Source organism: Odocoileus virginianus, chromosome 7 (assembly GCF_023699985.2).
Source record: "Odocoileus virginianus isolate 20LAN1187 ecotype Illinois chromosome 7, Ovbor_1.2, whole genome shotgun sequence".
Classification (NCBI taxonomy): Eukaryota; Metazoa; Chordata; class Mammalia; order Artiodactyla; family Cervidae; genus Odocoileus; species Odocoileus virginianus.
Window position 1 is genome coordinate 46,229,109 of NC_069680.1, and position 515,233 is coordinate 46,744,341.

A 515,233-nucleotide genomic window follows, 5' to 3' on the forward strand; every position below is an offset into this window, starting at 1 on the left:
AGTCCATGGGGTCGCAGAGTCAGACACAACTGAGTGACTGAACTGAACTCAATAATTCTTATCAGGGTGTGGTAATATCTTGCTGTGGTTTTGATTTGCATTTCTTTAACAGAAATTTAGAAATTCTGTATTTTTTAAAAATGACAACTAAGATTTCTTTGCAATATCACTTACATTCACTATATTGGAAAAATTTATCAGACAATGAATGTGAAAGTCGCTCAGTTGGGTCCAACTCTTTGTGACCCCATGGACTCTACAGTCCATGGAATTCTCCAGGCCAGAATACTGGAATGGGTAGCCTTTCCCTTCTCCAGGGGATCTTCCCAACCCAGGGATCAAACCCAGGTCTCTCACATTGCAGGCAGATTCTTTACCAGCTGAGCCACAAGGGAAGCCCAAGAATACTTAAGTGGGTAGTCTATCCCCTCTCCAGCGGAATTGAACCAAGGTCTCCTGCATTGCAGGCAGATTCTTTACCAACTGAGCTATCGGGGAAGCCCAGTCCTACAATACCAAGGGTTAATGAGGACAGAGATTTTAAAAACTCCTACACTCTCCTAGCAGCCATGTACATTATAAACAATCTCTTTGGAAAACAATTTAGCTTTATTTTGTAAAGTGAACATTTGCTGCCTACGATTAAGTGACTGCTTTCCTGGGCAGTCCATTCCTACTCCTGCAGTGTTTTTCAAAGCTTTTGTCACCACTCACTTGTGTGTTCTGTGATCAGTTAACTGGGAGTCATAACTAGCATTTTTGTAAACACTGAAGAGGTAAATATCATTTCATTATTTTGTGAAACTTTTGTTTCATATATGTGAGCGTGTTTACTGGTTGAATACAGCAATCGCCTTTCTTATGCTATGAATAGTGGTCAAAAAGTTCAAACACTTCTCATTTTAAATACTTGCACATATGCACCAGGAGAATGTATACAAATGTTTGTAGCAGTACTTTTCACAACAAAACTTGAAAACAAATCAAATGACCAGTAGTCTTGTAATTCTGTGGTATATTCAAAAGACAACTTTATAAAACAATAATGATGCATGAGACTTACAAGCATCACAAATGAAAAAAGACCTCAAAGACTGATACTTTTAGAAAGCTCAAGAACAAGTAAAGGTGAACAATATGCTGCTGAGGAATACACACATGGTAAGGGATTAATAACTACAAATTAATAATTAGAGAATAAGAAAATTAGGGAATACACTTGGCAAGTAGATGAAACATGGAAGAAAAATGATAGATTCAATACCACTGGTGGTGTACCAGTTCTTTAAGTGGATTCACAAATACTTACTATTATGCAACATAATTTAAATCTGTACTTGTCATGTGCACATATAATTATGTAATTTATACATTTATAAAATGCCCCCATCCATGTAAATCCTCTACCTTTTAGCACAATAGTGAGTTGATGTTCCCAAACAAACAAACACTGAATTTGCAACAACAACCAAAAAAAAAAAAACAGCTTAAGAAGTTAAGACAACAGGGCACGGGCGGGGAGATGCTTGTCTGCATGCCAAGGGTCACATGTACCGGTTTAGGTAACATTTGTTGTTCAGTTGCTAAGCTCTGTCCAAATCTTTGCAACCCCACGACTGCAGCATGACAGGCTCCTCTGTCCTCCACTATTTCCTGGAGTTTGCTCAAACTCATGTCCATTGAGTTGGTGATGCTATCTAACCATCACATCTTCTGCCGCCACCTTATCCTTTTGTTTCAATTTTTCCCAACGTCAGGGTCTTTTCCACATGTATGTGACCATAGTTTTAAAGTTTCTTAAGACCAGGGCATAGGGTAGGGAATGATCATGAACAGCTGTATCACTACCTTAGGCGTGAGAAGAAAAGAAATCGCAATTCATTAAACTGTCAGTGATGTGTATACCCAGTATATCCCCACTTCAGCCACGTCAGCATAATATACACTCATGATGGGTCCTTTAGTCCTAAACTATTAACTATGGAAAGAGGAATTCATCTAAGCCATACCTCTCAATCATTAATTTAAAATTGGAACAAATTTTCAATGGTTTCCTAATTTTCTTTACATTATCCTGGGGCAGCTCATCCAAACTTCCCATCAAGCAACTCATTCATTTCTGATCAGTGGCTCACAAAAACCAAAACAGCAGTTGCGGGGAAGGGAAGAGACAGTGCCAGGGAGAAACCCCCCGGAGAAAGGGGTTGTGGAAGCTGAAAATATGGAAAATGTGTACAGTAAGAAGTCCAAAATAACATCCAAAACTGGGGGGAAACTTTCAAAGGTTCCTTTGTGTGCAATAAAGAAATTCAGATTAAGAAATCCATTTTTTTATAAAGACAATAAGCAAAAAATACAACTTCAGCAAAACCCACCACAAAGATGGCGGTGGGACGAAGCCCCTACTCCACCCGCGGCCAGAGGCTCTCGTCTCACATTTCCCACAAACCCCTCCGCGCGGCCCGCTGGCCGAAACCTGTCCGACCTGCCTTCTGCCACCGCGCACGCGCGGCGCGACGTCACGTGCGCTCCCAGGGCTCAGCGGAGCTGGCAGGAGGGGCCTTGCCAGCTTCCGCCGCCGCGTCGCTTCTGAGCTCGAACGGCGGGTTCTCGGTGCCTCCGCCGCGGCGGGGCAGCCGGAGGTCGCGAGGCCGATCGAGGGACGCGAAGTGGCGCGGCCATGGGACTGCGCCGAGCCCGGTGACAGCAGGGAGCCGAGCGGCCCGGGCCCTGAGCGCGTCTCCTCCGGGGGGCCTCGCCCTCCTGCTCGCGGGGCCGGGGCTCCTGCTGCCGTTGCTGGCGCTGCTGCTGGCGGCGGCGGCGGCCAGAATAATGTCAGGCCGCCGCTGCGCCGGCGGGGGCGCGGCCTGCGCGGGCGCGGCGGCCGAGGCCGTGGAGCCGGCAGCTCGCGAGCTGTTCGAGGCTTGCCGCAACGGGGACGTGGAGCGAGTTAAGAGGCTGGTGACGCCCGAGAAGGTGAACAGCCGCGACACGGCGGGCAGGAAGTCCACTCCGCTCCACTTCGCCGCAGGTAAGCGAGGCCAGCGCCGCCTTCCCTCGCCCCAGACCCCACCTGCGTACCCGGGTTTGCAGGCCCCAAACCAGACACAGTGCTCCTCTCCCCCCGCCCTCCCCGGCCTTTCTCCCTGGGATTCCGGTCCCGGTTCTCTTGATGTTGTCGAATGGGAGGTGAGGAGACCCCTAGGGTTTAGGGGGTGAATGTGCCACAGTCACTGGAAGAAGTTGTTGTGGGGGTTTTTTTGCTTTGTTTTGTTTCGACAATACCTGTACCCACTTCCGGTCTTACTACCCTAAAAGGCCTCGACAGGCTAGAAAGAGTAGGGGACGAAGTGGACCTTGTGATTTTTAAAGGCCAGTTATCTCCCAAACCTATCTTTCTTGCACTTTCCACTATAACTCTTAAAAATCCTTTGTGTTACGTTCTTAAGCCTTTCGTAATATGCAGGGATGTAGTTTAGGAGGATCAGCTTAATGATCCATTGACACATTAGCGTTAATGGGTTTACGTGGGTAGCAGTCATTGGGAAGTTTCTGGAGACTGGAACTGGAAATAATCAAGTTTGGGAGAGCTGAGGTCTGACTTAGGCTGGGTGCGGGATGCGTGCGAGTAGTCTCTGCCAGACATAAGTTGGGGTGGAGAGTAGTATAATGCCAGCAGAGATGGTGCGGGGACTCTAGCTTGGGTCTAGATTTTAAATTGGAAGTAACCTCGCGTCATCCTGAGATTTAGATCGTTTGAATTACACACATACACACTTATAATACATATTTTTTTATATGTTTACTAGGTTCATCTTATGACATGTGTATATTAAATTTAGGAATATAAAAACTAGAGACGGGACACAGCTTATTTCTATGAAGCATTTATACTTTTCTCTTGGAAGAAGGATTGTGATTATGTCTGTCCTCAAGTGAGCCATGTGTGACTCGGAATTGGGAATAGATTCTCCTATTTTCAATAATGCTGGTTTTTCATGTCGTGTATTACATGATTTTTTTTGGAAAAGCAGAAGTGTATTTTTTAAAGCACTCTGGAATGATGAGCCAAGAAATATAAGAAAGATTTCCTTGTTCACAAGCATTGCTTTTACACTTTCAGTGGGAAATGTGTTTGTCTTAACCTGTACCTGATTTAGAATGTAAATACTACTGGGAAGTATGCTTTCTCCATCAATTACAAATTTGTTGGGTTCCCATTGAGGAGCTTTTTAAGGGAGAAGGTTTTGAGGACCATTGGTGGGAGAACTAGAAACAGCCTGTGGGCAGTGGAACGGGAAGAGAAGAATACTAAAGTCTAATCTTACGTTTAGCTAGTTTTGCCTAAAATTTCGATGATCACCGCTGTCTCTAACTTGAATTGTCCTGCTTGTCCATGTAGTCAACATTTAAGCAACTGATTTGGGAAACTGTCATAACCAACTGATACATAATCCAAAGGGTAGTGTTACTCAGATTCTGTTTGCTTGATCTGTGGGATAAAAATAACCAAAGAAGATCTTAGTTGCTACCTTTCAAGAATTTGTTGCATTAATGAGTTCATATCTGAAAATAGTAATATTTAGAGACTTAAGGTTATGGATTAGCTTCCTATTGACCTTGTTCCTCTCAACCATCCCACCCTGAGCTCTATCCCAACACCAAAGCACTTTTTACCAAACTGAAGTGGAAAACTTTGCGGTTTGTTCAAACTGAAATGGAAAATTTATTTTAGGGACCAGTTACCCCTCACAATTTACCCAAATTATCAGGTACAGGTTATAAGATTAAGAATTTGAAAGTATGAAAGAAAGTAATAAAAATTACTAATTGTCTATATTAAACCAGAGTTTTAAAGCTCTGCATTTAAACCCAGGTGTATAAGAAACTTTAATTAACTGTAAATTTGATCTGAATTATTACTTAAGATTAATGAGAGAAAACCTTCTTGCTCAAATTTTTAAATAAATGCATCCAGCTGCATTTTTTCTTTTTTTTTTTTTTTTTTTGCATTTTTTCTTAATATGTGGAGAATATATTTTATAAATTCTTTGTAGGTAGTGAGTTATTAGTTATGTTAATATGCACGTAAGCATGTCATTGGAAGTTCAGTATAGGTGGGATTATGTAACTGCCTGACCAAACAGTGTCCTGTGTTTGTACATTGTAGGGTAAGCTGTAGGAGAACATTTTTTTTTAAGCCAGTTAAAACTTGGACATTTTATGGAAGGTGGGTAGGTATGATTTTGTCTTTTTGTTTCAATTCCAAGGAATAGGAATGAGAGATCGGTGCAAAGGAAAATGAATCATGATAGAACAGTTTAGAGAATTTGGTCTGTCTTTTCATCTAAAATATTTAGTTCAGTTAAACAATAGTTGCTAGCCCTAAAGGAGTTAAGTTCTTGTGTCAAATGGAAAAAATAATCAGATGAACAGTAACTTTTCTATTTTCAGACTAGATTTCATTTCTTAAATAAGTATGCCTCAAGAAGTCACTGCTTGTCAGAAATTTCCTCTTCAATCCCCCTGCCACCAGTCCCTTACCTATCCCCTCCCCCCAACACACACACAGAGGGTGTGAATGAGTTTTTTGTGACACATTACAAAACTTGCAGAGGCAAGTTGGTGATAGGAAAGCTGCAGCTCTAATTTTGCTAAAAGCAATAACATCTGAAATTCTTGACAGTATAATCCCCTAGAAAACAAGCAGGTTTCAGTAAAGGAGATTGCTTCTCTGAACTTGGTTCTGAAAAAATGAAGAGGGCCAGAATCTTTGGTAGAAGGTCATCTTACTGTCCATCATAGCCAAAGAAAGAAATACACAGCATTCTCAAGAATCTTAGAACAGGAGAATAGAATTCTCTGACTTGAGAATCTTAAATATTCTTTAAGATATGCAGAGAACTGTTCACTGGAAAAAAAAAATTAAAATAACATTCAGTTCAAGGAATTCAGGTATAGAGATGGTGGAAAGAGATGATATATATGTATGTATATACTTGTAGTTGGAGAAGACAAGTTGAAAAAGAACTTGCATTGTTAAAGTTCTAATTAAACAAAGTAACATTTGTACTTAGTATGTTATTTTTCTGTATTTATAGTATGCTACTCAGCCATGTACTTTGGGCTAATCAGACCTCAGTTGCTACATTCATTTATGTATAAATTGTGTATATGATTTGCATATAAGAAAGCTTCCCACTCCCCCACACCAGGTGTGAACTAGAGCACCTGGAATTTCTTATACAAACAACTGATAGGAAACCTACTTATTCTAGAGGGAAAAGAAGGCTAAGGCTAAACAGTGTTGCTATCCACATATGTCAGAGAAGTCAAGTAGACAAAGTGAGAGGCTATGACTTGTGTGGCCTTTGCAGTCAAAGCTAGGGGCTAGTAGGTGAAAGGTTACAAGGAGTCAGACTGCCTTTAACAATACTTAACTGTGGGGTTGGCTGGGAGTCTCTGAACAGTGGTTAAATTGGCACCTTTGAGAGATATGGAAAGGATTTCTGTATAGGAAAGGCAATTGGACTGGTAGGTCAGAATCTGACTTGTATAAGAAAGTGAAATGATTCCTCCAATTGAAGATGTTAATAACTCAGCTGCCAAGGGGCTTCCCTGGAGATAATAAAGAATCCACCTGCAATGCGGGAGACCCGGGTTTGATCCCTGGGTCGGGAAGATCCCCTGGAGAAGGAAATGGCAACCCACTCCAGTATCCTTGCCTGGCAAATTCCGTGGACAGAGGAGTCTGGCAGGCTACAGTCCATGGGGTTGTACAGAGTCAGACACAGTGAGCAACTGACACTTTTACTTTCAGCCGCCAAGATGGAATAGCTCTTGTGATCACCACTGATACCCTTTCCCAAAGTGGTGGTATTGAAGCCCTCCATTAATGTTTCAAAAGCACTTCCTTCTTTTGGCTGTAAGCCAACATCATAATTACGGGAGATCCACAAAAAGTACCCCCATTTCTTACCTAGGGCTAGAATTATAGACTGTTTTCAGGATTGTTTTTTGCTGTGGGGGATAATTAAATCCTGTATCAGTAGAAAACCCCTGTATCAAAGACCAGTCTATTTAAGACTTCGGATTTTTTTTTATTACCAGATCTCTTATTGTAGTATGTTATCAAGACTTGAGTTACATCTTTTTCCTCAGCTGTTGGTGGATTTAGAGATAGGCAGGAGAGCTCAGTAGCAGCCAGTTTGGAGTACTTGTTTCAATATTTCTGCATTCAGATAGTCAGACTTTCATCACCCTAGAGGCCATGGCATCCTTTCCAAAGTTTCTCCTACTCTGACCAGACTATTTGTCCTAAGTTGAACTAGACAAAGCCTTCTCCTGTGTATTCCTCATTCTCAACAAATACATGCAGGAGGTACTTCTTTCTGGATCTTAGTAAACTACAGTTATTAGGTGGGTACAAAAGTGATTGTGGTTTTGGGCCATGAAATTGAAATCATCATAACTAGGCTCAAACACATGTCTATTAATAAAAATACGAACCATTACAATCAACACATTTTTGCCAGTGAGGAATAAGTTTATTCCTGTATTGTAAAAATCCATACTTAGGGTTTTGATGAGCTTTTGGAAAGCATTTTCTGCCTCCTACTGATTGTGGAAGTGTTTTCCCTACAAAAAGTTGTCGAGATGCTTGAAGAAGTGGTAATCAGTTGGCGAGAGATCGGGTGAATATGGCGGATGAGGCAAAACTTTGTAGCCCAATTCATTCACCTTTTGAAGCGTTGGTTGTGTGAGGTACAGTCGGGCGTTGTCATGGAAAAGAATTGTACCCTTTCTATTGACGATGCCAGCTGCAGGCATTGCTGTTTTTGGTGCTTCTCATTGATTTGATGAGCATACTTTTCAGATGTAATGGTTTCAGAAAGCTGTAGTGGATTCGATGAGCAACAGATCATGAAACAGTGATCATGACTTTTTTGGGGGGTGCAAGTTTGGCTTTGAGAAGTGCTTTGGAGCAGCTTCTCAGTCCAATCACTGAGGTGGTCATCTCCGGTTTTTATGTAAAATCCACTTTTTCAGTCTGATTGAGAAATGGTTCTTTGTTTTTTGGTAGAGTATGAGAAGAAAACTCCTCAAAATGATGAGGTGTTTTTTTGTTTTTTTTTTTTTTTTTTTTTGCAGTCAGCTTATGAGGCACCCACTTTTTTTTTCATCTTTCCGATTTTCTTCAAATACCAAACAACCATAGAATGATTGATGTTGAGTTGTTTGGCAATTTTTTGTGTAGTTGTAAAAGGATCAGCTTCGATAATTGCTCTTACTTGGTCTTTGTCAACTTCCGATGGCCGGCCACTACACTCATCTTCAAGGCTCTCATGTCCTTAGCAAAACTTCTTGAACCACCACTGCACTGTAGTTCTTGGGCCAAATGCATTGTTGATGTTTTGAGTTGTCACTGCTGCTTTATGGCCCAGACCCATGTTGAACTCGAATAAAAAAATTACTCAGATTAGCTTTTTATTTAACAGCATTTCTATAGTCTAAAGTAAATATAAAATAACCAGCAAGTAGTAAGTCATTAGCAAAAAAACATAAAACAAGAACTGTGCATTAAAATGATGTATAACATAACCATATTTATTTAAAAATGTATTCCACTATCAAATGGCAAAGTTCAACAATGTAAAACTGCAATTACTTTTGAACCAATCTAATAACAGTAAGTGAGAAGTATAAAATGTTTTCTTCTGATAAAGCTCTGTGTGATGCCTTGGGTTGGCAACATATAACTGTCACTGCATATTGGACCAGCTTCATCATCAGTGGCTCATTCTATCTTCAGGCTATAAAAAGGGAGAGATGGGGGCTCTCAGTGAAACTTCCTGAGAGTCTAAGTTGGTTTCTCTGTAGTAACTTCCAGTGCCTCACAGCTTTTTGGAAGCCATTCAGATGAAAGCATGTTTCCAGTATAGCAGGAAAATATGATACTGTTAACAGTAGTCATGGTTGGCAAGACAGTTCCTGGGACTGTGGAAACTGATGGCATCTGGATGGTAATGAAACAAAAGGGAAATTGCATAGACTACTTTCTTAGTTGTCACAAATCATTAACTTCATATTTTCTGTGGAGGTTGTTTGCTTACTGTTTCAGCAGAGTATCATCTATACACTAAATAAATGTTTATCAAGTTCTCCTATATATCCAGTACTGGCCTTGTCCAGTGAACAGAAGTGAGCAGGACATCTTGCCGGCCATTTTATTGATCAGCAAATTTAGTTTCCAAGTAAGCCTGTTTTGTTTCTCTGTCAGGGCTCTATAGTGGATTCAAACTCAATGTATGATTTCATCAGGATGTTCATGTTTGAAGATGAGTGCTATTTTTTTACATAATTGTAAAATAAAATCACAGTGTATCCTGAGCAGCCGTGACCACTGACTGTAGGCTTCTGATTCCTTCATATAGAGATCCTTAGGATATGGAGCTGGGCATTGACTCTAAGGATATGCCTATTCATGTTTTACCTGGCCAGTGAGAGCGTGATCAGAACATACCTTGCAAAACTGTTTTTTCTTCAAAAAAATGAGTACTTAACAGAAATGCTTTGAATTATTCTTGAGACTGTAAGAATGGGGATTTTATCAGGGATTGGCTCTTAGAGTTTGGGAAGCCACTTAAATCTAAAGGTTTCACCAGACTTCCAAAAGTAGATTTTAAAATTTGAAATAGCTCCCTACTGACCCCTTCTAAATAATTCCTTTCATGTCAAGAAGTAACTCAAACACTCTAAATCTCAGACTCTTATCTACTCTCAGAATAGCAGCATGACCTCTATGCACATATTATAGTCCTTACACTGTGACTTGGAAAACATGCTGATCTCTCTGTCAGTCTCCAGATGGGTTTCAGACCTCCTAATGGCTAAGAAATCATATTGATACAGTTGTTGAGGTGAAAGTCCTCATCCTTGTCTTGGACTGTTGCTAATTATGTAGATAAAATCACCTTAACCATTTCTCCCCATATCTCCTCCCTAGCTAAAACTTCAATTTCAGTATTTAGTCAAACACATCAGTGTTGATTCTCTCTTGTTATCTCTGATTTGAAGCAACCATCTTCTTTTTTCAGTGGTATTTTAACAAAAGGCTACTCTTGACCTTTCTTCAGCTTGTTCACTAATCCTTTATAATAGATATCTTCCTGACACTATCTCATAAAACAACTAGATGTTCTACTATAGCTATTTCTATGCCCACCTCACACCCCTTTTTTGGGAAGTTACTCTGTGAGTCACCAGTTTGACTACTTCAGACAATATTACCACTGAAGAAATAGTGATCCTTCTCAAGGTCCTTGAGTACATCAGTAACTTTCCAAAGAGATAACTTTACTAACTTTTCTTTATTCTGGTTCTTTTTCTCTTACTCTCCAACTGAAGTCTTTAATAAAAGTTTTTCTTCCAGGTGCATGTTAAGTGGCTGAAATGGCAGAACCACTGATTGGGGCAGCTGGGAGTGGCGCACGTGGGAGGACAGGGTGATCACAGTGCCCAGGCTGTGATAAGGAATGTTCGGGTCAGAGTGTCGTGGCAGCAGATTTGACCTTTCTTCTTTGAAATTTTCCCTGTTGGCTTTTGCAGTGCTATTCTTTCTAAGTTTTACTTCTCAGTCTCCTTTTCTCGTACCACAATGTATTTTTTCAGTAAATAAACAGATTTTTTTGTTGCTGTGCGCCAGGCAGTGTGCAGGACACTGGGGAAGTAGGGATGAATTAAGATAGATGTTGACCCTCCTTTTATGGCCCTCAGGAGATTAGTACTGAACAGTAATTACAAGTTTTAATAAGTACCAGAGGATACTGCTGTGAATAGCAAAGCCAAAAACCCTTGTATTTTTTCTGGAGCTTGAGTTCTAATGGAGGAGAGGGGGAAACCAACTGAATTGATTGTATGACTGTGCAGAATGAACTGCTTTAGATAGAATGATGAGGGATGGCCTCTTTAAGGTGGAGACATTAGACAGGGAATAGAAATGCAAAGAACAAGGGAGGAGGAGGCCGGGCAGACGGGCAGACGGGCAGACAGGCAGCGTACACTAAAGGAAGGTTGGCACACTCGATGAATGAAAGAAATCGTAGTTCAGAAAGGGGAAAGTGGTTTGAAATGAAGTTAGAGAAGTAGGTAATGGCCAGTTCAGGCAGCAGGCCTTGTAGGCCATGGTAGCATGATTAAATTTTATTCTAAGAGTGTCAGTGGGAAGCCAATGAATTACTTTAAATGAGGGTATGATACGAGGATTGTTTTTGAAAGATCGCTGGGGACAGTGGAAATGTGAGGCCCTATTAAGGAGACTTTTGCAGTGGTTCAGGCTGGAGACAGTGGGGGGGTGGGGGGGTTGGGCAGTGTCAGTGGAATGAAGAGAAGTTAGAGAACGTGTTGAGTTTGAGATGCCTTCGAAATACCCAGGTGGAGATATGTCTAGTAAACAGTCTGGAATTCAGGTGAAAAATCTAGACCGGAGATTTCAATTTGCGGGTTGTGTATCTAGGCGGTATTTAAAGCCATAGGAGAAGATGAGGGGGAAAGAGGGAAGAGAACTGAGTCTTGAGGAATCCCGGCATTTAGAAATCAGATGGAATAAGCAAGAAGCCCCTTAGGAGGTAGGACACGTCCGAAACTTGAGTATCTCATCTTCTGCCACAGAGCTCTTTAGTCTGTGACCTTCCTGCCTCAGTCGATGCTAACCCCACTCCTCCATTCCTTAGTCCAAAAACCGTGGAGTCAGCCGTGGCTCCTCCCTTGTCCCCACCTCCTCTTAACCTCCTCACCCTCTCACGCTTACCCTCACCCCACATCCAGTCTGAGAGCAAACTGGTGGCTCTACCTTCAGAGTACCCGGAATCTGCCACTTAATATTCTGACAGGTGCCACCACATTATGGTCCGAACTACCATGATCTCTCATTGGTTTCTAACCTCAACCCCTTTAAATCTTGTCTCAACCCAACAGCCAGAGGGTACTTTTCATATACGTCATATCGTGTAATTTACCAACTTAGAATCCTACGGTGACACTTCCTTTTTCCTCACAGTAAGAAAGCCACAATTCTTATAGTGACCCTCAAGCCTCCGTAACTGGTCCTCGTTACCTCTAACCTCACCTCCTGTTCTGCTACCCCTTGCTCCTTCAGCTCCAGTTATCCTAGCCTTCTAACTGTTGGTCAGTAGGGCTGGTTCTCTCTCCTTCAAGTCTTGGGTCAACAGAAACTATAAAACTCCTAGAGGAGAACATAGGCAAAACACTCTCCGACATAAATCACAGCAGGATCCTCTATGACCCACATCCCAGAATTTTAGAAACAAAAGCAAAAATAAACAAATGGGACCTAATGAAACTTAAAAGCTTTTGCACAACAAAGGAAACTATAAGCAAGGTGAAAAGACAGCCCTCAGATTGGGAGAAAATAACAGCAAATGAAGCAACAAAGGATTAATCTCAAAAATATACAAGCAACTCCTGCAGCTCAATTCCAGAAAAATAAATGACCCAATCAAAAAATGGGCCAAAGAACTAAACAGACATTTCTCCAAGGAAGACATACGGATGGCAAAAAAACACATGAAAAGATGCTCAACATCACTCATTATCAGAGAAATGCAAATCAAAACCACAATGAGGTACCATTACACGCCAGTCAGAATGGCTGCTATCCAAAAGTCTACAAGCAATAAATGCTGGAGAGGATGTGGAGAAAAGGGAACCCTCTTACACTGTTAGTGGGAATGCAAATTAGTACAGCCACTATGGAAAACAGTGTGGAGATTCCTTAAAAAGCTGGAAATAGATCTGCCATATGACCCAGCAATACCACTTCTAGGCATACACACTGAGGAAACCAGATCTGAAAGAGACACGTGCACCCCAATGTTCATCGCAGCACTGTTTATAATAGCCAGAACATGGAAGCAACCTAGATGCCCATCAGCAGATGAATGGATGAGGAAGCTGTGGTACATATACACCATGGAATATTACTCAGCCATTAAAAAGAATTCATTTGAATCAGTTCTAATGAGATGGATGAAACTGGAGCCCATTATACAAAGCAAAGCCAGAAAGATAAAGACCATTACAGTATACTAACACATATATATGGAATTTAGAAAGATGGTAACGATAACCCTATATGCAAAAAAAGAAAAAGAGACTCAGATGTATAGAACAGACTTGTGGACTCTGTGGGAGAAGGCGAGGGTGGGATGCTTCAAGAGAACAGCATCGAAACATATATATCTAGGGTGAAACAGAACACCAGCCCAGGTTGGATGCACGAGACAAGTGCTCAGGCCTGGTGCACTGGGAAGACCCAGAGGGATGGGGTGGAGAGGGAGGTGGGAGGGGAGATCGGGATGGGGAATACATGTAAATCCATGGCTAATTCATTTCAATGTATGACAAAAACCACTGCAATGTTGTAAAGTAATTAGCCTCCAGCTAATAAAAATAAATGGGGAAAAAAAAAAAGTCTTGGGTCAAATGTCACCATCTCAGCAAGGCCTGTGGGGACCTCACTGTTGTACTTTATGACCCCCTCCATATACACACTTGGATCACCTTTTCTTTTTTTTTGCTGGATCTTTGTTGTTGCTCGGGCCTTTCTCTAGTTGTGATACTCAGGCTTTTTTTTTTTCCCCAGGCTTCTTGTTGCAGTGACTATTTGCAGAGCACGGGCTCTAGGGCCCTTGAGCTTCAGTAGCTGCAGCTTTTGCGCTCTAGAGCACAGGCTCAGTAGTTGTGCCACATGGGCTTAGTTGCCCCACAGCGTGTGGGACCTTCTGGATCAGGATTGAACTTGTGTCTTCTGCATTGGCAGTCTGATTTTTTACCACTGAGCCACGAGGGAATCCCTGATCACTTCTTATTCTCCTCTTTTTCTAATTACCTTCTAACATACTTTGTGCATTTGTTGTTCATCTCCTCCACCTCCATGGAAGTTCCTCAAAGGCAGATATTTGGTCTGTTTTGTACACTAGTAAGTCAGAGGCACCCCAAAAAGTGTCATCACCTCGTTGATTCCCTGATCATTCGGTTTCTTTGTTTGTTTGAGTCTTTATTGAATTCGTCCCAATATTATTTTTGTTTTTCATTTTGTTTAGTTTGGCGTCAAGGCTTGTGGGATCTTAGCTCCCCAACCAGGGATCAAACTTGCACCCCCTGCATTGGAAAGCGAAGTCTTAACCACTGGACTACCAGGGAAATCCCTCCCTGATCATTTGTTAAATGAACCGATGAGGCAAGAAAAACCAGAACGGTGTGATGTCATGGAAACTCGGAGATATTTTTCACAACAGAGGGATTAGTCAATTGTTGAGTCAGTTGCCGAATGTTGCTGAGAGATCTAGTCAAATGAGAACAGACGCGTGTCCTTTGGGTTTGGCGACATGGGGTTTGTAGGTGGCCTCGATGAAAGCAGTCATAAAGAAGAAGCCAGACTGGATTTGGAAGAGGAGTAAATGAGAGATAGAGAATTGGGGACAGTCCGTAGGGTTTCCCTGGTGGTTCAGACAGTAAAGCATCAGCCTACAATGTCAGAGACCCGGGTTCAGTCCTTGAGTTGGGAAGATCCCCTGGAGAAGGAAATGGCAACCCACTCCAGTATTCTTGCCTGGAAAATCCCATGGATGAAGGAGCCTGGTAGACTGCAGTCCATGGTGTCCCAAAGAGTTGGATACAACTGAATGACTTCACTTTCACTTTCACTTTCCTGGAGGTTTGAATATGCAGGGCAGCAGAGAAATGGACATGTGAATTCAAGGAGAATATTTTTAATAAAATGAAACATAGAACATGTTTACATACTGTTGGGAATGATCTGGTGGAGAGGGAGAGGTTGATGTGGATAGGAATACCTTGAGAAGGTGAGAAAGTGTAAGATGAGAAGGCATAGATCTTTGATATGAAACATACTTCTTTCAACAGAACAGAAAACTAGTGCTCTCTAGTCAGTTTCATTTTCTTGCATGGTTTCAAACACCATCTTTACGGTCAGGACTTCAAAATGTCAGTTGTTAGTTCATACTAATTTCCTAGTTAGAAATACACAGAACCTTCTACTTATTGGACATTTGTTCCTCAAATAGATGTCCAAAAGCATTTAAGCATTTCCAAAAACAATCTTATCTTAGGAAACATCCTGTTTTCCTTTATATTTTGGATATCCGATTGTCATCTTCTTTCCCAAAATTAAAGAAGTTGCCAGATACTGTCAGTTTTCTCTTTAGTTATTCCTGGCAACATTGTATGTAGTAGGAAAAGATTAGAAACAACCCAACTATTCATGAGAAAGGAACTAGTTAAATTTTGATTGTCATTGTTTAGTTACCGAGTCAATACTTCGCAACGCCAGGCCTCCCTGTTCCTCAGCATCTCCTGAAGTTTGCCCAAGCTCATGGACATTGCATCGGTGATGCCATCCAGCCAGCCATCTCATCCTCTGGATGCCCTCTTCTCATTCTGCCCTCAATCTTTCCCAGCATCAGGGACTTTTCCAATGAGTCAGCTGTTCCCATCAGATGACCAAAATACTGGAGTTTCAGCTTCAACATCAGTCCTTCCAACGAGTATTCAGGGTTGATTTCCCCTAAGATTGGTTTTATCTCCTTGCTGTCCAAGGGACTCTGAGGAGTCTTCTTCAGCACCACGGTTGGAAGGCATCAATTCTTTGGCACTCTGCCTTCTTTACTGTTCAAGTCTCATAACCATATGTGACCTCTGGGAAGACCATAGCCTTGACTGTTCGGACCTTTGTTGGCAGAGTAATGTCTCTGCTTTTCTACACACTGTCTAGGTTTGTCATAGCTTTCCTGCCAAGAAGCAAACGTCTTCTGATTTCATGGCTGCAGTCACCATCCACAGTGATTTTAGAGCTCAGGAAAAGGAAATCTGTCACTGCTTCTACCTTTTCCCCCCTCTATTTGCCATGAAGTAATGGGAACAGATGCCATGATCTTTGTTTTTTTAATATTTAGTTTTAAGCCGACTCTTTCACTCTCCTCCTTCTCCCTCATCAAGAGGCTCCTTAGTTCCTCTTTGCTTTCTGCCATTAGAGTGCTATCATCCACATATCTGAGGTTGTTGATGTTTCTCCTGCTTATCTTGATTCCAGCTTGTAACACATCCAGCCTGGCGTTTCCCATGATGTGTTCAGCATATTGATTAAACAGAGCATATCGATTAAACAGAGTGATGGGATGGGGAGGGAGGTGGGGGGGGCGGTTCAGGATGGGGAATGCATGTAAATCCATGGCTGACTCATGTCAATATATGGCAAAAACCACTACAATATTGTAAAGTAGTTAGCCTCCAACTAATAAAAATAAATGAAAATAAATAAAATGTAAAAAACAAAACAAAACAGAGTGACAGCAGACGGCTCTGTCATACTCCTTTTTCGATCTTGAACCAGTTGGTTGTTCCATAGAGGGTTCTAACTGTTGCTTCTTGACTCACATACAGGTTTCTCACGAGACAGGTGAGATGGTCTGGTATTCCCATCTCTTTAAGAGCTTTCCACAGTTTATTACAATCCACGCAGTCAAAGGCTTTGGCGTAGTCGATGAAATAGAGGTAGATGGTGCTCGCTTCGGCAGCACATGTACTAAAATTGGAACGATACAGAGAAGATTAGCATGGCCCCTGCGCAAGGATGACACGCAAATTCGTGAAGTGTTCCATATTTTTAATGTATGACAAAAACCACTGCAATGTTGTAAAGTAATTAGCCTCCAACTAATAAAAATAAATGGAAAAAATTAAAAAAATAAAATGCTAGAAAGTGAAAAAAAAAAAAAGAAATAGAGGTAGATGTTTTTCTGGAAATTCCCTAGCTTTCTCTGTGATCCAGTGAATGTTGGCAATTTGATCTCTGGTTCCTCTTCCTTTTGTAAACCCAGTGTGGACATCTGGAAGCTCTTCATTTGCATAATGCTGCAGCCTAGCATGCAAGAGTTTAAGCATGACCTTGCTAACATGGGAGGTGAGTGCAATTGTCTGACAGTGAGCGCATTCTTTGATACTACCCTTCTTGGGGAATTAGGATAAGGATTGACCTTTTCCAGTCCTGTGGCCACTGCTGGGTCTTCCAGCAATGGAGGCGATGAATAGATTCAAGGGATTAGAACTTGTAAGTAGTGTGCCTGAAGAACTATATGGATGGAGATCCGTAATGCTGTGGAGAAGGCAGCAAACAAAACCATCCCAAAGAAAGAGATAAGCAGAAAGGCCAAGTGGCTATCTGAGGAGGCCTTCAGATAGCTAAAGAAAGAAGAAAAGAGGAAAAAAACAAGGGAGAAAGGGAAAGGTATATCCAACTCAACGCAGATTTCCAGAGAACAGCGTGGACGGACAAGAAGGCCTTCTTCAATGAACAGTGTATAAAACTAAAAGAAAACAACAGAAGAAGAAAGACTAGAGATCTGTTCAGGAAAATGGGAGATATCAAGGGAACATTTTGCCCAAAGATGGGCAAAATAAAGGATAGAAACGGTAGAGACCTACTAGATGCCGAAGAGATCAAGAAGAGATGGAAAGAATACACAGAAGAACTGCACAAAAAAGATCTAAATGGCCCAGATTACTGCGATGGTGTGGTCAGCCACCCGGAGCAAGACATTCTGGACAGTGTAGTCAAGTGGGCCTTAAGAAGCACTGCTGTTAATCAAGCTCATGGATGCGACAGAATTTCAGTAGAACTCTTCAAAACCCTAAAGGATGATGCCGTCAAGGTGTTGCATTCAATATGTCAGCAGATCTGGAAGAAGATTCATGAGAAAGGAACTGGTTTTAAAATTGATTGTTTTTTTTTGTCCAGTTGCTCAGTCATGTCTGATTCCCTGCGACTCCATGGACTGCAGCATGCCAGGCTTTCCTGTCCCTCACCGTCTCCCAGGTTGCCCAAGTTCATGTCCATTACATTGGTGATGCCATCCAGCCATCTCATCCTCTGATGCCCTAAGACTAATTTAATTTTGATACTTGCAATCAATAAAATGTGTGGCTATCAGAGTTGATTTGTAGGATATTATTAGCTTTTTTAAAAGGCAGATGCAAAACGAGGTTTTAAAATATATTTATTAGTAGGCAATTTGCTTGTCCTTCAGTGACCATTCATATTTTACAGCAGTGTTTTTCATACTGTTTCTTTGAGATGCCTCTGAAGTAGAGGGATAATTTCATTTGGGTCTTTGTAAAGGAGAAGAAGGCAGATTTAGCCTGAATAGTATTTTTTTTTTTTTTCTTTTCCCCTCAGGCTATTTTATTTTATTATTTTTTTTTCCATTTATTTTTATTAGTTGGAGGCTAATTACTTTACATCATTACAGTAGTTTTTGTCACACATTGAAATGAATTAGCCATGGATTTACATGTATTCCCCATCCCGGTCCCCCCTCCCACCTCCCTCTCCACCTGATCCCTCTGGGTCTTCCTATTTTAAGTTGAATTAAGTTAATTTGCAACTCTGTGAGTGCCAGTTGTGTATCAGGCATTGGGTATTTTTGCAGCAAACAAGGCACATACTGGGATTTTATATAAGATTTCATTAGGAAGTCTTAATTCAGAAAGGCTTATACACCTCCATATTCACTGCAGCATTTTTTCTTTTTCTTCCTATTTTTTAAAATTGAAGTATAGTTAATTTATAGTGTGCTACTTTCTGGTGTACTGCACAGTGATTTGGTTTTGTGTGTGTGTATAAATTCTTTTTCATATTGTTTATCCATTATAATTTATTACAAGACATTGAATATAGTCCCTGTGCTATACAGTAGGTCCCTGATAATTATCTATTTTATAAACATTAGTTTGTATCTGCTAATCCCAAGCTCCTAATTTATTGATCCCCTCAATTCCCTTTTGGTAACCATAAGTTGTTTTCTTTGTGAGTCTGTTTCTGTTTTGTAAATAAGTTCATTTTATCATATTTTTGTTGTTGTTCAGTCGCTAAGTTGTGTCCAATTCTTTGCAACCCCAGTGAACTGCGTAGCACTCCAAACTCCTCTGTCTTCCACTATCATATCATGTTTTAGATAGAAGTGATACTTGATATTTGTCTTATCCATTCCTCTGTTGATGGGCATTTAAGTTGCTTCCATGTCTTTGCTATTGTAAATAGTACCATTGCAACATTATTTACAAAAGCTAAGACATGGGGAAAAAACCTAAGTGCCTGTCAAGGTATGAATGGATAAAGAAGTTGCAGTGTGTATACACGATGGAATATAATTAAGCTGGAAAAAACAAATGATATCTTGCCATTTGCAATAGCATGGGTGGACTTTCAGGTATTAAGCTATGTGAAGTTAAGTCCTGGGGATATAATATACAGCATGAAGACTATAGTCAGTGATACTGCGTTATATATTTGAAAGTTGCTAAGAGAGTAGATCTTAAAAGTTCTCATCACAAGAAAAAATACCTGTATGTGGTTAAGTAGATTTATTGTGTTCACTTTGCAGTATATACATGGAGAAGGAAATGGCATCCCACTCCAGTACTCTTGCCTGGAGAATTCCGTGGACAGAGGAGCCTGGTGGGCTGCTGTCCATGGGGTTGCACAGAGTCGGACACAACTGAAGCGACTTAGCATGCATGCTTGCATGCAGTATATACAAATCATATCATTATGTTACACACCTGAAACTAATATAACCTTATATGTTAATTATGTCTCATTTTTTTTTCTAGGCAAAAAAAGATTTCCTTTAAGTCTATTGCCTGAAAGCACTTTGAGAAACACTATAATCTGTAGGACAAAATCCAGATACCACCTTAGTTGTGGCTTAAAAGATTCTTCCTTTTCTGAGTTCTGCCTACGTGGGCAGCCTGTGTCCTAGCTGCTGCGAATGATTTGCTCTTTCATGCTTGTGTGCATTTTGTTTCTTCTACTTGAATCGCCATGCTCTTTCCTTGTTTAACTTCTTCCCACTCCCTCTTTTCTCCTAACCTCTCTTCTCTTCTCGCCTTTCTTCTCTCTTCTTTCTCCTAGTGATCTCTTCATTTTTAATGTAAGCCTTCAGCTCAGGTGTCATCACTGGACTCTTCTCTGGGATTGTCCTTCCTGTTCTCTGCTTTCCACTAATTAGATAGTGGATAGTCTCTTCCTTGAGCGCTAGTAATATTTTTATATATACCTTTTTTATGAGTTATAGTATATTGAAATTACTAGTTCTGATTGTTTTTTTACATCCTAAATTGTAAGCTCTTTGAGGATAGTGAGAATCAAAGATTGAGAATAGGGAGAATCAAAGATACCCATGTCTGACATAGAGCTTAGCAGTATTTAGACAAAACAAACAGTTAATCTCTTCAGTCATCTAACTCTTCCTCAGCTACAGCCAGGCCAGTCCCACATTTACCCCTTGGAAAGATTATATGTCTGCTTTCTCATTCAACTCCATTTTGGTCTTAGAAGGACTACATTCAGTCTTGGTTGTAAGAATATTCTGGTAAAATTTCAGGTGAGTGAAAAGGTCTTCTCTCTCTCCCTCCCAATACTTATATATACCTTCCCTTCTGCTTTAACATATATCTGAAGTCCTTTTCCTTTAATGATTAATTGTAAAAAGATTTTAGGTGCTATTATATGAAAATAGTAAGAGATTGAAACTCATTGGTACTAAACCTGTAAACCAATATAAATGAGTTGTTAGACTTTTTTGGGTTGGTTTGTTCCGGGGGCAGTGGCAACAGAACTGCGGGACATGGCTTATTAAAGGAGTCCTCCTGCTAGGCAGAGTTGCTTGTGTTGTGCAAGTGGCAGAGTAGGCACTCCTTCGGAGATACCTCATGTCACACTTTTGCCTAGTATCACCTCTCTCTGTCTTCAGCACAAACTTTCTGGTGCTTACTTATGGTCCCCCAATTCAGTGGAAACGTTTTATGAGATGGGATGTGGGAAAGGGAGTCTAGCAAGAGTTGGTTAGTATATACTTTGAATACTTGAAAATGTATGCATACAAAATATGCAGAACTAGTTATTTGCAGTTAGGAATGCTATTGTAGAGTGGGAAACATTTGAACTTCAGGCTTTCAATCACTCATTACATAACCTTCTTCTGAAGTTAGTAATGGTACTACCTAATGTGTCAGAGAGACCCTTTGGTTTTCTCATTAAGATTAGTGATGTATTTCATCAATGAGTTTTTGTATCTGTTAATGTTTTGCATCCAAAAACACTTTAGCATGACGTGTACTTACTGCTTCTGTCTTGATATATTTTCTTTGGAGAACTTAAATGTGGATAATTTATTTTCTTCTAGGTTTTGGTCGGAAAGATGTAGTTGAATATTTGCTTCAGAATGGCGCAAATGTCCAAGCACGTGATGATGGGGGCCTTATTCCTCTTCATAATGCATGCTCTTTTGGTCATGCTGAAGTGGTCAATCTCCTTTTGCGACATGGTGCAGACCCAAATGCTCGTGACAATTGGAATTATACTCCTCTCCATGAAGCTGCAATTAAAGGAAAGATTGATGTTTGCATCGGTAAGACTGTTTACATTCCAGAATTTTTCAGAAATAGTTTGTAACTATTCTGAATCTAAATTGAATTTATTTGTTAATGTGATCAAATTTTGCTAGACTGAATTTAAATATTTTAGAACACTTGATGATTAACCTAGTCACTGAGTATCTTTTTGAACGTGGTACTGAGCTTAAAATTTTTAGATGATAGAGTAGTACAGAATTTCTCTTGTTTGGAAGTGTGGATTCTCTGGGGACTAGTACCCACAGAGAACCGGATGAAGGCTTGGTGGAAGTGAACAGAGAGTGTTAGAGGATAATAGTGCAGTGAATGGGCTGGAGTTGAGTCATTCCTTTATGAGTCTTCCTAGGAAGTATTGGGGAGAAAGGTTGAAAAGGGAAATGTATTGACTACTTTATAAGGAGCTTTGAATTCCAGGTTAAGGAACTTTATATTATTGTGTGGATAGTGTGGAATCATGGATAACTTTCAATGGGACAATGTGATGAGAGCAGTATATTTAGAAATGGTGATTTGGTAGAGGGCTGAGTGGAATGCATGACATTAGGGAGACTAGTTAGGAAGCTGTAGAATAGCGCAAATGAAGAATGATGAAGGCATGAGCTAGGATGGCTGTAGGAGAGTAGAAATGGCAGCATAAGTAAAGAAGTATTTGTAGAAAAAATTGTCAGTCATGTAGGATACTTTGGTGAAATAGGATTTGCCTAACAGGTTAATCACTGACAGAAAGTTACATGTGAGAAGGCTGCTTATTTGAGAATAGTCATTAACCCAGTATTGACTTTTCTGAGCCTAAAGAGTCAGATTTTGGACTCTGCTACCTTACTTCTATTTCCTGATGCAAAAAAAGGGACATTTAAATCCTTGAGACAGATAGAAAGCCAGTTCTGTGCACTAGGAAAGCTCTAAGGAACCTATTTTGTTCTCTCTCCCCTCCAACCCAATCTCAAATCACTTTATACGAAAGTCATGAGCTTAGTTTGAATTAGGTAATTTATAAAGGTAAGAAAAAGATGATTTGGTAACGTCTATCCAGTTCTCCTTTTCTGTGTGTTACCTTTTTTTGTTTGTTTTTATCTTTTGTGTTATCTGACCTCTGCTCAGAATCCTTTCCTGTTATGTGAGGCCTATTAATAATTAGTTTTAATAATGTAGAGTTTTTCAGATAGTTACATATCTGCACTGTCTAGTGTGGGCTTCCCAGGTGACACTAGTGGTAAAGAACCTGCTTGCCGGTGCAGAAGACGTAAGAGATGCAGGTTTCATCACTGGGTCGGAAGGATTCCCTAGAGGAGGGCGTGGCAACCCACTCCGGTATTCCTGCCTGGAGAATCCCATGGACAGAGGAGCGTGGAGGGCTATAGTCCATGGGGTCGTGAAGAGTCAGACGTGACTGAGTGACTTAGCATGCACGTACACGTCCAGTGTGGTAGTTGAAATCTTGTAATGTGGCTAGTTCAAATTGAGAGGTACTATAAGGGGAAAATACATACCAGATTTCAAAGACTTTGTATAAATAAAAGGGATACAAAGTTATCTCAATTTTGTATGGATTGCAATATAGTGTACATATTGAAATAGCAATATTTGGGGTATATTGGCTTAAATAAGACATGTTAAAATTATCCTCTTTTTGTTTTTATTATCTGGATGCTAGAAAATTTTAAATTACATATGTGGCTCGATTTTTTTTCTGTTGGACATTACTGTTAGAGATAGGGGAGTACAGTGGAATGAACAGGAGCTGAGCTTCCCTTTCTGCCTGTCTTTCACCAGCTTATAGAGTGTGCTGGAGTATCTTTATATAATCAAATAACATTATGTACAGAGTATAGTACAACTCTTCTCTTTTTCATGTGTTTTGAGTTACAATGTGGCAAGTTTTGATTGGGGGTTCATTAACCCTGCAGAGTAGTTTTCTCTTTCCCTCCCTCCCTTCCTCTCTTCCTGCCTCTCTTTCTCCTTTTCCTCCTTCCTTCTTTCTCAAATTCCACAAATCCCTATTCTTGGGCTATTCATAGCTTTATAAATTTCATTTTTATTATTATGAGTAATCTTTCTGACTTAAGCTGTGTTCATTTGGTATGAGAAAACAGAAAACAAGCTTTCAGGTAAACTTGCCTTTTAATTCTTTATCTGTCTTTGGTCATTTGTTTAACAGAGAAGAATCTGACATTAAACTCAGCAGACAGATATTTAATGTGTCTTAATACATTAAATAATGGAATATTATATATAGTTTTATCTTTAAAATACAGCATTTATCTACTATCGGGATATATAAAGTCTTAAAATAACTTTGAGACGTCTTAGGGCTTCCCTGGTGGGAAAATTTTTGAGAAAATGATTTACTAAAATCATATTGTCAGAATTACCATTTTGAAAGATAGTGTTTCTATTTTGCAGTGCTCTTACAACATGGAGCTGAGCCAACCATTCGAAATACAGATGGAAGGACAGCGTTGGATTTAGCAGACCCGTCTGCCAAAGCGGTTCTGACTGGTAAGTCTGCAAGCTCTCTTTGGGTATTCTGGGAACAGTGTAACGCATGAGCTTCCTAGATAGACATTCAGTGTCTTGCAGTTAATGATCTCGATTAGATTTTTATTTTATTTTTTTTTTCCATTTATTTTTATTAGTTGGAGGCTAATTACTTTACATCATTGCAGTGGTTTTTTGTCATACATTGAAATGAATTAGCCATCGATTAGATTTTTAAAATAGTTCAGTTGCTATTTTCTGTATCTGAATAGTTGACATTTGATTCTTGTCTAAGAAAAATAAAGCTTCTTTTAAAAAATTAGCTTTTAAATTTTGTGATTCCTACCTTTATTGGGGCCAGAGGTGGTATATAATTGTGTGTTACTAACCATTCTCTGGTTTTTCAAACAAGATTCTGGGCTCACCAATTTCAGAACCTTGAAGAATGGCAATTATTGTATTCTACTGGGACATATTGATGTCCTGGGAACCTGTTAAGATATTTAAGACTGTCGTCCCCTGGTTTAGGTTTATTTTAGACTGTCAGGCTTTTTTGGGTAGTAATATGGGCTTCCCTGGTGGCTCAGATGGTAAAGAATCTGCCTGCAATGCCAGAGACCCAGGTTCGATTCCTGGGTGAGGAAGATCTGGAGAAGGGAATAGCAACCCACCCCAGTATTCTTGCCTGAAGAATTCCATGGACAGAGGAGCCCGATGGGCTACAGTCCATGGGGTCGCAGAGTTGGATACAACTAAAGGGACTAACACTTTCACCTTTTTTTCATCTACTTCACACATTTCTCCCCAACAGAGATTTCCTCTGAAGCAGCTGCCATATTATTTTTTGGATCCTTTTTTACTGTGTGATCACCATTAAAATTATATCTAATAGTCAAGAGCCCGAGGGGCTCTGCTGTAAGCTTCTGTGCTTGGGCTTTGTGATCTTTCTTTGGTATTACTGAGAAAATTTAGACTAGTCCCCTCAAGAAGTTCTGGAAAAGTGAGCTATTACTATAAGTGACAATTCAATGTTTATTTTTTCCTTCCCTGTTCCATGCTATTCCCTATTTGCCTTTTTTTGGGGGGAGGGCGGGGCACAAAAAAAGCCTTGCACAGCAATCAGTATACAATTCATATTGTGGACACTAGTTTGGGTTTTGTTTAAGTGAATAAATAAACACTATTATGTTAAATTATATTGATTTTAAAGTTTTTGCTTGTTTTCATTGGTAAATATAAAAGCTATAGGCATAAAGAGTTTATATTTAGTCCTGATTTTATTTATAAATTTCTGTGATACTGTTACATTTTTATATGGATTTTGTTCTGTTTTGATTTTGAATGAAGTTGTGGAGGCATTTTGTCTGTTAAACAAATAATACTGGTTTCAGGAAATTTGAGGGGTAAAAAGAAAAGGAAACTTACACCCACAGCCAATCCCCTAAGACACACTTTGCTAAAATTTTGATTTTTCCTTCTTGGCTTTGCTCTTACTGTGTATATTGTTTTCATATAGCTGTGGTCATGTTTCATTATATAACATTGAATCTTTTTTCTTCACTTTCATAGCAAAGGTATTCCATGTTCTTCATATAAATATTTTTAAACTGCAGTGTATTCTGTTGATTAACCATTTTCCATTTACTGGAATTTATTTCCAAATTTTCGTACTTTAAACTTAGGTCAATGAGTATCTTTATGCATAAAACTGATACTACTTTTGTAATTTTTTTAAAAATTTCTGTTCTTCTGATTCACAGGTGAATATAAGAAGGATGAACTCTTGGAAAGTGCCAGGTGTGTTATCAATATGTACCACAAATATTTTACCATATAATTTTAATTATTTTATTTTACAATAAGCAAACTCCAAAAGAGAATGAATTTTTAATGGTCACATACATGTCTCCAAATAGAATCTGATGAGAAAACAAATTGCTAATACTTTTTTTTGTATGCTAGGAGTGGCAATGAGGAAAAAATGATGGCTCTGCTTACACCATTAAATGTCAACTGCCATGCAAGTGATGGCAGAAAGGTACTTCCTTTTGCAACTAAGTTTTGTGTAACATGAAATTGTGTTTATCTTTTAACTTAAAACATTAAGCAATAATTTGGTTAATTCTTAATCTTAGTAAAACTTTGTTAATAAATGTTTAGTTAGCTTTCTGTTTGCAATAGTGAACTTATAAACTTGTATTTTGTGCTTTGGTATATATGTTGGATTTTGTAAAACCAAATTATTACTATCACTTAGATAGTAATAAGTTGCAAAGTAAGTTATAAAGTTTTTTCTCAATTTCTGGGTTTATATTTGGATTTTTACCTTTTTATGTATATTTTCTAGCTATTGAATTTCACTGATTTGTCTGTTTAATGTTTCAGTCAACTCCGTTGCATTTGGCAGCAGGTTACAACAGAGTAAAGATTGTACAGCTGTTGTTGCAACATGGAGCTGACGTTCATGCTAAAGATAAAGGGTAAATCAAGCATTTGAACAAAAATGAGAATTTTTAACATGTTTCTGTCCTCATGATAATCTCTGTAATAATCTTGTAAGAATTATATTTTTTACTAAACAACATAAAACATTTATTGAGCTTCTGTAATATGCAGATTGCTCTGAGAGAACAGGGAATTATAAACCATTAAGGCCACCACCCATAGGGCTTATACTGTGTTTTAGGAGGCATGAAAAGACACCTAACAATATAAGTTCTCTAGTAAGTGTGAGGTGATAAATAGAAAGGGCTAGTACTTACAGGAGATTCTAGGAGAGAATGCTCAGTGCTGGGTGCAGTGGTTGAGAAATCTTTCCGTGGGAGGTGATACTTGACCTGGACTCAGTTTAAGAAAGCAGAGAGTTTAGGAAACATCAGTCTGTGCAAGAGAATTGAAGGATCTTAAGCAAGGGGAATGATTCTTCTAAAAGAGGAGTTTTGAGAAATGCACTCTGGCAGCAGTGTGTTGAATAGATTGAAGAAGGAGACTACAGGAAAAAGAACATGAGAGTGAGCATTGTAGGGGTTCAGGCATAATGAGATCTGCAGTAGTGGTGGTGGAGGAAATGGAAATGCAAAGAAGGCAGAGATGCAGGAGGTATTACAGTGTAAGAATGTGTAAGATTTGTTGAATATCTGGTTGTGATGAGATAAAATAAATGAGACTATTACATTTCATATTCTGAAGCCCAGTGCATGAGACCCAATGGTACACATACTGAAATCCAGAAAATTTGTTTGTGGGGGAAACCATTGAGTTCACTTCTAGAAGTCTTGGTTTTATGAGATGATGATGGAAGCTCAGGTGGCGTTAGCTAGTAGATAGGGCTCAGGTAAGAAATTATATAAGCAAAGTGGTGAGGAAAGCCGTGAGACTTGACGGAGAGTTCTGATAGAATCAGAAAGACTTAACCATGAGTGGCCATCTCTTAACAAAGGACATCATGGTGATGTCTGTGATTATTAGTGAGTGATTCCCAAGGTGGAGCAACTTAAAGATACGTCAGGATTTTAAGGTTCTATTGTACCTTCCTGTTCAGAAAATTCTCCCACTATTGCCATCATGAAAGAATTGGGTTTATGTTAAGGAATATAGCAGTTTACCTTACAGAATCTTTAAAAGAAAAAGTTTCAAAGAAGACCCAGTGTTTGATCTCTGAGTTTGGAAAAGATACAGAAGTCAGTGAAAGTCTCTCAGTCATGTCCTACTCTTTGCGATCCCATGGACTATACAGTCCTTGGAATTCTGTAAGCCAGAATACTGGAGTTGGTAGCCTTTCCCTTCTCCAGGGGATCTTCCCAGCCCAGGGATCGAACCCAGGTCTTCCGCAATGCAGGCAGATTCTTTACCAGCTGAGCCACAAGGGAAGCCCAGAAGGTGACATAAGCCATTTGCTATTTAAATTTAAGTATATAAGCTAAAGCATAGGGCATCTGTAATAACGCAGGGTTTTCCCCCTTCTCATATTGTAGTGATCTGGTGCCCCTGCACAATGCCTGTTCCTACGGTCATTATGAAGTAACTGAACTTCTGGTCAAGGTTAGTTCTTGTGTACTTTTCTTATGGTGTGCATGTTTTTCTTTGTGTTTTTAGTGCTTGGTAGATAAAGAAGAAGTATTTATAATCATTATAAAATGTGGATTATTGATAGGTCATCTGAGTGCTTTGAGATTTTTAAAACACTGTATGATTTTTTTATATGAAGTAGCTTTCCTGTTTTGTGAATGTCAGACTAAGTGATTCTTTAATTTGTAGCTAAAAATGTAGTTCAAAGTTCTTGAAAATATCAAAAAGCAGTTTTTAATGAACCATATATTATTACAACCACTAGTTAGATTTGCAAGACCTGCCTAGGTGGGTTGAAACAGGCTTACTTTGTTAAGCTTCACTTCTTCCAGTATACTGGGCAAAACGATGGGCGGCTGTTGTTTAACAGACAGGTTCCTGAAACTGGCAAAAAACTTGTTTTGCTCCCTGTTGGATGAGAATAGAGGCTACATATTCTTTTTGAGAGTGGATTCAAGGATGTTACTCACACCCATTTCTTTTTGTCCCCTAATCTCTACATACGTATTTGACCACGTTCTTTAGTCTTCTCTCTGCACCCATTCTGCCTTTGAAACTTTTCCTCATTCTGTCAGCAGCTATCATGGAAAGGACCTTTGTTTCCAACACCTCTATGCTTCCACTTGGGCTTGTGCTACCACTAAATATATTTTCCCACAGAAACAACTTGATTATAATAATTAGATACTCTAAATGGTCCATGAGCCTTTATAAATGTGACCATAATATTATACATTTAATAGTAATGCTTTTGCTTATTGTAAAATTGAATCCAATTCAACAATATTTGGAATGTTATTGTGGATAAGAATGAAGCATCAGATAGATTGCAGGTCTCCCACTTTGCATGTGGATTCTTTACCAGCTGAGCCCCCAGAGAAGCCCGATGGTCTCATGGATATATACATTTGGCAAAACTCATCAAACTGTATACTTAAGAACTATGTAGTTTGCCATATATAAATCATATCTCAGAAAAGGAAAAAACAGTTCTTATTAAATCTGAAGTTTGATTTGTAACTTTTTTAACAATAAAAGCGTTAAATAGGCACTTGTGGGTAGGCTTAGCAACTAGTGACTCTTTCTGTGGGGGAGAAATGTATTCTCTTTCTGAAGGAACTGGTTTGAAGAGTTAACCTTTGGGGACATAGCCTTTTTAAGCTTGCATGATGTAAATTACACAGTACTAATATTCTAAGTTCTCTTAAAAGTTGAGCACTAAATGTATGCTTTACCCACCCCACCACCAGCATGGTGCCTGCGTAAATGCAATGGACTTGTGGCAGTTTACTCCTCTCCATGAGGCTGCTTCCAAGAACAGAGTTGAAGTGTGTTCTCTTCTCCTGAGTTATGGCGCAGATCCAACACTGCTGAATTGTCACAATAAAAGTGCTATAGACTTGGCTCCCACACCACAGTTAAAAGAAAGGTTAGCATGTAAGTATAAAATGATGAATGTTCAGCTAAACTCTTATACCAGTAACCTAAAATTTTTTATTTATTTCTTGGTTTTTTTGGGGGGGTGGATTTTAAAATCATAGGCTATTTTCCTTAGCCATGGGTATCGTTCATACTAGCATATTTAATAATTTACTCTTAAGATGCTATGAAAGGAAAATGTATTTGTATTTGCTTTTTTAAGGCAAATGCTTTTTGTGTTAGTCTTACAGATGATAGGCTTTTGGAAAGAAAGAATTTGAGTTTTGTTCCTATCTTTGATGTGACTTTCTAGTTATCTGTCATGAAGTTTTGTTGTTGTTTTTTTTTTCCTTTTTCTTTTTTTTTTTGTCATGAAGTTTTTAGGTGTTACTTGTAGGATTTCTGTCTTGTAAACATAGTCCCCAGAATGTACCATCTAGTATTCTTTGGTAGCTGGACAATTCTGTGGTTTTCTGTCTATAAATGAGGTAGAGATAGTAGTGAGAAATAGCCACCTAATTCAGGTATATATTACTATACATGAATAGGAAACTTGTGTTAAGCTGGAATTATTCTGGAATAATAAAGGATAATGGGTGGTTTCACAAGACTGATGAATAAAAGAGGAATCGAGAAAATGCCTCCTTTCTAAGTGGCTCTTAGAAATATCCAGCTTGTCTAATCCCTAGTGTGTGAGCATAGCCATCTGCTATTGTTATAATGTTAATATGGGGACAAGATCACCTTTTCATTTATTTCTTTACTGAGAAAAATTCTATACATTTGGAAAATTCTCACAACTCTGCTCTGGGAATATATTGCAATAATCCGTATACCAGACCCAAATAGGCTTTGAATTGGCCATGCTGTATTCTCATGGGAATGAATTGAGTCACAACCATGGGGCGCTGGAGTACCACTATCTCCCTTTGCAAGAGTTGTATTTGGAGACTCTTGAGCTTCAGTCTGGCTACTTTGGTAGATAATTTTGAAAATAAGTTCAAGAAACATGTATATTATCTAGGGTGAAACAGATCACCAGCTCAGGTTGGGTACATGAGACAAGTGCTCGGGCCTGGTGCACTGGGAAGACCCAGAGGGATCGGGTGGAGAGGGAGGTGGGAGGGGGGACTGGGATGGGGAATACATGTAAATCCATGGCTAATTCATTTCAATGTATGACAAAAACTACTGTAATGATGTAAAGTAATTAGCCTCCAACTAATAAAAATTAAAAAATTAAAAAAAAAAAAAAAAGAAAATAAGTTCAAGAAAATACTATGTCTCTTTTACAAGGTAAGTTCCATCCATAAATTTGATAATTCTTATGCCAATTTAAATGCTTCTTCTTCATCTAGATGAATTTAAGGGCCACTCCTTGCTTCAGGCTGCACGGGAAGCTGATGTTACACGAATCAAAAAACATCTCTCTCTGGAAATGGTGAACTTTAAGCATCCTCAAACACATGAAACAGCATTGGTAATGTTTCAGATTTAAGTCTTTAAAATGAAATAACCAAAAACATTCTAAGTTAATCATAATGCCCTGCCTCTTTTGGTGATACTGGATAACTGACATAATATCATACTTTTAATAATAGTATTGTTCTAAAAATCTGTGCTTTTTAACAATTAGTGCCTCTGGATATATAAAGAAAATAAACAATACAGAAAAACAGACAACCTCATCCCCTCAAAAGTCAATACTGTTGTTCATTTATGCATCCTTCTAGACAAAAATTTTATCATATACTGGCATATATTATATGTGACTTTTCTATTATAATCTTATATCTCATTTGCTTTTTTATTATAAAAAGCATAAGTGTTTATGATTGAAAATTTGGAACTCACTGAAAACTTAATCTTGCCATCAAGATAAAAACCACCTGGTTTTCCTTTTGTTATTGTAATTTTTTTTTTTTTTTTTTTTTTTCGAAATTAGCTCTAAGTCTGTATATGTCCCCTTTATACTTTTGAATAAAGTATCTGTGTGAGTAGAGGCAGTTTCCCTGTTGGAGGTAATGTCAGCTTTGTGGTTCTGTAACAAGAGTAGATGAGAGCTGAGCGGTATATGGAAAAGCAGTAAGAAAAAAATGGAAGTGACTGAAGATAAGTGTTAGAAGATCAGAAGGAGAATGTGGTAATCAGAGGCTACCTTAGAAGTAGAAATTTAAAAGGAGCAAAGCTTTGTGAGTCGCAGAATGTATTTTCAATGAAGGAAGGTGACAATAAGTAAATTAATATCTTTGGGGAAGATTTAATTGTAGCCTTCCTTAACTTTTATGGCTAATGTTCATCCTTATGCCATGATATAGGACATGAAGTTTATGTAGGAACCTATCTATAAAGCATTTTAGGCCTTTTTGCTACCCTACTAAAAAAATCCATGTTAAAAAAAAAAAAAACCACAGCATAGTTGCAGACTGATAAGAAATACCAGTGCAAAATTTAAATCATAACAGCATCAAGATGGTACAGGGAAGATTGGAAAAACTGACATGGGAAGTTTTCCAGTCTGAAGAATTAATTCTACATCTTGTTTCCCCTTAAGTGTTCTACTATTCCCCTTAAATATTCTACTATTCCCCTTAAGTGCTCTACTATTAAACTGATTAGCCTTAGAATACAAGAAATTAACTGTTGGTAGACATTGTATTGCAGAGGCAGTGTCTTCTGAGTTTCGAGGTCCCAGGCCCTGCCGGTAAAAGGATGAGGCAGAAGAGAAAAGGGTGCGATTTGAAATGGATAAGCTCAAGAATTCTTGAATATAAACTATTTTCCATTCTCTGTGCCATCCTGATAGATGTCCTGGGATGATTATTCAAAACATACCAAAAGAGCTGTATTCACCAATTAGAAATGATTTTATTAAGGGCAAAGGAATGAGTTTGGTGACAGCAACAGTATCAGAATGAATCTGAAGCAAAGCCATGAAGATCAGATAAGCTTTATAATTAGCAACAAGTTAAAATCAGACACATTCATGTATACTGTGTTTAGATGTATGTGCAAGTCACCTTGACAGTTACCCAGAAATTTTATTCCATGAATTCTCAGGCTTTAGTTTTAATTTAACATTCATACATTGATTAAGTCATTCACTCACTGACATTTATTGAACACCTGTTGTGTATGAGTATAATCCTGGATTTTGGGGAGATAAAGATCTGGGACATGACCATGAGAGTTTTACTGGGTTTATGATTGGTGAATCCCTACCTCCTGTCTCCCTTCCTCCTTGATGCATTGTAAACATAGATCCTGAAGCCTCCAGCTCAGACTGGATCAGTTTCTACCACCAATTTAACCAAACAGGTAATCCAAGGTCCTTATTCTGCTGGAGCAACTCATTGAGAAAGAAGGAAATACCACCTAGTTTGTCAGCTATCCCATCAGTGTTTCTACCAAGCAGAATCCAGAGCTAACAAACGCTGTGCTATTTCTTCATTAAAGAAATCCTGACCTTTGGAGTGTTTTATTAACCTTTAAAAAATAACATAAACACCATGCTCTTTGGGAACAGTTTTTGAAAGGACTATTGATCACAGTTTAAGGTTTTCATCACAGCAGTGGTAGCTTTTGCAGAGATGTAGGGCAGCTATAAAGCTTGATCAAAATATTTAATAACATATCACCTGGTAAATAGGATTTTCAGGCCCTGTCCGAATTTGGTAATCATTGCACATTCTATCCAATAGAAAGTCTTTGAAGAGCAAAGTTAAGTCAGAAGTGAAACAAAGACATGAAATAACTAACATCTTGATAATTTTTGGTTGGAAACACGAGCATTCTTAAAAATCAGTTACATAGGTGATTAATGCTGCAATTTAAATTATCTAGCATTGTGCTGCTGCATCTCCATATCCCAAAAGAAAGCAAATATGCGAACTGTTGCTAAGAAAAGGAGCCAACATCAATGAAAAGACTAAAGAGTAAGTTTGCTTTTAATAATTAAAAATTATTGACTCTTTTGTTTTCTGGAAAATACATTCATTGTCTGGCTGACCTTTTCTCTTTAAGATTCTTGACTCCTCTGCACGTGGCTTCTGAGAAAGCTCATAACGATGTTGTCGAAGTAGTGGTGAAACATGAAGCAAAGGTATACTTCATTTTCGGTAATTTTTGGTAATCCAGTGAGTTGTTTCTGATTTTATCGATGAAATGCTTGATTTCCTAAACTATTTACTCTCTGCTGAGTATTAGTTTTTCCCTCAAAATAGTTCTGCAGATACTTTTTCTGTATCTTTTTGCTAGAAAATCTGTGGATTTACTCAAAGAAACATTATTCCTGTATATCCTCCTTTCACTCTTCCTGTTAACCACACCCCACTGGTCAAGTTATTCTTCTTTTTCTAACAGTACACTCTTAAGAGTATCCCTAGCCAGACATATTTATTCTGGAATTCTCTTCTGGTGTCTTCTGTTCCTTGCTTACCATGATAACTCCTGTTATTTACCCCAGCCACAGTCTCTCTTACCCTCTGTTATTTCTGCCAGAGAACATGGAACAGAAGGAAATAAATTATTTAAATAAGTTGACTAAAAAGATAGCTCCTCACATTGTGAAGCTGCTGTTCTGTAGTTGGCACTTGTACAAAAAGCATTTTTTAAAAAATCAATCACAAAAGTCATTCCATTCCAGAGCATTCAGGAGAGAAATATTTTCTTTATAAGAGTTATACTTTTTATTAGGAGAATATTGTTTTTCTGTTTATAGAAATGGTATACTTAAGTTTAAAGTCAAGTTGATTTCACTGTGTTGGACACTGTAAGCTTAGATAATATCGTATATCAGCTATACCTCCAAAAAAAGTCAAGTAGACTTAAAGAAGATAAGCATTTTATTCATGGAATAGTTAGGTTTTCATCAAGGCTGAAAGTCATCATTTCTTACCCAGGAACTTTAAAAAAAATTTCTCAATAAACAATACACATAGCATCCCAGATTGAAAGAGATAACAGTCATTTAATTCAACAGTTTTCACAGTTTTCTTAGCCAGAGATCCTTGTCTTCTTCAAACAAAATCTTGGTAGAAATATATGGTATAGTAGAATTGAGCTGCTCTGATAAAGGGAGAAGAAAGAAATAGAGATCCCTTTACCCATTGGGGGTCCCTAAGGCTCTTCTCTAAGTGAACTTTGCAGAATGATTTTCTAAGCTGTCCTTTCTTGGGTTTCCACTCAAGGAACCACTTCAGATTCTGCAGGTATTTTTTTTATGTTGCCTCTCAGTGCCCTAATTTCTCTCTTATTTGGGGGAATTCTTGATAATGTATAATTTCAATCTTTCCTGTTGTAAAGTATTAAAAAAATAAAGTTTATTTCTGCTTGACTGCTTGGCATATCTCATTTGTCTGTCTGTTCTATAACTTTTTGTTGATTGCTTCTTTTCTTACATGTGGTGTGTTACTTGAAGACTATCTGGATGCATATTAAACTTGAGTTGTGTAACTCAATGAAACAGTCTTGGCTAGGGTGACCAACCATCCTAATCCCCAAATTGAGGGATTTCTGGGAACACAAGACTTTTAAGTGCTAAAACCAGAAATATCCCAGTCAAACTCGGACAAGTTGGTCACCCTAATATTGACACAGAATGGCACCCTAATAAAGTTTTCAAGTGGATATAGCTCACATTTCAGTGAATGTGAGTTCATGAATAAATAGATTAGTTGCTCTGAGCATTTTAAGTTGATTTTTCTGATTCTGTAAGCATGGAGACTAGCTTTTTGTAGGTTACTTTTAGAATTATTGAGAAAGTCTTACTATATAATCCTGTTCAGATGTTCTCCAGCTCCATGAATGTGAATTGGATAGTGTCTCAAAACACACTAGTGGTCACATAATTGATTACTGAGGAATTTTATTTTTCAGTTATGTTTTGAAGAATTATTTTCCAGGGTGGCAGGGGAGGGAGTTGCTGGGTTGGGAATGAGATAGAAGGGGTCTTACAGATGATTTTTTTTATTATTACTATGAAAATTTTCAAAAATACAACCAAGTTGAGAGAATTTTACAGAGTATAACTATATACTCACCATATAAATTCTACTGCTAGGTTTTTACCATATTGTTTTCTTACATATCCATCAATTTTCCCCTCTTACTGGTATCTTATATTTTTTTACACACTTCAAAGTAACTTGCAAGTTACTATATACATCTCCCTAAATTCTTTTAATAGGCATCAACTAGAGGTCAGTATTTGTTCACAGTTTTTCTTTGGATGTGGAATTTACATACAATGAAATATACAGCTCTTAAATGTACATTTACTGAATTTTGCCTAATGCAAACACCTGTGTAACCAAAACTCTTGAAGATGGAGAACATGACCACATGGCAGAGACAGTGTCCCATCCAGGGCAGTCTCCTTGCCTAGAGGCAACAACCGTTTTGATTTTTTCTACAGTAGATTAATTTGCCACTTTGGACCTTTATGTCCATGGGATTGTACAGTAGTCATTGACTCTTTTGTGTCAAACTTTTTTCCACTCAGGTTAATGTTTTGGAGATTCAGCAGTAACAATAATTCTTTTTATTGCTGAGAAGTATTCCATTGTGTGAATATACTGTAGTGCCGTTGCCTTTGTACAGATTGTATTTTAAATGATAAACAAGATAGAAGATTAAATCAATAGAAATAAGTATTTTAATGCTAATTTAGTGTCTGACTTTGTTACATTATCTTGGGGTTAGTCTCCACATTTCTGCACCTCAGTGATCTTTAAAAATACATGCATTAGACTTTCTAGGCAATGTCTATAAATGTGATGAATCTATGAGTGCTTTAATGCTAAACACAACTATTATTCAACTTCTTAAACTTTTAATCCAAAATTGGGTCTCCTGATGTCAGCCTTCATGAATTGGTGAATTTGTACTCTAAATTTGAGAGAAAATACTTTCTTTGACACTGGAAACTAGTCTTTATAAGAGAATACTTGAGCATTTTTAAGTTAATAACAAGTGTTGAACCTGAACCCATAAATTAGAGCATTTTAAATTTTGTACTGCAGGCTAATTTCCATTTTTTCTGATTGTTAAGGTTAATGCTCTGGATAATCTCGGTCAGACTTCTCTGCACAGAGCTGCGCATTGTGGTCATCTGCAAACCTGCCGCTTACTCCTGAGCTATGGGTGTGATCCTAACATTATATCCCTTCAGGGCTTTACTGCCTTACAGATGGGAAATGAAAATGTGCAGCAACTTCTTCAAGGTATTGAATACTTCGATGAAATTATTTTTCAATTAACTTTTAAATTTTTTTCGTATATCATGTAAGAGTTGGTAGTAAAAAGAAAATTTTTCAAAATTATTGGCTGTTATTTCTTCTTGATCAACTCATTGTAGTCAACGCCAACATGTTAAGTCTTTAATAAATTTTTCCCAGTAGCATTTGCTATTGATCTTTGCTGAGTAAATAGCTGGCTCTTAAGTTTTTATCTAGAAAGGTTTTAGGAGTGAGATGCAATAGTTGCTATTTCTTTTTAAAGAGAGAAAAACTGAAAACAGTAGATATCTCCTAGTAGAGCAACCAGAACTATAAATAATACTCTAGAGACCAGTCCTGCCTCTTCACTCTTTTCTAGATCCTTCATATAAGGCATATAGAATCTGTACAAGGTAACCAACTATTTGACTTATGTTTGAATACACTGATATTCATTGCATTTTAAAATCAAATCAATTTATATTCAATATCTACACATTCGGTGTAGGTTAAACATTTCAGTCTAGAAATCTGGTCCCTTCCAATTAAAAATAAATAAAAGAAATCTGGTCCCATAATTTCCAAGTGTCTTTGCCTACATCTCTGTATTTTACTAGAAATTAATAGAACGTCTTTGACACCTCAAAGCTCAAATGAGAAGAAATGTAACAGACCAAGCATTTCATACGTTTAATAGTCCCCCTTGATAATCCTTATGCCTGTGGTTTAGAAACCACATTTTGAGAAAAATCCTGCTTGAATAGATGAAGGCAGATTAATAAGATCTCCTGGGAACTTCTAAAATTCTGAACTGCAAGACTGCTCTCAAAATTGCCTTTACTTTCCCATTTACCATGCATTTGTTTCAGTGTCAGAATTGAGGGTAATAGCATTAGTTCTGTTCAGTAACCTAGTGATGGACAGTTACAGTCTTCCTGATTTTATGCTACACGCTATATACATTACCTTTCCAACGAGTTTCTAAAGTGGAGTTTCCGAGTCAAGGTTGACATAATTGTTAAATCATCTCCTAGAAAGGCTGTTATGTACCATTTTACATTCCTATTAATAGTGTATGACAGGACCTGTTTTCCTTGTCAGCCCCACATATTATAATTCTTTATAATTTCCTTGGGTGAGTGGGTGAGTGTGTGTGTGTACGTTTGTATTACGGAAATAATAGGTGCTTTTTAAAATGCAAATTATAGAAATATTGACAGTGTAACTCCTTCATTTGCCCTTTGTCCACTAATGGATGAAAGAAAAGTCCAGTATCTCATTTTAATTTGCATTACTGAGGTATATGCTGCAATATTTTTCCAGTTTTGTTCTTTGCCTGTAATTTGTTTAGTGCTATATTGTTGTCTGACAGATATTTTTCAAAATCAGTTTTGGTCTTGCCTTTGATGTACTGCTTTAGGATGATTTTCTATTTCAAGATAAATATTCACCTATTTTTTAAAAATACTTTTAAGGTTTAATTTTTCATGCATAGCATCTTTAACCAATCTGAAGTTTATTTGTTCTAAGATACAAGGTATATGTTTTCTTCCTTTCTTAGCGAGATTTAAAATGAGCTATAAAACATAGAGTTTCAGACCTGAAAATAACTTCACTTGTTTCTAATCCAACATCTTTCTTTGTGGAACTGGAACAATCTGAGGCCCAGAAAGGTCAAGTGACTTGTTCCAATTCAGATGGCTAGTCAATGGCAGAACCATGGTTAGGTGTCTAGCTGTTGCTCTCCTTATTTAATACTTTACCACCAGTCACTGACTTCATTATAATCTTTTGTTATCTATTTTATATTCCATTATATTGCTTAAATCTCATTTTATAGTTATTATTCATACCTATATACATTTTACATATGTGGTGTTTCAAAAAAGTTTATACTGCTTTTCCCGTACTACTATGGAGATTTCCTGCATAATTGCCATCAAACTGTAAAAAGAACTTTACTCTCATAAGATGCCTCCCTTAAAACTTGGTCCCATCTTCCAAATAAGAAGTTTATCACTCTTTCTTCTCTTTCTTTCTTTTTTTTTTTAGAGGGTATCCCATTAGGTAATTCAGAGGCAGACAGACAGTTGCTGGAAGCTGCAAAGGCCGGAGATGTAGAAACTGTAAAAGTAAGACTTGATCTTATGGTATTTTTAACATTGGGTTTTTGTTTTGACAGTGTTTCATGAATCCGTACTGTTAAAATGAAAAAATCTAGTTATTTATATGTGCATTGTTTTAAAAGGTAAATAATGCTAATTAGTTCTGCTCTGCAAATAAGAGTCATTGAGTAATGGAAGAAACTTTAGTATCACATGCATCTCAGTAAATACATCACAATTGTAAATTTAGATAACTACATGTTTATGGGAATGCATTTTGTTTAAAGAACCTATTCATTTGTCCCTTTAAAAGAATGAGCTATTTAAAATTATTGTCTCTTCTTGTTTACATATGATACATAAAACAGGAAGGGAAGAAAACTAAACAGTGTATCCCTCTGTCTGTATGTTTATTCTGATTTCTTTGCCTCCTCTCTACCCCTGTGAGGACCCAGTGTTTAAATATAATAATAACACAATGTCACCACTTTCCAGAGCCACTGTCTCCCAATAATCTTCAATTTATCTGGATTGAAATATTTTTTTCTTTTTCAGAAGAACCATCTTGAGCCCTTCTGTGGCCCATCTCCTATAATATTCTTCCACAGAATAACCTTTCCTCAAATTTTGCTTTTACTGTAATACATATGTATTTATGTGATATATAATCATATATAATGTCTTACTGCCTATACCAGATATTCCTGTTCTTACAGAAACTATATTAGTATATCCAGGTATATAATCCAGAAGATTGAAATTTTGAAAGAGCAAGACTGTTTTTCAAATCAACTAATATAAATTAAAATTAACTCAACATGTTTCATGATTAAATAATTTTTTAGTAAAACAATGTTAATTTCAATTTCCAAAGCTAGTAGGAGGGAAAAAGCCCTGTTGTTTTTTCCCCCCACAACAAGACTTTTTAAAAAATGCTTGGTCCTATTTGAGGGAGCATTGATAGGTAATTAGTTTTATTAAAAGCTAAATTATTGATTTGATTCATAGCAGAAGTCTCCATTTGAGGCAGTTTCAGTATATTTCCCTTTGGGGTTCTTAATCCTGAACAGACCTACCCCACAAAGTAAATTTTAGATTTCTTGAGAATGAAACTATGTGAATGATGGTCTCATCAGAACTTGAGCTCTGAGGGTATTTATTCATTGTGCTTTTAAATCAAGAGATTTCTGAAAGTTGATTTTAAAAGTCCATGTGCTCTTTTCCTCCTGCTTTATCTGTGTAGATACTACAGTCACCTACAGGTAACTTCAGATTTCATTGTTTTGAAAGAAAAATGCTATTATGCATTTTTATTATTTGACTTGTTTTGTAGTTATGTTCTCATGCCCTTAATTAGGAGGTTAATATGGTATTGAAAAAGGGATTTTGTTTCTCTTACTGACTAATGAATTACTTACAGAAAAACAAATCATTCAAGTTAAGGATAGTGAGGTGTTTGTCCTGGAGGAAATGGTAAATTGTGTTAGATGGGCAGGTGGAGTTAAAGTCAAGTAGTTGATTTTTATGTGTTGGGCGGAGGTGGTGATAAAAAATTGTAATGCTCATCCATTTACATATATTAAAGAGCATAAAGCTGTGTTCAGTATGCCTACTATTAAAAACCAGACTTTGTTTTCATAAAGATAAAAGAAGACCATAGGAAGAAACAGATGAAGTGAGGATGAGACTGGGTGCAGTAATTGTACTTAGAGAATGAAATAATGCCATTTAATTAAGGAGGACCGTCCTCTCTCCCTGTGATAGGTATTAGGCTGTCTTCCCTTACCTCTACTTTTAAAGTCACTTACTGAAAATTCATCTCCATCAACCTTTCTATTCCTTGTGTATCTGTAGACAGGCATCTTGGTGTGAATCACTGAGACACCACCCGTGCATGTTTCCCAGTGAGCACTTAATTATGTGCTTGGTTGTGTGTGTCTACTGGTGAGCTGTCAGGCTAGATACTTAGACACCTACTACTAGAAAACTGCTCTGAATGGACAGAGTTAAACTTGAGAGCTAGGGAGTTAGAGTGGCCAGTGATAACTACTGAATCTAGCAGCAACACTTTACACATGTTGAAAATACTTATTCCCTAGAGCTGACTTCAGACCCACAAAACACCCTTTCTCAGTGATAGAACACTGAATGTGTGTATCTAACAAGCTCTCATGTGGAAAGCAACTGAATAGCTTTATCAGACCTGTTATTAAACCTGTTGCGGTAAAACCACTGATCCTTGGCTCCTTTGGTTTATTAGGCTTAGCTTATCTCTGCTTTTAGGGTAGGCTAGTAAAAAAGAGAAAATATTTTTACTAATATTCTTTTTACTAAAATATTCTTTTGACTTTTTTTTAAACACCATGATTTATTATCTGTGCTGCTTTCTTTCCTCAAATATTCATACTTTTCATGCAAAATACCCTTGAGTATTTTGAGTGTTACAGCTTTTCTCAGCCAGACTTCTCATCAGAACAACAAAAACAAACAAAAAAAATGTAAAAACTTCTGAGTGACTTCTTAACTCTCCCAAGGATGGTACATAACCTATAGCAATCTATTAATTAATTCATTCCATATAATACAGTATAATTCTCTAGGTATAATTCCTTGACAGTCAGCATCAGCATCATATGGGAACTTGTTAGAAAGGCAACTTCTCAGGCCCAGTCCCAGACATCTGGAGGCTGGACCCAATGCACATGAAAATTTAAGAACCACTGTTCTAGAACAGTACTCCTCAGATTTTTAATGTGCTTACAGATCACCTAGAGATCATGTCAGAATGCAGAGTCTGATTGAGTAGGTCAGAGCGTCTGAGAATCTGAGTTTTTAACAAGTTCCCAGGTGATGCCAATGCTTCTATGATCCAGTGTATCTGTATATATATTTGCCACAAAATGGAAATTACTGTTGCTTACTGCTACTTACATTACCTTTATGTAAATAGTAGTAATGGTAATAATAAAATTTACCCACTAGCTTTAGCAAAAGAAGATGATTACAGATAAGAGGACCAGAGGGATTGCCAATAAAGGACAAGATGAAATAATAAATAGCAAAGAGTGTCTGAGAAATTTGATGAGACAAAATAAGTCAGGCATTTGAAATTTCTACTAGATGAATGAAAACAAGAAGTCAGAATATATAGCATCATGTGTATACTGTGTTGCATCCTACAGAAACTGTGTACTGTTCAGAGTGTCAACTGCAGAGACATTGAAGGGCGTCAGTCTACACCGCTCCATTTTGCAGCTGGCTATAATCGGGTGTCTGTGGTGGAATATCTGCTGCAGCACGGAGCTGATGTGCACGCTAAAGATAAAGGGCAAGTACTAGCCATTGCTGTGGCCTCTCTGTGCCTTTATCTGACCCTCTTAGGAAAATCTGAAAACATTTTTATGAGATGGTGGTTCTTTTATTTTCACAGAAGTCTGTTCTCTAACATTGGCTTAAGTATACTTCTTAATTTCAGTTAAGATTTTATGATTTTTATGAAGTAGCATTTTTATGAAGACTTAGTTGCTTAATGCCTTGTTATTTTATAATAGCCAAGGAGATTGCAACAATAGTGTGATACTGATTTTTAATGTAGTAAATATTTTAGTTTGCATTGAGGATACTTTATTTCTTCCAGTTTATATTAATTAAAGAAAAAAAATACTTCTTGGGAATCCCCTGTTGGTTCAGTGGATCTCACTGCCATGGCCCCAGGTTCAACTCAGTCCCTGGTCAGGGAACTAAAATCCCATAAACTGTGCTCTGTGGCCAAAAGAGAAAAAAATAAATAAATAAAAATATATAATTCTTAATCCTACATATTGCAAAATAGATGCTTGTTATGTTCTCTGCAATTTTAAGTATTTTTAAAATTTCAAAAAATAAAAATAAAAAAATAAAATTTCCTCTCTGCCCCTGCCAAAGTAATTCCATTTCTGCTTACAATAAATTTTGGTTCTGTAAATTAAAATCAGTAAAATTTCTTGTACAATTCAAGAAGTTTATCATCTCTGTGTAGTTATTTAAATTAAAATATATCTTTGTGTTTTGTTTTTTATTTAACTTTTCATTTCAGAGGCCTTGTACCTTTGCACAATGCGTGTTCTTACGGACATTATGAAGTTGCAGAACTTCTTGTTAAGCATGGAGCAGTAGTTAATGTAGCTGACTTATGGAAATTTACACCTTTACATGAAGCTGCAGCCAAAGGAAAATATGAAATTTGCAAACTTCTGCTTCAGGTATATTTAAGTATTTATGGACAGGGTATATAACATAGAATATGTTTATTATATTACTTGTAACTCCAAACTTTAATCTTAAAGGGATAGGAAGCAAAACTCTAATTATGTACCTAGATTTCAGAATAAATGTCATGAACACTATGGTTTATTTAGCACTAATGAAATTGATAGTATATTGGTGTCTGCACTGGTACCAGTGTAGGTATTTTACAGTAAAATAAGACTGTAGTTAAATTTATACTTTATGCGAACATTGAAATGTTTGTGAAAACTAAAAATAGCATATGTGAACGGTAATTTTTAGTGAAATACTGTTTTGTTTTGAATGTAGTTTAAAGTTTTGGTTATATTCTTGCATTAATTAAAGCTCAATAATATTTAAGTGTCTATTTTTTATTGTAATTTTTTGTGTATTAAGCATTATTAACAGTCATGTTAACCTTTAAGGTAGAGTCTCTGTATAAAATAGATTAACTATTTTCTCATCATCCAAAGGCAAACTTAAGCTAAACCTTCCCTTTCTGTTTTTCACATGCCCAGCATGGTGCAGACCCCACAAAGAAAAACAGAGATGGAAATACTCCTTTAGATCTGGTTAAAGATGGAGATACAGATATTCAAGATCTACTTAGGGGAGATGCAGCTTTATTGGATGCTGCCAAGAAGGGTTGTTTAGCCAGAGTAAAGAAGTTGTCTTCACCAGATAATGTAAATTGCCGTGATACACAAGGCCGACATTCAACACCCTTACATTTAGCAGGTAGGTGAATGAAATGTCACAGACTTAGGCTGGTACATCTAAGATTCATTTTACCTGAGTAAAATATTTCCTGTAAGTAAATTTGAAAGATTTGAATCAGGTGTCTTCTAATACCATTATACAGGGCCGTGTTCTCTACAGTATAGCAATTTACATTCAGTAAGAATAATTGAAAGAGGCTTTGCCAGTCTCCATGTGCTTTAGAACCTTTATTCCAGGTCATCATGTTGTTTGAATCATCTTTGGTGAATGTGTTTTCACTGTAGAAGCTTTGAAAATATGCCTGCTTGAGTCAGCCTTCCTGATGGGAAGTTAAAATTTTCCATTCTTCTAATGATAGTTGTTAAACGGAAGCAGAAAAAAGTCTTTAGACTTCCAAAAGTTACACATAATTCTTGTTATTTGTTGTATTAGTTTGTAAGGCCTGCCTTAACAAATTACCACAGACTAGGTGGCTTAAACAACAGAAATGTATTTTCTCAGCTTTGGAAATGTTGGCAGAATTGGGTTTTCTGAGGCCTCAGTCCTTGGCTTGCAGATGGCCACCTTCTCTCTGAGTCCTCACATGGCCTTTTCTGTGTGTATGTGCATCCCTGGTGTCTCTGTGTCCTAACTTCCTCCTCTTACAAGGACAGCAGTCATGTTGAATTAGAGCTGACCTCACGGCCTTGTTTTAACTGAATTACCTCTTAAAAGGCTTTATCTTCAAGTACAGTCACATTCTAAGGTACTAATGATTAGGGCCTCACCATAGGAAATTTGGGGGGTATAGTAGAATACCTAACATTCGTTCTGAGTTCTCACTCGTGAAGCTGGCACGGTGTATCTTTGTCTTCACTGCATGTGGTGCAGCATTGTGATTTCAGTACAACTTTCTGAGCTGCATTGAAGGTGCTGGCAGGACTTCCCTGGCAGTCTAGAGGTTAAGACTCTGCTTCCACTGCAGGGGCATGGGTTCAGTCCCAGATCAGAGAACTAAGATCCCACATGCCTCGTGGCCAAAAAATAATAATATTTTTTAAATAAAAATGCATATACCTTTTAAAAAAAGAAGAAAAAGTTGCTAGGGAGTGGGTCATTAAAATCACTGAGCTACTAGTCTTTTAGTGGAGTTGCTTCATAGGCATGTTTGACCCATACAGATTAGTATAAATATACATGGTTTAAAAAGAGAAAAAAGGAATGCAGGTGTTTCTGCCACTTTGTGTAATGTGGGAAGTTCTCTTCTGTCACTTCCTTTCAGTCTCACATTGTGAGCAACTATGTTCCTAGGGAATTTTTTGTTTATTTTTTGGCCATGCCTGGCAGTGTGGCATGCAGGATCTTAGTTTCCCAACCAGGTATCAAACCCAGGCCCCCTGCAGTGGAAGCACAGAGTCCCAACCATTTCCACCAGCTAAGTCCCATAAGAGATTTTAGTGTTTGTGGTTTATACCTTTAAATTATGACCCTGTGTGAGTTGGGAACCCACAGGTCAAGGGAAAGAATTACTCCATCTATGTGTCTTTTAGAGCATTTTGGAAGTGATAAACCACAAATGCTAACAAAGCGAGGTAAGACTTTTCTTCCTCTGGCAATCAGGAGTTAGTAGTCCATGTAAGACAAAATGTGGCCTGATCTCTGATTTGGATTGTGCCATGCATAATTACTTACATAGGCTTTGAATCTTTATGGTAGCTTATCTTGAACACTGAGTATTACTTTGTAAGTGTGTGTTATCTTTGTAAGTGGCAAATACATTGTACACACAAAACATTTCTCACGTAGTATTACGCTTTGAGACATGGAAGGACTTTTGAATTTGGTGTATTTACCTTATGGTAGTTTTGTTTTTCTTGATCTTACTTTTTTTTTTTTTTTTTTGCTTTAGATGTCTCAGCAAAAGGCTGAAAACTGCAATAAAAGTGAATGAATTATATATTTTGAACTATTGTAAAGTTTCAAGTGATAGCTGATTTTATGTTGGCAAAGTTAAATTCCAGATTTGCTTTCAAACTATGATTATGTGTCAAATACAATATATCAACACATACTTTTTTTTCTTTTTTTTTTTTTTACCAAGAACACATACTAAGATAGCTGTCGGTTCCCAAGATGACAGCTGGGGCATTATAGTACATTTATAAAATACTCAGTTTTACTACTTCATGGCTTTAGCAGCAGTAGATTCTGCTGCCAGTAGAGATGTGTACCCTTATATTCTCTCTGGCAAAAAAACATGTCTTTGTGACCTTCTGAGGAAATGGGACCCCGAGACCCACTGATGTGTTGTCTTCTGCTCTGCCAGCCACTTCTGTTCCTAACTTTGCTTTTAGGATGCCTTTTACTTGCAGCCTTGAGACCATTTACCTGAGGTCAGGAAGTTGTGTATACAATAACCATGAAGGCAGGGACTTTGTTAAGAAGGTTTTAAAAGGGACGATTTAAGTAAATCAAGCAATATAACTTTAGAATCTCAAAAAGAAATGAATTTCATCACTGAAAACGTCCAACTTGAGTCCAGTGGGCAATTTTTTTTCATAAGCTAAATCTTTAATAGATTCCATTGGAAAATTTCAGATTTCTATAAAAGCTCTTATTTTAAAAATCCTATCTTTTAGAAATATATATATATGTGTGTGTGTGTAGCTATTTTTATATTAACAAGTAAAAGTCATTTTACTTCTTTTCTAAATTAGCTGGTTATAATAATTTAGAAGTTGCAGAGTATCTCCTACAACATGGAGCTGATGTAAATGCTCAGGACAAAGGAGGACTTATTCCTTTACACAATGCAGCATCTTATGGCGTAAGTTCTTTCGTGTTAGCTTTTAAAATGTTAGAAGTTTTCTCAGTGAAAATCAGTATTACAATTCAAAGGAAACTTAGTTTGACTCTCTCATTTTACCGAGAATAAATATGAGCGCTAAAGATTAAATAACTTCCAAGTTTCAATTCTCAGTCTGTTGTAGCTTGCTGGGAGCTTGCTGTGTGACATGGGACGTTTTGTCTTTCATTGTTTCACCTTCCTTAGCACACATCTCTTCTTTTCAGTGAGATGTTAGTGATTTTGTTTATTTGTTGGTACCCAGAAAATCCACTGGGATTCATACAAATCTGTTGAGATCAGATGCATTGTTTCTGACTTATATTTAATAGCCTTGAATATTAACCATCAGTATTGACCATCTTCAGTTGATTAATTAAGGAAGGCTGCAGGTTTATAAATTGATGTTTAGCAGTTATAACACTTAAATGAGATATTGTTAAAGTTCTGTTAGTTTAGTTTCTTCCTGTGTAGTATTCTTATCTATTTTCTAGATATTTTCTCAAGTTATGTAAATGTCTACCACTGTAATTTTTAATCAATAGCCCATAAATTTTGATGGGGAAAAAGCACATTTTTTCATTTCTAGAGTATAGCTAGTGTCTTTTTAAGAACTAAAATATGATAAAGTAATAATTCAGACTGTAATAAGTTGGTTTTCTTTTTCAGCATGTAGATGTAGCAGCTTTACTAATAAAATATAATGCATGTGTCAATGCTACGGACAAATGGGCTTTCACACCTTTGCACGAGGCAGCCCAGAAGGGACGAACACAGCTTTGTGCATTACTGTTGGCCCATGGAGCTGATCCAACGCTTAAAAATCAGGAAGGACAAACACCTTTAGATTTAGTTTCAGTAAGTGATGAGATCTTTGAAAAAATCTCAGTGCTTTCCTGATGTTTTAAAAATTCCCTTGGTGTATATATATATAATGTCTTCATGGTGAATGTGGCAAAATCTGGCTTTTAGCTTGGTTTAAATTTTGGATCTCTTTGGTATTAAAATATAGTAAATAGTAGAATTATCAGTTATTGTAAGCTGAGTATTTTTAGAAATGGGAAAGAGAAGTATAAGGTATACTGCTTACATTAGTTGGGAAACAAGCAGGCAGGGTGCTTCATGAAATTTAGTTCAGCTGGTTGGATAGAATTTTCTAAGAAGCTGACAGCTCAACTGTATTTGCAGGATTATTTCTTAAGGGAAATGTCCTTCCAGTTCCAAACTAACTTAGAAGTGAACTTTTTTTCATTCAGTCCACCCATGTGTTAGTCCACTAGATGTAATTAAGTGACATTGAAACAGGATGCCCTAGCTAACATGCTTGGGCTTGAGTCAAACAGACCTGCCTTAGAATTCTAGCTCTACCACTTAACAGTTGTATGGTTTTGCAGGTTGCTTAACCTCAAAGCCTCAGTTACCTAATCTGTTAATGGAGGTAAAATGTATTTGGTTAATATGAGAATTAAATGAGAGGATGTACCTCATGCTCTCGGGTACATAAGAAGTATCCAGTAAATTGTGCTATTATTATTTTTAAGTGTTACATACCAACTATGAGTGTCATGGGAGTCCTCAGATTCAGGGAAAGAAGGTGAGGATTGAAAAGGTAGTATAAATGACAAGCCATGAAAACAAGTACTGATTTACTTCTTGCTGAATGTTAATTACTTGGTGTCTTAATTGAGCATTGTAAAAGAATAGTTGTTGTTTAATTGCTAAGTCATGTCTGACTCTTTTGGGACCGTATGGACTGTAGCCCACCAGGCTCCTCTGTCTATGGGATTTCCCAAGCAAGAATACTGGAGTGGGTTCCATTTCCTTCTCCAGGGGATATTCCCAACCCTGGGATCGAATCCACATCTCCTGCTTGCCAGGCGGATTCTTCACCACTGAGCCACCGAAAGAATAGTATTTGTTACTAATTAAATTAATATACCAGTAAATTTGGGGATTTTTTTCCGTTCTGGCATATTTGATTAAAATTATATCTTTATTCCCTACCCTTCCAAATGTTCAATTTTGAGAAACAAATATGTTGCTGAAATTTTTCCCCAAAAAATCAACCATCATTGTGTTTGCTAAAGTTCTGCATAGGTTGAATTACTTCAGAATGCCTTTAAAAGTTTTCAGATCTTACTTTTTAAAGTTTATATTTCTAAAATTAATTTCAGTACATCAGTACATCAATCATGATGTCTTAGGATTTTTTTTCTTGCTTTGCCACATCTTACACTTTTATTTTGTATGCCTCAGAGTATGTGTTCTATATTATGTTTCACAATAACAACTTAGCTGAATATCACTTATTTGCTTCACTTTTTAAAATAATCATTTTTATATAAGCAATTCTAGTGCAAATCTGCTCGGGTTTTGTCTTTTTTTTTAAATGCATTCTGTTGGGTATAGTAGAGTTTTACAACCTGCTTACTGTGGATTTCCTCTCTCTCTGACATGTACTCCAGGCAGATGATGTCAGTGCTCTCCTGACAGCAGCCATGCCCCCTTCTGCTCTGCCTTCATGTTACAAACCTCAAGTGCTCAATGGCATGAGAAGCCCAGGAGCCACTGCAGATGCTCTGTCTTCGGGTCCATCCAGCCCATCAAGCCTTTCTGCAGCCAGCAGTCTTGACAACTTATCTGGCAGTTTTTCTGAACTATCTTCAGTAGTCAGTTCAAGTGGAACAGAGGGTGCTTCCAGTTTGGAGAAAAAGGAAGGTGAGACATTCAGCCAAAATAACTGATATTGGATTGCTGAAAAGTAATTTTTAATATTATTATTGAAATTCTAATGAAAGTTTTTCCCTCCATGTTCAGACTTGATGAGGTTCTAATGCTAACCTACTCTTTAGATGTAAACATACTTTTTGAAAGCTATAGAAATGCTTTTGGTTGAGTACTATGGCTTTATTTGTCTCTTCCAGCGTATTATAATTTTGAGTTTTGGGGTTTTTTTTTTTTTTTTAAAGAAAAGGAAAGAAATTCTGTGGCAGTCCAGTGATTAGGACTTGACACTTTCATGGCCATGGGCCTTGTTTCAATCCATAATTGGGTAACTAAGATCCCGCAAGCCACATGGTGCTGCCAAAAAAGAAAAAAAAGGCACATATACCTATAGTCTTTTTACCTTAAGATAGGGAAACTTTGTTTTTGCATTCAGATATAATTGACATATAATAATATATTAGTTTAAGCTGTATGGAAACTTAAAGATACAATTTAAAATAATTCTCTTTAAAAAGAAAAGATTTCTTTGTAACATGTGAGTGCCCTTTCTTTTAATGATGAAATTTTATAGCTTTTTCGTCACTTTTTTTTTGGTGTGGCAGCACATATATGGGCTCTTAGTTTCCTGACTAGGGATCAAACCTGTGCCCCCTGCATTGGGAGTGCAGAGTCTTAACCACTGGACCCCCATGGAAGTCCTCTTTGTAATTTTGATATTAAGTTTAATATTATATTGTGATGGCTGTTATATTTTGTTTCATCTTTATATTCTTTGTAATATCACAAAACTTGGCTGTTCTGTTGATACACATTATTCTGATGTGAAATTCTGTGTTGTTTTTTTTACTTTCCAGTTCCAGGAATAGATTTTAGCATTACTCAATTTGTAAGAAATCTTGGACTTGAACACCTAATGGATATATTTGAGCGAGAACAGGTAAGTACATGAGTTGTTTCACTTGGTTTGCTGTTTTGGGGAACCTCAAGGGAAAAATAGAAACTTTTGAAATGCCCTGAACCATTCAACATATTGAAGACTGAAAAGGATGTTTTTTTTTTTTAAGGACTGGAAATCAATCCCTCTTCTAATTTGGCTTGTTTTTTTTCCATTTAGTTTGTTGCTCTTGTTGTTTACTCACTAAGTCATGTTTAGTTTCTTAGCACATAAAAATTGTTTCTTATGTGGTAACAAAATAGCTTTCTTCAATAAATCTAGCTTATGCATTTCTTAAAGGTAAGTTATCCCTGACCTCAGTTTGTTCAATTCTCTTACATCAATCATTACCAACTCTGTGCCTGTCACATTGCTAACCACTTTGGGAAACTATATAAACACACATACTATATATCTGGGCTTTTCTTGAATAGTCCTAATTTAAGTTTTCTGTCAGAGTACATTTACTGATTTTTTGAGTTCAGAAAATGTAATTATTGTAGACTTGTACCTCTAAGGATTTTAATCTAGTTACGGAGCTATAGCAAGAACATATGAAGAATTAAGTTTTTGGCATAGAAATTCAAATAAAGAGTTATTACAAGCCAGACTATTCAAAGAAAGCTTCATGAAAGGTTTGTAAATAATACAGGATTTTAAAGAATGCCTTCAGTTTCACAAGATGGGAATCATATATTCAGGGTTAAAAGGATTAGTTTGAACAATGATGCTGAAGTTATTAGTTAACATAATGCAGAATCTGTAGGAACATTACATTAAGACATTGTATAAATAGTTGGATATAAAGTGATAGTGGAGAAGATAAAATTATGTGCCTAAGTATGGTTAATTTGAAAATGTATTTTTGTTTTGCAGTTTAATTCCACTCAGGTTCAAATACTAAATGAAAATAATGATGTTTTTGGTTAGTTCTTGATTCAACTTGTTTAATTAACTGCAGCTTTTCAGTTTTAGTTTAATAGCTGATATGCTTTCATTTCTGTGTTGTGTTCAGAAGTCATTTGAAATAAATACATAAGTCTAATAACATTGTGAGAACACCAATATATGAATGTCTTCCAGACAAGTCTTCTAAACAGTTTCATTCTCTTTTGTAAGATCACGTTGGATGTATTAGTTGAGATGGGACACAAGGAGTTGAAAGAGATTGGAATCAATGCTTATGGACATAGACACAAATTAATTAAAGGAGTTGAGAGGCTTATCTCTGGACAACAAGGTATTTCATTTTAAGTCATTGCTATCATCAATTTAACAGCTTGCATAAAGGCAGCCCTCAACTTACTAAAGGATAATTTTTAAATCTCTGATAGTCCACTTGATGAGAAGAGTACTAATGAGGATTCTGGAAACCTGGGGTCAAATCTTAAATCTGCCACTGTTAGGCTTCCTGAACTGCTTACCTTTAACTCTGTGAACCTAAGTGACGTGTCTGGGCCATTCAGAAATATGGGTGTTATTTTAGCTCAGGTTTTTTCTATTATTTCCATTCACTCATTTCTGAAGTTATTGTAGCTCAAAAATTATATTGTTCTAAAAGATCTGAAACTTGGATATCTCATATGGTAATATAATAGGTAACGACTAGGTGTTCAGGCCTGCCTGTAAAATAATATTGTAAATCTCTTTTGCTGTAAATAGTTACATTTTAAACACTTACTATAAAAGTACAAGGAAACAATAATGTTGCATCTAAGGAAACATATTGAAACAAAGTTGAATAATACTTTATTCCTCTTGAATGTTGATACATAAAGAAGATGCAAATTGCATTTATTCAGCAAATGTTCACACTTTCTGTATATCAGGTCTTGGTGTAAAAGATGAGTTATTTTAGTTGTCAGAACCACATTTTAAGTTTCTTGTTCAACTGAGGGAGTGATATACCCTGAGATTAGAAGCATCCTATAATTGAAGACCTGGCTGTACAACTGGGGTTAAAGACAAACCTCCATTAGCAAAACTGAGCGAATTTTGAGGAAAGAATGTATGTTATCCAGGATAGGGTCTTATCTCTTGAGGAACAAAAAGAGAACTTTGAAAGTTCGGTGATTCAAGCTAAGGAATGCTTTAAACTGAATTTCTGGATTAGGATTGATTAACGGTAGATGCACTTTATTTCCCTGATAGGAACTAGGGCAAAGTGTTTAAAATGTGAGCTAGTCTTAGATATTCCTGGTATAGAAGACAAAATTTTATAAGATAAAGAAGAGGGCAGACTCGAGGCTTTTTGGAATGTGAGTATTCAGAGGAACTAGAACCCTCGATCTTAGACTCCGTTTCATGCCTCTGCTAGAAAACACTTGTGAATTTGGTAGGGAGGCAGTTAACACTGTTTAAAGGCTCAGGAAACAATGATAGAAACAGATACACTGCTTCCAAGTGGCAGAGGTACGTCCCTCCCTGCCGCATTTGGTCCTCTGGTCATTCTGATGACATCCAGCTGCAGTTGAGTAGGAACATTGATTCCTATGTGAAGGAGAAACACCACAACAACACAGGATGACTGTGTCTGATCTAGCACATCAGGGTCACTTTCCTACATAAAGTTACCACCTGCCTTATCTTTATTTGCAGCTAAGAGTCTGTATAATAGTGGCATTATACCCAGTTTGCAAATTAGAACCAGTGGCAAACTTCTGACTGTCTCTTACCTTGCTGACTTAACAGCCTTGACTATTATTCAGTGCGTCAAGTCAACAGATTACATGTTCTGATCTTTCAGCACTTATGAGTATCTTCTTGGGGCATTCGAAGATGCCTTAGTCCAGTGTCTGTCACAGACTTTATTCTCTTAAGTGTTTTTTCTATAAAATGTCCTCCTGTGTATACTTGTCATAGTTCCCATAGATATTATAATGCAGCCATACCTATACATCATTATTAGGGTTTCGCATGTTTGTGATAGTTCTATTATTCAGACCAGAACAGTGCTCTTAGTCTCTAGAGGGAAACTGCCACGCATTAACCCAGCAGCAGAGGACTTATATGCAGAGTACATCATGTGAAATGCCAGGCTGGATGAATTACAGACTGGAATCAAGATTGCTGGGAGAAATGTCAGCAACCTCAGATATGCAGATGATACTACTTTAATGGCAGAAAGTGAAGAACTAAAGTGCCTCTTGATGAAGGTGAAAGAAAAGAGCAAAAAAGCTGGCTTAAAACTCAGCATTCAAAAAATGAAGATCATGGCATCCAGTCCTATCACTTTGTGGCAAATACATGGGGAAAATGTGGAAACAGTGTCAGATTTCATTTTCTTGGTCTCCAAAATCACTGCAGACAGTGACTGTAGCCATGAAAGTAAAAGACACCTGCTCCTTGGAAGAATACCTATGACGAACCTAAACAGTGTATTTAAAAGCAGAGACATCACTTTGCCAACAAAGGTGCGTATAGTCAAAGCTATGGTTTTTCCAGTAGTCATATATGAATGTGAAAGTTGGACTGTGAAGAAAGCTGAGTACCAAAGAATTGATGCTTTTAAACTGGGGTGCTGGAGAAGACTCTTGAGTGTCCCTTGGACAGCACGGAGATCAAACCTGTCAATACTAATGGAAATCAACCCTGAATATCTATTGAAAGGAATGGTGCTGAAGCTGAAGCTCCAATACTTAGGCCACCTGCTGCGAAGAGCTGACTCACTAGAAAAGACCCTGATGCTGGGAAGGATTGAAGGCAAGAGGAGAAGGGGATGACATAGGATGAGATGGTTGGATGGCATCACTGACTCAGTGTTACATGAGTTTGAGCAAACTCTGGGAGAAGGAGATAGTGAAGGACAGGGAAGCCTGGCATGCTGCAGTCCATGGAGTAGCAAAGAATCGGACATGACTTAGTGACTGAGTAACAACAAAAAAGTACTTGAGTCCTACCTGAGAAAACAGTGGAGCTCTGGAGATCTTGGAGAGATTAAAGGAAGGTTGTGTTAACAGATACAACAAAGAAATTAGAAAATCCTATGTAAGATTCCATTTTAAAAGCTTTTATGAGAGTAAAAATACGAAAGTATATATGATCTTAACTGTTGATTAACTGTTGACATTCAGAAAATAGGGTAAATTCATTGCTGAAGTGAATCTATTATGAGTTAGAATAAGCATTCCATCGTTAGTAAGCTTTATGACTTCTCATTCTTGGATAATTTAAAATTACCTGCGGCCATGCTAGTTTCTTCTCGGTCTTACAAAAAATAAAGGGACCAAATGCTGAAAGGGCTGCTTAGTTAATAAAGGAAATAATTTGAAGAATAAAACATATGACACATAGGAGATAAAGAATAGAAAGATTTTCGGAACTATTCTCACAACTGTGACTTGTAAGGTCAAAAAAATAGTCATCTAAATACAGTGTAATTTTCTGGTTTGGATCCTGGAAAAGTAAAAGGACATTAGTGGGGAAAAACTGGTGAAATCCAAATAAAGTATGTAATGTACTTAATTTTGATAAGTGTGCTGTGATTGTATAAAGTGGGAACGTTAATGTCCTGACAGTGACTTTAGAGAGTGGAGTGAGGGCACAGGATCTCTCGGTGCTCTCAGCTTTCCTATAAACCTAAACTGTCCCCAAATAAGAAACTTTTAAAAACTAGTAATAAGCATCAGATAAATCGGGGGGTTGTATTGGGTTCATGTTTATTGTGGCCTGGGGGTGGGTTGGTTCTGGCAAGTTTTTTTTACCTTCAAATTTCATTTGATAGGTCTTAACCCATACTTAACTCTGAATACCTCTGGAAGTGGAACAATTCTCATTGATCTGTCTGCTGAAGATAAGGAGTTTCAGTCTGTGGAGGAAGAGGTATGTTCATACACCATATAAGTGTCGGGTCAGCAGCTGAATTCCCCGGAAGTTCCCAGATCTATTTGAACATCTATGTAGCAGGAGTTTTTAATTGCCCCTCACTCTACCACCTGAAAACTTACAAAATCAGCATTTAAAATACACTATCTCAGTAAGCCTTAATTCTAATAATTTGGTTCAGCATTGCAATTAATATACAGAATTCTGTTGGAGAAGAGGTTGCTAATATTCCCTTCCTTCATGAAAGCAATTGCAAAGCCCAGTATCTTAGATAAGACCCAGAACATGTGGATGCTACTTATCTAGGAGATGTTTTTCTAACTTTCTTTCCATAAAACTCTTATATCCACCAGTCTTAAAATAGCGCCCAGCGCTTTGAAGAACACCATAGGCTATATGTGTGAGCTGAGCACAGAGATACAAAGTTGAATGAGACTTAGTTCTAAATCTCAGGAAACTCCAACTCTCAGTGAAATATAAATTGTGCTCTATGAGAGCAAAATGAATGGGAACAAATAAATCATTGGTTTGGTTTGGTTTGGTTTTTTTAGTATGTCAGTTGGTTGGCTTTGTATGTTTAGCTCACTTATGCATTTATTTGTTTCCTTTTGTTCCAGTAGTTTGCATTATATAATTTTCACCTGTAGGTATTTTTGGATTGATTGTATCAGCTATGCACTGTCTCTGGAAAGTAGTTCCTGCAAACTTTTAGAACTCATACCTTAGACAACAAAAATATTAAAAACCTATTTTGTCTTAAGACTCATATGAGTCAAGAACCGTGTTCCCTAAACCAGAAAAGACACACAAGCTAATGCACATATTTTTAAAATGTGTTTCCATCAGATGCAAAGTACAGTCCGAGAGCACAGAGATGGAGGTCATGCAGGTGGGATCTTCAACAGATACAATATTCTCAAGGTAATAAGTTAGTGGAAATAAAGTTCACTGTGACCATAGTTTTCAGAAGCCTGAAACCATGATTAACTTCATAAGAACATTGTCTGTCCAGCCCAGTAAGTCTTTGACATGGCATCAGGGCTGTTTTGGGAAAGAATATGGCCTTAGCAGGTTACGATCCTCAAATCTCTGTACTAACCACTAGTTCAACCTCTGTTGAACATATTTAAGTTTAGAGATTATGCTTTAAATAAGCTCTAAACTTAAAGATTATTTAAGTTTAATCTTTAAACTTAAATAATTTAAGTTTAAATGGCAAGATATATCTTTAACTGTTAACATTCAGAAAATATGACCGATTCATTGCTGAATTAAGGAGTCTGTTATGGATTAGAATAAGCATTCCATTGTTAGTAAATTTTATGACTTCTCATTCTTGGATGATAAATCCTGTAGGCTTAGGATTTTAAATATGGACATTACTATTACTCTTGCTGACTTTTTCAGTAATTTTGAACTTTTTGTGGCTCAGGGAACGACTCCCATCTTTTTAAAAGTTACACCATGATTGGTTTGTTTCTAGTTTGACCTAATTGTGACTATTCCAGGTTTCTGTGAGTCCTCACACATAACACCATTTTTTGGTAATTTTAGTAGTAGTCCCTCTGTACCTTTCATCTTTCCAGAAATAGTCATTTAAAAAAAATTTGTTAAAGAGAGTGCTGACTCTTATTAATATCAGGTACTCTTCTCAGGGCCTTTTCAGCTTTGCTAATTTGCTTGGTGTTTTTAAAAGCTGTATGGCAACCAAATTGTATACTCTACTTAATATGTATAATGATTTTCTGTTAACTACGTCGATATATTCTTAATCATTATAAGATTTAGAGTTACAATGTGGTCAGTATTTCTGATACCTAAATTTTAAACTGAAAGGTGAATAGTATCAAATCTTTCAGTTGTGTTATATTACTGTCTCACAATAATATATTATTTTGAGTATACCAGTAGATCTCATATTTTAGAGTTATTCGTCAACATGGTTATGTTCTTACTATTTAGAAATAAGATGATATAAAATAAGTACACATTATTCAGGTGCAAGGGTTATTATTTCAGGAGCTGTGTTTTATTAGTTCATATCATAGTATGACCTGAGTGACATCTTGAGTTTTCTTTTCATGAACACATGTATAATAATATTTACTATAACAAATAATTATTCCTATTATAGGTAGGTTTTAGTCAAGGGCATTTAGTGTGCAACCAGTAACAAAATGTGCCAAGGTTTGTTAAGGGTGAGGGGAAGGAACAATATGGGTTTGATTTCTAGAGTTGCTGAATTTGGGAGGTACACTGTTTTCTTTCTCTAGAAAGATATTTTAGTATAATATCTAATACAAGTGTTTTCACTGATAAAACTTTGTTTTTGTTCCATTTTTTAACACATTAATGAGCTCTGTTTATGCCAATCTGTGTGCTTTGATTATGTCTTTGATGGTATTTTGAGTTAATTTGAACCTAGACTAAAACCATCAGCTCCCAGATGTGTTCTAGGACCAGCAGGGGGCTGTAGCACCCTTCCATACAGCTGAAAAGCAGCACTAGGATTGTGAGTTTTGACCTTAGAAATACTCCTAGTGAAACCAGCATACATCTTAAAACTTTTCTCCAAACAAAAGTTTCAGGAATTGGAGGGATTGGGAAGAATACAGGAAATATTAGGGGGAGTGTGTGTGTGTGTGATTGTTTGGTGTGCTATATCAAATATTTTAATTAAAAACATATAAAGATGGTACTTTGAGCCAGAAAAAGCAGTTGGGGGAAAGATAGTATTTTCTTTCTTACATTTCCATACAGAACTCAGCATGTCTGATGTGGAGATGTTTTAGTAATAATTCTAAAGTGAGACGAAGTATTTTAATCAATTAACAGTACTCTTACCTTTACATATAACCATATGTAACTTTTTCTCATCTGTAGTTTTCAATTTCTAAAATGTACCTATATTTTCATCTTTATGGTTGTGACAAATTTTTTTAGTTGACTAAAAATAATACATAATTTATATTTCAGAGAAAGTTTTGCCTCTCTTCTGATCCTATGTGGCCCATTTTTGGTTGAGATTAACAAGTAGGTAAGTAGTTACTGTGATCCAGAGATTTTATTTTGCTGGTTTCTTTTTATAGATTCAGAAAGTTTGTAACAAGAAACTATGGGAAAGGTACACTCACAGGAGAAAAGAAGTTTCTGAAGAAAACCACAACCATGCAAATGAAAGAATGCTATTTCATGGTAAGATTCCTCTCTCCCTACCTGCCATCATCCTCCTCCACATTTTTTGTCAGATTTGAAATAATAATGAATCTGTATATTTCTCATATCATTTTAAACAAAATAAACATTATTTCTGTAAATCTTTGCATTTATATTTGTGTTTTCAGTCTCTTTTGAATTTGTATGTTTTGAATGGATATAGTTTATAAATAAAATTACCATAACAGGAAAAAGTATAGAAATGATAATACTGACTATTCATATTTTCTCTCTATATGTGTGTGTGTGTCCTTTATTGAGCCCATCTTTGCATGAAATGTTCCCTTGGTATCTCTAATTTTCTTGAAGAGATATCTAGTCTTTTCCATTCTATTGTTTTCCTCCTGTTTCTTTGCACTGATCACTGAGGAAGGCTTTCTTATCTCTCCTTGCTATTCTTTGGAACTCTGCATTCAAATGGGTATATCTTTCCTTTTCTCCTTTGCTTTTCGCTTCCCTTCTTTTCACAGCTATTTGTAAGGCCTCCTCAGACAGCCGTTTTGCTTTTTTACATTTCTTTTTCTTGGGGATGGTCTTGATTCCTGTCTCCTATACAGTGGCATGAACCTCCATCCATAGTTCATCAGGCACTCCGTCTATCAGATCTAGTCCCTTAAATCTATTTTTCACTTCCACTGTATAGTCATAAGGAATTTGATTTAGGTCATACCTGAATGGTCTAGTGGTTTTCTCCACTTTCTTCAATTTCAGTCTGACTTGGGCAATAAGAAGTCATGATCTGAGCCACAGTCAGCTCCCGGTCTTGTTTTTGCTGACTGTATTTCATGCAAAGATGGGCTCAATAAAGGACAGAAATGGTAGGGACCTAACAGAAGCAGAAGATAAAGAAGAGGTGGCAAGAATACACAGAAGAACTGTACAAAAAAGATCTTCGTGACCCAGATAATCACGATGGTGTGATCACTCACCTTGAGCCAGACATCCTGGAATGTGAAGTCAAGTGGGCCTTTGGAAGCATCACTACGAACAAAGCTAGTGGAGGTGATGGAATTCCAATTGAGCTATTTCAAATCCTGAAAGATGATGCTGTGAAAGTGCTGCACTCAATATGCCAGCAAATTTGGAAAACTCAGCAGTGGCCACAGGACTGGAAGAGTCAGTTTTCATTCCAATCCCAAAGAAAGGCAATGCCAAAGAATGCTCAAACTACCACACAATTGTACTCATCTCACACACTAGTAAAGTGATTCTTAAAATTCTCCAAGCCAGGCTTCAGCAATACGTGAACTGTGAACTTCCAAATGTTCAAGCTAGTTTTAGAAAAGGCAGAAGAACCAAAGATCAAATTGCCAACATCTCCTGGATCATCGAAAAGCAAGAGAGTTCCAGAAAAACATCTATCTCTGCTTTATTGACTATGCCAAAACCTTTGACTGTGTGGATCACAGTAAACTGTGGAAAATTCTGAAAGAGATGGGAATACCAGACCACCTGACCTGCCTCTTGAGAAACCAGTATGCAGGTCAAGAAGCAACAAATAGAATTGGACATGGAACAACAGACTGGTTCCAAATAGGAAAAGGAGTACATCAGGGCTGTATATTGTCACCCTGCTTGTTTAACTTATAATGCAGAGTACATCATGAGAAACGCTGGGCTGGAGGAAGCACAAGCTGGAATCAAGATTGCCGGAAGAAATATCAATAACCTCAGATATGCAGGTGACACCACCCTTATGGCAGACAGTGAAGAACTAAAGAGCCTCTTGATGAAAGTGAAAGAGGAGAGTGAAAAAGTTTACTTAAAGCTCAACATTCAGAAAACTAAGATCATGGCATGTGGTCCCATCACTTCATGGCAAATAGTATCAGACTTTATTTTTGGGGGCTCCAAACTACTACAGATGGTGACTGCAGCCATGAAATTAAAAGACGCTTACTCCTTGGAAGGAAAGTTATGACCAACGTAGATAGCATATTAAAAAGCAGAGACACTAGTTTGCCAACAAAGGTCCGTCTGGTCAAGGCTATGGTTTTTCCAGTGGTCATGTACAGATGTGAAGGTTGGACTATGAAGAAAGCTGAGCTCTGAAGAATTGGTGCTTTTGAACTGTAGTGTTGGAGAAGACCCTTGAGAGTCCCTTGGACTGCAAGCAGATCCAACCAGTCCATCCTAAAGGAGATTAATCTGGGGTGTTCATTGGAAGGATTGATGGTGAAGCTGAAACTCCAGTACTTTGGCCACCTCATGTGAAGAGTTGACTCATTGGAAAAGACCCTGATGCTGGGAGGGATTGTGGGCAGGAGGAGAGGGGATGACAGAGGACGAGATGGCCAGATGGCATCACTGACTCGATGGGCATGAGTTTGAGTAGACTCCGGGAGTTGGTGATGGAAAGGGGGCCTGGTGTGCTGTGATTCATGGGGTCGCAAAGATTCAGACACTACTGAGCGACTGAACTGAACTGAAAGTTCTATAAAACACAGCATTTAAATTTCACAATCCCCTGGAAGAATGGCTATAGCAGACTGCATTAGTATATAATATCTAAATGGTACTTCTCATTTCAAAACCCTAAAAATTGTCATGATAATGTCTTGGCACAGAATATGATATTTATTTATGTATTGACTTAAGGGTTGTAATGTATGACTTTTTCTATTTTATAATAGAAATGGTTTTGGTTTTTCCAAGTTAATTCAAGTAAGTTATTCTATTCTTTAGTATTTCTGTAAAGCGGAGTTCAGCATATTTCCCTTGTCCCTTTATGCACAGGGACACTGATCTTGATGAATCAGTTAGCTGTGTCATATTGGCTTTTCCCAAGCCCCAGCCTCACTGCACTCCCTGACCTGGTCTCCATGCTTAGTACCTCCTGGTCTTTGCTTGAGCTCCTTCTTGGCATGCATGCAAGGAAGGAAGAGAAAGAAGTCAATATGTAGGGAATGGAGGAACACACCACATTTGCCGATGGAATCTGGTACTAGCAAGTGATAAAAGGCAGAGAAGTGAAAGGATAGGAGAGAAATATAAAGAAAAGCATGAACTTGAAAAGATCACTTTAGCCACTTTGGGTATCTAGAAAAAGTACACGGATGTGGGTGTCATTGCATGACCTAGTTGCATTCAGCCTGGCCATAGGAAGTGAATTATGAGACTCTTGATTCTGGGTTTGTATGAATTTGGGGCCGGGAATTTGATAACTCTAGCATTGATGTTTCTTTCAGGTGATCTGTACGTTTTTCCTAGTTGAATCTTACGTGTCCTTACTTTGGCATCTGAACCACCACCCTGTTAGAAACATTCATTCACATTAGCAATTCTTCTAGAATAGCTATTCTAAAGTAGTGAACCAGCTGACAGTTGTGTTTCGGTTTTACTTATGGTGGTGATGTATGTATGTTAATTCAAAATTTAACTTCTTCTGATGTCTGTTCCTCTCACTGCTTGGAGCCTTAAATAGTGGGATTTTAGTCCATCATGTATCTAAGCTGACTTGTTTTCACTCAGGGCACCATGGGAATGGGTTGGCTGTAGTGCCTTTTGATTTTTGTGGAGTCAAACAATTGAAGAAAAAAATATTTAACTTCTAAGATGCTTTAGCTTTTATTCCTTTTCTTGTGATTTAAAAATGTTACCTATTTATATGTATTTTAGGGTCTCCCTTTGTGAATGCAATTATCCATAAAGGCTTTGATGAAAGGCATGCCTACATAGGAGGCATGTTTGGAGCTGGGATCTATTTTGCTGAAAACTCTTCCAAAAGCAATCAGTATGTATATGGAATTGGAGGAGGTACTGGGTGTCCAGTACATAAAGACAGATCTTGTTACATTTGCCACAGGTAAGAGATCACTTTTCTCATTTATTTTGATAAGAATCAGATAAGAATTGGTTTCATACTGAAATTTTCAGGTAAGACATTATCTTGGACAACTCTAGGAATCCAAGTGAGGCATAGTTCAGGTTGCTTTGGCCCTCTCACTGGTTCTAATCGTAGCTGATTTTTTTTAAACGGGGCTGTAAGACCAAGCACAGTTACAAGCATTTGATCTGTTCACCTCATTCAATCATTAGAACACACAGTCCTTTCAGAATATGGAGTAGAAAATATTGCTGGACATGAAAGAGATTTTACTGTGGACTGTTTAAAAATCTAGTATTCAAATGCTATTAATAAAATGGCATTATTTGCTACACCTAATCAGTTCATGGTAATAGGTGAGAGAATCTCTCCTCCACTGTGGTATGATTTTTAATTGTCAATTTGTAATGTTACTACTCAGAAAAAAGTTACCATTAAAGCATATCAGCATGTCAGTCGTTTTAAGTACTTCTTTTTTTCCTACTTTTAGTTACCCTAGTGGAACTTAGTTATTGAAATCATCCAAATGACTTGGTCCTAGTTGATAAAATCCTTGTAGGTAAATAATCTTCACCATTTGAAAAATCAAGTAAGATTAATTATTGAGATTTATTCTGTGGTTAGAGCACTGCTTATAAAGACCTAGAACAGTAGCTATCAAACAAGTTCAGAATCACCTAGAGGGCTTACTAAAACACAAATTCCTATGCCACGCCTCCTGAATTATTGATATAGTAGGTCTGGGGCTAGGGCACTAGAACTTGCATTTCTACTGAGTTCCTAAGGAATGCCGAAGCTTCTGATCACAGATCTAGAAACCCTAGAGCAGTAGTTGTCAGCTGTGACAGCACATTGGAATTACCTGAGGGGCTTTAAAAACTACTAATGACTGTGTCCTACCCTCGAGAGATTCTCACTTGGGGGCCTGGGGTCTGGTCTGGGCATGGGATTTTTTAAAGCTTCCCAGCTGATTTTGAAGGGCTGCCAAAGTGAAGGACTGAAGTCCTGAAGGGAGACAAAGACTATCTGTTTATGTTTTGTTCTTACTGTTTTCTCCCTAAATTTAGACACCCATGTAGGTGTCTAAAGCCAGACCTCCTGGGTATGACCTCCCACCCGCTTCTATTTTAGATCATAGATTGGAATGACTAGGAGGCTTGTAATTTCTTGAGAGTCTGTAAATTGAACACTGCTATCTTTACTTGTCCTATATCATCTGGAGGCTAAATAGTTCTGATTATTAATAGTAAGCAGTGTTCTAGTATCTCTTCTCAGTTGTCTTTGAAGTACAATGCTTGTATGTCTGGAAATAAATTTATTAACTTAAGATTTCTATATGCTGAATTATCACGGAATGATTGTGACTATTATAGAAAATATATTAGAAATGCTAAGAAAATTTGCAAAGAGCCTATTTAGAATGAAAAAGACAGCCTATCTTCTTTGGAGACAGACATCAGACCACCAAATCTCTTGTTCTCCCGTAGAAAGAAAAGTAGATTAGAGAGAGCAACAGTCAAATAGTAAAAAGTTCGTTGGACCTAAGGAAGGCCAGTCATATGCCCTTGGGGAGTGAGGAATTAATACAGCCTAAACTGGTGAGCAAAGACAAATTTGAAGAAGAAACGTTTCAGCTAAACTTGAAAAATGACTATTAGCCAGTTGAAGAGTGGTAGAACATATCATTCTAGATGGTAAAAGAAACAGTGTGTCTGATGGCCTTGGGACAAGAAAGTTTGGCCTGCAGGAAGAAAAACTAATGCGTTTAGGTATAATGAACACAAAGTAAAGTTGGAGAATTTGGGATCATTATAAGAAATTTGGGTTTTCTTTTGGGTACAGTGAACAGTCTCTAAAAGGTTTTAAGCAGAAAAGTAGTGTCATCTGATTTATGGGTTTTGCTGTTTGTTTTTTCCCTAAATCACAGGTAGCTTAGATGGAAAATAATTTAGACAGGGATTAGAGTGAAAACAGAGAAAGTAGCTTAAAGGCCATTGTTATAGTCCGGGTGAAAATTTGGGCAATTTGAACTTAATAGTGACAGTAGAATTGAGAGGAGAGATACATTTTGAAAGTGGAATCAATAGGACTTAGGTGGATAAATGTTCAGCTTTGTAAGACACTTCATGGAAGTCCCTTAAAACCTCCTCCTCCTCCTCACTTGGGCAATGATTAGTGCTTTTGCTGGGATACAAGCAGGATGGCAGAGTCAGTATCACTTAAAGATTATTATAATCTAAGATAGTATTTTATAGTTACAATGAGGATTAAAGTGACAGATTCTTTCATTAGAGAGAGTAGTAGAATATATTCTTTAAAAACTCTTTCAAAGGGTAAAATGGTGAAAACAATTGTGTTTATGTATAGATGCATTCAGAAGCTTATGTAGTGGACATAAATAAAACTATCCTGTATGGCCTTGTCTCAGGGAAATCTTTTCCTTTTCATGTGTTACAGGCAGCTGCTCTTTTGCCGTGTAACCTTGGGAAAGTCTTTCCTGCAGTTCAGTGCAATGAAAATGGCGCATTCTCCTCCAGGTCATCACTCAGTCACTGGTCGACCTAGTGTAAATGGCCTAGCATTAGCTGAATATGTTATTTACAGAGGAGAACAGGTAATTCAGTTTTGTTCATTTTCAGCAATACTTTAACCTCTTACTAATCTTTTAAATTAACAAGGCAGAGTGCCTTACGAACTGGATTTCTTTTTAACTTTTATTTGTAATTATTTCACACTTAAAGTTGAAATAATAGTAAAGAGAATTCCCTTAGACCCTTTACCCAGATATTCAAAATGTTAATACTTTAGCATTCTCTCTCCTTTATCATGTTCTCCCTACTATATGTGTGTATCCTTCCCACCCCCACCACCACCACCCTCCCCCGCCCCGAGCTGCTTGGAAGTAAGGTATAAGCGTCTTCCTTTACACTTAAATACTTAAGGGTGTATTTCCTAAGTACACCTAAATTTTAAGGACATTGTCTTAAAATTGTAAAATCGGGAAAATATCATTGGTGTAGTAAATCTAACCTATAGACCTTATTCAGATTTTGCCAGCTATTCTGAATTTTTTTTAAGCTTCTGTAAAATATAATTAATTAGAATCCTATATATATTTTAATAGTTAACCTCTCTGTAGCAAAGAAATGTGTAATTCTCTCTTGCTCTTAGTGGCATAGATGCAGTCAGAAGCATCTCTAGAGCAGCGTTATGTACTGGGGATATGTATCAGGATAACCTCAGTTCCTAAAGACAAACACATGCCCAGCAGTTATCCTAGACCTGCTGATTGAGAATCGGAGGGATTGCAGTCACGTAAGGCTGTTTTGAGAAGAGGCCCTTTGATTATTCTGCTCTGCAACACTAATTTAGAGCTTCTTCCCTAAAGATAAGGAATCCTTAGAATAAGTCTCCATTCAAAAAATTTATTTACCAATTTTTGAATTAATCTTTCTCTTCCAGGCTTATCCTGAATATTTAATTACTTACCAGATTGTAAGGCCTGAAGGTATGGTTGATGGGTAAATAGTTGTTTTAGGAAACTACCACCGCCGAACCTAAAATCACCCAAGCAGCTGGTGGCCTCGTAAGTTTTACTCCTTTGCCGAGAAAAATCATCTTGTCCACAACCCTGTGGCAAAAGGTTAAAAATGTGAAAGGGTTTTAACATTCTGACTTGATAAAGCTTTAATAATGTACAGTGTTTTCTAAATATTTCCTGTTTTTCAGCACTTTAACAGATGCCATTCCAGGTTAAACTGGGTTTGTCTGTACTAAATTATAAACAGAGTTAACTTGAATCTTTTATACATTGATTCTAACAGAAACTGTAATTCCCCTCAACAGAACTCATTTTACTAATATAGTACTGTGTTCTTCAAAACACAGCATTTACACTGAATACAGTTTCATTTGTAAAACTGTAAATAAGAGCTTTTGTACTAGCCCAATATTTATTTACATTGCTTTGTAATATAAATCTACTGTTTTAGAATGGCAGCAGTTTACAAATTTTTTTCATATGTACTGCTCATCTGTACTTCATCTTGAATCATCATGATTGAGTGATCTTTGACATTTGATTCCAGAGGCTGTGTTGAATTGTTAGCAGACACTTTGTCACTTGGGAAAGATTGATCCTTCAGATTTAATTTGTTGATGGAAACATTTGTCTCTCATCGGTAATCTTTCCCATTTAAGAACTTGTTTCATAAATACTCTGGGAGTTTAATTTGTGATAACTTTGTATGTATAACACACATTCCAAAGAGCTCTGACTTTCACGGTCCTGATTATTAAAGACACTTCTTTACAAGCCTCACACTCTGGGTTTCACATTGAAAATTTTTCTCATGTTATTTTGTGAAAATTAGAGCAAGAGCTTCTGTTTTTTAGAGAACATTATAGTGTTGTTTTCATGGAATGTAAATAGGAAGTTGAATTTCAAATGGTGGGAAGGATAATCCTGAAATTTTTAGAATCTGTTCTAATTACCTTAAATTTAAAGGGAAAAAAATAGCAGATGGGAGTGGGTGGTTTTTCTCCTGTTCCTTTTCTTTGGCCTTACTATTTCATGTATAACCAGTTTATACACCATAGGTAAGCTCAACCCAAAACCGTGACACGTGGGTGTCCCCGTTCTCTCCTGGCCTGCTGAATAGGCAGGTGCCATGAGATGGGTGCTTCCGCTTCTGGGTTGCCTCATCGTGACATGTTACACCCACTTGGAAATACACTCTGCATCGCCTGGTGACCAGGCTTATTTGGCAGCTGTGGAGGGGAATACCATCCCATAAAATGCCATTCCTATTTTTTAAGGTAAAACTACTTTTCCATGAAATATGCTAAAGCATCTTGGTACAGAGACATGAATTACAGCTTGGCAATCTGTTGACTCGTTCTCTTGGAAGTCAAAGCAAGATTGTTACCCACTTAAACCTCTGTTAATGAGGCTGTTCCTATCCACTCTCTGTACCAGTTCACATTTGTTTTACATTTTATTCAGTCTCTAAGTTAACTGGGCCTTTGCAGTTACTTGTACATAAAGTGCTAGAAAATCATGTTTCTTGTCTTGAGTAAGAGTTATTCACAGTAAATGCATATCTGGAGTTGTTTCTATTGATGTAAATTGTGATCATTATTTAAGAGGTCAATTCCTGACCATAAAGTGCTTTTTATACAGCTCTCTAATAATTGCAAATATGATCCTAAAGTTGTTTCTTGGAACACAAAAGGAGTATGCCAAATTTTATATAATTTTTCAGGTTCTGGAAGCTTCCAGGTTTTATAATTAGAAGATAATGAGATGAGTTAGTGGAGTTTATATTTACATACCTTCTCTCTCATCATTTAGCTCATATTGCTCACCATATGAATGAATCTGGAATTGCTTATCATGTAAAATCATCGTGATCTATGAGTTTACGATTTTGCAGCCTGTGTTGTTTCATCTAATTCATTTCTTAATTAGTGTGTTGCTTTTCTATGAATGATTATATTGTGGTTAATATGTTAGCATGGCATATTTCAGATAGCTTTTTGTTAGGAGCTTGGGGATGTGGGGGGGGACTGGGGATTTCTTTGAAGTTTTTGCATGAAATATGTTACTTTATGATGATGGAATTGCTTTTTCTTTTGTCTTATGATTTTTTTTAAGAGATTTAACTTTTTGTGTGAGTAGTACTATTGTATCCATCTTGAGTGTCTTACTTGTACTGTATCACATTCCATACCCTCATTTAATTCTTAATAAACTGTTCACTTGTTTTTCTGGGTAGCATGGTAATTACTGGAATAGTATAAATGTATTGAATGGTCTTTGAAAAAAATGGATTAAGATTACAATAAACCACAATTGCAGGAAAATAATGTAGTTTTGATTCTAATAGTGATAGAGACTACAGTTTAAAATTTGAAATACTGAACGCTGTGACCATACCTCCTCAGATGCTTTAAGATGAAAGTAGCTGTCATATGCTTTTAGACATTTAGTCCATCCAATATAAGTTTTGGCAAACTTTCAAGCTCTTTCCTGGAAAATCTGTCTTTTGTGGGGGCGGGGGGCATGCTGTACATCTTGCAGGATTTTAATTCTCTGACCAGGGATTGATCCCAGGCCCTCGGCAGTGAGAGAGCAGAGTCCTAACCCCTGGACCACCAGGGAATACCCCCGGGAAATCTCTCTTAACTTACAAAGAGGCATAGGAATATATTTTTGTTTTCTGTGTCATATACAAAATTTATGAGTTTACAAACCTTAAAGTTAGTGGTATTTATTACTCTTAAAAGGTATAGTAAGATATATGTATTTTAGATTTCAGTATGTTAAATGTGTGTATGATCACAATAATACACAAACACAAGAGATAATAGTGATGCAAATAACTCATAAGTCATTTAGCTTTGAAATACTTTTCAGCAGGTTTATCTTACTGCTTGAGTTGGGATGATGTTAATGTGTCCGCTTGCTAGTTCCTGAGCATGTGCGATCCTTTTCTTTGCAGGTTGATGAGGAAGGAAAATTTGCAGTACATTTCCCTAAGCTTTGTGATTAGTGTTTGTGACTGGCCCCTTTCCTACTGTCCTGTCCTATCAGAGGAGTAGAGTAACAGAGGAAGCAAATGGTGGTACACATTCTCCACCAGGAGAGCTGTCAGATTTGTGTCAAGTTAGCCTTTTCACCATCTACTGAATCTGTACCCACCTCCTCCTCCTCATGCTTTACCAGCTGAGGAAGACTGTGACCTAAAATCTTAATTATAGCTTCTTAGAAGGTTCTTGCTGTCCCCATACAAGCCATCATTGTCAGAAATGTCTTCGCCACTTTTTTTACCATCCACAGTTGTTGTCATCACCATCACAAAAATCTGCACAAAGCCCTCCAGATGGTCTGACAGTACATTGTAGAGCAGTGCTGTGTGAAAGTGACCTGTAGTTGGGGCTAGCCTGCAGACTGTTTGTTTCCAGCCCATGGAGAGATGAAAACAAAAATGGAGAGGAAACTTTTATGGCAGTTTGACATTGATGCAGTGTTTTAAATTTCTTTCTCTTTTTTTCTTTAAGGCTGCACCGTGTGGCATATAATATCTTAGTTCCCTAACCAGGGAATGAACCCATGCCCCCTGCATTGGGAGCACAGAGTCTTAACCACTGGACCAGCAGGGAAGTCCCTTAAATTTCTTTTAAGATTTTGGTCTGCAACAAGTTGGAAATTAAGAGGAAAACAGAAACTCTAGTCCCTCACAGATAATTTGAAAGGTAGAAGAAAAATAATCTGTTTGGTTTACCACTTAGACCTATCACTTAGCTCATGCTGACACATAATAGTTCCTCAAGTAAGTTTTACTTGAGTGAAAAGAGTTATTAAGTGATTGGGCTCTAGAGTCGGATGAATCTGGATTTGAATTTTAGCCTGTCCCATACCAACTGTACAACCTTGAACAAATTACATAACCTTCATAAGCCTTACAGTACTTACAGATTTGTTGAGGGAACTAAATGATTTTCTGTATGTGCTAATATGTACTGTAACTGGCAAAAGCTGGTTATTGTAATTATATTATTATTTCCCTGAATTCCCAGGACCACTGATTAGGTTTTCTCACTTATCCTGGAGCTACAGAACATAGAATTTTAAAACAAGCAAAATTGATTAGCCACTGGTTCAGATGAAAACCTTTTTTTTTCATCTTTGTTCAGATGAAACCTTCAGAAGCTCAAAATGTGAGGTATATATGTCCCTCGGTGGCTGAAGATCTTAGTTTGAAAATGACTCAGAAAAGTACACAGACGGTATAGCAACCTGGGTGGGCAGAGAATACATACCCACAATCTTAACTGCATCATATTGCTACAGCACAGAAGAAAAAAGCTCCACTCAGATGATTAGAAGTCCAAAACAGTCCATTGTGAGTACAAGTCAGCAGTCAACCTTAGAGGTTTAGCACCCCCACAAACTTAATATAGGATAACTATGGAGTAAGAATATTTAAAATGATTGGCTGGGAGAGGAAAATATAAAAACCATTAGGAAAGATGACACGGAAAAAAGGCAGAGTAGATTTGAAAAACTAAGTCTTTTGGAACTAAAAAATGTGTGATTAGTGAAAGTAAGAGCTTGGTGAACAGATTAAACCACAAATTGGACATATGTGAAGAGAAAACTGGTGAACTAGAAGATAAATCAAGACGATACCCACCCCCCCCAAAGAAAGATGATACCCAGTTATGTCAGAGGAAGGGATGGGAAATAGGAAAAAGCTAAGAAGCATGGAGAACAGGATGAGAAGATCCAACATAATAGGGGAGGGAAGAGGTTTGAAGATTTTTTTTTTTTTTTCAGAATTTTTAAAAGAGATACAGATCTTCAAATTAAAAGAAATAACAAATATCTAAAGCGGTGAATAAAAGCAAGTCTGCTTCTAGACATACAGTACAATTGCAAAAGATGAGAAAAATCTGAAAGCAACTAAAAAGACATTACCTGCAACGGAATAATTGCACTGGTAGCAGGCTTTCTCGATGGCAGCAATATAGACCAGAAGGAAACAAAATAAGTTACAAGTGATGAAAAGAATGGGTGATAGCCTTGAATTGTACAGAGATAAGTTAGCATTCCAAAGAGAGGCTGAAGAACACATTTTCAGGTCTTGCTGTAAGAACTCAGGGTTGTTGTTCAGGAAAAAAGGCAGTTGAATCCAGAAAGGAAGGAATGGACTGCAAGAAGCATGGCGAACAAGGAAATTGGTAAACAGACTGAAATTACACTCGTGTAAAACGAGAAGAACTTTTATTAACTGATACGGAATAATCTTCAAGATAGAATAAATGAAAAAGCAAGAAGTTGGAAACTGTGTTTGATTTGTTACTCTCATTTGTATAAAATAGGAAAAAGTACAATATACATTACCTGCTTTATTCATAAAATGCCTGCAGGCTACACACACACTATTGGGAGGACACCTGGGTACCAGGGGACAGTTTGTTAAAAAGACTTTTTACTGTATATTCTTTTATTCCTTTTGAGTTTTCTAGCAGGACTATAATCACTTAAAGTAGAAATAGAACTGGAAAGGTGGGGGAAGAAAGGTAAAAGAACACTCCCAACAAAAATGGGGATCTTGAGTGACATGCTGTTTTCTCTCCCAAAACTTGTGAAAGAATCTAGAGTGAGTAAGAAATAATCTGTAAAGTGCTAAGAGTAGACCGGACATTCCTGAAGAGTAAATAAAACCAGGAGGACCAGACGTCAAGAACAGCATTGAGGCTATAGTCATTAAGTATAATAATGGTGCAGGGACATACTCATCTAACCAGCTGAACGGAGAGTAAATGGGATTTTTACATATACCAGAGGTAGCATTCCAGATCATGTGGGAAGAAGGAGTTGTTCAGTAAATTGTTATGAAACAACTGGTTATACATATGAGGAAAAATGTATATCTAGATGCATACACAAAATCAGTTCCAGATGGATTTTATATAGGGCTTGATACAAAAATCGAAGTATTTTAAATGTTAAGAAAATAGAGAAGACTTCCTGATTGGGGATAACAGAGAGCTTTTAACTGAGCTTCAAAGAACATTTCATCCTAAAAGATTATAAGTTTGACTATATTAAAATTAAGAACATTCTTCATCAAACGATTTCTGTAAAGAAAGTAAAGAGGCGGGTCACAAAGTGAGAGAAAATATTTGAAATACATTTAAAGGGCAAAGGATTCATATTCAGAATACATTAAACTACGAAAAAAGTGAGTTAAGAAAAAAACACAGGCATTTCTCAAAATGGGAGACCCTAGTGGCGACTGAGCAGTCCAAAAAATGCTTAGACCTATTGGTAATCGGGGAAATTCAAATTAGGTAATGTGTAACACCATTTTACACCTGCTGAAATTGACAAAAATTAAAAATTTGACAATGCAAGTATTAGAGGATGTGGATCTCTCACTGCTGTGGGTCTGAGTGTTTTGAAAAACAATTTGACATTACCAATAAAATATACTACTTCTGGGTATATAAAGAAGAAACAATAAAATAATGTTATGTAGGAATAAAATAAGACTAGCACAAATAGAATACTATCTGCCATTCCTGGGCAGAAAAGTTTAGTATTACAGTGATTTTGGTTCTCCTTAAATAAGTATATACATTTGCCATGACCTAATAACATATTGGATTTACATATACACATTACTATATATAAAATAGATAACTATTAATAATAAGAACCTACTATATAACACCGGGACCTCTATTCAGTACTCTGTAATGACCTATATGGAAATGGAATCACAAAAAGAATGGATACCAATGCCAATATTCTTGGGCCTCCTTTGTGTGACTCAGCTGATAAAGAATCCACCTGCAATGCAGGAGACCTGGGTTCGATCCCTGGGTTGGGAAGATCCCCTGGAGAAAGGGAAAGCTACCCACTCCAGTATTCTGGCCTGAAGAATTCCATGGTTTACAGTCCATGGGATTGCAAAGAGTCGGACACGACTGAGTGACTTTCACTTTCACTTCACGTATGTGTGTAACTGATTAACTGTGCTGTACCCCAGAAACTAACACATTGTAAATCAACTAGACTCCAAAATTAATTTAAAAAATAACATAACCCTTTTAAGGGAAAGAGTGGAAAACTATGTACACGGATCCTAAAGCGACTATGGGAAAGGAAATGTACAAGGATTCTTATGAAAAGTTGCTGAGAAGATTTCCGAAAGGCTGCTAGCTGTATCACTTATTAAAAATATTTTAAAACTATTATTAAAATAGGAATACTAGCACATAAACTAGTCACTGAAATGAAATACAGAATCCAGAAATGGTCTGAAATGTACAGTATATGGTAAAGGTAGGATATTGTGAAACTGGAGGTAAGATAATTGTCTTGGCAACAAGCGAGGAGCCATCTGGACAAAATAAAGTTGGACCCTTGTTTCTTACATCAAAATAAACTTCAGCTGAGTCAAGTATATAATGATAGAAAAATGAAACTACATTTTTTACATTAAATTACAAGAAGAAAAACATAGGACAGTGTTGGTATAGTAATGCCTTTCAGTTATAACAAAATGCAGAAGTTCTAGAGAGAGAGATTAAGTCCAACTTCACAAAAGTTTTGTCTGCAAACAAGATAAATGGCAAACTGTAAGAAATGTTTACAACATACAAGGAAGTTTCTTATTTACATTAAATGTTTCAAAATCAGGAATCAACAACAACCTAATAGAAAATGAGCAGTATACAGAAAATTAAAACAGCATTTCCAGAAGAGAAATGCAGCTTAACTATATACTGTGATACCAATTTTCACCTCTCCTACTAGTAAACAGGAAGGAATATTGAAAATACTTAACACTGAGGCACTGGCCAGTCTGAAAACTGCTGCTTCTGCCTGGTGTTAGTCCTTTAGTTGCTGAATTTGGGGAAGTTGTGGAGGAACTAGAGCCTGTGAGAAAAAGAGCACTCGGGATTGGGCCAACAGCTAGATACCAGTGGGTACAGAAGGATGCTGATAGCAGCTAGTAGAGTTCCACTGGTGGAGGAGAAAATGTCTCTTGCTTCATTGAGAAACATCTAGAAGGAAAACAGCAATACTTGTCCAAATTTTCAGTGGGTATACCCTTTGAGTAACAGGACCTTTGATAAGAAAATACATTACAGCATTACTGGAAAGACAAAAGTTATAAATAGCACATGTCTCCATCAGTAGGGGACTGGTTAAATTGTAGTGCATCTGTATACTAGAATGTCTGGAATCATGAAGAGAATGAGCCAGCCCTACGTGTACTGATCAAGAGAGATTATGGAGTGGAAAAAAGAAACGGTTCAGAACTATGTGGATAGTAAGTTACTGATGTAAAATATAGAGAAGAAATAGTAACACAAAAGCATATTTGTGCTGAGGAAGAGATCTGGGTGGCAGGAGATTTAGGGGTAGGATGAGAGTGAACTTTCCATCTTGTATTTTAGAATTTTGTACTTCGTGCTCTCATTTAAAAATTTTGTTTAAAGATGAGATTTGAGTTAAGTAATATCTAAGTGGTTTTTTTTTTTAAGCTGCAGAAGTCTGCAAGCATGGTGATCAAAACATAACTAGGAAATCCCCCCAAGACGTGGGAATGAACAGGGGGATTGGGATTGACACATATACACTACTATGTATAAGACAACTAATGAGAACCTGCAGTATAGCGCAGGGAACTCAGGGCTCTGTAGTGACCTAAATGGAAAGGAAAGCCAAGGAAGAGGGGCTGTGTGAATACATGTAACTGGTTCACTTTTCTGTACAGCAGAAGCTAACACAACATTGTAAAGCAACTATACTCCAGTAAAAATTAATTAAAAAAAAAAAATCCTGCAGACCTGCTCTGCCATCAGTCTTCATAGTGAAAGTCCTCCATTCTTCTAGTTGTAAGTCAAACGTCCTCTTCCCCTCACTGCCTACTTCAACTCAGTTGGCCTCCCTGCTTTTCAGCCTTGTCCGCTACCAACCTCTCCCTAACCCCACCCCAACATCTCTTAGTCTTTCTTCCAGTTCAGGCACCACAGTGATCCTGTTAAAGCATAAGTCAACTACGTCACAGAACTGTGCAGCACCTCTCCATTTCACATGGAGTAAAAAGCTGAAGTCCTTAAAATGCCCAGCCCGACCCTTCGCGACCTGCTGCTGCACCCCTGTGATGCTGGTTCCCACTCTGTTCCTGGCCACTCCAGCTTTCTTAACATGGGTGTCCCCACCCTCAGGTCCTTGGCAAAGGCTGTTCTGCAGCTCAAATGCTCTTCCCCAGCATTCTCTGTGATTCATTTCCCCTGTTTCCTGGTGGTTCAGATATCACCTTCTCAGGAAGTTTCTCCAGAACCACCTTATTTGGAATGCCACTGCATACTCCCCCTTCTCCCCCAACTCACTTCACATCCTCCTTACCCTGCTCTAGTTTTCCCCATTAAACTAAGACATTCTAGACTATGTAATTAACACTTATTCCTGGTCTCCCCACACTGAAAGGTAAACTTCACTAGGGTGGATTCCATCGATGTAACGCCAGTACCTCAAACAGTCCCTGGCACATAGATGTGCTCAATAAACACTTGTTAAGTGAGTCAGTTGGTTTATATGATCTTCACTTGTTCTTTTAAGTCTGTATTGGTGTGTGCGTTAGTTGCTCAGTCATGTCTGACTCTTTGTGACCTTATGGACTGTAGGCTGCCAGGCTCCTCTGTCCATGGGATTCTCCAGGCAAGAATACTGGAATGGGGACATCAGTGGTTAAGGTTTTGGCTTCAATGCAGCGGCTGAGGTTTTGATCCCTGATGGGGGAGCTAAGATCCCACATGCCTTGGGGCCAAAAAATGAAACATTAAAAAAAAAAAAGTTGTAACAAATTCAGCAGACTTTTTAAAAAAGAATACTAGAGTGAGTTGCATGGAGAAGGAAATGGCAACCCACTCCACTGTTCTCTCCTGGAAAATCCCAGGGACAGAGGAGCCTGGTGGGCTGCCGTCTATGGGGTTGCACAGAGTCAGACACAACTAAAGTGACTTAGCAGCAGAGTGAATTGCCATTCCCTTTTCAGGCCTACTCACCATTATATGAGGGGCTTCCCAGGTGGCGCTAGTGGTAAAGAACCCACTTGCCAATGTAGGTTCAATCCCTCAGTTTCAAGAAGATCTCCTGGAGGAGGGCATGGCAATCTACTCCAGTATTCTTGCCTGGAGAATCCCATGGACAGAAGAGCCTGGCACACTAGTCTGTAGGGCCACACAGAGTCAGGCCTGTCTGAAGTGGCTTAGCGCGCACCATTATATGAAGAAATGGCTAGTAGTGGCATTACCAGCAGCAACAATAACAAGTTATTTATCAAATCCATTACTGACAACACCAATAATCATAGTTATCATTTTTCAAATTTACCACCTGTAATACCAAAAATCACAGTTATCAACTCTATCAGTTCTATCAGTAACCACAATTACCATGTATTAAATATCTGCATCATAAACCAGATAATCCCACATAAAGGCAACTGGAGCTCCAGAGTTAAACTTGCCCAAAACCATGGCTGGTAAGTTTTTTCCGATTTCCTTTTGCCTGTTTCCTACAACCCTCCAAAGATGCTGTGTTCTTGGCAGCCAGTAAATCAGCCCAGGGGAGACAGGAGTTTCTCATCTAGATTCTGGAAATATATCACTGGTTGCCTCTACCACGTGGAGATGCAGAATGGGTAGGTCTTTGCTGGTACTTTGTAAGTTTCAGGGGGATTAACTGCTGTGTCTCTCTCCTGGAGCCAGCTCTCCTCCTCACCCTAGTTGATGTGCAGAATCTGTCAGAGGAGCTTTATGACGCTGAAGGCAGAAAACTGCACCAGCCTGCCTTCAAAGAGGCTTGGACCTAGAAGGAAGTTGAAATTTTAGCTGCCTGCCTCATTGCCTCCCCTCTTGAAACAGATACTGGAAAGGATGTTTTTTCTTAGAATTTCAAATCAGCCCAATTGTGAATTGACCAGTTGGAGGAACAGATGGATTCCGGATGAAGCTGTAATCTGGAGGTTGAAACTGACTTGTTAGCTTCTTCCCTACCTTTGTTAAGAGAAAATAGTGGGGGGCTCTTCTGAGGCAATGTTCTATCCCAGAAAGAGGAGAGTGTTTTTGTTCTAACCACTAAATAATGGGAGAATGAATCTAGACAGAGACAACCTGCCTGAAGTTTAGTAGATTTCAGTATAAAAAGGCTAGCAGATTCCCTGGTAGCGAGAAATTAGTTTGTGTTTACTGACAGGGATTAAATAAACTAATCTGACAGGAGTCTGCAAGCAGTTGTTAGGGAACAAGATAGATCCATCTGTATGCAAAGAATAGTGAGTGAATGAGGATCATGGCTCAGTGGGCAGGCGGGGGGCATAGGGGAGACCACCAGTCCAGATAATCAGAAGTGCACATTTCCCACAGTTTTGTTCCCTTGTATCAAAACGTGAGACAGCTACTTTCCAGTCCCCCACACACAGAGCTCTTTATTGGACTTTATGGAGGCAGGGTCTGGGCTGTTTTACTCCAACTGCCAACCTCAGATGGCGTTTTGCTTGATGGCATCTGGCAGCTCAGCTTTGCCCCCAAGTAGATTTATGAGCTGTGAAACAAGGTCAAATTAACACCCTAAGCATTCCTGTTAGGATTAGAAGGTCAGAGACGTGCCAGCATTTGCATACCTCCTCCCAGCCCTCCTGGGTGGGGTTCGAAGAGGGGAGTAGGAGGTGATACCCACAGCCCTCTCTCAGCTGGCAATACAAAGGGTCATCGGGAGATTCTAGATGCTACTATTTGGCATTTAATGTGTTGTAATGGCAATATCTCTCTGATCAAGAGGTTGAGCTCTTTCAGGGCTGGATACCCATCCATGACTCACTCTGGAGAGAAAGAGCCAGTATCATCTGGGGGTGGGGGTGAGGGGGATTGACTCCCCCAATCTTCCTGACCAGTACTGGGGGTGGACCTTAAAACATTTCAGTAATTTTAATTACTAATTGTTTTGCTTGTAACAGTAAAGCACATTCACTGTAGAAAACTTGGGAAAGGCTGAAAGATACAGCTAAGATACAGCTAAAAATTATTTGTCATCCTATTACTTATAAACAGCTTGCCACTAACATTTTAGTGTATTTATTTACAATCTGTTTTCTATGCATATAGACAGGTAACTTGTTGGTTTTAACAAAGCCAGATCATATTATTTAACCTGAATCTTTTAACATTATAGCCAAAGTATAACTCCTCTTGGAAAAGCTTTTTAATGACTGCATCCTGTCCCATCATATAAAGTATCTCAACTTAGGTTGCATTACCCAAAGTAGTATGTTTTACTTGAGACGACAGTGTGCACAAACAAGTGTGTGACACACCAACGAGATGCAGTATCAAGATTTTCCCCCGTGAATTCACATTACCTGATACTACAATATACTACAAGGCTATAATTAAAATACATGCTATTATTATAAGAAGAGATGGTTAAAGTTATTGAAAGAATGAAAATAGTATTTCCAATCAATAGGGAAAGAATGAATTATATAGAATTATAGAGAATGAATTATATCTTCCTAGTAGAAGAAATTAACTATTTAAGGAAAAATTAAGTTAGATATTTTACATCTAGTCTAAAATAAATCCCATTTGAATCTAAAAAATGCTTTTTAGGAATAGAACTAAAAGGTGATAAAGGTGAATATATAATCTGAAGACAAGCGTAAAAGCAAAAGTTGTAAATCAGAAGACACGTGATTGCATTTAAATTTTTAAATTTTATATGTAAAAAATAGATATAGACAAAATATAGACAAAACAGAAATATGATGGGAAAAGTTCACTAGAATTAATAAAATGAATGAAAATTAAAATAACTTTATATCAGTTTTATCTATCAAATTGTCAACTTTTGTTTTTAAGAATGATGCTCTGTGGTGGAGGAGCTAAAAATAGGTATTCTTGTGGACTGCAGATGGGAGTGTGCACTGGTACAACCTCTCTGGAGATTTATTTGTAGATCTGTGAATCATAAAACAGCATTTTCCAGCCTTTTTAGAGATTAAAATAATAAATGCCACTGATTGTGTGGTGTTACATAATAGGCTTTTTACCAAAATAACCATTAATTTTCATAGCAAACTTTGAGGTTTTGTCTATAATGATCCCAAGTGCTCAGGGCTGGTGCACTGGGAAGACCCAGAGGGATGGGATGGGGAGGGAGGTGGGAGGGGGGATCAGGATGGGGAACACATGTAAATCCATGGCTGATTCATGTCAATGTATGGCAGAAACCACTACAATATTGTAAAATAATTAGCCTCCAACTAATAAAAATAAATGAAAAATATATATATAAGTGAGGAAAGTGGGAGTTAAATATTTGTCAGCTGTATGTATTTCATTGTTCTGATGCTAGTTCCCATGTGCTATTTTTTTCTTTTTACCTGATTAGACCCCAATACAGATAATAAAAGCATTAGCCCGCATCCCCCCAAATAAAGTTTAAAGGCAAATCCTCGTTCACAGTTCTTCATTTGCCTTCTGAAGTCTTCAGAGCTGCCCACTGGAGAGAGTGTGCAAGGAGTGATGCTCTGCACTGTGAGTCCCACCGAGTACAGTCATCATCACAGCACCACATTCCCACTCAGGCCCCAGTCATAGAGACAGGAATGGGTGGTAGAAGGTTATCTGTGTAGTTGAAATTCCACAGGAGCCCTCTAAGGAATGGATGGAAGGCAAGAAATGCTACGAGAATACCCTGTGAGGTAAGAAGCTTGGAGAATACTTCTTGATTCCCCAGGACTGCCACCAAGATATTTCATCCCATCTCATGGATAAGCCTTGATCTAATGTGCATCCAGAGTTGATAGCCACAATGTTTGATCCCTTGTTCAACTGCCTTTCCAAATTGGCTACCAACTTCATATAGACAGGAACCACATCAGTGTTATTCATGACTGTTTTCCATCATCCTGCCCAATGCCATGGACATATGTTTGAAATGAGTGCAGTGATATCCCTGGGAGTTCATTGATTCAAGGCCTGAGTGGATTTTTGGGGGGATGCTGAAGGCTCTGAGACCAAGTACAGTTCAGTCGCTCAGTCATGTCTGACTCTGTGACTCCATGGACTGCAGTACACCAGGCCTCCCTGTCCATCATGGTCTCCTGGAGCTCACTCAGACTCATGTCCATCAAGTCCGTGGTGCCATCCCACCATCTCATCCTCTGTTGTCCCCTCCTGCCTTCAGTCTTACCCAGCATCAGGGTCTTTTCCAATGAGTCAGTTCTTTGCATCAGGTGGCCAAAGTGTTGGAGTTTCAGTTTTAGCATCAGTCCCTCCAATGAATATTCAGAACTGATTTCCTTTAGGATTCACTGATTCCTTTAGGATCATTTATCTTGCAGTCCAAGGGACTCTCAAGAGTCTTCTCCAACATCACAGTTAAAAAGCATCAGTTCTTCGGCATTCCGCTTTCTTTATGGTGCAACTCTCACATCCATACATGACTACAGGAAAACCATAGCTTTGACTAGACGGATAGTTTGAGCCAAGTTTGGAGGTACCTGGAGGAAGCAGGTGAAGATAGCACATGATAGGTGACCAGGGTATCTGGTATCTGGACATTTTAACAAGGATTAGGGGCAGGCTCCGGAGAAGGCAGTGGCAACCCACTCCAGTACTCTTGCCTGGAAAATCCCATGGATGGAGGAGCCTGGTAGGCTGCTGTTCATGGGGTCGCTAGGAGTTGGACATGACTGAGTGACTTCACTTTCACTTTTTACTTTCATGCACTGGAGAGGGAAATGGCAACCCACTCCAGTGTTCTTGCCTGGAGAATCCCAGGGACGGTGGAGCCTGGTGGGCTGCTGTCTATGGGGTCGCACAGAGTCAGACACGACTGAAGTGACTTAGCAGCAGCAGCAGGGGCAGGCTCAGCTAACGTTGAGTTCGAGAAGACTGATTCAGTGTGAAAGGCAATCATTTATCCCTTGAAGGTCTTGGGATGTCATCTGTATGAGGGAAGTGGGGTGTGGGGCCAGTTAAGAGTTTGCAATTGAGAAAGAAGCTGGCCAAGCCTAGGGAGCTATTGCGACACCCATGTATAGAGCTGTGCTTATGCTTTCCTATAATTCCAAGCACGAAACTGTGCTATAAATCAGAGCTCTGCTGGCTCCAGCACTTCCCTGGGGAAGGCCCAGGGAAGATTGATGAGAATTGAGTAAGGGCGGTAGGTAGGAGAAAGGGGGATAAATAGCATGGGACAGTTCCTAAGACTAGGATGCTAGAGGAAAGAGATGCTACCTTGCATTTTCTGCAAATCACTGTTTGAAAGGATGAAGGGAGGCCCAAGGGCTGGCTTCTTTAAAAGAGTTGTTTTGGCCCAGAACCAAAACCATAACGGCCATGCTGGGATAAAGGAGGGGGAAGCCAAGGAGTAATTTTTATAGGTTCATTCATTTTAAAACACGAACTGTTTAATTTGTGCTGCAAGGCTAAGGAAACACTAGACCCAAGAGCTCACAGGAACTGCGAACTAAAGTGAAACCCTCCTGGATCTTGTCTGGGTGACAAGCTACCGAAAGTGATTCTTAGCAGAATCACCGGGGCAATGTGCAGGTTAAAAATCTGGGGCAGTGCTGCCCCAGATGGTGACTTTGGAAAGATCCAAGTGAGGTCTAAAAATTCATATTTTTTATGAGGTCTGAGGGTGGTTTAAAAAGAGCTACTGATGTTGAGCCTGATACCCAATACTGTTGGTACTGAAGAAATACAGTGAGTAGAAAGAGCACTGTAAGTCAGACAGGTCCGGGAGCAGCTGTTCCCTACAGGGCACACACCCTAAGCCTTATTTTCTCACAATGTTAATTGCGGGCGGCAGGGGAGAGGGGGTGGGCGGAAGATCATGCATGCCCTGCCAACCTCACAGGGTGGCTGTGAGGCTCAGATGAGGTCATGTCAATGAAAACACTTGGCAGATTATAGACTGCATATAAACGGGAGGAGGCGTTTCCACACTGTGCTCAAGAGAAAAAAGATCTTTGGAAGAGCCTGACTGACTGATTTTCAGGGCTTAGCAACAGCTCCCAGCTACCCTTGGGAAGCCTAATGCAAAATCCACACTTGTTTTCTTCCATTCCTTCTCCTTCCCTGTCCACGGGCTTTGCCTGGAACTGGCTTCATTTCAGGTCAGCTTCCACTTTGCACGGATTTATGCTGATTGGTTGGTTTCAGAGGCTTGGACTCCTTATTGCATCATGTATGGGACAGCTAATGAAAAGAGTGCTGTCTCTCCAGACCATTCCCAACCCTGACTGAGGAGCATCTTTGTGACTTGAATCTAGGTCACAGGGATTGTTAATCCCATGGGATCACAGTTGCAACTAGTGCTTGGAGCGGGGAGGGGTGGGGGAATAGAATAAATAAATACCTTACACTTGACTTTCCTGCAGAGATGCAAAGGTTCCTAAAGGTTTATAAGATAGAGCCCTGTAAGAGTCATTCTCTGGGCCTCTCCTTGAGGATGACACGCTAGTTTCCTAGGTTTCAGAAAGCCCCCTAGAATGTCAGAGAATAGTACCCAACCCCTTGGGGGGTGGGGTGGAATTCATATTCTGTGGTCTCTGATCTACTGAAAATGACGCCTGCCTCAATCTGAATTACAAGAGGCTTTCTTCCCCCCTCCCTTTTAAAGTGCCCTGGGCTTCCCAGGCGGCTCAGTAGTAAAGAATCCATCTGCTGATGCGAGAGATCCGGGTTCGATCCCTGTGTCGGAAAGATCCCCCGGAGAAGGGAATGGCTACCCACTCCAGTATTCTTGCCTGGGAAATCCCATGGACAGAGACGCCTGGCGGGCTACAGTACAGTGGAATCAGAAAGAGTCCCACGCGACTGAGCACACGGGCACAGCATGCAGGCTTGGAACTGCCATGTATATCAGTCAGTTCACTCAGTCATGTCTTGACTGTTTTCGACCCCATGGGCTGTAGCACACCAGGCTTCCCTGTTCATCACCAACTCCCAGAGCTTACTCAAACTCATGTCCATCGAGTCAGTGATGCCATCCAACCATCTCATCCTCTATCGTCCCCTTCTCCTCCCACCTTCAGTCTTTCCCTGCATCAGGATCATTCCCAGTGTGTCATTTCTTGGCATCAGGTGGCCACAGTATTGGTGTTTCATCAGCCTTTCCAATGAATATTCAGGACTGATTTCCTTTAGAATTGACTGGTTAGATTTTCTTGCAGTCCAAGGAGTAGACCTCATGGTCAACAAAAGAGTCCAAAAGTACAGTACTTGGATGCAATCTCAAAAACAACAAAATGATCTCTGTTCATTTCCAAGTCATTTATATAACAAGAGGTAAATTCCAAGAGGCTATTTCTTGCCCAGGTAGAATAGCGTCTCAGAGAATGCTTAGCTAGGAGAGCTTGATGGGCAAATCCTGCTCCTAGAGCAGCGGGCAGAGAAAGTGGCCCCTGGGTGGAAGAGCCCTAGCTTCTGCTCCACACAGTTTACTCCACTCACTTGGAGAAGTACTCTTTCCAGTGGCCTCCTCCTCAGGTTTTTCTTGACAGTTCATGATTAATGTACCCATAACAGCAGAAGTGGTGCCTTTTTTTTTAGTAAAGAGGGGGCAGCCATTTTCAAGATAGAAACAGTAATCCTGTAACTGTTGTCTGAAGTCAGAGTGTTAGTTGCTCAGTTGTGTCTGACTCTTTTCGACCCCATGGATTGTAGGCCACCAGGCTCTTCTGTCCATGGGAATCTCCAGGCAAGAATACTGGAGTGGGTTGCCATTGCCCCCCCACCCCCCCTTGTCAGAATGTTGCATTTACCTTGTCTTTAGGGGAGGACCTACCATTGTAAGTTTCAGACCCTAAGGAGTGATAGCGGGCGTTCTTTTGGAGTGCCTGCTTTTCTCATACGTCCAGATTTTGATTGGCTTTTTCTCCAACTTCAATAACCATTTCCTGAAATGTGTACTACAGGCAGGTGGTACAGAGCAGAAGCTGGAAGCAAGAACAGTGACTAACAACTACTACATGCCTGCTGGGCAAACATTTTCCTTCAGGAAACTTCCCTCCATTTGCCTTAGCAATTCCCACAACTTTGCTATAGTTGGCGCTACCTGGGTTTTAAAATACTTGTTGAAAACACTGTTGCCAGGTTCTCACCCCTAGACATTCTGATTTAATCAGAGTGTGACCTTGGCAACAGGGATTTGTTGAAGCTCCCCAGAGGACTTTTTGTTTCCCCTGGGGGGAGGGGGTGTGGGGGCTGCTCTGGGTCTTAGTTGAGGCATGTGAGATACTTAGTTGCAACATGCAAACTCTAATTTCCTGACTAGGCATGGAACCTGGCCCCCTGCACTGGGAGCCTGAAGTCAGCCTCTGGACCACCAGGGAGGTCCCTCCCCAGGTGATGCTAATGCCCACCAAGTTAGGGAACCACAGGCCCCACTTCATTCTTCAGATCTCAGCTCAGTATTTCCTCCTCCAGGGAGCCTTCACTGGTTCCCCCTTTCTGTCACCTCCACACACCTCCATGACCCCGACCCAGTTGTATGTCCCTCCCATGGGCTCCTGCAGCACCTGGTACTTAACTCTTTCATAATTCTGGCCCCCTCACTCAGTGGTCTTTCTCAAGAATACTGGGAGATTCTGAAAGGCAAGGGTGTCCCACACACTCTTGATTCGCCGGAGCCTGGGGCATTGTCGGTTCTCTAAGTACTAGTTGAAGGAGTGAATGAATTTTCTATTTGGACATTTCCTTTTACTCATTCTGTACATGCCGGTTTACTTTCTCTAGTGATAATAAATGTCACTTTGTATTGCCCACTTAATCACACTTTCTCTAATTTTCATGGTTGTTGGATAGGTGATAAAAATGAAGCATTCACGTTATTTTATGTTTTATATATTCTATAAAATATTTTAGGAAATATAACCAGCTGAAGGTATCAAAGATACAGTTATTACAAGAAGAATGATAAATTATTAGATTTGGTGGAGCACGATATATGAACATAATATATTATTTTTATTTAGGTCGCTCGACTTAAAAACCGGTTCTGTTATTTTTTTAAAAGCTTATATTTTATGAGATGTGCTTTATAAAGTTAAGACAAGGGCAAATCGGGAAAGGTCTCTTTTGTTTGGTTCATAGGGACTTAATGAAAGGGCGCGCGCACACACACTTCTCAAATTGTACCAAGTTTTCTTTCCAAAATTCAGACAAACAGAGCTGCAAACACAGGACCCCCTGTCACATCACGGAAGGAGTTAGATTACTAGGCTGGTCGACGACGGGGGCCTTCAGAACCCCAGTCATTGTCTCCACGTCTCTAGCCCAGCATTTCTAGATTCTGCGACGACGTCCTCAGACTTCTTAATGTCCCGTTTTGTAACCCCCGTCGGGCCGCGTGAATGGTGGTGAAGATAACGTGACTCCCGAGCGCAGTGTCGGCCCCGGGAGGGGCTGGGGGCCTGGCCAGTGGGAATGTTGGATGCCAGCGGCGACATCACCCCACCGGAATCAGACCATCGCCTCCATTCAGAGGCGGAATGTGGGCGGGCATAGGATGCACGGGGCCCCTCGGCCTGCAGTTAACCCTGTGCGCGCCCGCGGTGGAGCATTCCCAGGCGCGCGGAGCATCGCCGGACACGCACAATACGTCACCCGGGGCACGGAGCATCCCTCGCTCCCAAGGACCATGCGCAGTACTTTGGTTTGCCAAATTTATTTTCCTCTAGATATACTCGTGGCTCCTTTAGTGTTGCCTTCTTTTTTTCCCCACTCTCATCATTTAATCACCATAGATATATTTCTCAGGACCACATTTTCTCACTGCAATTCAAATAATTTAGAAAACATTTTAAGATAATCATGGGGCTAGATTAGGGTTAGGGTTAGAAAAGTTGAAAATGTAATACAACAAGACAAATGAATGTTTCTCTACCCTTCATCTGCATTCACCATTTGTTAGCATTTTGCCATTAGCTTTATCATATATCTACATAGAGGTTTCTTTCTCCTGAATTACTTACAATTTCAGATCTAACATTTTGCCCTGAAATAATTCACATGCAGGAATTGGCATAAGGACGTTTTTCTTTATAACCATAATACTGTTATCACACCTAAGATACATAACTCTGCTTAAATAATGCCACTTAAAATAGAGGCCATATTTAAAATTTTTCAATTGTTCACAAAATAAATTTGTGAACTTTTAACTAAATTTTTAAAAAATCCAAAATCCAGTAAAATTTAATGTTTTACGTTTGCTTTTTCTTTTTACAGTAACTATGTTATACAATTGTGATTATTTTCAACCTCCCTGGCATATTTCTGGAGTTTAAATTTGTGCACTGTGCCCAAGAGTGTACTATGGATCTTGACCATAGTTTCATATGCTCTGCGGTAGTACCTGTTGTTTATCCATATTACACTTTATTTTTTAATCCCTTAGATCACTGAGAATGAATTACTAGTCAAGATTGTGGGAGAAAATATCCAAATGGAACTCATAGGAGGAAAAAAGGAAATAGAACATTTTCAGAGAGATCTGTTTATTTTTTTAAACCCTAAGCTGTAGGTTAAGACCATACAGAATGTGAAAAAATACATATAAATTCTTTAATGAATATTTAACTACTAAGTGGAGAAGTAATGACTAATCAAAGCAATTAAAAATTTAAAAGAATTATCCCTTTTAAATCAGAAATCAAAACCTCAAATGTTATTTTGGACTATTACCTGATAAAGAAGATTGCATCCATGAAATCAGCAAGCTAGATGAAAAGGAAGAGACCTCTGAAACTTTGGGGGGGGGGGTGTAAGGATCCTTGAAAATAACAAATACATCTTTCCAGCATGAAGATGTTCCTTGCATTACATTTTTTAAACTTAATTTTTTAAAAACTATTTTCTTGGCATGGCATGTAGGATCTTAGTTCCCCAACCAGGGATTGAACCTGCATCCCTATGCATTGGAAGCACAGAGTCTTAACCACTGGACCACCAAGGAAGGACCTTTTTGTTTTATTTTGTTTTAGCCCTGCTATTCGGCATGTGGAAATCTTAGTTCCCCAATCAGGAATTGAACCTGTGTCCCTGCAGTGGAAGCACAGAGTCTTAACCACTGGACCACCAGGAAAGTCCCACATATATGTGAATTCATTTTCTTTGATATTTACCAACTTTTAATCATATAAAAATTATAGTTTTCATATGTATATATTTAAAATTTTGTTGTTCAAAGGTATAGTTGAGACAGGAGGATAGACTATATTTTCTAGCTTGTGTCATGATTATTTACTATTCAGACATACAGTAAGTGGACTTCGCTCCACTGGAATTCTTGCTCCAGACTCTGCAAATGTTGGAGGAGGACCTAAAGAGGGAAATGCTACTTGGTGTGATGTCTCTGCCTAAATAATCCTCGTATTCCCATCCCTGTTTCCACAGCTCTGAGAACCAATTCCTTACCCCCATACCCTCCCCTGGCACATTTCCAAAGAAACGCTAGTGGGACAGACCTTCCTTCAGATGTGCTTCTGGGTTTAGCACAGCCCACTGCTCCCTGGGGACCTAGCAGGGCTCTTTTCCTGGGGGGTTAAGTGGGAAGTCAGTTTGAGCAAAACCACACAGTGCAGGGGGTGCCTTTGATCCCCACCAGCTGTTCACCTGGGAGATTAATAGGCAACCATTGTTCCCCAACACTTGCAGGGTTCAGACTTGAGAACAGGCCACCAAGGCAAGTTCACAAACTCATTAACCCTTCTCACTCTTAGATCTGAGCTCTCACTTTCAGTATTTAACAAGGACCAGGAAAGACTATGAATTTCAACTAGGATCTAATGGCAAACTTTGAGATAAAATAATAGAATGATAAAGGAACTTTCATGCTATTGATACAGAATTTTGTGAACCGGCATTCATTACCAAAATAACACACCAGTCCTAGAAATGGCAGCCCACTCCAGTATTCTTGCCTGGAGAATCCCAGGGACAGAGGAGCCTGGTGGGCTGCCATGTATGGGGTTGCACAGAGTTGGACACGACTGAAGCGACTTAGCAGCAGCAGCAGCCAGTCTAAATGGTTATGTCTAAGTTATTTTCAAAATTCAAGAAGATCATTGACATTAAACTATAGTTATTATTTAAATGGCAAATGAAATTTCATGGCTATTAAAAGAGAAGGCCTCCTGTACTATTTTGAACAAATTTACCATTAAACAGTAGCCAGATTTTGAGGCTGCAGCCCAATGCCCCTGCTGGCCACTTCCAGCCCCTGCCCTCTTACAGGCTACCAGCTGGTCCCATGAGGCTAATTATCCCTCCGGCAAATAACTTCAGCTCTCCCAAGTTCCGTCCGCCCCCAGCCTTTCTAAGCCAGCCAGCCTGCTTTCAGGCAAGCATGCTGTCATCTTGCACTGAGGTCCTCCTTCATTCTCAGTGACTCACTCAAAGTTTTTATAACTGTAGGTGCCAGCCATTCACAGTTACTAAAAGTGATTTCACCCTCCAGATTTTACTGAGGGTTTATGCTGTGGATTTTAACAGGGCTTTGCAGGAATATCCAAAGCCATCTTAGAAGCTGGTTGCCTACCCACATGGTGGAGACTATTGGTGTGAGCTCAGGAATAAAAGATGTGACTGTCCTTCCTCCTCTGGGGCACAATGCCAACAATAAGTTTTCAAAGTACTCTAATCCTGTGTGTGTGTGTGTGTGTGTGTGTGTGTGTGTGTTCTGTTGTGTTGTGTGTTCTTTTGCTTTGCCTTTTTAAATATAATTGAGAGCCCTCCCAATCCTTGAGTAATAATCAGAAGGGAGAAAAGAGAGAAGGGAAAGAGCTGCTTCTAAATACTGGGAAATATTTCATCCTGTGACACTCCCATGGAGTACTGACACTAGATTACATGTAAATTGTGACCTCTCACCCTTCTGGGGATCCCACACAAGTCTTCTTCCCTTCAACCTCTCTACCTACATCTTAAAATCAATGCATAAGGGCCCTCTCCCTGTCTCCATGTGGAGAAGAATCGTCCTCATTGTGATCATTATGCCTGGGAACAAAAGAATGTATGCATCAAAGGTTTAGGGTCCTCAGCCTTGCCACGATCACATGACCACCCAGCTCAAAGGCAGCAACTGTCAACTGAAGTGCTGGTCGGAAGTTTCTGGCCTTTTATGGAGAGTCCCTGTGGTTACCTAGAAACAGTGCCCTCACGTCATTTACATTGTTTTGCACTGTGCTGCTGACAGTCCTTTGGGAGATTCTGTATTTAGCCATTTCAAGTTGTGCCCTTAATGAAAGCATTCTTTTTTTCTCTTCCTCTCTGAAACATACAACCCTGCACCCATCCAGTCCCCAAATTCACTTTGGTTTTCCTTTGGAACTTTAGAATCAGTCTACCTAGTTCTCACACCACAAAATCCTTTTGGCATTTTGTTGTTATCGTGTTTAAATGTGTAGATTAGTTGACACTTTTGAATATTAAGCCTTCTTTAATAATACTCATAATCACAATCCATATATGTTTTAATTTACTCAGGTCTTTCTGTTCTGCCCTCAAGTGTATTTCTGTGTTCTACATGTAGCTCTTGCATATTTTTTCATTGAGTTTATTCTTAGGTATTTTACCTTGTGTGTGTGTGTTAGTCACTTAATCGTGTCCACCTCTTTGCAACACCCCTCCACCCCCAGGCTACTCTGTCCATGGGGTTCTCCAGGCAAGAATACTAGAGTGGGTTGCCATTTCCTTCTCCAGGGTATCTTCCCAACCTAGGGATCGAACCCAAGTCCCCTGCATTGCAGGCAGATTCTTTACCATCTGAGCCAGCAGGGAAGCCCAAGGTATTTTGCCTTGGCTAGTCATTATTAGTGGCACTTTACATTATCTTAGTTCTGCTGTTTTCTGTACATAATGACCACTGAATACTTTTAATATGGCTGAAGCAGCCGCCTTGCTTTACAAAAGGGAGAGGAGAGCTTTGGAGCCTGTTTTTAAATGGGGAAGAGTTTGAATGTGGTGAGTCAGAGGTCACAGGAGGGACAAACTCGGGGTACGTTCATCAAAGCTCTGAAGCCCTTAAACATCCAGCAGGAAGTAAGGAGAACTGCTCTTTGAAGTTGTAAGAGAGCCTTGGGGCTGGGAGGGCAGCTACGGTCCCCAAGCCTCCAAAAGCAGAAACACTCTGATTTCAAGTGGTTGTCATCTCAATGTTTTGCCAATTGTGTGAAGAATGTACAGAACAGGTAAAAGCTTACATTTTCGAGGGGCTGGCTGTTCAAGGAGGGAGAAGTTCAGGAGATATTCAGTATCTGTCAGATTGTTGCATTTACAATTGTTTTAAAGGATAAGAGGTGAGAAGAACAGGTCAGCCAAAAACCCTTCTATCTGGTGGTGGCTCAAATGTCTCAGAGGTTGAGCCCTATAATATAAATGAATAAAGTCGACTGATAAGGTGTGCAGGAGCAGTGGAAAAACTCAGGAAAATATATCTAGGGGCTTCCCTGGTGGTCCAGTGGTTAAGAACCCACCTTGCAATGCAAGAGACACTGGGTTTGATCACTGGTCTGGAAGGATCCCACATGCTGCAGCTAAGCCCGGGTGCCACAACTACTGAGCCCTTGTTCTAGAGCCTGGGAGCCGAAACTATTGAGCCCACTTGCAGCAACTACTGAAGCCCACACTCCTGCACCCTAGAGCCCCTGCTCTGCGACAAGAGAAGCCACTACAGTCAGAAGCCCTTGAACCACAATGAAAAGTAGCCCCTGCTAGACACAACTAGAGAAAGCTTGTGGGCAGCAACGAAGATCCACCGCAGCCAAAAGTAATGAAATAAATAAATCTTAAGGAAAATACATCTAATCTAAAGAGGGCAGCCAACTTCAGCATCATGTTGCCATGTAGAAAGGTATGTCAAATGTTAGATCTAATTTTACATGAGAATTCAAACATCTGGCTTTTTATAGGAAATTATTTAATCTTCAATGCTGGCAACAAATCCCAATTGGGAGGAAGAGAGGAAGAGCATAAAAATGATATAACTACACACAGGGCAAACAGAGGAATGATAGGGCCCAGGTTTGCCAATTTGTGATTTTTCCCTTATGCAGACTTGTTACTTCTTGTCTTCCCCCAGCAATTCAAGGTATTTTTAGGAACTTAACTTTAAGATATAGTCAGAACTAGATCAAATGCAATAAAAATTTCCATTGTTCTGCCAGTTCTTTAAATCTAGCCATACAGTTTTTATTGAGCACCTAACGTGTGCAAAGTCTATTATTACATCTTATTTAAAATGGAATATGTTAACAATTAATTACATGAAACAGAGATATGACTTCCATTCTGAGATGTGTGCTTACATTTTAGCTGTTTTTAAAAACACGATCAAACACAAAGAGAATTGTTTTTTAAAACCAACTTCTATAATTCACTTCTGAATTTGGAAGGTTAATGGGAAAGTTTCAGAATAACAGGCATCACTCTGTTTAAAAGCAATACTTCTAAAAGAATTCAGAGGCAAATCATCTGGAAAATCTTTTCACTGGAATCAATTTTGAGCTCCCATTGGCTTTGATCCCTACAGGGATCATTTATGACTGGAGACAGCACCCAAGTTCATACTAATTCCTAAAGAGAAAAAAAGTTGGTAATCTTGTCAGTCGAGTAGATGAGAAGACACTGAAAATTCAGTCTGGCTCAGGTTATCAATTGTAATATAAATGTGTTAAATAGTGTACATTGTATCCTGCTTCCCACAGGAGTCACATCATTTTAGTCACTTTTTCCCACTTCCTTTTTTCAGCCTTTCTCTGTACCCATCTCTCTCCCCAGTGAACAGTTTTTGCACATTTAAGGTATGCCTACTTACGTCTGTTTCCACTCTTTCTTCTGCTTTTAATCAGGCTCGACTCAATACTTTTTAACTTCTCTGCTGTCTCAGGCACTGTCCACACCCTTTACACTCCCATCCCAAGCTCCCTACCCCCACCCCCGCTCTAATCCCAGTCCCCTTCTAGAACCGGGACTCTTCCCCACTCTCCTGCATCTCCTGGCCTAGGATGCCCTTAGTTTTACCTCCCCGGCTGGGCATAGACCCACCTCCCCCGCTCCTTACCCTTCTTCCCCAGGCTTCCCCAGGCCCGCATCCTCAGCCATTCCAGAAATTGACAAAGAAGTTGCAGAGAGAGTGCCACTTCTCAGCACAGTAGGTGTCCGTGAGCTTCGCGTTCTCGTCCAGCCCGTCGGGATCAGGCCCGGTCCCCAGTGGTCGCTCCTCATCTGGGTCCCAGGCCGCCTTCCTCTTGCCCCCTTTGGGCTTCTGCTCAGAGGGCTTCCCTTTGGGCGGCGCGCTCGGGGGAGGCGGGGCCCCTGCCGCGGGGCCGAGCGCGGGCTCTCGGGGCTGCCCCCGGCTCCTGGCCCGGGGCTTGGGATCCCGGGTGAAGCCCGCCGCCGCCTTGGGGCTGACGACTGGGAATGCCTGGGGCACCAGGCGCAGCTCCGCGCCACGGCCCTTCTTGCCGGCGCACAGACGGGCCTTGAGCGGCGCGGGGTCGTGGCAGGGCCGCCGCTTCCTGCGCAGCCCGCCCAGCACCTGCTTCCAGTAGTGCGATCGGCGGGCGGCGTAAACGGCGCAGCGCCCCGGCTCTCCGCGGTAGGCGCACTGATGGCGCGCCCCGTCCGGGCTTTGGCAGCGCAGCGCCAGCTCGCTGCCGGCTTCGGGCCCTGGGGCGGGCGGCAGGAGCTGCCAGCTGCACGTGTGCCGCTCGGGGCTGACAAAGCGGCCGGAGGAGCCGCCTGCGGAGCCCGAAGCCGGTTCGGCCGCGACGCCGGCCGCCCCCTGCTTTCTCCCGGCGGCCGCGAGGAGGCAGCCGCCCAGCAGCAGCAGAAGCGAAAGGGACGCTCGCCACCTCAGAGGACTCATGGCTTGAGGTGTCCGCGCTCAGGTCGGCTCTCCAGGGACCCCCTGGGCGCTTCAGCGGTAGCGGGGCCAGGAGAGCAGCATCCTTTGGTCCTGGGGACAGAGGCAGAGACGGCTACTGACCGAGGACAGGCATCTGCCAACCCGCCTCCCCAGACTCCCTGGGCGCTGGTTTCCAGGGGGCAGTAGCAGCTTGCGAAAGGCCCTTCTGAAGTTTTCCTGAGAAAAAGCCCATTACTGTCTAAACAATCTTTTTGAAACTATTTGCGCATTGAGGTTATCTCCCCAGTGCAAATACTATAGCAAAGCGACGCCTGGTAATTACGACTTCCCCCTCTACCCCCTCTCTTCACCCTCCAGTAATTATATACAGTATCGTTTCAAATTATTCTTTGGAAAAATGCACTTTTACTGCACTTTGAACTTACCGAATTCTGGGAGAGGTGGCAGGGCCTTATTAAGGTGGAGCGAATTACTGCGTGAAGGATTAGTCTGTTTTAGCCGACTCCCAGTGAATGAACGTGTTATCAATGGAACAGAAGGGGCCTCCCCCACTACGCCCCTCCCCAACTTCTCGTTCACTGGGAGATTTCCCATCACCGCGCCACACACACACACACACACACACACACACACGTATGATGGAAGTGATGCTATAACATGAAATATAAATCTCTTTTGATTCCAGGGTTTAATCACGCGAATTTTAACGTCATTCTTTTCTTTCCTCTTACTTTTTTTTTTTTCTTACTTGAACTGTATTTATTTTAATTGAATTATCGTTGATGTACAATACTGTGTTAGTTTCAGGTATACAACAACGTAACTCAGTTATACATATATAGCAATATTCCTTGTAAAAACTCTTTTCCATTATAGTTTATTACAAGAGATTGAATATAGTTCCCTGTGATCTGCAGTAAACCCTTGCTGTATATCTATTTCACATACAGTAGTGTGCATCTGTTAATCCCATACTTCCAACTTAACTCTCCCTCCACATCAGTTGTTCTCAATACTCTTCTAAAAATAGGCATTCATAACTATATTTGCAGTAATGGAAAAAATGTTTGAATAGTGCTTCCTTCCCCTTTTAATAACAGCTTTATTTACCATTTTGCTGTGCTTAGTCGCTCAGCTGTGTCCGACTGTTTGCCACCCCACGGACTGTAGCCTGCCAGGCTTCTCTTCCATGGGGATTCTCCAGGCAAGAATGCTAGAGAGGGTTGCCATGCCCTCCTCCAGGAGATCGTCCCAACCCAGAGATCAAACCCAGGTCTCCCAAATTGCAGGCAGATTCTTTACTGTCTGAGCTCCCAGGGAAGCCCTTTTATACAGTTCACCCATTTAAAGTGTAAAATTCAATGGTTTTTAATATATTCACAGATATGTTCAACTATCACTACAGTTAATTTTGGAACATTTTTATGACCACAAAAAGCAACCCCGTACCCTTTAGCTACTATACCCCCTTCTCCTTTTACATGTTTAATCATTTGGAAATGAAAGTTGAAACAGAAATATCTGAGTTTTAAGAGTTAAATAAAATGAAATGAAGCGAAAACAACTGTAAATAGCCTAAACTGGGCACTATTTACACTCTGATTTTTATATCATTCTGAGTTCTTTATTTTCACCCACGATTTTGAAAAATTTTTCTCATCCTAATAATATTAATCCTAGTAACTGTTACTACTGATAAAAATGTAATATCCTAGTTTATTGACTTATTATATTGTCCAGCATTTCACCCAGGGATGAGCATTGATCTTTTGATTAATTTTAGGTATTATAAATCAAACTTAACTTCTTACAGAAATTAGAAGTTTAAAAATTGTTATTATAGTATAATATTACCAATTCAAATGGTTAATCTTTAAGAGTTAATGTGTTCTTTTTTTTTCTTTCTCCAATCTTTATTTTTTTAATTTATTGATTTTTTAATTGAAGGACAATTGCTTTATAGAATTTTGTTGTTTTCTGTCAAAGCTCAACATGAATCAGCTGTAGGTATACATATTAAGAATTAACATGTTCTTGAATCTTAAAAATATTTACATTTAAACTGCATTTTTTTCTACATTTCAGGATACTCCATTATCTTTTTAAAACTGTTCTCAGTAATACATGTGATATATTTTTTTTTATGTGATATTTTTTAATTCAAGAGTTTATACCTCTGACTATAATTGTTTGATACAAGTAAATATTTTCCTAAAATACTCCTTCAGGAGGTCAAGAAGTCTCATTATACTTCCTAATGTCTTCTTGTGGACAGTATTTTCTGTTACTGAGCTCCCATTGGTATTATATTTCAACAGTTGCAATTTGATTACTACCATAAAAATCAGAATATTTTAGTATTAGAATTTATTTAAATATGATTTTGCACAAAGTAAACATCCAATAGTGTATGTTGACCTAAGGAAGGACATTTCTACCACTCTGGTGAAATGAGAGAGATTAAAGGACTTACCCAATGTCACACATCATTTAGTGTTAAAGCCAGAAGCCACCTGACTTTACAAATGATCAAAGATCTTTACATTTCAGCTTTGCATTTCACTACTATCACTTGCAAAGTTAGTTAGGTCTTGATTTACACCAGTTCAACTTAAACTGAAAAACAATTAGTATCAATGAAGTTAAGCAATATTAATATAGATTTTATAAACAGTAGCTTATTAATCCATTTCACAGATGTAAAATGGATTCTCTTCCCCAGAAAACCTTGTTTGTATAAGCAAAGTACTATATACAGGCTTTTATCTGATGCTCTGGCATTACTTATAGTTACTGGCTACTGAACCAAATAGGAATAATTTTTCAGCTAAAGAGTGACATCTTGTGACATTTTTCACTAATTACAATGAAAAGTTTGTTACGGAAAAGTCCTAATTATTAAGCGAGATAGATATCTGAGACCACTCTTCCTGTCAGAAACATTGCCCCCAGAACAGAGGGGGCACACAGATGTGCTCTGCCATGTCAGAAAGGGGTTCAGTTCAGTTCAGTTCAGTTCAGTTGCTCAGTCGTGTCCGACTCTTTGCGACCCCACGAATCGCAGCACGCCAGGCCTCCCTGTCCATCACCAACTCCCTGAGTTTACTCAAACTCACATCCATTGAGTTGGTGATGCCATCCGACCTTCTTATCCTCTGTCATAACTTGTAAATTGTCATTAAATACACAAAACACAAATTTTAACGATTTAAACCATTTTAAGTGTACAATTCAGTGACATTAGGTACATTTACACTGTTGTGCAACCATCACCACCATCCAGCTCCAGGACTTTTTTCTTCTTCCAAAACTGAAATTCTGTACCCATTAAATGCTAACTCTTCACCCCTCCCTTTCTCCTCCCCCTGCAACCTTCATTCTACTTTCCGTCTCCATCAATTGACTACTCTAGGTACTTCATGCAAGTGGAATCACAGAGCATTTGTCCTTTGGTTTGTTGGGTTTTGTTTTTTTGCTGTGCTGGGTCTTCGTTGTGGTGTGCGGGCTTCTCTAGTTGTGGCTCAGAGGCATTTGTCCTTTTGTGACTAGTATATTTTACTTAGCCTAACTTCTTCAGGTTTCATCGATGTAGCATGTGTCAAAATTTCCTTCCTGAATTATATTCCATCGCATGTATAATCCTCATTGTGCTTATGCATTAGCTGATTAATCAGCTGATGGACACTTTGGTTGCTTCCACCTTTTGGCTATTGTGAATAACGCTGCTATGAATATGTGTGTACAAATATTTGTTTGAGTTTCTGCTTTCAGTTCTTTTGGTCGTCTACCCGGAAGTGGAATTCCTGGACCAAATGTTAATTTTTTTTTTTTTTTAAGCTTTTTTAGGAAACTCTGCACTGTTTCCTATAGTGGCTGCACCATTTTACGTTCCAACCAACAGGGCACAAGGGTCCCAATTTCTCAAAATCCTTTCCAATACTTGTTATTTACTTTTTTTGTTTGTTATCTTGTGTGTGTTTGCATGTGTGTTTTATAATAGCCACTCTGCTGGGAGTGAAGTAATTTTAATTTACATTTCTCTGAAGATTAGTGATGTTGAGCATCTTTCCATGTGCTTGGCCATCTGTGTCTATCTTCTTTGTAGAAATGTCTATTCAAATCTCTTGTTTCTCAGTTAGATTATCTTTTGTTGTTATTGAATTATAGGTGTTCCTTATATATTCTAGATATTAACCTCTTATAGATACATTATGCAAATATTTTCTCCCATTTTGTGGCTTGCATTTTTACTCTGCTCCTAGTGTCCTTTGATGCACAAAGGGGATTTTTAAGCAGATTGATCTCAAAACTATAATGTTGAGCAAATGAAGCCAAACACAAAAGAGCCCATATTAAAAGTGAAAGTTGCTCAGTCGTGTCCGATTCTTTGTGACCCCATGGACTACACAGTCTATGGAATTCTCCAGGTCAGAATACTGGAGTGGGTAGCCTTTGCCTTCTCCAGGGGATCTTCCCAACCCAGGGATTGAACCCAGGTCTCCCGAATTGCAGGCAGATTCTTTACTGTCTGAGCCACCATATCTATTTTCAGTTCTGCATCTATATAAATTTCAAGAACAAGCAAAAGTAATCAATGGTGGAAAAAGATCAGAACAGGGCTGCCTCTAGGGCATGAGTGAGGCTTGTATTGACCAGGAAGGAATTAAAAAAAAAAAACTTATAGGGGTTATGGCAATATACTATATCTTGATAGAGGCTTGGGTTACATTTAAGATTTGTATATTTCATTGTATGAAAAATTTCCCAAAGAACAACCCCAAGCCTCTAAACAATTACTAAACCCAAGTTGTTGATATCCATACTGAAGTGTTTAGGGGTAAAGCAGCTGCATACTTATATTTGCAACTTATTTTCAAACATATAAAAAATTAATATGGATGATATGAATAGAAAGAAATGAGTCTTAGAGTTATATGATAAATCAAATATGGTAAAATATTAATTGTAGAATCTAGGTGGTAGTTATATGAGTGTTGACTGCATGATTTTCTTCAACTTTTCTGTATTTTTTTAAAAATTCCATGATAAATGTTGGAAAAAATAGAAATTGGAAATAAAACTATTTTGAAATTATCATTAAAATTAACTATCATTTCTATAGTTAAAATTAATGTATATTAGTATCTTTTCAGATTTGTGTCACATAATTTTTTAAAGGAAACAAAGGTCCTGTAATTCTTACATTTCCATTACCCTTCACAAATTTCACTTTGCTCCCCACCAATATAATTGTAAATCTACTGACTTTGACATAATAGTCTAAATAATACAACTGGACACTTTATACTGTAATATTGATATCACAGTCTCTTTGATCATATGGGAAGTATAAAGTTTATGGAAATATTATTCCACTATCTTCCTAGAATTCCCTGAAGTTATGGTAGCCAAATAAGACAGTTCTGGTCATGAGATATAATTCTATTAAGAACTGGTGGAAGCTTTTTGCTTTCTTGAAACAAGCACCACTCTGTTTCCTTTCTTCTTTATTGGTGTATGACACCTGGTGGCAAATGAGGCATCTTTCCAGCTCATCTTTCCAGGAGAGCTGCTATCTCAGGGGAAGCTGACTCCACTCCCATCTCCGGGCTGGTCTAAGGATAATTCCATCACCGTTGCCAGAGGCTGGTTTAGTTTTAGGTGTGACACAAGTCTGTATACTTTGTCCATGTTTGCTGTCAGCTTCTGGGAAAGTTTTTCCCTGCTCTTAAAAGAGACTCAAGGAAAGCCAATCTTCCTCCCCCTCCCCTTGGATACTTTTCTTTTGCAATATACAAGTTTTACAGTTTAGTCAGTTCAAGTTTATGGTTTTTTTTTCTTTTTTCCTGAATGTTAAGAATTTTTTGTGCATTAAGAAATCCTTTTCTACCTTGAGGTAAAAATATTCAACATAGCCTCCTAATAGTTTCCAAGTTATGCTTTCAATTTCAGAACTTTAATCCATCTAAGATTTATTTGGAGATATGATATGAAGTAGGGATTTGATTTTCCCCTCCACATGGAGAGCCAATGGTCCAACATTCTTTATTTAATAGTTCTTTTGCCGTTGATCTCTGAGGCCACCTTTCTGGTGATTAAAAAAAATAATAATAGCTAAAATTTATTTACCACTTAGTATTTGTTAAGTGTATCATGTATCAACTCATTTGATCCTTACAACTACTTTATAAAGTACAGGTTCATGATCCATTATTTACAATTCTGGAATTGAAAAACGCATGAACATGATACTTTTAAAAAATTCATTTGGGAACAAAACCTGACCTAAACTTCCATGCAGCTATTTATTTATTTATGTTGTTATTTTTAAAAAATATTTTCTATTTATTTACATTATGGCTGTTCCTTATGGCATGCGAGATGTGAGATTTTAGTTCCCCATGGAACCCATGCCCTCTGCATTGGAAGCACAGGGTTTTAATCACTGGCCCACCAGGAAAGTCCCTGCCATGCAGCTATATAGAGTCTCTTATTTAGTCCTCTTAGTATGGCTATTCATACATTTTGCTGCAGAACTGTAAATGTACTTGATTATTGGGTACTGCCCTAGAAGCTTTTGGGGTGTGACAAGGTATATGCATTGGATTACTTTTCAAAATCTAAAACATTCTAAATTCAGAAAACCATTTAACCAAGGTCTCAGATAAAGGTTGTGTTGTTGTTTAGTCACCACTAAGTCATGTTTTTTTGCAACCCTGTGGACTTGTAGCCTACCAGGCTCCTCTGTCCATGGGTTTCCCAGGCAAGATTACGGGAGTTGGTCGCCATTTCCTTTTCCAGGGGATCTTCCTGACCCAGGGATTGAACCTGCAACTACTGCCTTGGAACACAGATTCTTTACCACTGGGCCACCAGGCAAACCCCAAAGGTTGTGTATGAGTACTATTTTTATCCCCATTTCACAGCTGAGGAAATTGAGACATAGAATTTAAGTCATTTGCTTAAGGTTGCATAGTTAACAAGAAGTTTACTCAATGGAGTTAATAACATTTTTGAGTGCTTAAAGTTATAGTCACTTGGTTAAATGCTTTATATTCATTATTTCCTTTAAACCTTGGCCAATAACCTCAGATATGCAGATGACCCCACCCTTATGGCAGAAAGTGAAGAAGAACTATAGAGTCTCTTGATGAAAGTGAAAGAGGAGAGTGAAAAGTTGGCTTAAAGCTCAACATTCAGAAAACTAAGATCATGGCATCTGGTCCCATCACTTCATGGCAAATAGATGGGGAAACAGTGAAAATAGTGTCATTGCAGATGGTGACTGCATCCATGAAATTAAAAGACTCTTACTCCTTGGAAGGAAAGTTATGACCAACCTAGAGAGAATATTAAAAAGCAGAGACATTGCTTTGCCAACAAAGGTCCATCTAGTCAAGGCTATGGTTTTTCCAATGGTCATGCATGGATGTGAGAGTTGGACCATAAAGAAAGCTGAGCTCTGAAGAATTGATGGCTTTTGAACTGTGGTATTGGAGAAGACTCTTGAGAGTCCCTTGGACTGCAAGGAGATCCAACCCGTCCATCCTAAAGGAGATTAGTCCTGAGTGTTCATTGGAAGGACTGATGTTGAAGCTGAAATTCCAATACTTTGGCCACCTGATGTGAAGAACTGACTCATTTGAAAAGACCCTGATGTTGGGGAAGACTGAGGCAGGAGGAGAAGGGGACGACAGAGGACGAGAAGGTTGGATGGCATCACTGACTCAATGAACATGAGTTGGAGTAAACTCCAGGAGTTGGTGATAGACAGGGAGGCCTGGCCTGCTGCAGTCCATGGGGGTCTCAAAGAGTCAGACATGACTGAGCAACTGAACTGAACTGAACAACCCTATAAGGTGCTATTATTGTCCCCATTTTCCAGAAGAAGAAGTCGAAGCTTAGGAAGGTTATACAACTTCCCTGAACACACAACTATTAAATGTGGTGAGGAAGGATTTAAAAACAAGCTATTCTGACTTCAATATATTACACTATGCCTTACCAGTCTGTGACACCTCTCTTCTATATGTCATTTAGAACTACATATCGTATCTAATTACCTCTTGGATGTTAAAGAGTAAGGTTTTTTTTTTTTTAATGCATATCAGATCATTTTACTCCCATGCTTAAAACCCTCCTAAGACTTCCTATTGATTTCAAATGCATGCAGCGGTAATTGGCAGCTTGCAGCGAGCAGTAGCTGGAAGCAAGATTTTAGTTTCCCAGACTGGGAGTCCTGACCACTGGACCACAGGGGCCAGCAGTTAAGGCTAGAGTCCCTAGTCCTTGCCTGCTTAATAAAGAATGAATTCAGGCAAGAAGGCAGAAGATAAAGAGTAAGTAAAAAGTTTATTTGAAAAGAAAATTATGGGCAAACTCAGAAGAGAACCACACCTTTGGGAAGTTTAAATCCTTTAGGGGACAGTTTTCCAGGTCTTTGCCTTCCTTCAGGCCAATCATCTTGCTTTGTTCCCCCACAGGCCACGGGTTGATCTGTCTCAGGACCCTCCCCTGAGGTGTGCATGCACCCCTCAGCCAAGATGGTCCTCAAAGTGAAGGCTTCTGGGAGGAGCAAGACTCATTATGGCCTGAAATTATCCCCTGACTTTTGACCCCAGTGAGCCTTTCTGCACATACATAGTGTCTCCCCTGTCCCCAAAAGGGGGGAATGGAGATCCCTTAACCCTTTACTCAAACAGGGTTTTGTCCCTGTTTGTCCTTGCCATGGGCTGCATGAAGCACAAGCTGGAATCAAGATTGCCAGGAGAAATATCAATAGCCTCAGATATGCAGATGACACAACCCTTATGGCAGAAAGCAAAGAAGAACTAAAGAGCCTCTTGATGAAAGTGAAAGAGGACAGTGAAAAAGCTGGCTTAAAACAACATTCAAAAAACTAAGATCATGGCATCTGGTCCCATCACTTCATGGTAAATAGATGGGGAAACAATGAAAACAGTGACAGACTATTTTCTTGGACTCCAAAGTCACTGCAGATGGTGACTGCATCCATGAAATTAAGATGCTTGCTCCTTTGAAGAAAAGCTATGACTAACCTAGACAGCATACTAAAAAGCAGAGACATTACTTTGCTGACAAAGGTCCATCTAGTCAAAGCTATGGTTTTTCCAGTAGTCATGTATGGATGTGAGAGTTGGACTGTAAAGAAAGCCGAGCACCAAAGAATTGAGGCTTTTGAACTGTGGTGTTGGACTCTCAAGAGTCCCTTGGACTGTAAGATCAAACCAGTCCATCCTAAAGGAAATCAGTTCTGAATATTCATTGGAAGAACTGTTGCTGAAGCTAAAGTTCCAGTACTTTGGCCACTTGCTGTGAAGAACCGACTCCTTGGAAAAGACCCTGATGCTGGGAAAGATTGAAGGCAGGAGGAGAAAGGGATGACAGAAGATGAGATGGTTAGATGGCATCACCAACTTGATGGACATGAGTTTGAGCAAGCTCCGGGAGGTGATGATGGACAGGGAAGCCTGGGGTCTCAGAGTTGGACACAACTGAGCGACTTAACTGTTCTTGCCATGATTATTACCTTGACTATTGCCATGACTATTACCTTAAGGTATTTACAAGAGAGAAAGACTTGTTATTTACCCTGTTTCTGTTGTTACTTCCATTTTGGAGGTCAAAGAAGAGGCTGATTGTAAATTCCTCAACTAGAGTCCCTCTATCTTGTCTCAGGAAATGTAAACAAGAGGCTAGTTTTAAGTATCCAGTCTGAAACCCAGTTCTTTGCACCCCATGAAATGCAAACAGGAGGCCAGTTGTAAATGTCTAACCTGGAGCCTATCTATCTCCTACCTCACTACTGCTAGACGAAAATCCAAATTCCTTACAATGGCGCCTTTCTACGTCTCCCATCTTGTCCCCCAAGATAGCCAGCTTCTTTTAGGTTTTTACCTGAGGTGTATCCCCTACCTGGAAGACTCCCCAGGTTTTCACATAGCTGACTCCCTCCTGTTAGTCAGGCCTCAGATTAAGCTCCTCCTTGGTTTTCCCCTAATTACCCAGTTTGGAGTCTCTAATCATGCTCTCTATCCTATCATTCTCTTTACATAGCATATATACATGATATTTTCTCATTTACTTGTTCACTTTTTCCTTCCAATAGAGCGTAAGTTCAACTACAGTGGGCATCTTATCTGTTTTGGCTTCTTCTGAAGCCCTAACCTCTGGTATAGAGTTTAGCATGTGGTAGGTACTTAATTTTGGCTGAATAAATTAATGTAGTGTATGATCAGTAAGTGCACCTGCTTGTTAGTTTCAGTGGTGGTAGATGAACTGAGAAGGCAGGTGGGAGGAGCTGGTGAAATATGAAGGCATTTAAACATCAGCTTTTGTCTAATAGTATAAATAGTGCCTAACAGAGTGTTTGGCATAGAACAGGGGCCAAATTAGTATTTGTTTAAGAATGAACAGTATATATTATTAGTAGCTTGGCTCTTGGGCAAATTTCTTAACCTTCCTGAGCTTAGTTTTCTAACCTATAAAGTGAAGATTAAAACTTACTTTACAGGATTAACCTACAAATTATATGAGATAATACATGCCAAATGTCTAGCACATAGGTTTTTAAATTTCTTTCCCTTTACACTTTATAAACTCTTGTAAGCTCTTCTAGCCGCATGACCTCATTTTATTTCTCTAGTACTTCTCATTAGTCTTATTTTATGTATGAAAAAGACTCAGGGGCTGAGGCAAAGCTTCTTCACGTAATGACAAGCCAATGGACAAGTTTTATAAGCAGAGGAGTGACTCGATGAAAGCAGTGTTTCTTGAAGATTCATCTGTTGGAGGCCTTTAAGATGGGCTCAACTGAAGAAGCTGGAGAAATATTACTTTGACTACTATCATAAAAATCAAGTTTAAGGTGATAAGGGCGTGCACTAGGTGACAGAGAATGCTTGAAAACCCAACAAATTAAGAGACTGAACAGCTACACAGCAAAAAAAGACACAAATAAACGGTTGACAGTTTTCAAATACGGTTGAGAAAATGATGGTACCAACAAGGTAAACAGTTAAGATACCAAACTTGGCAAAATGGTGGGCAGAAGTTCTTCCGTCTAATACCTATGCAGAACATACGACGGTTCCACGGCAAACATTTGAGCCGTGTCTTCACCGCCGGTGCACACCTTTGTGGATTTCATCCCACTGGGATCGCCATCTGGACTAGAGCATCCTATGGACCTATGGATTCTGTTTTCTCTAGGAGTAGTCTGGTGAGATGAGAATCGGGGCGATGAAGAATTAGAAGTAAAGGTTTTGAACTCTGAGAGTCTCGGCTAGATCGACCTTTTTAAAAATTAAGTCCTTGAAGACTACCGACCCCCCCGGAAGTGCACAAACAGCCCTTTTGGCAGCTTGTGCCGCCAGGCCCGCAGCAGCTCTTACTCCTTCGGCTCAGCAGCAGAGCGGAGCACCTCGCGGTGAGCTGACGTCACTTCCGGCGCGCTGACGCTCAGTCCGGCGTGCCGACGCCTGCGTCAGCAAAGAGCGGGGCTGGGGGCACCCGGTTTGAAGTCGTGCGGGTCGGAGCACTGCCGCCTCCGCCGCTGTCTGAGACCCCCTGCTCCCGGGCCGCGGCGGGGAAGAGCTCAGATAGGCGGCAGGGCAGATGCCCTCGGGCCCGCGCCGGGACGTTCCGCGCCGCATCGGCCGCTCCCCTCTGCTCCGCGGCCTGGGCCTGCGCCGCTCAGCTCCCTGGAAACTAGCGCCTCGGCTGCGCGGCTCGTCGCTCGCGGGGAGCTCCGAACCGCCGGCGTCCGGCCATGGCGGTCTCCAGGTGGGTCTAATTCCTCCAGAGCGAACAGGAGGTTCCCATTGTCACTGGGCTCGGGCGCCTTCCTGCCTAGACTCCGCAGTTCGCCCCTCAGTCTGCGGGGCTTTGGACTGGGGTTACTCCACGTAAGTCAGTTCAGGAATGTGTTTTTCTTGCTGAATAGACCGTTTGGCACGTTAGAGCTAGTTTTTCTCTTTCCTTACCATGTTTCTCTTTTCTGGTTTCTCTTCCCTCTTTCAGTTCTAGGAGAATCTTTTCTCTTTCTTAGTATTCTAAAGCCGATCCCTAACCTCCATTTCACGGGAAAACTTGGTAGTAACTGACGAAGTCGGGGAGACTTTGAGTTACAGTTATCTAAGTGACCTTCTAATTATGTTAAAATTTGTGTTTACGGCTTTAAGGATATGTTCTTTCCTGAATACTTTTTTCTTACATTATAGTATAGTTCTTCGTTTTGTTTGGCAGTACACATACAGTCCTCAGCTTTGTAATCTTTAGCAAATTATTGTATTAGTATCATCTTCTTTAACCAAGGCGTGAAAGTTGTATCACGAATCTTAAATTGTTTTAAAGTGATGGCCCCTCGATAGGAAAGTATAGGAAACTATAGGGAGACCAGCAAGATATTTCTTTGTATAGGCAGCAGGAAAGGCTTCTTTTTCTCCAATATGAGAGACTGGGTGGGGAGTACATTTTGTCAGAGCCTTGACGTTAGTGGACATTTATATGCGTAAGTAGGGGATAGCCCCTCTGATAGCAGTCAGAAGGGTTCACCACGTTTGTTAGAAATGGGTCCTTCTACCATATAGACTGAAAGGGAAAAATGATGACAGTTCAGAAAACATAGTTTTTGTTCATTTTTCAGAGTTAATTGAACAGATTCCTATTTTGCAAGCAAAACGATAGCCCATACTTCACAGATTCCCTAGATAACTGATGAAAAAGTGTGTGGGAGAAACCCAATAGAGTTGAGTGTGAGGGGTTGCAAGGTACCTGCAGTAGGGGGCATCTAATTTTTATTTCATAGATTGATTCCATTCAGTGTGAGGAAATTCTTATCTTGTGATGTATAAAATAGAGAAAAAAATGAAAGTTTAAAGAGCACCTAATCTGCTTGACTAATGCAAATGTATTTGCAGAAGTTTAGGGCACCTACATTTCTTAATGAATGAGTTTTCAAAGCAGCTGCTTTTTGTTCTTGACATTGGATTTCAAAAGGTGGTGCTTTTTTTTTTCTGTAGATCTTTTTTATTTAGCTTGCCAAAATTCTGTTAAATTCTACTTTAAAGAGAAAACTTGTCATGGTTTTATAAAAGAACTAGTCCTGGGCTTATTTTGATAATATAATAGGTTCATGGAAAACACTTTTGAGACACTTGATGATTTGGGGATACTACCAGTCCTTGACTTTTTCATATGAGGATTCACTTTGAATAACAGACTTGAATTTGAAACTGATCTTCTCCACGCACTGAGCACACGTTTATGAACTAAATTGCCTTTCTCTTCTTGGTGTGAAATGCAGACTCACTTGGGCTTCCCTCGTGGCTCAGATGGTAAAGAATCCGCTTACAATGCGGGAGACTTGGGTTTGATCCCTGGGTTGGGAAGATCCCCTGGAAGAGGGCATGGTAATGCACTCCAGTTTTCTTGTCTGCAGAATCCCCTTGGATAAGAGGTGCCTGGCAGACTACAGTCCATGGGTCGCAAAGAGTCTGACATGAATAACCACGTACACATACATACAGACTCATTTTAATATTTTGTTGTAGAACAGGTTGAAAATGGTTGAAAAGATAAAAATCATTTGTGAGAAATCTAAAATATTTTTTGCATTGTTTGTATCAGTGTGTGACTGAAAAATGGTAATGTTTTTATAACCTTTAAATATTTCCAATAGGAGGGAAATGTTAAGTTCAGATTGCCAGATCCAGAGATCCAGGAATAATATTTGACTTAGTCCTCCCTTCCTTTCCCCCAGTCTAGCCAGTCCCCAGATCCAATCTTGTCAGTTCTACCTTTCTAACCTTTCTCTGCCAATCTTTTCTTTCCAGGCCATTTATCACAGCCCTACTCCATACCACCATCATCTCTAATCCAAGACACCTGTCACAGCAGCCATTCTGCTCTTCCTGCCTCCATTGGTGTCTCTTTCTAATTGATTCTTTGCTTCAGTTATATTATTGTTTGCTAATGTTAATTTTAATGTAGCCTTTTTGTTTTCCTGTTTAAAACCTTTTAGTTTTCTGTTGCCTTAAGATAAAGGACAAATTTTGTAACAAACACATCTTACCAGATCATTTGTGATCTGGTTCCTGCTTTACCTTTTTAAGCTTCATCTTGTCAAGTTGTTTGAGTCTGTCTCTTCTTAATTCTGAATCTTTGTTCTTTTTCACCTCCTAGTCTCTAGAACATTAATTCCTACCTTCTCCTCCTACCCCCAACCTTAGTTTTTAGATCTAAACCCTAAGCCTATACATGTGTCACTTTGTTTGGGAAGCCTTCTCTGGTATTACTTCATCTCAGCTGGTGAGATTTTGTCTTGCCAGTTATATTTATCGTACTTTGTGATTGTTTAATTGTTCGCTTTCTTGCTTGAGTTAACATCAACTCTGTAAGAGAAGTGAATGTCTTTGCTCTTTCTTTCCCTAGTGCCTTTTCTCATAGGTGCTCAATATACTTTTTAAAAAATGGGTGATTGTTTTCTTGTTTAATTCCTGTCATGATTTTTCTGTAACTTCTGTAGAGTATTTCTGGTGTTTTTCAGTAAGTGCTTCTGAGTTTTACAGATTTCCCTAAGAGAGAAATGCTTTCATTATAGGTTTGAATATTGACCAGAATTATAATTTAAAAAATGATAAATATCGTCAGAACTAGTTTTATAAATTTATAGTCTAGTACAATTCTGTGATAGCATGGTCTTTTATAATGCAAATTGGATATAATGTAATTCTGCATTTTGTGTAATCAAAATTTTTAGACCCCGCTTAGTTTTTTAAAAAATTATTTTTGGCTGCATTGGATCTTCGTTGCTGCAAGCAGCTTTTCTCTAGTTGTGGTGTACAGGCTTCTTATTGCAGTGGCTTCTCTTGTTGCGGCCCACGTGCTTAGATGGCTCCAAGGCATCTGGAATCTTCCCAGACCCAAGATGGAACTCGTGTCCTCAGTATCAGCAGTCAGATTCTTAACCGCTGGACCACCAGGGAAGTCCCACACTTAGCCTTTATAAAGGCTTAGTTTTAATGTAGTACTTTGAATTATAAGAATGTAGCAAATGGTAAAATGTATGGTCAACTCTTGATCCCCATGGGTGAGTTAAATCTTGCTACAATCCCCCTCCAAAAAAACCCCACAAATGTTTGTGACTCTAAAATTGCAAATACAATGATAGCATTTGAAGTTCTCCATAAAATGCAGTGAAATACTACTAAAAATGTATGACTCCTTTAGACCCCTAGTAAGAGTATACACATGTGAGAGAACAGTGTCGCCCTTAATAAGTGAATGCTGGAAAGTCAGCCACATTCACTCACTAGCTACTTTACTTGCTCTTATAACGTCAACCTAAGCAAAAAAAAACCCCAAATTAGTATATATTACAGGCTTTCAGTGTTGTTTGCAAGCAATTTAAATAATAATTATTAAATCTTTGAATACTATGTTGTTTTGTAAGACTCTTTCCCTCTATCATCTGTCACTAATTGGAGTTGAGCCACCAACAGTAAAGGTAATGTTAGAGGGATTGTTAAAAGTTTTGTTCATTACAGGTGGTGGGTGAATCTGTAGCAATGTTGGGTTCCATGGCTTAATACAGATTTTTTTAAAAGATTGTTTTTGATACCTTTGCCTGTTTATACCACAGTTGGTTGTTGTTATGCATCGATTAGCTATCATGAATTTAGTTTTTCCTTGATCATATAGAGAGAATGTAAAAATATAATTTAGAGAATTTTCCATCAGTGATCTCTGCTATAAAGGTCATGTCTATAATATGTAGACAGTAATTATGACTTGACTGTTTTAGAAGCTATACCTTAAGTCTGTGACACACATCTTTGCTGTTTAAAAATGATGCTGTGTTCAGAAAAGATTCTGAACACACCCTCTTACGGAAGAAACAAATTGCTACATGTGAGCAGAACTTTGCTCTGTTGTGTTAATTCTCTCTCAACACTGCTGATGCTTCAGAGAAACATTGTTTCAGTGACCTATTCTGCACAGTAAAGGGAAGTTTCTTGATGTGGGGGTCCTTGCTCTTGACAGGGAAAATGCTAATATGATCTTACCTGTAGGAGAGCACAGGGGTTTTTTGTTTGCTAGGCCTATTCCTCCATTATTACTAATTTCTATCCATTATAAGATTGACAGAAGACAATGTGGTAAATTGTAATATATTAAATATTTTGTACTTTAAAAATGGGGACCAAAAGCTATGAAAGGTAGAGGAGGCATTATATAAGTGTATCCATTTTAATCCCTTTGGTTAAATGCCTCCCTGTTTCTTTAGTCTGTTTCTCAAAGTACTATACACCTAACAGAATTCACCATTTTAACCATTTTAAAATTTACACTTTCAAATGAAGTTTTAATCCACTACACATTTTTTTCCCCTGGAGAATCTAGATTTTTATGTTTAAGATAAAGTCATACAAGGGGCAGAGGTTAGGGGGAAAAAAGTGTCCTGAAGGAAGTAGTGCACCTTGGCTGTCCTTTTCAGCACTCATTTAACAGGTATTTACAGAGTGCTTTCTGTGTTCCAGGTGCTGGGGATACAGCAGAGAATAAAATGAATTTCTCATTCTCATGGAGTTCCTGTTCTCGGGGGCTGTGGGGAGAATATAAATACCTAGCACACACCTGCCTTTGCATCTGGCTTTGGTGTTGTTTCACATCTTCATATTTGTTCTGTGTTCTCTGTGGTATTTCAAATCTACTTTCTTGTAGCATTAACATAGTTTCAAATAACCCACAGTAGGAACTTGAAGGCATACATTTTAAAACATCAGTCTAGGCAATTTCTTAAAAGTCATTTCTTTTGACCATAACTTCCTTGCTTAATGATGTTATGTAGGACTAAGCACAGTGTTGATACCAGATATTTATGTTCTTATTCCCTAAGTAACACAGAAGAGAAAAGCCTCACATAGTAAATGTAAAAAATGCATGACAAAATGGACAAACTTGACTGATCATTCCCTGTTAGTTACAATTACAAAGCCATCTCTGACATACTCTGTCAGTTGACCTTGCATAATTTTTTTAGAGTAGTTAAATTTATTCTGAGAGTACTAAGATTGGAAATAGATTGCGAAAGTTGTATCTTAAACACTTTCTTTTCCCATCCTCAAATAGTGGAAATGCAATATATATTTGTTTATTGATGTTGAAGTAGTAGTCTAGGACATTTTTATAGTTTAGCATACATATTATTTCTTTTTATATTCTTACTTTTTGAATTATGATAGCACAAACAGCTGAAGAGAAGTTAAATTATAGTTTCCAGCATAACCTCTACTAACTCCATGTATTAGTTTCAAGGATATAACATAGCATTTCAACATTTTATATACTATATATCATTTAAAGTTATAGTAAAATAATGGCTGTCTTTCCCTGTGCAGTATAGTGCATCCTTGTTGCTTATTTGTTTTATATATAGTAGTTTGTGTCTCTTAATCTCACACACCTATCTTCTCATTCCCCTCTTCCTTCTAGGCAGTCTTTTTTTTTTTTTTTTTTTAGTGGCTTAAATACAAGTTTATTTCTTGTTCAAGTCTGAAACTGATGTTCCTCAGTGGTGGGTGGCTCCCCTCTAAGAGAAGATTCAGGGACCCAGCTTCCTTCCATCTCATGGTTTCTCTCTCATGATCTTCTTTAACAAATGGCTTCTCGGGTCTTTGTGTCCATCTGCTTCCAGGCAGTCTTGGTTGACTTCATTCATTGAACACTTTTTGTGCCTGTGTTGGTTGTAGAGCCTGCTCAGCACCCGTCGAAGGCCCAGGGTAGGGGGTAGGGTAGATGGCCACAGTCGGCTTCTTTTTCACATTTTTCTAATACCTGAGGGAGCCCGCCCAGGGGGACCCCGGGTGCGGGTCCCCGCCCCACCGGCCCCTGGCGCCGTCCAGCCCGGAGGGACCCGGTGAGCCCAGCCTTCTTTCGCGTCCCGCGCGGCGGACCCGGGCTGGGGACAGGGGGGTAACGGGGGACGGCGGCGGGGTGGGCGCCGCGGGCCGGGCCAGCGTTGGCAGGTGTGCCGGGGCCGGGGCGGGGGGCGAGGACGCCGAGTGCTCGCTCTGCGCTGGGGGCGGAAGACCTCTTCGGGGCTGCGTCGCGTCTCTTCCTGCCCTGCTCTTCCTGCTTTTCTCCCTCTAGGCAGTCTTTAGAGCAGTTTTCTGAAATCACAGGTTCATAAAATAAACATGGATCATGTCTTTTATAGTTATTTCTCTGAATTAAAATCCAATTGAAAATGGGCCAGATTATCATCATCAATAGATTCATAACCAATTGTTCAGTCGCTCAGTCATGTCAGATTCTTTGTGACCCCATGGACTGCACCACGCCAGGCTTCCCTGTCCTTCACCATCTCCCTGAGCTTGCTCAAACTTACGTCCATTGCATCAGTGATGCCATCCAACCATCTCGTCCTGTTTCATCCCCTTCTCCTCCTGCCTTCAATCTTTTTCAGCATCAGGGTGTTTTCTAATGAATCGGCTCTTTGCATCGGGTGGCCAAAGTATTGGAGCTTCAGCTTCAACGTCAGTCCTTCCAATGAATATTCAGGAGTGATTTTCTTTAGGATTGACTGGTTTGATCTTGCAGTCCAAGGGACTCTCAAGAGTCTTCTCCAACACTGCAATTCAGAATTATCAATTCTTTGGTGCTCAGCCGCCTTTAGGGTCTAACTCTCACATCCATACATGACTACTGGAAAAACCATAGCTTGACTATACAGACTTGTTGCAAAATGATGTCTCTGCTTTTTAATACACTGTCTAGGTTTGTCATAGATTTTCTTCCAAGGAGCAAGCATCTTTTAATTTCATGGCTGCAGTTGCCATCTGCAGTGATTTTGGAGCCCAGGAAAATAAAGTCTGTCACTGTTTCCATTGTTTCCCCATCTATTTGCCATGAAATGATGGGCCCGGATGCCATGATTGTTGTTTTTTTAACGTAATCAGTGGATACTGTCAAATATAATTGCACCATGTTTTATTTATTTTACAGTCTTTGGTATCTTCTGTTCAGCTTGACATCTATTACCTCTTTCTCCTCCATTTGTCTATCCTTTGGAGAATGAAGAGTAGCATTTTTTTTACTGTTAGCTGTTATGCAACATAGGCTTTAGCCAAAAGCAGTATTGTGATAAGTACTGTGTTCCCTCAGTCAGCCCTTCTTTTAACTTTCTTTTTCTTTTGATCACCTGGCTTCCTTCAGTCTTGTCCCTCATCAAGGGCCCTGTCTGCCCTCCAGCATAATGCTGGCTCTGTGTCATATCCTCTCCCTCTCTACTGCCTGTTCATCACACCAGCCTTTCCCATTGTGTCCTGACCCTGTGCTCACCCGCTTGCCTCAGAGCTGGCTATCCTGGTGTAACAGGCCAGATTGCCCTCTTGTGAGATCCTGTCTGCTCATCCCTTTGTTGTTCCTCTTGTGTGGCATCTAATCTGTTATACTGGAGAGAAGAATGAAAAACTCCAAAAGGGGCTTTGAGTCAGGAGCACCAAAGAAGCATCCTTGTGTCCCCATTCTTGTATTCAGGGAATCAAATCTGACTATCAAAAGGTGGGAGAGGTGACAATAGGCCTGGGATTGGATGAGAGGATGAGCTGATCTACCCTCAGGGCAAGTGACTGGTGAGGGAGCAGAGGTGACAAGACGTGGCATTGGGATATCAGGCTTTGCAGAAAGGAGAGGCAGGATGAACTGTGTGATTGTAAGGCAAATTCAGCATTAAGTTAGAGGAGCAGAAGTTCTTTGGGCAGGGCTCTGTTTCTTCAGAGGACTAAAGGAAAGTTGAGGAAGGGTAGAAATTATTGAAGGAATGCAGTGCCTACCGCCCAGTCGTTTTCAGCTTGCTCTTTGCAGCAGCCGTAACTGCCTTGATGTTCCGATTGCTAAAGTACTGCTGTACTTATCTTTTTACTTACTGAAACATTGCTTTAGCATCACTTCTGTTATTTTTATAACTTGTTTTTGTGTAGTATAACTGTAACAGATTAAGGATATTTCTTAAAGGAAGCAAAAAAAATATAGTACTCTCTTTGTTTAAAAATGGTGCTTCAAGAGACTCAGACTTGTGGACTCTGGGAGAAGGCGAGGGTGGGATGTTTCAAGAGAACAGCATCGAAACATGTATATTATCTAGGGTGAAACAGATCACCAGCCCAGGTTGGGTGCATGAGACAAGTGCTCGGGCCTGGTGCACTGGGAAGACCCAGAGGGATCGGGTGGAGAGGGAGGTGGGAGGGGGGACCGGGATGGGGAAATACATGTAAATCCATGGCTAATTCATTTCAATGTATGACAAAAACTACTGCAATGATGTAAAGTAATTAGCCTCCAACTAATAAAAATAAATGGAAAAAAATAATAATAAAATAAAATTTTAAAAAAATGGTGCTTCAACCTATCCCCAAGAAACTTGAATTTTTCTTTATCTATAATTTTAATTACAGTAAATACCAGGTACTCAACAAATATTTGAATTCTGTGCAAAGACACTTTGCACAGTATTGTGGGGGACAAAAAGAATCATTGAAGAAGGTGAAGCCTAATGAGCATAAGACAACATGTGACAGATTAATTTAAAGACACAAAAATGTATAATAAATTCCAAAATGGTTATGCAAAATGAGAATCCCTGTGGATTTTAGAAGAGGATGTAATTATGTAGTAGTCCATGAGATGGTGTCAAGGAGGTAAAGAACTTGAACTGAATCTTAATGGGTGGGAGTGAGCTGAAGAATTGGACCAAGAGAAGACATTCCAAGTAGAAGAAACAGTGTAGACAAAATTGTGGAAGTCAAAATGGCCCTTGTTTGGGAGATACTTTCTTGTTTTTGATTACTACCTGGTAGGTAAGGGTGAGCCATTGAAAGTTTTATCATAAGGTAATAATTTGATCACAGGGTGTTCTAGGAAGTAAACTTAGCAGTGAGATCTTATTAGTATGGAGTATTGCTCATCAGGCGGTTGAAAGTTTGCTTTTGAGCTCCCAGATGGGCTAGATTTGGGGATTATTTGTTCTGTGTTATAGTTTAAACAAATTACAGTTTCCTGCAGGAGAAACTGATGAGAGATGGACAGCCAGGGATTGAATTTGGGAGAATATTCTTATTAAGCGTGTTAAGAATAGGGAAACCATGGAAAGAATTAAGAGATCAGAGAAGAACAGGGCAATAGAATGTTTTGAAAACTTAGGAAGGAAAGTATTTTAAGAATGGGGTACGTACTGAAATCAGATATCGCAGAAGAATCATGAAAATTGGATTTACAAAAAAACAAAGCTATTGGTTTTAGAGCTTAGAATTTCATTGGTGACCTTCAGATGTGCTATTTCAGTAGTAGAGAAAGATAGAAACTTGATTTATGGGGATTAAAATGTATGTGGTGAGAAGATAAAAGAAGTGATTTTAAACACTTGTTCAAGATGCTTGGCAGCAAAAAGAGTGTTCTGGAAGATGGAGGTCAAGCGGTTTATCTTATTAAAGATGGAAGATTTATATTTATATTTGAAGGCAGAAGAGAGTAGATTAATAAGGCAGTGATGTAAGATATTAGAGAAAGGATAATTGAATGAGAGTAGAAGATGGTATGAAGAAAATGGTGAGACACTATGCAAGTCTTAAAGAGAAACAAGGACTGTCTTTTCATCTGTAATTGAAAGGATGAGTGTAAAGACCTTTGAAAGGTAGTAAGTGAGGTGAGATAGTTTGTATTCTAATAACCTAGGGATCTACTCAGTCCATTCATTTTTAAGGAATAGGTAATGGCAATTGGGACTTGAGGAAAGTGGAAATGATTGGGGGGAAACTTGGAAAACTCAATTTTAACTATTTATACATGGACTTACAAACAGGTTAGTATTGTCACTTCCTTCGAGTGTTCATTTTGCAGCCAACTTTGCTTTTCATCACAAAAGCAGGAACTCCATCTCTGAAAAGGAGTTATGAAGTATTGGGCTGGTTAAAAAGTTTGGGTTTTTCTGTAAGATGTTACAGAAAAACTCAAACAAAATTTTTGGCCAATCCAATAGTTGAAATCTATCCAGAGGTGCAGTCTAAGGAACTTTGCATCAAATAAATCAAAGACATGACAAACATGGTATTTAAGGGGGAAAAAAAACTATAAACAATTGCAGTGATGTGAAGCTATGAAATATGACTAAATCTAGTTTTACACTATAAAATAAGAGGTTAAATGAAGTTAAGTGAGTTTCTTCTCTAAGCCTTCTAACAAGTGACAAAAGTAATACTTTTAAAGATCTGCTAACTTCCAGTCTAGTTGTTCTACCATTTTGTAACTTTTCCTCTAAGAAGGTCCTGGATTTATGTAAACTGTACACATACAGTTTATGTTATAAAGAATACATGCATCATAAACAGATAGAAGACCATTGTTGTATAAATATGACCTAAGATAATTTTTATAATAAAACATTTAGTTTTTGATAATTTTGTTTGCCATAGAATATAGAATGAATATTTATTTGCCTTGATAGAAAATTGTTCATAAATATTACATTTTCTTTTTGCAAATTTCTTTTCATTGAGCAGAGGCATTCAGAATTAGTCCTGGCAATAAGCATATATTTGTTGTGAAGTTTCAGAGACAGTTTCAGTAACTTTAACATCACAATCAGTTATAAAGATGAAAATACATCAAAGAGCATTCTTAGAGTTATGTATGGAATGTATGAGGGAGGTCATTTTATGGGAAAAGGATTTGGGATCTGACTTAGTGTTAGAATTTTATGAAAACCACTGTCAGAAGATTTTTTTTTCTCCCCTTTGTCCCATTATCTCTGAGTCATTCTTCACCAAATCCTGTAGCAAAGCCTGAAGAGTAAATGAATGAAGGCAGGTATTTAGGCAGCCTTGGATGGATAAGGAGAAATATTATGTCAAAAGGTGGGGTGTGTCTATGTACAGTGTTTTTTCAGAATTAATTTCTTTATAATCACTGTGTGCCATTCAGTATATAGGAAGCCAAAATTGTGTTGTATTACTCTCTTTTTCTTTATGTCACTGGCTTAATTACCTCATATTTTGTTTAAAATATGTCCTTTTTATATACCCTTAACTGTAAAATTTGAACCTTGCCTCTTAGTGTTTTGAGTCAGTTGAAAAGTTTTCATGATACCCTTAGCCTTCTTGACTGAAAAAGATCTATTTTAATTGCATATATGTGAAAATTGCTCAGTCATGTCTGACTCTTTGTGACCCCATGGACTATACACTCCATGGAATTCTCCAGGCCAAAAGACTGGAGTGGGTAGCCTTTCCCTTCTCCAGGGGATCTTCCCAACCCAGGGATCAAACTCAGGTCTTCTGCACTGCAGGCAGATTCTTTACCAGCTGAGCCCCAAGGGAAGCCCAGTTGTATATATATATGTGTGTGTGTGTATATATATATATCTCTTTATATATATTTTTTACTAGTTGCAATGATTTTGTGTTTATTAGTAACTGGCTAGTTTGATAAATACTGCCCCCTCCAAAGGGCTTCCCATGTGGCTCAGTGGTAGAGAATCTGCCTGCCAATGTAGGAAAAGATGTGAGTCCAATACCTGGGTTGGGAAGATCCCCTGGAGAAGGAAAAGACCACTCCAGAATTCTTGCTGGGAAATCCCATGGACCGAGGAACCCAGCAGATCTATGGTCCATAGGGTTATAAAAGAGTCGGACTCAATGACTAAATAGCAGCAACCCCCTCCAAAAGAAGAAAAGACCCTGCTTATTTCATGTGACCCCTTATAGCTTTATATTTTGTTATAAAAGGATTTTAGAGCTTTGCTTTCTAAGTTTTTAGTTTTTTGTAAAAGAAAAATAATCCCAGAGGTAAAAGATGAGCCTGTTTGCAGTTTATTAATACATAATAGTATACTTAACTTTGGGACCTTGGTTGTTTTCTCTTCCTCATTAGATGAGATTTAAAGGTTTGTTCTCGAAATCTCCCCTCATATAGGATTGGGGCACAATTAATATCACCTTGCCCCTTTTCATCCTTCATCTTGTATAAATACCCATTTATTCTGTATATGAGACTGCCTTCCTTTCTTTACCTGTGGTATCCATTTGCCTCATTGAACCTGATTAATATTGTGGTGGAAGGGCTAGACCTATAAGACACATGGACAGCTGATAGTAGTTACTGGTTTCTTTCTATTTTTCAAATCTTAGTGTTTTCCTGTATCCCAGAAACAAAGTGACTCAGTTTTCCATTTCCCCCCACTATTCCAGGTGTAAGACAGTGTGATTTTATTCCAAACTACCTATTGGATAAGTGTCAGAACTTGCATTTGAATCGTGGTGCCGTGGCTCTGGCCCATAATGGTGTTTGTCTTTTACAAACTGTTTCCTCAGAGATCTTATTGCCATTCTGTCACTTCTGTACAAATGACTCATGTATCTATATACCTTTCATCTCAACTTTCTTCTGAACATCAGATCTCTGTTCCAGCTGTTCTTTTTTCTTTCCCCTTGCTTTCCTGATCCTGCCACTAATAAACTTGTCATCTTTCCTCAGAAACATTTCCTCCACTAGTTCTTCCCATTTCTTTAATGACATCTTCATTTCTAAGATTCAGAGTCTCAGAATCCTTTCATTTCCTTGACATCACCATGGTAATTCTGCAGCCTTTTCCCCAACTGCCTTCTAGTCTTGTAACCATGATTGTAGTTCAGGTCTAAAGTTACTTCTTGCTCCACCCTGCTGCAAGACTAACCTTCCTGAAGCATAGCTCCAGTTCCATGAGTTTCTTTTTTAAAAAATAATTTTATTTATTTGTTTTTGGCTGTGATGGGTCTTCCTTTCTGAGTGTGCTCTTCTCTAGATGCAGTGAGCAGGGGCTCCTCTCTAGTTGTGGTGTGCAGGCTTCTTGCTGTGGCGCATGGGCTTCTCGTTGTGGTGATTTCTTTTGTTGTGGAACTGGGGCTCTAAGGTGCAAGGGCTTCAGTAGTTGGAGCATGTGGACTCAGTAGTTGTAACTGCCCGGCGCTAGAGCACAGGCTCAATAGTTGTGGCTCATGGGCTTAGTTTGTCTTTGGCATGTGGGTCTTCCCAGATCAGGGATGGAACCCGTGTCTCCTGCATTGGCAGGCAGGTTCTTTACCACTGAGGCACCAGGGAAGCCCCCATGTCTTTCCTGATCAGTCTCTTTCATGGCTGAGCTATAATTCAAGGGTCTCCACAATTGGTCTCTAGCTGCTTTTGTAGCTACATCTTCTACTATTCTCTTAAGTGTACCCTGAATTACAACCAGACTGTGTTACTCACTTCTCTAAATATAGCCTCCTTTGTCTTACTGCTATTCTCTTCTTATTCCCTCTTCCAGATGTTTCTCCCCCTTTTCCCTTTTACTGCCTCATTTTCACCAGTATTGAATTTTTTTTACTACCATTAAGGTCCAATTCATACACCATTTCTTTTAGAAAGCTCTTTTAGTATTATACAGTTGGGGATATAGTATTTATTGCCTCCATTCCAGCTCCTTAAAGCACTTTTTCCTTTTCTGACATGTGCTTATTGGACGTGTATATGCATGGACAATTCCTGTGTTATACCCTATATTCTAATTATTTGTTTACTTGCCTTTCCCACTCACTCCACCTCCATAGCAAGTTCCTTAGGGGTAGATTAGTTTATCTCCTACAACTCAACCATAACTCTTTCTTCATAGATGCTGAATATGTACATTTATTGACTCAAACATATATGAGGAAACCTTTCAGAATAACCATTATTTTTTTGTTACTTTAGGCTTGACCGTCTTTTTATCTTGCTGGATACTGGCACTACTCCAGTTACGAGGAAAGCTGCTGCACAGCAACTTGGAGAAGTGGTGAAGCTTCATCCCCACGAGCTGAATAATCTACTATCTAAAGTAAGAACTCTTCTTTCTCTTTTAGTATAATACAGTTGTAGAGATTTATCCATGGGTAAAAACATAAAAGGAGAGAAGGAAGTTGTCTTATTAGTGACAGTTTGTGGTCTTCAAATTCATTAAATAAGCCCAGTATTTTCCCAAATATTTAAAATTTTTTACTATTTTTTTGTCATAAGGTTTAAAGTACTTTGTTTTTTATGTCAAGTTTTTTTTTCGAAGGGTTTTGACAATAAAGAACCTTTGGCCTGTGGAACAAATTTGAATCTGATCCAGTGTCATAATGAACTAAGTTGTTAATCTAGTTTGTTAGTGGTCTAACTTGTTCTTAGCAGCTAATAATTATATCAGTTGACAGTCTTCAAATGGATGAGTACTCATGGGTAATGGTGGAAGTATATGAGAAGCTTGTTGTCATTACGTTCTTAGTTATTAGCTCTTTGAAAGTGGAGGCTTTCTCCTTTGGTGGATAAATGTTTTCATAATCCTAGCCCATGTTCTTTCCCTAAGCAGTTGCTTTATTTTTACTGATTTCTGTGGTCTTGTAGAAGTGTGACTGTATGATGTACTCTGCTCAGTCATATCCAACTCTTTGTGACCCCATGGACTGCAGCCCACTAGGCTCCTCTGGTCTGTGGAATTTTCAAGGCAAGAATATTGGAGCAGGTTACCATTTCCTACTCCAGAGGCTCTTCCCAACACAGGGATAGTAAGCAGCAAATTCCATGTATTTAATTCTCTGGCATGCAAAATAAAAACAGGAGTGCTTGGTATGTGTGTTTAGTGGGAGTGGGGGCAGTGGAGAGCAGATGGGATGGGAAGCAATATGATAACCCAAATATTGGAATACCCAAGATATCTCCATTCCCATATTCCCACTAGTCTTATCTCCTCCTCTAGTTCTGATTTATCCCTCCCTGATTCTTCTGAGTAGGCGTTCTAAGCCCTTGTCATCCTACACAAATCTGCCCTCTATTGTTCCTGTCATGGAGATGAACGGCAACTCTCTCTCCAACACAGTCCTCACTTAGATACTATCAGAACTTTCTAACCAAGACGTAATGGAGAAATAGTGATTTGACATCTACGGGTTCCGTGTTCTCAGAATGAAGAAAGATGCACATTTGACAATACTATACTCATGTGTTAGATGTGGGGATAGAGAGGCATACCCATTTCTTCTCATCCCAAGGGAAGAGATGGAGGACTGAATGAACTGAGACTGTAAACAATGAATAAGACTAACCTCTGCCGAACTGAGAAAAAGTTTCCAGCCTTCCAAGTGAGTTCTGTCCTTCTTAACTCAGACCCCACCATTTGACTGCCATCAACTAATTTTAAAAGAGGCAAAGTTTGTTTTTAGCACTTTCTCATCTCCTATCCCCTCGCTGCCTACAGTGTTTTCCTATTGCCTTTGGTTTTATTTTTGTGAAAAATCGCTTTATTGAATAGATTTTATATACCATGTAATTCATCCAGATAAAGTGTACAATTCAGGGATTTTTAGTATATCCACAGATACCTGCAACTATCACCACTATCTAATTTTAAATCATTTTTGTGTGCTAAGTCACTTCAGTCGTGTCCTGCTCTTGGCAACCCTATAGACTGTAGCCCACCAGAGTGCTCTTTCCATGGGATTCTCCAGGCAAGAATACTGGAGTGGATTACCATACCCTCCTCCAGGGGATCTTCCCTACCCAGGGACCAAACCCGTGGCTCCTGCTTTACAGGCAGATTCTTAACCACTGAGCCATCGGGGAAGCCCTGAAACATTTTTGTCTCCCTCAAAAGAAACCTCATGCCAATCACTCCCTATCATTCTCCCTTCCATACCCAGTCCTAGGCAATCACTAATCCAGTCTGTTTATAGACTTGCTTGTTTTGAACATTTTATATTAAATATGTGGTATTTTGTGATTGTTTTTTCACTTAAATGTTATTTTCAAGGTTTTTTCATACTGTGTGTGCTAAGTCACTTCAGTTGTGTGCAGCTCTTTGCGACCCAGTGGACTGTAGCCTGCCAGGCTCCTGTCCATGGGGTTCTCCAGGCAAGAATACTGGAGTGAGTTGTCATGCCCTCCTCCAGGAGGGACCTACCCAACCCAGGGATCAAAACCCATGTCTCTTTATGTCTCCTGCATTAGCAGGCAAGTTCTTTACCAATAGCACCACCTGGGAAGCCTTCTTTGATATTTCTGCATATTTCATTTTTCATTCTTTTTTATTGCCAAATATCATTCTTTGTATGGATAGGGATAATGTTGGATATACCACATTATATTTATTTCTTTATCAGTTGATGGACATTTTAGTTGTTTCCACTTTTTGGCCTGTTACAAATAATGCTGCTATGAAAATCTGTGTGCAAGTTTTTGTATGGATGTATGTTTTCATACATGGGTGTATACTAGAGAGTATAATTGCTGGGTCATATGGTAACTGTGTTTAACTTTATGAGGAACTGCCAGACCGCCTTCCAAACTGGCTCCACCATATTACATTCCCAACAGCATGTATGAGAGGTCTGATTTCTTCATATCCTTGCCAACACTTTTATTTTTTTAATTTTGTTTATGTATTTTTGGCTGTGCTGGGTCTTTGTTGCTGCATGTGGGCTTTCTCTAATTGCAGCAAGCAGGGACCACTCTCTAGTTGTGGTGTGCGGGCTTCTCATTGTAGTGGCTTCTCTTGTTGCAGAGCACAGGCTCCAGAGTACGAAGGCTTCCGTAGTTGCAGCTCGCAGGCTCTAGAACACAGGCTCAGTAGTCGTGGCTTAAGAAGCTTAGTTGCTTCACGGCATGGGGAGTCATCCTGGACCAGGGATCGAATTTGTGTCCCCTGCATTGGCAGGCAAATTATTAACCACTGTACTACCAGGGAAGTCTCCAGCACATAACTGTTAACTGACTGTTTATATTCATACCAGTGTGTATGAAGTGATACTATAGTTTTGATCTGCATTTTCATATGACTAATGATTTGAATATCTTTTCATTTATTTATTGACCATTTCTGTATCTTGTTCGGGGACCTGTCTATTCATATCCTTTGACCATATTTAAGTGGGATATTTGTTCTTTTATTGATGAGATGTAAGATTCTTTATACATTTTAGATACAAGCCTCTTATCAGATATGGGGTTTGCAAATTCATTCTGCTAGTCTTGAGGTTGTCTTCACTTTCTTAATGGTATCCTTTGAAGCACAAAAGTTATTAGTTACAATGAAGTTGACTTTATCTTTTTTTAAACACATAACTTGTGTGCTCTTGAGATCATATCTAAGAAACCTTCGCCTTATCCAAGATTACAGATGTTTATCCCCATGTTTTCTTATAACAGTTTTATAGTTTTAGGTCTTATTTTTAGGCTCTGGTGTATTGTATTTTGAGTTAGTTTTGTGTCCGGTGTGAAGTAGGGATTTTATTTTATTTTTTTATAATTTTATTTTTGGCTGTGCTGGGGTGTTCATTGCTGCACGGGCTTTTTTCTGGCTGCAGTGATTGAGGGTTCCTCTTTATTGCGGTGCACAGGCTTCCCATTGCGGTGGCTTCCCTTGTGGAGTGCGGACCCTAGGCACTCGGGCTCCAGGGGTTTGTGGCATGCGGGCTCAGTGTGTGTGCCCCCTGGCTCTCGGGCACAGACTCAACAGTTGCGGCATGCAGGCTTGGTTGCTCTGAGGCATGTGGGGTCTTCCTGGATCAGGGATCAAACCTGTCTCTTGCATTGGCAGGCAGATTCTTTACCATTGAGCCACCAGAGAAATGGTGAAGTAGGGGTTTTAAGTCATTATTTTGTTGCTGTAGCATCATTATTTTGTTGCTGTAGCACCATTTGTTGAAAAGATCCTTTTTTCCCCATTGAATTGTCTTGACACTGTTGTTGAAAATTGGTTGACCATAGACACATAGTATTATTTTTGAACTAAGTTCTTTTCCATTGATCTGTGTATCTGTCCTGCCATCACCACACTGTCTTGATTATTGTTGCTTTGTAGTAAGCTTTGAAATCAGAAAGTGTGAATCTGCCAACTTTATTATTCGTTTTCAAGATTGTTTTGGTGATTCTGTGCACCTTAAATTTACATATAAATTTTAAGATCAACTTGTCTATTTCTGCAAAAAAAAAAATAATGAAGATGGGATTTTGATAGAAATTTTGTTGAATCCATATTCAGTTTAGAGGGTGAAAGTGAAAGTGAAGTCGCTCAGTCGTTTCTGACTCTTTGCAACCCCGTGGAGTCCAGGCTCCTCTGTCCATGGGATTCTTCAGGCAAGAATGCTAGAGTGGGTTGCCATTTCCTTCTCCAGGGGATCTTCCCTACCTAGGGATCAAACCCAGGTCTCCCACATTGCAGACAGATGCTTTAACCTCTGAGCCACCAGGGAAGCCCAGTTTAGAGGGTATTACTATGCTAATAATAAGTCTTCTAATCCCTGAACATGAGGTGTCGTTTATTTGGGTCTTCTTTAATTTCTTTCAATAGTATTTTGAATTTTTTTTTTTTTTTTTTAGTCTTCAGTATACAAGTCTTGCACTTTTTTGCTTAAATTTATTCTTAAGTATTTTATACTTTTTGATACTGTTATAAATGAGATCATTTTCTTAATTTCATTTTCAGATTGTTGAAAGTGTAAAAAAATACAGTTGATTTTTGTAGTGTATTGGTCTTATATCTTGCTCTCTTGCTGTTCTTACTTTTCTAATGGTTTTATAACTCTTGCATTAAGTAATGGGACTTAGTGGCTAATATGCACTTTGCCTTTTAGTATGTTAAAAACTTATTGTTTAAATGCACTTAAGCATTCTTTTATTACATTTCCTATTTCCTTTTTTAAAAAGTTAATAACTGTATTTATTTTTGGCTGTGTCTGGTCTTGCTTGTGGCATTTGGGATCTTTTGTTGCGATGCTTGGGCTTCTCTCTAGTTGTGGCACAGGGACTTAGCAGTTGGCGGCTCGAGGGTTTAGTTGCCACATGGCGTGTGGGATCTTAGTTCCCCAACCAGGGATTGACCCTGTATCCCCCTACATTGGAAGGTGGATTCTTAACCACTGGATCACAAGGGAAGTCCCCTCCCCATTTCCTCTTTTTAAAGTGTAGTGATATTTCTTGTGACTGATAGAAAGTCTTATAAATGATTTTAATAATTGCAAAGTGTTTTGTGTAAACTTGAGAGCTGCTAAATTAGAAATTAATAAGTATATTTGTGTTCCTCTCTTTTGACTATTTGAACAAACAATATTTTTTGGTGTGTAACTTTTATTTTACAATTTTTTAAGGTGTTGATATATTTAAGGAGTACAAATTGGGATACTCGGATTGCAGCAGGACAAGCTGTTGAAGCTATAGTGAAAAATGTACCTGAATGGAATCCCGTGCCAAGAACCAAACAAGGTGCTTTTAAGAGGAAAAAGTAGTTTGTAGTAAAAACTATACATTTTATGTTTCAGTAATTCCACTTTTAAAGGCTTAATTTTCATACTTTTAGGTGCAGTCTTGTTGGGAAATAAAACAAGGTGTTTTTTCACCATGTTTTAAAAATTGTACTAGACAATCTCTTCTCATATATATTTTAAATTATTCTACAATATGGTTGATTTGCAGAGATTATTACTTCCCTCGAGGATTTAAGCCCTAAAAAATAAAATCAATTAAGTATAAGTATTTTATACTTAAAACAGTCAAATTTTTCCTGTTGCTGTGAGAATAGGGTAGTTGTTTACTAAATTTAATAAGCACAATTATGGGTGAATATTTGGAGAGGTCAGTCTTTTAGTCCTTTTATGCCTTTTGGATGTCTTTTAGTGGAAATTACTTGTTTTCTGACTGCCTGTTATATATGACACTTGAATGTGTGCTTTTACGAATTTATAAAGTTACACATTTTAATTAAGTGAGAATTTAATATAGTGTAACTGCATTTCATTTTCAAGTCACTTTTAGTAATATGAGTTTTATCCTGTCTTAACTCATCTAAAATTTTTACTTTAATTTGCTGCACCTTTTATTTTGAGGGATTATGTTAGTTTGTCTTCTTTCATCGTAAGAAATACATAACCAGAAGAAGTTACAAATTGTTTTAGAAAAGAGCCATTTTCTTTCCAACTTATTACCCCTGCTTATTTTGGTATATAGAGATACTAGGACTTAAATTCTTTTCAAAAAAACTTTTTTTTCCCCTTCAGCACAACCTTGTTAATGAAATCTTAGTTCCCCAGGAATTGAACCCAAGCCCATTGCATTGACTACATGGAGTCTTAACCACTGGACTGCCAGAGAATTCCATCCCCCCAAAAAGCTTTAAATTTAGTTACCCTAGCATTAAAATATATAGTATCATTAGTATCAAATATATAGTATTAAATATATTGTCATCATTAGAAAACATTAAGAAATTCATAGCAGTTCCCTTTCAGTTTAGCAATTACACTTTAGTTTTTAGATAATTATACGCAAATGTCCAGCTAAACAAACTATTGTCAGTGAACAATTTATAGTATATATAAAATTATACAGTGGCATAACCTTTTGGGGAGGAATACAGAACATTTTATAAATAGTTTTAGGCCCCAGATAGATATTTAATTTTAGCAGTTTGCCAGGAGATTGTAATTTGCTTATATTAAGAGAAATGAGTCCTATTGATTGAGTAGGTCCTTTATGTCCTAGATATTCCTAGGTATAGGGAGTGATGATGCTCATTAGTGTTATTTATGAAAATTTATATGAATATGTTTATCTTTCAGTTTATCACTGTGATAAATTACCTTGGTATCTTTCAGCTGTTTAACAGATAACATGATTTTTAATATATATATTTCAACATGGGGATATATTTCTTCATGTAATACTGTGCTTGTATAGTCAAAAAGTAACATACCCACTAACATTCTGATAGTTGTAGAAAGGGAGCCGTCTGCTAAATAGTTTTTTCGTAAATAAGAACTGATCATAAATAAATCCACAATAGCTTTTCTACTTCCTCTACATTTTAATTTTCTTAAAATACTACCCACCCACCTGAAGTAATGCTATTTTCTTTCATTCTGCACTTTGGCTGTATAATCAAATTGAATGTTTTTAAACCTCATTTAGAAACTACTTCAGAAAGTGCTATGGAAGACTCATCTACTACAGATCGATTGAATTTTGACAGATTTGATATATGTAGATTGTTACAACATGGGGCATCACTTTTGGGATCTGCTGGTGCAGAATTTGAAGTACAAGATGAAAAATCAGGTATGTAGTACTCCTGTAGAAAAAAAAGTCTGAAATGTGTGTTCAAATCAGTTTGTTACTTGGTGTGCTATGTTATCAGTCATACAAAACCTAACAGATGCCATGAAATGTGGATTCACGGGTTTGCAGTTTAAGATGTGGGGCATAGGGAAGGTGACCAGGAGCACTTTGTCTAAAACAAATAGGAATATTTTTCATCCCCTAATTGAATATGTGTGCTATATATATACACATATATATATGCATCATTAATAGATACTAGTATGTCAGCATACATATTAATATTTTAGTATTTCAGTATAGAAATTGTAAAGTGGTACCCAGGAGCTTTAGTTGAGTAGATTTTAAAATCCAGGATTAGCACAAATTGTGGTAATGTTTTCAGAATTCTTGAAATTGAAGAGACTATGACAGTTCTTTTTATCATATGTTTTAAATATTTAAGTAATTGGATCTACTGATGCTAATAACCAAAGCAAAAATGAAAAATAAGTCTTAGATAGGTAATTTTCCCATTATCTTTAAACTTACAGAATCCATCTGGATATAAAATAAATGTTTTGGCCATTCAAGATTGATGCCTTGAGTGGAAAAAACCTTGATGTTTTTAATGGATTTCTGTAAGTAAATAAATTGTTTTTTTGACTTAAACCAAAACAGAACAGTGTTTTGTTGCTAATTAATCATTAGTCAAAGCATATCTATCTAGCTAGGTTAATGAAATGATCTTCAGTTTGTTGATCTTAAAAAAAAAATCAGATATTTATTTCCTCTTTCCTAATATGCTTTCTATTGAAAAATCTAGTGTAGTTATTTATGGAGAGAATAAAGAGGAGAATTTGCTTAAGTTCCAGAAAAGCATAGTTTTTTTAAATAAGGGAAGTAGAAGTCTTCAAAAACTTCATAATTTGAAAAAAATTATCTCTAAGTTTACTAATTAGTTTACCAGTCTTAGTAGTGTTCCCATAAACATCATGAGAGATTATTGACCCTTATCTAGGGGAAAAAGTCAGTGTGACTTTTGTCACTAAAAAAGAAAGTGTACTTGGGTCATGTCTTAAAGATTCTGATTTACTACATCTGTGGAGAGTTCTGGGAAATTGTATATTAAAAGAAAAAACTCCACAGATGACTGATATGTAAGCAGGATTGGGAACCCCAATTTTTTTAGAATTCAGTTTTTTTCCCCCCTAGAATTCAGTTTTTAATGCTGATAAGTCATAGCATGCCAAAGAGTGCTCATTAAAACCCTCTAATTAGGTTTTCTTTAAATGTCTGTTCATCTGTGTTGATCTCTACCTATTTATAAATGACACGTACACGATTGGCATAGGTGCCAGTTTATTTCCTTTGCAGTTGTGTTGGTTATTTTCCCCAATAGAACTTTCCCTGAAATGAGAGGACTGATTTGGAGCTTTGTGAGTGTACTGAATTTATGATCCAGAAGTTTTCATGTTGGATGCCTAGTGTTTTTCCCTCTGGGGAGAGCAGCCTTAATTTTTTTTTTTTTTTTAACTATAGCTCTGGAGAGGTATAATTCACATACCACATAAATCACCCATTTTAAAAGTGTACAATTCAGTGAGTTTTAGTATATTTAGTTTTGTGTAATTTTAGAACATTGTCCCTACCTCAGGAAGAAACTCCATATCCATATCTTTATCACATTCCTATTCCCCTATACCCTTCCTTTTTCTTCCAGCCCTAAGGAACCATTAATTTACTTCCTTTATCTATAGATTTGCCTTTTATGGGCATTTTATATAAATGGAATCATGTAGTCTTTTGTGACTGACTTCCTTTTACTTAGCAGAATTTTCCCAACATTTATCTATATTGTAGTATACATGTTAGTACTGTTTAGATTTTTTTTCCTAAATAGTATTTATTACTGTTATAGGGTATATCTGTTTTTTAATTTTGATCAAATATAGTTAACATAAAATTTACCATCTTCATCATTTTTAAGTGTATAGCTCAGTAGTATTAAGTACATTCATATTGTTGTGCAGCCAATCTCCAGAACTCTTTTCATCTTGCAGAATGAAACTTTATACCTGTTAAACAATAATTCCCATCCCTTTCTCCCTCAACCCCCGGCCCCACACCGGCAATCACTGTTTTACTTTCTTTGAATTTGACTGCTCGAGGTACTTCATCTGAGTGAAATCTATGGTATTTATGCTTTTGTGACTGACTTTTTTTACTTAACATAATCTCCTTTCATGTTCATCTGGTATTGTATGTGTCAGAATTTCCTTCCTTTTTAATAAGGCTGAATAATAATTCTGGTGTATGTTTATACCATGTTTTGTTTATTGATTTCATCTGTCATTAGACACTTGGGTTGCTTCTGCCTTTTGGTTATTGTGAATAATGCTGCTGTGAACACAGACATGCAAATATCTATTCAAATTCCTGCTTCCAGTTCTTTTGGGTCTATGCCCAGAAGTGACATTACAGGATCATAGGTAATTCTATTTTTGATCCTTTTTTTTTTTTTTTTTTTTTAAAGAACTGCCATACTGTTCTCCATAGTGCCTACTCCATTTTGCATTCTCACCAACAATCTATGGGGTTTTTAATTTCTCCACATAACTTTATCAGCTGTTGTTATTTTGGTTTTTGGTAGCAGCCATACTAATAGATATGAAATTACTTCATTTTCTGGCTGAATAACATTCCATTGTATGAATATAACATTTTGTGTATTCATTCATTGTTTAAAGACATTTGGATTGTTCCTACCTTTTTGGCTTTTATGTAATGCTGCAATGAATGTTCATGTACAGATTTTTGTACATGTATGTTTTCATTTCTTCTATGTAGATACGTTTTGTTGACTATGAGGGCTACTCCATTTCTTCCAAGGGATACTTACCACACTAGTAGATATCATGGTCCTTTGACTGTGCAGATCACAACAAACTGTGGAAAATTCTTAAAGAGATGGAAATATCAGACCATCTTACCTGCCTCCTGGGAAATCTGTATGTAGGTCAAGAAATGTTAGAACCATACATGGAACAATGGATTGTTGTAAAGTTGGGAAAGAAGTATGTCAGTGCTATATATCGTCACCCTGCTTATTTAACTTGTATGCAGAGTACATCATGTGAAATGCTGGGCTGGATGAAGCACAAGCTGGAATCAAGATTGCTAGGAGAAATACCAATAACCTCAGCTATGCAGATGACACCCACCACCTTTATGGCAGAAAGCGAAGAGGAACTAAAGAACCTCTTGAGGAAAGTGAAAGAGAAGAGTGAAAAAGCTGGCTTCAAACTCAGTGTTCAAAAAAACTAAGATCATGGCATCCACTCCCATCACTTCATGGCAAACAGATGGGGAAACAATGCAGACAGTGAAAGACTTTACTTTCTTGGGCTCCAAAATCACTGCAGATGGTGACTGTAACCATGAAATTAAAAGATGGTTACTCCTTAGAAGGGAAGTTATGACCAACCTAGACAGTGAAATTGAAGTTGCTCAGTCGTGTTCGACTCTGTGCGACCCCATGGACTGTAGCCTACCAGGCTCCTCCGTCCGTGGGATTCTCCGGGCAAGAATGCTAGAGTGGGTTTAGACAGCATATTAAAAAGCAGAGACGTTACTTTGTCCACAAAGGTCCATCTGGTCAAGGCTATGGTTTTTCCAGTGGTCATGTACGGATGTGAGAGTTGGACTGTGAAGAAAGCTGAGCACTGAAGAATTGATGCTTTTGAACTGTGGTGTTGGAGAAGATTCTTGAGAGCCCCTTGGACTGAAAGGAGATCCAGCCAGTCCATCCTAAAGGAAATCAGTCCTGAATGTTCATTGGAAGGACTGATGTTGAAGCTGAAGCTCCAATACTTTGGCCACCTGATGCGAAGAATTGATTCATTAGAAAAGACCGTTGCTGGGAAAGATTGAAGGCAGGAGGAGAAGGGGACGACAGAGGATGAGATGGTTGGATGGCATCACCAACTCAATGGACATGAGTTTGAGCAGGCTTTGGGAGGTGATGATGGACAGGGAAGCCTGGCGTGCTGCAGTCTATGGGGTTGTAAAGAGTCGGACATGACTGAGCGACTGAACTGAACTGATGTAGATACCTAAGAATGTACTTGCTGGGGCTTGTGGTAACTGTTTTACCATTTGAGAAACTGCCAGACTGTTCTCCAGACTGGCTTCACCATTTCACATTCCTCTAGCAGGATACAAATATTACAATTTCTCCACATCCTTGCCAGTGTTTGCTCATTTTTCACTGATTTTGACTATATCTATACCAGTGACTATAAAGTGATACCTCGTTGTAGTTTTGATTTTCTTTTTTCTGATGACTAATGATGTTGAACATATTTTCATGTGTTTATTGACCATTTCTATATCTTCTTTGGAGAGTTGTCTATTCATGTTGTTGGCCCATTTTTAAGTGGGATATCTATTCTTTTATTAATGAGGTATAAGAGTTCTTTATATATTCTGTGTATAAACCTCTTATCTAATAAATGATTGACAGATATTTCCTCCTATACATTATCTTTTCACTTTCCTGACCTTCGAAGCATAAAGCTTTTAATTTTGATGAAATCCTGTTTATCTTTTTTCCTTTTGTTTTCTCAAGCTTTTTGATATCATATGTTAGAAGTTTTTGCCAAATCTGAGGTCATTTACCCCTTTGTTTTCTCTAAGAGTTTTATAGTTTAACTCTTACTATTAGGTATTTGATCTATTTTGAGCTTATTTTTGTACGTTGTGGGTTTAAGAGCCTAACAATTCTTTTTCTTTCTTTTTGAGGCTTTTTTATTTGGTTAATTAATTATTTCTTTGGTTGCACTGGGTCTTCATTGTCAGGCAGAGGTTTTCTCTCGACGTGAGTGGGGCTCGTCTGTGTTGTGGTGCACAGGCTCCTCACTGTGGTCACTTCACTTGGGTCAGATCACAGGCTCTAAGTGCATGGACTTTAGTAATTGTATCACGCGGGCCGCTAGTGGCTTGTGAGCTTTAGTTGCCTTGTGGCATGTGGCATCTTCCTGGGCCAGGGATCGAATCCATTGGTATCCCCTTCATTGGCAGGTGGGTTCTTAAACACCGTTCCACCAAGGAAGTCCCCAATACCTTTTATATGTGGCTATCCTGTTGTCTCAACACCATTTGTTGAAAAGATTCTTTTTTTCCCCATTGGATTGTTTTTGCACCCTTGTCTGCAGACATGTAGTCTTATTTCTGAACTCTCAGTTCTATTTGATTGATGTCTGTGTCAGTATTTCATTGTCTTGAACACTGTTGCTTTCTAGAGGTAATTTTTAAAATCAAGACGTATGAACCTCCAACTTTGTTGTTCTTTTTCAGCATTATTTTGGATATTCTTGGTCTTTCGTATTTCTGTACGAATTTTAAGATGTTTGTCAGTGTTTGTAAAACACCAGCTGATATTTTGATAGAAATTGTTTTGAATCTGTATAACAATTTGAGAAGTATTACTGTCTTACTATTAGGTATTCTGATCCATGAACAGAGAGTGTTCTTCCATTTATTGAGATCTTTAATTTCTTAAACCAATATTTTTAGTTTTCAAAATATAAATTCTTAAGTTTTGCTTTTGATGTTGTTAGTAGAATTATTTTGTTATTTTTATATTTAAGTCATTTGTTTCTTCAAATCTTCCTCCCCTTCCCTGTTCTTTAGATGAGGGACTTTATATAGCTTTACCTTTGAATTCACTTATACTTTGTCTTGTTATCTCAATTAAGTTGTTAAGCACATTTGTTGATTTAAAATTTTCAAGTATTGTTTAGTTCCAGACTTATTTTTTAAAAAAATGGCACATTTTGCACATATAAGTCACCCTTTTCAAGTGTATAATTCTGTTTTTAAAAATAGTTTGTTTCTGTAATATTACTTTACATTGAATATTGTTATATTAGTTGCTTAAAAATTTTGTCTTCCAATTTCAACATCTGGGTTATCTGAGAATTGATCTCCATTAACTGGCTTTCTTTTGGGATGGGTTACATTTTCTTGATTCTTTGTACTTGGATTGTATTTCTCACATTGTAAATGTTTATACTGCAGGCTAGATTCTGTTTATTCTTCCAGAGTGTTTTGATTGGTTTGGTTTAGTTGTTTTTGCTTGCTTGTTTTAATAGATATTTAATTTGATGAAACTCAAATTGCAAGCTCAGTCTCATCTGTGGTGGGCAACAATTCAAATCTCAATTCAATTTTTAGCTTTATTTGGACTATTTGAAGTCTGACTGTCCATGTGTATTTCAGAGATCATCCAGAGATTTGGCTTTCTGTCTGGTTCTCTCCTTTCTGGGTTTTCTCTATTTTCCAATGGTTATGCTGTTCCTGACTCTCTTTCTTCTAGTTCTTTAAGCCAGACATACTGGGTTTTTGCACAACTTTTAAATGTAGGATATGACTGCCCAACATACCATAGACTGGGTCTGCCTTCAGGTTAAAAGGGTTCAGAAATGGGAAAGTCACTTAATGCCATGCTTTCTTCCAGACACTGATAACTCCTCCAAGTATATGCCTACTTTTGTTCTTTCCAGTGCCCTCAGGTGGTGGTTTACTTTTTTTTTTTAGCTAGAATTTATTATCTTTGAAGGGGTAGTCCAAAAGAACTTAGTCAGCTATTATTGGAAGATAATCATGATAGAACCATATCTTGCAGCTTAAATATTTTAAGCCCAAATTTTTATTTTTAAAATGATACTGAAATATTGAGGGATTTTACTTGGAACATTCAAAATCTACTTTTATGCCTTTGTCTTTTATTTGGGCTATCAAATAGATAACTAAATAAATAGAGGAGTGTGTCATTTCAGAATACTATAAAGGCCACACTTGGAATAAGCATGTATTTGTTGAGATCTTTTCTGTCAAATAGAGTCTAGATTTTTTTTTTTTTAAAGCCTGGTTAGATATTTCAGAGTATGTACAAAGGGTAGCTATAAAATAATAAGATTAGTTTATCTTCGTAGGAATAGATCTCATTTTATATATACTTGATAACTGACAGTAGGGCAGTAGGGTAACATCAGTGAGTGATATTATTCCGAGTGTTTTTGTTAGCTAGAATGCTGTTTTCCAAGATTCAGTAAAATACTTGCTCTATTAGGTAATAAAGTTTATGACATGTTCAGCAGTTGTGAGTGGTGTGGTTTATTATCAAGAGAGGTGCTCTAACAGAAATTTTTTTTTTAAATTTATCGAGTGATGTTCATGTATTAGAAAGCTTCTTAACTGATTTGAAGAAAATATATTTCTTTTTTGTTTAAAGGTGAAGTGGATCCTAAGGAGAGGATAGCACGCCAACGAAAGCTATTACAGAAAAAACTTGGCCTTAATATGGGAGAAGCCATTGGAATGAGCACTGAAGAGCTCTTTAATGATGAAGATTTGGATTATACCCCAACTTCAGCAGCCCTTGTAAACAAACAACCTGTAGGTAAAACCTTTGGTTGTCTGACTGCAACTAATAATACGGGGGATCTGCTTTTATTTTGCTATGCAATTGCAATTTAAAAAAAATGTGTTCCTTATTTCTGCTCATTGTTGCTTAGTATCACCATAATTTACTATCTCCATGAGTTGAATTTCTAGTAATAGGTTCTGAAGAAGTAGAAGGTAGTGTCTGCCTGCCCCATAGGTGCTAGACTATTAGATAAAAGCTGTGGTGGACCTTTCAGGAGAAATTGGTGTTGAGAAATCATAGTTGCACCAGTTGCTCTTTCCTTTATTCTTCAATGAAGAAAATATTTCAGAGAGTAGGAGATAGTAAGGGCTATCATAGATATGCTGATACTAGAAATCTTTAGAGCTGATTCTTTTGAGAAAAAGCAAACATGATGAAAACTTTCAAACAGTGTAAAAGGACATATGATATGAAGTAAGTTTCTTTCTGATAAATGATGGACACACATTTCCCTGTGTCTCATAGCAACCCTTTTAAAATTATTTGTCTTTTTTTCCCTAAAATTTTCTGTGTATGCACAAGTCCTTTTTAATCCATGTCCGCCTGTTTGTGCGGGCTTTCAAGGTGACCCAGTGGTAAAGAATCCATCTGCCAATGCAGGAGACACAGGAGACATGGGTTTGATCCCTGCATCAGGAAGATCCCCTGGAGTAGGAAATGGCAATCCACTCTAGAATTCTTACCTAGAAAATTCCACGGACAGAGGAGCCTGGCAGGCTGCAGTCCACGGGCTCACAGAGTCAGACATGACTAAGCATGCCTCCACACCGGTCCGTATATACAGACTGATCACATTGTTTTTTTATAGCTTCTTTCTGTTTGTGGCTGTACCATAATTTTGCTCTGTATTTTTCCTGTTTCTGTTTTTCCAATCCCCAATGGATGCCTGTGTGCTTCTTTTTTTATACATTAAAGTCTTCATAAGCTCCAGTAAAAGCTGTGGCTCTCTCTTCTCAGAAGAATGTACATACATGTGAAATATTACCTTTCAGGGGATTTAGTGCTCTTACTTCTTGGCCTGCTTTACATGAGACCCATGTCTTCTCATTCCCTTGGCCTTCCCTTTTGCTTAAGTGGAGAATGGTTCTATTTGCCGTTATTCTAGTTGTCCTCTAAATCATTAGAATTTGTAAGTAAATTTTTTAGCATTGAGGAGTGTGTGATGATGATGATGGGACTTTTGTAGACAAGGAGGGAAAAAGAGCAGATTATGGAGGGAACAGTATAAAGAGACAGAAAATATAATAATAAACATGAAGGAACAGAAAGATGGAGTAGGAATGGAAGCATGAGATATAAATAAAAAACAATAGAATAAAATAAATGAAAACAAACATGATCACAGGGTGGTAATTGGATACTGTGTAGGGAAATTAATAGGTAGGTATATTAGAGAAAATATGCTATAGACAGAATAATTGGATAGGAGATGGCAGCAGCAAATTTGGCAGGATCCAAATTTGGTTGGCTTTAGATGTCAGGGACCTTTGGGAAGAGTTGCTGAGGTTTATTGTAGTTTTCATCACTGCTCCGTTGCCTCGTATAGATGCTTGTGGTCCCTGGACCAGGTCTATAGCAGGGCACCAGCATCAGTGATGCTAACTGGTTGTGGTAATCTACATTTCAGTTGAATCTTAAATCAGTTAAGGGCAGAAGGATTTTTAGGCTTGTATTAAAGCATTTTTATTCACAGGCTTAATAATGAATGGAAGAAGGAGCAAAAGTGGTATGCAGTGAGTGGTTAAGGGGAAAAACCAGTTACCTATCAGGTCTTCATTCTTAGTTGTGTCCGACTCTTTGCAACTCCTTGGACTGTAGCCTGCCAGATTCCTCTGTCCATATAATTTTCCAGGCAAAAATAGTAGAGTGGGTTGCCATTTCCTGCTCCAGGGGATCTTCCCAACCCAGGGATTGAACCCGGGTCTCCTGTGTCTCCTGCATTGCTGCAGAATCCTACCTCCTGAGCCATCTGTGAAGCCAGTTACTTATGGCTATGGTTATTTTCGTTTTTTCAGTAGAAGATGATTATAATTTTTTTAAAAAATTGACATTCTTTATGCTTACATTATGGCTTCCCTGGTAGCTCAGTTGGTAAAGAATCTGCCTGCAGTGCAAGAGACCCGGGTTCGATCCTGGGTCAGGAAGATCCCCTGGAGAAGGAAATGGCAAACCACTCTAGTATCCTTGCCTGGAAAATCTCATGGATAGAGGTGCCTGGTAGGCTGCAGTCCATGGGGTCGCAAAGTCGGGCACAAATGAGTGACTTGAGCGACTAACATGCTTACAACTTTTAGATTATATTATGGTTTTTTTAAAGTTTCACCTCTTCAAAGTCCTCATTGGAGTCAGGATTATACATTTTTGCCACATCTATGACATAAAGTTAAGAAACACATGAGCTTTTCCTGGCAACTGAAGAATAGGGAAGAAGGAAGAGAGTGAAATTATGGTACAGCTATACAGCAGATGACACCACCCTTACGGCAGAAAGTGAAGAGGAACTAAAAAGCCTCTTGATGAAAGTGAAGGAGGAGAGTGAAAAAGTTGGCTTAAAGCTCAACATTCAGAAAACTAAGATCATGGCCTCTGGTCCCATCACTTCATGGGAAATAAATGGGGAAACAGTGGAAACATTATCAGACTTTATTTTTTAGGGCTCCAAAAATCACTGCAGATGGTGATTGCAGCCATAAAATTAAAAGACGCTTACTCCTTGGAAGGAAAGTTATGACCAACCTAGACAGCATATTAAAAAGCAGAGACATTACTTTGCCAACAAAGGTCCATCTAGTCAAGGCTATGGTTTTTCCAGTGGTCATATATGGATGTGAGAGTTGGACTGTGAAGAAAGCTGAGTGCTGAAAAATTGATGCTTTTGAACTGTGGTGTTGGAGAAGACTCTTGAGAGTCCCTTGGACTGCAAGGAGATCTAACCAGTCCCTCCTAAAGGAGATCAGTTCTGGGTGTTCATTGGAAGGACTGATGCTGAAGCTGAAACTCCAGTACTTTGGCCACCTTATGTGAAGAGTTGACTCATTGGAAAAGACCCTGATGCTGGGAGGGATTGGGGGCAGGAGGAGAAGGGGACAACAGAGGATGAGATGGCTGGATGGCATCACCGACTCAATGGACATGAATTTGAGTAAACTCCGGGAGTTGGTGATGGACAGGGAGGCCTGGCGATTCATGGGGCTGCAAAGAGTCGGACACGACTGAGCGACTGAACTGACTGACACAGCAGAATAGCATAAATCTGTCAAAGAAGAATGCAGTCAGTTTGTATATAGTGAAACTTACAGACTTTAGTCCTCTTCTGAGGCTGAGACTATGGGTATATATTTTAACTTCAGAAGTTCAAACTGCACATTCTTTTATTCTTTTAGACTCTCCAGGCCGCTGAACTGATTGACTCAGAGTTTCGAACAGGAATGAGCAATAGACAAAAGAACAAAGCTAAAAGAATGGCCAAATTATTTGCAAAACAGAGATCCAGGGATGCAGTAGAAACGAATGAGAAGAGGTAGTAATCCTTCTTTTGCTCATTTATATATTTATTTATTGTTGTACCATTTAATTTTTTTTAAATTGGAGGATAATTGCTTTACAAAATTGTGTTGTTTTCTGCCATACAAGAGTGTGAATCAGTCATAACTCTGTGTGTGTGTGTGTCCCCTCTCTCTTGAGCCCACCTCCCACCTCACCCCCAACCCACCCCTCTTCGTCGTCACAGAGTGCCAGACTAGGCTCCCCATGTTATATAGCAGCTTCCCACTAGCTGTTTTACATATGGTAGTGTAAATACGTCAGTGCTACTTTCTCAGTTTGTTTCACCCTCCCCTTCCCCCGCTGTGTTCATAAATCTGTTCTCTACATCTGTATCTCCATTCCTTCTCTGCAGATAAGTTTATCAGTATGATTTTTCTAGATTCTGTATATATGCATTAATATATGATACTTGTTTTTCTCTTTCTGACTTACTTCACTCTGTATAATAGGCTCTAGGTTCATCCACCTTACTACAACTGACTCAAGGTTCATCCACCTTACTACAACTGACTCATAACTATCCCTTTTTTATGGCTGAGTAATATTCCATTGTATGTGTGTGTGTATATATATATGCAACAACTTCTTTATATTCATCTGTTAATAGATAACTAGGTTGCTTCCATGTCCTGGCTTTTGTAAATAGTACTGCAGTGAACATTGGAGTACGTGTGTATTTTTGAACTGTGATTTTCTCAGAGTATTTGCCCAGTAGTGAGATTGCTGGGCCATATAGTAGTTTATTCCTAATTTTTAAAGGAATCTCCATACTGTTCTCCTTAGTGGGTGTATCAATTTACATTCCCACCAACAGTGGAAGGAGGTTCCCTTTTTTCCACATGATCTCCAACATTTATTGTTTGTAGACTTTTTTGATGATGGCTATTTTGACTGGTGTGAGGTGATACCTCATTGTAGTTTTGATTTACATTGCTCTAATAATGATCCATTTTTTTGCTTATTTAAAACAGTGATGTTTGTTAACTTAAATCTTGGTTTGCTTGATTTCCAAAAACATTTTGATGACATTGCCTTTAGCTGTGTTTGGATTGTTTTGCTCAGTTGTCAGGGAGCGTATTTACTATTACTAGAGACTAGGACAACTTCCCCAGGAAGATCCATATATGCAGATTTGTTTTCATAATAATTACAAGCTCTGAATGAGGATTGAAGATATTCCAAGGGGAGTGCATTCCAGATAAAGGGAACAAGTATAAATACCTAAATCATGTAATATTCAAGAAACAGAAAGGTCAGATGGCTGGGGTGAGTAGACAGAAGTAAGAGTGTTAGAGAGTGAATTCAGAGAGATGGCCTGAGGGCTACAAGTTAAGACTGCTACTTTTGTAAGGTGAAAACTGTCACCGTATTACATCACCTGTTGCTTTGGCTGAGGGCTAAGCCAAATAGTAGGTAATAATGCAGGCTTATTTACCTAATCCTGTTGTAGGAAAGAGCTCTGTGGGTAAACTCACTGTCTTTACTTTCTTATATTCATTGTGGTTCACAGTGTTCTGTATTCACTTCTTTTAAATAAATGGTGACTTTTTTTTTTTTTTAAAGCAATGATAGCACTGATGGGGAACCAGAAGAAAAGAGACGAAAGATATCAAATGTTGTTCTTAATCAGTCTGCAGTTGATTCCAAAGTTCTGATTGATAATATTCCAGACAGTTCTCCCTTAATTGAAGAGGTACTACTGAAATACCCTGAAGCATCCTTTGAAATCATTTATAATTTTTTCATACTAATGTGTTAGTAAATGGTATATAATATAATAATCTGTTAATTGAGAGAAATTTTGTTATTAAAAATCTAAGTACTCTTTGTTAGTAAAATTTTTTGATTATTTAAAAGCCTGATTATTATTATTAGTCCTACAAATAAATACACTTAAATTATTAGCATAAAATAGATCTTTTAAATTAATATTAATTTGGTTTTTCTTATTCAGACAAATGAATGGCCTTTGGAAAGCTTTTGTGAAGAACTTTGCAATGACCTTTTTAATCCCTCCTGGGAGGTAGGATTTCTTCATTACAATTTCTTTCAACTGTTTTCTTTGCTAATGATAGGAACCATATCAATCATAATCTGTCTTGTCAGAGTCTGTATTTTTCCCCTATGTCCCTCTCAGAACCACTTGTCAGGGCACTTCATAAAGAGTTGCATATCTCTCTCAGACAGTAAAAAATTTCCTTTGGAAATGGACAGTTTTGATTAAGACCAGTAGTTTTCAAGCGGTAGCTTAGCCTCAGAAATACTTCTTCAAAGAAGATCTTGAACAGGTCTCAATATGTAGAAGAGATGAAAATGAAGTTCTTCTGGTTGAAATTGAGGTTTGGTAATCTCAAGAGATTCTTTGGTTGGTCTCTGAGTAATTTTAAAACACTGTTTTGGAATACCTTTTAGTTCTAGCTTTACCTTTAGCTTTCTGCTCCCAGATGTACTTCTGTTCGAAGCTGTTCAAGTTGTAACTCACATGGGGTCTTTAATAAGTGGGGGCAGTGGCAGTGGCATGTTTCCTCCCTTCCAGATGGCACGCAGAAGGCTTCAGGGCTACAATAAAGTACTAGTCATGAGACGTTTTATTTAAACTGTCTTCCTTTGATGTTTAACACTGGTGGCTTTGGAACTTAGTTTTGATGTATTTATTTCTAAAGTATTGGTGTTTGGACTATAAAGAACATTATATGATGCTTCTTTTCTCTCCTTTGCTATGGATAATGCTGAATGCAAGTAAGAGAGTAGAGAGAGGAGTGACAGCCAAGCAGATTAGTATCTCAGAAAGAATTCAGAATAGCTATTTTTTTGCCTTTTAAAAAAATAAAATCCATATAATCAAACTTGTGAGATAAATATATGTAATTCTTCTTGGATAACAGAAGAAAAACATTCTTGTGAAGTCCCACTCAGTTTGTTCCAATTTCTTAAAAATCTAGTATCCCTTTTTCATACTGAAGAAAAGTTAAACACTGTTTCTTAAGCATTTAACCTCTGATATTTGCTTCTTGGTTCTTTTTAGGTTCGACATGGTGCAGGCACTGGACTTAGGGAAATCCTTAAAGCTCATGGGAAAAGTGGTGGTAAAATGGGAGATAGCACTTTAGAAGAGGTAAGTGTAAGTGTAGTAAACCAAAATTATCATCAGATTTCAGTAGATATCCTCTTTCTTAGGCAGGAAAGTAGCAGAGCATGTGCCATGAAGTAGAAATGAGAGGTAAATAGTAAGAAATATGGAGGAGTGAACATAAGGAAAAAGGTTAAAAAATTAGGAAGAGGTTTATTTATATTATAGATAGAGAAAGAATGAGTTCAGGGGAAAGATATGTTCAGAAATATTGAGTGGAAAAGTATGTAGAAGCACTCATATTTGAGCAGGGTATAATGGATTAGAATGTAGAGTAAGATGAATGAGCATATAGTTTAAAGGTCAATAAGCATTATGACTGGTGTAACATGGAGTCAGTAGTAATAGGCTAGACAATAGATACTTTGGCCACCTGATGCAAAGAACTGACTCATTGGAAAAGACTGATGCTGGTGGGAAAGATTGAAGGCAGGAGGAGAAGGGGACAACAGACGATGAGATGGTTTGGTGGCATCTTTGACTCGATGGACATGAGTTTGAGCAAGCTCTGGGAGTTGGTGATGGATGGGGAAGCCTGGTGCGCTGCAGTCTATGTGGTTGCAAACAGTCGGACACAACTGAGCAACTGAACCGAACTGAATCGGTGTTTCGATATTACAGCAACCTTAAGTGGTTTCTCAATTTCTCTGGGAGTGGAAGTAAAATAATTCAGAATTCATGAATTTTATAGATTTTGGTACAGTATATCTAAATAATCATCAAAGAAGATGTGGTTAATATTGAAGATAGAAATTGGGACTATTCCATAGTTTGGTTATTGTTCCTACAGCTAAAATAATCTGTCCCAGTGCTTTTAGTTTGCTGTAATGGTTTAGTTTTAGTTTTTGGACTTAATACGTTTTAATACGTTATTAAAAAGTGATTATTTTAACAGATGATTCAACAGCATCAAGAGTGGTTGGAAGACTTGGTTATTAGACTCCTTTGTGTGTTTGCTTTAGACAGATTTGGAGACTTTGTTTCTGATGAAGTAAGTATCTCCTAAGGGAGGCTTTACCCAATGAGGTTTCAGATTCTTAAAATATATATATATATATATATATATATATATATATATATATATACATATATATATATACACACACACACACACATATATATATATATTTTGCAAATGTGAATTTTCTTGCTTTCTCATTTTTAGGTTGTGGCACCCGTTCGTGAAACTTGTGCTCAAACATTAGGTGTGGTGTTAAAACACATGAATGAAACAGGAGTTCATAAGACTGTGGATGTGCTGCTTAAATTACTTACACAAGAACAGTGGGAAGTTAGACATGGTGGTCTGCTAGGAATAAAGTATGCTTTGGCAGTTCGTCAGGTAAACACTTCAGTTTTTGAAGCATGTATGGGAGAGTTTTTTCCCCTCTTAGTTTATTCTCATTAATTAAATGAAATGACTCTAGATTCTTAGTGTTACAGATAAGCCAGTCCTTCAAGATTTGCTTTCTTGAGGTAGTATCATAGAGACAGGTGATGCTAATAAGAATTTAAGTATGAATTAAAAGAGAATTATGCTTGGAAACCTGTTTCTGTTTCATAGCAAGACCAATTCTTGGTGAGATTTCTAGTGTATGATCACAGGAGTAGCCTTTGGGGGCTGACTGTGTTGGGGCAGTTGAAAAGAGGGTAGTTTGGAGTAATAAGAAGCAGGAAGAGATGGCTTTCTTTTTTCTTTTCTCTCATATTCCCTTTGGTTGTCAGTGGTATTGAAGGAGATAGAAGTTCAGGTTCTAGCACAGGAGTATATATGCAAGTGTATTCACATTGGGAATTCATGCTCCTGCCTTGAAAACATGTTCTGATGTTTCAAGTCACATTGAATAATGAAGTATTTATACTGTTATGTTCTTTTTCAAATGAGATTAATTACATAGGCATCTAATGACACTTTTTCATTTCTGTTTACATGATTCTTTTAAAATAAATATTGGAATTTATACTTTTGTATGTTAATTTAATAAAAGATTTTTAAGCACATCACTTGTGCTATAGAAATTAATCTGTTTTGGTGTACTCTTTTACAGGATGTAATTAATACTTTATTGCCTAAAGTTTTAACTAGAATAATTGAAGGACTCCAGGATCTTGATGATGATGTCAGAGCTGTTGCTGCAGCATCATTAGTACCCGTGGTAGAAAGCCTTGTGTATCTGCAGACACAAAAAGTAAATATTTTCGCATTTTTTTCCTATAAAAAATGCATTTGTTGTATAGCGTGTTAGAAAAAACATTGAGGTTGGTTTTTTTTTTACATTCTCCATTTTTCTTACGACAGCCCTCTGGTGTATCAGATCTTGATATATATATTCTTGGGAAGAGCGAATTGTGTCTTTTTATCTTTCCCTTTCATGTACAGAATATGTTGCGAACTTCCTTAAAAAGGAAGCAACCATTCCTTGTTCATTTCATTCCTGGTTTTTAGGCACATGAGATTTTTGCTTGTTTTGATTTTGATTTTGACTTTTGATTTTTTATTATGTTTTCATTTTTGAAATGCCTCTTTTAAGGTCCATCTGATTTCCCTCTATTGTTAAAACCAGAACATGTGTATTTGAGAGTACTTCAAAAGCTCAGAAACTAAATTTGTCTTTTCATGATGATTAAGAACGTTTTAACTATATTAAAATTGCTCAGAGGGTCCTGACATGTATGTTTTAGCTGTGTTGTTTTCAAAGTTTATGATTTTTTTTTTTAATGGAAAATACAGTTGGGATATCTTATTTCTTGAGTTTTCCATCTGTTATGAGCCTCACTAGAAAGGTAAAGGCCAAAGTAGAGCTGAGTGGCATTAAAAACAGGAGTAGAGAATTGTTGAAGACGAATAATGTTTCCTCCTTAACTTTCCTCAGAACTGGGATTATCCAAGGTCATTGGGGTTGTATATGTTGTTGAATCAGTAGTGACTCCTGAAATACAGTTTGGCATGGCTGGTGAATATTTCTTGCAAAATTAATAACTGTTTTTTTTTGATAACTGATCTTATAGGTACCTTTCATTATAAATACATTATGGGATGCTCTTCTGGAACTAGATGATCTAACAGCATCAACAAATAGTATTATGACTCTTCTGTCATCGTTGTTAACTTATCCTCAGGTTCAACAATGCAGGTAATTATTTCTGTTCAATGCAATAAAGTAGAAAGTGTTTACATACAGTTCCAGATAATTAAAAATATGATAGTCTAGTGTCTTTTAGAACAGCACTGTAAATTGGGGATGCCAAAGACAGTTATTTTCAGAAGGACTTCTCTAGCCACCAGCTCTTTTGGGGCAGAAACTTAGAGAGGCTATATTCTTGGGTTAATTCCATTATATAATCATTCAACTTGTTCATCCTATGATAGTTAACTTTAGATAAACAATTATCTATTTTATTTTCACCTCTAGTTCTAACCTATAGAATTTTGTAGGCTTTGTGACAGTGGTTAATAGAATTATCAGTGAACATCAGTTTTACATTTCCAAATTTTGCTATTCTGTAAGCATTTTCTTCGTAATGTTTACAAAGAAATATTTTCTTGATTTCAGTAATCACTTACTAGGAAGGAAATACATAATAATGTAATATAATGTTTAAAAGCAGAGAATGGGTAAAGCAAAGACGTAAACCAAAAATTTAGTGTCATTTATTTTCTTGTCTTGATATCTGAAATGAAGCTTAGCTAATGTATTCCCTACCTTTTAGACTGGCTCCTAAATATTAGTATCCTTGGAGATACAGAAAAAAAAATTACAGATGAGAAAGTTAATTACTCTTCTTAGGCTAGTGAGTGTAGTCAATGAATGTTTATGTAATTATGATTATAAATGATTTCTGGTTCTGTGAGTAAATCTATTTCCGATGAAAATCATTGATGTGTGAAAAACATGGAGAGAATGTTTCAAATAATACTGACCTGTGGTCGTCCTTCAATGTTAAATTTAGGCTAGTGGGACAACCCAAAATTGAAATAGCAAAATAAGTGCCTATAAAGTGAAGAGAAAAATTGAAATAGTAGTGCATATATGGTGTTTCCTAATTTTCAGACACTTTCATTGGTATAAGGGTTAAATGAGCTAATCTGTGTGAAAGCCCTTCTCAAGCTGCAAAATGCAAGAATTCTTTATTAGTATTATATATCAGGGGTTGGCAAACTTTTCCTGCCCAGATAGTGAGGCTTTGCCTTTGTGGCCATATGATCTCTGTTAAAGCTACTCAACTCTGTCCGTGTAGCACAAAAGCAGTTGTAGATAATACATAAAGGACTGAACATACCTGTAATCCAGTAAAACTTTATTTAAAAACTCACATAGAGTGAACTTGAACTGTGAGCCTTGTTTGTTGGCACTTGCCCTAAAAAAAAAAAAAGGCTTTGGACTTTAAAATGTATGTATATAATCAAGTGGACAGTGTTGGAAAAGCTAGATAATGTAAAAAAAAAAAAAAAAAAAATCGAGGAATGTAGTGAAAATTCTGTTAATTCAGTGTGGAATAATGTAGTTTTTGATTTTTTTTTTCAAAATTGCCTTAGAAAATTTGCTTCATATGTTATGATATTTGGCAGATACTTTCCAGCTTATGTAAGAGGAAATGCAGCATGTATTTGGAGCATGAAGAGTTACTCTATTAACAAGACCTGCTATAATGCTTTTTCATAATTGAGTCTGTTTTATGTCTGTTTGTGCATGTGTTTAAGTTGTAATTTTATAAGAATTTACTAGATGTGTAAATAAATGTAAAAGGTGATGTTCATATAAATCTGCAAGTAATGAAAATAGTATTAAAAGATGGACCTCCTGAGAGGAACCAAAAGAACAGATAATTACACTGACATATTCTTTTTTCCTCATGTCTTGTTCTACCGAGGTATATATTTCAAATGCTACTTATAAATAATTTGCTAATTTGAGGTAACTTTTATAAATGACTCGTGGATGTGACAGGAATCCTATGGTCCAAGTTGTTAGCCAACTCGTGCTTTGCTTGCTTTCACTTTTAAAATCTAATCTGTGAGAAGGAAGATAATTTGAGTTTTCCTAATTTAGTAATGCTAGATTAGGATAACAAATTCCAAAGCTACTACCATACCATCTCTTGCTTCTTTTGATATATGATAGAGATGGCCCCAAAGGGGGGTATAAATTCTGTGCACCTATTGGTTACCCGTTGGAGTTAACAGTAGGAAAGGAGTAAGGATTAACAATCCTGATTTTTGTGTAGGCTGACTATCAACTAAGATACATGTCCCATTTTCCTGAGTAAGAACAGACTGGGAATAAGTGCAGTTATTCTGAAAAGTTCCAATTGGATAGAGGTGATTCATGGTATTAGTGCCACAGAATAACAATAACCTCATGGTAATGTTTCTGCTACTCTTTATGACTGCATTTGTTCTGTCTATTCTGGTGTTCTAATAACAGTTTTGTATGAGGGTGTTAAGCAAGTGTTCATAGGAAAATTGTATTGTCTCTTTAGAATTTATTCATCAAAAAGTTGCTAGGTCCATAAGGAAATGATATTTAGATGATGTATCAACAGAGTTTCAACTAAGAATGAATAAGATTAATCTGTGCCTTCTTTATTAGTATTCAGCAGTCACTCACAGTTTTAGTTCCACGGGTCTGGCCTTTTTTGCATCACACTATATCATCAGTTCGAAGAGCGGCCTTGGAAACTCTGTTCACTTTGTTATCAACACAAGACCAGGTAAGAACTGATAACTACAGTAATCTTGAAATTTTTAGAGATTAATTTTGTAACATCAATCTGACCACCAGGTTACCCTTGCTTTACATAAAGATCAGGAGAATGCTAGGGCTAGTAAAATTGGTATGGTGACTATGTTAGATACATAAGAATATAATCATCATAAGGGCAGAAATACTTTAATACTGTTCTAGATTGTATTCCCAGCCCATGGAATATTGCTTAACACAAAGGTGACTCTCAGCAAGTTTTTGTTGAAGGAAAGATTGAATCATCCCTTCCTGTCAAAGATCATGTTATTCATTCTTTGCCTGCTCTGTGTGGTTGACAGTTGGATGGTTGGCAAAAACCATCCCAGGTTAGAAAGCTACCTGTGAAGCTCTGCAGTGTGACTTGAAAAGACTGATAATACAATTGCTAGGCACTTACTTCCTTTTAAGGAATACTTAGTCTTAAGAGCATTTTATTTCCAAGTAGTAACACATTTGAAATGCCTATAGAGACCCTTCAGGTAATATCGCTGGGTAGATAGAAATCTGTTATGAGCTGAGTAATCCTTGCCCAGTTTGTAAAAGGCTTCACGTTCCTGTTTTAAAAATAGCATTAAAGGTCAAACAAAATACTAGAATTTAGGGAAGCATCATAAGGAATCCATTTCTTATGCTGTTATTTATAGGTGCTGCAGTTTGAACCAGTGGTCTTTAAAAAACAATGATTAATTTTTTTTGACACTATATTAATACTGTGGATAAATGTCTCTTTTGTGTTCACCAACCATGCATTCCTATGTGAATTAGGAATATTCCATGTAGACCTACTTTAATCTATAGCACAGTATTGTGTTGCACTACCATGAATCAACATTTGTAAATTTCCTATTGCATTATCTTTTTTATCTGATCAGAATCTTCTAAGAAAAAGCTATCACGTCCGTTTTATTAATATGCTTAGTTGATCAGGCATGGGTTCATATAAAGAACTGCTGGCATGGGTTCTGAGTTTTCACTTTTTTTTTTTTTGGTTTTGTGAGTTTTGCCTAAATTTTTTTGATGTAAATATTCTTAAATTCATTTTAGATAGACCTGTTGAAATTATCAAATTTCTTCCCTTCATGTTGTTGTTGTTTTCTGTTTTTTTAATATACTTTACTTTTAGGAGCAATTTTAGGTTTACAGAAAAGCTGAGCAAAAACTACATAGTTCCTGTATGCCCCTACCCATATGCACAGTTTCCCCTTTAGCTAACATCTTGCGTTAGTGTAGTACATTTGTTGCAGTTGATGAACTAGTATTGATACATTATTAACTAAAGCCCACAGTTTACATTAGGGTTCACTCTTTATAGTGTAGATTCTATGGGTTGACATATGTACAGTGGTATGTGCTCACCATTAGAGTATTATACGGAATAGTTTCACTGCGCTAAAAAGTGCCTGTGTCATTTCCACTTTTCCTCCCTTCAAAACCTTAGCAACCGCTACTCTTCTATTGTTCTCATACTTTTGCCTTTTCCAGAATCCCACATAGTTGGAGTTATGTAGTATGTGGGCTTCCCTGGTAGCTCAGATGGTAAAGAATCCGCCTGCAATGCAGGAAACCTGGGTTTGATCCCTGGGTTGGAAAGATCCCCTGGAGAAGGAAATGGCTACCCGTTCCAGTATTCTTGCCTGGAGAATTCTGTGGACAGGGGAGCCTGGCAGGCTGCAGTCCATGGGGTGGCAAAGAGTTGGACACAACTGAGCCACACATACATGTAGTATATAGCTTTTTAATAGTGGCTGCTTTTTCATTTAGCATTACAAAATTAAGGTTTCTCCATGTCTTTTTTATAACTTGATAGCTCATTTCTTTTTATCACTGAGTAATAATATTGCATTGTATGGATGTGCCACAGTTCATATATTCACCTATTAAAGGATATTTTCATTTCTTTCTGTTTTTTATCAGTTTGAATGAAATTTTTAACATTTGTGTGCAGGTTTTGGTATGGGCATAGTTTTCATTGCACTTGGGTAAATACTAAAGTGCACAATTGCTGGATCATATAAGAATATATTTAATTTTATAAGAAAATGTCTTCTAAAAATGTCTGTACCAATTTACATTTCCACCATCAATGAATTAAGAGTTTCTGTTGCCCTATATCCTCTCCCAGCATTTGATGTTGTCAGTGTTGTTGATTTTAGCTTTTCTAGTAAGTGTATAGTGGTATCTCATTATAAATTTGAAGTTCTCTAATGATACATGATATTGAACATCTTTTCATATGCTTATCTTTAGTAATTTTGTTTTGTTTTGCAAAACCATAAGACTTTATAAGGAAGATAGCCTGAATCTCACTTATCCCTGAATCATACTTATCCCATCATAAGTATGTATGTGTATATGCTTGTCTCTAAAATGTTTTTTTATAGAACCACAGTTAATAAGTTATTTATAAATTCTCTCTTTTTTTAAAATTTATTTGCCTGCACCACATGTCTTGGAGGATCTTAATTCCTTGACCAGGGATGGAATCTGGGCCCTGGGCAGTTGAAGCATGAAGTCCTGACCACTGGACTGCCAGGAAATCTCTGAAATCTCATTTGTATTAGATTCTTTTATGACATACCTTGGCATCTTTGAAAATAAATTGTTTAATCCCTGTGCCTTTATCTCTTATGTTAACATGTGAAAGTATTGGCAAGTCTAGCTTCTCAGAGAGTATGAAATAAGAACTCTTAGGCAAACTAAATTAATTTTATTTGGTAATGACTTAAAATCAGGATGTAACTTTTTTTTTTTTTTTTTTGCTGAACTGAGAACTTGACAAAGTGAAGTAATTTATCATTTGTTTTTCCTTTTTTAAAAAAATTAGTTTTTATTGGAGTATAGTTGATTTATCATGTGTGAGCTTCTGCTGTGCAGCAAAATGAATCATACATATATATTCATTTTTTTAGGTTCTCTTCCCATGTAGATCATTACTTATTTTTACTTTCTATAGACTGTATTTATTCATGCAGGTTTATCTATGAATGTATATGTTTATCTGTGAATTACTTTACTGGAATGTCTGGATTAATTAGTGTTGATAACTGCTATCTTTAATAGTGGTTTTAGTCAGAACTCAACTAGGAAAATATATTCTGGACATTAACCTCTAGTTTAGCCATATTTTGTTGACTGGGTAAGCTTTTCTATTCTGTTTGCATCAGAGTCACCTTCTGAGTCATTTGAAAATTTCAGTACATGAAGTAATTTTTATTTGAAAGGCAAGTATTAGCATAATGCTTATAAATTTAGCATGAAGATATACATGAGATTGAATTGGAATTTGGGGGCATGTTTAGTCCAGGATGTAAGAAAATTTAATGTATGCGTATGTAGAGAAGGGAATAAAGACCAAAACCCAGAGTTGACTGAGAATTTGACATTTGAGAACATTAGCATAATTAGGTATCGGCCAGATTTTATAAGGTATGAAGAGAGAGCAAAGTTTAAATATTTATCTGAGTTTCAGTAAATATTGGTTGGACAAATCAATATAGTTGTCTAATTATAGAATTAGGTTTTGTTTTTTGGCAGTGGGCCAAGTAGGATTTCAGACCAAATTAGTAGAGCAGCTCAGAACTCAGTGTGATTCATAACTTTGTGGTAGCTTCTTTCCAGATTTTCTTCCCTGCAACCCCATATCATTTGGTATGGAGATAGAAATGATACCTACTGACATGAATCAGGTGTTCATGGTAAATGATAATCAGATTGCTGCTCCCCCCCCACATCTACACACTTTATGGGTGTGCTTGTGGGAAGATAAAAGAGGGGCCATAGCAAAATGGTGCTGGCAAGATCTTATCCCACACAAGATGCCAATTTTGCCAGTTAATGATTTATTATCAACCTACAATTGTGGAAAATTTTGCATATTACCAACTATTCCTTCTGACTTTGACTGTTCTCATAATCAAGGTGGATTTGTTCAACAGTTATTTTAGTGCCTCCTATGTGCCTACAATTTTCTAGATACTGATTGGTAAGAGGAGATCTGTTTCCTTCTGTAGAGCTTCAAACAGGAAGCTAAGCAAGACAGGAGAAGACAACTAGACAAGTCCTTGTAATTACATAGTGGCCGTTTTATAAAGCCATCATTACATAATGAGGCCAGAATCTGGTAGGGGGAGAAGACAGTCTTACTGGATCCTGACTAGTGAGGTGAGCAAAGGTCAGGGAAGTGTCTTGCTGAAAGTACAGTTGACACTGAGATCTGAAGGATGAATGGAGTTTAACCAGGTTGAAGAGCAGGGTAACAGTCAGAGGAAGAACACGTGTCAAACTCCGGGAGCAGGAGTGAGCATGACGGCACTAAAGAGGAAGGGAAACTGGTCTGGCCGAAGGACTGAGTGTAAGGGGTGTAGATGGCTCAAAGTTTCACCTTGATTTTGTAAATATAGTGACATGTCCGATGTTCTTATTTTTGTTTGTCATCAGCGTTCCTTATTCTGAGTTCCATAAAGGCAGAGTGAAGGCAGGAACACCAGTCTAAATAAAGGAGCTGTACAGAGACTGCCCCATTCTCTTTACACTAAATAACTATCAGTCATTCCCCTGAGTTTTCCCACAGATGCCCACTCCTCCATCTGACCCTCATTATAAAAATGACATCAAGTGCTAATACTGTGTCAGTTATTTAACAGAAACCAAAATATTTTTTAAAAGCCCTCTTAAAACATGAATTCACTTATAACTTGAGTTGTAGTAGTATAGGTTATAGTTAATTTAAACCTAGTGAAGTAAACAGTCTGTGATAGGAATTTTTCTGTAATTTGGATTATACTCTGCTAGACTACTACTGAAGTCCTCAAAACTTTCCAGACTTTGCCTAAGATTAGAAGGGAAATTTGTGACTAGTAGACTCCTAGTTAGTAACATACTAGAAGTCCATTGACTATTGTTTTTTCCATTGACTATTTTTTTAAAATTTTGGGATGGAAAATCCCAACATAGTTAATTTCTAAGCAAATTAAAGTATTGTACCCCTCACTGTACCCCACTCCTAACCAATTCAGTTTAATAAATCTATAAATAAAAAGCAACATTAGGTTACCTGCCTAAGTCAGTGTCCACTGGAAGACAGGCACAAAATTTATGAAAAGAGGTGGAACAACTTTCAGATTTGCAAGAGGCAGGTTGTTTCTGGCTAGGCCAAATTGTACTTAGCGATTTTTGGAGGAAATACTAATAGTGAGCTGAAGCGTGTAACTTTTTGTAACAATATCTAAAAGGAGATGCTTGCACAGTTGTTCAGATAGAACAGTTGTTCAGATAGAACAGCCTCAGCTGTTTTCTCAGCTTTATTTTGTAACTTGTATTTTCTGCTAGGCAGACTTTATGTTGTGTTGCTGGAGAAATCTGCATTTTTAAAAATACTCGTTCCTGTGATGATAGTGACCTGCATATTCTGTTTTTTGTTTGATTTTTTGTTTGGTTGGGCTTTTGGTTTCTCTTTATTTTTTAAATTTTATTTTCCTCTTTATTTATTGACTTGACTTTATAAAGCAAAATTAAACAGAAAATACAGAGTGCCCATCCATATACCTCCTACCCTCTCCCAAATAACTGCTCCCACCATCAATGTCGCACACCAGAATGTTACAGTTAGTGAACGAACGTTGACATGTTATCAACCTATCCATAGTTATATTAGGCTTGACTTTTTTTTTCCTGGGCTGTGCCACATTGCTTACAGGATCTTAGTTTCCCGACTAGGAATTGAACCCCGACCCTTGGCAGTAAAAGCACAGTCCTAACCACTGGACCTCTAGGGAGTTCCCTTGGCTTCAGTCTTGATGTTGCATGTTCATTCTATTGATTTTCAGAGATGTGTGATGATCTTTCCATTATTATATCTTACAGAATAGTTTATCTACCATAAAAACACCCTGTCTTAAAATAATTAAAAAGTAGAATTTACTAGAGTAACAAAGCTTATAGTATGAGAAGACTACTACAATTTATATTACATTAACAGTTTATTAATATAGGGGGGAAAACATCTTCACCTATAGGTATGGCTTTGGGATCTACAAGCAACTGTTTTGATTTCCACTGATGAGGTTAGGGGTGGATTAAGAGAATTGGTAAATATGGTAGGGGGAAATGAGAAGAAATTATAGGAGACTAATATTAAATTATTTGCTTATTGCTATTACAGCTTTCCTAATTGCTGTTCTCTCTGCTGAGGAAAGGAGAACTTTTCTTCTTTCTAATATCCCTTTCCCTTTCAATGAAAAGTAGTTCTTTAAGGCAACCCCCGTCAGTGAGTAGGCTCCCCCAGCGATGATTTTGCAGTCTGTATTAAATTTTTTTCAAACCATTTTGAGAAACATGTGAAAAAAAGACCAGTGTTTTTAGTTTCCTACTGGCAAGAGAACTGTAGGTAGCTTTCTGAGTTATGCAATATCCCTAGACCTTCTCACTTTCTGGAATTTCAGTTAAACATTTTCCAAATTTCTCTTCAGTCTCTTCCAGACAATTCAGTTCAGTCGCTCAGTCGTGTCTGACTCTTTGTGACCCTGTGAACTGCAGCACGCCAGGCTTCCCTGTCCATTACCAACTGCCTGAGTTTACCCAAACTTATGTCCATTGAGTCGGTGATGCCATCCAACCATCTCATCCTCTGTCATCCCCTTCTCCTCCTGCTCCCAACCCCTCCCAGCATCAGGGTCTTTTCCAATGAGTCAACTCTTCGCATGAGGTGGCCAAAGTATTGGAGTTTCAGCTTCAACATCAGTCCTTGCAATGAATACCCAGGACTGATCTCCTTTAGGATGGACTGGTTGTATCTCCTTGCAGTCCAAGGGACTCTCAAGAGTCTTCTCTTAACACCACAGTTCAGAAGCATCAATTCTTCTGCACTCAGCTTTCTTCCAGACAACATAGTTTTTATTTTTTTTAAATTGTGGAAGGATGTGATGTTAAGTACTATGAACTAGTTAATAAAATTTTTAGTTCTTACTCAACAAGCTTGTAATTTGAACAGTAGACAACATGAGTTTCCTTTTCTACAATTCTGAGCACACAATGGATTTAGTTAAGTACCATTTGATTGCTTGATTTGGGTGGGCTTTTGATTTGTTGAGAAATTCCTTAGATTGAGGTTCTAAACCTGAGCTTAAGGAAATCCCTGAAGCTGAAAGCAAAATATTATACATAAGTATGTATGTAAGTATATTTTTCTAACAGAAGATTGTGCAGTCTTTCCCCGATTTTCAGAGGGTTCTTTTTTTTTTTTTTTTTTTTTTTTTTTTTTTCTTTTTTTTTTTTTTTCAGAGGGTTCTTAACCCAAAATAAATTTGGAACTTTGGCCTTAATTTTGTAGTGAACTCAAAGTTGAATTTTCTAGATTGGATATCATCTCACAGTTCTTTTCCTGCATTAATGATGAGCACATACAACTTAAGCTGATTATCTAGCACAACTGTAGTGTGATCATTTATCAAATTTCCCTGACAGAGCACTGATATACAATGAAACCAAAGAGATGTCACTGGTTAGAGCTTGCTTCCATATACAGGATGATTTCAGTTTATTAGAAGTAAAATTCAGTGTTGTTAATCATAATCAGACTTTCTCTAGGTTCCTAGAGACTGTATGCCATTTAATTTCTCCAAATCATTGGAATAATAGGGTGTTTTTGCTCAGAATCTTGTCAAAATTTATCAGCAGTTGAATGTTTTTGATGAAGTCATAACAGTCTTTTCATGGTAGTACTTCTGTTATTTGACTTAAAACTTTCAAAATAAGCTAACGCTGCAGAATTATGTTATAATTTTGATTTTGTTTTTAGAACTCTTCATCTTGGCTTACACCTATCCTTCCTGATATGCTTCGACATATATTTCAGTTTTGTGTTTTAGAAAGCAGCCAGGAAATTCTGGACCTCATTCACAAGGTATGTGGTGAATATATCTGTACTCCTTTTCCCAGTGCCTTGGGAGATGTAAAATTTTTTTTCATAATTGTGTACAGTTGTCGATCAGGAGTTTAAGGAATTAGAAATCATCCAAGACATTTGAATAGTCTGGAGATCAAGGAAATAGACTTTTTATGGATTATAATGGTTAAGTTCTTGTTAGTTGTGTGACCCATTAGGCAGGTGTTTTAAGCACTTTATTCATAGCCTCAATACAGAAAATAAAAAATGAAGAAAAGACAACTTTTTTCCATCACTTATTTTGCTTTCTATCAGGATGCTTATCTGTCCTATAGAGTATCTTTTGAGATTTATTGGTAATGTATAGAGTCTGATTGTCATAATTTGGACTTGTACTTTTTCCTTTTATTTAGGAATATTGGTCATATGTGTCGGAACCTATAAAGAATAGCCACTTGATATGTTTAATAATATTTATGGGAGAAAATGGCACTGTTGTACCTTTAATACCTGTTAACGTAGTCTTGAATCATTGGCCTCTGAAGTGGCTCATTGTTAACAGCTGTGGGTTAACATTGGTGGTGTTTCTACATGCTGGCCCTAGCCCATTTAATGTTAGGCATCAAGACAAGTGCTTTAGGGCTTCCCTGGTGGCACACACTGGTACAGAATCCACCTGCCGATTCCGGAGACTTGGGTTCAGTCCCTGATCAGGAAGCATTCCACATGCCTCTGAGCTGCTGAGCCCACACGCCACAACTGAGCCTGTGCCCTAGAGCCTGGGAGCCGCAGCCACTGAGCCTGAGTGCCCCGGAGCCCTGCTCTGCGGCAAGAGAAGCCCCCGCAGCACCAAGGAGCCAGCACGGCCATAAATAAATACATAATTTTTTTTAAAGTGCTTTATTGAGTAAGATCATGAATCAAGATTTACATTGTTTTTAATTTATACTAGGATATTACTCTAGTATATTATTCTGATATGCTTCCCTCATAGCTCAGTTGGTATAAAGAATCCGCCTGCAATGCAGGAGACTCCAGTTTGACTCATGGGTTGGGAACATCTGCTGAAGAAGGGATAGGCTACCCACTCCAGTATTCTTGGACTTCCTTTGTGTCTCAGCTACTAAAGAATCTGCCTGCAATGAGGGAGACCTGGATTCAGTCCCTGGGTTGGGAAGATTCCCCTGGAGAAAGCAAAGGCTACCCACTCCAGTATTTTGGCCTGGAGAATTCCATGGACTATAAAGTCCATGGGGTCACAAAGAGTTGGACACGACTGAAGAACTTTCACTACTCTGATATACTAGATATTACTAGGATATTACTCTAGTATATACTAAGGGTATTACTCATCTAAATTTAGCCAGAGCTGTTATATATTGAAGCATGTATTGAATATAGGATTGCATATAGAGCTTTATGATACAAAGAAAGGATTCCAGATATTTACTGAAATTTTGATAACTTTTTTTATGGATATTTAAAAAAATGGTTTTCATAAAATACTGAGGAAAATACTTTGTATTCTTTTTTTAAAAACTTTCTTTTGTATTACTTTTTTTTTAGTATACAAACTTATCTACCCTAAAACAGTATTTCAGAGTACACCTATATGTTGAATTTTAAAATTAATTTTTGTGCTATTTCCTACCTTTTTTTTTCAATTCAGTATCACTAAAAGTATTAGGTCTTATTAGGCCTTGCTAGAAAAATTTCATTTTCTTGTTCCCTTCTCATTCTGCAGGTTTGGATGGAATTGTTGAGCAAGGCTTCAGTTCAGTATGTAGTAGCGGCTGCTTGTCCATGGATGGGTGCGTGGCTTTGCTTAATGATGCAGCCTTCTCATTTACCTATTGATTTAAATATGTTGCTGGAAGTAAAAGCTAGAGCCAAAGTAAGTGTAGAGGAACATAATGTATTTGTATGTTCAACTCATAATCATTAATACGGTAACTGTGTTAAGAAATCTGTATTGCTTTACTATAAGTGTGATATTGTAACAGAAGGAAAAATTATTGGAACCTTGACAAAATGCATAGTAATTTTTATCCATTAAAGTTTTGTGAAAGAACTGTATTCTAGTAGAATTGGAACAAATCAGATTGTTTTTTATGTTGTCTATTAAATTTTAATGGTAAATCTTTAATTATTGTTTCCCCCCTTATTCACTTAGGAAAAAACAGGTGGTAAGGTGCGCCAGGGCCAAAGCCAGAGTAAAGAAGCACTTCAGGAGTACATTGCAGGTGCAGACACCATCATGGAGGACCCCACCACCAGGGACTTTGTTGTTATGCGGGCCAGAATGATGGCAGCCAAGTGAGTATACATAAATTCAAAAGTCATTTAACAAAAGATTCCTCCCATGTGTCTGTCAATCCTTCCATCATACTAGAGTAAGAGAAAAATTAAAATCTAAGAAAACATTTTTCATTCTTTTGAAGTTTTAAAAATAAGATTTGTATTTTTTTGGTGCACATATACTTTAATATTTAAGCTTAGGTAAGGTCATCTTAAATGGCAGATACCAAAATTTGTTTGGGAAGGCAACCCAGCAATTGCACAGTCCACAACAAAATTTGAACACCTAGGCCACATAACTGTTTTCAGGCCTAAAAATCTCCTTTGTTTGTTTTGTTGCTGTAGTTGCTAAGTCATGTCCGACTCTTTGTGACCCCATGAGCTGTTGCCCTCCAGGCTCCTCTGTCCATGGGATTTCCCAGGCAAGAATACTAGAGTGGTTTGCCACTTCCTTCTCCAAGGATTTATATTTTTTTATGAAGATAAGATAGGAGTTAAGTCTTCCCTGGGAAAAGTTATAGCTTCAGTAAGGGAAACTTTTTTATAAAGTAATTTTATAATTATATAAAGTAATTATACAGAATAATTATATTAAGTAATTTTATAATTTTATAAAGTAACTTTTATAGTAACTTCTTTTTTTCTCCCTCTTAGGTTGTTAGGAGCCCTTTGTTGCTGTATTTGTGATCCAAGTGTAAATGTGGTAACCCAAGAAATTAAACCAGCTGAATCCCTTGGCCAGTTACTACTCTTCCATTTGAACTCCAAATCTGCCTTACAGAGAATTAGTGTAGCTTTGGTAATCTGTGAATGGGCTGCTTTACAGAAGGTAAGATTTTGCCCCCAAATAAATGAAGACAATCTAAACCAGATTCCATTAGCTGTTAGGATCATTTTCATTGTATTTTACAAACAGAAAAGTGAAAATTTTCTCTGTAAAAAAAATTGAACATTTATAGAAAAGTATTCCAAATTATACTGAAACATTGTTTCTCTCTCATTTGCCTTTAACCCTAGCCTTTTTTCCTAGAACCCCCAGTTTTGTACCTGAGAACTACAAAACATAAGAGGCTTTGAGAGCTAGAAGTCCATTTGTATGAGTAGTAGCAAGGGCAGATTTTTGGTCACAGGAAGAATAAAATCAGCACATTTAAACCCAAATCTTTGTGTTTCCAAATAAACCATTCCCTTGCAGCCCCTTTAGTTTTTAACTTTTAGTAAGATGTATTGATTTTGTGTTAAGAATTGCTTCTGTAAATCAAAGAAACTTCCTGCTGGCTTTGTTTATTCCATTGACTGGAATTCTGGAAATTTAACTGTCTGCACTTGCTGTGAGAGTTGCTTGTTACTGCCTCTTAACAGTTTGTCAAAGCTGTGTCTAAAAGTAATTGAGCCATGCTCTATTGCAACTGAAACCCCAGCTTTGCCTCTGGAAAGAAGCAAGGCTCATCTGTTTTTAGGCAGGACGTGGTGTGCTGGAGAGGCAGTGATGCTGTGTTTTTGTGCCTCTCAGACTCAGCAGCAAGTGTTGACAGTTCGGTTTCTGGACCCTCACAGAGCTTCTCTGGACTTACTCTGTGAAGCCCAGGCTGATCACCCAGATCCCACAGAATCCCTCATGGCTCACCACTGAGGTCATTCCCCCTCTGGTTGGGGCAGGCAGCAACCAGAGAGAGTGGGAAGGGTTAGTTAAATTTGGGGGCAGGTGAGTAGCTTTTAAATTATATATCCATTTCTACAGTATGGCATGTGAAACTGTGGGTTCAATTGTTAAGAAATCTAATGAGTTTTTAAATAACATTTTTTAGTGCATGCTAAGTGTTCTTTCCTGACTGATTTCTTTTTACAGTTGTATATTTTTAAATCTGTCTTGAAATAAATTCAGAATAAAGTAAGAGTAATTAGGTGGAAAATTTAATGGAATTGTAATAGTTCCATGTGCATGTTCTGTAGTCATTCATATTAAAATTTTAGAGTAGTTTGGGTGTGATACCTTTTCTCTGTGAAACTAACTTATGTTCTGGGAGATAACAGAATATAGATTAAAAAACAATAGAAATTTAGACTTGGTAGTTTGCAAGTGAAGATTATGCATTTTTGAATTATATTTACATATTTGCCATGAATATTTGTTGTCTGTTGTATTTTAGGAGTGTAGAGCTGTTACCCTAGCCGTGCAGCCACGCTTACTTGATATCCTTTCAGAACATTTATATTATGATGAAATTGCGGTTCCATTTACACGAATGCAAAATGAGTGTAAACAGCTTATTTCATCACTAGCTGATGCACATATTGAAGTTGGTAATAGAGTAAACAACAACGTTTTTACAATTGATCAAGCTCATGACCTGGTGAGTAAAGAAGTGACTTTCTTAATTTTAGAGCATGAAATAAGATAAGAAATTTGTCAATGTCCTGTTTACCACAAAAACACTTAATTTGTTGAATGTATTTGTGGCTTGGTAGCCTATCATATATTCAGAATAAAGTAAGAGTAATTAGGTGGAAAATTTAATGGAATTAAATTCCCTTTGGAAAGGTTATTTCATTGTATTGACTTTTCTTCAAACAAGAGAATGGGAAAGGGATTTTTTTTTTTTTAATCTCAGCTTTGACAAACCAATACACCTTTATTAGAAAAAGCTGTTGTCTTTTGTCATTTCTCAGTTTTGTCTAAGACTGGCAGAGTATGGGGGGAAAAAAAAATGTTTCTGAGTATTTCTCCTCCTCCCCCAACTTACAGTGAAAACATTCAAACATAAGAGAATTACACAATGAATACTCATATACCTACCAACTAGATTCCACAGTTAACATTTTACTAAATTTGCTTTATCATATATATGTATTAATTATAATATGCAACCATTAATCCATATTTTTGATGTGTTTCTAAATAAGTTGCAGACAGCTATCGCTGCACCTCAACTAAAATTCAGGATTTTCCCTTTTTTTTGCTCTTTTTTTGTGTCATTAACTAAAATTTAGTTTTTATGGTGATTTGCTCTTTCTTTGAGGTAAAGCTTATGTTCTGTGAATTGTACAAATCTTCAATGGAATATATGATGAATTTTAACAGGAATGTACACCTTTGAAACCCAAACCTCTGTCAAGATACAGCCAGGGCCATACCCACTCCCCAGTCAGCCTCCTGCCCTCAGAGAACCCTGGTTCTGGTTTCTCGTGCACCGTAGATTATTTTTGCCTGTTGTTGAATTTCATATAAATGGAACCATATACTCTCTGCTGTTCAATGTAAGGATCTTTTTCAGCATGGTGTTTTTTAAAATCATCTGTGGTGTTATATGTATCAGTAGTTTATTCTTTTGTATTGCTGAGTTTTCTTTCACTGTATAAACATGCCACATTAAGTGTAAGCCCTTCTCTTGATGAACACTTGGGCTGCTCCAAGTTTTCAGCTGTTATGAACAGAGCTGCTATAAACATTTTTGTATAAGCTTTTTTTAAGACATGTTTTCATTTCTCTTGGGTAAATGCATAGGAGTAGAATTGCTAGGTCATAGGCTGAGATGTTTATTTAGTTTTATAAAAAATTGCACTTTCCCAAAAGTGACTATATCATTTTACCTTCTAATCAGCAATATATGAGAGTTCTGGTTGTTCCACGTCATCACCAACAGTTGGTGATGGTCACTCCTTGTAATTTTTGCCTTTCTGGTGGTTTTGTGACAGTGGCATTGTGGTTTTAACTTGGCATTTCCTTGATGACTAATAAGTGTAACACTTTTTTATGTCTTATTCACCATTTGTTGATCTACCTTTCCAAAATGTGTGTTCAGCTCTTGTCTATTTTTAATTAGGTTGTCTTTTTATTATTGAGTTGTAGGAGTTTTTTAATATATTTTGGATACCAATCCTTTATCATATAGATGCTTTTAGAATATTTTCTCCCAGTATGAGGCTTGCTTTGTCTTTGAATGAGCAGGTATTTTTAAGTTTGATGAAGTCTAGTTTATCAGTTGTTTTCTTTTATGGTTATTGTGTTCTGTGATCTAAGGTACCTTTTCTTATCTCCAAGTGGCGAAGGTATTCACACACATTTTCTTCTAAAGCATTGTAGTTTTAATGTTTAATCCTCCATATTTATGTTTATATATAGTGCTAAATAGTGACTGCATAGTTTCATTTAGATACCTAATTTTTTCATTGGCATTTATTGAAAAGATTTTCATTGTCCCATTGTATTGCTTTCTTTCCTTTGTCAAAAGTTATTTGAAATGGATGTGTAATTCTTTATCTGGACTCTATTTGTTCATTCTGTTTCTCTCTCTGTATGCCAGCAACAGTGTTTTCATTACTGTATCTCTGTATTTAGTAAATCTTTGAGGTTAGGTAGTGTGAAAGAGTTCTTCCTGAGTTATAGAATCAGAAGTTCAGCTACTTTACTTGAGTTGATCCTGTGAAGGAGCATATTTCATTTCTTATCCCCCTTTCTTATTTAAAAAAAAACAGTATAGTTGAAATTGTTTTTGGTCTCAACTGTGAAAAAAAGCTAAAATTGCTCGTCTTCTTTATTGTTTTTATATAATTTCTCCTTTTTTGTCTCCCCTCCCCCATATTTTGCTTTCTTAGAATAAAATCTCAAATTTTCTTTAAGGTCTGGGGTCCCTTTTTACTGTTTCTGACAAGATTTTTTAAAGCTATTACATGGCCTTTTAAAGCTTTTATTATTCAGACCTCTTAGTCCCTAGTGGAACTATTGTTCTGTTTCATCAACTTCCTTAGTCCAGTGGTTTTGACCTAGGATACCAGAGTCTCCAGAAGAGCATATTTGAGGGAAGAACGGTTTTAAAAGATTAATCTAGACCCTGGCTAAGAGTTGCTCTTTGTATTTTTCTTTGCATTCCTATTTTTCTCTTACCTGCCAGATACAGGCATTTCTTGACGGTCTTCCTTTGTCTCTTACCATTCGCATAATTTAGTTCTTATCCATGGGCTGCACTGTCTTCTCTTGATCTTTTATGTTCTTCAATTAGGCATTTTTGTTTGGATATCTCTTTCAAACTTAACACCACCAAAACTGGAATTTATTTTTTAACAGAAAATAGCCCTTTTTATCCACAGTCTCAAATCTTGTTAACATTTCCTTTCAGAAAGTTTCATGTGTTTATTCTTTCTCTGTTTCCATCACTACAACCCAGTCAAAGGCCTTAGTATTTTATGACTAGGTCCTGACTCATCTCTCAGGCTCCGGGCAGTCTCTGGTTCAGTTCACCCTGCCTGCTGTGCCAGACTAGTGAAGTTCTTGGTGCCACTCTGAGCACATCCCTCCCCTACTTAAAAACATTGTTTTCTTTTTCCTTTTGGTTTTTTCCTTTCTTACTTTCAGCACCACCTCTAAACTCCCCATCTCTTTTCTTATTATTTCTCAAACTTCCTCCACTTAAGCCTAGTTAGTTTTTCTCTTGCAAAAGTACACCACCCTTGGTCACTTTCTTTGCTTCACTTATTCTCTCTTCCGTGTCTGAACTCTTCCCTTTGCTGAAAATTCTCTATCCTCAACCCTCCATGCTCATCCCAAGTTCATTTTTGACATTCTTTCATCTAAACCCTGTGTTTAAGCGATGATGACTGCTGTCAGTTCCTTGAACAGTGCCTCAACTTCCACTCACTACCTCAACTCTTTTTGCCAAGATGTCCTCATAACTCCAGACTTAACTATTGTTTAAAAACCTAGCATCAGTGTTAACTGCCTCTAACAAACTTTCATTGCTTTTGTCACCTGAGAAGAGTTAAGCTACCCTTGTGCTATCACAGAAACTTGCACTTACCTTAGTTTCATGTTATATTGTCTTTGTTTACCTGTGTATCTCCCACATTAGTCTCAACATTTTTTTTGAGTGTATAAAGACACTGGTTTTACTAATGTTTTAGTATTACTCATTAAATATTCGTTGACTGAATGAATGAATGGAAATTGGAAAGCTTCACCTAAGCTGCCTATAATCATTGAAAATTGACAGAAGCATAGTGTATTTAGGACAGTGTTTTTAAACTTTTAGTAGTGAACCCTGTTTCAAATAATCTTATGCAGAGCTTGAACACATAAAACAGACAAAACAAAGTGGAGAATATAAGCTAGAAGTGGTATATGATCATGTTTCTTTGTAGAGAACAGATCATGATCAAGCAGATAAAGCTCAATTTAAAGTCTTTCATATTTTTAGTGATAAAAGAAGATATTATCTGTGTGCATGTTTTGCTTCTCATAATGAGTCCAGTCTTGCCCATAAGAAAGTTGATCATTTCTAAGTCTGAAAAATTGGGTTATCCATTTTTTAAAAGTTAGGTTCTTTAATGTTACAGACTTTTCTGACCAACATTGATCAGATTGGATCCATTTATAGAGCCTTTTTATAGAGTCTTTTTATGACTCCAGTTATTTATCAAACAAGAAGACTATTTTTGTTATATAAGCCATCATACTATCTTTAAATGGTAATTTAAAAAACATGTGCACACAAAATCTTGTACATAAATGTTCATAGCAACATTATTTGTAATATTAACTAAGGTGGAACCAACCCAACCACTCATCAGCTAATGAATGGAAGAATGCAATATGGTATATCCATGTAATATAATATTATTTAGCCAAAAAAAGGAATGAAGTAATTATACATGCTAAAACATCAGTGAACCTTTAAAGATGCTAAATGAAAGAATCTGGTCATAAAAGATTATACATTAGTTTATATGAAAATGTCCAGAATAGGCAGATCTGTGAAGATAGAATGTAGATAAGTGGTTACATAGGATGGGGGAAATGAGGTGTTACTACTAATAGGTATTGAGTTTCATTTTGGAGATGATGCAGATGTTCTAAAATTGTAGTGATGATTGTACAATTCTGAATATAGTAAAAACCACTGAACTGTACACTTTGAGTGTACCGTATATAAGTTACATTTCATTAGGTTGTTTTAAAAAGATGATATATATGGAATTTAGAAAGATGGTAATGATAACCCTATATGCAAAACAGAGAAAGAGACACAGATGTACAGAACAGACTTCTGGACTCTGTGGGAGAAGGCGAGGGTGGGATGTTTCGAGAGAACAGCATCGAAACATGTATATTATCTATGGTGAAACAGATCACCAGCCCAGGTTGGATGCATGAGACAAGTGCTCGGGCCTGGTGCACTGGGAAGACCCAGAGGGATCGGGTGGAGAGGGAGGTGGGAGCGGGGATCGGGATGGGGAATACATATAACTACATGGCTGATTCATGTCAATGTATGACAGAACCCACTACAATATTGTAAAGTAATTAGCCCAACTAATAAAAGTAAATGAAAAGAAAAGAAAAGGAAAAAAAATGAAAAGATTTTAAAAAAAGATATAATGAACAGTCTTCTAATGGAGCTTGTAAAGTAGTCTGATGCCACAGTCGTAGCTTCAAGCAGTTTTTGGTAATTAAAGAATTAACAACTGTTATACCATTTTAAAAGAATTGGTTTATATTTTCCCACAGTGTTATTTCACCAAAGTACTATGTGGGTATTATGTGTGATTTTTCACTCAAACTTACTAAATACAAGAAGTCTCTGAAGAGATTGTGTCTTTCTTAAAAAAGTATAATACATTGTTAAATAAGTCAGATTAAAATAAAGTTTACTTGGAAGGTTTTAGACATTTAGTTTATTGAATACTAAAATGTACTAATTATTGTAGAATTTACAATTGAAACAAAGTTTGCTGTCTCCCTTTAAGAATTTACAGGCTACTTGGGGTTGATGTCATTAATGATTCTTGATTTCTCTCTTTAATAGGTCACTACTGTTTTTAATGAAGTCACATCATCCTTCAATTTAAATCCTCAAGTATTACAGCAGTTAGATAGTAAACGGCAGCAGGTCCAAATGACAGTTACAGAGACCAACCAGGAGTGGCAAGTGTTGCAGTTGAGAGTGCATACTTTCGCTGCATGTGCAGTTGTGAGCTTGCAGCAACTTCCAGAGAAGTTAAATCCTATTATCAAACCATTAATGGAGACAATTAAAAAAGAAGAGAATACGCTAGTGCAGAACTACGCGGCTCAATGCATGGCCAAACTACTTCAGCAGTGCACAACAAGGACTCCCTGTCCCAATTCAAAAATTATTAAGAATCTCTGTAGCTCACTTTGTGTGGACCCATATCTAACTCCTTCTGTCACATGTCCAGTACCAACACAAAGTGGCCAGGAAAATTCTAAAGGTATATATCTAAACCTTTTTTGGGGGTAGGGAAAGAATTAACCATTTAAATTTGTTTACAGTTATCTACAGGTATAATTTAAGCAAAATCCAGTTTATGTTGTAGCTTTTTATCATTTTGAGAGAATTTGCACTTATTGCTAATAAAATCACAGCCCTCTTAACTCATAAGTTATTTATAAAAGACCTGATATCTTTGAGGTCTCTGAGTTTTCACATTTAAGATGACTAAATCCTATAAGACAGGTATTAACCCTTAACTTCTCTTTCAAGATCATCATTATAGGGTTTTCTGTTGACAGGGCTAGAAAACTTAACTGTATCCAATGGTGACTGAAAGTTCTTCCTATAAAATTCTGTTTTTCTCTAATTTAGTACATGTCTTATGAGATAAGTGGACTCTGTTATCAAATAGTGTTTAAACAGCTTTTCTGTTTTCCTCCAAAAAATGTATATGTAACGTAATAACTGCTCTTTGTAGTCTAGTCTCAAGGACCAATGTTTTGTCACATGCCTTAGTCCTGATTTCCTTCCATCCCCTCCCTGAGAGCTAGTTGAGGCAACAGTATTTTGCATTGGTTGATGTTTCTGAATTCATGGTTACTGTAGACTTTTTTTTTTTTTTTAAGAGAGAACTTACTTGCAGTATTTTTTAATGTGTCTTTTTATGCCAGGAAACAGTTACTCATTTTTAAAGAATTAATGTACTTTTAACAGAAGGTGGTACAGTCAGCCTTGCATTAGATATTTCTGGTTGTTAACAGGATTCTGCAACCTTGGCTGTATTAAGTATGGCCCTATGCAGATATCAAAATGTTTAACTTAATGTTGCATATTACTGATTTTTGTGACCATTTCATTGTCTAGAGAAAATATCATTGGCCTATAAAAATTGAGGCTTGAAAGACAGTTTGAAAACGTGTTGTATCTTTTGGAACAGGAAACATTTGGTCACCTATATTATGCTTTAAGGATTATTTGACTTTTTTCCTTAATAGGATCCAACTCTGAAAAAGATGGAATGCATCATACTGTCACCAAGCACCGGGGTATAATTACACTCTATCGGCATCAGAAAGCTGCTTTTGCTATCACAAGTAGGCGAGGTCCTACCCCCAAAGCCATCAAAGCTCAAATAGCCGATCTTCCTGCAGGAGGTAGTGGAAACCTCCTTGTTGAACTTGATGAGGTAAATAGTTTTTCTTCTTTGAATACTCTTGACTTTAAAGCAGAATTTTTTTACAGATTAGATTGAGAGCTAAATTGTCATATCAGCTTCTAGAATTATATTTTTAAGTGAATGAACTGGAGCTAATAATTTTTTGGATTATGCCAGCAACAGAGTTCAGAAAAACTACAAACTTCAAATTTCTCAAGCTTCTTATTTTTACCAGTATAGCTTTCTGATTATCTTGCTAGCAAGAAACCCTCTCAGTAGTGGGTGTATAAGTCATTCATGAATATGAACTAATTCACTCCTGTAACAGTGACTCCAGAGATGTTAATAGTGAAAGTTAACTTTTCTCAGTCTTATCAGTGTTAGGAATTACTGTTGATATTCAGAGGATAAGTTTATAGTGTCAAATAACTTGTTACCTTTTAGTCAACTTGAAATTTATTAATTGTGTGATGTGAGGTAGGGATCTAAATTTATTTGCCCATAGGAACAACCAGTTATCCTACCATTGAATCTTTTCCTCCCTAGTTGATGATAATAGCTCCTCTGTTATATATCCTGCTTTCCTATATGTAAGGATCTCCTTGGGCTTTCTATTCTACTTCATTGATCTACTTGTTCTACAGTACAGTTTTTAGAGACAATTTAAAGAAACGTTTGGTGGGACTTCCCTGGTGGTCCAGTGGTTAAGACTTCGTGCTTCCAGTGCAGAGGGTGCAGGTTTGATCCCTGGTTAGGGAACTAAGATCTCACGCTGCTGTGTGGCTGAAAAAAAAAGAAAAACTTTTTTTAACTGTTTGGTTTTGAAAAATCTTACAGTCACATTTTTAACAATGGAATTCTCTAGGTAGCTCTACTGGTTGCAAGACATAGGAACTTACCTGAGTTGAGCAATAAACTATCAGTGCTAAAAAGCATGTGTTTAATATATTTCTATAAAGTATAAGCCTATTTTGTTTGTTTTTTTAAACCAAAATCTTATTGTCTATATTCCTTTAAAAATATTCTGTGAATGAAGCCTTTTTCACTAACTATATTCTTCTCATCTTAATTTTTTTTTTTCATTTATTTTTATTAGTTGGAGGCTAATTACTTCACAACTTTGCAGTGGGTTTTGTCATACACTGACATGAATCAGCCATGAAGTTACATGTATTCCCCATCCCGATCCCCCCCTCCCACCTACCTCTCTACCTGATTCCTCTGGGTCTTCCCAGTGCACCAGGCTCGAGCACTTGTCTCATGCATCCAACCTGGGCTGGTGATCTGTTTCACTATAGATCATATACATGCTGTTCTCTCGAAACATCCCACCCTCGCCTTCTCCCACAGAGTCCAGAAGTCTGTTCTGTACATCTGTGTCTCTTTTTCTGTTTTGCATATAAGGTTATCATTACCATCTTTCTAAATTCCATATATATGTGTTAGTATGCTGTAATGTTCTTTATCTTTCTGGCTTACTTCACTCTGTATAATGGGCTCCAGTTTCATCCATCTCATTAGAACTGATTCAAATGAATTCTTTTTAATGGCTGAGTAATATTCCATGGTGTCATCTTAATTTTAATCAAAAATGTGTACTTCGATTTGCATAGTTCCTTCACTTAAAAATATAATTGTATCTTTCTGGAGGGACTTTTTTTGTATTTAATTATGAAATTACTGCTAAGTATGAGGTTATATTAATCTTGTTAAATTAAACAGATGCTTATATTCTGTCCCTTGAAAGTGAAAGTCACTCAGTCGTTTTCAACTCTTTGTGACCTCCTCGTGGACTATACAGTACATGGAATTCTCCAGGCCAGAATACTGGAGTGGGTTGCCTTTCTCTTCAGGGGATCTTCCCAACGCAGGGATCGAACCCAGGTCCCCCGCATTGCAGGCAGGTTCTTTACCAGCTGAGTCACAGGGGAAGCCCAAGAATACTGGAGTGGGTAGCATATCCCTTCTCCACGGAATCTTCCCAACCCAGGAATCAAACCGGGGTCTCCTGCATTGCAGGCAGATTCTTCACCAACTGAGCTATCAGGGAAGCCATGCTATCCCTTAAGCAAATGTAAATAAGGACAGGTCATGGTAAGTTTCTTTGGGGTAGAGAAAAGAAGAAAAAAACTTGTCACTTAGGACTTCCTCTAGAAACAGCACGCATTCTTCTATTTCTTTTCTCCAACCCCCCAAAAATATTTTACTTTGGATGTAAAAATCTAGCTCAGGATTTTATGCCTATGTAAATTTATTGAAAGGTGTTTTATAGTTATAATAAGTATGTCCAATAATTGCTTCATTGGTTAATGGTAACACTGAATTCTTAACACTGATTTTTAAATTCTCTTAATAACATTTTGAAAGCATTAGATATACTTTTTTCTGAAATCTTGTTTTCACCTAACATTTAATTTTTAGGCTCAGAAGCCTTACTTGGTACAACGGAGAGGAGCTGAGTTTGCCTTGACAACTATAGTGAAGCATTTTGGTGGTGAAATGGCAGTGAAGTTGCCACATCTCTGGGATGCTATGGTTGGCCCATTGAGGAATACAATCGACATACATAACTTTGGTGTGTACATATTTTTCCGAGTTGGGATTTAAACAGATTTCAGTGTATATCCATTACATATGTCTTTATAAAGTAACAATGCCTGTGCCTGTTTATCCCAGGCCAGCTGGTAAGTTTTTAAATAGAAGGTTCGTAAAAACATTGATTTTCATATTGTATACTTTCTTGCTTTTTACTTTTCCTGTTACGTATTTAGAAAGAGATTTGAAATGGATCATTATATTAAGCTTCTTTAGTTCTTTAGAATTAGTACCTCAGCAATTAAATTAAGGGTGTGGTATTTCATTTTATATTATAAAGCAAAAGAGACTCTTCCACAGTAGCTGGGGGAGTGCTAAGACTTTTTGTACGCTCTGAATTTTGAAAAACTATTTGTAAGGTAATATGCACTTATATCAATGTATCCTAATAGATGGAAAGTCCCTCTTGGAAAAGGGAGATGGCCCTGCCCAAGAACTGGTGAATTCTCTGCAAGTTTTTGAAACAGCAGCAGTGTCAATGGATTCTGAGCTTCATCCCCTGGTAACTAACTAATGCAAGTGTAGTTTTTTTCCTAATAAAATGAGTAGTCTTATTAGAGAGACTTAAGGCTTGAATGAAAAGTACAACTATGATGTCATCCCTTATGATTTCATTTTCTTCTAGATGCTATAACTAGATTCCTTCTTTTCCTGACAACTTAACTCTTCCAGGCTTTGAGGCAGAGCCGGGTGTGTGAATGAGAGAAAACCCACTCTGAGAGCTTAGAATATAGGGCAGTAGGAACAGGGCTCTTATCACACTGAAGGCAGCTGCAAACACAAAAGAAAGCTGCATCCCTGTTCATCTATACCATCTTAATAATATAGTCCAGGAACAGAAGAATACAGGTGATAAAACCTTCCCTAGATAAATGTAATGGTAGGAGGAAGTTACCTCTCTGAGATGAAACTAGTCAGTGGCAAAGATACAACATGGGTTTATTTTTTGACTGTTAAAATATCTCTCACCAAAAAATTAGAATAGAGGGAGGAGGAACATAGACCAGAGAATTAATTATCTGGTGTTCCACTGAAGAAAGTATTGATACTATTCTTTCCATGTAACTGTAATAGGAATCTCTCTGCAATTTATAACATCGTAAAAGGTGCTAGCGTTAATCCTTTGTTCATATAGGAGAGAGTAGAGGGAAATTTTTCTGTTTATATAGTAATAAAACATATTCTTTTACTTGTTAAATTTTGCGAATTTATCATTAGTAAAGAAGGGCGGAATTCATCTGTATGTGCTCAACCTCCATGATCAAACAGGATGCATTCAGCTGAACTGTAAGGCTAGTTTGTTGAGCGAGTACCTGACTCTCATCAGCATTAATCCTGGCTTCTGTGCATCAGACATTTAATAATGGGATATGTCATGCTCTTGTGATTATATTGCGTATGGAAAGCCAGGAAGTTAAAGTGGAAAATAGCTACCAGAGTATGGTGCCTAGAACAAAATCAGGATCACCCAACCCAGTGAATACAAAGTATGTACTTAAACCTAAGCCAGATTTGGAGGGGGCTGATGATGTGTAGTGTCCTTTTCCTAGCCTCAGTAGGAGAATCGTGCAAGTGCCTTTGATGTGTTCCCTACGAATTTTGGGAAGTATTGAGTGTTCCCTGGTGCCTAAGAGAATATTGAACAGGGGAGAAGTTCTGCACCTATCTATTCTTTTTGAAAGCATTATAATAATGTAGATTTCGATTAAATTCTTATTGAGGATATTCTGACAGTGTTTTGAGGTAACTGGAGATAATTCTTGGATTTAGCATCACTTGGAATATTGAGAACCTCTGAGTAAAGGCCATTATAGTTGTATTTTAAACATTAAATTCCCTAATGAGTCTTCTGACTTGTCTTAAACTTTTTGTTTTTAGCTGGTACTGCACTTGCCTCATCTGTACATGTGCCTTCAGTATCCCAGCACTGCAGTGAGGCACATGGCTGCTCGTTGTGTGGGCGTCATGAGCAAAATAGCTACCATGGAAACAATGAATATATTTTTGGAGAAGGTTCTTCCATGGCTGGGAGCAATTGACGACAATATCAAACAAGAGGGTGCAATTGAAGCACTTGCCTGTATCCTTTTTCACTTTGAAAAACTACACAAATTATATTTGTTTTATTTAAAAGTGACTAAAATAAAATTTATTCAGATATATTTGGGGAGTTTCTTGGCAGTCCAGTGGTTAGGACTCTACACTTTCACTGCTGAGCAAGCCATGTTGGAATTGGGGGGTGGGAGGAGAACAAGCCAAAAAAAAAACAATACCAAAAACAGATGTGCACACAACCTACCTTGTTCCAAAAAAAAGAAAACTATTTTTTTACATTTTATTTAGAAGTGTTATTTTTATTGCATTATATTATACCTGTATTTACATTTTATTATGATAATATTCACACAAAAAATTGAAGAAATATTGTTAATTTTAAGATACTTTTTATAAGCAAAAAATATATAGTCATTATGTTTTTAAATATTAGGTTGGCCAAAAAAGTTTGTTCAGCTTTTTCTATATGATGCTATGCTACTTTTTTTGGCCAACCCAGTATTAGTCAGATACTATGTAGGTAGTTCTTATAAATTTACTATGTTTGCTTTGTTCATTGATTGCCTGGCAAAATGATTAACTGGAAATATATAGACAAGCTTTTTTACCAGGGGTATGGCATCTAGTAACATTGTTTAACTCAAAATACCCAAAAGATATTTTGGTCTAAGAGCAAGAAAAATGGATATAGATCAAACCAGTAGAAACTCTAGCTAAGAAATGCTAAAGATTATGGGACTGAACTCACTGGACCTGCTGTCTCCAGCTCAGGGTTGTTAAGATCCTGGTGGAAAAATTGGAATTAATCTTTGACACTTGCTTGTGCTCCCTTGCTTGCAATGTAAATCAGTTTATTTTGATATGTGAATTCTAGAAACTTGTAGGAATTTCTCTATGGAAAAAAATCTTAGATTTCCTCCAGCATTCCTCAGATGAAAAAAATCATCTTATCTTCTTAATCATGAGAAAGTTACATAATTTTTTTAAAAAGTAACCCTGTATAAATGCTGTTACAATTGAATCATAGACCTTGGGGGATCCTCAGTCTCTCATAATACAGGTAAGCAATGAGGAACTGTTTTAGAAGTCACAGTCTTGGTGTATCAGTTTGTTTATGAAAACATCTACCCTAGAACCAGTTAGAAATTTCCTTAGTAACTTATTCAGGTGTAATGGAACAACTGGATGTTGGTATTGTTCCATATATTGTACTCTTAGTTGTGCCTGTGTTGGGAAGGATGAGTGATCAGACGGACAGCGTAAGATTCATGGCTACACAATGCTTTGCAACACTAATTAGACTCATGCCACTTGAGGTAAGTTGATGATAACTTGGTTTATGAACTTAGTGTTTTCAATAACTTCATAATAATTGTAACACCTTTTAAAGAACACGTTCTGAAGAACAGGTTTTAAAAAAAGATGTTGAATATGTTTACATTGTGTGTTAAGACTTTTATGCTTTAATAGGTAATTTTTTTAAACACCGTTTTAAATAAAACTATGGTTCCTAAAACAATGATAATTCTTTAGGTGATGCTAAATTTCTAGATGCTATTCTAGAAATAAATTGTGTTCCTGAGTATCCCGGGTAAATATCTAAAATTCTGTTCTGGAGTTTACATGAAAGGTAAATTTGAGAGATGGTAACTGAAAGTGTAAAAAGCAAATGATATGTCTGTTGGATTATGGAGAAAGCAGAATGCAAGGCTGAAATTGGACAATTTTGGAGTATATTTATGGGACAGAAATAATATATATGGCCAATGCAGGAAATAGAAGTGACTTGAAGCAAGAGAAAAGCCAGGACCCAGTCACTTAGCCATTTAATATATTTTTATGGGATTTTTGTAATTCAGGAAATAAATATATATGCATTTCATCCATTCTGCAGTATGTATCCAGTGGTTCCTTTTTAGGCCAGATAATATACTGGAATACCGCATTTTGTTTATCCTTTCATCAGTTGATGGACATTTGGCTATGATGAGTAATGCTGCTGTGAGCATGCACTTATAAAGTATTTGGGTGTAAGCTTTTTTTTTTCTCTCCTTTTGATTTCTCTGTGAGGAACATGGGATCTTAGTTCCCTGACCAGGGATCAAACCCGTGCCCCCTTCAGTGGAAGTACAGATTCTTAACCACTGGACCACCAGGGAAGTCCCTGCTTTTCTTTCTTTTGAGCAGGCATTTAGGAATGGAATTACTGGGTCATAAGATGTTAAACTTTTAAAGAAACTGTCTAGCGGTTTTCCCAGAAAACTGTACCATTTTATATTTCTACTAGAAAAGTATGAACATAATACTTTGGAACAGTCTCTCGGGGAGGGGGGGTAGGTGGAGTTTGACTATATCTGGTAAAAAAAAAAAAAAGCTGAGTCAAAGGACCTACCATAGGGTACTGAGTACAGTCTTCAGAAGTACACTGCTTGAGTAGTAGGGCCAAATTAACCCTTGCGAGAAGATTGATTTGAACCCACATTAGCAAAGCCTAAAAAAGCAAGCCTTAAAGGATTGAACTGGTTTCAGATAATTTAACTACATCCCAGAAAAAATTAAAAAATCTAAATATTTAACCCCCTAAAGTTCAGCACCTAATAGCATAAAACTTAGGATATTTAGCACACATCAAAAAATTAACCAGAGGGAATTCCCTAGTGGCCTAGTGGTTAGGATTCCAGGCTTTCACTGCCATGACCAGGGTTCAATCCCTAGTTGGGGAACTGAGATCCCACAAGCCATGTGGTGTGGCCAGAGGAAAAAAAAAAATCACCCAGGAGAAAAAGTCAGTCAATAGAAGCAGACCCTGAAATGACCCAGATAACAGAATTAGTATACAAGGTCATTAAAATATGCTCCATATGTTCAAGAAGGTAGAGGGAAAGCATGAATGTAATAAAGAGTGAACTGGAGGAAATAAGAACAACCCACATTGAACTTCTTGAGTTAAAAGATACAATTACAAATAAAAACACACTGGATAGGATTAATGACAAATTAGATGCTGTGAATTTGAAGACACAGCAGTAGAAACAAGAATGTCATGCAGGTTAATTCCTATTCCACTTTATCTTGATTCACTCTGTTACATTTTCATAGGAATCATCATGTACTTTTCTTTGAAGGATTCAGGGACTATCAAGCAGTGGGTTTGATAGAAGCTTTTATTCCTTGCACTGTTAGTAACTCTTGCTGCTTTTATAGGAATTGAAGTGAGGAAGATATCAATGGAAAGGTTCCTGGCACTGAACAATATTTATGAATCCTAATCATTGTTAGGAAATGTACCTCATTGTATGGCCTTATGCTGAGTCACTTTAGTCGTGTCCAACTCTTTGTGGTCCTATGGACTGTAGCCCGCCAGGCTTCTCTGTCCATGGGATTCTCCAGACAAGAATACTGGAGTGGGTTGCCATTTCCTCTTCCAGGGGCTCTTCCCAACCCAGGGATCAAACCTGCATCTCTTATTTCTCCTGCATTGGCAGGCAGGTTCTTCACCCCTGGCGCCACCTGGGAAGTACGACCTTATATCTGGTTGTTATTTATTAAAAGATCCATGAAATAAATGCCTGAAGATTTGTTCAGTTCAGTTCAGTCGCTCAGTCGTGTCCGACTCTTTGCGACCCCATGAATCGCAGCACGTCAGGCCTCTCTGTCCATCACCAACTCCTGGAGTTTACCCAAATTCATGTCCATTGAGTTGGTGATGCCATTCAGCCATCTCATACTCTGTCATCCCCTTCTCCTCCTGCCCCCAATCTTTCCCAGCATCAGGGTCTTTTCAAATGAGTCAGCTTTTCGCATCAGGTGGCCAAAGTATTGCCGTTTCAGCTTCAACATCAGTCCTTCCAGTGAACACCCAGGACTGATCTCCTTTAGGATGGACTGGTTGGATCTCCTTGCAGCCCAAGGGACTCTCAAGATTCTTCTCCAACACCACAGTTCAAAAGCATCAATTCTTCGGCACTCAGCTTTCTTTACAGTCCAACTCTCACATCCACACATGACCACTGGAAAAACCATAGCCTTGACTAGACGGACCTTTGTTGGCAAAGTAATCTCTCTGGTTTTTAATATGCTATCTAGGTTGGTCATAACTTTCCTTCCAAGGAGTAAGCGTCTTTTAATTTTATGGCTGCAATCACCATCTGCAGTGATTTTGGAGCCAAAAAAATAAAGTCTGACACTGTTTCCATTGATTCCCCATCTGTTTCCCATGAAGTGATGGGACCAGATGAAGATTTGTTACTTCCATGTAAAGCACTGTGCAGAAACGCCTCATTTTGATGGTTATCATTAGGATATTGAATGTGTTAAAATGATAGTTTCTATCTTGATTAAGTTAATTCTAAAACCTTTTGAGGGAATTCCCTGGTGGTCCAGTGTTTAGGACTCCGAGCTTCCACTGCAGAGGAGACAGATTCGATCCGTGGTTGGGGAACTAAGATCCCTTGAGCTGCACAGCATGGCAAAAAAACAAAACCCCTTTTGAAAATATAACATATAATCATTTTAAGACAGTATATATATCTCACTCCTGATACTATTTCTGGTATTATAAGAAACATACTTGAATTGAACTTAATTGAAGTTCTGTTCTCAGAATGTTATTACTTTTCTTAACTTTCAAGTTTACATTTCTTAATCATAGGGCAGTAGTTCTCAAACTTTTTGGTCTCTGAACCTCTTTACACTCTTAAAAATTTAAGACCTCAAAGAACTTTTATCATATTTTCTGTAGTAGAAATTAAAAGAAGTGGGAAAAGATTTATTAATTCATTTAAAGAATAAATCCATTAGACTTTTGAATAGGCCTTTTACAGATACGTGCTTTGTAACATGCATTGGTCATTTGGAGAACACTGACTCACTGAGTTATGTAAATCTTTTAAAGGTTGATTCATATCAGCATACAATAGCAAAAAGCAGACTCATTAGTATCACCAACAGAAAAATCTCTAAATATTGGGAAGCACCTGCAGCGCTAAGTTTCTTTTGACAGCTTGCATTTTATCATTGGCAACAAGTTGTGCCACTCATTTTCCTTGAAGTAACCAAATTTTTTAAAGAAAATAATCTGCCAAATACTCAAGTCAGAATAACCATAGTTTGTCAGTCCATTCGAGTAAACTCATTCTGTAAAAAATAGCTAAGTCACCTCACGATTTTAAGAAATCTTACAAGTGCTTTTCGTAAATATTTTGTATTTCAGTATTCATGATATACAGCAGAAATGCTTTATGGAATACTTCATATTTTGTTGCACAGAATGTTAAAAAGATGTGCCATTCAAAGGTTGAGGTTTAATAAAATTATTTTTACTGCTTCATTGACATTCTTAAGTGAAACCAGCTTTTTTAAAAAAAAAAAGGCTGGTGCATGACTGCAAGTATTAGTGACTGCTCGTACGCTTGGTGTCACCACCTTGATTCTTCCTGAGGCAAAAGTAGTCTTGCCCACCATTACTTTTGTGTATCAGAGCAAAAGTCAACACAGTGAAAAAAGCAAACAATGTCTTATCCTTTGTTATAAAATAGCTGCAGTCAGTAACCCTTTGAAAAGGTCTTAGAAATCCTGAGGGGTCTGCAGACCACATTTTGAGAACCAGTACCCTGGCTAACCGTTAACACTAAAATTGAGAGGCTCTATAGTAACAGCATTCCACTTAAACAATACAATTTTGTCTTTATCAAGTAACACATGGTATGGGAAAAATAAGTTGTAGCTGTGTTCTTAAAATATCTTAGATGTGCTTATTTAATAATCTCATTATATAGTGCTTTTAATACCTGTCAAATTCTTAAATATTTGTCTTCCAGTCATTAAAATGATACTATTTTTGAATTGGTTTTTCTTTGCATATATATGTGTGTGTGTGTGTGTGTGTGTGTGCCTGCGTGTGTTACCTTTGGTATTTTTTTAATTGAGAATAGTTGGTTTACAATATTGTGTTATCTCTGCATTTACATTTTGGTAAGACTTGAAATAATTTCATAATCTGGGGATGGACAAATTAATAGATAGTAGCAAATTGTTTTAATACACTTAAAAAATCATTTTAGGCAGGCATTCCAGACCCTCCAAATATGTCAGAAGAATTAATCCAATTGAAAGCCAAGGAAAGACACTTTTTGGAGCAATTGTTAGATGGGAAAAAGTTAGAAAATTACAAGATTCCAGTACCAATCAATGCTGAACTCAGAAAATATCAACAGGTAAAGTTTTATACTTATCTTATAAATACTGATTATTACCTTGAAGAATTTAAAGATTGATTTAATAATTAAAATTCTTCTGTTTGGTGTCTTGTATCCATTTATTTCTCCCTGCCTGTAAAAATACACTGTGTTTGCTCTTTGTAAACATGTTCTTTACAGAAAAATATTTTTATGATCTGTTCACATTTACCATTTTTCTCTTTCTCCCAACCTTTCAGGATGGTGTGAACTGGTTAGCATTTCTTAATAAGTATAAGCTTCATGGAATTCTGTGTGATGACATGGGTTTAGGGAAGACTTTACAGTCCATCTGTATTCTAGCAGGAGATCACTGTCACAGGTAATTTTAAATGTTATTTTAACAGAAGGCTTTCAGATGCTGAGCAATATAAACAAGCTGGTTAATTCACTGTGTTTTGCTGTTGTAAAGGGCCCAGGAATATGCAAGATCAAAATTGGCAGAATGTATGCCACTTCCTTCCTTGGTGGTTTGTCCACCAACATTAACAGGTCATTGGGTGGATGAAGTAGGTAAATTTTGCTCCAGAGAATATCTCAATCCACTGCATTATACTGGACCTCCTACTGAAAGAATAAGGTAAGAACTGTACAACCAAAAAATGTTTAATCTTTTGCTTTAAATAGTTTGGAAGAATAAAATTTATTAAAAATGAATTCTAGTTAGCTTTTTTGGTTGTCAGACATAGAAACTTACTTATTTAAGAAAGGTAAATGAACATAATAAAAATATAATCAGTGAGACTCATCAAAATTTAAGAAGTTTCAAGACTTTCCTAATGGTGTAGTAGCTAAAACTCTGTGCCCCTAGTACAGGGGGCCTGGGTTCAATCCCTGGTTGGTGAACTAGATCCCATATGCTGTAATTAAAAGCCACAGCTAAAACATGGCATAACCAAATAAATCGTAAAATAAATACAAAGTGTAAGGACATTAACCCCTGTCAACAATCAGTTAGGCTCTAAATTTTTGGAGCTAGGAAGCTATCAAGAACCAAAACCGTTCTTGGTGCCTTTCCTAAAACCTTGAGATCATAGCATCTCCTAGGTGCTTCTGTTATTTCTTCATTTTCTGTGCACTTTCCCTAAGAGCTACCTCTTCCTTCTTCCCTCTCCCCAAAAGTGCTTTTGGTGCACAGTGGCTTGCTCTAGCTGCCCTGATCCCATAGAACTCTATAGTTCTATTAATACATCTCTGTTCCTAAATACAGATGTTGAAGAGTGGTGTATCATTAATTTCAGTTTGTCTTTTAAAGCTTGGATAGTCCCAGATTTCTGATTAGTCTGTAGATTTGCTGCCCTTCTGTGAATTAATAGCTAACATATACTGAGCACTTACTGGTTGGGCATTAGATATTCTAAGCAGTTTTATTTACATTTATGTAATACCATGTATTCTCTTAATTAGATATGGGTACTATTATTGTTCCCAGTTTGCAGATGGGGAGTCTAAGACATGGGGCCTGGGAAGAATATCATTCAGCTAATTAAATAGAAGGTCACTAGGTATAATTAAATGAAGTTTTGAACACAGGCAGCTCAAGAGCTTGTAAAGGAATTCATCCATTTATAAGTGGTAAAAACTCAGACTAGCTTAAGCAAACAGGAAATTCATTAGTTAAACTGAGCATCTTGGGGTGAATTCTTGCTTCAGGTACATCTAAATTACTGTTCTTCCCCATGCATAGTTTGTTCTGTTGGTCGCTACTGGACTTTTGTCTACTGTTGGTATAGATAAAAGGTCATGGGCAGTCTTAGGCCTACATTCTCCTAGCTTGGCAACTGTAATGAGCAGAGATATTCTCTCAGACTAGCCGGCCTTGATTGCATCATGTCCTCAAACCAACCTCCATGATTGGGGAATAAAATATTGTGAATGGCTTGATCTGATTAAAATGCTTCACCTCTTTGGTGATTATGGGGACATGTGATTGATGGCTCATGCTCGGCCCCCAGCACAACGTGGAATGATGAAGGAATAGTGCCTCCAAGGAAGAGGTTTTGGCAACTAAAGTTAAAATGACCTTCACATTGTGAGTCAGGTACTCACCCCTTTTCTCATCAGACTGAGTTCGGGCCACATGACCAAGCTGTAAGGAGAATGGCCTTCGGGTAGCAGGGTCATGGATGCAGAGGAAGCAGAAGGGAACATTGGGTTTGGTAGGCAGGTTGAACTCACTTTGCGCAATAGCATCTGTGCTTTCCCCTTTGAAAGCATATTGCAAACTTGGCAGATTCCCCATTTTCTAATCTTAACTTATTTTTAAATGCAGGTTACAGCACCAGGTGAAAAGGCACAATCTCATAGTGGCTTCATACGATGTTGTGAGAAATGACATAGATTTCTTTAGGTAAGAATTAAAATTTTTTAAAGGAAAACAGTGTCAAATTCAGAGAGAATTAGTATCTTTCTGCCTCAAAGACTCTTTGTATTGTTCCTGACATGTAGTAAAAGATGCTAACATTTTTTGTTTATTCTTCCTTAGAAATATTAAATTTAACTACTGTATTCTTGATGAAGGCCATGTCATCAAAAATGGAAAAACAAAATTGTCAAAAGCAGTAAAACAACTGACTGCTAATTATAGGATTATTCTTTCTGGAACACCAATCCAGGTAATTATTTACCTTTTCTTTACTTGGCATTTGACAGTGAATTAAAGAAGAGGTTTTTTTTTTTTTGTTTGTTTTTTGTTTTTGTTTGTTTTTGGAATAATTTCCAGTAATTATCTTGCTTTTATAATGGTTCATTTGGTATGTAGCAGTATCTGAGCAAACCAGGTTTTAAATCTCATATTTAAAATGTGATTTTAGGCTTTGGTAGCCCATGAGTCAGGAGGCAAAGCCCAAGTGCAATTAGAAGGGTTTCACTGCAGGAGGGCAACCCACCACAGTGAGCCAGAGCTTAAGCAGGGTGAGAAGGGCTTCTGGAAGGGGTACACAGATAGGATGGTACATCCACACATACTGGGAAAGCATCCAAAATGGGAAAGTGTGGGGGGGTTTTTTGGTTTTTGTTTTGTGAAACTCCAAGTAGAATTGGAAAGAACCTGTGCCTTTTCTCATGACCCATAAATATTGGGTAGCCATGACCTATAACCAAACTCTTCTAGGTTTTCCTGTGTTGAATAAAATGGTGATATTGGCCAAATTTCTTAAATCTTGCTGTTAATCTTAGTCTCAAAAAGACCAGAAACGTATTCATCTTTCTGCTCTGTTTACTACTTGATAGAACTGACCAAAAAGATTGGTACTGTGCACCAAGGCTTATTGTGGTGGAAAAGACTTGAAAGTTCCTCTAAATAGGAGAGAGTATTTTCTCCAAACTTTACACAATAAAATATAAACTCATATCCAGAAATAGTGATAATCTCTCTCTATGTCATTACAGTGGGCTTTCATTAATGTTCCATTTTTAAGTATAAGGAAATAATCCTAGTACACAAGATAACTGGTGTTCCTTTCTTATATTCAGAACAACGTTTTGGAGCTGTGGTCATTATTTGATTTCCTCATGCCAGGATTTTTGGGGACTGAACGCCAGTTTGCTGCTCGGTATGGTAAACCTATATTAGCAAGTAGGGATGCTCGAAGCTCCAGTCGAGAACAAGAAGCAGGTAGGAAAAAGAGATATCATTATATATTCTATGCAAGTGAATATAATTTATATCTACTTTGGGGGAAGTCATTTAATTTTATTATTAGAGAAATTAATAAGAGAATAATAGAATAACGTTAATTCTGTTAATAATTATTAACAGGTGTTCTTGCAATGGATGCACTGCACCGCCAGGTTCTGCCATTTCTTTTGAGAAGAATGAAAGAAGATGTTTTACAGGATCTACCACCCAAAATTATTCAAGACTATTACTGTACTCTCAGTCCTCTCCAGGTTAGGAATCTGGTGATTGTGGTTGTTGATGCTGTGTTTATTACTAGAATGCTTTGAATAAGTCATAAAAGTAGTGAGTAAAGGGGTTTAGCCTTTGGTTTTATTGCTCTAATCTAGCTTCTACTTCCTTAGACTTCAGGAATATTCTGTTTCAAACAAGTGTAGATAAAACCTAAATGAATCTATTTGCATATATAAATACACATTTGGGCTTGTGCATTTTCAACACAGCATTAAAACAAAATCTGTTGTCATAATTGCTTTGTTATATGTCTCAAGTTAATTGAAAAAGTTGGAATGTTAAAATGATAAAGAAGTAAGCCAGTGATAAAGAAGTAAGCCAGTGTTTTTTAGGGCCAGAAGTCTGCCTGTGATGTCTTTTCCTTTCAGCAGCATTATAGGTGTATACATCAGGGCTGAGTTGGGAAGTGGGACCTCATCTCTTCTAAAGTATTGCCAGTAAATTTTCAAGAGAAGTATTGGCTTCTGCCCAGTTCTAATTTTGTACATAGAGACCATTGTCAAAGGCGTTTATCATATGCCTTTCCTTGTGTAGTATTTGTGTGTGTGTGTGTGTGTGTGTGTGTGGTATTTTTTAAGGGAAAGCTATCTCTTAGTAAAATATGGCCTGTAAACAGAATTTTCTCTTTGAGTGTTTACATTGTGTTCTAGGTGAGTAAGCATCAGTCTGTTTCAGTATCAGATGATTTAGTGTGGTTCAAATGAATAAAAGATACACAGATGTATCTGCAAAATAGCTCCTTTCCCCTCCAGTATATATAGACAGTTAACCTTTTAGTATTTATCTATCCAACTTCAGTTTTGTGGACAAAACATTAATTTAAATGCTAAGAGCTCTGTGATATTATCTACATCATCTCTCGGCCTCTATCCCTTGTTTGTAAAAATCGGATTAATATTTCTTGAAAGAAAAATTTTTAGAGGTAATGAGATGAAGACTTTAAGTATGATAAAGAAAAGGTGTCATATGAAAAAACCTGAGATATTATAGTGGTATGTAACATCAGCATAAAACACATTTAAGTAGTCTGGAGGAAGGGAGCTGGAGAGGGAAGTGACATCTGGGTTTGTTTTGCATCTACAGGTTTTTATTCTCTGACTTCTGTTCTTTAGCACTGTAGATTTTCTTCCCTTTCACATCGTTTTAACATATACATGGCAGGAACCCAGACTCTTAAGGAAATACTTTAAACTTGGTGTGGGTTCTGTGGTTAGTATCTTTTTTAAAACTTGGTCTTTTGAAACATACCTGTTAGGGTCTTGACCATGTAGCTTCACTTAAGGAAGATTTCCTCAGTTACTTGTAAGGGTTCAGGTTCTCTTTTATCCATAACTTATTTACCTTCTTGAATAGAGTGGGAAAATTGAATTTAGGATTATTTGACTATTTTTTGAAAAATATTTTAGCAGCTGAACAGTGTGTTAAACTTGTTTTCTAAATGTAATTTAAAAGGAATTTACCATGATGCAGTGGATCATCTATATTCAAGTAGGTTGCATAATTTATTTTCTTTGATGAGGGCTGATTTACATTGCTGTTCTTACTGGCCTTTTCTAGTTATGTTTTGAACAATTGAAAATAAATATACTTACTGCTTTTGTGGGGGAATTTATAGGTTCAACTCTATGAGGATTTTGCTAAGTCTCGTGCCAAGTGTGACGTCGATGAAACAGTTTCTTCAGCTGCACTTTCTGAAGAAACCGAGAAACCAAAGCTTAAAGCTACAGGTCATGTATTCCAGGTACATGTTACAGCCCCCTTTTTAAATGTTGCTGAAGAATGCGCTTCAGTACAGCAATGTTTATATGAAACACTGAAATATGGGTTTATCTAATTTTTTCAATTTTGTGTATACATTCTTGAAAATATGTAAAAGTGCCAATTAATTTTCATGTTCATAATTAGTAATAGGTAGTATTAAAATTAAAGTGAAAACTGCAATGATATTACATGAAGAGTTTTAAAATAAGAGAATTTTTGTTTCCTATTCAAAAAATATTTGAATACCTACCACAAGGCAGTAATTTTTCTAACCTCAGGGGTTAATTAAAGCAGTGAACAAGACCCTAGGGGTGAAAAATATAAAAAACATGTATCATGTAAAAGAAAATCAACTATGGGCTTATACAGAATAGGAGTCAGGGTAGGTTGTAGTTTTTCAACAGGGTGATCAGGGATGTCACTGAGAAGGTGACATTTGAGCAAAGATCTGAATGAAGGTTGAGGCATGTAGATGCGTGGGAGGAAATTATTCCAGGCAGAGATATTACATACAGTACGGAAGTCCTGAGACAGATGATGAATGTGCTTGAGAACAAAGAGAAAGTGGCAACTCATTTTTTCTTTCCCTTTTGAAATATTCCACTGTACAATATCTCCCAAACCCTCCCCCCCCCCCCTTGTCAACAAGATATTAAAATACTACAGCATTTTTAAAGACAGAAATGGGAAAAGGCAATTTTGAAAGCTCATACCTCTCCCAGTTTCTATCATAGTGCCCAGCAGTGGAGCTTACTGATGCAAATCTGTGTGCCAAAAATGAGACCCAATCATAGGCCAAGCAAAGGACAAGAGACAAGGGTATGGCTGAGTCAGAGAAAGGAAACAAAGACCTTAGAGGACTCTGATTCTCAAACCCGACTACACAGTCCCGCCTTCCCTTTCCCGCCACCGACCTGCTGAATCAGAGTACTGTGCAGAGGGGAGAGATTCACAGATTTAAAAGGGTCTTGTGTAGTTTTCATACCCACTAAAGTTTGAGGAACCTTCCTTTAGGAAATGATGTCTAATTCTAGAATCATCTAGCAACATTATCAGGCACTTTCAGTTCAAAAGGGTTAGCTATAGGAACTAATAAGACCTTGTGTCATGAGAAGGTCATTGGTCTAGTAGGGAAGATAGACATCACAATACAATTTATATGTTATAAATTCTCTCACAGAAATAAATTGCACGAGAAGCATAGATGAAGACATGACAGATATGTGAACTGGTTCTTGAAGTAGTAAGAAGATGAAGAAAGGCATTCTAGACAGATGCAGTAGCACAGGAAAAGACACAGATACAAATACTTGTGTCGTGTGAAGGAGACTTATATATACTTTTTTCTCTCTTAAAGGCATTACAGTACTTACGTAAACTGTGCAACCATCCAGCATTAGTCTTAACACCTCAGCATCCAGAGTTCAAGAGTACTACTGAAAAACTTGCAGCTCAGAATTCTTCTCTCCATGATATTCAGCATGCCCCTAAACTCTCAGCTTTGAAACAAGTAAGTACATCTTTTAAGTGTTAGATGTATGTTGCACATTCCTGATCTGTAACAGTAGGTAAATTTGCTTTTCCAAAAGATTACTGATTCATTTACCATTTTAAAAAAATATGTTAAATTTTTGATAACAGCTTTTTAAAAAATTGTGGTAAAGTATAGCAAATGCCACTTTAACTGTTTTTGAAATGTAGAATTCTGTGGCATTAATTACATTCAGTGTTATGTACCCATTACCACTATTCCAGAATTTTTCCATCATCCAGATAGAAACTGTGTACCTGTATTTATTTCTGGCTGCACCATGCAGCACACAGGATCTTAGATTGAACCCATGCCCCCTGCATAGGGAGTAAGAAGTCTTAACCACCCAGCTGCCAGAGAAGGCCTGAAACTACCAATCAGCAGTAACTTCCCACTTTCCTTTCCATAACCCTGGGAACCTCTAATCTACTTTGTCTGTATGAATATGTCTGTCTAAATATTTCATGTAAGTGGGATCACATATTTGTTCTTTTGTGATTGGCTAGTTTCACTTATTTTCAAGCTTCCTTCACGTCACAGCATGTATCAGTACTTCATTTTTATGGCCAAATAAAAATTCTATTGTTGCTGTTATTACCACCATGGCGTTGTGGGCTTCCCTGGTAGTTCAGATGATGAAGAATCCACCTGCAGTGCAGGAGACGAGGGTTCCGTCTCTGGTTCAGGACGGTCCCCTAGAGGAGGGCACCCAGTCCAGTGTTCCTGCCTAGAGACCCCCCTGGACAGAGGAGCCTGGAGGGCTGTGGTCCGCGGGGTCACAGGCAGACACAGCTGAGCACAGCATGCCAAACCACATTTTGTTTATCCAGTTGTGTGCTGATGGGCATGTGGGTGGTTTCCACCTCTGGCAATTGTGGATAATGCCGCAGTGAACATCACCTCATCGGTATCTGAGTTCTTTTAGGTATAGATGTGAGGGAAACTGCTGGGTTACACAGCTAGTCTGTGGTTAACTTTTTGAGGAACTACCAAATCTTTCCGCAGTGGCTGTAATGCTTACATTGCAAGCCATGTGCCAGGGTTCTGATTTCTCTACATCCTCACCAAGATTTTCCTTTTCTTAATTTAACCATCACTGTAGGTATGAGATGGTGTCACACTGTTGATTTGATTAGTTTTCCCTAATGATTAATAATGCTGTTTTTTTCATGTCCTTATTAAGACATATCTTCTTTGAAGAAATACCTGTTGAAGTCTTTCGACTATTTTTTTCATTGGACTGTTTCTTTTGGTTGAGTTTTAGGAGTTTATATTCTAGATGTTAAGCCTTTATCAGATACGTAATTTGCAGATACTTTCTCCAAGTCTGTGGATTCTTTTCACTTTCCTGATAATGACCTCCATGGCTTCTGATGAGAAAACAGGTGTTAATCTCATTGAGAATCCCTTTCACATGAAGTCACTTCTGGGCATTCCCTGGTGGTCCAGTGGTCAGGACTCGGCACATTTACTGCCAGGGCCTGGGTTTGATCCCTGATCAGGAAACTTAAGATCGCACAAATCATGCAGTGTAGGGGTGGTGGGAGTCACTTTTCCCTTGCTGTTTTCAAGATTTCTCTCTTTGTCACTGTGATTATCAGTCTGATTATAATGTATGGTCTTGTGGATCATTTGAATTTATTTTTCTAGAAACTGCTTACTCTGCCATTTTACTCATACCACTTGTAGTAACATCATACCAGAGATTGTGAGCTCCTTATTGCAAAACTCAGCTTTTAGTTTATCGACCTTTAAAAAAAAAAGCCTGTTTTAAAATCTAGACTTCAGTTATTGTTTTAGCTTTTTATAGCTTTTCTGGCTTAAGTTTTATTGAGAATAACTAATGGATGAAGAGTTTTGATTTCACATGGGCTAGAGTAGAAAATATTACATAACGATAGCCCAAAATGCTAACCTGTTTTTCAGGTGACAGGTAAGTTAACCTTTTCTTACCACAAAGAGAAGCATATATTTCAGTGAGATTGATTGCGTTCTTTTATGGGACACCTGTATATAACAAGTGATTCTTTCTTCAAGTTGCTGTTGGACTGTGGTTTGGGAAATGGCAGTACTTCCGAGAGTGGCACAGAGTCTGTAGTAGCCCAGCACAGAATACTGATCTTCTGTCAACTTAAAAGCATGCTTGATATAGTAGAACATGATCTTCTCAAACCTCATTTACCCTCTGTCACTTACTTGAGGTTGGATGGTAGCATACCTCCTGGTCAGAGGCATTCCATTGTTTCACGGTAAGTGTATTACAATTACTTACATAGAAGTTTGCCCATGAACTACTTTGACTAAATATCTGAAAATGTGTTTTATTATTATTTAATTCAACCCAACTAAATCTTTACCTTTTTAAAATACAGAACTGCAGAAATGTAATTGAGTAGTTTGTTTAGCTAGGGGGAAAGAACTGTATTAGGAAAGCATCCTTAAGGGCATGAAAGAAGTTTAAGGCATCAAAACAGAGAGGTAACTATTTCCCCTTCATCTGTATTTGGTGGTTGGGGGTAAGAGGTGGCAAACAGGTGGCTTAACTATGCTCTTTCCTCATCTCTCCATCTGCACTGAGAACGCGTTGGAAGCTGGCCTGGCTTGGAAGCAGTCTCCGAGTGCAGTGTTTCTTATGTGTGGTCTGCTTTCGAAATCTCAGTGGTTCATTGTTTAAAATGCAGATTCCTAGGACCTGTCATGCAGGCTGCTGACTTCAAAGCATTTTTAACAGGCATTCCTAAGAGATCTTAAGGCTTAAGGCACAAAACAGACCTATGCAGGAACTTAAATCCCAGGTTTGACTCCAAACTCCACCATCAAAGCAGTGTTCTCTTGAGCACTAATGTTTATTATCCACACAGCCTGGATCTCTTTGAAATAGTAATATCCTTATAGAGCTACTGTAACAAATAATGTAAAGCATATAAAGTAAAGCCCGGTGTTTGTCTCAGAGTCAGTAATAAATGATAGCTCTGTAATGTTAGTTTTTCTTTTTCCTAGAAGCTACTACATGTCCTTTGTCAATATCTTCTAGGACTAGTATGATTTTAGCAACCCTTACCACCCTAATCTTCTGCCTTCCCTGACTGATCTGACCTTTTCCCACACTATTCTGTCTCCATATGTTAAAAAGATTCATAGTTGGGTTTTGTCTTAGTGTTCCATTTTTGAAAATTACTCAAGTACATTTTGCAATTGGACTTAATTGCTAGGTATGAAATTTCTAACATGTTCTAGAATACCTTTTTTCTACTACTAAAGATGTGTATATTTAAAAGAAGGTAGTCTCAGCTCTAGTGGTCACAGAAATGGCTATATCATGAATTTATAAAGCAATGTTCTTATTTGTGCTCTTTAATATTAAACTTTAAAGTGTCTATTATTAGAACTTTAGGAAGCAATGTACTAATTTTATTTTTTAATATCTATGTTTTTAGGTTTAACAATGATCCATCCATAGATGTTCTTTTACTTACAACTCATGTTGGTGGCCTGGGGCTTAACTTAACAGGCGCTGATACAGTGGTATTTGTGGAGCATGACTGGAATCCCATGCGTGATCTACAAGCCATGGACCGAGCCCATCGCATTGGGCAGGTAAAAAGTCAACACTCACAGGTGTTAACTTGCACACTGGGAAAAATACTTCTCCCAAAAGACAAAGTCTTGGTTTAAGTTCCTATTTTTATGTTGATAAGTGTTGTGACATTAGGCAAGTCACTTAATTTTGTTGCACGACTTCCTCACACATTAAATGAGGTGCTTGGGCCAAGAAAACCTGGGATACTATCCATTCCTAATATTCTGTTATTGCAAACATTTTAAGGTCTTGGGCACAGATTTTTAAAAAAACCCGCAATCCTAGTTCAGTAGTAGTCAAGTATCATACAAAGCCCTCTGATTTGGTAAATCTCAAAGCTTATCCATTTATTGTGCTACAGTTGCTTTTTTTTCTCACTCAGAAACGTGTGGTTAATGTATACCGATTGATAACCAGAGGAACACTGGAAGAGAAAATAATGGGTTTGCAGAAATTCAAGATGAACATAGCAAATACTGTTATTAGCCAAGAGAACTCTAGTTTGCAGAGTATGGGGACAGATCAACTCCTTGATCTGTTTACTCTTGATAAGGTAAAGAACTTATACAACTTTTGTATTTATAATATGTGTTCGCAGACTTCCTGGCACTACTTGGTAAAAGTATTAAAGGGGGCAGCAAAGGTGTTCAGTTTAATATCAACTAGATAACCCTTTGAGGGCATTTTTGATGTCCAGATAAAACTCTCAGATACTAGGGGATGTTCGAAGTTTATACTTTCTGATTGATGGCTCTAGTGTGCTCCCTGGGTTTTCTTTCCTTAGCTGTCCTTTAGTGGGTAGGAACTATCTCGAGTCAGCTAGACCTGACTCTCCATTCCTTGCCCTGCCTCCTATTAACTGGTGACTTAAAGCAAATTAACTTCTCTGAGCATCTTCAGCCTTGGCAGGATAACAATGCCTATATTACTACAAAGGTATGAAGATAATGGGTATTTTTGTTATTGTAGATGACAGAACTAATAGATAACAATCCATTAGCAAAGAATGCACCAGCTGGAAATAGTCAGTTTAATAATGTAAAATGAATAGGGTTGATTTCAAGTCCTGTGTAGGTTCAGAAAATCAATTGTACACTCAGTATAAATTATGGTAAGAGATGGCTTTATATAATGCAGTTAAACCAGCTGTAATAACAGGGTTATCACGTCCAAATTTTAGAGAAAGTAGTTCCCCTCTGTATATTAAGCCACGTTTAGAATATTATGTCTGATTCTGGGTGTGGCAGTAACAAATTAGTCCCCAAAAGGTGGCCAGAATGGAGAAAGGTTCCTTAAGCATGTCATGTAAGATAAGGTAGAGAGAACAAGATCTGTGTAACCTAGAAAAAAGGCTCAAAAAAACATGGGTTGCTTCAAATGTATTTTTATTTCATTAGAATGTTCTTATGGGTGACTTCTCTCAGCGAGCAGAATTGGGCTCAAGGGGTCTTCCAAGGAAGCAAGAGCTGTTGCCATAAACAATCTTACTGGCAAAATCTGAATGTATGAGGTCATCTTGATTTTTGTACTTTGTACTCTGGTGATGTAAGAATGTCCCTGTTCTCGGGGTAAAGGGGCATAAATAGTATCTGCAACTTGCTCTGCATTGGTTTGGGGAAAGGCTGATAAGTTACATACCTAATTTTGTAATCTGTATACAGGGAGGACGAATGATAGAGCCCAGTGTGACACAGATAACAATGAGTTCTTTGCAATGTTCTTAAAATTCTTCTCAAATAAAAAGGGCAGTGGAAAACAGAATAGGCTATCTTACGAGATCATGAGCTTCCCCATAGTTTGAAGTGTTTTCAACTCCGCTGAAAAAGTGCAGTGTTAGAAAAAACTGTGGTATTTTAAAGAAAAATAAAATTTTTGAAATCTTCCATTTTATCTTTCTTCCAATTAAAGGATGGCAAAGCAGAAAAGGCTGACACTTCTACTTCTGGAAAAACAAGTATGAGATCAATTCTTGAAAACCTGAGTGATCTTTGGGATCAAGAGCAATATGATTCAGAGTACAGCCTGGAAAATTTTATGCATTCTCTCAAATAACTATCAAATATTGTAAATGCAATTGCTGCTAGTTCAGTAACATTTCTGCTGATATTCAGCAAATTTCAAAGTTTATGGTGAACTTTTAGCTCAATTTGTAAATAGATCTGAAGAATATTCAGCATAACGCTGGTCCTTGTTTCACTGGGGGGAACAAGTTATTCTCAAACGTTTGCACTGTATTAAATTTAAATGTTAATGTGAAAAATGGTTTAAATTTTACATGCTGAATAGCTGCAGAGCAGAGGCACCAAACCAGGTTTACATGCGCTGCCGCGGGGTGTTCTTACGGGGAACGCGCCTCCCATCTTTGCATAGGCACACTTTGTACAGGAGAATATCCACGAGTACTTTAGTCTTCATGTACATTTTTTCTTTTAAATAGAACTTGTTTTTTATAAATGATTAAAAACTAGGGCTTTTTTTTTTATAAAAGCCTTAATGAGCCATAATTTTAAGAATAATGACTACAATTATTGGTAATGCTTGGAACATGAGAATCTTAGAATGAATTGAACCAGGCCCTTGGTGGAAACGTTTATATATTTAATGCAGAGGCATAGTGTTTTTCAAATCTTTAACATCATTTTGTCAACTTTTAAAATATTATCAACTATTCTAAATACAGGTAATGTTCTATTTAAGCCTATCATAACATCCTGTTAAGAGGGTGTTTTTTTAATTTATCTAAGGGCTAGGATATAGCCAGATTCAGAGAACATATGTACTCAATAGGTTTCAATCATATATATAATATATTTTTTGTAACTATGAACATATACAGTTTTCCAGAAGTAGATTTTACACTGTTTAGAATTTCAAAACCTATGGTGAAAAGACTGTTTATTGTAGTAATGCATGACTGAAGCATAAAAGGGAGAAGTGATTCCTTTATATACACAGACATACATCAATACACATATCTATATGCACAGGCATACCTGTCCTGCATCTGAAAAGGTGCTTGGTATTGGCACTAAAATCATGTAGTTATACTGGGCAGCAATAATTGGGCATGAAGCTGATTAGTGTTAGAAAAGTGAGCTCAATAGCAAGGGTGGGTATATGTATATAGATATGCATGTATGTGTATGTATATAATTTTATAAATTTCACACATAAATTAATACATGCCTGTGTGCATATAAATATGTATGGATATATTTGTATATACATGTACAGGAAATAGACATCCCCCAGGTTTGTGGCTGGCCATACACATAGGCATCGGTTTAAAAACCATCAGACCTCAGCTGTAAAATAACTTTGTTTAAAGTTATACTGTTCTGCAGCATTTAGACATGGACATGTGTCACATTTCAGTAGCTTTGACAACCATACTGTAACATTAAACATAGCATTCCACAAGAGAATAAAAAAAAGATTTAACTGTAAAATATGTGTAACTGTGTGTTATTTGTAGGAAATGATCACTAGAAAAAGCAAAAGATTAGATACATCTGAAAAAAAAAAAAACACATCTTTTTTCTTTCTAATGGTTATTTCTTTCATTATTGAGAATTTATGTCAAATTCAATAGAAGACCAAAAGGAAATTCTTGACTTTATACAGAACATTCATTCTATATAGCACACAGTAAAGCTATTTGGGAATGTGACCACTCAGAGGCAAAGTGGGGAGACTATAAGAACATAACAGAAATTACAGAAAAATTAAAAGCACTGTTCCAGATACTTAATCTCAGTACAATCTTACATGTCCTGATTAAAGACAGACCTTCCTCAATATCCCAGAACACTTGTTGGCATCAGTGGAATCTAAGTGAAATTGACTATAGGAGCATGTGTTAAGTGCCAGAGTAGACAATGTGAGGCTATAAAGCAAAAACTTGAGTTGTGCCAATTAACAGAAAATACTTGCCATCCAACAAGTCAGTGTCATGCATCAAAAACTGCATCTTGGGACTTACCTGCTGGTCCAGTGGGAAAACTGGACAGCCACATGAAGAAGAATGATATTAGAACACTCCATAATACCACAAACAGAAATAATCTCTGAATGGATTAAAGGCCTGAATGTAAGGCCAGACACTATAAAACTCTTAAAGGAAACCATAGGCAGAACACTCTGTGATATAAATCACAGCAAGATCTTTTTTGACCCACTTAAGCATAATGAAAATAAAAACAAAAATAAATAGGACCTAATTAAACTTAAAACCTTTTGCACAGCAAAGGAAACTATAGACAAAAAGACAGCCCTCAGAATGGGAGATAATATTTGCAAACAAAGCAACTGACAAATGATTAATCTCTAAAATATACAAGCAATTCATGCAGCTCAACATAAAAAAAAAAAAAAAGCCCAATCCAAAAAAAAAAAAAAATGGGTGGAAGACCTAACTCAACATTTCTCCAAAGACAACATACTGATTGTCAACAAACATGAAAAGATGCTCTACATTGCTAATTTTTAGAGAAATGCAAATCAAAACTACAATGAGGTATCACCTCACACTGGGTAGAATAGTCATCATCAATAGTCATCATCAAAAAATCTACAAACTAAATGGTGGAGAGGGTAAGGAGAGAAGGGAACCTCCTCAGTGGGACTGTAAATTGATGGAAAACAGTATGGAGGTTCCTTAAAAAATTAAAAATAGAACTACCATATGAACCAGCAATCTAACTACTGGGCATATACACAGAGAAAACTAGAATTCAACAAGACACAGGTATGCCAATGTTCACTGTAACTATTTACAGTAGTCAGGACATGGTAGCAACCTAAATGTCCATAAACAGAGTAAAGGATAAAGATGTGCATTTATATAATGGGATATCACTCAGCCATAAAAAAGGAACAAAACTGGGTCATTTGTAGAGACATGGATGGACCTAGAGAGTGTCATGCACGGTGAAGTCAGAAAAACATGCTGTATGTTAACACATATATGTGGAGTCCAGAAAAATGGTACAGATGATCTTATCTGCAAAGCAGAAAGAGATATGTAGAGAACGAATATACAGATGCTGAGGGGGAGGGGAGGCACCGGGAGATTGGGGTTGGCACACACACTACTGATTGCTGTTGTCGTTGTTCAGTCGCCAAGTCTTGTCTCACTCTTGTGACTCCATAAACTGTGGACTGACAGACTCCTCTGTCCATGGGATTTCCCAGGCAAGAATACTGGAATGGGTTGCCATTTCCTGCTCCAGGGGATGTTCCCAACACCAGGTATCAAACCTGAGTCTCCTGCATTGCAGGCAAATTATCACTGAGCCACCAGGGAAGCCTACTGATACTATGTATAAAACAGATAACTGATGAGAACCTACTGCATAGCACAGGGAACCTACTTAATGCTCTCTGGTGACTAGAATGGGAAGGAAATCCAGAGGGGAGGGGAGGGGAGGGTATATATATATATGGCTAATTAATTTTGTTGTACAGTAGAAATTAACATTGTAAAGCAACTATACTTCAATAAGAATTTTTAAAAGTTGCCTCCTGAGACTTCTTGGTGGTCCAGTGGCTAAGACTCTGCACACTCAATGATGGGGCCCAGATTTGATTCCTGGTCAGAGAACTGGATCCCACATGCTGCAACTAATGGTCCTGCATGCCACAGTGAAGATCCGGTGCAACCAAATGTGTTTTAAAATTGCCTCCTGTTTCAAGAAGGGGTTCCTACCAATCTCTGATAAATTCCCTCCAACCAGTGAAGTTCTGTTGAAGAATATAGAGGCTGAGATCCTATTATCTGTGTAGGGGCAAGAGCCACGGTTTCTGGCTTACAGGAGAAACAGGAACTATAACTTAATTCTCCCCATAAAGCCTCAGAGAGTTCATGTATTGAAACACAACAGGCAGAACTGTCCGTGACCCAAAATCCCTACGTCATCCAAGAGAAATCAGAATCCCAGAATACCTGCGCCACAGGTAAGCTTAAGGCTGGGTTTATGCTAAGCATATAGCTGTAGGAACCACAAGCCAAAAAATAACCAATCAACTCTAGGACCCTTGCAGAAGCAAATACAAAATTGCCCTGTAGGAGCAGTTTCAGATAGGGTCCCATAGGATTACCATGGGGGGAAGATTCTAAGATTACGCTCACACACAATCTACAGCAGGCCATGAACTACCAGGAGGAAGAGTCAGCAGATGCAAATAGGAGAATTCATTATTTACAAACTGCAAAGAGAATAGTCTGAAAGACCATAAAATAATAATTAGATATGAAAATACAGAACACATTATTTGACAGTTAAATTAAAAATTTTTCTTTTATACTGGGGTGTGGCCAGTTAACAATGTGATGCTTTGAGGAGTACAGCAAAAGGGCTGGGGCTTCCCTGGCGGCTCAGCTGGTAAGGAATCCACCTGCAGTGCAGGAGACCTGGGTTCCATCCCTGGGATGGGAAGATCCCCCGGAGAAGGGAAAGGCTACCCACTCCAGTATTCTGGCCCGGAGAATCCCATGGACAGAGGAGCGTGGTGGGCTACAGTCCATGGGGTCGCAAAAAGTCGGACACAACTGAGCAACTTTCACTCACTCATTTGCTCACTCACAGCAAAAGGGCTCAGCCATACATATAACAACATGTATCCATTCTCCCTCAAACTCCCCTCCCATCCAGGCTGCCATATAACATTGAGCAAAGTTCCATGTACTATACGGTAGGTCCTTGTTGGTTATCCATTTTAAATAGCAGTGTGTACATGTCTATCCCCAACTCCCTAACTTTCTCTTGCCCCATCCTTCCCACTGGCAACCACAAGTTTGTTAAGTCTGTGAGTCTGTTTCTATTTTGTAAATAAGTTCATTTTTATCCTTTCTTTTTAGGTTCCACATATAAGGGATGTCATTCGACATTTCTCTCTAACTTCACTCAGTATGACAATCTCTGGGTCCATCTATGGTTCTGCAAATAGATGTTGCAAACTTTCTATCTTATTAAAAGCTAGGCAAATCTGAAACAGATTCATAAATGAAAAAAAAATTACTGGAGTTCAAAATTTTGGATGGTTATCAGTGGAGATTAGAAACAAGCAAAGAGAGGATATGACTTGGGAGATTGATCTTATAAAATCATCTGTGATACAGATGGGATACAGAGATGAACTGACAGAAACTGAAAGGGGTAACTCAAGACTATACTGTCACCCCAATTATTTAACTAACGTGCAGAGTACATCATGAGAAATACTGGGCTGGGTGAATCACAAGCTGGAATCAAGACTGCTGGGAGAAATATCAGTGACCTCAAATTTGCAGATGATACCAGTTTAATGGCAGAAAGCAAAGAGGAATTAAAGAGCTTCTTGATGAGGGTGAAGAGGATAGTGAAAAAAGTTGGCTTAAAACACATTCAAAAGACTAAGATCATGGCATCCAGTCCCATCACTTTATGGCAAATAGATGGGGAAAAATCGGAAACAGTAACAGATTTTATTTTCTTGGGCTCCAAAATCACTGTGGATAATGACTGCAGCCATGAAATTACAAGATGTTTGCTCCTTGGAAGAAAAGCTATGACAAACCTAGACCATATTAAAAAAAAAGAGATATCAATTTGCCAGAAAGATGTATATAGTCAAAGCATGGTTTTTCCAGTAGTCACACACAGCTGTGAGAGTTGGACCATAAAGAAAGCTTCATCACACCCTACCATATTTACTGCAGTCCAGTCAGTCTGTCCCCCTGCTAATCCCTCAATGTAAAGCTAAATGTGTAACATTTTGGTATCTTTCATCTGACCATCCATATCAGATGTTCCCAAACATTACCTAGCATCACAGTTTACAATGAAAAAACTAGTCCTTATGTCTCATGGCACTTTGAATCTTTTATGCCATGATACTACAGCAGTATCAAGAGCATTTTATGGAAAATTGCCATAATACTATGCCATGATAATATAGCAGTATCAAGAACATTTTATGGGAAATTGGGGAAGTGTCTGTGATCAAAGTTAAATAAAGGACAAGCCATCTGCCTTGTGGGTTTTGGAAAGATTTTTTGTTTGTTTGTTTAACATTCATTTATTTGGTTGTGTTGGGTCTTTGTTGCAGCCTTCGAATTCTCGGTTGTGGCATGTGGGATTTAGTTCCCTGACCAGGGATGAAACCCAGGCCACTGGCACTGGGAACACAGAGTCTTAGCCATGGGGCCACCAGGGAAGTCCTTGGAAAGGTTAATTCTTTTTTTTTTTTTTTTTTCATTTTTATTAGTTGGAGGCTAATTACTTTACATCATTACAGTAGTTTTTGTCATACATTGAAATGAATTAGCCATGGATTTACATGTATTCCCCATCCCGGTCCCCCCTCCCACCTCCCTCTCCACCCGATCCCTCTGGGTCTTCCCAGTGCACCAGGCCCGAGCACTTGTCTCATGCACCCAACCTGGGCTGGTGATCTGTTTCACCCTAGATAATATACATGTTTCAATGCTGTTCTCTTGAAACATCCCACCCTCGCCTTCTCCCAGAGTCCACAAGTCTGTTCGATACATCTGAGTCTCTTTTTCTGTTTTGCATATAGGGTTATCGTTACCATCTTTCTAAAGTCCATATATATGTGTTAGTATACTGTAATGGTCTTTATCTTTCTGGCTTACTTCACTCTGTATAATGGGCTCCAGTTTCATCCATCTCATTAGAACTGATTCAAATGAATTCTTTTTAATGGCTGAGTAATATTCCATGGTGTATATGTAGCACAGCTTCCTCATCCATTCGTCTGCTGATGGGCATCTGGGTTGCTTCCATGTCCTGGCTATTATAAACAGTGCTGCGATGAACATTGGGATGCACGTGTCTCTTTCAGATCTGGTTTCCTTGGTGTGTATGCCCAGAAGTGGGATTGCTGGGTCATATGGCAGTTCTATTTCCAGCTTTTTAAGAAATCTCCACACTGTTTTCCATAGTGGCTGTACTAATTTGCATTCCCACCAACAGTGTAAGAGGGTTCCCTTTTCTCCACACCCTCTCCAGCATTTATTGCTTGTAGACTTTTGGATAGCAGCCATCCTGACTGGCATATAATGGTACCTCATTGTGGTTTTGATTTGCATTTCTCTGATAATGAGTGATGTTGAGCATCTTTTCATGTGTTTGTTAGCCATCTGTATGTCTTCCTTGGAGAAATGTCTGTTGAGTTCTTTGGCCCATTTTTTGATTGGGTCATTTATTTTTCTGGAGTTGAGCTGGAGGAGTTGCTTGTATATTTTTGAGATTAATCGGAAAGGTTAATTCTTAACAATCCATTCACCCCACTGAGACCCGTTCTAGAAGTAGGACAGTTACTTACTTGAAAAGCAGTACCCAAATGCTTTAAGTAGATTCACATTAACCATAATTTTTTAGATTCTTTTTAAAGTTAGTGTAAGCCTCAATTTAAATCAGTTACTGTAGATCAGTTTCCAGTCATGTTTCATCTTCACCTGCATTTTATTTGGTGTTTGAAGAAAGGAAAAGAGGGAAGCAAATATGATTTGTACTGTTTGTACTAAATCTGTGGGATTTGTTGGTAAATTTATTTCAGAGTAAAGTATTTAGAAAAACAAAGATTTGTTTCTCAGGCTGAAGGTCTCAGCGATTATAATACATTTGACTTGTGATGACAGCCTGTTCACTCTTTGACATGAATGTGCTCTGGAAACAAATGAAGAGCAGCTGGCCTCGTCCCCGCACTGCGTGTTCAGGTGTGGCATGCTCCTGCTGCGTTCCGGCTGGGACCCGTGTGCTGCCCTCTGTTCCGGCGGCTGGGTGGTTCTTTTCTCTTTATTCACCAAAGTGGACGCAAACAACATGATCCCAAAGAAAAGCCTAGTTCATTCCAGCTGCTTGCAGACCAGAAAATTTGTAAATGGATGGTTTGATGTTACTGCAAATAATACAAAACAGATCTGGGGGAAGAAAAAAACCCAACTATGTCTCCATCTCCATTTTGGCTCTTGCAGAGCTGGGTAAATGGTGTCATGAGGAGATATGGAACACTGAAAAAGGAACAGATTGGGAAAGGGGAGAGTAGGAAATCAAGAATTATCTTTTGGTTGTTAAACTGAGATCCTTATATCAAAGTAGAGACGCTGACTTAAAGGTCAACCTGGAAATATAAATTTAGGGAAGACAGTATTTGTAAGACATGTGTGGGACTGAATGAGATCTCCTGCAGTATTATTTATATAGTGAAGTACTATATAACAGGGAAAAATAAATGAGTATAATAAAACATGGATAAGTCTCAAAAATTTGAGGTTGAATGCATATAATATGTATAGTTGAGTCTATTTATATATACTAAAAACAGGCAAAAATGAAACACTTATTTGATATATACAAATAAATCACATATATTATTATTTCACATTTGAAAAATAAAAAACTGAGTGACATTCATATGAACAACACATTGATTATGTCCTACTCTGGTGATGGAAGTAAAGTCCAATGCTCTAAAGAACAATACTGCATAGGAACCTGGAATGTTAGGTCCATGAATCAAGGTAAATTGGAAATGATCAAACAGGAGATGACATCAAACGGGAGAGTGAACATCGACATTTTGGGAGTCAGTAAACTAAAATGGACTGGAATGGGTGAATTTAACTCAGAGAACCATTATATCTACTACTGTGGGCAAAAATCCCTTAGAGGAAATGGAGTAGCCCTCATACTCAACAAAAGAGTCCGAAATGCAGTACCTGGATGCAATCATCCTGGATGCAATCACAAAAACGACAGAATGATGTTTGTTCGTTCCCAAGGCAAACCATTCAACAATATCCAAGTCTATGCCCCAACCAGTCATGCTGAAGAAGCTGAACGGTTCTGTGAAGACCTACAAGACATTCTGGAACTAACACACAAAAAAGATGTCCTTTTCATTATAGGGGACTGGAATGCAAAAATAGGAACTCAAGAGATACCTGGAGTAACAGGTAAATTTGACCTTGGAGCACAAAATGAAGCAGGGCAAAGGCTAATAGAGTTTTGCCAAGAGAACGCACTGGTCATAGCAAAGCCCTCTTCCAACAACACAAGAGAAGACTCTAAACATGGACATCACCATGGTCAATACCAAAAAAAGACTGATTATATTCTTTGCAGTCAAAGATGGAGAAGTTCTATACAGTCAGCAAAAACAAGACCAGGAGCTGACTGTGGCTCAGATCATGAATTCCTTATTGCCAAATTCAGACTTAAATTTAAGAAAGTAGGGAAAACCACTAGACCATTCAGGTATAACCTAAATCAAATCCCTTACGATTATACAGTGGGAGTGGCAGACAGATTCAATGGATTAGATCTAATAGACAGAGGGCCTGAAGAACTATGGACCGAGGTTTGTGACATTTTACAGGAAGCAGGGATCAATACCAACCCCAAGAAAAAGAAATGCAAAAAGGCAAAATGGTAGTCTGAGGAGGTCTTACAAATAGCTGAGAAAAGAAGAGAAGCGAAAAACAAAGGAAAAGATATACCCATTTGAATGCAGAGTTCCAAAGAATAGCAAGGAGAGATAAGATAGCCTTCCTAACTGATCAACACAAAGAAAGAGAGGAAAACAATAGAATGGGAAAGACTAGAGATCTCTTCAAGAAAATCAGAGATACCAAGGAAACATTTCATGCAAAGATGGGCACAATAAAGGACAGAAATAGTATGGACCTAACAGAAGCAGAAAATATTAAGAAGAGTTGGCAAGAATACACAGAACAATACAATAAAGATCTTCACGACCCAGATTAACCACAACGGTGTGATCGCTCACCTAAAGCCAGACATCCTGGAATGCAGTCAAGTGGGAAGCATCACTGAATAAAGCTAGTGGAGATCATAGAATTCCAGCTGAGCTATTTCAAATCCTAAAAAATGATGCTGTGAAAGTGCTGCACTCAATATGCCAGCAAATTTGGAAAACTCAAGAGTGGCCACGGGACTGGAAAAGGTCAGTTTTCATTCCAATCCCAAAGAAAGGCAATGCCAAAGAATGTTCAAACTGCCACACAATTTCACTCATCTCACACACTAGCAAAGTAATGCTCAAAATTCTCCAAGCCAGGCTTCAACAGTAAGTGAACCGTGAATTTCCAGATGTTCAAGATGGATTCAGAAAAGGCAGAGGAGCCAGAGATCAAATTGCCAACATCAATTGTATCATCGAAAAAGCAAGAGAGTTCCAGAAAAACATCTACTTCTGCTTTATTGACTATGCCAAAGCCTCTAATTATGTGGATCACCACAAACTGTGGAAAATTCTTCAAGAGATGGGAATATCAGATCACCTTCCTGCCTCCTGAGAAATCCGTATGCAGGTCAAGAAGCAACAATAAGAACTGGAAATGGAACAACAGATAGGTTCCAAATCAGGAAAGGAGTATGTCAAGACTGTATACTGTCACCCTGCTTATTTAACTTATATGCAGAGTACATCATGCGAAATGCTGGGCCGGATGAAGCACAAACTGGAATCATGATTGCTGGAAGAAATATCAATAACCTCAGATATGCAGATAACACCACCCTTATGGCAGAAAGTGAAGAAGAACTAAAGAGCCTCTTGATGAAAGTGAAAGAGGAGAGGGAAAAAGTTGGCTTGGAGTTCAACATTCAGAAAACTAAGATCATGGCATCCGGTCCCATCACTTCATGGCATATAGATGGGGAAAAAATGGAAACAGTCACACACTTTATTTTGGGGGCTCCAAAATCACTGCAGATGGTGATTGCAGCCATGAAATTAAAAGATGCTTATTCCTTGGAAGGAAAGTTATGACCAACCTAGACAGCATATTAAAAATCAGAGATATTACTTTGTCAACAAAGGTCCATCTAGTCAAAGCTATGGTTTTTCCAGTGGTCATGTATGGATGTGAGAGTTGGACTGTGAAGAAAGCTGAGCACTAAAGAATTGATGCTTTTGAACTGTGGTGCTGGAGAAGACTCTTGAGAGTCCCTTAGACTGCAAGGAGAACCAACTAGTCAATCCTAAAGGATATCAGTCCTGAATATTCACTGGAAGGACTGATGCGGAAACTGAAACTCCAATACTTTGGCCACCTGATGCGAAGAACTGACTCATTGGAAAAGACCCTGATGCTGGGAAAGATTGAAGTCAGGAGAAGGGAATGACAGAGGATGAGATGGTTGGATGCCATCACTGACTCAATGGACGTGAGTTTGAGTAAGCTCCCAGAGTTGGTGATGGACAGGGAAGCCTGGTGTGCTGTAGTCCATGGGGTTACAAAGAGTTGGACACAACTGAGCAACTGAATCAAATGCAATGGGAGAAGCTTAAAAACCAGTGAGGAGGGAGGATACCTAGGCCAACAGCTGATATAGTTACATTAACTTCAGAAGTAGACCTGGAGGCAGAAACTATTATTTGGAGTAAAGAGGGGTATCTCATAATGATAAAGTGATTTCAGTTAACCAGGAAGTTTTAACAACTCCAAATTGATATACACCTCAAAATCCATAAAGAACAAATAGACAACAACTTAAAAGGAAATGGACAGGGAATATTAGAGATCTTAATGCACCTCCTTCAGTAGAATAAGCAGACCTTCCCACTCCCAAAAAAGGCAACAGTGTATAAGTAATTTGAATAATACAGTGAACAAACATGACAACTGACATAACTGTAGAATACATTCTTTGGAAGCTTATGTGCAACATTCACCAAAACTGACCATATGCTGAGTCATAATGCAAGTCCCAGCAAATTTTTAAAAAATTAAAATCATATATACAGTGTTCATTTTCTCCACTCCTATTGAAGAGAGTGTAGTATTGGCATAAAGATAGATCAAAAATATGTTTGAGGCCCATCCTTGTGTAATATGGCAATAAAAAAAAAAGTACACACATCAGAAAATAAGATACACAACTTTTGATTTACAATGATTGTCTATGTAGAAAATTCCAAACAATCTACAAGAAAAGCTACTAGAATTGAGTTTAGGAAGTTCTCAGGATACAAAGTCAACATACAAAAATTAAAATGTATTTCTATACATTTGGCAATAAAATATTGGAAACTGAAAATTTTAAACATTTATATAATAGCACTGAAGTCCATAAAACAAGTCTTAGAAAATATTTTAAAAGGTTTGTGTGCTGAAAACTACAAAATGCTCATGAAAGAAATAAAAAAGATCTTTAAAAAGAGAGATAAACATTACATTCATGGATTCAAAACTGTTAAGACTGCAGTTTTCTCCATATAGGTCTATAGGCACAAAGCAGTTCCAATCAAAATTCCAGGAGAACATTTTGCAGAAATAAAACTGATTCTAAAATTTATATAGAAAGGCAAAGGAGGGTGTCCCTGGAGGCTCAGTGGTAAGGAATTCACCTGCTAATGCAGGAGCCACAGGGGTTCCATCCCTGGTCTGGAAAGATCCCACATGACGTGGAGCAACTACGGCCATGAGCCACAGCTCCTGAAGCCTGTGTGCCTAGAGCCCGTGCTCCTCAACGAGAGAAGCCACTGCAAGGAGAAGCCCAAGCACCGCATCTAGAGAGCGGCCCCCACAACTAGAGAGCGGCCCCCACAACTAGAGAGCAGCCCCCCACAACTAGAGAGCAGCCCCCACAACTAGAGAGTGCCCCCCACAACTAGAGTGCCCCCACAACTAGAGAGTGCCCCCCACAACTAGAGTGCCCCCACAACTAGAGAGTGCCCCCCACAACTAGAGAGCAGCCCAAACAACTAGAGTGCCCCCCACAACTAGAGAGTGCCCCCATAACTAGAGAGTGCCCCCCACAACTAGAGAGCGGCCCCCACAACTAGAGAGTGCCCCCACAACTAGAGAGTGCCCCCCACAACTAGAGAGCAGCCCAAACAACTAGAGTGCCCCCCACAACTAGAGCGGCCCCCACAACTAGAGAGCGGCCCCCACAACTAGAGAGTGCCCCCACAACTAGAGAGTGCCCCCCACAACTAGAGAGCAGCCCAAACAACTAGAGTGCAGCCCGCCCCCACAACTAGAGAGCGGCCCCCCACAACTAGAGAGCTGCCCCCCACAACTAGAGAGTGCCCCCACAACTAGAGAGTGCCCCCACAACTAGAGAGCAAGGCCCCCACAACTAGAGAGTGCCCCCCACAACTAGAGAGCAGCCCAAACAACTAGAGTGCCCCCCACAACTAGAGCGGCCCCCACAACTAGAGTGCCCCCCACAACTAGAGAGCAGCCCCCACAACTAGAGAGTGTCCCCCACAACTAGAGAGCAGCCCAAACAACTAGAGTGCCCCCCACAACTAGAGCGGCCCCCCACACCTAGAGAGTGCCCCCCACAACTAGAGAGTGCCCCCACAACTAGAGTGCCCCCCACAACTAGAGAGCAGCCCCCACAACTAGAGAGTGCCCCCCACAACTAGAGTGCCCCCACAACTAGACAGTGCCCCCCACAACTAGAGAGTGCCCCCACAACTAGAGAGTGCCCCCACAACTAGAGAGTGCCCCCCACAACTAGAGAGCAGCCCCCATAACGAGAGTGCCCCCCACAACTAGAGAGCAGCCCCGACAACTAGAGAGTGTCCCCCACAACTAGAGAGCAGCCCAAACAACTAGAGTGCCCCCCACAACTAGAGCGGCCCCCCACAACTAGAGCCCCCATAACTAGAGAGTGCCCCCCACAACTAGAGAGTGCCCCCACAACTAGAGAGCAGCCCCCACAACTAGAGAGTGCCCCCCACAACTACAAAAAAGCTTGCGTGCAGTAACAAAGACCCAGCACAGCCAAAATAAAATTTAGAAAGGCAAAAGAACCACAACAATAAAAAACAACTATGAAAAAGGAAACAGAAGACTTAAACTGCCAGATTTTAAAGCTTACTGTAAATGTCATCAATAGAGTGTAGTACTGGCATAAAGACAAATTACTGGAACAGAATTGATTGCCTACAAAAAATGACACTAAAATTCTATATAATAACACAAATTACTGATTGATTTTCTACAACGGTGCTAAAGCAATTCAGTGGAGAAGGTAATCTTTTCTAAAGTTGTATCCATATGCTAAAAAAAAAAAAATCCTCACAACTCCACACATACCTTAGGTCTTGTGCAAAATTTAATTCAAAGTTAATGATGGACAAACATGATAAACCTAAAGCTGGCTTAACTTCTGTAGAAACAGAAAACATCAGAGAAAAATTCTGTGATATTGGGTTGAGTGAAGAGTTCTTAGAAATGATATCAAAAGCATGATCCACAGAAGAAAAAATAAGTTGAACTTCCCTAGTGGTCCAGTGGTTGGGAGTCTGCCTGCCAGTGCAGGGGACACAGGTCTGATCCCTGGTGTGGGAAGATCCCAGGTGCCTTGGAGCAGCTAAGTTACGCAGCACAACTTCTGAGAGCACCTTCTAGAGCCCGAGAGCTGCAGCTGCTGAAGACAGCGGCCCGGGAGCCTGTGTCCTCCAACGAGAAGCCGCCGCAAGGAGAAGCCCACCTACTAAAACGAAGACTAGCCCTTTCTTGCCACAACAAAGACCCACTGCAGCCAAAAATAAATAAATTTTTTTTAAAGTTGTACTTTGGAAAAAATTAAGAACTTCCACAATTTGAAAGAGACTAGAAAGAATGAAGAGTCCCAGCATGAGAGAAAATACTTCCAAACCACACATCTGATACCAGGCTTATATCCTGAACATGCCAAGAACACAGAAAGAACTTCTAAAACTCAGTAAGCAACCCAATTTAAAAACAAGCGAAAGATCTGAACGGGTATCTCACCAGATAAGACATACTGACGATAAATAAGCACATGAAAGAGGTTCAAGGTCTTTTCCAACAGTGTGTAGCGCTAGATCCACTGCAAGCACACCCCTACGAGAATAAGTCAAAATTTAAAAACCAGACAATACGAACTGCTGATGAAGATGCAGAGCGAAGTGCATGGCCACTTTGGACAACAGTTTGGCTATTTTTTAAAAAGTTAAACCAATCCCATTCCGAGTTACATACTTGAGTGTAATGAAACATGTTCACACAAAAACTTGTACACAAATTACAGCAGCTTTAACCACCCAAACGCCCATTAACTGACAAATGGATACATTTGACAAAAGGTTTTTTGGCCAAAAAATGAATAAAGTACTGATACTTGTGACAGTATGGATGAACCTTGAAAACATTTTCCTAAGTGAAAGAGCTTAGTCACAGAAGACCACATAGTACATGATTCTATTCATACGAAACTTCCAGGAAGGGGACCTATATAGAGACAGAAAGAAAATTAGTGATTAGTTGAGGCTGGGAGTGTGGTATCAGGTGGGTGACAGGGAATGGAGTCAGATTTCTCTGTGATGAAAATGTTCTAATGTTGATTGTGGTGATGGTTGCTATATCTGTGAATATATAAAAAAATAACTGAATTGCACACTTAAAATGGGTGAACTGTATATGAATTTTATCTCAAAAAATTGTTTTTGTGTTTCTTTGGCCATACCATATGGCATATGGGATCTTAGTTCCCAGACCACGGGTCACACCCATGCCTCCTGCAGTGGAAGCATGGATTTTTAACCACTAGATTGCCAGGGAAGTCCCAAAAACTTTTTTAAAAGATAGTTTCTAGGGAAATCCAAAGGAAAGAGGAGAGACAAAAACAAGAACACTAGAGGAAACTGAAGCCCCCAACACCTACAACTACAGCAAACATTAAACAGAGCCTAGTTCAGTTCAGTTGCTCAGTCGGGTCCGACTCTTTGCGACCCCATGAACTGCAGCATGCCAGGCCTCCCTGTCCATCACCAACTCCCGGAGTTTACCCAAACTCATGTCCATTGAGTTGGTGATGCCATCCAACCAATCTCATCCTCTGTCGTCCCCTTCTCCTCCTGCCCCCAATCCCTCCCAGCATCAGGGTCTTTTCCAATGAGTCAGCTCCTCGCATCAGGTGGCCAAAGTACTGCCGTTTCAGCTTCAGTATCAGTCCTTCCAATGAACACCCAGGACTGATCTCCTTTAGGATGGACTGGTTGGATCTGCTTGCTGTCCAAGGGACTCTCAAGAGTCTTCTCCAACACCACAGTTCAGAAGCATCAATTCTTCGGCGCTCAGCTTTCTTCACAGTCCAACTCTCACATCCATACATGACCACTGAAAAACCATAGCCTTGACCAGACGGACCTTTGTTAACAAAGTAATGTCTCTACTTTTTAATATGCTGTCTAGGTTGATCATAACTTTCCTTCCAAGGAATAAGCGTCTTTTAATTTCATGACTGCAATCACCATCTGCAGTGATTTTGGAGCTCCCCCAAAAATAAAGTCAGCCACTGTTTCCACTCAAATAGACAAAATCTGACAGTAAAGCCTTATTTACCTATTTCCCAATATGTCATGTGCAGCTTTCAACAAAAAATTACAAACAGGCTAAAGCAAGAAACAACACAATTCGAAGAGACAAAGCAAGCATCATCATCAGACTCCAGAATTATCATATTAGAAATTTAACAGCCATGCATACTGCTGCTTAGTTGCTCAGTCATGTCTGACTCTGCAACCTCAAGGACTGTAGTCGACCAAGCTCCTCTGTCCATGAGATTTCCCAGTCAAGAATACTGGAGTGGGTAGCCATTCCTTTCTCCAGGGATCCTCCCAACCCAGGGATTGAACTCGGGTCTCCTGCATTGCAGGCAGATTCTTTACCATCTGCGCCACCAGGGAAGCCCAGTGGCCACAGTACCCAAAGCAATTATATGTTTAATGAGATTCCTATCAAATTACCCATAATTCCAATTCATAGAACTAGAACAAATAATTCTAAAATTTATGTGGAACATAAAAGATCCAGAATTGCCAAAACAATCCCGAGGAAAAAGAACAGGAGGCACAGCCCTCCCAGACTTCAGAAAATACTACAAAGCTACAGTAATCAAACCAGCGTGGCACTGGCACAAGAGACATACAGATCATGGAACAGAATAGAGAGCTCAGAAACAGAGAGCCCACACACCTTTAGTCAATTAATCTTCAACAAAGGAGGCAAAACTACACAACAGAGAAAGGACAGTCTTTTCAGCAAAGGAGGCAAGAACACACCATGGAGAAAAGACAGTCTTTTCAGCAATCTGTTTTGGGAAAGCTGGACAGCTGCACACAACCCAATGGAATTAGAACACACCACCATGCCATACACAAAAATCAACTCAAAATGGCTCAAAGACTTACACATAAGACATGACACCATAAAACCCTTCTAAGAGACCATAGGCAAAACATTCTCTAACATAAATTGTACCAATGTTTCCTTAGGTCAGTTTCCCAAAGCAATAGAAAAAAAGCAAAAATAAACAAATGGAACCTAGTCAAACTTACAAGCCTTTGTACAGCAAAGAAAACCATAAATAAAATGAAAAGATAACCCAAAGGAAAGAGGGGAGACAAAGACAAGGACACTAGAGAAAATTGAAGCTGCCAACACTACAATAAAATAAAGAGAGCCTAACAGCCAAACAGACAGAAAACCTCACATTAAAAGGCCTTTACCTACTTCCATGGGATAAAATATTTGTAAATGATGCGATCAAGAAGGGTTCAATGTCCAAAATACACAAACAGCTCATATAGGTCAGTAACAACACACACGCACACACACAAAACCAACTAAAAAATGGGTGGAGCTCTTCTGTGGTCCCGTGGTTAAGAATCAACCTGCTAATGCAGCGGACATGGGTTCGATCCCTGGTCTGGGAAGATCACACATGCCTCCAGGCACTGAGCCCGTGTGCTGCGACTACTAAAGCCCGTGTACCTTAGAGCCCACGCTCAGCAACGAGAGAAACCACCGCAGGGAGAAGCCTGTGCATTGAAACGAGAATAGCCCCGGCTCGCCAGAACTAGAGAAAGCCTGAGCACAGCAACAAAGACCCAGCACCATCAAAAGTAAATAAGTGAATAAAATAGAAATCTTTTGAAAAAAGAACTAAAAAAATAGTCTACAAAAGTGCTGGAGAGGGTGTGGAGAAAAAGAGAACCCTCTTATACTGTTTAGTCACTCAGCTGTGTCCCAACTCTGCAAACCTCTGGACTGTACAGCCTCTCAGGCTCCTCTGTCCATAGGACTTTTCAGACAAGAATGCTGGAGTGGGTTGTTGCCGCTTCCTACTCCAGGGGATCTACCTGACCCAGGGGTTGACCCACATCTCCTGTGTTTCCTGTATTGCTGGCGGATTCTTTATCTGCTGAGCCAAATGTAAATTGGTATAGCCACTATGGAAAACAGCGAGGAGTTTGCCTCAAAAAATAAAAAATAGGAGTTGCTGTATGATCCAGCAATCCCATTCCTGGACATATAATACCAAGACAAAACTATAATCTGAAAAGATAATGCACCCCTATGTTAATAGCCCCCTTCATGGATCACAGCCTTGTTGTGGTGAAGGGGCTTACATAACTCAGTGAAGACAAAAGCCATGCCTTGCAGGGCCACCCAAGACAGATGGGTCACATTGAAGAGTTCTGACAAAGCGTGGTCTGCTGGAGAAGGAAATGGCAATTCACTACAGTATTCTTACCTGGAGAACCCCATGGACAGTATGAAAAAACACAATGCTATGACGTCAGAAGATGAGCCCCCCAAGCCAGAAAGTGTCCAATAATGCTCTTGGGAAGAGTGGGGGGCAATTACTAACAGCTCCAGAAAGAATGAAGTGGCTGGGCCAAAATGGAAACAACATTCAGCTGTGGAGATAGCATCACCGGCTCAATGGACATGAATCTGAGCAAACTCCAGGAGACAGCGGAGAACAGGGGAGCCTAGCGTGCTACTGTCCACGGGGTGGGACAGAGTCAGACATGACTTGGCCACTGAGCAACGGCAACAAATGTTAACAGCAGTACTGCTTACACCAAGCAAGGAATGGAAGCAACCTATATTACTGGACAAATGTCCACTGACAGGTGAATGGATGAAGAAAATGTGGCACATACATAGTGGAATACTATTCAGTCATAAAAGAGAATGCAGTGACGCCATCTGCAGCAACACAGATGGACCTAGAGATGATTATACTAAGTCAGCCACACACAGAAAGTCAGGTTCCATTAAGATATCACTCGTATGCGGAATTTTAAAAAAGACACAAATGAACTTACCTATAAAACAGAAACAGACTCACAGACATAGAGAACAGAACTGTGGTTGCTAAGGGGAGGAAGAGAAGGAGAGGGATGGAGTGGGAGTCTGGGATTAGTAGATGCAAACTATCATACACAGACTGGATAAACATCAAGGTCCTACAGCATAGCATAGAGAACTATATTTATATTCTGTGATGAACCATCATGAAAAAGAATGTATACACACACACACATATATATGTACATATATAAATAATTTAGTCACTTTGCTGTCCAGAAGATTAACACAACATTGTAAAGCAACTCTACTGCAATAAAATTTTTTTAAAAACAATAAAAATGTTTTTAAAAAGAAAATGCTAGAAGTCAAAAACACTGTAACAGAAATGAAAAATACCTTTGGTGGGCTCAGAGTAGAGTTGACACTGAGTCAGTGAATTTGAAGATATGTCAATAAAAACTTCCCAAACTGAAATGCAAAGAGAAAAAAAAGAAAATGACAACACTATTCAAAGAATTAAGAAACAACTATGGTGTAACATATGTGTAATGGAATAGCAGAAAGAGAGTAAGGAGCAAAAGAAATATTGTAACTAATAATGATTGAGAATTTTCCAGTATTAGCATCACAAGGCAAACCACAGATCCAGGAAGCTCAGAAAACACAAGCAGAATAAACACTCCCTCACCCCCGAATCTACACCTAGGCATATCATATTTAAAGTGTGGAAAATCAAAGACAAAAGTTTTTGAAAGAAGCCAGAAGCAAAAAAGACCTTACCCATGGAGAAACAATAATAAAAATTACACTGAACTTGTCTTCACAAACCATGCAAGCAAGTATAGAGTGAGATAAAATATTTAAAATGGTGAAAGAAAAAAACCCACCAACTTACAGGTCTGTATCAAGCAAAATTATCCTTTAAAAATGGAGCAATAAGGAGTTTCTCAGATAAACAAAAACTGACGGAATCTGTCACCAGCCAACCTGCCTTGCATGGAGTATTAAAAGAAATTCTTCAGAGAGAGGGGAAATGATAACGGTCAGAAAACTCAGGTCTATATATACAAAGGAAGAACATGAAAGGAAGGAAAGTAAAATAAAATCTTTTACTTTCAAAATTCTTAAATCTAATAGTAACTATTCAAAATAATACAACAATGTATTTGATGATTACAGCTTATATATAAGTGGGATGAGTGAGGAGGAGGAGCTGGAAACACACTATCATAAGGGAACTGCACTACCCATGTGGCTTCCCTTGGGGCTCAGATGGTACATAATCCGCCTGAATGTAGGAGACCTGGGTTCAATCCCTGGTTTGGGAAGATCCCCTGGAGAAGGGAATGGCCAACCACTCCACTATTCTGGCCTGGAGAATTCCATGGACAGAGGAGTCTGGCAGGCTACAGTCCATGGGGTTGCATGAAGCACAGAATAGTGTTATTTGAAAGTGGACTTAGATTAGTATAATTGCAAACTGCAAATCCTAGGGCCACTAGTAATAAAAAATTGTAAAAGAAGTACAACTGAAGTTCTAAGAAATAAGAGAAAATGGAATCTGATGATTTACTCGATAAATGCATAGAAGGCAGAAAAAGAGGAAATTTTAAAAGAAACCAAAAATGAGAGCTATGTATAATAAGCAGCTATAAATATGACTGATACTGATTCAACTGCATCAAAAATCACTAAGTGTAAATTACCTAAATACACCAATTAAAAGGTAGACAGAGTAATGAGTCCCAATTATATGCTATCTACATGAGACCCACTTTAAATATATAGATTAGAAAGAAGTAAAGGGATGGAATCCCCTCCCACTCATTAGGGTAGTTATTATTAAAACAAAACACAACAGGAAACAACAAGTATTAACAATAATGTGAACAAACTGGAAACTTTGTCAACTCTGGTGGTGGGAGTGTAAGATGGTGTAGCCACTATTGAAAACAGTATAGTGATTCATCAAAAAATTAAAAATATAATTACTACTTGATCTAGCAAAAACACTTCTGAGTATCCAATAAAACTAAAAACAGAATCTTAAAGAGACAGTTGCACACCCATTTTGACAGCAACATTATGCATGACAGCTAAGAGGTAGAAGCAATCCAAGTATGCATCAAGAGCTGGATGAATGGATAAACTGTGGTACTGACAAACAATGGAATATTACTCAGCTTAAAAAAGGATATTTTGACATATGCTACAATATGAATGAAAGATACTATGCTAAGTAAAGCAAGCCAGTCATAAAAAACCAAATACTGTATGAGTCCATGTAAATGAAGCATCTAGAGTAGTGAACATCATAGCAACAGAAAGCAGAATGGTGGCTGTCCGGCTTGGGGGGAAGAAAGTGGGGAGTTGTTGCTTAATGGGTATAGAGTTACAGTTTTACAGGAAGAAAGTTTTCAATATCCACTGCACAACAATGAATATACTTAATACTACTTGAACACTTAGAAATGGTTCAGGTGTTAGTGCTGGGTTATGTGGGGTTTTTTTTTAACCACAATTAAATAAGAAATTTTTAAAGGTAGAGATGAAGAAAGATACATCATGCTAACACAAATCAAAAGAAAGCTGTAATATGGGACTTCCCTGGTGGCGCAGTGGATAGGAATCTGCCTATGAATGCAGGGGACATGGGTTCAATCCTTGGTTCAGGAAGATCCTACATGCCGTGAAGCAACTAAGCCCCAGGCACCACAGCTACTGACTCCACATGTCCCAGAGGCAGAGCTCTGCAACGAGAGAAGCCACCAGCAACATGAAGCCCGGCACCGCAACCAAGAACAGCCCTTGCTCACTGCAGCTAGAGAAAGCCTGCATGCGGCAACAAAGTTTCAGCACAACAGAAAACAAACTAACAGATAATAAAAAAGAAAGCTGTAGTAGTTCCATTAACTTTAGACACAGCAACTTTCAGAATAAGGGAAATTATCCACGATAGAAAGGGGCATTACATAAATGATAAATGAATCAAGTCTCCAAGAAAAATAACTATGCTTAGGACATGGCTCTAACAACAGACCATCCAAATACTTGAGACAAAAACTGATAGAACTGAAAGGACAGACAGATAAATCCACTGTTATAGTTGGAGGTGTCACATCTCCATCAAAAACTGAAAGATCCAGCAGGCAAAAAATCAGTAAGGATATAGTAGAATTGGACCTAACAGAAGCAGAAGATACTAAGAACAGGTGGCAACAATACACAGAAGAACTATATAAAAAAGATCTTAATGACCCAGATAACCACGATGGTGTGATCACTCACCTAGAGCCAGACCTCCTGGAATGTGAAGTCAAGTGGGCCTTAGGAAGCATCACTACAAACAAAGCTAGTAGAGGTGATGGAATTCCAGCTGAGCTATTTCAAATCCTATAAGATGATGCTGTGAAAGAGCTGCACTCAATATGCCAGCAAATTTGGAAAACTCAGCAGTGGCCATAGGACTTTTGAAAAGGTTAGTTGTCATTCTAATCACAAAGAAGAGCAATGCCAAAAAATGTTCAAACTACCACACAATTGCACTCATCTCACACATTAGCAAAGTAATGCTCAAAATCTTTCAAGCTAGGCTTCAATGGCATGTGAACCGAGAACTTTGAGATGTACAAGCTGGATTTAGAAAAGGGAGCAGAGCCAGAGATTGAATTGCCAACATCCTTTGGATCATAGAAAAAGCAACAGAATTCCAGAAAAACATCTACTTCTGCTTCATTGACTATGCTTAAATCTTTGTGTAGATCACAACAAACTGTGGAAAACTCTTTAAGAGATGGGAATACCAGACCACCTTACCTGCCTCCTGAGAAAAGTAACAATGAGAACCAGATATGGAACAACTGATTGGTTCAAAATTGGGAAAGGAGTATGTCAAAGCTGTATATTGTCACCTGCTTATTTAACTTACTTGCAGGGTACATCATGCAAAATGCCAGATTGGATGAAGCACAAGCTGGAATCAAGATTGCCTGGAGAAATATCAATATCCTCAGATATGCAGATGGCACCACCCTAATGGCAGAAAGTAAAGAGGAATTAAACAGCCTCTTGATGAACGTAAAAGAGGAGAGTGAAAAAGTTGGCTTAAAACTCAGCATCAAAAAAATGAAAACCGTGGCATCTGGTCCCAGCACCTCATGGAAAACAGATGTGGAAAAAACGACAGATTTTATTTTCTTGGGCTCCAAAATCACTGCACAGTGACTGCAGCCATGAAATTAAAAGACACTTACTCCTTGGAAGAAAAGCTATGACAAACCGAGACAGTGTATTAAAAAGCAGAGACACTACTTTGCTGACAAAAGTCCATATAGTCAAAGCTATGATTTTTCCAGTAGTCATGTACAGATGTGAGAGCTAGACAACAAAAAAGGCTGCGCACCGAAGAATTGATGCCTTTGAACTGTGGTGCTGGAGAAAACTCTTGTGAGTCCCTTGGACCGCAAGGAGATCTAACCAGTCTATCCAAAAGGAAATCAACCTTGAATATTCACTGGAAGGACTGATGCTGAAGCTCCAATACTTTGGCCAGCTGATGCGAAGAACTGATTCATTGGAAAAGAACCTGATGCTGGGAAAGATTGAAGGCAGGAGGAGAAGGGGACAATAGAGGATGAGATGGCTGATGGCATCACTGACTCAAAGGATGTGAGTTTGAGCAAACTCCGGAGTTGGTGATGGACAGGGAGGCCTGGCATGCTGCAGTCCATGGAGTTGCAAAGAGTTGGACATGACTGAGCGACTGAACAAACACAGCAGCAGAATATACATATTTCTCAAATTGACATGGATTATTGACCAAGACAGGCCATGTTCTGGGCCATAACACACACTTCAACAAACTTGAATAAATATCATACAAAGCATGCTCTCAGATCACAATGGAATTAAACTGGTAATCAACAGAAGAAAGATAGTTGGAAAATTCAAAACATATTTGGAGATTACACAACATATTTATAAATAACACATGAGGCAAAGGAAAAACTCTCAATAGAAATCAAATTAATATTTTGAACTAAATGAAAACACAAATTATCATCTTATAATATTTTATATTATAAATGACAAAAGATCTAAAATCAAAACTTAAGCTTTCACTTTAGTAAACTAGAGAAAGTAAAGTAAATAAACCTAATGCAAGCAGAAGAAAAAAATGAAGGGAAGTCACCATCATCCTGATACCAAAACCAGACAAAGACACAAAAAATAAAATTGCAGGCCAATATCTTTGATGGATATAGATCTAAAAATTCTCAATGAAATAAAAGGAAGCCAAATCCAACAACACATAAAAATGGATACACACCACGACCAGCTGGATTCATCCCAGGGTCACAAGGATGGTTCAGTGTGATACACCACATAAACAAAAGAAAGGAGAAAGCCATAAGATCATCTCAATAAATACAGAAAAAGCACTTGATAAAATTCAACATCCATTCCTGATAAAAACAAACAAAGTAGGTACAGAGGGAACACATCTCAATATAATAAAAACTATTTATGACAAACCCACAGCCAGGAGAATACTCAATGGTAAAATCTGGAACAAGACAAGGATGCCCACTCTGTTCAACATAGTATTGGAAGTCTTAGCTACAGCAAGTAGAGAAAAAATAAATAAAAGAACACAAATTGGTAGGGAAGAGGTAAAATTGTCATTATATGCAGACAACAGGATACTACATACAGAAAAACCTAAAGACTCTACACAAAAACTACCAGAACTGAGAAATTCAACAAGGTAGCAGGATACAAGATTAACAGACAGAAATTGGTTACATTTTTTTACACTAACAATAAAATATCAGAAAGAGAATGTAAGTAAACAACCTCTTTCAAAACTGGATCCAAAAAAACCACTCAGGAATAAACCTCACCAAGGAGGTGAAAGACTTCTATGCTGAGAATTATAAAATAATAAAGGATGTAAAATAGTAAAATAGTACTTTTACTAAAAACAGTAAAATCTGATGCTGTAACAACAGAATTGCACAGGAACCTGGAATGTTCGGTCCATGAATCCAGGTAAACTGGATGTGGTCAAGCAGGAGATGGCAAGAGTAAACATCGACATCTTAGGAATCAGTGAACTAAAAATGACAGGAATGGGTGAATTTAATTTGGATGACCATTGTATCCACTATTGTGGGCAAGAATCCCTCAGAAGAAATGGAGTAACCCTCACAGTCAGCGAGAGAGTCCAAAATGCAGTACTTGGGGGCAACATCAAAGACAGAATGATCTCAAATTTGTTTCCAAGGCAAACCATTCAATATCACATTAATCCAAGTCTACACTGCGACCAGTAATGCTGAAGAAGCTGAAGTTGAACAGTTCTGTGAAGACCTACAAGACCTTCTAGAACTAACACCAAATAAAGATGGACTGGAATGCAAAAGTAGGAAGTCAAGAGATACCTGGAGTAACAGGCAAGTTTGGCCGCGGAGTACAAAATGAAGTAGGGCAAAGGCTAACAGAATTCTGCCAGGAGAACGCACTGGTCATAACAAACACCCTTTTTCAACAACACAAGAGACGACTTAACACATGGACGTCACCAAATGGTCAATACCAAAATCAGATTGATTACATCCTTTGAAGTCGAGGATAGAAAAGCTGTATACAGCCACCAGAAACAAGACCTGGAGCTGACTGTGACTCAGATCATTAGCTCCTCAGAGCAAAATTCAGGCTTAAACTCAAGAAAGCAGGGAAAACCACTAGGCCCTTCAGTTATGACTTAAATCAAATCTCCTATGAATATATAGCGGAGGAGATGAATAGATTCAAGGGATTAGACCTAGCAAACAGAGTGCCTGAAGAACTATGGATAGAGGTGCCTGATATTGTACAGGAGGCGGTAAACAAAACCATCCCAAATAAAACGAAATGCAAGAAGGCAATATGGTTGTCTGAGTGCTTCACAAATAGCTGAGGAAAGGAGAAGCAAAAAGCAACAGAGAAAGGGAAAGGTATCCCCAACTAAATGCAGAGTTCCAGAGAATAACAAGGAGAGACAAGAAGGCCTTCTTCAATGAACAGTGCAAAGAAATAGAGGAAAACAACAGAAAGGGTAAGGCTACAGATCTGTTCAAGAAGATTGGAAATAACAAAGGAACATTCCCTCCAAAGACAGGCACAATAAAGGACAGAAACAGTAAAGACCTAATAGAAGCAGAAGAGATCAAAAAGAGATGGAAAGAATACACAGAAGAACTGTACAATAAAGGTCTTAATGACTTGAATAATTACAAAGGTGTAGTCTCTCACCTAGAGCCAGATACTCTGGAGTGTGAAGTGGGTCTTAGGAAGCACTGCTGCCAATAAAGTTAGTGGAGGCAATGGAATTCCAGCAGAACTATTTAAAATTCTAAAAGATGATGCTATTAAAGTGCTGCACTCAATATGTCAGCAAATTTGGAAAGCCCAACAGTGGCCACAGGACTGGAAAAGGTCAATCCTCATCCCAATTCCCCAAAAGAGCAGTATTAAAGAATGTTCAAACCACCGGACAACTGCACTCATACCCCATGTTAGTAAGGTCATGCTCAAAATCCTCCAAGCTAGGCTTCAGCATTACGGGAACTGAGAACTTCCAGATGTCCAAGCTGGGTTTAGAAAAGGCAGAGGAAGCAGAGATCAAATTGCTGACATTCGCAGAATCATTCCCATCAGAAAGCAAGGGAATTCTAGAAAAACATCTACCTCTGTTTCAGTGATTACGTTAAAGCCTTTGCCTCTGTGGATCATAATGAACTATGGAAAACTTATAAAGAGATGGAACTACCAGACCATCTTACCTGTCTCCTGAGAAGCCAGAATGTGAGTCAAGATACAACAGTTAGAACCCTGTATCGGACAATTGACTGTTTCAAGATTGAGAAAGGAGTACGATAAGGCTGTTTATTGTCACTCTGCTTATTTTACTTATGTGCAGAGCACAAGATGCGAAATGCCAGGCTGGATGGGTTACAAGCTGGAATTAAGACTGCCAGGAAAAATATCTACAACCTCAGATATGCATATGATACCACTTTAATGGCAGAATGCAAAGAGGAACTAAAAAGCCTTTTGATGAGGGTGAAGGAGGAGAGTGAAAAAGCTGGCTTAACACTCAATATCAAAAAACTAAGATCATGGCATCCGGAAACATCGCTTCATGGCAAACTGAAGGGGAAAAGGTGGAAGCAGTGACAGAGTTCCACTTCTCAGGCTCTAAAATCACTGTGGATGGTGACTGCAGCCATGAAACTAAAAGATGACTGCTTCTTGGCAGGAAAGCTATGAGGTTGGATGCATGAGACAAGTGCTCAGGGCTGGTGCACTGGGAAGTCCCAGAGGCATCCGGTGGAGAGGGAGGTGGGAGGAGGGATCGGGATGGGGAATACATGTAAATCCATGGCTGATTCCTGTCAATGCATGGCAAAAACCACTACAATATTGTAAAGTAATTAGCCTCCAACCAATTAAAAAAAAAAAGAAAAAAAAAAAGCAAAGACATCACTTGGCCAATAAAGGTCCACATAGTCAAAGCTATTGTCTCTCCAGCGGTCATGACAGATGTGAGAGTTGGACAATAAAGAAGGCTGAGCACCAAAGAACTGATGCTTTCAAACTTTGGTGCTAGAGAAGACTCTTGAGAGTCCTTTGGAAAGCAAGATCAAACCAGTCAATCCTAAAGAAAATCAACCCTGAATATTCACTGGAAGGACTGATGCTGGAGCTGAAGCTCCAATTCAAACAGCTGACTCACTGGAAAAGACTGAAGGCAGGAGGAGAAGAGGGCGACAGAGGATGAGACAGTTGGATGGCATCACCGATTCAATGGATATGAACTAGGGCAAACTCCGGGAGATGGTGAGGGACCAGAAGGCCTGGTGTGCTGCAGGCCATGGGGTCGTGAAGAGTTAGACACGACTTGGCGATTGAACAACCACAACCTAAAAGACCCAGAACTGCCAAAGCAATCCTGAGGAAAAAGAACAAAGCAGGAGGAATAACCCTCCCAGACTTCAGACAACGCCATTAGATTGGTGCAAAAGTAACTGCGGTTTTGCATTGTTGCACTTTGCCATGTGATACTGGAATACATTCTTAAATGTGGTTATGTCACACATCATTTTAATGCCTATTTTCCACTTTTTTTTGCTAGTGACTTATTACTTGCTGTTTATTTTATATGTATTTTAGATTATGGAAATGATGATAGACAAAAAGATAAGACAAGTGATTTTGAGTTCAAAATGGGTCATAAAGCAGCAGAAACAACTCGTAACATCAACAATGCATTTGGCCCAGGAACTGCTAACGAACGTACAGTGCAGTGGTGGTTCAATAAGTTCTGCCAAAGAGACGAGAGCTTTGAAGATGAGGAGTGCAGTGGCCAGCCATCAGAAGTTGACAACGACCAACTGAGAGCCGTCATCGAAGCCGAGCCTCTTACAGCTACATGACAAGCTGCTGAAGAACTCAACACCAACCATTCTACAGTGGTTGGCATTTGAAGCAAATTGTAAGGATGAAAAAGACTGATAAGTGGGCGCCTCCTTAGCTGACTGGAAATTTAAGAAGTGTCATTTTGAAGTGCTTCTCTTATTTTGGAATGGTAAATGGCAACCCACTCCAGTAACCTTGCCTGGAGAATTCCACGGACAGAGGAGCCTGGCGGGCTACCGTCCATGGGGTTACAAAGAGCTGAAAACGACTAAGCGACTAACACATACACACACATTCTTATTCTATGCAACAACAACAAACCATTTCTCAATTGGATTGTGATGTGTGATGAAAAACAGATCTTATACAACAACAATCAGAGATGACCAGCTCAGTGTTTGGAAACGAGAAGAAGCTCCAATGCACTTCCCAAAGCCAAAGTTGCACCAAAAAAAGTTCATGGTCACTGCTTGGTGGTTGCTGCCTGTCTGATTCACTACAGCTTTCTGAATCCTGGCAAAACCATTACATCTGAGAAGTGTGCTCAGCAAATTGATGAGATGCACCAAAAATTGCAATGCCTGCAGTAAGCATTGGTCAACAGAAAGGACCCAATTCTTCTCCAGACAATGCCCAACTGCATGTCACACAAGCAATGCTTCGAAAGTTGAACGAATTGGGCTACAAAATTTTGCCTCATCCATCATATTCACCTGACCTCTTGCCAACCAACTATCACTTCTTCAAGCATCTCGACAACTTTTTGCAGGGAAAACCCTTCCACAACCAGCAGGAGGCAGAAAAAGTTTTCGAAGAGTTCGTTGAATCCTGAAGCATGGATTTTTATGCCACAGGAATAAACAAACTTATTTCTTTTGACAAAAATATGTTGATTGTAATGGTTCCTATTTTAATTAATGTGCTTGAGCCTAGTTATGGTGATTTAAAATTCACGGTTCACAACCAAAATTATGTTTGCACAAACCTAATACACAACTATGGTAATCAAAACAGCATGGTAATAACACAAAAACAGACCTACAAACCTATGGAACAGAACAGAGTGCCCAGAAATAGAGAGCCCACACGCTTACAGTCAATTTACCTTCAACAAGGGAGGCAAGAATATACAATGGAGAAAAGAAAGTCTCTTCAGCAAATGGTGTTGGGAAGGTTGGACAGCCACATGAAAATCAATGAAGTCTCATCATACACAGAAATAGACTCAAAATGGCTTAAAGACTTAAACATAAGACACAACACCATAAAACGCCTAGAAGAAAACACAGGCAAAAAGTTATCTGACATAAATTGTACTAATGTTTTCTAAGGTCTGTCTCCCAAAGCAATAGAAATAAAAACAGAAACAATCAAGTGGAACCTAATCAAACTTACACGCTTTTGCATAGCAAAGGAAAACATAAAAAACATCTCTTCTATGAAAAGAAAACCTACTGGATGGAAGAAATTATTTGCAAACGATGTGACTGACAAGGGCTTAATATCCAAAATATACAAATAGTTTATACAAGTCAATAGCAATAACAAACAACCCAATCGGAAATGAGTAGAAGATCCAAATAGACATTTTTCCAAAGAAGAAACAGATGGCCAAAAAGCATATGAAAAGATGGTCAACATCACTAATGATTAGAGAAATGCAATGAGACACAGCTTCACATCAGTGAGAAGGATCATCATTAAAAAGTCTACAAATAAAACGCTGGAGAGGATGTGAAGAAAAGGGAACCCTCTTACATTGTGGTAGGAATGTTAATTGGTGCAGCCAATGTGGAGGTTCCTCAAAAAACCAGAGTTGCCATATGACCCAAGAATCCCATTCCTGGGCATATACCCAGAAAAACCTACATTTGAATAGACACATCTACTCCTATGTTTATAGCAGCACTATTTACAATAGCCAAGACATGGCAACAACCTAAATGTCCATTGATAGATGAATGGATTAAGAAGATGTGGTGAATATAAACAATGGAATATGACTCTGCATCAAAAGAATGCAGTAATTCTATTTGCAGCAACATGAATGGACCTAGAGATCATCATACCAAGTGAAGGAAGCTAAAAAAGAGAAAAACCAAATGATATCACTTATATGTAGAATCTAAAATATGATACAAGTCAACGTATCTACAAAACAAAAACAGACTCTCAGAGAACAGATCTGTGGTTGCCAAGGTCGGGGGCGGCGGAACAGGGAGGGGAGGGGAAGAATGAGAGTTTGAGATTAGCAGAGGCTAACTATTATATATAGGATGGATAAACAATATGGTCCTACTGTATGGCACAGGGAACCATATTCAACATCATGTGACAAACCGTAACAGAAAAGAATATATATGTGTGTGTGTGTGCATATACTTACATAACTGAGTCATTTTTGCTATACAGAAGAATTAACACAACATTGTAAATCAACCATACATCAATAACAATTTTTAAATAAATTAAAAATGATAGCAAAAAAATCAATGACATTGAAAACAGGAAGATAGAGAAAATGAAACCAAAAATGCTGGCTCTTTTGAAAAGATCAATAAAATTGATAAACCTCTACCCAGCTAGGCTAACCAAAAGAAAAAAAAAAGAGAGAGAGAGAGAAGGCATCGATGACTAATATCACAAGTGAAGGAGAACCCACCAGCACCAAGTCTATGAACATTAAAAGGTTAATAAAGGATCGTGAACAACTCTATCTCTATGCCCATAAATTTGATAATTTACATGAAACAGATCAATTCCTTGAAAGGTATAATCTACCAAAACTCACACAAGGAAAAACAGATAATAGACCTACATCTATTAAAGAGACTGAATCAACTGTTAATAACTTTCTAAAACAGAAAGCACCAGACTCAGGTGGTTTCACTAATGAATTCGACCAAACACTGAAGGAAGGAATGACGTCAATTCTCCACAATGTCTTTCAGAAACCAGAAGCATAAGAAACACATCCCAACTCATTCTACGAGGATAGCATTACTCTAACATAAAATCAAATAAAGGCATTACGAGAAAGCAAAACTGTAGACCAGTATCTTTCATGAACACAGATGTAATATCTCCAACAAAACATTAGCAAATCAAATCCAATTATGTACAAACAAAATTATATACACCATGGCCAAGTGGGATTTATTCCAAGTATAAAAGACTGGTTCACTACTTAAAAATCAAGAAAAACTGTATCATCATCTCAAAAGATTTAGGAAAGGCATTTGGCAAAACCCAACACCTATTCATTATAAAAACCAGCAATAGAGAGGAACTTTCTCATCTCGATAAAGAACAATTATGAAAAACCTATAGTTTACATCATACTTAAGGCTAATAATCTAGATGCTTTCCCCCTAAGATTGGAAACAAGGTAAAGATGTCTTTTTCTCACCACTCCTGTTCACTATTATACTGGAAGTCCTAGCTAAAACAATATGAAAAAAAAGAAAATAGTGGGAAGGAAGACATCAAACTGTCTTTGTTTGCATTTAACACAGGGTTGTCTATGCAGAAAACCTCAAAGAATTGACCAAACAAAAAACCCGTGGAATTTGTGAGAGATTATATAACAAAGTTTCAGGACATAAGGCTAAAAAAAATTAAAAGTTGATTGCTTTTCTATATATCAACCTTATCACCCTGAAATGAAATGCTTAGGTATAAATCTAAACTATATGTGCAAGATTTATGAGGAAAACTACATATTCTAAAAAAAAAGAAGAAGACTCAACTGTTAAAGATATCAGTTCTTCCTGGGCCAATCGACAGATTCAGTGCAGTCCCAACCCAAATACCAGAATTTTGTGGATCCTGATAAACTGATTCTACAGTTTGTATATAAAAGAAAAGAATCTACAATATCCAACACAACACTGAAAAGGAACCAAGCTGTGAGACTGACACTACCTGACTTTAATACAATATCACAGTAATCAAGATGGTGTAGTGCTGGCAAAAGAACAAATAGCTTTTCCGGCAAGCGGCCTGAGCTGACCCTTGAAAATGGTGCGCTATTCACTCGACCCAGAAAACCCCACAAAATCATGCAAATCAAGAGGTTCAAATCTTCGTGTTCACTTTAAGAACACTCGTGAGACTGCCCAGGCCATAAAGGGTATGCATATCCGAAAAGCCACCAAGTATCTGAAGGATGTCACTTTAAAGAAGCAATGTGTGCCATTCCGTCGTTACAATGGTGGAGTTGGTAGGTGTGCACAGGCCAAACAGTGGGGCTGGACGCAGGGTCGGTGGCCCAAAAAGAGTGCTGAATTTTTACTACACATGCTCAAAAATGCAGAGAGTAATGCTGAACTTAAGGGCTTAGATGTAGATTCTCTGGTCATTGAGCACATCCAAGTGAACAAAGCCCCCAAGATGCAGCTCAGGGCAGGACTTACAGAGCTCACGGTCGGATCAACCCCTACATGAGCTCTCCCTGCCACATTGAGATGATCCTTACTGAAAAAGAACAGATTGTTCCTAAACCAGCGGAGGAGGTTGCACAGAAGAAAAAGATATCCCAGAAGAAACTGAAAAAACAAAAACTTATGGCCCGGGAATAAATGCCGCAGAAAATAAATGCAAATAAAAGTAAAAAAAAAAAAAAAAAGAACAGACAAATACAACAATGGAGCAGAATGTCCAATTCTTTGGTACCCCATGGACTATAGCCCACCATGGGATTTCCCAGGCAAGATTACTGGAGTGGGTTGCCATTTCCTTCTCTGGGGAATCTTCCCAATCCAGGGATTGAACCCACATCTCCTGCATTGCAGGTGGATTCTTTACAAATGAGCCACCTGGAAAGCTGATGAAACAAAATGTAGAGCCCCAAAATAGACCCTCATAAATGCAGTCAACCAATCTTTTGACAAAGCAGCAAAGGCAATTCAATGGATAAAAGATGGTTTTTTCAACAAATGGTGCTGGAACATCTGGACATCCACATGCAAAGAGGTGAATTTAGACACAAACCTTACACCTTTCACAATTAACTCAAACATAAATGTTAAAAGCAAAAGTATAGAACTTCCAGAAAATAACATAGATGACCTATGGGTTTGGGAGTTTTTAGATACAACATGAAAAGCATGGTTCATGAAAGACAAAATTGATAAGCTGAACTTTATCTCCAAAACATATAAAGGACCTGTATCTAATATACACAAAGAATTCTAAAAACTCAACAATAAGAAAACAAAGTAAAAAATAGGCTAACAAACTCAACAGACTTCAAAAGACTTCTCATCAATGATAATACAGATGGCAAATAAGCACACAAAAAGCAACCTCATATGTCATCAGAGAACTGTGAATTAAAGCAATGAGATGCCACTACACACCTTTTCAAATAGCTAAAACTCAAAACACTGATGGAACCAAATGCTGAGAAGGAGGTAGGGCAATAGGAAGTCATTTCTGGTGGGGGTGCAAAATGGTACAATCACTTTGGAAGACAGCCTGGCAGTCTCTTACAAAGCTAAGCATATGCTTATCATATGATCCAGCCAGCAACTGTGCTCATAGGTGTTTACCCAAATTAGCTGAAAACTTCTGTCCACACAAAAAGCTGCATATTTATAGCAGCTTCATTTATAACTGCTAAAACAGGAAGCAACCAAGAAGCCCTTCAGCCGTAAACTGTGGTACATCCCGACAACGGAATATTATTTAGCACTAAAAAGAAATGAGCTTTCAAGCCATGAGAAGGCTTGGAGAAAACTGAAATGCATATTACTAAGTGAAAGAAGCCAGTCTGAAAAGGCTAGGTACTGTATGATTCCAACTACATGACATTTTGCAAAAGGCTGAAACTATACAGAGGGTAAAAAGAAGAGTGACCGCAAGGGGAAAGGGGACGCTCACAGAAATTTTAGGGCAGTGAAACTATTCTATAGAGTACTATAATGGGGGAGGCATGACATTATGCATTTGTCAAAATCCATAGAAATGTACAACATAAAAGTAAACCTTATATATATATATACACACACACACACACATATAGAATGGATAAACAACAAGGTCCTACTGTATATTCAATATTCTATGATAAAGCCTAATGGAAAAGAATATGTATAACTGGGTCACTTTGCTGTATAGAAGTAATTAACAAAACTAGTTCAACTATCCATCAATAAAAATAAATTTAAAAAAGAATAAATCCTAACATAAACTGCGGACTTTAGTTAATAATTTATCAATATTGGCTGATCAACTGTAACAAACGTACCGCTCTGAGTTATTAATAGGGGCAACCTGAGGGGAGAGGACCGAAAGGGGTGTATGGGAGCTCTGAACTACTTGATCAAGTAAAGTGAATAAAAAATGATAAAAAAAAACCCAAACCAGTTAGAAAATGGGCAACAGCAGAGACGTTTCACTGAAGAGGACACAGAGATGACAAATGTGCACATGAAAAAATGTTCAACATCATTAGCCGCTAGGGAAATGCAAATTAAAACAATGGCTGCAAAGTTGCACACGTGTCAGAATGGCTAAGCTGAAAGGCAGCGACAAAACCAAACCCTGGGTACAGAGAAACTGCATCATCACACATTTCGATTCATGTGTAGAAAGGTGCACTGGACTCTAGAAAACATTTTGATAGTTTCTCCAACAGTAAACATGAAAATACCATACGATCCTGTGACTGCACTCCTGGGCATTTACCCCAGAGAAAATGAAGACACGTTCACATGAAAACCTGTACATGAATGTTTACAGAAGCTTTCTCTCTCATAGTTTGAAGCTGGAAACAATCCAGATGTCCTTCGAGCAAGTGGTTAAACGAACCATGGTGCATCCATGCCATGAAGGCTGAGCACCGAAAAATTGATGCTTTTGAATTGTGGTGTTGGAGAAGACTCTTGAGAGTCCCTTGGACCGCAAGGAGATCCAACCAGTCCATCCTAAAGGAGATCAGTCCTGAATATTCATTGGAAGGCCTGATGTTGAGGCTGAAACTCCAATACTTTGGCCACCTGATGCAAAGAGGTGACTCATTTGAAAAGACCCTGATGCTGGGAAAAACTGAAGGCAGGAGGAGAAGGGGACGACAGAGGATGAGATAGTTGGATGATTCAATGGGCATGAGCTTGAGTAAGCTCCAGGAGTTGGTGATGGACAGGGAGGCCTATTGTGCTGCAGTCCATGGGGTCGCAAAGAGTTGGACACGACTGAGCGATTGCACTGAATCAAAAGGAACAAACTGCTGATAAATACAATAACCAAGATGAATCTCTAGAGAATTATGATCGAAAAAAGCCAGTCCCAAAGGTTATACACTGTATGTTTCCTTTTTTTTTTTCCTGGCTGAGCAGCATGCTGGATGCAGGATCTTAATTCCCTGACCAGGGATCAAACCTGTGCTGCCCTGAAGTGGAAGCATGGAGTCTTAACCACTGGACTGCCAGAGAATTCCCTATATTCCATTCTTGAAATGAGAAAGTTACTGGACTGGAGAACAGATAAGTCATCGCCATGGATTTAGGAGGATGGGAGAGTGAGGGTAGTGGGTGTTCTTACGGTGATGGAAATGCTTTCATTTTGTCCGTATCAATGTCAGTATTTTGGGCATAATATTTAATACAGTTTTGCAAGATGGTAGGGGGAAACTGGGTGAAGAATACATGGGATCTCTGTCTTATTTCTTACAACAGTATCTGAATCTACATGTATCTAAAAACAAAAGAAAGTATAATGTTAAAAAGTCAATCAAGGGACTTGCTGGTGGTCGAGTGATTAAGAATCTGTGTTCCAATGCAGGGGACACGGGTTCGATCCTGGTGGGGGAACTGGGTTCCCACACGCTGCAGGGCAACTAAGCCTGAGCCCTGCAACTAAGACCCCCCCCCCAAAAAAATAAAGTAAATATTAAAAAAGGTCAATCCGGCTATGTAAATATGGAAATGGGGTCAACAGTCTTGCATGTTAAACAAGACTGCATGTCAGTCAGTCAGCATATGTACGTGTGAGATTAAATGGCTTTCAATGTCTGAGGCTCAACCATCAACTGCAGAGACTAGTGGATGGAGGTTTTTAAACTCCATTTCTCTCTTCCATCTCTCTTTCCAAATTGACTAAATCGAAACAAATCCTCCTGGGTGTTGGTAAGCTTAAGGAAGAGTGGAGGGGAGCCTAGAGATGGGAGGGAGGAAGATGGGGAGCAGGGAGACTGAGGTTTGGGTGATTGGGAAAGCAGGCCAGTATGGATGGGCTCCTGGTAGCAGACAAGAGCCAGAAGAGAAATCTGGTCCAGGGATAGGAAGGTTGCCTGGAAAGAACTGCATTTGTGCCAAGCATCAGCTTTTACCTTTCACAGAGCCTCCCTTTTGGTTTTAATGCTCCACTGAAACACATAAAAGTGCACAGATTTCTGTGTATGGCTCAGTGAATTTTCACGAACTGCACACACCCTGTATGCAACACCCAGATCAAGAGAGTTACCACAACCCTGCAGCCACTTCCATGCCCCGTTTCAGTTTTTCCTTCCCCGTTTATATACATGGGAGTCATAGGTTATGTACTCTTTGTCTCATTGATTTTGATCAACACTGAGTCTGTGGCATACATTTATAGATTTTCATTCTTATGCTGTTACACAGTATTCCATTTGTATCCATTCTAATGTGCAGGTCATGTGGACAGCATCCAGATGGGGGCTGTAGGAATAAAGCTGCCTTTCTCATAGTGTCTTGGGATCATGCTATACATCTGTTGGGCTTGTGCCCATGAGTGAGAAGACAGTCACAGGATATACACATTCAACCCTTGCAAAAAGTTTTCTAATATGGTTGTACCACTTTATACCTCTATCAGAACTTAACTAGATTCTTCTTGATACTTAATAGTTTCGGTCTTTTAAATGTTAGTCCTTCTTGTGGGTATGTGTTGAAACTGTGGCTTTTTCGCTCGTAATGTAGACTAGTGAAATTGAGCAGAAGGGCCCTTTTGAAAGGAGAAACCAGGTGTACAAGATAACTCCCTGCCTTAGGGATCAGAACTTGACCAGGGAGTCAGGCCTCCATTGAAGATGACAAGCTGGAATGTTTCCCTTATACTTAGCATTAGCAGTTCAGCTCAAAACCATCTTAACCAAGGATTCCACCAGAAACAGCAAAGAAAATGCCATGACAACGTGGGCCGGAATTAAATACTAAGGTGAAGCTACACATAGTTACACGGGGACAAACAGTTACACATATTTGTCTTTATCTAAACACAAACAATGCCCAGACTTGGAATTTTGTTCCCTTCACAATACTATGTAATGGGACAGGACAGAGGTAACTTTCAGTTACCTGTCCCAGTGAGTCATTCCAGCCATTTATCTGTGAGGATCCCTTGGCTCCCAGAGTTGATGCGAAGATTATTTTAAACTTAAGACATCTGAAATTCAGCAGAGGCAAAAGAAGCATTTTCAAAGCTTCCCTTATCTGACTAAAGGCAGAAGCTTCTGAGAGTGAGGCTGTAATCAATCAATGCTCTCTCCTGGGGAGCTGCACTCACCAAAGAACACAGAAAACGCTTGCACCTGCATAAACAAACATTATCACAAACTTGTTGAGCTTCCATTTACTCCCCTAAAAACCCGTCTTCCCTAAATCTATAAAAATATTGAATCCCTATGTGGTACACTGAAACTAATAATGTAAATCAACTATAGTCTATCTTTTTAATTTGCAAATTAAGAAACAATTGCATTGGAAAGCTTATTTAAAAAATAAACCATTTGATCTTCCCATAGAATTCCTTTTGTCCCCCTTCCTTCCCCTATTAAATTAGATTATAAACATCTACCTCTAATTTGGAGGGACCACTTCTTTGCTGGATTTATGTGCATATGAACAAGCTTTGCCTTTTCTCATGTTAATGTCTTTTGCTAGTTAACCCACAGGCTTCTAATCACTGAGCCTAAATTAGACCCAACAGTTTTCCTTCCCAACAGTCCTTTGAAGAACAGGACTCCTCAATTCGGACTCCCCTCATCTCATGAGTAATCATGAACCTATTTAGTACACCTGCTCTGGTTAAAAATATATTGTCTTCCAATTTAAGTGTCCAAGTGACCCCAACGTGCTATGGGTCTGGTACAATCTTTAAGCTGTCCATCAGCGCTTGCGTGTAAGGTTTTTTCCTTCTGTAAAGCAGGTACTTTAGACATAACCCCAGCCTTCTCAGCAGGCAGGGTCTGTCTTGCGCATCCCCTCGGCGAGCGCTTAGTTAGCATCCAGCCAGGGGGTTGCTTCAGAACCGCCGCTTCCAACCACACGCCCCAGAAACGCCAGGCCTCCCGGCTTCTCCTGGAAATAGGCAGCTGATCGTCATCTCAGCACCGTTCATTTACCTACGCCGCCTCCGAGCCAGGATCCCAGAATCCTTATGCTGGGAGATGGGGCCCAAAGCATACTAACATTCTGAAAATAGGATTCCATTTGTTGTTTAGGGCATAATATATTTTTGGAAAACGAAGCGTAAAAGGGACCTGAAACAGTAAAATCCTCTCCCCTTTTTGGAGGGGGCTGCACAAGGTACAGTCACAGAGCTCCAAATGGTCGATGGAGTCCGCAGACGCGGCTGCGCTGAACCGCGGGCCTCCCGCACGAGCTTCAGGCCTCGGGACGCCGCCCGCCACTCGGAAGGCGGGTGCTGAAGCCACAGCGCCCCAAGTCCGAAGCCCGGGGGGCGGCGGGTGGGAGGGAGCATGAGTCGCGGGTTAGCTTACCTGCGGGACGCCGCCACGCGCGGGGGCCACCGGGGAAGGGCACCCTGGGGCCGGTTCTGGGGACCAGCAGCGGGAAGAGGCGCGAGGCGGGACAGGGAGCCCGTCCGCCCCGCGCCGCCCGGCCGGCTCCCCTGCGAAGTCGAGCGGCTGGAGGGCGGAGCCGGGACACCCCGAGAGGCGGGGCGCTGCTTGGCGCCGGCCCCGCCCCCTCGGGCGCCCGAGGCTCTTGGGACGGAAAACACCTGCGCCAGACCCCACACCTCACCGTTGAACGGCTCGGGGTTGGGATGCCGGCACCTGAATGTTATAAAAGCGCCCGGGGGATTCTTTCGTGCGGCCACTCGGGGTCCGTTTTCTAAAAGGACCCGAGTTATTGCCTACAAGAGAGCTTCTGGCATGTCCAAAGTCACTACAGGATTGTTAAAAAAGACCCATTTTCCGAGAGGATCCCTGAGAGCCTAGCGTAAAAATTAAAACAGAAGGGGGCGTACTTACGTTTTCATTGACGTTCTTGGTTTTGATTTTGAAAATTGGTTTCCCGTGGCAAGCGCTGGCATGAAAGCCCACTTGCACCTTAAAATCTTGCATACACACTCACTCGTGTCAACAAACACCTTCCTGTTTCAAATACACTAGTGTTATTTTTTTTAAACGAGTGTTTTTCACGTTATTAAAAAGGTGAATGTTGCTATATTGAACCTGCTGTAAAGGATTTTGTGCCCCCCGCCCCCTAAAAAAGCTCATCAAGCAAACTGGAGTGTGTAGATGTTCTCAGACGCAATCCATATACTCCAAGCTACTCCTTAGCAAGTGCAAAGGATGACAAGTGTCAGTACTTCATACAACTAGATTTAATAAGTTGTTATTACAGAAAAAAAGAAGTCCAAACTACAAAGTTTAAGCATTTGTAAGCAATAGCTGCATTGAGCTCCATGGTTAGTCACAGTACTGCAGTTCCACACAAGCAATTATCAGTCCAAGCCCCAAAGGCGGAAGCTGAGTAAGGGTTACTAGCAAAAACAATCTAAGAGAACAGGTAATAAAAGATACAATACATTTAAAATTAGTTGTTAGTTGAAAAACAAATACAGAGATCTTAGCTGTGAACACTCTAAAATTTATGTCCATTATTTTGACAGCAAAAATACAAATACCTAATACTTTATACCCCAACAGAACTATATCCAGAAAAGAAAAAGAGCAGAAGTTGTCCTGTATTAGCACCCAGATTTTCTACTTGTTGTGATTAACTTCATTGTCATACAAATTGAAACATCCCCAAATTACATATCCATTTCTTGACCCTTTTGGGGTATAAAGTCAACAGCATTAATTATAAAATACTCTGTGGTAAAATGGAACACTATTGCAGCTGAGATAGAGAAGTTTGGTTATTATAAAAAAAAAAAACAGAAAATGTTAGATGACATACCATACAAACTGGTGAAAAAGCAACAATTCATACAAATAAGCCAATTTTAACAAAAAGATAACTTTTTTTTCACTAATCTGTGACTAATCTTTCACTCAAACCTTGCAAGTAGAGATGTCACAATACTCAAATATTTAGGTAGGAGCTTTACCCAGTTAAATGCCATTTTGTTGCTAATATAATAGATAAAAATGAAAACTAGCAGTTATTTGCTAATTGCATAAATGCAGTACATTCTGCATTAGCCCATGCCTCACTAACAAGCTATAAAACACAAGATATAGGCAGAAATCTAAGCATAATCTTTATAGCACTAAGCAAAAATTTTCCAATTTCTTTTCTTCTGTTCCTAATCACTTATTTGTAGTTAATGTAAAATTCCAACCAGTAGTATCCAATTTGAGTTAAAATTTTACATCACAACTTGATCTAATCTATATATTATTTACAAAACTGAATACATAGAGCATACCCAAGAGCCAACTCTGGACATGTGTTTCTCTGAGTCATTGATAACCATGCTTCCTTGACAAGGGCCCTGGAGGAAGCCATCAAGGACTGGGAGAAGCACACCCTCTGTCTAGAGCAAGTCATAGGATGTTCTGTTTACGCAACACCAGTTTTGCAGTTGTATGATTTTTAATTTTAGGTGCCATGACAATGACACGCTGCCTTAATAGCACAGCTTCAAGGTGAGTCTGGGTGTTGGAAAAGAAGCAGGAGGGCAGACAGATCATGCTCAGAGTGGCCAGATGTGTTGCCACAATAAGGGACAAACAAGGGCCACCATTAACAGGGAGCAGGCAGGGTTGTGGTGGGGGGGTGGGGAGTGGAGGAAGATGAAGTCTGAGGCTGTCCGTGTACAGTGGTGACCTCCGAGTGTGCCGCCTCGCCAGGTCACCCATGTGCTCGGGGAGGTCACTTGGGCAAGACACTGCGATCCAAGTCTAGCCACCCAGAGGGCTGGTCCTCTCAAGAGACTTCCTTTCACTCTCAGATGTCACCACTGTAAATACAAGGCAAAGATTTGGCCTGGTGAAAGGTACTGTCTCATATGTGGACAGCAGTCAGTGGCAGATTCTCACACATACACACACGCACACACACACACACACACACGCACACACACACACACATACACACACACACACGACAGAATGAAGAGTTAGAGGGGGGAAAGCAATGAACCACTCTGTTGACCTGGCCAGGTTCTCAACCTGGTGGGATCTCAGTAACAGGTGACTTCATCATCAGGGCCACAGATTTGGCTGCACCTGGTGTTGTATAAATCTACTGTGACATCCCCAGAGAACTGTACTGTGACATCCCTAGTCTTACACTAAACCACTGTAATAAAGGAAAAGGCTTGTCAAAATCTCACATGTTCTGCTCATTCTGTCATTTTATTACCCAATTATCCATTACATTTTCCAATCACTTTACATAACCAACCATTTTCATCGTTGTCACACTATTGTAAACCACATCAGCAAGTTAATACATAAAGCTTTGCATTTCAAAAAACTAGACACTTTAGTAACAATATTACAAAGGTTTTAGCTTCAAAAATAACTGAAAATGAAAAAAATAAACTTTTAAAGAATTAGCATCATAAAATTAATTTATTCCAAGTAAAAATACAAAATAATATTATGACATTGACCAGATATGAAAGTCCCTCCCAGAAACAACTCTATTAATGATTGAGAAAGCACTCCTTAAAGAAAATACGAAATAAAATGAAAAATATGTAAATATGTTTAATTTTTTCTTAGCAAAAAATCTTTCTAAAAATAACAATGAAAATTTGTCTCAGTACAAAGGCTACATTACTATTGAAAAAATACCAGCATGAAGAAAAGGTACATATTTGACAGTAGAAAAATGATTTCAGTGAATCACAATGTCTAAAGTTTGCAATGAAAATAAATCTGCAATAAAGATTTATGCCTTTTTTCTTTTCTTTTTTTTTTTCTATTTTTTATACAAACAGTACAAACAGTATTGCACATAACAACAAATAGTCAAGGTTAGGTTATAGCCTTCAAAAAATCGACTAGTTCAAGTGTCACATCAAGGAAAGGCCACAGCAGGACCTGTGATACCCGGGGGCTTCCCATTAAGTTGCAGGTCAGAACACCTCTGTGTTTTTAAAAAATAATTTTTTTTCAAAGGACCCTCTCTTTTAATATAACATTAACAACTTGGGGGCACATTTATTTACAAAACAAAAGGGAACATGTTATAATTTAATAAACTAAAAAAAGTTCTCTTTAAAAAAATACAAACAGAAGAACTCTTTCACAATCCTGGTCAGTCGTGCACAATCAACGCTTGATTATAAATATACAAATTAAGGGAAAGTAGTTTCCACCACCTATTCACAACTTTCAGCACCAAATGGAGTTTATTTTTTGTAACCTATTCTTCATGACAATGTTTTTTCACCTTCACGTCAGCTTTATGCTGTACAATCTTCCAGCATTTTTTTTTAAATCTCAGTGTTACTTTAGTACATAAAGAGGGGTGCTTCTTCAAAAAGTTTTGCTTCTTTCACATAATTAGGTAGATTTCTGTAGGTTAGATATGATCTTTAATATTATAGTTATAAAGCTCTAACTTCTTCATTTTCAAAAACACAAATAAGCATGAAAAAAATAAAGTTACCCATCTGTTAAATCATTTTTCTTGCAGAATTAAATTAATATATATTTTTCTGAATAAACTTACTTAGAAAATATCATTTTCTTTCCTATATTTCAAAATTGAGGTATTGCAAAAGATCATGTCAGTCAGAAAGCATGCCTTTTTCCTTAAAAACAAACAAACAAAAAAATCTTCAGCCAACTTTTGAAAACTGTCTAGAATACAAAAAGTAGTAGTGCATAACAAAATTTCTTGTACAGATGAAAAAAACCACAAACGTAGAAAAAAACAAACAGAAAACCACAGCTGGGCTGGAAAAAAGCAATTATTACCAAAAAGCCCAGAGGTAACCTCAAAGGGGGAGAATTCTAATAAGCATTTTTAATCCAGTAAAAAACTATTTTGTTTTTTTTTTTCTTTTTGAAAACAAACTATAGTTTGAGAGCTGGTAATTGCAACTAAACACTGAAGAAACAAAACAGAACAAAGGGCTATTAACTTAAGACAGTACAAGGACATCACAGCACATAAAACACAGCGACTTAAATCTATTCTGCAGTGTCATATCCAGTCAGATTGTCCCCAGAATTCCAAAACATAGGAAGAAGATTTAAAAAAAGACTTACATAGTCTCACAATCATTATGTGTTTATATATTACTATCTGCAGCCCAAGAGTGAATGCTAAAAAAATGTCCATGGTAGTACTAGCAGGTCTGAATTCTATTCAAGCTTTACAGGATAAATCCAGGGAATTAAGTAGTTAATTTCTCACCCAGACAACCAACCCTGCTCAGGCCATCTTATTTTGTCCAGACATTTCTTTAGCATCACGATCACACAACTTTCTTAAAATGTGCCTAGTTTGTCAATTGACAACTTATCTCTATATACTGTATATATTCCTAGTGTTTGTAAGCTAAGATGAGCTCTTTGGTTTTCTGGACAAGGTCTGAAGCTATGTAAAATGGTGCAAGCACTAGGAGATTGTAACTAAGAGCTCATGTGTTAGTTAATAATATACCAGTTATGAACTGTCAAGTTCGTTAATGTCTGACACAGAGGCTTTAAACAGTTAAAGTTTGATCACAGTTAGACATAATCACTTTACTATATAAAATAAATTGCACAATATATAACAGAGCACCGCAAAGTACTTCATCTACCATCCACAAATTTGCTTTAAGAATATCCTACACCTAGGTTTTATATTGGTTGTAATATAGGTCATTCTGTTATGGGCTCTTCCTAATTTCAGAAGCATTCCATTTATTGAGGCATGCCTTCCTCCAGTCAATTACCATTTCTTTGAATGAAAAAAAAATTTTTTTTAAAAAGTCAGTATTTCATAGCTTATATAGATTCTTAATTTGTGCATTGTGGGAAGGTTTTATACTAGACATCAGATATAAAATTTATTGCATGCAGCAACCTGATTAAGTAAACATGCAGTCAGAAATAGTGACCTTCCTTTGAAGCTTTCTCAAGTCTATTCTGATCTCCTTTCGGCAGCTGATTCTATCCCTAAATCACAAAAGTGTGTTGTTGGGTTTTTTGTAATTGATACCTTAGCCTGAATAGAGTATTATGGTATTAATAATACCATTTTAATAGCAGCAAAAGCTATTGCAGCATAAATTTACATAACACTAAAAGATCTAACCAAAATCCTCAGCAAAACAAAAATCAAACATGAAGGAAAAGTAAAGATTCAGCTTATGAGGTATCCTTACATGTCAAAATAGAGAGCAACTAAAGGCTTATTTTCATTAAGGGTTATCCTTACTCTAAATGACCCCAACTAATGATTGCTGAATTGTTGTGAAGTTTTTGCTACATCTGCCACCTACTCACGAGTATTACCTTTGGTAAGTCTTCTCCTAGGGGCGATTCTCTAAGTTTCTGAAAATAAGTGCATGCTCCAGTTCAAAAACGATCAGAACAACAACAACAACAACACAACAACAACAAACAAAAAAAAATCACAGACATCAACCTGATGGCCGCTGATGAGAATGGCAGTCTACGAGTGACAAATCAGGTGTAAGGAATCAAGGTACCAAGCAGACAAAAGTGAGAATCAAAGTGCAAATCAGTACCGTTACACACTCTGCAATTCTGCGTTATACTGGACACTGAGTTCAGTAATATGACTGTAAATAATAATAATAATAAAAAGACCCATTTCTTCTTTAAAAATCGAGAACAAATGCACAGATTTCCAGAACACTGTAAGCCCTGAGGCAGTGCCCTCTCTTTTCCCTCCTTGTTATCTACTCCAGTACTTGTGGCTGGGTCTGCCCTGGGCTCAGCTCCAGCGGAACGGGACGTGGCGAGGGCGGTCGCCTCCCTCCTTCACCAGCGGTTTGTGGAATTCCCGCCCGGCGCGGGAATGTATGCTCGCCCAGCAGTATTCGCAGTAATACTGCAGACAGGTGACGTTGGCACAGAAGAACGGGGCAAACTTCCCACCGCAGCGTGTGCCCTGGCACTCATCACACATCTGATCATCCAGCACATATGGCTTCACTTCCACCTGGACCCAAAGAGGAAAGACAGGAAAAAAGATTTTAGCAAAGCTTCCTCACATTTCTTCCTCTCGAGAGCTTATAACGTGGCTTAATATGTCTCAGTCAGGATCAGTGTTGAACTCAGCTGGTTATCAGCAGTGGCTGAGTGTGTGGGCTTTGGGAGCTGCTCCTTGATGTGCTAGTTGTGCGATGACAGGTAAATTCTTAACCTCTCTCCGTGCTCCTGTTGGCTCCATCTGTGGGTCTGTAAAGTAGGTGTAACAGTGATACACAGACACACACATACCTGTGTATCTGTATGGGCATTACAGGGTCTGCATCAGAGGGCTGGTGAGGATTAAGAGAGGAAGTGTGTGGAAAAGCACATGAGCTGAATCCTGAAGGCCGGCAGCACCTAGCGATGTGTGATAGGCACCAGTGTTTCAGGGAGAGGAACCAGCGAGGACAAAGCCCCAAAGCAGGCAAACAGCAGGAGCTGGGAGGAGGGGAAGTCCTCCCCCCCACCCCGAGACTGGCAAGGCCGCTAGAGGGTGACCAACGGGGCTCTGGGCTTTGACGTTTTAAACACAAGCTTTCAAAACACTAACCTCCCTCAGTACTGTTTACAATGGACTGGGAGGGAAAGGAGTACAAGGGGGATATTAAGAAACTAACGATTGAGGCTGTTTTAGCTTTAGATTTTATTGCCTTAATCTCCCTCCAAGACTGGAAGCTTCAATAGAGGACTTTTCACCACAGTCCTGCAAGGGGCATTTTATTCTAAATGAAGCAATGCTATATTATATAAAAACCAGAAGAGAGAAAGAACAAAAGTTACCCCAGTTTTCCCCCATGTTCTCTTTCTAGAACCTCAGACCGGGAATGCCATTCATGCTTTCTTGATGAATGTTAGAAATAAGCAGGAAGGAGGCAAGTCTCTGTGTGATCAGGCTCTTTCTCACACCAGCCTCAGAGCCATTCTGGGCAAGAGCAAGCAAGCTCTGTGGCCACTGGGGCTGTGGAGACAGGGAACCATGTTTTTTCTGACATGAGCCAACTGCCTGAAGGGTCGAGCTGCCTCTGGACACGGCCAGGAGGTTCCAGCAGGGTCTGGGGCAGGGTACCCAGAGGCTGCGGGGGACAGGGTGGGATGAGCGGGGATGTGAGGGCTGCTGGGACTGGACTCTTGTGTTCCTGGTCCTTCTCTTCTGAAGGTCCCTCCACCAGCCTCCTCTGGAGTTCTGTCTCTAAACATAAGCTCAAGTCACCGGTCCTCAGCCAGCCAGAGATTTTTGCTTGAAGGCCCACTGGAGATGACCTGTCCCAACCCTTGGTTACCCAGGGGGATTTACTCTGGCTCCAGTTCCCTTCCCTTCTCCTCCTCAACCTGACAGCTTAGTGAGTGGGCTTCAAAAAAAAAATCTCACATCCATCTCTCCATCATAATTAAAACTGTCGTGGCTCTGAGGTCATCTGTCTGGTTCAGATCTAGGCCACATTACTAGCTGTGCAGGCTACTCAGACACTCTGGGCCTCTGTTTCCTCATCTGTACCCTGGAGGAAAAGAAGAGCTCCTGTGAAGAGCAAGTGAGCTGAACCACATCAAGCACACACAGCAGTGCCTGGCACATCATAAGCCCTAGTTAAGCGTCACTGTCACCCCTCCCGCTTCCGCTCTAGTCCCACCCACAGCATGCACCTGACCTGTCCAACACCGACGACCTCGGCACTGGCCACCAAGCTCCAGGCCTTCCATGGTTCAATTCTCCTACGTCCACGTGAGCACTTCAATCATCTGCCTCCTCGATGTCCCTCATTTAGTCAAAAGCCCTTCAGCTTCTCCCCTGCCTTCACGAGTAGCCCAGCTGCCTCCGTGTAACAGGTACTCCCTGTCCCCTGAGACTCCAGTGTAAGCCACAGCCTTCGTGATCTGCCCCAGTCTCCCTCCCAACTAGTCCCCAATTCCAACGCAACCTGCTCTCTATTTGACCCACACTTTCTTTCCCGCTTAAGTGCGGGAAAACCCACCCAACAATTTCACATACCCAATAAAGTCCAGTCTTTCCTTTCTCTTTCTTTCTTAACATAAAATAAACAATCTTAGAGTGAAAAAATCACTGGCTTTGATTGCATTCACAACGTTGGACAACCACCACCTCTACCTAGTCTCAAAATATTTCATCGCCCCAAAAGGAAGCCTGTAGCCCACTAAGCAGTTGCCCCAAACTTCTCTCCCTCCCCAGCCCCTGGTGACAACCTCCCTGCTTTCTGTCTCTGCCAATTTACCTATTTGGATATTTTATAAAAATGGAATCACAAAACTGTGACATTTTGTGTCTGGCTTCTTTTACTTATAATGTTTTGGGGTTTATCCATGTTGTAGCATGCAGCAATATTTCATTCCTTTTTATGACTGAATAATATTCCACTGTGTGTGGATATACGGGTATGTAGACATATACATAGTATTTTGTTTATGCATTCATTCATCGATGGACATTTGGATTGCTTCTATCTTTTGGCTATCATGAATGACGCTGCTATGAACGTATGTGTACATATGTTTATTTGAATACTTGTTGTCAATTCTTTCCAGTATATACTTAGGAGTTGATCTTCTGGGGCATATGGCAACTCTATATGGGGCAAACAGTTTTTTGAGGAGAGGAACTGCTAAATTGTATTCCACAGTGGCTGTACCATTTTACATTCCTACCAACAATGTACGAGGGTTTCAATTTTCCTGTATACTTACCAACACTTGCTGTTTTCCATCTTTGCGATCGATTATAGTGATCACAAAAGAGGTGTGAAGAGCTATCTCACTGTGGTTTTGATTTGTATTTCCCTACTGACCAATGATATTGAGCACCTTTTCGTATTCTTGTGGGCATTTTACATATTTGAAGAAAGGTCTATTTCTTGAAAGGTCTATTTCAAGCCCTTTTTAAAAATTGGATTGTTCAGCTGAAAGAGTTTCTTTATATGTACCAGATACTAGACTTTTATCAAACATGATTTTGGGGGGAGGGGGCTGTGCTGGGTCTTCACAGTGGCGCACAGGCTTCTCCAGTTGTAGTGCTCCGGCTCTAGAGTGCATGGCTCAGTAGCTGCAGCATGTGGGCCTAGTTACCCCAAGCATGTGGGATCTTAGTTCCCTGACCAGGGATCAAACCTGCGCCCCCTCTTTGGAAGGCAGATTCTGAATCACTGGACCACTAGGGAAGTCCCTATCAGACATATGGTTTGCAAATATTTTCTCCTATTTTGTAAGTTGTACTTCACTTTTTTGAAAATGTTCTTTAATTAAACTAAAAAGTTTAATTTTGAAGAAATCCAATTTATTTTTTTCTTTTGTTGTTCTTCTTCTTGATGTCATAGCTAAGAATCCACTGCCAAATCCAAGGTCAGGAAGATCTGTCCCTATGTTTTCTTCTAAGAATTTAATGGTTTTAGCTCCCATATTTAGGTTAATCAATTTTGAATTAATGTTGTACACAATGTGAGACCAGGGCCCAACTTCATTCTTTAGCGTGTGGACATCCAGGTGCTCCAGGACCATTTGTTGAAGAGACTATTCTTTACCCACTGAATGGTCTCAGCAACCTTGTTGAAAATTAACTATAAGCTGACCTTCCTTAGCTTTTTCTGTCCCACCGGAAACTCCTCCTTCCTCCTTTGAATTTAATACTCCACTTTGCTCCTCTGACATTTCCTGTCTATAGTCCTGCCTTGGTCAGCAATTTTCCTTATCTTCAAGCAACTTGAGGACAGAGTCCTGGAGCAAGACAGGATGGTGGTAGATCTGCGGAAGCATGTGGTCTGCAGAGACAGTGGGCTCCTGTGGCGGGGAAGGGAGCCGCAGGCTCGTTAGAGTGTATGTGAGCTGGACTGAGCTCCCTGCACTTGGAGGCCAAGAAGGAGAGAAGGGATGGACTAAGTGCCCTCTGTCCGAGGCGGGAGGACTACTCATAGGCAAGGCGTGCCAGGAACTGGAAGTAGTCAGCTTCTCCATCTGCGGTCCAAGAGCTGCGGGCTGCTCTGCTTCTACCACCAGACAGACACCTGCACTCAGGGTGCTCCAGCAACCAGATCTGAGCCCCAAAAAGCCCAGACAGAGGATCCAGCAGTAAGAGAGAGGATTGGTCTGAACAAAGAGAATTCGCACCCAGCAAAAAAAAAAAAAAAAAAAAAAAAAGCTGCCTGAGGAGAATGGGACGGCAGCCCTTTGTAATATACACACATGAAGAGTACTTAAGGAGAATACTTAAGTAAGGGCACTTTCCAGTTTTTTATATGTATACATTAATGTTACTTTTGTTCAGGTGTAAAAGCGACATTGTGGTTTTATGGGGGCTTTTGTCCTTCAGTTATTTTTAAGAGCTTAAATTAATTTTTTAAATTGAGGTTAAAGTCATAAAGAATTAACCATTTTAAAGTGAACAGTCCAGGGGCATTCAATACATTCACAGTGTTGTGTAACCACCACCTCCCCCGAAAGGAAACTGTGCTCCAGTTTTGTTTCTCAGAGAACCTTTTAGAGATACACACTGAATTATTTCAATATGAAAAATTATATGACCTCTGGGATCTGCTTCAAAATAATCTAGAGTGAAGGTGGCAAAGTGGGCAGAGGTGTAGATGAAACAAGACTGGTCACAAGTCGATAATGATTCAAACTGAATGACAGGAACCTTGTATGTTGATAACTGTTCTAACTGAATGATGGGGTTCATTACACTATTCTCGAAGGACAGGGAAGCCTGGTGTGCTGCAGTTTATGGGGTTCAAAGAGTCAGACATGACTGTGACAGAACAATATTCTTTTATTATTAAGACATTATAAATGAAAGTTATTTTATTTATATAAAATATTGTAAAAAATTATTTTGTAAAAATTGTAATTGTAAAAATATTATATAAAATATTATTAAATGTCTCTTATTAAGATGTTAAAATAAAAATTATTAAGACATTATAAATAAATACATCAAAACTGTGACTTTTTGACTAATTATCAGATGAATTGAAGAGAGGATAACATTGTTGAGATTCACTTTAGTGGGCTAGAAGATCAAGGGGTATAAATACTTCATAGTTCTGGGAAAAAAATAATTTGAAGATGAGGGGGAAAAAAAGAAAAATTTGAGAATAGATCCAGGAGAGCCTAATAACAAAACCTACATAACTTAAATAAACCTAAATAACAAAAGTTCCCAAAAAAGGGGGAAAAGTGAGGGAAAGTAATTAGATGACAAGAGTCCTGAAACTGCATATCAAAAACTCCACCAGGTCCAGTCTGGACCAATGAAAAAAAACACACCCCCAGGTGTATCCCAGATATGGAAACCAACTCCGCCTAAAACCTACTTCCCCTGTCCAGTTATGATTAACCTCTCTATCTAAAACTTTATGTTCTTTCCTGTTCCTCTCAGGATGGAGGAGTATCAAAAAAAAAGGGGGGGGGATTGCAATGGAGCAAGACCATGTGAGGCTCTCCTGGGTGAAAATGCCTGTGTTCCTTGTTTCTTGTTTGTAGAAAAAGGCTTTAGTCTCCTTCCCGAAGCTCCAAAGAACAGACTCAAATAGTTACTAATTAGGGGAGTGAGGAAATATAGAAACAAAGAAAAAACAGTCAAGAAGTAAGAGTCCCAGTTCCTCCTTAAGAGAAATTCATGACAATCTGACACATATCTTTGAGCTGTTCTGCAGAAACTAAGACCCTCAGCCAGGAGGAAGCTGGTGACTACATGCTGCCCATAAGAATACAGACCCCAGACTGGTTGGAATTAGGTTAATGATTAAGATTCTTGAGACACCACCCTGTTACCTCATCACCAACCGACCAGAACAAAGTCATGTCCCCTGCAACCCTCACCCCAAATGCTGCCTTTCAAAGCCCTTCCCTGAAAGCCATCAGGGAGTTCAGGTCTTTTGAGCATGAGCTGCCCATTCTCCTTTACTGGTCCTGCAATAAACACTTCACTACAACCCGGCATCAGTGAATTGGCTTTACTCTGCCATGGGTGAGGGGACCCAAGTTCGGCTGGGTAATGCCAATGTGTGTACAGTTACTTTGTTTTTTTTTTAGTTTTTTGCTTCTATTGGCAATTCTGCAATAAATAAACCTTTCATATGTTCTCACATCTGTGGTTTTACTTCTAAGCATTGGGATTATAACATTAACAGCAACCAGCAGTAGGATTATTGGGTCAGTACACACATTTTGAAGAATTTGCTAGTTTGCCTCTTTCAAGGGTTGAAGCAATTCACATTTCTATCAGCAAATGATAAGTAGTTATCACCTCTTTTAAATGTTCTCCAGATGAGAATAAAATGACATTAAATTTCTTCTTCCTGACTACAAAGAAACCTGAACATCTTTTTAGGTGGACTACCTATGAATTCTTAATGTGTATATCTTTTTCTAGCCAATTTTTAAGAGTTCTTTGTATGGTATAAATAATAATCTGTAATTTTTTTTTTTCAAATCTATAATTTGCCTGTTGACTTTTTTCAGGGCATCTTTGCCATTTAAATGTATTTTATTTTTACATAGTCTAATATATTTATTTCCTTCTAAAGCTTCTAGGTTTCTAATCTTTTTTATAAGAGTATCAATTTCTTACATTTAAGTATTTCTTTATGTGGATCCTATCTTTATGGTTTGTTTCATTACAAATAATTTACAATTTTTGTTCAAACTGTGACTATTTTCTCCCTTTTCTCCTAGAAAAGCATAAAGCTACTAGGGTTCTTCCAAGTCTTCTTTCTTCCCCGCCAAGGTTACAGTCCTTTCCTTTATTCGAATTCCAAATTTTTAAAAACTTACAAGTCTCCTGACAAAGAAATGATATCTTGACTAGATAAAGAATTTGGGGGTCTTATCCTTTTCTCTCAGACTGATTGATAGTATTCCTTGATGTTCAAGCTCCCAGTGCTGCATATGAAAACTCTGATGCCAATTTCCTTCTTTTTTCTTCCATTTGTAGGAGATAGTAATAGTAACTAGTTCTTTCACGTGGAAACATGCAATGTTTTCTTTTTATCTTCAGCGTTCAGAAATTCTAGTGTTATGGAACCAAACTTGGGTCTGCTTGCCCACCATACAGCAAAGCCAATTCACTGACACCAGGCTGTGGTGAAGGAAAGTAAAGTGTTTGTTGCAGGGCCCAACAAGGAGAATGGGAGGCTCATGCTGAAAAGACCAGAACTTTTTGATGGCTTTAAGGGAAGGGCTTTAAAAGGTAACATTTGAGGTGAGGGTTGCAGGGGGCATGACCGTTTTCTGGTTGGTTGGTAGTGAGGTAACAAGGTGGTATTTCAGGAGTCTTAATTATCAACCTGGTTCCAACCAGCTTGTGGTCAGCATGTAGTCACCATCCTCCACCTAGGGGCTGGGGTCAGGGCGGGGGAGGTCTTAGTTCTTGCTGAACAGCTCAAAAATGTGTCATATTGTTGTGATTTCCCTTGAGGAGGAACTAGGACCCTGTTTTATCACTGAACTGTACTTTCTTGACTGCATTCCCTCACTCCTCTAATTAGTAACTACTTGAGTCTGCTCCATGGAACTCAGGGAAGGCCTAGCAGACTAAAGCCTCTTTCTACAAACAAGAAACAGGGGACACAGAGGGGCTTTTGTATCTAGGAGGGTATTTTAATTCTTAATACAGTGGCATGCAAGGAATAGGTGGTAGTTTAGTCGCTAAGTCAGGTCCGACTCTTTTACAACCCCATGGACTGCAGCCCACCAGGGTCCCTTATCTACAGGATTTCCCAGGCAAGAATACTGGAGTGGGTTGCCATTTCCTTCTCCAGGGAAGATCTTCCTGATCCAGGGATCGAACCTGCATCTCCTGCATTGTAGGCAGATTCTTTACCACTGAACCACCAGGGAAGCTCTCCATTTCATAGGGAAATGGTTAAATAAAATGTGGTACCCCAAGGACTATCATGCACTTACAAAAAAGACTAAATTAATGCTTCATTTGGAGGGATTTCAATAGCAGGGTACATTATGATCTAGTGGAATGATGGTTACAAACACCTACTGCAAACTGAAGAACACTAAACCGACATTAGGTCAAGTAATACATTCGTGCTGATTCTTGAAAATGCAGTATGAATAAACTGCACCTTCTGTAGCATTATTGGGCACCTACTGACCTGGGGAGTTCATCTTTTAGTGTCCTATCTTTTTGCCTTTTCATACTGTCCATGGGGCTCTCAAGGTAAGAATACTGAAGGGGTCTGTCATTCCCTTCTCCAGTGGACCACATTTTGTCAGAGCTCTCCACCATGACCTGTCCATCTCAGGAGGGCCGACACAGCATGGCTCATAGTTTCATTGAGTCAGACAAGGCTGTGGTCCATGGGATCAACTCCTGGAGTTGGTGACGGACAGGGAAGCCTGGTGTGTCCATGGGGTCACAAAGAGTCGGACACGACTGAGCAACTGAACTGGACTGAACTGCACCTTTCTGTGTATTCAGGCTTCCAGCTGAGCTTGGTACCAATATTCCTCACCACATTGCGGTTTGAGGGATCCAATAAACACAATACTCAGAAGATCTATCAGAAAGCCCTATCAAGTCCAGAGGCACCAGGCACAGGCATATGCTGATGCCTTATTTAATCAACTTCTTTAAGGAATAACAGATTTCTCATAAGTTACTTTTCCATGAAGCAGACATTTTTCCTTTTCCATGCTAGACATCTTGAATTTTGATATTTTCTGACAGAAATCTTCCTAAAATGTACTATCTATTCTTTCCCCTCTCAAGCAAAGGGTACTACCAACATCCTTTACAGTAGTGCAGGTAAGACAATGCAGTGGACAGCTTTTCTGTCACCTCCTTCAAAATGTGTCTGCCTGCTATCACTTCTAATAATACCTTTTGAAGACTCTTTATAATTTTGCAACTTTGAATAATTTTTTAATTGGATTAAAAGCTAGATAATCACATTCGCTGAGACTAGTACATTAATAAGACTCTGAATAAAGCTGAAAAGTAAAGGATGTGACTTTTGGACCACCACAACCTCTCAAAGGGTACCAGTCACACGGTATCTATGACAATATGCATCAACAAAGAGATGTAGCTGCACGAAGGACACCGGTAGTTAGGTGGGCCTTAAGTTAAAGAAGAGTAATTATTTTCACTCAAATGGATTAATTTATTTGATGAATATTTATGGAGCACCTAGGCTTTTTTGAGTTCCCTGGTAGCTCAGTTGGTAAAGAATCTGCCTGCAAGGGCAGGAGACCCAGATTCAATCCCTGGGTCGAGAAGATCCCCTGGAGAATCAAATGGTAACCCACTCCAGTATTCTTGCCTGGGAAATCCTGTGGACAGAGGAGCCTGGTGGGCTACGGTCCATGAGGTCGTAAGAACTGGACACAACTTAGCGACTAAATCACCACCTATTCCTTGTATGCCACTGTATTAAAAATTGAAATATAATGGAGAATAAGACACAGTTCTCCTTCAAAACAGTTTATGGTCTACTTGAGAGCTTCTTAAAGGCATTCCCAACCATTTGCAGTGTCTGCCATATCCAAACGTGATCCATACTATTACTTGATGTTTTACTTGACTATCTAAATTCGATTTTCCACCAATACACAACACATAACTATTACAATAAAAACAGAAAAAGAACAGATGTATATATAACTGAATCACTTTGCTGTGCACCTCAAACTAACTCGACACTGAAAATCAGCAGTGTGTGTGCGTGTGTGTGCACGCTCAGTCGTGTCCGACTCTTTGTGACTCCATGGACTGGAGCCTGCCAGGCTCCTCTGTCCATTGGATTTTCCAGGCAAGAATACTGTAGTGGATTGCCATTTCCTCCTCCAACATTGTAAATCAACTATCCTCCAAAAATAGAATAAAATTTAAATTAAATTTTAAGTAAGATAAAAACAGGTTTCCCTGTTAATCACCATTAAGAAGGTATCATTAAGCTATGACACTTTGGAGACACCCACCTGCTGGAATCATATTGGGTATACTGGAATCATATTACTGATCTACACTATCATTCAAGTTCAAATACTAGAGCCTGACATGGAGCCAATCAAATCACCAAGCTGACCTTCTTGTTCAAAAAGGTTTTTAGGACCAGGAAATGAAAACTTCCAGCAGAGAGAAATGCTTGAGTTCAGACACACACCTAATGGAGATGAGTATGCCCAAGGATGCTGAAGAACATGTGCAACTTATTGATGAGGGGTAACTATTAAGGATAAGGAACACTGATGTGGGATGCTGGATAAATGGCTACAGGAAGATGGACAAGGGTAATAATATATGCAGGATGATATAGATGGGAAGAAGCCATACTTTAATAATAAACTGATCTCAATGCTAATGCTGCTGTGCTTCTAACAAGCTAGGGAAAATATTCCAGTATGTAGTCTTGATATCAGTCAACACAATGACCTCCCAAAGTAAATAAAGCAATGACTAATAGCTCTTGGTAGCAAAGAGGTGATACCCAGGGAGACTATAAACTAATAACACGTCCAGAATTCTCTCTCCTTGGACCTGAAAGGCTGCAGAAATGAGAAAGGAGGTATTAGCCAAGGTCAGGCTCAGCTTGAATTATGTGTTAAAGGTTATGTTAAGAACAGTTACAGGATGGACCCTGCTGCGGTCTGCCCTTTGGTGATGGGAAAAAACAAATTAAGTCTGTCAGATACTCAGCCATCCCAAGGAAGCTAAGGCTTGTTTACAGGTGTCTAGCAGAGGAGCAGCAGTGATTTCAGATAATGGAGTCAGAGTGGACAAACTGGAGAGAAAGGCCAAGTGAAGAGGAATAAGGTATAATTTAATAGGGATAACTGTCTGGGAAGGCCTGCCCAGAAGTCACGTAGACCATTTCTTATCATCTGGAGCAGCATGCTTCCTGGAAAGACCATTTTATTTGGTATACAGAGAAGTCTGGCGGGCTACAGTCCATGGGGTCACAAAGGAGTCAGACACCACTTAGTGACTTAACAATAGCCACAACTCAAAGCTTTAAACATAATGTGCTCCTAATCTTCTTGGCATGTGTCACAGAATACATCTTTCCAGGTCTGAAATCCACAATAACCTCATTACCATCCTCCCCACTAAACACAGTGTCTTAACAGTTGCTAAAGAAAGTCCTCCACTAGCAGGCAATATTGAGAATGTTTAAAGATAAATTTTTAGTTTTTCAACTGACTATGAACTGGAATCCTGATGTTCAGAAAGTAGACGACAGATGCCTAGGAAATTAAAGCATCAATGTGAAAATAGCTTTTCCTTAGCAACAAATTTACCCATAACCTTCCAGATAGAGCAGATTCGCAGTTAGTAATTTTAGAAGAAATATGGGGTAGATTAAGGAAAACAGCGGAAATGGGTTAAATTTTATCTTCTTTTTCCCTTTTCAAAGGATGGGACTGACCATTTTTCACATTTTTAAGTGCTAGGGGATGAAAGGTTTTAAAATATCTTTGTACTCTTCCCACCACTAGACATTCTTACGTGTGCTAATGCTGACACCTATGCTGTGTATGTCTATGGAGCACACAGAGATCTGTCAGCGCTCTGGTTGGCCTTAAGATAACTTTTTCCATGAAACAAAGAAGGTCCAGCTGACAAAATCCTACACAATCCATAGATTCACTCTCTACTCTGGTTTCCTTCCATGCTGCTTGGGAGTGGGGCTGGAGGAGAGAATATAAATCAGCCCAAACTAATTTTTAGTGGCAGAAGAATGGATTGTGTGGAGAACAAAGGGTAAGAAAATCATTAAAGATCTGTGAAATGCATGACTGCCATGGCATCACCACCCCCTCAACCCTACAGGATGTAGAAGTGCAGAGCCCTCTGGCTCTATCCATTAACTGGCTGTATCATAACCTTGCAAGCCTCAGCTTCCCCTACTATATTAGAGGTTTGGGCCAGCTCTTCCAAATAAGAAGAAGCACTCATCAAGAAACTGCTGACTGACTGATAATCCTGTTTTATGGGGTCAAAGAACTTGAATGTCTTAGTGAGGTAAATACTTTAAAAAATGGTGGCTGTCTTTTATCCATTAATAATCTCATAAACAACATCTATCGGAGAAGGCAATAGCATCCCACTCCAGTACTCTTGCCTGGAAAATCCCATGGACAGAGGAGCCTGGTAGGCTGCAGTCCATGGGGTCCCGAAGAGTAGGACACGACTGAGCAACTTCACTTCCACTTTTCACTTTCATGCATTGGAGAAGGAAAAGGCAACTCACTCCAGTGTTCTTGCCTAGAGAATCCCAGGGATGGCAGAGCCTGGTGGGCTGCCATCTATGCGGTTGCACAGAGTCGGACACGACTGGAACGACTTAGCAACAGCAGCAAACAACCTCTATACTCAAATATGGGAAGGAAAGAAGAGCATTTAATCACTCTAAACAGTTATATTAAAAATGATCACAATTCCATGGGAGAAGACAAAAAGAGGGCGAAGGACAGAAGAGATGAGGGGTTGAGACCACGGAAGGAGAAACAAGACAAAAACGTCCCATGCAGTTCAGAGAAGAGGAATTATTTCTTTCTCTTTCCTTAGATGACCCAAACTCTATTTAAAAAACTATTTCTCGTCAAAGGTTCCGAGACTCCTAGTGCTTCAAAATAAGCCCAGGTGGTATTATTTCAGACAGTGTTTGAACTCACTCCTGGGTGTTGCTTCCTCTCAAAGGGTTGAATCAAACATAGCTACAGTTACTGCTGGGAGACTTTAAAGCCAGATCAAGGCAAGAACCAGTAAGAGCAGAAAATTAAAGGCTGGTTTCTGGGAGTTCCAGACTATGGTCAGAAGTTGAAATAGTCTTGGAACAGGTTGTCAGAGCCTTCACTTCTTTTGGTGGTGAGTTACCTCATCTATTCCAGCTGTGGCCAGGGAGAAGGTGTAGTATTATCAGCACTATGTTAATATGGTTACTGGGTCAGATTAATCTTCATGAAGGCTAAAAATACAAAGCCTTTGACAGTCTTTAGCTAAAATTAGGTCCAATGTGTTTTTAGGTGAAGAGAGAAAAAATGATTAAATATGCGAAGAACTTGAAGTTCTTGCAAAGAAAGGTGCAGTAGATAACATGTGATTAAATAAAAAATTGGCTATTTGGAAAATAAGCTACTGAAAGCAAATACTCCTGTGCTATGGCTTAACTATCACAACATTCCTTAAATATAAGTATCAGAAAGCTCAAAATTAGCTAACAAAGTCAGATTCCCGGGTTCTCTCCACTAAACTAAAATAGAGGCAAAGGAAGATTATTTCCCAGTGGTATTGTTGCTGTTAAGTCACTCAGTTGTGTTTGACTCTTTGCGACCCCATGGACTGCAGCATGCCAGGCTTCCCTGTTCTTCACTACCTCCCAGAGTTCGCTCAAACTCAAGTCCACTGAGTCGATGATGCCATCCAACCATCTCATCCTGTCAACCCTTTTTCCTCCTGCCCTCAATCTTCCCCAGCATCAGGGTCTTTTCCAGTGAGTCGGCTCTTCGTGTCAGGTGGCCAAAGCATTGGAGCCTCAGCTTCAGCAACAGTCCTTCTAATGAATATTCAGGGTTGATTTCCTTTACTATTGACTTATTTTTGATCTCCTTGCTTATCCAAGAGACTCTCATGAGTCTTCTCCAGCACCACAGTTTGAAAGCATCAATTTTTTGGCACTCAGCCTTCTCTGTGGCCCAACCCTCATGGGATACTGATTTCAAAACTATTTTCCCTTCTTGTATAGGGACTACATATAAGAAAGATACAATAAATAATCAAATAACCAAAAGATGAAGAACTAGAAATAATAAAGGGAATATTGATCACACTTTCAGTGCCCTCCCCAGCATCCTTGAATACGCAGCTGCTGTTTGCCTGCCCAACTCCAACCTTTGTAGATAAAAGATATCCATCCAGCAATCCCATTTCTGGGTAGTTAAGAGAACTGAAAACAGAATCTTGAAGAGATATTTGCGCTATTATGTTCACTGCCACATTAATAACAATAACCAAAGTGTGGGAGCAAGTGAAATGCCTACTTACAGATGAATGGACAAAGAAAATGTAGTATATGCATAAAGTGGTATATTATTCAGAATTAACAAGGAAGGAACTCCTTTCACATGTGACAACATGGGTGAATTTGAAGGACAACATGCTAAGTGAAATAAGCTAGTCACAAAAGAACAAATACTGAATGATTCCAAATACTGATTTATATAAGTTACCTAAGTAGTCAAACTCACAGAAAGCAGAAAGTGGAAAGGTGGCTGCCAGAGACTGAGGGCAAAGGGAATTGGGGAGCTGCAGTTCAAAGCTTACAAAGTTTCAGTTATACCAGATGAAAATGTTCTAGGGATCTGTTCAGTACAATACTGTGTTTATAGTTAACAGTATTGTACCACACACATAAAGATTTGTTAAGAGGGTAGATCTCATGTGTTTCGTCACCACAATAAGAAGAAAAAAAGAAAGAAAAACTATATGTGTATGGAACAAACTTGAAAAAAGAGCCAAGGAAGGGAAAAACAATCAACTGTTTATTAAACTTTTGAATTTGAGCATGAAAGAAGAAAAGAAGCTGAAATACTGTAATTACTCAACTGGGTTCCCTAGAATATTATTCCCAAGAGATGATACATTTTAGAAGAGTTCTATGACCAAAATATTTGTGAAAAACTGCATATTGCTTCCTTCTGGGGTGTGTTCACTATGAAGATTAGTATATAAAAGACTCCAAGAAGTCCCAGAGTAAACTGGCCTAGTTAACTTCCTTTAAGAAAGCATTTCCAAACCCATTTGACTCAGAAAATGATTTCTTTGGAAAAATAAATATTAAAAATCCAATGGATTCATGTTTTATGAACAATGTACAAAATGATGATTTGAAGACCTAATTTTAGGGATAGATTCTTGGGCAGGGAAGACCTTCCTACTGAGAGTTCCTCCTCCTCTTTCAAACACTCAAATAACTACCCAACTTTACCCTTACCTTGCCTGAAATATTTAACTCTTTTTATCATGTGAAATTCCAACCAGATGTCTAATGATCTTCCAGAAGAGCTCAAATATTACTCATTTATGATTTCATGTAAATTAATGTGTTATCAGTGTGACTGTATAAAGTACTTTACAGCCTGCCTTCAAAACCACTTTAACAGACATACACGCATGTCCTTCCTTCAAGGTATACAGTAAGTAAGTATAGTTAAGACTAAACTTCAGATTAGCTGATTCTAGTCTACTATCCTTTCTACTAGTAAAAAGGCTCTACAGATCGAGTTGGTAAATGATATTCAATGTCAACTGTATGATGTATTTCAAGTTATAAACATTTTGACTTTTAAATTCTGAGGAGACCACATGATCAAGTGGTACTAAACAACAGCTGGGGGGGGGATCCCTGAGATTTTTATAAAGAAATAGCTCACATAAATCAAATCCTATGTTTTTGTTTGATTAAGGGAGACTCAAATAATTCTATCCTTACAAATTTCTCAGGACCATGGAGAGTAGACAAAGGGCAGAAAAATGGCCATATAAAAAGACTGCCCATTTTCTAATGATCTCATTTTTCACACTGCAAAATCTTTCATATGTAAGTGACCTAGACTTGAGTTATAAAGAAAACTGGATTTAGCAGAGCTTTCAAATCTTAAGTGCTCATTTGGCATTACTTCTAAAAATACCATTAAAACAGACAGAATGGGTACAGGTGCCCTCTTTTGCCCTGTTGTACTTAAACACTTTAAACTGTCCCAGTTTTTCACAGAAACACTGTTCAAAAGAACATAAGTAAAATTTAACCCTAACATTTTACTCAATTTCAGGTTCAAAATCTTTGTATTATCAGAGAAAAGATACTGATAGAAATACCTCTTTCTAGACTAAAAAGAGGAAAAGCCTTCAATCCTTTAAATAGAAAATGCATCCAGGTATTGACATCTTTAAATGAAACTTGAGTGTCTACATGCATGTCTTGACTAACATCTAACTAGTCTGTCTGTAGATTGGCACTTATGGTAAAAAAATTTTTTTTTAGTGTCAACTTCAACTATTTCATTATCCTTATATTAAAGATTCTTAGTGGAACTGAGCAGGAACTTTCAACGGAAAAAAGAATTAACTGTTAGCCTTGGACATATGCTTAGGAGATAAAAGCACTGTTCAAACAGGCCAGGTTCAGCAACAATGTAAATCAACATCTGTATAGCCTGGTAACTTTCCAGAGCACTTCTTCACCTTCACTGTTTACCTGTGTAATAAACCTGAAGATTTTAGGCTAGATGTTCTTACTATCTTGGGACAGTAAAATCATTAAAATCAAGCCTCTAAAATGTTAAGTAACTTGCCCAAGGTCACACTGTGACTGGGAGAAGAGACAGGAGTATAAACAGATCTCCCAATTTCCAAGCCAGGACACTTTTTCACTATAGCTTGGTTCTGGGGGTGGTGAGGACAGGAGTGGGTGTGAGGTGTATCTTCTCCCTTAGATACATAAATACCCCCCATTAGCTTTAGGGAGCCTCTGTTACCCATAAGAGTGTATGCCAAGGCAAAGAAACACTGAGAACCCTATGCAGGGTATCATACTACCTTGATATTGTTGCCATTGGGACAAATAACCAATTGGCCAATAACTGGTAAACATTTAGCCATAAAGTATGCAAAAATATAAGCCTTAAAGGACTTTTTTCAAGCTATTATTATCTCCTTCGAAGTAAAAACTGAGGCATGAATTGCATTTGTCTCATTTATAATAAAGTTCAATAACAAGGGTCATTATGACAGCAAAAATGCCACAGTTTCACTAAATGTTACAGTCCAGTGGAATTGCATTGGCTCATACTGACTTGAAAAAAGGTTTATATGAAGACAACACAAAAAACAAAAGCAAGACAACTGCAACACACAATTTCAAACTCCTTTTGTTAATGTTCAAAATAACTTATAGACATACTGGCAAACCCTGAGAGCAGACTCCAGATATGTCCTGCTCTGTGCAGTGTATGTTCAGCTGAAAAGTTACATGATCTATGGAAACTCATATAAAATTAAAACACCTATAATACAATTCAGGAGCTCCTACCCTGGTTTGTGTGAAAAGAAAGAAGTGGAGTTAAAGAAACATTAGATCCTGAATGAATGACAAGGTTTGGGAAGGGAGTTCCATGAGCAGAGGCATCTCTCATGTCAATTAATGATAGGTGTCTTGAGAGTCTGTCTCCAGGCCTCTCCTAGGTTCTCTGCTGTAAATAAACCAGGTTAGATGAGGTCATGCCCAAGTTAAAGTCCAGCTTTAATGGACTATAAGTGTTAAACAATATTTGTTGATATGCCAAACAGCAAAACCCAAACACCTTTATTTTATTTTTTTAATTAGTTTGAGGCCAACCACTCCACAATATTGCAGTGGCTCCCATCATACATTGACATGAATCAGCCATGGATATACATGTATTCCCCATCCCGATCCCCCCTCCCACCTCCCTCTCCACCCGATCCCTCTGGGTCTTCCCAGTGCACCAGGTCCGAGCACTTGTCTCATGCATCCAACCTGGGCTGGTGATCTGTTTCACCCTAGATAATATACATGTTTCAATGCTGTTCTCTCGAAACATCCCACCCTCGCCTTTTCCCACAGAGTCCAAAAGTCTGTTCTATATATCTGTGTCTCTTTTTCTGCCAAACACCTTTATTAATTAAAGTGAATGCACTTAACTCAGTAAAAAAAAAGAAAGCTGTGCAGAGTGCCCTCTGGTGGACAGTTGGACATGCCAAAGGAAGCTCTCAAATATCAGCATTCATTCATTCATTCAAATATAATTAATTAATGTGGGTCCACTGTGTGTCACTTATTGAGTATACAGGTGTTAATACAAGAGACACGATCATTGCCCTCACTGATTGTATGGTCTGGAAGCATAGACAGACATTAAACAAAGCATTGCTTCTTTTTTGTTGTTGTTCAATTGTTAAATCGTGTCTGACTCTTTGCAATCCCATAGACTGTAGCAAGGCAGGCTCCTCTGTCCTCTACTATCTCCCAGAGTTTACTCAAATTCAAGTCCATTGAGTTGGTGATGCTATCTTATCATCGTATCCCCTGCCATTCCCTTCTTCTTTTGCTTTCAATCTTTCCCAGCATCAGGGTTTTTTCCAATGAGTTGGCTCTTCACATCAGATGGCTGAAGTATTGGAGCTTCAGCTTCAGCATCAGTCCTTCCAATGAATATTTAGGTTTGATTTCCTTTAGGATTGCTTCATTATAGAGGTACTGAATGCCACAAAGGTATAACATATGGGATTATGACAACAATCTATGGGAAAGCTGAAGACACCACTGAAGAAAGGATTCCTAAAATTGTCACAAGTAATCTGAGACCTGAAGGAAAAGTAAGTTTTAGGCAGGGAGAGGTAACTATCCATAATCACCCTGTAAAACGAGAAAAAGACCAAGATGAGGAGATGGGAGCTGAAGCAGAGGCAGTAAGTAGTATACAGAGGGTCATGTAGACAGTGTTAATTGACTTTGACCTTGAACCTAAGGGCAGTAGAACATAATCAAAAGGTTTCAAGGAGAGAAAGATGTGATTCAAATCATGATTTTTAAAAGACTGCTTTAAATGGAACTGGAGGAATCAACCTGCCTGACTTCAGACTATACTACAAAGCCACAGTCATCAAGACAGTATGGTACTGGCACAAAGACAGAAATATAGATCAATGGAACAGAATAGAAAGCCCAGAGATAAATCCATGAACCTATGGTCACCTTATCTTCGACAAAGGAGGCAAGGATATACAATGGAAAAAAGACAACCTCTTTAACAAGGGGTGCTGGGAAAACTGGTCAACCACCTGTAAAAGAATGAAACTAGAACACTTCCTAACACCATACACAAAAATAAACTCAAAATGGATTAAAGATCTAAATGTAAGACCAGAAACTATAAAACTCCTAGAGGAGAACATAGGCAAAACACTCTCCGACATAAATCACAGCAGGATCCTCTATGACCCACATCCCAGAATATTAGAAACAAAAGCAAAAATAAACAAATGGGACCTAATGAAACTTAAAAGCTTTTGCACAACAAAGGAAACTATAAGCAAGGTGAAAAGACAGCCCTCAGATTGGGAGAAAATAATAGCAAAAAAGGATTAATCTCAAAAATATACAAGCAACTCCTCCAGCTCAACTCCAGAAAAATAAACGACCCAATCAAAAAATGGGCCAAAGAACTAAACAGACACCTCTCCAAGGAAGACATACAGATGGCTAACAAACACATGAAAAGATGCTCAACATCACTCATTATCAGAGAAATGCAAATCAAAACCACAATGAGGTACCATTACACGCCAGTCAGGATGGCTGCTATCCAAAAGTCTACAAGCAATAAATGCTGGAGAGGGTGTGGAGAAAAGGGAACCCTCTTACACTGTTGGTGGGAATGCAAACTAGTACAGCCGCTATGGAAAACAGTGTGGAGATTTCTTTAAAAAACTGGAAAGAGAACTGCCATATGACTCAGCAATCCCACTTCTGGGCATACACACCAAGGAAACCAGATCTGAAAGAGACACGTGCACCCCAATGTTCATTGCAGCACTGTTTATAATAGCCAGGACATGGAAGCAACCTAGATGCCCATCAGCAGATGAATGGACGAGGAAGCTGTGATACATATACACCATGGAATATTACTCAGCCATTAAAAAGAATTCATTTGAATCAGTTCTAATGAGATGGATGAAACTGGAGCCCATTACACAGAGCGAAGTAAGCCAGAAAGATAAAGACCATTACAGTATACTAGCACATATATATGGAATTTAGAAAGATGTAACGATAACCCTATATGCAAAACAGAAAAAGAGACACAGATGTATAGAACAGACTTTTGGACTCTGTGGGAGAAGGCAAGGGTGGGATGTTTCGAGAGAACAGCATTGAAACATGCATATTATCTAGGGTGAAACAGATCACCAGCCCAGGTTGGATGCATGAGACAAGTGCTCGGACCTGGTGCACTGGGAAGACCCAGAGGGATCGGGTGGAGAGGGAGGTGGGAGGGGGGATCGGGATGGGGAACACACGTAAATCCATGGCTAATTCATGTCAATGTATGACAAAAACCACAACAATATTGTAAAGTAATTAGCCTACAACTGATAAAAATAAATGGGGGAAAAAAAGACTGCTTTAGACTTTTTTTTTCATTTTTTATTTATTTTTGGCTGTGCTAGGTCTTCGGTGACACGTGGGCTTTTCTCTAGTTGTGGTGAGCAGGGCTACTCTCTAGTTTCAGCGCATGGGCTTCTGACTGCAGTGGCTTCACTTGTCACAGAGCATGGGCTCTAGGGTGTGCAGGCTCAGTAATTGCAGTTCCCAGGCTCTAGAGCACAGGCTCAGTAGTTGTGGATCATGGGCTTAGTTGCTCTGCAGCATGTGGGATCTTCCCAGACCAGGGATGAAACCCATATCTCCTGCATTGGTGGGCAGATTCTTTACCACTGAGCCACCAGTGAAGCCCAGATTGCTTCAGTTTTTAACGTAAAGAATGAATTGGAGATGGGCTAAAGTTGAACTGGGGAGACCAATGAGGAAGCAACTGTAGATGTCCAGGTGAGAGATGACAATGACTCACTCCAGTATCCTTGACAGCCTTCCATGGTTGCTCCCAGCCCCTGCTCATTCATATATCATCCTAATTTATTCTACACACTTACTGAGTGTCACCCATGTGCAAAGTACCCCCATTCAGACCTCTGGGCACACTGGCAGAGTCAAGATCATGCCAGCAGTCTTGATTTATAAGACAGTGGTCCCCAACCCTTTGGCATTGTGGACCGTTTTGTAGAAGATAACTGTTTCATGGACTGAGGTGAGGGGGTTGGTTTTCGGATGATTCAAGTGCATTCCATTTATTGCGCACTTTGTTTCTAACTTAATGCCACTGCTGATATGACAGGAGGTACTGGTCCATGGCCTGGATGGTGGGGAACCCTGCTGTAAAGAGCCACCATTTAGAAGCTTCTTCCACCTCTGGAGTCTTCTCACTGCTGTGCATACTGTGGCATAAAGCTTGCTGATGTGTAATTTATCAGCCCACTCCAACAGGTGACATATTCTTGGGGGACCTTAATTAATACATAGAAGGGAGAAGAAATTTGCCAACAGCCCAGCCTACCTTGTTCCTGTGAATTTGAAGAGCACAGGTTAATAAGTAGGATTCCCTGCCTCTAATGATCCCTTCTAATTGTGGTGCTGGATTTGTAGGGTATGTGAATTATATTTCAAAAAGGTATAAAGTTGTTACCAAAAGAGAAATTTAAAAACCACCTCTTGCCTAAGAGGTGAAGAGATACGCCATGTGCAAGGTAAGAGAAACCCAAGTCAGACAGCAGGCACTGAGAGAGGGCGTCGGAGGGCAGACAGACTGAAACCACAATCACAGACAGCTAGCCAACCTGATCACAGGACCACAGTCTTGTCTAACTCAGTGAAACTAAGCCATGCCGTGTGGGGCCACCCAAGACGGAGGGGTCATGGTGGAGAGGTCTGACAGAATGTGGTCCACTGGAGAAGGGAATGGCAAACCACTTCAGTATTCTTGCCTTGAGAACCCCATGAACAGTATGAAAAGGCAAAAAGATAGGACACTGAAAGATGAACTCCCCAGGTCAGTAGGTGCCCAATATGCTACTGCAGATCAGTGGAGACATAATTCCAGAAAGAATGAAGGGATGGAGCCAAAGCAAAACAACACCCAGTTGTGGATGTGACTGGTGATAGAAGCAAGGTCTGATGCTGTAAAGAGAAATATTGCATAGGAACCTGGAATGTTAGGTCCATGAATCAAGGCAAATTGGAAGTGGTCAAACAGGAGATGGCAAGGGTGAACATCGACATTCTAGGAATCAGCAAACTAACATGGACTAGAATGGGTGAATTTAACTCAGATGACCATTATATCTACTACTGTGGGCAGGAATCCCTTAGAAGAAATGTCATCATAGTCAAGACTATGCCATCATAGTCAACAAAAGGAGAAGTCTGTAATGCAGTACTTGGATGTAATCTCAAAAATGACAGAATGATCTCTGTTCATTTCCAAGGCAAACCATTCAATATCACAGTAATCCAAGTCTATGCCCCTACCAGTAATGCTGAAGAAGCTGAAGTTGAATGGATCTATGAAGACCTACAGGACCTTCTAGAACTAACACCCCCAAAAGATGTCCTTTTCATTATAGGGGACTGGAATGCAAAAGTAGGAAGTCAAGAAACACCTGGAGTAACAGGCAAATTTGGCCTTGCAGTACAGAATGAAGCAGGACAAAGGCTAACAGAGTTTTGCCAAGAGAACGCACTGGTCATAGCAAACACCCGTTCCAACAACACAAGTGAAGACTCTACACACGGACATCACTAGATGGTCAACACTGAAATCAGATTGATTATATTCTTTACAGCCAAAGATGGAGCACCTCTATACACCCAGCAGAAACAAGACAGGAAGCTGACTGTGGCTCAGATCATGAACTCCTTATTGCCAAATTCAGACTGAAATTGAAGAAAGTAGGAAAAACCACTAGACCATTCAGGTATGACCTAAATCAAATCCCTTATGATTATACAGTGGAAGTGAGAAATAGATTTAAGGGACTAGATCTGATAGAGTACCTGATGAACTATGGACAGAGGTTCGTGACATTGTACAGAAGACAGGAATCAAGACCATCCCCAAGAAAAGAAATGCAAAAAAGCAAAATGGCTGTCTGAGGAGGCCTTACAAATAGCTGTGGAAAGAAGAGAAGCGAAAAGCAAAGGAGAAAAGGAAAGATATACCCACTTGAATGCAGAGTTCCAAAGAATAGCAAGGAGATAAGAAAGACTTCCTCAGTGATCAGTGCGAAGAAATAGAGGAAAATGATAGAATGGGAAAGACTAGAAATCTCTTCAAGAAAATTAGAGATACCAAGGGAACATTTTATGCAAAGATGGGCTCAATAAAGGACAGAAATGCTGTGGACCTAACAGAAGCAGAAGATATTAAGAGGTGGCAAGAATACACAGAAGAACTGTACAAAAAAGATCTTCATGACCCAGAAAATTATGATGGTGTGATCACTCACACTCACCTAGAGCCAGACATCCTGGAATGTGAAGTCAAGTGGGCCTTAGGAAGCATCACTACGAACAAAGCTAGTGGAGGTGATGGAATTCCAGTTGAGCTATTTCAAATCCTGAAAGATGATGCTGTGAAAGTGCTGCAGAAAATACGTCAGCAAATTTGGAAAACTCAGCAGTGGCCACAGGACTGGAAAAGGTCAGTTTTCATTCCAATCTCAAAGAAAGGCAATGCCAAAAAATGCTCAAACTACTGCAAGATTGCACTCATCTCACACGTTAGCAAAGTAATGCTCAAAATTCTCCAAGCCAGGCTTCAGCAATACGTGAACCGTGAACTTCCAAATGTTCAAGCTGGTTTTAGAAAAGGCAGAGGAACCAGAAGTCAAATTGCCAACATCTCCTGGATCATCGAAAAAGCAAAAGAGTTTCAGAAAAACATCTATCTCTGACTATTTATTGACTATGCCAAAGCCTTTGACTGTGTGGATCACGATAAACTGTGGAAAATTCTGAAGGAGATGGGAATACCAGACCACCTGACCTGCCTCTTGAGAAACCTGTATGCAGGTCAGGAAGCAACAGTTAGAACTGGACATGGAACAACAGACTGGTTCCAAATAGGAAAAGGAGTACATCAAGGCTGTATATTATCACCGTACTTATTTAACTTATATGCAGAGTACATCATCATCATGAGAAACGCTGGGCTGGAGGAAGCACAAGCAGAAATCAAGATTGCCGGGAGAAATACCAATAACCTCAGATATGCAGATGACACCACCCTTATGGCAGAAAATAAAGAACTAAAGAGCCTCTTGAAGAAAGTGAAAGAGGAGAGTGAAATAGTTGGCTGAAAGCTCAACATTCAGAAAACTAAGATCATGACATCCGGTTCTATCACTTCATGGCAAACAGATGGGGCAACAGTGGAAACAGTGGCTGACTTTATTTGGGGGGGGGGGGGCTCTAAAATCACTGCAGATGGTGATTGCAGCCATGAAATTAAAAGATGCTTACTCCTTGGAAGGAAAGTTATGACCAACCTAGACAGCATATTAAAAAGCAGAGCCATTACTTTATCAACAAAGGTCCATCTAGTCAAGGCTATGGTTTTTCCAGTAGTCATGTATGGATGTGAGAATTGGACTATAAAGAAAGCTGAGAGCCAAAGAATTGATGCTTTTGAACTGTGGTGTTGGAGAAGACTCTTGAGAGTCCCTTGGACAGCAAGGAGACCCAACCAGTTCATCCTAAAGGAGATCAGTCCTGGGTGTTCATTGGAAAGACTGATGTTGAAGCTGAAACTCCAATACTCTGGCCACCTGATGGGAAGAGCTGACTCATTGGAAAAGACCCTGATGCTGAGAAAGATTGAGGGCAGGAAGAGAAGGGGACGACAGAGGATGAGATGGTTGGATAGCATCACCAACTCAATGGACATGGGTTTGGGTAGCCTCCAGCTGTTGGTGATGGACAGGAAGGCCTGGTGTGCTGCGGTTCATGGGTTCGCAAAGAGTCAGACACGACTGAGTGACTGAACTGAACTGAGCTTGCTAAAGATGGTGACATGGATGAGCAAGATGACAGCAGAGATGAGAGTGTCAGAAGTTACAGGAGTGACTGTTTCTATAACTGTTGCATATTGGCATATTTTATATTCACAGGCAAGGGAAAAGGGCCTAACCTAAGGAAATACTAATGTTGCTTATTTATAAAATGGGAACTCCCTGGAAAGCTCAAATCAACCTTTAGAAGATACATAAATATAAAAGTGAAATCAACCTAAAAAAGCATCTACAGCAAAGGGTGCAGTAAACAGAGACTCAAAGTACCATAGGCAACAAAATAAGGTATTGCTGAAAATGAAAGTGTTAGTCACTCAGTTGTGTTCAACTCTTTGCGACCCCATGGACTTCAGCCCACCAGGCTTTCTGTCCACGGAGTTCTCCAGGCAAGAATTCTAGAGTGGGTTGCTCTTTCTCCAGGGATCCTCCTGATCAAACCTGAGTCTCCTGAAGGCAGATTCTGTACTGTCCGAGCCCCCAGGGGAGCCTGAAGCTATTGCTGGCCATGTTCAAAGCAAGAAAACAGGAGGAGAGAGTAATATTTGGGGGAAGGGAGTGCAATATTCACAGAAAACCAGTGAGAAGGAGCCCCACTCAGGACAGAAGCTGGCCTCCATCTCTCATAGGAAAGAATATGGTCTGCACCTTGGTCAGTGCAAACAAAGAGCATGAAGACGGAGCTGGGAGACAGGGAGAGAAGGGAATCCACCACTTGCAGTAATTTTCAGTTTTCCCACTCACATGATTCTCATTCCAGGGCACTGAAGGAACCAACAGATCCCTTTTGACACCATGTGGCATCACAACAGTCCCACTATACACCCATCCAGTGAGTCTCACTGTATGTATTGCTTTCTTATTCAGTATCTCTTCCGGGCTTCTCAAAAATCTAGTGGGGTACACAAAGCTATTACTTATTGTCCTTATTATGAAACCCAGAATTTAAGTGACCTGCTCAAAATCACACAGCCCACTGGGAACAGGACCACATCTAGACCCAGCCCTCTGACTCTGCCCAGGGCTCTTTTCACTAACCCGTGTAACTTTTCACTGCATCTTCAGCAGAACAACAATAAAATTCAAGCCATTTAATATTAACAACATCAGTATAAGTACACTTCCAACAAGATGAATACTGTTAAATCTGCAAGTGCCAGGTAAACATCTTAATTGCCATATGACTCTGGATGTTCAGTCTTCAAATCCCATTTAATCTTCAGACTTTCCCCAGGAGTTACAGATGAAGACCCAAGGCTCTGGGCATTAAGTAACTTGTTTGGGGTCACCAGAGGTCTGGTGATTGGTGCAGCAGAGGTTTAAATGTACTGGGATCTGTTCTGGCTCCAAACTCTATACTCCTATTACAACTGGCTGCTACCTTAAATGTTTATCAAGGACCATCCTAAGGTATGGAGGATATTAGGTAATCCAAATGCAAAGAGCAGAAACAGTCAGTGGCGTTCCTGAGAAGTTTGATGAGCCAAACACTTTTCTATAGCATGGTCTGTGATTATGCTAGCAAATCACAGATTCCTTACTTAGGTCTAAGTCTTGTGGGCATCAATGCTGAGGGCATGAGTATAGCAGAGGTGAGGGCAGAAGTAGGCAATAAAACAAGTAGTGCCTGAATTTTCTACGATTCTTGCAGGAGTTCAAAGAATACCATACACCCTGGAGTAAATGCACTTCCTTCTAACTAAGGAGTAAGACAGGAGGTTGTTAGGGTGGGAGTAAAGGAAAAGTGGAATCTTTTTTTTATCATCTTTAGGACCTACTTCCTGAGCAGTCTCACGCCTTCTGGCTTCAGAGGGGAACAAAAAGAAAGCTACTTGGATACAGATGAGAACACAAGCGCTTTTCAGGTTAAGTTTATTGCCTGGGATTCACCACTGACAGGCAACAGCACTCTAAATGTAACAGAATCGGGGGTTTCAGATTCACAAACATATAGGCATAAGCAAGTCCACCAGCAGCAGAAGTTAGTAAAACCCTCCACAGAGCACCATTTGTCAATCCAACATAGGTTTACCAAGCACCTACTGTATCTACACCTGGAGAAGGAAATGGTAAACCACTCCAGTATTCTTGCCTGGGAAAATCCCATGGACAGAGGAGCCTGGTGGGATACAGTCCACGGGTCGCAAGAAGTCAGACATGATTGAGTGACTAAACAACAACAACTGCATCTACACATTAAGCAGTGGGGAAGCAGAGAATGAGACGGACAGCATGCCCAGCTTTGCGGAGCTCACAGTCTGTAGAGGAATTTCTGCTACCAAACGGGTGCTGTGGGTGCTTAAAAACTAGGAATGGAGTTGAATCTTTATCACCCCTGACTTTCCACTGATTTAGAGTATTTCATGATTTTCTAAAACAATCATTCATCTTAATTAAAAAACGAACCACCACTACTTAAAGAGATCTCAGTGACGTCACAAATAGATTGTTTATTTTAAGCACTGGCTTTTGTAATTTGATCTATGTCTTAAGGAAAATGTTATCTTATTGACTTTGCAAAAATCCATCCCCCATTGAAACTTTTACCTCCTAACACACTTAGGTCTGCTACACAAAACCAGTTAGTCAACCATAGAGAGGAGTTGACACCTGGTAAGAGATCACATTTACTACTTTATTTATTCCCATCCAGTGTATGCTCCCAAAACAGCCTTGACTGGAAGCATTAACAGCCACTGGACAATTGCATATGGAGGTGTTTAAGGCTTGATGTTTCCCCCCTTGCTCTATTATTCTATCAGTCTGGTATCAGATTAGCTCCTAACTCCTAGTCCCTCAAGCTTCCAAACAGTGGCAGAACTGGGGTTTAAACCTGCATCTGTCCCGAAACCCAACTGAGCACACCAATGCTCTCTAGCTCTACTGTCTCCTGTTTGGATGACGGCAAATCTGAGTGCCTCGACTGGCCAGGCAGGCAACGTCAATGAGCAAGGAGGCAGGTAAGGGATATGTCTATCTGCGATGAGCAGGAGGATGACAGAGTGCTGGAGAGGGGACTAGAGGGGACAGCAAGCAGCTACTGCTATCAATAGCTCCAGCAATTGCTATCACATATGATCTTGCAAGTTTAATAGAAATGGGAACTTCAAAATTTTATGTATACTCCTGAAAGTTAACATTAAATGTTAGTTCAAATTCTTTGTTTGAAGAGGACCACGTGGGTCAAACAGGCTCTCAATCTTTGTTACTGTGCTGTTGGCATCATCTTTTTTTCAAAAATATTTATTTATTTATTTGGCTGCACCAGGACTTCCTTGCAGCACACAGGATCTTCAGTTGTGGCATGTGGGATCTAGTTCCCTGACCAGGGGTGGAACCTAGGTCCCCTGCACTGAGAGTGCTGAGTCTTAGCCACTGGACCACCCGGGAAGTCCCGGCATCATCTTTTAAACAGCACTGGTTTGTTTTGCTAAATTGTGCAGCATTACTTTCATAAGTGTAACATCACCCCAGGGATGGGGGAAACAGAAAGATCATTAACACCTTAAATACCAAGGGTATTCTCTTTTTCAGGCAGCCTAGATGGACTCACGGACTAATGCCACATAAGGTGTTTTTCTCCCCAGGGGCCCATGGAATAACTTTCACTTCTTTCCCATAGCAATGATACCCCAGGCAGTTGCTTACCCGTTTGTCAATGTCATTGTGTTGGAGCTGCACAAAGCGAGCGCTGATGGCTGCGATGTAACTCTGCTGATTGGAGAATGCCACACGGCCGGCACCTTTGGGGTACTTCAACTCGGGGTCTGTATCAATGCCAGCATAGCAGACACCACCATATAAACGGTCCATGATCATTGCCAGTTCAACTGCAAGAAAATAAACACCATTTGGTATAAATGTTTAGAAGGGTCTCTTGCCCAGGAGAAGGAAGGACTACATGGAAGAATCATGCAGTGTAACTAAGAAATGGAAAACCCATGTTAAGTATCATGAAGAATGTCCACACCAGTCTTAGAACTCAAGAAGGGGAGCTCCTCATAAGATATTTGAAAACAAAGTGAAAAAAGAAAGAAAGAATTTACACACACACACAAATTTACACAATGAGAACTTCAGCAACAGTATAAAAGAAATGATCTATCAGCAACCCTCCTTTCTAATTTCTAACTGCTTAGTCCACTAGAGTGGACCCTGGGCAGGCAAAGCATTTCAGGTGCCCTAACAAGTTAATAAGAAACAGTCTACTTACTGACCCCTAGGGCTGAAAGTAATTACTAAAGTCACACTTCTAAATTAAGATTAAGCTATAGAAAGAATTAACTCTAGAGGCAATATGTTTACAGCCTAGAAATAACTCTCCACAATTTTCTAAAAAATAAAAGACTTTTAGAGTTTATTTCAATTGAGGAATCTCCATACTAACTTCTCACACTAAATTCTAAATAACAATACTAAAAATGATGATAGCAGCAATAAACATTTATTGAGCACTTATAATTGCCAGGAAACACTAAGCTGCTACAAAGGCAGTAAAAGCACACCCATCCTGAACCCTGCTATAAATCCAGAGGTCTGGTCTGCACTCTTCACTAGAGCTCTTTGGTATATCTGCAAAACACCTGGACAGAAGGCATTTGGAAATTGGACATTCCAAAGGTCTGATATGCTACAACTGTCCTCATCAGAAGGTACCATGGAGAGACATACAGCAGTTACTTACCTGGATCCAAACTGCCTGAAGTTAATTGTTTACTTGATACTGGATGGCACCTCCTCCAGGTATGACCACTCCTTTCAGGCCACTCACATGGTTTTAAGTCCAAAAGACTCAGCCCTACTCCTAGGGAATGACCCAAGAATCTACTTCCTCAAATACCTACACATGGTATTTGGAAAGGAGTGGACAGGGAAGACAGATGAAGACCTGGGCCACAGCCAGTGTGCAAAGGCCCCCAGACAGCTGAGCTCCACAGGAATCAGTATCTGGGGGAGAAGGAGAGCTGCACAGGCTGGAAGGGCAGGAGAAGAACTCTGCAGCAGGTTCAAGGGCTGAAGGGCTGAACGATGCAAGAACTCCACCAGATTCTATGAACAGAAGGAAAGCCACGTACTGCTGTAACAAAGTTATGTCACTGTGAAAGAAAGGCTGTCTTTCTGACTTCTTCAAACCAGACTGCTTAATACTGGTAACTGATTTCTAAGCTTCTGTTTCTAATAGGAAGAATGACTTAACAACCAACAGGTAATTTTCAGAAGATGAGTAAATAAGCTAGCAGTCATTAAGCCAGAGAATAAGTGCTTTAAAAGACAGAAGAGCAGAAAGTTACCCCAATGATCCCATTATGATCAGAATTACTGAGTCATATCAGTCAAAGAAACATTGCTGGTTAGAGCCCAAGTGGACCCTGGCTTCAGTCTTGGGGCAGGATCCGGAAATCACATTCATTCAAACAGTGCAGTAAGAATCAAGTCCCTGTTGTTTAGTTTTTAAGTCGTGTCTGACTCTTTGGTGACCCCATAGACTGCAGCCCACCAGCCTTCTCTTTCCATGGGATTTCCCAGGAAAGAATAAAGAATACTGGAGCAGGCTGCCATTTCCTTTTCCAGGGGATCTTCCCAACCCAGGGATCGAACCCGAGTCTCCTGCTTGGTAGGCAGATTCTTTACCACTGAGCCATCTGGGAAGCCCAAGAATCATGTGTGTACCCTGAATATTAGAATTTAGTGGGTCCTTACTTTGTCTCAACAACTTATGATGGCTTACGGACTTCCTCACATAGCTAATGTTATTCCAGTCACAGAGAAGAAGAAATTGAAAGTTGAATTTATTTACCTTAGTCATTAATGAATTTCCTTTATTAGTCAAGTTGGCTTAGTAAAATAGGTAACCTTGGGGCCTGGAAATTAAACACTAATTTCCCAAAGACCTGGCTTCTTCTGGAATAGAATAAGACAGTGAACACTCCCTCAGCCTGGTGAATGGCCAGGAGATGAATGTTGGCAAAGGATTGAATGCGCTTGTCTTCTACCCTTAGGAAGGACTCAAGAAAGTGTCTAATTTAGAAAGACAGCTTAAAGCTCCGGCTGAAGACAAGAGCTACTGTAACCAGAGGTTCTTCTATGGCATCTTGGTCTCCAAAGGAACTTTAGGGGCCTGCAGATGGCAGAGACATCTACTGCGGCTGGAAGATCCCAGCACCTTCCACAAGCACTTTGTGAATCTGGCTGTTGGAAAATCACCTTCTTGGCCCAAAGATTCAGTCATGGCTGATGCTATTGGCAGTTAAGCAGTTCTGTTAGGGAAAAGAAACCCTCATTCACCTACGCTTTTATGAAAATTATATAAATTAATAATTTCCACTTAGAAGCTTATGTGCAGTCATTTTCTTGGCCACCCAAAAGTCTGCAGGCATTTTAGCCAATGAAATCTTACTCAAGTGAAGGACAATTTATTAAGAAGCTAGAAGAAAGAATCCAAGGTGACTACAGAAAATTTTGGGGGGGTAAGAACATGAAGATTACTCATTTCTCTACCTTAACCTGTATTTAAGTACAAAAACCTCAATAGTCTGATGATCCTCGAAGAAAAGTAAATAATAACTCAACAGCTGCTGTCTGTATTTGGTCCTTACTCAGTCAGCAAGTCCTCATTAAAAGTGTACTTCCTGCTGCCTAAACTCATGCTAGACTCAAACAACAGAGGGATGTCACTTAAGTACTAAACAGCATTTCTAATTATTGAGAAAAGTAACCAGTTGGTAAAAACAACATAAAAAAAGAGTAATTTAATTCATCTACTACATAGGTAACTAACAAACACAGAGCAGGCTTTCCTCAAGTCCTACAAAATTCTAATCTGAAAATACTTTTTATATGGAAGATACAAATCACCTACAGATGTCATAATATACAACTACTTGTGGAGGCTAGGTTTTAAAGGATTCTTTACAGTGAGCATTATCAGTTAATGTAGGAAAGTTCCATATAAATTCCCTTCCTCTGAATAAGGAGGAAGCTGAGCTAGCAAGAGGGCTACCATTTTGACTACTTGGGAGGAAAAGAGAAAAATAGAAGAAAAGCAGTAAGGATCTGGTAAAAGTCAACTAAAACCTTCATGTATCTATCTATACATTATGAACTCCATCCTGCTCTTGAAATGTGAGTCCTTGATCAAGGATATGTCTTATCTGGAAAATGTAGTCAAACCACCTACTAAATGTATGACAGTGAATCCTCATGTGAAACCATCCTCTGTAGCTGACAAGGACAGCGTTATCTCCCAGGAGCATTTAACATTTAACATGAGGAAGATGAGGGAACCAGAGGCTGAAATTCAGACAGATAGAGGTGACAGCAGGCATAGACAGAGTCTGTGAAGAAGTCAGATGTCTCCAAACCACTTCTATTTTTTCTTTCCCATCCAGACAGTGTTAACAGGGTCTGTCTGGTCACCACAGAGGTGGGAAATTAGGAGTTCTGGTAGCCATAACCAAGGGCATTCTGTACTTTGGTTAAGATGTTCTATGCTTTTATGATAACTCAAGTCAGCTCATAAACAACTGTTGTATGAGAACAGTACACTACTACAAGTCTAACCTACACACTGGCTCTCGTGATGAGCTCCCCTGTGTCCCAGACTAGAGAGGGAAACAAAAATACTGCAGTTGTACGTAGCATATAGTATGTCCGTGAGTTCCTCTGGGTTGTGGTGACCACGCCCTGGAGGTGAATCTGAACCCCAACTATGGCTCCTTGTTTTGCTCCCAATTCTTCATAAAGATCTGAAAGGGATCAGCTCAACAGAAAGAAAATCATGATTACTCCCCCATCCTGCCCCACCCCGGGGTCCTGTTCCTACGGTTTAATTAGATTTCAAAGTTAGCTTAAGGCAATGTAGAAGTCCAAGATACTGTGAGAGCCATATGGGACAGAGCAGGAATGAGGTTTCCTGAGGGAAATACTAACACATTCATCTTTTCAGATTTTAAATCATGAATCCAGAAGCTCCATTTCTCCTCTTTGCAAATAACAAAGCAGACAGGAAAGAGGCATAAGGCACCTCAGGGTGACAAAGAGGCCTGCACTTCTGAAAGAAAGGAAAATTCAACTCGAAGGTGGACTTTCTGAGTTTACAATTGCCAAGTTGGATCACAAAAGCAGTTCACATATCTTCAGTAGAGGAAATGCTTATAAGCTTCCACTCTGCATGAGATGTTGGGAAGTTATGAATATTTTCAATAAATGATATGAACAACCAACTAAGTCTGAGCGATAAGAGTATTTAAGTTGATTAAATCGAGCTGGTACCAGGCTGACTGTTATTACTGTTATGGAGACAGAATCTCAGATCTCAGCCTAATAAAGCAGCTTCCCTCTGTGTAAAGAGTCCCAGACTTGAAGTCTGGAGATATGAGTTTGAGCCTTAGCTTTTTTAATTGTTGTGGTCTTGACTAATCACCCCCTTTGAACTCTGCTTCCTTATCTCTATGATGAGATATCTCTATGATGAAAAGTCTACCACTTACAATCTTACAAGGTTTTTATGAGGATTAAACATATATGAGAACTCTGGGCATACTGTTGGGCACAGAGTGGCGCTCAAATGTTTCATTTTGTCCAGGGGTTGTTTTTCTTTAACATTTGCTTAACTCATAAATCTTTGCTTAACATTAACTTGGCCTGGCTTCTGCTCCATAAGCACCAGTTCATCCCAGTCTTACTTTAGCTTTAAGTTAATGTTACTCAAACTGCCACTGATATGGCAACCTTTGACATCAGCTGTGGGTGAGGGTGTGCTTTCCTAGAGGAGGGAGCTCACAACCACCAATCAACACTAGAAAATCCTTAATCTTAAGGGCAGTGCAGTGAATTAAGTCAGTATGCTAATTCTGGAGTTTATCTGAGACAACTCATTCTGAACTTGGGATTGGGTGAAAGAAAAAGCTTCTAGTGCTGACCAGTTTGACATAAGAAGATTTCTGTCTGCTACCACTTCACTGAACAAAAAGGATATAGTTATAATACTCCCCTTTGCTAAATCACAAATCAGGATGTGATTCCTAATATGTGTGGCCTACCAGAATGTTTGCACAGAATGGGTGGAATAAATGCTCTTAGAAAAATTCATCATATTCTTTAGATGTATGCCATACATTAGTGAATATTTACCTCAAAAAAATGTTTTCCTCTAGAATTTCCATAGAAAAGCCATTCTCACAACAGTTGGGGTGGGGGGAGGGAGGGAAGAATGAGGAGAAGAAAATATCAGGATCCATAGCAGAATATTCAGGAGAAACAAACGGAAAGACTCATCAGAACAATAGCTAAGAAGGTGAAAGATTCAAAGATGACAGGCAATTGGCAGGCTCCAGGAACTCAAGACTGATCTGTTCTGCAGGATCTGGTCAGCTAAACTGTCAGGAGGAAGTCATAAAGTGGAGGAACAGCTCATGGATGCCTCTAACTAAAAAGGAAGACTGAGGGTTTTTCAAGCCTGATCAAAGTTGGAAATGCATGGCTCCCAAAGTTGGAATACTGAGGCAGCCCCCGAATGAGATGTCTAGGTCCAGAAGCTCCAGTCAGAAAATATTCATGGTTACAAACCAGGGGAGAGTACAGGGACCAGATCCTTCCTTTTCCACTCTTTCCTGGTGGTCTCTCCTCAAAACTCCCAAGCCTGGCACTTACTTGCTCTCAGAGCAAAGACATGCAGTCAGGAAAGGTTCTCATGCCATAGGGATATGCAACAGGGAGATTTCTGCACTGAGATTTAGGAAGACATGTTGCTTACAACACCTGAACGAAGAATGGCAATATGCTCCTGCATGTTCAGGTGGTAGCAGGAGAAGAGATAGACAAGAGAGGTGGACCACCGCTTTCCTCGTACTGACTCTCTGAAGAATATGTACACGTTAGCCACACGGTGGCATGACGAGCCTACCCACAGCCTTTCCTAGTGTGGGGGTGGAGAGAGAGAGGAAATGGAAGGAAAGCAAGATCTGGAAACAGCAGGAGACTTCAGGCAAACCATCCTTGGTCTGCCACTGTCACTGACAGGAGTGATGGAAGGGAGAGACAAGAGACAGTAGAAATTACTTGACCTAGAAAAGGCAACAATCAGGCAATTCAACTTTGGGTAAACTCATCGAGATTTTCCATTGATATTTTCCCACTTTCAGGCTAATTTTTCTAGGCCCCAGATTTTTTTTACCAACCTGAATTTTTAAAAGTCACGCCTGTCAAAAGATCAGAAGGAACAACCTAAACTCAGTCAAGACAATCCACTTAAACCAGGTTGCCTTGTATCTTCAGAAGTGTTTGTGCATTTCTGTTTAGTGGGATAAGGACTATATTATCATTTATTAGTGATAATGGTCCCTGTCTTACAATGGGAAAATATCAAAGACAAAAAACCTTATGAGATCCAAAAGGATAATTCTTGAGTGTTGATGTTTTATTCACTGTAATGTACTGAAGGACCATTTCTGGCCCAGGATAAGGTGAAAATCAATCTGGACACACAAAATCTCACTTGTTGAGTACCAGCACTAATATCTAGTTTAGGATCATCTTCTGTATAGTGCCTAAAATAGTTCTAAGACTTTCCAGAATTCAAACTACAATACTCCTGGGAAAAAATGCCCTGACATGTTTAAAAACCAAAATTTGAGAATTATTATGTTAAGGAAAATAATTTAGTATTCAATTAATTGGGTTAGTATTCTATTAGCACATTTCTTAAATCTTTGCCTTTATTTGTGATGACCTGTTCAACAAGAGTGGGATGTCCATTCAGGGTGGTATGACGTGCACTTTCTCAGCACCAGTAACACAATGCGTGCTCAATACATGTTTACTGTTCAAGTGAACTGCACTGTATTCAATATAAGATTATCTAGCAAAGTCAAACTGAATTCTTTTAAAAACAGTCTTCTATTCCAAGACACACACCGGTCCACAAAGCTCAGTGTGTTCCAAAGAAATTCAATTCTATGCACAGGGATAAAAGCTAAAGATGTTAATTCTTTTCATCCAGATTACTTGGCCTCCAATCTGGGAGTCTTGGATAGAGTAAAATTCCAGGATGCTAATGTAGATTGTTTAGCCTTCTAGAAACTAGCTACATTTATAGGAGGTGCTGGCATGGGGGAACCTTCATTAGACTAAGTGACTACAGATTAATATCCAACAATGGCAAAAACAAAATTTTAAAACAAAACAAATTAGTTTACTTTTTTAAAAAATGAACTTTGAAATTTATACAACATGCATTATCTAGGCAGGGAACACAAAATCCAATTTCTGACTAGATAACTAAATATAATTCCTGTTTAACCCTAGAACATGTATCATCTTACAGACACAGAATGTTAAAGAAAGAATACAACTCAGCATCTTGGGTTTCTTGCTGTGCTGTCAGTGTGATCATAGAACAGTGAAAAACAGATGATCACAAATAGAGGTCCATATCTATCCTTTCAAATAATTTAAACAGAAAGAATAAGGGATGAATAATCTTTAAAAAAGCAATTTAGTTATAAACTATTGTGTCTGTGTCTGTTAAAACAGACATGAGATTAAAGTCAGTTTTGTTATTTTTACAACTGCAGGAACTCTTCTTTCAGAAAACTTTTTTTTCAGATTCCCATCTACGAAAAAAGGGAAAGGGCTAAGATATTAAAACTACTTTGTGTTTGTCTTTAGTTGCAAAAAAGAACAGAATACTAGCAAGGAATGTCCATTTTTTAAAATAATATATTTGCAATTTAAAGACTATGAAAGGGGATTTTTCTCTTTCCACTCCTAAGCATATCACCAGTTAGAAAAACCCAGGAATATTACACAGTGCCCCTACTCACACTTTTGTTTTTTAAAAAGCACAAGCTCTTTAGAAACAAAAGGCTGCAGTGGCCCTCATCTCATAATGCTGTTCACGTTTGAGCTGGCCCTGCTGAGACTTTATTCTCTGATGGCAGATAAAGGGGAAAGCATCTCTGCTGCTCTGCTTTCTTTCTTTGGGCAAGTTTGCCACTAGGATGAGAAAAAGAGCCAAGACACCTGACTTTCTGAAATACCATAAGATTATAAACTCCAGCCATAATTAATTTGTTTTAAGGTCTTTCAAAATGGAATTATGAATACATCTTTACAGAGACCTAAACTTTTAGCAGTAGGTTGGAGTTGAGATTTGAATAAATGCATTCGAAAAGTTGAGGAACATTCAGAATTAAGAAGTCACCAAAGGCACAGAGCTGTAGGTACATTTCATAATTCTGTTTCACAGCTTGATTTAATGATCTCTGCTTTTTCTTTTACTTTTTAAGTGAATTAAGTCTACTTGTTTACACTAACATGAGACAACACTGCCCTTTGCTACTACAGTGGCAATGGTTACCGTATTTTTTCATCTTAGTTTAAAAAAATGAACTCAGCTATTTTAAAGCACTTTACAAACTTTGTTCTTACAAATAATTCTACTATATTCCACAGGCAATCATACTGATCTAACAAGCGATTAGATTTGTCTTTGGTGCCCCAGTTGATTAGGATTCTGTCCAATTCCAGCAGGCACAATTATTTAATCATTGGAAAGGAACTTAAAAAACAAAAAACAGGGGCGCTTTCATGAAGTCAAAATAAAGATGCTCAAATACATAACTCACTTTTCAAAGTACATAAGAAAAAAAGAGGAATCTGTTTTGCTTGGGAAGAGTTCAGTCTGATTTCCAGTGACACAATTTCTAGCAGTGGTTTGGCCCTGGACAGATTTCTGATGGGGTTACTTCTTTTTCTGTTATATATAACAATACTAACTGGCTAACAATGCACACTGCCAAATGCACTGCTATTTTTTTAAATAATTGGTTGAACAGGGAATCACTAATTAGAATCCAACCCTCTGAAATAACAGTTTAATGAAATTCACTCTTGCAGCAGAAGAAAATACAACATCTTGGCAGAAAACATTTAAGGGTCAGCTCAGTGGAACTGATATGATGGCCTTCTTTTTGGAGACTGTGTACGGCTGACCAGAAGCCTAGAAAATACTGAAGACTAAACACACTGGGGATTGTTGTTGTTGGTTTTGTTGTTGTGGTGTTACTATTTCCACTCACCAGCTCGAAGGGGTCGTGGAACTCCCCCAACAAAGATAGTTTTTCTGGGGTCCAAAGGCTGTGAACCATCCATTACAAAGTCACTGTCACTTAGGTTCCATGGTCGAATTTGCACCTGAAAAAAAGTCGTTTACTTGGTCCTTACTTCATTTCCATTAACCCCAAATGAGAATAAGGTGACTAAAGATAAACCCACTGATTTGTGCATTGTACAAGATACACAACCCAAACAAAATCCAGTTATTAGTTAATGTAATCTCTAGACATATGCTATGAAACCTTCAGAAACCACCTGTGGTTTTAAAAAAGGGTAGCCTTTTATAGATAAGAGTCTGGGTTTTGAATAAGACCCATTTTAACACGTTTAACTGTTCATAACCTGTCACATTATAGCACTTCGCTTTTTAAGAGCTCACCTAAAGAGGGAAGAGGAACTTTTAGAATATTTTCTAAAAATTATCTATATGTCTGGCTTTTAAATTATCACCCCCTAAAATGAAAACATTGATCTTTCAGCAATATGATTTAACACAGTTTAACACTTATCAAGTTAGCACACAATTACCGGCAATATAAAATACTGAAGGGCACAGAATTATCTACTTTTGGTTGATCTGATTTTCCTAAATAAATCCAGTAAAATAAAGTTAAGTCTAGAAATTCAAGTAAATTTTCAAAGAGTAGGAAAAGAAATCTCTATGACATATTTCTTTCTATTTGGTAATGTCTCTTCACTGGGACTGACTCCCTGTCCAAAGTTTATACCTATGCTATCCTTATTGTATAAAATATTTCACCAGAATCATAACCTTAAAACATATTCCTTTCAATCCATAACTGAACTATCAGAGAATAGCTTAAAACAAAACCACCACCAAAAAACCCTCTCATACAGAAAGGCCAGTTTCAGCACGGACTGAAAACCACTTGGCCATGCGCTCAGTTGGCCATGTGCTCAAGCAGGCCAGTTGTAAAAGCGAAGAAACAAGCAGTGGTTTTTAAGGAACATGCCTCTCCTTTCACCTCATTGATTAGGATAGGAAACAAAACAGCTGAACTTTAATTTCCTTAGTATCAACAAAATTTTTCACTTTCCCCATTGCTCAACCACCAACACTTAATGCAAGGAAATATATATGACAATTTTTTATGTGGCTTGCCTTATATCCAGTAGTACTTCTATTTGAAAGATAAACCTGCCAATGACACTTTCAAAACACCTTGAATCAACTCCAAGACTGGCAGTGCTCATTAGAAACAGGCTACACACTCATTATGACTATTACAAAATTTACCCCCTACACAACTTTTGGAGCTTTTATGACACAGTTGCCTCTACCAGTTACTGGAAGCCATAAAATCTCCACATGGGGGAAAAGAAAATCCAGTTCTTTCCTTGTAAACTTTAGTCTGTTTGACTAAATTATCAATCCCTTGATATTTATCACAAAGACAGATTCACCAATACCATAAAACATCATTTTCAAATGCCTTCATGAGGGCTCCTTATTAATGTTTAATTAAAAACACAATCTCCTGACACCAAGAAAAAGGATTCTAATGTCAACGCACAAAAGACAAAGCAAATCTTTTTCTGTACAGAGCCCTTTTTTCTTCTAGTCTCATCCCTAGTAAAGCAGTTAAGGTAGCTTCAGGATCTGGTAATTCTATTTACTTTATGATAATTGAATTCAATCATATGGCTCACAAATAAAAACAATTCATGTGTAATATCCATAGTGTTCTGGTTTCATTTAATCAGAAGTACAGAAAATGAAGCCTCACACAATAGCTGGAGGTTGCTGTTACTTCAAAGAACTCTGCAGAAGATCACAAATCCGCCTGCTGAGAGGCTTCACTGCTGCCTCTTCTTCCCTCTAACACCCTCCCCACCCTTTCATTACAACACACACAACCCATTCCCTTACCCTATTCTTGGGAAAAATACAGGAAGAAGACTAGGGAGACAGTAATGATTAACCGTATTCACAAAACCCACATTTCCCAGCTGCCATCACAAAACAGCTCCTCAAAGCTCACGCCACTGCAGATTCAGAGAAATGTCAACACGGGCCAACATCAGCACACTCTACATGCTAAGCAAAAAATATTGTGGTACTGTTTGCACTGAGAAGTTTCATTCACACTTCAGTTTCTTTCTGAAATATAAGACCATTCTTACTGAGGAATGTTCTCCATCTTCTAAGGTTTATTCTCAGACCTCAGGGTCTAATATTCATGTTCTATCTTTCTAACTTACTCTTTGAATAAATTCTCTGGTCCCAAGACACACACACACACACACACACACACACACAACACATAGGTTTCTCTACTCTTTTAGTCCCATACTTTGTAAGCTGACTCAAATATTTTGTAGAAAGGAATACAATATAAATAAAAGAGTTTTTTATTATTTTTATTTCTTGAATAATTATTTTTGAGAAATGTTGAAATTAGACCTTTATCTCAATTCAACACAAACTTCCCCTGGCAAAACAACTTTTACATCCACAGTGATTACTCTGTGTGTCTATATATGTCTTTGTAAAACAATTCTTCTACTATGTTGTCAAATAGGCTACACGCTGGGCAGTAAAAGCCTTAACATTCTAAGGAAAAGATAAGGCTGTCACCAGAATGGTGACGATTACTTTAAATGAAATTGACATGGTTCCAATACCACTTCCTGAAGAAACCTGATCACATCTGGTTACAAAGGTGACTCCAGGAAGAGGCTATCTGGCAGACAGCACCCACGAGCCCTTTGCCCATGCCACAACCACACAGCAAGGGTTTCACAGCACAGAACGTCTGTAGGGCCAGACAGGTAGCATAAACATGTCAGGTTACCAGGACAATAGTTAGTAGGCAGGCAGTGACACTATGGAGTAAACCACTCCTTTTATTTCATTTTATATTATAGTTGATGAACAATGTTGTGTTAGTTTCAGCTGTACAGCAAAGTGATTCAATTACACATATATGCGTGTATCTATTCTTTTTCAAATTCTTTTCCCATTTAGGTTGTTATCAAATATTGAGCTGAGTTCCCTGTGCTATAGAGTAGGCCCTTGTTGGTTATCTATTTTAAATATAGCCATGTTAAACCACTCCTTTTAAAGGAAGCAGACACTTCTCTCAGCTAGTATTTATCATTTGCGAATGTGTTGTCAGACTTTTCCATTTCTCAAAAATAGCTAGAAATTCAGATTTTTATGTGAAACTCCAAGATTTCTGAATGTTGGGAACTCATTCAAATGTGAAAGTCACTTGTACAGGCTAGACAAAATTAACTGCAGGCCGGATCATTTCTGTAGGCTCCAGCCTGTGATCTCTGGTTAGAAAGGTTTAGTTATCACACAGTTCACAAAGGAATGTTTTGTTTCATAAGTACTTATGAGAGAAAATATTAATACAAAAATGGTTTTCCCTTAGTTTCAGTTCCTTTTTTAAGCATGTATTCCTATGGAAGTTATGGTGAGGACCATAAACCTTCTAGCTGAATTATTAGTCTTCTAAACTTTTATCTTGTGATTTGATAATTGGCTTTGTATAAATGCTTATCTCCAAAGGCAAAATCTTTTTAAGGATAAAGGCAAAAACCAAACATAAAGATTGACAGCATAAATATAAGAATTTATACCATAAAGTGACTTCAACAGCTTTCAAGAAATCTAAAACAATTTAATATTAATAATGTAACAGCAACAGTTAGTACTAAGCTCAAAATGGGTCGTAAAGCAGCAGAGACAACTTGCAAAATGAACAATGCATTTGTCTCAGGGAACTGCTAACGAACGTACAGTGTAGTGGTGATTCAAGAAATTTTGCAAAGGAGATGAGAGCCTTTGAAGCTGAGGAGCGCAGTGGCTGGCCATCGGAAGTTAACAACGACCAACTGAGAACAATCATTGAAGCTGATCCTCTTACAATTATACGAGAAGCTGCTGAAGAACTTAACGTTGACCATTCTATGGTCATTCAGTATTTGAAGCAAATTGGAAAAGTGAAAAGGTTCTATTAGTGGGTATTTCATGATCTGACCGGAAATTTAAAAAAATGTCGTTTTTGAAGTGTCATCTTCTTCTATTCTATGCAACAACGAACCATTTCTCAATTGAACTGTAATGTGTGATGAAAAGTGGATTTTATATGACAGATGGTGACGACCAGCTCAGTGGTTGGACAGAGAAGCAGCTCCAAAGCACTTCCCAAAGCCAAACTTGAACCAAAAAAGGTCATGGTCACTGTTTGGTGGTCTGCTGCTGGTCTGATCCACTACAGCTTTCTGAATCCTGGCAAAACCATTACATCTGAAAAGTATGCTCAGCAGTTGACGAGATGGACTGAAAACTGCAATGCCTGCAGCCAGCACTAGTCAATAGAAAGGGCCCAATTCTTTTCCACAACAATGCCTGAATGCACGTCACACAGCCAACACTTCAGAAGTTGAATGAATTGGGCTACAAAGTTTGCCTCATCCACTATATTCACCTGGCCTCTCACCAATCGACTACCACTTCTTCAAACAACTTGGCAACTTTTTGCAGGGAAAATGCCTCTACAACCAGCAAGACGCAGAAAGTGCTTTCCAAGAGTTCACTGAATCCCGAAGCAGGGATTTTTATTCTGTAGAAATAAGCAAATTTATTTCTCATTGGCAAAAATGTGTTGACTGTAATGATTCCTGTTTTGATTAATAAAGATGTGCTTAAACTTAGTTATAATGATTTAAAATTCACAGTCTGCAAGCACAGTTATGTTTGTACCAACCTAATAACTTAAATTTCATTTTATTTAAAACAGAGTCATTAATAGGGATAAGATTAGGCTAAGTTCTAGGGGGAAAAAATTAAGAAATATAATGCAGGTCGTTTATTTTGATAGGGTGCTATAACATTATTTCCTAAAAATAAAATGTCATTGAAAATCTGCAAAAGCCACTAAGTTAAATAAAAAATGCATTTTTATTGTATCTTTAATAACAGGATAAGAACAGTTTTAGCAAGAACAGTTTTAAATACAAGTCTTAGGGCTTCAAGTTTCTGAATATGACCAAGTCTCCCTATAGCTCTGGAACTCTCTGAGTTCAGACCACTATTTAGAATTTAGACATGACCTTGGTGGGCTACAGTCCATGGGGGTCGCAAAAAGTCAAGACATGACTGTGCTACTAAGCACACACTACCAATAAAGAATGTTATCTTGAGCTCACTTTGCACATCGCATCCTATACCTGCTCTGGTCCTCTCCTTAGGTTACAAATACCTACCACTTGAAGGGTTCTACTGTGTGGTGCCTTCCTTTTCATTTGCTGGGCTCAAGGCAGCTCCAAAGAGCAACCAAACTGTTCAGAGGCAACAGTGCAATCTGGTGGTCAGTTTAGGAAATTACCTGACCAAACCCATTTGTTCTCTTTCCCACAAATTACCCATAAAGCTTATAGTTCAGCATCCCCCCAACCCAGCCTCATTTCCTTTTTCCTCTTTTCAATACCCTTCAAACTCCTACTCAAGCTCTTCAGGAAAATGTCTCCATTTTTCTCTCCCTAATCCTACAATCCTTTGAATCGACGTGAATCAGAAAAACAACAGCGCAGAACCATCAGGACTGCTCTCCCCAGCAAGCAGCATCCCAGCTCTTCTGACAGCCAGGATGAGTCAGCTAAACCGAGGTCTGCGGACACACAGCTGCAACAGCTCAGCTGTAGTGGTAATGCGCCCCAACCCGCCCCAGCTGTCAGCAGTTCTATTTTAAGCATCACAGCCCTCACAGAATGACTGGAGTGCCCCATAGTATCACAGATAAGCTAGTCTGTGGTTTCTGAGGCATCTTTATCTCATCCACGGTGCAAGGGGTTGTTTTATTATTATGACCACTATAAAACTAAGAGTCATAACGGCAATAATTGTGGTTAAGACTCTTCAAAGTATTTTCGTATTTGGTATCTTACCTCAACCTAATTTTCACCACATAATGCCCTAACAAACAGCTCAGCCGCCTTTGAGGGGTTGGAGTGCTACCTATTATTCTCAAATACTGTCCTCCACCCAATGGAGAGGCAAAGGAAATGCCCTCCCTGTATCTTCTACAGTTAAGCGGCCAGAAAGGGCTTAATAGCTGCTCAGAGCCATTGGCCTTGATATGACTCCCGTACCCTGGCCAGGTCTGGGGCCACCAGGCAGAACTCCACTGGGACTCAAAGCAAATGAAGATTATTCCTCAGACACCAACGGGTTGCTGGCCCTGGAGAAACTCAGCAAAATAGCCAGGATTCTTCCTAGACAGGGAGCCAAAAGTAACCCCAGGAAATTCTCTTACACCATCCTAGGATGCTCCAAGGCCCACCACCAGTATCAGGAAATAGTGCAGGTACAATACGGAAACTGCTGCCATCTTTGCCGACTGCACAGCCAGATGCGCAGAAACCACCAGCTCCACCGGGACCTTCAGTTATTGCTGAACAATTCGGTTGCACTCTGTACACTGTTTCATTAGGGCACCCAGTACAAAAATAGAGCATGCATACTGTGCCCCGAAAATGGTGATGTACACCTCCTTCTCTACACTTGATATAATAAAGCCATTATCAATTAGGTGATATGATCAATATCTGGACTTATCATTCATAAGATTCAAGGAAACACCTTCCTGCTAAAGGTTTTCCAGACTCCCTCAGGGACACTTACATGTGTGTTAGTCACTCAGTTGTGTCCGACTCTTTGAGACCCCATGGACTATAGCTCTCCAGGCTCCACTGTCCCTGGAGTTCTCCTTGCAAGAATACTGGACTGGGTTGCCATGACCTTCTCCAGGAGATCTTCCCAATGCAGGGATTGAACCCAGGTCTCCCAGATCGCAGGCAGATTCTTGACCATCTGAGCCACCAGGGAAGCCCCCAGGGACACCTGGTCACTTTACTGTTTGGCCCCCCACCCAACTACTGTCTATAATACCTCCATCATAGTGCCTTGGCTCCTTACTCCACTTACTGTTACCTGATCACTTAGCTGTTTGCCCACCCCCCAACTACTGTCTATAATACTTCCATCATAGCGCCTTGACTCCTTACTCTACTTGCTGTTACCTGATCACTTAGCTGTTTGCCGCACCCCCCCCCCCCAACTACTGTCTATAATACCTCCATCATAGCGCCTTGGCTCCTTACTCCACTTACTGTTACATGGCTACTTCTCTCCACTGGACTCCAGGGTCCTCTAAGGCTGAGACCACTTCTCCGTGTGGGTCCCGACTGCTCAGCACAGTAGCCAAGCCTTAGTGAGTGCTCTGAGCTCCTTGGTATAATGGTGAATTAATGAAGGTTTTCCCGAGGGGCAGACAGTGGTGCTCTAAGAACCTGTCCAGCAGCTGTCCCTCTATAGCTGCCTGATCACTCTCCTCACTCCACCCAAAGTTACCTTCCAGACACATGGAATTATAGTATGTCTGCTCACCAGTGGGTGCCCCAGGGCTTGGGCCTAATTTGTGAAAATTCCTGATGCCACCAGGGGACCCACTCAGTGATCAGAATTACCTAGTGCTTGTCACCACTTCTGATGTTCCCACATCACTTAGAAAGTATAAGCATAATAGATGATTTCCTCTTGAAAGAAAGAAGAAACTAGCACTTTTGAGCACCTACAGTGCCCCATGATGCTAGGCATCTTACAAACACCGTCACATTTAAACTCACCACAACTGTTATGCTATAAAATTATCCCTACTTTAAAGACAAAGAAACTTGTCAGTGTGAAACCAACTCAGGACTGAAACAGGTTTCTCTGACTCCAAGTCTATAGACACTCTTTCCACTGCAATGATGTCATGTGCCTTCAAGGCTCCCTGTCCTCCAGGCCACTGGCCACCAGCTCTGCTTCGCAAAAGTCAAAATAGTCAAACTTCGCAAATAGTCAAATAGTTAGACTTCGCAAATAGACTTCACAAAAAGTCAAAAAGTCTGCTTCCTTCAAAAGTCAAAATACATTTTTATTTGTGAGCGACTAATCTCTCTCCTTTTCAATCTCATATGGCCTGTTCTCAATGCATTAAGAAATGACCCACAGACTCCTCTTAAAGCTACTAACAAAACCAGCAGCTAGAAAAGCTCGAAAATGATTTAACAATGAAACTGGCACTATAGTCAGCTATTTTTTAACTTCTAGGTTCATAGCCTCAGGCGCTCCTACTCTGCAGCCAGACAATTTTGTCCAATGTCTACATAAATGTGTATTTTCAGCTCCATGGTGCTAGGGCAAGGATGTTGTCCCTGGCATGCTGTTCACTAAAACTCTTGAGAGGAATGTACACATAAAAGCTCAAGTTACCTAAGTTTTTCCTGGGACGAAGCCTATTCTTTGAGCGAGTTTCACGGAATACTAATTCCACCAGAATCTTCACAAGTATAATCCCCAGAGAGGTATATAATATGCTGGGTTAAACAATCTTAAACACATTTATTTATTGCAAAACTCCTCAAAACTTTAATATATCAATGTATCCCAAATGTTCTTGGCTATGAAATCTTTAATTAAAGGAGAAAGTTGATATAAAATCTACAAAAGTGCCCAGTAAGCAACACCTGTTATTATCAAGAGCAAACCTTCTTCTGTCAGTGATCCTCTCAAGAGACCAGAGTGTGATAAGACAAGTGTTCTTCGGAACACACTTTGGAAAACACTGAATATAGTCCTTTAGGAGATGGGGGTTGGCTATTTCATCCCCTGGTTACCATCGTGTACACTGGAACTGCAGCATCTTTTAGGCCTTTCTAGAAAGGAATAAAAACTTCCAAAGACTTAAGCACTATGAAACTCTGGACCCATTTGCAAATTCAGAGATTCAGGGAGGGGGAAAAAAAAAGGACTTATGAACAGGAGGTACTTCTCTCATTCTAGAGGAGGAATTCTTTCTTTGGAGAAATTCTTATGATGGGAGGTGCCCAAAGCAGGAATTTAGCCTGAGGACTCAAGGAACAAATAAATAAATCAAGAAGATCAGAGTGCTAAAGATTTCCAAGGTTGAGATAGTACACAAAACCAGATTTGATTGAGTCAAGATAAAATTATTGTTATTGTCTTAGGAAGTAGTAGGTGGGGAATGAAAAAGTTTGAGCAAATATACCAAAACCCAAGGACTGAGGCCATCAATCAAGATTGCCCTATAAGCCCTCACCTGTTTTTCCCCGATTTAAGTTCCCTCTATTCCCTCCATACGTTGGTGTTCCATCTGAAGTGTTCTGCATTCATACCACATTATTTCTCATTTCTGTGTTCATACTGTTACGTTTCTCCAAAATGTCTATTCCCTCACATCTCTACACTTCTGGTCAATCTCCAAACTCCCTTCATTCTTCAAAGCTCTATTTAAGAGACACTTCATCCAAGAAGCTTTCTTTCATCACTCATGGTACATATGAATTGTGCAAAATATTTAATCTACATTTTACCTTCATTATAGTCATTCTTTTTCTTAATCTGACAAATATTTGAGAATCTTTTATTGACCAGGCTCTATAAATTTGTGTACTTACACACTTTTTTTTAATCTACTCATTATACTATTAAGCTTTTGAACACTTGTTTTTTGTTTTATGTCTAATTCAAAGTATTCTGATTCACAGTAACCAATACTAAGGCCTTGCCCCTAGTAGGCACTCAAATATGGTTTGAAGGGAAAAAGGAGGGCACAGAATTTTTTAAAGTTATATGTGGGCTGGAGATAGCTATAATAGAAGGTATGATTCACTATAGGATGGTGCAGTAATCAGAGAAGGCTTCATAAAAGAGATGACATTTGAGAGGAGTCTGAAAATGAGGGTAGGAATTAGAAATTGAAATGGGGGCAGAAATATTTTAGTTGATTGGAATATGGGGTTCAGGAGGAAAGCAGAAAAAGTTAAGGTTGGAAAAAAATTTGAAGTCAGACTAGAAAAGTCTTAAATCCTAGGCAAAATAATCCAGTTATTTTTGTAACTTTAAAAAGTGACTAAAAAATTTTAGAGATTCCTCTGATATATAAATGGGGGTAGGAGACACTGGAATGATAGATTAGGTAGAATTAAAAATTAAAGAAATAAACCAGCTTCTATTTCCAGTTTTTTTCCCTCCACATTTGTTTTTCAATTTTTGTCTTTCTAGTTTTAAGTGGATGGCCTGAACAATAACCTGAAGAACTGACCTTACATAAGCACACGTCAGTTTGGTAAGACAGTTTTTAAAATATATAGCAATGTCTATCCATCAAGTTTTAGGATATTTATAAATCGTGATTGTGCTATAAACTTTAAGGAGGAGGAATTAAGAAACTTCTCTGACGTTCCCTTGGTGTTTGCTAGCCCATATCTCTGGCCAAAGTGTTCTAGAAGTTAAGAACCATGATGTCTTCTTCCTCACCTCCTTTTCAGGGTTATTGTTTTCACCCCTCCATCTGTTAGACCCTCTCAGGTTTCCTCTTCTATCAGTCTGCTGTCTTGAACCTTCAGGTTCCGCCTATTTATACATTCAAAAAGTAGAGTCCCCTTAACAAGAGGGACCACTCTCAGTGTCTGCCTCCTTCACTGGAAGCACTGACAAGGATACAGCTGTCCTCTGGGATGCCTGGGACATGTGAGCTATGGAACCGCTCTTGCCAGAGGAGGGGGAAGAACACACACAAATCTAGAGACTGTGCAATTACTCCTGCTCTTGCCAATTTGTCTTTCATTCTTTAAGCCTGAGGGATCCTCTACTCAATACTCTGTAATGGACTACACGAGAAAAGAATCTGAGAAGAGTGAATATACGTACGTGGATAACTGATTCACTCTGCTCTACTCCTGATACTAACACAACACTGTCAATCAACTATACTCCAATAAAAACTATGAAAAAAAGGCTGAGGGGTTAATTATCAGGCCATAAATACAGTTTCTTTTGCCATCTTTCAGGATCAGACCTATATATAGAGTAGTCTGAGAGGAGTCATTTAATGAAAGGTAATCACTGGCTAGAAATAGAACTACCTGAAATCCACTAATTATAGATTCATTTGAGTTAAAAAACAAACACAATCTCAGAAAGGGTAAGTAAGGGGAAAGCTTTTTATCAGGCACTGTATTAGGAAAAGCACGTGATTAACCTAATCCACACAAAGGGAGCGGAAGGCTGATTGTGGAGAAGGGAGAGGCAAGGGATAGAAAATCTGTGAGATCCCTCTGGAACATGGGGTATATTTCCCAGGAGAAATTCAGGGACGATTGGACAGAACTCAACAACAGAATGAGAGCACTAAGAACCTGACAGGCGGCCAAGATAAAAAGCAGGAAAAGCAGGAGAGAGTCACAGCTCTGGTCTGGTGAGTGACCTCTAGAGGCTGACTTTACCTCGAGCTATTGCCGAGGTCCTCATTTACTCCCAAAGTTTCAACCCAGCTCTCACTTTCTGTGGGAGCATCCAAGATGAGGTGGAAAGTACTGAAATCTGGGCAGGGGGAGAGGGGTAGGAATGGGAGGGAAGTATGGCCAAATAAGGCTGGGAGTGGAAGATGTGGAGCGAACGCCAAGAAAGAGATGGTTTCAAAAATGGAGCCAAAGAGCCGGAACCCCAAATGGGATCCAGTTCATTAGAATTATAGGCATTTGGGGACTTTCATGTTTCCCATGCTCAGTTTTATTTAAATTGCTTATGCTGGAAATTCTGAGTATGCCTGGGTCAAAGAAATATGTGATCAGCAGCCACCTTTCAGAACTCACCAAGCTCCAATAAAACTGCTTCATTTGAGCTCAGAAAACGGAAACTGCAACAAGGGAGAAATTTGTAGAGACAAACAATGGAAGTTAGTTTCCCTATAAACATTTCCAAAACAGATAATTACACTGTTTAATTTCAAAAGTCCTTTATACCAAGGGTAATACGCATATTTGGCATGAAAATATTCAACAGTAATGGTGCTGCCTCCATACCACCTCTGTCTGCTTATCCCCTCTCACAGGGACATCCAGTCCTGGGGTGAGCTTTCCCTGACCAAGCACATGATCCATCTCCTCCCGTACAGCCAGGGACACGGCCCTGCTAAGGTACACAAGCTCTATCTGCTCATCTCCAGGCTCCTTCCCTTAATTCAACAGCTTCTTTATCTCCTATGGGTATAACTCTCTCAATATGTACCTCTACCTCTCTGTCATTTGATAGATACAAACATATCTCAAATCCCCTTCTACAGTGTACAACCAACCCCACCTTAACACTGCCGAGCTCACCCCCACACCTCTTCCACTGATGTGTCAGTGGCAGACTCTCTGAGGGGTGACCATTTTCCCCTGACATGTGACCCTGCCAAATTGGGCTCAGTCCGTCTAATTTCATTACTCCAAAGAGGTTTACAAGTTACTGCAGCTTTCTTATTATCATCTCAGAAGAAACACATTCCCATTCCAGTCAGTCCCCATGTCTCCCTCAACACAGCCTCTCCACGCTGTTTAAATTAAGACCAAAGTTAACAAAGGCCCCCTACTCTTTTTCCCAACCTACTATTTTCTACTGTTTTTCTGTATAGCTACCTGAATAGCTACCCTATCCAATGTTGTTTACTGCTGTTATAGAAACTGGATAATGGCCCCAGAAATTGAAAGTTACAGTACTTTCCAACTTGCTGAAATCCTTGCCTCTTCTTCTACATCAATCATTGTGACATGACTCAGGGTTTTCTTTCCTTAGTAACTCTCTCTTCTGCTTTACATGCTGCCTTCTCCCACTTAGAGATGGCCAGTCCTGGCATTCTTCTGCAAACAATTATAAACCCTGTTCCATTTTTTTCAAAAGATGTTGCTCAGTAGGTAAGCGCTGATCTCGCGCTCCCCAGTCCTCTAGCACCATGTAGGAGTAGCAGCACTGTTTGTGCAAGTACCCGACCTCATCAAATGCTTTCACGTACATTTCCCTCTTATCTGAGCCTCTCAACATCCCAGAGAGGAACTATTGGTCTTCTCATTTTATCGGTGAGGACACCAAGTTGCAGCAAGGATTAGGTGACTTATGCAGTCAAGCAGATATTTAAATGCTAGAATCAAGACTCAAACTGGGAGCTTTACAGTTGACCACAACTCCTTCCCCATACATGTTTCTGAGAGTAAATCTTGCTGTTAACCAAGCCCACACCTCTGGTTAAGTCTTACAAGGATGCTGCAGGCCCCGTGGTGAACATGTGCCTTGGCCCCTTAGTCCACACTACTGTTTTTACTCTATTTCCCACTCTGAGTATCAGGCCTTGACACACAAGTCTCCCCATCCCAACCTCCTTAGGGATCATTGTTGTTTAGTCACCAAGTCATGACCGACTCTTTGCGACCCAATGGACTGCAGTACGCCAGGCCTCCCTACCCTTCCTCACCTCCTGGAGTTTACTTCTGCCGTATTATTCAAGTTTTTTCTTCTGCCCTGAACAGTCTTGCCTCTTTTCCACTGATATCCCCTCTGTCAGGAGAAAGGAAGTAGTCTTCCTTTCTTACCCACTGACTTATTCACTCACACTCTTTGGCTCAGAAACCAGACTCAACCACAAATTCTGTAGAAGTGTGCATTATTTATGGCTTTGGGTCCATGTTGCCCATCTTTTCCCTCCCCTTCTCTGTTTGAAGCTATTCACTCTAGAGTGTAAGTTCCTAGCCCAGAAAGCTCTATTTAGCCAACTGTGGGTACCACCCAGCACAAAGCTTTGCATTCAAAATCACATAAACACTGAAGATTATGATCTTTTATTTTTTAAAAAAATAAATAAATCACTCCTGCCCTTGATCTGAAATAATGACAGAAACCAGCTGCCAAAACCACTAAGGGCATTATTTACTTCAATTCAGAGTTTCTGAATAGGAATTAGCTTAAAAGAACTGTAAAGTGAAAGACAAGGGCACATTTGTTTACATGCAGTCCCAAACATAAAACCAAAAACTGAGAAATTTGTTATTAGCTCCCCGTCAACAACAGTCCAGCGCTACCGCATAGCGAAGTCACCCTGGGTAAGAGGATCCTAGTTCCCAGCATTCTTATGACAAGGAGAAGGTGATCAGCTATTCTGATTGTATACATGCTCTGGAAAAGCAACAGCTGGCTGCACGTTACTTACTGGTTTATCCTTGATGGTGGGGCTTGACACACACAGGTACAGTTTCCCGTCTTCCTCTAGGCAGGCGTCTATCAAAGCTTGTACTGAGCTCTCCTCCTGGAACAGCAGAAAGGCATAGCCTTGGGGAGGACAAAAACAAAGGGGTGGGGGGAGGAATCAGTAAATTAAACTCAAAGTACCAATTAAAAACTCATCTATTGTTTCACTTTGGTAAGTTCTTACTAAAATCTAAGAACCTGAAGTGGGACGTAGGGAAGAAATAGTCACTGAGGCCCTCATGTGCCAGGCACTCTATTCAGTTCAGTTCAGTTGCTCAGTCGTGTCTGACTCTTTGTGACCCCATGAATCGCAGCATGCCAGGCCTTCCTGTCCATCACCAACTCCTGGAGTTTACTCAAACTCATGTCCATCGAGTCGGTGATGCCATCCAGCCACCTCATCCCCTGTCGTCCCCTTTTCCTCCTGCCCCTAATCCCTCCCAGCATCAGGGTCTTTTCCAATGAGTCAACTCTTCGCACTCTCTCTATTAGATACTCATAAATTTTACCTTGATTTCTAAAATGACTCAGGGAAGCAAGTTCAGGTCACATGTATGGAATTTTCATTATATAGGTTTGGTCAACTTTCATGAGGGTTGGACACAACTTATTGACTGAGCAACAACAAGAGGTTCACCAGTGGCCTGAGCCACAACGGCTCTTGAAACAAGCATCACCTGGCCTCCAATTTCCATAAAGCTCTAGGCTTGACACGTGCTTCAACCTGGACGAGTGCTGAAGATACTATGCTAAATGAAAGGAGCCAAGCACAAAATACTATATTTTTATGGAATGCCCAGTATAGGCAAATCTATAGAGACAGAAATAGATTAGTGGTCTACTGTCCAGGGCTGGGGGAGTGGAGGGAATAGATACTGTGTTTCTTCTGGGAATGATGAAAATCTGCTAAAATTGATTGTGCTGGTGACTGCGTAACTCTGTTAACATACTGGAAACCACTGAACCATACATTTTAAATGGGTGAACTGAGAATTATATCTCAATGAAAGTTGTCAAAAAAAAGAAGAAGCTCAGCAATAGGCTAGTGTTGTCTTTATACGTTATGTCTGATAGTGATGCTCTATTTCTTCAAGGATATTCTCCTGCCTCACAGCTGAGTACATGATCTGCAAACATGGACATGAGCTGCAGGATGTCCACGGACATGCTGAGCTTTGTCCCATTCAGTAAGATTTACTGAGCAACTGTTACAGTCGACACACAATCTATGGATTATGAGGAATAGTGAAAGGAACTAGACTTAAGTTCCAGCTGTCCAGAGACTTACATGGTAGAAGAAACAGACTTTAAAACAATTAACTACTTGCTACAAAGCTGAGGGAGATAAATGGAAATATAAAGTATTGTGGGAGCCCAGACAAGCAAGGAAGCTGACTTGAGAGAATCAGCAAAGACGTCAAAGAGGACAATAGGTGTTGAGGGGCCAGCTCTGGCACATGCTGCCGCATTGGCAGCTAAGCAAAGGTCCATCACGAGTGAGTCTAAACTTGAGTTCAACGGTCCGACCTCTCTACAATCCCTTTAGCTTTGCTAAGTCTCTCAGCTGTCACCTCTACTCCCAGTCCTGCTAGTGACCTCAAAGGAAATCATCAGCAATAAGGCCCTCCTCTGGCACTCTGAGGGCCAGAAAGATCTAAGTGGTGAAGGAGGATAAGAACCACCACATTCAGAAGCTTTGCACACATCAAAGAAGCTAATCAACTGGCCTAGAAGCGAAGCTCTCTGGAGCTCTGAGCAGCATGTAATGACAGTGGCAGTGGACAATGACTAATGGGTACTCTTTATCTTCTCCTCCAGCTCCTCATCTACCACACAAAGCACCCAAGCAAACACAACAGGAGAAAGGTCAACCGTGACGCAGCACACCAGGAGCGGCCAACAGGCAGACGACAGAACACAGGGGAAAACACCCGGCCCACAGGAATGGGTGTGGAGCCACGAGAAGGAGACTGCCTACGTGGCGGGACCCAGAGTTGTTTCCTGGGCTGGATGGGCTAAAGGATTCAGCAGGCGGCCAGGCAAGAACAATCAAACTTAACTGAAAAAACAGAAAGGATAATACATCATTTCTTCATACCCTCTTTCTTTCGGAAATAATATCAAATGATTACCAAGCCCCAGGGAATCTATTCAAAGTTCAGTGCTTTCATTTAATGTGAGAACATTAATTAAACTTGCCAAGGAGAGTATTAGAGGTCAGTGGGTTAAAAAAATGCAAAGATCACAAAGAGGAGGTCTCAGCACATCTTCTCAAACCTCCTGCCTCACCAAGTTAAATCTTGGTGCAAATTTTCCATAAAGGTCCTGAGAGGCATACTGAACATCCTGTTTTTGGAGAGGACCCCGTCTGTGTACAGTAAGTGCAGCAGGCACATCAAAAAGGCCTGGGGATGGGACAGCTCAGTGCACAAGCTCAGCTAGCTCCTTGCCTCTGCAGGGCCATGGAGCTGGCTGCACCTTTCTTGTACATCGCTGCCTGCCTCCTACAGTCTCCTGCATCACATCCCACACTGGGTTCAACTTAGGCATCAGAGGAAAGGGAGGGTATCGCCCCATAGCAGCTGAGTAGCTACCACAAAAGTACACAGATTTTTCACTCAGGCCTATTTCACAGCCATAAATGTCAACACTGGTGGTAGACAGAGTAAAAACAACTGAGAATCACAAGTAAAAGCCTGTTACAAATATTATTACCAAGAAAAAGACCTACAACTTATTTTCCTTTCCTAGAGAATATGCCATAATACTTTACCAATTTCTTCAGAATGACTCTTTTACAGCAAATGATCTCTACTCCCTGAAGCTGCTACTCTCAGTAATGCTACTCTCAGACATTCTCTTAGCACCACAGAGAAGGGGTGTAACTCAAGTGCAGCCAATCCTGCCTCCTACCCCAGGCCTTTCAACCAAAGTAAAATTCAGAGACACCCCAACAAACCCATGAAAACAACTTCATGACATGTTTACCTACTAAAACACCTTCTGATACCTCAAGGTCAACCAAACCCAGATGACAACAGAAGTCAGAGGATTAAAAAAAAATCAGGAAGGAAGAAAACTTCAAACACATTCCCCTTTTGATCTTCAGAAATTCGAGGTCAAAGCAAACAAAACGGAAAAAGATGCCTTCAAGAATAATAAGGTCAACATAAGATGGAAACTAAATCAATGATTTACTAAAAGGCAAAATCCACATGGCACTGGAGACAGAACTCTGGATTAAGGAGTCAGCACGCCTGGATTGGGGTCCTAGTCCTCATACTTACTAGCTGTGTAGTAATAATAGTAGCTAACATTTATTGAGCATCTGCTATGCACCAGGTGCTGTTTTTAAGTGCCTTATGTGTATTAACTTGTTTCAACTTCACAACACTCTGTGAGGCAAGCACTACTTTAAATTCTGTTTTACAGTTAAAGAAACTTGAAGAGGGACTTCTCTGGTGGTACAGTGGATAAGAATCTGCCTGCCAATGCAGAAGACACAGGTTTGATCCTTGGTCTGGGACGATTCCACATGCTGCTGAGCAGCTAAGCCCCTGGGCTACAACGAATAAACCCGTGCTCTAGAGCCCTTGAAAGATAACTACTGAAGCCTGAGCACCATTATATACTGTGCTCCGCAACAAGAGAGGCCATCGCAATGAGTAGCCTCTGCACCCTAATGAAGAGTAGCCCCCACACAGCAACAAAGACCCAGAGCAGCCAGAAAGAAAGAAAGAAAAAAAAGAAACCTGAAGAGTGATTAAGTGACTTGTTTGATGGTGACTGTTCCAATACCCACTTAAGTGGTGAAATGATGAACTAGAACTAGACAAGGAATCTTGTCTCTTTTACCTGTAAAATGAAGAAACTAGTTATTTGTCCTGATTATCTTACAGAGGTGAAGGCCGTGAGATAACATATGTAAAGTGCTTTGAAAACTAGGATATTGTGCAAGTGCCGATTTTTCTTTTATTGCATTTTCAGTTATTCTTGTGTTACGTAAAATGTTTTAAATATTTATTTATTTTGGCTGTTCCAGGTCTAAGCTGTGGCCTGTGGGATCTAGTTCCCTGATCAGGGATCGAACACGGTTCCATCCCTGATCAGGGATCAAACGCGGTTCCCCTACACTGGGAGCAGGGAGCCCTAGCCACTGGACCACCAAGGAAGTCCCTGTGATATGTAAAATTAAACTGAGTTCTACATATGGTCTCATTATAAAAATCAGAGTTCAAATGAATGAGATACACTCTCTTCTTTGCATTTGTAAGCATTTGGTGAATAAAGGGAAGTAATCTAGATGCTAAAGGAAAACCTTAAAGGTTTTTGAATGACAGCTTGAAAAATTACTGTAAACAAACAATAAGGTAACTGAATATTTGTTTTCATATATCATTAGCTAGTTTTGTCAGGAGACAGAATGATCCAATGTGGTACTATTTGTTGATTTTAATGTCTTTAAATAAAAGCCTATTATACCTAAAAATCAAACTCCTCAAACTGTCACGATGATGGCAGGTTCTTCTATTAGTTTGGTTTGAAAGGTGTAAGAAAAAAAAAACTTGCCCTCAAAATTATAATTCCCTCCATCTTCCCGTGCCATGTGAGCCAGCCAAGAGATTATAGGGTTATAAAAATCAAGTTTCCGAAATGGCGACCTTCTTACCCAGGTACCTACGAAGTGTGATGAGCTATTGGAGGCCCTCAACTCAGAGCCAGTCTGTGGGTGGAAATCTGGGCTCTGAGGAAGCAATATGAACTCCTGGCATGGTCACCATCCCCACTCTGGGTTATGGGCAGAATGGGTGGGAGGAAACTGCTTGCTTTCCCACTAGTGCCAGAGAGGTTGGAGAGTAAGAGGAGGGCTGTGAGGGATTTGGTGACAAGCCTGAACTGACCAATGCGCTTCTCTGGGGAAACAGGTATAGCATGAGGGCAGGGACTCATGGGGATAATTCCATTTTATTTGGGCAAGCTTTTGAAGGATAAATTAAAAAAATTTTCCCCCTTAACACCTGAGAATGCATTACCACAACCCCCAAAATGTTCTTGGCTACCTTTCAAAAACAAAGCTTCCTAAGTTCCTGAATACATAATTTTTCATGTTACATTTTTTCATATTTGATCTCTAGCACAAATAACAGTCACCACCAACTTTACCACCACAAACACCAGCTATTAGGTGCTTAAAATACAGGATCCTCTTTGCTAAAAATAAACACTTTACCTCACAGTAATTCTGAGGTAAATACAGTTGCTGTTATTACCATTTTACAGATGAGGAAAACTGAAGCTCTGAGAGGTTATGGGATACCTCAGATTAAAACATAGGATTAAATTTGGGATTGAAATTTAGGTCAGCTTCCGGTGGTCTCATTCTTTATCCATTAAGTTGTACTGTCTCACCTAAAAATGATGACATAAAAATTTTAATACCACTAGCAAACAAGTACTCGCCTATTTATTATTTGTCACTTTTGTGACAGTGATCATTTGACAGTGGTTTAGTGGCAGGAAGTGGTCACCTGTGCTTTAGTGTTACAATTTAAGGTCTATGCAGATACATCCACCCTAGAGCCCACAGAAACTATATTAAGAGCTTATAAAACCAAACAATCTCAGCTAAAAGAAAACTCTATTAAGAAAAGTTAAAATGATGAATTTCAAAATAATCAGGAGAAGTTTAGTTTTAGTTTTATTTAGGTCAATCAAATTTTCATATTTAGTAAAGACATCAGTTTCCAATGTATTTTTAGGTAACGTATTTAGAATGAAGGCTCTTGAGGGAGTTAAACAGCAGATCTCACTAAATTAGATTTTAATAAAATGAACATCATCCTTATAGTAATCATCAACTTACGCAAGAATCTTCAATGGATGCTAAAACTATTGTGTAAATTTGGGAGGAGATACAAGTTACTCATGCAATCTTAAGGTATCACTTCAAAGATTAATTACTATTTGCAAAGGGACAAAAAGGTTCTTTCACAAAGGAAGAACTAACCAAATGATCACACCGAGCGTCACCAACAACAGGGCCAACTGACCTTAATATGCCTCTCGTATTATGTCCTTGGTGCAGCATGTCACCTGCTCACAGTGTTTCCCCTGCATCTCATTATAAGGAAATAAACCGATCATTCAAATTAAGTCATAGTCCATAGAGTATCCAACATGAACCCATCAAAAAACACAAAAGACAAAAGGCCTAGGAAACTATCTAAATTAAAGTAGACTAAAAGAAATATAACAACTAAATGTACGGCTACACTTTGACCAGATCTTGGATTTTTTTTTTTAAAAAGAAAAAACTCTAAAAGACATGACTAGAACCATCTGGATACCTCCTGCTCTCAGAAGATATGGTGAAGTATTTAGAGGTGACAGTCTTACTGTCTACAGCTTACTCTCAAATGATTCATCAAAAAACACAGGGGCTTCCCTGGTGGCTCAGTGGTAAAGAATCTGCTGGCCAGTGCAGGAGACAAGGGTTTGAGTCCTGATCCAGAAAGATTCCACATGCTGTGGAACAACTAAGCCCATGAGCCACAACTATTGAGCCTGTGCTCTAGACCTCAGAAGCCACAACTACCAAAGCCTGCGTACCCTAAAGCCTGTGCTCTGCAAAAAGCCACTGCAATGAGAAGCCCACACATGGCACCTGGGGAGCAGCCTCAGATCTCCGCAACTAGAGAAAGCCCACACAGCAAGGAAGACCCAGAGAAGCCAAAAACAAATATAGGTGGATATACATACACAGGCTTCCCTGGTGGCTCAGCAGTAAAGAATCTGCCTGCAATGCAGGACACCCAGGTTTGATCCCTGGGTCAGGAAGATCCCCTGGAAAAGGAACGGCAACCCACTCTAGTATTCTTGACTGGAGAATTCTATGGACAGAGGAGGCTGGCGGGCTATAGCCCATGGGGTTGCAAACAGCTGGACACAACTGAGCAACTAACACTTTCACATACATATACACATACTGACATGAAAAAAAGAAAAAGCAAATGAAGCAAAATGCTAACTTGCGAATCTAAAAGAAGGCTATACAGGCATTCGCTGTACTCTTATACTTTTTGTAGGCTTCAAAATTTCTCAAAATAAAAATTTGTGGAAAAAAATTAGAACCACGAGGTCTTTTTGGCAAAGAGGGTAATATAGTCTCTCAATCTCTAAAGAAGTGTGTGATCTTTTGAAAGACCTAATATTTCTTAAAAACAACTAACACTCTTAGTGATTTATATGTTTAAGTTATCAACTACAATGGTTTGAAAACAATTCCAACTTGCACAGCGGTGCCCTGAGCTGCAGCTGCATTCACAAAATGGTAACTGACCAGGGAGGGTCAGTTTCTGGTGACAGGAAATCAGCACCAGAAGGAAGGATTCAAGGTCTGGACAGAGAGAGATCTCACTCCCTGCACAGAACCCAGGCTCCCCGATTTCCTATGACCTTCCTAGAGAGACCTGAAGGACACCTCTCCAGCCAGAGCTGTGTGGGTTCAGACGTTTTCTGGCAGAGGGAGTCTGCTCCAAACATTCTCCCTGACCTTGGCTTTCAGGTCAGAGGACTTACTTGGTTTGCCTCAGGAGTCTTTGCCTTTGGATTCAATTCAACAGAACCAAAAATGTCTAGGAGTTTCAAGGTAGGACACTAGGCACTGAAGCTATGAAGATAAATAAGCCAAGAAAGAAATCCTGCCCTGGAAAAACTCAGCCTGTAAATAAGTGACTAAGGAAGAAGAAAAGTGTTAGATTGGGGTTATATCGTATAAAACACTGAGGGGAAACAAATGTAGCAGAGAGGCCCAAACATCAGGAAAGCCATATCGCAAAGGGTGTATCTGGATTGGAGGATAATTGCTTTTCTAGGAAGGAACGGCAGTCCAAGTTCAGGAGACAGCACAGGCCAAGACTTGGAAGGGTCAAAGGATTGGCTTCTTTGGAAACCAGGGAATAGAGTTTATTAGTTAAGAGTATGTGATTGGGAGTAGCAGATGAAAAAGGATGAAGCAGTTCCTCACCCCTTGCCTGCTGCCTGGAGAACACGGCAGATCTCTGAAGTGGATTCTTTATTCAGCCCCATCGTGGATGAGAACATCTGATCTCCAAGATATATTGAACACTTACTACGCCCCCTAGGCAATGCAGGGAAATTCTAGCATGAGCAAATCCTTGTACTCCAGAAATTTATAAACAAATACATGAGGATCATGAAGAATAAGTATCAAGAAAACGCTAACCTAGGAACAAAGCATTCAGGGCCCTTAGAAGTACTTTCTAAAATGTATTTTTAAAAGTTGGACTTCATAGAAGGAAGACAGATCTTTCAGTGAAGAAGACATGGATGAAGAAATCAGGGAAGACTTTTTGTCGGTGGTAGCATAGGAGACAAGTCTTACATGAAAAACTGGAGGAGGACATTCCAAGGGAAGGATTTAGCCTAATTAAGATGCAGAGATGGCTCAGCAGGTACCGCCCATGGATTCCTAAACACTTCCCTGAGATTTGGAACCAAACATATTTCTTTGGCTATCTTTGCTACATAGAGCTGAGGGGGAAACATTTTCGTTCAAGCCTGTTTTGTGTTTTCTATTACACTAGTAACTGTTGCTTGGTGGGCTTGCTGCTTGGCAGGAGGTGTGGAGGAAGGGGAGAGTGGACAAGAAAAGTTTGATGGGTAGTGAACCACCTCAGAACTGAAAACTGGCAGTCTGCTTCCTGTGTTCTTAGTAAAGTCCTGCAGTCCAGGGCAGTGACCTGGGGCATTTGGGCTTCAAGTCTGCTGCGTTTACATAACCACACATTCCCTATATAAAGAGGTCCTTGTGAAGTCTGCCAGATCTGTCAGTTCCAGTCACCGTCAGTTCCAACAAGCACCTGACCAAGAAAACTGAGATCAGATTGGGGGTGTGGGAAGGAACTGGTCAAACTAGTTGGGCAGTTTTGTTTTTACTGAGCAACATATTTTCATCTGGGGGAAGGACACTAATATTATTTAACCTCTATGAAACTAATGCTTAGGTACACTGTCTCATATAATCCTTTTAATGACAATAAATAGTATTAATTCAGATGAGTAAACTGAGGTTCAGGGATTAAATAACTTACTCAAGGTCATCTCGCTGGTAACTGCTGGTGCCCAAGATTGAGTCCACAAATATCTAGTTCCTGCCCCACTGCGTGTTGTTATGTCTCATTAGACAATTGGCAAATTCTCCATTTTAACCTAGGAGACACTTCCCTGCAGATGAAGCTTTAGTCCGACCCTGCTCGTACACTGCCTGAACTCTGACAATCTAATTTCTCCGTGCACTTTAACACTCCTCTGATGAGCTCTTAATGCTGCTGCCAAGAGGTTTTCTTGGTGTCACGGCTTCCCTTTCTCAAGATGAAGTCTATCTGTTCTATTTTGGAAGACAACCCAAGTCTGTGCTCTCAGCTTTCAAGATGTTTCCCCAGATCCTCTCAGTCAGCTTCCCATTCTAAACTCTTTCAAATGACACATCCTCTCTTAGGCTTGCTGGTTCATGGTCTTAGCCCTATCCCAACTCCTGTCAGCAAGTCCTGCCCCAAGCCACACCCTCTTCTAAAACATTCTCTCTGCCTCAGCCTACCAAATTCACACCTGGCATTTTGGTTCCTACATTTCATTGTCTCCAAAACAAAGTTCTCATTGGACATGACTCTGGCTTCTCCAAATTTAATAAACATTGCCCCTTCCCAGCACCTCTCCCTGGGGATAGCACGACAGATCCTGCTAAGACAGAGGGCACGGTGTCTCTGTTATTCAAGTGGCTACTTGGCTTTGTTCCGTGGTCTGTACATTCCTACTGCCTGTTTCTATACAGTCTCTCAAATTACTAATGTTTTAAAATCAAACACTAACTCTTACATCTGTAATATAATGCAAAAGAAAGAGGTATTTAATAGAACAGTTTAAACTGAGGGTGTGCTACACTGTTAAAGGCAACAATATAACTGCTCCATCTGTCAAAACAGGACAAAACAGAACAAAAAGCCCACTCCTGCTGCTCTGCAATGCAATTTCCATATTTTTTAATAAGAAAATTCATCCTGAGAATGAAAATTCTATCAATTAAATATTAAAAAAGGGTTCATAATTCATCAGAGACTATGAGTTTTATAAGCCAGGAACTATGCTTTGAAAAAAAAATAAAGGGCCAAGTATTACTCAAAAGCTTACAAACTGCAAAAGGTTAAGTACAGGCTAAAACTCCATTAGGTTCCCAACTTGATCAGTTTATGTAACTCAGAAGGTGGAAAAACTTGGAATCTGGGCCTAAAACAACACTGAATTATTTCCATCCAAGTTACGCTACAAGTAAAAAAAAATGTGAAGTTTGAAAACTTTCCTTTCAAAAGCCAGATTTAGACAAACTGAAGGAAAAAGGAATGAGATGCTGTGAGTCCAGCCACTGCAGCTTCACAATGACCTATTTTGCCCTTTTCAAGGAAAACTCTCTTTCCTATTCCTTAAACAGCATCTGCTTAGCTAGTCAGCTCAAAGTCAGTGTGAATCCTACGTGGCCGGGTTTATGCCAGGTTCACAAACTATGTTGGTATTGTGTAAACTTCCACGACTGCATGACCTTGGTCACAAGGACTAGCAGTTAAGTCGGCTTGACCAGTGTGGAGAAAATACATGATCAGCAGAAATGGCCACTTAGAAATACATACTTTACTCAAGGTGGGTGAGAGTCAGAGAGCACGGCCCACGGGTCACTCTTGCATAAATATGCATGGCTGTCCCTATTCCGTCTACCTGGCTGTGCACTTGAACTGCTGGGGCCGACGCTGGCTTTTGTGTGGCTGAGGATGCCAGAACCACCGACGTCTCCACACAGCTTCAGAGCCATGTGGTCAACTGCCCGCCCAACATCTGCAGCTGGCTTCTGGCCTTGCCTTTGCCCCAGAGGTCTCTGCCAGCAGGGGTAGTGCAGCTGCGCTCACTGCCCAGGGGAGGCCAGCTCCTCTCCCTGGCCTCAGCCCCACCACAGGAGGTGCGACTGTTGGCAGATGGGGAGCAGCTGCTTGGAACCAGGGGTAAAGGCTGAGGATAGGCAGACTTTTTTTGTCTCTCCAGTAATAGCAACTTTGGATGTGGGCTATTCTCCCAGGAGGTGATGAGGGAAGTTATGAGAAACACATCTACTGTCACAAAAGTTTGCCATGCCCAACCTAATCTTCCCACATGCATAGCACCACGCTCAAGGAAGCAGAACTATGCCATTTGCTTTATTTTTTATTAAGCACTCAAGGATTCTACGGAGAAGGCAATGGCAACCCACTCCAGTGTTCTTGCCTAGAGAATCCCAGGGATAGAGGAGCCTGGTGGGCTGCTGTCTATGGGGTTGCACAGAGTCGGACACGACTGAAGTGACTTAGCAGCAGCAGCAGCAGCAAGGATTCTAAAGTCACTACCATTAGGATGGCCAATGTTACAGCAAGGAGTTAAAAGATGAACTGAACCGATCAGATACCCTCTCTTTGGACTCCAACTAGAAATATGAAATCAATTTGCCTGCTGGAAGCACAGAAAGGAGGATATATGCAGAGAAGAGCTGACTCATGATAATGTGGAACACTACAAGGAAGAATTAATAGTGCCTACTGTTCAAATCCCTGCAGCCTGCCACCCTCGAGCACAGTCACCATGACACCTGGTTGTATCATGGCTCCTATTTTGGGGCTTTCCTTGTTCCTCATAACCATAACCCTAATTTGAAACAGCACAAGAGAACTCTCTGATCCTTGCAGTCAAAGACCTTGCCTACAGAGCAATGCACTCACGTCCAGAAACAGGGTGGCACCCAAAAGGCAGAATCCTCTGGTTAAGCTACAGCTAAAGGGCAGCTCAGGCCTACAGCCTCCACCTAAACCAGCTCTTTGGAAATACCCCCAGCTAGTTAAGTGTGACCAACAGAAGAGAAGAACTCAGGACAAAACCAAGTATCACTTTCAGTTTTAAATAGCTCTGAAAGTGTTACCATGGATCATATAGCTTAAGTTGCTAATTTTATATAAAATCCAGCCTTGCAAATAATAGCATAAGTTATCAGACTAATAGTTTAAATCTATTTACCTTTCCCACAAATTACACACCCTAGAAAAACAAAGATTACTTTTTTGATAATTCACCAGGTGAAACAGTATATACTACTGGTCAGCCAGGTTCAGGTCTGTCTAATAAGAGCTGTGTGCTCTTAGCAAAAGACACATCACCTCTTTGAGTCCTGGTTTAAAATAAAGGTTGGTTAAGAATGAGATGCTCTTTAGGGCAGCTCTAACATTTGAAGGATTCTGCTTCTCTCTGCACAAGTAATGAACTCATCATTTGCAAAGATAAAATCCACTCATTTAGCAAATATCTGAGGGCTAGCCACTGATGCAGGTGTGTAAGGTACTGAGTATAGAGCAGAGAACAGAAACCCTGGTCTTATAAAATTTACATTCCAAGCTGGAAAACAAAAACACATATAATTTTTTTTCAGGTTGTGATAAGTATACCTTATCACAAGGAAAAATAAATAATGAGGGTGGAAAATAAAAATAAAATGAGGGTGAGGACTAGAGAGCAAGAGAATAGAGGGGCTGCTATTTGAGACACTGAAGTCAGGAAAGATGTCTCTGTGAAGGTGACATTTCAGCAGAGTCTGTCTATGGGAAGAGAGGAGCAATCCATTTAGAAATCTGGGGGAAGATGGTTTCAGACAAAAGGAAGTTTCAGACAAAAGACTAAGAACCTGAGAAGACTTTGTGTACCTCAAGGAAGAGCAAAGGAGCCAGTATGGCCAGAGAAGGTAAGGCAGAAAATGACCAGAGATGATGTCAAAACATACCCAAGATTCAACAGACGAAGAAGACCCAAGAGGAAAAGGTTTAAACTTCAAGTACAAGAGTCGGATCAATGTGATTTCTGGCTTCTTACTCATAGGCAAAAAGGTAAGTCCACAACTGCAGTGTACCATTCATCTGACTTAGAACTAAGCAAAAAAATGTGCTGCAGATGTCCAAATTAGCATAAACTTCATACAGAAAATTGCTTTGGGAAGCCATGTGATATCAAATCCGGAGTCATTAGGACTTTCATTTCTTTCAACTCTGGTTAAGCTTCTGCTGCAAATTTATCCTAAAGAAGAACCATATGAAAGGATATATTAACAGAAGCATTATTTGTAATAGCCTACATGACCAACAAGCAAGTAAATTATGGTGTAATAATAGGTGAGGCAGCCACTTAAAAAATATGAAAATTAAGCAGAAACATGGGACGAAGAAGAATAAAAAACTGTATCTCTGCTATTATTATACTCCCACAAAAAAGATATATATAAATAAAGACTGGATGGAAACAAAAACAATGACAGTGGCTCTGCTAAGGAGGCAGAATTATACTTTTTCCTTATAAAATAACACTTGTTCATTGCAAAACAGATTGCTTTCTACTTCATTACAATACTAAGGCCGAGAATTAGGATAACAACAGAAATTACTATGATCCTGTACTTGACAAGAGGGCCGCACGCATCTCTACTCCATGAAGGACCTCTCAGTAACCCTGAAGTATCTGTTGGTGCTGACTGTTCTTGCTTGAAGCATCTTTCCTTTAGCCACCATAGTCACAGACACAACGCCAGTCCTTCACTCCCCTTCATCTCTACTGCCATGCCCTCTTCTTCTTTCTGGTTCCTAACAGAACTTACTAACAGCTTTTCATTTTCTTCTCCCTCCTCTCTATAAAGTTGACTCTCGAGCTGTGTACCTCCAGCTTCACTCTTTTCCCAAACTCCCTAGCCACAATGTCAACTATCCATGAGGAATTTCCTCTCATATAAGATGTGAGGACATACCAAACTCTACATGGTTTTAATCAGATCAACACTAGACCAAACTGGTTTTCTCTCTATTGACTGTCCTACATTCAACAGTGCCAACGATTCTCCCATTCAGTGGGCCTATCATTTAACACATGATAGTGAACAAATTACACTCTTCTGATTTCTTATTCTTTAAAATGGGGCTAATAAGGGTGCCTATCTTGTGGAGTTTAAAATAAGATTAAGCACAGAAAATAGTAACCCACTGCCTAGCTGACAACAAGTCCTTAATAAACATTTGCCATCCTAATTATCCTTATTCTAGCCCCCAGAATAATTATCATTATTTTGTCTCTTTTATCCCTGTCTAGCTTTTAAGACTCAGGTCTCACACAATCCACAGTAATCTAACCTGTGCCCCTGCCATGGAAGTGTGAAGTCTTAACCACTGGACCACCAGGGAATTCCCCAGTTCATGATAATCTATTTCTCCTCTGGATACCTAGAACTTTTTTTTACTCATTTGTCATTAACCATAAGTTGATCTGTATTTTCTTTAATAAAAATAACATCACTCATAAAACCTACTGTATGCCAGGGTGATTTTAAGTACTACATATGGATTCATCCGTTTTAGTCCTCATCACAACTTTATGAAGTAGGTACTCATATTACCTCTCTTTTACAGGTGATGCAACTAAGGAACAGAAAGGCTAAACAGCATGCTTAAGGTCATACATCTAAGAGGTGGGGTAGCCCAACAAGTCCAGTTCCCAAATTCATGGTCTTTACCATTACTTAATGTTTCACATCTGTGTTCTCATGTCTCCTCTGAAAAACTTCAGTCTTCTCAAAAACAAGAATGGTTTCTTCTCTAGATGCCCCGCAAGGCCACAGAGTATAGACTCTTCCACAGACAGATGGTCAACAAATATTCAATGGATTGATAATCTCAATGCTACCTGATCATTTGCACCAGGACACAGGCCCTCTATCACACTTATTCTGTTCTCTCACCATCCACTTGTAGTAACTATCTTCGAATTACCTTAGCACCCAAGCTACTTACATAGTGATGTTGATTAGCATTTTGTATGAATGCAGGGATTGGTTCATGTGCTAACATTTGGGAGAACCTCTCTTTCCAGCACTCACAATTTCAACTGCTATTTCAGAACTAAAAAGCATGAGGATGCAATGTCAGGAAAATTCCTCAATATTTTGACTAGAGTTGAATTTCTTTTCATCATCGAGAACCAAATGCAGAAAACACAAAGCAAGACTTTGCTTTAGTTTTATCAATAACTTTTTGGAAGTACGTTAAATTGATATTTCTATTTGACCCAACTCCATTCTGTCTTTACCCCAACCACCACAGAAATACTTTATATCTACTCTCTCTGGGGAGACTAGAGAAATTTAGGGAAGGGGAAAAAATTGTATTTCTTTCCAAGGCTTTCTTTTGCATCATTTTCTCCTTCATCACAACATTCCAACCACACTTCCTTCATTTCTTCAAAGGAATTAAAGCCCTTTTCTTACTATTTCACACATGGTATTCCTCTGCTTGCAAATTGCTTCCCTACACTTTCTAGCTAAGCCCTCAGTAATCAGTCCTACCTAATCCCTGTTTTCTCAAAGAAACTCTCTATATCCTCAGTCTAAATTGAAGTTCCCTTTCTAAAAGTCACTGCATTCTCCATTTTTCCTTCAGAGAACTATTATAGCTTGTAACTGCGTTATTTTGTGATTTCCCCCAGAGGACTCTAAAGTTCAGAAGGTCTGAGAACACATCATTAAGACACAATATGATTTCCATGCTTTCTTCCTCCTTCCTTTCAGAGGTGTTCTGGAGAACACCATGCAATGACCTGCTTGTGGCCCACAGAAAAACTGTCCCAGAGGGCTCTGCATATCCTCAAAGAGTTGATCAAATGCTTCAGTGGCTTTCTGTTGGCGAGAACCCCAGTCTCCATCCCCTCTCACTCTGCTGGCCCAACAACACTTAAGAGAACAGTTGATGTATGTGGTCAGTGCTTCCTTACATAGATATTAAGCTCTCCATAGTTCAGTGAAATGGCCATGGTTTGACAAACCGTACTCCAAATCTGTACAGGCATACTTGCCAGATACACGAATGATTCTGTTTATTTCATTAGGCACACATGTTCTGAGAAAAAGACAGAAGGACTTCATAGTGTATGGTTCTTATTTTCCTCTTATCTACACGTAAGCCTAAAGCATAAAGCCAAAGAAACTGTGCTTAATGCCCAAGCTGCGGGGACCTAAGAAAAGTATAACTGACAAGAGGAGTATTACCAAAAAAGCACTGACCTGAATTAAAACCTGAGGAATTCAAAGAAAAGCAGAAACAGCACGAGAGGGCATTATTAACAAGGCACAAAACAGTTTGGAATAAACTACTTAGGTGTCCCCAGTGTTCAAAGCAAAGGGCATGGAATCTCAAAGTTACTTCAACCTTGGACCAACACCAAATTTCTTTAGGTCCTTCCAAAATAGGTCAACCTTCAGACTTTGGCTGAGAGCAAAACACAACAGGAGCCAAAAGTTTAATAATTATTTCTCCTCCTTGACCCCAAAATCACCAGAGAGGCAAGCTGCTCTCTGAGGATGCAAGCCTGAGGACCAGAATCAGGGGATCCAGATTCTCTGCTTGGCCTAGCTCTCACTAGTCCATCTCAACACTTAACCTCAGTAGTAAAGTAAGAGCAACTTCTCTAATGTCCTACAATTCTATGTTATTGTGCTGTTAAATAGGAAGGGCACCCAAACCATGGAGAGTTCATAGAGCTGTTAAGCTCTATACTGCTCATACCACCCCAAATGTTTTTTCTTTAGCTCTGAGATAAATTTAAGTAGGATGTTGCAGAGATGACACACATACAAGAATAATGTACAAGGCAGACAAGAATAATGGTGGTCCATTATGCATAAAATATGAGTAGAGATGTGAAAATATTTAGCTTGGAAAAGAGAAAACTTGAAGGGGAACTGATAGTCCTTGATGTACCAAAAACATATGTCACAACAATGACTTACTCTGTTTTACTTTATTGGACACAACTGACCAACAGGTAAAGACTGTATGACCATATATATGCTTATTTTCACTGTTACTTTTACAGTGATCATCTCCAACAGAAGAACAAAATTTAATAATTATTTATGTCTACAAATATAGACTTCCTCTGAAATAAATGCCTCCTTTGTCACTGGATGTCTCAGAAGGTAAACAATTCTCCGGGCTACAGAAGTCAATAAACTTTCTGCAAAGGGATTTGAGGGCCACATATAATCTCTATTACCTATTCTTCTCTGTGTATGTGTTTTTACAACACTTAAAAATATAAAGACCATCCTGAGCTCACAGGCTAAACAAAGAGTGTTTGTTGACTCGTGTTCTGCAGGTGTGCTGTCCAATAAATATGAGTCACATATGTAATTTAAAATTTTCCAATATCTACATTTAAAAAGCTAAAAATCAGAAACAAGTGAAATTAATTTTAATATATTTTAATCCAAAATATCCAAAAAACTATCATTGTAACATGTAAACAAAATTACTAATGAAATCCTTTACCTTTGTAAAAAATAAGTCTTTGAAATTCAGTGTAGAGAAACAAGAGAGATGACCTTTCAACCAATACTGAATTCTAATGATTCAAATCAATGAGGAAAAAAAGGAACTGTCAATAAATGACAGCTGGGACAGCTGGCATACTACCTGGAAAAACAAAGGTGGATCTTTTCTTGTGCCTTACTCCATTATTAATCCCAGACAGAAATGAAATGTCAACGAAATAAAAGTAAAATAATAAATTCAAATGGCTAGTAAGAGAAAAAATGCCAAAAAAGATGCTATTTTAACCATCAGATTGGCAAAGATTGAAAAAGAGCCATATCTCCAGACCGTCAACAGAACAAAGTTTCACAAACTAGGTACTACCAGCGGAATACAAATGTGTATGAGCTTTGTTAAGGGCAGCTTGGCAATAGGTATAAACATGTACCTCACTTTTGGAAATTCACCCTAAGGTGTCATTAGAGAGAAGCAAAAAAATGAAGGCACAAGGATATTCACTGAAGCAGCATCCATGAGAAAAACAACTGAAAGCAACATAAATGTCCTCAATAGGACTGAGTAAGTAAAACAAGGTCATAGGATCGTGTAAGTTTCTTACAGAAAGATGTTGACATTGCTGGGGGGAAATTCAGGTTATTAATATTAGCATATATAGTGTGACCCCAATTAAAAATTTTAAATTTCATATAAATGTATGTATTCATAAAGAAATATAAGAAAGATATTTAATAAAATGTATACAGTGATCATCTCTGACAGAGGTATATTTGGGTTAATTTTCTTTGGGCATGATCATAGATGTGCTTATTTTCATTTTTATTTTTTATAATGATCATTCTGCACCTTTTATCCCAGAATCATTTTTATAACCTTCTCAGAATGATTTTTTTTCAACTAGCACTCTTAAAAATATCTTTTACACATGTCTAAAGCACAATATTGTTGGTTGTTTATAAGATGTATTTGACATTTAATTTCAAGAATAAATACATACTCAGTCTCCGGGAGGCAGAGGGGAAGTATCTTTTATACATGTCATTTTACAGAGTGTATTACAGGCACCACCATGGTGGATACATTCTTTCCCTGAAATGATGCTGCCTTCATCCACATGTGTAACTAGTACTCTCAGGAACATCTTTTTATACATGTGACTTTACAGAGTGTATTACATGCAGCACAGTGAGATGAACTCATTCATTCACTGAAATGCCAAGATTCTGACTCAACTTCACCATTAAGCATTGTTAAAAATATGTTTTAAATATTTCTTTAGTGTCATATATGCACCACAAAGTGAATACATTCCTTCACTGAAATAATCAGCTTGATGATTTTATCTTTTTAGACTAATATAAAATTTAATTTTAATTTAAAAAAATTATTGTAGAGGATTAACAGAAGAATGTTAAAAGCAAACAAATAACCTTATATTTAGTGAATAAATTATTTTCATAGGCAATAGAGTGGGGAGAAGTACAGGTGACAAATCTAATAAACCAGACATAAAAGGAAGCCTCCTGCCGTTCCTAGGCTAAGCTGTAATTTGATTCCTGTTCAAGGCACAGGAAGGACAGGTATTTGGACTCCATCTTCTTGTGTTGAATATTGTTACACAATAACACCCATCAAAGCCCAGTTCCTTAGAGATGAAGGACATCCTTGAAACATACAGAGCATAACACAAGAAGAAAACTTTCTCTGTAACTCAAAACACTCTTCAATATAAATGTAGAAACATACCCAGAATTAATACCATCAGAAAAGTTCCCTAGATTCCACAAAATGATAAACTATAAACAAAGTGATATATTTTAATGCCCTCATAAACTATCAAAAAAGCCTACCAAAAGAAAGGAGAGCAAAGTCATGGAAAGGGAAACAAGGTCATGCTACTTTGCCCTCTACCCGTCACCAGGCTAAATCACTTAAGATACAGGCATGGATAAAGGTAATTTCATATAATGTCATTCTCCTGTCACTAGCTTTTCCAAGTTTGGGGTTTTATAAGATCTATAAAACTACAGGGCTATGGGTTACAAATAAAATTTTATTCAAAATAATCTTCTCCAATGTTGACAATCCTCAAAACCCTAGATCTTTTCTTTCAATTAATGAAAAGTTAGCCAAGGCTCCTTCACAGCAGACTCACAGGATCTCATTGTCAATAAAAGTAGATGCCATGAAACAATCAGTACGCTCCTGGGGGAACAGTCTCCAAGACAATCAACATTAAAATGATTTTTTAATGGCTGGGGGAAGTCAAAAGCTATTTCCAGAGTTAAAATGCTGCATTTTATTGAACTATCATGCTAGCTCTCCAACCACTGAACAGTGCAGACATTTTAAGCGCATTACCTTTAGGAGGAAAATATGACTTGCTTTCAGCTTTGTGAGGCCAGTCTACAACAAGAGGTCCAAACCTGCGAAAGCTGGCAGTGATCTCATCTACAAAACAAAGAAGGAATGTTAGCAGAAGAGAAAAAAATACTGCAAACAGAACAGCATCAAACATATCTTTTTATTTTAAAATGTTTTTTGAGAGCTGTTTTCTAGAGCATTCTTTACAGAAGTCAAACTTATTAAGTGAAATACCATTGTTAGGGGGGTACATTTGGTTATCTACTGTCAACCATGCAGAATGTGTTTCAAACTATAATTCACTTCCCTTCACTTTCAATAAGCCTGATATAAAGAATCTGAAAGAAAAAAAATCTGACATTAGCAAAGGTGACCGCTCTGTCAAGGAAAAATGAGACTCTAAAAATAGGAATGTTCTCTGTTTTTGAAAAAAAAACAGGCAAAATACACAAAATATTTAAAACACACTTCTACTTATGTGAAGTAATCTCTGAGATTATTAATCTCAGATTATTATTATTAATATAAGATTCTTTTAGAAATAGATACTATTCTTTTGGTGAGGAGCAGGGACAATAAGTGACTTAAGGATATGAAAAAACTAAAAGCCAATGGTTTCTTTCTCTTACACATATCTACCACAAATCCTATAAAGAAAATGTTTCAAAAGTTATAGCTGAAGATTTATCTTTTCCTTCTGACTTTTGATTCAAAGCAGAAGGTTATAACTGAGCTCCTAATCAGGTTTAAGTTGCCACTCTCGCAGGACAGGGGAGCCTGGTGTGCTGCAGTCCAAGGGGTCACAAAAAGTCAGACATGACTGAGTGACTAAACAACAGCCATGATCAACAGCTTTGTCTTAAAGAAAAATCCAAGAGGGTTTTCATTAACAGGTATCTCTATAGATGAGATTAGTAAAAGTAATAGTAAACTAGTAGTAAAATAGTAAACTAGTAAAAGAATAGTTTAGAGAAAAATGAGCCTTCAGCTGTATACAACTTCAAAGCAGTAAACCTAAAGTAAAACCATTTCTCTCATGAAAAAAAGAAAATCATGATAAATTAAGAGAAATATTATAGCTTGAATAACACTGGCAAAACAATTTTGTTTTAACAATGTTTTTATAGCAGATCCAAAGCCTACTAGAACTAGAGTTGTTTTCTTCCCTTGAGTGAACTCTGTCACAGTTCTATTTCATTCTTCTATTCAACAAATATTTACTGACAACCTACTATGTGTTGACCAGCTTTAGGCACTAGTGAAACTGACTTTTGGATTGCTAGTATCTCAAACATATTATTAAGAAATATTCTAATTAGCCTCAATTCTTTCAAAGGCAAGAGGGGTTATTTCATTAACAGGTATCTACATTAAAATATGAAATGGTATGATATGATAGATAGGAACAAAGTTCTGGAATCAGATGGATTTTGATTCCAACTGCACCACTAGTTACATAACTGTTTCCCTCTGATCCTTAGTTTCCTCATCTACAAAATGGAGTTGGCAGGAGATGACTTAGAGGAGAGCTGTGGAGTTTAAATGAGATAATATAAAGCACTTCACACAATGGGCTTATTGGAAGAGTTTCGTAAATATTAGCTCTCACTATCATTTAAAAATGTGACCCAAAATTAGTAACAAGGAAATGAGAAGCTGTTTGGAGACTGCCATGTCAGACCAGAGATGCACAATCTCTTTCTTTTCCATCTATTGGGCATCCTCATCTCCTGACACTAAGACATGAAAGTCCTAAAGCGGTCTTCGAGAGGAAAGGTAGGGTCAGATCACACAAGTAACAACCCTGGACTTTATTAAGCCATAGTGAGTGCATGGTACCTTCATCGATATCAGGAGGAAGGCCTCCAACAAACACCTTTCTAGAGTAGCGCTCTACTCGCTCCCCATTCTGACAGCGAGTGGGAGAACTTAAGCCAGATGACAAAGACTGATCGCCGTGACTGTCGTCCAGGAAGGCATCTTCAAAGGGAAAGAGAGAAGATCGACCTGAAACAAATGCAGGAGTTTCTATGGTTAAAAGTGGTTTCCTAGACGACACATGTTTTTTTTAGGAGCCGAAGCACAGAGTGAAGCATTCCAAAAAATACATTCTAAACTGTGATTTTTTTAAAAAGTATTTATTTGGCTGTGCTGGGCATGCAGGTTCTTTGATCTTTAGTTGTGGCATGTGGAATCTAGTTCCCTAACCAGGGATTGAACCCAGGCCCCCTGCATTGCGAGGACAGAGTCTTAGCCACTGGAACACCAGGGAAGCCCCATAAGCTGTGATTTTTTTCAATAGAATAAGCAACTGCAGATTACCATGTCTAGACAAATTTATAGCATCAATTTTTTTTAATAAACGACTTTTTTATTTTGTATTGAAGTATGGCCGCTTAACAATGTAGTGATAGTTTCGGATTAACAACAAAGGGATTCAGTCATACATATACGTGTATCCATTCTCGCCCACAACCCCCCTCCCATCTAGGCTGCTACGTAACATTGACCAGAGTTCCATGTATAGCATCATTTTTTGTGTTAAGGTATGTACAGCACAGAAGTGACTAGATTGATACTAAATAAGAAGCACAAAAAACCGCAGCTGTTTTTTGCTGCTAAAAAATATTACTACATTTTACTCATACAGCCCCTATCTCTGCTGCTAAGAGTATTCAGCAATTATTTTTCCTTTCCCCAGGCATTTCTTAAAGGGAAGAATAAAATAAATCTTTATTCACAGATTTTGATGGCTCTTTATGGTAACCTCAGAGGTTCAGTTCTAAAGACTGGCCCTGATAGGTGGGGGAATATTAAACTGATGACAGAAGCTGAAAATTTCTCTGAGAACAAGACTAAAAATGATCAACTTGTCCCTGCCATTCCAAGCTACTCCCATTTGGAAATGAACGTCTATAGTAATAAAAGGTGGGGCAAGTGAATGAAAACATATAAATTAAGATGTGGCTATATAGATGTAGATGTGGTTGTGACTAATCTAAGCCATATTTTATATCACTCAAAAAAAATGATTTCCATTGTTAACTCTATAGTCTGAGAAGCAAAGGCCCTGACCCTCTCCACATGACTATAAGGAAGATGCCAGAAATTAAAGTTTGTTAAGAAACACAACATAACAGTGTCATGTGGCATTACAAAATAAAATTTAAGTTTAAAAAATATTTTTTTTTCCTGTTTGAGTCAGTGAGTTCCTGGTAAAACTTTCCAAAAATGAATTATCTTGAACTTTCTAACTTCTGAAAAAGAGAAAAACTCCCCTCTAAAATAAATTCATACACTATTCAAAAAAAGGACACTATCTTTCTCATTTACTCTCCACTCTATATTTCCCTGAGACCTAGGTTCTGCGTCACTATAGCCAACTCTCTAAAACAGAATATAAATAGCCTTAGAAAAATACTGAACATTTATTTCTTTTATAAAAAAAAGTTACTAATATAACTCTGTTTATTTTTATGAACAACCCAGGTGGTATAAGAAAGGCACTGTTTTGATGTTGAGAGTTAATAAATAAAAGGACCAAAGAATTTTTTGTTCCACTCTTCTCAGCTTAGCTACAAAGAAACAGAACAAAATTTGTCACTTCATGTCACCTAGCTTTTTCAGCCTGGCAGGGGCAAACAACAAGACAGTAAATTCTCATCCCCTGATGTCTTTTGTTCAGTGGGAGTAAATGAACTAGATCTGCAACAACTATAGGCAAAACAAGCTTCCCAAAGACATCCAGTGATGTTCGCCCATGGCCGCTGGGTTTGCTTTTCATGTCGTCCACACTCAGTGAACTATGTCCCTACTGTGACAAGCATACATCCAAACCAGCATTTCCCACCTTTGTTCCTATCACCAACTCCTACACTCAATAATAGTAACATGAGATGCTCAGAAGACAAAAGCTGGTGGGGGAGAGGTTGGGAGAACTAAATAATATTGGCAAGTACTACACACGTTATGCCCTTTCCAGAGATTCACAAGCCATATTAGAATACAAAGATTGGGGAAAGTTCTGTAGTAAAATAACTTAATCTAGTATTACCTGAATTTAAGATAAAGGAAATCTTAACATACTATGTAACTCAGTGGAAAACACTTGTAGAATTGTTTATCCACATTTGGAGAATACCAAACAAATAAGAGCTATTTGGTAGTCCCTGCCCAAGAAATCAAGTCTGGGGAGAGAGAAAGGCAAGCACATAAATTATCAAATACGTGCATGCATACATGCTTAGTCACATCTGATTCCTTGGGACCCCATGGACAAAGGAGTCTACCAGGCTCGCTGTCCATGGGATTTCCCAGGTAAAAATACTGGAGGGAGTTGCCATTTCCTCCTCCAGGAGATCTTCCTGACCCAAGGATCAAACCCAAGTTTCCTGCACTGGCAGGCCGATTCTTTACCACTGAGCCACCTGGGAAGCCCAATTATCAAATAGAGATGGAAATACTAAGAAAAGACTTTACCAAATGACACAAGGGCACAATTTACTGCTCTATGGAAAATGGTAGGGGCAGGGGTTTCAGAGAGCTTCAAAAATGATTTCAGAGGAGGGCAATTTTGAGCAGAATCTTGTGAAGTCATAGTTTCAAACATGAAGAATAAGAATCCATAGAGAAAGAACTTTCAAAATAGCTCTTATCCTTCCCGCCAACCCTGCTTCTCTAGCATTCCCTACAATCTCAATGAAAATAACTATTATTCACATTCAATTGAATCATGAAATCTAGGAGTCAATCCTGACATCACTTTCTTTCATATTCCACATCTAATCATCTCTCACTAAGTCCTACCAACTCATGCTACAAAATAATTCTTCATTCAGTTCTCTCTACCTTCAGTCCTAACACCCTGGTCCATACTACTATCATCTCTCCCCTGAACTAACAGCCTCAAGAGTCTATACAATAACTTGTTCAGGCTGCTAATTCCTACCTTATACTCCACAATGCTTTCTCTACAAAACAGCCAAAGTCACCATTTTCAAATATTAATCTGAACATGACCACACTCTTTGCCACATCCTTAAAACCCCTCGCCCCTAATTTGGGGATAAAGTATAAAAAGGTCTCTGTAAACTGTAAGGCCTCTGCATAACCCTCCTACATAAAGACTTGCTGCCTCTCCCTCTGGTTCACTAACCTCCAATGACACAGGCCTCCTCAGGTATTTCTGTTATTCCTCCCTGCCTCAGGCCTTAAGGAAAAGGTGCTCCCCCACCCAAAACAAACACCCTCCTCTCAACTCCCCAGTTTTCTAATTAAGTCCTATTGATTCTTCAGGTCTAGGCTAAAAAGTCAGTGAAACTCAATTGGAACTTTCCTGACCTTTTAGATTAGATTAGATGCCCTTTCCCATCCATTCACAGCACTTTTTCCTAACATTTTTCCCCCTAGTTACCATTATGCTATCATATGGGTTTTTACTTGGTATCTCGTTCCCCAACCCCATGAAACTGTAAGCTCTGTTAGGACAAAGGACCAATTTAATCTTGTTCACCACCATATTTTCACATCCTAATAAGGGCACACAAAATAGGTATTCAGTAAGTGTTAACAGTGAGGCAGCAGACAAAAAAGGAAAATACCATGTGCAAATAAATAAACGTTGGAACACAATAAATGGGTCTGAGGACAGCAAGGATCCTTCTAGGATCCTGTTCCCAGAAGACTGAGACCTCTTCTCTTGCTTCTGATTGTTCAAGTATTACATATTACACTCTATACTGTAAAAGCAAATTTCCACATTTTCCAAATTTGCTATTTCATTCTAATACTAGCTTTTTTAAAAAAAAACAAAAAAAACGTACTCACTCCCTAGAGATTGATACCCCCATCTAATCCATCTTCCATCCTGTCACAACCTGATCATGTTCTTCCCTCTACCCCAAATCCAACAACAGCTACCATCACCTCCATTAACAATGTGCACCCAGGGAGAGGACGGATGGGGTGCAGTTCTGAAGAAATCTGTGACTTATCCACCTGGGAGATGAGGAAGTCTTGAACCAGAGCAGATAGGAGAAGCAGCAGATGGTCAAGATATTCTGGAACAAAGAGAAGTTTCTTTCTGTGTAGCCAACATAACCATAGTTTCCCCAGGGTATTTTGGCAAAAATAAATAAATTTTAAAAAGCAAGAGTTAACTGCAAACATTTGACCTGTTTTAAAAATTGGTTGTGGGTACTTAAGAAACTTTCCAAGGTTTTGAAAGTAAATTTCTGTCTTAGCATGTAGAATATCAAAGACTTTAGTAAAGAATTTGCCCCTGGAAATGAAACTGCTAAGAATTCACACATATATGATGTTTCTCTAACTGTAGGTAAGACCTAAGAATAAACTCAGTCCCCGGATCTACTTAATCTGAATCAAAGAGGTCAAACTTGAAAATCTGCACTTTAAACAAATTTCCCTAGTAACCCCTATGCTCCAATTTAAGAATCACTGAAAAGCAGATGATATGTCTGTAGCAAACAGCCACAAAGAGAGACATTGTGTGAAGTGTATGGAGCCTTGGGAAACATGCAAATTCAATCAAGTTAAGAAAAGTATCTTCAGGAATGGAATATAAAATCTGTAATCTAGTCCACCTTACTGTAATGTGACTGCCTCAAGTCCTGTCAGAACAAAAAGTCAGTCTGCAGGAAGCATTTAAAAGACAGAAGGGTAGGTTAAGAATCCACTGCATTTCCCAGTGCAAACAGAAAGGAGAAGGATTTTATCACACTGCTGGGATGACTGTGGGACAGAATGGCTCATCGATCTTTCCAGATCCTGAAAACAATTTATTTCCCTGTGCTCCGATTATAAGTTCCTGAAGGGCTGTTCTATTAGTTAATTAATTATTATGAAAAGGTGACTTGAACTACTAGATAAATAACCAGCCATTCAAGTTTTATTTCTGACATCCATCTCCATGATAAGTTGGAACACTAGCATTCTAGTCTGTCCAGGCATTCATCTGGTTGGCATAAATCATTCCCTACGACAAACAGTCCCTGCAAAGACTGGTATAATTTTAGTTCCTGGACACGTGCTACTAGAAACAAACTTAAGAGGCTGTACCCAAATTGTGTCCCACGAGAGGTCCCGCTTCACTAACACTAGTAGCTCTCTGACATGTTTCTTTTCTTTAATAAAAGCATTTCCCAAGAGCAAAACGTTTTAAGTAAGTCACATTACTTACTAAAACTTATATTCTTACGTACCTAGCATATAAATCTGCTTTAGAATCTCATACTTTCACATAAAATATTCATATTCAGTAAGTCAGCAAAAGCAGGAGAAGTACTTCTTACTTGTTGCACTTTGGCCATTAGGCTCTCTCTTCCACCAATGGTCTGGTTTTCTGATATCTATTTTCAGTTAAGAAGCAGAATGGCAGCCCACTGGCCATGCTGCGCTGCCAAAACTGCTCAGACCTCCCCTCTGAACTCCCACATCTCTGCTGTCAATCCAGCAGCTCCAGGGTACTCTTCACCCAATATTCCCACTCCAAACCTGATCCTTTTCCTCTTAGTTATGGAAAGAACTCAGAAATGAATTACTCTGGGGATGTTTTAGTAAATGGCTCGTGAGGCATGTCTCCCTTAGGCAGGGGGAAAAAAAGCTGCCTATAAGTCAAGACAGTCAAGTTTCAGGCTAGGCTTTACTCTGTGACCCTGGAAAAAACATTTCACTTATCTGAGTTTTGTTTACTTAATGAGAGATTTGAACTAGATGAAAGGTTTTCACATCTCTGAGAGTAGCAGCATTCCTTCGATTACACAAAAATCTTACATAAAACCCTAATACTAGAATACAAATAGATAAAAATACATCTTATTTGGTATTACTATGTGGTTATCTCTTAAGCATCACAACCTTAATATATTTATAAATGAACTCAACCTCTACCTGAAGTCTATTTTTGCTCAGTCTTATTTCGATATGTGGCACCACACTTCACTCAAGTGGTCAAGCTAGAACCTGAACACCATTTTTGAGTCTTCCTTCTTATTTGCTCTCCACATTCAATTCCTCAGTCTAATGCCATTAGAGAGGGTTGAGTCTGTCCCCAGAACACACCTTCCAATTGTTCACTTCTTTCCAACTCCATTGACAATACCCTATCTTAAAACACCATCATCTTTGGCCTAGACTATTACCATCATTTTGAACTAGACAACCCACTACTCCTCTCACTCCACGCCAAACAAAAGCCAGAGTGCTCTTTTAAAAACATAAATCTGATCACTTGCCCCTGCTTTAAAACATTCATAGATTTCCTCCTGTATCGGGATCAAATTCAAAATCCTTACCAGGAGCTAAAGCCCAGTGAGATCAGATTTCCTTTCTTCCCCCAACCTCATGATAATATACCCCCTTCTCTCCTACCAAGTTCAACCATTCTGGGCTCCATTTATTGATACTTCCTCAAAAACACAAAGTCCTTTATTGCTTCAAGCTCCTTTCCCCTTTGCCACTACTCTTTTTTAATACTTTATTATATAATTCATCCTTTTAACCCATTAGCAGTCACTCCCCATTTTCCTGGAACCCTCTCAGCCCTAGGCAATCACTAGTCTATTTTCTGTCTCAACAGATTTGCTTATTCTGGACATTTCATAAAAGGGAACCATCCAATATGTGGTCTTTTGTAATTGCCTTCTTTCACTTAGTATAATGTTTTCAAGGTTTATCAATGCTGTAAACATTTATCAGTACTACACTTCAAGCCTCTTAAAACTTGTATTTTGATGTCTGGAATTTCCTTTAAAATATTCTAAAGGAAAAAAGGAAGGGGAATGTAATAAACAAGATAGGCAAAAATGTTGATAAATCATTGAAGCTAAGTGATGAATGCATAGTTCATTAAACAATTCTATTTTTGTGAATGTGGAAATTTCCAAAATAAAACATTTATTTAAAGATAAATAAATCCTTCCAGACTTTCCATCTTGTCTTTCCATCCTTAGGGTTTCAGTTTAAACAAGATCCCTTCAGAGCAAACCATCCTCCCTTAAAGGATCCACCCATTTTTCCTTCCTAGTACTTAACAAAACTTTTGAGTATAAAAAATTTGTTTGAATATAAAAATGTAGTATCTCTCTCTCCTCCACTAGAGTGAACACTCAGAAGAGAGACAGCTAGGGTCTAGCACACCATCTGACCCACAGTGGGCACACAAACATTTAATGAAATTAGGGTAGACAGCCCAGAACCCCTCCTTCATAATCAATGTAGGCTCCTTCCAGACCAACTTCTTTGCAAAAGTGAAAAAATAGTGATCTTATTCCACTCACCATCTCCTATGCTCATATTTCCCTATTACTATAAGCAGTAATACTTCAGATACCATAGCTATGAACAGTCAGATATTTCTTCAGCTGTCCATGTTTCACTCTGAAACCATCCATTCCTCTTTAGACAAAAAAGCTCGCAGAACCTGATTTGAATTAGCAGGATATCATGTTTGTACCATGGTCTCACTGATACAGCTGATCTCTCCTCCCTTGGGCAGGCTTTTGGCAGAAAGACAACACCAAATTCACACACAAGTTTGTTTTATTGGATTCTTAGAACTTTTGTTATTGATTAAATCATCCATTAATTTCAATAGATTTTTATGGTTAAGTATACACAGAACTACATTTTACAATAGTAACACCAATCCACAGTAAATCCAATAGTAAAGTAACTCAAATCATTCTTTCCATTTGCTCATTCACATTACTTAAAAAAATCTTTCATATTTTCCTCGTTGCTCTTTAACTAAGAAATTCTGTTAAACATCAAGAGCACTGGCATAGCCAACATCTCTGCATATGGACAAAAGTCTCCCAGAGACCATAAAAACTCATATGAGATGAAAACACAGCATATATTTTAATCAAGTGTGCTGTAAAATGTGTAGGCAAATATCACATATAACACCAGCTATTAGGCTAGTTTCTAACAGGGGCTGCAGCTGTATGGGAAAACACATATAAAAGCTTGTGAAAGTCAGAACACTATAGAAGAAAAATGTTAAGATTCTTTGCTGCCATTCTGATTCCACAAGGGAAATCAACACTTGTCTACTGGAACACATCTCTAAAATAAAAGTGGGAATCAATGGGAAATACAATTGAATATTTAAATTCTTTATAAACAACTGGGGCTTGCCTGATGGCTCAGACAGTAAAGAATCCACTTGCAATGCAAGAGATCTGGGTTAGATCCCTGGGTGGGGAAGATCACCAGGAGAAGGAAATGGATACCCACTCTGGTATTCTTGCCTAGAGCATTCCATGGACACAGGATCCTGGAGGGTTATAGTCCATGCGGTACAATCAATATTCATTTTCAAATCCTATTCTTTCATACCTAATTGTTCTTTCCAACTGCTACTGCTTTAACTGTACTACTGGAGGCACTTGATTTGCCAAAGTCTACCCTCCAATACCTGATGCCCCATCCAAGCTGTCAACCAATGTCCAAATTCTCTCCTGTCTTCATTACTTGTATCATGAAACCCTGTTCCTAAAGCCTGACAGTATCTGTGTCAAAAACCATTCATCAGGGGAGCACAGATCATCTCACTGCCAAGTTCTCCTCTCCAGCTGGCCCCCACTGCATACACTCACAGACACATGCTCCAAGCATCTGGCCATGCCAGTCTCACCTCAGAGCTTTCTTTTAAGTTGAATCAGATACCTGGAGTGCTTCACTTCCTATTCCTCTTCCATCATCCAAAGAGTTCTTGAAATTCTACCTGTTCCAGGAAGCCTTTCCAGGTTTAATCAGAAAAGACGGAAAGTTTCACTGGCCTAAATCTTGCTGACAGATCTCGAAACTGTCACAGATAATTCCCTCTGCCCTCTATTCCTAAAATGTTTACCAACATGTATGTAAAACATAGAATATAAGTTACAGCCAACACACAACAGCAAGTTCACTTTTTATGCTTTTAGGGGAAAGCCTAAATTTTGTTTACAGGAAAGAAATCAAGCATTAATACAATCCTTGATCATACAAATAAACAAGTGTGAGGAAATCAGCCAGATCATCAAATTTATACCATGGAATGTTGGTCCAGATGAGTGTATTTCAGAAAATGAGAGTAAATATGAGTATACCTGCCCCATCCTGTATGACTACGTTACCGCATTTTTAAAAGATGACATTTCTTCTTTTTCAGTTTTGGGAACAGAAGACCAAATAAAAGCATGGAACGAAAAATCACTGGCTGTTCTTTTCTCATTACAGAAAGTCAACACTCAAGTATTTCACTGCTCTCTCATGCTCTTTCTCTGTCACGCATGTGTGTGTGTGTATGCGCAGACACACACACACATTTCTGCCATTATCTTCTTCATTTACAACTATCAAACTGCAGACTTATACAGAGCAGTAACCAAGTCATTCTAGGCAGAGTTTAGCTTAGCACTTGATGGAAAGATATCATGGCTTCTGAAAACGATTAAGTCAAACCTTACAAATAAAACTGGGGAAGGTAACACGGAACTTGGAAGAGTAATTATTTTCTCAGGAGTTTAGAAACTATAGGTGATCTTATATTCCTGATGCCTAGCATATAATATACTATGATTTTTAAGTATATAATAATAAAAAATACAAAGTCAAAGTCTGGTCTGCATAAACATGGGGTCTGACTTCAAAACAATCCTCACCAATAAGCATTCAGTAAGTGCTAACTATATGTAGGTCACAGTGTAAGGCACATAAGACAACTGTCCTCAAAGAACTTATCTCCCGTTGAAGAATGAGGGCACACAGAAAAGGCAGAAGGAAAGTAAGGCAACAGAAGCAGAGGAAAACACGGCCTGTAAGGCCACCAGGCAAGGCTTCCTGGACGGGGTAAGGCTTGAGTCAGGCTTGAACGCATGAACTAAAGATAGGTTTTAGTTAAGTAAATGAGAGGAAGGGTGGACAGTACTTGGCAATGGCTAGACAGTGAGAAGGCAATGGCACCCCACTCCAGTACTCTTGCCCGGAAAATCCCATGGACGGAGGAGCCTGGTAGGCTGCAGTCCATGGGATCACTAAGAGTCGGACACGGCTAAGAGACTTCACTTTCACTTTTCACTTTCATGCACTGGAGAAGGAAATGGGAACCCACTCCAGTGTTCTTGCCTGGAGAATCTCAGGGACAGGGGAGCCTGGTGGGCTGCCATCTATGGGGTCGCACAGAGTCGGACACGACTAAGAGACTTCACTTTCACTTTTCACTTTCATGCACTGGAGAAGGAAATGGGAACCCACTCCAGTGTTCTTGCCTGGAGAATCTCAGGGACGGGGGAGCCTGGTGGGCTGCCGTCTATGGGGTCGCACAGAGTCGGACATGACTGAAGTGACTTAGCAGCAGCAGACAGTGGGAAAGCACAAGGGTTGGTCAAGGGGAAGGTGAGGCAGGAAAAATGGGAGATGATGAGGCTGGTGAAACAAGAAGTCAGATGACAGAGCTTCTGAATGGAGAAAGAGGGTAAGAAGGACAAAATGGTGTTTCAGAAAGATGAAACGACACAATGGAAAGGGACGGGGAAGGCCTGAGAAACTAGAGGAAATATACTGACAAGATCTGGGGACTGATCAGTGCCTAAGATGAGAACAGTCCCTGTTATCTACCCCTGAGATGCTGTCCTTCTCTATTCCTTCCCTGAGAGCAATCAATTTCCTAGCACCAAGAAAAAAGATATGTTACATAATAATTATAGTAATATTATTTTCTACACTTGAAATTTTAAAATTACAAGAGGAAAAAATATTAAATGACCTTGTCATAATTAAAAAATAGCCAATTATACAAATGTTTTTCTTCACCATCATATGAAAACAAAACTGACCATGTGATTCCACCATGACAATGTTTCAATGGTAACTCAAATACATATGAAGTCCTGCTGATATTCACCTATTCAACAAATATTTACTGTGGAATAAATATTACCAATTTAATTATTATTATCTTCTCTTCAGGACTCATCTACAGAGTCAGAGACAGCTTGATGAATGATAAACATCACCCAACAAGCAGCCAAAAGACAAAGGTTCCGGTCTTGGCTCTGACTTTAACTTGAGATCACAAAGCAAATTACTTCATCTCTCCCAGCTTTTGCAAATGAGCACCAAAGCAACCAGCATTTGTGGAATGCTTTTAGTTTAGTTTATATGGATAAGTTTTCCTCTTCCATTTTTTATACTATAATTCACTAACTTAACATTCTTTAAAAAAAATTTTAGTTCCTGATCCGGGATTGAACCCAGGGCCCCAGCAATAGAAGCCAGAGTCCTAACCACTAAACCACCAGGGATACCTAACTAATTAACATTCTTGAAGTTGGACAAGGTTGATTTTATTACTTCATAACTTATAGATGAGGATACCAAATGTTAGTGATTCCAAACCTAAGTCTTTGACCCTGAATTTCATACCTTTCTACTATATTAGGCTTACCCTACCTACTTTGTAATATTATTTAACCAATTACAGATATGGAAATGCTTTAGAAAGATTACAGCAATACACAAATGAAAGCAATATTACTTTGCTTGGGTGTGGACAGGGAGAATGCAAGTTTTATGGAGCTTAGAGCCTATATAAGTAGAGGACCTCTCTTTAAGAAAAGAACAGAAAGATAAGGCAGAAAACTTGGAGGGGATCCCATGAAAGTGAGGGTACCTGAAACTCAGGCTTCACTTAGCTTCAAGGTAAATCTGTCTCTGGATATAACACAGAAAAAACTCACCAGTCAACCTACTAAGATCGAGAACTGCCCTCTAAAGCCTAACTTCTAAGTACTATGAAAAGAACACAGTGAGGACAGAACAAGAACAAAATACATATGCTTGGCCTTTATTCCCTTAAGATCATTCCCAATAAACCATATAACACAAACTTCCAGTTAAAAATAGTCTTTGCTATGTCTTTATCGGTATTAAAAGAACAAATTACCAACTAACATTGAAAAATAATTATAACAAAAGAGATAAGAGAATTATTTCACTAAAATAATGAAGCTAAAACATCATACCACACCATAATTATTGTTTTACCCACACGAGTATAAACACACACACACTCATATTTACTCACAATTTGGCAAGCAAAAGATCTCATTAAAAAAATTTTACCTCGTCTTCGCCCATAGCTCCTGGCTGCATGTAAACACAGAAGAAAACCATGGGTATTTGTATCAAAATGCTGAATTTAGAAATAAAAAAATATTCACACAAACCTTTTCTAAGTATTCTCGGAATTAATCTGGAGATACTGTTCAACTTGACTACAGACATATTATATTAAAAAAAAAAAAAAAAACCTTTATGAAGCACAAGTTAAATCACAATCTTAAAGAGAAATCCAACTGGATGTGGCAGCCACTGGAAAAGATATAATGGATGCTTAAGTTTAACACATCTTATAAGGATTTATATTGTGGCCAATTATCTATATCAGATATAGATAAATAGAGTTCTGTGAAATTATTTTCTGACTTCTAAATCTTCATTCGTACTATGTCCTACCACCAGACATCACTTTGAAGAAAAAAACATTCATCCTAAATAAGTAAAAATCATGGTGTATGGTGGTCATTCTAAATTTCTTCACACACACATAGACACACACACACAAACACTTCACAGTTTGCCCTGAAAACTGCATAAAAATTTTACACAATTAGCTGTTGCTTTATAGAATGTGTTACTGTAAGCTTCCTCTAAGCCTCCTCATTTACTTTCCATACAGTATTACAAGTGGAGGAAACAGTATTTTTTCATCTAGAAAATGGAAAAAGCAGAAAGGAGACAATGGGTACATCCCATGCTGAAGAATAGAGCACTTTAAAGATGGTCTTCCCCTCTTCAAAACTCAAGGCCCACAAAGTACATTGTTACAATGTTTAACAGAGCTAAACTGTCGTCATACATATACTACTAGGAGATCCTGTCATCTAAAATGACTTTCAAAGTGGAAAGTTTTTCAAATTTGAAATCCCTCATTCAGTAAAACTTAAATGAGAACTCTATTTAATCTATTTTTTAAAGGCATGAAACGTTACCATATTAACTTTAAACCAAAAATAACCAAGGATAATTTGGCATTACACTTGTAGCATAAGGCAGAACTAAAGAAAACTACTTCTCTCCTAAGAAAAGAATTCAGACTTTTCAGCTAGAAAGTTGAAATACCAGTTGCTAACCTCATCTTCTTCCAGTTCCCATTTTTCTTCAGACACTGTACTCACCCTCATCAACACACTTTTGGCCTCTTCACTTTCCCATGACACAAATATTAAAAAGGGTTAGCCAGATTAAAAGGATTATTCAAACTCTACATACTCCCTAACTCTGTATCACTTTAACTTTCAATGAAAAATACCTCTTCTGAATTTACATAGAGTTTACTGTTTACATCACTTATAAGCAGAATGCATTCTAATGAAGATTTTTAGGAACATTTATACTTTTCCTTATTTGGAACCTGGAATTCACCTTCCCACAGACTGTGTAGTAAATGGCAGCTTCCTAGCTTGGTTCTTCCCAAAGCCTACTTCACTTATAATAAATAACATGGGTAAATTAACACTAATAGACAAAACTTAAAAAAGAGAGAGGAAAATAAGTTTTGACATCCTACCACTTATTTCTTTGTCCTTTCTCCCATCCCCAGTGATGTCAGGCTGCCCAACACTCCTCACTATAAAACCTCTATTTAGAGAGGAAATAAAACATTTTGTTTTTCAAAATTACTCATTTCTCTCCCAAACAATACCTTCCCATTCTTTCATTCTATCTGATTTCTGTCCAGATACTCAACGAAAAAGAATTTGATTATGATACTAAGGTACAAATGACTCATCAGACTTTAACATCCCTGAAAGATAAATGAAAATGCTGTTCACTTAAGTCTTTAACTGCGAAACATTCAGGTACTAGAGAACACAAAGTGAATAAAACCAGACAGTCAAGGGGGAGGGGAAGAGCATCCTGAATTGGGAACGAGGAAGAGTTGCAAAAAACATACTTGTGAGTTTTTTATTTTTGTTTTGCCTTGAAAGAGGTTTTATTTATCTTCACATTGAAACTGCAAAATAGATTAGTATTTCACAAATACTTGGGAGCTTTAAACAAAGTTTCTTTAAATGGTTCATGATTTTTACAGGTTCTTCTCTTTTTCCATTTCTAATCAAAGACAGTAAATTAGTTTATATCAGTCTGGAGACTCTGATAATATGGAGGCAAAGATGGCACATGGAATTAGTTCAGTTCAGTTGCTCAGTCATGTCTGACTCTTTGTGACCCCATGGACTGCAGCACACCAGGCCTCCCTGTCCATGGCCAACTCCCAGAATTTACTCAAACTCATGTCCATTGAGATGGTGATGCCATCCAACCATCTCATCCTCTGTCGGCCCCTTCTCCTCCCACCTTCAATCTTTCCCAGCATCAGGGTCTTTGCAAATGAGTCAGTTCTTTGCATCAGATGGCCAAAGTATTGGAGTTTCAGCTTCAGCATCAGTCCTTCCAGTGAATATTCAGGACTGATTTCCTTTAGGATGGACTGGTTGGATCAAGCAATTTAAAGCAGTGATCTGAGATGCTTCAATTTGCTTTAATCATGCACTGTGGAATAATTACTCGCTACCTTGGTCCCAATTTCAATAGTTTACCTATGATATCTGTGGTAATTTTTATTATAACTGCTAAAACTTAATGAGTTTTTACTGTGTGTGTGAAATAACTCAAAATGCTTAACATATTTTAATATCATTTAATATAGTCCACAACTTTATGACTTAAGTATTCTTTTGCTCTCTTCTTACTGATGAGGAAAATGGGACACAAAATTAAGTATCTTGCCTAAAATCACACAGCTAGGAAGTGGTGGACTTGGAATATGAATTAAGCACTCTGGCTCCAGAGTCCACACTTTCAACCACCTCACTATACTGTTAAATTCCTAGAGGAAGTTCGCTATCTTATGTTTCTTTTAATACTCTCTAATGCACCAGGCAGAACGCTCTGTATCAAGTTAGTATTCAGCAAATATGGCTTGTTAGCTATATGTGCAATCAAAGGAGGGAGTAATGCACGTCATGATGGCCTTCTGAATGTAGGCCACCTGTGTTGGTGATTAAAATTTGCTCATAAGGGCTATTTGCAAATAGACTAATTAGAGTCAAACTCTTCCCTAAGGGAGAGGTAATGAAAAGAACACCAAGGAGAGAAATTTGGGAGCACAGCAGCAGTGCTTCCCCTGAGAACAAATATAGCTTTTAAACAAGAAAGAGTATTAAATACATAAACCTAACATGAGCCAGCACAAAATGATCCCACATAGAAATAAAGGAAGTAATGTGACTGTTCAGTATTCTATGTTAGTAATGTAGTCTATGAAAGTGTAAATTTATACCAGATATGACAAGATATGATACATTTTTGAAGTTCTATCTACTTCCTCCAGAAACTTTAATTCTTTATTAGCAATCATCACCATTATAGATAAAATTCTTCTACTGTTCATTATGTATTAAACAACTTTAGACCTCATTAAAAAAAGAAGCTACATTCAGTTTCTAGAAGTCAAGGTAGTGGTTACCTTTGGCTAGGGGTATTAACTGGAAGGAGGTAGGGTTCTGGGGTATTGATCTAGGTATGGGTTAATTTGTGTTAAGTTTGTGACAATACATCAGGCTACGTATATATTTATGGTCTGTGCATTGTTTGGTATATAATTACACTTCAATAAAAAAAAATAGTACAAACATTTTAGACCAATTCCCCGGGATAAAAGATTAATGTAGAAAGTCCAAAATGTTAAATTTTTGTAGTCTTCAAAGCATAAACCTGAATAATCCAAAACTGAATAAAACGTATTTTGCAATCCATCACAATAAATATAAAAGGGTGCATGTACTATGGGATATGGGATATGCCAGTTACTTTAAAAATAAATTTACACAATCAATGACTAGTACGTTGTGAATGGCACGCTCATGTTACTAGCACGGTGCTCTGTTAGGCACAGGAGGCACTGCTATAAAATGGACCGTCTGTTACTCCTCGAGACTTGGGCCGCACTAGGTTTTATACAGCTGCCCTCACACACGTGATTCTCTAAGGACAACCTGTGATCTGATTTTAAAATCTAAACTAAATCTTCATCTACATGGATTCATCCAAAGTTGCTGAAGTTTCTGTAGCAAAGTAACATCATACACAGATTCAACTATAGAGGTTCAAAAACACTTGTGCATGCCATGAGGGGGGTTCTATCTTCTTTCTTTTGTGGATCAAAGTAGCACGCACCCATTTCAGGAAATTAAGCAGAGTCCCTGAGATGCTATACTTAGGAAAACAAGATACAAAGATCTTAACACAACATTTTACTAACTGTCTTGGAAATATCTGTCAAAACTGCTGACCACAGGGACAAGCTGTTAATTCCTTTACTTGCAATAAAATCAGTTTCTAAGAACACCTTGTAAACTTAATTTTTGAATGTCATTTCAATATTCAAACTTAAATTCTATTAGAACATCTAATGGTCCCTCCCTTTCGGCTTCCATCTAAGTACTAGCTATGCAAAAAAAAAAATCTACCTAAGATGGGTTAGGATCTTAAAGTTAGTATAAAAATATGCCCCTTTTCCTAGTTAAGACTGTAAATTCCCAAAGACCAGGAGTGATGGAGTTTGTCCCACGAATGCACTGCCTCTATCTTTGTCTTTATACTGGCAGGTGAGAGTTTTAGCTCAATAACTTTCAAATCTGGCAATTTATAACTGAAAAGATCAATTTATTCACAAACTTAGCAGCTAAAATGATGCCTGAAGGGATGGGATACATTTTCATCTGCTACATTCCCATAAAGTATTTGCATGTTTCAAAATCCCTTCTTCCTCCCCTTTTCTCTTTAACTCCTACCCATTTTTCTCAGAAAAATCTTTTCAAAAAATAACACTAATAACTGGCAAGTATAATACTAGTGTTGCTTACATACTTCATAAACAAAAAGAAATATCATATAACAACCTAATAATTTACTGTGATCCAGGCACTATATGCTAAATGCTTATGTTCTAATTCCCAAAGCAACTACCATAATGTGTATTTCCAGAGGGGCAAACTGAGGTCCAAAGAGAATGACTGGTCCAAGTTATTCAGCTACATAAACATCAGGGCTGGGATGGAATTCAGGTTCACACTGGCTCTAAAGCATTTATTCTTTTTCTCTTTTAAGTTGAGGTATTATTTATATTCAATAAAACTCCTCCACTTTAAGTTTACAGTTTGATCCATTTTGGTAATCATATACAGCCATGTAACTTGTACCATCATAATTAAGATACAGAACAATTTATCTCCCTAAAACATTTCCTGTGCCCTTTGGCTGTTATCTTATCCCCTGAACCACGGGCCCTGGCAACCATTAATCTACTTTCTTAGTTTTGTCTGCTCTTTATACAACTGCATATAAACGGAAATCAATGTGTTTGACTTCTTTTACTTAGCATAATGTTTTTGAGATTTATATGTTATCACATATGTTTTGTTTCTCTTTATTTCTGAGTAGTATTCCATAGTATGGAAATAGCACAACTGATCCATTTACAAGTTGTTAGGAACTGAAAACCATTCACCCTAAAATTTAAGGGTTGAAGCCCTAACCAGCAATGTGACTATATTTGAAGACAGGGTCTTGAGAGAGAGAATTAAAGTTGAATAAGGTCATAAAGGTAAGGTCCTAATCCACAAGCACTGCTGTCCTTTTAAGAAGAGGAGGTACGAGGCGCACCCATGCACAGAGTTAAGGCCATGTGAGGTCTCAGCAAGAAGGCAGCCATCTGCTAGCCAAGGAGAAAGGCCTCAGGAAAAACCACCCTACCAACACCTTGGTTTTGGACCTGCAGTCTCCAGAACTGCAAGAAAACAACTTTCTTTTATTTAAGCCACCCAGTCTATGATATTTGTTATAGGATCCCTAGTAAAGTAATACATCAGTCAATGGACATTTGCAAAGCTTTTATTCCTAACCACCAAGATCAAACAGCCAGTATTTCAAACCTGTACAGGCCTTGAAAATACACAAAAATTCCCTTTAGGATTTCCACAAATTTCTCATCCTCCAAGAGTTTGCTCTTGATATTACGTTGCCGTTTAGTCGCTAGGTCTTGTCCAACTCTTTTGCGACTCCATGGATTGTAGCCCTCCAGCTCCTCTCATAATCCAAGGTGAATAAAAAGAAACATCTCACTCAAGTTTTCACTAATATGGTAGTGCTATTACTACATAATATTCTGTCTCATTGCTTACAAAATGTTATAGGAAACTTATAGATATTTAATCAACCTTCCAAACAAAAGAGGAATTACTTCTATAACCAACACAAAGATATTCTCCCCAGTTCTGCTAGAATAACTTCATCAAGGTATTCTTGATGGGCTTCCCTAGTGACTCAATGGTAAAGAATCCATATGCCAATGCAGTAGACACAGGTTCGATCCCTGATCCAGGAAGATCCCACATGCCCAGGAGCAGCTAAGCCCATGTGCCACAACTACCAAGCCTGTGTTCTGGAGGCTGTGCTCCGCAACAAGAGAATTCACCCCAATGAGAAGCCCCCACACTGCGGCTAGATAGTAGCCCCCGCTCAGCCACAACGAGAGAAAGCCTGAGCAGCAACGAAGACTCAACACAGCCAAAAATAAAATTAACGTGAAAGAAAAAGAGCTAAGGTTAAAAAAAAACCATGAGGCTCACTTCAGTCTCTTGAGTCATTTTTCCCCCAAGTTTTTATTCTAAGTATTAGCAGAATCCTCTCTCCTCCAACAAATGTACCCTAACAAATACATTTGTTCCCTGAACATAGTTGTTCAGGGTGAAGCAATATGGGGATTCAGAGCCCCACCTCTTAGCTATTCCTCTCCACAGTGGTCCTTAAAGGATCTCCTCAGGTGCAGGGGTTCCAGAGAACATAACTGAAAACTGAAGACTTATGCTCCATGGTAGGACAATTCTTTCTGGTTAGAAAGTTCTTTCTTATACTTGCCTCACTACTATACTTAACCATAGACACCAGCCCCTTATTTGAGGATCATTAGTTCATCTCCTTTTAGTTTTCTTTTCTACAATGAAGTTATAGTTAGCTATTCCTCATAAGAAACAGTTTTCCATACCCCACATCACCCTTAACATTCTCCTTCAGATAAACCTAATTCTCCAGTAAGACAATACTTGTCTGTCCAGGCTTCTCAGGAGAACAAAACACCAAAGCCCTTCACCCTCTGACCTCTGATCACCTTGCAGATCCTCATTCCCACCATTCCACACATCAGACTCATCTATTCCAGTCACACCAATTCAACTATTCTTCTGATAGTATCATTATAATATAATCACTTATCTAGTTAACATAAGGATCTGGATACCCACATCTTAACATCTGTTCTTCTCTACTTCCTAGGGAACTCCTAACTCCCCTTTCCATTTCTATCCACTATTATTTTTCCTATCTTATCAAAAATGGTAAATTCAAGGCTGCATCCTGCAGTGTCCATGCACACCTTGTATTAAATTCTAAACTACATTTACCATATAGGTTACTAATTAAACCTCTCAATAAGTGACATGCTATCAAAGTAATCACGTCAGAACTTCCAGGTCCATGTCTTAAACTTCTCACTGAAACAGAGAAAGATCGTTTAAAATTTGATCATCTGACAAGATTTCTGTGGAAACAAATCTAGGGGAAGAATCTCTGCATGTCACTGCTGTCACTGGTTATAGAGCGTGGACATGCACATGAGCTGGCATCAGCTGACACCCCTGCACCCTCACACCTATGGCCTAAGAGCTTTCCATGGGAGTAACTATTACCAACTTCCTTTTAATTTCACTAGCACATTGCTAAATGGCACACCAACTGCCCTCCCCCAAAGCTGGAAAATCAAGCAAAGTTCTGAGGATCCTAATCACATACCAGAGTATTTTATATTTTACACAGACCAGTCTGTCAAAGTCAGGCCTGAAAATGCCTACGGTATGCACCCAAATATCTGGCATACGTTGCCAATAAAGCATCTTCACTATGCCAAAATCTCATGAGGCCCCTTTTACTCACTCAACTTTTAGATTGTTCAGGATAGCCAACACTTGCCAACTCTACACGTCTGAATCCCCAGATAGCATAGGAAATTTATACAGAGGAAGGAGAGGGTGGACGAAAACAGCTGCTGCTGTGCCCAGGCCCCTTACTTGGCCTCTTTGGCTCCTCCCTACCAACAAGGCTCCTCTCAAGTGGGCAGGAGAGTTCCTTCATGGCAGAAAGTTATGGAAAAGAACAGACCTGAGAATGTGGGAAGAACTCTGGCACCACAGAGAAAAGCTCATTCCCCTCCCTGGTGCCACCTTTGGTTCCATTTTGATTGTAGAGCCAAGATTAAGAATTACTGCTAACCCAAAAGGAAAAAAGGGGGGTAAATGGGTAGAAGAGGGAAGATAAGAGACTAACATCTGTTAGGTGTGTATTTCTTTCCAGGTTTGGTAACCGAGCATTGCACACTTAACCTTATTGTTAGTAAAGAAGGGATTAACATGTCCATTTAAAATAAAAAAACACAGGTAACTTTCCCAAGGAAATAAGTAAGTGATGGGTCCAGAATTTAAGCCCAGATCTGCCTGGTCCTTCCAAACTGCATTATTTCCACTACATTTGTCTGGAAAAACAAGACAACAGTAACAACAACTTCAGTCATATAACAAAGGTATGTGCGTGCATGGAGACTAACAAAGAAGAGAAGGCAAAGTTTCGGGTAATAAATTTTCCCTCCAGATCATCTGCATACTAAGTCTTCATTCAAGTTTCAGACTCAGTCTACATATACCAGAGGCTTAAGTGACAATGTATTAAAATTCTTGCCACTAACAAGAGAGGCTATGTTCTGAAAGTAAAAGTGATCGTTTTCAGAAAAGCACTAATTCTCTACCATCAATAAAGCATTATTTAGTTCATTGCTACTAAAGGAAATCTGAGTGATCTTTCTGGAAAAACCCAAAAGGACAGAAGTCATTGCTCTTTTTGGATTAAAGGGCTGGTTGGCAGAACAATCTGTGTGTCTAAGCCATCGATGGCTATTTGCTGGCTGCATGACATCAGCAAGTTTCAGAAAATGAAGACACTGCCATGTTTAAAACAAGGATGCAATAAAGAGATGAATGACCACAATTCTCTGTTTTCTATCAACAGGCCCCAACAGCAGAAGGAAACAAATCAGAGGGCATTCCTAAAACGTGCTGAAATCTAGAAAATCCTTTGAAGTCTACAGTTTTATCTTAAAACCTGCAGTCAGTTGCACAGACTGCTCTATCACAGAGCCATATTTTGCTTGGATGGGAGAATAATTCTGGAGTGAAGCATGAAATTTTGACTATGTCTTGCAAACCATATAAAGCATTTCAAAGGCAGAGAGAGGTCTGTGAAAGCACTCTATGAACTGTTAATTACTAGATCCATACATGTTAGTACCATCTTCCAAAAGGAACAGTCATAACAAATCTTTTTTAAAAAATATTTTCTTTTTTTAAGCAATGTTTTTATTTATTTATTTTTGGCTATGTAGGGTCTTCATTGTGCATGTTTTCTCTAGTTGTGGTATGCAAGCTTCTCACTGCAGTGGTTTCTCCTGTGGCAGTGCACGTGGGCTTCAGTAGTTGCGGCGCACAGGCTTAGCTGCCCTGAGGTATGTGGAATCTTCCTGGACCAGAGATTGAACCCCTGTTCCCTGCATTGGCAGGCAATTCTTAACCACTGGACCACCAGGCAAGTCCATGTTAAAGCAAATCTTTAGGAAGAAATTAAGGCGGACTAGATATTCTCTGAGGCTGTTATACTGCTCTTTTCACAGTCTGCGATATCATGACTGCAGCTATGAAATTAAACGGTGTTTGCTCCTTGGAAAAAAAGCTAAGACAAACTTAGGCAGCATATTGAGAAGCAGAGATATTACTTTACCTGCAAAGGTCCGTCTAGTTATGGTTTTTCCAGTAGTCATGTATGGATGTGAGAGTTGGGACACAAAGAAAGCTGAGCACCGAATAATTGATGCCTTTCAATTGTGCTGTTAGAGAAGACTCGTGAGAGTCCCGTGGACTGCAAGGAGATCAAATCAGTCAATCTTAAAGGATATCAATCCTGAATTTTCATTGGGAAGACTGATGCTGCCTGATGCAAAGAGCTGACTCATTAGAAAAGACCCTGATGCCAGGAAAGACTGAAGGCAGGAGAAGGGGATGACAGAGGACAAGATGGTTGGATGGCATTACCAACTCAACGGACATGAGTTTGAGCAAGCTCTGGGAGATGGTGAAGGACAAGGAAGTCTGGCATGCTGCAGTCCATGGGGCCACAAAAAGTCAGACACAACTGAGCGACTGAACAACTGATATATCATTTCCTCTCTTCCAGTCTCCCAGACTGAGTACCTACTCCACGGACTGGGTACTGCGCTGGAAGCCAACAAACAGCTATGAATAGAAGCCAGTCTCTGCCCTCTTGAGAGAATACATATTAAAGGGAAACACCAACATTAAATAGTTCACTGCAAGGGTGACGAATGTTATAAAAGAGAAGTCCAGGTCCTATTCCTGACAAAAGTGCAGGAAGCAGACAGGGAAATCCACAGGGAAAGCAGGTAAATTTTCAGTTTCCTGAATCTTTATTATTCGTTTAGAGCACCCAAATCCTGATACTCAAGACATATTTACACACAGAGAGAACTTCTTCCAAAACCCAGCAAAGTAAGTCAAGAGTATTTCGGACTTCACTTCTTTACAATATTTAGTGCCAGGCCATGCAGACCAGGTATATCACTCTGTTTTGGGAAAAGAGGACTTATTGAGCATTCAGGGCATAAATGAAGTAATAAGTAATATTATTCACACACTGAATTTGTGTGTTTGTGTTAAACTAGTATGAAAATAATACAACCACTTTTAACAATGAATTATTTAAAGCAAAGTTTATCATCTTCAACCTGAAAGCAGAAGGTTCTGGCTCCATCATGTCACCCTAGCCAATTCATAGTCTTTTTTTTTTTTTTAATTGGGAGGATAATTGCTTTACAATATCACATTGGCTTCTACCATACAACAACATGAATGAGCCATAAGTGTACATATGTCCCTTCTGAAACTTGTTGTTTGAGAAGGGACATATGTGTATCCCTTATGCCTCATAAATAAATACATGCTCAACAAATCCTCTCTTGAACCTCTCCCCCACCCTCCACCCCATCCCACCCCTTGGGCAACCGGGTGAGCCCCCTGTGCCTAAACAGTAGCTTCCTACAAGGAGAGGATGGGACAAATTGAGAAAGCAGTAGCATTGACATACAACCCCACAGTCTCAAACTCAGCTTCCCCATTTGTTAAATGAGCAGCTCAAAATAAAACAACAATGTCCTTAGATCCCTACCATGTTCATGTGCAGCATCTATGCAAAACAGTCTGAATTTTGAATGCTTAAAAGATATAGATCATTACATGTCCTTCTGATTATTATTCTGCTTTTTAAATTAGTCATCATTTATAATATATTCATTCCACAATTATATACTAATTTTACTTCTAAATCTGTTCAGATAGAAACAGGGACCTGGTCTTTTAAAAGTTCAAAATACTCAAAGACAATATCTTTAAATCTGAGAATCTCAAAATAATTCCTTCACTATCTTATTACTCTGCTTAAAAAAAAAAACAAAACAAAAAAACCACTACTTAGATCCACTCATAGTGAGCAGAAATACAATGTACTCTTCAAATTTTGGAAAATTCCATCTGAAATTCTAGCAAACCTGGCTTTATTCCCACTTTAGCATCAAAGCATCACGTGTTCCGCTCCCTCTCTGCCACTTCCTCTCAGCTGAGCTGCTCCCCAAGGAGATCACTCCCAACAGAGAACAAAAGGGAGGGGGAAGGAGTCTGCCCAGCAAAAAGTTCATACCAAAACCCTTTTACATTGCCCTTTTTGATTCAACAAATGTGCTGGCAGCCCTCAGATCAAGTAGAAATAGAGGCAGAGTCTTCAAAAATGTTTTCAAGGCATTAGTAACAAGGACAAAGTGGAAGGCAACATAATCTTAACCTCCAGGTTTCTTGGTGCGTCAGCTGTGTAATATGTTAGCTATAAATGACCTCAGAGTTTCTCAAGTAGATCAATGTTTTGTTTTTTTTTTTAATATATTAATTTAGGTCTTCAAACATCCAAAGTTTTATTATGGGACGCCTCAATTTATCAGTGTTTTCAAAAGTTTGATAAGGAAGAGTGATGGCAATGATTTCTCCCTGTCAGAAGGAAAGTGACACTTCAAATTTCTTATTCACCTCTTAAAACCTGGAACAGACTCTAGTCATGAGGTGAGAAATATCAAACAATAAATGGCATGAAAATTTTTAATTTAGATAAAACTGAACCTATGTTACATTACAGAGCTATTGTCTTAAAAAAAAAAAAAAAAGCCCTCTATTCTAAATAAGACTATGCCCTCTACTTTCCAAACGTAGCAATATTAATATCTTATTTGTACATGTGCCTAACGTCATTTAAATCTCACAAAAACAATGAGGTACTCAGAATATCATAACTGTCTTCTTGTTGGTTTAACTAAAAAGATACTTAGGAGATTCATAGACTTGCCAACCAGAAGTCATACCTATCATATGACTTCTCTGAGATCTAAGCCCTCAGTTTTGTTCTCTGAAAAAAGGGGGATGATATTACTTCAAAATATTCTTAAAGCTGCTCTATTTTCTCTCACCATAGATCACTTTCTAGAATGTTAAATTATTCTAGTTTTTAAAATTCAGCCTATTTTGAGTCATTCATGTTGCTGAATGAATCAATAATTTGTTCCTCTTTATTGCTAAATAAAACTCTACTGTGTGAATATACCACAATTTGTTTATCCATTCTCCAGTTGAAGGACATATGCATTACTTTTAGTTTTGGCTGTTAAGAATAATCCTGCTTTAAACATTCACATCCACGCCCTTGTGTGGACATCAGTCAATTCTAAGATAGAACTGCTGCATCCTATAGTAGGTGTGTTATGTTTAACTTTTTAAGAAACTGCCAAACTGCTGTCTGAAATAGCTCTCCCATTTTACATTCCAAATATCACTGTATAGCACCTTTGAAAGTGCCAAATGTCATGAAAGATATAGCAACTCTAAGCCCCAAGGAAGGTGCATGTTTTGGTCAGGGGACAGAGGCAGGTAGCATTTCATGTACCTGCTTCACACAAAAAGAGATGTAGTACACCCAAGAACAGACACTCTAGCCTATGAGTGACTTGTAGGCATGCTGCCTTAAATTCCATTAGGAAAACATCTAAGTACAACCAATATAAGATATGTTTTGGAAGTCTAACATGCAAAGAAAAGAAAATCCTAAAAGGCAGCCATAAAGCTGATGCAAGCAATCACAACAGCAGTTCACCAGAGCATTATCTACAAGGCGGCTACACTAAACTTTAAAAGATTTATATACAGCCACTCTAGTGATCACTATCTCCATCTCACAGGTGAAGAAACCAGAGGCAGAGAAGGTAAGAATGTGGCCCCAAAGTCACATAGCTTATAGAAGGTGGGACCAGATCTGATTCTAGACAATGCTTTTCTTGACTATGCTAATTTATTGCTCCATCTCCATGTTTCACAAGCCTCCTAGCCTGCTTGGAAGGTACCTCCCTGAAGCTGAGTGATACTGTCCCTTAAGCCATACTATGGAGAAGGAAGGGGCAACTCATTCCAGTATTCTGGCCTGGAGAATCCCATGGACAGGGGAACCTGGCAGGCTACAGTCCATGGGGTCTTAAGAGTCAGACATGACCGACTGACTAAACCACCACCAAGCCATACTATCTCCCATTTCTAATGTATTCATCTGGCATCTTCTGGTATTTCACTGTTTTTCCAAGCTGGTTCTCTACCTGAAAGAAGAGCAACTGACCAGTCAAAAGGAACAAAGTGGATATACTTGGCAGTGATCTGCAGTGATTTTCCTAGAGTAAATCACAGCACCAGGCATTCTGGTTTTGAACATTAATTTGACCATAACTTTGGTTCATTTGACTGATAATGAAAGCACCAATATCCTTTTCTGAGGATCATCATAACACAGGAAAATGCACCAAGGCAGGTATCAATCCCCTATAAATCCATAATTGCTAAACTCAACTCTATACCTAGAGTGTAATCACAGTCACACACAAACACACCAAAGAAAACACACAAGCTTAGGTTAAGTGTTAGAAAAAAATATGGCTAATAAAACTACTACATATATAGCTGGAAACACTCTCAGTAGTCTCCTTCCTTCTAAAGAAGGAAAAATAAAACTACATTATGCAAACTTACAGTGTTTTTGGTGTAAGGGTAAAGAGGATGAAAAGAGAGAATTGTTAAAAACCTGAGAAAAAAAATACATGAACAGCTTAAAAGGCAGGGACACATTGTTTCAAAACTAAGTATATCTTGGAAATACCAGACAAGTGGCAGAACTTACCTACAGATCAGAATCTTCCCATCTCTGCTTCTGTAGTTCTTTGATAGTTGGAGGACTATTATTTTGGGGACCAGCCAAAATTTAGATGTGTCTCTTAGGTTTCCTCCCCAGTGGTTGGTCGGCTAATTCTTACTAGATTCATTGTCTGTTTATTTGTTTTAATATTTGTTTATTTATTTTCTTGGCTGCACTGGGTCTTGGTTGTGGCACACAGGCTCTCTAGTTGTGTCACACGGGCATGGACTCAGTTACCCTGCATCATGTGGGATCTTGGTTCCCTGACCAGGGTTCGAACCTGCATCCCCTGCATTATAAGGTGCATTCTTAACCACCACACCACCAGGGAGTAGTCCCGATTCATGGCCTTGAATAGGGAAAATCAGGAGACTCTCTGGCATTCCACAAATATTGCCAGTCTTTCCACACTCTAAATGTCTACCGGTTTACTGTTTCCTATAGCTACCCTCTTCTCCCAAGCTCCATTTTCTGGCTTCTAGACGACATTGGCAGTGGTGATTCTGAGAGGAAGGTACAGCTGGAAGACATGCACTAGGAATACCCCAAAATGGGAAGGTGGCCTATTCAAAGCTGGGGAGTGGAAATGAGATATGAAAATGCTCACCAGGACACCTCTCTCTGTTGCCTCAAGTCAGGAAAGGTGACAACATGGTACCTTCAGGAGAGTGTCGGGTTTGAGCAAGATCAAGAAAGTAAAAGAATGGGAGATTTTCTGAAGATATAGCACACGGCAGTGTTACGAACAGAGCTGGGAAGCATCAATTTTGCGTAGCAAAAAGGGGTAATAAAAAAAAACTACAACTGACTCACATTTCCTTTTTTAAAATATTTAACCATTGACTAAACTCTCTTTAATTTTCTTAGCCAGTCCCTTCTGGCCTGAAAATATAGTTCAACTTCAACCCAGCATCTTTGAATAATCACAAATTCTGAATTAATAAAGATTTACTGATCTGTGACCTCATCTCAATGTGATTTGTGACCTCATCTACATGAAGGTTGAGGGAAAATAAGTACAGACCAGTCACAGGACAGTAACTGCCAGGCTGGCAAATTGTAGGCATAAAAGGGAAGACAAAAAATACACATGCTGTGTTTGTGCATGTTATATACAAGTTACCAGGTGGGCTGGGTCCAACTATACAAGGGGAAGAAAAGGTTTATCACAGCAAATATGTCAAAACCTGTAGACCTCATAAGTATCTACCAAGGAGAATATTTTGTTTATTCTTATCATTTCAAATTGAAGTCAACTTTGAAAGCAAACTGACAGTAAGTAATGCAAATGTCAAACCCTGGTTGTTTTTATGGTTTACTCTCAGGAGCCTACAGGGCAGTACCTATAGTCATTTGAAGATGGATGTGCCCTGGTATCTGCCATAATGTTGTAAATATGCATAATTCATCAACATTTGATACAGATATTGACAAAATGACCCTTTTGGTACTTTAAAAAATATTACAGCATCACAGAATCTTCATTCTGAAAGCAATCATTAAGATGACCTAATTCAGTCTCTTTCTCTTAGAGATGAGGAAATTTCAAGGCTAAATGGGGGATTTAAACAACATGTACAAAGTGGAAAGAACAGAAACGAAATCTCTTGTTTAAAAGCAGAGATTAAAGAGAATCAAATCAAAGAGAATCAAAACCTTTTAAAAAGAAAAGTGTCCTTTAGCTTCATTCTTTACACAGAAAATCATAAATTACATACTCTCCCTCTTGCAGAAGAAGACTTATACCATGGCAAATTAGGTCTTTTCTAAAATACACACGTATTCCTTCAAGCAGATACACTATCATGTTGCTCTTTCCCTGGACATTCAATTCTAAATCCCATCATCTAACTGAAGTGTTCTCACAAAGGTTCACAAAATTCCCGTAGTTCAGCAAGCTAAGCATGTTTATTAATCCTCACCCTAAAATACCTACTTCTAGGAAAAAAGTTAGAGGTAGCAGAACCTAACTATAAAGTGACCTTTCTTCTAGAAATTAAAAAATAAAGGTGGATAGTCTGGAATTTTCATTGTTTTCAAGACCCCCCGAAAGAGGAGGTAGTAGCTATTTAGAACAAACGCGTGGACCGAATTAGGACCCGCCTTATCAAATAATGCCAGTGGTTCTCAGCAGAGCTCCTTGGAAGGCAGGCTACATGTCAGAACCAAGAGAAATATGGAATATATATTTTAGAGATAACCTAAATATGCTGTAGGGGACACCAATGGCATTTCATCATCCTCACTCAAGCAAGAAGAAAAGGGGTAATGTTGTAGACAACAGTAGATTGACCCAGTATGTCTTCCATGTGTACTGAGAGTCAGCTTGTATGTCAGGGAGGAAGAGAGGGGACAACCTGATATCACTCATTTGATGGAAAAGAAAACTTATATCCTGAGGGATTCAATGGCTTGTATTGTCCTTTAGACAAGGGACAGTTTCCATTTAGGAACTGTTCTTCTGCAAAGTTATTAGGTCCATAGACACTAGGAAGGAGAGTTGATGCCAGCCAAGCATTTCTTGCAGTTTTAATATGACTTTCTGGCTAATGAGGCTTTGATGTTCCAGAGCTCAATCCAAAACTATACTGACAAAACTATCACTAAGCAGCAAAGCTACTGCCACATTCCTACGCAAATTCCACTAATGGGGGACTCCTGATGTCCAGTTTGAATTCGGCACCTGTGGGCTATCTACCACAATGAGAAGATTCTGAGTTACAATAAGTTGATCTATTTATTCATACTCTCTAGCCCAGTCCCTCTCTCCTTTCATCTCCCACCTTCGTCCTGCCCTCCTTTCTTCCCCCAGTGCAACAGAATGCAGCAGAGGTCAGCAAAGTTCTCTGTAAAGGGCCAGACAATAAACAGTTTAGGGTTTTTTGGTTCTGCCATTGTCGAACAATAGTGAGTGAAAGTCACTCAGTCATCTCTGACTCTTTGCGACCCCATGGACTGTAGTCCGCCAGGCTCCTTTGTCCATGGGGATTCTCTAGGCAAGGATACTGGAGTGGGTTGCCATGCCCTTCTCCAGGGGATCTTCCCGACCCAGGGATCAAACCCGGGTCTCCTGTGTTGCAGGTGGATTCTTTACCATCTGAGCCACCAGGGAAGCCCTGAACAATAGTAGCCATAGACAATCCATAAATGAATGGGTGTGGCTGTTTCAACAAAACCATTTACAAAAACAGGCAGGGGGCCAGATATGGCTCCCAGGATGGTAATTTTTCAGTCCCTTGTATACAGTAGCAGTTCTCAGACTTTAGCCTTCATCAGAACCACCTACAGAACTTAGTAATACACAGATTTCTGGGCCTCATCCTTAAAGTTTCTGATTTTGAAGATCTGTAGTGGGGACTGAGATTTTGCATATTTACTAAGTTGCCAAATGATGCTGATGCTGATGGTCCATGGATCACACTTTGAGAACACACTCTGAAAGCCACTGGTATAAAATAATGGTCCTCACTGCAGTCAGTGGCAGGCTGAAATGTAATGAACAACTGAGAAAGCGGAAATTACATGCTGTTGATTGCTAATTTTACAGAATATTTCATATGGAGACTTACTGTTAAGTGCCATAATATTATCTGTTCCCGGATGATGGAAATTTATCCCCATGCGTCCTAAAAAATAAAACAATTCTGTTTTAAGCACAAAGAAAAGAATGCTTAAATATAATCACAAATATATTGCACAATATGAACATTATAAAAAACGAAAACAGATTAAGCTAAAAACAATGCTATTAAAGCCCACAGCAGTTACAACAGTTTTAAATCAAGTCATAAAACATACACACGAAAAATCTTAAAACAAAGCCAAAGTCTCACAAATAAAATAAACCAAAACAAAAAAGAAGCTTCCATTGTAATAGAAAATTTTAATGCATCTCCCGCATTCCAATTTAAACATGCCAACTCCCTGGATTACACATTTTATTTAAACAATTTACACTGCCCTTCAAATTCAAGCAGCAAAATAATGAATTCAAAGTAGTATATAAACTTGAAGCTTAGAGAGAATCCAAAGACAAACATTTCAAAGCGGCTCAAAATGCAACATAATGATCAAAATGGCGAGCAGAAGAAAGATGTAAATTTACATAACAGATATAGTGGGGAACAATTACTGGCCAAAAATTTAGGGTTCCTGTGCTGCCCCTATCACTAACTAGTTAGATGACCTTTGACATAATACTTATGTCCAGACCTTTGTTCTTACAGTAACAGGGGGCTAGATGCTTGTTTTTGTATGCTGTATGCCGTCAAGCAAAGAATCATTTATATATTTTTAAAGAGTTGTAAAAACAAACACAAAAGTTAAAAAACAAAGAATAATGTGCAACAGAAACCATATGGCCCACAGGCCTAAAATATTTACTCTCTGGTCTGTAAGATGCCAAGTCTGAATCAAATGTTTCAACTAATAGCCTCAGGGGTTTAAGAGTGGAAGATGTATCAATTATTTGGGAAAAAGGGGGTGGATATGATTTACTTATCATATTCTGAGGTATTCAAACTTAACAAACAACCAGTCACTGAAAAATCTGCCCTAAAAAATCCAATCACTGGCAATCAGAATTTAAGAAAAGGGTGCATTGAGAGGGTCTCTCAATCTCTGACCTAGAAATATTCAGGTATTGGTGTTGTTCCCATAAAGCAGGGATGCTCTCTAAATGTTTTCATAACTATAAAGGGCTATCAAGAAAACCAAGCAAGCCCAGATTTACCTTATTCAACTTCTATTTCCTGTGCTACAATCATTTATGGTAAAGAATTGTGTAGTTTATTACTACTACATCAAATAATAGTTTTTATGTTTCTGGGACTCCTTATGTTCCCTAACATTAAGGGGCACCCCTCTCTGTAGTCCTCCAGAAGTTGGATCCTTTTTATACTCTTTCCATCAGGTCTTTAAACTTTTCAGCCTGCAAAGATGAGGCTGAAAGGAAAATCTGTAGTTCGATTCTAATTATCATCCTCTACACTGATTACTTCCAATTCAATCTTTCTAAAGATGCAGCAAAACAAGAGCCTTAGGCAATGTTTTGTAAATGAAAGTATCACTACTTGCTGAAAAGAAGAAAATTTTTGCCCTTTCTGGTATCCTTCCCACTACTGTTGGCCAATTCGAGGTCACTTTAATGATCTCTAGATCAAGATCATCCACTACAGATTTTATAAGAAACTCGAGTTTGGTGTCAAATCCATCATAATCAATTACTTAAATGTAATCTAATTTTTCCCAACAATATGCAAATCCTTTTTGTAAACCGCTTATGGCTTCTTTAAGCTACTTTCTCTACCTCTTCAAAAATTAATGTCTAGATTATAAAATACAATACATTTTCACTGGAGAAAATGAGACAATACAGAAAAGTGAAAAAAAACAAGATCATCAACTAAAGACGAGCTCTGTTAGCATTTTGATTTATAGTCTGCCAGTTTAGGAGTATATATGTGTAAAGGTTTCTTATCTAAAATGAGGCTTATTTTATAATTTTTTTAAATTTAATATATTGCATGCCTTAAGTTTTATGGTTATTTGGGATTTTGAAGGAGACAGAAAATATCTAAAGCAAAAGAAAAACTGACTCCAAACTCAGATGAGGCCATTTCTTTTTTCTTCCTTTTGTCCAACAAATACTGCTGTTTAATCAGCTGTGAAAATAGAATCAAGTGTGTGACATCTGGTGATTTTTGTTAATGCAGTCTGGTGCTGCCAGCGTGACATTTTGTCACCTGTCCATGGTCTGCTATTTTTAAATTGTTCTTGTCAGCTAGCTATCTTTTAAGTATAGTGTAAAATATAAGGTTTCGAAAACTGGAAGGCATACTTGGTTTTACTGAGTTAAATGATGCTGTGGAAATCTGAGACTGTGTCCCACTTTCCCCACTGCATAAGGCCTGATAAATGGGGGTGGGAGAGGAAGGGGGCAAGGTTGGAGAATAGGGTTACATACAGTTATTCAGACTGTAAAAATCAGAAGCTCAATTCATATTCATGTTTAAGACGCTAGTTATAAAAAAACTGTCTCTACTGTTATTTAAAGTTTCAGAGTCAAACTAAACCTATACTTATATAAGTCCAAAGTAAAAACTGGAATTTTTGTTAATTCGTAATTGATTATGAGAGTCACCTCTCACTTCTGCAATACCGTTAGGAGATAGGGAACAACTGCTGTATCTTTCTCTAATCATTCCCATATGTTCTAAAAAGTCAAGTCCTTTCGAGACCTTTATATAACAGAATGTGAGTGCTGTGTTCTAGAAAACGTAAGACAATGCACATTCTACTGGATTCTATTTCCTACCAATTTTCCCAATAAAGTTTTAGAGACAATGTCTCAAAAAAACTATAAGATAAAATAATACATTAGGTAAGAATACAATAAAATGGTGCTTCAAATCCCTTTTAAGGGAAAATTATAAAAGTATGGTACTATACCATTTAAAATATGTTTCAAAGAACCACAAAGCAAAAGAAATGAGGTTCAACCGGAGGTCAAATCCTAGTTTCTTTGCATACCAGCAGTGAATAATTTTTGGTATGTTATCAATTTCTTTGTGCCTACATTTCCTCATTTCAGGCTGTACTCTAGCACAATTAAAGCCAGAAATTTCCAGAGGTATATCCAGGATTAAGTACCCTTAATCTTTTTCTTACTCTCAGGTGATTATAGAGATATGCTAAAAGGGTCACTGGACAAAATTAATGGGAGTTACCTACTTTAAAAAAAAAATCACTCAACTTCTATGTATTGTCTTCCCTTTTGTGTAGAACAAAAACAATCACTTCTTGCTAACATAGAACCTGTGCCTTAACAGTTTCTGCAATCAGCTAACTTTTATACAAGACAGACTGATATGGGCCAAAGGGAGGTAATACAAAAACAGAACTGGAGCAGTAATTCAAGTAAATAAAGAGACCGTATACTTTTCTGAATCAACTAAACGTAATGAAGGAGCACTTTTTCTAAAACAAGGTGACCTCAACATTTCAGAAATGGAGCCAATTTTCTGTAAGGCTGTGTAATGCTAAATGTTTCATCAGGCACTACCCCCAAATAGCCAGCCAAGCTTACTCCTCTGTCATAACATGCAGGCTAAATGGGATGCGAGGTAAAGCTTCATCATTGGTAGCAACTCAGGGGGGTACAGGGATGAACCTTTCCCTTACCTCTAATTCTAGCTCTCTTGATGCCAGAAATCCCCCTAATTCTCATAGCCAGGAGAAGAGTTAGCATTCCCTATGTCCACTAGAAAAGAGGACAGAGGACAACTCTTCCTACTAAGGCCTCACTCATCCTTCCCCCCCACTCCGATTCAAGAGAAGAGTTGAATAAAAGGATTTCTTACTGAAAACATTTATACAATGAAATATCACTGTGAACTTATTTTCCTCATGTTCACTTTATGTACATCATGAAGTACTTTCATTTTGCAGGAATGTAATATCCTACCTAATTATTTTTTTTACACTATTCAGATAAAAAATTTTGGAAAGCCAATAAAACTTAGAAGGATTGTTTTTCTTTCTCCCTTAGGTAGTTTTTTATAATGACAGAATGCTTATCCTTCAGTAATCACTACTTGTATCTATGGCAAAGTCACAATTTTGACAGCTTGCATTTGAAAGCCTTCAACATTTAGCTGCAGCCTAGCTGGAAGGAGTAAATACTGTGGGGACAAAAAGATTTACTTTATTACCTAGGTCAGGCAGAGGCACACCACTACCACTGCTGCGGTCTTTATGTCACCTTCACTTTATGAACTAGGTGCTTTATTTTAATGATGAAAACACTAATCTACGTAGATCAATAGCCAACTAAAGGCAGAACCAGAATTCAAACCCAGGTTTGAATGACTGCAAAGTCAAAAAGGCTGAGTTGAAATTTCATACCCTATAGAGAGAATATAAAATGTCTGGAAAAATGTTAATAAAAATAATAATCTTTGTTATCTCTAGGTAGTAAGTTTCAGGTGTTTTTTCACTTTTCTTTTGTCTTTTTACATACCATTTGAATTTCTTACAATGAGAATGCATTTTTTTCCTAAAGAAAACTGAGATCCAGAGCAAAACACCAAAACAAATAAGCACACAAAAAACCAACTGACTCTCTAACTTGAATTTACAGACTCTCAAAATAGTCTTCAAGTAAAGGAGGATATTAACGGCAGGAGGAAGAAAAGGATAAATAAGGAGCAGTGTTTTTAGACAGACTCATACAGATGCCACATAATAGGTACCCTAGCCTATCCCTTTTTCTTAAAGCTTGATTCACCTAGATATTTCCATCTTTTGACCCAGAGACCCTCTCTATGAATTTACCTTTAAAAAAAGCTACGTGTAAGAACTCGTTCATGGCAGCATTACCTTTAATGGAGAAAAAGCTAGAAGCAACCTAAGAGTCCAAAGTTAAGGTCTATCAATAAATTATAATGGCCAGATAAAAATAGTGTTTATTATGCAGGGGGAAAAAAGATACACCATCACAATGTTTCTTTTATTTTTTAAATTATCTTTCTGTTATTATAATGTGCTCCATTTTTAAAGTAAAAAATTACTGAAAATCTTTCCCTTAAAATGCTGGCATCATGATTATGTTTTTAGAAGTAATAAGGATCAAACACGTGGTGCTATAACCATATGTAACTGTCTCCCAGTTGGAAAACGGAAGCAGGAAGTTCAAACACCATAACTAGGGGACAATAACAAGGTGAGGTAACTGACCATGGTAAGTAGTTCATTCATAGGAAATCACTGTGAGTGGTATGAATTGTGAAGTTGTAACCATATTGAGACTGTAAAAATGCATATATTAAATGTGCTTCTTAGGTCACACTATATCTTAAAGTACAATTCAAAAGCCTTTCATAGATGAAACCTCACATTTGCAAGTGTACTGGAGAAATTTATGCAGAGGTACCTGGACAGATAAGAAAAAAGGGCCCCAGGGTTGGGGCCGGGGGGAGGGAGGTTTAAGAGAGAGGGGATATATATATATAAATATATATATATGTATAGTTATGACTGATTCACAGTGATGTATGGCAGAAACCAACACAACATTGTAAAGCAATTACTCTTCAATTAAAAATTTAAAAAAGGGGGGGGCACCAAAAGTGGAATAAGGTATTTACCCTGTTCCACAGTACGGTACCCTCCACGCACTTTAGCAGTGCTGCTCTCAACAGAGCATGACAGCTCCTGCTTAATCAATATTCACAAAAACTCTAGAAAATTATTTTATAGACCATAATCTAACATCTTTTCACAATCTTTTATTGCTAGAAGAATACAGACCAAGATAAGACAGACATGCATAAAGAACAAGGGCTGACTTCTTTAGAATAGGATGGGCTTACAGCTGTTCCTGGTAGAGAAGGATGACAAATGTAGCCTTAGAAGATACTAAAAACACAAAACAGTCTGTGAATATTATGTGGTTTTTTTTTTTTAACACCATTCTCACTTCTAAGTGAAATTACCATGTACCTAATCTTTACTGAAGAAAGATGTGGTAACAGTGACTAAATATAACAATGACAAAAAGAGAGGCAGTTTTTTTCCTACTTCTGAAGGCCTTAAAATATAGCTTTTCTCAAAATCTTTTATTTTCTTCACAGCCTGTTAACTACTTTCTTTTCACTAGAAATTGAGGAAAGCAGCAGAAAATCATGAGTGTGACAAGAAAATGATGAAATAGATATTTGGTGTGGCGTGAGGAAATGACTGTCACGTTCCCAGCCAGTCATATCCTATATAAGAGCCTGCAGAGAACCAGAGGGGATCAGATTCCTCACAACTCTAGATGACATAAGGGTTCACGTAAGATGAGTGTCCCTGTGGCTAACTCTTCCAGTTTTCAGATAGTTGGGCTCTCAACCCAAGTACAATGGCTATTTCCACAGAAAAATTCCATTTTAGTATTTTAAAATATCATAATGCCCCCAAGAACTCCTATAATCCATAACAAGAACTATCTGTAATTGAGTGTAATATCACCCCCTCTCCTGAATTGACATGGGCTCTAAAAATAGGAAATCCTAATATTGCTGACCTTGGGACTTTATGCCTTATATTTTACCCAAAACATTTTCCCCGTGTTTAGCCTTAAAGAATGCCAAGTGTCACTATCTGCTCTTAAAGACTGTGTAGTGATACTTCCTGCCCTAGGAAAGTGATTGTATTTTAATAAAACCCTTTTCTACAAAGTTTTCTGACTGAGCCTTTGGAGATTAAATCTCATACTTCCTTGCAGTAGACTTGGATTTAAATGAATTAATCCAGGTTCGGCCAAGGATTTCAAATACACAAAGCCCAGAAAACCTGGCTTCTGGTCTCATGCTATAAACCACGACCTCAGCTACCCAACACATGCTTCTGCCAAGACATTATGATTAAAGCAGTCAACCGTGATTATGGTAGGTAGCTGAACCCAGGTTTAAAAAAAATCAACTTTAAATACATTCCACAATGCTTTACAGAAGCAAACAAAAAGAAACAAACAAAAAAAGAAAAACAAAACACAATTAATAAAAAGCTGATTTTTGTTTAAAACACCAAGCAAGGAATGGACACATGAATATTCCTAACCTGCAAAATGATTCCTCCACATTATATCAGCGAAACTCATTGGTGGGCCACTGGGAGGGTAGTGTTTACCTTTCAGAGGCTCATGATCAGTCCTTATCATATCCATTAAGGAGTTCTCCAACGAGTGCAAGTTAAAAGTGTCATAGGGCCGACTCCGGTCCTAAAAATAAAAACAAAATAATACATAAAATTACTTCATAAAATGAATAGCCATATCATTTGCTTCTTGCCATGGATTAATGACATGAATCAAAACTCCAGGTAGTTTTAATAATACACAGTCATTCTTTTCATTAAGAACAATGACTTGACAACATGAAGTTTAATATGTTTTCATAATTAATTAAATTGTACCCTTTTCCCTAATAATTCTTTAATGTATATGCCCCCACTACTTCAGACCAATTTTCTCTCAAATGAACTGAAAAAGTAAATTCAAGAGTCAAGTGAATTGACTTTGCCTTCTACCCTTCACAATTTGCCTCTACTATCAAATGAATATCCTATTCAAATGAATAGAAATTTTTTTCCCTAGAGAAAGACACTAAGAGCTCAGTCTACAAACAGAAACATTTCCCTGAAAAATCAAAAGAAGGCTATAGTTTCAGTGTAATTAATTGAATTGGGCATCTTTAATAATTATTACTAAGGGCTTCCCTGGTGGCTCAGAGGTTAAAGCGTCTGCCTGGAATGCAGGAGACCCAGGTTCAATCCCTGAGTTGGGAAGAGCCCCTGGAAAAGGAAATGGCAACCCACTTCAGTACTCTTGCCTGGAGAATCCCATGGAGGGAGGAGTCTGGTAGGCTACAGTCCTTGGGGTCGCAAAGAGTCGGACACAACTGAGTGACTTCACTTTCTTTCCATACATAGATATACTTTATAAAAATTAAAATGTGTCCAAAGTACTAAAATTACCTTTTGAAAAACAATGCATGAAAAAACCTTTAACCCAAGGTTGTGTGTTTTCATGATGTTATAATCAACAACATTTTGAAAACAGAGAGCTAACACAAACTAAATGAAGAAAAAAACTGTTCTACTGTGTTTCATTTAAGCCCATGGGAGACCATCACCTACAAATTATTTTTAGTAGTATGAGCCTAAAAGGAAGTGTGGTTCATGGCCTAACTTAATACTATAGAACAGATTTAGTTTGCTTTTGTTGAAGAAAAGCAATACAGTCATAAACCTCAACAACCACACCAAATCAAACTACAGCAATGAGAGATTATTTTCAGGGTCCTGAAGAGTTTATCCAGCTTTGCAAATGATCACTTATCCTCCCCTTTGAGCAACAAAATAACAAAATGACCACCTAGAGGAGCAAAAAGGGATACTCTAGGTAAAAACCTCAGCTACAGTCATCATTTTCCAGCTAAGTCTTAAAATCTTGGGGAGCTGTTTCCTTCTGGTTTCTAGAAAGTGTGGCCATATACCTATCCATGGAGGTGGAAAGGAAGGTGGCATTTCCTCAGCACTGAGCATAAAGTGGGAACCCAGAGGGTAACTGAAGGAATGAATGCAGTTAAGTTTGGCTGCAGGACTCAAGAAGAGCCCTAAACTGAGAACCAGAAGCAAAAGTGCTTGAACAACTACAATCAAAGAAGGGCTTCTGGACATCATTATCTACCTCTCCAGTCTGTGCTTGAAATTTCTTCCTTTATACAAATGAGGGGATTGAACTAGATTATTTATAACATCCCTTCCAATCCAATACTTGTTTTTAGCTCACACATGAAGAAGGGCACAGATGTCTTTAAATTCACACATGAGGTAGAGGGCACAGATATTTTCAGATGCTACAGAGAGAAATTTCTTTCTCACAAACCTTTAATGACAAGCTGAGGGCCAGACCCTGGTGATTCAGAGATGAATGTTATAACCTAGTCCCTGTTTGCAAGTAACTAGTAGAGGGAGACATAACCAGTTAAAATAAGAGTATGACAGGTGTTTTAACAAAGGAATGTAAACAGTACAATGAAAACTAAGTCACATCTATTTCTTAAAGAACATACAGGGGCTTCCCTAGCAGTCCAGTGGTTAAGACTCTGTGCTTACAATGCAGGAGAGATGGGTTCGATCCCTGGCCAGGAAACAGATCCCCCATGCCATGCAGTGCAGTCAAGAAAAAAAAAAAAAACAGACGTATATTTGTGTGTGTATAATTCTTTTTCAAATCACATTCTATAAAATCGTGTCTTAAATCTGGACCTGTTATTTAACCAGCAATTAGGCTTGTCTTCATTTATTCTTGAAGTCTTCAGTATTCTCAGTGGCAAAATGGGATCCTGGGAAGATTAGGGTGAAAGAAGTTAAGTATTCATTTTACTCACATTGTATCTGTCAAAGAGCTAGCACTCATCATTTCTTTGCCTTTTAATAATTTTATTTACCTATTCACTTTTGGCTGTGCTAGGTCTTTGCTGCTGCATGGGCTCTTCTCTAGTTGCACAGTCGCAGAGAGTGGGGGCTACTTTCTAGTTGCAGTGGCTTCTCTTGAGAAGGACAGACTCTAGGGGACTCGGGCTTCAACAGCTGTGGCTTGTTAGCTCAGTTAGTTGCAGCTCCCAGGCTCCAGAGTACAGGCTCAACAGTTGCAGTGTACGGGTTTGGTTTCTCCACCAAGAGGTAGATCTTAGTGGAGATCTTCCCAAATCAGGGATCAAACCACTGTCTTCTGCATTGACAAGCTGATTCTTTACCACTGAGCCACCAGGGAAGTCCAACATTTCTTTCTTTACTGCTGCCCTCCCACCCTTCTCTGCCTACACTCCATTTTTTTCCTTTTTAACACTCAGCAATTACTTGTGCACTCATGGATAAAAAAGAGTCATGAAATGCTTTCTTTGGTTCTCCACTTTGGTCCCTATATAATTTAAGAAGGTCCCTTCTTTTGCCTTTAGAATCTTGCTACTGATTACTTGTTTTGCTTTGGGTTCAAGTTATCAGTGGAAACTCCAACTATTTATGGAGTAGAGCTTAATTTTCAGAAATGCAAGCTTATCTGTACCAAAATAATAAGTATCATATTCTTTGCCCAAAGCAAGAAGTAAAAAAATATGCTGAGGAGTAGTCAAAAGGACAGACTATTTCTGGCACTGACAATCCCAGATTGTGTCTAAGAGCCTTCTATCATATGTATCCACACTTCTAACTAGAACCCTGCAGATGTGGGACTACTTCCAAAAAGGCTGATGAGGTGAAGGAACTATTTTTTTAAAATGGCTGTTTGAAGGCATTTTAGAATCTTTCCAGCCAGGACAGTGTTTTTGTTTTTTTTTTTTTTTCATTTAATTCTTCATATGATCCTTCAAGGTAGATAACATTCATTTTACACAAGGAAGGTAAGGTTCAGATAAGATTCAAACCTGGATCTGAGCTCCAAACCAATACATAAGAAGTATAAAAACAGGTCCAAAGAAGTTGATCTAAGCTATATGGGATGGTAAATGAAAGTTCTACAGAAGCATAGCATTGCATCTAATTACCAAGGAAATCACCTTCCTGGCAAGGCGGCAGTGAGTTTCTGTCAGAGGACTATCAGATATTAGATGACTGCCTGTCAGAAAAATTGCAGCAGACATTTGGAGAAGGATTCACATATCTAAAATTGTTCCCAACCTGTCATATGGTTAAAATCACATGTAGAATGGTTAAAATGCAGGTTCCTAGGCTCTGGCTAAAAGCAACTTAATTATAATTTAAAAAGAAATGAATAGGACTTTGCTGGTGGGTACAGTGGATAAGAATCTGCCTGCCAATGCAGGGGACATAGGCTTGATCCCTGGTCCAGGAATATGCTACATGCCACGGAGCAACTAAGCCCAAGCGCCATAACTACTGACCTTGCACTCCAGAGACTGTGAGCCATAACTACTGAGTTCAGCGTACAACTACTGAAGCCTGTGTGCCTAGAACCTGAGCTCCACAACAAGAGAAGCCATCACAATGAGAAGCCCAGGCACCACAACAAAGAATAGCCCCTGCTCGCCACAACCAGAGAAAGCCCGAGCACAGCAACGAAGACACAGAGCAATCAAAAATAAACAATTTTTTAAAAAAAGAAATTAAATGTCCTAGTTATTCTTATGACTGGCTAGATTTGAAAGCCAGACTGGATGACTCTTCAAGTTAAGACTGTATACCCGTGAGTCTGATCACTTAAATGGGACAGTAAAGTAAGGGGAGAGACTAGACAACAGCAATAAACCAGCTGGGTCACTTTGACAAGGGTCAGCTTTGTAGTCTCCTAATTGATTGTGGGTGAGAGAAGCAGTTGGTGGCCTAGTTTTTAAAAGAACAGACTTTGAAATCAGACGTCTGATTTTCAGATTCTGGCTCTGCCACTTGCTGGCATGTCATTCTGAACAAGTCTAAGCCTTGATCATCTACACTTATAAAACGGCAGTGAAAAGAAATCTCTTTTTATGGCTGTTTTCAGTACTAGATGGCAAAGTACAACAAGGTATCTGTACCTCGTTGTACTAATACTGAAATCTGTACTAATATTGGAATATTAGTGCGCAACAGATGAAACAAGTGAAATGCACAGTGGAATCTGCATCGGCTTCTTAACTGAACAAATGTCAATAAGTGCTGAGAGACTTACTTTCTTACTAAAATTAATTCTGTCTATGCCTCATCAATTTATATTTACCTACGATTCACCCTTCTTAGTTTTATAAGTAGTAAATGTTGTTGAATTAACTGATTAACCAGGAACAAAAAAGATAGAAAAACTAAAAAATGTGAATTGAAATTCATCAGAAATTATGCACACAGAAAATCAGACCACAATTTATCATTTAACAACACAGGTGACAAATGGCAAATAATCACATAGTCTTTTTTCCCATTAGTTCTGTTTCCAGGTATAGGGAGTAACAAATTGGGAAAACACCTTTTAAAGCTTGCTTTTAACAAGCAAGCATATCAGGATGTATTAGTACATATATAAATAATGTTTCCCATTACTGACTCTTTTGTCCAGAGATAAGGAAGGACAGGTGTTATCAGTTAGATGTACACAGAGGCAGCCCACCCTCACTATATAGTTCATGAGGCCTGCTTTGCCTCTTCCCCTAGCTTGACTTAATGTTAATACACTTACCAAGTACTTAATATGTGCCTGACACCGTTCTAAAAATGCTAATGTCTTCCCTCACAACTCTGTGAGGTAGGTAGCTTTTACCCCATTTTATAAATTAAGCAATTAAATCTTGGAGACAGAAGTAGCTGGCTCAAGGTAACTAGGCAGAACCAGGACTCCCTGTACTGCTTCCCTGACTTCCTCCTACTCCTTCCACCTTAAATCTTTTTCACAAACACCCACCTCAACCTAACCCTGACACAGTCACAGAGAGGACTCTTTGATCCCACCCTCCCACACAGGCAACCTAACCCTCACTTGCCCTTGGTCAGTGACCCTGGTTCTACTGAAAACTAGTTAAATTCAAGAGGAAGTTTGATCTACCCTCCAGGACAGCTTCAGGTAAGCCTCTCCCAGCCCTATTTCATTTACTTGCCTTTTTCTTGGGAGAGAAATCCAGGACCCTTTCCAAACCTTTCTGGCTTATCCCCAGACATTTCCTCTCCTAGAGATACAAAGTCAAAGCTGCAAGGGGCCAAGAGAGCATTTAGGGAAAAAAAAAAAAAAAGCAGCTCTGGAACCACATGATAAAATTAATCATGGTTATATAACTATTCAAAGTCACAAAGCTAGTCAGAAATCAGGATGTGAACCCAGATACGTGACTTTCAAGTTCACACCAGTAATGCTCCAATGCTCTATACTGATCAGTTGCCATGAGTCCCGTGAACAACGGGAGCTTGGCTGGGAGCAATGGGGCAGAGACAAGATCAAAAATTAAAAGGAGGACAGGTGTCTGAAACGGTTAGCAAAGGATAAATGGGGTTGTGAAATGATATCAAAGAAAGAGGAGGAATTTCTGAAGAAGGTGTTTCTATTTATCATAGGGCTCCAGCATACGTAGGATAAAATATTTCAAGGTTAAGGGCATTCAACCCATGAGCAAGAACCCACAAAACTAGCCATTTCTGAATTTCTACCATACTGCTTTTATTATCTAATCAGTTTACATTATTTGAAACTATCTCAATTCCCTGTCCTATACTATAAACACTGTTTAAGGGAAATGAATACACTTTACCTATTTTTAAATGGATATTTAATTACATAATTAAAAATATGAATATATTCTTCTAAAACACACACACACACATTATAGAAAAAGCAAAAACTGCCAATCCTCCTGCCTTTTTTTGCACTAAGACCATTACATACTTCCGGCAAATATTCTTTCAGATTTTTAAAAATATACACACATACATACATAGAAAACATATATTATTTTGCTATTTTTTGCTAAATGTGAAAATATGCATGCTGTCTTGCTATTTGCTTTCTTTGATCAATATTGTGTTTCTGAGATGTTGTGTAGTCGCTCAGTCATGTCAGACTCTTTGTGATCCCACGAACTGCAACATGCCAGGCTTCCTGTGCATCACCAACTCCCAGAGCTTGCTCAAACTCATGTCCATTGAGTCGGTGATGCCATCCAAAAATCTCATCCTCTGTCATCCCCTTCTCTTCCTGCCTTCAATCTTTCCCAGCATCAAGGTCTTTTCCAAGGAGTCAGTTCTTCATATCAGGTGGCCAAAGTATTAGAGCTTCAGCATCAGTCCTTCCAATGAATATTCAGGACTGATTTCCTTTAGGACTGACTGGTTTGATCTCCCTGCAGTCCAAGGGACTTTCAAGAGTCTTCTCTAGCACCACAGTTCGAAAGCATCAATTCTTTTGCTCTCAACCTTCTTTATGGTCCAACTCTTGCATCCATACATGACTACTGGAAAAACCACAGCCTTGACTAGATGGATCTTGGCTACTTTGGCACAATAGTTTCCTGACCCCTGGTTTCTATGAAGGACACCACTACTAATGAAACATAAGGATCTATGGAATCTGACAGCTCTGAGTAAAAATCCAAGAGGCAATATATGCTAAAGATCAGCATGTAGTAATCTCAAGCATAGAATATGCTTAAGAGTACCAGAAAGAATGAACAGAACATTTCATAACAGATATTAGGTGGGACAGGAAACAATTAGATGAGTAGTAATATAAAATTTCTGTTTATCACAAAGTAGAAGTCTAGGAATTTATAGTTCTAAACCAATACTGCTGTTATTTGCCAGAACATATCAAAAGCAGGAGGTCCCTATATCAAACTGAACTTTACTATAGTACCAAGCTGCTTGATAAACAAAAGATTACAACCTTTCTCACATAAAGGAAAATCAATGTCACTAAGCTATGGGGAAGAGAAAAAAAATAACTTTTCAAATGTAGATTTTCATCTCATCTTCAGTAGGTATCAAGTCCTTCAGTCAATTCTAACCATCCCAAATGAGATTGTCATATTTGCAGCCCTCTGGAAAACATGATTGTAGACTCTCCCCCGGTCACTCAATAGCAAGCAGATGCGCCTTTTATTCAACCTGAAGTCCTTGTAAAGTTGAGATCTCTCTCACTTTCTTACCTTCAGAAAAAAATAATTGACCCCAGCACCTGCCATGAATTTTAAAATTCTTTAACATTATTGTCAAATCAATTCTCCATGCAAGAAATTCTCAAGAACCTGCAACACAGCCGTACATAAAGAAATCAAAGTTTTCTCATCCTTTTCTTCGTAAGGATGACCAATTCCAACCACTCAAACTTTTCATCAGATCATATTTTTTCCTTGCTGTACAACAGCAAAAGAATAGTTTGACCTGCTCTGAGAGATGCTCAAAAACGAGATGAGTGTGACAACTTGTGGGACAACCCAGGAGTTTCACCTCATCTCATCCTGTTCCCTGCCACCCCAATCTTTCTGCACAGCTCTCCTCACTGGTTTGCCACAAGATGCAGTAAGAGGCCCAGTTTATCAGACACAGGGAAACATGGCTCTTAGAATGTTATTCACCATAAATGACATTCACTTTGAGGCCAGATCTAGCTGGGTAAATACTGGCGGGGTCAACCGGACAAAAAGTACAAATGCTTGTTGCTACCACTTCTGACTGTGGTAAACAGCTCAGAGCTAAGTACATAAGCACTTTTAAAAAGCGTGATTATACAATTTAGCAGTATGCTAGGTAAAAGGCAGAAAGTCAGACCTAGGAAGGACACAGAAAGGGAAAGTGGTAACTAGAGAGGTTAGAAGAGCAGGGTCCAAGGAACTCTGAAAATTGAAGTTCCCCTTTTCCTAGTTATTGTGCATATGTGACTAGCTGGTGTTGTCCCAAAACTGTCAGGTAGCAGAATATCATCCCAAGTAGCTGATTATTAGACATAACATAAGGGAAGCTTGACCTTCACAACCAAAACCTATCTTAGAATATTATGCAAAGGTACATATATTCTCTATATTGTTTTCTTGTTACTGACCATAAATGTCAGAATCCATCCACAAAACTGACAATTTCCAGGTATTGTTGGATTCTACTGGTGTTCCCAACACCAAAATCCTAAAACTCCAGATAATCAACACTAATGCTTGTTATCCTCAATAAACTGTAACTTCCATGGGAGCAGAGATATACCTTATTTCTCCATATTTTCACCACCCACTAGAGGCCCTGGCATATAACAGGCATTCACTAAGCTACTGCTTTACATTTAAATCATCCTCCCAATGGCTTCATACTGCAAGATTTTCATTTAAAACTAACAAAGAATCACATACCTATTAGAGAGGCTAAAACCCAAACAAATAAACAAAACATCCTGACAATTCCAAATGCTGACTAGGACATGGAACAACTCTCATAAATTGCTGGTGGGAATGCAAAATGGTACTGCCACTTTGGAAAAACAATTTGGAAACAAAAACACATGTCCATACAAAAATCTGTACATAAATGCTCACAAAACTTTATAAAACAACTTAACTTACAATTTCCAAAAACTGGAAACTATGCAAATACCCACCAAGTGGAATATTATTCAGCAACAAAAAAATGAAATACTGATGCTCTCTAACATGGGCAAACCTTAAAAATACTATGATGAGTGAAAGAAGCCAGTCACGAAGAATCACGTATAATTCCAATTATCGAAGATGTCCAAAACAGGTAAATTATCCAGAGAGAGAAAAGTAGACTTGTTATAGCCTAGGGCTAGGACAGTCAGGAGGGAAATGGGGAGTGACTGCTCTTGGGTACAGGTTTCTTTTGGCCATGACGAAAATGTTCTAAAATTAGATAGTAATGACTGACACACAATTTAGTAAATATACTCAAAGGATGAATGAATTTCTTGGTTTATGAATTATATCTCAATACTACTATTATAAAAAAAAGAAAAAAGCTTTCCTAAGATTTGAATAAGAATTATGATACTGCCTGAAAATCATCTAGTTTAGTCACAGCACATAAGTCCTAACAATTTCTTGAGCTATGACTGAAGAAGGCAAAGTATGTTCCATTCAGGAGTCACTGAAGGATCCAGGTAATGAAATCTAAATCACACAGTAATGAAATTCAAAAGGCAACACTGCTGCTGCTAAGTCGCTTCAGTCGTATCCGACTCTGTCTGACGCCATAGACTGCAGCCCACCAGGCTCCCCCGTCCCTGGGATTCTCCCTCCAGGCAAGAACACTGGAGTGGGTTGCCATTTCCTTCTCCAATGCGTGAAAGTGAAAAGTGAAAGTGAAGTCGCTCAGTCGTGTCCGACTCTTAGCGACCCCATGGACTGCAGCCTACCAGGCTCCTCTGTCCATGAGATTTTCCAGGCAGTACTGGAGTGGAAAAGTACTGGAGTGGGTTGCCATTGCCTTCTCTGAAAGGCAACCCTCCTGCCAGTCATATAACTAATGCCATCCGTTGTCACAGTATGTATCATTTCTATTTCATTTTTTGGCTGTACTTTGTGGCATGTGGGATCTTAGTTCCCCGGCGAGGGATCAAATCAAACCCATGCCCACTGCAGTGGAAGTGTGGAGTTTTAACCACTGGACTGCTAGGTAAGTCCCTTCATTTCTGTTATAACGATGTCTTTAATGTTCCTCTGGAAACCCTCAAGCAGTTGCTGACCATATTACCCACAAACAGCACCTTTTCATGTCTCCTATTGGTTTCTGACAAGTTTTTTTCTTTTTTAATCCCAGAGATTTCAGTCTTATACTGATAGTACCATGACTTTCAGAGACCCAGCTGATCCCATTCACAACCTTTTAAGAATGATATGCTCCAGTAGCTACCTAAAAGCACTACTAAGCCATAAAATATATCTTAATTCATAAACACCAAAACATGCTCTGCTGCTGTTCAACTGTTTGGCTCCAACAGTTAGGTGAGGTGACAGCAGAATTTGCAGATTCACCAGAATCTGACAGGGGCCGCGACGCAAATGCTTCTGCTCTGGCCCCTTGTTATCCTTTGATCCCTGTATTTAAAAACTGGTCAGCAAAATACAGCTGCTTTAATGCAAATAGTCTTATGGCAAAGAAAACAATAAAGCAACAACTCTGCCAGTTTGGGCTAGCACCTGTTTAGGGTTCTTCTCCCCTTCAGAAACCAACAGATGATGCCGTGCCCAGCGTCCACGTAGATTAAGAGCTATGGACTCTAGCTTTTTGCTGTCACTCCCCGGTCACCACTGGAGATGTCACCAATGTTCTGTGTGTTTATTTTTAAGCAGGGAACCTGGTGAGTACCAAGAAAATTCACCCCATATTGATGGACTGGAACCAAAGGAAGAGAAGCGCATTATGTTTTCTGTTTCCAAACCCCTCTCTTCTAATGGAAGGAGGGAAAAACAACCCCCACCAAACCGTGCTTCTCCAGTTTACTGTACAATCTCATCCGAGTCCAGATGAGAGCAATAATAAAAACAAATTAAGTAACAACAAATATAATAGGATAAGTATAGTTAAAAGCTCTGTCTTAACCATTTTTAAAGCTGTATTCTTTTTTAATTTGAACAGGCTTGCTGCTGCTGCTGCTAAGTCACTTCAGTCGTGTCCAACTCTGTGCGACCCCATAGACGGCAGCCCACCAGGCTCCCCCGTCCCTGGGATTCTCCAGGCAAGAACACTGGACTGGGTTGCCATTGCCTTCTCCAATTGAACAGGCTTACTCCCCCTTTATGATCACTGGCTCTGACATAAAACAATGCTGATTTACAAAAATAGCTTCCAATTTATCTCTAGAGAGAGGGAAATGGGTGGGTATACTGGTTTTCATTACAAGTCTTGTAGAATTTATTAGGTCACAGCAACCATATAATGGATAATTAGTATGTGCCAGACCCTGTACTCAGTACTTTACTTGGGTTATTTTATTTAATCTTTACAATTTTCCTATGAGGTAGATATTATAATCTCTATTTTACAGACGAGGAAACTAAATCTTAAATTCAGTTCTCAATACAAATCAGGTGTCCTTGGAGAAGGCGTACCACACACAAAAAATTATTTGTTATGTAAGAATTCCAGGAAGAAAAGAACATCTATAAATCCTCAGCCTAATCTTCCATTTAAATGTTATCACATTTAACATGAAATTGTTAAAGTATCTAAAATGCAAAGCATCTACATTTATTAAAATATTTGGTATTTGGAAGGTTAAAAAAAAGTTTAGTTCAAAATGAAACCCGTATCATTCTTGTAATGCTATTCTAAGGTACTTTAGAGATTATACAGTAAAATGCAATAATTTAGATTAAGGGAAGTTCGGTCAGAATTTCCAAAATATCTACATCACAGAATATTTTTTAGAAGAACAGCTTTATCACTTTCAAATGTCAGTGCTAACAAGATTTTGCCAAGTGTGCTGAGGGCTGTTTTTCTACATTTATTCCACATACACTTATTAAAAACTTTAATATGTCAAGCATTAAAGATTAAGAAGTTAAGTGAGGCACAGCCTGTCCACAAGAAGCCAGCTGTCTCGCTTATAGATAATTACAATATAATGAGGTAAGCACAATGACAGAGCTATGTGCTTGGAATTATGGGAGCACAAATGACAGAGACATCAAAAATGTTTCCAGAAAAAGAAGGCCAGAGGCACAGAGGCTTGCATAGACACCTGGGTCCAACTTCCTCAAGAAATCTGGAAGGACCCAAAGAGATTCCTCAAAGGAAATATATGGTATGGGCTATAAACAGATAAGACTCATTTGTAAATACTATTAACAATAAGGATATAGCTTAGGAAACCATTTCTCCAGGACAGTATCAGGTTAATTTGTATGTGAATGTGCCCAACTTCAGAATAATATTCTACCACAAAGGAGTCCAAGTTTATTCTAAAGACTATGTTTTTGTGGCCTTAAATCTTTCCCCTGGTATTCAACTTTGGGGATCTGGAAGAAAGTATTACCTTTATCTGTTAAGTCAGATATGCAAATATTTATTCACTAGCATCCTAAAGCAACAAGTAATCTGATTTCCTCCTGTTACCTTTTATTTACAGAGTACTTTACATCTCTGAAAGCATTTTCCCACACCTCAGCTCATCTGAACCTCATTAGGGTGTTCTTTTGAGACTTACTTAGCATGCCCAGTTCCACTTCAACGTATCCCAGAACGTTGTCGTCTTATTAAACCAGCAACAGGGCTAACAAAAACTCCTGGAATTAAATACTAGCAGAACTGATCAAAACTGGCTCTGTGCCCAGGACTGTTTTAAGCACTTTACATGTTTCCTCTCATTTTTTTCTCATAAGAGAAAGAATCTATGGAGATCAATACTATTACCCTGTTTTACTAGAAACTGAGGCAAAAAGACATCAAACAGAAAGTGTCTTAGATAGGAGTCAAACCCAGGCAATTCTAAGCTTTAAAACCATGTGCTCTTCTGTATCTAAGTGGGTAATCACTCCTAGTTAATATTTTTCATTTCTGTTATTATCTAGCCATTATTTTTCTATCATTCCTGGTGTGGAGGGATATATGTATGAAAAAGAGCTGTACCTTTTTATATTATTGTTTCTTATTCATCAAGCTGAATCCTATAGGAACAAGAGAAAGCAAAAATATGAATAATTCTAAAGTGATTTTTTTTTCTGTCTATAATTTTCAATCTTTCCCACACCTATTAGATGACTGAAAAAACCCTAATGTTTTACTTCAACTTGTGTTTCAAACACTACTTTGAGGGAAGTGTTTACGTTTAAGTGAAAATTTTTCACTTAACTTGCTTTTTAAAAGTAATTAAAGTAGGACCTTGTTTTGAGGTGAAGACATTTGGAGAGTCTTAAATTGACTCAATTCACAAAAATTAATTTTATTTCCAAAATCTTGTGGGAATTTGACAGCCTAACAACTGAGATACCAAAGCAAAAAAAATTTACATGTAGACATAAATAAATACACAACCACAAATACGTTTGTGTATATATACATATTCTTTCCATGAACTCTACTGTCACTAGAATATAATATAGCTTCTGGAGACAAGAAAGAACAAGCAAGTGGACTGGCTGTTCTGATTATCCTCATTCAATGAGACTATGAGGTGTGTATAGTATTTCAAAAGGAAAGACTCAAAAGACGGATTTCAAGGCACAAGTTGAGAAAGGAAAAAAGAAAGAAAAGCCAAGAAGAACTAAAAAGGAAAAAGCAGAAAGAACTCACTATTGGTACACCCACATACAAAAGATAATCAGTCTTGGGAATTCCCTGGGGGTTCAGTGGTTAGGACTCAGCACTTTCACTGCCATGGCCTAGGTTCAATCCCTGGTCAAGACACTAAGGTCTCACAAGCCTGAGGCAGGGCCAAAAAGAAAGAAAATCAGTCTTTTCATTGGGATGACCAATGGCAGCCAGAATGATAACACTGCTGCTCTGTAGATAGGCAAAAGTAAAAATTTGTAAATCACAGCACATTGAAAAGCACTCAGATTTCAATAGAAATGGCAAGCTACTTAACCTCCCTGTGAATCACTTTCCTCATATGAAAAATGAAGATAACAATAACACCTACCTTACATGGATGCTATGAACATATTGGCAAAGCACTTAGTAGACTATGCAACTGAATGCAGCACCAGGCAAATGTGAAATAAACAAATGAATACTATTTGTCTCTATCATCACCTAGGGAAGTGAAGGTGTCATATAGCATGGTATGGCAATTCAGAATGAACCTTAATTCCTTTTTCATGAAGTAATGATGAACTCAGGTAAAAGTAAGGCATGATTTACAGGCTGCAAACTATGGAACTGTGAAAGAGGCAAGTGGCAAATAAATTGCATTCAAGTGGAACTGAATACATATACATACATCTCTCTCTATATGAATGTGCGTGTGCTGTCACTTTAGCAGTGTCTGACTCTTTGCGACCCTACGGACTGTAGACCCCCAGGCTCCTCTGTCTTTGGGATCATCCAGGTAAGAATACTGGAGTGAGTTGCTATGTCCTCTTCCAGGGAATCTTCCCTGACCCAGGGATTGAATCCGAGTCTCTTATGTCTCCTGCATTAGCAGGTGGGTTCTTTACCGCTAATGTCATCTGGGAAGCCCCCTCTCTCTATATATATATGGCACATGAAAAACCTACAGTAATTATTTTGAAATAATAGAAGACAGGGAAACTGTTGGAGATCAAAAGAAAGGAGGGAAAATATTATGTATACACATACCCACATACAGTCCTCCCCTCACACACACACACTCTTTGACTAAGACCTAAACTACTAAACAATCTATAGTCACTTGGAAAAATCGTAGATATGAATAAAACCTCAAGATATACAGTGCTTCCAAAACTACTTTTCATTTGAATAATTTTATAATTTTGTTGACAAATCATCTATCATATATTAAAACTATTTCATTCAAAATGTAAACATAAAAGCTCAAAGATAATATCTACAAATATTTTTAGTGATAACAAGAATGCATGTAAAATGTTTTTGTCAACTGTGAAGAAAGCACCACATAAAATTAATAGAAACAGTGTCAGTACAATATATGCATTTAGTAATTTCTGGGAAATATTTGTTGTTCAAAATACTCACTAGCTTTAGAAAATCTGATGAAACATTCGACCTGATGGAAACAGAGACTAAGCCTAGTAGACAGTCTGTCAAGCATATTAAAAACCTCTTATATTTTCTTTGTAGATTATATATTGTATCTCTCTATATGTTGTTTTAATGATGGCATGCTAATGGAAACCATAGATTTATGCATCAAAGTAAGAAATAAAATAGAACTCACAAGTTATAAAACTATATAAAATTTTTACTTTATCTACTTAAAAAAATTCTAACATGTAGTGGAACTAAACGCAATTTTGTTCTGTATTTTCCAAGTCTCCTGTAAATGTGTTATCATATTTTTGTAATTAAAAAAAAAAAGAGAAAGAAAATAAAAACAACAGGTGCCCTGGCGGGGGGCGGTGGGGGGGGGGGGACTATACTATGATTTGTAGTACAGACATACTGTGCCAAATCATGACATAAAGCACAAACTAAGACAAAATTGCTTTAAACATCCATTCACTCAGACCCATTTGTTCTAACACTATATATTTACAATATGGTAGCCTCAACCCACATCAGTCTAGAGTGACTAAAATGTTGCTAGAACAAATTGAGATGTGTTGTAGGTGTAAAAGCACATCCTATATTTTGCAACATAGTATGAAAAGAACAATGTAAAATACATTGTTAGTAATTCTTATATTGGTTACATGTTGAAATGATATTTTGGATATAGCAGGTTAAAAACAATATATTACTAAAATTAATGTCACTTGTTTCTTTTTACTTTTTAAATATGCTACTAGAAAACTGAAAATTATTCTATGTGCCTTGCAGTCCATTTCTTTGGGCAGTGCAGCTACAGACAGATTTAATGACAACTCAGCTTGAATTCCTATATTCCAAAGTTAAAATCACTGACTATTCCAGAAATTAGACTAGTTTACAAATTTAACCAATCCCTGCCCAAACTATGCTAATTTCTGACCTAAAACCACCCTATGACTAACCTCAGTCAGTCAGTTCAGTCGCTCAGTCATGTCCAACTCTTTGCGACCCCATGGACTACAGCACGCCAGGCTTCCCTTCCATCACCAACTCCTGGAGCATACTCAAACTCATGTCCATAGAGTCCATGGTGCCACCCAACTATCTCATCCTCTGTCATCCCCTTCTCCTCTCACCTTCAATCTTTCCCAGCATCAGGGTCTTTTCTAAGGAGTCAGTTCTTTTGATCAGGTGGCCAAAGTATTGGAGTTTCAGCTTCAACATCAGTCCTTCCAGTGAATATTCATGACTGATTTCCTTTAGGATGGACTGGTTGGATCTTCTTGCAGTGCAAGGGACTCTCAAGAGTCTTCCCCAACACCACAGTTCAAAAGCATCAATTCTTTGGCACTCAGTTTTCTTTATAGTCCAACTTTCATATCCACACATGACTACTGGAAAAACCATAGCTTTGACTAGACGGACCTTTGTTGGCAAAGTAATGTCTCTGTTTTTTAATATGCTGTCTAGGTTGGTTATAGCTTTTCTTCCAAGGAGCAAGTGACTGCATGGCTGCAGTCACCACCTGCAGTGATTTTGGAGCCCACAAAAATAAAGCCTCTCACCATTTCTATTGTTTCCCCATCTATTTGCCATGAAGTGATGGGACTGGATGCCATGATCTTAAGTTTTCTGAATGCTGAGTTTTAAGACAACTTTTTCACTCTTCTCTTCCACTTTCATCAAGAGGCTCTCTAGTTCTTCTTCGCTTTCTGCCATAAGGGTGGTGTCATCCGCATAACTGAGGTTATTGAACTAACCTCAGCCTCCAAAATTTACTTATGTACACTAACTCCCCCACTTTTAAGACAGTCATGAGACTGTCAAGATGGTGCTGACTCAGCAAGTTTAGAAAACCTGGCTTTGTATGATCAACTGGTTTCCCTGGTGGTCTCTATACGTGGCGTTAACAAAGTCAATGAAGTAAGAGTTGTAAAATGCAATAAGTCATACTGAGGAGGTGTAACAGAACAGTCAGAAAAAAGTATTCATATATAGGTTGTTCTGTCTAGTGATTTAAATTATCTAAATTGAAACCCACACTTGTAGCCATCTACCTTCTTCTGGAAAAGTGAAAGAGCAGATCACATGGGCACCAAAGTTCCTGCTACAGGGTAGGAGCATGTAACATTAAATTAGACAACAGGTATACTGTATCAGTTTCACTGAGGTTTCTGAGTTTTATAAAAAGGCTGGAAACATCATCTAAATTTTCAGACTGTAGAATCCTTACTATTTTCTTGTTTTGTACCCAACTCCTGACAATTTAGAGTAGAAATGAGTGGAATTTTAAGGAAGAAACAAATGTGGCCATCTATACTACTTTTCTTTCAGTCTTGGTAGTTTAGTCACTACGTCACGTCTGACTTTTTTGCAACCCCACTGGATTGTCGCCTGCCAGGCCCTTCTGGCCATGTGATGTCCCATGCAAGAGTACTGGAGTGGACTGCCATTTCCTTCTAGATAGGATCTTCCTGACCCAAGGGTCTCCTGCACTGCAGGTGGATACTTCATCGACTGAACCGCCAGGAAAACCCTCTCAGTCTTAGAACTCAGTAAAACACCAATTTAAAGTCCAAAGGCCAGGGTAAACCCCCAGTCTAGAGCTGATTATAAGGTGGCAAGTTAGTTGACATCCACCAAGTTTGCCCAGTACAGAGTGAATTACGTAGTGAATTACATTGTGCCATTTTGATTCCTTTCAATGGCGACATTTAAACTCCAGAATTATAGCCACTTAAATAAGCCGTATTTATGAAAAGCTAAATACACCCTCAAATCACTAAACAGAAAACCATACATAAGACTCAATTTCCAACTTTTCACCATTGCACACATATTAATCTCAAGTAACACATTCCCACATTCCCACTGCAAAATAATCATCCATTCCACCCAAGTTTAACTATTTTCTTCTGAGGAAACTTCCTCAGAGTTCTCCACATCAGCAAATTAGAAGATTTTCTTAATAAATACAGACATCAGATACCCTCCAAATTCTATGGCAACCTAACTACAGAAAATCAGAATAAAAATCTTAACTTGGGAACTATGCATTTATGACAAAAATACATTTACTTGATTTATCAATACGATGAACAACAATCAATCTTGCAACTTTGGCAGTTTTACTTTCACTTTCAACAAGTTTCTTATTTCCCCACTCTCAATGAATACTCAAATCAAATCCATATTAACAAATGAAGAATGATTAAGAATGACCACTGAGAAAACAGTATTCCAAAACCAAAGAGAAAATTTTACTTTTATTTTAGATCACTAATACCACTTCATAATTAAATGGTCTATTAAAAATGTCTCCACAGAGTGTGTGTCTATATGTGTACACACATATGTAAAAGGGAGAGATGTGTTCAAAAAACTCAAAAAATTACAAGCAGAGACTCTGTTTTCCAGCCTGCCTTCAAGTCTACAATCTACAGTGAGCCAACATAAATTGCTGAACATCTAAGACAAACCTTTTGTGAATTCTGTGAAGAGCAACAGAAGGTGTTATAGGGAACACTATAGCATGAAGAGACACCCTCATTCACTGCCAGGACCTGACCTTACATCAGTTCTGCATCTTCACTTTTAATTCCATGCCTGCTGCTCATCTTTACTTGAACAGCCCTTTAGTAACATAACACTCACCCTATTTGGGGACAGGAATTCAAGAAGTGAAAATATCCCTGTTGGGAGTTTAAGAAGAAAACAGGCAAACAGCAATTTTTATTTCTTAAGCTTCAAATGATAAAATTCAGACAGAAGGTGGCAAAATTCTGCAAGTGCCAAAGAGAAGGGGGGAAGACCATGCTCTTCCTCAGTCCTTTAAATGGATAGGGACCTCTCTAGAGAAGGCTGTAGAAAATATACTGTCACCACATTTTACCTGGGGTAAAGCCATGAAGGGAAAGAGAAAGATGAGGAGAGAAAAGCCTAAAGTAGATACTGTTTTAAGCATAACAGCTTAGAAGAATCTTGTACTCCAATTCCTCAACCCCATCCATCAGCACTCCTGACACACCTCCCTTTGTAAGGTTTCTCAGTTATACCTCCCTTGTTGTTGAACTGGTTTTCATCTGATTCTTGGCCTGGGTAGTAGTCATAATAGAGCTCACCTTGGATTATTTGTGAAATGATTCATTAGTGTTATTTGAATTTTTTTTACAGATTGATATTTCAGAATAAACAGTGGGGAAAAACTCAGTTCAGTTCAGTCGCTCAGTCATGTCCGACTCTTTACAACCCCGTGGACTGCAGCACGCCAGGCCTCCCTGTCCTTCACCATCTCCCAGAGCTTGCTCAAACTCATGTCCATTAAGTCAGTGATACCATCCAACCATCTTGTTCTCTGTCATCCCCTTCTCCTGCCTTCAATCTTTCCCATCATCAGGGTCTTTTTCAATGAGTCGGATCTTCATATCAGGTGGCCAAACTATTGGAGCTTCAGCATCAGTCCTTCCAATGAATATTCAGGACCGATTTCCTTTAGGACTGACTGGTTTGATCTCATTGCAGTCCAAAGGACTCTCAAGAGTCTTCTTCAACACCACAGTTTGAAAGCATCAATTCTTTTGTGCTCAACCTTCTTTATGGTCCAACTCTCACATCCATACATGACTACTGGAAAAACCATAGCTTTTTTGGTCAGCAATGTCTCTGCTTTTTGATACACTGTCTAGGTTTGTCATAGTTTTTCTTCCAAGGAGCAAGTGTCTTTTAATCTCAAGGCTGCAGTCACCATCTGCAGTGATTCTGGAGCCCAAGAAATAAGCCTTTCACTGTTTCCATTGTTTTCCCTTCTATTTGCCATGAAGTGATGTGACCAGATATATCTCCAGATGCATCACCACATTTGGTGATAGGATATACCTCCCTAGATCTATGGTAAACCCAAGATTATCATGCCTTCTCACCAGCCTCCCTGCCCACAGGCTGCACTGTGGCAGGCACACACATTTCTTCAAACCATCTGCCTTATCATTCTAAAAACATATTTTTATTGAGCTACTGCTCTGATATAAGTCCTTCAGGGCTCCCCAGTGTCTGCAGGACAACCCTGCTTTCTATAGCCAGACATTCAAAACTGTCACCATCATGATAAGCATCTTCAGTATTAGTCTAATTCTCTGCTCCACTTTCCCAAAGAAAGGCATCCTTTATCTCTTCCACTTCTAATCTAAGTTCTCTTAATGCTTTTTAAAACCAAGTGGAATCTAGTAAATAAAATATTTATTTATGTATAATCCTAAGGAACAACCAATCTGTCCTTATCTCTCAGTAAGACCTAAAAGTTCCCAGCTCTCATCAGAAAAGTCTTTCAATAAGCCCGCTGATAGCTCATTTTTCTTTCCTTAGTTTGGATTTCCATGCTATTGAGTCAAATTCTATTTATCCTTTAAAATGGAGCTACAGGGACACTAACACAGTCACTTTTTAAATTTAAAAAAAAATTATTTTTTTCTTTTTTGGCCACAACTTGGGAGATATTAGTTCTCTGATCAGGGGTTAAACTTGAGCCCTCAGCAGTGAAAGTACAGAGTCTCAGCCACTGGACCACCAAGGAATTCCCTATCACTTAAAAAAGAAAAATTCTAGGCCAAATTATTCTTGCCCCTACTTGGCCATTCATGGCAACTATCACATCACACAATCTGGTCTTTGCTTTTTATGTTAAGCTCCATTGCATGTATGTTAGTTCCCAGAGATAGGATTCAGATAATTCGAGTCATCCATAAGACCTAACACCAGTCCAAGAACATAGTATGTACATTGTAAATACTGAATTCAAGCTCCAATTAACAGCATTGCCACATATATGTGTATTTCTATAGATTTATAATAAAGAGAAAATATATAAAAGAGTATATAGGAATTTTACACAGCATAGATAGTTTCTACAGCTTTTTCTACAGAATACAGATCTACAGAACATATCTTTTCTACACAGGCCATCTTTTTACAATTCTGACTATTGTGTGAAGTCATTAGACTAGATCATTAATAATATACACAATGCAAATTATGCTGAACACACGGTCTATCTTTCTTTGATGGTTTAGAACAAACGAACTGTCTTAGAGGCATCATGAATATTATGATCATGCCACAGGAGATTAAAAGACTGGGTTTTGAACTTGCTGCTGACATTCCCTAGAAGAAATTTTTTTAATATAAATCCCTGATGTCAGCTTACTTGCCTATGGCTTACTTGCGTAAAACTGGAATATAAAATGGGCAACTGCTTAACTTCCTGGATAGGATAAAGTGGCTGCCTTTTTGAATATTTAATTATTGTAACAAAAGCTGAAGCATCCTTTTACCTTGCTTTGTCCTCTTCGTTGAAATCTTCTTCAATGTCTTTCAATGTCCTTGGACGTCTCAGTATTCAATACATTCTCTATTATTCATATCCCGCTAAGAGAATGTGTCACTACAACTCCCTGGTCTGTTTCCATACTCCATTATAACCCTCCGTGTGACGGAATACCTTCACCATCAAGAGATTCTTCTTCCTTTCCTCCTCACTCCAGGCCTTACCATTTTTGAAATGAAACTATATTATCCCTTAAATCCCCTTCTGTATTTCACATTTAACAGAATCTAGGCCTGAATGAGAATATCAAATATCCTCACTGTATTTTTAAATGAAAATCTTGTGTTATACCTGGATGATTCATCAACTTGAAAATAGCTGCACTGGAATAACATTTTACATGCTAGATCACAGCAAAGTTGATAGGTCAAGTGGAATCACCTACTCTGGCAAATAAGTAGGAAGTAGGCAGTAAACTCTAAAACTGTTAACTAAATAATTCTGCTACCTTCAGATGAGCTCATGTCTTTGGAATGTTGAGGAATTCAAGATCAAAATGATAAAATCAATCTCCCCACCCAGTCCCAAATCCTCTAAAATGCTAAATTTACAAAGCCTTTGAACGTAGGGTTTAAAATTTTCCATTCACCAAGTTTTACACTTTGCAACGGCCTGAAACATTAGCACATTAGTCTGTCTTTATTCTGCTTAAAATCAACACAAAATTTAATTTGACAAACACTGCAAAATAATGTTTCATCAGTATTGTAAAATGAGTCAAAGTATTCAGACTGTTTTTGCAGCTTAAGAGACAACTATTTTTAAGCTTTTCTCCCCCCTCAGATACCTTTTGAACTCTGAGTGAACATGATGGCGATGAGGTGCCTGGTAAAGCTTCAATTTAAACTGTCCCATTAAAAACAAACAAAAACAAGAAAACCCAGCAACTCCCTCCCCAAACAAGCAAACTAACAAAAGTCTTTCTGGTTTAAGTATGTGCAGAATATGATGCTGTGAAAAAATTCAGAACTGGCAAAAGTTTTGTCACTTTTTCTTACCAGGCCTTCATGTTATACATCTTAAAGACACTGTATTCCAAAATGCTCTATTGTTAAAACTGCTCTTGACAAATAGAAACTAAGTAACAGGTGATAATTAGGTGTCCACACTAGCCTATAAGTAGTTAATTGGTTACAAAGCTAAACAACAACAACAAAACATCTGTATCATGCAGGCAACATTGTTTCTACATGATAAACTTAAGATGTCTTGGTATCTTGCAGGTCTATCATTGAGATTTAGGACAACTGCTCCTCTACCCCTCTAAACTTCCAATTTCTACCCTCTCCTCTAGCTCAGTTGGTAAAGAATCTGCCTGCAATGCAGGAGAGACCAGGGTTCAATTCCTGGGTTGGGAAGATCCCCTGGAGAAGGAAATGGCAACTCACTTTAGTATTCTTGCTTGGAGAATCGCAAGGACAGAGAAACCTGGAGGGCTATAGTCTATGGGGTTGCAAGAGTTGGACACGACTTAGCGACTAAACCACCACCACCACTAGTCTACTTTCTATCCTCTTCAGTAGATTATAACAGTAGGAAAAGCAACAACAAAGACACAAATGGGAGAGGGGAAATATTTCTCTGAGGAAAGGAGGTCACATATATTTGCAATTTCTGCATGCAGTATTTCTAACTGAACTAGAAATGTATCAACAGCCCTCTTTTGAATCAAAAATTTCTAGTAAAAAAAAAAAAACAGGAAAAAATAGAAAACAAAAACAGATGAAAAGATTTCTAGTCCATTGATTTATTCAATACATGAGCATCTACTAGAGTTGAAGCTGTGCTTAATTTACTTTCCAGATTTACCCACAAGTTCCACTTTTCCAACAACAAAAAAAAAAGAGCCCATAGTATATTCAACACCAGTGATCAATAAGCCCATAAACTTCTGTCCTACCAGGTTACTTACAAGTCTACCTAGAAATGATGAGTTTGTCCCCTAATCTTTTTAATGTTAGTGTTATTCTAAGTATGTGATTTAGTATATATAAACCAATTAAATAAATGCCAAAAATTATGATGAAAAGTTAATTTTAGTGTTCCAGAAAAAGCGAGATAAAAGAGGAGTTAGATCGCTTCTATTTAGGAAGTTCTCAAATTATAGTTAGGGAAAATTCCTTTGAGCTATGATGAGGGAGAAAGATAAAGCTTACGAGATGCCTAAGTTTTCATCTTTTAAAGGTGTATTGGGTGCCTTGACAGCATTTTTACTCTACATCTGTGATTCTTAATCATTTTCAGGTTATGCATTCCTTTGAAAATTTAATGGATGTTAAAGCCCACTTCTCTCCCTAGAAATACAAATGTATAAACACAAAATTCTGGTGGATCTTATACCCTGTCCCCATCTCTCCTTCAGCCTCTCAGAGAGCTCATCTCCCTGTGGCTCTAGGGATCTTAAGCTTTAAAACATTTCATCATGTTTACACCCATTTAAAAAACTAAGCATTTTATTAGTACAGGAGAGCTAAATTCCATAAGATCTAATCTCAACTTTGCTAAGACCTTATCAGTGATATTTCAGTCTGGCTAATAACATATACTGACCTCTCAAGTGAGTTTATTCAATTTAAGTAATAAAGGATGCCAGGTCCCATTTCTCTTAATTCTTGTTATTCTCCCATAAGATCGATTGGTTAGCAATTCCTTATAGCTTTTGTGATGGCTAGCTATAACCCATAAACAAGATGACTACTCTGCTAACACATATTCTAATTCCCAGAGTACCATAAAAAAAAAGAAAAATCAAGACTAGAATCAGAAAAAGCTCTTGACTTAGAACGGTAGTTATTTCTTCTCTCGGATTTCATGTTCTAATTAGTCCACAAAGTAATCTACCTTAATAAGGTCTTCCTTCCCATGCATTAAGAGACACACAAAAGCATGGGTGGATAAGAAATGTCAAATCACTTGCTCAAACATTCCCAACACATAGCTTTCCCTCCTGAAGTTCCTTCACTCTAAACCCACCTGGGTTTATGAGTCATGAAAATTCTAATCTGCCACTATTAAGCCTTTTCACCTCTAAATCATCCTTCCTAGCGGCCTAACCAAAATGTGAACAGTCATTCTAAACTCCTCCTTCTCCTTTATTACCCATATCCAAGCAATCACCATTGCTCCAGTTGGTCTCCTAACTCACTTCTCAAGCCTGTGGCTTCCTCTCAATCACTTTAGGTCCTTACATGTTAACTGGTTTCCCTGCTTAAGTACAGTTCCTGACCATCCATATCCCAGAATAATCTTTCTGAAACAAAGATTGATCACTTCATTGGCCAGACTGAAGCCTTGCAATGGCTTTCTCAGCTTAAAAATCCTTCAGTGTTCCTACTGAAAAAAGATGAAGGCAGAGAAATGCTGGAATGTCCTTTATGATCTGACTCCACCTACATCTCCAGCCTCATCTCCCACCAGTCTCACCACTATGCTGAGTCTTCTGCTTCCTCAGTACACCATGTTGTGTGTGTGTGTGTTTTCCTGTGATTCTGTTTTTCCCTCTGCTTAAAATAAATCTTTGCTGCAATGCCAACCATGAGGTCCTGGTCTGTCTATGGAATCTTATCCACTCACCTCTACATAAAAATTTTAAATGCCCAAAGATGTTCATGACACCATTATATTTAACAGTTAAAAACTGAAAAGTGAAATCCTCCAAATACAAAAATAATTTGTTAAACTGCAATGGATTCCTGTGATGGACTATTATGCAATAATAAAAAAGTGTTTATAAATTTAATAGTATGAAAAGCTAAAAAATATGGAAATAAAATTATTTACAATAAAATCATCTCAACCATAGAAAATATACTATACATATAATACATTAAAGACAGAATTATCAGAAAATGCACCAAAACTTTAAGAATAATTGTTTCTGGGTGAAAGAATTATGGCCAATCTTTTTCCCTCAAGTTTATAATGAACATGTATTACTCTCAAAATCAGAAAACATCTGAAAGTATTTTTAACTACAAAAGACTTTCCTAGAGTCTTTCCAGCCCACCCCTTGTCCCCCTCTCCACAATTTAACGTGTCCTTCCTCTGATTCAACCACACATTCTCTTTGCTGTGTGATATCACCCCATTATAAAACTTACCATCCTATATTTTAGCTCACGTTTGTCAGGGAGTTGGGTGAGGACAGGATACAGCTCAGCTTTAATCCACAGTGCCTGACCTCGGGTAGCAGCCAGTTAAATGTTTATAAGATGAAATTGCTCTTACAGTGCTAACTACATGCAAATGACCAGTAATACCTTATCAATCATTTGAAAATGTGAATCATTCAACAAATATTTACCATGTGCCTAACACATCCCAGGTACCATTACAACCCCAAAAACACAACAGTGAAAAAGGTCCTTGTCTTTGTGGAACCCACATTTTAGTGTGGGGAAACAAACAAAAACCTCACCTCATTTCAGTGAGTAAGGAGTGCTTATAGGAAATGAGGGATGAGGGGAATCAGGGAATTTCTGGGGAAAGAGTGAAACAGCACACTGAAAGAGTGTTAAGTGGTAACAGACAAGCAGGTGTAGTAAAATGAGAGAAGTGGACAGAGGGTCAGAAGACCTCCTCTGTCACCTTACCAGTCTGGTGATAGTCTGAGTCTTAGGAGGAGGATGATCCCTAATTCACTAGAATGTGTAAGGATTAAATAAAATAGTTTATGTGAAAAGGGTGAGGCCAGTGCTTGACATGAAGGGTCCCCTGTATTTGTTAGCTGAATCTGTTTGGAGATGACATCAAAAATAATACAACACCCACAAGCTGGAGTACATGGATTATGACTGTTAACAAAGATGCCAAACGAAACATAATACAAATCCCATCCCTTTGATCAGGGAATTCTGTAACAGATATGTGATTAACAAAAATACCGCATAGGCTGTTTATCTGAACACAGGATTCTACCATTGATTACAATCACTTTAAATAACAATGTGGCAAAGAGTTGAATAGTTTACCCATAAAATCAAATGCAAACACATAAATAATGGATTCATGATCCAAAAATTGTCTCTCGGCCTTTCCCCACAATCTTTATTCATAAACCTCACTGGTCTTCACTATTTTTAATCCCCTGCATGTCTAGTTTATATGTCTCTAGTTCAAAAGAGGAAAGGAAAATTTCCACAACAGATTGCAAAAGAGAGGTGCCTCTGAGCACATTCACTTCTTGTCCGTTTTAACTGCTGGCTATCTGAAACCTAAGAACTAGGTCTCCTGGACTTTGAGTAGGGGGTTAGAATGTCAGATCACTAAAATGTTCCTCTGAAGTATTTAAATCCTTTAGTCCCCAAACTCTACCATATACCTAAGATAGAATGTCTCTTGCCTCTTACATCTCTGCTTTCCAATCTCACAATCTTCAAATGAATGACAAGATGAACGGGTCAACTATAATCTACTTCTCTGTCAACCTCTTAGACCAAAGAATTGTCACCTTAATATTTCTAAGTGTTATTGTCAGAAGTATTCTGACCCTCATTCTGGTCACTTCAAATATTTATAACTTGATTTGGGAAGACAGGAATAAAACCAATCACCATGACAGGGTCAGTTAACTCCAAAAGAATGAGTTGATTAATAGTGAAGAAGTAAAGAAAAATTTAGTTCATAGGATACAAATTAATGTTACCCTCTATTGGTTGCCAAAAATTTCTTACGTCAAAGCAAGACCCTTGCTTACTTTTTAGCATACCAAACTTACAGAGTCACAGCCTACAAACTATGTGAGGATATCCTTTATGACATTCTGTACATTTGACTATGTTTTCATATTCTTTTTTTTTTTTTCCATTATGCTTTCATATTCTATGAACACCTTGTAGAGAAATGCTATAGTGGAGAAGTTGTCTTGAAAATGTTAAACATGCAGTATTGTAGAAAGGACAAAACTATAGCAACTTGTGTTTAAATGTTTATTCATTCATTTAGTGAGCACCTACTGTCATGTGCATGTGAACTTCTAGATGCTGGTTCAGTTGGTCACACTGGCCATTTAATTCACTGCACTGAATTCCTAAGGATAGGGAGTTAAGTTTTTTCTCCTGTAGTTGACCTTGCCTTTGAAATAAGTTTGAACACTTGAGGAATGAAGATATTTGGCTGTACAAGTCTTATCCAAACAATATCAGTACACAACATTTCTCTCCTTCTGTGTACATTTTATGATCACTTCAAATGATATAAAGGCTCTTTGGTACCCATTTCTGTTTCTCTAACTCTGAAGACTGCTAATAATGTTTCATATCATATAGTCATTATTTCTGAGGATTATGTAATAGTGCTTCTGGGGAAAGAAAAGTGGTCTTGATTCTAATATGCTAATTTATTGTATTATTTTAATTCACTACTACTTCCCTACTTCAAATTAGGTCAAAACATTACAATGGTTTCACATTAAGAAGAAGTTTACATGCCTAACACTTGTAATGAACACCGAAGGATATGAAAGCTAAATGTTACAGAACTGAAGCATAACAGATGCCCGCAGAACAAGCCACCCACAAGGTTTAAGAACCAATTGCAGAAAATTCCCTATGAAGCCGGCTTCTACTGCAAGCACAGTGATCTCTCCGGGAAAGCACCTTTGAAGCTGTAGCTAGAATATAATCCTCAACTCTCAAGATCCAAATTTGGGCCTCTATACTGAATTCTCTTTCTCATAACTATCCTGCTCCATACAGAGTCTGGCATGGTTTTCGGGGTAGTGGTGGTAAGGAGCTTCAGATCAGAGCCTTTGGGACTCCAGAACAACCAAAATCTCACATCTGCATTGGTGACTTAGCCACAGAAGAAGCAGGTAGTTACAAATACACACCATCCTTGTGACATAAGTCTATACCTTCAGAGCACCATGACTGGCTTCTAGGACAGGTAGTCAGCATAACACACACACAGCCTTTCGCTGCTCTTCTGTCGCTGCTGGACATCTTTCTAGGCCCTTTCCACTTCCAGATGCCCACTAGCATTTAACCCTGGACTACTGGCTATCAACAAGCATGTCCTCTACTAAACTCGAACTGTCTCTAGTTACCAGTGGTTAGGCAGACATTTAAGAGCCATACCAGTATCTAATTTTCTGGACACCTGTATACATTCTTTCATAAAACAAACCCAGAAGACAGGCTCTCTTCCCATTTTTGCAGACTTTTGGAAAAAGAAATCATTGGATAAATGACTTGATTCTAATCACCAGTGACAGAGCTGGGGCTTCAATCAGCGTCTTCCTTATTCCAAACTTCAAAGGCTGTCCACTACTCTATATTCCCCTCCATTCCCTTCCTCAGTAAAATCCACAAGGTTTCATCAAATTTTTCATATTGTATGAAAATTTAATTTTTCATATTAAGCACATTCTTTTGACACTTGCAGATCAAAACGTTACAAAAACTATCTAAGCAATGACATCCTCCAAGTGGATAAGCATTATCCCTTATGCAACCTTTGGAAGACAGCAAAATAGGCCAACCAATGGAAAAAGCTATTTAAGTAGAAAATTATGTCTTAGGATATCTAAACTCATTACAATTCTGAGAGCATATTTTTATATCAACTTGCTACAAGGTCACGAAAAGTTTAAAGCTAAGTCCTTTTCTACATGCAATTTTAAAGTATACAGTTTATATATTAATGTTTTCAGTAGTACAGAAAATCTTCCAATATTTCCTAACCAACGCCTCTTTTAAATAGAATATAGATACTGCGGCTTTTCTGGCATACATATTAACCATACCATAATAAGTTCTGAAACAATTTGTGGAATTGGGTGGACTTTAAGTGGTTTTGCATTAGAGCAGTAGTTAAGAAACCAACTATAGAAGGGTCTCTAGCTTTAAATCTAAGCCATACATAGTATCCTTACTAAAAAGCAAGAATAAACTAGACAGTTTACCTCCTGAAAAGATAGTTTAAAAAAAAAACAGAGTAGGTAAGTTGAAAATATTGATGTTTCTTCAAAATTTATTATGCATAGGCATATTTACTTTTTTATTAATTTATATTCCCAAGAATTCATGTAAGGAATTTCTTTCTCTGTTATAGACAACCCACCAGCACAATTAACACTAAATTACATTTAAGTAGATTTATGCCAGAAAATATAAAATCTATTGAGTTGTTCTCAATCTGAGATAGAAAAAGATGGGTGGGATAAAGATAAAAATGCAGAGAGGAAGAAGAATATAATTTGAACTTTTCCCAAAAAATACAAATTCAAAAATACACAGAATAAGTAAATATGTAAATAGGGAAAATTTTAACTACTGTTGAATCTAAATGGTAGCATATGGATGGGCACTGTATTTTTCTTCCTATGCTTCTCACTATAAAAAAATATTTTAACAACACGATTTCCAAACTATATCATAAAGTCAAACACAGATGCTGCTCAGTCTCCTGCATGGTTAACTGATGTCCTGGAGGTATGATACACCTCCACAGGCTCTGGAGGCAGATCTCCTGGGTTCAAATCCCAACTCTGCCAGTTACGGAGTTACTATGTGACTGTGAGGAAATAATGTAAACGCACTAACCCTCAATTTGTCAGGATAATGAGACTAATAATAATCCCCTACTTTAAAGGAGTTCCAAAAAGAAACTACATATGAAGTGCTTAGCAAAGGGCCTCACTCATAGGTAAGTGGGCAATCACCTCATTGTTACAGTAACCAAAGAGGACCTTTAGACAGATGAAAAAAAGACTAAATAACATTACTCAGAAGTTTGGGGTTTTTCAGATTGCACAGGATGAAAAAAGCAGTAATCCACACTATGATAAGATCATACAAAGGTTCTGGTCACCATTATAATTAGCAATAATCATAATTCAACATTTATAAGGTACTTTACTATGGGCCAAGAACTGTGCTAAGCACTTTATATGTAGCTTCTCACTGAAATCCTATGAAGCAAGTAATTATCATTACTTCCATTTTATAGATGATAAACTTGAGGATCAACATGTATACACAATTTATTCAAGATTACAAGGCTAGGAACTGGCAGAGTTAAGATGTGAACCTAGCAATCTGCCTCCAAAGTCTGCTTCTGATAGAAACTACCCACCTGAACTTGAGGAAGCCATTTGAACTTTCATTTCCTCTTCTGGAAAATGAGCTGAGTGGTGAAATACATGCTCTCAAAAGTCCCTTCTAAATGTCTCTGGACAACAACGGTATTTAAGCCCAAATTCATTACATATAGAAAATACCTCTGGTTCTAGTCCGTTTACAAACCTAGGCTTCTCTTTCTTACATAAACAAGAGAATGAAGCGTAGCGTAATACCCCACGTGGGGTAACTCGCTGCTCTTGAGCTCTGATGGTGGGTGGTACAGCACCAACAGCCCGATAGAGAACCTCATGAGATAGTTCCATAAGTAAGTCCCTTTGAATGGAGCCCAAAGAGAGCCTGATGTTAAAATGAATTGTACCTGACAGGACTCATGCTACAGGGAAGTTAAGAACACACGTCCACAAAATTAGCCAAAGCACTAGTACTTTAGTTATGCCACGTTTCCTCTCAGGACCTCAGTTTCCTTATTTATAGAAATGAGGTGGCTTCTAGATACAAGTAATGCCTAAGGAAGGAGCCACCCTAATGCAGAGAGACCAATCGACTTTGTTAGAATTAAGGGCAGGGCATAAGAAAGCATGTGTATTTTGAAAAAGCACATTCAAATACAGTGACTGCTTTCACAATATAAACCACAGAAGAAAAGTTCCAAAAACTATTTTATAGTTGGCGAAAGAGTGAAGCAGCACTGTTGGGAATGGGCAGGAGATATGGATTTTTTTTTTTTAATATTAAGATACATTAGTGTAGATCACTACTGAAAGCCCCTTTTAGCTCAAACGGTCTGTGGAATAAAAACAAATTAAGTTGGTATTCTATGAATTAAACTCCTAGATTTAAAGAAAAAAAGTCCTATTTATCAAAATAATTTTTTAAAGTCATTAAGAACTACTTAAGGCATTTTCTTTTTGTAGAAAAATGATTCAAATACATACAGAAACATATAAATTTCTGCACTCAAGACTCAAGGTACTTTTGTCTTTTTAAACTTGATATATTTATCAATAGAAACCTAGTCTGATAATATTCCAAGTCAAAACACAGCCAGGTTACTCCTATCTGGTTCTAATATTGCTTCAAAACCCTGAAGCTCCATTTTAAATAATTTTTAAAAAGAGAGAGAGACATAAAGTCCATGTAATTCTTCCTAAGGCCAAATTTATAAAGCTCAATTTTCAATCAAATCTCTCCTCCTACAAATCTTTTGGCCATCTTTCCCTACTCAATAGCACTACCAGGGATGAAAAAACAAGAATCCAAACTCAATCCAGTCCATCTGGCTCTTATTAGCATGGCTGGTAAACGCTTTGCTAAGAAACAACTGGCAATCCCCACATTACTTGTCAATATCAATTTGGGGGAAATTTTACGGATTTAATCTCTCCCTAGTCCCCATTTCTGGAAATAATTAATCAAAACCTAGTTGTATTCAGATTCTACTCTTAGAAAAAGATAGCTCATGTCTACACTATCAGCTTCCAGGCCCGAAATCTGTTAGATTTTAGGTTATCTTCTAAAACTAGATTTGGGTAGAGGGCATCAGAATAGAGAGAGACTGTTAGAAAAAGAGGGGTTCTCCTATCAAAAGCAGCCTGCCTGTCTAGACCCCCACACACACACACACACACACACACACACACACACACACAAATAAGCACATAGAGAAATTGGACTCTTCCATCCCTGAAGCAATCCTGTAAAAATCTGGTAAGATTGTCTCATTAAAAATTCTCATATACATAATTTATGGGTGTCAGGGACCCCCTTGAACTGACGAGGTTAAAGATTCTTGCTCTAGCTTAGAGCGTCATGTGCTTAATATCCCAACCTCCTCCTTCATGGATGTGAGCCACGCCAAACATCACATCTGAAATGTAAAGAGCAATAAAATAAGGTTCCAACTGCACCTGATGCTTTAAACTAACTCTGTCAAATGTTGGTTCTGCCATTTTTCAGCAATGCTCAAAGGATTTCTGTTTCATTTCCTTGGATCCAAAGGTCCAAGCTGGGTCTTATCCAGCAACCCTCCTCAATCCTTTCTTTTTTACCCAAGCCTGGAAGCGTATGGACAAATCAGTTTGTAAGTGAAGGATGAATGTTTTCCTGAGAACAAAGGCCTCCAGTGAACCCTCACCCTCACCACCCTTTTCCAACTCAAGATGTCCAGCACACTGCCAACTGATGTGGCCACGCACTGGATCAGAAAGCAAGTACAGAATAAGGACACTCCATTCAACCTTTTTGTCTGGGGCACTTCCTGAGTTTTTCACTGGCATTTAACACCAAGACACAAGGCTCATTTTTCATTAAAGTTGCAAGACTTTCACTTTGCCCAGTTTCAAATAGTGTAATTGATCTGCACTGTCTTCTTAAATAACCCAACTGAAGGACACTGCAGCTTTAAATATTTCAGTGCTAGCTAGCAAATAGACTCCATTGCAATATGGCTCTGAAGGTCGCGTCCTATTGTCTCTTTCCTCCGGATAAAAAAAAAAAATTTTCTAAGCCCTTCTTAGACTCAGATAACATGGGAAGGGTTACCCCTAGAATTTCCACTCTTCCATCTTGGTGCCTGATACAGTTCCAGTGTTTATTGGAATCTCACACTCTAATTTTCCCGGCAGGGGCAATATGCTGATTGCTATTAATGATGCCAGCACCTTAGCGAGACATAAACACATGTGTTCACATTAGTTTAATTGAGCATATGCAACTGTCTGAAATAGCATCACTCCAGGGCTGTTAACCCCTTGAAGAGTAGGGCCAGAGTGGTGTGGGAGTGGACGGCTTTCCGGAGACACCCTGAGCCCGGGATTGCATAACGTGAAATGTGTAGCCACTGAAAATGACAGGAATCTCACTCAGCCTACTCAGCCTGGGACTATGCCGGTACCTTGTCACACACTTGCAGCTTTTCCTGTCAAAGAAGGTCAAAAGAAGAGGCAGAAGCACGACGAAGAGATAAAACAGGCTAAAAGAAAAGGCCCCTTCTACCTCGTCAGGGTGCATACATAAGACTCCTCAAGCAGTCACGTCTCCCCCACCCTCCTCCCCGTAGTGGAACACCCCCAGTGAACTGAAGGCTTCGGAAAAGGGCAGGGGAGTTGGCAATCGTCGCCTTTTTTAAAGACCCACAATCAGTGGCCGATTAAATGGCCGGGAAAACAGGGAAAGGGGAGCGGAGTGGAAGGAAGGCGTATACAGGTGCACCGGAGCATTACCTGAAATGGCAACAGATTGTTACCATTATCGGTCCGGAAAGCGTTATCCTCCATCCAGGACTTGGAGGTGAGCGGGGCCGCGCGGGGGAACTTGGGCGGCGCGATCACGTTGCTGGAGAAGGGCTTTTTGAGCGGCGAGATGGGGTTGAGGGGCGAGGGCACCCCCACGCCCACGCCCACGCCCACGCCGACAGCCCGGCGAGGGTCCCTGCCCGCCTGCAGGCCGCCCCACGGGTTGGACGGCGCGCTCCAGGCGGCGTTCACGCTCTGGTGCGTGCTCCAGCTGGACGACGCGGACGAGGCGGCGGCGGCGGCTGCTGCGGCCGCGGCGGCCGAGGAGGAGGACGGCTTGCTAGTCATGATGGGCTGGTGACCGTACGCCGCCGTGGCGCCCCTCTGCGCGTAGGGAGCCTGGCTGGGGCTGGCAGGCGAGCGGCGCTGCTGCGAGGGCTGCGCCTGCGGGGGCTGCGCGGGCTGCGCTGGCTGCGGCGCGGGCGGCGGTGGCTGCTGGTGGTGCTGGGTCTGCGCCAGGCCGATCTGCGGGGAGAAGGTGCCTCCGAAGACTGGGTTGACGTGGTGCGGGAAGTTCTGGAAGAGCATGGTCCCGTTGACTGGGGTGATCCCTTGGAAGAAGCTGTCCTCTACCGCGTTCGTGGTGCCCGTGGACCAGGTGCTGCCGAAGGACGGCGACAGAGACGCGCCCGGCGCCGCGGGCTCCTGCGGTGGTGGCGGCGGCTGCTGAGGGGGCTGGTGGAAACCCAAGCCCGGCAGGAGCGGCGATTCCATCTGCATCTTGTCGGGGCCGTTAGGGGCCGGCGGGGCCGCGGCGGGGCTGAGGGCCGGCACTGCGCTGCTCTCCTCCGGCTTGGGGGTCTCTGAGGACAGGGGCGTGGACGGGGCTTCGGCGGTGCTGGGCTCGGGCTGGGGCTGCTGCTGCTGCTGCCGCTGCTGCTGGGGCTGGGGCTGGGTTTTGCTTTTGTCCATCAGTAAATCATCCTGCATGGTTTGCGCAGCTGAAACGGGAAAAAAGAGAAACGCGTTATTGTCAGTGTGTTCGTTAATGCCGCTTGCTGGAGCGGGCGGGTGTTTTAGTTGCGAAAATCCAGTGCCACCGCTACTAGCCAATTGCAATGCAAATCCATAATCTCCCATTTAGAAGAACAGGTCGGGCTGGGGTGGGGGAGCTCGTGCAAAGTCTCTAAAAATACTGTGAGAGCGTCTTCACCCTTTCTGATGTCTAGGTTCCTTTTCTGTATTAGTAAGAGATGTGCTTATAAGACAGAAAGACAGCAATTTCGCCACGTCTCTTTCCCCTTCACCGGAACTCAAAGCGTTCACCCTGCAATGAGAAACTGATTCTGGTTCCTGTTTTTTCCCAAGCACCACCCTCCCCCAGCTATTTGCATACGTCAATAAATACAGCTGCGTCCTTCAGCAAGGTTAAAAAGACACCACACACGACCCTTTCTTCCCCCTTCCCCGCTCGGGCACTTTAAAGAAACAGTAGTCTTATCCCTCTTGATTAGCAAACTGCCTTCTTGCCTCGATAATTGTTTCATTTAGCCGCAGCAAACCACGAGGGAGGAAATCCTTGGCGTTTGTTAGGAGGACTCAACTGCACAACCATTCTCTGGCCTCCCAGTAGCTGCAGCTACTCCATTTTGTTAGGAGACATTAAAAAAAAAAAAAAACCCAACATCCTTTTAAAAGTGGTAAAAATCTACTGAAACATTTGCAAGTGCTTGCTTCTTGTTACTCTAAGGATTAGATGGGTGTTTTTTTTGCTTATTCTCCAATGTTCTCGTTTCCAATTCTGCCGCACAAGAGATTTCTTGGCATCTCAGTAGTTCAGGTCTCAACAGGAGCCTGAGAATTTCTCTGCAGAGTGAAGAAATGTTCTCGTTGGATTTGAGGTCAGAGAGAGAGAGGGAGAGAGACACGCGGAGGGAGGGAGGAAGAAGGAGAAAGGAGGGAGGGGGGCGGAGGACTGTCTAAGAGATGAGGTGGGGGTGGGGCTTTAAAAAATCCCTCAGATTTAAGTATGAAGTCAAGATAATACTGGGGTTGCCAGATTTTTCATTTTTTGAATCCTCCTTCTACTGCCTTGGTCACAAGACTTTGGCAAATTTAGACCCTATTCTCTTATCACTAGTATTAACAGTGAAAGATTATGGCTTGAAGACCCTGAATTACCATATGCTAGCTAACGTGTTAAAAATAGCACAGTACAAAGTCGCAAATTCTCATACATTGTAATTATAGTGCATTGCCATCACTGCTTCATTTAGCCATATAAGGAGTGTATGGTATTTTCCATTTCGCATAGAAGGGCTATATTCACCTCTGCCATACAGCCTGTTTTATCATTCAAGGATGAAAATAGTAATCGCTCAAAACCAGATTTCCATACCCATAGTTATCACTGAGTTCGTTTGTCCTTTAGAACACGTTAATTGCTTTAAATATATGAATATTACAGTGCCGAGACCCTGAAAACAAGTATTTTGAGATGTTCAAGGTGCATATGACCAAATAAATAATTTTTTTAGATGGTGATTCAGTATAATTGCTACAAAGTTATTAATATATTTAATACAGTTAATTAACTCAGATACATGGAGAAGCATCTTTCTCAGGACACTCCTAAAATGGCATTCAGATACACACAGAAGTTCTGCCTTTGGATATTCTCACGATAATAACAGCTGTAAAATAAATGTGTTGGGAAATGGATTTGCTATTCCTCTTAACTGTTAAGCAAAATATGTCAGACTAAGAAATAGGATTAAAAGTAGTTCTATTTTATTGAAGAATATCTTCAAAATGGTTAATATCTCATTCTGAAGTTTCATACATAGACAAATAGTGGGCTCAAGGAAAAGCTTCACAGCCACCTTAACTCCTCCCTCCCCAACCCACCCCTCCAAAAGAACCCAACCCAATATAATACACATCACAAATGGCCAACTACTACCAATAAAACCTATTTAAGATTGGTTTTGTGTTCCTTAATTCCCTTGGTCTAAAATAATGACTTTGATCAGTACTGTAAATATGACAAAGAGGCAAGCAGAGCTTGGATTCACAGCAACACAAAGTTCTATTGTTGCCAAAGAAAATGGACATAGAAAGAGACATTTTTATACTTGGTTTAAGCAGTGCTGCAGTAAACCATTATAATCTGGGATTTGAGTCTCTCCCAGTGGGCTAGAATTGTCTTTACAATAGCCATATCATCATGGCTGAAATATGCATTTAATTATAATTTTAATATCACTCAGCTTTTCTGATGCTAGTACCAATGCCTTCTGTTAATGCCTTCACTTTAAACTATATGTTTATAGTGAAGAAATTAATGCTGTCCTATAGCAAAAAAAAAAGCCACAAAGTAAGCTAGACTCAAGACTATTTTAAGCCTATAAGTAATATGAATATATTTAATTTAAAAAATTGTATCATACCAGGAACACCCATTTCTCTTCTTAACATTTCTTAAAGACATTAATTTCACTTTCTGCATAAATTCACTCTGTCAAGGTCAAGACCCATCTTTAATAAATAAGACCCTTTTAAACAAAAGATAAGCAATAGATTAAAATAACATTTACAAAGTTAATATGCAATGTCAGTAACTGTTTGTACAGTCTGTCCATTTGGGTGGGTTTTTGTTAGTCTTTTTTTCTTTTTTCTTATTTACAGCAAAGTCCGGGAAATAGATACCTCCTTCCCCTCCCCCCACCACACACACAATAGATCTTCCTTTACATGCAATCACCCAATCTCAAGTAACAAATTCTCAGCAGCAGTTACCTTTGAGGGTCCAGTTTTTAAGGATCGATAAAATTTAAAAGTGTACAGTATTTATTTTCTTCTTTCAGGTTGATTATGTGACCGCTCTGGCAAAAGCACTTTGACAACTGTAAGAAGAGAGGGCATGCGCACACAGGGAACTGTGGGGGCTGAAGTCCTTCACTAGGTACTCTGCCCGACTTAAGCACGCTCAGCCACGAAAGGAGGAAGCCTTTCAAATACTGATTCCAAGGGAAAGAGGTTGTGCCGGATTTCATTTTATCTTCCTAACCAATCTAAATCACGAGTTAAGAGAAAAATAAACCGGTTTGTCAACTGATTTCAGAAGCCACGTTAAAAGAGAAACTGGATTACAGGACTCAAATAAATAAACCCAGCGGAGCTACCTTAAATGGTATTAGAATGGTAATGACTGGGTAGCCAACAGTAGGAACCTAAGCACACCAAAAGAGGTGGGGTGGGGAAGAATAAAGAAGGGAGGAGATGGGCTACTAGGGAAAGATACTTAAAATCTGACCATACCTAAATATATGTAATATTATAAAATGAAAAGTACCTTAATATTAAATATGATATTAACCTTGGAGGCCAGGTTAAACATAGGTTTCAGTCATATATTTTGGACATTATCTATCCACCAAGATTTCCATTTGATTTTCAATGAAGGTACAAATCACTTATTTCAAGATTCTACCTGATATGCTCTAAATCATTCACCTCCTTATTTTACTTGTCAAAATGAAAGTTTACTTTGCATTATTCATACAATGATCAATCAAATAAAATTCAACTCTTTAAAGCTAAAACAGTGTTTTAGTTAAATATTAAAAAATAATTTGACATGTTTACTGTTTCACTGCATAGGACAGTGACATCTTTATTCAAAGCAGAAAGTAGATAGTTTCTTTTAAAACTTTTTTCCCCTGATGTACATTTTTCCTATCTTAACCTCATTACCCCAAGGCTGGAATCTCACAACATCTTAACATCAACTGGTGTTATCTATAGCTTTTGAGAGCAATACTTCAACTACCAGTTTGCTCACATAGGCAGAAGGTATTATCTCTTGTGGGATTTGGTTCAATGCCATTCATGCAAGGGGTTCAGAATAAAGTCACTTGATGACTGTGCTGACTGAACTAAGAACTAAAAATGTCAAACATCATTTAAAACTATCTTAATTCTCTGTTTCCCCTCTTCACCAATTAGAACTAAGGTAGTATTATCAGAGACAACCAATTTGCAGCAGTCAGTAGTCTTTATTTCTACTTATTTCCAAGGGAAAAAACGAAACAATTTAAGAAGAAAAAATCATTTTGAATCAATCTACTACAAGCTCTTTTTAAAAGAACTACATAAATGGTCCTCTTATTCCTACTATGAACTTACTGTATTCCCCCTTTTTTTTTCCTTCCTCTATCTTTCTAAAGAAAATTTTTCCTCCACCAATGTGTTATACTTACCATATTCATTCCAGAGTCTGTAAGGATGAATTCAGTTAATCTTACTCCTAAAGACTTCCCTAATCTACCAAACTTCTACATTTTCAAGTACTTCAATAAAGTTTAAAAAAACAAAAGTTCCCTCTTAAAATCCATATGAAGACTTGTTTTAAGAAATAGATATTTAAAGATTATTCAAAATTAATATGCCAAGATTTTATTGGTAAGGTGGAAAATCTTGCTATTCAGGCATACTTAAAAATGGTTTAATTGGGCATTTATCAATCCATCTGACCCCAGGTACAGGTCTACTAATAATACACAATGAAGAAAAATAAATTTTGGTCTCTGACCCTTTGATAAATGACAAAAATAAATTAGCACTGCCTATACTTAACATAATTTTATTGTATTTGAAAATGAACTATCTCTGCTCTTCCATTCCTAAAACACTCAAATTTAAAAAGAAAATGACTCATACATTTATATACCAAGGTATAAATACATATCAAGCAAACAATAAATTATAGGAAGACTCCCAAAAAAGACCTTCTCTCCTGAACCCTTGTTTTTTATTTAACCAAAAAGGAAGCACTTTCTAAAATTTTGTCTTTAAGTCACAAAGCTTAACCACAGACTCCTTATGAACAATCATGGAAAGCTCTAAAAATAGAGATTTTTGCAATTATTGCAAAGTTAATTCATTGAGATATACTTGGGTCAAATACATCTTTCCAGGCTTCCTTTTTTCCTTTCTTTCCCTACTTACATCTCCAATACAATTCTCAGGAGTCCTGGGTAGCTGGTGGCTGCTCCATGTATGCTGCTGCTGCTGCTAAGTCATTTCAGTCGTGACCGACTCTGGGCGACCCCATAGATGGAAGCCCACCAGGCTCCCCCGCCCCTGGGATTCTCCAGGCAAGAACGCTGGAGTGGGTTGCCATTTCCTTCTCCAATGCATGAAAGTGAAAAGTGAAAGTGAAGTCGCTCAGTCATGTCTGACTCTTAGTGACCCCATGGACTGCAGCCTACCAGGCTCCTCCGTCCATGGGATTTTCCAGGCAAGAGTACTGGAGTGGGGTGCCACTGCCTTCTCTGTGCTCCATGTATACTTGCTGGATAAATGAATAAATGGATGAATGAATGGATGGATGAAGTATGGTTTTGGATTATCTAAAATAGCCAAGGTTTGATTAAGTATTAAAATCATTCTCCATTTACATTAAAAAAGCAATTAACTTTTTCATCAGCTGCAAGAATGGGAAGTGGTATAAAATAGATAACCATTTTGGCCCTTAGGATGCTCAGTAGTATATAGATCATTGGATGATCATCAAGCAATAATATTTATTAAGCACTAATTAAACCAGGAAGTTTGTTCCTATCAAAGAGTTTACAATCTAATAAAGACACACACCCTGCCCTCCACAGAAACTACTTCACTATAGCAATAGACAGTCAGAGCTAAGTCCAAAGGATGTTTTGTTAGTCTTATCTTGCTTGACCTTGCAGCAACATTGACCACACTCTCTAGATATACCTTCTTCCCTTGGTTTCTTCAGGTTGTTTTTTGTTGGTTTTCTTACCTTTGGGGTATTATTTGCTTGCCCCCATATGCACACTCATGCTCTCTCTTGGTCTTCTTTGCTGACTTTAAGTACTGACTTCCTCAGGACACTATCCTAGGCCCTCTTCTCATCTCTATGTGAGTGGCTTCTCCAACTAAAGGAAGGACCATGCCTATCTTATTAACAGCTATATTCGCAACATACATCACTGTGCCTAGGACATAATAAATAGGTATTCAGTAAATATTTGTTGAATTAAATTTACAATTGTATGCAAAGGGCAAGAATACCACCAATACCTAGGTAAAAAAAAAAAAAAAAAAAAAAACTTAGAGGGACTTAAACACTACTAGATATCAAGATTTATTATGAAAAAAAAAAAAAGATTTATTATGAAGCAATAGTAATTAGATTGTGTGGTTACTGGCATAAGGATAAGCAAATAGACAAATGGACCAAAAAGTCCAGAAACAGATCCAAAACTGTATAGTTGTTAGGTAACTGCTGACCTAACTACTTGTCTCGGCCAGACACAATGATAACTGCCTGCCTGAGTTGTCCACAAGAGGTCCCAATAAGGAACATGGTCCTGCCTCCAAAAACTAACCAGAATTCAGGAGGGGCCAAAAGAGTGAGGAGACAACCAATATCCCAGAATCCTTTGTGCTGGAACCCATCCTGGGTGAAAGATCAATGTGCCACCAGGAAGGACCCTGAATCTGACTATGGACCAGAGATGACTGGTCATAGACAACTCGGAAACTAACCATAAAATATAAGACTACAAGCCACATGGCAGAGTACATTCTCCAGGGTTCCCTTATACTCCTGCTCTCCACTCAGGCACCCTTTAACAAAAGGCTCTTGCTTTGTCAGCACACGTATTTCTTCGGACAATTCATTTCCGAATGTTACACAAGAGCCCACTCTAAGACCCTGAAAGGGGTCCCCCTTCCTGTAACATGGTGACCAGATTTCTGAAAATAGTAACACTGCAGTGGTGAAAGGATGGTCTTTTCAATAAAGGATATTGGAGTCAACTGAATATCCATATGGCAAAAAAGAGACCTTCATTCTTACCACACCATACACAAAAATCAATTCCAGATGGATTGTGGGTCTAAATGTAAAAGGTAAACAAGAAAGTCTTTAAAAGAATATATGAGAATATTTTCATGACATTAGAGTAGGCAAAAATTTTTTCAATAGGTCACAAAAGCAATAAATATAAAGGAAAAATTTAATAAACTAAACTAATTAAGAACATCTGTTTACCAAAAGTCAGAGTGAAAAATCATAGAAAGGGAGAAATATATGCAATATTCAAAATAATTATAATTCAAATACATGAAGAACTCTTACAAATTAATAACAGTGAACATCCCAAAGAAAAATGGGCAAAAGACTTCAACAAAATATACTCAAATGTTCAAAAAGCATATGAAAATGTGCTCTACATCACTTGTCACCAAAGAAATACAAAATACAACCAAAATGGCAAAAACTGGAAAAGACATAAATACCATATATTTGCAAGGATGTAGGGCAACTCATTCTCAAACACTGCTGATGGAAGTATAACTGAAACTATACAACTACACTGCAAAACTATTAACTAGGATCTATTACAGCAAATGTTGACACAACCTTCTTGTTCTTGTTCAGTCATTCAGTCGTGTCCGACTCTGCGAGCCTATGGACTGCAGCACACTAGGCTTCCCTGTCCTTCACTATCTCCTGGAGTTTGCTCAAACCCAAGTCCATTGAGTCGGTGATGCCATCCAACCACCTCATCCTCTGTCGTCCCTTCTTTTCCTGCCTTCAATCTTTCCTAGCATCAGGGTCTTTTCCAATGAATCGGCTGTTCCCATCAGGTGGCCAAAGTATTGGAGCTTCAGCTTTAGCATCAGTCCTTCCAATGAATATTCAGGGTTTATTTCTTTTAGGACTGACTGGTTTGGTTTCCTTGCAATCTAAGTGACTTTCAAGAGTCTTCTCCAGCACCACAGTTTGAAAGCATCAATTCTTCAGTCTTTAGCTTTTTTATTGTCCAGTTCTCACATCCATATATGATTACTGGAAAAACCATAGCTTTCACTATATGGCCCATTGCCAGCAAAGTAATGTCTCTGCTTTTTAATAATTTAACCTAATGTCTAGGTCTGTCATAGCTTTTCTTCCAAGGAGTAAGCATCTTTTAATTTCATGGCTGAAGTACAGTCCACAGTGATTTTTGGAGCCCAAGAAAATACACTTTTACTGTTTCCATTGTTTCCCTAACTTTTTGCAATTAAGTGATGGGACCAGATGCCATGAGCTTCGTTTTTTGAAAATTGAGATTTAAACCAGCTTTTTCACTTTCTTCTTTCACCTTCATCAAGAGGCTCTTTAGTTCCTCTTTGCTTTCTGCCATGAGGGTGGTGTCATCTGCATACCTGAGGTTGTTGATATTTCTCCCACCAATCTTGATTCCAGCTTGTGCTTCATCCAGTCCAGCATTTCTCATGATGTACTCTGCATACAAGTTAAATAAGCAGGGTGACAGTATACAGCCTTGACGTGCACCTTTCCCAATTTTGAACCAGTCCATTGTTCCATGTCTGGTTTTAACTGTTTCTTCTTGACCTGCATACTGGTTTCTCAGGAGTCAAGTAAGGTCGTCTGATATTCCCATCTGTTTAAGAATTTTCCACAGTTTGTTGTGATCCACACAGTCAAAGGCTTTAGCACAGTCAATGAAGCAGAAGTAGATGTTTTTCTGGAATTCTCTTGCTATTTTATGATTCAATGGATGTTGGCAATTGGATGTCTGGTTCTTCTGCCTTTTCTAAATCCAACTTCTATACCTAGAAGTTCTTGGTTCACATACTGTTGAAGTGCTTATAGCTTGAAAGATTTTGAGCATTACCTTGCTAGTATGTGAAATAAGTGTAATTGTGTGGCAGTTTGAACATTCTTTGGCATTGCCCTTCTTAGGGAATGGAATGAAAACTGACCTTTTCCAGTCCTGTGGCCATTGCTTAGTCTTCTAAATTTGCTGGCATATTGAATGCAGCACTCTGACAGCATCAACTTTTAGGATTTGAAACAGCTCACCTGGAATTCCATCACCTCCACTAGCTTTGTTCATAATGATGCTTCCTATGGCCCCCTTGACTTCACACTCCAGGATGTCTGGCTCTAGGTGAGTGATCACACCATCATGGTTTTGTTTATTCTTGCCACCTCTTCTTAATATCTTCAGCTTCTGTTACATCCATACCATTTCTGTCCTTTATTGTACCCATCTCTGCATGAAATGTTCCCTTGTTATCTCTAATTTTCTTGAAGAGATCTCTAGTCTTTCCCATTCCATTATTTTCCTCTATTTCTTTTCATTGTTCACTTAAAAAGGCTTTCTTATCTCTTATTGCTATTCTTTGGAACACTGAACTCAGATGAGTATAACTTTCCTTTTCTCCTTTGCCTTTCGCTGCTCTTTTCTCAGCTATTTGTAAGGCCTCCTCAGACAACCATTTTGCCTTTTTGCATTTTTTTTCTTGGGGATGGTTTTGATCACCACCTCCTGTACAATGTTACGAACCTCCATCCATAGTTCTTCAGGTACTCTCTATCAGATCTAATCCCTTCAATCTGTTTGTCACTTCCACTATATAATCATAAGGGATTTCATTTAGGTCATACCTGAATGGCTGAGTGGTTTTCCCTACTTTCTTCAATTTAAGTCTGAATTTGGTGATAAGGAGTTCATGATCTGAGCCACAGTCAGCTTCCTGTCTTGTTTTTGCTGACTATAGAGCTTCTCCATCTTTGGCTACAAAGAATAAAATTAGTCTGATTTCGGTATTGACCATCTGGTGATGTCCATGTGTAGAATTGTCTCTTGTGTTGGAAGAGGGTGCTTTGCTATGACCAGTGCATTCTCTTGGCAAAACTGTTAGCCTTTGCCCTGCTTCTTTTTGGATTCTAAGGCCAAACTTCCCTGTTAACTCCAGGTATCTCTTGACTTCCCAACTTCTGCACTCCAGTCTCCCATGATGAAAAGGACATCTTTCTTTGGTGTTAGTTCTAGAAATCTCGTAGGTCTTCATAGAACCGTTCAACTTCAGCTTCTTCAGCATTAGTGGTTGAGGCATAGACTTAGATTACTATGATACCGAATTACTTGCCTTGGAAACGAACCAAGATCATTCTGTCGTTTTTGAGATTGCACCCAAGTACTACATTTCAGACTCATTTGCTGACTCAGAGGGCTACTCCATTTCTTCTAAGGGATTCTTGTCCACAGTAGTAGATATAATGGTCATCTGAATAAAATTCACCCATTCCACACACCTTATGACCCAGCAATTCTGCATCTAGATATATACACAATAAACATGGCAACAGATGTTCACCAAAAGACATGCTCAAAACAACATTGTTCATAATAGCCCAAACCTGGAAACAACCCAAATATCCATTTATAGCAGACTGAATAAGTAAATCGTGATAGAGTCATATAATGGAATATCATAAGGCAAAGATAATGAAGAGACTCCAACTTTATAGAACAACCTAGATGAACTGCATGAATGCAATGCTGAGTGAAAAAAGTATGCCATGTAAGAATATATATGATTCCACTTATATAAAGTTCTAATAAAACTAATTGATGGGTCCAGAAGATAGTGTACTTTTGCAGAGAAATAATGATTTATGGGGGATATAAAAGGGGGCTGCAGGGATACTGATGATACTCTGTTACACATGTGTATTTACTTTAAAAATTCAGAAAACAGGACATATAATTTTTGTACTTTTCTGTTTTTCTGTTATGAAAGTGAAAGTGTTAGTTGTTCAATCATGCCCCATTCTTTGCAACCCTATGGACTGTAGCCCATCAGGCTCCTCTGTCCATAGGATTCTCTAGGCAAGAATACTGGAGTGGATAGCCATTCCCTTCTCCAGGGGATCTTCCTGACTGAGGATCGAACCTGCGTCTCCTGCATTGCAGGCAGATTCTTTACTTTCTGAGCCACCAGGGAAGCTCATTTTTTGTTGTACTTTCTTTAACTGCATAAAACATACACATGTCTAAGCAAAGGTTAACTATCTTCTCTGAAGTAAAGGAGAAAACAGCAAAATCTGGCCCAGTAGGAAGGGGAACCTTAAGTCTGGGTCACTGAAGCTAGAGAAATGAACTAGGGGGCCAGTGGAGGGAGGTGGGATTCCTATGTGCCAGACCAGTATTAGAGGCGCGCACACACACACACACACACACACACACACACACAGCAAAATCCCTCGACTTCAAAGGCCTCACAGCCTAAGGAAGGAAAAATCATTCTGGTCAACTATGATAAATAAGATATCCCCTAAGTCATCTAGAAAACTTCTAAGATTGTCATAGCCTAAGGCAATTTACATGCAGGAAGTCCATAGCATCTGAGGTAGGACTTGTTAAGCAATTCTAGATCAGAGTAAGTTTGAGAATGGAACATGAGAAAGGGAGCAAAAGGAAGCCAGGTGACTCAGGTGTGGTTTGGTGAGCACTCTGAAGAGCACCTGGGGTTCTTTATGCTTCTTGCCTCTCTGTTCATTAGTTTTAATTTTGTTCACTTATTCATTTAACAATTTTATAAGAAACCTAGCTGCAAAGTAGCAATTCCAAAACTTCACCTACTTTTTATTGACCCTGTCTCTAACCTCTATGGAAAAACTGAGGATATTACGCAGTAATTTCCTCAATTTCTCAGCTGCCTCCCTCCCTCTTTACAAATTTACCCACATCCCCACCCATACTTGCTTTCCTCCTGCCTCAAAAGAAGCTGAGTTCCCCTACAAGTCCACATTAATCCCTCCATCTGTAGTCTAGAGTTCATTCTATCTTGTTTCTTTGAGATCCATTTCATGAGTTAATTATGTCCAGGCTTCTCCTTCCCATTCCAGAGAAGATATTTAAAAGAAACCTCTAAATCCAAGCTTTACTTCTTTGACTGCCAGTTGACTCCCTAAATTTACTGCATCTAGCTTCTGCCCTACCATCCTACAAAAATTGCGCTGGCTACTGATCTTACTCATCAATGACTAACTGACAACTTTTCAATTCTTATTTTATTTGCCATTTATCCTTCATAACACTCTTGTAGTAGGCAGAATTCTAAGGTGGCCCTCCAAAGATCCAAGCTAGAAGGAAATAGGAACCCTAGTCCTGCAAAGGCAATTCAGCCAACAAGAAGAATGAACCTGAAAGTGAATCTGACACCCTAAACAGAGAACCCCAGTCATAAAGAACTATAAATTAATAAATGAATGGAGTTTCTTTAAGCCATTAAGCTTGTGGTACTTTGTTACAGAGCAGTAGCAAACTAACACAATATTCCATTGTCTGTGAAGATACTCCTGGTTCTTCACTTCTGAAGTTTATTCTCAGTTCTCTTGGCGTCTAAATACAGTTTCCCCCAGAGTTCTCCTAATTCTGCTTTCTCCAAAAGAAAGTGTTACATTCATGAACTGGAAAACTGAGTTCCCCAGTACCTAGATTTCCAGAACAAATCTTTTTACTGAACTCCAAACCACTATTTAAGCAACAACTTCTCTTAGGATCCTATAGCACTTCTCCCACAAATGTGCTTCTGCCTATATTCCTGGTTTACTTATCTAAATCCCGTTAAATGGTACCACCATCCACGTAGTCAATCAAGTTAAGAATCTGGACATGATTTCGTCCTTTCTCTTCCACCTCACTGATGGACAAGTCCAATTGGTCACTAGTGAAAGTTGCTCAGTTGTGTCCAACTCTTTAAGACCCCATGGACTGTGTAGTCCATGAAATTCTTCAGGCCAAAATAATGGAGTGGGTAGCCTTTCCCTCCTCTAGGGGATCTTTTCAACCCAGGGATCGAACCCAGGTCTCCTGCATTGCAGGCAGAGTCTATACCAGCTGAGCCACAAGGGAAGCCCAAGAATGCTGGACTGGGTTCAGTTCAGTTCAGAGTCACTCAGTCATGTCCAACTCTTTGGGACTCCATGGACTGCAGGATGCCAGGCTTCCCTGTCCATCACCAACTCCCAGAGCTTGCTCACACTCATGTGCATCAAGTCAGTGATGTCATCCCACCATCTCATCCTCTGTCGTCCCCTTCTCCTCCTGCCTTCAATCTTTCCCAGCATCAAGGTCTCTTCCAATGAGTCAGTTTTTCGTATCAGGTGGCCAAAGCATTGGAGTTGCAGCTTTAGCACCAGTCCTTCCAATGAATATTCAGGACTGATTCCACAAAGGAAGCCCAAGAATACTGGAATGGATAGCCTATCACTTCTCTAGGCAATCTTCCCGACCCAGGAATCGAACCAGGGTCTCCTGCATTGCAGGCGGATTCTTTACCAACTGAGCTATCAGGGATTGGTCACTAAAACTTGTTAATTTTGCCTCCTAAATTTCTGTTTCCCTTGTGGCTCAGCTGGTAAAGAATCCGCCTGCAATGCAGGAGACCTGGGTTCGATCCCTGGGTCAGGAAGATCCCTGGAGAAGGAAATGGCCACCCTCTCTAGTATTCTAGCCCAGAGAATTCCATGTACTGTATAGTCCACGGGGTCGCAAAGAGTTGGACACAAGTGAGCCACTTTCACTTTCACATTTCTGCTTAACATGTCCCCCTCTGCAGTCACAGGCAACACTATGTTTCACCTAAACTATGGCAGTAACATCCTAATGTCTCTCATTGCTCAGCCACTCAGTCCTGTCTGACTTTTTGTGACCCCCCAGACTGTAACCTGCCAGGCTTCTCTGTCCATGGGATTTTACAGGCAAGAATACTGGAGTGGGTTGCCATTTCCTTCTCTAGGGAATGTCTCTCATAAGCACTCTTTCAAATGTGGCCTCCACACTAAAGCCTGAGTAATCATTCACAGTTTTACCATTTTATGCCCCTTTCTAAACTCTAATTACTTTTCCCTTGCCAAGAGGATACAATACAACCTGAATCTTCTACTCTTCTTCCCAGCCATACCAAATTACTGCTACAGGTCCCTGGATGGATTGTGCTGTGTAGTATAATGCCTATGCACATATTCCTTCTGCACGAAATACCTTTGTACCTCTTGATAACCTGTTCCTACTCACCCAAGAGAGCTGACCCTGACCATGTAGGCAAAAGTGCCCACTCCTTTCTTTATATACACCTCTGTCCCACACACATATCTCTATCATAATATTCTTCATATTTGAGTATTATCTGTTTACACATCTGTCTTTCCTCCAAAAGCTCCAGGATCAGGACCATATTCATCTTTGGAATTCAGGCTCCAGGCCTGTAATGTAGAGATAAATCAAAGGAGAAAATATATTGTACTTCAATTTAGAAACTGAAAGTACTTCCTTAACTTTAGATGAAGCAAAATTCTCTTGCCATTAAAGGCATTTCAAAAACACTAGTTTAAAGACATATTTAATGTTTAATGAAGATATTCCATACTAAAATTTGATGAGATTAATTTACCCTTTCTCCTGTTGTAGGACATTTGTTTATAAATTTTCATTATTTTCCAAACTTCAGTTTCCTTAAAGTTATATTTCTAAAGAAAACAGGACTTGATGAAAGGCATAGCATTAAAGCATCTGATACATATTAGCAAAATTTTTAAGCTTCAGCAGTTTGTATTTCCTAAAGAATTAAGCTTCTAATACGAAAACAGTGTATCAATAGTGTATGCAATCCATGGGGTCTCAAAGAGTCTGACACAGGACAGAGTGACTGAACTGAACTGAACTGATACAAAAAAGAATCATATAGTTACTATTCTGATAATAACCTAATGTAGAACGATGTCTCTACTGTTTTGATTTAGCAAATAAGATTAAGTCTCTTTGAGCATCCTAATGTTTACTACTTTATCGTTCTTTATCGTAATTTCATGTGATGATGAAATAGTAAAGATATGGTTATGTACTTACATCCTATGTTTGTTGGAGATTTCATTTCAAAGAATGACATGTAAATGTGTACGTGTGTGTTTCCAGATGGCTCAGTGGTAAAGAATCCGCCTGCTAATGCAGGAGAAGCAGGAGACGTGGGTTTGATCCCTGGGTCATCAAGATCCCTTGGAGGAGGAAATGGCAACCCACTCCAGTATTCTTGCTTGGAAAATCCCTTAGACAGAGGAGGCTGGTGGGCTACAGTCCCACCAGGTCATCAAGAATCAGAGACGACTTAGAAACTGAGCACGTGTATTCCGTTAGAGAAAAAAAGATGAGCAGACTTCATCTATGTTCCCTATGTTTCTAGACTCAAACTGTATTAAATCTAAAACCTAATATTCATGGAGGTTGCCAAAAGGTACAAACCTCTAGTTATAAAATGTAATATATAGCACAGGGATTATGGTTAATAAGGCTGTACTGTATATTCGAAAGTAGCTAAGAAAATAGATCTTTAAAGTTCCCATCACAAGAAAAAAAATTTTAACTATTAGTGATGATGAATGTTAACTAGATTTATTGTGGTGATCATTTTGCAATGATCAAATATCAAACCATTGTTATATACATGAAAGTAATATAATGTTATATGCAATTATATTTCAATTTAAAAGCCCTAATATTCATAAATATTTCAAGTACCCATGTCAATCTTGGGTCTGAATAATGTTCAGTAGACCAAGATATTTTACATAAAAAGTTTTATGCATCAAAAGTTTGTAAACATAAACAGGAACTAGATTTGTTTTCTTAAAAAACCAACCCAAACTATTTTTAGATTTTATCCAATGGCAAATTGAGCCTCCTAACCACATTCAAAAAACTAAGATCATGGTATCTGGTCCCATCACCTCATGGGAAATAGACGGGCAGACAGTGGAAACAGTGTCAGACTTTATTTTTTTAGGCTCCAAAATCACTGCGGATGGTGACTGCAGCCATGAAATTAAAAGACGCTTACTCCTTGGAAGGAAAGGTTGGTCATAACTTATGATATGATATACTTAAGATAGCATATTAAAAAGCAGAGACATTACTTTGCCAACAAAGGTCCGTCTGGTCAAGGCTATGGTTTTTCCAGTGGTCATGTATGGATGTGAGAGTTGGACTGTGAAGAAAGCTGAGCGCCAAAAAATTGATGCTTTTTAACTGTGGTGTTGGAGAAGACTCTTGAGAGTCCCTTGGACTACGTAAGGAGAACCAACCAGTCCATCCTAAAGGAGATGAGTCCTGGGTGTTCACTGGAAGGACTGATGCTGAAGCTGAAACTCCAATACTTTGGCCACCTCATGCGAAGAGTTGACTCATTAGAAAAGACCCTGATGCTGGGAGGGATTGAGGGCAGGAGGAGAAGGGGACGACAGAGGATGAGATGGCTGGATGGCATCATCGACTCGATGGGCATGAGTTTGAGTAAACTCCGGGAGTTAGTGAAGGACAGGGAGGCCTGGCGTGCGGTCACAAAGAGTCAAGCACAACTGAGCGACTGAACTGGACTGAACTGAACTGAAAACCACAAGGCACTATCCTCTACAAACTGTTTTTGATACAGCATACCTTCCTTCATCCCATGTACAGAGGATCCTGGCCGGCTATAGTCCATAGGGCGGCAAAGAGTTGGACACGACTGAGCGATGGAACATGCACACACCTTCCTTCAGTCAACTACAGCCTGATCATTTTCCTTCTCTTGTCATGGTAACTCACTTACAAGAACCTTCTGGAGACTGCAAAAATTGCAGAATGATTTCAGAAAATATAATTAATCTTTATAAGTTAGTTCTTCTTCCCCTAAAATAACTGCCATTTTATATTTAAATTTTTCATTTTAAAATACTATTGTGAAAGGCCATGAGCTCCTTCAGAAGACTTCAAAAAAGCAAACCCTACCTAATCTTTTAAGTTGTTCTTCAAATCTCCTGACAGTTTCACCATTTTATTTTAAATGCTGTTCACGAGTTGTGCTCATTAGACTGGAGTCAACAGGCACCTCTTGAGGCGCTGCTGCAGAAGTATCACCAGCTTCCAGAATTTCAACCTCCATCCCCAAAGGTTTAGCTACAGCTTTAAGCATTTTCCCAAAAGCATTCCAATTGCCAGCTGGAAAATTTCATGTTCAAGTTTCACCACATCACTCATAGTTATCTATTGGGCAAGAGCAAACATTTACCTTAGTATTTAGAACTCTCCCCTTCTAATCCAAACCTATGTTATTAGATAGCATTGGCCCTGCTTCTCCAGGTAAATATGTCTATTGAACCCTACTGATGCTACTGGTCCCATATGGTGTAGCCTTCTCATCCTCCCTACTTATTCTAATTTTACCTTTCTTAGGGGCTGAGTTCAAACCCCAGTTCCGAAAAAAGAGCATTAATCTGTACCACACATTTATAGCTGTGTGTTTCTATTTACCTTTTCTGGTATAATTATGTTAACTCCTCAACCAGAACTCTAAGTTTCTTAAGAGAAGGCACTAGAACTCATGCCTCTGTTCTCCCTCAAAAACAGGTAGAGACTCTTGCAAGGAGCCTTGTAATAAGAGGTAACATTTATGGCACATACACAGTGTGCCAAATGCTTTCTGCTTATTAGTTCATTTAACCCATGTAATAAATCTATGCAGTAAGTACTGTTATTGTCCCTAATTTGAGACAAGAAAATGGAAACTTAGAAAGGTGATTTACCTGTCCGAAGTAAAAAAATTAGTTTGAACTAGGACTTAATTTCAGGTTTGTCTGACTCTAAATTGTCTTCTAATTAGTGACTCATACAAGCAGAGTCTCTTGCCCTCAATTTAGTTCAGTCCAGTTGCTCATTCTTGTCCAACTCTTGGCGACCCCATGGACTGCAGGATGCCAGACTTCCCTGTCCATCACCAACTCCCAGAGTTTACTCAAACTCATGTCCATTGAGTCTATGATGCCATCCAACCATCTCATCCTCTGTCATGCCCTTCTCCTCCCACCTTCAATCTTTCCCAGCAGCAGGGTCTTTTCAAATGAGTCAGCTCTTCACATCAGGTGGCCAAAGTATTGGAGTTTCAGCTTCAGCATCAGTTCTCCCAATGAATATTCAGGACTGATTTCCTTTAGGATGGACTGGTTGGATCTTCTTGCAGTCCAAGGGACTCTCAAGAGTTTTCTCCAACACCACAGTTCAAAAGCATCAATTCTTCTGTGCTAAGCTTTCCTTATAGTCCATCTCTCATATCCACACATGACTACTGGAAAAACCATAGCTTTCACTAGATGGACCTTTGTTGGTAAACTAATGTCTCTGCTTTTTAATATGCTATCTAGGTTGGTCATAGCTTTTCTTCCAAGAAGCAAAACGTCTTTTAATTTCATGGCTGCAGTCACCATCTGCAGTGATTTTGGAGCCCCCCCAAAATAAAGTCTCTCACTGTTTCCACTGCTTCCCCATCTATTTGCCATGAAGTGATGGGACCAGATGCCATGATCTTCATTTTTTGAATGCTGAGTTTTAAGCCAGTTTTTTCCCTCTCCTCTTTCACTTTCATCAAGAGGCTCTTCAGTTCCTCTTCGCTTTCTGCCATAAGGGTGGTGTCATCTGCATATCTGAGGTTATTGACATTTCTCCCTGCAGTCTTGATTCCAGCTTGTGCTTATCCAGCCCAGCGTTTCTCATGATGTACTCTGCATATAAGTTAAATAAGCAGGGTGACAATATACAGCCTTGACGTACTCCTTTCCCAACTTGGAATCAGTCTGTTGTTCCATGTCCAGTTCTAACTGTTGCTTCCTTACCTGCATACATATTTCTCAGGAGGCAGGTCAGGTAGTCTGGTATTCCCATCTCTTTCAGAATTTTCCACAGTTTGTTGTGATCCACACAGTCAAAGGCTTTGGCATAGTCACTAAAGCAAAAGTAGATTTTTTCTGGAACTCTCTTGCTTTTTTGATAATCCAGCAGATGTTGGCAATTTGATCTCTGGTTCCTCTGCCTTTTCTATATCCAGCTTCAACATCTGGGAGTTCATGGTTCATGTACTGTTGAAGCCTGGCTTGGAGAATTTTGAGCATTACTTTGCTAGCGTGTGAGATGAGCGCAATTGAGCTGTAGTTTGAGCATTCTTTGGCATTGCCTTTCTTTGGGATTGGAGTGAAAACTGACCTTTTCCAGTCCTATGGCCATTACTGAGTTTTCCAAATTTGCTGGCATATTGAGTGCAGCACTTTCACAGCATCATCTTTTAGGATCTGAACTGGAATTCCATGATCTCCACTAGCTTTGTTCATAGTGATGCTTCCTAAGGCCCATTTGATTTCCAGGTCTGGTTCTAGGTGAGTGATCACACTGTCATGATTATCTGGGTCATGAAGATCTTTTTTGTTTAGTTCTTCTGTGTATTCTTGCCACCTCTTCTTAATATCTTCAGCTTCTGTTATGTCCATACCATTTCTGTACTTTATTGTGCCCATCTCTGCATGAAATGTTCCCCTGGTATCTCTAATTTTCTTGAAGAGATCTCTAGTCTTTCCCATTTTATTGTTTTCCTTTATTTCTTTGCATTAATCACTGAGGAAGGCTTTCTTATCTCTCTTTGCTATTCTTTGGAACTCTGCATTCAAATGGGTATATCTTTCCTTTTCTCCTTTGCCTTTCACTTCTCTTCTTTTCACAGCTATTTGTAAGGCCTCCTCAGACAACCATTTTGCCTTTTTGCATTTCTTTTTCCTGGGAATGGTCTTGATCCCTGCCTCCTGTACAGTGTTACGAACCTCCGTCCATAGTTCTTCAGGCACTCTGTCTGTTAGATCTAATCCCTTGAATCTGTTTGTCACTTCCACTATATAATCATAAGGGATTTGATTTAGGTCATATCTAAATGGTCTAGTGGTTTTCCCTACTTCTTCAATTTAAGTCTGAATTTGGCAATAGGAGTTCATGAGCTGACCCACAGTCAGGTCCCAGTCTTGTTTTTGCTGACTATATAGAGCTTCTCCATCTTTGGCTGCAAAGAATATAATCAATCTGATTTTGGTATTGACCACCTGGTGATGTCCATGTGTAGAGTCTTCTCTTGTGTTGTTGCAAGAGGGTGTTTGCTATAACCAGTGCGTTCTCTTGGAAAAACTCTACTAACCTTTGCCCTGCTTCATTTTGTACTCCAAGGGCAAATTTGCCTGTTACTTCGGGTATTTCTTGATTTCTTACTTTTGCATTCCAGTCCCCTATAATGAAAAGGACTTCTTTTTTGGATGTTAGTTCTAGAAGGTCTTGTAGGTCTTCACAGAACTGTTCAGCTTATTCAGCATTACTGGTCGGGGCACAGACTTAGATTATTGCGATACTGAATAGTTTGCCTTGGAAATGATCACAGATCATTCTGTCATTTTTGAGATTGCATCCAAGTACTGCATTTCGGACCCTTTTGTTGACTGTGATGGCTACTCCATTTCTTCTACAGGATTCTTGCCCACAGCAGTAGATATAATGGTTACCTGAGTTAAATTTACCCATTCTAGTCCAGTTTCGTTCGCTGATTCCTAAAATGTTGATGTTCACTCTTGCCATCTCTTGTTTGACCACTTCCAAGTTGCCTTGATTCATGGACCTCACATTCCAGGTTCTTATGCAATATTGCTCTTTACAGCATCAGAGTTTACTTCCATCACCAGTCACATCCACAGCTGGGTGGTATTGTTACTTTGGCTCCATCTCTTCTTTCTTTCTGGAGTGATTTGTCCACTGATTTCCAGTAGCATATTGGGCACCCACTGACCTGGGGAGTTCATCTTTCAGTGTCCTATCTTTTTGCCTTTTCATACTGTTCATGGGATTTTCAAGGCAAGAATACTAAAGTGGTTTGCCATTCTCTTCTCCAGTGGACCATGTTTTGTCTCTTGTCCTACTTGATATAAACAGCCAAGCAGATAGTTTGGGCTTCAGAGGTGGGAAGAGAGAGTAAATTATGGTTCAGCAACTTTCCTTTCTCCCTTTGACACAAAGTTTTTATTCAATGACCCTCTTCCAACAATACAAGAGACAAATCTACACATGGACATCACCAGATGGACAATACTGAAATCAGATTGATTATATTTCTTGCAGCTGAAGATGGAGAAGCTCTAGATAGTCCAACAAAAACAAGACAGGGAGCTGACTGTGGGTCAGATCATAAACTCATTGCAAAATTCAGACTTAAACTGAAGGAAGTAGGGAAAACCACTCAGCCATTCAGGTATGACCTAAATCAAATTCCTTATGATTATATAGTGGAAGTGACAAACAGATTCAAGGGATTAGCTCTAATAGACAGAGTACCTGAAGAACTATGGACGGAGGTTCATAACACTGTACAGGAGGCAGTGATCAAAACCATCCCCAAGGAAAAAAAATGCAAAAAGGCAAAATGGTTGTCTGAGGAGGCCTTACAAATAACTGAGAAAAGGAGAGAAGCTAAATACAAAGGAAAAACAGGAAAGATATACCCATCTAAATGGAGAGTTCCAAAGAATAGCAAGGAGAGATAAGAAACCCTTCATAAGTGAATGACACAAAGAAATAGAGGAAAACAACAGAATGTGAAAGACTAGACATCTTCTCAAGAAAGCTAGAGATACCAGAGGAACATTTCATGCACAGATGAGCACAATAAAGGACAGAAACAGTATAGACCTAACAGAAGCAGAAGATATTAAGAAGAACTGGCAAGAATACACAGAAAAACTGTACAAAAAAGATCTTAATGACCCAGATAACCACAATGGTGTGATCACTCACCTAGAGTCAAGGATCCTAGCATGTGAAGTCAAGTGGGCCTTAGGAAGATTCACTACAAACAAAGCTGGTGGAGATGATGGAATTCCAGCTGAGCTGTTTAAAATCCTAAAAGATGATGCTGTGAAAGTGCTGCACTCAATATGCCAGCAAATCTGGAAAACTCAGCAGTGGCCACCGGACTGGAAAAGGTCAGTTTTCATTCCAACCCCAAAGAAAGGCAATGCCAAAGAATGTTCAAACTACCACACAATTGCATTTATTTCACATGCTAACAAGGTAATGCTCAAAACGTTTCAAGCTAGTTCATCTCATGTGAACTGACAACTTCTAGACATAGAAGCTAGATTTAGAAAAGGTAGAAGAACCAGAGATCAAATTGCCAACATCCGTTGGATCATGGAAAAAGCAAGGGAGCTCCAGAAAAACATCTACTCCTGCTTCATTGAGTGTGCTAAGAACCTTTGACTGTGTGGATCACAATAACTGTGGAAAATTCTTAAACAGATGGGAATACCAGACGAACTTACTTGCCTTCTGAGCAAACTGTATGCAGGTCAAGAAGCAATAGTTAGAACCAGACACAGAACAATCGACTGCTTCAAAATTGGGAAAAGAGTATGTCAAGGCTGTATATAGTCACCCTGCTATTTAACTTGTATGCAGAGTACATCATGTGAAATGCCAGGCTAGATGAAGTTCAAGTTGTAATCAAGACTGCCGGGAAAAATATCAATAATCTCAGATACACAGATGACTCCACCCTTTTGGCAGAAAGCAAAGAGGAACTAAAGAGCCTCTTGATGAAGTTGAAAGAGGAGAGTGATAAAGCTGGCTTAAAACTCAACATTCAAAAAATTAATATCATGGCATCCAGTCCCATCACTTAATGGCAAATAGATGGGGAAACAATGTAAATAGTAACAGAGTGTACTTTCTCGGGCTCCAAAATCACTGCAGATGGTGACCGCATCCATGAAATTTAAAAATGCTTGCTCCTTGGAAGAAAAGCTATGACAAACCTAGACAGTGTATTAAAAAGCAGAGACATCTGTTTACTGATAAAGGTCCATACAGTCAAAGCTATGGTTTTTCCAGTAGTCACGTGAGATTTGGACTGACTATAAAAAAGGCTGCGTGTTGAAAAATTAATGCTTTTGAACTGTGGTGTTGGAGAAGACTCCTGAGAGTCCCTTCGACTGCAATGAGATCAAATCAGTCAATCCTAAATGAAATCAATCCTGAGTATTCGTTGGAAGGACTGATGCTGAAGGTGAATCTCCCATACCTGGGCCACCTGATGCAAAGAGCTGACTTATTGGAAAAGATCCTGATGCAAGGAAAGATTGAAGGCAGGAGAAGGGGGAGAAAGAGGATGAGAATGCTTGCATGGCATTATTGACTCAATGGGCATGAGTTCAAGCAAGCTCTGGGAGATGGTGAAGGACAGAGAAGCCTGGCATCCTGTGGTCCATGGGGTCACAAAGAGTCGCACACAACTGAGCGACTGAACAACTTTCCTTTCTCCCCCTTGACACAAAGCTTTTATTCAATGACCTTTGCCTGAAGACCAAAGATAAATTCTAACCAAAAGACTGCAGATTCCATCTATGGGTAGGACCCAGTCCCACTCCAGAGTGTTCTAAAAACAACATGACTGCTCCCAAGAGGATGAATCATCAAAAGAACTGATTTCAGTCTTAGATCTAGAGAACAAGGCTGGTCCAGGCCTGAAAAACATGGACAAAATCTTTCTTGGCCATAGTCTCTATACAGGTATGCAGTAGGTGTTGTACAAGTTAATGAGTCACCAGGATCACCAGAACCAAAGGGAAGGGCAATGGTCAATGTTTCTACCCACGTCACCCTTAGATCCTGGTATCTGAAACTGTGTGATATCAGTGCCTTACATTCACAGAGGGGATTAGACTTTACCAGACTCCAACTTACTATCTCACTTGCTGTGGAGAAATAGCACTAACAGGGCCCTCGTGTTTGCTTTTGCAGTGCACCAGAAAGCTGGCCAAGGAGGCTAGTGGAGACTGAAATCTCGCACAGACTCTGCTCACCAGGCTCATGACTCTTACTGGCAGACCTTTATCTGCCTAGAGGAAAAGGCACCTTTTCTTCATTTCCACAAAGAAACTGTATGAACAGGTGACAGCACCAAAGGTGACTACTGGAATCCCTATCTTAAATATGTGGGTGTCAGTTATACCTCAATAAAGCTAGAAAAATAAATAATAAATAAAAAAGTGGAAACCCAGGCTCAAAGATGTTACAAGATACAGCTATAAGTGGTGGATCCAAGATTAGAAATCAAGTTTTCCAAAGCTAAAAGCTGTTTTTTTGAAAAAAATAAACAAAATTGACAAACCATTAGCAAGACTCATTAAGAAACAAAGAAATTAACAAAATTAGACATGAAAATGGAGAGATCACAACAGACAACACTGAAATACAAAGGATCATAAGAGACTACTACCAGCAGCTCTATGCCAATAAAATGGACAACTTGGAAGAAACGGACAAGTTCTTAGAGAAGTATAACTTTCCAAAACTGAACCAGGAAGAAATAGAAGATCTTAACAAAACGATCACAAGCAAGGAAATCGAAACTGTAATCAGAAATCTTCCAGCAAACAAAAGCCCAGGACCAGATGGCTTCACAGCTGAATTCTACCAAAAATTTAGAGAAGAGCTAACACCTATCTTACTCAAACTCTTCCAGAAAATTGCAGAAGAAGGTAAACTTCCAAACTCATTCTATGAGGCCACCATCACCCTAATTCCAAAACCAGACAAAGAAGACACAAAAAAAGAAAACTACAGGCCAATATCACTGATGAGCATAGATGCAAAAATCCTTAACAAAATTCTAGCAAACAGAATCCAACAACATATTTAAAAAATCATACATCATGACCAAGTGGGCTTTATCCCAGGAATGCAATGATTCTTTAATATCCACAAATCAATCAATGTAATACACCACATTAACAAATTGAAAGATAAAAACCATATGATTATCTTAATAGATGCAGAAAAAGCCTTTGACAAAATTCAACATCCATTTATGATTAAAACTCTCCAGAAAGCAGGAATAGAAGGAACATACCTCAACATAATAAAAGCTATATATGACAAACCCACAGCAAGCATCACCCTCAATGGTGAAAAATTGAAAGCATTTCCCCTGAAATCAGGAACAAGACAAGGGTGCCCACTCTCACCACTACTATTCAACATAGTTTTGGAAGTTTTGGCCACAGCAATCAGGGCAGAAAAAGAAGTAAAAGGAATCCAGATAGGAAAAGAAGAAGTGAAACTCTCTCTGTTTGCAGATGACATGATCCTCTACATAGAAAACCCTAAAGACTCTACCAGAAAATTACTAGAGCTAACCAATGAATACAGTAAACTTGCAGGATATAAAATTAACACACAGAAATCTCTTGCATTCCTATACACTAACAATGAGAAAACAGAAAGAGAAATTAAGGAAACAATACCATTCACCATTGCAACAAAAAGAATAAAATACTTAGGAGTATATCTACCTAAAGAAACAAAAGACCTATACACAGAAAACTATAATACACTGATGAAAGAAATCAAAGAGGACACAAACAGATGGAGAAATATACCGTGTTCATGGATTGGAAGAATTAATATTGTCAAAATGGCTATACTACCCAAAGCAATCTATAGATTCAATGCAATCCCTATCAAACTACCAACGGTATTTTTCACAGAACTAGAACAAATAATTTCACAATTTGTATGGAAATACAAAAAACCTCGAATAGCCAAAGTAATCCTGAGAAAGAAGAATGGAACTGGAGGAATCAATCTGCCTGACTTCAGACTCTACTACAAAGCCACAGTCATCAAGACAGTATGGTACTGGCACAAAGACAGGAATATAGATCAATGGAACAGAATAGAAAGCCCAGAGATAAATCCACGAACCTATGGTCACCTTATCTTCGACAAAGGAGGCAAGGATATACAATGGAAAAAAGACAACCTCTTTAACAAGTGGTGCTGGGAAAACTGGTCAACCACCTGTAAAAGAATGAAACTAGAACACTTTCTAACACCATACACAAAAATAAACTCAAAATGGATTAAAGATCTAAATGTAAGACCAGAAACTATAAAACTCCTAGAGGAGAACATAAGCAAAACACTCTCCGACATAAATCACAGCAGGATCCTCTATGACCCACATCCCAGAATTTTAGAAATAAAAGCAAAAATAAACAAATGGGACCTAATGAAACTTAAAAGCTTTTGCACAACAAAGGAAACTATAAGCAAGGTGAAAAGACAGCCCTCAGATTGGGAGAAAATAATAGCAAACGAAGCAACAGACAAAGGATTAATCTCAAAAATATACAAGCAACTCCTCCAGCTCAACTCCAGAAAAATAAATGATCCAATCAAAAAATGGGCCAAAGAACTCAACAGACATTTCTCCAAGGAAGACACACAGATGGCTAACAAACACATGAAAAGATGCTCAACATCACTCATTATCAGAGAAATGCAAATCAAAACCACAATGAGGTACCATTACACGCCAGTCAGGATGGCTGCTATCCAAAAGTCTACAAGCAATAAATGCTGGAGAGGGTGTGGAGAAAAGGGAACCCTCTTACACTGTTGGTGGGAATGCAAATTAGTACAGCCACTATGGAAAACAGTGTGGAGATTTCTTAAAAAGCTGGATATAGAACTGCCATATGACCCAGCAATCCCACTTCTGGGCATACACACCAAGGAAACCAGATCTGAAAGAGACACGTGCACCCCAATGTTCATCGCAGCACTGTTTATAATAGCCAGGACATGGAAGCAACCCAGATGCCCATCAGCAGACGAATGGATGAGGAAGCTGTGGTACATATACACCATGGAATATTACTCAGCCATTAAAAAGAATTCATTTGAATCAGTTCTAATGAGATGGATGAAACTGGAGCCCATTATACAGAGCGAAGTAAGCCAGAAAGATAAAGACCATTACAGTATACTAACACATATATATGGAATTTAGAAAGATGGTAACGATAACCCTGTATGCAAAACAGAAAAAGAGACTCAGATGTATAGAACTGACTTGTGGACTCTGGGAGAAGGCGAGGGTGGGATGTTTCAAGAGAACAGCATTGAAACATGTATATTATATAGGGTGAAACAGATCACCAACCCAGGTTGGGTGCATGAGACAAGTGCTCGGGCCTGGTGCACTGGGAAGACCCAGAGGGATCGGGTGGAGAGGGAGGTGGGAGGGGGGACCGGGATGGGGAATACATGTAAATCCATGGCTAATTCATTTCAATGTATGACAAAAACTACTGTAATGATGTAAAGTAATTAGCCTCCAACTAATAAAAAAAAAAAAATCAAGTTTTCCAACTTACTAGTTCATGTGCTTTTTCAACTATACTACAAATCTCCCATTGTTTCAGTTTATTGTAGGCTGTCTCTGACTGCTCATGTGGCAGACTGGTATCCTTAGCACTTTGCTCCAACAAAGTCCCAAGCTTTTTGGTGTATCGCTGTCCTGAAGCCACAGCTGTCCTGTTAGTGAGGAAGCCGAGAAACAGATATGTGTGCCAACTGTACCAAAAGGGATACTTTAGATGGATCTCCTACCACTTTTGGAAAAACAAATTAGACCACCTGTCCTAATGTTATGCATCATACATCATCACAGTGGCAGAGAGTCAACATTATTAATATTATGGGAGGTGTTGTGTGGAAAAGTCATGCAGTATGAAATCCAATTATCTAAATTTAGAGACTAACATTGCCATTTATTAGCTGCCTGGCCCTGGGAGATAACAATTACAAATATTCACTGAGCACATACTATTTGCCTGTACTTTGTTTACATAATGACTAACTTCATACAATCCTAAGAGGTATAGAGCTCATTACTCCCATTTCACAGGCAAAAAATACTGAGGCTCTGGGAAATTCAGGTAACTCACCCTAGGTTACACTGTTGGGAAGTGGAAGAACCAGGAATAAAATCCTAGCAATATGACTCTAAAACCCATGGTCTTAATTTCTCAGTCTTTGATTCCTCTAGAATAAAACAGAGATAATAATAGCTGCCCTACCTAACTAATCAGAATTATATTAGCAAGTACAAGGGCATTTTTAATAAACTGTAAAGTAATAGAGGTCAATGTATGAATTCCAAAGCTAACACTGACAAGCAGAGGGGTTTATCTGGAAGGCCTACACACATACAGATTCCTTTGTCTCCTTTCCATTTAATACTGACAGTCAAACAAATTGTGTTAAGCCCATGCTTCTTCTAACAACAATGATATTGCTATCCAGACATTTCTTACCTTACCTCTTTCCATATCTTGAGTTCCTATAATGGGAGCAGAAATCAATGTGATTAAACTGCTAGAGAGTACAGATTTATTATTATTATTATTATTATTATTATTATTAGTTTCAACACCTATAGTTTCAGAGAATTTCTTCACCATCTGGTGATGATGATATTTATACTATCTGATCACTTATTTAAATGTTGTGCTTAGTCACTCAGTCATGTCTGACTCTTTGTGACCCCACAAACTGTAGCCAGCCAGGTTCCTCTGTCCATGGGATTCTCTAGGCAAGAATACTGGAGTGGATTGCCTTTTCCTTCTCCAGGAGATCTTCCCAACTCACGGATTGAACCCACATCTCCTCTGTCTCCTGCACTGGGAAGCGGATTCTTTACCACTAAGCCAACTGGGAAGCCCAGTGGATGAAAAAGCTCAGGTCTATTTTGACTCCAGACCTCAAGTTCTAAAGCTTAACCCTTATCCCTCACATCTTGACATGCCCAGAAGACAATGCCCACATTTTCTTTACAGTTACTGCCTCCCATTGCTTTAGTGACCATGTTTTTTCAACCAAAAGTCAAAACAGGTGGCCTGATCATCTGAAATAATTAAACTCCAGAAAAAGTTCAGGACCTGTGCTTATTGGGCCTTTATCATCCTGCATCATACCTGATCACTTAGAACAAGCCCTATTCACGTTGTTCTCAGCTTCTCTTCTGAGCACAGGCCTGGCTCCTCTTTGTGTTAAATCCATTTCTCAAGCAGGGGCCCTATCTAAACCTTCACCCAAAAGCCTCAGAGGTTCCTACAGAATGTGACCTTGACTAGTCTTACCATTCTAAAAAATTCTTCTCAAAAATTAAAACATTGAAAGAAGAAACTTTTTTCCTCTTTTTTTTCTTCTTAAAATAAGATGTCCTTGAAACACCCCTTTGGGGAGAATCTCCCACTCTTCTATCAATGGGCTCTCCTAGGGAAAGCAAGAAAAGGAAAAGAGAAGTTTATCTGTTCCCTTAAGGGAGAGGCATTGTTTGGCCTCTCCCTTCTAAAGTGGGTCTTTATTGCAGTTTGACTTGTAGGTCCTCCCAGAGAGGACAAAAAAGAAAGCACAAGCCCTAAACTTCATATGCAGAAATAATCTGGAAGTTCATTCATTCAACACATTTTCTGAGCACCAACTATGCAATAGACTCCCAGTATTCACTATCCCTCTCTTTCATCTAAAATGCAAGGTCAAGAATACTCAAAAGTAGTAAATGAGACAGAAAAGATATTTCTACATGGGAGAAATGGTTATTGAAAAAATAAAAATGAATAAGAAATACCAGATAAGTGCCTAAAGAACAAAAAAGGTGATGTGATTAAGGGACTCTGGTAAGGTATTTATATTAGGTAGTCATTAAAAGCCTCAAATTGGAAAATTTGGTTCCAAATTGGGAAAGAAGTATGTCAAGACTGTATATGGTCACCCTGCCTATTTAACTTGTACGCAGAGTACATCATGCAAAATGCCAGGCTGGATGAAGCTCAAGTTGGAATCAAAATTGCCCGGAGAAATGCCAATAATCTCAGATATGTAGATAACTCCACCCTTTTGGCAGAAAGGAAAGAGGAACTAAAAAGCCTCTTGATGAAGTTTTAAGAGGAGAGTGAAAAAGCTGGCTTAAAACTCAACATTCAAAAAACTGAAATCATGGCATCCAGTCCATCATTTTCATGGCAAATAGATGGGGAAACAATGAAAACAGAAACAGAGTGTATTTTCTTGGGCTCCAAAATCACTGCAGATGGTGACTGCAACCATGAAATTAAAAAATGCTTGCTCCTTGGAAGAAAAGCTACAACAAACCTAGACAGCATATTAAAAAGCAGAGACATCACTTTACTGACAAAGGTCCGTCTAGTCAAAGCTATAGTTTTTCCGGTAGCCATTTATGGATGTGAGAGTTGGACCATAAAGAAAGCTGAGTGCTGAAGAATTGATGCTTTTGAACTGTGATGTTGGAGAAGACTCTTGAGTGTCCCTTGGACTGCAATGAGATCCAACCAGTCCATCCTAAAGGAAATCAGTCCTGAATATTCATTGGAAGAACTGATGCTGAAGCTGAAACTCCAATCCTTTGGCCACCTGATGTGAAAAACTGACTCACTGGAAAAGACCCTGATGCTGGGAAAGACTGAAGGCAGGGAGAAGGGGATGAGAGAGGATGAGATGATTAGAGGGCATCACCGACTCGATGGACATGAGTTTGAGCAAGCTCCAGGAGTTGGTGATGGATAGGGAGGCCTGGCGTCATGCAGTCCATGGCGTCGCAAAGAGTTAGACATGACTGAGTGACTGAACTGACTGAAAAGCCTCAAATGTGAGGTGACACCTGAATTAAGTTCACACCTGAATTAAAAGGACTTCTTGGTAGCTCAGTCAAGATTCTGCCTGCAATGCAGAAGATCTGGATTTGATCCCTAGGTTGGGAGGATCCCCTGGAGGAGAGAATGGCGACCCACTCCAGTATTGCCTGCAGAATCCCATGGACAGAAGAGCCTGGCTGGCTACAGTCCATGGGGTTGTAGCAAAGAGTTGGACACAACTGAGCAACACTTTCTCTTTCAGCCACGTGAAGACTGGTAGTGAAGGACACAAAGAAACCAGCTCATGTGAAGATCTTAATGCAGGAGGAATAAGCCTTTAAAGCAGAAGTTGGCAAACCTTTTCTATAACTGGGCCACATAGCAAATATTTTAGGCTTTGCAAGTCACATAAGGTCTCATGTTGCATATTCTTCTTTGTTTTTGTTCCTGTTGTTTTAAGTTGTTTTACAATCCTTTAAAAATGTAAAACCCCTTCTTAGTTCCCTGCCAGTATAAAAATAGGTTTCCAACAAAATTTGGCCCCTCTTAGTTTTCTGACCTCTACTTTAGAGGAACATCTAATCTATTGTAGCCAGAGAACAAGTAAACATAGAGAAAGTGGTACAAGATGAGGTCTGAGAGGCAATCAGGAGCCATATGGTGCAGTGCCTTTTAGGCTAAATTAAGATTTTGGATTTTTTTTCCAAGTGTGATGGGAATCCTCTGGAGAGTTTTAAGCAGGGCGGTGGCATAATCTGATTTATACTTTTAAAAGGCCATCATCTTGTGTGTGAAAAGCAGACTCTGGTGGGGCTAAGAGTAGAAACAGAGAGAGAGTTGATTAGGAGGCCAGCTACTGTATCACTCAGGCAGGAGAGAACAAGGGTGGTGATGTGAAGAGACAGAAAGAATTGAACAGAAGGGGAACTAAACACTCTCGATGAAAGCTCTATTTATTATGGGTAAACAAAAACATGGAAGAATTCTTGAAATTTTACTTTAAAATCAAAAGTGCTATAAAGAGCTTGATTAACAGAAAAATCTTGGTTACTCAAAGTTTTAGCAATATTTTGACATGTTTGATTTAGAGATATTTGACTTTCGGGAAGATCATCATTTCCCCTCTCTCTCTGAATCACTTCCTCTAGTGAAATGATTCCATTTCTCCTCTGGTCCCTGATACTCATTATTTCCCTCGTTTCACTTAAATGAAGCATATTGAGAATGTTCCTCTCATTTCAGAATGCACTGCAGTCAACCAAAAGAGCAAAACTGCTCTTTTAAAATCCAAGAAACTTTCAACTTCCCTTTGCCATGAGAAAGCTATAAATGTAGGTGGTTCTCACTCTATCCAAACTCATTTTCTTGTTCTTTCTCTGATAAAAATGAAGCTGAGTTTTTGAAAATTCTTCAAAGTATACATTTAATTTGGGCATTTTTGGTGTATATTTGGGGGAGAAGACTAATTAGATAGTATCGTAGGTTAGGTTCCTTGGAGATAGATTCTGAGACCAAGTTTTTCAAGGAAGTGATTTATTGAGGCAGGACACAACTGGCAAATACATCTGCAATGAAATGAGGATGATCAGGAGAGTCAGACAGAAACACTGACTGCAAAGTGATTGTAACTCAGCCAATACCTATGTTAGCTGGGACAGGTCCCTCAGACTTATCTTCAAACGAGGCAAGGAGGCTGGGTCTTTGCATCTTAAATCAGCCGGTCATTGGCCGTGGGCCTCTGAGAGAATAACCTAAAGTGAGGCAGTTCTCTGCAACCTAAGGCAACACCTAGGAAACACAAAGCTTTTCACCATCAGGAGCTAAAACTCCCAGCAGCTTAGGGATGAAAAGAGGCTCTGGGTTGGAACACCACAGTACCTACTGCAAAAGGACACTCCAGTATTTTCATATGGTCATTTCTATAATTTAATATTTATCAAGGCACATAGTATTTTACCATGACTATGTATGGATGTGAGAGTTAGACTATAAAGAAAGCTGAGTGCTGAAAAATTGATGCTTTTGAACTGTGGTGCTGGAGAAGACTCTTGAGAGTCCCTTGGACTCCTAGGAGATCCAACCAGTCCATCCTAAAGGAGATCAGTCCTGGGTGTTCATTGGAAGGACTGATGTTGAAGTTGAAACTCCAATACTTGGCCACCTGATGCGAAGAGCTGACTCATTGGAAAAGACCCTGATGCTGGGAAAGATTGAGGGCAGGAGGAGAAGGGGACAACAGAGGATGAGATGGTTCGATGGCATCACTGACTCAGTGGACATGGGTTTGGGTGGACTCCGGCAGTTGGTGATAGACAGGGAGGCCTGGCGTGTTGCAGTTCATGGGGTCACAAAGAGTCAGACACAACTGAGCAACTGAATTGAACTGATAAGAGTATTTTTATTAGCACTTTTAGTATACCAAATACACTAATTAGCATGCCAATTGGTATTTATACATAAAGAAATATTTTACCACATAAAGTATTTTTATTAAATACAGAGACTTCATGTTCAAGTGCTTAGGAACACACTTTCAAAAAATACTGCTGGAAAAGTGACTAAAGTGTCATTTCAACTGTGTACCTTTATGAGCTGATGATTAAACCAGTCATTTTTGACTCACTCCTCCCTCATCAAGTTTTAAGGCACCTTCCATGATAAGACACCTCCGTCTCTACTTTTTTGTCACTGCCAACAATTCTGGTCCCCACCTTCATTTCCTCAAACTTGAAACATCTCTTATGCCCAATTTCATCCAAGTTGTGTTTTCTGGAGGTGGGGGAGGGGGAATGTTCCATTGCATGACTTGCATTAATTACTCAAATAGCCACTGTGTAAGGCACCAGGAAAATAACGTTGAGCAAAAAAAGACAATCCCGCCATCTCTCATGAACATGAATTTCTAGTGAATGAGAAGGACTTTAAATAGTAAATTCCATGATAAACAATTTCATAGCAGCTGTGATTAAAATGCAATGAAAAAGTACCTGATGTTATGAAACCACATAATCTTGGGACCTGAACTAGGGGGTCAGAGATGGGTTTTCTAGAGTAAATAAGATGAACCTTAAAGGATAAAGTTCACAGGAAGCATGCTTCATGCAAAGAGAATACTATGCTTCTTACCTTCAGAATCTGAAGAGGAGGAAGCATGGTGTATTCAAGGAACAAAAGAAGAAAGCCAGTAGCCAGTATGCTAGAGCTCAGGGTTCATTTGTGAAGCAGAGGAAGGTGTTGGGGAGTAAAGTTAAGCAAGAGAAAGTAAGCAAAGGCAATATGAAACCATTAGAAACAGGGTTTTCTTTTACTTTTAATGTTTCATTTTAAAATAAATGTTACCCAAAAAAATTCCCTACACTTATCACCCACATTCTCCAAATGCTCACATCTTAAATTACCTCAGTATAATTATCAAAATCAGAAAATTAACACTGATTCAGTACTATTATCTAATTTACAGTCTGGGGAAGGGGGTTGAGGATGGGGGAGCCATGGGACACATGTATACCTGTGGCCAATTCATGTTGATATATGCCAAAAACCGTCACAATATTGTAAAGTAATTATTCTCCAATTAAAATAAATTAATTTTTAAAAAGTCACTGTGTCAGATATTAATCAATAATAATTGTTTAAATTTCGTGTGTTTTTCCAGAACTATTCATTTTTTTGCTTAATTGATATAAACTACTGGATTTCCTTTTAGCATAATTCCTAAACTTCCCCTACTATGTGTATTTACTTTTGGAAAAATATCTTTTAAGACATCAAACCAATGACAAGAAATAATATATATTATCACTAGCTTCAGTTGGTTTTGCAAGAAAACAACCTGTGCTTTAAACCAAAAAAATAAAGTTAATGCAGTCTAAAAATAATAGTTATTAGTTCTGGTCCATATTTTACCAGCTAGCCAACTAATGCGCCTTCTCAGAATCCAACTGAGAATCACATACTGCATTTAGTTATCATGTCTCCTTAAATATGGGACAGTTCCTCAGTCTTTGTCTTTCATAACCCTGACACTTGTTTTTTTTTATTACAAGGCACAGCATGTGGGGTCTTAGCTTCCCAAAGTGAAGTGAAGTGAAGTCACTCAGTCGTGTCCGACTCTTTGCAACCCCATGGACTGAAGCCTACCAGGCTCCACAGTCCATGGGATTTTCCAGGCAAGAACACTGGAGTGGGTTGCCATTTCCTTCTCCAGGGGATCTTCCTGACCCAGGGATCAAACCCAGGTCTTCCGCATTGTAGGCAGACACCTTACCATCTGAGCTACCAGGGAAGCCCCTAGCTTCCCAACCAGGGATCAAACCTGTGACCCCTATAGCAGAACCATGGAGTCTTAACCACTGGAATGCCAGGAAAGTCCTGACCTTGACACTTTTGAAAAGCACTAGCCAGTTACTTGGTAGAATGATCCTCAACTTTGGTGTATCTGATGTTTCCTCATGATCAAATTCATATCATGCATTTTTGGCAATAGTATCACAGAAATCACATGTCTCCTTTCAAAACAAAGGTTATGTGGACATGACCCACGGTGGTGGTGATAACTTTGATCACTTAGTTGAGGTACTGTCTGCCAGATTTCTCCACTATAAAGCTACTATTTTTTCCTTTTTACTTAAATATCTTTGGGAAGATACTTTCTGACTATGTGAACATCCTGTTTATCAACATATTTTTACCCACTGATTTTAGCATCCATCAATGATTCTTGCCTGTATCAGTTATTCCTATAGTGTTTGCAAGTGGTGATTTGCTATTTTTATCAACCCTTTTAATTAGCTGGAATGCCACCATAAGGAAGAATTTTTCCTTCTCCCCTGATTTATTCATTTATTTTTATCAGCAAAGACTCACAGATTCGTATTTTATTCTATAGGTTATAATTCATTATCATTATTTATAAGGGTATTCAAAATGTCCCTGATTTGGCCACTGGGGCCCCATCAAGTTGACACCTAGGCCCTTTTGACATGGCCCCGTCATTTTTTTAGTATATCCCTACTTTCTGGCACTGTAGATGTTCCAGGTTGATGTACTTTTCCTATCAGTCTAAAATTAGCAATTTCTCCAAACAACCCTTGTTGCCTGTATTAGAGACAGTACTAGATATATTCACTGGTTCTGGGAGGTAAATGCCTTAGGCCCTACCAGAAGATACAGTCAAAAGAGTATGTATGCACACATCTGTGTGTGTTTATCTATGTATCTGTATTTATAAAATAAAGAGTTTGTACTGATACTTCCGATTCCAAACATCTCGGTGTTCATTCTAGCCTTACAAGTGTCTCTCCCTTTTAAAAATTCACTAAATATTTACTGAACACCTGCCAAGGGCCAGGCTCTGTGCAAGGAACTGGGGTTACAAGAGTGAACAAAACAGGTAGGGTCCTGTCCTGCCCTCATGAAGCTTAAAAGTCATCATTTATGGATTACTCCCCTTTTCTCCAAATCACTAAATTTATGCTTTCTACTGGCTCCTTCTCTCCAGGATTTAAACAGGCCAGAGAAGGGTTTCAAGCAGGTAATATGATCAGTTCTACATTTCTAAACAAGTCATTCTTCTAGGGAATCAAAGGAAGAAAAAGTAAACTGGAGAGGTCAATTTTCAAATCAGTTGAAGCGGGATAAAAGCATAGGTGGGGAGATCGATAATGAGACTAGTAAGCAGTCCGAGGTAAGAGATGTCAGGCAACTGGACTGGGGTGAAGGGAGGGACAATGGAAACAAATAAATGGATTTGAGAAGCATTTAGGAGGTAAACGGACCATACCTGATGATTGACTGAAGGGTAGGGGGATGAGGTGAGGGAGAAGGATAACTGAAGGAGGACTCCTAGATTTCACAGATTTCCATGTATTGTAAACATATGACAATATGTCTCTTCATTAAATTGTAAACAATCTGATGACAAGAACACACAAGTATCATTCACATCTTTGTATCTCCAATATTTTCTACAGTGCCTGGTACACAGATGGAGCTCAAGAAATGATGCTGAATAAAACGAATAGGTGAATTTTCTCAGACTTATCAAGCTGAGATTTCAGCTGTAGGGTATCAAATCAGTTATAATATATTCACAAAAGCTTTAGTAGAAGAAAACTACTTATGCTGAATATCTATTCTCCCCAAAGAGTATATCCTAGTCTTTTAGTATATTATGTATACTTTCTCTTCCATCATTAATTCATCTTACCCAAGAGGTAAAACCCAGAAGCTATAAAATAGAGGTAAACATTTGACTATAACAATGAAATTTCACTTCACACCCATCAAACTGCCAAAATTAATGCCTATTAATTGCCTATTGCTTGCAGGGGAGTGAGGCTAAGGGGAGGCCTCTGTTTCCTCACCTCGCAAATGGAACCACGGGGATTAGGTGAAATGTTTCTAGACTCAAGCAGGCATTTAGTAATGCACTGCCTTTTTACACATCCATATACTCCTCCTCCAAGACCCAATTCAAACCACTCCTCCACTAGGAAGCCTGCCCAGACCTCTCCAACATGCAGCTACTTCTTTTCCCTTCTCTGAGCTTCTGGGATGCCTATTTGTAAAATTTTTCGAAGATTAATCATAGGTGGATCTGTGATTGCTCTTGCAATCAGTCGCTCTCTTCTTTACTTGTTATTTAACTATCTGTATACTCATACACTGTTCTCCAGTGAAGTCAGATGTCTCTGGAATCAAAAGTCAGCTATGCCACTTACTTGCTGTGACTTCATCTTTCCACTGTTTGCGCTTTTCTGTGTGATACAGGAGGCACAGCCACCTGTTAAGGTCACTGTTAGGATTTGGGATAACGTGTGTAATGGGTCCATATATTAAGTGTTCCATAAGTAGATGCCAACAAGCACTCGTTGAGAGCAGCTCTCAGATCTTTTTCAAATTTCAATACCCTCCTAGATGCAGCACCTCACAGACTGCCTCACAGGTGGCTGCTGCTTGATGGCTTATTTACCTATACTCTACCTTGTCCAAAAAGGACCTAAAGCAGGTAGGTGTTCAACAAACATTTGTTGAGTGACTACAGGCTACACTTTCCTGTCAGATTTTCTCTTTCTGTTTTTCCATAATAAACAGAACCATCATAATATTGTGACATTTTTTGGCCACATAGCTTGAGGCATCTCAGTTTTTGACCAGGGACTGAACCCAGGCCATGACAGTGAAAGCGCAGAATCCTAACCACTAGGTCACCAAGGAATCCCCCATATTATGACTTTTTAAAAGCCTTTACTCATCCTTCACCTGCACCGATTATTTTTTTAATTTAATTTAAAAATTGTAACTATAAAATACAGGCTCCTGGCAAAAATGAAAACATCGAAAGGGAATAAAATGAAAAGTAGGTTCCTCTCCCGACATTCAGTTTCACTATCCAGAGGTAATACTTAAAAAAAAAAAAAAAAGTCCTATGTATCTTTTTATTGGCCTTAGTGTTTGGCAAATACTCAACCTTCTTTACGTTATTACTTAAAGATTTCCCCTGATTTAGCATCCTAAGAACATAAGCTCCATAAGAGCATTTTTGTCTCTTTTGTTCTCCTCTGTTCCCAGCACCTAGACAGTACATGAATCATAACCATATGTTCAATAAGTGCTTGCTAATATATGGACTTCCTTTTGAGGAAATGCCACCACTCAAGGTATACTGCCTTCCTTTAGCCAAGTGGCAAGGAAGACTGATCAGATGTTCCCTCCTCAGATTTTGATCTGTGAGCAGAATACAAACAGTTGGAGGGAGCTGAACCCATATGAGAGCATGGAATGTTCCTGCAAGAAGGTGGTCAGTGATGGCTGCTACCTGACTGCTTCCAGCCTGGTTCTCCTGCCTTACTTTCAATCCTGTGAGCTCACCCAATTCCTTCCAATAAATTGCCTTTTGCTTAAGTTAGCTCAGCACTTCTCACCCTCAGCACTGCTGACATCTTGAGCTACATTATCTTTGCTGTGAGGGGCTGTTCTGTGCCTTATAGTATGTTCAGCAGAATCTCTGGTCTCAACTTGCTGAATGCCAAGAGCATCCTTAGTGTAACTATCAAAAAAAGTCTCCAGACACTAACAAATGTCCCCAAGGGGAACTGAATTAGCTAGAGGTGATTTCTGTGGGAAAAAAATGTCCTAACTGCTGAATACTACATCTCTGCCAACTTCTTATTATGGCCTACATAGAAATAGCTCAGCTATATAATATTATGTTATATTGATAGGTCCTAAGTTATTAAATCAGTCAGCTAACAATGGATTTTAAAGTGTTCACCTGTTGTTGTGTTAAACAACCTGGTGTCTGCACACTGAGTGGTGTGGCCCATCATAATTCACCTAGGTGGCAGATCGGCCCCAGGGCAGCCAGGGGAGACCAGGGAGCTCTCCACTCCTGGGCATCCTCCAACATTGACTGGCTCCAGCCTTCCCCGGAACCCCCTTGTCACAACTCCAACAGGGCCTTTGTCCAGGCCCCTGGGCAGTACATTGATCAACACCCACATCCAGTGAAGGTTTACACACTCAAGAGGACCAGCAGTGGGTTAAACAAGGTGCCAGGCATGTCCTCCAGCTACGTGGAGCAACGAAAGGGCATGTCCCTGTGAAGTTAAGTGGGCCTTAGAAAGCATCACTATGAACAAAACTAGTGGAGGTGATGGAATTCAGCTGAACTATTTCAAATCCTAAAAGATAATGCTGTTAAAGTGCTGTACTCAATATGCCAGCAAATCAGGAAAACAGCCATGGCCACAGGACAGGAAAAGGTTTGTTTTCATTCCAATCCCAAAGAAAGGCAATGCCGAAAAATGTTGAAGTTACTGCACAAATGCACTCATTTCACATGCCAGCAAGATTATGCTCAAGATGCTTCAAGCCAGGCTTCAGCAGTACGTGAACCAAGAACTTCCAGATGTACAAGCTGGATTTAGAAAAGGCAGAGGAACCAGAGATCAAATTGCCAACATCCACTGGATCATGGAAAAAGCAAGGGATTTCCCAAAAAAATCTACTTCTGCTTCATTGACAACACTAAAATCTTTGTGTGGATCACAGCAGAAGGTAGAAAAGTCTTAAAGACATTCTTAAAGAATCTTAAAATTCTTAAAAATTCTTAAGGAAAATTCTTAAATTCGACCACTTTACCTGCCTCCCGAGAAAGCTGTATGCAGGTCAAGAAGCAACAGTTAGAACTGAACATGGAACAATGGACTCATTCCAAACTGGGAAAGGAGTGCATCAAGGCTGCATATTGTCACCCTGCTTATTTAACTTCTATGTGAAGCACATCATGTGAAATGCTGGGCTGGATGGAGCACAAGCTGGAATCAAGATTGCTGGGAGAAATATCAATAACCTCAGATATGCAAATGACACCACCCTTATGGCAGAAAGCAAAGAGGAACTGAAGAGCCTCTTGATGAAAGTGAAAGAGAAGAGGGAAAAAACTGGCTTAAAACTCAACATTCAAAAAATGAAGATCATGGCATCTGGTCCCATCACTTCATGGCAAATACATGGGGAAAAAGTGGAAACAGTGACAGATTTTATTTCTTGGGCTCCAAAATCACTGCAGATGGTGACTGAAATTAAAGCCATGAAATTAAAGACGTTTGCTCCTTGGAAGAAAAGCTATGACAAACCTAGGTAGCACATTAAAAAGCAGAGACATCACTTTACCGACAAAGGTCCATACGGGTCAAAGCTATGGTTTTTCCAGTAGTCATGTATGGATATGAGAGTTGGACCACAAATAAAGCTGAGCACCAAAGAATTAATGCTTTCAAACCGTGGTGTTGGAGAAGACTCTTGAGAGTCCCCTGGACTGCAAGGAAATCAAACTAGTCAATCCTAAAGGATATCAACCCTGAATATTCATTGGAAGGACTGATGCTGAAGCTGAAGTTCTAATACTTTGGCCACCTGATGCAAAGAGCTGATTCACTGGAAAAGACCCTGATGCTGGGAAAGATTGATGGCGAGAGAAGGGGTGACAGAGGATAAGATGGTTGGATGACATCATTGACTTAACAGACATGAATCTGAGCAACCTCAAGGGAGACAATGAAGGACAGGCAAGCCTGGCGTGCTGCAGCCCATGGGGTCACAGAGAGTTAGATACAACTTGGTGACTGAACAACAACAACGTTAAACAACAGCTTTAGGGAGATACAAGTCAAACACCAAATAATCCACCCATTTAAAGTGTACACTTAAGTGACTTTTAATATATTCACAGAGTTGTGCAATCATCACTACAATCAATTTTAGAATACCTTCATCACCTCAAAAATAGGTGCACATCCCCACACACTTTAGTTGTCACTCCTCAAAACTCCAGCTCCCTCAATTGTCAGCAACCATTTAATCTACTTTTTGCCTCTACAGACTTACCTATTCTGAACACTTCATATAAATGGAATCACAGAATATGTTTTCTTTTGGACTGACTTATTTCACTTAGCACAGTGTTTTCTAGCTTTGTCCATGCTATAGCATGTAACAATAATTCATCCCTTACTGTTGAATAATATTCCACTGTATGGACACATTTTACCTATCCATAAATGATAAGCATTCAGGTTGCTACACTTTGTGGCTATGATGAATAATGCTGCTATGAGCATTTGTGTACAAGTTTTAGTGTTGACATAGGTTTTCATTTCTCTTAGGCATATACCTGGGGTTAAACGAAAACATTATGTTTAACTTTTTGTGGAAGTCCCAGACTGTTTTCCAAAATGGCTACACCATTTTACCTTCCAATCAGCAGTGTACTAGAGCTTCTTTCCTCACTTCTCACCAACACTTACCACTATTCATTTATTATTCATCTTTTTTATTATAGCCATCCTAGGGAGAGTGATGTAGTATTTCATTGTGGTTTTGATTTCCATTTCCCTAATGACCAATGTTGGTGAGCATCTCCTTCAGGTGCTTACTGGTCATTTGTATATCTTGAAGAAATGTCCACTCAGATCCTTTGTCCATTTTCTAATTGAGTTATTTGCCTTTCTATTGTTGAGTTACAAGAAATCTTTATATGTTCTAGATATGTCATTTTTCAGATATATGATTTCCCCAAATTTTTTCCCATTCTTAAATGAGTGAAAGTCTTTTCATTTTCTTAACAGCACAAAAGTTTTAAATGTTTATTGTTAGTCTTTCAGGCAAAATAGTCTTTCAGGTAAAAAATGAGTGACTGGTTCACTCTGCAGCTCAATCATGTAATGTGTTTTTCTCTGAGACAACTATCAGCAGAACTGCTGCTCTATGACATTCATGCTTATTTAAAAAAAGAATATAATTCTTTATATATATATTTTCTCATAAAGTTGATTCTCCTGGAACAAGATACAAGAAGGAAGATGTAGCATGTCATCCTGTGATTTTTACCTACTCTTGACATACCACTGACTTATCCAAGGGACACCTGACCCAGAGAGAGGAGTTTAAGCAACGACAATGAAGAGTAATGGTTCTTCCACAGTATTTAAGAGGAAGAGAAGACTAACTAATGGATGATGATTTTTTTGTAAAATCAATCACTTTTTGTAAATATCTTTTTCACTAGAGTTGATATAAGATGTTAAAATTCTATTCTCTGCATAGCAAATGAAGATAGACAGGTTTTAGACTGTCCTAAGTGGCCAGTGAAGCCTCTGTCCAGAATTAAGAAAAGGTCAATTCAAACAAATCCTATAGACGCTCAGTAAAATATATTCTGGAGATCAAGGTGTCCCTATACAAGTCCTTTAAGAGGCCCAGGAACATCATCTATTTGAAAACTACTTAGCCTATATGTCTCTTCAAGAACTTATAGCTGTGTTAAAGCAAACTTCTGAAACAGCTACAGACCATGGCTAAATTACTGAAACCTAGGCCAGTCCTAACTTGCCTTTGTTCCCAACCCACTCTGCATACCACTGCAAAATTAATCCCCCTAAATCACTGTTACCCTGACTTGAGAATTTTTAGTAATAATTAAAAGCTAATATAAATGGAGTTCTTAACTATGTGCCCAGCATTGTCCTGAACAATTTAAATGGATTTTCTCATTTAATCCTCCTCGTAACCCAGTAAGGTAGGTTCTGTAATCCTCCTGAAGATGAGGAAACTGTGGCTTATTCAGTAACCCACCCCAAACTGCTGAGCCCCTGAGGGCAACGCTGATCCAAATGCAGGTTTGAGCTGAGGCTCTCGACCACCGCGGTTTTTCCGCAGAGACACCGCTGGCCTAGCAGTCACTCGCGGGGACAGCTCCAAGGCACGTGCATCAGAATTACCAGGGTAATTCTCTGGCTCACAGCAGGCTTGGGAACCACTACAAGTTAACTCTCCATTTCCTACAGAAGGCCTAAACTCCTCTTCCCAGAGGCTTCTAGGATAAAGGCAAAATTCCTTAAATTGGCTTAGAAAGCTCTTCAGAGTCGGTCACTTGACTGACCTTTCCGGTCCCATTTTGCTCCAAGCCCCCTTTTTGTTTCCATGTCTATTCTTCACCACAAGATTCTTCCTTCTCAGGGTATTTGCACAAGCTGTTCTTTGGTCTGGGATGCTCTTCCCTCCTCCCTTTGTTCGATTAACCTTGCTCTTCCTCAGGCCTTATCATGATGGGCACTTTCTGAGAAAAAATTTTCTGATCACCCTGTTTAGGTCAAAATCCTACTACTATCTCTAATAACATCATGTACTACATTTGCGAACTAAAAACTGACTTTACACGATTATATCTCTTTCCCTCGATGAAGAGTACACTCTACAGAGGTAGGAACTATGCTTGTTTTTCTCAATATTGTACCTACAGTTCCTGGCTTAGTTGTTATTGTTTAGTTGCTAAGTTGTGTCTGACTCTTTGTGACCCCACAGACTACAGTACGCCAGGCTCCTCTGTCCAGGGGATTTCCCAGGCAAGAATACTGGAGTGGAGATGCCCATCAGCAGACGAATGGATGAGGAAGCTGTGGTACATATACACCATGGAATATTACTCAGCCATTAAAAAGAATTCATTTGAATCAGTTCTAATGAGATGGATGAAACTGGAGCCCATTATACAGAGCGAAGTAAGCCAGAAAGATAAAGACCATTACAGTATACTAACACATATATATGGACTTTAGAAAGATGGTAACGATAACCCTATATGCAAAACAGAAAAAGAGACTCAGATGTATAAAACAGACTTGTGGACTCTGGGAGAAGGCGAGGGTGGGATGTTTCAAGAGAACAGCATTGAAACATGTATATTATCTAGGGTGAAACAGATCACCAGCCCAGGTTGGGTACATGAGACAAGTGCTCGGGCCTGGTGCACTGGGAAGACCCAGAAGGATCGGGTGGAGAGGGAGGTGGGAGGGGGGACTGGGATGGGGAATACATGTAAATCCATGGCTAATTTATTTCAGTGTATGACAAAAACTACTGTAATGATGTAAAGTAATTAGCCTCCAACTAATAAAAATAAATGGAAAAAAAAAAAAAAGAATACTGGAGTGGGTTGCTATGTCTTTGTCCAGTAGTATCTTCAGTGCCTGGCTTAGTGCCTGTCACATAAATATTGCTTGTTCAATAAATACTTGTCAAAAGAATTAATGGTTTCAAGGCCTTCTAACTATTCCAGACTTAACCAACCAACCATATTTTTCACTCTTACTCAACAGAGATGTACAGTGCCATTTACAGAGGTTAATTTCTCTCCACATCTTTTCATCCTTATCTAAATACAAAATCCTTTTCCACCTCTTTACCTACCTAATTCCTCCTATTTCTACAAGGTGGCACCTAAATTTCCCTTATTTCACAAAGTTTTCTAGCTCACCAACCCACAACAGTCTCTTCTAAACTGCTACCTCACTTTGTACTTCTAGGCCACTCATGTGGCACTTCATGCCATGTATCCTCACGTAGTATTTCACATGTAAGTGGTTTGGTTATGTTTTTAAATATAAGTATCCCATTTGAATGCAGAGTTCCAAAGAATAGCCAGGAGAGATAAGAAAGCCTTCCTCAGCGATCAATGGAAAGAAATAGAGGAAAACAACAGAATGGGAAAGACTAGAGATCTCTTCAAGAAAATCAGAGATACCAAGGGAACATTTCATGCAAAGATGGGCTCAATAAAGGACAGAAATGGTATGGACCTAACAGAAGCAGAAGATATTAAGAAGAGGTGGCAAGAATACACAGAAGAATTGTACATAAAAGATCTTCACGACCCAGATAATCACAATGGTGTGATCACTCACCTAGAGCCAGACATCCTGGAATGTGAAGTCAAGTGGGCCTTAGAAAGCATCACTACGAACAAAGCTAGTGGAGGTGATGGAATTCCAGTTGAGCTATTTCAAATCCTGAAAGATGATGCTGTGAAAGTGCTGCACTCAATATGTCAGCAAATTTGGAAAACTCAGCAGTGACCACAGGACTAGAAAAGGTCAGTTTTCATTCCAATCCTAAGAAAGGCAATCCCAAAGAATGCTCAAACTACCACACAATTGCACTCATCTCACACACTAGTAAAGTAATGCTCAAAATTCTCCAGCCAGGCTTCAGCAATACGTGAATCAAGAACTTCCAGATGTTCAAGCTGGTTTTAGAAAAGGCAGAGGAACCAGAGATCAAATTGCCAATATCCTCTGGATCATCGAAAAAGCAAGAGAGTTCCAGAAAAACATCTATTTCTGCTTTATTGACTATGCCAAAGCCTTCGACTGTGTGGATCACAATAAACTGTGGAAAATTCTGAAGGAGATGGGCATAGCAGACCACCTGACCTGCCTCCTGAGAAACCTGTATGCAGATCAGGAAGCAACAGTTAGAACTGGACATGGAACAACAGACTGGTTCCAAATAGGAAAAGGAGTACGTCAAGGCTGTATATTGTCACCCTGCTTATTTAACTTATATGCAGAGTACAGCATGAGAAACGCTGGTCTGGAAGAAGCATAAGCTGGAATCAAGATTGCCGGGAGAAATATCAATAACCTCAGATATGCATGACACCACCCTCATGGCAGAAAGTGAAGAGGAACTAAAAAGCCTCTTGATGAAAGTGAAAGAGGAGAGTGAAAAAGTTGGCTTAAAGCTCAACATTCAGAAAACTAAGATCATGGCATCTGGTCCCATCACCTCATGGCAAATAGGTGGGGAGACAGTGGAAACAGTGTCAGACTTTATTTTTTTGGGCTCCAAAATCACTGCAGATGGTGACTGCAGCCATGAAATTAAAAGACGCTTATTCCTTGGAAGGAAAGTTATGACCAACCTAGACAGGATATTAAAAAGCAGAGACATTACTTTGCCAACAAAGGTCCGTCTGGTCAAGGCTATGGTTTTTCCAGTGGTCATGTATGGATGTGAGAGTTGGACTGTGAAGAAAGCTGAGCGCCAAAGAATTAATGCTTTCAAACTGTCGTGTTGGAGAAGACTCTTGAGAGTCCCTTGGACTGCAAGGAAATCAACCAGTCCATTCTGAAGGAGATAAGTCCTGGGTGTTCATTGGAAGGACTGATGCTGAAGCTGAAACTCCAATACTTTGGCCACCTCATGCAAAGAGTTGACTCATTTGAAAAGACCCTGATGCTGGGAGGGATTGAGGGCAGGAGGAGAAGGGGATGCCAGAGGATGAGATGGCTGGATGGCATCACCGACTCAATGGGCATGAGTTTGAGTAAACTCCAGGAGTTAGTGATGAACAGGGAGGCCTGGCGTGCTGCGATTCATGGGGTCGCAAAGAGTTGGACACGACTGAGCAACTGAACTGAACTGACTGATCGTTAGGTAGTTTGTATGTTCTGTGTTGTTGTTCAGTCACTTAGTCATGTCCAACTCTTTGTGACCCCATGGACTGAAGCACACCAGGCCTCCCTCTCCCTCACCATCTCCTGAAGTTTGCCCAAGCTCATGTTCCTTGCATCAGTGATGACATCCAGCCATCTCATCCTCTGATGCCCTCTTCTCCTTCTGCCATCAATCTTCCCCAGCATCAGGGTCTTTCCCAATGAGTCAGCTCTTCGCATCAGGTAGCCAAAATCCTGGAGCTTCAGCCTCAGCATCAGTCCTTCCAATCAGGGTTGACTTTCCTTAAGATTGACTGGTTTGGTCTCCTTGCTGTCCAAGGAACTCTCAGAAGTCTTCTCCAGCACCACAGTTTGAAGGCATCAATTCTTTGGTGCTTTGCCTTCTTTATGGTCCAGCTCTCACAACTGTACATATGCCCACTTGGAAGACCACAGCCTTGACTATATGGACCTTTCTCAGCAAAGTAATGTCTCTGCTTTTCAACACATTGTCTAGGTTTGTCACAGCTTTCCTTTGTTCTTAAAGGGTAGTCATTGGTTAATTTGTGACTAGAGTGCCCAAGCACATAACAAATACTCTGTAAATGTCTGCTAAATAAATTAATGAAGAATATTCTGTAACCTGCAGTGTGAACTCAACCTGCAGTTTATCAGCAAATTTGGCAATTGACAGTTCTCCTTGGAGGACACCTGGATATTTTATATTATTTCTTTGAACTGTCTCTAGGATACCTTGGCAGACAGTTCAAAACAAGTGTCAGGGTAGAACATTAAAGTAATATACTACTTTAAATATCCTACAGTTCTATACTCAGATATTTCTAAATCCATTATAAAATTATTAATACATTTCATAGCTCTTTAGGATAACTCTACATTATCGATCCTAATCCTCCAAGGTTAGGAGAATCTTTAAATATTTTCAGTAGATTAATTTCTATTTCAAAACATAACACTGAGGAAAATATTTTTGTGGTCATGCTATTAATCTCTTGGTTAAATATCATTTACCATAAATCTTTATGTAAAATAGGTAAGTGCATTTCAACTTTTTATTTGGAGGGGGTCAAACTAAGATCTAAGCAATTAAGAACTTTTTACTTCAGAATCAGAATAAATTATGATTCCAGTTATTCTAATTCTAATTTGAAAATCCTAAAGCCAAGGAAAATTAAGTTGATAAACAGTGGGGCTAGTGGTAAAAAATCTGCCTGCCAATACAAGAGATGTACTAGACCCAAGAGACGGAGGTTCAATCCCTGTGATGGGAAGATACCCTGGAGTAGGAAATGGCAACCCACTCCAGTATTCTTGCCTGGAAAATTCCAAGGACAGAAGAGCCGCCTGGTGGGCCACAGTCCATGGGATCGTAAAAGAGTTGGACACAACTTAGCAACCAAACAGTTTACATACTATAAAATTAACTCATATTAAATTTTTAAAGTCTATTTACAGATTTGTGTCAGCATCACCTGAATCTAAATTTGTTTTATATTATTTTTGCAATATAATTTACAAAGTTGTGTAATCATCACCACTCTAACCCTGGAACATTTTCATCAACCCCAAAAGAAACATCATGACCTTTAGCAATCTCTCTCCATTTCTCTCCAGCCCCTCCAGCTCTTGGCAACCACTAATCTACTCTGTCTCTATGAATTTATTCTTAACATTTAATATAAATGGAATCATACAATATGTGGTGTTTTCGTGACTAGCTCCTTTCACTTAACATGTTTTCAAGATTTATCCACATTGTCATATGTATTAGAACTTCATTCCTTGTTGTCAGCTAATAACATTTTGGGTGTGTGTGTGTACATGCTCAGTCACTTCAGTCACGTCCAACTGTTTGCAACCCTACGAACCGCAGCCCCCACCAGGTTCCTCTGTCCATGATTCTTCAGGCAAGAATAATGAAGTGGATTGCCATTTCCTTCTCCAAGGGATTGTCCAGACCCAGGGATCAAAACTGTGTCTCCTGTATTGCAGGCGGATTTACTGTACAGGAGGATTTACTGGTTTATCCATTCATCAGTTGATGGATATTTCAGTTGTTTCCACTTTTTGGCTACTAGGAATAATGCTGCTATGAATGCTGGCATACAAGTCTTGGTGTAGATATATATCTTTATTTCTCTTGCGTAGATACCGAGGAATGGGATTACTAGGTCAGGTGCTAATTGCTTCATTTTTCCCTAACAGTCTTAAGAAGAGTAACAGAAAGTTTTTTTTTTTCGTATTTCAAAGGATTTTTGACACAGCCAGGAAGCAGAATTTTCATGAAAATGCTAATATAATTTTTTTTTAAAAAAGGATAATCTGCACACCACTTTGCTAGCAATAGAACTGTACCACATTATTTTCCAGTTTGAAGTTCAAACAGAAATTATAAGATGAGGTGAAAATTCCTTTTAATGTAAGTCATAAAATTAAATGGAGTCTGCTCTAATCTATGTAATCAATATGCTAGAATAAAATTCTGTTTTTTGAGCAGCATGTATGTATCCATTTCCTTCTGGCTGACAATTGCTTTAACAGATAAACACACAGTAAGAGAAGACTTACCCAGTAGGAGTAGTAATAAATAGGAATTTAAAATCTCAAACGCCTTAATAAATTACTTATTTCCCTTCCCTGTCATGGGCCTGCTTCTCATTTCATGAGAAAGGGGTGAAACATTAATTATAATCAGTCGTGTAAATTCCTGAAGTCTTTCATAAAAGCATCTTTCAGAAAGCAGAGGCCAAATAACTTCTGGTCACATGTTATTTTTATTTTTCTACCTGGCGATGTACACTCTAGATCAAATATATTCAGGAAGCAGACTGTAAGCAAGAAATTAAGAGCTGATTGCAAAATGCTACGTAAAAAGTAAAAGAGCTTTAAAAACACATTTTAATGTAAAGAAAAATCAAACATCTTGCGGCAGAAATTAGGCACAATCAGGGGAAAACTACCAAACGTTCTACCAATCACAGCACTAGAGAACGCCACAGGTCGTCCAAAAGACGCCTTCCTTTTAGCCAACAGCTCTTTTCCTCCCGCCAAAGCTGTCCCTAGAGCGTCAGAGAATAACTCAACGAGCGATTTATGATTTTTTCCTTTTGATCTCTCCCCCACACACATCCACCTGCTTGGAGGTGTCAAGGCGACTAGAAATGGTTAACACTGACCAGCAGCAGACGGAAACAAACACCCTGACAACCCACAGCTGAGTAAGCAAGAGCTGTTTATTCACGACCATGTTCCATTTGGAGACTATCGGCGAGCCCTTGAAAGCCCAGGCACATTTTAGAAGGTTCCTAGAGAAGGAGGGAATAATCTCCCCCCGACACACACGCACACACACCCCACCCCTCTCCCCCCGCCCTGAGATACACCCTGAGAGGTTCGGGTGGGAACCAACTGGTCAAGGCAGCCCCTGCCCTACCGACCCCTCAGGAATAACCTCACGCACTAGAGCATCCGACCCCTTGCGGGGGTTGTGTAACTCCCCGAAATGGGCTCAGACGCTGCAGAGGCTGGCCCCAGCGCTAAGGGCTTCCGAAGACGCTTTCTGCCACCCCCACCCCCGCCACGGCCCACCCAGACGCCGCGGCCGGGACTGGAGACCCCGCCGAGAAATGGCCCTTTAGATCCCACCCCTCACCTGGCTCGGTCCCACCTGAGCACCAGAGCTGAGAGAAAACAGGCAGGGAGAGCTGACCTTGATGCTACTGACAGTGGAGCGGCACATCCTGCTGCTTCTTGGAAGGCGGCCCGCAGGACATTTTTCCCCCTGGAGGAAGGAAACGGGAGGGCGCCGGCCGGGCGGCGGCGGTGGTCCGGGCGGGCTGTGCAGCCTCTAGCGGGGACGGTCCGAGGACTACATCTCCCAGGCTGCTCTGGGCCTCCTTGCGTCGTGACCCCAGCGCGCACGGAGGCGGTGACTCTTACCTCACAGAGGTAGCTCCTCCGCCGGCAGCAACTCGGCGACCGCGGTCCATGGACCGGAACCCCGGGCCCACGGGCAGGAACCCCGGCCGCGATCGCCGTCTCCCCGCCCTAGGCTCCTCCTCCTCGCTCCCCACCGCCTCCTCCGGACGCCCGCGGGCCTCGCACCGCCACCGCCGGGCTCGCGGAGCCGCCCCGGGAGGCTGGGTGGCGGGTTCGCGGCTGCCGCCGGACTGAGGCCTACTCCGCCGCTTCTCAGTGCTATTGTCCTGGGCCCGGCCCTGACCGGGCTCACCGGAGAGACGAGTGCGCCGGCTCCGCCGAAGATGCCGGACCAAGCCCTACAGCAGATGCTGGACAGGTACGGGCAGCCTCTGGGGAGGACGCGAGCCGCTGACCCTCGTTCCAGCCCTGCCGCGCCCGGCCTCGGGGCTCTTCGGAGCGGAGTCCGGAGTGCCGGGAGTTCTACGGCCTGGGGGCCGGGCGAGGGGCCGAAAGTTTGGAGGCCGTACTTGGCGGGAGGACGGAGCGGGCGGCCTGGGTGCGTAGACTTAAAGCGAAACTTAGTTAAGGAGTGGCCTCCAGTTTCGTCGGAACGCCTTTGCGAAGTGAGAGGGGCTTGTGTGAACCCAGAGAATTAGTTTCTTTTTCTCACTCTCCTCCTCCCCTCCCCCCCAAACTGTGTTGTAACGTGTTTGTCCGAGATGTCACTGGCAAGAAGAGCCAAACTAATTTTCTGGGGAATGATCCTCCTCCAATTTTAACACTCTTTCCAAAAGCCAAGGAAAAATAAGCATTCGTTTGGAAAACTTCATAGGCAAACTTCATTCTTCTTTACTCCGTATCCCCAACCCCAAACTATAAGGTCAAGAGTATCTTCAATGGACTTTAACGGTCAGACCAGAGTAGAGGTTATGGGAAACAGACATAAATCCAACCCTGAACATTTCTCGTATTTTACCATGCGTTGAGTTCCCTGAGAAAGTTTCATCTTGTCATGGAGCAAGTTCCTGGGGGGGCTCCAGTCGGTAAAACTTTCTGTGAAATCGGCTGCAGAGCCCTCTGCTGTTGAAATTCTAGTCTCTGGGTTCTACCACGAGTTTCTGGAGACCCTTACTCCACATTTTCCACTAAAGATATAACTTCCTGGCAACGCCAGTGCTATTGGCTAATGTATGTTTTCGTTGCCTACAACTCTCAATAGATCACTCGCCACCCAGTTCAGTGTGTGATGTAGCTCTGTACTGAGAACGAATCCAACTGGAAAGTGTTAAATGAAGAGCCTCCCTTAAATGAAATTATACCCAATAAAATTATGCTTGGATCACACCCAGAACACAAATCACTTAAAAGTACCGTCTTCTTCCAGAGTGACAGACATTTCCTTTGGAGCTTAGAATTTTGAGACGTCTAAGTTGATAGAAATCATGGTACTGACTTTTTTAAGTTGGGGTGACCCAGTAATTAATCCAGCCCTTGTTCTAGGAGAGCATTCAGGTCAAGTTGTATTGACTACTCCCTTTTTATATAAGTAGTTTACAAGCTCCTGGAAGGCAGAAACTTATGTGTCATTATTTCAAATTCTACAACCCCCTGTACAAAGCAAGTCATCAGTAAATACTTTTATGAGCAAATGCATGAACTTTTTTGTCATTCTCCCCAGTTGTGTAGTGGTCTAATAATTTACCATACTGGCAAATTATGTAGGACTACTGAAATATGCTCAGAGGAGACCATTTTCTGCCACTGCCAATTCCAGTCAGAGACCCTATATTATTGCTGGGTATTTTGTAATTAATTTTTACCCCCTCTGAGGGTCTGCTGCTTTCACTTTTATGTAGTTGACTTTTGTGTCCAAAAACTGATCTGTCTTTCATACACTCTTTGGAAATTTGCATAAAAGTAAAAAACCCAAGGAGTGCCAGCAAGACATTTTACGATGTCTCAACAGAAACTTGGAAATTCTGGCTGCATATACTGAGACAGGTGACTATAATACTGGCTTCCCTCATCTTCTCTACGTTTTTGACGTATCTCAAGGTAGATTCTTAAGATGATATTCAAAGATCATTTTACAACCTGGCCCCATGTTGGAATCACCTGAGGAGTATTTTAACATATGGATGGATACCTGATTCTGCCCACGACCAGTTAGTTCACAAATGTCTGGAGGGTAGGGCCTGAGCATGGGTATTTTCAAAAGCTTTCCAGATGTTTGTTGTGGTTGAAAATCATTTTTAAAGGGTTTTTTTTTTTTTTTTTTGGCAGTGCCACATGTCTTGATGGATCTTAGTTCCCCAACTAGGGATTGACTCTGGGCCTCCTGCAGTGGAAGCAAGAGTCCTAACCACTGGACCACCAGGGAATTCCCACTGCCCTAAACCCTAAGTGATTAGTTCATGATAAGGGATAGTACTTTTTTAGAGAGGTAAGCTTGGACAGTAATCTTGAAATTCTCATTTTGCCACTTACTGGCTATATGACTTTGGATTTAAATTCTGAGGTTCTGCATCATCTTTAAAAAATGGTAATGTCCTACCTTACAGAACTGTATAAATAAGAACAAGTGTAAGTATTTTGTTGTTGTTCTTGTACAGTCTCTCTGTATAAGTACTTGATACAACAATAAATGCTATTCGTATGTTAGGCATACAGAAGGTACTTAAGATTCTAGTGTAACTGGGATTTCCCTCGTGGTACAGTGATAGGGAGTTTGCCTTCCAGTGCAGGGGATGTAGGTTTGATCTGTTAGGGAAACTTAAGATCCCACATGCCGCGGGGCAACTAAGCCTGAGTGCATTGGGCTAAGACACAGGGCGGCCAAATAAATAAATAATTTTAAAAAAAAGATTCTAATGTAACCAATCAATTAGCAATTTACACACACACACACACACACACCGTATCCCCCATCTCCTTTGTATTTACTATCATCTTAATCTGGGCTGGCCCCCCTGCAAGTTGAACACAAAGATACTTGATGGGTTCATTTGAACAATACTGACAGGTTCAAGAGACTAAAATATGTCAACCTGTTAGGACCCAGAATTCTTGCTTGAATTTGCCTCCCCCCAGCTTGGTCTTTGGGTGGCAATTTTTGAGTGACAGAATTTACTCCAGAAACTTGGCTTTATGTTTATTTCTTCAGTACAAGTTCTATCCTTGAGAAGATTAAGGAAATATATATAACATATTGTTTCAGTTCTAGGTTAAGATTAAGTATATTTTAATAGTTTATTAAGTTTATATTCATTGAATTGATTTAATAAATATTGATCCATTTGCCCAGTACCATTCTAAGCCCTCAGTATATGGTGGTAGTGAACATAAGCAGAAATACTCATGTGGAGCTTTAATTCTAGTGAGGTTTGTGTTCCACCGATGTCAAATAAAATAAAGATTATATTTACAAACATGATGGTATGTTCAGTTTATACATTCAGTCTTTCATGATTTTTTAATTAATAGCAGCTTACTAAGAGCTGACGTTCAATTGCTTTTCCTTTGTGAATAAGTAAATCTAGTTTAGCAATTGTTTATCTTAAATTTTATTCTTGCCATATTTGCAGCTGGAAAGAGTCTATATAGATATATATTTTGATTGCCTTTCATTTTTATAAACAGTAAGCAGCTGTTTTATGTAAATTTATCATTTGAACCTTTTAAATTGAGAGTGGTGGAAAGGGGGTGGTTTTCTAATGTCATGAATGATTGGGGGTCACAAATCATTGCCCTGAAATTATAACCATTCATAAATTTAAACCCTTTACATCAGACTCTCTGAATCTTATTTTTTCCTTTCCTTCATTATCATACTTTTTTAAGAAGTCTGTTATGTCTACTCTGTCACCGTTATACTTTCTCATTTTCTCTTTTACTTCTCAAAATGAGGATTAAATGTATAGAGAATACAAAGAATACTATAAACAAACTGCAGAAATGGACCTCAGGTTTAAAGCCTGGTGAGAGATGCTTCTGGAAACTTGACTTTTGTATACCCCTTTCACATTAAACATTTAGGAATTTGTTGAGGTTGTTTTGCATCACTTAATCGCACATGGTGGGTAGGCAAGGAACGGAGTCATTGTCCCCGGAACAGTCAGATGGGAAGAACAATGACAGAATAATCTGTTCCCCACAGGCCTCCTGCAGTAGCAAGTGAGTTAGAATCCTCTCTCACAGGATGTTACCAACCACATGGACATCCCTTTAGAGGTTGTAGATGTCCTCATAGGATTGAGCTGTATTACCTTCTGAGTTTTAAACTGTCTCTAGCTTCCACTAAAGCAGCTTCTCATTCTCTTTGGCATCTTTCCTCAATCATATTACAGTCCCATTTTTACATTTACAGAACAATATCTGGAGTTAAGAACCATTAGCAATTAGTTGTATTTGCTTCCATCTCTATATAAAAAGCAGAAACATTACAGATAAAGTCCCCTTTGGCCATTATCCCCCAGTCCCATATCTTCTCCCATCCCCAGTCCACTGTCATAAGTGCGTTTATGTTCTTCCAGTTTTTGTTTAAAGCTTTTATATATACTATATGTAATTCACAGTTTTTGTTTCTAAAATTTAAATATATCAGTCTGCAATTTACTTTTTTAAATATTGAATTCTGTGATATTCAGCAATTAAAGAGTATACATATATAATCTATTGTATTAACATACTACTCGTGATATGAGTATGGATACTCATAGTATGGATCATCGAAAAAGCAAGAGAGTTCCAGAAAAGCATCTATTTCTGCTTTATTGACTATGCCAGAGCCTTTGACTGTGTGGATCACAATAAACTGTGGAAAATTCTGAAGGAGATGGGAATACCAGACCACCTGACCGGCCTCTTGAGAAATCTGTATGCAGGTCAGGAAGCAACAGTTAGAACTGGACATGGAACAACAGACTGGTTCCAAATAGGGAAAGGCTGTTTATTGTCATCGTGCTTATTTAACTTATATGCAGAGTACATCATGAGAAATGCTGGGCTAGAGGAAGCACAAGCTGGATTCAAGATTGCTGGGAGAGCTTTCAATAACCTTAGATACACAGATGACACCACCATTATGGCAGAAGGTGAAGAAGAAATAAAGAGCCTCTTGATGAAAGTGAAAGAGGAGAGTGAAAAAGTTGGCTTAAAGATCAACATTCAGAAAACTAAGATCATGGCATCCATTCCCATCACTTCCTGGCAAATATATAGGGAAAGAGTGAGAGACTTTATTTTTTTGGGTTCCAAGATCACTGCAGATGGTGACTGCAGCCATGAAATAAAAAGACACTCCTTGAAAGAAAATTTATGACCAACCTAGACAGCATATTAAAAAGCAGACATTACTTTGCCAACAAAGGTCCGTCTAGTCACCGCCATGTGGTTTTTCCAGCAGTCATGTATGGATGTGAGAGTTGGACTATAAAGAAAGCTGAGCACCAAAGAATTGATGCTTTTGAACTGTGGTGTTGGAGAAGACTCTTGAGAGCCCCTTGGACTGCAAGGAGATCCAACCAGTCCATCCTAAAGGAAATCAGTCCTGAATGTTCATTGGAAGGACTGATGTTGAAGTTGAAACTCCAATACTTTGGCCACCTGATGCGAGGAAATGACTCATTGGAAAAGACCCTGATGCTGGGAAAGTTAGAAGTTGGGAGGAAAAGGGCACGACAGAGGATGAGATGGTTGGATGGCATCACCAACTCGGTGGACATGAGTTTGAGTAAACTCCAGGAGTTGGTGATGGACAGGTAGGACTGGCGTGCTGCAGTCCATTGGGTCGCAAAGAGTCAGACACAAGTGAGCGACTGAACTGAACTACTCTAGTAACATTTCGATTCTTACTACCTCTCATTGTAATTTGACTTTCATCCACCTTTCTTATCCATAGTTTCTAAAAGTATATTAAATGTTACTAATAATTTCTTAATCGGTAAACCTAATGACTTTTTTCCTTTGTCCTCATGTCCTTGACATGTATTTAATGAAGCTGAAATTGGTGACCTCCACTCCCTAACTTGAAACTGTGTTCTAGTCTACTACATTATTTGTCTGTCTTACTTTTTCCCCCTCTTACATATCACTTACTGTCTTCAATCACTTAAGTATGGTTCAGTTCTCAGCACGTAACTCTTCGAAAAGTAGATATACTTCTATCACTTACTATCTCACTTTCACCTTTGACTCCCAAATGTATGTTTTTATTCTTGACCTCTTTCCCACATTTTAATGTCTGCTTTCCATCTGCCCAGTAGACATTTTCATTTGTGTATACACAGTATTACTAGTGTCTTCACCTATCTAAAACTAAACAACTGCTATTTCCCTGGTTTTTACTTATCTTGACTTCCCAATTTCTGGCCCATTCTTCTAATCTACCAGCCATAAAACCTACATCTTTTTTTGCTTTTTGCTTTTCTTCCCCTCTAAATCCATCTGCTTATCAAATACTATAGATTCTTCTTTCTCTGACTCCAGTTTTTCTCTTCCAGTTTGACTTACAGAGTAGTACCAGAATTGGCCAGAGAACAGTTATATTCATGTCATTCCCATCCTTTAAAGCATGCCAGTCTCTACATTACCAATAGAATAAATTCTAAACTTTCAAGACTTTGTGAAGAGACTTAGCTCTATTAATCCAATCCAGCCCTAACCTGCTTTAACCAAACTCTTCTGCACTGCACTTCATTGTCCTCTGAATATATTCTGCTGTATATCTTATTTTTTGCTTTAGAGGACTTCCTTCCTTTTGACACCTGGCTGACTCGGAACCATCTTTAGAATTCAGCTCAATTACCACTTTGAAGCATTGTACATCTCCTTCAGGCAGTGAGTTACTTCTTCCACAATTTCCATAGAACCTTTATGTACTCATTATAGTACATCACTCTGAATTATAATTTTTTTTAATACATCAATCCCATGTCTCAGAGCCTTTATTACCATCACCATGCACATTCAAGAGGGAGTTCACTGAGAACAGAAACTGTTCCATTTCTCAAGAAGGGGAATGTACATTGGCGACACTGTTGAATCACGCTGTCTTTTCACTATTTATGACATGTCAATGCTTAGAATAATCTTGCTGAAGCACCATTTTAAAAATATCTCATTTGTTCAAAACCTGTATTTTTTTAATTGCTTACTAAGGTTAAGTTCAAAATTTTTTAACTTGGCCTTCAAGACCCTTCATAGTCATATTTATTTTGCTCTCTAGTATGTTTAAGACACAGAGTACATGACTGGCACTAGCTACCTTCTTAAAGCTCTGCTTCTGTTTAAAAGTGAGTACGTGAGTATACATCTTTTGCCCAGGCCAGCTTGATATGCACACTGTCCTGTATTCTTTTCAGCATCTTGTCTTTCAAAATTCTACCCATTCTTCAAGATCCAGTTTAGTTTCTGGCTCATTTATAAAGCTTTTCTGACTATTTCAGCCAGAATTATTTCCCACTCTTCTCCAGACTCTTGTAGCAGTTCTTTACATGCCGTATATATATATATGCCTCCCAGCTCCTTATATGCCATAGTTATAAGATGAGAGGTGGTAACATTTATATGGCACATTAGGGTACACTGTAAGAGTTTTAGATTTCTAGTGAAAGCTCCTTATGGCTGCTTAAAAGTACCCTAGCAAAAATGAAACACATAATGACTTGCACTAACTATAATTTCCTTAAAAATGAGAAATGGAAAAATTTCTCAGAATACACTATCCATAAGGCAGTATGGTTCTGTGAAAAAAGCTGATATTTTCTTTTTAATGGCATATAACTTAAAAAATCTGATGTTTTAGAGTTGAGGCCTTAGTTGCATTCATGCCTTTCTATTTAACCATCAAGCCTTGGACAGACTGTTTAACCTTTCTAGGCTTTTGTTTCCTTATTTAAGGGGGAAAATAATTATGTTTGCAGACGTTATGAAGATCAGAGATAAAGAGCACGGCATGAATATATGCTCAATAAATGATTGCTTTCACTGTGGTATATTTCTCTTCCCCTTGCATAATGTGTTAATAATTGTGGTAGCTCTTTGATAAATTCAGATACTTTTAACTTCCATTCCACTTGGGTGGACAGACATATAAAGGGGTTTTTAGTTGATGGTATAGTTTTTGTTTAAGAATATATGGGATGTGATACTTTTAATCCTGAGACAAATCAAGCAGTTTACAGTTTTTTCCATTGTTAAATTTAGGCATTCCTTGCATGGTTCACTAAACATGTTTTGAATTAAGGACATGTTCGCTTTCCTTAAAACACTCATGTAAATACATTGGTAAGGCATCATATATATAATACAGCAATAACAATTTTTAAAGCTTGTTTCATTGCTTTCACTCCTGTATTCTGGAACTCTTCTGTTCTGCTACCCTCCATTTTTCCTCACAGTAGTCTCTAGGGCAGATTTTCCAGATCTTTCTGATAATCCAAGATAAACACCTGGAGTCTAAGTCTGCAAAGATAGACTTTACTGTCAGCTGTTTTATTAGATAACCATACTAGTTAATTTATGTACCAGTGACATAATATTCTATTGATAAGTAAAGTTTCCTCCCCTTTTTTCCCCATATACTAAAATAATTAACCATATAAACTGGTTTAGTCACATATGAACCCTGTGAAGTAGGTTACTTTGTCATTCATCCTTTCCCAACTGGTTTGTAATATCTAGCTTTATTTTAAAACTTTTCTGCTCCAACTACATTGGTTTTCTCATGGTCCATGGCCATATGCTCATTTCTCTCTCTAAGCTTGGTTATGCTGTTATTCTTACTTCAGATAACCTTATTCTTTTCATTCCCTGATTGTCATCTCAATTGTAGTTCTGCCTTTTCATGAAACCTTCTCAGCTGTTTCATCCTGTGTTTCTTATGGTCATCATCAGATTTCTGTATTAGCTGGTCACCAACATTGTTTCTTGACACTTAATGTTCTGTGTGATATTTGTTCCTTAACTAGACTGTAAGTTCCTTAAATGTATTTCTTCTGACATCAAATAGTGAACGTACTTAGTACATTCAAGTTAACCTCAGAGAAATCTTGAATGCTCTTAGATTTAAGACAAACTAGATATGTATTCCTAAAACTAATAAGTTTTGCTATCGAGAAGGATTTATAATTGGAAAATGTTTGAATTTAAGTTTAAAGTCACATAGAATTAACTTTTTTTTTTTCCAAATAAAGAGAGGCATGTTATGCATATAGATCAGTGATATTACCAGTACAAATAAGGCCATATATTTATTTTAAGGAATAAGTAATAGACTTTAGATTTGTCTACTTTAGTTCTTTCTCATGTCTTCATAGTATAATAGTGATTTGTTCTTTAATCTCTGAACCAGTTGTGATAATTCCTAGACCTCCTTTTAATCTGTAAAGTAATGAGCCTCAGCTTGGCTGGCAGAAAGGTGTGGAAGTATTATAAATTGTGAGTGTAAATTGCTGATATCAGCAAGTAAGCAGCATTTACAAAACCTAGTGGAAGGAAAAAGAAGAATGGAAGAACGTGAATTGTGGATTTGAATGAATATCTTACGCAATGGTGTTGGCCTACTGAAAAACTAAAGAATGATTAGGAATCCAGGACTTTTTCCACTGAATACCAGCATGCCAGGCAGAACTACTTTATGAGCTAATTTAGGTAAAAAAATGCATCCGTAAAATCTAGGCATAGTTATAAAGTTGATAGCATCTTTCTTGTCTATCCGTGCCATCATTACTACTGTTCATTTGGTGGTTATATATGCCAGGCAATTAAGCTGTTTCAAGATCACTTGTTTAATCCTTTACAATAGAGAATCTTTTTTAATTTACTTTATTGAAGGATAGTTAATTTACAGTGTTGTGTTAATTTCTGATGTTCAGCAGAGTGACTGAGCCACACACCTACATACAGTCTCCTTGTTCTTCTCCACTGTGGCTTATCACAGAGTACTGAACAAAGTTCCCCATACTATACAGTAGGATCTTATTGTTTATCCATTTTGTATATATATTAGTTTGCATCTGCTAGTCCCAGACTCCTAATACATCCCTCCCCCTTGGCAACCACAAGTCTGTTCTCTATGTCTGTGAGTCTGTTTCTATTTTTTTTAATAGGTAAATTCATTTGTGTCATTTTAGACTCCACATGTAAGTGATGTTATTATGGTATTTGTTTTTCTCTTTCTGACTTACTTATTAGTATGATGATCTCAGTCCATCCACGTTGCTGCTGCTGCTGCTGCTAAGTCGCTTCAGTTGTGTCCGATTCTGTGTGACCCCATAGACGGCAGCCCACCAGGCTCCCCTGTCCCTGGAATTCTCCAGGCAAGAACACTGGAGTGGGTTGCCATTTCCTTCTCCAATGCATGAAAGTGAAAAGTGAAAGGGAAGTCGCTCAGTCATGTCCAACTCTTGGAGACCCCATGGACTGCAGCCTACCAGGCTCCTCCATCCATGGGATTTTCCAGGCAAGAGTACTGGAATGGGGTGCCATTGCCTTCTCCACATGTTGCTGCAAATGGCATTATGTCATTTTTTATGGCTGAATAGTATTCATTAGATAACCATACTAGTCAATTTATGTGCCAGTGAGAAACTATTCTATTGATATGTGTGTGTGTCCATGTACATGTGTGTACATACCACATCTTTATCCATTGATCTGTCAGTAGACATTTAGGTTATTTCCATGTCTTGGCTATTATAAATAGTGCTGCTATGAACATAAGGGTATTTGTATCTTTTTTGAATTACGGTTTTGTCAGGATACATACCCAGGAGTGGGATTGCTGGATCATACATCAACTCTGTTTTTAGTTTTTTGAGGACCCTCTATACTGTTTCCCATAGTGGCTGTACCAATTTAGTTCCCACCAACAGAGTAGGGGAGGTTCTACATAGGGAATTATAACATAAATCTTTTTTTATCCTGAGAACTACTTTGGAAGTTTAGTTATGCATATGAGTTCCTTCTCAGAGTGTTTTGAAAGAATAAAACAAAATATGTAGGTCAGAAATGAACCAATTACGTAGAAATACACCTGACAAAATATTAAAAATCTGTCATAATAATAGGAGCTTTAACACAAATGTAAGATCTATTATTGGTGACTCTGATAATTAGTTTCAGGTTAGTGATGGGTTAGATGTTATTTGGGGATCTGGACAGCTATAATATGAAAATACTGGTCACTGTTCTAATTTCTAATTGCTATACAACTATGATTTACTTAGATTCATAATTGAAAGAAAATTGAATCTCATTCAGTAGTTAGTGAAAATTTTAAAAATGTAATTTTTTCCCCATCCAAATTTACTAACCCCATAAATTTTTTGTGGACCCCAGATTAAGAACCCCCTGACTTACAGAAATTCTGAAAGAGATTGTCATTAAACCTAAAATAAGCAGTAAGTAGGATTTTTTTTTTTTTTAGTAAGTAGGAATTTGAACTCAAACAGTCTGACTCCAAAGCCCAAATTCTTTAATCAGTTAGAATATCCTGAACTCACAAAATCTCTTTCCCAAATTTAGCTAGCTTTTTTCCTTTAGAATAAAAAAAGATCTGAAGCATTTTGTTTAATACTTAAGTTAAAAATCAAATAGCTTAAAAGTGTTTATGTTGAATGTAAAATCAGATTTCATTTTTATGTTATGGTGAGTTGAGAAAATTTACAAAGGGAAGAAATATGGAAAAAGGAAGAATGACCAAAGCAGAGGTTCTCAAACTTTAGGTCTCACAATCTGTCACATGAAGGGTTTGTTAAAATACAACATTGATGACTCCTCAAAAAGTTAAAAATAGAATTACTATATGATTTAGCAATTTCACTTCTGGGTATATATCCAAAAAAAAATTAAAAACAGGATCACAAAGAAATACTTGTGCACCCAGGTTCATAACAGCATTATTCACAATAACTAAAACCTGGAAGCATCCCTACTCTCTGGGACTGGGATAAGCAAATGTGATGTATATACATACAATAGAGTAGTAGTATTCAGCCTCAAAAAGGAAAGATAACCTGCAATATTATCTGCTACAATGTGGATGAACCTGGAATACATACAAAGACAAATACTGGATGATTCTACTTGTGTGAGGTTCTTAGAGTAGTCAAAGTTATAAAGACAGAAAGTATAAGGGTAACTGTCAGGGGCTTGGGAGTTTAGTAAGAATAGAATTTGTTTTACCAGTTGAAAAGAGTTATATGGGGATGGGTGGTGGTAATGGTAACACAGCCTGTAGTTAAGATGGAAATTTTATGTTATATGTTCTACCACAATCAAAAAAGAAAAATAATTTTTGAAGAAATTTAAAATAAATAATTTTTTTTAATGTAATGTTGGGTCCCATCAGAGTTTCTGATTCTGCAGGTCTGGGTTGGGACCTGAAAATCTGTGTTTCTAGCAAGTTCTCAGATGATGCTTGTACATCACACTGATCGCTGCTTTCTGAGAGATGGAGGATTGAAGAGAACAAGGGTAGGAAATGACTCAGAGAAGCTCTTAATTAGAGTTTTGTCAGAAATTACAACCTCTCCTTGGGTGTTTACTTGAAAGGTTTTTGGCTTTTTCTGTTGAAACGGCAAATAGCCAGTTGTTCTCACCTTTTTTTTTTAATTAAAATCCAATGCTCAAATTTATTAAGAAAATAATGGGGAGGGAGGAGAGGAGGTGTGCCTCAGAGCAGTTGTTCTTACTTCTAAGGGTATTAAAATTGCCATCCGATAAATTATAATATTAAAATATAACTTAAAGTAGAATTATAGTTAAATTGATCCTGCAGTGGAAATGTTATAGCACTGTCAGTAAGAATTTTTAATTTCAAAGTGTTTGGTTTTATCTTTGTTGGCTGTTTCTAAGAAATGAGTTGATCTAATAGCCAGAATCAGGAGCGTATTTTTGCTCTGTGTGAGAAACAGAAAAACTTGCACGACTCAAAGTACTTGGCAGTGGAAATTAGATTTATTTAAGTATTTCCTGCTCAAGTGTGGTCAGTAGGAAATAAAGCCATTGACAAAAACACCTATATGTCATTATAAAAGCTGTTTAGGAGTTCACATCATATAATTGTTCAGGGCTATCTCTTATTTCCAATTTCTCACACTCTATAACAAGATTGTTTGGGTTACACCTGAAAGATCTGCCCCAAACAGGTTAAACAAGAAAAAAAAAAAAAAAAAAAACCTATGGGTTTATGTAAGTGAACAGTGCAAGGGTATATTTAGCTTTAAGCACAGCTTGATCCATGTCTCAGACAAAGTCATCAGTTTCTATCTTTTAGCTTCCTCTGGGTTCTTTAGGCTCCACATTGTGACTTTCCTGGCAGCAAAGCCTCACACCCTCATTTAGCTCCTCATTTTTCCTGCCTTCAAGCCCAGAGGAAAAGAAAGTCTGTGTACCAACTTGCCCAGCAAAAATTCTGAAGTTCACTCTAATAAAACCAGCTTTATGGGCCCAGATTTGTTACTGTAATCTAGGACTCTAGGACGTGGGATACTCCCCTTAAACCAATCTAAGGATTACTCTTCCAGGAGCTGGGGATGTGGGACTAACTGCCTAAATAAACTGCACACATGGCTGATGCTGGAGGGAAGAGTGGTTTTCCTTAAAAAGTGTGGGATATTTTTTGCTCCTAAAAAAGAGAAATCATGCTGTACATTAAACCACAAATTTCTACTTTCCTAAGATCTCGAGAAACTATAAACCCATCATTTTCAAACAACCTCTTTTCTCCTTAAATGGAAGAAGGCAGGGAATTGGGGAATAAATAGCTGAAATAGATTGCATCAAGGAGGGAGTAGGGTATGGGGAAGCAAAGAGTGAAAGCATAATTATAAAACCTTCTTAGGTGATATTCCTGGTCAGACTATTATAAGTTTTTTTTTAATGACTTAAGAAAAGATTTCTATACAGACATTGTTTCCTCCCCTCATTTCCAGCCCTAAAGACTAATAACTGTCTTATAGGTTGTCTGCCCATGTGACCATTTTTATACTCTTTAATTTCCCACATACCTGGCCCTTACTTCACAGACTAATGTTCTTTCCATATCATGTAGGTTAAACTCATAAACCTATTAAGGTTGTGTATCAGTTAACAAATTCTTTAGAACTTAACATTTTCTGTACTGTTATTTATATTAAAAATATAGTCATCAGAAGCTATTATTTCTACCTTAAGTTAAGTCCAGTAATTATCACTTTCACACAGTTTGCTTTCTCCAGTCTCTCTGCTTCTTTTTAACCTGCCATTTTTCTGTACTAGCAGTTCCCAAACTAAATACCTCGTCACCTTGAGGGTTTGTTAAAACAGATTTCTAGGCCCTCTTCCTGTCGAGTTTTGTATTTACTAGGTCTGGAGTAGAGCCAGAGAATTTGCAAGTTTCCTAGTGATTCTGAACTGCTGGTCTCAGAGAACTTTGTTTTGAGAATCCCTATGATAAAATCACTTGTCCCTGCAAATTTCTTCTGTCACGCCTTCCTGAAGCCTTCTCTGATCTATCCAGATTGATCCTTCCTTCTTCTTAAAATAGGGAAGGATATACCTTTGGTAATTTCACTGGAACTGTAAATATCTTGTATCTGCTAGATGTAGCCCAAATTAAATTATAGAGTTTTCTGGATAGGTACGTGCTTCCATTTATTTTGTTTATGCAGCTTCATGGAACCAGTGAAACTACATGGAATCAGTGAATGCACAGTGTATGTTACTGGCAATTTCTTTTGTGTGCTTGTTTTGTACTATTAAGTTATAAGTCTTCATATTTATTTGCATCTAAGTTATAATTTTTAGATGGAGTAATTTGGTGGTATTATTGGGAATTTACATATTGTGGGCAGTACTATTTGATCTCAGATGGCCATCAGATATAATGTTAAGTGATTAGAATAAATGGAAAGTGTATGTGGTAAGTTGGTAGATGTTGAAAATCAGCAAACCTTTTGGGAGTATTGTTATCAATAGGGTTCTTTTTTTAAATATCCCTCTATAGAATAATTTCAGTTAATCTCTAGTGAGCATTAGCTTAAAAATCCAAATTTTTAAGCTGTATACTCAAAGTTTGAAAGTTTTCATATTGGGGGGGGCAGTGTGGAAATAGGCTTATTCTTATCCAGAATTTGTAGGGATTATAGCTATACAAATATTCCCATTAGATTGATATGTGAAACTGCCATTTAAATACAAGTTAAAAACATAAATATAGGCAGTTCATTTGGTTCAACCTAATTAATCCTTAGTCCTGGGTGTTCATTGGAAGGACTGATGCTGAAGCTGAAACTCCAGTACTTTGGCCACCTCATGTGAAGAGTTGACTCATTGGAAAAGACCCTGATGCTGGGAGGGATTGGGGGCAGGAGGAGAAGGGGACAACAGAGGATGAAATGGTTGGATGTCATCACCGACTCGATGGACATGAGTTTGCATAAACTCCGGGAGTTGGTGATAGACAGGGAGGCCTGGCTTGTTGCAATTCATGGGGTCGCAAAGAGTCGGACGCAACAGTGACTGAACTGAATTAATATTTTTACATTTTGTTTTTTCCTGATGACTGGAAATTGGCTTAATTTTTGATTCAGTTTCATTTAGCTACATGTATGTTCCATTGTTGATATGAAAAACTTACAAGAACCTAGAAGTCTAGTTTCTAGATATTTCTGCCTATATTTTGTTACCAAAATAATACATTTCATTCTGCCAACGATAAATATATTTACAAAATTACCTTGGTTATGGGGAAATATATATACTAATACTGCAAATAACTGGCCTATTTGCTCTATACTTGTCAACTGAAATTTTATGAAAAAAACTAGGTTTAAACCCAGTCAAATCACAGGTAGTAGTAATGGTTGGACAACAGTGTGAATGACTTAGTGCTACTGAATTGTAGTCTTAAAAGTGGTTAAAGTAGTAAGTTTTATGTTGTGTATATTTCACCACAGTAAAGTTAACAAAAATAAGGTAGAGGAGGAGACATTTCTGTTTAACCTTTATATAGAACGAGGGCCCAGACATATTGGCTGAGGTGAGTCAGACAGTCAAGCATGCTCAAACAAATGTTACCTCCCTCCAGTTTTACCTAGGTAGGTCATATGAAATCTGATTTTGAAAGCTGAGTAAAAACACGATTTTGGATATTGTTACCATGTATTCAGTTCAATTTTTTCCCCCTATTCTAAGAAGTTTTAATTGGTGCATTCGATTAAAATTCATGTTGATCTACAAAGACTGGAGACTTATCTACAGTACCTGACTATATAAGTCTTTCCCACTGAGCATAGTTAAGCTAGTTTCGTAACAGAAGCCAACTTATCTAATTAAGTGAAAAGTGCACAGTAGGTGACAAGCTTTAATTAGCAGTTGTTTTCCTCTTGTGCAGTGGTAATAGAAGGGAGTGAATGATGTCATTGAGTTAAACTGTAATATTTGCCCTAGTGGAAATAGATGTCAAAACTTGTGTTAATTGGGAGGAAAAAATAAGGAATTGCAACCTAATTCCACAAGAACAAATTAGAGTTCATGAAGTACCCTTAAGAGCAAAATGGGAAAAAGTTTAAAAATTAACCATCTCAATAAAGATTCTTTTTATAATACAGGCATCCCAGACTTGAGATTTCTAGGTTTCAAATATAATAAATATAATTTAATTCCCAGAAAAAAGGAAAGCCACTCATACCTGTAATGGAAACACGTAAGCCCAAATTTATCATCTCACTATCCAAAAGCAATTTATCCTGATGTCTTCATCTATTCTTTCCTTTGTGCTTTTAAATTTAATCATCTTTCTCTCTTATAGTCATACTTTATCAGAAAGAACAATGACTGGGTTTTTTCTCTCTCTCAGGTGAAAATTGAATGAGAAATCATTTGTGTAATGCTTTTGTTCTCCAAGTTCAAGAGGTTAAGAGATTAATGTTATAATAAAAGCTATATATGACAAACCCACAGCAAACATTATCCTCAATGGTGAAAAATTGAACGTTTCCCCTAAAGTCAAGAACAAGACAAGGGTGCCCACTCTCACCACTACTATTCAACATAGTTTTGGAAGTTTTGGCCACAGCAATCAGAGCAAAAAAAGAAATAAAAGGATCCAGATTGGAAAAGAAGAAGTAAAACTCTCACTGTTTGCAGATGACATGATCCACTACATAGAAAACCCTAAAGACTCCACCAGAAAATTACTAGAGCTAATCAATGAATATAGTAAAGTTGCAGGATATAAAATTAACACACAGAATTCCCTTGCATTCCTATACACTAACAATGAGAAAACAGAGAAATTAAGGAAAAAATCCCATTCACTATTGCAATGAACAGAATAAAATAATTAGGAATATATCTATCTAAAGAAACAAAAGACCTATGTAATGAAAACTATAAAACACTGATGAAAGAAATCAAAGAGGACACAAATAGATGGAGAAATATACCATGTTCATGGATTGGAAGAATCAATATAGTGAAAAATGAGTATACTACCCAAAGCAATCTCTAGATTCAATGCAATCCCTATCAAGCTACCAATGGTATTTTTCACAGAACTAGAACAAATAATTTCACAATTTGTATGAAAATACAAAGAATCTCAAATAGCCAAAGCAATTTTAAGAAAGGAGAATGGAACTGGAGGAATCAACCTACCTGACTTTAGGTACAAAGCTACAAAGCTATAGTCATCAAGACAGTATGGTACTGGCACAGAGACAGAAATATACATCAATGGAACAAAATAGAAAGCCCAGAGATAAATCCACGCATCTATATCCACCTTATCTTCGACAGAGGAGGCAAGAGTATACAATGGAGAAAACACAATCTCTAACAAGTGGTGCTGGGAAAATTGGTTAACCACTTGTAAAAGAATGAAACTAGAACACTTTCTAACACCATACACAAAAATAAACTCAAAATGGATTAAAAATCTAAACGTAAGACCAGAAACTACAAAACTCCTAGAGGAAAACATAGGCAAAACACTCTCCGACATAAATCACAGCAGGATCCTCTATGACCCACCTCCCAGAGTATTGGAAATAAAAGCCAAAATAAACAAATGGGACCTGATTAAAATTAAAAGCTTTTGCACAACAAAGGAAACTATAAGCACGGTGAAAAGACAGCCTTCAAAATGGGAGAAAATAATAGCAAATGAAGCAACTGACAAAGAATTAATCTCAAAAATATACAAGCAACTCCCGCAGCTCAGTTCCAAAAAAATAAATGACCCAATCAAAAAATGGGCCAAAGAACTAAACAGACATTTCTCCAAAGAAGACATACAGATGGCTAACAAACACATGAAAAGATACTCAACATCACTCACTATCAGAGAAATGCAAATCAAAACCACAATGAGGTACCATTTCACACCAGTCAGAATGGCTGCTATCCAAAAGTCTACAAGCTACAAATGCGGGAGAGGGTGTGGAGAAAAGGGAACCCTCTTACACTGTTGGTGGGAATGCAAACTAGTATAGCCACTATGGAGAAGAGTGTGGAGATTCCTTAAAAAAACTGAAAATAGAACTGCCATATGACTCAGCAATCCCACTGCTGGGCATACACACCGAGGAAACCAGAATTGAAAGGATGGGAAACACATGTACACCTGTGGCGGATTCATGTCAATGTATGGCAAAAGCACTACAATATAGTAATTAGCCTCCAATTAAAATAAATAAATTTATATTTTAAAAAGATTAATGTTGAAATTGGAGATACACTGAATTTCACTTATTCCTGTACTTACCACTCCTCAAGAATTATCAGGTCTTATAAAAGCGCTTGAGGATTGTCTCTTTGCATTCTGGTTCACTCGAGAAGGTGAAAAATTACTAGAAAGATTGAGGAAGTTATGTAAAAACAAAATTCAGAAAACACAAGACTCTGCAGAACACAAGAAAAAAAGAAAAAAGGAGAAACTACTGGAAATGTGTTGGTTATTTTTCCCCTCAGTCTTTTAATATAGAATTTAAGGTTCTGTAATATAACATAGTAGGTTCATCCCATTAAGTGGAGCTGCAGTGAAGAGGAGGCTGGAGTGTTAATAATAATATCATTGTTTTCTCTCTTAATTTACAGAAGTTGCTGGGTGTGTTTTGCCACTGATGAAGATGATAGAACAGCTGAATGGGTGAGACCATGCAGGTGCAGAGGATCTACAAAATGGGTTCACCAGGCTTGTCTACAGCGCTGGGTGGATGAAAAACAAAGAGGAAACAGTACAGCCAGAGTGGCATGTCCTCAGTGCAATGCTGAATACTTAATAGTTTTTCCAAAGTTGGGTAAGAAGATCCCTAAAACCAACACAGATATATATATATACACACACATGATGTTCTTACATTGTATGTGACTCTTTAAGAGCCTAGGTTTATCTTTAAGTGACTCATCTCTTTGCTTTTTTGTGAGTTTCTCTATTCCATTTCTGTTTTATCTCTAAATGTCAGATATTTATTTGTTTTGCTAACAGTTTACATTATACTTAATATATTCCCAAATCTATCCATTTGTGTATTAAATGTTTTCATTTGGTTGAACGGATAAAGAACTTGGATATCTAGTTATGTAGATAAAATCAAGTAACACAACTATAAAAAGCTAAGGAGCCCCATTCTCTGGAAACCAGTGGTGTGAGAGCAAGAAAACAATAGTTATTCTAATACTTATTCTTAATTTTTATATTAAGGAATGAAAGTAAGGACATTAAATATTTAATAAAATACAGTGTTAAATTCATCTTTGGAATCCAGTTTATATGGCTGTCTTTTGTGAAAATTACTTTCCTTTTTCTGTGAATTGGCCAGCGAGAAATAACCAATAGTCTTTGAGAATGAGGCTAGAGTTGAAATAAATGTAGCAGAAATGTTTAAAGGAAGCTGTAACTAACACTGGTATTTAGTTAGCATGTTTCAATACAGCAATGTGATTACGAACTGGTGTCATTCTCTCTGGTGGTTATGCCATGCCATATAATAAAAATGTTATTAAACATTTTTAATATCATCCTTGACTACAATCAAGAAGTGTTTGAAAGCAGTTTGGTTTTTCGGAAGGTCCGAAGGCAAAAATGACTTTGTGGAGGAATGTTTCAAGGAGAAATTGGAAATTATTAGATATGTTATTTTTTTCTAGGTGCTATACATATTGAAATCAGACTTTTTTTTTAATAAAGCTACATAAATGCAGATGATGTGCTTTTCTAATGTGAGAAGATTAATAATAAGGGCAATAAAAATTTCCATAGTTGTCTATATTTCGCTAACATAATGCATAGGAAGAAGTGATAGTTTTCTATGAAAGAAAAATAGTGTAGTAGAGAAAGTACCATTTTTTGAACATTTAGCTTTTGTGGATCTCACTGATGGGTCTTTTACACATCATGAAAAGCAGTTACTGCTGCAGTCTTTCACCACATTGATACCTGGCTCACTGAAGCCAAAGCTGCAGTTTCTTGTCCTCCTCATTCTGCTAAATCAGATAATCCCACTTTTCAACTATAGATTGTTGAATATTTCCAACAACCAAGTATAGGATGTTTCAGCAGCAAATATAGGATGATTCTTCTAGATGTTTTAGATATTCAGATGGATGAATACCAAAATTATTGCAAGAAATCTCACTGAAAACTACCTACAATGTTGAGTTGACAAATGTATGGCACTCAGCAATGAAGTTGACTATTTCAGTTCGGAAAGTGGCACTGGGTAAATCTGTCCTTCTGGTGTATTTCAGTTCTAGGAAATACATTTTTTTAGGTCTGGTGTGGTAACTGAATACATTTTTCTAAGTATACTAATAATAAAGACACCTGTTCCATTCTACAACAAGGATAGAGCATGGCTAGATGTTGGAAAAGTCAAACTATGGTTAAGCTGTGTGTATCATGATTTGGCCTTTGTATTTTATCCTGAAGAATTTCAGCTATGATGGGTTCAAGCTGTTCACTATACTATATGTCTCATAGAGATCTGCCACTTGAGTAAGCCACAGATAATCACAGAAATTTTTTTACTGACCTTATCAGTGTCATGGGGTGGCAATGTATATCCTCATTTGAATAGCTTTTGGTAGCATCTTTCCTCCTGACAAGATAAAAAAGCAGAGTGTTGTGCTTACTTCTTTTTTCCTGACATAACATGCTGAGGATATCTGCTCAGGGGCTGCAGTTCACAATTTTCTATGCAATCTTTAACAGACTCAATGGAAAATTTAACTGTCAAACGCCAGCTGTTGCCTATAAATGAAGCCTTGTGTGAATTGACTTTTAGGTGCCATAATGTTCCTGGCTACACATGACTAGTGCTTTTGGCTATGTTGATCCTAGTGTATGTTTTCAAGTTAAGGTTCAAAGATAATTGTTGGTTAAAAGAAAATCCCTCTCTAAAGCATGTTTTCATTGATAATCAGAATTAAAGTTTTATTTCATTATTTACAGGTTATATATATGCCAAAGGTTGATTCATACTTTGAATACTAGTGGTTTCTTATAGTCATTCATAAAATATTTAAGAGCATACATCTGTGATACTAACTGTTCTTACTCCCTGAATATGACACCTGTTATATAATGTCCAGTAGTGTCATCTGATACAGAAATATACCAGTAGATTGTTTTCTTTCTGAGCATATTTGTCATTAGTTTTGCAGATGACTACAGTTACACTTGATTTTGTTAAAATATGTTAAAGTTCCTTTACAGTTTTTAATCTTTGCTGTCAATGACAAAATTTGTAATGCAAGTATCAGTTGGTTTACTACAGTGGTTAAAAATTGTATGAAGACTTCAATGGCTTCTTATTACTATTTTATAATTATTTAGTCCCTGTTTTAAAATGTGTTGTACTTTGATGGGAATAAGGAGGTCCCCTAGTGCAGACTAATAACTTGTAATTCACTGGTCACAGCCTACTCTAAGATCCTACTGTTATCACTGTGTAAGATCATACTATTTATCATTTTGAGTCAAGTATGTTTTCATCATTCTACTCTTCAGTGAATGCTTTTGAGGCATTGATTACTTAAATTAGAGACAACACACTGATAAGAACAACAGCAAAGTAATATATTTAACCAGTGTAAACAACTCATGATGTCGAAGTTTGTTAGCTGAAACAGTCAGTCTCCTCTTAACCTTGTAAAGCATATGTGACCCTTATAACATAACAGTTAAGAACCTAAAAGAATTTCCTTGAAAGTCATAATTAATCTTTTCAGTTTATGAAATGTTTGTGATCAAAGCTTTTATCACTTTTTTTCTTAACCAAATTGTCTATAGTAAACCAGTTGATTGCCAGGGACCACCATTGATCCCCCAAAGACACTTAGGAGACATTGGCCAAAAGAAGGAATAAGAGACAAGAGAAAAGATTCAGAGAGGAAGAGCTGATTGTTAACATTCTTTGAGATGGTCTTTGTGTAGCAGGTATTAAAAGAGTTTTCCCGTGGATTTAGCCTTGGTCTGTTTGACTGGCTGCCAAAGTCTGCATCTTTCCTGATACTTAGTGGGGACCAGAATGGAAGGCTGGTGGCGAGTGTCTGTCCTTAATTGTCAGCAGGGAATATGCCATGCCTTGCTATGGAAAACTTAGACAGCTCATCAGACTTTCACTCCTCTCATTCGCTTTTTTCTGGTGAACAAGGACAGTTGTATGTAACTACAGGCACTTAAAAACTACTCAAAATATAGTCTCAGAACCAGCAACATTAGAATCGTCTGGGAACTGTTACGGATGAAAAACCTGGTGAATTCCCTAGTGATACAGTGGCTAAGATTCAGTGCTCCCAATGCAGGGGGCCAAGGTTCAATCCCTAGTCAGGGAACTAGATCCCACATGCCACAACCAAGATCCCACATGCCTTATCAAAGATCCCATGTGCCACAACTAAGGCTGGTTGCAGCTAAATGAGTTAATTAATTAAAAGAATGAAGAACCTTAGCTCCACCCCTAGTTATAGTTAATGATCTGCATTTTCATGGAATCATTAGTTTATGTGCATATTAAAGTTAAGAAGCATAGATTTAAAACAGGAAAAGAACATCAGCTGAGAAAAGTTTGTCTTCTATTAAAAATAAAATATTTCAAAAAATAATAAAGTACTTGTATGCATTTTAAGACCAGATAGTTGTTTTGTTTAGCTAAACAGAAGGATCCAGGGACAGTATGTTTGTGGTGTACAGGTCTCTTCATTTGTTAAATTTATTCGTATTTCATTCGTTCCTGGTTTTTTTTTTAAGTAAAGGATTTTGGGGGTTTTTTTTTTTAATTGACGTATAGTTGCTATACTACATTATATAAGTTACAGATCAGTGTAGTGATTCATGACTTTTAAAGGTTATTCTCTATTTATGGTTATTATAAAATAGTGACTATATTCCATGTTGTATACTTATAGGTTATTTTATACCTAGTAGTCTATACCTTACTCCCCAAAATTTGTTTCGTTAAATTTATTTCTGTCATTCTTTTTGATAGTATTTTCAGTGCAGTTGTTTTCTTAATTTTATTTTCAGATTGCTTATTGCAAGTATGTAGTATATAGTTGGGGAGAAGGCAATGGCAATCCACTTCAGTACTCTTGCCTGGAAAATCCCATGGACGGAGGAGCCTGGTAGGCTGCAGTCTATGGGGTCACTAAGAGTCGGCATGACTGAGCGACTTCACTTTCATGCATTGGAGAAGGAAACGGCAACCCACTCCAGTGTTTTTGCCTGGAGAATCCCAGGGGTGGAGGAGCTTAGTGGGCTACCATCTATGGGGTCACACAGAGTCGGACACGACTGAAGTGACTTAGCAGCCCCAGTATACAGTTGATTTTTGTATTTTTATCTCATACCCTGCAACCATGCTGTTCTCATTTAATAGTTCTAATAGTATTTTAGTGCATTGCTTATGATTTCCTATATATAATATCATGTCATCTGTGAATAGAAACAGTCTTGCTTCATCTTTTCCAGTCTAGCTGCTTTTATTTCATTCTCTTGCCTAGCTGCCCTGAGCTTCCCTAGTGGCTCAGATGGTAAAGAATCCACTTGCAATGTGGGAGACCTGGGTTTGATCCCTGGGGTGGGAAGATTCCCTGGAGGGAGGGCATGGCAACCCACTCCAGTATTCTTGCCTGGTGAATCCCCATGGACAGAGGAACCTGGCAGGATACAGTCCATGGGGTCGCAAAGAGTAGGAAACGACTGAGCAACTAGGCCTAGCACAACACAGTTGCCCTGGCTGCAAACTCCAGAACAATGTTAAATGGAAGTGGTAAGGACATCTTTGTCTTATTTTTGATCTTAAAGCAAAAACAGTCTTTCACCATGAAATATGTTATCTCTGGGTTTTTCATGGATAATTTCTATCAGATTGAAGATTTTCCCTTCTAGTTTGTTGAGTGTTTTTTTTACCATGATAGGGTGTTAGATTTTGTCAGATGTCTTTTCTGAATCTATAGAAGTGATCATGTAGTTTTTGTCCTTTATGCTACTGATAATATGGTATATTGCATTAATTGATTATCATATGGTTAACCAGTGTTGCCTTTCTGGGATAAATTCTACTTGATATTGATGTATAACCCATTTTAGATATCACTGGATTTGGTTTGCTAGTATTTTGAGAATTTTTCTGTCTGTAGATATTGGTCTGTAATTTTTTTTTTTTTGGGGGGGGGGGTGTCTTTCAGTGCTTCAAGAACTAGATAATACTGGTCTCATAAAATGAGTTGGGAAGTGATCTTTTCTCTCACATTTTTGGGAAGGAGATTGTGAAGGATTGGTGTTAATTCTTTAAATGTTTGGTAGTAGTGAATCCATCTGGTCCTGAGCTTTTCTTTTTTTAATTTCTGTAAGGTTAATATTAATGCCCCCTCTTTCATTCATGACTTTATTTTAGTAATATGACTCTTACCTCTTTTTTCTTGGTCAGTCTAGCTAAAGATTTGTTCATTTTGTTGATCTTTTCAAAGAACAAACTTACAGGTGTTTTTTTTTTCCTCTCTCTTTATATTTCATTTATTTCCACTTTAGTCTTTATTATTTCTTTCTACTTGGTTTGGGTTTAATTTTATTTTCTTTTTCTAGTTTCTTAAAGTATAAGGATAGATTAAGGGTTTGAGATCTTTTTTAAAACAGACATTGCATTTTAGAACAGTTCACAGGAAGGTACAAAAACACCCCATATACTCCCTGCCTCCTCGCATGCATGTGTGCTCAGTCACTTCATGTCCCAATTCTTTTGTGACCCTATGGACTATAACCTATCAGGCTTCTCTGTCCATGGGTTTTTTTAGCCTCCTGCTGCATTATTAATGTGTTTCACCAGGGTGATACATTTCTACGACTGATGAACCTATATTAACACATTACTACTACCCAAAGTCCAAAGTTTATATTAGGGTTGACTCTTGGTATTGTACATTCTATGGGTGTGGAGAAATATATAATGATGTGTATCCACTATTATAGTATAATACATAGTATCTTCACTGCACTGAAAATCCACCTATTATTCACCCCATCCTCTTCCCTAAACCATGACAACCACTGATCTTTTCACTGTTTTCATATTCCTTTTTCAGAATGTCATGTAGTTGGAATCATACAGTATGTAGCCTTAGTTTCTGTATTCCTTTTATAGTTAGATAATTCCTTTCTTGTGAGCACTGAATAATATCCCAGTATCTGGACATATCACAGCTTATTTTTTCGTTCACCTACTGAAGGACATCTTGTTGCTTCCAGGTTTTGGCAATTACAGATAAAGCTGTAGTACACAGCTATGTGCAGGTTTTTGTGTGGACATATATTTTCAGCTTATTTAGGTAGATAATGGAGCGTAATTGCTGGATCATATGGTAAGAGTATTTTTAATTTTGTGAGAAACTACCAAATTATCTTTCAGAATAGCTGTACATTTTGCATTCTGACCAGCAATAAATTCCTCTTTATCTGTATCCTTGTCAGCACTTGTTTTCCATTTTGGGGATTTTAGTCATTTATATCGTATTGTTTGAATTTGCGGTTCCCTAAAGATGTAGATATTAAATGTCTTTTCATATGCTTATTAGCAGTCATATCTTCTTTGATAAGGTGTCATAATTGGTAATGTCTTTGATCATTTTTTCCCTATTGTTGAGTTTTAAATGTTCTGTCTTTTGGATAACAGTTCTTTATCAGGAATATCTTTTGCAAATATTTTTATCCCAGTCTATAGTTTGTCTTTTCATTCTCTTGATCTTTCTTGTTTTTTAATATAGTCATTTACATCTATAAATTTCTCTAAGCAACATTTGGATTTCTTCTTTGATCTGTTGATTATTTAGGAGTGTGTGGTTTAATTTTAACATATTTGTAAATTTCCCAAATGCCATTCTTTTATTGATTCTAATTTCATTCCATTGTGATCAAAGAACATACTTTGATATCTGTTCTTTTAAATGATTAAGGCTTGTTTTATGTTCTAGTAAGCTTTATCCTGGCAAATATTCCATGTACACTTAAGAAGATGTGTATTCTGTTGGTGGTTGTGGTAGAGTGTGGTATAAATATCTAGTTGACTCATAAATTTTTGAACTTTTCTGTTTCCTTGTTGATCTTTTACCTATTCATCATTAAAAGTGAGCTGTTAAAGTCTAAGCTATTGTTGAATTGTCTGTTTCTCCAGTTCTGTCCATTTTTGTTTTATTTTACACTCTATTGTTAGGGTGCATAAATGTTCCTAATTTGTTATGTTTTTCTGATGGACTGTCCCTTTTACCACTATAAAATGTCCTTCTTTGTTTCTAGTAACAATTTTTGTCTTAAAGTTGATTTCAACTGATATCAGTGTTGCCGTCTCCACTCTTTCATGTCAATTCTTAGATTACTTTCAGTTTAATTTTTATTACAGCTTTGTTTTCTATTTCTGTATTTTATTGTTCTCAACTAAGCATTAATTCAAACTTCTGTGTAGAGTTGAGGATAACTAATAATACCCTCAAAAACTGGTTGTCAAATGTTAGGTGGCATGTAAAGCTTAAAAGGAAAAGATATTCTCTAGGGATGATAGGAATGATTTCTGAGAGAAAACTTTCCTAGAGAATCTAGCAAGTAAAATTAATAGTTATTATTATTTTATTTTATAATGTTTTATTTTAATAACATTAACAGTGATATCAGTAGCTATCACTTGCTAACAGACTGAGTATTTGCCAGGCACTACTTTGATTGTATTAGCTCTCACAGTAGGTATTGTCCTTATTCTACAGTTAAGGAAACAGACAGCATATTTTTTTAATGGAAGTGCATGGGTTTCTAGCAAGTAAGGAGCCAGGATTTTAAATTGCTGAATTTTATGTTACTTGCAGTCAGTGAGTCAGGTATCAGGCCTTATATGGATAAGTAGTAGTTTCATGTACCATAACAATAGAGAGATTGGGAATTTGCATTAATTTGAGATAATGTTAATAGATTACATTTTTTATATGTAAACAAAGATTTTCTGTGATTTGATGCTATTGGAATCAAAGTACATATTTTCCTTCCAGATTATACATTTACATGGACCAAGATTCCAAGTAGGGTATTTAGTGAAAAGTCTTTTTACCATGTCCACCAACCACAATGCCACGTAAATTTCCTTCCTTGGCTGCAACCACTGTTATAGGTCTCTGGTGTTCCATTCCAAAGTGCTTCTCTTTTTCTTTCTTATCCTTTCTTCGCCTTGCTTCTCATTTCTCTTTCTCTCCCTCTGTCTCTTTCCCCATCCCACGCCTTCCTTCTTTTCCCCTTCCTCCCTAAACATACACACACACAACAACTTATAAACATTAGGGTAGAGTTAAAGGAACAAAAGGGATAGGGAAATATTCAGTGACTGGCAACTATGAAAACCATTTACATTCCTAGGTCTGAAGGTATAAGGCAGGGGATCTGTTAACAGAACTTGACAAGAGCTTTGGCTGCTCAATAGGACCTGTGCTCTTAGAGAAAGGCAGGCTGCATACAACCAACATGCCAGGGTAAGGAAATTGCCCTAACACTTTTACCACCCCCTGATTTCCTAGCCATTCCACTCATTGTTTGAACACATGAGAAGGAAATGGGCAAGGTTACCTGGAGGATGCAGTTTGTTTGGTCAGCTTCCCAGTACACAAAGCAGGGTGGAGAAAGAGGAGGAGTAAACTTGGAGAGGCAAACAGAATATGGAGCACATGGTTACATGGAGCACAACAGGTTCTAAACTAGTATACTACACATCATGTTCTATGCTTGCTTTTTTTTTCTTAGCAATATATGGTAGATATTAGTGTACAAAGAGCTTTTATATTAGTGTATAAAGAGCTTTCTTTCTCTTTGTAGTTGTATTGTTACATAGATGTATGATTATATAACCAGGCTCCTAAGGATGGACATACAGACTTTGTTGTATAATCTTTTACTACTACAAAGAGTGCTGTCATCAACAGCTGTATAAAACAATTTTACATGTGCAAATATTTCTGTAAGATAAATGACTAGAGTGGAATTGCTGTAAGTCAAAGAGTATGTGCAGTTATAACATTAATAGATACCATCACACTGGCTTTTGTAGAGATTATGTCTATTTAATCTTCCCAACAGTGTATTGGAGTGCCTGCCTTTTCATTGCCTTTGCCAACATGCTGTTGTCAATATACAGAACTAATTATATCTGCTGCCTTAGCATTTATCAAAACTCAGCAGAATGTTCACTCGGGTTATTTTTTTAACGATGAAATTTCATTTGTTGAGAAAGAATATATCATAAATACATATGAGGAATGATGACTAATAAACTATCATTCATTTACCTATCCCTCAGGTTTAGAAATAAAATACCCTGGTGATTTCAACTTTTTATCATTAAGGACTGTTTTGTCTATAAGAATTTTTTTGGTCTTATACATAATATAGATATAATAATATAGTTGCCCCTCGGTATCCATAGGAGGTTGGTTCCAGGACCCCTGCAGAAACCAAAATCCATGGATGCTCAAATCCCTTTTTAAAAAATGGCATAGTATTTACATATAATTGATGTACATTCTACTGTATTCTTTAAATCATCTCTAGATTACTCAAAATATCTAATGCAAAGTAAATGGTAAGTAAATAGTTGCCTTTATGCAGCAAATCTGAGTTTTGATTTGGGGAACTTTCTGGAACTTTCTGCCCCAGATATTTTCCGTGTGCATATGGTTGAATACACAGATGCAGAACCCTTGGATATGGAGGGCCAACTCGAGAATGAAAATATAGTTACACCAGCTTTTCAAAAATTGATTTGTTGTTATTTTAGGACAATTTTTGATTTACAGAAAAGTTGCAAAGATAGTATGGAGAGCTTGCATATATATCATATGTAGTTTTCCTCTGTTATTAACACTTTATGTATTATGGTAAATTTTTATTAGGTTGGTATAAACGTAATTGTGGTTTAAAACCGTGAACTTTAAATCATTATAATTAGATTCAACCACATCTTTATTAATCAAAATAGGAGCCATTAAAATCAGCATATTTTTGCCAGTGAGAAACGTTTATTTCTGTAGTGTCCAACCACTGAGCTGGTCGTCACCAGCTGTCGTGTAAAATCCATTTTTCATCACACGTCACAACCTGATTGAGAAAAGGCTTGTTGTTGCATAGAATAAGAGAAGATGATACTTCAAAACAATTTTTTTTTTTTTTAATTTTCGGTCAGCTCATGAGGCACCCAGTTACTGAGCGTTTTCACCTTTCCAGTTTGCCTCAAATACCGAACGACTGTAGGATGGTCGACAGTGAGTTCTTTGGCAACTTCTCGTGTGGTTTTAAGAGGCTGGGCTTCGATGATGCTCTCAGTTGGTCACTGTCAACTTCTGATGGTTGGCCACTGCACTCTTCATCTTCAAGGCTCTCTTTTTGAACCACCACTGCACTGTATATTCATTAGCAGCTCCTGGGCCAAATGTGTTGATGTTGTGAGTGGTCTCCACTGCTTTACAACCCATTTTGAACTCAAATAAGAAAATCGCTTGAATTTAATTTTTGTCTAACATTATTTCCATAGTCTAAAATAAATATAAAATACACAGCAAGTAATGTCATTAGCAAGAAAAACAAAGCGAGATATGCACATTAAAATGATGTTTAATATAACCACATTGATGTAAGAATGTATTCTAATATCAAATGGCAAAGTTCAACAGTGCAAAACTGCAATGACTTTTGCACCAACCTAATATAATTAATGCACCAATACTGCTATTATTATTAACTGAAGCCCATACTTTATTCAGGTTTTCTTAATTTTTCCCTAATGTCTGTATTCTGTTCCAGGATCCTTTTCAGGATATTACATTTAATCTTGTCTCCTTAATGCTCCTCTTAACTGTAACAGTTTCTCAGACTTCCCTTGTTTTTGGTGACCTTGATAGTTTTGAGGACTACTGATTAGATGTTTCATATAACATCTCAGTCAGGATCTATCTCATGTTTTTTTCCATCATCTACTGGGGTTACGAGTTTTAGGGTACAAGACCACGGAGATGAAGTACCATTTTCATCATGTTACTGGCACACACTATCAGTGTTACCTCTCACCTGTGATACTGACCTTGATCATCTCAGTAAGGTTGTGTTTGTCAGGTGTCACTGAAAAGTTACTCTTTTCCCCCCCTCTCATACCAGCTTTTTTTTTTTAATGTTGCATTTGCTTATCTTTTCTCATCCTTTTATTTTCAACTCTTCTGAATTCTTTTTTACACTTACTGTGATACTCATATAGTTGGATTTTTACTGCCAAATTTAATGCGTTCTATTTCTCCTTTTTTCTCTTTTCCCCTTTAGTTGATCATCATCTGGATTGAAATGGTTTTTCCTCTCATACTAAATTTTCCCCTGTACTTGTTACTAAGTTTTATGTCTTACTTTCCTTTTAAGTGACTATCTTTGAAAAGTCTTAGCTTTGTCTCTTCAAATATTGGTTCTCCCCCATTCTCTCTGTTCTCATATTCTAGAACTCTGATGAGAGTTATGTTAGACATTTTATTTTTCATGTCTCTTCTGTGTTTTTCATGTTTTGGTCTCTGCTGTAGCATTATAATTTCTTCGTTAACAGTTACCCTTTTCTCAGATTCTTTCTTGAGCAGTGTCTGATCTGCGGGGGGAGGTGGGGTTCCCACTATAAGTTCTAATTGTTTCTTAAATGTGCCTGATCTTTTAGTCTCTTGCTTCTTGTTCATTTAGAATTATTTGTTTTTGTTTTGTTTTTATGATCAGATTGATAGTTTCATTATTTAACCTTTGGTAGCCTGATTTGTTTTCTTCTGGCTCTTGCCCATGAAGCTTTATTTCTCTTAAGTGGGAACTGTATTTATATTTGTAGGCTATGCATATGCTAAAGGTGAAGGAACTCTAGACTGATTTGCATTTGCTGTTGGTAGATGCCAAGGGATGTTGCTCATATGGGATCATTTTAATATGAGTTTGGGTTTTCTCCCATAGCACAGACAGATTTCTAACCTGAAATCAGCATGCTAATTGTCTGTGTTTACAAATTCTTAGAAGAAACTCTCCTCCTCATTGTACTTTCCATCGTTTGAAAATAAGACGAAGTTTTCTTGGTTGGCTCATTTTATTGTCCTATGGATTTTTTTTCTAGCTTATTACCTTTTCATCCAGGGCTTATATAACCCTTTTGAGGGTTTGAGGGTAAACTCTGGCTTTGTATGGACCCAAGACCTAGTGTGACTTGTAAAACTGAGTATTTTACCTTTCCTTATAATTTTTTCATTGAATAAAAAGATCATCTGTCATCAAGAATTTCCCATTTGGGGGTTTTGTTATTACCCATACCAAGAATATATCAGAAATATATTGCTTTATTCCTTGCATTTCTTATATACTGGTTAGATCTCTTTGATGGGGTTGCTGTGATTTTTTTTTTCAAGAATATTTCATAGATGTTTCTGTGTACTTCTTTTATATCACAACATGAGGTACATATGTTTAGTTGTCTTTCAAAGAGGAAACATTATAACTGACACTTCCAAAATACAAAGGATCTTAACACATTACTGACGGGGGGGATTTTTACAGACCCTAACGCCAGTGGCCAACAGTTTGTTACGTAAGTAAATATGGAAACGTCTCTGGTCAATAATGTGTTAAGAAAGTACTGTGAGCAGCTGTATGCCAACAAATTGGATAAACTAAAAGTAAAGATAAATTCCTAGAACCATAAAACCTACAAAAAATGAATCATGAAAAATAAAAAATGTGAACAGACCAATTAAAAGTAAGGAGATCATAAAGCTCCCAACAAAGAAAAGACCAGGACTAGATGGTTTCACTGGTGAATTCTGCCAAGCATGTAAAGAAGAATTGGTACCAATCCTTCTCAAACTCTTTAAAATTAAAGAGGAGGGATTCCCAAACTCATTTTATGAAGCCAGCATTACCCTGATGCCAAAGCCAGATACAGACACTATAAGAAAACTACAAGCCAATATCCTTGATGAGTACAGAAGTAAAAATTCACAGCAAAATATTAACAAATCAAATTCAACAGCATATTGAAGGATCGAACACCATGATCAAGTGGGATTTATCCCTGAGGTGTAAGGATGTTTCAGTATCTGCATATCAATCAGTGTGGTATACCACATTAATAGAATGAAAGATAAAATCTTAGTATCTCAATGGATGCAGAAAAGTATTTGACAGAATCCAACATCCTTTCATGATAAAAACTCCCAACAAATTGGGTATAGAAGGATGTACCTGAACATAATAAAAGCTGTATATGACAAACCCACAGCTAATATCATACACAGCATACCCACTAAGATCAAGAGCAAGACAGGAATGTCTGTTTTCACCACTCCTATTTAACATAATACTAGAAGTCCTACCCAGAACAGTTAGTCAAGAAAAAGAAAGAAAAGACATCCGAATTGAAAAGAAAGAAGTAAGCCCGCTTGCTGCAACTACTGAAGCCTGTGTGCCACAAGAGAAGCCACTGCAATGAGAAGCCTGTGCACTGCAACTAGAGAGTAGCCTGCACTTGCCGCAGCTAGAGAAGAGCCCACACAGCAATGAATACCCAGCACGGCCAAAGATAATTTTAAAATGTTTTAAAATCTCCATTTCAAAAAGAAGACACAGATGAGTGGAAAGCTATCTCTTGTTCATGGATTGGAACAATTAATACTGTTAAAATGTCCATACTATCCAAAACCATCTATATTGTCAGTGTAATCCCTACAGGTTCAGTGGCATTTTTCACAGAAGTAGAAAAATTAATCCTAAAACTATGGAAATACAAAAGATCCTAAATAGCCAAAGCAGTCCTTGAGAAAGAGCAGGTGGCATTATATTTACTGATTTAAACTTTATTACAAAGCTATTGTTAAGCAACATGGTAACAAAATGGATTAGAGATTCAGTTTCTTTCTTTTTTTTTTTTTTTTTTTGGTCTTCACTGCAGCATGTGGGCTTATTTGCTCCATGGCATATAGGATCTTAGTTCCCCAACCAGGGATCAAACCCATGTCCCTTGCATTGGAAGATGGATTGATTCTTAACCTCTAGACCACCAGGGGAGTCCCTAGAGATTTAAATTTAAGACCAGAAAGTGAACGTTTGAGGATAAAACATCAGAAAGTTTCCTTGACATTATTGGTCTTGGCAATTATTTTTTTGAATAATTGGACATCCATTATAATTATATCCATTATAATTATTTTGGGGATTTTTTTCTTCATAAGCAACAGAAACAAAAATAAATTGGACTATATCAAACTAACAAATTTCTCCACAGCAAAAAGAAACAGCAAAATAAAAAGATAAACCATGGAATGAGAAAATATTTGTAAATCATCCTAAAGCATCTATCTGATAGGGGATTACTATCCAAAATATATAAGAAATTCATAGAACTCAATGTATGTATGTGTGCATGGTTAGTCATGTCTGACTCTTTGCAACCCTTTGGACTGTAATCTGCCAGGTTCCTCTGTCCATGGTGTTTTTCAGGCAAGAATACTGGATTGGATTGCCACTTCCTCCTCCAGGGGATATTCCCGGCCCAGGGGTCAAACCCGCATCTCTTACATTACAGTCAGATTCTTTACCCTCTAAGCCATCAAGAAAGCCCCCATACAACTCAACATCCAAAAACAAAACCCACACACAATCTGATTTAAAAATGGATGAAGATCTTGAAAATTTTCCGTGTAAGACATACAAATGGTCAACTGATGCATGAAAGATACTCAGCATCACTAATCATCAGGGAAATGAAAATCAAAACCACAGTGAGATGTTGCTTTATGCCTGTGAGAATGACTATTAACAAAAAGACAACAAATGTTAACAAGGTTGTGGAGAATAGGATAGTGTGTGCACTTTTTGTGGGAATATAAATTGGTACAGCCACTATGGAAAACTAGAGATTACTAAAAAAATAAATTCTTTTAACTATCATGTGATCCATCAATCCCACTTCTGAGTAGGTATCTGAAGGAATGAAATCACTGTCTGGAAGAGATAATCTACACTGCCACTTTCACTGCAGCATTCTTCACAATAGCCAAGATACAGAAGCAGCCTAAAGATCCATTGACAGATGATGAAGAAAACTTGTGTCTATATACAGTAGAATATTCAGCCATTTAAAAAAAAAAAGGAAATGTTGCTTTTGCAACAACATGGCTGGATCTTAAGGTCATTGTGTTAATAAGCAAAATAAGTCAGAGAAAGAAAATACTATATGTCCTCACTTATATGTGAACTCTAAAATACCCAGATTCAAATAGTAGAATCATTGGGACTAGTGGTTGGGAAATAATGGGGGATATGGTCAAGGGGTACAAACTTCCATTTAAAAGCTGAATCGGTTCTAAGGATCAGTGTATGGTATGGTGACATAATTAACCCTGTATTATATAAATGAAGGTTAAGAGAGTAGATCATAAGTGTTACCACCACAAAAATGTTAATTATGCAAGAGGATTGAGGTTTTAACTAACCTTATTGTGGTAATCACTTCTCAATATATATTATCAAACTATTGCATTCTAAACCTTCAACTTGTATATGTTGTTTCAGTAAAGCTGGAAAAAATGTGTAGTTGTCTTTTTTTTTTTTTTTTTTTTAGGATAAGACTGATCATGGACACAGGTGTTACCATCTGATCCATCCAGTAGTGTTCCCTGTCAGCTTCCACCTACTGGTTTTAGCATTGACTGATTATTTTTTCATTCACTAACTCCAAATCTATTATTTCATTAGATGGTACAGAAGAATGATACTGTACTTCTCCTTTTTTTGTGTGTTTGTTAGCTTAGAATACTTATTAAAGATGAACTGAGAAAGGATTGCTAAGTCAAAGTGTGAATTGCACATATAATTTTGCTGCCTATTACCAAATTCCCCTCCATAAGTACTATAACATTTTACATGTACCAGCAGTGGATGAGTCTAGCTGTTCCCCTATAGCTTTGCCAATAGATTGGCTAATGTTTTAGTTTGTAGGTATAATCTATTAGATAAGAAAGGTTTTTATTTTACAGTTTTAATTTACATTTCTTTATGAATGAAGTGGCTAAACCACTGGAAAGCAAAAAAGAATGCTGGGTATTCTTTTTTGAATAGAAGCAGGGTACTGAATATACATTAAATACATTTTCCCCAAATTTAAAGAAGTTTTTCATGGCTTCAATTTAATGAGAATTTTACATTTTCAATGTTTTCTAAGCTATCAGTTACTCTCTAAGAATAGTCTCTACTGTTTCCTCTAACCACACAGCCCCCTATTAATAAATCCAGCCATTTACACCTGAATGCTCTCATAAAATATACTGTTGTCTTATTTCATTACTTGAAAACCAGTTTAGACTTAATAATTCAAGTACTTTCTTCATGGAAATAGTTGCTAGTAATATTTACACTTGGCCATTAGAGAAGTATTTATTTTTACTTTGCTTTATATCTAAACTCCTATGGATGATCAAAATAACAGAATTTAAAAACCAAAATCCTATTCCATAATGATTCAGTCTTTGAGTACCTTCTGGTGTTAAAGTTTGTAGTTAGCTAGCTATCTCATTACATCTTCTTTGGCCCTCATTCATATACCCTCTTATGAAGCAGATGACTGGTATACCTTCAAAGTAAGGATTTCTTGTATTTATTGCTAGATCACTTTTAGTCTTGTTCCCTAAAATTTAAATATAAATTTGTTTTAATAAGTATCTTCCAACAGGGTAAACCTTTCTGGGTGTACACCATGTGTAAATACAGGTAGCTGAATTATAGGTCCAAAACACAATTACAGAATCTTAAAATTTTTTGACGTGATTACTAATAATAGTCTAGTGTCTTCTCTCTCTCCATTGCCAGATTTCTTGGCTCCATGAATTTCCCTCTTCCTCCTTGTCCTAGACCTTTAGGCAAAAAAGATCTGTCGTTTATTTCTTACCTAAGATTTTCCTGAAACAGTCTGTTTTTATTCCAGAACCTTATTCCATAAATTTTTCCTCAAACATCTGTCTTGGATTATACCTCTATTCCAGAGTTCTGTTATACTTAGTATGCCATTTTTGAAAGAACTAATGTTTGACATTATTACAGTGTAACATTATATCCTGTATTGAGTTTTATATGCATTAATTTTTCACAAAAACTCAAGTAGATATTATTTTCATTATCATTACATATGTAGAAATTGAGGTCCAGAGATAGCATTTTGTCAAAATTCACACAGTAGACCCTACTGCATCCTCATCCACCTTGTTATTTTGCCTCCTAAGGAGCCTACTGTGAGTTTCTCATATAAAGGGTAAAAGAAAATGAAACAGTAATGTCAGATTGACTTTCCTTGGGGTATGGTTACCTGAATTTTATGATAACCTTTTGTTATTCTCTAGAAAGTAGTTTTTCTAATTAATAAAACTATTCCCATCATTGAAAATTTTTTAAATATAGATATGTTTGAAGAAGAAAAATATATATAACAAAAAGAAAAAATAACAGTTCTTTGGTATATATGTAGTGTGTGCATAATTAATATTGCCATCTGTTTTTATGTATTAATGATAATTGGTAGTGGTCCTTTTATCATGACTTAACTTTTTCAGCTTTTAAGTTTGAAATTCAAAGAATAATCCTTCAGGCATGGTTTCTCCTAAAAGCAGACAAAACATTTTTTCTCTAATAAGGTTTAATATTTCCTTATCATTTTTAACTCAACTCTCTTTTATATTAAGCTGCTTTAGATTGATGCTTTCTCTCTTTTTTTAATACTTACTTTGGATACAACATCTTGTGGATTCTATTCTGGCTTATTTTGACTTTAAATGTTCTTAGTTTTCCTAAAACATCATATTCATTTTAGCATGTCTCTCACCAGGAACTTCCTACCTATTATGTCATGTTTTCAAAGATCTGTCCAATTTTCTATCAATTAACTCTTGGTAGCCTACTAGCTTTTTAAAAAATATATAAACCCTTTGAATAAAATCTTTTATCTCTAGTTAAAAGGTCTTTTAGCATAGACTTTTCAGATCAAAGACTTCAAGGTCAAGATTCACTTCTGTTGGTTAGTAAATACATACAATAATATTAAAACTCTTTGTATACTTACCCTCTCTATAATCTTAAAATTTTGTTAACATGTATCTGTATAGTTTGTATGATACTATCTTAAATTGGTCAGTTTTTTATAAAATTTTCCAGTTGTTTAATGTGTATTTATTGTTTGTCCCTAACTAGACTAGCTCCTTGGAGGCAGAGGCTAGTGTATTAAATTTTGTTTACATTTTAATGCATAGTAAAATTCTATGTGTACAATAGGTGCTTAATAGTAGTCAACTTAGTAGTTGACTTTATAGCCTTCATATATTCTATGGGCTATTCTATTCTAATGAGGAAAATTTTAAGCTTTCCCTTGGCACAAACTATGTACTCTGAACTACTTTGATGGTCTTTAGTTACTTTTCTTGGTCATACCCTGTATATATTCACACACACATATGTACACACACACACAAACACACACTGAGACATGGTACTCATCTCCTTTGACTGAATCTTTTATTCAGTGTTGCTTATTTTGAGGGATTTGGGGTCAATTATTATTAGTTTGCTTCAATAAATAATTGTCCAAAACATATCCTTCTGTTTACGTAATGACTAGTTTCTTGTTATTAGGCAAAGTAACTTAAAGCCTGAGTTTGCAGGATGTTTGTTTTTACATTAAAAAAATAGTAACATCTCACCCTACAAGCAGAGCAGTTAAAGATAAACTTACATAAGCTTGTCTGAGGCTCTTAGACCTAGCCTCCGGCGTGTTAGTATTGGAAACAGAGATGAACACTAGAGAAAGAGTTAAAGCTCTTTACTATCCCATCAAAATTCCCACGTAATTTTAACTCTTAGTTGAATTGGTGGTTGTGATATTAAATTGTTTGTTAACAATGGATAGAGTCAAGTACTTGCCACAGAGTGCTGCAGCTAGCTCCTATGCCATTACATTCTAATGCCCTGTAGAACAGGCCAAAGTGCCCTGATACACTGCCAGGTACCATGTGTTGAAGATAGCTGTAGCTTAGAGAGTCCCTGAGAGTGGTACCAGTCATCAGTAAAGAGCATTTTTTAAGCACCTATCTGTACATGGTTCTATCCTAGGCACTGTACAAAACGAGTTAAACAGACATGGCCCCTGCCCCCTGGGAGTTTTCAGTCTAAGATGACGCTGACATGGACAGACATAAAGGCTACTGAGACAACTGAACAAACATTGAACAAGAACATAAAGCACTAACATTATGCACAAGCAAAGGGGTAAGTGCACTTTGTGGGATAGTGTGTAAAGGAAGCTTCCTGAGACATGAACAGGCTGGGGCAGAGCAATTAGTCCGCTCCATCAGGTTAGGTCAGTTTTCACTGGGAAGTTGGATTTTCATACAGATTTAATCAGAGTAGGGGCAGTACCTTCCAGAAAGAGTGTGCAAGGAAAGAAGTTTAGAACTATATTGTTAAGACTCTTGATGGCCTCAAAAATCTGCAATTCTGGACAATTCTGAACCTGAAAGTGGGGTTGATATTTTGGCTTAGCAGGTTGGCATTTGAGTTGGATCTAGATCAAAGCTAATTCTCTGCAATCTCTCTTATAAATTTGGCTATTTAATAGAAACCTTGGAGTGCATGGAAGCTGTTACCTTCTCAGGAGCTTATAAAAGTTTACCTTGTGAAGCATTAAATTATGTTTTGTGTTAGGAACTTTAGCACTCTGGCAGCATTTAGAAATTATTTTTCAAGAATTGGTCAGAGGTGTTTTTGAGGATACCTTTCTTCCCCAAGAAAGGGCCTGGGAATTCTGGGTGTGACTGTAAACAGTGCCAGGAGATTTTGAACACTAAGTATTATCTGTCCTTCAGTCATTAATTCATAAATTTAAATACCATGCATACATAGACTTGAATTTAAATCACAACACAACAATTACAATATATCTACTTCTGCAGTGTCTGCCAGATAAAACTGATGATTTCTTTTCAATAGACATGGACTTAGGAGTTTTCCCAATAGTTCTCAGCTCACTCATGTGACTCAAATCTGAAATGTGAAAATCTGAACTTACCCAAAATATTAGGTATAGTTATTTTCTTTACAGAAGCTTTATAGCTTTATTGTACAAAAGAATTCACAATAGATTTTCTTTTAATTCCATGTTTCCCTCGCAACAAACTCCTCCAGCTCAACTCCAGAAAAATAAATGACCCAATCAAAAAATGGGCCAAAGAACTCAACAGACATTTCTCCAAGGAAGACATACAGATGGCTAACAAACACATGAAAAGATGCTCAACATCACTCATTATCAGAGAAATGCAAATCAAAACCACAATGAGGTACCATTATACGCCACTCAGGATGGCTGCTATCCAAAAGTCTACAAGCAATAAATGCTGGAGAGGGTGTGGAGAAAAGGGAACCCTCTTACACTGTTGGTGGGAATGCAAATTAGTACAGCCACTATGGAAAACAGTGTGGAGATTTCTTAAAAAGCTGGAAATAGAACTGCCATATGACCCAGCAATCCCACTTCTGGGCATACACACCGAGGAAACCAGATCTGAAAGAGACACGTGCACCCCAATGTTCATCGCAGCACTGTTTATAATAGCCAGGACATGGAAGCAACCCAGATGCCCATCAGCAGACGAATGGATGAGGAAGCTGTGGTACATATACACCATGGAATATTACTGAGCCATTAAAAAGAATTCATTTGAATCAGTTCTAACGAGATGGATGAAACTGGAGCCCATTATACAGAGTGAAGTAAGCCAGAAAGATAAAGACCATTACAGTATACTAACACATATATATGGAATTTAGAAAGATGGTAACGATAACCCTATATGCGAAACAGAAAAAGAGACTCAGATGTATAGAACAGACTTGTGGACTCTGGGAGAAGGTGAGGGTGGGATGTTTCAAGAGAACAGCATTGAAACATGTATATTATCTAGGGTGAAACAGATCACCAGCCCAGGTTGGGTGCATGAGACAAGTGCTCAGGCCTGATGCACTGGGAAGACCCAGTGGAAGAGGGATCGGGTGGAGAAGGAGGTGGGAGGGGGGACCAGGATGGGGAATACATGTAAATCCATGGCTAATTCATTTCAGTATATGACAAAAACTACTGTAATGATGTAAAGTAATTAGCCTCCAACTAATAAAAATAAATGGGAAAAAAAATTAAAAATAAATAAATAAATTTTAAAAAATAAATAAATAAATCCATGGCTGATTCATGTCAATGTATGACAAAAACCACTACAATATTGTAAAGTAATTAGCCTCCAACTAATAAAAATAAATGAAAAAATTAAAAATTAAAAAAAAAACAAATTGTTGAATTTTCAAAACTTGTATTTATACATAGCTTCTCCAATTGCCATTCATTATGTAAATACAATACTGTTGGAAACATAAGTGTGAAGCCAGCTTAGTATTAAAAATTCATTAATGCCTTCTTAAAATACTAAAACTTTTTTATGCTCTTAAATATTTGTGATTTACATTCAGTCATACTTCTTCCTCTCCATTAGAATTGAGGTTTTCAAGAGCAAGAGTCTTGGCTTTTCTCATTTCCTGCAACTGTTTGCACTGTAATATTAACAATGAGAAGAATCTAGTGACTGTTACACTTTTCCTTTTATGACCTCAACTCATGGCATAGTAACACATGATAAGCTTCCTAATAAGAAAAGTATTATTGAGGGACTACATCCAGAGGATTTTGGTGATTATTCTTATTCATCAAGTAAGATATTCCTAGATAATCTTTAGCTGTCAGAAAGACATACCTGGCAGTTTATATTTCTATGGTAATGTTTACCACTAGGCGTTTATTCTCCTTTAAAATACTAAACTAATCTTGGACTAGTCTGCCTGGAAGAGACTTGAGAGGTTTAGGCAAAAAAAACTTAAAAGCCTAGACAGAGTTTTGTCAGAAAAACTGGAAATAGGAATTATAAAATGCAGCTAGTGTCTTCATTTAATCGAGCACATCTGTTGCATGTGACACAAGGGATGAGTAAAAAAATTCCAGAAGGAAGTATGAGGATTTGTTTGTTCAGTTTGTACAGAAAAAATTCATATCCAGTGATTCAGAAGAAAATTGAAAATCGAGCTTATTGTGTTGAAACCTTCTGAGATATTTAAAGGAAAGAATTCAGATATCTCTATATTGTCCGTGTTCATAGCAGATAAAATTGGTAGTGATGGATTACTTTTTAGGAACTATGTTTTCATCTAAATGACCTATTACTTTGCTCCATCAGTAGATCTTTCCAAGCACCCTTTTTGAAAAGATAGGGGATGGGAGGAGGTCAGTTGGAAGCAGGTAAAATACCTTCTCTTCTAATAGATTCTGATTCTGACTGTGTAGAAAATAATCTCATAACTTGGGCTTCATACAAAATAATGAAAAAGGAAGACCTAGGGATTTTCATATCATAGTTTAAGTACCTCAGTAGAAAGTTAAGCAAATTTTTGAGAATCATAGGAATTTGGGATTCATCAATAAGCAAAATAAAAAGGTTACTTTCACTTTGGATCTTGTGTTCTAGTTCAGGAGCCAGAACACTTTTTCTGTTGAAAAAAAAAAAAACAGTAAATACAACTGACCCTTGAACAGTGTAGGGAGGGGGAGGGGTTGCCAACCCTCTGTGTGGTCGAAAGTCCACATATAAACTTATAGTCCTCCATCCACAGCTCCTCCATATCCCTCCGAATCCACAGAGTCAACCAATAGAGCGTTATATAGAACTATAGTATTTGCTGTTGAAAAAAATCCTAGTATCAGTGGATCCATGCAGTTCAAACTCGTGTTGTTGAAGAGTCAACTAGCTGTGTTGTAGCCTTTGCATGTCACCGTGTTGCTATAAAACATTTACAAAAACAGCAAGGTGGATTCAGCTCATGGGCCATAGTTTCTCAACCCCTATTCTAGTAGGTAGAAACAATAAGGAAATTAGAGTATGTTAGGTGATGCTTTGGTAAAAAGAAAAATATAGCTGAGTAATCAAATATGGAATATGATGAAGTAGAAGTTGACAGGATGGGCCTCACTGAGGTCAAGAAAAAGAGGAACCAGGAAAGGAGACTGAAAAATTAATGACTGGTGAGATAGAAAACCAAGAGATGGTGAAGTCCTGGAGATGCCATGAAGAACCATATATTGGGAAAAAGGGGACATCTGTTGGATGTTGGTGGTAGGCCAAATAAGAGGAAGGCTGAGATTAGACCACTGGATTTAGCTGTCTGTAGCTTGTTAGTGACCTTGAGGAGCAGTTTTGATGGAGTGAGTTCCAGAGAGGATTGAAGGAGAGAAAATGGAAACTGAAGTCTTTGGAGTAACTTTGTTGTAAAGGGAGCAAATAAATGGAGCAGTGGGAAGAAAGGATGAAGAAAAAAGGTGTGTTTGGTTTTTTTTGTTTTTTGTTTTTTGTGTTTTTTTTTTTTTTTTTTGCCGCCTCCCTCCCTCTCTTCCTCCCTCCCTCCCTCCCGCGCTTCCTCCCTCCCTCCCTCCCCTCTTCCTCTCCCCCTTGCCCGCCGGTGCGGGGCTCCGAGCTCCGCCGGGTGCCCGCGTCCCGCTCCCGGGTCTGGCAGGCAGCCTGTCCCGCCAGGAGCTGGTATGGTTGAGGGGGCTGATGTTGTTGTTTAGTGGGGTCCCCCTACTCCGCTTCCCACACGTTTCCTCTTTTGGTGCGAGATTTAAATCACCCGTGGGCAGCTTTGCAGACCTTTAACTTACGCGTTGACTTTAGGAAATGGTCCCCGCCCCCAACTGCTAGAACTCTCTTTAGGAAAGAGGAGAATTTTTTAAAGGGACCCAATAGATGCTTAAGTCAAAACACGGAGATGAGGAATAAAGTCTCAGCTGGGCTTCCTTCTGCCGGATCCCAGCCTCGTTATTGGGCAAATACCCAGCAAAATACCCCCACTGCACCCCTTGAAGAACCCTGCGCTCCAGCCAAATCAGGCCACTGTTCATTACTACATTATCCCCCCAGCTCCATAGGTTTCCAGAGCCTTAACTCTGGCTCTTGCCCTAAAAGAATATATTTTACCCCATCGGAGTTTTAAACCTCATTGAAAAACCAACTCATCTGAAAAATCTTCGTGTGTTTGTTTTTTAAGTAAAAGAAATAATGACATGTTTGATGACAATAATCCAATAAAGGATAGGGGAGAAATGCTGTATGAGGGGAGGAGTGAATTGCTGGAGCCATGTCTTTGAGTTGGTGAGGGGATGGGATCTAGAGTGAAGGGACTGACCAGATAGGATAGTTGTGATGTTGGTAGATGGAAATGTGCTATAAAGAGTCTGTAGTTCTCTTGTGGCTTCAATTTTCTGACTAAAGAATTAACAGAGAATTTGAAAGCTGGTTTTGAGGTTTTATGTCTACCCATTGGCTTTAACTTTTGGTACTAGCATTTCAGAGATCTTTGAAGACTCACTAAAATTTTTTTTTTATTGTGCCTTCTGAGGGAGTTACCAACTTAACCCAGCAAATTTGTGTTTTAAGGGTTAAACCCTACATTATGAGATTGATTAATGATACATGTAATGTATCACACAACGCCTGCTGTCGTGTAGAATGTAGCATCAGTATGCACTGCACTAGGCTTACCTTTTCTCTTTGGTCCCAAAAGATAACTTGCCATGATTTTAAATGTTACGTAAGTTAGACTTTGACAACAGTAAGTTTATGTGCTGAATTTAAATCATAGGTCCCTTTGACATCTCTCCTAGTGCCCTTTCTTCTTCACAATATGGTCTCTCTCACAGTAATTAGTGATATTACTGGCTCCAGAAATCAGGAACTATGAATTAGAGCTCCGTAGATGGATACTTGTTCTTGTAGTGCTTTTATCACCATATTGCTATGTGAATTTCTTTGTATACTGAAAAATATATTGGCTTTGTGTACAGCATCCTCCTATAGATTGCAAGCTCTCAGGGGTAGATTCAGCTCTTAAACATTTCTGAGGAAATGTCCTAAGTACATTGTACATAGAGAGCATTCAACAAATATGATGATTACTAAGTGAAGACTCTTATGATCCCTTAGTTAAACTTACATATTCAGCTCATTAGGCCTTGCTCTAAATCCGTTCTGAGGCTTTTCTGCTATTCTAGGAGATTCTAGAGCTAAATTATATCAGGCTTAATGGCAGTTATTAGACTTCCTTCAGGTAGTTATTCCAGATAACTACCAGAGGAGGTAGTAACCAAAGTTCACTTTGTAAATACGTAATAATAGAGGTATAATTGGCACATTGAGCTGTTAGAATGCCACAAAAACTGGCATGATCATTAAAAATTGTTTGTTAGAGAATAACACTCAACTTAATTTGATATCAAAGTAAGATAGACTTGTGTAACTACAGGAAAATGGCCTTGGTTACCTTCACACACTATCAAGGAAGTAGTAAGTGAAGTAAAAAAAATGACACTCTTAACCAAGTGTCATATAGAATCTAACTGTGGCCAGGAACTGTTTATGGAGAGCAGGTTGAAATGCTATGTCATTCTATAGTCTTCAGTGTCATTAAGAGAAACAAGAGAACTAGTTTCTTTTATAAAAAGCAGCTGTGTTTGAGGCTTTAATTTTAGGTTTACTATTAAAGATAAAAATTTGAAGATAAAAATTGAAGAGGATAAAAATTTGAAAATTCCTAGGGTTTAGGAAGTGAAACTTAGCTATTCATGCAAATGACTGAGAAATTCTAAATCTATTAAATATAGGTTCCCATTACATTTATAACATAACTGTTATAATAAAACTTATTTCTAAAGCATCAGTGCATGCAACTTCATAAAAATATTTTGTATCTGTGGATACTGAACAGATCTTTTTAAAAAATCTGTCTTATGTTGAAACTTTGTTTTCTTTATATTATAGGTCCAGTTGTTTATGTCTTGGATCTTGCAGATAGACTGATCTCAAAAGCCTGTCCTTTTGCTGCAGCAGGAATAATGGTTGGCTCCATCTATTGGACGGCTGTGACTTACGGAGCAGTGACAGTGATGCAGGTTCACTTTTATTCTATCAGATGCTGTTACTTTTGATATGAAGATCTATTAAAAAATAGATTTTTGTTAGGAGTTTTAAAAATTATTACTTTGACCAAGTAATAACTTTCTTAAAGTTATGGCTTAAAGATAAGAAAATATATAAAAAGCTCTCTAGGGGAAAGTCTTCTTACTCCCTTCCTTCACTTGTCCAGGTTCCCCTCTCCCCAGGTAGCCACTGCCTAACCCAAACCTTCCAGACTTTATTTGTGCATATGTAAGAAAAAAATATGTTCTCCCACACACACTGTTCTTTTCCCCCCAAAAGGAAACATTAGAGCTGAATCCCTCTTTTTCCATAAACAGTGAATTTTACAGACCTTTTCACAAAGTATAGAGAAATCTGTATAGCATTGTTTGTATAGAATTTCAACCATTCAAGAGTCTCTTATTGATCAGTCACTTAGTTACTTCTAGTTTTTTGCTATTACAAAACAGTGCTACATCATTGTTGATAGAAATTAGAGACTTAAATTTCAAGATTTATTTAGTCCCAAGCCCTTGACTCTTCTCTTTATACCTTTTCCTTCAAGATTTCTACCTGTCTTAACCATGAGTTTTGTGTTCAGATTATGTCTTTCATCTTAATATTTTCGTAAAATCAATCCTATAACAGCAGCATGGCCTTTCTCCTTAAATGACTTCTTGTGACTTCATACTCAGTATTATTGAAATCAAACTTGTCTTTCCCTCAGTTTGAAGCCTAAATTTATTCCCTGTTGTAATTTCTCTGTTTCTTTGATTCCTACAGTTATTTTCCCATCTACTCAATAAATAGCCTACATTCTTAGGATTACCTTTATTTTTAACTCTCTCTGTTTCAAAGCCCTATATTCAGTCCACTGACCAAGTCCAAGCAGTTTCCATTTTGATATGTCTTAACATCTATGGCTTTCTTTCCACTGTCTTTAATGCCTGACTTACTGTCATTCCCCCACCCCACCCCCATCATACCTGGATGGCTAAGGGAGCCTCTTGATTGTTTTCTTTAACTACATTCTCTTTGTCAATCCAACCAATCTGCCTCTAGTGTAGAACCACCACAGGATTGACTGTTCTTAATTATGTTGTGTTTAATTATCCTTAATGCTAAGAAGACCTTTTAGTTCATCACTGTTCCATCCTACTGTTTAAAAGTAGGGTTCTATAGGAGGTGCTTTAAAGGATCAGACCTTAATTAAAACTCTTAGCTTTTCAGCTTTGATGAACTGCAGGCCTAGCTGACTATGGAGACTAGCCTACAGTTTCTCTAAACCTACAATTCCATAGGTTTGATTTTATATATGGGTAAGAAATTCTTAGCAAAGGCATTCTATCATTCCTGAATCTAACCTCAAAATTTAAGTCTTAAAAATAATCTCTTTTTCCATCTTAGGGCATAAAACCAGAATGTACATGATTCTACACAAGGTTTGCTGGTTTCATTTTGACCAAAGTTAAATCAGCCCCATTGCTTAATCAGCTTTCATTTATTACCCTTGACTCTGACCTGTGGTAGCAGGTAGTATGACACTGCAGATGTTATACTATCCTAGTTCCTTAACATTTATATTTGTACACTTGTTTGATCTGATTGTCTGTCACCTCCAAAAGATGTCTCTTTAGTTCACCTTTTATTTCCCAGCACCAAGTTCTATGTCTGGCACATAATCAATATTCAGTTGAATGAATGCATGCAAGTATGCATGTAATGGTCAGCCTCAACTTAATGCACAAAGCATGCCTTTTGAGCACACATGGGAAAATGGACTTTTGCTCACTATTTGCCCTATTTTCTTTTTTATTTCCTCATCCTTAGATACCTGTTTAGAAGATTTTAATGATACCTATGAGTAATAAATTTTCCTTTACTATATATAGTCCATACCTGAATACACACTCTGCTTTATATTTTTAAAACCTAAATTCTAAAAAGAAGACATAACAAAGAATTTTTCAGTTTTCTGAATTTTATTTGCTAACACTCCAGAAGTATTTAAGTCACATTTAGTTATAAAGTGATCATAATGTTGAAAATAATGATATAAAAAATGGTGTTGTGGAGCAAGCATTATAGGTAAGGACAGTCTGGGCTAATCCACTTTTGCCCTCAATGTGTGGGATGTGTGTTTATGAAATATTATGAACCAGACTAATTCACTTTAGGGCAGCTGTACCTGGAGACACAGAAGAATATTAGATATTGACACCATGGGTTTTGACCATGTGGAAGAGGCTGGTCCGTACTCTTCAATGTTACATCTTGGTTAGATAAATTAGTCATGTACAAAAATCTGGGCTGTATCCTTAGTTGAAGCTTTAATAATGTCCACTTTGGTACGCTCCCATAGTTTCATAAACTATTTCTACCTGAATCAAGTCTGTTGCCTAGAATTTTAATTTGCCCTGATCACTGTCAGCTTCCTTATTTCACATCTTGAAGTCCACCTTAAAAAAAATAATCTGCTATAATAGCTGACATAAAGGACATCTCATTTAAAAAAAATTTTAAAAAGATCCCATTTAGTTTTTCATGAGTTTGTTTTCCCAAGTAAATGTTGTCTGTAGGGCTTTTAGTCTTCCCTACCTTCTTTCTTCCCTTCTCTCCTTGCGTTTCCTTCCTTTTCCCTCATCCTTCTCAGAGATATAGACAGATAAAGATACAGATTATCTCTATCAACAGTTCTTTCTTCACGGTGTAATCCTCAAGTGCATACAGAAAAACTATATAGAATCCTTCATAATACTGTCCTCATATCAACCTATGATATCCGGATGGCCTCAAACTCCGAAGTTCTAAAATAGTCTCCCCTGTCATAACTGCCAAGAATAATCCCTTAGAGAAATATATTTAATTTGTGAGCAGTTGAGACTTTTGGCTAAAGAAGTCATTTGAGACCTGTGAAAGAGACTCCAGAGACATATTCTAGTTAAAAGTAAGACACTCACCAACAGAATGGCCATGTTGAGAGACATGTAAAGCCAAGATTGATGAGCAAGTAAGAAGAATTCTACCAGGAGGGGAGGTGTGGAGATTCACAGATGAGAATTAATCATGTCCTTTTTGCCTTCTCAGATCTTAAAACAATTGAGAAATAACCCCAAGACCCAGATGAGAGGAAAAGGATTGTTTAAGCTTTACAACCCCATAGAAAGGCACCTTTGGGTTCTTGAATTAGAAAAACTGCCTGGAACCTATAGCCAAAACTGGACCTCCTATTGCATTCCCTCAAATCTAGACCTTGGAATTGCATTTTTGAGTTTGGTCTGTAGAGCCAGCATTTGGCTAGCCAGAGAAATTACACTCGCTCCCACTGAACAGGGAGAAAGCCAGAGAAATGAGGTTTCAGGCCATCTACTGAAGATCGGTCCCACCCCTTGGCTGGCTGTGCTTACCTCCTGGTAGGAAGAGCAGGAAAACAAATGCTCTTGGAAAGATACATGAGAACCTAAAATTATAACCCAAGCTAACCAAATTAAATAAGAGGAACATAAGCAAGAAGCAGAAATCCCCTTCGCTCCATTGAAATGTAATCAATGTGGGTTTTAAAGCTTTTATGCCAATTTAATATGAAACAGCTTTGGCTTATTTTTTAAACTTTTTGTTTCTAAATTTAGTAGTTTAGAACTACTCAAGCAGTGGTGCAATTCAAGCATGCACTCAAGCATGCACCCCTTCATTAGACAAGGCAATGATTGAAGCAAATGCTGTCTGTTTCACAGGTTGTAGGTCATAAAGAAGGTCTGGATGTTATGGAGAGAGCTGATCCTTTATTCCTTTTAATTGGACTTCCTACTATTCCTGTCATGCTGATATTAGGCAAGATGATTCGCTGGGAGGACTATGTGCTTAGACTCTGGCGCAAATACTCAAATAAACTACAAATTTTGAACAGTATATTCCCAGGTAAGGCCCTAAATTATGGTGGTAATGAACATACCAAATTAATCTTGTGGATGAATCCTACCATGCAAAGATATTTTAGCTTTAGATTTATTAGCACTCATACCCTCCCATCTTTTTCTCTAGGGATTGGTTGTCCTGTTCCTCGAATTCCAGCTGAAGCTAATCCTTTAGCAGATCATGTCTCTGCCACCCGAATTTTGTGTGGAGCCCTTGTTTTTCCTACTATTGCGACAATAGTTGGTAAACTAATGTTCAGTAGCGTTAACTCTAATTTACAAAGGACAATCTTGGTAAGATGGCTTTAATACTACTTTTTTCAAGTGACTATACAAAGAAAATGAACTATATATTTGTTTAAAAAAAAAAAAGAATGGGACTGTATAAATCTTTATCCTGTTGCTCCTGTGCCTTAAGCCTCTGTTTGATCCCCACTGTCATCCAAAAGCAACAAAAAGAGGTGGACCCACTACAGTAGCTCTGGCCTTCTGGAACTATGCTGTGGGTGATTTCTCTCCTCAATTAGGCATGAGTCATCACTCCCAAAAAATACTGGTGAAGCGCTTCTGCTCTGGGGTCAGACTGCCCAGTTCAAATCCTATCAGAGACATTACCTTGCTGAGAAACCTAAATAAAATTGCTTGACTTCTCTGTGCTTGCAGAATGGAAATAGTCATGGTAGCTACCTCAGAATTATGAGGGTTAAATGAGATCATTCATTTGAAATGTTAGCACAGAGTAATAAATAAGCCTTTATGTTTTTTGATGTCATTATTATTATTCCACTTCTCCTCTCTGGAGGTAGCCTGCATATAATGCCTGAGCATTAGAACTAAGTAGAAGGAAGATTACTCAGAGATGATAGAGGCATCTCTGACCTGTTGAGCTTCCCGGTGGTTCAGATGGTAAAGAATCTGCTTTAGAATCTCCGCAATGCAGGAGACATGGGTTCTATCCCTGGGTCAGGAAGATCCCTTGGAGAAGAAAATGGCAACCCACTCCAGTATTCTTGTCTGGAGAATTCCATGGACAGAGGTCCACGGGGTCACAAAGAGTGGAACATATCTGAGCAACTGACACTCACTTTTTTCACTGACATATTACCTGCAGTGTCTGTCTCCGTCTCACTCTCTGATAAAAAAAAAAAAAAAAGAGTACTGTTTCATTTGCAGCCATCTGAATTAGCAACAATGACAATGTCTTTTGTGATATAAGTAAAATGATTTTTATTTTCTATAAATCTGCATTGCAAAAAGCTAATTTTTCTTTTTATTTTAGGGTGGAATTGCTTTTGTCGCCATTAAAGGAGCGTTCAAGGTTTACTTCAAACAGCAGCAATATTTACGTCAGGCACACCGCAAAATTCTAAATTATCCAGAGCAAGAAGAAGCATAAAACTGTGACTTCTCGTTGTTCTGCAGTCCTCTCATTCTTATGAATCTGTTGTGTTGTTCTGATTCCATCATTGATGCACAGTAGTGGAGACTTGTAATAAGCTGCTGCTCTCATATTTTTAAGAAATATAATAAAGCACTTAGGGCAGGGGAAACCCTCTCAGTAATCACGGAACCTAAGGATGTGATTTGTTTTCATTGTTTTGTTATGTACTTCTTTCATGGCGGTCATCTGAACCATTATCTTAGCATGGTGAACCTGAGTTTTGTTCATATTTTCCTCAAGACAGAAATGTAAAAATCAAACTGCAAATATTTAAAAATACATATGCTGTTTTATTCAAATGCCTCTTTTGTACATTTCATGTTCAGTGTTTTCTTAGAATTAGCAACTCAATGAAGGTACTGTGAGGATTTTTCTCAATGGCATAATTTGATTTATAAGCTAAACAAGTATATGTTAATATGAGGAAATGTAAATTAGTTATAAATAATTAACAAACCAAAAATGTATGTAAACATTCAAATGATTATCTGAACAAATGCAGTTTTGTTGTGTTTTTCTTAACCCATGTGACGTCCTCCAAAATGTGTAGGGTAAAAATTCACAGGGCTTCCAGATCACTTTTTCACTATTAAATTTTATTTATATAATGTTGACATCTCAGTGTGTGTGTGTGTGTGTGTGCGCGCCTGTGAGAGAGAGAGACAGACAGACAAACTAACACAGAGACACAGATATCAAGTCCTTCCATCACTAGAGAAAGTTTTTTAAATTCATATTTCTAGAAAATAGAACTGACAGTTTATAGTAGTTTGAGCACAGAGAACGATTTGCAGAAAATCAATAGTTATTTTACTCTTCTCTCTCATCGATTCAGTTATTCAGGTATTTGTTGATCACCTCCTGCTTGCCCAGGCACTATGCAAAGTGCTGTGTGGGATACAGTGGTGAATACAACAGAGTTGGTTCCTCCTTTTATGTAGTTTACAGTCTAATTTCAACAGACAGAAAACCAGCAGTGAGTAAACCAAGGTGAGGCCTTGAGCTCTTTGTTTTTATACCAGTCAGTGAGGAATAATTATGAAAACAAGAAGTCTTGAGAAAATATTACAGTCATTGTTTTTGTGAGATTATTATGAGGAAAAAAAATGACTAATGTTTTTAAATTTAAATTGCTTGTCATATCGAGGCTAGCACCTTAATAATCACTGTATAAGTAGTTTTATATTCATTTTTCAAAAGCAGTTATTTATTTTAAGCTGTTCAATAGTGGCCCTTTTAATGTTCAGCGAACTGAATGGTCTTGGAGTTATTTTCAGGAATTAATATTAAAATTTTTAAAGATAGTTCCAAAAACCCTATTTATTTACTAGTTCACAGTATTTAATGCATGACAATATGAATGTTCCCCCTACCAATTAAGTGGCCACTTTTCTTTAGGATTGTGCAAATATAGATTGAGCTTTGTTAGACTGCAATGATGTATGCTAATTTAGTAATTTTAAGACTGGTATCTTTCTATAGTATGAATGTCTTAATTTTGAGTAATAACATGAAATTTATGTGAATGACTATTGAACATTCAAAGTTGTATTTACTTAGGAAGGGAATATTGACTGACAGCCTTATTAAGAACCCTGCTATAGTTCTGAAGGGGAAATACAAAAATCTATGATTATATATAAAAATAGATTATATAGCTATAATTATCAAGTATGTTGGCTTTTCCTTTAATTTTCGATATGAAAAGACGTTATTTCCTGCATAATTTTGTTATACAAAACAACTTCTGGCAGCCTTTACTAAAGTTATACAAGCACATAGTTCTCCATTTAATACTTTATGCCCAAAATGGGGGACTAACTGCTTGGGTTTGTTTGGCATCAGGGCTCATGAGGCCAGAGGAGCAGCTCTAATCCTTTGGGGGCAGGGAGAAGGAGTTTCTAAGGGCTCTGGGGGGAATCGCAAGTGCCTGGGGACCAGAGGAGCCTCAGCCCCGGGATGGAACTTTGGAAATCTAAGGAGCCTTAGCTCAAGAAGTACCATGTACCAGCCTCTTCAGAAAGTGGCCCACACCACCACAGCAACAAAATCATGGGCTAACTAAAGTTGGGTGGACCTGGGTTGAAATCCTAATTCTGCTTTTAATAATTATAGGTATGACTTTGACCAAGCAACTTACCTCTAAGCCATGGTCTTCCTCATCTCTGAAATATGAGTAATACTTTGTTTCAGAAGACTGGTTCTAGGATTAACTGAGAAATTAAAGGAACAGAGACACCTTAACTAAGCTCTAAATAGCCCCTACAGAGTAGTAATGTCTCAATTGCTGAACTCTAGGAAGAGGGAATGCGGTAGTAAGAGAAACACCAGGGGACAGATTAAAGGAATGCTCTAGACTTTGGGGATGGATGGGTATATTTGTGTTTTCCAATTTATTTTCACATTGCTTTACTGTGTTATTTCTATAAATGTTAATGTTTTAAACCTCTTTTATAAAATTCAGTGACAACTAGTAGGATTCTCTTGTTTGCAGAAATTAACTTATCTCAAAAGTGGCAGAAAATATTGTTCATCATTACATGATTATCAAATGACTGTGAAGAATATAAAATTAAACTGCGTGACTTAATTAGTCACTGCCTTGCTAACTGTGCTGTAATTTTTTTAAATGTCTTGTTTTTAACATAGACTATCTCAACACTGGCTGGATTAGGTTAAATAAAGAATTTTTATGTTCTTTAGGTGTATTTTGTCTGTTGAACAACTTCCAAAACATAATTTGTTTATTCCATACCTACATAATTCTTTTTAAATCATAGTAATTGATATACTAGTGAGATTTGCTCTTAATACAAGTAATCTGTATTTTTTGAGAACTATGAAGAAATTTATCTTAATTTTATAGGCAAGACAGCCTAAATTCCAAATATGCTCTAATTTTTAAAATGAAACCCCCCTCGCCCACCCTCAGAGGCACTTAAGACTATGATTAGATGAGATCTGTGGGTGGTCTTATGCCATGAAGATTAGAATCTTTCAGAATGAGTACATCAGATACTCCCCTCCATAGGAACTGTGTCTAAATCATTTCACTGCCACCATCTGAGAGACATACTAACCAAGAAACTTCAGTCCTGGATGCATATTTTAGTTGATTTTAATTAATTGTAGGGTAAATTACCTTTCAGATGACCCTCAACTTCCTCATCAATAAGGTGAAGATTATAAAACCTATCTCCTGGATTATTGTGAGAATTAAGTGAGAACACTTCGATAGAGAAAGTAAAGCTATGCCAATTTGTTGTTCAGTCGCTCAGTAGTGTCCGATTCTGCGACCCCATGGACCGCAGCAAGCCAGGCTTCCCTGTCCTTCACTGTCTCCTGGAGTTTGCTCAAACTCATATTCATTGAGTCAGTGATGCCATCCAACTATCTCATCCTCTGTCATCCCCTTCTCCTCCCTTCAATCTTTCCCAGAATCAGGATGTTTTCCAATGAGTCCACTTTTCCCATCAGGTGGCCAAAGTGTTGGAGTTTCAACTTCTGCATCAGTCCTTCCAATGAATATTATGACTGATTTCCTTTAGGATTGACTGACTTGATCTCCTTGCCAATTGTGCCAGTTTAGATTTAAATTGTGCCAATTTAGAGGGTTTTTTGCCCATAACCTTTCTTTGGTTCCCTGGGATCTCAAGGTTGCCTCTTCTCTGCTACCTGCCACCCACATACCCATTAGGAATAGTGGAGTGATGAAAAGGCTTGTTTAATTGCCTTCCTGGAACAAAGAGCAAAGGGAAGAGATGTGTTTGCAGCTGAATGTAAAAGACTCCGGCAGAGGCTTGACTGTTGTGGTCAACCCCATGTGGATTTATCTTACTGCTAACAAGCCTACCAAGGTTACTGGATGTCAACAACATACCCTGCTTCACCAGATGTTTGTTGAGCACCTGTATGAACCAAGCACTATCTTGGGGTAAATGAGAAACCTGCTTTGAGATGTTTAATAAGAGTCTATATATACAGATCTTACTTAGTCTTAGGATACCACCTCCACAAGAATGTGAGATCCATAATGGGGAGGGGGTTGTTTGTTTTTACTTCTGTTTATTCCACAATTAACAGCATTCATGAACCACTGTTGAATACTTTGAAACCTTAGAAGATGTACTGTCCTAAAGTATACATCAGTCAGGGTCCAATCAGGAAGTAGAAATCAAACCAGTTATTTGAGCAGGGAAAATGTAGTAGGGTGAATTGTCTGTTAACTAGTAGGAAGTAAGTGGCTTCCCTTGTATTTCAGATGGTAAAGAATCTGCCGCCAATGCAGGAGACCAGGGTTTGATCCCTGGGTCGGGAAGATCCCCTGGAAAAGGTAATGGCAACCTACTCCAGTATTCTTGCCTGGTAAATCCCATGGACAGAGGAGCCTGGTAGTCACAAAATACTCAGAGTAAAAAAGGACTTAAAAGTAGCAGGGCAATAAAAACCCCAGAAAAAAAGAAAAAAGAGCCACTGCCTCTAGGCTGAATAAGAATGGACAGTAAGGTAATTAAGCACCCCTCCCCACTCCTGCATGGCTGAGACGGGCCTCTTTGAAGAGGACATTGGTGGGGAGGGGCCGGAACTGTATCAGGAGCAGCGGGGGAGCTTGCCAGAAAGCAGGCTGGAGCTGATTGGTGGGGCAAATGAGGCCAAAGGTCACAACCTGATTTCTGCACAGGCCACTATGCTCAGCCATGTCTGAACCTGCGACCCCATGCACTGTAGCCCACCAAGCTCCTCTGTCCATGGGGTTCTCCAGGCAAGAATATTGGAGTGGGTTGTGACTTTCTCCTCCAAAGGATTCTTCCCTATCCAGGAATCAAACCTGCATCTCCTGCATTGACAGGTGGATTCTTTTTTTTTTTTTTTTTCCCATTTATTTTTATTAGTTGGAGGCTAATTACTTTACATCATTACAGTAGTTTTTGTCATACATTGAAATGAATTAGCCATGGATTTACATGTATTCCCCATCCCGGTCCCCCCTCCCACCTCCCTCTCCACCTGATCCCTCTGGGTCTTCCCAGTGTACCAGGCCCGAGCACTTGTCTCATGCACCCAACCTGGGCTGGTGATCTGTTTCACCCTAGATAATATACATGTTTCTATGCTGTCCTCTTGAAACATCCCATCCTCGCCTTCTCCCAGAGTCCACAAGTCTGTTCTATACATCTGAGTCTCTTTTTCTGTTTTGCATATAGGGTTATCGTTACCATCTTTCTAAATTCCATATATATGTGTTAGTATACTGTAATGGTCTTTATCTTTCTGGCTTACTTCGCTCTGTATAATGGGCTCCAGTTTCATCCATCTCATTAGAACTGATTCAAATGAATTCTTTTTAATGGCTCAGTAATATTCCATGGTGTATATGTACCACAGCTTCCTCATCCATTCATCTGCTGATGGGCATCTGGGTTGCTTCCATGTCCTGGCTATTATAAACAGTGCTGCGATGAACATTGGGGTGCACGTGTCTCTTTCAGATCTGGTTTCTTTGGTGTGTATGCCCAGAAGTGGGATTGCTGGGTCATATGGCAGTTCTATTTCCAGCTTTTTAAGAAATCTCCACACTGTTTTCCATAGTGGCTGTACTAATTTGCATTCCCAGACAGGTGGATTCTTTACCACTGAAGCACCTGAAAGCCCAAACTCATATAGAACTAATTTCATTTACATATAAAATCTCCTTGAATCAATAAAACTCAGTTTTTTAAATAATCAAAATATGTCATCAGATTACAAAAAATATATATATAAAGTATAGTGAAATATATAAAAAGGTATTTAGCCTGATTCATAGTATTGTTTCCCTGGTGGTTCAGACAGTAAAGAATCTGCCTGAAACGCAGGAGACCTGGGTTCAATCCCTGGGTCAGGAAGATCACCTGCGAAGGGAATAGCAACCTTCTCCAGTATTCTTGCCTGGAGAATTCCATGAACAGAGAAGCCTGGCAGGCTACAGTGTATGGGGTCTCAAAGAATCGGACACGACTGAGCGACTAACAGACACGTAATAAGTATCCAAATTAAAACTATAATGAGGGTTAATATCTCATTATATATGACACAAATACAGTGTATACAAACAGCTCATACAACTAAATATCAAAAAACAAGCAACCAAATCAAAACATGGACAGAGACCTAAGAAGATATTTCTTCAAAAAAGACAACACACAGATGATCATCAGGCAGATGAAAAAATGCTCAGCATCGCTAATTATTAGAGAAACACAAATCAAAACCACAATGAGGTATCACCTCACACCGGTCAGAATGGCTACCATCAGAAAGTCTACAAATAACACATGCTGGAGAGGGTACAGAGAAAAGGGAACCTTCCTACCCTGTTGGTGGGAATGTAAATTGGTACCAGCACTGTGGAAAACAGTATGGAGGTTCCTTAAAAAACTAAAACTAGAGCTACCATATAATCCAGCAATGCCACTCCTGAGTATATATCCAAAAAAAGATAAAAACTCTAAATTCAAAAAAACACATGCACCCCAATGTTCATAGCAGCTCTATTTACAATAGCCATGACATGGGAAAAAATCCAAATGCCCAAAAACAGATGACTGGTTTAAGAAGATGTGGTAGAGCCTAGACATTATCATACTAAGTGAAGTGAAGTCAAAGAAAGACAAATTTATCATTTATATGTAGAATCTTAAAAAATAACATGAATGAACTTAACTACAAAACAGAAATATGCTCACCAACACAGAAAACAAACTAACAGCTATTATTGTGCTCGTTTCAGCAGCACATATACCGAAAAACAAACTAATAGTTATCAAAGAGGAAAGACAGGGAAGGATGAATTAGCAATTTGGGATTAACAGATGCACAATATATAAATTACTAGGTAGATAACAATAAGCACAGGGAACTATATTCAGTATCTTGTAATTATTATAAAAAAGAATCTGGAAAAGAATATATATATATGGATGTATAACTGAATCACTTTGCTATATACCTGAAACACTGTAAATCATCTATACTTCAATTTAAAAAAAAAGATGTAGTACGTTTCAGTACTTCACTCCTTTTATGGCTAAAGAGTAATCCATTGTACAGCTAAAATCACATATTATTTATCCATTCTCCCACTGATAGACATTTGGGCCCTTTCTCTTTTGAACCTACTCCAATTGTGTTTTTACCCATGACATCCCACACTTCACCAGAACTACTCTAATCAAGGTCACCAATTATCTCATTGATAAATCCAGTGATCAATCCAATGGTCACCTCATTTAATTTATATAAAGTATTTGACAGTCTTAGCTTCATTCTTAAAACAGTTTTTTTTTTTGGCCACTTCTCACAGCATGTGGGATCTTAGCCCCCCAACCAGGGATGTAAGCACAGAATCTTATGCACTGGACTCTCAGGGTAGTCGCAAAAACAATTTTTTCTCCATTTGGCTTTGGGGTACCACAATCCTGATTCTCTTCTTACCTCACTGACTGCTCATTTCCAGTCTCTTTCATTAAATCTAATTTATCTCTCCAACATTTGAAGAGCCCCAGGGCTCAGTCTTGAACTTTTTTCATTTACATTCCCTAAGTGAACTCATCCAGACTTCTGACCATCCATCACATGATCTACCAATAGCAATATGGTAATAATTCCCAAATTTGTATCTCCAGCCCAAATTACACCCATAAATTTCCAACAGGCATTTCCTATTCAATATCTTCAAATAGATGGAGATATTGAATATATGTAATACAATATATATGAATATATTATGTATATACAACATATGGGGCTTCCCATATCTAGTGGTAAAGAACCCATGTCACAGTGCAGGAGACATGAGATATGCAGGTTCAATCCCTGGGTCAGGAAGATCCCTTGGAGGAGGACATGGCAACCGACTCCAGTATTCCTGCCTGGAGAATCCAATGGATAGAGAAGCCTGGCAGGCTACGGTCCATAGGATTGCAGAGTCAGACACAACTGAAGTGCCTGAGCATGCACGCATAGAATATATATGAATATATACATAATTTGAGATGGTATCACGGAGAGAGGAGGGTGAGGAAGACATGTGAGTGGAGCCAACCTGAAAATTAATCCTACAGCCCCAGCCTACCCCAGCCCTGTCCCAGTTAATGCCATGTGGATCAGAGACAAATTACTTGGCTAAACACTTCCTGCCTGAATTCCTGACACACGAAATTGCCAGAATGAAGTGACTTGTTATGCAACAATAAATAACTGAGACACACAGTGACAACCATTAGATACTGGTGTGAGGCATCTTAGAGGGTGGACCTCAAGTATTTCTGGCTCAATTGTTAAGGACATGCCTATGGTGAAGGAGGCATAAAGGTCCCTCACCCTGAAGCCAACACACTTTGGAGCTGTTCAGCTCCTCTTGCCCTAATGCCATGTCCACCACACAACTCTCTGTTGCCCACAGAGACCAGACTAAAGGAGATGCTCCCTGCATCTTTGGAGTCCTATCCTAGCCTTGAGGGCACCCATGGTGAATTAATAAAATGATCTCTTCATCCTTCCCCGCTGCTTAGTCACTAGGTGAGAATGTGCTGATTATGAAGTCACAGGTATTCTAGTTTATCCACATGAGAACCATTCTCACCATAACTTAATAAATGGGTATTCTACCATCTGCCTACTTATGAAAACTTTTCAGTTAACTGGTCTTCAAGGATGGAGGAGAGCAAGTGCTTGAGTCTTCAGGGCAGAATAGGGACAATTTCAACTGTTTTTTGTTTAGATGATTCACCTGTGAGCCAATTTCAGTTGTACTTGTTTTCTGTTTATCTACAGTCTTTACCCATTTAGCAGATGAGAACATCGAGGGTAAGTACCCTAAATGGTCTCCTCTCTTCTCTCTACCTACCCTATTTGTTCATTTTTCGACTATGACATCTCCCACATGTCAGTGATTTTATGTGAAGTTTTTTGGTTTTAATTTTATATAGTAAAATAAACTTTTTTTTTCCATTTATTTTTATTAGTTGGAAGCTAATTATTCTACAACATTGCAGTGGCTTTTGTCATACATTGAAATGAATCAGCCATGGATTTACATGTATTCCCCATCCCGGTCCCCCCTCCCACCTCCCTCTCCACCCGATCCCTCTGGGTCTTCCCAATGCACCAGGCCTGAGCATTTGTCTCATGCATCCAACCTGGGCTGGTGATCTGTTTCACCCTAGATAATATACATGTTTCAATGCTGTTCTCTTGAAACATCCCACCCTCGCCTTCTCCCACAGGGTCCACAAGTCTGTTCTATACATCTGAGTCTCTTTTTCTGTTTTGCATATAGGGTTATCGTTACCATCTTTCTAAATTCCATATATATGTGTTAGTATACTGTAATGGTCTTTACCTTTCTGGCTTACTTCGCTCTGTATAATGGGCTCCAGTTTCATCCATCTCATTAGAACTGATTCAAATGAATTCTTTTTAATGGCTGAGTAACATTCCATGGTGTATATGTACCACAGCTTCCTCATCCATTCGTCTGCTGATGGGCATCTAGGTTGCTTCCATGTCCTGGCTATTATAAACAGTGCTGCGATGAACATTGGGGTGCACGTGTCTCTTTCATATCTGGTTTCCTCGGTGTGTATGCCCAGAAGTGGGATTGCTGGGTCATATGGCAGTTCTATTTCCAGCTTTTTAAGAAATCTCCACACTGTTTTCCATAGTGGCTGTACTAATTTGCATTCCCACCAACAGTGTAAGAGGGTTCCCTTTTCTCCACACCCTCTCCAGCATTTATTGCTTGTAGACTTTTGGATAGCAGCCATCCTGACTGGTGTGTAATGGTACCTCACTGTGGTTTTGATTTGCATTTCTCTGATAATGAGTGATGTTGAGCATCTTTTCATGTGTTTGTTAGCCATCTGTATGTCTTCCTTGGAGAAATGTCTGTTGAGTTCTTTGGCCCATTTTTTGATTGGGTCATTTATTTTTCTGGAGTTGAGCTGGAGGAGTTGCTTGTATATTTTTGAGATTAATCCTTTGTCTGTTGCTTCGTTTGCTATTATTTTCTCCCAATCTGAGGGCTGTCTTTTCACCTTGCTTATAGTTTCCTTTGTTGTGCAAAAGCTTTTAAGTTTCATTAGGTCCCATTTGTTTATTTTTGCTTTTGTTTCTAAAATTCTGGGATGTGGGTCATAGAGGATCCTGCTGTGATTTATGTCGGAGAGTGTTTTGCCTATGTTCTCCTCTAGGAGTTTGATAGTTTCTGGTCTTACACTTAGATCTTTAATCCATTTTGAGTTTATTTTTGTGTATGGTGTTAGAAAGTGTTCTAGTTTCATTCTTTTACAGGTGGTTGACCAGTTTTCCCAGCACCACTTGTTAAAGAGGTTGTCTTTTTTCCATTGTATATCCTTGCCTCCTTTGTCGAAGATAAGGTGACCATAGGTTCGTGATTTTATCTCTGGGCTTTCTATTCTGTTCCATATATTCTATTCTGATCTATATTTCTGTCTTTGTGCCAGTACCATACTGTCTTGATGACTGTGGCTTTGTAGTAGAGTCTGAAGTCAGGCAGATTGATTCCTCCAGTTCCATTCTTCTTTCTCAAGGTTACTTTGGATTCGAGGTTTTTTGTATTTCCATACAAATTGTGAAATTATTTGTTCTAGTTCTGTGAAAAATACCGTTGGTAGTTTGATAGGGATTGCATTGAATCTATAGATTGCTTTGGGTAGTATAGCCATTTTGACAATATTAATTCTTCCAATCCATGAACACGGTATATTTCTCCATCTGTTTGTGTCCTCTTTGATTTCTTTCATCAGTGTTTTATAGTTTTCTATGTATAGGTCTTTTGTTTCTTTAGGTAGATATACTCCTAAGTATTTTATTCTTTTTGTTGCAATGGTGAATGGTATTGTTTCCTTAATTTCTCTTTCTGTTTTCTCATTGTTAGTGTATAGGAATGCAAGAGATTTCTGTGTGTTAATTTTATACCCTGCAACTTTACTGTATTCGTTGATTAGCTCTAGTAATTTTCTGGTAGAGTCTTTAGGGTTTTCTATGTAGAGGATCATGTCATCTGCAAACAGAGAGAGTTTCACTTCTTTTCCTATCTGGATTCCTTTTACTTCTTTTTCTGCCCCGATTGCTGTGGCCAACACTTCCAAAATTATGTTGAATAGTAGTGGTGAGAGTGGGCACCCTTGTCTTGTTCCTGATTTCAGGGGAAATGCTTTCAATTTTTCACCATTGAGGGTAATGCTTGCTGTGGGTTTGTCATATATAGCTTTTATTATGTTGAGGTATGTTCCTTCTATTCCTGCTTTCTGGAGAGTTTTAATCATAAATGGATGTTGAATTTTGTCAAAGGCTTTTTCTGCATCTATTGAGATAATCATATGGTTTTTATCTTTCAATTTGTTAATGTGGTGTATTACATTGATTGATTTGCAGATATTAAAGAATCCTTGCATTCCTGGGATAAAGCCCACTTGGTCATGGTGTATGATTTTTTTAATATGTTGTTGGATTCTGTTTGCTAGAATTTTGTTAAGGATTTTTGCATCTATGCTCATCAGTGATATTGGCCTGTAGTTTTCTTTTTTTGTGGCATCTTTGTCTGGTTTTGGAATTAGGGTGATGGTGGCCTCATAGAATGAGTTTGGAAGTTTACCTTCTGCAATTTTCTGAAAGAGTTTGAGTAAGATAGGTGTTAGCTCTTCTCTAAATTTTTGGTAGAATTCAGCTGTGAAGCCATCTGGTCCTGGGCTTTTGTTTGCTGGAAGATTTCTGATTATAGTTTCGATTTCCTTGCTTGTGATGGGTTTGTTAAGATCTTCTATTTCTTCCTGGTTCAGTTTTGGAAAGTTATACTTCTCTAAGAACTTGTCCATTTCTTCCAAGTTGTCCATTTTATTGGCATAGAGCTGCTGGTAGTAGTCTCTTATGATCCTTTGTATTTCAGTGTTGTCTGTTATGATCTCTCCAATTTCATTTCTAATTTTGTTAATTTGGTTCTTCTCCCTTTGTTTCTTAATGAGTCTTGCTAATGGTTTGTCAATTTTATTTTATTTTATTTTTTTTTTTCCAAAAAACCAGCTTTTAGCTTTGTTGATTTTTGCTATGGTCTCTTTAGTTTCTTTTGCATTTATTTCTGCCCTAATTTTTAAGATTTCTTTCCTTCTACTAACCCTGGGGTTCTTCATTTCTTCCTTCTCTAGTTGCTTTAGGTGTAGAGTTAGGTTATTTATTTGACTTTTTTCTTGTTTCTTGAGGTAGGCCTGTAATGCTATGAATCTTCCCCCTCGGACTGCTTTTACAGTGTCCCATAGGTTTTGGGTTGTTGTGTTTTCATTTTCATTCATTTCTATGCATATTTTGATTTCTTTTTTGAGTTCTTCTATGATTTGTTGGTTATTCAGAAGCATGTTGTTTAGCCTCCAAATGTTTGAATTTTCAATAATTTTTTTCCTGTAATTGAGATCTAATCTTACTGCACTGTGGTCAGAAAAGATGACTGGAATGCTTTCAATTTTTTTGAATTTACGAAGAGGGTAGATTTATGGCCCAGGATGTGATCTATTCTGGAGAAGGTTCTGTGTGCACTTGAGAAAAAAGTGAAGTTGATTGTTTTGGGGTGAAACGTCCTATAGATGTCAATTAGGTCTAGCTGGTCCATTGTGTCCTTTAAAGTTTGTGTTTCCTTGTTCATTTTCTGTTTAGTTGATCTATCCATAGTTGTGAGTGGGGTATTAAAGTCTCCTACTATTATTGTGTTACTATTAATTTCCTCTTTCATACTCGTTAGCGTTTGCCTTACATATTGCGGTGCTCCTATGTTGGGTGCATATATATTTATAATTGTTATATCTTCTTCTTGGATTGATCCTTTGATCATTATGTAGTGTCCATCTTTGTCTCTTTTCACAGCCTTTATTTGAAAGTCTATTTTATCTGATATGAGTATTGCGACTCCTGCTTTCTTTTGGTCTTCGTTTGCGTGGAATATTTTTTTCCAGCCCTTCACTTTTAGTCTATATGTGTCCCTTGTTTTGAGGTGGGTCTCTTGTAGACAGCATATATAGGGGTCTTGCTTTTGTATCCATTCAGCCAGCCTTTGTCTTTTGGTTGGGGCATTCAACCCATTTACATTTAAGGTAATTATTGATAGGTATGGTCCCGTTGCCATTTATTTTGTTGTTTGGGGTTCACGTTTATACCACCTTTCTGTGTTTCCTGTCTAGAGAAGATCCTTTAGTATTTGTTGAAGAGCTGGTTTGGTGGTGCTGAATTCTCTCAGCTTTTGCTTGTCTGTAAAGCTTTTGAGTTCCCCTTCATATCTGAATGAGATCCTTGCTGGGTAGAGTAATCTAGGTTGTAGGTTATTCTCTTTCATTACTCTAAGTATGTCCTGCCATTCCCTTCTGGCCTGAAGGGTTTCTATTGATAGATCAGCTGTTATCCTTATGGGAATCCCTTTGTGTGTTATTTGTTGTTTCTCCCTTGCTGCTTTTAATATTTGTTCTTTGTGTTTGATCTTTGTTAATTTGATTAATGTGTGTCTTGGGGTGTTTCGCCTTGGGTTTATCCTGTTTGGGACTCTCTGGGTTTCTTGGACTTGGGTGGCTATTTCCTTCCCCATTTTAGGGAAGTTTTCAGCTATTATCTCCTCGAGTAACTTCTCATGGCCTTTCTTTTTGTCTTCTTCTTCTGGGACTCCTATGATTCGAATGTTGGGGCGTTTCACATTGTCCCAGAGGTCCCTGAGGTTGTCCTCATTTCTTTTGATTCTTTTTTCTTTTTTCCTCTCTGCTTCATTTATTTCCACCATTTTATCTTCTAACTCACTTATCCTATCTTCTGTCTCTGTTATTCTACTCATGGTTCCCTCCAGAGTGTTTTTGATCTCATTTATTTCATTATTAACTTTTAATTGACTTTTTTTTATTTCTTCTAAGTCCTTGTTAAACATTTCTTGCATCTTCTCAATCTTTGTCTCCAGGCTATTTATTTGTAACTCCATTTTGTTTTCAAGATTTTGGATCATTTTTATTATCATTATTCTAAATTCTTTTTCAGGTAGATTCCCTATTTCCTCCTCTTTTGTTTGACTTGGTGGGCTTTTTTCATATTCCTTTACCTGTTGGGTATTTCTCTGCCTTTTCATCTTGTTTAGATTGCTGTGTCTGGAGTGGGCTTTCTGTATTCTTGTGGTCTGTGGTTCCTTTTTATTGTGGAGGTTTCACCCAGTGGGTGGGGTTGGACGATTGGTTTGTCAAGTTTTCCTGGTTAGGGAAGCTTGTGTCAGCGTTCTGGTGCGTGGAATTGGATTTCTTCTCTCTGGAGTGCAATGGAGTGTCCAGTAATGAGTTTTGCGATGTGTCTATGTGTTAGGTGTGACTTTGGACAGCCTGTATGTTGACACTCAGGTCTATGTTCCTGCGTTGCTAAAGAATTTGCGTGGTATGTCTTGTACTGGAGTTTATTGGCTCTTGGGTGGTGGTTGGTTTTGGTGTAGGTATGGAGGCTTTTGGATGGTCTCTTATTCCTTAATGTTTCGTGTAGTCAGGAGTTTTCTGGTTTTCTCAGGTTTTGGGCTTAAGTCTCCTGCCTCTGGATTTCAGTTTTATTCTTCCAATAGTCTCAAGACTTCTCCAACTATACAGCACTGATAATAAAACTTCTAGGTTAACGGTGAAAAGATTCTCCACCATGAGAGACAACCAGAGAGGTTCACAGAGTTACATGAAGAATAGGAGAGGGAGGAAGGAGATAGAGGTGAGCAGGAGGAAAAATAAACAATTTTAAAGGTAACAACTCAGTGGGCCTTTATACACATAACTTATTGAAAAGAAATCTACATGTAAGTCAACCCACAAATTTCAAGCCCATGTTGTTCAAGGATCAACTGTATTCCCCTGTGTGACCACATCAACTCTATACAGAACATTTCTGTCTCCTGAGAAAATTCCCTCTTCCCAGTTAAGACATCCCTCACAAGAGGCAAACCTATTCTGACATCTGTCAACAGTCTTTTTAATTTTAGCCATACTGGTGGGTATACAGTAATAGTATCTCATTACCGTGATGTGATTCTTAACGAAGGTTGTTGAGGTTCAACCAAATGTGCTACCTCTGCCCTCAGGCTGCTATAAAAGAGTGTTAGTAACTGGCAAGAATTTGATGGTTTTGGCTGAATAATCAAACAACCCCAACTTTTAGTTATTTGGATAGTGATAATTCAAATCATAATTCTATTTCCTCATATATATATATATATATATATAGAAATCTATTACTATACATATAGAAATTACCATACATAAAGTCCTATATTTATATTACTAAATCAGAAAAGATAAGCATTTATGGCAAACAGTGCATTTCATTTATTCTGCCGGATAACTGCTGTATGACTGCCCTGTATGCAACAGCAATGAATGAAATAAAACAGGAGTCCTGCCCTCATGGAGCTTGCAGTCTGTTTTTATAAGAAAGCTCTTATTTCTAGTTCATACAGTCATTCATTTAATTTACCCAATTTCTAAGAGGCTCTGAAGGCTTTGCTGTAAATTCCATGTCAATTAATGGTTCTTTTTCTTCTTCTTACAGTAATTAATCAAGATCATAAACTTTCTGCAAAATTTTAACCAGTTTTGACATCCCTCTTTTTCTGAGGTATTAATGATGGTTATTTCTTTTCAAAGCTTCTCACCAAAGTACTCTCTATAGCTCCGAAAAGTGCCTTTTTAAATTGTGGTTAGAAATAACACAACTTAGCCTCCCTGGCGGCTCAGAGGGTAAAGAATCTGTCTGCAATTTAGGAGACCAGGGCTCAATCCCTGGATCAAGAAGATCCCCTGGAGAAGGGGATGACTACCCACTAGTATTCTTGCCTGGAAAATCCCACCGACAGAGGAGCCTGGTGGGCTACAGTCCATGGGGTCTCAAAGAGTTGGGATATTACTGAGTGACTCACTTTCTTCAACCTCAAAATGAGTTATCCTAAACTGACTCATATTTATAAAAGTTTTTCTCTTTTCATACATTACACACTAGTGCTATGTTTATCATTTTCACCAAATGCAATTTAAACAATTTTACAATTCCTCTGAGGAATCTCTATGATGATTTTTCATCCAGTAGTAGATAATGAGCTCCAGTGATTTTATGGGCTTCCGCAAGGCTCAACAGTTAATAAAAGAAATAGGAATAGACCCTGGTCAGTGCATCTCTTTCGCAGCTTCTACAGATATGAGATTCTGGCGGGGGTGGGACATTTAGACACCCCATGGTCCACAGGAGTCTTCTCTACAGTTCCAGGAATTACTGAGCTGTCAGAAAGTAGAAGGCATGAAGTGCTGATGCCAAGGACCAACTCCAATTAACATCTTATTTGCCTAGAGCCTTGGTGAGAACAACTGCATTGAATTTGACCTGACAATTCTAGGTCCATTGATTAAAAATTAAAATTTCCGGGACTTACCTGGTGTCCAGTGGCTAAATGGACACTGCACTCCCAATGCAGGGGGCCTGGGTTTGATCCTTGGTCAGGAACTAGATCCCACCTGCTGCAACTAAGAGTTCACTTGCTGCAACTAAAGATCCCACATGCAGCAACACCTCACCTAAGACCTGTGCAGCCAAATAAATAATTTTTTTAAAAATTAAAATTTTCAAGTACTGCTATTCACATGCAGTTATTTCATACCTGGGCCTAAAAATTCATCTATCTACCTACCTATCTAGCAGCACTGTGAGCCTTGCAGGATGCTAGCTCCCCAACAAGAAAGCAAACTCAGGCCATGGCAGTGAAAGCGCTGAGCCCTAACCACTGGACCTCCAAGGAACTCCCATGAAAATCCATTAAATTTCATTTTTATTTTCATCAAAGTAACACCAAAAGTAAACACCAAATCTCCAAATTTCACTCCCTAAGATATAGCCTCAACAATTTCAGGTACTTCCCCGAGCATCTATCTATATATTTCCAAATAATACATTTCCACAGTCATTTCTTATTTTATCCTTTTTTCCCCCCACCAATATCTATTGATTTCTCACTCTACCGTGTAGAAATTAGCTCTCTCAAAAGGCCAACAAACTTATTGTCCCATCTCCCCATTTCCCCAACATATAGTTATGTCACAGTATTAGGACTATGTAAATTGTTTAATGTTGAAGCCACACCTTTTTTCCTATTATCTCTTCATTTTTCCCTGTAGGTCATAATTACTTCTTTTTTTTAAATCTGACTAACCCTTTATGTTCTTATTAAAAAATTTTCCCCAATTCTATACTACCACATAACTATCAATAGTATTTTCCATTCTAATATATTAGTTCCATTTTTTTCTAGATATTTTTTCCTGGAAACTTTTGTCTTTCTGTGCCAAACTGTAAGACTTGCTGACTAGGTTTGTCATGACTGAAATCACAGGATTTCAGTTTTCCTCCTTGTGGACAGAGCTGCCTCAGTTTGTGCCTAGCTGATGGGGCAAATCAGGAAACCGGTTCCAGATCGGGAAAGGAGTATGTCAAGGCTGTATATTGTCACTCTGCTTATTTAACTTATGTGCAGAGTACATCATGAGAAATGCTGGACTGGATGAAGCACAAGCTGGAATCAAGATTGCCGGGAGAAATATCAATAACCTCAGATATGCAGATGACACCACCCTTATGGCAGAAAGCAAAGAACTAGAGAGCCTCTTGATGAAAGTGAAAGAGGAGAGTGAAAAAGTTGGCTTAAAATTCAACATTCAGACAATTAAGATCATGGCATCCGGTCCCATCACTTCATGACAAATAGATGGGGAAACAATGGAAACAGTGACACTTTATTTTCTTGGACTCCAAAATCACTGTAGATGGTGACTGCAGTGGTGAACCTGAAAGACACTTGCTCCTTGGAAGAAAAGCTATGAACGACCTAGACAGCATGTGAAAAAGCAGAGACATTACTTTGCCAACAAAGGTCTGTCTAGTCAATGCTATGGTTTTTCCAGTGGTCATGTATGAATGTGAGAGTTAGACTATAAAGAAAGCTGAGCATTGAAGAATTGATGCTTTTGAACTGTGGTGTTGAAGACTCTTGAGTCCCCTGGACTGCAAAGAGATCAAACCAGTCCATCCTAAAAGAAACCAGTTCTGAATATTCATTGGAAGGACTGATGCTGAAGCTGAAACTCCAATACTATGGCCACCTGATGTGAAGAACTGACTCATTTGAAAAGACTTTGATGCTGGGAAAGATTGAAGGTGAGAGGAGAAGGGGATGGATAAGATGGTTGGATGGCATCACTAACTCAATGAACATGAGTTTGAGTAAACTCTGGGAGTTGGTGATGGACATGGAGGCCTGACGTGCTGCAGTCCATGGGGTCTCAAAAAGTCGGACACCACTGAGCAACTGAACTGAACTGAACTGATGGGACAAAGAGTAGAAATCTAGTCTACCCTTGGCTTAACAAGCTGGGCATCCTGGCAGGTGCAACTGCCCAGAGGGGATCTTTTTTTCCTAATTTATCCTTAGAAAAGGGGGATTGTTCTCTAGTTTACACAAAATCTCCATTTAGGCAGTCCTGGTACTGGATTCCTTTTTCCTTTCCTTATCTTATTTCTTCTTTTGTCTTTTGTTTCTGTCTTTCTCTCCCTCTCTCTGAATACATACTCATGCACAAAGAAAGTGCATGTAGGTTTTATTTTTTTTAATATTTATGGCTGCACTGGGTCTTGTTTAGGTACATAGAATCTTTCACTGTGGCGTGTGGGCTTCAGAGCATGCGAGCTCAGTTGCTGTGGGGCTCAGGTTCAATAGCCCCGCAACAGGCAGGATCTTAGCTCCCTGACCAGGAATGGAACTCGCATCTCCTGCACTGGAAGGTGGATTCTTAACCTCTGGACCACCAGGGAAGTTTCAAAACTTTGTATGTTTTAAAATATATTCCGCTCAAAAATAGATAAATAAAATATATTCTGCTCTTACACTTGACTGAAAGAATTCTGGCTCAGAAATGATTTTCCTGCAGAATTTTAAAGTATTACTTCATTGTGTTTTGCTTCTAATGCTGCTGTTGAAAAGGCCAGTGCCATTTAATCCTGATCCTTCAACCATGACCTGCATTTTCTCTAAATGCTTTTAGGAACTTCTCTTTTATCTCTGGCGTTCTGAAACTGTGTGACCATGTGATGGATACTTAGTGGGCTCTTTCAATCATAAGACTCACTCCCTTCGTTTATAGGGAATTTCCTTAAATTGTTTCTTGATAATTTTCTCCCCTTCATTTGATCTTTTCTTGCTTTTTTTTTGGGGGGGGGGATATTTCTATTAGTCAGATACTTAATTTCCTGAATCAATGCTTTAATTTTCTTATGTTCTCCCTTTGATGATCCAACACTTTTTCAAGAGTTACTTGACTTTAACTTTCAACCCTTCTGTTGCAATTTTCATTCTGACTATCCTGTTTTGAATTTCTAAGAGCTCTTAATTATTCTCTAAATTTTACATCTGGCAATAGCATCCTGTCCTTGACCTTGGCTTGTGGATGTAATATCTTCTCAGAATATTATTAGGTTGTTTTTTTTTAATGTTTTCTTTTAGTCCGTGCATTGCCTTGTTTCCTCTGAGCTCTTTTCCTTGAGAGCCTGGTGATCCTTGGTTATCCTTTCATATTTAAAATACTGCACTAAACAGCTGACCAGGAGCTCTGGAGGGATGAGAAATGCTTGTCAATTGGTGCACTTCACTGTGTAGTGAAAAGATAGAGAGCCAACTTTTCCTGGTGGGGGATGACCTCTGTCCCCAGGGATTCTCCAGGCAAGAATACTGGAGTGGGTTGCCACCCCCCCTCCAGGGGATCTTCCCGACCCAAGGATAGAACCCAGGTGCATTGCTGGTGGATTCTTTACCAGCTGAGCCACCAAAGACAGATAACCCAGTCTAATACTCCAGGCAGTGTTTTCAGGCCACTCAGCGTTCTCCCCACACGGCCCTGCCGTCCACTGTCAGGGGTGAACAGACAAGCTGCAGGTGTTCCTGAGAGCAGGTAGGGGACTAGGGCTCTCTCCCCCCGACCAGTGACAGTAGTCAATCCTCCACGACTCTCAGTTTCAGCCTGGCCCTCAACTGCTGACCTCCACGTGCTGACTGCTCTTAAGTTCTGAACTTCAGTTTCTCCAAAGAATACACCTCTGGTATCCTGTGGGAGTGAAGGAGTCAGTCTCGCTTGATTGTTGAAGGTGGTTTTGTCTAAATGCTCTTTGAAAAAAACTCTAACTTGCTTTCACCCTGCCTTCTGAGGTTTATGACTCCCAGTCTCAGTGGTTCTCTCTGGGAACTTGTATTTTTACCTTGCCTCTACTTGGTTAGTTCCCACTCCATTATCTGCTTTTTGACAGGAGTAGTTGGGATTTAAATTTCATCAAGATATAGTTTGTTTTTATCCCTCATTGGTTTGCTTTTGTTTGGTTCTGGAGTGATTTCCAAGAGTTGGAAGGCTAAAAAGGCCTTATATTCTCATCCTTAAAACAAGAAGTCTAGGGAATTCCCTGGTGGTCCAGTGGTTAGGATGCTGTGCTTCCACTGTGGGGGGAGACACCAGTTCAATCCCTGGTCAGGGAACTAAGACCTTGCAACCTATTCAGCGTGGCCAAAAAAAAAAAAAAATTTTAATAAAACAAAACTTTGAAGTCTAAAGGAGAAAAACAAATTTAAAGCTACCATTTATTGATTGCTAACCATGTGCAACTCCACTAAACAATTTACACACATTACCTCATTAAATCTTTACAAAGTCCTGAGAACTAAGTATAATTATGATTATGCCCATTTTATAGGGCAGGAAATGGGGGCTGAGTGAAGTAGCTCAGCGGAGACCAACAAACTAAACTTCTCATCTTGCATCAAGATGAGAAGTCAAGTCTGTCTGCCAGTCTGCACGGTGGGTAGATTTTGTACATAGTACCTATTTACCCTTCATTCTTTGCCAAGGACAAGCTCCAGACCAGGTGACTGGAGCTACACAGATCAGTACAGGGGGCCCTGCCCTCAGAGAACTGACTTTTCCTGGAACTCCAGTTCAAAGGAACTTTGAACTGTTCCAGTGCTTATGCAGTCTTTTATGTGGTTACAATTCTGCCTAAACTGTCACTTGGAGAATGTACTCCTTAACATGCCATATTTACCAGGCACTAGCATAGGTTTCTCAGTTCTGAAAATAGAGGTGCCAGGAGGAAATTCTTTTGCATTCTACTCTCTCCACCAGTGTTTGGCTGTCTTTGGAAATTCACAAATCTGACACATCCTCTGGAAGGTCATCACTGTCTAAAAACGTGAAGGATTGTAGAATTGGCCAAATTCCACTTTTTCAATCAGAAAACACTTCGTAATGTCAACCTAGAAATGGTCTAAGAAAATTCCAATACTACACATTCAAGAAACACCACATGAACAATATATCATTTTTAATAAAGTATTATAACAGTATTGTATGCTATGATTTATAAAAAGTCAAACATAAAAAGACAAAATAATAAGTTAAAGTCTGCCCTGTCCTATTTCTTTCCTAATTTTCTAAATATCATGTGTTTGTTTTAAACACTTCAATTGAATCTGTAAAAAAAAAAAAAAAAAAAAACAAATTAATAACCAGAAACCTTAAACAAAACAGAGTAAGGAGACCAGAATGGTGAGCTCTCATGGTCTGGATGATAGTGGGGCTCAACAGGAAGAAGGAAGACTCGTCCCTTGTTTCCCGGCAACAACTCAGCCAGTGAAATGCCACGGTCTCTGCACAGCCCTCCTCCCCATCCTCTGTAAAGGCTTCTCTTTCTGCGGTTGTGGGGGCATTTGCACTTAGTTGTTGACCCCAAACTACAATTCTTTCCTAACCTCAAGTTTAAACCCATTTTTGCTGGAGAAATAACCTGTGGCCCATTTGTTTTAGGTCAACAAAGCATATTCTCAACCCCGTTTCCCACATGTAACTAGCATCTCTCCATTTTTGATCTTTCCATCATCTCTTTAAAAAATAACTCAGAGAAGTCTTTGAGACTGATAACTATGTTTTGCTGAGCATTCCTCGGGTATCATAAACTATGTGTAAACCAGGAAAAACCATACCTCAGTCTTAGGGGATTTTGTTTCCCTTTGTTTTGATTGTTGTATTTTGAAGTCCAGGCCCCAGTAAAAGATTCCAATTGAAAAAGTGGCCAGTCCCTAAACACAGCACAGTTCATCTCAATTATAGGGTGGTTTTTAGGAAATGAAGTACCACCTTCTGAATAACACTAATACTGGGAGTAAGGAATTGTGTTACAGGGGAAAACTGCAACTAGGATTCTAATGACAAGATGCTATAGATTTCTCCATTTTCTTACCAAGGGAAAATCCTTTTGTAAAATGTACATTTTTTGTGTGTTTTTCACCTTATAAAGTTAACATATTCCTTTGGTAAAAATGTTAACAGGGTTTTTTTCTATAGAGCAATTTTTTTTTCTGTTTTCTTAATGTCCTAAATATTATGTGCTTGCTGTAAAAATCTTCAATTGATAAAAGATGCATATCAAAATTTAAAGTGAAAATTTTCTCCCTTCAACATTCTAATTTTTAGAATTAGTTTGGTGTATATCTTCCTTTATAGATATGCTTATACATCTTCCTTTTTTCTACATAGATATTAAGACATCAGGCTTTCCAGGTGGCACAGTGGTAAAGAATCTGCCTGCTAATGCAAGAGATGTAGTTTTAATCCCTGGGTCAGGAAGATCCCCAGGAGGAAGAAATGGCAACTTACTCCAGTATTCTTGCCTGGGAAGTCCCACGGACAGGAGAGCTACAGTTCATGGGGTCACAAAGACTTGGACACGACTGAGCGAGTGAGCATGCACACATTAAGACATCTATATGATTTTTGTTTTTAATATAATAAATCTATTCTGTAACATACTATCTTTCACAAACAATATATCTTGGGCTTTTCCCCATGTCTATTCATGTAACTCTGTCTTGGCTATTTAATATTTGCATAGTGTCCAACGATATTGGATATACCAGTCCTATGTACCCAATCCATTTTGGTTGTTTCCTTTCTACACATTTGTGCAAGCATTTCTCAAGTCTGGTACAGTGTTACCAGGATAGACTCTGCCTGGATTGATACCAGTTCCAGTTCCACCAGTCTGTAGCTTGAGCAAGTTACCAAACTCCTTTGTACCTCAATTTCATCAGCTCTAAAGTGAGAATTATAACACTGTGTTATATCATAGGGGGCTTCCTACATGGCTCAGTGGTAAATCCACCTGCCAATACAGGAGACAAGAGCGACTCAGATTCCATCCTTGAGTCAGGAAGATCCCCTAGAGAAGGAAGTGGCAACCTGTTCCAGTAGTCTTGTCTGGACAATCCCATGATCAGAGGAGCCTGGTGGGCTACAGTCCATGGGGTCACAAAGAGTCAGACACGATTTAGTGACTTAGTCCACACATACAATGCTTGTCTTGTTGCTTGGCACACCTAAGTACTCATTAAATATTGGTTCTTAATTTTTATCATCAATAAAATTAATAAATAGTCACTATCATTCTAATTATATCATTCTCAAGAAAGCAAAAAAGAGAGTAAATTGAGAAAACAGTATTTAGTTAGCAATTAGTGGTTAAGAAAAATTATATCATTCCCACTTAATGATACTTACTCTACCTGACAGGTCAGTTAATTAAAGTGTATTTCAGGGTGTGAAGACTTTTACATTAAGCTAGTTACATGAGAAAATCTGAACAGTTTGCATTTTAAATAAGAATAAACAGGCCTTCTGAGGCCCAGAAGGGATGACATTAACTGGTAATTAGAAAAATCAATCTCTTAGCTGAAAGTTTGAATAGCTTCCTTTGTTCTTGCATCCTAAATGCCACTGGACCTACGCAGTGGTTGGTGTGACGGAAGAGCCCAGAGGGTTCCTGGCGGGGCTTCTGCTCAGGGGCTCTGGGGGACTAGCAGCATCTCACTCAGGGTGGGGCCTGCATCTTGGTCACTTTAATATCATGAATACCTCCCCACTAGAGATTAGTGTCCTTCTTCTATAGCTTAGAAAACTGAGGCTCAAAGACCACATTGCTTAGGGTTTCTGGTTGGCATCTCTCAGAAACCAAGGCTGCTGCAAGTAAAGAGGATTTGGAGGCAGGGATGTTGGGAGCTCACAGGGTGGGAGGCGTGACTAAACAGCTTGGACCAGAAACAGGCAGGATTTTGCAGGTAACATGAGGCAGGGGCAGGAAGCAAGTCCAAGTTCTTCAACACTCAGGTTCTGGTTCCGGCATCTGGAAGCATTCAATAGCCGAATGCTTGAGAATGGGCCCATGGGCCAGCAGCTTCAACATCTGGGAACTTGTAAGAAATGCAGCATTTCAGGCCTCATCCTGGACCTCCCAAATCTGGATCTGCTTTTCAAGAGATTCCCCATATCTGTGCATGCTACAGTCTGGGAAGCAGTGGACAGACCACCTAAAGAACACCTTTAAAGAAGAGGTGTTAAAGAGGTGACTCTTCCAAAGGAAATCTGGGGTGTTGCTCAGAGAAGGAAGAGGAATGGACTCTAGGAGAGCCATAAAAGGCATCCCCAGGGTTCCAGCTCAGGATGCTCTCCATCAGTCTGCCTCCTCCTATCCATCCTCAGGACATGTGGACAGACAGACAGTCCTGTTAGCAGCAGGACAGAGTTTTTCACTCTAGACCAGATTTCTTGGAGCTGATGACATCTGGGAGATCTGAGAGAGGCCTTTGCTGTAACATCATTGATCTTTTAAAGCCAATGAATGTTAAAAAGAAAGCCTTTTCCCCCTCTTACACAACTATGGACAAAGATGGAATGTTAAGACAGCAGCTGCATTCCTATTTCTCAGTGGTGCCTCTTTCACAGGAACCTGCTATAGATTTACTGCTATATAAAAGGAAAAATAAAGATTAAATTTTACAGGGCCTTGGATGCAGGTGTCAAAGGGCTAAGGAAGCACTTGGCTTTGCCAGCATAAAGGCTCGGGGATAGAATAAACAGGATGCAAGCACTGGAATGGCAAAGAAGCGCAGCTTCACATTCCTTCATCTGGGATTGCCTTGACGAGGCACGTACACAGGAGAGGTCTCTTCAGAGACTCCCCCACTCCTCCTGCTACCGAGGTGTCTCTTACATGAGCAGAGCAAGTCCATGCTGATCCTGGTGATAGAAAGACACATGTGCCGCTATCCTTGGTCCTGAACCACAGTACGTGTTGCAGCAGTAATTCTCAACCTGGCTACAAATCTGTCAACAGGGAAGGTAGATACAAACAGGTGATTGCAAAACCCCACACCCAGATATTCTAACTCAGTGGGTCTCTGCATCTAAAAAAAAGAATCACTAGAGACCACATGAATCTGATAGTCAGATTATCCTGTTTGGAAATCACTGTGCTAGGATATGCTTATTGCTCCTAAGCCTATGCAGCAGGCACCTATGGCTTTTTTCCCCCCTCCGTGAGCATTTATTCCCCAGTCTTCTAGAAATGCACCCTGGTTCTTATAATGGAGCCAACCCAAAGGCTGCTAGAGTTGAGAGGTAAAGACTGTCCAAATCATCTTGTTGGAACCTTTAAATCAAGTGGCCCTGGATTCTGGAAGTCCCCCAGACTTTTCAGGGCTAGTGTATTCCTGTTACTGCTTAAGCCAGTTTGGATTGGGCTTCTGTCACTTGTAACCGAATCTAACATTTCAAGGAACTCTGGTGGTGACTCTTAAACATCCTGTCCCAAGAATTCTCTCCCATGAATTCTGAACCAAACGAGAGAAGAGACAGAATGGGAGAGAAAAGCTGGGGCCAGAGCGAGAATGAGGAAAAGATACTAAAAAGTTGCCAGGAATAAGAATGACTCCGATTTGAACAATGTTTCCAAATAATCAGTTACTAAGGATAGAACCTCAAATGACCATAGCCTAAAGATCACTTGATTGGAGGAGAGTCAGAAGCATGGGTAGACTCAGGGGATGAGAGAGGACCAATGTCAGCACACCTCCAAGTAGAGAGATCCTAGGTTGTGTTGCTAAAATGTTCACAGATTTTGTTTTTCCTTCCTATCTCTAAAACCTTGTTAATTTCCCCCTGTCCCTCATATCTCTGGTTTATGCTATATGGTTTTCGCAGTTATCTCACTCAGCTTTTTCTCTGACATTTGCTCTGTGTCCCCTCTGAGGAGCTGGGGCAGTAGGAACCCCTCCATCAGCACACTGGACTGTTTGCTCCCTCCAGTGGTGCTGTGGGGTGGGGGACATGTATGATGCTTACACTCCCAGGAGTTTTAAAGCCATAACAAAATACACTGAAGGATCAAAAGGTTTTCAGGGAGGAGTAACACCCAGTGGTTTTCAGACCAGAGCCTCATTTTTCCAAGTAGGAGGTACATATGGGAAGAGGGAAGCATGATAAAAATGCCTGAATCCCCTCCACATGACTTTGAGAGTATTCCTGTCTGGCTGGGGCAGGAAAAAAAAGTTTAATTAGTGGATGTTGAAGTGGGTTAATGTCTGCATTACCAAAGAAGAGAGAACTGCCTGACAGAGATTCCAGGACAGAGGTAATTAGACATGAGGAGATGGTCCGGAAGAAAGAGCACTGGGGAGATCTGAAGAGTCAGGATAAAACATAAAAGGAAACCATTTATAGGGACAGGGATGCTAGATCAGAATGCAGGACAAGCAGATCTAGGCATCTGGCAATGATCATTAGAAATGGCTTTAAAGCCAGTAACTCTGAGCAAGAGTATTAGGGCAAAGTTGTGGTGTTTAAATGATGGCAAAAAAAAATGTGCAATTTTTAACCAACTCTGGAGAGTCAGATGCCTCTGAGCTATATGCAAAGGCTAAGAAAAGGAGATGTCCCTTTTTGAACAAAGGTTGCTCCTCTAATTTGGTGCAAAGTCCTTAGATCATGAAAAACATATTACACTGACCTTTAATAGTATTGTAGCTGAACATTTGGAGGAAGGAGGGAACACACAGTGGGCTCTGGGGACTGGCTTTCATCTGATTCTTAGCCTGAGAAGTAGTCATAAGAGAGCTCACCTTGGATTATTTGTGAAACTATTCATTAGTGTTACTTGAACTTTTCTATATATTGATATTTCAGAATAAAACAGTGGGGGGAAACTATCCAAATGCTAACAGAGGAACATTCTGAATCATTGAGAGAGGAGGGACTCAAGGAGGAGAGCACAACCTCCAGGGGGGCGTTATGATGTGGCCGTGAGAAAGAGCATTTATGAACAATTTTGATGTGAGAAAATGTTAATGATGGTGTTAGGTGAACAAGTAGGCTACAATATGTGTATGTGCACAAATATGCACAAAAACTGTGAAATCATTATAGGTCAAGGAAAAGGATTGAAGAGAACGGTTCTATCAGCACCCAGCTTACCTCCACTTCCTAACACGAAGACAAGTAGCTTCGATAGCCAGAGAAGGCAATGGCACCCCAGTCCAGCACTCTTGCCTGGAAAATCCCATGGACGGAGGAGCCTGGTGGGCTGCAGCCCATGGGGTCGCTAAGAGTCAGACACGACTAAGCGACCTCACTTTCACTTTTCACTTTCATGCGTTGAAGAAAGAAATGGCAACCCACTCCAGTGTTCTTGCCTGGAGAATCCCAGGGTCGGGGGAGCCTGGTGGGCTGCCGTCTATGGGGTCGCACAGAGTCGGACACGACTGAAGTGACTTAGCAGCAGCAGCAGCAGCAGCAGCTTTGATAGCACCCTGACTGGTTCCTGGACAATAAATGCAGGATGACAGTTTAAGGTTTTAAAGATTCAAACCCAGAACCCCCTCTTACTAGTTGGGCCCCTGTGTTGTTGGGGAAATAATAATGTGGGGAAATAATAATGTTGGGGAAATAGGTCCTAGACAAAACCTGCCAGCATGGTTTAGGGAGGCCTGATTGATTAAGCCCACTCCAGCCCAATATCAAGGAGACTTTCATAGTCTGTACTTTTTCCTTAGTATGGATGGGGCTGGTGATGATTATTAGGAGTTCAGAACCTCTTTGGGCCCATGACTTGCTACTGCTATCTCTTTTTTGTCTGTTTTGTTTTGTAATGGTGCTCCTTGATCCTATGTGGGAAGTTGGAAGAAGTGAGCTGCAGCTCATGCCATGCCCTAGGACATGAAGATATACCTCACTGCAGCCTGCCCCTGACCTACAAGCAACAGGGCTGGCTGGAAGGAGCCAGGTTCCATTGACTTTGGTCCTATTTAGGGAGACAAGCTTTGGAAATACTGAAAGTCAAAACATTTCTCTGGCCAGAACACCTGGATCAAATTGTTTTGGACCTATCAAATCTCTAAAACCAAATTTCTTTCTCTGACCTTTGATAATCAATATGACCCACTGTTGTCCTTTGGGAGAGAAGGACATTTATAATGAGATTCAGTTGAGGGAAATTCCTCACGTGAGCGTGGGCCAGCCTCCCTTTCTTGTCTCCTTATTCTATTCTGGGCTAGAGAAACACAACCAGGACTTTAAAAGGATCCTCTAAAACACCTCCCCTGAAGGTCGTGTCGGAGATCTGGTGAGAATGCAGCAGCAGGCAGGGATTCAGTTTCTAGTTCTGTAGCCAGTCGGCTGCAGGAATGAGGGCAAGATGCTGCACATCTCGAGCCTGGCTTTCCTCTTTGAAATGGAGATTATTCTAGTCCATGGTCTTCTGGGTACAAAATATCGAAGCTGACTCAGGGTGACCTGGGTAGTGTCTGTGCTTATACCGAGTGGGAAGGCGAGAGATGACACGGAAGCCAAGCACATGGCAAGGGCTGCCGCAGGCCTTCATGGGAAGCTCTCTGCCTGTCTCTCTCTGGGGCAGGGTGGGTGTGTCTCTTGGATGGTTTCTGCAAGTTCTCACTGTGTCCTCCACTCTTCCTTCCTATTTGCGTGCCCAACAACTCACTCTGACTTTCGAATCTCTTAAATCAATTCCAAGAGAAAACACTGGGTTGATCATTTCATATCTGTCAGGGCAAGGATATAATAAGTGACAAGCTATTAGCTGGCCTTTGAGTTGGCTGTTTGAGTAAGATATCCACCCCTGGTCTAGGACTGTGGTTGGGGGTAGGTGTATGCAGCTCTGTCCTTGATGAGGCTTGGTTGGGCAAACAAAGAATTCCATCTTTTGCAGAAATAATAAAAATCCTCATCATAAGGATCATATGACAATAAATATGAAATTGCTTTAGAAAGAATGAAGTGTAAATTTAAGTTATTCTAATTATTATTCAAAATCATTAGGGGACTTAGAAGAAAGAATCAGAGTCAGGAGGCAACGTGAAGGAGCTCCTAATGGCCCAGTCTGTTATAGTTTGAATAACAAAATAATGACAATGATGAATTATTGATCACAGTAAAATGAATAAGCCCTTGATGATATAAATAGTTGAATAATCTTTAAAATATAGAAGGAAAAACTCTTCCTTAGAGTAGAATTCCAATTAAATATAAGTACAAGGAAGGACTGAAATATAGAAAATCACCCCTTGGCAAATAACATAGTAATAACTGTTACAAACAAGGATCATTGATGAATGCCAAAATCATGGGCAAATGTATGATAAAAACAGCATGTTTACACTGTCTCAAAGTAGCTCTCCTAAGATACATATTAACTGCAAAAGGGAAAGCAGTAACTTTACAGTGGAGAAATAAGGCAGACATCTCCTCAACTAACCATTCACAGTTAGCATCACTGGTAATGCAATGCAGCATCATATGCCTATCGATACAGTGCAAAGACAAGAACACATCACTTTCATGGCAGTCTGTTAAAAATGCAGAACCTGAATTTAGCCATAACGAAACATCTTATAAACCCCAATTGAGAAATATTCTCTAAATTACTGGACTGTGCTCGTCAAAGGTGTCAAGTCATGAAAGACAAAACCAGAAAACAAAACTGAGAAACTCCAAGACCAGAAAAAAAACAAAGAAACATGAAAACTAAATACAGTATCCTAGATTTGATCCTGGGCCAGAAAAAGGTCATTAGTGGGATAATCAGAGATATGTGAATAAGGTCAGGAGATTACTAGTTGTATTACAACAATACTCATTTCCTGGTTTTGATAATTGTCCTGTAGTTATAGATAATACTAACATTCAGGGAAGCTGTAGAAAAGTAACGTAGGAATTCTTGTATTATACAGTTTTATTTTTAAACCTGAAATTGTTTCAAAATTAAAAATTAACAAACCTAAAAAATAAAATGAGAGAGCTCAATAATACTTTATATGGAATAATCTCCAAAATATATTACTGAGCAAAAAAAAGTTACCTTTCGTGTAAAAGGGGATGTCCGATTCTCTTTCACATACTCTCTTTTGAATCTACACAGAATATGTCTTGAAGAAAATGCTAACAAAAAAACAACAAAAAAAGAAAATGCTAACAACTGGTAATAGTGATTGCCACTAGGGTGGGGAATTGGGAATTGGACAGAGTTGATAGAAAGACTTTTTACCACATGCAGTTTTTAATACTGTTTGAGAATTTTAAAAAAATCATGCATGTTTTATCTTTAAAATATCATTAAACCACCAAATTCTATTTGTCTTGTGAAATCTGAATTCATTTCACCAAAGCTTACTAGGGCCAGATATGCCACTTTTAAGACCCTGACTCCTCCACCTGCCACTTCTCTCTAAGCTAACAGCATAAGCCAATCTGATTAGATTTCTTCCCAAACCCATATTCCCATGGAAACTGAAGGGCAACAGATCAAGAAAGAGAAGCAAAGAAAGACACAAAGGATATTCATTTATTTACGATTATTTGAAACTCTTTAGGTCACACCTCCTGATTTCTACTTATGTACCAGGCTTTGAAACACACCAAATGCCTAACAATTCTGCCATTAAAGAGAATGATTTTTATTACTAAAACCAGCAAAGGAGCCCTCTTTAGTGTCAGGCAATGTCTGGATAACTAGGACCAATATAACAGGTACAAGTCTGTCTCCTTGTGCTTTTGAATCTAACTGGTACAAGTGGGGCTTCTCAGGTGGCATAGTAGTAAAGAGCCTGCCTTTCAGTGCAGGAGACATAAGAGATGTGGGTTCAGTCCCTGGGCCAGGAAGATCCCCTGGAGGAGGGCATGGCAACTCACTCCAGTATTCTTGTTTAGAGAATCCCATGGACAGAGGAGCCTGGTAGGCTATAGCACACGGGGTCGCAAAAGAGTCAGACACGACTGAAGCAACTTAGCACACACCCACAGTGCAAGAGAAGCCTCTTGGAGAGAAGTTTGACCACAGATATTAAAATCTTTAAAATGTGCAGAAATGAGACTTTCAGTTATGACAGTATGAAGATGTAGGCAAATATTTTCTCACCAAACACAAGAAGAAAAAAAAGGAGAAAATTATCAAAATCAAACCATTTCAAGTCTCTGGATGGAGATCAACCAAATGCAAATAACAAACTGAGAGATGCTTATTCCTAAGGAATTTGCTGCAACTTTGTGTAAGAACAATAGGAGTCTGCAGCCTCCTTGACCAGGATGGCTTCCATTCCACACCCAGCTTGGTAGGTTAGGTGCATCTGATTTACGAGGGCAGGATAGGAATGGGAAACCACAGGTTGGCTGCAAACTTGACTTGAATGGAGAGTGAAAAGTCCGTGCTTGAGGACGCCCCTGGTGGCCCAGTGGATAAGCATCCCCCTGCCAATGCAGAGGACACAGGTTTGACCTTGGTCAGGGACGATTCTATGAGCTGTGGGGCAACTAAGACTGTGTGCCACAACTACTGAGCCCACCAGCCCCAACTACTGAGCCTGAGCGCTGCAACTACTGAAGCCCACGAGCCTAACTCCGTGCTCCACAAGAGATGCCACTGCAACGAGAAACCCGTGCACCTCAACAGAGTAGCCCCCACTCGCTGCAATTAGAGAAAGCCCACACAAAACAACAGAGACCCAGTATGGCCAAAAAAAAATACACATCCATGCTTGGTAGCACTGTCAGAAAGCACCACGCCCAGAATGAAAGGAACACAGAAAGCTGTGGCTTGCTGGCCTGGGGCTGTGGTCCCTGGTAGGGTGAGCAGTGGACCAGCCAGAGGTTCAATAGGAAGACTCTGGAAGAGATAGGGCAATAGAAGGCCTAAATAAGCTCTCCACATATCTCCGCTGACTGGAAAACTACACACATGTTCTGGGAGACACAGGAGGGCCCAGGGAAATGTAAAACCCACGGCCAATTTACCGCCGACTTGAGAACTGCCTGAACTTTGAATGCCCTCCTCACCCCACACACAGACCCATCAGAGAAGGGTAAAAATGTTTTGGGCCCAAGTTATTTAAACACAACCTCTGCCAGAATCATTGGCTGACTACTTTGCTATGTTGACACAGAGTTTCTCCTAGGAAGTCAGGCTAAAAATAAAAAATAAGAATAAAAATACTGAGCAGAGACATTAACTGCTATACACTGAGAGGAAGACAGATTGTGCAGGTTAAGTCAAACCAAAGCAGAACAAATGAAGAAACAAACTAAAAGAAGCCCTCAGGAAAAGAAATCAGAATCTCTAGGTGCTATAGAATATATTTGAATTTTCTTTAGCTTTCGACAAAAATCTATGACACACACAAACAGGAAAGTATGGTCCACACAAAGGAAAAAAAAAAAACCTCTCTATTGAAACAGACTCTGAACGAACCCAGACACTGATTTTAGCAACTGTTTTGGGAGTTTTGTTTTGTTTGGAAGAAAGAAATGGAAATTTTGATTTGAACCAACAGATTATAACTCAGGAGACAACCTTTCAGAAAGCTCTGAAGGGTATTCCCTTTAAGCAACGATTTTAAATATGCCCAAATAACTCATGGAAATCATTAAAGAACTAAAGGAAAATATGACAATTATTCAGTAAATCAAGAATCTCAGAGAAAATATCAACTAGACTACAACAAAACATGTGGAAATTCTAGAGTAGAAAAGTAGAAAAGAAAAACAATCAAAATGAAAAATTTCATTCACATAGGCTCAACAATGGATTTGAAAGGGCAGAAGGCAAAATCAGAATCAGCCAGCCTGAAGGATAGACGGTTCAGCAGAAATTAGCCAATCTGATGCATCAGTTCAATCGCTCAGTCGTGTCCGACTCTGCTATCCCATGAATCACAGCACGCCAGGCCTCCCTGTCCATCACCAACTCCCAGAGTTTACTCAAACTCATGTCCATCAAGTCGGTGATGCCATCCAGCCATCTCATCCTCTGTCGTCCCCTTCTCCTCCTGCCCCCAATCCCTCCCAGCATCAGGGTCTTTTCCAATGAATCAACTCTTCACATCTGATGAATAAAGAGGGAAAAATAAAAAGAATGAAGAAAAATGAATGGTGCCTCAAAGACCTGTGGAAGGATATCAAGCAAGCCAACTGACATGTGAAGAGAGTTCCAGAAGTAGAGGAGAGAAAGAGACATAGCAACTATTTGAAAAAATAACAGCCAAAAATGTTTCAGATTTCATGAAAAGCTCAACAAACCTCAAATAACAGACACAAAGAATCCATGGCTAAACACATCATGCCTACACACATGCCTAAAAGCCAAAACAAAGAGAAAATGGTGAAAATAGCAACAGAAAAGTTACTGTGTACAGAGGAACCACAATACAAAAATATATTAATAATTCATGGTCAGAAAGAAGTCCAAAAGGCAGTGAAATGGCATAGAGAACTAAAAAGAAGTTGACAAATAATTATAGAATCAGCAACATCATCCTTTAAAAATGAAGAAAAAAAAAGAATGCTTCCATATAGACAAAATCTGAGAGAACTTGTTGCTAGCAGACCAACCTTTTAAGAAATACTAAG

General features: G+C 38.7%; 5 protein-coding genes, 1 long non-coding RNA gene and 3 other non-coding genes across 18 annotated transcripts; 6 read left to right on the forward strand and 3 right to left on the reverse strand.

Moving 5' to 3' along the window:
• Positions 1–2,547: 2,547 nt before the first annotated feature.
• TNKS2 (tankyrase 2) lies at positions 2,548–67,903 on the forward strand. 2 transcript variants are annotated; one of them, XM_020869962.2, is made up of 27 exons: positions 2,549–3,031; positions 21,285–21,509; positions 23,917–24,012; positions 25,752–25,788; positions 25,954–26,029; positions 26,377–26,471; positions 27,966–28,032; positions 29,310–29,496; positions 30,837–30,958; positions 33,322–33,413; positions 33,502–33,580; positions 36,530–36,701; positions 38,748–38,827; positions 41,983–42,128; positions 42,876–43,041; positions 43,585–43,804; positions 46,483–46,592; positions 47,280–47,468; positions 49,076–49,328; positions 50,192–50,274; positions 51,391–51,511; positions 54,995–55,092; positions 55,942–56,016; positions 58,185–58,290; positions 61,930–62,116; positions 64,595–64,751; positions 65,600–67,903. In XM_020869962.2, exons 1-27 carry the CDS (start codon positions 2,833–2,835, stop codon positions 65,660–65,662), a joined length of 3,501 nt encoding a protein of 1,166 aa, XP_020725621.2. In that variant the 5' UTR covers positions 2,549–2,832; the 3' UTR covers positions 65,663–67,903. The 2 variants fall into 2 exon arrangements, with proteins under 2 accessions (XP_070326744.1, XP_020725621.2); XM_070470643.1 differs by lacking the exons at positions 33,322–33,413; positions 33,502–33,580 and having other exon boundaries at positions 2,548–3,031.
• Positions 16,601–16,707, forward strand: LOC139036145 (U6 spliceosomal RNA). The gene has a single exon (XR_011488877.1). It is a non-coding gene; the product is annotated as a U6 spliceosomal RNA (small nuclear RNA).
• Positions 61,698–61,840, forward strand: LOC139036133 (small nucleolar RNA SNORA79). The gene has a single exon (XR_011488871.1). It is a non-coding gene; the product is annotated as a small nucleolar RNA SNORA79 (small nucleolar RNA).
• A 23,003-nt stretch (positions 67,904–90,906) lies between the features above and the next one.
• On the reverse strand, positions 90,907–92,693 carry FGFBP3 (fibroblast growth factor binding protein 3). 2 transcript variants are annotated; one of them, XM_070470645.1, is made up of 2 exons: positions 91,857–92,693; positions 90,907–91,315 (listed from the first exon to the last, which is right to left on the reverse strand). In XM_070470645.1, exons 1-2 carry the CDS (start codon positions 92,607–92,609, stop codon positions 91,304–91,306), a joined length of 765 nt encoding a protein of 254 aa, XP_070326746.1. In that variant the 5' UTR covers positions 92,610–92,693; the 3' UTR covers positions 90,907–91,303. The 2 variants fall into 2 exon arrangements, with proteins under 2 accessions (XP_070326746.1, XP_070326745.1); XM_070470644.1 differs by having other exon boundaries at positions 91,803–92,693.
• Positions 92,694–104,108: 11,415 nt separating this feature from the next.
• On the forward strand, positions 104,109–190,340 carry BTAF1 (B-TFIID TATA-box binding protein associated factor 1). The gene is made up of 38 exons (XM_020869960.2): positions 104,109–104,414; positions 118,395–118,518; positions 123,803–123,917; positions 125,619–125,765; positions 133,042–133,205; positions 136,620–136,756; positions 138,346–138,475; positions 138,737–138,805; positions 139,808–139,897; positions 140,808–140,903; positions 141,078–141,254; positions 141,961–142,101; positions 142,922–143,046; positions 145,504–145,624; positions 153,452–153,556; positions 155,283–155,432; positions 155,712–155,854; positions 156,491–156,665; positions 157,987–158,190; positions 163,636–164,062; positions 165,060–165,250; positions 167,642–167,795; positions 168,208–168,317; positions 169,694–169,895; positions 171,038–171,186; positions 175,933–176,085; positions 176,307–176,428; positions 176,519–176,686; positions 178,379–178,456; positions 178,592–178,721; positions 179,581–179,722; positions 179,867–179,997; positions 181,635–181,760; positions 183,138–183,290; positions 185,349–185,560; positions 186,749–186,908; positions 187,274–187,444; positions 188,800–190,340. The coding sequence occupies exons 1-38, from the start codon at positions 104,401–104,403 to the stop codon at positions 188,941–188,943; spliced, it is 5,550 nt and encodes a 1,849-aa protein (XP_020725619.1). The 5' UTR covers positions 104,109–104,400; the 3' UTR covers positions 188,944–190,340.
• Positions 190,341–196,425: 6,085 nt separating this feature from the next.
• Positions 196,426–228,370, reverse strand: LOC139036043 (uncharacterized). Its single transcript, XR_011488741.1, has 3 exons — positions 228,213–228,370; positions 208,403–208,474; positions 196,426–196,906 (listed from the first exon to the last, which is right to left on the reverse strand). It is a non-coding gene; the product is annotated as an uncharacterized lncRNA (long non-coding RNA).
• A 2,658-nt stretch (positions 228,371–231,028) lies between these two features.
• Positions 231,029–430,508, reverse strand: CPEB3 (cytoplasmic polyadenylation element binding protein 3). 8 transcript variants are annotated; one of them, XM_070470647.1, is made up of 11 exons: positions 430,431–430,508; positions 379,458–380,470; positions 345,724–345,883; positions 338,691–338,747; positions 320,674–320,697; positions 308,386–308,553; positions 306,544–306,633; positions 286,701–286,819; positions 272,601–272,715; positions 263,170–263,351; positions 231,029–234,825 (listed from the first exon to the last, which is right to left on the reverse strand). In XM_070470647.1, the coding sequence occupies exons 2-11, from the start codon at positions 380,457–380,459 to the stop codon at positions 234,598–234,600; spliced, it is 2,145 nt and encodes a 714-aa protein (XP_070326748.1). In that variant the 5' UTR covers positions 380,460–380,470; positions 430,431–430,508; the 3' UTR covers positions 231,029–234,597. The 8 variants fall into 8 exon arrangements, with proteins under 8 accessions (XP_070326748.1, XP_070326749.1, XP_020725625.2 ...); XM_070470648.1 differs by lacking the exon at positions 430,431–430,508 and adding an exon at positions 430,201–430,355 and having other exon boundaries at positions 345,793–345,883; XM_020869966.2 differs by lacking the exon at positions 430,431–430,508 and adding an exon at positions 430,201–430,355.
• TRNAS-GGA (transfer RNA serine (anticodon GGA)) lies at positions 346,378–346,450 on the forward strand. The gene has a single exon. It is a non-coding gene; the product is annotated as a tRNA-Ser (tRNA).
• A 194-nt stretch (positions 430,509–430,702) lies between the features above and the next one.
• MARCHF5 (membrane associated ring-CH-type finger 5) lies at positions 430,703–484,065 on the forward strand. The gene is made up of 6 exons (XM_020869975.2): positions 430,703–430,788; positions 449,496–449,698; positions 475,875–476,005; positions 479,747–479,930; positions 480,054–480,220; positions 481,206–484,065. The coding sequence occupies exons 1-6, from the start codon at positions 430,754–430,756 to the stop codon at positions 481,320–481,322; spliced, it is 837 nt and encodes a 278-aa protein (XP_020725634.1). The 5' UTR covers positions 430,703–430,753; the 3' UTR covers positions 481,323–484,065.
• The last annotated feature ends 31,168 nt before the right edge of the window (positions 484,066–515,233 follow it).

Coding starts and splice junctions, on each gene's coding strand:
- FGFBP3 (XM_070470644.1), bottom strand. CDS start 92,609: ATGAGTCCTCTGAGGTGGCGAGCGTCCCTTTCGCTTCTGCTGCTGCTG.
- CPEB3 (XM_070470647.1), bottom strand. CDS start 380,459: ATGCAGGATGATTTACTGATGGACAAAAGCAAAACCCAGCCCCAGCCC. Junction 345,884..379,457: donor ACAATCTGTTGCCATTTCAG/GTAATGCTCCGG, acceptor TTTTATTTTTAG/GACCGGAGTCGGCCCTATGA. Junction 234,826..263,169: donor ACAATGACATTGACAAACGG/GTAAGCAACTGC, acceptor CTTTGGGTCCAG/GTGGAAGTGAAGCCATATGT.
- MARCHF5 (XM_020869975.2), top strand. CDS start 430,754: ATGCCGGACCAAGCCCTACAGCAGATGCTGGACAG. Junction 430,789..449,495: donor CTACAGCAGATGCTGGACAG/GTACGGGCAGCC, acceptor CTTAATTTACAG/AAGTTGCTGGGTGTGTTTTG. Junction 449,699..475,874: donor AATAGTTTTTCCAAAGTTGG/GTAAGAAGATCC, acceptor TTTATATTATAG/GTCCAGTTGTTTATGTCTTG.
- TNKS2 (XM_020869962.2), top strand. CDS start 2,833: ATGTCAGGCCGCCGCTGCGCCGGCGGGGGCGCGGCCTGCGCGGGCGCG. Junction 24,013..25,751: donor TGCCAAAGCGGTTCTGACTG/GTAAGTCTGCAA, acceptor TCTGATTCACAG/GTGAATATAAGAAGGATGAA. Junction 56,017..58,184: donor ACAGATACAATATTCTCAAG/GTAATAAGTTAG, acceptor TTCTTTTTATAG/ATTCAGAAAGTTTGTAACAA.
- BTAF1 (XM_020869960.2), top strand. Junction 165,251..167,641: donor TCCTTGTTGAACTTGATGAG/GTAAATAGTTTT, acceptor TTTAATTTTTAG/GCTCAGAAGCCTTACTTGGT. Junction 176,086..176,306: donor AACTCAGAAAATATCAACAG/GTAAAGTTTTAT, acceptor CCAACCTTTCAG/GATGGTGTGAACTGGTTAGC.